This window comes from Chrysemys picta, chromosome 1 (genome assembly GCF_011386835.1).
Source record: "Chrysemys picta bellii isolate R12L10 chromosome 1, ASM1138683v2, whole genome shotgun sequence".
NCBI lineage: Eukaryota > Metazoa > Chordata > Testudines > Emydidae > Chrysemys > Chrysemys picta.
In genome coordinates, this window is record NC_088791.1 from 317,203,161 (window position 1) to 317,674,011 (window position 470,851).

At 42.1% G+C, this 470,851-nt stretch overlaps 3 protein-coding genes and 1 long non-coding RNA gene across 18 annotated transcripts; 2 read left to right on the plus strand and 2 right to left on the minus strand.

The window, feature by feature from the left end:
- Positions 1-24,776: 24,776 nt before the first annotated feature.
- On the minus strand, positions 24,777-341,254 carry DDX10 (DEAD-box helicase 10). Of its 2 annotated transcripts, XM_042855078.2 has the most exons (18): positions 340,991-341,251; positions 335,574-335,634; positions 335,238-335,368; positions 332,175-332,333; positions 331,559-331,679; positions 324,690-324,879; positions 321,968-322,094; positions 320,579-320,741; positions 318,817-318,901; positions 298,520-298,621; positions 294,087-294,174; positions 279,294-279,382; positions 261,151-261,595; positions 150,792-150,905; positions 139,285-139,446; positions 112,930-112,986; positions 45,058-45,191; positions 24,777-25,299 (listed from the first exon to the last, which is right to left on the minus strand). In XM_042855078.2, exons 1-18 carry the CDS (start codon positions 341,162-341,164, stop codon positions 25,113-25,115), a joined length of 2,589 nt encoding a protein of 862 aa, XP_042711012.2. In that variant the 5' UTR covers positions 341,165-341,251; the 3' UTR covers positions 24,777-25,112. The 2 variants fall into 2 exon arrangements, with proteins under 2 accessions (XP_042711012.2, XP_042711015.1); XM_042855081.2 differs by lacking the exons at positions 24,777-25,299; positions 45,058-45,191; positions 112,930-112,986; positions 139,285-139,446; positions 150,792-150,905 and adding an exon at positions 171,445-172,712 and having other exon boundaries at positions 340,991-341,254.
- A 37,870-nt stretch (positions 341,255-379,124) lies between these two features.
- EXPH5 (exophilin 5) lies at positions 379,125-425,551 on the plus strand. 5 transcript variants are annotated; one of them, XM_065581463.1, is made up of 6 exons: positions 379,125-379,483; positions 399,648-399,805; positions 404,590-404,746; positions 409,871-409,928; positions 414,009-414,135; positions 417,835-425,551. In XM_065581463.1, exons 1-6 carry the CDS (start codon positions 379,365-379,367, stop codon positions 423,342-423,344), a joined length of 6,129 nt encoding a protein of 2,042 aa, XP_065437535.1. In that variant the 5' UTR covers positions 379,125-379,364; the 3' UTR covers positions 423,345-425,551. The 5 variants fall into 5 exon arrangements, with proteins under 5 accessions (XP_065437535.1, XP_065437536.1, XP_065437537.1 ...); XM_065581464.1 differs by lacking the exon at positions 404,590-404,746 and having other exon boundaries at positions 379,126-379,483; XM_065581465.1 differs by lacking the exons at positions 379,125-379,483; positions 399,648-399,805; positions 404,590-404,746 and adding an exon at positions 406,859-406,944.
- Positions 388,508-428,014, minus strand: LOC101947996 (uncharacterized). 7 transcript variants are annotated; one of them, XR_010597845.1, is made up of 4 exons: positions 427,922-428,014; positions 409,589-409,681; positions 404,650-404,790; positions 388,508-394,951 (listed from the first exon to the last, which is right to left on the minus strand). It is a non-coding gene; the product is annotated as an uncharacterized LOC101947996 (long non-coding RNA). The 7 variants fall into 7 exon arrangements; XR_010597844.1 differs by having other exon boundaries at positions 427,862-427,999; XR_010597842.1 differs by lacking the exon at positions 427,922-428,014 and having other exon boundaries at positions 388,508-388,873; positions 390,043-394,951; positions 409,589-410,241.
- Positions 427,306-443,937, plus strand: POGLUT3 (protein O-glucosyltransferase 3). 4 transcript variants are annotated; one of them, XM_065581471.1, is made up of 11 exons: positions 427,524-427,769; positions 430,977-431,055; positions 432,286-432,483; positions 434,221-434,507; positions 435,648-435,864; positions 437,781-437,977; positions 439,750-439,944; positions 441,065-441,169; positions 441,833-441,975; positions 442,485-442,947; positions 443,132-443,937. In XM_065581471.1, the coding sequence occupies exons 3-10, from the start codon at positions 432,360-432,362 to the stop codon at positions 442,519-442,521; spliced, it is 1,305 nt and encodes a 434-aa protein (XP_065437543.1). In that variant the 5' UTR covers positions 427,524-427,769; positions 430,977-431,055; positions 432,286-432,359; the 3' UTR covers positions 442,522-442,947; positions 443,132-443,937. The 4 variants fall into 4 exon arrangements, with proteins under 4 accessions (XP_065437540.1, XP_065437541.1, XP_065437542.1 ...); XM_065581468.1 differs by lacking the exon at positions 430,977-431,055 and having other exon boundaries at positions 427,306-427,769; XM_065581469.1 differs by lacking the exons at positions 430,977-431,055; positions 441,833-441,975 and having other exon boundaries at positions 427,317-427,769.
- Positions 443,938-470,851: the final 26,914 nt, after the last annotated feature.

A 470,851-nucleotide genomic window follows, 5' to 3' on the forward strand; every position in this document is an offset into this window, starting at 1 on the left:
CAAAGACGCTTACATTCTTTAAAAAAATGATGACAAGAGGAACAAAACACACTACACAAGCAAAATGGTCAATGGTTGAGAGTGATGCTAGGCTGTCAGTTCCAGCTTTTTTTTATATATATAAATACACACACACACACACCCTCTCCCTGGAGAGGACCAGCAGCTGGCTTGCTAGGCAGTAATGCAGAAGTTCATTCTCCCAAACCAGAAGCTTTTCTGGGAGTCAGAGGGGTAATACTGAGGTACTGGGGGGAAAATACGCCACCCATCATTGGTAAGGGGGACTGTTTTGTAAATAATCAATACTGTGTTCTGGGGGTTGGGTTTGTACAGTATTTCTAATCTTCTCTACTGTCTTTTTTCAATAGCACCTAAGTGTCTTAGGAGCCTAAGCCCCATTTTCCACAGTGACCAGGGCCAGCGCTTCCATTTAGGCGACCTAGGCAGTGCCTAACGTGCCAGGATTTGGGGGGGGGCGGCATTTTGTCGCCCTCAGCGGCAATTCGGTGGCGGGGATCCTTCCGCGCTCCAGGTCTTCGGCGGCAATTCTGCGGCGGGTCCTTCACTTGCTCCGGGACCCGCCGCCGAAGTGCCCCGAAGACTGGGAGCGCGGAACAACCCCCCCACCGCAGAATTGACGACGACGACGGGGAGCGCGGAAGGACCCCCACCTAGGGCGCCAAAAACCCTGGCACCGCTCCTGACAGTGATTTAGACACTTAGAAGCCTAAGGAGCTGTATACATAGTGGAACTGGAGGTGTTATTTCCAGCTTGGATACACATACCGAGTGCACTAAAAACAGTGTAGCTACAGTGATGTAAGTGGCTGGAGGGGCTACCCGCCTCATCCGAGACCCTAGGTACACATTTGGGTGTCTAGCCCTTCCCACAGCTACACCTTAGTTTTAGCGTGCTAGCTTGAGCAAAGCTTGTGTAGGTACGTCTGTCTGTGCTGAAAATTACACCTCCAGTTCCAGTGTAGACATACCTCAGTCTCAGGGAAAGTTAATGGGAGTTAGGTACGTCTGAAAATTGTACCCCTAGTGCCCTTCTCCCACCCCACATTTTACATACTTCTCTCTCTCTCTTTTTTCACTCCTCACTTTCTATCTTTATACACCAGAACTAGTCCCAATCTCAAGGCTCATAGATGACCTGGACACACAGTCTTCAACCAGTTTTTGGCTGGGAGACCTCCCACACTGGCTATCCCACTCACATTTACGTCTTTATGCCTTCTTCTCCCCCACTCACGGTTAATCTCAATAAATTAGCCAGTTCATTTAGACACACACACACATTCTGACTTTGATTCACTCTCATTTTCTCAGGTGAGGAACAAATTTCACCTGCCCCATTCCAGCAGGGGCAGCAGTGTCTCAAAACTAGACGGTCCCAGCGGAAGAGCAAGGCAGTGTTTAATTTGGTATCATTCCCCTACCAAGAGGACAGCTTTATTGGCCTGTTAAAGAGCCATAGAAGCCCAGGGTATGAGCTGACTGGTGCATCTCCAAACACCCAGTCACTCCCCTTCCCAGGTAAACACAACACATTTTTACAGCGGTGTTGGCTGTTCATCTCCTCAGAGGTTACAGGTGGCTTGCTCTGCTGCAGCCCTGCACCAGGGCAGAGATACAGCTGCTGGGAGCCATGTGCCCTCTTCTCCTGGCATATGCCAGAGCTGATTCAAGGCCTCAGCGGTCTGTTTTCAGTTGAGGAATTACCTACAAAAGTGTCTTGTGATCTTCAGCTGTTTCTCCCTCATTTCATTTTATACCAAAAACACTGTGAGGCATTTTCTGTGACACACAGTACAGCCAAGTGTAAGAGAGGGGAAAATCTCCACCTATGAACACAGACAGTCATGTATCACTCTGTACATGTCATTTCTCATCTCTTATGAGATGAGAGATCTTGGAGTCATTGTGGATAGTTCTCTGAAAATATCCACTCAATATGCAGCGACAATCAAAAAAGCGAACAGAATGCTGGGAATCATTAAGAAAGGGATGGATAATACGACAGAAAATATCATGTTACCTCTATATAAATCCATGGTATGCCCACATCTTGAATACTGTGGGCAGATGTGGTTGCCCCATCTCAAAAAAGATATATTGGAATTGGAAAAGGTTCAGAAAAGGACAACAAAAATGATTAGGGGTATGGAACGGCTTCTGTATGAGGAGAGATTAATAAGTCTGGGACTTTTCAGCTTGGAAAAGAGACGGCTAAGGGGAGATCTGATTGAGGTCTATAAAATCATGTCTGGTGTAGAGAAAGTAGATAAGGAAGTGTTGTTTATTACTTCTAATAACACAAGAACTCGGGGTCACCAAATGAAATTAATTGGCAGCAGGTTAAAAACAAATAAAAAGAAGTATTTCTTCACACAACGCACAGTCAGCCTGTGGAACTCCTTGCCAGAGGATGTTGTGAAGGCCAAGACCATAACAGGATTCAAAAAAGAACTAGATAAATTCATGGAGGATAGGTCCATCAATGACTATTAGCCAGGGTGGGCAGGAATGGTGTCCCTAGCCTCTGTTTGCCAGAAGCTGGGAATGGGTGACAGGGGATGGATCGCTTGGCCTAACTTGGCTCCAATTGGAATCAATGGAAATCTTTCCAATGACATCAATGGATGCACAGTTAGCTTTCAAAGATCCAACTCTCTGTATTTTTGATGTCCTTGAAAGTGCTTAGCACTTTCAGAATTACTTTTAGAATTACCTGTTCTGTTCATTCCCTCTGGGGCACCTGGCACTGGCCACTGTCAGAAGACAGGATGCTGGGCTAGATGGACCTTTGGTCTGACCCAGTAGGGTCATTCTTATGGAATATTATTTATTTTTCTGGCCAGCTTGGTTAGGAAGATGTTAACTCTGGACTCAAATAGAGTTCAGTTGCTCCTGAATTTTTTTAGATGAACATAAGAATGGCCATACTGGGTCAGACCAATGGTCCATCTAGTCCAGTATCCAGCAAAATTGCAGGGGGGGGAACCCTAAGTTTTATTGAATCAAGAAAAAATTGCTTATCAAGGTGTCCTGAATAAACATGTGCCCTTCCCCAGTGACATAAAGCCAGAGAGGAGTACAATGCAGTTAATCCAACATCAGGGGATTTTGCAGCAGGAACCATCATCAAAATCCGGTCTGAATTCTTTTCCATGCAGGTTACCTGTGGCACATGCATCACTACCCCCCACTTTAAGAACCAGTTGCAATGAAGTGAACACACTGAAATTTTCCCATGTCTTACATCCACAAACTGTATAATTTTATTGGTTATAATCTTGACTTGGATGGTAGCCAGCTCCCCCCTCACTATACGTATCAGCATGCAAAACAAATATTTGATATGAATCAGCAATGCAATGCTGTTGCAAAAAAAGCAAATGCAATTTTAGGTTGCATTAACAGAGGCATAGCCATGCAAGTCATGGGAAGTGATAGTACCATTCTACTTGGCACTGGTTAGGCCTCAGCTGGAGAACTGTGTCCAATTTTGGTCGCCAATGTATAGAAAGGGTGTGGAGAAACAGAAAAGGATCCAGAGGTGAGCGACAAAGATGATCAAAGGGGTGGAATGCAAGCCATATGAGCAAAGGCTGAAGAAACTGGGTACGTTTAGTTTGGAAAAGAGAAAATTGAGGGGAGGGCAGGACATGATAGCAGTCTTCAAATACTTGAAAGTCTGCCATAAAAAAAGATGGAGAAAAGTTGTTCTCTCTTGTCACAGAGGGCAGGACAAGAAGCAATGGGTTCAAACTACAGTATAGCAGCTTTAGATTAAATCTCAGGAAAAAAATTCCTAAGTGTAAGAACAGTAGGACAATGGAACAGACAGCCTAGGGAGGTTGTGGAAGCTCCTTCACTGGAGGTTTTCAAAAGGAGGCTGGATAGCCACCAGTCTTGGATGGTTTAAACACAACAATCCTGTGTCTTGGCAGAGGGTTAGACAACATGATCCTTGTGGTCCCTTCCAACCCTATAATTCTCTGATAATGGGCTCTTCATTCTAGCAGAGAAGGGTATAACACAATCCAAAGGCCGGAAGTTGAAGATAGACAACTTCAGACTGGAAATAAGACATACATTTTTAATGGGGAGAGGAATTAACCATTGAAACAATTTACCCAGCATAAATTTTTGAATCCAGATTGGCTGTTTCTCTAAAATATATGTCCTAGGGAAGTCCTAGTTATTCTGGGGAAGACCTATGGCCTGTATTATACAGAAGGTCAGACTAGATGATCACAGTGGTCCTTTCTCACTTTGGAATCTCTGAATCAACCTTGTCCTTACCAGCAAGATGAGTACATAGGTAAACAAGCACTCCTATGGGCTTAATATAACCATTGTTCTCCCTTCCTCCTACCATCCAAGGCCTTATCTACACTAGACTTCTATGGGAAATCTCCATGGATGTTTTACCATCATGTTGTCTAGATCTGCTCTGAGCAGGGTTAGGCAACATGGTGGTAAAAAAGCAAGTTCTTTGTCCGCTATTACCAATAGACCGCCATCATCAATGGTGAAACAAAGGCAGCTTTCCCCAACAAGGCTAGTGTAGGGTCAGCTCACTTGTAATGCTATGCCTAAACATAGGGCCCTAAATTCAGTGGAGCCACTCGCATCAATAAGTGCTACTCGGGATGAGTAAAGATTGCACATTTGGGCTCATACATTGCAAACTATTTGAATCTCGGGCTGAGGGTGGCATTTCCAAAACGCACTGAGGCTTGGCCTAACTTGGCTCCAATTGGAATCAATGGAAATCTTTCCAATGACTTCAATGGATGCACAGTTAGCTTTCAAAGATCCAACTCTCTGTATTTTTGATGTCCTTGAAAGTGCTTAGCATTCTTTAGGCACTACTGTGAGTAGGAAAATCAAAATGATAATATTGCAACCAGAGAGCTGCAGCCACTTCATAGGCAGGTACTTGTTGACCGGGCTATTTTCCACTGTTGGATAGGGGCAGTACTACCCATTTTTAACCCCTCTGGTGCGCATCAGTAGAAGTTAACTAGAGCAGAAGTTGCTAACAACAGAAACATGGACTTTATCTTTGGAGGAGAAGGAAGGGGCAGTGTTGTGATGTACTGTTGCTGGGCCACTATATTTCAATGCCTGGATTCTATTCTCAGCTCTATCATTGACTCAGTGACCTTGGGTGAGTTTCCCTGTCTGTCAAATGGGTGTAATATTTATTCCTTCTCAGGAGCGTAGAAAACAAGCAATTTAAGCTCCTCAGCTGCACATTTTTATTATCCACAGCTGAATCCCAGCTTGGCAAATGGCAGCTGGAATACCTGTTTTTAATTGAAATGAGCTGTACCAGACAGATTTTCATTAACGTTCATACATAACACTAAAATTGCTCTTTACATCTTAATCGCCCATTAAACTAATAAAGATCATGGTTTTCTTAATGATATGGTAGTTCAATAGATTTTCAGTAAAACATAGTTTTTTCCCTCCATCCAAGTATAGCTGATAAATTTCCATTTCCATGCATTGCAGTTACTGTTACACAATACATACTTCTGATCATTTAAAATCCATTTTGTTTATGCTTGTCCAATAAGCACAGCATTTGCAGTGTTTGCTCTTTAGTGCAGGGACTGTTGTCTTCCTCTGTATTTGGAAAGTATCTATCTTACTGAGAGTAATGGAAATGTACAAATAATGTGGTTAATTCTTTCCATAGAGAGAAGCAAAGAATACACCATAAACTGTAGCATTATCAGGGAATAACTTATTATTTTATAGCATCCACAGGTGTGTTGGGTACTTCCCAGAAGCCTCTGCCCCAAACAACCTCATGATCCACATTTCAAATGATCTAGTGAGTAATGATTACAATGAAGTGCCACAAGGAAGGACAAAAGTCACTGCAATACGTATCCCAGAGTTACTCAGTGGAAGTGTGTGCACCATCATGGTGGCTATGCAAAGTTTTAGTATTTCATACATTTATATGAAGGAAGAGAGAGATATAAAATGGGAATATTGCTGACTGATTAGTTGTCACCATTGCAGGAGTAGAGAACTTTCAGTGAAGAGAGTGGGACGGTTCACTAGACCAGTCAATCTAGTAACTAGACAGGCGTTACATGTTGGGTACGCTGTAAAAAAGCTCGAAGCTGCTTGTGAGAGAAATGGATGAATGTGATGTCAAGGCAGTGGACACAGACAGAGAGGAAGGGGTGGCAATGGAAATGAATAGGGTGGAAAAACAGGGAGGAGTGAAGTTGAGGACCTTGAGGGCAAGGGCAAGAATTTTAAATGGGGTATGGCAGAGGAGGTGGAAGGTGACTTGAACTGAGGCATGTTTGTTTCCCTAGTGAAAAACTCAGAATTTGTGACTTCCAGTTGTCTTTATCTCCTGTGGAGATCCCAGTTGCCAGTAGCTGGTATAACCATATGTATTAGCTGCAGGCAGGATGGCTCACTAATATCACCTCTGTGCAGTGCTGGGAAGATGTGCTCACCATCTCCACTTCGCTTTGAAGAACTACTTCTTGTAATGCTTTTCAACTGGACTGGGGGAAAGAAAACTTTAGCAGCAAAGCTGACGGTTAGGCATGAAGTAATGATGGCTGACTGCTACCCACAGAGGAAGTTACTTGTGGGGGACATACTGTAATGCAGTTTCCTTGAATATTCAATGCAAAAATAGAATCTGAGTGGGATTTTTAAAGGCTATTTTAAATATTTATAACACTATACAGATAGTTCTATTATGATCATTTAAAATCCTTATCCTAGCAGCAAGCACTCCCTATAATGTGATGCAAAAGCCTACTGTTGAAACTAGGGTGACCAGATGTCCCGATTTTATAGGGACAGTCCTGCTATTTGGGGCTTTTTCTTATATAGTCGCCAATTACCCCTCACCCCCTGTCCCGATTTTTCATACTTGCTATCTGGTCACCCTACTTGAAACACACAATCTTACAACTCAGCCTGGCTCAGCCAATCAATCATGTCAAATAAACAGAAAAGATTCCATCAACTGGGGGGGAGGAATAGCTCAGGGGTTTGAGCATTCCCCTGTTAAATCCAGGGTTGTGAGTTCAATCCTTGAGGGGGCCATTTAGGGATCTGGGGCAAAAATCTGTCTGGGGATTGGTCCTGCTTTGAGCAGGGGGTTGGACTAGATGACCTTCTGAGGTCCCTTCCAACCCTGATATTCTATGAAATATCTAAAGAAACCAAGTTATTTCCCTTGCACTGACAATTCTGGTAGCACTGGCTGTTATCTTTGGACCCAAACATGAGGAACCTATGGATGTGCCTCCCACAAGTCCAACCCTTCCTCCACAGGAAGGAAACAGACCAGGTTGGGGATTTCTTTGTAGGGTGAAGTATGGTTGCAGAGCTACTCTCTCCAGGCCCCTGTGGTAGCCAGGAAGGGCTACAGGAATCTACTCCCAAGCGTCCTGGCTAATGGGAAGCTAGCTGCCCTGATGAGGCTCATTTAGCCTGGCAATTGATTAACTGGTCACTTTAGTGAATTACTTAATTGTCTGTCTACTATCTGATGAGTTCCTGGATAACATCTGCAAACTGTTTATGTCTAACATACTTGCCAAACCACCCGTACACTCTGAAGTGCTGATGTCTGTGCAAGCAATGAAAAAACAACACATCTCTTGGTCCTGATGCCATTCCAGCTGAAGTTTTCAAACATGGAGATAATGTTCTCATTGACAAGCTTTCTGAATTCTTCTCACATATCCGGCTTCAAGCTATCATACTGCAACAACGGAAAGATGCCAACATCATTACAGTCTATAAATGCAACGGCTCAAAAAGTGACTGTGGTAATTATTGCACCATCTCCTTTCTCTCCATGGCTGGTAAGATTCTTGGAAGGATCCTCTTGAACTGTCTCCAGGTCCAAATTATGAACAAAGTTCTGAGTCACAGTGCATCTTTCACACTCAGTAACTGAGAAGATGAGCAGAGAGAATGAACCACAAGTCACTTAACGCATTACGGCGAGCTCTCTGATACTATGAGGGTGATATAAGGAATAGAATAAACTAGCAGGTCTGAAACTTGATTGCGCCGCAACTCCCTTCTGACAACAAAAATTACTACGTGACCTGGATGCGGGGCGGAGGCCCAAGCCCCACCATCCTGGGCAAGGGGGGCCAGACCCCAAACCCCCCACCCCCACCCTAGCTCCGCTGCCCTGGGCTAAGCCCTCAAGCTTCAGCTTAAGCCCCAAGCTGCAGTGAGTCTCATGCTGGCCCTGCTGATCCCCTTAAAATGGGGGCAGGACCCACTTTGGGATCCCAATCCATAGTTTGAGAACCACTGGAATAAACCTAACAGAAGCAGATTCCTTTTTATTTACAGTGCTTGGAGTAGTGGTTGTTTCAATTATTCTTCATCACTTTAAATAGTACAATCACTAGGCAACACAGCGTGAACAGCATGATCTAATTCAGCCTCCTCGTCCTTTGCTGTTTAAAATGTCTCTTTTATGTTCATGAACATGATACCACCTGGTGTTTTTATAAAGCTCAGATACATTTTAATGAACTGAGTGTCTCTCTCGTTCTCTTTCCCCTGCCTCCAACCGCATAGTTGTTGGTCTACTCCTTAGTTTTCATGTGTGTAGAACATGAGCCACATCTTGCCTCTAAGTTAGAGATGGGGCCATTCAAAACTATGGATCTGAATACCCCTGAGCTAGCGTTGGGGCAAGGATTTACCTTGTGGTTGTTCGCATTTGTCTCTTTAATTGCCTGATCCAAACGCCCATGAATGTTAGGATGCAGCTGCTGCTTTCCAGGCTCACACTTGTTGGCTCGATGCAAACCCAAAGCCATAATTAGTTAGTGTTGTATTTTGACAATGTTGGATTCAATCATCTTTTCCTAAGGACATGGGAAATGTTAGTTGCAACATCCCTATTTCCTCTGCTAGTGAGTCATAGCCAAAGAACAATAAATATAGGTTTGAAAGAGCAAGTCCACGTCGAACCACTGTTTAGACTGTTATATTTCTGTTCATTAACGTAGGCTTGGTTTGTAGAGTAACTGAATGATGCAGATACCTGCTGAACATGCAGGTAAGTGTTATCCCCCCCCCCCCAAAATTCCTAATTTTTAGCATAAATGATTTTTTTTTTTGTCCAAAAATCTCGTTCCAGAAGTTCACTATTTGCTGCTCATGTGTTTAAAAAGTTTCAATCATCCAATCAGGGAGCAGAAGCAATACCACATTAAAGTACATGACTGATAAATAAGAGAATAATCAAAGCAAACAGTTAATATAGCTCTCTTAGGCTAAAACTAGCTCTGCACACTATGAATTCAACGAATACTGAAACGATGCATTAAAGGAAAAGAAGGATTGATTTGATAGTGACAAGGGGAGCAAATTAGCCAGGTGTACGATTGGAACGAACAGTAATTCAAGCAGGTCTACGTGTAACATTCTCCCTTTGCCCTACAAACTCTTCTGATTAACCTCAGGCCAAATGTGAATTTTTTTGGACAGGAAGGATGATCCAGTGGCTAGGATGCCAGCCAGGGACTTTGGAACGCCAGGTTCACGTCCATGCTCTTGCCACGGACTACCTGTGTGACCTTGGGCAGGTCACTTAGCCTCTATGTGCCTCAGTTCCTCATCTGTAAACTGAGACTAATATCTCCCAGTCTTCGAATATGTTATAAAGAAGATGGCAGTCAATTGTTCCCTGTGTCCACTGAAGGTAGGACAAGAAGTAATGGGCTTAATCTGCAGCAATGGAAATTTAGGTTAGATATTAGAAAAAAAACATTCTAACTATAAGGGTAGTTAAGCTCTCGAATAGGCTTCCAAGGGAGGTTGTGGAATTGGATCATTGGAGGTTTTTCAGAACAGGTTAGACAGACACCTGTCAGGGATGATCTAGGTTTCACTGGTCCTGTCTCAGCGCAGGGGCTGGACATGAAGACTTCTTAAGGTCCTGTCCAGCCCTACATTTGTGATTCTATTTCAGAATAGTCAAGTGCAGTTGCAAAGGGAGGGTGCTCCTTTTAAAGGGATGTACATATAAATCTAAATAAATAATACAGTACTGTTAAACCATTAGGCTACCTCCTTACATGGTAGGTTATAAGGCAGATTTTACCACTCTAAAATACATAAAGTACAGTAGCCACAGTGACAGCTTAGGGCTCACGTTGCTATACAAATCTTCCATTTACTTAGCAGCAGCTGAGGACCTCTCTGACGCAGCATTCATCTGAACAGCCAGCTTTGGCTTTGTTTTAATTATTTTAATTGAATCCAACATTAAATAGCTGCATACAAGACTTGTGTAATTTGATGGCACCAGTTTGCTTTCTTTGCCAGTAACTACTTGGCTGCACCTCTGTTGTCAAGGTGAAACACTCCTGAGAGCAGCAGCCTCTCCTGCACTGTTGTCATTTTGTTCTGTGCTCAGGGAGGCGTGACACGCCGTGGCATGACTCTGAGAGACAGCAGATGTTTGTATTCACCTTTGCGATTACCAAATCTAACAGTGCTTGTTAGAGTTGACAAGCTGGGACAAGCTCACTAGCTCACTCTGACCAATGAGATGTCCAAGGTTGCCTCCAAAACACCACTTTGATAGCACATCACTGCAGGATGCTGTTAGGACTCAGGCTTCTTCCATAGCTGCACTGCATTCTGTAGCTGGCATGCAGTGATACTTAGAAATGTTATAAGTAATGGGCATTGAATTCCCCCCAGAGATACAGGATTTCTGACACAAAGTCTGAGCTACGTTCTCATGTTACACTTCTTTGTCTTCAAAAACCAATGCTGCCAATTATACCTCAGCTATTTCTCTTTGATTTTACCAATCTGGTTTCCTTCCATTTTCTGAAGCTCTATATAATAATCTGTTTCCATTTCACAGTCAGTCACTCACTCATTCTCCTGGGTTTTGTTTTCAACAACATTAGTTAATTTATAATAGACTTTTACTTTATTTTTTGCCTAGAAAGAATCGCTGTGAGATTCAGCACCACTTTCACAGCAGGGGTAATCAAGTATTTTTTGTCAAGGTTCAAAGTTCTTGGTCCAGGTACAGGCAAGGTCCAGACTCCAGAGAAAATAATAAAAAATATTAACAATAATAATAATAGGTAATTAAAAAGATTTCAGGGTCCATTCTGAAGCATCTGGCAGTCCAGATTTGGTCCCCGGTCCACCTATTGACTACCCCAGAACTAGATGGTAAACTCTTGGGGTGAGACGGTGCCTCCTTAGATGTTTGGACAGTACCAAGCGCATTGTCGGCATGCAGCAATAAACAACAGCAAATCCAAATATAGCTGAAATGGAAGTGGGGAACACCAAACTGCTAAGGTTGAGGTCATCTATACCCTAGCCAAGCCTTGCAGTTTCCAGGGCAAGATTCAGCTACAGGCCCCATCCTCTCATTGCCTTACTTCCTAGTCTATTTTATATATAAGCTCCCTTGTGTTTCCTTGTTCTTTTCCAGCCTTTTCCTGCTCCCCTTTTTCCTGATGTATTTGGATCTTTCTAGACCCTTTGCCACCATTGTTTAGAATTTGAGTGCCTCACAATCCCCATATTATACTTGGTGAACTGGTGCTGAAGCTAATTGACTGACCCCTAATCACACAGGGAGTCTGTGGCAGAGCAGGGAATTGAATGTCGGTGTCACGGACTCACAGATCGTGCCCACTCGTGGCCCCGTGCGGTCCGTGGAGGGTGCCCCTTTCAGTGAGACAGCCTTTCTCGGGGGTCCACTCTCTCGGGGTTAGCCCTTCCACCTCCTGGAGCCTCACCTCTCTGAGCCTTAGCACACTTGTTTCTTGCCATGGGCCCCCTCAGGGAGTCCACTCGCTCTGGACCCCCGGGGCCTCCACCCCCCTGAAGGGATTGGTGCAACCCTGTTCTCTAGACTGGAGTGACTCTCAGCCAGCGTAAAACAGGAGGGTTTATTGAGAATTGAACACAGCACAGGAAACTCTCAGGTCATCAGGCCTGGCCTCCCTCAGCACAGCACATCCCTGTCTCCCCTGCATCCAGGTGGGCTCTGCCTGCTCCCCCTCTCCAGCCCAAAGCCCCCTTGCTTCCCAGCTGGGCATCTGATGTCACTGGTCCCAAGCCCCGCCTCTGTCCATTGTCTTCTCTCCAGGTAAACAGGGTCGTAAACAGGGTGGCCTGGGCCTCCTCTCCTCTCAGCCCTCCTCTGGTCCCCTCTGGCTGGAACCGGCTGGTTACATTACTGGGGTCCTCTCTTCGCAGCCCATTGTCATCCCACTGGCTAGAACCAGCTTTGACTCCTGCGCTGGGTCTCCGGGTCGCCAGGTCACCAGTCGCTAGGGTATCCATCCTCCAGGCCATCGACTGGGGTCCCAAGTTCCCGCTCCGGTCCTCTGTAACAACAAACTCCCTCTCCCCTCACCACGTTAAACCAGTAACACCCGGGGACACTGAGTCCCACTCCCTCTGCATGCAACCCACTGGAAAACACAGAAAAAAAACAAGAAAACCCCCCACTTCATCACAGTGGCTTCCTCATGTCCCAACCTAACACTAACCACTGGACCATCCTTCCTCTCCCCTAGCTCTATATTTTCTAGCTTGTCCTCTACCTAACCCCATGCACTGTTCTAAATTGTCTCTGCTTCCCAATCCTGGGTGCGCTTTTTCTTCGTCATTGTATCAGAAAAGTCAGGAGATCCAAAGGAAGGCAGGTGACATGACTGGTTGAGCTAGGAGATAAAGCCAGCAGAGTTAATTCAGTGCAGTTGGCACAGAGCCAGGATTTCGGGTCTCCCCTCTCACACATTGCAGCTTTAAACACTGTCATGAGATCTAGAGATCTAGAACACTGTCACAGAGGTCTAGAACCAGCCTCTAGAAATGGAAGAGACCATGTAGCCTGTCTCCACATGCTGGCAGGGCTGTTCTGACTGTAAATTGTCTACTGTTCTGTCTAGCCTAGAGCTAAGGAATAGGGCTTCTGCCTTTCTTCTTTTGAGACTAGTCCACAGCCTAAGCTGAGACTAGATAAATAGATGGTGTTTAAAAATGTGTTAGCTACAGTATTTTAACTAACGCATATTAAACTAGCAGTGTAGACCGGGTTTAAACACCTTTAGACGTGTTATAGCCAGGGCCGGCTTTAGGCCGATTCCCCTGAATCGGGCCCTGCGCCCAGTGGTGAGCTGGAGCCGGTTCCCAAGCTCCGGCAGCTGTCTGCCCCGTCCCTGGGCCCAGCTCACCTCCCCCTCCTCCCCTGAACGCTCTGCCCCCCTTCTCCTCCCTTTCCCCCTCCCGCTTCCCGTGAATCAGATGTTTGCGCGGGAAGCCTGGAAACAAGCAGTGGCTGGTAAGCTGGGGCAGGGGGGCGCGAGGAGGGCTCCAGGGAGGCGCGGTGTGGCCCAGTCTGGCTCCGGCCAAGCGGCTCCCTCCGGCCCCGGCCGAGTGGCTGCAGGCCGGACTCTGGCCGGGTGGCGTGGCTCCGGCCTCGGCCGGGCGGTGTGGCTCTGGCCCGGCTCCAGCCGGGTGGCACGGCCCCAGGCCCAGCCCCAGCGCAGCTCGGTAAGAGACGGGGTCGGGGGTGGATTGGATAAGGCAGGGGCAGGGAGTCCCGGGGTCAGGGAGTGGAGGGGGGGGATGTTGGATCGGGCAGAGGTTCTGGGGGGGGGGGTCGGGGATGGGGGGGTTGGTTAGGCGTGGGAATTCTGGGAGTCTGTCGGGGTGGTGGTGGATGGGGTCGGGGCAATTAGGGGACAGGGTGAGTTGGGTAGGGGGTGGGGTCCTGGGGGGGCAGTTAGGGTGGGGGGTCTTGGGAAGGAGTGGTCAGGGGACAAGGAGCAGGGGGGTTGATGGGTTGTGGTTTCTGAGGGGGGGTAGTCGAGAGCAGGACATGGGTGGAGGTTGGATGGGGGGGTGGTAGATGTACTCACCGGGCGGTTCCCTACTGGGTCTTCGGCGGCGGGTGCTTCAGTGCCGCCGAAGACCCGGAGCGCCACTGGGTGAGTCATCCCTGCCGTGGCCCTGCCGAATCGGGCCCCGTACTTCCTACAGCCGGCCCTGGTTATAGCTGGCCTGGCTCATCCCAAGAGGGAGCTTAATAAACTACCCCCAGCTACCATACAGTGAAAGGTATTAGACATGTGCACACTAGTGTTTTAAGATGTTTGCCATTTCTAAACGAACTATTTCCCTAATAGAGACATTTTCTCAGCTCGCACTGAATAGCCTGTGTGGTATTCAGCCCAATTTCTTAATTTCATTAAAGCTAGTCCCTTTTATTATACTAAGGAATTTTGCTCGCCCTCTAGTGTTCACTACTTTTGCGACCTTCCTCTCACAGTTAGTTGATCAGCTACGTTTCACAGAGTTAATTCTTAACTTTTCTATGGATCAGATAAGGGAGAGGGACCAGCTGCACGCTCCAGTCAGCACACCTCAGCAGGGAGCCCTGAGGTCATGCCCCCCCATGCAGCCCACACTATATGGGCAAGGAATTCTTAGTGGTAGATGGTCTCTTTCTGGCCCCAGCTGCTTTGGGAGGAATGAGAGCAGCTGCTGCATAGAGGGAGGCTGAAACATAGCTGATGGGACATAATCCTGAATTCCTCCCTTCGCTTCTAGCATTTACAGTGAAGATCCAGATCTCTACCGCCAATCTATGGTTCAAGGAAGGTAGATTTGGTCACAACTTGCTGCACCAAAATGGTGGAAAACCGGGGGTGTCAAGTCACCCAAGACAAGACAGTTGATTTTATCATTTCTCAATTTTATTTAACAAGTTCTTAAACAGGCCTTCAGTCTTGTCCCCTCAGCTCAGCATCATTTTTAACATGTTTGGATAGGCTGAAATTAGATCCCGAAGAAGCAATTCAGTTGGAAAAAGTGTTCCAACCTTAAGAGAAGTTGTAAAAGAGTAATAGGTCTAATTAGTAGATGGGGACTGGATTACTGTGTTCTTGTGTTTTATTTAACAAATTACAAGCTTTTCATCCTGCAGCATGCGTGCACCTTCTTAAGTTTGAGGAATAAATATGCTTATAAAGTGATTTACATACTCTAAAATATGCTGTGTGTTTCATTTAATGGATACTTGATTTTTGGTTGTTTCCCCTCCTATTGGGTTGAAGAAAAAAAAATCACTGCCATCTTAGTTAAAACAAAATAAAAACAGAAAACAGGCAAAGTTAAAAATGATAAAATAAACAAATACAAATAAAATAAAATAAAATAAAATAAAATGAATTAAAAATAAGAATAGCCTATAAGTTAAGAAAAAGTAACATTTGAAAAAAGGCACAGTAAAATAAATAAATAAATAGACGAGTGTTGTCAATAGAAATAGAAAGAAGACAATGTTTAATACACAGGCAAGGGATAAACATAACTAAATATTTATCAAGACAATGCCCCCGCCCAAAAAAAGACAACGTTGGCCTTTATTTAAATACTGTGTATAAGAATAAAAACAGTGGCCTTTGACAGAACAAAACCAACAGAATAAGGAGCAGTTGGCAATCGTATATATTACATTTAAAAAACTAAAGCTAAACAAACCCGTCTTGTGCTTCATCTGATTTTTGCCTGTCTTTCTCCATGGCAAGTTCTTCAGTGCAGGGATTATATGTCAGTACAGTGCCTAGCACATTTTTTATGCTACTGTAGTTTAAAATCATCTTTCCTTGTACAGACGTTTCTCCACAACTCCCAAATAATTCTGGGTCTTTTCTCTCAGTTTTGACAAAATCCTTTTGGTAAAAAGGTGCCCCATATATAACACCATTAACTAGCTGGGGTTATACCAGAGTGTGTGTGTGTGTGTACACATATACACAAGATATTTGTTTTTACTTTGAAGGCCTTTCACAGCCTACCCCCACCCTAGTTCACCCATTCCCATTCACTACTGAAATGCTGACTCCCACTCCAATGAGTCCATGATGCCAGCCCTCCATCGCCCAGTGAAATTTTCAAACAAGCGCCACTGTGGTTTCTGCCATGCTATCCCTTACCCTTGGGAGTAGCTCCCCATAATCCATCTGCAAAGCTGCCTCGTTGTCATCCTTCAGATCCCTCAACATTCTCCTTTGCTGGGATACCTACGAAAACAACTTGACAATGGTTCAGCCACTGGTGTGCAGGATCATTGCTAACAATGCTGACCAATACGGTCTCATTGTTTCCTTGTACTCGCCCGTAAGTCTGTATCCATCTGTTGTTTCTTCTCCTATACTTGGATTGTAAGTTCTTTGGGGCTGGGATTGTCTTTTGTTCTGTGTTTGTACAGGGCCTAGCGCAATGGGGTCTGGACATTACAATAATACAATAAGACTCACCTTCCTGTCTTGCGACACAGAGTCTCAGCATATGCAGTCCCAAAGTGTACTGCTCTTATATCACATTCCAAACTCATGTCTAATTTGCTGTCCACAATCACTCCTAGGTCTCTTTCAGAGTTACTACTTTCCAAGTTTCTTTCTCCTACTGAATCTCGGTGTTTTGGATTATTTTCCCCCCAGCTGTGTTAACTCACATTTTTCCTGCATATGAGAGGATATCAGGCACTAAGAGCCTGCATGGAGATATATGGCTCTTTACTGATTCCATCACAGCAGGAATCAGACTGGGAGTATAAACGATGTTTGTGTGTATCTGAGTCAGAGGGATGAGGGAGAGGGGAGACGAGGTCTTGCAGGGAAAAGCTCTAGAAGCAGGAAGCTCAGGCTAAGGATTGTGGTATTTTGTTCCTAAAGGAAGAGGGGAGTGTGTGTGTGTTACAGACACTGGGGTCTCTGTATTAGAGATCTGTCCTCGCTGGGCTTCAGCACTCCTCCGAATTCAGTATCATGAGAGAATTTCATTAGCACGCTCTTTACTTTCTTTTCTGGATCACTAAGGAAGATATTTTAAAAGATCCTGATGTCACAGGATCTAGCTAGACACGGTGCTAGTGACTGTAACCTTTCACCTGTGGCCAGTCAGCCCATTTTCACTCCATGCAGTGCTGTCCATTTCCAAGTAGACGTGGATTTATTTGAGTGTGCAATATTTTGAGGGACGGTATGAAATAATTCCAATAGTACATTGACTGATTTCCCTTCGTCCACTAATGCTAGTCAAAAAAGCAATCAAGTTGGTCAGGCAAGGTCTGCTCCTTATGCACCCATGCAGCCTATTTCTCATGGCTCCCTTACGCCTTAGGTTAGAAGGTTTAAGGATTTTACTTCTCTCAATACTTAATTGGGAAAGAAGTTACGCCACTCCACTCTGTCTCTAGCTGCAACACAGTCAAGATTGTAAGATCCATGCTCAGACTCAAGACAACTAATACCTATCCACCTGTTGGCAGCCCTTGTATTATCAGGATGGGGAATCGAGCTAAAGTCCATTAGCAAAGCATTCAGTGCAATTGAGTATATTTTCTGTAAGAAATGCACCTTCTTAATGCTATGGGAAATAATTCAGATATTAAGAAGCCTCTTGTAATCTTAAAGTTCTCCTTTTAAAAAAACAAATATTTCCACATTAAGATCTGGGAACATCTCTAAATATTGTATTCAAGACATTAACATAAAAAAATCACCCTGTTCAGCAAAGATTTGTAAGATATTTGTGTTGACTTTTAAGCTAATGTTGTAAAACTCTTGAACTATTCTCATTGGCATCTGAACATTTTTCAGCCATATGCCAATCACACAATTAATATAAGAATTTTTATAATGTGGAATAAAAACCAAGTAGCATTTCAATACAAGCATATAAAATTGCTGGGAAAGATTAAATGATTGGGGCTATTAAAATATACCAAGTTGGCAGCACCCCTAGATTCTCTAACAAAGTGCAATGTAATTGCTATATAGTAGACTTATGAAAAATGAGCTGAGTAGCCATTTCACCTTAAAGGTATATACAGTTTTAATGTAAACAAGAAGCCCAAAATTGGTTCCAGCTCTGGCTTTACATACATTTACTTACACAGACTTTTAAAATCAAGATCAGAGGAACACGCTGCATATCTGAAGGAAGGGAAGTCTGAATTCATTTTGTAACATTTGAAGGCCATGTAAAGTAATACATTTCTTACTGTAGAACTCAGAATATTTGATTAGGAAAATACTGCTCATTTGGCATCCTTCAGCTGAATACCAGACTGAAATCTAACCAAGGCTATTTCTGAACTTGAAAGGATTTCAAATGTTGTTCAGCAAAACTAATTCAGTTTAATTAAACGTATCCATATTTTATAGACAAAACAAAGCTAAGATGCTGTACAAAGCTTATGAGATGGCAGCTATCCAAAAGATTCCACTCCTGGGAAAATGTGATATCAGATAGCCTAGTGTAATGTAAGTGATCATTTTAGAAGACTAAATCTGATGAATAGCCTCTTTGCCGAAGATAGATTATAGGCAATGCACTAGGTATGCATGGAATTCAGCAACTTTTCTACAGCCGCGCTCTAATTTAATCATGGCAATATATTCAGTCACTCAGCCTGATAAGAATGTTTTCTGCATTAAGCTTTTTTAATTGCATGTTGTGAACATCCAGCATTTACCTTTAAAGTTTGGCAAGAGCCTTACTTTTTAAAAAAAATATTCACTTTGGGCAAGTCAAAGCTTTGTGTGAAAGCAAATTCTGTAATTTACTAGACTGAATATATTCAAACTGGCCTGACATTTTATTAGCGTTTCTAAAAGAAAAACTAAAATACTCCTTCTGAGAGCAATTAATTCACCCAATTCACCGAATTGAGATGAGTTTCAAACACCAATGAGGACAGATAAATAATACAAGGCGATCTAGAGAGAGCAGAAGAAATGTGGGCAGAAAGATGACAGGTTTGTCTAGTAAAATTTGCTGTCAATTTGAATTTAGTTCCCTTGAAAGTGAGAAACCCTAAGGACCAGCTAGATCAAGAAATGAGCAGTCCAGTTGGGGTTCAAGGTTCAACTAAGCTCTGCCTAGCACCCCTACTGTAGCAATCATGAGATGTAAACATCTATCATGCCAAACTTAGTGATGCAGACAAATAACCATGAGGAATTTATGTTTTTCTCTTGTGCCTTATACCAAATTTCATCACATGATTTCAGGAATATGGGAAACTACAGAGTCACTCCCCCTATATTAAGATGTTGCACTGGTTTTGGTATTCAGAATTCAATGTGCTGTACCACAGTACTTTTTTTTTTTTTTTTTGCCTTCTGCCCTAGGCAGACACATGTGTCCTTATGAGTCTGAGCCCTGTGGCAGGACACAGTATTGCCAATACCCAAGTAGAACTGTGCCACTCTGCCACTTGCCTGGGAATATACTTGCTACTGCTCCAAAAAGGAGCAAAGCTACCCAGTCCCCTGAGTGCATGCTGCAGACCACAGCTGTGCAGGATGGCCTAGGCAGATTGACCACACTTTCTAAGGGCCATGGAGCTCCGTTAGAAGCAGGAATCACTTCAAGGCTAGCGCAGGGGAGGGGCAGAGAGGAAGGAGTGTTGTGGTTAAGGCACTGATCTGAGACTTGGAAGACCTAGGTTCAATTCCTGCTTGTCAAAGTCTTCTACTGCAACCTTCAGTGAGTCCCTTAACTGCTGTGTACCTCAGTTCCCCATCTGTAAAATGAGGATTTAAATTTATTTGACAACCCAGTGAAGACAAATTCATTAATGTTTGGGAGGTGCTCACGTACTACCATGCCATGGGCCATATCAGCAATTATGAAAGGTGGAGGACATCTGCGCCCCCCCCCCCCCCCCCAAGTAGCACAAGGCATGCTCTCCTCCAGGTATATTCATTGAAGCTGGAGGTGTTTGACAACTTTTAGCATGGGGAACAGCGTTTCTTTTTGCCATAATTTATTTATAAACCCACATTCCACTGAATCAGTTAAATTTTATCTGTGTGTATGTGTATATATATATATTGTGACAGACCCAGACCAGTGGGATACAGGAGTCTGGTAGAGGGCAAATATACTGGTCATTGGATGAGTAGTTTTCTGTTCCCTGAGTGACCCGAGCAGGGGCTGCACTAGAGTAATCAGGAACCCGCTAGAACCAGTTAAGGCAGGCAGGCTAATTAGGACACCTGGAGCCAATTAAGAAGCTGCTAGAATCAATTAAGGCAGGCTAATCAGGGCACCTGGGTTTTAAAAAGGAGCTCACTTCAGTTTGTGATGGGAGTGTGAGGAGCTGAGAGGGTGTGCTGCTGGAGGTCTGAGGAGTACAAGCATTATCAGACACTAGGCGGAAGGTCCTGTGGTAAGAATAAGGAAGGTGTTTGGAGGAGGCCATGGGGAAGTAGCCCAGGGAGTTGTAGCTGTCATGCAGCTGTTACAGGAGGCACTATAGACAGCTGCAGTCCACAGGGCCCTGGGCTGGAACCCAGAATAGAGGGCGGGCCCGGGTTCCCCCCAAACCTCCCAATTGACCTGGACTGTGGGTTCTCCCAGAGGGGAAGGTCTCAGGGCTGTTCCCCCAACCCACATAGTGAATCTCTGAGGCAAGAAAATCCGCCAATAAGCGCAGGACCCACCAAGATAGAGGAGGAACTTTGTCACAATACATAAACAAGTGAGGAACAATGAGGGCTGATGGTCTAGTGGGTTAGGTAAACTCACCTTTCTATAGACACACCCAAGGGAGTATGCTGTCCTAGGTCAGAAGTGAAAAATGAATGTTTTAGTTTCCTCCTAGTCCCCATTTATGCACATGCAAGCCAAAGAACCACCACAGTTTGGGTCATTTGCAATTTCCAAGAAAGGTATAGCACTGCAAAAGCCCAGTGGCTGTTGATCAGGATGCAGCATTTACAGGCAAGCATGCATACAGTCTGCCAGAGACCAGCACTATTAGTTCCTCATCCTTCACCACAATCTTCACGTACAAATTTAGTATGGTGTTTAGCAAGGTGTAACTTAAAAAAAAAAATGCTGGAAAATAAAGCTAAGTACTCTACTCCTCCATGTTATGTTTAGTCATAACAGAAAGAGGCTCGGTTCTGGTCTCAGATATTCAGGTGGCCATTGCCCTACAGTTTGGATCTTTGTAGTTAATTTTACAAGACAATAACATGCACTCGCTTATCTGGGATGAGAAAGTAAGCCCCAAGATACATCATTTCAATTGATAAAGTGGTCTGGCAGGATTAGATTTTAATGTTATTTTATGCATAGATTCCAAGGCCAGGAGGGACCATCATTTAGTGATCATCTAGTCTCACCTCCTGTATAACAAAAGCCATAGGACTTCCCCAAAATAATTTCTAGCACTTATCTTTTAGAGAAGCATCCAATCTCGATTTAAAAATGGTCAGTGATGGAGGATCCACAACAGCTCTTGATAAATTGTTCCAATGATGAACTGTTCTCACCTTTAAAAATGTATGCCTCATTTTCAGTCTGAATTTGTCTAGCTTCAACTTCCAGCTATTGAATCATGTCATACCTTTCTCTGCTTGATTGAAGAGTCCATAATTAAATATTTGTTCCTCATGCAGATACTTATAGACTGTTATCAGGTCACCCCATAACCTTCTTTGTTAAGAGAAATAGATTGAGCTCCTTAACTCTATAAGTAGAAGGCATGTTTTCTAATCCTTTAATCATTCTGGTGGCTCTTCTTTGAACCCTCTCCAGCCTTCTTGAATTGTGGGTACCAGAACTGGACACAGAATTCCAGCAGCAATAGCAATACAGAAGTAAATATGGAGATACAATAACCTCTCTACTCCTACTCGAGATTCCTCTGTTTATGCATCCCAGGATCACACTAACTCTTCTGGCCACATCATCATACTGGAAGCTCATGTTCAGCTGATTATCCACTATGATCCCCAAATCAGTTTTTAGAGTCACTGCTTCCCAGGACACAGTCCCCATCCTGTAGTATGGCCTACACTCTTTGTTCCCAGATGTATATAATTGCAATTAGCAATATTAAAACTCAGTTTGCTTGCACCTAGTTTACCAAGCCATCCAGATTGCTCTGAATCAGTGTCCTCTTCATTATTTACCATTCCCCCAATTTTTGTATCATCTACAAACTTCATCAGTGATGATTTTTGTTTTCTTTTGTTTGGTTTTCAGGTCATTGATAAAAATGTTAAATAGGGTAGGACCAAGAACTGATAGTTGTGGGACCCACTGGAAACAAACCTGCTTGATGATGATTCCCATTTTGAGACTTATCAGTAAGCCAGTTTTTAATCCACTGAATGTATGCCACATTAATTTTATATTGTTCTAGTTTTTTAATTAAATGTCACGTGGTACCAAGTGAAATGCCTTACAATAGCCTTAAGTAAATTATGTCAACACAATTATCTTTATCAACCTAACTTGTAATCTGATCAAGATGACCTCACTGCACATTAAGTGGTGGAAGATGTCTGGCTTGTAGGAAAAGGTGTGTGGCCCCTTTAAGGGATATAGCTAGAGCGGCTGGCTGCAGCAGCTTCACACCAGGTTGGCATGGGGACACTGAACCATCCCACCAGTAGCTGGAAGAGAGGAGGAGACTATTTATTTCCACACTGGTGCAGGAAAAGTTCTTTTACTGCAACCAGGTGGAACAGGGGGAAAAAAATACATCCAGTTTTTTTATAGGATCTATTTATCATAAACACATGTTGATTGGCATTAATTATATTACCCTCCTTTAATTCTTTATTAACTGAGACCCATATTGGGCACTCTATTATCTTGCTTGGGATTGAAGTCAGGCTGACAGGCCTATAATTACCCAGGTTATCCTGTTTACCCTTTCTAAAAATTGGCACATTAGCTCTCCTCAAGTCTTCTGGAACTTTCCCAGTGCTCTAAGACTAACTGCTCTAAATCAATATTAACAATCCAGAGAGCTCTTCAGCCAGCTCTTTTAAAATTCTTGGATGCAAGTTATCTGTACCTGCTTATTTAAAAGTATTTAACTCTAGTAGCTGCTGTTTAACATCCTTCCTGAGATACTAGTGGAATGGAATCACCACATGAGACTATAATATCTATAGGTTTCATTTTTTTCCAAATACAGAACAAAAATATTTATTGAACACTTCTGCTTTTTCTGCATTATTACTGATAATTCTATCATTACAATTGTCCCTTGATTGTGGCTTGGTGGGCCTCTAGTAATGTGTCTTTAAATGGTTCCCGATTGTCATTCACAGTTTTCTGATTAAATTCTTCCTCCCAGCTGATTTGGCTTTGTGAAACCAGTCTTTGTAAAACCAAGTACAGTATGTGTATATATTACTGGTCTGGACTTTATTCGGTTTGCACATTATAAATGTGATCAAGTCACGATCATTTGTACCTAAACTACCATGAACTTTCAGTTCTGTATTCGGTTTTTCTTTATTTGTTAAGACGAGGTCTAATGAAGAACTCCCCCGTGGTGGCTGCAACACTTTTTGAGTTGGAAAACTGTTATCTATAATGTTTAGAAATTCTAAGGATGTTTTAATACTGGCAGCACAAGACCTCTAGCATGTGTCACTCAAACTGAAGTCCCCCCCATGATCACACAGCTTTATTCCCTATACATTATAGACAGGTGCATAAGGAGGCAGTCATCCTGTTCCCTAGTGTGATTTTGTGGTCTATAGCAGAGATCAACTCATACACCACCTTGTGCTTTATACCTGTGTGGACATTCAGCCATAAACATTCAAGATCATTTTCTTCCAAGTTACCAGTGACTTGGAAACAGGCAATGCCATTTTTGCCCACTTGATCCTTCCTAAATCAACTTTAATATTCCAAACACGGGACTCATCCCACCAGGTTTCAGTAATACCAACTAAATCAAATTTATGCTTGTAAATGAGCAATTCCACTTTCTCTTGTTTGTTACCCAGGCTCCGAATATTGTTGTATAGGCAATTCAAGAATTTCTCCTCTTCATGTCCTTTGGTTCCTTGATTAATTTTGTTCTCAACATCTCAACTTTGTTCTGAGTGCTCATATCTTCCCTCTTTTTATCCTCCCCCTTTGCTATTAGTTTAGCACCCAGCCTGTCCCCAAGGAGATTTGTTCCTCTTCTACTGAGGTGGAAGCCATCCAAACTATAGATCCCCTCTTCCCATAGAAGGTGGATCATTGTTCCACAAAATCAAAACCCTCCACTCTACACCACTTACCTAGCCAGCTGTTCACTTCAAGAATCTTCTGCCTTCTGTCTTTTGTGGAACTGGAAGGATCTCAGAGAAGACCGCTTGTACATTCTACAGTACACTTACAGTCAGGAAACCTGGATCTACCATCTGTGAGACATCCCAGACTCAATGTCATTAATTCAGATATGAACCACCACCAATGGACCCTTGCCCATCAACTTCAGAAGCCTACCCAATCTTAGAATAACATCTCATGTCTTGGCTCTAGGAAGACAGTACATTGTCCCTGGTCCTGGCTGAATTTTCTCTTTCTGTTTTTTCTTTTTTTGGATTGTTTCAACACAGTTGACAGAATTGTAAGTATAATGGAAATGCGAACGGGCTGTAGAGGTTTAATTGTTTTCATGGGGAAGCTAAAGAGATATACATATTATTTATTTCAAAAACTTCAGGAGCTTTTAAATAAATGTGTATTACATACAGTAAAAACAAATCTGCATTTCATTTAATAAGTCATATCTACTGTTCACCATTTGAGCTTGGAAAAATATTTATTCTTTAATAGTTTTAATCCACTTTCTTTATATTTTTGAGATTACAAACCTGCCAAAAATCAAGAAAAATTCAGACTGGAGCACACTAAGCTTTTGTTATGAAGCAAGCTTTAATTTTACAAAAAAGATACAACAAATACTTCAAACCTGGAGTTTTTCAATTATAAATGTGCTTCTAACAAAATGTCATCAGGGGACTTAGATTGGAAAATTGTCTTGGAAATCTTTATAATCCCAAACCAACCATCCTGAATATATGCCATGGAAAAAAATAACCTACTATCTGATCTGAGGCAAGTCCATTGTTCATGAAACTCATTTATCAATGTCCGCAGATACTCATCTGCCCTGATGCCAGATTGATTTTGTGCCGACTTCTGACATAAGAGCAAAGATGACCTAGAAGAAAAAAACTGGGGGGAAATAATTATCTATGACTGTTGAGCAGATGTAGTACAAGCTCTTCATCCTCTGCCAGAGAAAGCCCTGTATCTAATGGCACAAAAGAGTCCTCGTCGCTAAGTTTAGCCTTTTTCCTTCTCAGGGGCATTTCTTCTGCTGCTTTATTGCTGCTCTTGCTTCTTTTCCTTGTTCCGTTCTTCTCCTCAAGCTCACTGCAGAAACAAATCAATTACTCTTTTTAACAACTGTGGTAATCAATATCATCATGCAATCAAACAATTCATTTTAAACAAGGCAAATTTATGGCCAGATAAGAGGCAAACATAAAATTACTATTCAGAAGAGGAATTAAATGAACTCTGAATGTCTAAATTAGAATCCCTTTCACATAGAAGTGAATGTTTTGTTGTCTATTTAGTAGTTAATTGATTAAAATATATCAAGAAATCAATTCTGGCGTTATACAATACTTGTTGCATTCTGTAGTGATAGAAAACTTGGAAAAGTTGATTTGGTGATACGTCAGTTGACCTAAACAACGGTCACAATGTTAGAAATGTCATCCAGAGCAGAATCCAAACTTTCTCAACATTCCAGAGTGTGGCTACAGGGGTGATTTGGGCCCATCTCATTTGAGGCTCATTCGATGTTTTTAAAATATTTTCCCTAAAAATAAATCCTTGGAAACTACTACATAGGCCTTTGCCATGAGAGGAACAGAGATATCCAACAACAGGATTTTTCAGCCGCTTTAAATGTGAGTTGTAACGGCATTTCCTGGGCATGATTTTATACTAATGGGGCTCAGAAACTGTGTTCTTTATAACAACTGAGAACAATTATTTATAGTGAGAGCAATCGGGAGGAGAGTGCATCACCATCTCCAGAGAAGTGGGGGCAACAGCACCACATTTAATATTAGGGTTGGAAATAATGATTAAAAAACCATAGAAAATATGGAGAAGATGAACTTGAAAATAAAATGGCTTTGTGCAGCTCACATAGTTTTTCCTCCATGGACCATCTATGGCTTCAAACAACCACAGTCTACTTCAGAGATTTGCATGCACAATATTACATTAAGTACCTCCAAAATGTTAGCACATTTCAGCTCAATACAAGAAACACAAACATCGCTCTTGTGTTTCATGTTTTCCTAAATGCTCCTGACAAAGGCACAGCTTTTATTGTGAACCGTTGGGTACGATAATCCTTACTTTTTTCCTAATTAAAGTCAGCACATGGGATTTCTACATGATGCACCAAGAACAAATGCACGAGTCTAAAATTGTCTCAGGGAACCCATCGGGTTCTAGCAGGTCAATATGCCACACACCATTTCAAAATGCTAGTAAACGCAGATGGCCCTATTGCTTTAAAACACTTGCTATACAACCCATCAACACACAAACATGTAACTGGATTTGTTTTTAAAGTATTGTTAAAATTAGAGGCGGTTGAAATGTTGTTGAAAACAATTTTTCTTAAAAATAAAAGTTTCATGAAATATTTTCATTTTGGTAGAAATGTTCCAGTTTTTCAATGAAATACCAAAACCAAAACCTGAAAATAATCGGCTTTGGAAAATGATTTTCTGTTACAACGTTTGGTTTTTAAAACTAAAACATGATTTTTTAAAAAATGAAAATGGTTTTTGATTTCAGTTTTTCATAAAATAAAAAAAACTTAAATTAAATTTTTTTTCCCCTGAGACAATAATTGGCATTTTTTGGCCAGCTCAGTTAAAATACCCAATAATATTAAATGCAAACTGTACATTAACTCAGTGGTGACAAAGCAAGAACTGTACCAAGAAACTCAAGGTAAGGATGACACACGCCTTACTTCTTTCCCCTCCCTCACAGTTGAGCATTGATATTGCAGCTCACAAAGTATATAATTATTGTGTGCAGCGCCCCATGCAATGTCCAGTCACTTTGAGACGTATTAAGATCAGAATGCTGGCGTTAACTGAGATTTCTTTCCTCTGCTGCTACTAATGTATGACATAAATTCCAAATATTAAAGACAAGTTCAGGAAGGAAAGTAATAAACATGAATACAGCCTTTCCAGCAAGATTTAAAGCTGCAAAACCCAAGCTTTACCTAATTTTTCTGCTTTTTATGTATCCACATTGACTTCAAATGGTCCTCTTACAACTGTACTTTAGAAAAACTATTTCATGCTGTGCATAATTTCCTTACTAAACCCCAAGTTTAGATGCTCACCCTCCTCTCCCAACCTTTAAAAAGCCCCAGCTCCTTCTGGAAGAGTCCTCGACCAGCTTACAGACCCCAGGGAAATGGCCCTGCCTGTCCATCCTTCCCTGCTCCTCTGCCAAAGAGGGAGTCAGCATCAGGGACTCCAGGACCCAGCTACTAGACACCCAAACACATGGGTAGTCACCAGTGACATCAGCAACTTCAGCAAAGGCTTTTTAAAAGCCTCAGCTCCTGTTGTACTAGGGCCACATAGAGCTATATAAACAAAGGTAGACATGGTCCATTCCCCAAAGAGTTTATAATCTAAGACTCATGCTGGTAGGTGGATCTTGTTAGCTGCAACCAGGAGATAGCAGAGTTAGTGTCCCTGAGACATAGGTAACTAGGGTGTGGGACAGCGGAAGTCCTACAGGGAAACCCAAGGAACAGACAAGCTTGCAGAGAAAGCTTAGGCAGAAGAGTTTTATGCTCGCTGATGTTATGTGAGCCCAACCCCAGGAAAGGTGTAGATCTGGAGAACATATAGTATTGACTGCTGTGTTCAGAGGAGGGTAGAGCTCATCCACCTCTCTTTACTCTTCCTTTTACTTATCTGCAGCCCATCACACTTTGCCAGACTTCCTTCTATTTTCATCTCCCTGCTCTGTCCAAACTCTCCCATCCTCAGATCCTCTACTGCCTGCCTTGCTACCATAATATTAGTGCTGTACAGCTCCTCCCAACAAAATCAAGTGAATACATTTCACTCTGTTTATAAACTATTATGAATCACGTAAAGAGGGAAAGTCCTATGCACTTACTGAGACCAGCCAGAGGAGCACATAACCTATTTGGGGTTACCACATACCCTGTAACTCTTGTCTTCCTTTCTCCTGTCCATTTTTCTTCACACTTCTATCTTATCTAAATTAAGATAAAAGCTCTGGGGGCAGGAGCACATCTTTTCTATGTTCTTTAAACCATCCATCACACTTGGGCCCTAGGTAAGAGCTTGTCTATACAGTCCGTGTGTGGCAAGCCAAGTGTAAATCTGCAGTGCCATAGCCTGCTACGTGCTAACGGTCCACTTGGACCCTGCTACTGTGCACTAAAAGCTCCATAGTGCACTTGGATGTATGGCTGCTGGAAACCGCAGTCCGTCAAAGCATACTATGTGATGTTTAGTGCACGGTAGCAAGGTCCACACAGCCAGAAAGTGTGTGGTAGGCTAGAGCGCTGTACATTTACATACTGACTCGCCACACACTAAGACTCTGGGTGGAAAAACTCCAAGTTACATGTCAAAAAACCAACCAACCCAACCTTATGTGTTAAAGCAACATTAAGATGCAAGATCAAGCAATCAAAAGTTAGGAAATACCAGAATTAAGATTGACCATGACCATGCAATCTTAATTCAGCCCCCTTGTGTGTATGTATTATGATACAGTCTTTAATAACATGACTGTATACCACTTTTTCCAGCCAGTCCCAACCTACTCTCATAGCTCCTATTCCCAGTCTCCTTGCCCAACCAGTCCCGTCTCACCTACCCCAACTCCCAGTCTTGTTCTCCTCCCCCCGACGCCAGCCTCTCCGTCTTCTCATATGTCCATCCAAGGCTCCTTGTCCCAATCTACTCTCCAGACTCCTTAGGTCTAGCTCTTGTCCTGCTGCATTTGAATCAGTCAGCTTTCTCCTCCTCACTACATGGGACGGGACACACAATATATTTCCCCCCATCCTTGTTCTCAGAAACACCTGAATTGTTTTGGCTGAAAATTTCCAATATACTTCAGCCTGAGGAACACAGGTGAAATGGCTAAAAGTTGTCAAAGTTATAAGCAGTTGAGAATGGGGTCTTATAATGGGAAACGTCAGGCAACCTGCTCATGCAGTGTTACCAGCCCTGCCTGTGATAACATGGAACGCTGCATAGTGGTCACTGCAGAAAGAAGACTATTAGAAAACATTGTTAGCAATCTGGGAAAATGAATAAGTCAAAGATTTTTGTGTATACTTAGTTGACATTTTGCCATTATTCAGTTTTAGTGCAGTTTGGCGCACACACTGTACTGTAGATCACATACACTACTTTAAAGGTTATTTAGGGAATTAAGTGTTTCCCAATGATACAGCAATTCCAAGAGTTGCTTCATTAGAAACAATGTTTACTCCAAGTAACTCCCGATAATCAGTGCACACGTGTGCCAACACTGCGCAAAAATATGAGGCTCAGTTGTATTGTAGACTCTTTGGATAAGGAATTTCCAAATCAGACATACCTGGACTGGCAGTAACAAAATTTGGACTCAGATTTTCAGCCCAACCTTAACTTTTGGGGAAGTGCAACAAATTGCAGGCACATTAAAATGCCTACATTATAAACCTTCCATAAACAGGGTTTATAATTAAAATGACAGCTCAAAATATGACTACAGTGGCACAGCCAAACACCACCAGAACAGAGGTCCCTCCGGAAAATATCAGCATTACAATATGTTCTTCCTTTTTCTAACTTAGTATAAAGAGAATGACAAAGTTTCTATCTTGCTGCCTGACTTGCCTTCGTTGTGTTGAGAGTGCAGGTGTGTGATCCATATGTCTGCCTACCTGTTCTGGTCTTGTAAAAAGGACGAGAATAGACACTGCAGATGTCAACCTCTGCCTACTCATTAAAATGAAAAAAGGAGACCGGAGGAGGTGGGGAGCGGGAGAAGAAACACATGACACAAACACGTGTATCATATCCCATGCAACCTTACATTTATTCTGCCTGCCCAGTAGAGAATGAGAGGAATTAAACAATATTGCAGCTCTCATGTAAGAAAGATTTTTTTTTTCAGAATTATGACATTTAAAAAACATGTTTAGATCTGTTGTGATTTTGGGTCTGTCAACCTTGCAGGTGTCCCTTTAAGCTGTTTGCTATTGATATTTAGTTTATAACTTCTTGGGGGCAAGGATCTTGTCCTATTTCTCCATGCAGTCCTTAGCATACTTTGGGTGCTATATAAACACTAAACAACATATGTTGACATATATGACATTTTACTAATGTCAATTGCAAAAGTTTTCCAAGGAACCTATTGTAAGCTTAGCACAGTTTATGGGAGTTCATTTTAAAAAGAGTAAGACTAAAAGCCTAATTAAATAAAAACAATCTTAGCTGCTGTGTCTATTATTTTCAGCACTTGAATAGGCTTTGAAACCTCAGTTGCATTCATAATTGACTGATAGTGCATCTAGGATGCTAGTTCAAAACAATCTTAGTAATTAAAACAATGAAGAAATAATACAACGTAAGAAGCAGCTGGCTTATAACAAATACAAAGAAACCCCCACCTCAAACTGGAGATGGAGACACCATTGGAGTGGGGTCCTGCAAGGATCAGTTCTGGATGCAGTTCTATTCAATATCTTAATCAATGATTTAGATAATGGCATAGAGAGTACACTTATAAAGTTTGTGGACGATACCAAACTGGGAGGAGTTTCAAGTGCTTTGGAAGATAGGATTAAAATTCAAAATGATCTGGACAAACTGGAGAAATGGTCTGAAGTAAATAGAATGAAATTCAATAAGGACAAATGCAAAGTACTCCACTTAGGAAGGAACAATCAGTTGCACACACAGAAAATGGGAAATGACTGCCTAGGAAGGAGTACTGCAGAAAGGGACGTGGGGGTCATAATGGACCACAAGCTAAATATGAGTCAACAGTGTAACACTGCTGCAAAAAAAGCAAACATCATTCTGGGATGTATTAGCAGGAGTGTTGTAAGCAAGACACGAGAAGTAATTCTTCTGCTCTACTCCGTGCTGATTAGGCCTCAACTGGAGTATTGTGTCCAGTTCTGGGCGCCACATTTCAGGAAGGATGTGGACAAACTGGAGAGAGTCCAGAGAAGAGCAACAAAAATGATTAAAGGTCTAAAAAAACATGATTTATGAGGGAAGGTTGAAAAAAATTGGGTTTGTTTAGTCTGGAAAAGAGAAGCCTAAGAGGGGACATGATAACAGTTTTCAAGTATGTAAAGGTTATTACAAGGAGGAGGGAGAAAAAATGTTTTTCTTAACCTCTGAGGATACGACAAGAAGCAATGGGCTTAAATTGCAGCAAGGGAGGTTTAGGGTTGTTCATTAGGAAAAACTTCCGAACTGTCAGGGTAGTTAAGCACTGGAATAAATTGCCATGGAAGGTTGTGGAATCTCCATCCTTGGGGATTTTTAAGAGCAGGTTAGACAAACACCTGATTCTATGATTAGACCTAGATCTTGTTACCTAGAAAACTTAACTGTATAACACATTTTAAATGGAACTAAGTTTTCCAGTCTCTGTATAATCCAAAACATCAAAACAAGGGTTTTCACCAAAAGCTTTGTGGGGAGGTTATTCTGGAGTCAAACTGTTTCTTATTGTTACTGAAGAGGCATGTTCCTAAGTTAATGGAACATGTTGCAAAAAAAAAAAAAAAAAAGTACATGCATTTCAGCAGCCAATATGTTTGCCTATTAACTCCAGTCATGATAGAGCAGAAGTGGGCAAACTACGGTCCGTGGGCCACATCTGCTAGCTCCCGGTCCCTCCCCAGCTGTCCCCCGTTCCCTGCAGCCACGCGGGCTGCGCTCTGGGCAGCGGGTTTGCGTGCTCCTGCCGAGCAGTGCGGCAGAGTGTCTGGCTCTGGCTGGGCAGCACGGCTGCCAAACATGCTGCTCTGAGCAGCACGGTAAGTGGGCAGGGGCCGGGGAGTTGGATAAGGGGCAGAGGGTCCCGGCGGGCAGTCAGGGGACGGGGTGGATGGATGGGGCGGAGGTTCTGGGGGGGCGGTCAGGGGATGGGGGGGTTGGATAGGTGTGGGGTCCCGGGGAGCCTGTCAAGGGGTGGGGGTGTGGATAGGAGTCAGAGCAGTCAGGGGACTGGGAGCAGGGGGGTTGGATGGGGGTGGGGCCGGGGAGGGGGCAGTTAGGGGACAAGGAGCAGGGGGGGTTGGATGGGTGGGGGCCTCTGAGGGGGGCAGTCAGGGCATGGGAAGTGGGAGGGGTTGGATAGGGGGCTGGGGCCAGGCTGTTTAGGGAGGCACAGCCTTCCCTACCCAGTCCTCCATACAGTTTTGCAACCCCAATGTGGCCCTTGGGCCAAAAAGTTTGCCCACCCTGTGATAGAGAGCAGGTGTGGTGAAAGGTAGATGAACAAGGAGGGAATCTAACATGGGAAGCAATGTGGGATGGGGTCATGAAGAAGCATAGAGACGCTTCTGAGAGAAATGGATGCAGAGAACCTCAAAACAGGTATTTTTAGTGCAGGAATACTGAAAATCATGGAACGAAGTAAGGTGATCTATTCAGTAAATGGCACGATTCATAAGGAAGAACACCCAGGCCATATCCCTCTCCCTTTCCATTTATAACATTTGGAAAGTGGCACGTGCAGCTGGATTGCAGTTTTCCTTTGTGCTATCCAGTACAGTTTAGCTCTTCACTGTTGCAGCAGCCTGAATTATCCACACAGCTTCATGTAGCCTGATGGCCTAATTTACTCTGTGAGTGGCTATATTTGCATGGGCAGCAAGGTAGTAACAGCAGATTTCAGCGACATGCACAATAATTCCTGTGGGCCACTATTTATACTCATGTTAACCCAAACACAAAAAAACAGGTGTTTTCATATTTCATATATATCACTTTTGCTGCACATGCATAATCACACATCTTATAAATACATCTTTGACATGACTGCTAGCACAGGAGACTGGAATCTAAGAAGGTGGGGTTCTAATTCTGATGGTAATTCACTGTGCAGTCTTGGGCAAGTAATGTTCTGCATCTCAGTTTAACCACCTATAAAACGGAGAGAACTGCTACTTACTTCCCAAAGATGTTATGGGGTGATAGCCACAAGAAATGACTTGATTTTTTTTTAATTGCTAGCAATGAACTCCTTCAGGCTTCTAAGTATGTCTTGTCAACTCAAAGTCTGTATTCTTGAGATTGTAAGGGCTTCGAGGAGGGACTGTTTGAAATAAAAGGCCATGTGCAGCTTCAAGCACATTGTCATTACTTAAATAATAATGTTTATATGATGCTTTGAGAGCCTCAGATAGAAGCCTCTATTGTACGTATTTACATTTGCTATAGTATTTCTTGCAGGCTGCGTTTACCAGTGCTACAATGAAACGTTGCCCATGTAAATACAATGCAGCCAACAAGTTGCTGTGTAATTCCAGCATGTTTGGCAGTTCAACTTTCCTAAAGAAACTTTCAGTTAATAATGAATGAATCTGCACATAAAAAATAATTCAGAATATTTAAGAATAATTTATCCCTCAAGTATTGGCATTTTGCTAATCAAACATGTTGTGCCACAAACTTTCTTCCATATAATAAATTTTAATTTACAAGGCGATGGCAACAATTCTAATGAAGATTAATTACTGCAGTCCCTTCCATATAGCCCAGTGCAGCTTCTTTCCAACTTACTGTCAGAATGCTACAGCATATAGCAATGATAATGAAAATATATTGTGTTGTGTTATTCTCTTTACTGGCCATTACACTGATGTAAATCAAAACTGTTCTAAAACTAGATTTATAAAAATAATTGAAGAAAAAGAGAAGATTTATCTACTTGTATTTCATAATAAGTGTAATGGCACTGAAACCAAAAGACAGGATGAGTCTGTCCTAAAGTAGAATTACTATAGTCCGGAACAAGAAAAAAATAAAATGGAGAACACAGAACAAAACAAGTTGTTAAACGTTTCTCTCCATTATACTGGAAGTATTACAGAGGATTTGATGGTGGAGATAACCCAGGGCAGCCCACAGTGCTCTAACCTCTATGCTGACTGTGCCCGCAATCTCTCCTTTCTCAATACCTGAACCAATTCACTTTTCGTACTTCTTAGATTACTTGTTCTGCTTGTTGCCGTAGGTGCTGCTGTTCGTTTAGTTTATTAAGTACTTTGTGTGCAATTAAATTCACTCTAAGTTTCTTAACGATCCAGACTTTTTGTGTTTCTCCTTTTGTATTCTGTATTTAGTAGTTCATTCAAATAGCCTGAGTAGGGTGGTTATATCCCCGAAGTACTTGCTTTAATTTAAAAAATAAATCTCCAAGGCCCCCAGAGGCTTCCATATTTTGCATGAACAATTTACTCAAACATTCTACATTTAATTCTTCTTTTCTTGCATTACTAAGTTTCCCCTCACTTTATGCAATATTCAAAAATTTTACAATTTTATCCACTATTGGCCTTACGTGGAGGCAGCGTTTAGTGACCATGAGAGTACTGAAATGGGAATCAGAAGACCTGGGTTCTACACCCAATAGTTTCCCTTTGTAAGTCACAACCTCCATTCCAGTTTCCCTATCTGGAGAGGGGAGAATGAGTGTTGCAAGTATTCATTCATTCATGTTTGTAAAGAATTTCTAGTTCCTCAGAAGGAAGGTACTATACAATGAATTTTAAGTCTTATAGTATTAGCATCATCCTTTTCAAAGACCTATGAAAATAAAACTTGAAATAAGTATTTGCATTGAAAGTTGATAGGACACTACATACTGCCCATGCTTCCAGTCTATTTATATCACTGTGAATTATATTACCCTTTCTTGGGTATTGGCTGTTTTTCCTACCCCGTTTGGTATGAACTACAAATGTCAACAACTTACTGCCCAGTGTGTTTAAAATGTTTTCCATGAAATGGATCCATCCTACCTCTGACATTCAAACACATTTACTCCTTATCTGCTTAGTTTGACACCAAGCTTCACATCTTGGTCTCCTCTCCATATTTTTAAACCGTGCAGTACCATCTGTTTCAGATGTTCCTTGTATCTCCCATTGAGACACCAAGTCAGTTAATATTTTAATCTTATTATAAAACCATATGTCCCTCTTTCACTTACAGCTGATTCAGGTATTGTGTGGCTCTCTTGTTTAGGTACACTTTCACAGTTTCACATGCTTAAGGCCAGAAGGACCCATTATGATCATCTAGTTTGACCTCCTTGATAACAAAGGCCATAGAATTTCATTAAGATTCCTTCATCAAGCCCATATCTTTGGGTTGAGCTAGAGCTTATCTTTTAGAAATTCATCAATCTTGATTTAATGATTTCAACTAATGGAAAAATCCACCTTGTTTCTAGCTAGAAAGAGATTGTTCCAGTGATTAACTACCTTCTCGATTAAACAAAACAAACCCGCCCCTTATTTCTAGTCTGAATTTATCTTGCTTCAGATTACAACCACTGGATCTTTTTGTGTCTGCTAAATTAGATAGCTTTCTACTAACAGAAATCTTTTCCCCGAGTAGCTATTTCTAATTCATAATTAAGTCACCTCTTAACCTTCTCTTGGATAGACTTAATGCACTGATAATTAGTCTCTCACTAAAAGGCATGTTTTCCAGACCTTACATCAGTGTTGTACCTCTTTTTTGAATCCTTTCCAATTTTTCAACTTTTTTTTTTAAAGGAACGGGAGTCAGTATTTTAATATTGGCCTTACTAATGCAGTGGTAATGGCATCTCAACACAGGGATGTTCCACAGTAAATTCACTACAAGTCACTTACTTACTTGGGCCCTGAGTTGTGACTTCCTATGACCCCTCCCCCTTTCTCTCCCCCTTGAGCTGGTTGGGAAGTTTTCAACAAAACAGTTTTGTGCTAGAAAATGCTGATTTGTCAAAACGGAAACTTTTTGTGGGAAATAGTCAGTTTCAGTTAAATTTTCAACAGAAAGATTTTTTCAGGTCCAGGATGGCATTTCTGGGTCATTACCAGAGACAGAAAGAGACCCACCTGAGAATAGCAAGTAGCTTGTTAATGAGGGCAACTAGGATGTGGGAGATCCAGGTTCAATTCCCCACTCTGCCTTATTTGGAGCAGGGATTTGAACCTGGGTCTCCCGCATCCCATTATTGATTATACAAAGAAGAACAGCTCCAACAGGAAAGACTGCAGGTGACTCACTCTAGAATAGCTAATAGCCAGGTGGTTATGGCACTCACCTGGGATGTGTGAAACTGATTTTTAAAGAGCTTTTCTGACCATAGTCATACTAAGTTCTTTCCTCCAGAATATCACAGGAACATCTTTAGATGGAACAGCGTGGCTTGAAGGCAAGTTAGACCAAAGAAAAGATATTGCAGACTAATCAAGAATGGTACAAAATCTAGTGGGTCAACAGAATCACTCACAGCATCCTGATTTAACGTGTTAAAGGAGGAGGAAGAAATGGCAACTTCACCTGTCATTGACATAGCAAACAGAGCTATACATAAAAGCAGCACTAAATGGTGACCTCTATGAGCACAGTTGTCAGATCATGGCAGACCACAGGACTGACTACAATAAAAATGATACAGCTAATGGTTTTACAGCAAGTATAATTTATTCATCCCATTTCCCCGTCTCCCAATTCCAAGCTCTATTCCACTTTGACCTACCTAAGAGCTAACATAAAGATGAATAGTCCTACATATTAAAGATTAACAGAATGTAATGACAAGTCCAATCAAAACTTTGTTCTATCTCACACTTTTATTTAAAAAGATTGAGGGATTTAAAATATTAGAAATTCAATTTAACTGCGCAATGAATATTTAGGATATCCAGCTGCTTCTTTTCCGCCCTGTTCAACTCACTGCAAATTTTTCACTTCATTAACAATGCACATTAAGATAGCCTTAAACCAAACATGATGAATGTTGCTAGATATACAAAAATTAATCGTATATTGCATGCTTGAAGTAATTAATTACTCATTTGGTAGAAGTGTAGTTAGAAGGATATTTTATTCAAAAGCAAATTTATCTAGTATACTGTACAACTCCCCCTCCCATGTCCCGGTGAAAGAAATGTTGGGGAAAGAAAAGATTAATACCTTTCTTGACTTCAAAACCATGGACAGATGATCCATCTTTGAAGACGGTTGTAGGATGAAGCCTTATGCTTTGAATATTAGCCCTTTCAGCTGGATAATTTTCCTTTAAAGCTAGCAGGAGTTGCTGCAGCCTAAGGTATTTCTATTTTATTCTAGCACTTGGGGCATAAATCTCAGAATTTCAAAAGCATAACGGAAAAATGCAGTCGCATTTTCTAATTTCAAAGTCAGATTCTCACCATGAGCAACTGCCTGGTTATATATGGTTTTAGATAAAATCATTAGACAAATGTTCCAGGCACCAGAAGTGACTCACCATGCAATTAAATCAACTTTCCCAGGTGATGTATTGAGCATTTGTGTTGCCATAATGGACCCTCCTTTGCCCTTACTGACACCAAGGTTTATTCCCTGCTCTTTCTCTAATCACTTACCCAGGGAACCCTCTTTCCCCAATCCTCATGACTTCCTTTACTCCTTTCCTGCCATGTTACTTCTCACAAGACAAGCATCGTCTCTCCACATCCTCAAAATCCTTGATCCCACCAGCCTCTTCAGCTACCACCTGTGTCCCTCTTTACCTCTAAGCTTATTGTACAGTCCAACTACAGACGCTTCCCTGAGTTCCTCTTTTCAAACTCCACCCTTGATTTGGCCCTTCAATCCGGCTTCTCCCTTCTCCACTTCACTGAAACTGCCCTCATCAAGGCCTCTCAATGACCTCCTCAGAACCAAGTCTCAGGCCCCCCAACTCCACTCTGAATGGACAGTATTAAAGCAACTAACCCATCAAGACACTCCTTGAAATCTTATTCTTCCTTGGATTTTATGGCTCTGGCTTCCCCAGGTTCTACTCCTACCTCTCAGCATCTCCTTAGTGGGTCATCACTGCCCTCTTCTTCCCGCCTATTCTTTATGGAATAGCACAGGGCTCCACCCATGGCTCATTTCTTTCTTTCTTTTACGCATACACTGGGTGATTTTTGCCACTCACCTGGCTTCAATTCCCATCCTTACACCACTAAGTCTTAAATCTATCTGTTCACTCCTGACCGGTCTCTCTCTCACTCTAATCCTTAATCTTGGCTTCTCTCTCTGATCTCTCTTTCTGGATGTTCCACAACCAGCTAAAACTTAAACATGGCCCAAACTGAATTCTCTCACAGGAATAAGAGAAACGCCATACTGGGTCAGTCAAATGGTCCATCCAGCCCAGTATCTTGTCCTCTGATAGTCACCAATGCCAGGTGTTTCAGAAGGAATGAACAGAACAGGCAATCATTGAGTGAGTCATCTTCTGTCATCCAGTCTCAGCTTCTGGCAGTCAAAGTTTTAGGGACACCCAGAGCATGGGGTTATGTCCATGACCGTCTTTGCTAAGAGCCATTGATGGACCTATTCTTCACGAACTTATCTAATTCTTTTTTGAACTCTGTTATACTTTTGACCTTCACAACATTCACTAGCAATGAGTCCCACAGGATGACTGCGCATTGTGTGGATAAGTCTTCCCTCCCAAGCCTTTCTGACTCCCCTCTTTCTCTGTCATTGACAGCATGATCACCCCAGTATCCAGACCCCAAGACACGTGGGGGGGAGGGGAGAGGAGGAAGGAGGGCTCTGACTTTTTTCACAGGCTCTTGCCTCCCCTTCCCCCCACCCCAATCATGGCAGTGTCCAAATGCTGCTGCTTCTTTCTCAAGAGTGTCCCTAAGGTCATCTTTAGCTATACTATTTAACCCTATCGCGTTGGTTTGTCTTTGTTAACACCTATTCAGCTCAAATGACTGGGGAAAACTATGGAGAATATTATATTATTTATTTATATTTGTAAAGACTCAGCACTCCTGCCTTTGCAGTTAGAGCTGAGGAAGCTTGCACTCCACTTCTCTAATCGTCTGGTAAACACAAAGACAAGACGACTTTCATGGTATTTCTACAGTGAAAGGAAAAAAGAATCTGGCCTTATTCATAAAATCATAAAGCAGCAAAAAATGGATACAAACTTTTTAAAACCCCTTTGGCAAGTACTTTTAGTACCATCTCACTATAAAGTCCATGAAAAGTCTGGCTAACAAAAGGGTCTTACACTGTGCTCTGAAGCATGCCAGATTCTGATTCTGATGGAGTCCCATGACAGCAGGTTCCTGAGGCATGGTTGCTCCACTGAGAATGTCCTGCTGCTAGCCACAGAAAGTTTAAACCCCAGAACTGACAGCAAAAAACAGCCCAGCAGATCATAATTCCCATGGCACAGAACTGACAACATGACAAGTTCACACAGAAAACCTTTTACTCATGTTAGCAAAACTGAGCTAGTCAGCTTTGCAATAATAAAAATAAAGCTAAAACTCCCTCAATTTTAACGGTCTGTGGTGTTTTCATGGCAAAAATATGTGAATATTAGGAACCGGCAACTTTTTTCAGTTCATGATGTGCTTTTGCACATGAAAGCTAGAGTAACACGTGAATTTATATTGTACAAATTCCTCTGGAAGGGACACGGTTACAAGAATTGAATAATTGTAAGAATTTAAATTTGACTTGCTACTAAACTTTCAAATATATAATTTGGACTAATCATATTTTTATTACTTGGTAAGAATTTCAAATATGTATTAGCTTAGATAGGAAAGGAACATAAAAAGGCATGTAATGTCCAGCAACAAATCAAACTTACTTGAAATGTGACTTTTACAGCATGACTAGATTCCAAAAATCTGATTAAACGCATTTTTCAAAATAACTGATCTTTTGCAATGTAAAGTTATAACAAAGAGCAAGAAAACAATTTTCACTACTTTAAAACAATCTACAAATAAACTGGCCCTCTACCAATTTACATTTTTAATTTATTTATGTATTTAAACTTCAGCTAGGTACACAATGAAGTTAGTTAACAATTAAAAAAATATTTTTCCAGTATGGAAAATGCTCTTTATCATGCTACATTATTTTAAAGTTCTTTGCAGTGTTGTTGTGGCCATGTTGGTCCCAGGATATGAGAGCGACAAGGTGAGTGAGGTAATATCTTTTATCCAATGATTATTGCCTCACCTACGTTGTCCCCCACGTTATTTTAAAGTTATACAGTCATAGCTTTGGGAATATATTTACATTACATTTTGAGAATGAAAAATAATTGCTTGTGATAAAATTAGTTTAACATATGGCATGCTGTCGGCTGTCAACCTTAATGCATAGTACAAAGAATCCAAATGTTAAAATATATGCTGGACTTGTTAGCCCATCCATATATTGATTCTATTTTCTACATATCAGCGCCAATGGTTGCCTCTTTAGCCCAACTTTTATTTATGATTCATTGCTTTGTAGGACTTGTGACATACCACAGGTACTAAACATTTCAAGAAACATTCATTGACACATCAATTCTGTCTATATAGGGTGAACAAAAACTGCAATATGCAAAAATAAAAAGGGCTAAACTATACCCATGTGGACAGTTTATCATCTATGATCCTATTGGTGAAAGGAACACTGCCATCTTGAATTTAGCTAATTTAAAAAAAAAAGTTTTAATCGTCATGTGACCCCATCTCAATTTCTGTGGTCTTAAATTAAGTTTCCCTGTTTTAAGCTTCTTTTCCATCTTGCTGTGTAAAAAGAACCACACAAGGCCAAATGACCAAGGCCCCAATCCAGCAAAGACTCATCCATGTGCTTAATTTTAAATACAAGTGCTCATGTTGAACTTGGTGGGCCAGATCATCAGCTGTTGATTCCAATGGATCTATGCTGATTTATGCCAGCTGAGGAGCTGGCCCATTGGATCAACTCTATTTGCAAGCTTATATACAGTAACTCCTGACTTAAAGTCATCCCGGTTAACATTGTTTCGTTGTTACGTTGCTGATCAATTAGGGAACATGCTTGTTTAAAGTTGCGCAATGCTCCCTTATAACGTCGTTTGGCAGCTACCTGCTTTGTCCACTGCTTGCAAGATTCTCTGGAAGAGTAGCCCCTCCTTGTGGGGATTAGAACCAGGGGGACCGGCATCAGCTCCCCTAAATTCCCTGTAAGGAATGTGGCTCGGCAGCTGCCGAGCAGCAGTTCAGGTGGCCCTCCCCCTACTGCCTTGCTGCTCCTGACCTGCCCTCTGCCTTGGAGCTGCTCCCCGGAGCTTCCTGCTTGCTGGGGGATGGGAGAGAGAAGATGGGTGCTGATATCAGGATGTCCCCCTGCTCCTGCCCCGCTCTCCACAAAGCAGAGGAGGTGGACAGGGCTTGGGGACAGAATGGAGGGACCTTGCTGGAAGCTGTTGCTTCCTGTCTGAACTGGCTGATCTGTTTAAAAGGGCAACGTACTTGAAGGGGGGTCAGCGTACTTAAAGGGACAATACATGTTTCTCTCACTCATGCATGCACCCCCCAGCATTTCGGAAAGTCAGCACCTTTGCAGCCGTGCATGTGCTGTCAGGAGGAGGGAGTGGTGCACTCCAGCTGGATAGCATGGGTTCATCATCATCATGTTCAGTTTTTGCAGGGAAGTGTTTGCAGCTACTGCCCTGCATCTATTGTGTTTCCTCCCTCCTGCCTCAGTCCATGCTGCCTTGTAGAGTGTGAGGCTATATTAACAACAGCGTATTAACCCTGGAGGGCTCAGCCAAGTGCTAGTTCATCATTTAGCAGCATGGCATTCCTGGGAAATATCCCACCCTCTTACTCCACCACCTTCACAATCATTCATTGCTGTGTACAACATTAAACTGTTTGTTTAAAATTGTTTAAAACTTATACTGTATATGTATATAATGTCTTTTGTCTGGCAAAAAAAAAAATTCCCTGAAACCTAACCCCCCCATTTACATTAATTCTTATGGGGAAATTGGATTCGCTTAATATCGTTTCGCATAAAGTCGCATTTTTCAGGAACATAACTACAACAGTAGGTGAGGAGTTGCTGTATTTGCAGGACTGCGGACTAGCTGATTACATGGAATAGGGAGAAGTGCTGTCAGGTAAACAAAGTAAAGAAAACATAAAATAACAGAGAAAAATGCTCTCTTTAATCTCGCTTACAGTCATTTTGTGCTCCGGAGTGAAGACTGATTTTTAAATTGACTGTGTCAAAATCCTCTAAAAATATTCTTATACAATAGATCAAGACTTTGCCAAGTCAGCCTTTACCATCTAAACGGTAACGCAAAATTTTAACTAGTGAAATACAACAGAAAATTGTTGAACATATACTAAATATTGCTTAAACCAAGAAAGCCATACATGAATCCAAGTTGAAATGTGTCCTTAGCCTATTGCCTTTTCCCTACAGTAAGTATGCAAAAAACAAAACAAAAACCAACCAACCATCAATCCATTCATCAGTGGTCATTAGGAGATCCCTGTGGTAACTAGACATTTAAGAGGAGCTTAAGAAAAAGAGTTTTGTCACACTTAGCTGTTTCAGCTCTAAGCAATCAACCTCTAGTAGATGCATTCATCCAGTATAGCTGGATGTCTGAGTCTCTAGTAGATGCATTCATCCAGTATAGCTGGATGTCTGAGTCTCTACTAATACATTAAAGGCAGATTGCTAATCATTTTAACAAAACTCCTCCAATATGTGCTAAGAGCCCCCACAGGTCAAGAGGAGGAGACAGACTATTATTAGTATAAAATCACTCCCCTATACCCACCATGGGCTGACCCAAGCTATCACGGAAGCTCAGCACATACTAGAGCAGGGGTGGGCAAACATTTTGGCCCGAGGGCCACATCTGGGAATAGAAATTGTATGGCAGGCCATGAATGCTCACAAAAGTGGGGTTGGGGTGCGGGCTCCGGTTGGGGGTGCGGGCTTTGGGGTGGGGCCAGAAATGAGGAGTTCAGGGTGCGGGAGAGGGCTCTGGGCTGGGAGTGCAGGGGTGAGGGCTCTGGGGTGGGGCTGGCGATGAGAGGTTTGGGGAACAGGAGGATGCTCCGGGTTGGAACCGAGGGGCTTAGAGGGCGTGAGGAGGATCACGGGTGCAGAAAGGGGGGTGGGGTGCGGGGAGAGGCTCAGGGGTGCAGGCTCCAGGCGGCGTTTACCTCAAGTTGCTCCTGGAAGCAGCGGCAAGGTCCCCCTCCGCCTCCTACACACAGGCATGGCCAGGCAGCTCTGCACGCTGCTCCATCCACAGGCACCGCCCCTGCAGCTCCCATTGGCTGCAGTTCCCGGCCAATGGGAGTTGTGGGGGTGGCGATTGTGGCAGGGGCAGCGTGCAGAGCGGAGCCCCTTGGCTGCCCCTATGCGTAGGAACTGGAGAGAGACCATGCCGCTGCTTCCGGGAGCCGCGTGGAGTGGCCCCCGACCCTGCTCCCTCGCTGGAGCGCTGGAATGGGGCAAGCTCCAGACCCCGCTCCCCAGCAGAAGCTCGAGGACCAGATTAAAACGACTGGCGGGCCGTAGTTTGCCCACCCCTGTACTAGAGGAATTTATTTAAATAGTTAGTTATTTTTTGTGGGTCTCCTTTTACATTTTCTGCTAATTCTCAGAAGGCTAGATTGAGTCTCCACACTCAGCCCTGAGTAGGAGGTGGCAAGTTGCTGCATCAGGCCAGAGGGTAAAACCAGGAAGAAACTGATTCAGAGTCAATGGGAAGAAGTAATTTACTGCATCTCAGAAAAGGATGCAAGCTTCCTTTCCCTCCCACTCATGCCTGGCCAGTTCTATAGGCCAGCATATTGGTAGGGAAAGTCATGCTACCGGCTTGTTTGTAGTAATCCAGAGTCAAGATCTGGGTAGCCCTAACCACTACCTCTCTTCTCTCCCTACCTTGAAGCCACATTAGGATTAGCAACAATCTAGCCCTAGGTAATTTTAACTGATTTGAGACCTGAAGGCAAAAGATACTTATACAACTGACAACTACAAGTTCCTGTTGAGTCAAAGGGGGCAAAATAAACATCTACCTTCCAGTCTAATGCACCAATTGCCACTGTCATGATTTCAGGATGTATCAGAGCCTATAACAAAGGGCCTCCTCTGTTTACCAAAGAAACACAGGGCATGAAATCCTGACCCCGCTGAAGGCAATGGTAAAACCCACAATGAATTAAATGGGCCCAGGATTTCAGTCAGGATCTTTTGGCAATCCTACAATATGTGTATTGAAGAAATGCAGTACGCTAACATAACACACTTGGAATAAAAAGTATATTTTAAAAATACTTCAGGGAACTATTTTGAATTTACTATATTTTTTAACCCAGAGTTAATTCCATAGCACATGTTTCTGGTCAGATTCAACTTAATTTGTATTGCTAACTATTCCAAATGACAGTGAATCTCTCTGTTCCTCACATGCTTCATCTTAAACACATTTAATTAAATATATTCCCAATATACTATATGACTTTAATATGACTTCGTTTTCTTTTCAAATAAAATTTGTGATGTGACGGTACAGAAATTTATTTCTGCACTTCACAATGAACTCCAGGGAATTAGTCAAACATTTTTTTTGTTTGAATATTCTCATTGAGATCACTTTGACACTGACTCAGAATCCTAAATCTAACATGGCAAAATAAATGAGGTTGCTTAGGCTAAACTCATAAGAGCTCATTTGTGTTCAGCACCTGCTCAGCCAAAAAACTAAAAGGGGAAGTCTTGGGAGCATTAAAAAACCCTTTAAAATATGTTCTTGTTGCAACATCTAAACAAAGCAGCATTCAAAAGTAGAAACATCTCCAGATGCATGTGAGAAATGACCTATGGCAAAACAAGAAATATATACAGCACCTCTGCTGTATTTCTTTTGATGAAAGCTGAGCTAAGGCATTTTACAGATGCAAAGATATTAGAGTGCATCTTTTTTTCTGGGAAGAGAAGAGAAAATGGAAAAAAATGTGCTTCAGGTTAGAAAACATACCCATAGCTGTCTTGAATATCCAGATTAGCCTCTTGATCAGAAACTCTGTATTTATCAGGATCTGGAAGGGTGCTTGGGTCAAATTCCTCTTCACTTCCACTATAATCCAGAAAGGCCTCAGCTTCCTCTTCAACCTGAAGGAGAATGAAGAGTTACAGACTCAAACAGACAACTCCAGATTTTCAGCTCTCCCAGTACTAAAAGTGCTCTAAGGAAACACCACCACCTTCAAATTCATGCATCAAGACTACTGCCCTTGCAGTCAGGTAGAACTGATTCCTTTCATTCTCCATCAGTGGTGTTCTCTCACTGCTAGTAAGGATCAATGTTGAACAAAGAAGATATTCAAAAATAAAACCAGAGAATTTATGTTCAAATGTTGCATTTTCAAACAATTGTTTAAATCTACCAAATCCAGAAAAGGTTTTGGCAGCAACTTAAAAACACCCATCTGAGAGCAGATGTGTGACGAGAGTTTTAAAACTACTGAATGTATTTCTGAGAGAGTGTAAAAAGACATGGGGATGTGCACAGCTTAATCGGTTTTGTAGCATGTGTTTTACGAAACAGACTGATTTAAAACTCAGTCAGGTTTCCTTGCAGCTATAAGCCATGACATGCCAAAGAGTGAATACAACTTAAGGATTCATTAACTTTTCAAGGGAGTTCTGATAGCCACAGTGGATGAGAAGTGTTCTCCTACCCTACCCTCTCCTCTCCCTGCCCACACTAAGTCCACATCCTCCCCTTGCACATACTCAACACCTCTCAGAGTCCTCTGCAGAGTCTGGGAAAATTTGGCGGAGTCTGATGGGTTCCTTAGAAGTGTTGAGTCCATCCAAGGGTCTTGGGGAATATACTCGGACCTACTGCCATCATAAATTTTACTAGTCTATCTGCTTACAGGCATGGGAAGATGGGGCTCTACATGCATGCAAATCAAACCAACCAGAGCTTGTAGACACCTCTAGGTAATTTTAAGCAATATGAATCCTGGATTCATTCATTCTTATACTGAAAAGAAAACATGAAATACAAGTATAGATAAACAAAGACATTGCCATATTTTCTTTATGCACCTAAATAGCACTTGTATGACAAGAATTCCCACAATAATATTCTTTTTTAAATTGCCTTTGACTTTACAGTAATTGATCATAAAAATGTACATGCTTGACATTTAATGATCCTTTTATTTCTATTTTCCTCTTTTCATCCATCTCCAATCACTGTATTAGGTATGTGCACCCCTCACCAGAGCAAAAATCCCTTTGTGCTTTTCCCAGAAAAGTTTTCTTGAAGATCTTTGGATGCACAAAGACAGCAAGGAAATAGCAAGGAGAGTGTGAATTAGTCACCACTGCAGGAATCCCCTTAATATTCCCCACAATGAAGCTCCCACAGTGTACTGAAAAGGTCATGGAGAGTGAGCAAGCGGAAATGAAAAAGCAGGTTTTCTGTTAGAAGCAGCATGCTCAACATTAGTGCATTGTGTTCTGGAGTAGTTCAAAATACCAATAAGGGAAACTGTATGGTTGGTGTATATAAACCACTAAACTGTATGTGGTGTATATAAACCAATAAACGCAATGTGAGGCCCAGGCCGGGTCAACACTAAAAAGTTAGGTTGACCCAGCTATGTCACTCAGGGATGTGAAAAATCCACACCCTGGAGCGACACAATTAAGCTACCATCAGTGCAAGAGAGTGCTATGTCGATGGAAGAATTACCTACGCCAGTGGAGGAACTCCTCCTATCAACGTAAGTAGTATCTCCCCTGAAGCACTATAAAGGCGCAGCTGCAGTGTTGCCACTATGCCGCTGTAGTGTTTCAAGCGTAGACAAGCCCTCAGCAGCACTGCAAACTACCTAAGGAAAAATAACCAACTGAACAGTATATATGATTGCCATGAATCTCAGATGCTACTTCACAGCAAAATTACAAAAATAAAAACGTATGGAAGGTGTTTTGGGAATTAAACAATAGTCATCTCACAAAATTACTGTTCTTTAGCTCATCAGTTGCTATAGTATTTTAGAGTCTTTCGGTCAGAGGCGGATTTTGTGGAACCTGTGTCAGAACAACTGGGGGCCCCTCCCCACCGCTTCTGCCCGCAGTTCCCACCGTCGCGCTCCTGCCATGGAAATGGGATCGGGGCGTGGAGGCTTACCCAAGCCCGCCCTCCCGGCGCTTCTGGGCAAGCCCCCGTGTCCCAACCCCACTCCCTGGCAGGCGCGCTGGGTGGATGGAGCAGGTTGGGGCCCGGGCATCCATTTTTCCCAGGCCCCCCAATTGGCCAGGGCCCCTGGGCACGGGCCCCGTTGGCCCAGTGGTAATCCGCCACTCCTTTCGGTTAAACATAAACTTAATAGTACTACAACAAAAAGATAGTTTGGAGGTTACGTTTTTGATGAGTTTCCATGTCTAAAAGGTATTCTAGATTAGATTACAGCACATTTACGTTTTTTTAAAAACATCCCCTCCCATTCTATCTGTTCTTGGATACAACTGCTGGATCTCATATTCACTAAGAAAATTATACTTGAAATAAACTAAGACAAACAGTGATCTTAGTTCATAGGTTCCAACGCCAGAAAGACCAGTGTGATCCACTCCTGTATAACACAGGTGGTCAGTTGTGGCATGGAATAAAAGGTTTTGTAATAAATGCATATGTGTAAGTGTATCACAGAACAGTGTGTTCTAAAGGTTTTATTGGCACTCATTTGTGATGAACTGTATAACTCACTCACTCATGTCACGTAGATATTCTAATTTTATGCAATAAAACATTGATATCACATCTTGCTATCACGTATTCTCTCATTATCTGTGTACACACAAACATAAGGGAGACACATGCATGGTATGTAGATCTAAGTTCGTGCTTTATGTTCTCATTACAGATTCATTTTGTAGACTGAAACTTGCAAAGAACTACTCAAGATAATATTCAAACTGAATTACAACTAAAAAAATAAATGACAAAAATGCCATATTTGTTTAATCAGAATTCATAAAGTAGTATTTGATATTAAGAGTATCACTTGTTGTATATTTATTAAAATATTATTAAATGCTTATATTATTATACATCTTCCACAGATTAATTAAAAGCTCATTTTTCACTCCTGCTTCATAAGTTTCAGTCATATAGTCAGGAAGCAGAAACTATGTGACTGAATTTTCACATAATCCACTGTGAGTAACAAATACTGAGCAGTTGAAGCAAACAAGTCAAGCAACCCATAGAATGAACATGTGTCAAAGTAAATTCAGCTAATACATACAAGTATTCAGCAAATACTTACAAATAAAGAGATACATTCACAGAATTAAGAGTGGTTCCTTCTAAACTAATCAGAAAATGGATTACGTTCAGAACAGATGGATATTTTCACCAGCTCTAATTTAAAAAGCACAAAGTAACTTTCAAGGTTCCATTAGCACAAATGAGAATAAAGTTTTGTCACAGAAAGAAGGAAAAGTTAGAGGTCTAGACTATTGAGGGAAATAGCACCTAACAGACCCTGCGTTGCTAAACTCATTCTGCCAAGGGGGAACAAATTATCATATTTAACTCCGGCCCATGGACTGGGTCTACTAATTTAGATAAAAGAGCAAGCTACCGTCAACCCCAGGGAACTTCCACTGATGTCAGAGAGAATTATTTGCACAAAAACTTAAGGACAGAATATGCCCCTGGCTCTGCAAACACTTATGCACAGTCCCATTGAGTTAAATGGGACTGATCTTCGAACAAACCTAGTCATCACATGCACCTTTGCTGACTCAGGCCCTATAAATGTAGGTCCGATCTTGTAAAGCATTTAAGCACGTTTAAACATGTGAATAGTTCCCTTAAGTCACCAATACGCTTTCTACCCTTTGTTCATTTGGCTATTTGCAAATACAGTTACCAATTTGCATTGCAATTATTTACATATATGCATAAATTAGTTGCAGGATTGAAAACTTAAGTTATTTGAAAATCTTACTCCTACAATGTCATCATTAAACTTCAGAATTAATGTGCCGCTGGATGAATGGTATAGGTCACATCTTCTAGAGCTGTTGAGGTAGGCTAAGACAGAATGATACCAGCTCACTTTAAGAGGGTATCTTTGTAAACATGTGGACTAGCAACTACATTATTTTTGTAATCAAAAGCCTGTGCCCTGGAGAATGCAAACGTGTGACGGGGTTAGATAAATACCACAAGCAGGCTAGCGTTCACATCCAGGTCAGGAGTTTGATAGCCCTGTTCCAGAAGATACACAGAGGCTGAAAATCTATTAAAGAAATGATGTTCATTGAATGGCACTTCACCACCATATCCGACAAATAAGCTCAAAGTCAAATGTTTACTTGAATAGGACAACCTTTGTCCTCTGTTATATACTAGCTAAAGCATTTTGAATAAAGTGAGATAAAAAGGGAGGGCAGAAAACATACCATGAAAATGTATGTACACATAGAAAATGTTTTATGAATTAACTTTAGTTCTTATCTGATTACATTAAATTATCTTGACTTGCAATTTGTATGTACAAACACTTAAGCCATTTACGGATTCCTGGAGGGGAAATTATTTCTGTATTGTCAATTCTATCTATAGTAATTTATATAATGCATAATGGTTCAGTTTTTCTGTTTGACTAAGGAAACTGAATACAAAAGTATTGTGTTTTGTTTAAGAATTCTTGATCTGAGTTTGCTAACAGTTATTCTCATGAAATATTCATCTGACTATATTAAAACACTGAATACGTCTTGAGATCTGTCACCTTTAGCATTCATTAATGATGTGCTTGGCCTCTGGTAGTAACTGATGAGGAATGTTTGTGATTTTAATACTAACTATAAATTATATGGTAGTAGATTACCTGATGCAAGTGCCTAATTCTATGCAAACACCTTAAATATGCTTAAACATGTAGTTGAATGTCATTAGCATACTGTTGGCAGAGGAGCCCATGTTCTCTCATTATCTTTCCGAGTGGTCTCATGTAAACACTGAAGAGAATTATTTCAGCATTTCCATATTTATTGCAGCATTCTGTACCATATCTTTGTGTCAAGCCTGGTTATTGCACTGCTGATGTAACACTATTACCTATACTCCCGTTTACCCTTTTACCATGCAACAGAGACAAATGAATTTATGTTGACAACTACTCCTGTCATGGGCATATTTCAGAACTACAGAACATACAGAAGTTGTAAGAAGTACTATATTTCAGTTTCTACTTTTCAGAATTAAATAGGTTGCTCACTCTTCAATCTATCTCAGTAGCAAATATACCTTTATATCTACTGATTATATCTCCAGGAAGCACTTAATTTACCTTGTTAGTTGTGTGTGTGTGTGTGTGTGTGTGTGTGTGTGTGTGTGAGAGAGAGAGAGAGAGAGAGAGAGACAGACAGACACACGGGGCGTGCATGGCCCTCACTGGGACTGTGAGGGTTAACCCTGAGGAAGCCACGCCCCCATGGCTGTAATGTGCATGCTCAAAGTGCAACACCAGTATAAAAGGGAGCAGCCTGGCTCAGTCTGGGTGGACCACCATAGGGGAAGGAGGTGTGCCGTCGGCTCCTGCTGAAGGGCCGCAGGTGCTTCCCAACGCAGAAGCCAGCCAGCTGACAGCAACCCTCAACCCCCAGGCGCTGGATGCGACTGAGGGAGAAGGAACCAAGGGAACTAGGAAGCCATGAGATGTGGAGAAGCGGTTAGGAAGTAACCCACGAAGTCTTTGCAGGGAGTTGGTTGGACAACTGGATGCTAGCTCGGAGTGTTTTGGCCAGATCCCCGCTGAGCTGGTGGCAGGCAATCCTACCACCAACAGGACCCTGGGTTGGGACCCGGTGGAGAGAGAGGACCCGGCTCCCCCTATCCTGGCCGCCGCCAGCCCTGAGGTGGTAGCCCATCCTGACAGTGATTGACTCTGGCCACTAAGCCGCCCAGCCCCAAGCCTGGGGGCAGTAATTGACCCTGACTGCTAGGCCGCCCAGCCCCGGCTGGGAATGCGCCGGCCCGACTGCAGGCCCGACCCACGACAATGTGTATATATAGATTATGTATATATAAATTTTGATATATTAAATCCCATTTGTAGCAAGCTTTCATGTACAAACACCTCTCAGAACGAATCAATAGAATTACACAAGTGCTATATACTTGCGTTCTATAAGAGCCTGAAGAGTCAGGGCAGCTTGGTTTGAAACAATTAGTTTAATACAGTCTACAGTGTTTCAAAGATTCTAGTGCAAAAGTTTATCTCCTCCACAACAAGAATTTGAAAAAGGAGAGAATTACCAGGATCATTTGGTTACTGGAGACAGAGGATGGTTTAAATTTTTAATTCCCTGGTTTTCTGGGTAGTGGTTGCATAGAATGAAACTGCTGAAGTTTAGTTATTATAGAGAGGTTTTTTGTGTGTGTTTGTAAGTTTTGTCGAAGGCACCTAGGGAGAATGGACAGACCTCAAAAGAAAAAAAAAATAGCACACACGTTTAGGGAGGGATTGATTTCCCAAAGTGCTCACAGCACTGGCCTAACTCTGCTCCCACTGAGGTCAATGGCAAATCTCCCATCAACTTCAGTGAAAGCAGAGTTAGACCGACAATGAAGACAGCTTTTGGAAAATCTCACCCATAGATTTCTCCCAATTGTATTTGCATTTACATCTGTCAATAACTATATTTTAATCAATCTTCAGCAATGAGATGGAGTCCAAACAATTCTAACCTGAAATCATTCTGATGCTAGGTTGTCTGGAGTTATATGTTGCTCATAACAACAAAGACCTAAGCCACAAAAGAAAAGCCTCGTTTACTGTATTTCATAAGAAATGGGTGTAAGGCAGCCAGAGATAGGTATACATATGGACAAGGAAGAATCTCTCCTCTCCCTCTGAATATCTAAAAGGCTATTTAAAAAACCTAAACATTTTTTATTTATATTCTTCATATATATTCCTTAAAATGTGTCTTTCTAGTCCTCTGCCCCTCTCTCTTTTCACTTTCAGGTTCACAGCAGTCACGGCTGTCAGCCCACGTACAGAAAGTAATTCTCAAAAGTAGTCTCTGTGTTTAAACATTTCAACACATCAGTCTTCTTCAGGGAACTCAGCATATGCTCACTGGGACATTCTAGACACAAAGAGTTTTCTTTGTATAACTTTGTGGAACTTTTGAATGACTTTTTTACATTATGTGACATTTTTTCTTGTTACAATACTCAAAGACATAGATATGGCTATATGCTGTAGAGTGAGGGTGAAGAGGGAGAGTAATCCTTGTTTATTAACTAGGTGAATTTCTCCAAAGTCAAAACTTGCCTATCCTAAAGCAATAGATTAAAGACTATGGAACACAGAAAAAGAAATCAGACTGGAAACAATTTGAAAATTATGAGATTCTGGGAACAGAGTAATTTCTGGTCTTATTTTGTTCTTGGTACAACTGATAAGACATCAACACATTAAAAACAGAAGAGGATTTGGTATCTGTTGAATGCAGTGAAAAATGTCTTGCCCATAATGTTGAGATTTTCCTCAGCACTGGTTATGTCATGAAACACATGTACTCTAAATATTAGGCCTGTGTGTTAGAATGGGATATTTACAGGAAACAAGAATATGAATTCCATTAATTTCCCACTGTGAAATTTAGTTGAAATACTGTAGGTAGAACATATGTGAAAATAACAGAAAAACGCCAAATTAAGAAGAATTGCTTCTTGTGCTTCTCTAGTTCTTGTGCTGGCGTTTGCTGTGATAGCGAGAAACAGTCTGCCTAGTTTTACTCAGAACCCACTCAACAGTTGCAATATGCTCTTAAGTCTCAATCCTGCAAACCTGTACACATGAGTAAGCAGGGCTACTGACTTTAATGGGAACACTCATGTAGATGAAGTTGCTTGTGTGCATGTTGGCAGAATTATTATTATTATTTGTATTACTGCAGCACCAAGGAACCACAGTCATGGACCAGGACCCCACTGTGCTGGTGCTGTACCAACACAGAACAAAGAGATGGGTCCCTGACCCAAAATGCTTATAATTTAAGCTTAAGAAAAGAGAGAACAGATGGACAGAGAGAGACTAATGGGGAAGTACAAGGAAACAATGAGAATATTGGTCAGCCTGATAGGAGTTTTAAGGTGGATAATGAAGTAGCTTTGCTGATGCTTTCGAGGAGTTCCTGACAAGGATATGGGGCAGCATGGCAGAAAGCACGAAGATGCTTGTTTGAAAATTTAACAAGTGAGCAAAGGAAGCTGACATCACTGGTGATCAGAGGTGGAAGCCAACCTCTGAGCAGCAAATGAGAGAGAATAGGTAGGGCAAGGATAGGTCATAAAGCACCTTGAAAATGAAGACAAGAAGCTTATTTTTGATGCATTAGAGAAAAGGGAGACAAAGAGGGGTGATATGGTCGAAGTGACAGGCTAAGAAAATGATCTTTTCAGCTGCATTCTGAGTGACAACAGGTGGGACAAGACTGTGTTTGTTAAGACCAGAAAGGATTTTGCAGCAATCAAGACATAAGATGATGAGAGCCTGTACAAGAGTTTTAGATGCGTGGAAGGATAGGGAAGGCTTATCTTAGATGTTATACAGAAAGACTCTGCAAGACTTAGATATTGTGAGGACCTAGAAGGAGTTCCAAGTTGAAGATGATGCCCAGGTCATGGACCAGAGTGACAGGAAGGATGGTGGTGTTGTCCACTGTGATCAGGAAAAGGAAGGGCGTGTGTGACTGTGCATCTTAAAGAGCTCTGTTTTAATCCCGTTGAGTTTGAGCTGATGACTACACAGTCACAAGAGATGTCATGAGGCAGGCTGAGATTTCAGAAGCAGGCAGGTCTAGAGTAGAGCAGATCTGTGACACGTCAGCATACAAATGGCAGTTGTATTTGTGTTTCCAGATGAGATTACCCAGAGATAAGGGGTAGAGGGAGAAGACAAGGGGACCAAGAACTGAGCCCTGTAGAGCCCTCTCAGAATACTGGAGGGGAACAAGAAGGATCCTCCAAAGGGTACCCTGAAGGAGCAATTGGAGAGGTATAAAGGGAGCCAGCAGAGGATGAAGTCATGGAAGCCAAGAGAGGACAATATTTCAAGAAGAGCAGAGTTGACTGTGTCGAAGGTGGTTGACAGGACCGTGAGACTGAGGATGGAATACTGATTATGAGCTTTGGCTGGGAAGAGGTCATTAGAGACTTTGGTGAGAGCAGTTTTCTTGAGTACAAGGGGTGGAAGCCAGATTGAAGAGGTTCTAGGATGGAATTAGAGGAGAGGAACTCCAGACAGTGATTGTAAACAGTGTGTTCAATGAGCTTAGAGAAAAAAGGGGAGAAGAGAGATGGGGTGGTAGGTGGGAAAAAGGAAGGTTTTTTTAAGATTGGAGTACTAAAGCATGCTTGTATAAGAACCAAAGCAGAGTGAGAAGTTAAGGAGAAGAGTAAGGGAGGGGAGGGGATGAGATGGGAGTGAAGGAGGGCCTGGAATGAGATGGGGTAACTGGGGCAAGTGGAGAGGTTAGAGGAGGAGAGCAGATGAAAAACTTCTGCATCTGTGATGTGGGAGGAGGATCAAGTTTTAGGAGAGGAAGGGGGGAGGGAAGATCACATAATATTTTGTCAATTTTCTCTTGGAAGAAATTGGCAAGATCCTGTGCTGAGAAGTGGAGGCAGAAGGAGAGGAGGGTTTGAGGAGAGAGTCAAAGGTGGTAAAAATGCAGTTGAGATTACAAAAATGAGATTCAATTAAGTTGGAGAAAAAGTTATTTAGCTAGGAAGATGGCGGAACTGAAAGAAGAGAGAATGATTCTGTAGTGGAGGACATCAGCCTGGTCATGGGATTTCTGCCAGGGATTTTCCAGAGTGCGAAAGCAAGAGTTGGGGAAGCGGATGTTGGGGAGATGAGAGTTGACAGGATGGCCCTTGTTGTGGGAGAGAGGGGCAAAAGAGTCAAGGATGAAGGAGAGTGAAACATGGACAGAATCAACCACCATATTAATGGAAGAGAGGACAGAGAAGAGAGGGCTGAGAGCAGACAAAAACACATGAACATTGATGGACTGGAAGTAAAGGAAAGTCTGAGACACGGGGCACTGGGATTAGAGGTGGGGAGGGGGATATGTTCTATAAATGTGGTACTTTCTTAACTGGATCAGGAAAGCTCTTATCAGCTTGTGTGGCATAAGACCAAAGTGTTTCGAAACTTAGGATGGCAATAAAAATCAAAGCTCAGGCATTTTTGTGTCAAAAGCATAATAATTTTTTATGTAAAGGACCTTTTCTGTTCATATCAGGATGACTGATTAAGGATGTCAAACCCTAGTTTTCCATATGTCACTATTCGATTACTGCCAAAATAATTCCAAATACATTTCCAATCATGGAATAAGGAATCAGTTTTCATTATTTCAAATACAAATGGTATATAAATGTTACAGTAGAGATCCTTGACCTGGTCGGAATGTGTAATTAATGTAATTGATTTTAATTATGGAGTCTGCATTTTCTCCTTTAAATTTGCAACAAATCAGACAAAAACCATACTGTAGGTACTGTGGCCATCTCTACAAATCATAGTGTCATCTATGAAATCTGAATTTTCAACTAACCATGCTGTTTCCCAGTTGCTCACTCGTTTGTTTATTACAGCAACATCTAAAAAATCCTTAGACTGTATAAATAATGTATCATACTCTTCAATAACAGGATGCAATGCATTGTGTGATTGATTACCTTTGGTACCTATCCTTCATGAAAGTAGGGAAATAAGGCTTTTCTGAACTAGAAAATTACATTTTGGTAAAACCACCAAAGAGCAATTAAGTATGCTTGAGACGGTTAACATTGCATATTCAATTACTATACTTTTAACTTTCAGTTGCTTCACAAATGAAATGTTATCCTGAATTAATTGCCTGGAAAAAGTACAGGTATCCCAGACAGACACATGATTTTTCATATCCCCTCCCTCAATCGCTTTCAGAATGGGCAGACAAAAACTTCCATGGAAGCAGGAAGGGAGGTGGGTAAATATTTATTCCAATTATTAAAAAAAATCCATCAAACTGGATTTTAAAGTTGTCAGGTTCCAACCTTTTTGAAATGAGGGTGCCAGTGTGGATTATGATTTTTGTATCATAAAACTCTCCATTTGGAACTACAAGACCACAAGCTGATTTCACATAGGAGCAGGAATGGTAACGACTTTTGGTAGTTATTGACCTGGACCCAATTTGATTCAGTGATCTAAAGACAAAAGGCTTGGTAATCTGCTACTGATTTCCTGAATTATGCAGTCCCCTAGAAATAATGTTTGCTTGTGCATTAATAATTAACCCAATTAGTAATTAACCCAATGACTGGAAGATAGCTAATGTAACGCCAATATTTAAAAAGGGCTCTAGAGGTGATCCTGGCAATTACAGACCGGTAAGTCTAACGTCAGTACCGGGCAAATTAGTTGAAACAATAGTAAAGAATAAAATGGTCAGACACATAGAAGAACATAAATTGTGGGGCAAAAGTCAACATGGTTTCTGTAAAGGGAAATTATGTCTTACTAATCTATAAGAGTTCTTTGAAGGGGTCAACAAACATGTGGACAAGGGGTATCCAGTGGACATAGTGTACTTAGATTTCCAGAAAGCCTTTGACAAGGTCGCTCACCAAAGGCTCTTACGTAAATTAAGTTGTCATGAGATAAGAGGGAAGATCCTTTCATGGACTGAGAACTGGTTAAAAGACAGGGAACAAAGGGTAGGAATAAATGGTAAATTTTCAGAATGGAGAGGGGTAACTAGTGGTGTTCCCCAAGGGTCAGTCCTAGGACCAATCCTATTCAACTTATTCATAAATGATCTGGAGAAAGGGCTAAACAGTGAGGTGGCAAAGTTTGAAGATGATACTAAACTGCTCAAGATAGTTAAGACTAAAGCAGACTGTGACGAACTTCAAAAAGATCGCACAAAACTAAGTGATTGAGCAACAAAATGGCAAATGAAATTTAATGTGGATAAATGTAAAGTAATGCAAATTGGAAAAAATAACCCCAACTATACATACAATATGATGGGGGCTAATTTAGCTACAACTAATCAGGAAAGAGATCTTGGAGTCATCGTGGATAGTTCTCTGAAGACGTCCACGCAGTGTGCAGCGGCAGTCAAAAAAGCAAACAGGATGTTAGGAATCATTAAAAAAGGGATAGAGAATAAGACGGAGAATATTTTATTGCCCTTATATAAATCGATGGTACGTCCACATCTTGAATACTGTGTACAAATGTGGTCTCCTCATCTCAAAAAAGATATACTGGCATTAGAAAAGGTTCAGAGACGGGCAACTAAAAATGATTAGGGGTTTGGAATGAGTCCCATATGAGGAGAGATTAAAGAGGCTAGGAAGTTTCAGCTTGGAAAAGAGGAGACTAAGGGGGGATATGCTAGAGGTATATAAAATCATGAATGATGTGGAGAAAGTGAATAAGGAAAAGTTATTTACTTGTTCCCATAAGAACTAGGGGCCACCAAATGAAGTTTAAAACAAATAAAAGGAAGTTCTTCTTCACACAGCGCACAGTCAACCTGTGGAGCTCCTTGCCTGAGAAGGTTGTGAAGGCTAGGACTATAACAGGGTTTAAAAGAGAACTAGATAAATTCATGGAGGTTAAGTCCATTAATGGCTATTAGCCAGGATGGGTAAGGAATGGTGACACTAGCCTCTGTTTGTCAGAGTGTGGAGATGGATGGCAGGAGAGAGATCACTTGATCTTAGGTTTACTCCCTCTGGGGCACCTGGCATTGGCCACCGACGGCAGACAGGATACTGGGCTGGATGGACCTTTGGTCTGACCCAGTATGGCCATTCTTATGTTCTTAATAAACACTGGAAAAGAGAATGCCAAGTTGACACTCATCCAATACTGTGAATAAAGTCACAGGTTTTATTGTGCTCCCCAAGTGCCTCTATTATCTCAGTGAACTGCTGAAGGCATGAGTGTCAAAAGTTTGTATCATCACTAATAACTGATACTATGCTGCGGCATAGATCCACAACATGCCTTGTGTCTATATATCAGAACAAGAACAAATTTCCCCACTCAGAGTGAATACGGCGTTCATAAATCAAAAATATTTCCAACAACCTAACAGCTGGGACACAGCATTCCATATTATGTATTATATTCAGGGCTGCATGGACTCAGTCATTCGACAGAGTCGAACCCACACCCAACTCCTCACAACAGAACTGCATTCCAGATTCTCAGCTTTAAAACAAACTTCTCAGTCCTCATGTTTACAAAGAGAGCTTTAAAAATATGAACTGAGTGTAAAAAGATATAGTGATGGCTTCCTGAGGCTGACAACTCAGATGTGGACTGCCCCATTGTCTCAATAAGCAGCTCATTCTAAAACTTGCAGATCACAATATAAAATGTCAACTACTTACTCATTTTTGATCATTTGAGAAGAAATATCCAGTTAATGTGTTTACCTTACAATCCCATACTGCCTCCCATGTACCAAAATCTCCTTCATCACCCATACCAAAACTTCAGTTTCTCCCTGACAACTACCGCAATGCAGCAATGTATTATTGATAAAAAAATATGGGGCTTACAGAAAGCTGGAAGTGTGTAGAATATCCAAACAAATAACACAGGGGACTATATTTCCTTATTAATTTTCACATTTAGTGTATTTAAAGCCCCCGGTAATTTTTTAATAAAACTTAAATCGAATTTTGTATCTACTGCACCAATGCAACAGGATCTAGGGAACTTGCAAGAGAATCTAGTCCAGCTTGTCGTGGAGTACTCAAGGTGTTGATTATATTCCACCACTAGAACTCTGGACTACTATGCACACAACACAGTGTGCTAATATACCTATCTTTTACAAATTACTTATGCACCAATCCTGCAATGTGATGCCCATAAGCTGACCTCTGCATCTGTGTAAGGCCCCACTACAGTCAGAGGGGGATCGCACAGGTGCAGGAGTCAGCCCATGTGCATCACATTACAGAATTGAGGCCTTATTATTACCCTACCACCTAGTCCTGGATCAATATGAATACAATTTTTTTGAAAAATCTCTTTTGCTTCCTTCTCCCTCACTTGTCATGCAGCTGTATAAGGGTACATTAGCACATAAAATGTTCACTGTAGTGCTTCAGCGCAGACACTACCTGCACCAACGGGAGGAGTTCTCCCATTGGTACAGGTAATCCACCTCCTCGAGAGGCGGTAGCTAGGTCAAAAGAAAAATTAGTTTGTCAACCTAGTGCTGTCTACACCAAGGGTTAGATTGGTATAGCTACGTACTCAGGAGTGTGGAGAGGTAGCTATGCAGATATAAGTTCCTAGTGTAGACCAGGCCTAAGACTAAAACAAACAAAGTTTGTAAAGGGAAGAAACCGCACCTATCTCAATGTTTGTACAGTGCCTTGCAAAATGGAATTCTGACCCTGGTTGGGCCTTTCGGTCTTGAGATAATATCAGTAACTAATAACTTTTACTATAACATTTATTAATCTTTGTATTGTAATAGTGCCTAAGAACCAGAGTCGTGTACCAGAATTAGGTCACTTGTGTGGCCTTATATTTATTTTTTGCTTTACTTTCTGTATCTGCTAGCACCTCGTGTATAGTCAGTTTCACTGTTTTCACTGTACATTTGGTTTCCTGTTTAGTTTGTGTATATATTGTACATGCAGCCAGGGACAGCAACTTTTGTAAAATAGAGAAAGGTTTTCGCGAAACCACAGAAATTGGCAGAGACTCACGGTAGGTACAGCACCTAAAATTACTTAACTTATTAGATTTTGTGTTGACCACATCCTTTTAAAACTTTTCAAGCACAGATTGCAAGTGTTCAAATCTTAGATCACTGAAAACAAAAGGTTGGCATGAAAGCACTTCTGATATCATATTGTTAATGGTCTATTTCATTTTTTTTCCAGTTATGCCAAGACTGAGTGACTAAGCCACTGAAAACTGAACCTCTTTAAAAAAAAAATAGGAGAGCTTCAAATGTTTGGAAATAATAAGCCAGATGCAATGAATATTTAAAGAATATTTTTTGTTCCTGCCATTAAAAAATGAATAGATAGTGCACTAAGGAATTTTAAATTGTGAAGAGAAAATGCCAATTTTTAAAAGCCATTAACCTTTTTGGTGAAGACTGATGCAAAATAGGCATTAAACAACTCAGTCTTCTTAATGTCATCAATTTTTAGTTCTCCTTGCTCTCTAAGTAGAGGACCTACACTTTCCTTCCTCTTTCTCTTGTTCCTAATGTATTTAAAGAACCTGTTTTTATCCCTTGCAGGTATAACTCATTTTGTGCTTCACCCTCTCTGATTTTCTCCCTATGGGCTTGTTATTCTTTTGTATTCATCCTTTGCAATTTGTCCATGTTTTCACTTTTTATAGGATTCCTTTTTGATTTTCAGCTCATTAAAAAAGCTCCTGCTGCAGCCATATTGGCCTTTTACTATTCTTCCAAACTTTTATTCGCATCAGGATAGTTTGTAGTTGTGCCTTTAATCTGGTCTCCTTTAGAAACTGCCAGGTCTCCTGAAAGCCTTACCCTTAGATTTTCTTCCTGTCAGACCTTACCTATCAGTTCTCTGTAAAGTCTGCTGTTTTGAAGTCCATTGTCCTTTGCTGCTCTCATGCCTTCCTTTCTTTAGAATCATAAAATCTATCATTTCATGATCACTTCCACCCAAATTGCCTTCCATTTTCAAATATGCAACTTGTTAGACAGAATCCAGTCAAAAATGGCTGCCCTCCTAGTTACTTCCTCCACTTTCTGAAACAAAAAGTTGCCCCCAACAAATTCTAAGAATTTATTGGTAATTTTGTGTTTTGCCATATTACTTTTCCAACAGATATTTTGGGAGTTAAAGTTCCCCATTACGACCAGATCTTGTGTGTGCTGGATATTTCTATTATTTATTCTAGAAATACCTCACCCACCTCCTCCTATTGATTTGGTGGTCTTTATCAGATCCATACCATGACATCACCCCTATTTTCCCCCTTTTATCTTTATTTAGAGGCTTTCAATTGGTCTTCCTCTCACCTCCTTCAGGATCTCAGATCAAGTGTATATATTCCTGATATACAGTGCCACACCGGTTCCTTTTTTATCCTGCCTGTTATTCTTGAACAACCTATACCCCTCTATACCAATAATCCAGTCATGAGATTTATCCCACCAGTCTCCGTGATGTCAGTTAAGTCATAATTAAGTTTATGTACTAATAGTTCCATTTTTTTCCTGTTCATTCCCTATATTCCTTAGAGGTGTAGACATCTAAGATGTTGAGCAGATTCCTCCCTTGTTGCTCCTATGACATTATTTTAAATTTTCATGTCCCCCATCCCCACAACATCTAGCCCTCTGTTAAAGTTGCCATTTTTATGTTTACCTGTGGGATTTTGTCACCTGACCCCTCTGAACTGACTTTAAAGCTCGACCTTACTAGGTTGGCAAGTCAGTGTGGGGAGATGCTCTTCTCCATCTCTTCCCAGCAGTCATCCTTCACAGAAAAGCATCCCATGGTCAAGAAAGCTCCCACATCAACACCATCTGGACAGCCATGCATTTATCTCCAGGATGCACATGTCCCAACCTGAGTCCTTACCCGCAACTAGGAGGATGGACGAGATCGCCACTTTCACTCTCACTCACTTTAAAGGCATTAATGAATAGCTTGCACCTCTTGCCCAGGAGAAAAGGGCATGGAATTTCCAACACAAGAAATGTTTTCCCTCTAAATACTGCAGACCTAACATTAACAATACTGAAAGGGTCTCAAGCAAGGAAAGAGCACTTGGATAATTAACATGCTCAGTCACTGGCAGCCGACAGTACCTGCTGTTAAATAGTAAAGGCAGCCTGATTAAGCACCCAAAATTTTGAGTTACGGGAGTTCTATTAGGATCACATGCTGGGACCTTTGGAGAGAACTACTCTTCCCTTTTGTCAAGGAAGATTCTTTTTAAGCACACACCTCATAATCTGTCAAAAGTGAAATTCCTTTAAATCTCTCTCTCGCTATATATACAACAAGTTCTAAATCATTTCCTTTCAGATCCAGATCAGACGTGGTGTATGAATGTAGCTTTGCTATTTTGCTCTAAAGTGGAAGCTAGATATAACTCTCTCTTTTGGAACAAGGGGCTTATTAAAAGACCAAAAAGCTATTATCCTGCTGGAAAGAAAGTCACTTAGTATTCAGGCCAGCAAGCTGACAACTTTTGGTTTATCTGAAAACCTTTATTGAATTATGTGAAAGCCAGACAACTGGAATGGAGCATTGCTAATATTTCACTCTCTAAATATCTTTAAATCATATGTTGATCTACCCTTTTCTAATATCAGTCTTAAACTGAGCTACCAGAAAATGTTGACAAAATTCTGATTTCACACATCTATTCCCTACTGTTGGTGCAAATCGCTAGGCAGACAAAGACTAAGTGCTGGAATAATACCCTTACTTAGAAAATTAAACGCTAATACTATCTTATATGTTTGTGTTGTGCAAACAAAAGTTTTAATCTTTTACATTCTGTTTGAGAGAGAGAAGAAATATAGCACTTCTTACAAGCGTCAGAGAACCTTAGATTTCCTGCAAAGTAGCCTGAGAAATGACTCACTTTTCAAAATGCTTCTTGGCCATGTCACATTTATGATCTGCTTGCAAGCTGCGTGCCTGTTGATGTGGTACTCTCTGTCAAAAACTAGGACAAAACAAATGGAAGTAAAGTGCTCTAAAAATGTGTGCTGACAAGCTGCAAATTACTTTTAAAGAATTGCTGGGAGAAGAAATTTAAACATTAAAAAGGCTATTTTGTACCTGGGGGGAAGCCATGTTGTTCTAGTAAAATTATTGTTTTAATGCAGCCTGTGTACTGAAATGCATTCACCAAGAGCCCCCTGACCCAAAGCACCCAGGTATTCACATCTTATACGCTATTGTGATAATCTTTGCATAAAATATGCCTTGTGAGGTATGATTTAAAAACTAATAACTTGCTGGTTAACAATATCATGGTATGTAGCAATGTTGTATGTAAAGTTGTGAATTGTCCCTGTATGATGGTATTAGAACATGTTCAGGACAAGATGGCCTTGCCTAGGTAAAGGTGTCAAACAGATCTGTCCTAAACAAAGCAATGTGGGTTTATCTCAGTAAACAGGACCACCAAGACAGCAGAGAGAGGAGATCGCAGGAAACAGAACCATTTGGATTTTAGCAAACAGCAGTGGGGGGGGGGGGGGGAAGGAATTGCATGGAGCTTCTTTTATCACCAGACTCCATGCCACCTTCCTCACAGTTTGAATAAACTTTACTTTGAAGGGTAACCTTCAGAAGAATCCAGGTTTACTGGACTATAAAAGAAAGAGGCAAGGAACCCCAAGGTATCTCTTTCACCCAAGACAACAAAGACTTCTGGAGGAGAACCTGACTGAGGCAGGGGTCAGACACCATCTTGCTGGTTAAGAAGCCTGGTTAAGAAAAGCCACGTTGAACAAAGCCTGTACCTTGCTAGACTAAGTTTTAGACTTTTAGATGCATGTTTTCACTTTTATTTGTTTGTAACCATTTCAATCTCTCTCTCTTATACTTGAGCTCATTTAAAATACTATTTTCTTTTGTTAATCAACTTGTTTTACTATTAATTTAAACCAACAGTGCTGGGTTTGAATTAAAGGGTTAGTTAACTCCAGTGGTAAAGCTGTACACTTTATGTCTTTACAGGAACAAATAGACCTTATTATAAGAGAGGACTGGAAACTTCAGGTCACATGGTTTAGGGAAATTCGGGATTGGGAATGTGACACCCACCACTAATAGTACCAAATGCAAACTAACTCCATTCTGCAAATGTAAATTATACCATTTTCCAGTCTAGACATTTTCGGCGAGAATGGGAAACATGTTAGCTTATATTAGAAGTCTGCAATTTTATTCTTTTACAGATAATCACTTTGTCAAACTTGTTCTTCCTTACTTTTCTTTATTCCTTCCCAACTTTCAATTGATTCCAATCCATTGAGTGCCTTTAACATGGTTTGCGTAAGCCATTTTGCAGTCTCTCATTTTGCTAAAGAATGTTTATTTGGAAATGTAGCTACCAAATGACACACCATGGTTTTTGGAAATAATGAGAAGTGAATTGAAATAAATCTCCTGCATGCTAAACAAGGCCACTGAATACAGAGAGACAACAGGCACTTGGCCAACCTCATCCCTGGCGTAACTTCATGGACATCAATGAATAAGGCTCATTGAGTTTAGATAGAACAAAGACAAACTGGAAAGAATGAAATTTTCCAAATTAAGTGCTCCCACTTGAGGTTGGCTTATTTAATTTACAGATTTTATTGTTCTTCTCTATTTAATGTGCTTAGGTGGCAAGGGAAGAGGCTTTATGTTATATATGCTGTAATAAATCACAAGAGGTTTCCTCTGATCAGTTTCCATCTACTGGAAAAAAAAAAAAAGCAAAATAAACATTTCAATATAAACAGAAAAAGAAAAATTCTACAGATGGGCCAGATGAATTTTTCAGAGGAAAAATTATTGGGTCAGTGTGTCACTCCCATACAGAATATAGTTGAGAGCAATGAAGTTTGGATCTCTCCAAGATGGACAGCATGCTCATTATTTTTAAATTCTTTGTAATTGGATTATAAGCTCTTTAAGGTGGGGACAGAATTTTCCTATGTGTATGTGCAAAGTCTCTGCATATTTCGTATGCTACAGAATATAAAAAATAATGACATTGTAATTTAGAAAGAAATATACATTTCAGTTCATGAATGTCTGCATAATGACAAATTGGCCTACTAAAAGCTCCTAATCTTCAGAAGAACCAATAAAGTTATTGAGAAATATTTTACGATTAAATTTAGGTGGATGTTAGAAAAATGAGAAACAGAACTCATTTCAATACCACCAACTGAAACCCAAATACCACTTGACTAAACATGAAAGAGACCTAAAGTTCATTACTTTTATGATTCTTCATAAACAAAGTATGAAATATTATTACTGGACTCTAGGATGCTTGTTAAAGGTTGGATTCGTAACACATGGGAGATAGAAGGCCTTAGCACATAAGTTGCAGGTGTTCCTGACCTTCTCAGAACAAAGGCCTATTGAGAACAACAATCTCTCTCACATACTCTACAGGGTTGTTAACTGCATCACATCTGGAACATGGTATATATTGTTCTCTCATAAATCTTAAACTTTTAATGTTCATCTCTTAGAGCTTGTATATTCTAGGAGCATTGCAGGAGATGCTATTACCGATCAACAGTAAAAAAGAGGTTGCAGTAGCTATTCTGATGTCAGAAAGAGTTATCATGAGGAAACGGAAGCCCGATGTTCCTTCCTCCTCAAGACACTGACTGGTTGAATTTTCCAGTACAACATTAATGGAAAAAGTGAACATCTAATAGAAACATTTGGAAAAAATATAAGATTTGGTTAAATATGAAAAATTGCATATTGCAGTAGTTAAATGAATACTCCACTCCATTGGCCCCTGCATAATTAAATTACTATTAATAATTCACTTACCTGTCTGTCTAATCATATTAATTCATGTTTGCCTCTTTCTTGTTTTTAATTATTCTATTTATTAGTCCTTTTAATTCATTTCTATTGAGGCTCTATTAATAGGGAGCAGTGAAATAATGTATTTTGTCATGTACAACTCATTCTGAAATGATTTATCTTGGTGCACCTATCTTGATTTATAGTTAGTATAATTGAGTTCAAAAAAAAGAATTAGATGAGGTCATGGAGGACATTAATGGCTATTAGCCAAGATGGTCAAGGATGCAATCCCATGCCCCAGGTGTCCCTAATCCTCCAGCTGCTAGGAGCTGGAACTGGACAACAGGGGATGGATCACTCAAAATTGCCCTATTCTGTTAATTCCCTATGAAACATCTGGCACTGGCCACTATCTGAGATAGGATACTAGGCTAGAGGGACCACTGGTCTAACCCTGTATGGCCATTCTTATGTTATGTTCTTAGGTGCTTACACTGTTTTATGCAAACATGGTAGAGAAAAAAGATGGAGTATTCTTTTCTTCATTTCCAACATTTGATACTGAAGGCTGTAAGACTGGTGCAGTCAAAAACTCCATGTATTCATAGGCAAGAAGTACAGTATTAAATTTACTATCCATACTACTTAAATCATGTACCTTTCTTCAACAGTGTTGCTTATTCATGTTAAACTACATCATTCTATACAAGCTGTCCACCAAATTAATTGCCTGTAAAATATTTTAGCCAGTCTAAAGTTATCCAGAATGAAACTACAAGGGCCCCATCTCACCCAATGCAGAAGGATCTGTACTGAAATCATTTAAATTCACCCATTAGATGAGCCTTCATCAACTGGGTTCAGCTTAGCATACAAGATTCTGCTTCAATAACTAAATGAACTGACAGCTTTCCATCAGCAATCAACATTCACAAGACAAAAATTGTAACAGATTTTGTACGCATGGCTAGGCTCTAGAGGAAACTATGTTTGCTTCAAACGGTTCCAAATATGAAGTATACTACACATTCTAAGTCCCAAATTGAAAAGCAGCCTCCAATATCCACTTTTTGAGGTGAAGCTAATCCTAATTCTATGCATGTATATACTATTAGCTTGTTAGAAGAGCAATATCTTAGTGCAATGTCCCAGGACAATGTAGTCATTTCTGTATTTTAAAATAAATACATTAACACTTGGATATTAGATATGAAGGACCAAATTCATCCTTTGAGTAAATTCTTTTACCTCAAGTGAACTAAATCAAGGATCAATTTGTCCCAGTGCAAAACTACTGAAGAACTTAATATGGCAGCTAATGTGTTTCTGAAGGAAAAATATCATTCACTAATACGCACAACCAGCTTACTCTGTACAGCTGCACCAAGTTATACAAGAGCAAAAAGTTGCTGTTCTTAAAAATATCCAAGTTCTCTATCTTTTCATAATCCTTTTCAGCCTGACAGACTGTAGAACACTTTACTATCTGTGTATCCTCAGAAATCACTAGGCAGCACAGAAATTCAGTCACCTCTGGAGTGGAACAACCATAAATGCTTGTGTGTGTTACAGCACACAAGCAAAAAGGAAGTAAATGACTTATTGAAACTCCTGTGGGAATTTCAGTAGACAGCTAGAGCACAGTACACAATGCATTACTGTGGCTCACTGTTAAAGAGCTCCTTCAAAGCCTCCCTGAGCCAAATGCACACTGAGCTCTTCTAATAGCCCTTGTGTTTGGTTGCTCAAACTCAGCAGACAGCCACTCCACCTCTGCCCTCCACCCCAGTAGCAAGTTCTACCCTTTTGCTTCACAGATATTATGTATGACACAGCAGGCAGCCATGACCATTAGAATACTTTTCTCACTGAGATCCAATCTTTTGAGTAAACAACACCAGCGTACTTTCAAGCTACCAGAAGCAAAGTAAACGGTCACTCTGCACCTGCTGAGCCAATAGCTACATCCATCCTTGCCACTATTGAGCTTCATGAGCCAGAAGATGAGGGATAGGCTGTGTCCCGCAGGATCACTATTGGCATTTCCACATCACATGTGGTAATCTCCTGGTTGGGGAAAAAGTCCCTGCTTTTAGCTTTCTAAAAAGTCCTGGGTTCTTAAAGATGCAAATGTCATGTACCTTCCCTGACCAGCCCACACTGATATTGGCAAAGAGCTCCCGATGATCCACCAATGCTTGCATAACCATAGAAAAAGTAGCTCTTTCTGTTGACGTCTCTCTGTAGCAAAGTGCTCTGGGGCCAAAATAGGAATATGCTTGCCATCTGTTGTTCCACTGCAGTTCAGGAACCCTATTTTTGCAAAACCATTCACTATGTTCTGCAAGTTGCCAAGAGCCACAGTCCTGCATAGGAGGAGGCAATTAATGGGCCTGCACACTTGCATGACAACAACTCCCGGAGTGGATTTTCCAAGCCTGCATTACAATGCGATCCCACCAGTCAGTGCTCGTTTCTCAGGCCTAGAAGTGGTGCTCCACCATCTGCAGCTGCTCTATTAATGCCACCAACAACCTTTAGTTGGTTCTCACTATGTCCCATTGCAAACGGTCCTCCAAGAAATCACCATGTTCCCCGCTGATTTGATTATTCTTGAAGTTCTGCTAATACCGGAGGATCATGCATCCTGTGCTTGCAACACTTATGACAACAGTGCAGAGCTGTGCAGGCTCCATGTTTCTGTCAAAAATGGTGGATGGTGAGGAGGGCCATGCAGGTTTATGGGATTTTGAAAAAAAAAGTGAATAAATTATGGGATATAGATGACATTATATGATGGAGACAATTGTATGCTGAGAAGTTGACCCCTTGCTTCCAGTCACCACTGTGTGACTCATTTTGGCCCCATCATGCATTGCCAAAACTTCCCATCTGGGAATACTGTGGCAGGTTGCACACTGGAATCAACACACATTGCACTACACTTTGTATCTATATAACTACTCTTGATGATTACGTGCATTGTGATCGCAAGGAGCCATGTATGCATGCACACAAGTGATATACTAACTGCAGTGGCTTAATGGCAATGTAACTCACGATGACCAAAGTTTGTAATGTAGACATAGCCGTAGTTAGTCAACTCAAGAACATACATTTTTAATCTAGTGAAGACCGCATGCCTGTAGCATCCAGATATGATCCTTTGAGATTTCTTAATGTCTTGTCTAGACCAGGGGCTTGTCTATACTTAAAACACTACAGTGGCACAGGATTTAAATGTGTAACAGATCGGATTACCTTGCGTGACCTAATTAACGCTTTCTAAAAGTAGTTAAGGCAAAGCAATTGCACTTTAGCATGTATTAAATCGATCCATTTAAAGCCCAGGGGAAAGCCTAAAGTACAATTGCTTTGTCTTGACTAGAGTTTTCAAAAGGTGTTGATCTAACTTCATAGCTTTAAATTCTAGGCTACAGAACACCTAAATACTGACCAGACTCAACCCCACTTAGCTTTTTATATTAAATAAATATTAAATAAATCCTAAACCATAGGTGCTGACTCTGTGCGTGCTCCAGGGCCTGGGACGAAGCCAGGGGTCAAGCACCCCCCGGCACTTTGAAAAGTCGGGGTCTGTGTCCTAAACAGATATTTAAATTAATATAAATTAGTATAAAAATCCACAATTATTCATGGTCAGTTCTAAAAGTACATCTTTAGAATCCAACACTGTCTCAGTTCTTTCACCATAAGATTGTGAGCTCTTCAAGGATTTATCATACTATACAGATGCAAGAAGTGAGGTTCTTACCCACGAAAGCTTATGCTCCCAATACTTCTGTTAGTCTTAAAGGTGCCAGAGGACCCTCTGTTGCTTTTTACAGATTCAGACTAACACGGCTACCCCTCTGATAATTAATTCTTTTGGCCACAGTGTCATACTGGGAGCTCAAGTTCAGCTGATTATCCATCACGACCTCCAAATCTTTTTCAGAGTCACTGCCTCCCAGGACAGTGCCCCCGATCCTGTAGGCATGGCTTACATTCTTTGTTCCCATATGTAATACATTTAGCCATATTAAAACACATTGTTAGCTTACACCTAGTTTACCAAGTGCAGTCTACATTACATTTATGAAGTATTTTGGGATCTTTCAGGAAGAAACAATCTATACAGTAAAACTAAGTTTATAAACTCCACATCTATAGGGCAGATAAGATAAAAACAGTTCACAGGCAAACAATTCTTTCAATGCACTTATGATTAATACAACTGCCATATAAAAAAAATATTCAGAAATGTTCAAGGTGACAGTCAAATAGCTGGAGGCTATAGCAATACCCCCAACCATACACATTTGCAAAAAAACTGTTTACTCTTCAATTGTCTCTATTTAAATAAGTGCTATTCTTGTAAAACAGATCCTTTTGTATTCTTTTTGACTGTTGCCAGTTGGCTAAATATTTCACAAAGACTGACAAAGCAATTCTTTTTATATCATTCAGGTTAATGATGCCAAGAAGAAATCACCTATCTATATATCTAGCCTTTAGGGATAAATAGCTTTACAGTCTTTTCCTGTCTGATAATACCCAGATTTTGGGTATTAAAAGTAGTATGGCTCTTGTGATTTGATAGAAAAAATGTGTTAAAGAAATAGGATTCAAAGAGAAGGAGGGACAGATTAAAACTACTTTCTGAGCATGTTTCCGGCAAATTGAGATTATAGAAAACAGAAAAAATGACTAAGTCAACACATAGTGATTTTAATTTAAACTTGATAGCACCTGAACAGTCAATAATATCACAAGTATAGCAATAACAGTGACAGCAGCACTCAGGCCAGAACTGCAACATTATAGGTCTAGATCAGGTATTTCAACTCAGAATACTAGATAATGTTTTTACCTCTCTTACCCAGAAGGCCAGCATTTCACCAATAGTCTAGCACTTATCTGTCATCATCACTGTGATCTGGTTCACTAAACCTACTCCCAACATCAGCTATTTATTGACAGATTTGGCTGAAAGGAAAAAATTAGTTTTCCTAAGAAAAATATACTTCTGCTGAAATACTTCTTATTGAAGAGACCAATATTACAAAGTAGGCTTTTATCCTCTTTAAAAATGAGGTGTCTTGAATAGGGAATCTGAACCAGTCCGGAAAAGTCAAATAACATTGAAGTAGTAGAGGGTAGGAAAAGATGCCTCGGAAAGGATATCTGCCCCACTGTGGGTCAAGTATTTTAGACTACTTTTCTAAATGCTGTTTTAGAGACAGTCCACTATGTTGATGTGAGCAGCCAAAAACCATGACACATTGTTGAGGACCGCAAAATGACAACTTCCGGGAGGTCTTCGTGCCTTGAACATCATTGATAAGAACGCTGTGGCTTGGCTTGACTGGATTGCACATGCCAAATAAATTAAATGCTGTTCTAGGGAAGAGGGGTAAATTTAAATTTAGGACGCCAAGTAACATTAATTAAAAATTTACTAAAAGTATTTAGTTTAGAAAACCAAGAAATGGTAGGTTTCAGAGTAGTAGCCGTGTTAGTCTGTATCCGCAAAAAGAACAGGAGTACTTGTGGCACCTTAGAGACTAACAAATTTATTAGAGCATAAGCTTTCGTGGACTTCGGATGCCTATGGATCCGAAGAAGTGGGCTGTAGTCCACGAAAGCTTATGCTCTAATAAATTTGTTAGTCTCTAAGGTGCCACAAGTACTCCTGTTCTTTTTTCAAGAAATGGTAGGCCAGCATATGAGCCGGAGCGGGGCTATGCTGCGGCTTCTGGGAGCCACATGGAGCAGCCCCCGACCCTGCTCCCCGGTTGGCGCGCTGGAGTGGGGTCATGCTACGGCTTCCAGGAGCTGTGTGGTGCGGCCCCCAACTCTGCTCCCCAGCTGGAGCGGGGCAAGCCCCAGATTGCGCTCCCCAGTAGGGTCTTGCGGGCCGGCTTAAAATGGCTCATGGGTGGCCGTAGTTTGCCCACCCCGTGGTATAACCACTTGGTGATTAATAGGAGAAACTTTAATATTGTAAATTACAATTGCATTTTAATATCCAAATAAAATCATTATAAGAGTTTTTAAATCTAATCTCTGTGCAGTATTTTAGTTAATTTGCATTCATTCACCAATCCATGTTGAAATTTTGGGGAGGTTTTCCTTGGGTACTAATTGACTTCAAGGCCAGAAGGGACCATCACGATCATCTAGTCTGACCTTGTGCACATTGCAGGTAACAGAACCTCACCCACCCACTCCTGTAAAAGACCCATAACCTCTGGCTGAGTTACTGAAATCCTCAAATCAGGATTTACAGACTTCAAGTTACTTTCTTTCTAAGTCTTCTCTGTTCTTCTTAGCTGTCTGCAGTATCTTGCTTGTAGGGACGGGCAGGGTGAGTTGTGGACTGCTTGCTATTTAAGCAAAGTAGCAGAGTGAGTGAGTGAGTGAGTGAGTGAGTGTGTGTGTGTGTGTGTGTGTGTGTGTGTGTGAGAGAGAGAAATGTTTATTTCAGAGTTTTCTCCTTCATGTTTCCATTTTTTTGGCCTTGTGTAGATTCAAAGTTGGTTGCTGTCACTCCTTCATTGGCAGTGGTCCCCAACCTTTCCGTGTGGCGGGCGCCAGACGACTAGCCGCCAGGGAGCATGGCCACCGGACATGCAGCCGCCGAAATGCCGCCGAGAAGCAACAATGCCAAGAAGCATTGGTGCTGAAATGCCGCCGAGAAGTAGCGTCATCAAGAGGCGTCGCCGCCGAAATGCCGCTTCTTGGCAGCATTTTGGCAGCTGCTTGTCCGGTGGCCAGTAGGCGGGCGCACATAGATGCCCCGGCGGGCGCCATGGCACCGTGTTGGCGACCACTGTTCACTGGTTCAGGTGACACCTTCAGCTCCTGAACATGTAGGTTGCCTAATAAATATGCAACCCTCTTCTAATTGCCTTTGTTCTTCTTGTGGTCAGAAAGCATCAGATAACTTTTAAAGGTCATCTTAACTCTTTCCTTTTAGTCACTCACTTTCTGAGATATTTCTTCAATTTTATTAGTTTGACAGGAAACGAAATTTTGTTTTCAAAAAGTCCAAACAGTCCTACTTTTTTATATAAAAGTTTTCAGTTTTCAAAACAGTCTTTTAAAGTTAAATAATTCTTAAAGACAGACAGTCTTTAGTTTAGTTTTTAAAGAAGTTGTTGATATTACATGACAATTTTTGGAAAGACAATTCTTCTTGTATTCCTGAGTCGGATAAACTTGTTGCTTAAATCAAATGGCTTCTTACATTAGTAAGAAGTTTAGCAAGGTCATTAGACTTTATGACGGTACACAGAACATTTTACCATTTACATAGCAATAATATTAGGTGCTTTACATTTAGCTAACATATTTGCAAGTACGCATTTCATAAAGGTATTTGCGATTTCACCAATAAACAAACAAAAGATTTAAACCATTTGCAACTACATGTTTTTCCTAGAGACTTTGAAAGCTATTATAAAACTCATTGAAGTAGAAATTTTTGTACAAGTTTACTTAGGGTATGTCTACACTGCAAAGTTGTTGACAAAACTTTTATCTTTAACGGATACTTAAAAAAGCACCCCCGCGAAAGACAAAAGTTTTGCTGGCGCAAGTGGCAGTGTGAATGCAGCACCTGCCGACAAAGCTAACACCGCTTGTGGGGCTGGAAGTATTTTGTTGGCAAAAGTGCCGACGCAGTACTGACAAAGAGTGTTTACACACACGCTGACTTTTAGTGACAAGGCACTGTGTTGACACAGCCTTGTTGCTAAAAGCTGTATGGTGTAGACAAGCCCTTAGAAGTTTTTCTTGGGAAGATGAAAAAGTCCACTTTACACCTAGATTGATTGTTTGGATAACACAACTTTTCACAATCAGGTTTTCTCCTAAAACATGAATGCTTTATGTGGTTTGTTTCCTTGAGATAAATGATTACATTGTATTAAACTGGTATCTTATACAAAGGAATATGATTTGGTCTAGATAAGACATTCATAGGGATACTAAACATGGTTTTATGGCTAAGAAAGGCTCTTTTCCTGACACTTAGCTTGCCCTTGGGGACAGAAAGCAGAAACCTCCTGCAATTTCTTTCATCAGCCGTAACATTTTATAATATAACTAAAGCTTACACAGAAATTGTTACATTTTCAAACAACCTGGCTATAAGACACTAGTAGCCACAGGCACTAACTCCATGGGTGCTCTAGGGTTGGAAGACCCACGGGAAAAAAAATGGTGGGTGAGCCCCCCCATCAGCACCTCCCCCTCCCTCCCAACGCCTCCCGCCCACCGCAGCTCAGCTATTCCGTGGCATGAAAGAGGTGCAGTGGGGAAGGGTGGAGGAGCCAGGGTGGGGTGTGCTCTGGGGAGAGGGGAGGAATGGGACGGGAAGAGGCAGGGCAGCGATGGAGTGGAGCGGGAAGTGGCGGGGTGGGGCCTTGGGGGAAGGGATGGCGTAGGGGCGGTGCCCGGGGAGAACCTCTTGGCACATTAGATAGTCGGCACCTATGCTTGTAGCTATGTCTTAATATTCAATAATGGCGCAAACAAGTTTTTAACAATCTAAGTTATAATTTTACTACATCTCTACCCCGATAGAACGCTGTCCTTGGGAGCCAAAAAATCTTACCGCGTTATATCGAACTTGCTTTGATCCGCCAGAGCACGCAGCCCCACCCCCCCGGAGTCGCTGCTTTATATCCGAATTTGTGTTATTTTGGGTCGTGTTATATTGGGGTAGAGGTGTAGTACCATTTTTGCAGCAGCATTGAGGTCTTTCCGCTACACTGTCAAAAATCCCATGGCGATGAACTGATCAATCCACTTTGGTGGAGTGAAAGTGGGGGAGGCAAACAAAGATTATAGATTTTTGATTGTAGTGTTGTTTTAGTTGTGCTGGTCCGAGGATAATGAGACACACAAGGTGGGTGAGATAATATCTTTTTTGAACCAACTTCTGTTGGTGAAAGGGACCAGCTTTCGAGCTGCATAGAACTGTTCTTCAGGTCTGGAGAAGGAAACCAGAGTGTCCAAGTTTTAAATACAAGGAGAGACAGATGTTGTAGGAGACCATCTAAAATGAGGTGGGCAATTAACACCTCTGCAGTCGTGGGACAATAGAGGGTCAGTAGGCGGCAGGGTGTATTACACGTTGTGGTAAAGGGCCATAAAACTAGTACATCTGTTAAATCCATGGTTTTTAGTGTCCAGCAGAGTTATGAATTTAAGTTCCCAGGCTTGTCTTTTGAAGATGCTGTGGAGGTTTCCTTAGAGGATGAGGGACTGAGCAGTCTGGTCAGACATGAAGCAATCGCTATGTGAAAAGTTTTTGCCCAAGTGTTCACATGTTCTGTGAAGCTCAAAAGCTAGTCCCTTCCTCTGATAGACATTAGTCCAATAAAAGATATTACCTCACCTACCTTGTCTCTTTAAAGATTATGCAGGCAGTCACAATTTTTGGTTTTAACTTTTTATCTTGAATGACCAGACTTTATAAAATGATGATTGAACCAGCTACAATTCTGTCAATTGCAGCTTGCTGGGAAAGCAATCAAGGTTACATCAATCACTTGAACAAGGAAGCTGCTGTCACTACTATGCATCAGTTTACTTAATTACATTGCAAAACTATGTTCACTAATCAGATCATTTTAATTCAATTCTGAGATAATTATTATTACTGAGCTCTTCTGTGACATCTGTGCAGCCTAGAAGAATTTATGGTAATACCAGAAGAGCTTGGGTGTGAAAACAAACTGCTGCTCTCCAAGATGAAATATAGTATTTGTGCAAAATTAAAATGCATTCTCTGCCCTGTAGATTTTAAAGTACACTTTGATATGTTTTAAAACAAAAGTACTTTTGTAAAATTGGCATCTTAATTTCACACTGATTCAGGAATGAATGTTCCTCTTTGAAAGATGTATTTAAATGTCTCAGCAAAAATGGAGATAAACACACAAATAAAATTAAGCAGTATACATTCATTAGCCTTAAAGACAGAACCCTCAGAGGCATTCCTCAAGAGTATCAGATATCAAGTATTAGATGCATCAAGAATATAAAATCTACTCTTACCTATATCAGAGCCTTATAATTTATTCCTGAGCTTTATAACCTATTCCTAAACCTTTACTACTCATTAGAATAGTCCATACACATCTAAGTAGTACCATTTACTTCAATGGAATGACTCATCTGAATTCGTAGATTATGAAGTAAGAAGTGACCATTGTGATCATCTAGTCTGACCTTTATAACACAGGCCATAGAATTGCACTGAATTAATTGCTGTGTAAACTAGTGGATATTTTAGAAAAAAGATTTGACTTAAAAATTTCTAGTGATGGAGAATCCACCACACCTTTTGCTAAATTGTTCCAATGATTAATTAACCTTGTTTTAAAAAATGTGCACCTTATTTCTAATCTAAATTGGTCTGGCTTCAATTTCCAGTCATTGGTGTGAAGGATTTCAGATCTTGAACCTGGGTCCCCAGGAAGCCACTGCCCAACAGCATGCTTGGAAAAGCGGGGAGTGTGGGCTGGTGGAGCATAACTCAGTGACACTGTCCTCAAAGCCCCTGATTGGAGGAGAGATCTGTCTTCTCCAATTGGCTCAGACTTGCTATTTCTAAACCAGGAGGCAGAACAGGAAGTTTTCTGAGCAACTGGGTGAATCCTTGGCTAGCTATTACATTGGACTCTGCCTTCTTGCCAGACTCCTGAGCCCTGCCTTCTTCCTAATTCCTGACACCCTGTCCTGTCCCTGCCTTACTGCCTTGTTCCAGATCCCCGCTTCTACGCCTCACCCTCTGGTTCTGAAACCTTGGCTTAATTCCTGACTCTGACACCAACTCTTGGATCCCGTTCCTGGCTCCTGAATCCTGCTCCAACCACTAGACCTGACCACCACTGCTCTGACCATTAGGTATAACCACCTACATCCTGGTCCACAACAGTTTGCTCGGATCAACACCCCCTCCAACTGGCCCAGCCAGGCATGGACCTAGTGGAGATCCCCTACCCTGAGAAATGCCAGCACTCCATCAGTGGGTGATCCACCTCCAGACAGACAACCAAGCCATGCAGATGTAGATTGCATGCTGATGGACAAGAATCAGGCACTACATGAACAAGTCCATCAACTCTGTGCAGAGAAAAATGCCACATCACCCCCCGCCCCGAGCCAGGACCTGTCATCACCTTCCCGGAGCACTTCAGTGGGCAATGATGAGCAGGAAGCCATAAGAGAGATAAAAGAGTTGCAGGAGGAGGTGGCTCATCTGCATAGCATCTGGGAGCAAGAGAACTTCAGCGACAGAATGCACACGGAGACATCTGGGATGGAGGATGCTAGCTGACTACAGCAGCACCAGATGAGGAAGGAGAACTGGATCAGCAAGCATTTCCAGTAGGTTATTAATAGACAGCAGAAAGCCTGCAAGGAATGGAAGATGGGAAGCATCAGCAAGAAAAACTACCTCTTGAATGTCAGAAAGTGTAGGGAAAAATGAGAACTGTCAAAAGCCAAGCAGAGTTGGAACTTGAAAAGAAAATTAAAATCAGTAGTAAAAGGTTCTATAGCACTAAAAAGAAAAGGAAAACAAGGAAAGAAGTGGGAGCGCTAAGCACTGAGGATGGGCTGCAGATTAAAGATAATCTAGGCATAGCCAACATCTAAATGAATACTCAGTTTTCAGTAAGGGTAATGAAGAGGGGGTAGTGGAAGGGTGGCTAATGGAAATGAGGACGTGGAAGTGGAAATTACCGCATCTGAGGTGGACGGCAAACTCAAACAGATTGGATGGCCCAGATAATCTCTATTCAGGAATATTAAATGAACTGGCACATGAAATTGCAAGGCCAAAAGCAAAGATTTTTAATGAATCCATAAATTTTGGGGTTGTACCCTATGACTGGAGAATTGCTAATATAATACCTATTTTTAAGAAAGGGAAAAGAAGTGATCTGGGAAACTACAGGCCTGTTAGTTTGATCTCAGTTGTATGCAAGGTCCTGGAACAAATTTTGAAAGAGAAAGTTATGGACATAGAAGGAAAGTGGTAATTGGGAGAAAATAGAATATGGTTTTACAAAGGGTAGATGGTGCCAGACCAACCTGATGTTTTTCTTTGAGAAGATAACTGATATTTTAGACAAAGAGAATGCAGTAGATCTAATCTACCTGGATTTTAGTAAGATATTTGATACTGTTCCACAGGGGAAATTATTAGTTAAATTGGAGAAGATGGGGATTAATATGAGAACTGAAAGGTGGATAAGGAACTGGTTAAAGGAAAGAATACGAGTCATACTGAAAGGTGAAATGTGTAGGAGGTCAGACTAGATGATCAGGATGGCCCCTTCTGACCTTAAAATCTAAGAGAACTGGCTGCGCTGCAAGAAGACTGGTTGCTGGCCATCTTGGGCAATAGATAGTGCTCCTCCCTGCAGGTGTCCCCCTCCCCCCAAGGCGAAGAACTGGCATGCTGTACTGGCAGCAGGAGATGAAGAGCAGACTCCAAGGGCTGAGGAGGAGGAGCCATTCGCCCTCAAGGCTGTACCCGAGAGGAGGGAGATGTAACGTGCTGATGGTCAGGGACTCCCTTACGAGGGGAATGGAGGTATCCATCTGCTGACATGGTGGCCTGCCAGGTGTGCTACCTGCCTAGCCTGTGTCTGAGAGATTATGGAAAGGCTGCCGAGGTTTATCTGTCCCCTATGCCCACTATTCCATGCTGCAAATCCATGTGGACACTAATGATACTGCCAGATCTGACCCTAAGCAGATCAGCAGTGACCATAATAAGGCTCTTGGAGCTAGGGGTCAGGGATGCAGGTTGTGTTCTTGTCCATCCTCCCAGTTGAGGGTAAGGGCCCAACCAGGGACACACATACCCTGGAGATGTCTACAGGAGGGCTTCAACTTCCTTTACAATGGGATTTTGTTCCAGGAAGAATGTCTGCTGGAAAGAGTTCATCTGACCAAGAAGGGGACGCACATCTTTATGCGCTGACTCGCCAAGGGTTTTAAAGTCAGTTCAAAGTGGGGCAGGTGACAAAAGCCCACAGGCAAGTATAAAAAAGGTGACCTCAAATATAGGATTAGGTGTTGTGGGAGACATGGAAAATTACAACAGTGTCATGGAAGAAAACAAGGGGGAAAGCAGTGGGGCATCTGCTCAACATCTTAGATGTCTATACAGAAATGCAATGGGGAATAAAGAACTGAAAGTATTAGTACATAAGCTAAATTATGACTTAACTTGCATCACAGACTTGGTGGGATAAATCCCATTATTGGAATAGTGGTATAGAGTAGTAACAACTTGAAGACAGGCAGGGTAAAAAGGAAGATTATATGCACTTGTTCTGATTTCCAGAAGGGAAGTGGGAGGCAGACCAGATCACCGACAATGAGAAGTACTCACATTTTCCATAGATCAGATGGTGTGGCTTTTGACCAAACATCTGCAGACAAACAGGCCATCTTGTAAACTGGATTACCAGTTCCTGGGCCCCTACTGAATTTGCTGACAAATCAACCTGGTTACCTTAGAACTCTTCCTGCCTCAATCCATCTGGATCCATCCGGTGTCTCACATATCACTTCTAAAGCTCCATACATAGACCTGTGTCCTCACCACTCTGAACTGCCCTCCCCCACCAATATGTATTCAAGGGCACGATGAATATGTTGTCCGTGAGATCCTTGATGCCAGAATGAAACAGGATAAACTAAGGTATTCGACTGATTGGGAGGGTTATGGTACCAAAGAATGCTCCTGGGATCACGCAGAAAATGTCCACGCACCTGACCTGGTAAAAACCTTCCATGAGAACCATCCTGGAAAATCCAGCCTACTGATGCCTGGAGAGTGCTCTAAGGGAGGGTGTATGTGATGGGAGGGATTGTGGGTTTCAAACCTGGGTCCGTGGATCCCACCTGTCCTTAGACCGCAGCTACTACCTGACAGCTTGCTGGGACCAGCAGAGAGTGTGGGCTAGTGGACCCTAGCTCACCAGAGGAACTGCCCATGAAGCTCCTGATTGGAGGAGATGTCCGATCGCCCCAACTGGCTCAGACTCACTATTTAAACCAGGAGACAGCACAGGAAGTTGTTCGAGCAACCAGCTGAATCCTTGGCTGGCTGATAAATTGGACCCTGGCTTCTTGCCTGACTCCTGAGCCCTGCCTTGTTCCTGATTCTTGCTTCTCAGTCCTGTTCTCCTGCCCTCTTGCCTTCCTGCCTTATTCCAGATTCCTGCTCCTATAGGCCATCCCTGGGTACTGATTCTGGCTCCAACCTGGGCTTGGCTCTTAACTGTGACTCTGACCCTTCGCTTGACTCCTAACACTATCTCTGGTTTTGACCCCTGGTTCCAGCTCCTGGTGCCAACCACTAGGCCTGACCACCATTACTCTGACCACTGGGTCGGACCACCTATGTCCAGGTCCATGACAATAGAGTCTTGTTATATCTTTGTATGCTAGATTGAAGAGTCCTCTATCATAAAATTTGTGTTCCCCAAGTCAGTACTTCTAGACTGTGATCAGGTCACTCCTTAACCTCTTCTCTTTGTTAACTTAAACATATTTAACTCCTTGAGTCTCACTATAAGGCATATTTTCCAATCTTTTGATCATTCTCCTGGCTCTGCTCTGAACTCTCACCAAGTTACCAACATCCTTCTTGAATTGTGGACACTAGAACTGAACACAGTATTTTAGTAGTGGTCACACAGAGTTGTAGAATTAGCCATTATTTAACAGATGGAGACAAAAAGACACTTGGTCAAGACAACTTCCAAAGAACTGCACTGCAGACACTGGCAGAATATCAGATGAAAGGTTACAGCCAATCATCCCCTCTGCCCTCTTTCAAATGTCCCCCCCTTGAAACTCCCTTCTGTAGTCTCATCCTCCACTGCTGATTTCTCAAGACTATCTACTCGAGTTCCTGTGATGCATCTCTAGAGCTTTGTGCTATAACTCTCCAAATGAGACTAAACTCCTCAGGACAAGGACCTGGACGTGTGTCATAAATATGTTGATATGAAAAAATTTCTACCACAAGTCAGAGAAATTAAACTGGTTTGTAGATATGCTGCTAACAAATTTATTTTGAAAACTGAGGGGGAGTGCACTGTATCCGTTATTTGAATGCCATTTATATACTTAACAGATTGTTTAAATTTCATAGTCTACCCATCAGGGTAATCTGATTGCGGGTCACGAGACATTTTGCTGACATTGACCGTCCACAGGCACAGCCCTCCGCAGCTCCCAGTGGCCGCGGTTGACCGTTCCCAGCCAATGGGAGCTGCGGGAAGCGGTGGGCCACAGGGAATATTTCTCAGTTTCCTGAAGTTCCCATATATCCTACATTTTGTATTTTATATGTTTTCACCATCTGAATAAATGTGGCTGCTTAGAAAGAGCTGTGTGGAGTACTGGTAAATCACACCCGTCATAGCCCTCGAATAGAAAGTAATTCACCTGGCCTTTAGGCAGACTGGCTTGCTGTGGATACCACAGTATATGGCAGGAGAGTCATACCCAGTGTACGACCTCCTGCAGAACACAGGCCATACAATTTCACCAAGTGATTCCTGCATCAAGTCCATAACTTCTAGTTGAGCTGGATTACAGTCTTATAGCAAGTATCAGTCATTGGTACTTAATATTAATTTACCATCTGACTTGCTATACACAGACCCTGTTTTGCTATGTACCTTCTATTGAGTCACACAATGCTATGAAACCAGTAGTTTGAAATATTTTTATTTAGCTGCTACTGTGAATGATGTAACTGACACATTAAAAATAAATTCTGATACATATTCTGGCTGCACTAATGTTTTAAATTCTCTTTTGTATTCATACCAAGAAAGCTTTTTAAAGTTTAATTCACTCAAGGCGACTGACAGTCAAATGCAATCAGTAAGTTGTTAAAAATATAAACAATTTTAATTGAAGATTGTTTTTGAAGGGAGATGCTTAATAAATTACACTAGGAATTGTCTTTCAAATACATATCAGGAAAAGTACAATACAGCACATTTTGTTGAGCACCTGGGAAACTGTATTTCTCATGCATTTGTAACAATCAATTATGAGTATGTCAGTCCCATTAAAGCAGAGTCAATTAATCTAATTGGTCTTTTACCACTGTTTGAGTCAAGCAAACAAATATCTATGGCCTTGCATACATTGGGAGAATTTGTAAGCATTTTTCTGCCCCAGTGTAGCACCACCAATGCTACCAACTCTGAAACATGACCTGAAGACAGGGAACAGGTATTTTTAATCACTGTTTAATAGAATATGCATGATCAACATGGTGCACCATTAACATGGACCATCAACAAAAAGGCTACATCTAGACTGCATAGCTCTTGTTGTGGCCTTTAGAGTATGTGTAGCTATATGCTGCAGTGAAAAAGGCTCTGGCAGATGGAGGCAGCAGGGAAAGACTTGACAGTGGGGAGCTTTCGGAACCTTTCCCCACTGCCTTCCCTGACAGAGCCTTTCTCCACTGCCCAAGTCTTTCCCTGCAGTGGGAAAAGGCTCCGGCAGTGACGAAGCAGCGGGACATTATACTGCTCAAAATAGTAGCGTAGACAGGGAGGCACGATTTGGGTGACTAGAGAGCCATGTAGTAGCGTATATACCCACAGGATTCAGGAGTGTCTTTACTTGCCTAAGCAGTGCCTAATGGCCTATATTGATATTTATACCCACGTTAGGGGGCGTGCAATGTACCGTACATGCTGCCAAAAGGAGTGTGCAGTGTAGACGTACCTACAGAGAAGGGAGTTAGCAAAAACCAACTCACCAGAAGGTGATTTCTTGCAATGCAAAAGAGGGCCTTCCACATGCTGTCTCCAATATTCCAATTTTTGTATGCTTGAATATTAATGACAATTTCATCATGAAATAATTTTGAAGTTCATGAAATATATTTTATTCATATGAGAGCCAAAGAGTGCAGATGGTATTTCCATTGCTAATGTCCCTCAGTAGTCTACTGAGGGCTGAATCAGCCCATCCTCCTGGTACCCTAACCACACCACTCAGTTCTGGAGATATGACCACCCTCCGCAGGCTCTGGTGAAAAGAAAATTTATAGGTTTTTTTCATCATCACAACACCCCCACCCATTCCCAGGGTGGATTTTCTATCCTGGAGCCCTACATCAGGGTGTGACCTGGATTCTGACAGTGTAACTCTGGCTGGTAGCATACAGTATAAATTGAAAAAGAACAGGAGTACTTATGGCACCTTAGAGACTAACAAATTTATTAGCGCATAAGCTTTCGTGGACTACAGCCCACTTCTTCGGATGCATATAGAGTGGAATAAATATTGAGGAGATATATATACACACATACAGAGAGCATAAACAGGTGGGAGTTGTCTTACCAACTCTGAGAGGCCAATTAAGTAAGAGAAAAAAAAACTTCTGAAGTGATAATCAAGATAGCCCAGTACAGACAGTTTGATAAGAAGTGTGAGAATACTTACAAGGGGAGATAGATTCAATGTTTGTAATGGCTCAGCCATTCCCAGTCCTTATTCAATCCTGAGTTGATTGTGTCTAGTTTGCATATCAATTCCAGCTCAGCAGTCTCTCGTATAAGTTCAGGTTCTGTGGTGAAATTGCTCAGTCATTTCCCTCTAATTTTTGTCTCTTAATTGTAGCTGTGTTTTAGCTTTACATCTGTCAGTTCAGACCTTATTCAAGTTTCTTATTTTACTTGGAAAAATACTACTATTTTAAGAAAGAAAATTCCACGTGTAGTGTCAAAAAGATAAGCCATGAGATCTGGAGGAGCAGGTAGGAGTAGTATAGTTATTTGTTTAATACCAGATTTAGCTCCTGCCTGTGACATTTAAAGGTAGTTTAAGTGGTCTTAAATTTCACTCCAAACTTTCAGATGGTTAAAAGTACAAGTATAAGAGACCAAGTGGGGCTCAGAGAAGGTGACTCTCAAGTGGGAAACAAGATAAAGGTACTGACTAATGAGAAAATAAATCAGTGGTACAGTTCAGGAATTAGCATAGGAAAGTGAAAGCGTTAGACTAAGTGGTCATTTCTGAAACTCTACAGATACAGTATAGAGAATGCCAAGGAGGGTAAGAGAAACAAATGGTTAAAGAGGTGGTCAACAGAGAAGGAATTCAAATTAAGTATTAGTATTAATAATAAAGAATAATGAAGCATTAGTCATTTTGGAGAAAAGGAGTTTGAATCAGACAGACAATCCCAACTTCAACAGATTGGGGAATGATCTCTGTCTAGTACCGATATGTAAACCAGAAAGTGAATTGAGATAATCATTTCCTTTTCAGGTAAATTCTAAGGTAATTACAAAAGGGGCAAATGGTTAAAAAAAATGGAGGAAGAACGGGATACAAAATAATCTGAAATAATCACAGACTGTCACTAAAACTACAGGAAATAAGCAAAATTAGGTAAAGGATGATATTTCAAGAAACAAGGCAGGATGTCTAATATATATAAGGATATAATATTTTCTAGAGAGGAAAAAGTCAAAAAATGGGATAACATTACACTGTACATTAAAACATGTACAAAGTGAAATACAGACTCACTCTGAGGGAAAGGATAAAAGTAAAAGTTTATGGTTTATGGCCAGACCCATATAAATCAGAGGGTAAATTCCAGTGGTCACTTGCTACAGACGACAATGAAAAATTGGATAAAACCTACTCAACTGTATAATACCAATATCACTACTCCAGGACTCAGGAGTCATGGGGATTTTAATTATCTAGATATTTGCTAAGGCACTCATGGTAAGACACAAATATAAGAAAGATTTTAAAGAGTCCTGAATAATTTTTGATTAAGAGCTGCAAAAGCAACTAGGAAAGATGTTACTATTGGTCACAACCTAATAGCAATGACCATGGAGAAGAATGATTTTGGTCAAATGATCACAAAGGATGACTTTTTCAATAATAAGAATGGAAGACAAAGATGAAGAGACAGGAAAAGAATGGAAAACACCAAAAGAAACTGTCATACAAAACAACCGAACATTAGAAAAAATATGCAAAAAGCTCCATGGGACTACAGTGATGGTACTCAAGGGTCAGAAAAGACATGAACAAAAAAAAAGAGGAAGACATTATGTAAGAGTGTTTCTTGTATAATTAAGAAGTAGGGCTGTCGATTAATTGCCGTTAAAATTTACTCAAAAATTAATCACGATTAAAAAAATTAATCGTGATTAATCACAGTTTTAATTCCACTGTTAAATAATAGAATATCAATTGAAATGTATTAAATATTTTGGATGTTTTTCTACATTTTCAATATATTGATTTCAATTACAACACAGAATACAAAGTGTATAGTGCTCACTTTATATTATTTTTTATTACAAATATTTGCACTGTAAAAACAATAAAAAAAATAGTATTTTTCAATTCACCTCATACAAGTACTGTAGCACAATCTCTTTATCGTGAAAGTGCAACTTACAAATGTAGATTTTTTTATTACATAACTGCACTCAAAAACAAAACCATGTAAAACTTTACAGCCTAGAAGTCCATTCAGTCCTACTTCTTCTTCAGCCAGTCACTCAGACAAACAAGTTTGTTTACATTTATGGGAGAAAATGTTGCCCACTTCTTATTTACAATTTCACCAGAAAGAGAGAACAGGCATTTGCATGGCACTTTTGCAGTCGGCATTTCAAGGTATTTATGTTGCGATATACTAAACATTCGTATGTCCCTTCATGCTTCGGCCACGATTCCAGAGGACATGCTTCCATGCTGTTGACGCTCATTAAAAAAATAATGCATAATTAAATTTGTGAATGAACTCCTTGGGGGATAATTGTATGTCTCTTGTTCTGTTTTACCCACGTTCTGCCATATATTTCATGTTATAGCAGTCTCGGATGATGACCCCGCACATGTTGTTCGTTTTAAGAACATTTTCACTTCAGATTTGACAAAACACAAAGAAGGTACCAATGTGAGACTAAAGATGGCTACAGCACTCGACCCAAGGTTTAAGAATCTGAAGTGCCTTCCAATATCTGAGAGGGATGAGGTGTGGCACATGCTTTCAGAAGTCTTAAAAGAGCAACACTCCAATGAGGAAACTACAGAACCCAAACCATGGATGGATGCATGTCCTCTGAAATGGTGGTTGAAGCATGAAGGGAAATATGAATCTTTAGCACAGGGGTTCTCAAACTGGGGGTCAGGACCCCTTGGGAGTCATGATGTTATTACATGGGGGGACGCGAGCTGTCAGCCTCCACCCCAAACCCCACTTGCCTCCAGCATTTATAATGGTGTTAAATATATAAAAAAAAAATGTTTTGAATTTATAAGAGGGGTCACACTCACTTGCTATGTGAAAGGGGTCACCAGCACAAAAGTTTGAGAACCACTGCTTTAGTGCATCTGCACATAAATATCTTGAGACACTGGCTACAACAGGTGACATTGTAAGCAAGCAGCAGTCAGCATTATCTCCTGCAAATGTAACCAAACTTGTTTATTCGAGCGATTGGCTGAACAAGAAGTCAGAGTGAGTGGACTTGTCGGCTCTAAGGCTTTACATTATTTTATTTTTAATGCAGGTTTTTTTGGTACATAATTAAACTTCCATGATAAAGAGATTGCACTACCGTACTTGTATTAGGTGAATTGAAAAATACTATTTATTTTGTTTTTTACAGTGCAAATATTTGTAATCAAAAATAAATATAAAGTGAGCACTGTACAATTTATATTCTGTGTTGTAACTGAAATCAATATATTTGAAAATGTAGAAATATTTAAATGGTATTCTATTATTGTTTAAAAGTGTGATTAATTGCCCAATTAATTTTTAATCACGTAATTAATCCTGATTAATTTTTTAAATCTCTTGATGGCCCTATTTAGAAGAAAAAAATTCAAGTACAGTATTAGGAAAGAATTCATGCCTCGGTGAGGCTGCTAGAAGGAAGAGGTGCACTTACCTAAACAAGATACTTAAAAAACATAGTGGCTCAAAAAAGCCTTGTTGGGCTATTTTGTCCTGTGCACCCTACTTCCACTTAGGTCCAGGAGTTCCTTTGCCTTAATTTTTGAAGAACTTAATCCAATGGAAACTTTATAATGATGGTGCCTCAATTGCATTCCTAAACAGACTGCTTTGTTTGCCACTATGTTTTTTATCTCAATAACTTCTCAATGTAGTAAGTTATAGAATAGAGGTGCACAATTCTGTTGTTCAGGCACCAGTAAGATTTCTGGGGTCTCATAGAAGTATCTTGTTTAGGTAAATGCACCTCTTCCTTCTAGCAGCCTCACCGAGGCCCCACATTTGTGTGCGTATTTGAAAATTCACTTGAAACACATACACAACAAAGCAGGGAAGCTTGGAATTCTTGTCCTCTTGTCCCCGGCTGCTGGGAGGGAATGAGCCTACATCCTCCCTCTTCTCACCATAGCAATGGAAGCATTTTCCTTTTTGTGTCTTCACTATTCTCAATTTCCCCTCTTGCCCCTGAACCTCAGTGTGTGAATGCCGATCTTTCCAAGCTGCACTCATGTCCATTTTACAGTACTCTTCCTGAGAAATGGAAGAGGGCTCTCTGCAAGGAAGTTCAGCTGACCCAGAACTACTTACTCAGACCAATGGACACTCTGGCCATGTCTCCACTACCACTTATGTTGGCAAAAATTATGACGCTCGGAGGTGTGAAAAAAGCACATCTCTGAATGACATAAGTTTCGCCAGCTTAAGTGATAGTGTGCACAGCGCTATGTCGGCAAGAGAGCTTCTCCCACTGACATAGGCTTGTTGGGGGTGATCTAATTATGTTGATGGGAGAGCTCTCTCCCGTCGCCACAGAGCAGCTATATGAAAGATCCTACAGTGGCTCAGCTGCATCAGTACGACCTGAAAATGCTTTAATAAATGTAAATAGTGTAAAGAACAGTAATATCTACACAAGTACAGTGGTACTATTGGTTTTATGGTAGTGCCCATTATGTGCTACGCACTTTCCAGACAGACAAGAGGAAACAGCCCTACCCCAGAGATCTCGCAATAAAGATAAACAGACATACATATAGTCAGAGGCTAAAGCAATTGGAAAATTCTCTCTTTAAAAAAAACTCCATATATAGCACAAGTTTGTCTGCACACTGGCAACACACTATTGGCTTCAAATTGAAATAGGTCAGTTGGTCCATTATGGAAAAGTTTTCCCAAATCCTAGTTATATGTATTCATCTTTTGGCTTCTGCACTTCTCTGGTTCCTATGTGGAAAGTTCTGTTGAACTAGATTGGGCTGCTGCAATCTCCTTAAAACCATGACACATACACTAGTTGCATACCATCTCTAAAGACTTTTGTTGTGCCTCGCGAGGAAGCTCCAAAGCTTCATTGGGTTAAAGTTATTGCAAATGTGCTATGCCACAAAGTACTTAGTAACGCCATTTTTATTTTGCTAACGTTCACAGTTTCTATCATTATGGCATTCAAGAATGGCAATTAAATACTTTTATATCGTGCCCTGAACACTGTTTGACTTAGCCACTAATGGAGTGAACCAGAGTGAGTTTTAGTTCTTAAACTCAGATTTCATTCCAAAGGGCCCATATCTTCTTATGATTCTATAAGGCAACCTCCAATTTTAATCACAGGGCTTTCGTAATCCCTTTATTGTTGTAATATTCCTCTTCCTACCATTCTTTACTTCTGGGTCAACAGCTATGTAAGTAGTTTGAGCTACTGTAAGAAGTTGCATTGCTCAGGAATAAATTGCAAACAACTATTGAAGTAAAATTCTTAGATCGTTGTAGCAGGCAGAGCCCAGAGAATCTCTGAAGGCAGAAAATTAAATGAGTAGATCCATTACCTAAAGACTATACTCAGCATTCACTAAGGGCTGGTCCACGCTAACCCCCCAGTTTGAACTAAGATACGCAACTTCAGCTATGTGAATAACGTAGCTGAAGTTGAAGTATCTTAGTTCGAACTACAAGGTACTTACTGCGGGTCCACACGCGGCAGGCAGGCTCCCCCATCGACTCCGCGCACTCCTCTCGTGGAGCAGGAGTACCGGTGTCGATGGCGAGCACTTCCGAGATCGATTTATCACGTCTACACAAGACGTGATAAATCGATCCCAGAAGATCGATTGCTTACTGCCGAACCCGGAGGTAAGTATAGACGTACCCTTAAAGTGGTCAGAGTGAATGGTGAAACATTCTAGATACCCGGTTTGTCCTGGCAAGAAAAACTGATTATTGGTGAATAGAAGCACTCAAAGAAAAACTGCACTAAAAGTTCTTTCAAGATGGCTTATCAGGTGCACATTTTCAGCTCTGCCAAGGGAGCAGAGTTAAAATGCTGAAATTTTACCACCTGGATTGAAGAGGCAGGCCAAAGCCTGGGGATAAACAGCACTGAAACAGAAAAAACATGTCCTTGATGAAACGAAAGGGAACAGCCATCAAAGTAGATCTGCTGAAAGAAAGCTACAAACTATACGATTAACACATAAGCCTTAGAAATTATCTGAAGTTAAAAAAGAAGAAGAAGAATTGGCAGCATTCCATCTGTTCAACACTGAAAAAAACTGAAGGGATGTGAAATAACTGAGTGTTTGTTTTATTAAACCTTAGGTGGCATAATACCTGAGAGTTTAACTGAAATTCTAAAGCAAATGGCAATTTAATCAAAACATAAAAAGTTTGTGGCTCACAACATTTTAGCTAACTAAAGTACCTTGGAAAGCATGCAAGATACCATATACTGTATCTACATGCCTACAGAGCTCAGTCTGATGCCTGAACTGTGGTAGCAAGTGGAAAGCATTAGAATCATAAAATTATAGAAGATTAGGGTTGGAAAAGACCTCAGAAGGTCATTTAGTCCAACCCCCTGCTCAAAGCAGGACCAACCCCAAATAATCATCCCAACCAGGGCTTTGTCAAGTCGGGCCTTAAAAACCTCTAAGGATGGAGATTCCACCACCACTCTGGGTAACCCATTCCAGTGCTTCACCACCCTCCTAGTGAAATAGTTTTTCCTAATATCCAACCTAGACCTCCCCCACTGAAATTTGAGACCATTACTCCTTGTTCTGTCATCTGACACCACTGAGAACAGCTTAGCTCCATCCTCTTTGGAACTCCCCTTCAGATAGTTGAAGGCGCTATCAAATCCCTTCTCACTTTTCTCTTCTGCAGACTAAATAAGCCCCGTTCCCTCAGCCTCTCCTCATAAGTCATGTGCCCCTAGTCATTTTTGTTGCCCTCCACTGGACTCTCCAATTTGTCCACATCCTTTCTGTAGTGGGGCGTCCAAAACTGGATGCAATACTCCAGATGTGGCCTCACCAGTGCCAAATAGAGGGGAATAATCACTTCCCTCGATCTGCTGGCAATGCTCCTACTAATGCAGCCCAATATGCTGTTAGCCTTCTTGGCAACAAGGGCACACTGCTGACTCGTATCCAGCATTTCGTCCACTGTAATCCCCAGGTCCTTTTTTGCAGAACTGCCACTTAGCCATTCGGTCCCCAGCCTGTAGCGGTGCATGGGATTCTTCCATCCTAAGTGCAGGACTCTGCACTTGTCCTTGTTGAACTTCATCAGATTTCTTTTGGCCCAATCCTCCAATTTGTCTCTGTCACTCTGGATCCTACCTCTCCCTCCAGCTTAGTGTCATCCGCGAACTTGCTGAGGGTGCAATCCAGCCCATCATCCAGATCACTGATGTGACAACATATGCAGAGTTCTTTCCTACAGTGCAGCTTGCACAGAAAACTTGTAGAAAGCTTTGCTCACATGCATACCCATATTTTGAGAAAATGCAGCACCCTCACTGGGGACTCTCACTCTGAATCTTGTGCAGCAGCACTATCATCGGGCAACCTAACTGAACTGGTCCAGAAGCTGTTAAGCCGTTTGCTGTTTCCCTATTGGAGTAAGCTACATCTGGCCAAATGGGCATTATAATTACCAATTTTAGCAGCCACATAGAGAAAATGAGGCTTAGAAGAAAAAGCAATGGGAATATTTGGGTTTCAAGAATATCATATGTTGGGATTAGTGTGCACTGACTAGATCCATTAGCAAAAAGAAGCATGAGATTTAGAACAGTTTTAGCACTATGCCCAAATCCTGGGAATCGGGACTAGCTGGCTGGCTCTGGTGATCTCTGCAGAAGAGAAGGGGGAGGCTACAATAGCCTCTTTACCCCTTTCACTCCCACTGTGTGCTGGATAACTGTCCGTGGATCCACCCGCAGGAGATACATTAGCCCCAACCAACGCCCCAGCATGCTGCCAATGCCTCACACTGGGTGCTATGCCACCATGGAGCTGGAAATCACTTTCCAAACCAGTTTGCTAGACTGGTATTTCTTCCTGTGTCTTCCAAGCTGTAAACGCTTTTGGGGCAGGAACCATAAACCCCTATGTGTTTGTGCCTATCACATATTGACAATATCTTAATATGAAATAAATAACAAACTTCACTTTATTTGACCAAAATAAAGGTTCCATCACAGGGATACTTATGCTTTACAAAGATAGCAGCATTGTGAATGAGAAATAAGTGCATCTTTGATAGGAAAATTCACTTACCGGTGAATAATGTGATTAATTCGAGTACTCCTATGTTAAACATAACATCAATAGTGTAACAATGATTTAACAGGTCAGATTAGAAAACTAGAACACTAAATCAAAAGGCGTTTATAGTTTGTGCTATCAGAAGTGTTTTGCTATGTAAGCTAAAGGCACCTGGCAAGAAAGAGAGTATCTTAAGCTTTGTGCAATTCATGTGAGTTACCTACTAACTTAAACACAGATGTGATGACTCAAGTACTTATTTTAGAATATGAAATTTGATTTGCTGGGATATTACAGTGATGGGCAGCTTAAAAATGTAAATAAGCATTTGACATCCATTTTATAGTACACAAACATACTACTGAGGAAAACGGGCTGGTTGAGATAGTCATTTAAAATTAAACCTAATGTTTTTATGGATTTTCAGCTCAAATACAAGCTTAATGATAAATCAATTATGTAAACGTAAGTTGACTCTGGCTATAATCAATCTTTCTTGTCCATACGTGATTTATTTTGCTGACCCAATGTTATACCAGGATTCACAGAATCTTGCAAAGTGTCTTATAGGAATACATAAAAGTATAACCACAGCAAGAACCACACATACTGATAGAGATTTAACATGCTGTATTCCAGAAACTAAAACCAATTCCCTGTATAGTGCTCATTACATTTCAAAACAGACAACTGTAAAATTGTAGGATTCATCTGTACTAACATTAATTTGAAAAACTGTCTCCAATTTAGATATCATGTTCTAATGTGCTGTTCCAAGTAAACAGTAAGTTAAAGAACAAAAATGTGGAACACTTGATAATTCTACTACACAACTATTTACATAGTAGTAAGAGAAAAATCAAATAGCAAATAATTGTGTTCAAAAGAGAACATTTTTCTCTTAATGCTACATAAAAATGCCTTCTTCAATGGCATAAAGTTTACAAATCTTTCCTGTAATGGTGAATGCTGCTTTGAACCGCTATCTTACAGGTTTTCATGGCACTATTATCTATTCAGAAATATTTCTCACAGATCAAAACTAAAACCGATTACAGTGGGGGGAAAGGTAAATACATTAACCCATCTCTGAAGATCAGGGGTTACACATCTTCCCTTAAATTATTAATACAAATTAATTTGATGGTGTCAAACTATTCTGAGTGGCCACTGGACCATATCCCAAAACCACCACCAAATGTAGCATAGTTCAAAAGCTCTGCTCAGTAGAGGCCCAGAACTGGAACAACAGAGATGCTGTAGAACTAAGGTGCACTACCAAAGCAGTTTGAACAGCAAGCTACGGGATGTCAAGAGAATAAAATGACACTTGAATTAATATGAATGAACTTTAGTTTGGCATTACAGTATGGGAAAATAATGAAAAATCACAAGGCAAGATATAAAAGCAATATAGTTTCAAATCCAGATGCTAGCACAAAGAGAAGAAGATAGAGCATTGACAAAAAATCATAAAAGAGAAAGGGAAGAGTCTGGAACAGGACAGCATCACCTGGAGGAAAAGAAAATAAAGAAGATGGTTGGATGAGATAAGATATCAAGGAAATGGAAATCCATTAATAATGGAATTAGTGTCCAGGCAGTTTCCACAAAGTAAGCAAAACTATTTCCATGGCTCAGTGAATTTGAAAGAGCCATGTAATAGGAAGGTGATGGGTAGTATACAACAAATGATTGTAAGAACCATCTTGTAAAGTTGTAGCTGGTATACAATTAGTATAAATACTAAATAATATAAATGGAGCAAATTATGATATTCAGCTGCTACAATATAGCAAAGAGCTTAAAACAAACACAGAATTTTCCAAAAAATAACAGCGATGAAAGTTACGCTAGCAAAACTAGAAGACCCCGCTGATAAACTCTGACTTTTAAAAGTGTTTGGGGTGCACTGCTAATATATTTACAAAACAATCATTTATAAAGCTCACAGTAGTAATCCTTTCTTCCAATATGAGTGTGATGGGTTCCCCCGGGGTGCCACTTGGAACTGGGATACCACTTAACCCGGCCTGACCCACCAGCCTGGGCTCCCTTTCACACTGTGGTGATGTGATAAATTGACAAGCTCTCCAAGCTTGCTTTCACTAGCATACACACAGATAGGGACACATCCAGCTGCAGCTTCACACACAATGCTGAGATCAGCTCTGCATGGGAAGGCTCAGCTAAGGCACCTCCCAGTTGTGTAAACCCAAAATTATACCATCTTACACTGCACAGAGAACTGCACAGCGTAAGCTCATAAAATTCACCCCCTCCCTCAATGTGGAGAAAAATATGCAACAGCTTTCTGCCCCAAGCTATAATTTCCACACACTTGTTTTAAACAAAACCAAAACAAGTTTATTAACTATAAAAGATAGTTAAGTGATTATAAGTGACAGAAAACTGATCAAAGCAGATTGCATTAGTAAATAAACAAAACTGCAAACTGATCTTAACACACTAGATAGGTAGGATATGAATTAGCAAATTCTCACCCTGAGTGTAAAAACAAGCTGGCAGATTCTTAAGGCACAAGCTGCCTTGGCTTTCCCAGGTTTTCATACACAGGCTAAAAATCCCTCTAACTTGGGACCATCACTTCCCACAGTTGAGTCCTGGCCCCTTAGATGTTTCCAGGTGTGTTGCTGTAGGGAGAGTGAGGTACCATCATGATGTCATTGTCCCCTTTTTATATCTTCTTCCCACCTGCTGGAAAGCTCTTTTGCTCTGACCTGGGTCAAACAGTTCCCATTGTGTAGTGCTATCTCTGAGAGGTTTCTATTGTGCACAGTTCCTGGGGTAATTCTTATGCATCTGTGCCTTTCTTCAATAAGCCATTAACATTGTTGGGCCTTTTTACTATAGTACACGAAAGGCTGCTTGTGGGTGTTTTCAACCTCACATGTTTCAGTAACACAGACATTACCAAACTTTATAATTTCACATACAATCCAACGAGATATTACTGTCTAGCAGATCTAGACTTTTAGAATGATACCTCACAAGGCTTACTTTGTACAGAACATATCCTAATTACATGACAGTGGTGAATACTGGGGTGTCAGGGTGTCACAATGAGGATGAAGAATAGGGCCCTAGATGTCATGTTTAAAGCATTTTTAAAGCTTTAAGGATTCTTTCTGCACATATTTTCAATTGCACATAGCACACAACTGTAGAAAAACTGATGGTGACTAACTTTATCGCCTATTAGAGTCAGGTAATATCCACATCAATATTGTCCCCCACACAATGAAGCATGAACTTGATTTCTGAATGAAATATGTAGAGTGGGGGGGATTTCTCTCCTCCCAGAAGCCAATAAAAATGTATCTCTTTTGGGACTTTTCTTGAAGAAAAATGCAAGCAAATTCAGAAGACAACACTTTCCGGTCAATTTGCTCCTTGATTCTGACATTTCAATGAATGATCTGGGATCAATCCTACATTAGTACATGTATCAGTTATATGCATGGTACACATGGTAACAACAAATTAATTCTTAGGTGGTTACCTCCTGATGTGTGTGGGAAGCCTACAAATGCAAGAAATCACCTCGCAGTTCATAGAGTTAAAAAAACCAACTGATAAATCACCCATATAATAATGCTGTAGCTTTTTTATGATGTGATTTGGCCTTGCAGTATTGCAAGGACACTGGTAAAAGAATTTAGGATTATAAAAGGACAGGATAAAAAGCCAGCAACCAACTAAAATCTAAAATTGTAGTATTGCTCAAAATATAATTGCATTTAAGCGTATTTAAACATTCATGTTTAAGTTCCTATCTGTTAAGAATAAAGCTGTGGCCTTTTTAATGCCAGTTGATGATTCATTGTGTGCATAGGCAGAGAGTTTTAGGCCAAGTGCACATTTTAGTATTGGTCATAGTTTTCACAGAGGAAACAGATACTAAAAACATCCAAATGTCAATGGAAAACTTATCAATGAAATGCAGACCAGGACTGGAGGCTGTTGGCAGTGGGGTGTGGAAAATGGACTTGGAATTGTGGTGAAAGGGACCATGAACCAAGGGGAAGGGACTATGATTGGTTCTCGGCAAGGAGACTGGGACTGGGAGCCAGTGGGGCGGGGGGGGGGGGGGGGGAGAGAGAGACAGTTCTGACAAGGAGCCAAAGTGCCAGAGGCAGGGAACTGGGATTGGTTGTGCAAAGAGACTGAAACAAGGAGCCAAGTTGGTGGTAAAGACAACAGATGAGGAGTCCTGGGAATCACTGTGGATGCAGGCAGAAAATTAAGCCACGGAGCTTGGGGGGTAGAGGGGCTGACTGGGGGAGAAGACAGAGCACAAGGAACCAGGGAAAGCAAGAGAGACTAAGACTTGCAGAAGGGGTCTGAGATGAGAAATCCGAGGAGTGGAGACAGGAGGTGAGGGGAATGGGTCTGGGATGTGGAACAAAAGTTGAACACCACATGGGACAGGTTGGCAGCGACAGGACAGAAGGGGTTAAACTTGGGGACAATGGGCAGAATAGTCTGCGCCCATCAGAAAATACTTCAGAGTCTGAAACGGAAGCCAACATTTCCAAGTCTCCCCATTCCTCTGCTGTCAGCAAAAATCTGTAAAACCCACTGGCTAAGTCTTCCATCCCCCTCTATTGATGGTCTATGTAGAGGAGAGCCACCTACTATTGCTCTCAGTGCCTCCATTAGCTCAAGAGGCAGAGATCTGCATGGGGGATCTAAAGGTTCCAGGCCTGGGTGTCAATATGATGCCACATGATGACATTTTTTCTAGTTTGCTTTATTAAAAACCTAGAAAATTGCACACGAAAAACTATGTCATTAAGGCTACAAAGTCAAGCACTCAAAAGTTAGAAAATGCCAGAATTAAGGCGGTCTGTGAAAGCTTAATAAAGTCCCCTTCTGCGTATGCATTAGGACGCACACTTTAATTACATGATCATACATTATTTTTTCCACAGGACCTCTTCTGAGTACTTGACTTTGCAATGGTAATGATGTTCCCTTTAATGACATTGTGTGTGTAGAATAGGATAAATCACCTACTGCAGTCCCTCTGGAATACTGGGGTGTAACATATTAGGCAGACTGCCGTTTATCCAGTAGGGCTAGGCTTACACACCCCAATAAAATAAATATATACGTAAATATATGTACAGGCAGGAAAGTCTAGGGTGTTTGTCCTTTTTACCAGAGTCTGCAGAGAAGCTCATACTGAAAAACTTTATCCCACTGCAGTTTCTAAGGGCAGGTCTACACTAACCCCCCAATTCGAACTAAGGTACGCAACCTCAGCTACGTGAATAACGTAGCTGAAGTTCGAAGTACCTTAGTTCGAACTTACCTCGGTTCAGATGCAGCAGGCAGGCTCCTCTGTCGACTTCGCGTACTCCTCTCGCCGAGCTGGAGTACCTCAGTCGACGGTGAGCACTTCCGGGTTCGACTTATCTCGTCCAGACAAGACGCGATAAGTCGAACCCAGAAGTTCGATTTGCTTGCCGCCGAACTACCGGGTAAGTGTAGACCTACCCTAATACTAGCTTCCAGAATCTGCCCCATCCCCTTTTCTCCCACTGTTCTCCACTGCTCTTGTTGTTAGTTTGCACAGGCAAGAAGGCACTCAACCAGAGTTAATAGCAGCTTGAGTTTAGCTCCTTGTGAAGAATCAAGAATCGGGATGAAGAAACTACAGGAGGGTGGATTCTCCCCCCTGGGGTGGGGGAAAGAGGAAGGGAGAGAGGAGGAAATTCCATTGAAGGCCAAAAAAGAGGCAGAGGGAGATTGAACAGGGAGGAAGATGGCAAAGGGATGAGGACAGTGCCAGGAAGAAGTAGGCCTTATGGCTAGGGCTAATATCACCAAATGGGGACACTAAGCCATTACACTGCAATTAGACACCAGTGGCTGGCCCATGCCAGCTGACTCGGGCCAGCAGGGCTCGACTGTTTAAGTGCAGTGTAGACATCCAGACTCACGCTGGAGCCCAAGCGCAAGTATCCTGTGAGGTGGGAGGGTCCCAAAGCTCGGGCTCCATCCTGAGCTGGAATGTCTACACCGCAATTAAACAGCCCCACGGTCCGAGCTCCACGAGCTTGAGTCAGCTGGCACGGGCCAGCCGCCAGTGTCTAATTGCAGGGTAGATATACCCTAAGCTTCCTTCACAAGATATATGACGGGTGAGATGTACGTGGTTGTTTTGGGGACAGTCATGAGACCTAAATAAGCACATCTTTTTATATGCTAGTCACTTAACTTTTGGGGTTCTCTTATCAATAATTTTGTTTTGCTGCTTTAATATATGAGGTCTTTACAAGGTTGCCTCATTGGGACTGATGCATCCCCAAATGTGATATATTGGGTAAAGGATGAAGGAGTTAATGGATTTTCATGCTGGTAGGAGGGCAGATATTTGAAAACAGCTCTGAACAACAGTTTTGAGGGCCTGATTAAGATTTAAAAAAAAAACACTTAAAAATTCAACTGAATGTGCACACATCTCTGTGGCAGCTGGGATCTTGATGACTACATGACCCTGGATTATTTTGAAAACCGCCAGTGGAAAAGTTTCCAAATGTTGGCAACTATGGTATTATCAACCAGCATGGAGATAATAGTATTCTGATTGCTGATTGTAAAGGACCAGCTTTCATAGCTAGTAATAAGTGCGATTGCAGAGGATCTTGAGAGTAGGCTACCGAGTAATGCAAGCTACATATTCCAAAAACATTAACAGAAGATGAAGAAGTTGAACAACTAGAGGAGTCTGATTTAAAACTTGCACTGTTTCCTTGGTGGATGAAGAATTGGACAGTACCAAAAACATCTAAAAGATTACCATACCTCATCTGGCAATTATTTTTTCTTACACAGCACCTTTGAGGTGCATTCATGAGATTTGTACACAGATAAGACAGGAACATGATGGAAGATCTTATGATCTAAATACATTCAATACAGATGTGGGAAGCCAGGCGGTGGGTTGCTGAAAGGAATAGCAGAGGTGAGTTCAAGCTGCAAAATTAAGAGCCTGATAGGGGTTTTGGTTGAGTCCCTCTTCGAAGAACAACTACTGTATATACATAATATTGTATTATCTGTATTACAATAGAGCCCAGAGACACAAATCAGGATTTAAGCTTCATTGTGTTGGGTGCTGTACACATGCATATTACCCACAACATGAGAATATACTTCTATTCTAATTAGACTGGGACAGTAACTCATTCTGGTCACATAGAAAGAGTTCAAATTTCATATAGAAGCGTTTTGTGTAAAAGCTGCTGTAGACACTAGACAATAGATCTGGATCTAAATTCAGATTTCAAACATGCTCAACATTTGGGGTGCTCAAGTCTGAGGTTTCCAGTTCAGGCCCTACTCGAATTTATAATACTGGGGAAGAGTTACAAGGAGTGTGGTGCATTTAGCACAAAAATCACAGTCACAAGCAACGCTTTGACCTGTTGCTAGAAATGTATGTAGAATTTGCTTCCTGAATGCAATAGATGGGGAAAGTATTACAGCTTTAAAAACTCGTGCTATTAAGGTAGAGGAATTTCAAGTGCAGGTGGCTGAACAATATTAATAACCATATAACACTGAGCCTCTCAAACAGCAAATCACTATGAATAATTTTCTAAAGAACCACACATTTAACACCGTCACATGCTAAGCCAGCACATTGATATTCTAAAATTCAAAAGGGGATAAAAGTAATTTAAAAAAACGTAACAGACTTTAAATCATAAGATGTCTTTTTCTATAGTATTTAAAGTTCGAGAGAGAATACATACAAATGTAAGTGATAAACTATAGTACTAGCTTGAGCCTGGCATTGGTCAGAGACATACACTGCCCACTTCCTTACACAGCGGAGTCAAAGACCATTCCTTCACTCTCAAGTCCTGGGCTTGTCTTGAGCAGAGCACCAACCAGGCTAAATTGTGCCTAAATGGACAGTGAACAAATGCATACTAGATAGAACTTACTGAGGTTCTTGCTAGTTTCCAGAGGCCAGATTCCTCAGAAAATTCAGCAAGCAAAATGCACATCTAATCTGTACAGGTCTGTTGCATTTTACGCGCATTTAACATGCGCGATTTCAACTTTACGCGGTCGGCAAAAACAACAACAAAAAAAGAGAAAAATAACAATTTTAATATTATACCTGTAGTGCGGGTGATTTCGCCCACCATTGAACTCAATGGGATTTTGGCTATACGCGGTTTTCGCTTTACGCGCTAACTGCGGAACGGAACCCTCGCGTAAGATGAGACAGACCTGTACACAGCTGCAGTGACTGCACATGTAAACAGCTAATTATAGTTAAATTAGGCACATCCAACTTTAAAAAAGTCTCAAAAATGGAAGTATCACATTAGACCACTGCATAAACTAGCACCTTACAAATCTATTAAATAAAAATAAACTTTTTACTGTCATTAATACTAAAATCACTATTCAAGTTGAGGCAAAAACAGCCAAAAGGTGGAAATATAAAATAAAGGCCAACATTCCATCCTTGACTAATTTATGGCTACAGATAGAAGCTGCATAGTTAGCATGAAATTCAGCCAACGTTGAGAAGGAACTCAAACTAAATGTGGCGGACATCTTTGCTTCTAATTGTATGTGTTTGCATTTAATTTAATAATAAGCAGTGCTCTGAGAGTTCCCTTTAGTTTCTTGCACACATATAGATACGTTATATATTCAAGTACAGATTCGTAGACTTCAAGGCCAAAAGGGACCACTGTGATAATTTAGTGGGACCTGTACAGCATAGGTGTGACCCAGGGACCACTGGGAGCCAACTAGCAGAGCGCACGGGGTTGTATAGGGTTCCCAGGGATCTCCTGGGTCATAAATATGCGTAATGGTTCAGAGGGTGACAGGTAAGGCCTCTACTGAGAGCAAGTAGCCCACTGGTCATCACTGCAAAATGTATTTAATAAGTTATGTATCTATACTGCAAATTATGCTCTTACGGTCTTGGCGTTAAGGCAGGTCATCAGGAAGTGACATGACTCGGACATGTTCCTTTCAGGAAGGAGGTAACAGATGCTTTTCTCCCTGTCTGGTTACAAGTTATTGTATATAGTCTGCCTAACAATGGAGGCCTATTTGCATACTGAACCAGGAGCTAGTTCAAAGGTTGTGACATCTGCAAGAGAGAAAATCCAAAGGAAAAAATAAAACTGTGTGTGTGGGGGGGAGAGGTTAAGGAGGGGGGAAATCCTGTTTGTGAATGAAGACAAAAGGGTGGGACTTGTATATTATGGGAGGCAAAGGAACACACTGAGTCCTTCACCCACTAGGCAAGCTGTCAGTGTGTGTCTGTCTCATGAAAGGAGGATCACAGTCTGGGTGAGCAATATTCTACTGGACTTCAGAGTAACTAGTTAATTAAGTCTAGGCTCTAGAATGTAAGTTACAAATCTATTTTATATGTATTCATTTGTTTCCAATACTTCTACTTGCTATGAATTGAATATCTGTGCTTTGTTAAATAAACTTATTCTTGATTTCATTATAAACAGATCTAAGTGCTGTGTATTAAGCACAACAGTGACCTGAGGTGAAACCGATAAGTAGGGGTCTACTGTTTCTTTGGAAGCAGCAAATGTGAATAATGTGCATTTCCAGGGGATCAGGGTCTGGAGAATCCAGGAAGATGTAGGTTAGAGCGTGCCTATCACTATCCTTTAGAGAAACAGGGGGGGCTGGGTAAGCCCAGAGGGGTGTGCTTGTGTTGCTGTAAGGTTGGGGAGCTGAACCCGGCAGGTCCAAACTAGGCTTCCATATGCTAAGGGAAGGTGGTAGCGACCCCAGGTCACAACAGGCCATAGAACCTCTATAACACAGGCTACAGAACTTCCCCTGCATGTGGTTCACATTGTCAGATCCTGCAGGGAGGGGAGAGAGTAAATGCTGCTGGATTGCGACTCCCTCTACTGTACAGGTGGGCAGAAAATGAGAAGAGCCTTGACCAGGGGTGAAAGTAAGATAAAAGACTTACCGGAAAGGGCAGGGCCTCGGACGGAAGGGGCAGCGCCTCAGGCAGAAGGGGTGGGGCTTCGGCCAGAAGGGGCGCGGCCAGCCAGCCCTACTGCGCTGCCTGGGCTGTGCCGGCCGTGGCTCCAGCAGCGATTTAAAGGCCTGGGGCTCTGGCCGCTGTTGCGGTAGCCAGGCTCCAGGGAAGCTGCTCCTTTTGCTCCCGACCCTACCGGCAGGGCTGCCAACACCGGGGGGGGACAGGGGGGAAGAGAGGGGAGAGCGAGAAAGGGCAGCAGCGCTTTAACGTCAGCTGTGTACAGGCCCATACGGGCGACCACTTCTTACTGGTACACCGTACCGGCCCACTTTCACCTCTGGCCTTGACTCTACTCCAGCTGACATGAAGGGGGAAGTAGGCTGCTTCGGGAAAAGGGCTGGTTTAACTTATTACCCTCAGGAGCAGAGAAAGCAGAACTGAGTCACTATTTGCTTCCCGTCCCCTCTTGAGCCTACTCAGCTACTCATTGCCTTTACTCAGGCTGGATTGAAAGGTGCCAATCCAGCCCTTAATGCTTTAATTAAAAGAACACGGTTTCCACCACCAACAGGTGATTTAAACCATACATTCCAAATATTAACAAAACCCACTATATTCAAAAGGAACACAACATGTGCATATGTTGGCACATATTTATTTTGTTTCACAGTCTCATCATTTTTGATAATCCAAAGTTTTAATTTAAAAATATTGAGGCTTTGCTTAATGCCAAAATATTATCGTTCTGGAATAAATGCAAACATCTCAATTTGTTCTGTAATGTGTTGAAAGCTCCACAGCTGAGCAGTGAAGTCGAGGATGGCGCCAGCATTCTACTCAATCCACCAAACCTGAAGAAATCATTTAAAAACAAACAACGAAAGAAGGATGAATATGAAACCTGCATAAGACTTATGTAATTGGTGAGGTGATCTGCATTCAAAGCCAGCCATTTTTGTACATAATTTTACACACCATTAAACAAACAAGCCAAAAGTATTGGGATTAAAATGGTAATGGAACTGCTATGAGATTTCTGTTGCAAAGATTTAAAGAAATTTTCATCCAAATGAAGTTTTATTTTTATTGTTATTTACGTAAACACTGAAAGAAATTTTGAAACAAGGCCTGCTTTAAGAATGTCAGATAAACCAGAGGTCCACTGAGAGGTTTTTACCATGTTGCACACTACAACTGTAGGAAAGGGGAAAGTAGTTTGTTCGTAGTAATCTTTCGCTCTCCCTCACCCATTAACTAATAGAAGAACACTTGCTGTTTCTCCTCTACTTGCAAATACATATTGGGTCTTCATCAGAAGCTTCCCAAAAAACTGCAATCCAGGCAATTGAAACAAAGGAAAACAGCAGCTGGAGGACAAAGCAGATGCTTTTCTACCCTGGATTTGAAAGTAGAAAGTACTAAGACATTAAATGAAAATCTGCAAGCCACAAGTACGTAATGTGAAACATTACAACCTACATTCACAGAGTAGACCTATCATGAAGATGATTGTATTAAATCAATTTTGATCTGTGATACTAATACTGCCACCTGAGATCATTCACACTAAAAATCTCTCTCCACTATAAACCTGTGAAGGCTTCTTATGATTCAAATCAGCATGGAGAGTGAAACACGTTAGTTTATATTCTGTTAAAATTGTTCTGGTTCTCTGGCGCTAGTACAACACTGCCAGGTTTGAGTAGAAAATGTGGTTGGAGATAGGGTGAGTGATTTTTTAAAAAGTCCAAGCTGAATGAAGCACAAAAAGAAAACTGTATACATGCCTATATTCTATTATGCTGGCACTTAATCAATGAGTGTAATATATTGGCAGTGATAAGAACTAAATTTGTAAATTCTTCCCCGAGGCGGTGTAACCAAGAATTACTTTTTATTTAGATTGTTAGCTCAATGGTGCAGGGACAGTCTTTTTTTGCTCTGTGACTGTACAGCACCTGGCACAGTGGGGTTCTGGTCCATGACTAGGGCTCCTAGGCACTAGAATTATACAAATAAACAACCATAGATATTTTTATCTTGATAGTACCCCACTTACTAAACAAGTGATATCACAGAAAATGACAAAGCAGAGAATATAAGGAATTGCACATCAACTTGAAAACTTGCACTGCCTTGTCTACATTAAAAAAGATTTGTACCAGAGTAAAATCAATTTAGGTACAATGGTTGAAGCCCCTGACAGACCCATTGCACCAGCACAAAGAATTAAGCTACACTGGTGTAAACCCCACTTTGCACCAGTGCAGCACATCTACATGTGCATGTGCATTTTAAGAACCTATCATTAAGCCTAAATCAATGTAGCACCAATTGATTATATGTAGACAAGGGGCAACATTTGCAAAATTGCTTACATTTCTTAAGAGTCTAAGGCTATGTCTACATTACAAAGCCTATACAAGTATAGCCATTTAAATTCCAATGAAAGTCAAAGTGGGTTAGGCTCTCAAGTACCTAAATCACTTCTTGAAAATTTTACTCCAGGCCTAACAGTGATATAATTATTTTTTTCCGACACCTGATTATTAATAGATATTTCTAAGTATTGCCTATAGCTAGTTATGAATACCAAGTTAGCAATGTTCTCTCACTTTGTTAACTTCACAGTCATATTGCAAAAATGCCATAATACTAGCTGCAGCTGAGATCAGTAGAGTTATATGAACATATGCAAAGCAAAGCAACAAATCAGTTTTGAGTACAGCATGTTTTGAATCTACAGCACTGTGCTCTTATAACAGTTCTAGCAAGCCTATCACAATCTGGTTAGCCTCAGAAATACTAACAAAATAAAATTGACAGACAGTTCAGAGAATTAAGTCCTTTAACATAGATATTTTTTCATACAGGAAAAAATATCAGGAATATTGATTCTCATGAGTAAACTGTGGGAGCTAAATGTCACATAATAAATTAGGAGTTAATTTTGTCACTGACTTTATAACAAAGAGCACTGACAAAAAATATTATGTAACCAAATTCTAAAACCAAGATGTTTTTTAAAAATAGAACTATAAAAATAAGGCTCTTGAATCAATACTGGGACAACTAGCTAAATGATTTACTGTTCAAAAGATTTTAATCTCATTCATTGGGAGCTGCTGTATGCTTTGAAAATCAGGTCATTTATTTAGGAATCGAAATAAGGATTTAGAAGCCTGATGTGAGGTGCTCATTTTTGATAGTCTAGGTTTAAAGTTCTTTGGCAATCAATCTTGTGTAATGTATATTTTGATACCTGCTAAACCAGCATTCACAGTCTAGATTCTAGAGCGATTTATCAAGGCTTCTGACTAAAAATGCTACTATAGAAAGACATTGCAACTTCAATGCCGGTCAGTTTACAGGTCCCTGAACTGCCATAAAAATTACTGAAGACACCTGTCCCCTTAAGGAAAGTGTGGATTTTCCTTAAATAAGAATGAGAATGAAATTTATTTTCTGACTTTCAGGAGATACATTTTTCAAGCTTTTGAAAAACAAGACTTCTGAAAACAAGGAAACAAAGTGTGTAAATGAAATATGAAGGGGAAGACCTCAAAAGCTCCTATAAAATGTCTTTAAAAAAATGGACCAAATCTTGCAGTGAAATATACTGGATTGACTGTGTTAATTCACAAAACAGGTACACCATACACAAGAGTGAAAGTTTATCTTTATCGATCCAGTGAGCATCCTCCTTTTTCTAGACTTTTAGGGAGTTTGAGGATAGGTCAGTCTCTATGTCTGTTCAAACCTAAACCTCTGCTGAGCCTGCAAAGGGTGCCATTTGGGTTGGATGATCACCAACTCATTTCACTCTGAAAAATGACCATTACTTTTGACTAATAATGACAAGTGTTAATTTTGGACTAGCAAATGGAAATGGTTTATATCCAATACCCTACACTATTTAGGTGATTACATTGGAAAAATGTGTGTCTACCTCTGATTAAAAAAAATCAATCCACATGACTCCTATCAGTTTACTATGTGCTCAGAGATTTAGGTACCATAGCATTGACTTGATCATACACATTTGTAGTGTCAAAAAAGTTGTGGTCTATTATTAGAAGCAAGTTTAGTGCCATATTAACTGGAACCATCAACATGTTATTTCCAATGTATTTAAAATTCAGGGAAGGTTACTACATATTCATAACGGCTCATTTTCAAATGGTCAGCACTGTACACAGTATTTTAGATTTTAAAATATTTCAAGAGCAATTTAGGATTAGCCACCCATAAAGAAGGCTTATAAAATTTCACTTTAGAAAAAGCAGTTTGTTAAAAATGGGGAAACACATTTGAAAGTAACATATTGTGATGTTCATTTATTAAGTTTCCCCTTTTAGAGCATAAGTGGTCTGGGATTTAATTTGAATCTGAGATTCTCAATTTGCATTGAGTAGCCTGTCTGAAATCACTCTGAGTCAGGAGGTTTCAAAAAAAATGTAGATATCTTTTCATTAACACAAATTATTGAATTAAAGCATTTTCCCACTTAAAGGGTTTAAAAAAAGCTACTAATGATACAAGCACAGAACTGTAGGAAAATCACTTACAGTATATTTAGATCATCATCTTAGCATACCTTTTAATTGTGAGGGTGTCCTATGAAGGAGAGGTGCTACTTATTAATTAATTTTTCAATGGAACTATCTTCTGCTTGACTTTGGCCAGAAAGTAGTGACCCTTAAAAGAAACGTGTCTCACTCATGACTGTGATTTCATCTGGAATCTATCCGCATAAAAGACAATGGAAGAATTTACTCATAAGTGAACCAAATTAATACTGCTTCATTGCTTGCTCTTATTTTATTTTGTATGTACACACACACACACACACACACACACCATAAACCCTGTCCCCATCCAAAGGGAGAATGCACAAAAAACTACACCTCTACCCCGATATAACGCGATCCTCAGGAGCCAAAAAATCTCACCACCTTATAGGTGAGACCGTGTTATATCGGGTTCAGGCCGGTACGGTATACCGGCCGTGCCAGACTGGACCGGCTTCCCTGGCAGTGATTTAAAGTGCCCAGTGCTCCAGCTGCTGTGGGAATCCCCGGGCCCTTTAAATCACCACTGGAGCTCTGGCAGTGGGGCTCAGGCAGGGATTTAAAGGGCCCGGGGCTCCCCGCTGCTTTACCGCATTATATCCGAATTCGTGTTATATCGGGTCGCATTCTATCGGGGTAGAGGTGTACACGAGAGCTAATTTCTTGTCACCACCTGTGGCTGTTCCAGGGGAAAGCTGCAATCTGGCCCTCATTTACTAACCATTATTGAGTATACAAAATAAAATAAGAGCATTAAGAGTATTAATTTGGTTCACTTATGAGTAAATTCTTCCATTGTCTCTTATGAGGATAGATTCCAAATGAAATCACAGTCATAAGACACACACACACACACACACAGCAGAGGAATACAAGGGTCTGACTCTAAAACCCTGCCAATACTCCATTACGTGCAGAGATCTCGAATTCCTCCTTCATTTACACTTTTCCTCCACACTCTCCATTCTAATACCACGTTTCTAGCAGCTGCAGATCTTCAGAGCCTCCACCCTCACCTTACACAGGTGCTCATGAGACAGGCTTCCTACAAAGAGGTGGGAACTCCAGGCTCAGAGAGTGTTTTTGCTCCAGCCCTATGCCCCCAGGCATGGGTTCCAGTGGCTATGGAATTTTCAGCACATCTTAAGAATAAGGCTCCACCCCAAAGGAGTCCCTGGGGACGAGGTTGGGCCCTGGCAAGTAAGAGCCCTCTCCCTTTCCCTGCATTTGAATTTTGCAATTTGGCATGAAGGGCTCTGAGGCACATCAGACTGATCATATCAGATCATTTGGGGAGGAGGGGTAGAAAGAAAGGTGCAGAAGGAGAAAAGGCAGGGCTCCCTGTGTTCCTCTTGTTAAAATCCCAGCAGAATGGCACATAAGGCAGAGGAAGTAGCAGTACAAGGTAGCGGATTCTAGTGCATCCTGTAGAGAAGTGCCCTACACAGATGTCTATGTCTAAATCTGCCTCTTTTCCTTCTCCATTAAATATCTGTCGCCCGACCATTTGGGTGCATTTTGTCCATGTTCTCCCATCAAGACCCTTGCCAACATTCAAAGAGAATGCAGCAAGTTTCTGTTCTCCATTGCTCCGTGAGATAATCTTGGAAGGAGATCCAAAAGCCTAATACATTTATAGGTGTGGAATTCCTCTGTTGGCAGGGGGGAAAAGGTGGTGGAAAAAGCAGGTTCATATTTATTATCTTGATGCTGATGCCAATATGCATATTACACTTTGAAATTATTCAACAAGAATTCATTCTTGTGAAAAAGAGTCTACGATGAGTGAAAGCTTGGAGGTCACTCATATATTAAAAGGAGATGGCCAGATCACAATTTAGTGTTGTTCCTGGATAACATTCCACTCCCTTTAGCTTAGTGCAATGACTTGACCTTGTCACTCATACTTACCTAAAGGGGAGAAACCCCTGTTTGTTAGTGCACGGGAACAACAGCTTGAGCACCTGCCTTTTCAGAAGATTCTCTATTTCCTGGGCATGAACTGAAATAACTTGCTCTTGATGTGGTGGACACTATCCTTTTCCAGGCTTTTCTGATTTGCTTTGAACTCCAGCACCACTCAGAGCCCATCAAAAGTGTGTCCGGTTGAATTGCAGGTTATGCACGTTGATAAATACTGGTGTTTTGCAAGTTACCCAAGAAAGTCATCTTCCTTGTACTCTATGCAACAAACGTACACGCAAAATTAGCTTTTTGTAGGGCTGAAGTCATTTAAGAATGTGACCATAAGAGAATAATGGATGAAAGATAATTGATGTAATGACCCAAAGAGGAAAGTAAACCCAAGAAATATAAAACTTCAAAGTATCAGCCTTGGTACACTTATAGTCTTATTCGGTCTGCAGAGCACACACAGAATTGATGGCTGAGCATAAACAGAAGTTACTAACACCATCCTCAATCAAACCCTCAACAATTGTCAGACATTTTAATTAAGCAAAGAGTATGACAATCTCAATACAACGTGCCGAGAACATGAACATAGTGAGATCACTGCCTAATGCTTAGCAAGACTGCTCTCAGAATGACTGAGCATCAATAACTTTCAGTAGCACGAGCCAAAAAATATGTACCGAATGGAAGCTGAGTTCTGTGGTTTCGTTTTAATAGCTAACGCAAGCCCTGCAAACGGTCATTGTCACTATGGGGCTGTTACAAGGGTATCTGGGACCATCTGACTCTGAAGCCCTATTCTGGCTCAGCAATCCCCCTGCTCCCTAGTGCTGCTGGCAGCTAATGCCTAGCCTCTTTCTGGAGAATGATGATGCCCTCTTAAAGGACCAGTCTTCATTATCTGTATTATGGCAAGAAAATCATATCTGGAGTTCTGTAGAGCTATTGTCTGTACACACACACACACACACACACACAATAAGACAGTCCATACCGCAAAGAACCAACAATCTAAATAATCAAGAAGTGACGTGAGTTTCCTGAAATCACATACTAGGTCAGGGACTGAGGCAAAAAATAAAACTATTTGGACTCCTGGTCAAGTCTTCTCTCCCTGAGACCTCTCTGAGCCCCCATGGAAAATTCGTCAAAGGTTCATGTTTTCAAAACTATTTCATATTTCAACAATCGTTCTTAAAACCACTTTCTGGCAGCACTAGAAACCTAGCATTGTGCTAAGCCATGAGAACTAGAATGCTTAACTCACTAAACAGAATAAGCAGCAGAAGAGAAATTTCCAAGATGGTTTCATTGCAGCTAACCCAGCTGTTCCTTGGGAACTTTAATAACCACAAATCGTCAGGACCTTGATTTTAGGTCTCATCTGAAGTTTAAAAGACTTTTTTTTTTAAGGGTCATATGATAGACTATCAAAATGTAGTGTCTTAGTTTTTGCTTCTAGTAATGTGCAACATATATATTAATGGTAATTAACAGCAGTATATTTATGTTTATAATACATTTACTAACATCTCAGTACTTTCCACGTTTTGGTCTTCTTTGATTATGTATGTAACAGAGTGTACTGTCAACCAGTCAAAAGACAAAGCGGCTGCCCATTTATTTCTGGTGTAGTGAATAAAAGTATGACAGGTACTGTGATGTTATCAGTACTAAGTGCTGCTAAAACACTTTCCTCAAATGGAAACATAGCAATTATAAATTAATCTATTAGATTTATCTAAATTCATTTTTAAGAGTGAATTTCACAACTGAATTACATGCATGCTGGTGAGAAATAAAAGGTGAAGACACGCCAATTACTCTTCCACATATTAGACTCATAGTTGTGAAGTGGTTACAAAAGCCTAGTTTGGGTCTTTCATTTGATCCTGGCAGCTAGTGCACTTAAAGCAGATTAAAGGTCACACGTACAGAATTTTTCTAAAATAGCTTTAGTCCACAGGCAAGACAATAGGTGGACAATGCACATCGGTGACTGGATCCCCAGACACCACAAGCGACCGCTGGGCAGACCCAAAACGTGCTGGGCTGATCCCATGACAAAACTCTTTGGCCAGAAATTGAAAAAACTCACAACAAAACGGAATGGTGTGGCGTCGACTTGCGTTCGTGGAGGGACAGACGAGGACAAGCTGGACAAAGGTGCTTTAAGAAATGAGGAATCTTCCTGATTAACTAGTTTCTTGTGTGCATTTCTGCATTCATTATAGGTGGAGCTGGTAGCACTGCCTATGGTAAGGTTGCTCAACAAACTGCAGCCAGTGGGTTGCCTTAGTAAAAAGTTTGGGAATCACTGGTCCACAAGACATATTGTAAAATGTAGTGTCCGTAGTATGTAAGCGCGAGAACTCCTGATCTAAGCAGCACATATGTTTTTAAACTGCAGTTCCTTTTTCAACAGTGTAAGTCTGTTTTTTTCCTAGTATTTTAAATCTGAGAATCCACACGGGGCTGCTTGAGCCTGACCTCATGTGAACTGTGAAAAGCTTCAGATGCTGTTGCTTCATCTGTGAAATTTTCTGGACTAGGGGACATTCTAAATTAATTCCTCAGGGTCCAGACAGCCTGGACTTGCCATCTTTATACATTATCTGCTACTTCCTTTCACTTTCCAGACAGAGTACAGGCTCCAAGTTGTCAGCCTATCCCACTGGAAGCATTTTCTCTTCAAAAGGTCAATGCCAAGATATTCAGTGAGAGCCACTGCAAGCGACATGACTCCACTGCACAGAGCACTAACAAAAAACATCCTTTGTGTACGTAAAACCAAAACTTTTGCTTATGCAACAGAGCTATGTCAGCTTTAGAAGCTACTGCACAGATGGTGGTTGCAACAGACTTATGAAGAAGAAACATTGTTGACAGAAAAGAAAAAAATAGCAGGTCACTCAAACAGTCACACCTCAGAAGCAGCAGTGGGGTGGGGGTGCGGGGTCGGGGGGGTCGGGGGGGGGAAGAGATTCAGGCTGAGAGTAGTTTCAACAGAGGCTTCCCTCTACCTAAAACCTTCTACAAGTACAGGCAGCACTAGAATCTTTCACAGCTAACACAGGTTTCCAATTCAAATACAAACTGCAGCTAATGGGTTGCCTTAGTACAAAGTTTGGGAATCACTGGTCCACAAGACACATTGTAAAAGGTGGTGTCCATTGTACGTAAGTGCAAGAACACCTATAAAAGTTCTGGGTATTCAAATTTACTACATTCACTAAAATGGAGAAATCCAGGATCAGAACAACTTGCAATGTTTAAAACTTAGGAATGGATTTTAAGACTCCCTATGCATCCACTCAGAGCAAAGGACATGAGAAACAGGACTGGTGAAAATGCTGCATAGCATTGAAGATACAAACACAATACAGATCTGAGAGAAGAATGATATCACCTTACACTTTTATACTGTAAGGTCTTCAGAGCAGGGACTGATATTTAATCGATACTGTACAGTGCCATAATTATCTATAGCACTACATAAATAACTCAAAGTGGGTGTCAAGTATCAGAGGGGTAGCCGTGTTAGACCGAATCTGTAAAAAGCAACAGAGGGTCCTGTGGCACCTTTAAGACTAACAGAAGTATTGGGAGCATAAGCTTTCGTGGGTAAGAACCTCACTTCTTGCATCTGAAGAAGTGAGGTTCTTACCCACGAAAGCTTATGCTCCCAATACTTCTGTTAGTCTTAAAGATGCCACAGGACCCTCTGTTGCTTTTCAAAGTGGGTGGAAACTCTCTTTAACCAGATATCAGTTTTCACTTAATCGATTTTAATAAAATAAGGAGAGAACACTTTGAAGAACCAGGGAAAGGGAAATATCCACATAAATGGATCCCTTTGTATGTGTAGAGCCTACATTTTTCATTTTTTGAAATATCATGGATTTGCTTTTTATCCCTTAAGAAGGTGTAGAATTAAAAAAGCAATACAGTATTCATAAATGTTAAATACCTTGATTAGGATCAATACTTTATTCCTATATTTACATTTTGCTAATTGTTGATTCTGTAAAGTAATTTCCCTACCAGTCTTCCACATTTACACTTAAAAATATACATATTTATATTTTAAATTGTATGCAAAAAAAGTCTACTCTCTGATTTAGAAGTCCATGATGCCGAGAGCTCTCCTTTCAAGCTGTCTTTGAAGATGGAGCGATACTTAATACCCAGCATAACCAGGCTTTTCATATTATACTGTAGAGTAATTACTTCCCACTTCAGAACTACAACATAAGTTATCATCTCAGACTTGTACTCCAAGTGCCATAGCCAGCTTGGAAAAATCTGACAGAGAACATTATGGGTTTACTCAAGGGAGTCTGATCTGTGATAACTGCCAAGAACAAATCATGACTATTCAGGCATAGCATAATGAGATGCAGTATGAGAAATGACACACATTATTGGGCCTGTACAGTATTCTGGAAAATCATTGTAACTGAATTTCCTCAGGTCAGCACAGGTCGAACCATACACAATACTAAAATATGCCAATACCAAATTGTAACTGCACATATACTATATACCCATAACTACTTCAGAGGGTCTTCATGCAATAAACTTCCATTTAAACACAGAAAATTCTTCATGAATTTTGTAACATGAAGGCTAAATGAAACCTCACTGTAAATCTTACAGGTTGCCGTGCTGCATGCAGAGCCATAGGCATACACAAGCATACAGTAATCAGATGAGATCACATTACATCTTAAAAACTGCAACTGGCTGGATACACAGAATAAAGTGAATGCCTCTCCCAAAGAATGCTCTGGGCATAGAATAAAACTGCTGAGAGAGAAAACCAAAAAACGAGAAAATAAAAACAAGTAACTTTGCATCATCAATGGGCAACAAATACATTTGCTTCCTCCACTTAGTACTGTACCACCACTAGCTGTCACACCAAAACAAAGCAAGAGTATGGGGATGAAAATGGCAAGCAAACAGAAAAAAATCTTTGAAATGCTACTGTATTAGGGAAATCCTGTAAAAAATAGTCAAGTAAAACAACTGTTTAATGAGAGAAAGAAAAGCAGTCTTTAAATTCCAGTTCCAGAACTATAATCATTGGTCTATCAAAACAATAAAAAGCCTTACCTTCTCGCTTTTCCTCCTGGCTTCTCTTCTTGCTTCCTTTTCTCTCAGCCTTTTCTCCTATGAGAAATAACAAGATCCATCATAATTTTGAAGTCATACTTCCATTTTATCTTCAAAGAGTAAAATAATTTTTAAGTTGAACTACCCGGTTTAACCCATTCCTATTGTGTGTGGCAGTAAAATAAAAACAACGAATACATGTCTGACTGAGGCACTATTCATTCACCTTTGTCCTACCAGGGAAGATTAAACATAGTGCAGATTAAAACCACAATCATCTTTACAAGACAACATGAATCTTTTAAGGCAGTTGTTCACAGAGGTCTTCCAGGGGGTACATCAACTCCTCTAGATATTTGCCTAGTTTTACAACAAGTTACATAAAAAGCACTAGCCAAATCAGTACAAACTAAAATTTCATATGACTTGTTTATACTGTTCTATATACAGTACACTGAAATGTAAGTACAATATTTACATTCCATGATAAAAATGAGAAAGTAAGCAATTGTTCAGTAATAGTGTGCTGTGACACATTTGGTTTTTTTTTTGTCTGATTTTGTAAGCAAGTACTTTTCAAGTAAATTGAAACTTGGGGGTACACAAGACAAATCAGACTCCTGAAAGGGGTACAAGTAGTCTGGAAAAGTTGAGAACCACTGTTTTAAGGAATGATGCAATTAAGCATTCTGATAGTATTTTTAACAGGTTATTACATTTAAAACGCTAACATGGCATTGTCAAGTTCCATGTTTATGGTTTCTCATTGATCTCACATGAAATCTCAGTTGACAAGAAAAATGATAGTTTTCGCAATAGTGAGCACTGCTAAAGACACTTGAGTCCTCAATCAAGCTGTGTTCTTCCTGGCTTCCACATAACCACCATTAACAGACTCTGCAGTGGAATAGACTCATAGACTTTAAGGCCAGAAGGGACCATCATGATCATCTAGTCTGACCTCCTGCACATTGCAGGCTATGGAACCTCACCCATCCACTCCAGTAATAGACCCCTAACCTCTGGCAGAACTACTGAAGTCCTCAAATCATGATTTAAAGATTTCAAGTTACAGAGAATCCACCATTTACTCTTGTTTAAACCTTCAAGTGACCCATGCCCAATGCTGCAGAGGAAGGCGAAACCCTCCCAGGGTTTCTGCCAATCTGACCCTGGGAAAAATTTCTTACTGACCCTAAATATGGCAAGACCCACCAACCCGGACACCTGGGAAAGAATTCTCTATAGTAACTCAGAGACCTCTCCATCTAGTGTCCCATCACCAGCAATCACAGATCGGCTACATGCCATTGTAGGCAGTTTCATCATACCATCCCCTCCATAAACTTATCAAGCTCAGTCTTGAAGCCACAGTTCGGTTTTTCACCTCTACTGCTTCCATCACTTCTAAATCCTTTACAGTTACCTCATCATTAATATACAATGCTACTTCATCCCTTTACCTTTATTTCTGTATTTCCTGAACAGCACATACCCATCAATACCTGTACTCGAGTCATGACTATTATTCCACCACGTGTCTGTTGCCCTGGTTTCACTTCCTGCATCAAGCAAGTAGGCCCTGTATCAGTTTAAATTCAGCCTTTTTATATCCGGAAAAACCCAGTCTGGACCAGTAGATGAAAACCTCCCCAGGGAGGTACCTCTCTGGAGGTATTTACAGCCTGACTGATTCATCTTAATCACCCTTCCCCCCACATTGTTTTTTGTCCTGAGGGAGTTGCGGTAACCCTCCCCGCTGGAGTGAAATACAATTCCTGGCTGATTTGATACATAAACTATTCATAAACTTAATAAAATATTGTCCCCAAAGATACTGCATGTGATTGTAATATCTGTCACTCCACTGACTTGCTGTACCCTGAGGCACACACCGATGCTTTAGACTTAAGCAATAGCGTAGGTGACACCTAGACCATGTGACCTGCCATGGGCGCTGGAATTGCCATGGGAAGTTTCCTCCAAGTAAGGAGAAGCCAAAAGCAAGTTCCACAGAATGAATTTGGAGACGGAGAAAGGAGTCCACATACACTGACATGTTAAGTGCGTACAACCACCAAGAAAAGGTAGTGATGGTCAGAAGGGTGTGACATGAATTAAGATGGACGTTTTGCATGGGTGGCAAAGGGCCCTGGATTGGAGCAGCATAGGTAGAAAAACGTACTTTAAACTTGTTTTTGCAGACTCATATGAATAATCAGAGTACCATAGAAATAATAGAAATGTAGGCCTGGGAGGGATCTTGAGAGGTCATCTAGTCCAGCTCCCTGAGCTGAGGCAGGACATCCCTGACAGGTGTTGTTCTAACCTGTTCTCAACAACCTCCAATGACAGAGATTCTACAATCTTCCTAGTGCTTAACTACCCTGACAGGACGTTTTTCATAATGTCTAACCTAAACTTCTCTTGCTGCAGATTAAGCCCATTACTTCTTGTCCTATTTTAGTGGACACAGAGAACAATTGATCACCATCCTCTTTATAAGAATCCTTAACATACCTGAAGACTGTTATCAGGTTCCCTCTCAGTCTTCTTCTTGCAAGACTAAACATGCCCTTTTTTTTTTTTAAATCTTTCCTCATAGGTCAGATTTTCTAAACCTTTTATCATTTTTGTTATTCTTCTCTGGACTCTCAAATTTGTCCACCTGTTTCCAAAAGCGTGGTGCCCAGAACTGGACACAATACTTCAGCCAAGGCCTCACCAGTGCTGAGTAGAGCACAATTCTCATAAGATTATCTCTCCCCCCCCTCCCCCCCCCCACAACTGCAGCATGCACTGACTCGTATTCAATTTGTGATCCATGATAAACCCCAGATAAACCACCGAGCCAGTTATTCCCCATTTTGTAGTGGTGCATTTGATTTTTCTTTCCTAAATGTAGCTGAAGCAATCTCAGAACCATTAGCAATTATCTTTGAGAATTAATGGAGGAGAGGTGTTGCTTCCCAGGATAAGAGTCCCCCATGATGTAAGTACGACCTACATTCTTTGTTCCCTGATGCACACCTTTACATTTAGCCACATTAAATCACACATTGTTTTCTTGCAGATAGCTTACCAAGCCATCCACATAGCTCTGTATCAGTGACCTGTCCTCTTCATTATTTACCACTCCCTCAATTTTTGTATCATTTACAAACTTTCCGTGATTTTTTTTTCTTCCGTGTGATTAATAAAAACATTAAACAGCATAGGACCAAGAACCAGTCCCTGCAGGACCCCACTGGAACACATCAATTTGATGGCGAGTCCCCATTAACAATTACATTTTGAGACCTATTAGTCAACCAACTTTTAATCCATTTGATGTGTGCCATGTTCATTTTATATCTTTCCAGTTTTGTACTCAAAACGTCATGTCGTACCAAGTCAATCCCCTTACCAAAGTCTAAATTACATCAAGATTATTACCTTTATCAACAAAAACTTGTAATCTCATTTTTAAAAAATCATGTTAGTTTGACAGGATCTATTTTCCATAAACCCATGCTGATTTGCATTAATTATATCACCCTCCTTTAATTCTTTATTAATTGAGTTGCGAATCAGCCGCTCTATTATCTTGCCCAGGATCCATGTCAGACTGACAGGCCTATAATTACTGGGGTCATCCTGTTTTACCTTTAATCACAGAAAATCATCATGTATTCTTTTTTGTGTCATGCATTTTACAGAAAGAAAATGAGAACTGTTTAAGAGTTTTAAGAAGTGGGACTATTTCTTGAAGTCTTAGAGGGATTTTAAATTTGTTAGTAATAATTTTCTTCTATGGAGACTGGGATAGTAGGATTCAGGGTAACTGGGGAACTCAGTTTTACCACTGGAGGGAAACAGAAGTAAAGGCAATTGTTGCAGAGGCTCACTCCATTCACAGATGAGCAAGAGAACCAGGAGAAGGAGCTTTATGCAAGGTGTGTGAGGGGTGTGGGTGGGGGACTGGGGCTTATGCAAATAGCTAATTCAGGGAGCAGTTTTCAAATGGGATACTGATGCCAGCACTGAGAATTATATCACCACAGTAGGGACCATGATTCAATACACCCTAATAATTAGTGTATACAGTGGTATTTATGATAAAGTCTTGGGTTCTTTCAAATTTTTTGCAATATGAAATACAACAGAAAATGTTTCCTCCTTCAAATATAAGCTTTCTAAAATTTTAAATTTTGCAGTCATCTGAATAACTTATCCATTAAAAAAAATCAACCAACTTAATGTATTACATGCAGAAAGCCCAATTATAATATAGACTTGGGTAAAGAAAGGAAGAAACCACTGGACAAACCCGCATAAGTGAATTCTAAAACTAATTCAGAGGGAGCAGAGCAGATTTTCTACCTTTCACCCTTCCCCATAAGTTCTGCAGCAGTATATGCTATTTCTTGCTCTTCTAACAACCCAACTCTGTGGCTCTTTTCAATATCAGTATTTTTCATACACAGAATACTAAGCATGTAATAAATTTTCAACCCTTTCCAGTCCAATTTCCAAACTATTTTGTTATGCATTCCTGGCTCTGGCATATCACCTGGATCAGTGTCACTTTCTCAGTTCTATGATAAAACTACCGGCTCCCTTTAAAATGTTACCTTGAAAAGAAGGTGGAAGAGACTAGAGTGATATTAACAGGGAGCTGGGAAAGTGAGATGGCTGATATTCCACACCAGGACAGAAGAGTTTTGAAAATGAGCAGCATAGACTTTTCAAGAGAGGAAAATTCTACTGTATATGGAAGAGACAGCGGCTCAACATTGGCCACAGAATCAGGTTGAGATTAAAGCAAAAGCTCATATTCAAGGGAGCTACAGTGGTATAATGCAAAGAAAGGGCTGAGAAGGCACAGGGTTGAGAAAATGCATGAGAGAGAAGGACAGATGACAACATAATATATAGGATAGTTTATAAAAACACTGGAGAGAAAAAAGGATAGTAACAATAGGAGGAGTGGAATTAGAACTCAGAGGGAGCAGAAGATAAAAGCAATAGCATGCAAAACTAGAGGGGAAGCTTTGTATGAAGAGAATTGCTGCCATCAGCACCTTAAGTATTGGAAATCATAGAATTTTAGAATATCAGGGTTTGGAAGGGACTTCAAGAGGTCATCTAGTCCAACCCCCTGCTCAAAAGCAGGACCAATCCCCAGACAGATTTTTACCCCAGTTCCTTAAATGGCCCCCTCAACTCACAACCCTGGGTTTAGCAGGCCAATGCTCAACCCACTGAGCTATCCCTGCCCCCCAAGTAATTGTGAGAATTTTTGTGAGAAAAAGCAAGGAATCAGTTCCTTTTTGACAGATGAGGAAAACAGGTGGACAAAATTATTAATTTAGGCCTTGGTTCAGGAAAGCATCCTTATTCAGGACAGTGCTTAAGCACACACTTAACTTTAAGCATCTGCATAAATTCCATGGAAGTCAACTATGCTGTCCTGAGTAGCAATGTAATGTTTTTCTGAATCAGGGGCATATCTGAGATTGAGGGCCCATTCTTCTCAGCACAGAGCAAGAAACAGTCCCTACTGTAAAGAGCTACTCTAAATGATAAGACAACGGGTGGGGGAAAGTAAACAATACCTGTATTATACAGACAGAAATGAAATAACTTGTCTAAAATGACAAAGGAACTCTATGGCAGGAGCCAGAAAATGGAATCCAGATCTTCTAAATCCCAGTGTGGTGTTTTAACCCACAAGACCTCCCTTCTTGCATTTAAATTACATTCTGCTAGAAAGGAAGAATGGAAGGACGGGAATAGACGTGGACAATATATTGTAAGATAGCTGGAAAAGGCAACCAAGCAAATGTAGATTTAGCCAATGATAATCAAATTTATTCCACGTCAGTTAATTCTCATTTTATAGAAAAGCCTGTATCTGTAGAGATTCATGAATCACTAAAATCTCTGACACTTTAATTTTTACAATTTTCTACAAGCAGCAGAAGAGTCTGGATTTTCTTGGAGTTTGCATTTTCATAATACATAATAAGAATGCAAGGTTCTATCATGCTATAAATCATTACTTGGAAGAATAGCATATAATTCAGCAATGAAAATAAAATTTATTAGTAGCGGGAAAACAGAGGATTATGTTTCAAGATACAAATACTTCATTACATATGCCCCTGGCCTACTAGTGGACTTCTTATCTGATACAGCTCTACAGTTCCCTAATATTGCAAATTTCCAACTGAAAAGACATAAATAAAGGCAGATCCTGTTATTGAGTATGGCATTCATTTTTTATTGCCAATATCTGTATATCATAACTTCATAACACAGCAGCATGAGATTATCAGTTAAAGCTGCAGAGCTCACAATTTGATTCAAAAACTTTCTCCCCAACAGTGGTTGTAGATATCATGTCTCTTTGGCATCTCCATTTGTATCCAACTGCTTGCCCCTTATAGGGTAAAAAGCAACAGAGTCCTGTGACACCTTTAAGACTAACAGATGTATTGGAGCATAAGCTTTCGTGGGTGAATATCCACTTCGTCAGACGCATGGGTAAACTTCTCTTCCAGATGAAGGGCTTATACAAACACTAAGGGCATGTCTACACTTGCCATTTAAAGCGCAAGAAGTCCCTTTTTTGTGCAAAAACCGCGGGAGCTTCTACACTTGCCAATGACTTTTTGCGGTGAAACTCAGAAGTTTCATCGCAAACAGAAAACCGCCTCCCCGAGAGGCGTACAGTTCTTACCAGTGATACTTTTGCAGTGATGTGCAAGTGAAAACAGGTTCTTCCAGTTTACGCAGCTTTTAGCCTCTGGAAGATATCCCACAGCGCCTAGGTGACCACTCTGGCCAGCAGCTCTGCTGCTCTGACGCCAGGTAAACAGATCTAGCCCCTCCCCCTGTAACGCCCCGCGGGGGAACTTTGAAACTTCCCTTCCTGTTTTCTTGGCAAGTGCTCACTTATCAGGTGACAATGGCTGCCCCACAGAGCAAATGATCCCCTGCTTGGAGCAATGCTGAACTACTGGACCTGATCAGTATTTAGGGAGAGGAGGCTGTGCAGGGAGGCAGGATGCCCTACGATCACCCCTCTCCCCTTCCCACAAGGCCTATCCTCAAAATGGAGAGAGTTGCACTGTGGGATAGCTGCCTTCAGTGCGCTGCTCTCATCGGCGATGGAAGTGCTGCAAATGTGAACACGATCTGACGCCTGTGGAAGTAAGTGAGAACACAAAGCAGCACTTTTCTTTTACTGGTTATCACCAGTGAAACTGACAGCACAAAAACTCTGCAAGTGTAGACACAGCCTAAGTTTCCAGCAAGCAGGGGTGCAAATCGACCCTGAACTAGTTTGCCTCACATTAAGCGTCTGTGTCCTGCTGATGAATACTAAAAGTTCCCTAGTGCACTTCAATATACTCCTGTTTCAAAGTGGGGTAGATCAAGAGCACTGTCGAACTTTTAGCACGTGGCAGCAGGGTCCACACGGCAGCCTAGCGCAGGGAGAGTCGCGCCCCAGCAGGCCGTGAGCCGCCTTTGTTTAGAAAAGTCTGAGGCATGTTGGTTTCCTTTTCAGACTGTCAGCCCAGAATGAATCATAGGCTTAACTGGAAACCAAAGCAAGACCCTGCTCTTTTCTTCTCAGCCAGCGCTTCCAGTCCCTGCATTCCTGGAGTAAGAAATTCAGCCCTAAACCAAGAGTGGCCAACATGTGGCCTATGTACTGGAGCAGCCTGCATGGAACTTGGTGGAAGGAGCATAGGTTGCAGAAGAGAAGAATTTGGAGAAGGCAAGAGGAAGTCAGTGTGACAATCAGGGTCCAGACATCCACAAGGGAGAACAGGAGGGCCTGAACTACAAAGAGCAGCAGTTGAATCAACTGGTTGCATACAATGTTATTGTGTATAAATATATATCAAGGCCTTTTATGAAACCCTGTAATGTTCTGAACTTGATGGTCATTAGGATATACATATATAGGTTATAACTATGAATATATGCATTTATACAGACATTTTTATATGTATATATATATATATATATATATATATATATATATATATATATATATACACAGTAATAGTAATTAGGACTACGTCTGCACTTAAAATGCACTTCAGTGTAGACACTACTTATGATGAGGGGTAGGGTTCTCCTATTGGTATAGGTAATCTACCTCCCAAAGAGGTAGTAGCTAGATTGACGGAAGAATTCTTCTGTTGACCTAGTGCTGGTCTACACCAGGGGTTAGGTTGCTACAGATACGTCTCTCAGGGTGTAGATTTTCCACACCCCTAAGAGACGTAGCTATATCGAAATAAATCCCCCCCTGCAGAGACTGGAAGGGTTCTCCTGTCACTAGGTAATCCACCTCCCCGAGAGCAGTAGCTGGGCTGATGACCGAATTCTTCCATTGACCTAGCGCTGTCTACACTGGGGGTTATGTTGGCTTAATTATGTCTCTGAGGGGTGTGGATTTTTCACACCCCTAAAAGACAACTATGCCGATGTAACTTTTCAGTGTACACCAGCCCTAAGCTACAACTACAGCCATGTGGAGAAGCAATCAGACAGGGAGGGGCACTTCCTGGGTAGTTGTGTACATATAACTAACTCCAAGCGCCTAGCATTGTATAACCCAGAGAAAGACAGTGGTGGACTATTAACGCTAATGGAAAGACATTGAAAAGAAAACCCCAGTCTTGGAAAATTAAGCAAGGAGGGAGTTTCCCCTGCTCTGTGGTCTGGTCTACACAACAAAGTTAAGTCAATGTAAGCCACCTTGTGACAACCTAGTTGTGCAAGTGTCTACACTTACATTAGTGGGACACAACTTTAAGTGCGCTGTTACGCTGATATCGTAACATCAGCTCCCCTAGAGGCATTGAGCCACAGTTGATGTACGCAGTTTGATGCTGCTCATGCGTAGACAGCTTTGATCCCAACAAACAGTTCAGATGAGACACAGTATATGGTGTGCCAGTATGAATGGGAAACAGCATATGAATTTTGCATTGGCTGTTTTTTAAAAAGGTTGAAATCCAAGCAATGCATTCTGAGGAGAGATCTGAAAGGGGTAATAAAAGTTTCTAGGTGCACAAAAAGAGGAAAACTGTGCCAAGTGTCAGGGGCAGCATGGAAGAAGGCACACAAGGAAAAATGTGAGAAGGAAACACATGGAGCAAAGGAAGCAAGAGGGGAAGCAGGAGGAAATAGGAGCCAAGATGTGGGCCAGGAAGTTCTGTGTAGCTCCATGAAAGCGATGAGGAGAAAGTTAAACTTGATGCAGATGGTGAGGGGGAAGGAGGTGAACAGATTTAAAGAGAAATATTTTAGCTACAGCATTTTGGATAAACTGAGTTGAAAGGCCAGAAAAGGAGAAGTGGTAATCAAGGCAGGAGGAGACCAAGGCACGGGGAAGGATTACAACTGTTAGGTCATCTTCTTATAAAGAGATGTCAAGAGGAAGAATTGATATAATTTAGTAACAGCCTGTATTGGGGGAGAGAAGTCAACACTAATGCTGGGTGACAGGGAAGAAAGTGGAATCATTAACATCAATGGAGAAGGCAGGGTTCACTCTGCTGGGTTGAGTTACAATTGGCGGTGGGTCACAGACAGGTGTCAGAGGTGCAATATTGTAAGGGACAAGAAATTACAAAGTAATAAGTGATGGGTTTAAAAACCATGTGTAGGAGATATTGGAATGGTAGAGAGCAACTAAATACTTGTGACAGACAGCCTCAATTTCCTCCTAGGGAAAAATACCTGGCAAGATCCTGAGTAGAGTGGGAAGAAGTGTGAGGGCCACATTGTCAAAGACAGAGAAAAGCCGCTGGGAATCAAAGATACAAAAGTCAGGAAAGGATGAGAAAGCAAACTTCTTTAGCAAAGAAGATGGCTGAACTGAAGGAAAAGAAGAAAAATTTGCAGAGAAGGCTGTTTGAGTTTTCTACCAAGATGCTTAGCTACACAGGAGCAAATGAGACATCAGCCACAGTTGGAGACTGGCAGAAAAGACAAAATGGTGGGAGAGGAAGCAAAAATAATCATAAATAATAAATAATAATGAAAAGGCTGAAGGAGAGCAAAGGGACTCTGAAATCAACAGAAGGGAGGGATGTCAGTGAGGGAAGAAAAGTATTGAAAAGTGCAGAGATGTTGATGGATTTGTGGTAGTGAGAAAACTACATTTTAAAAAAGGACAAGAATATGGAATTTTGGCAAGCATTAAACTGCACATGTGAGCCAATGAATGCCTAGATTCAGTAGGACTGCAATTTCAAATGGAGTTTTATCTGATTAAAGATTGCACAACCAAGCCCTGAATCAGGGTACGCTCTTTGGACTCCGTCCTCTCTAATTTTATTATTTGTTATATACTTTAGTTCATGTTTTGTGAACTAAATTACAGTAATCACACTTGTTCAAAATAAAATTTAATCTCTCATCTGCTCTCTAAAATACAAACAGTATCTTAAATCTTTCTATCCTTTGTTGAATGTTCTGGATTCAATGCACGTCACTTGCAGAACTAAACTTGTCTTGTAGCTGACACCAAAGACATTTTGAAGTTTTTCGGTTTATTTGCATTTTTATATGGTCTTCACCTTGGGTCTAGCAGCCTTAAAAAGAGTAAATTCGTCCATACTTCCCAAATACCACTGTGTATTTTTTATTTAGGTGATTGCTATACAAGTAATTCTTCCAAAACGTTCCGCACAATATTGGTCTCATTTTAATCATCCCATAGTTCTTTCATATTGTACCCAAGCTGGAGGCACAGCAACAAATTGCATCTTACTGCAAGTTTAAAAAAAAAAAAAACACACACCACACCAGCAGCATCCATTCTTCCACAGTTAACATTGGTACAGTACTTTAGGATGAATCATATGTTTTCCAAGAGAGTTATTACTAGCAACTCTGCTCTGTACTGTTATATAACATGCCTGGTTCTTTATTGGCTTGACCCCCCACTAAGAAGTCATCTAGTACAGGCTATCTTAGCCAATTTCAGTTACCATACGCATATGGTAATTTTAACTAATATACAAAGGCAATGTTATTTTATCCTCTAAACCTTTTATTATCCTTTGAACCTCATCTTCATCCCACAATAGTTATTTCCCCCCCATGATTTATCTCATGCTTCTGCAATATCAGGAAAATGTTTCATTATTCAGTACAATTTTTGAAGAGCAGCTCTGAAATTGTAATACAGTACTCCCCTTAGTCAGTGTTATGTTTCCCTGGTGATCATGCTCTATATTTTCATTCTTAGACTTTATCTTCTACTGAGGTAATAAATACTTTAAATAAATCACAAATACAAATTAACACCAGCACCATTTCTTTAGATTTTGCCTTTTGTGTAAGTTTTCTGCTAAATATTGCACAGAGTAGAAAGACCAACCCAGTATATGTTTATCACACAAGATTACCAAGAGCAAAATATGGTCTTGGGCATAAGAATAAATCTATTCAGTTATGCCCTGAGAGTTATTAGTGGGAATGAACTTACCACCACTACCACTATAAGAAAACTGGCATAAAGTGGTTCACTATCCTCATCACTTCAGTGGTAATATGTATATGTGCTCAAACATGCATAAGTTCTCTCTATGTTTTGCAAATACTATCTAGAAAAATAAACTCATTTTTCAAACACAAAATTCCCATCCTTTTCTTTTTATTAGCTTTGAAATAGGAAGTAGGAGGAGGTGAGAGGGGACTTAAAACTGTCCTGATGAGACACTGGATTTGTAGGATTTCAACATCAGTTGATATGGGACCTAAATGTGATACAAAAAGTGAGCTTCATGGTCAAAGATATTCTACAAAGATGACTTTTTTAATACACATTTTATTTTTCACCTCCCTCCCAATAACTAAAGATTTGCATTATATATGTGCTGCTAAATACATTTTTTATAAACCTTCAACTGAGTCATTTGTTTGATAAATTTCATTTAATTTTATTCACTGGCTTTTAATAGTCAACCCCTATGAATTACCCAGAATTCCTAAACTATTAGTCTCTGCAGCACACACCTAAACCAACAGGAAGTCTGAAAACCCAATATATTTTAGAAACATTGGAATACCTACAAATAGGCTTGTAGATTTTGTAGCCAGCTGGTTAATATGGATGGTTGGTTACAGCCTGATCCCACACGAGTGAAGTCAATAGGAGATTTTTTTTAATTGACTTCAATGCGCACAGGACTAAACTCTTCGTTATTAAGGCTCACATTCAGAAATGGACTTAAGCACCTGTCTAACTTTTAAGCAGATCAATAGTCACATAGAAGTCAATGCTTGAAGATTAGGCACATGGTTAAGTACCTTCCAGAATTGTGGACTACCTGATTTAAAATCTGGTTTCTCCCCCACTCCAATCAATGAAACAGTAGATACTTAGCACTTATAAAGCCCCTTTACATTTTCAAAGCTCCACAGAAACAAACAATTTGGACATCATCCCTGTTAATTATGCAAAGTATCATCACCCCAATTTTACAGATGTGGAAATTTGGGCACAGAATGTAAGTGACCTGCTTAGGAGCACACAGCACATCAGTGTCAGAGCCAGTATTAGTATTCAGAAATTCATGGCTTCCAGGATGGTGCTATAGCCACTAGACTATGCTGCCTCTAGTAATTAGGTCTATGCATGGTTCTCTGTTTATATATCCTAGACAAATACAAGAATCATGCATAAAAATGTAGATGTGGAGGGGTCATCATTTGGATTTCATATTTAATGTTCCTTATCGTTTTTTCAACAGCCCCTAAGGCCCAGCTTTGGACTTTAGGCAAAAACAGGGCAGAGTCAATTGATGTGGGAGAAGAGGAGTATTCCCTAGATTATAGTACATTTTTAAACACAAAAATTTCACTCAGAGACAATTCAAGTTACATCAGGATACAGTCACCACTTCAGAACCTGAAAATCATGGAAATAAGTCATGGCAAAAGTCTCCTGTATTCCTGGCCACTTTCATATCACAACACTGTCAATAACACACTCCAACACTCCGTAATGCTTTTACTTCCCAAAGCAGCTGATATCAAAAAACAATACGTATCCCAACTTCATCAAACTTGCACTCTTTTGCAAAACCTTAACAGCGACCTCAGACAATTTGCATTAACAGATCAGCGTATCTGACTGACTGCAGTTATTCTGCTTTAACTTTGCTGAGGTTATCATTGAGGTTTTCCGCCAGAGTTTGATGAAGTTGGGGTACATACTGCTTTTCAGTGAAAGCTCTATGTAGGTGCTGGAGTGTGTGTTGAACAGTGCTGAAGGCAATGTTACATCCATGCTTTTCAGGTTTGGAGTTGGGAGGGAGGGGGTTCTGAGGCAAACTAATCCGCCACCCAACAAATTTTCCATGCTTATTTCCCATTTCTTACACAGGGTTGAAATACCTTGGTGTAGGACCCCAGGATTGGAGAGAGAGAGAGAGAGAGAGAGGGAGGGAGAGAGAGAGAGAGAAGATAAATTATTAAGGCTAAGATTTTGTCATGGATATTTTTTAGTAAAAGTCATGGATAGGTCACGGGCAATAAAGAAAAATTATTTTCATTTATTATTTCAATTATCACCTGTCGCTGATTTTTAGTAAAAATATCCATGATAAAATGGGAAGGGACTGGGCAGCTGCAGGATGGCTGGGAGCACTGGCCCTTCATGGGGACTCAGAGCTCCAGGGTCCCCCTGGCCCAGGGGCAGAGGGGAGCTGTAGGGCCCCCCTGTCCCCTCCCCAGCAGCCAGGAGCTGCGGGAATCCCCTTGCCGCTGGCACAGTGTGGAACTGCAGGGGTCCCCCTGACCTGCCGTGGCCGGGAAGCTGCCAGGGTCCCCCCGCTACCCACGGTGGTGGCCGGGGAGCTGCCAGGGTCTTCCCGCTGCCCATGGCAGCTGGGGTACCTCACAGCTCCCTGCCCCTGCGGGGGGTGGCAGGGGGACCCTGCAGCTCCCAGCTGCTGGGGCTGAAGTCACAGAGGTCTTTGGAAGTCACGGATTCCATGTCTTCCGTGACCGCCATGACAAAACCCTAGCCTTATAAATGACTAAAGTGTGAAACTTCTGTTTTTCAGTGTACGCTTCTACAGTTTATAGATAGCTTAAATTACAAATGTGAGCTACAGAATGTTTGCCCAAAGTGTGAATCAAATAAATTAGTTGTTTTTAAAAACAAACTTTCAAAATAACATCTCATGAGAGTCACTAGAAGAATTTGAACTCTGCATTTTCATATCAATGTCCCTTGAGATATAGGAATAATTGCTAGCCTCTACCTAGTTCAGTCACCAGAGAAGTAACTTACACCCTTTCCCAGTGGATGTGTTTGCTAAATAGCAGTAGCATACAGGTATGGTCAATCAGCAGTCCTGGTTCTACCCCTGGCTCTAGAAAAAGAATGTGGTTTAGTGGTTAGAGAAGACAACAAACATTAAATCTCAAAGAAAGTATAACTTTATGTAGCCTCTCTGCTAACATATGCATAAAATAAGTTGGCAGCTCATACTTGACTGCCTCCTAGAATTGGGGTTCATGGCCTTGTTCAATAATAAGAATGGTGAGGCTCCTGAGAATATAAACCACAGTCAGTAAAAGTGAGTCTTAAACTCAGGGCCTGCTTTACATTTTGCTGCGGTTTTCACTTAAATTTCAGTACTTTCCATTTGGCGGAGTGAAAAAATAAGGATACTAGAATAATTTACAAGAAATTGAATAGTTCCATAATATACAACAAATAAGTACTCAAATGAAATATTTTCACCTCAAATTTTAAACATCAATAAGTCAACATAACTCAAAAGCTGTTTCCAAAGAGGAAAGATGGTAAAAGAAACCTTTAACAAATTGTAAGAGATGTTATTGACTCTCAGTTGGCAGCTATTTAAATATTTCTTTTTTGTCAAAACTATTCAGTACTCATTCCAGTTATTCTCATTTTATAAAATAATTAGGTGTGTTGCACAAAACAAAAATCACCCAGCCTCCAATCATTTAGATTACAATAAACAATGTTTTTCCATAACAAAAAAAATAAATTTATGTTTTAGTGTGTTCTGTTCATTTCTTCGCTCTCATTGCTTATTTTAAAAACGGTTCTTCAAAATAACTCAACAGATGAAGTAATTTAAAAAATGCAAATACATGCCAGATTAATATCACTTGCTCTCCTGTGCATTATAGAAGTGAAGGCATACTGATAAGCAAGTACAGGAGGAACCGACTAGGGGCCATGCTCCTCTTGACCTGCTGTTCACAAACAGGGATGAATTGGTAGGGGAAGTAGAAGTGGGCAGCAACCTGGCCAGCAATGACCATGAGATGGTCGAGTTCAGGATCCTGACAAAAGGAAGAAAGGAGAGCAGAAGAATATGGACCCTGGACTTCAGAAAAGCAGATTTTGACTTCCTCAGGGAACTGATGGGCAGGATCCCCAGGGGGGCTAATATGAGGGGGGAAAGGAGTCCAGGAGAGCTGGCTGTATTTTAAAGAATCCTTATTGAGGGTGCAGGAACAAACCATCCTGATGTGCAGAAAAAACAACAAATATGGCAGGCGACCAGCTTGGCTTAACAGAGAAATCTTCGGTGAGCTTAAACACAAACAGGAAGCTTACAAGATGTGGAAACTTGGACAGATGCTAGGGAGGAGTATAAAAATATCGCTCAAGCATGCAGGGGTGTAATCAGGAAGGCCAAAGCACAATTGGAGTGGCAGCTAGAATGGGGTGTGTAGGGTAACAAGAAGGGTTTCTACAGGTATATTAGCAACAGGAAGATGGTCAGGGGAAGTGTGGAACCCTTACTGAATGGGGGAGGCAACCTAGTGACAGATGATGTGGAAAAACCTGAAGTACTCAATGCTTTTTTGCCTTGGTCTTCACAGACTATGTCAGCTCCCAGACTGCTGCACTGGACATCACAGTATGGGGAGGAGGTGAGCAGCCCTCAGTGGTGAAAGAACAGGTTAAGGACTATTTAGAAAAGCTGGACATGAACAAGTCCATGGGGACGGATCTAATGCATCCAAGGATGCTGAGGGAGTTGGCTGATGTGATTGCAGAGCCATTAGCCATTATCTTTGAAAACTTGCGGCGATTGGGGAAGGTCCTGGATGATTGGAAAAAGGCAAATATAGTGCCCATCTTTAAAAGGGAAGAAGGAGAATCCAAGGAACTACAGACCGGTCTGCCTCACCTCTGTCACCAGAAAAATCATGGAGCAGGTCTTCAAGGAATCCATTTTGAAGCACTTGGAGGAGAGGAAGGAGATCAGGAACAGTCAACATTAATTCACCAAGGGCAAGTCATGCCTGACCAACCTGATTGCCTTCTATGATGAGGTAACTGGCTCTGTGGATATGGAGAAAGCGGTGGACGTGATATATCTGGACTTTAGCAAAGCTTTTGATACAGTCTCCCACAGTATTCTTGCCAGAAAGTTAAAAACGAATGGATTGGATGAATGGACCATAAGGTGGATAGAAAGCCGGCTAGATCGTCGGGCTCAACAGGTAGTGATCAATGGCTTCAAGTCTAGTTGGCAGCCAGTATCAAGCGGAGTGTCCCAGTCTGTCCTGGGGCCGGTTTTGTTCAACATCTTCATTAATGATCTGGATGATGGGATGGATTGCACCCTCAGCAAGTTCGCGGATGACACTAGCTGAAGGGAAAGATAGATATGCTGGAGGGTAGGGATAGGGTCCAGAGTGACCTAGACAAATTGGAGGATTGGGCTAAAAACAAAAAAAAATCTGATGAGGTTCAACAAGGACAAGTGCAGAGTCCTGCGCTAAGGACAGAAGAATCCCATGCACTGCAGAGGCAAGTGATTATTTCCCTCTATTCGGCACCGGTGAGGTCACATCTGGAGTATTGTGTCCAGTTTTGGGACCCCAAATACAGAAACGATGTGGACAAATTGGAGAGAGTCCAGCAGAGGGCAACAAAAATGATTAGGGGATATGGGCACATGGCTTACGAGGAGAGGTTGAGGGAACTGGGCTTATTTAGTCTGGAGAAGAGAAGAGTGAGGGGGGATTTGATAACAGCCTTCAACTACCTGAAGGGGGGCTCCAAAGAGGATTGTGCTAGGCTGTTTTCAGTGGTGGCAGATGACCGAACAAGCAATGGTCTGAAGTTGAAGTGGGGGAGGTCTAGGTTGGATATTAGGAAAAACTATTTCACTAGGAGGGTGGTGAAGCACTGGAATGGGTTACCTAGGGAGGTGGTGGAATCTCCATCCATAGAGGTTTTAAGGCCTGGATTGACAAAGCCTTGGCTGGGATGATTTAGTTGGGGATGGTCCTGCTTTGAGCAGGGGATTGGACTAGATGACCTCCTGAGGTCTCTTCCAACCCTAATCGTCTATGATTCTATGAAGAACTGATTGATAAAGTATTTAATCATTGGATTCTGATAACAGAAGTACAAAAACTTCACTTTCAAAGTTTATGAATTTGTCAGTAAACCAGCTGATTGTTTTATAACTTTCCAACCAACTCTTCCTATTCATTCATTATGCTGTCCCTTTGAAATATTATAGCTCTGCTTCCTTTAAAATCAAACCTTGTTTCATCTACAGCATGGATGAGAGATGAATCCAGCAGTCTTTGCAGCTACTTTCATATCTCCCACTCTTTGGAAAGCTTCTTAAGTGGTTTTTCATTGAGCTCAGATTACTGTTTCTGGGGCTACAGGAGTCGATTTTCAAATTAAGCACCTAATCCCCATTGACTTTCAATGGGAGTTGAACACCAACATTTGGAGCTTTTGAAAACCTATCCTATAGTGTTTTGTTCAAATATAAACATTTATCATATCACAGTATTAATGTAACATCATCAGTGGGGAAATTTATATATAGTCAACTTTGTGAAGATCAATGCTGTTTAAACAATGCTTTTAAAATCTTTGAAAATGAAGTTTTATGTCAGTATTTTATTATACAATTTGAATATTGTATACTCCACAATTACAATAAATTCTGTACACAATAGCTTATCATCAGCTATCAACATGATGAAAGGGGCTACTGTGTTCCAAGAGCTTGAGTGAAGAAATCCAAACTCTTCTCATTGGGGTGTGAATTTCATTTCACAAGGAACACTCAGCATTCTTAATTGCCACGCTCTCAAATCTTCTACTTTGTTCTATGACAAATGAATGGTCCAGAAACAGTTTGCAAATGTATGGTCTGCAATTTAAGGTTTTTAAATGCTAAAGAGGAATCTAAGTGCAGACATTAAAGTTTTCAAATTACAGCCAGAATGAAGCACGTTATAAAGGTATTACTTTAATAATTCATGTAAAATTTTGGATGACCCCAATGACAGCTATGCAAAAATTAGCACTTTTCTCTTAGCTAAAATGTAACATTGCACATTGGCCTCATAAGCCTGGTCTACACAAGTCACCTTGCACCGGCTATTTGTGCATGTGTCTAAATTCAAATTTGTCTCTGGTTGACTTAAGCGCCCTGTTATAGCGACGCAGTAAAACCACCTCCCTAAATGGTTTGGAGCCATTGTTGACGTATTGAGGTCAATGCACTGCATGTGTAGACTCCATGTGATCTGTGTTGACCCAAACAGTCCTCCATCAGCTGTCCCACAATGCCCTATTGCCTGCCATTTTGGTCACAATTTTAAACTCCACTGCCCAGAGGTCACAGAGACCAGAAGCCACCCCTGTCTTTAAAACCCTGTGTGTTTTTGAAATGCTTTCTTCAGACTCCATACCTTGGCAAGCACACCTAGCAGCTCACTCATGTTGTGTGCAACTGCCCATCCAACCATGCTGTAGATAAATCTCTGGTAATTTTCATATGACTTTACATTGTGCCTCTTCATATAACCTTGTAGTGGGTCTACCCACGTGTGAACTCTGTTTTCATGCAACTTTGTATCAAAGCCTCATATAGAAACCTTGCACTGATGAGCTTTGTTTGACGTTATTGATATAATCTGGGACCATAAAGATCATTGTTGCAACCAAGGTCCTGTAGTGGCATCCAAATCTTGTATAAAGGGGGTCAAATGGGGTGTCTAAGACAAGGTTACTGTTTACTGGTTATGATTATGCTGTCTATATGTGTGTATCAGTTTTATAGTTGAAGTTATGAATATTGGCTCTATACTGTCTGTATTGCAAACTTATGCTATGCTTCTGGGTGACATCCCAGACAAGCTGGGGTTAGCTCTGCCTAGCCTGCTTGATGGCCCATTAAGAACCATCAGCTATACAATGGACTCATTGAGAAAAGGCAAATATGCCTTGAGACTCAGCAAAGTATGCAGGGACTGGCCCATGTGACTCCAGACTCCATTTTGCTGTAATTTTCCACAGTAGGAAGAAAGAGGTGTTCTTACACCTGGAAAAGACTATATAAGGCTGATGCCTCATCTCCATTTGGTCTTCAATCCTGCTTCTTACCTCTGGAGGGACTTCACTACAACTGAAGCTCTGCACAAAGGACTGAGGACCCATCCCAGCTGGGGATGTATTCCAGAGACTTGACTTGAACCTGCAGTTTATTCTATCGCTGCTGCAAGCCTGAACCAAGAACTTTGCCATTACTGTATGTAATTGATTCTATTTAACCAATTCTTGCTCTCATCTCTATCTTTTTCCTTTTATGAATAAACCTTTAGATTCTAAAGAATTGGCAACAGCATGATTTGTGGGTAAGATCTGATTTGTATATTGACCTGGATCTGGGGCGTGGTCCTATGGGATCAGGAGAACCTTTTTTCTTTTACTGGGGTATTGGTTTTCATAACCATTTGTCCCCATGACGAGTGGCATTGGTGGTGATACTGGGAAACTGGAGTGTCTAAGGGAATTGCTTGTGAGACTTGTGGTTAGCCAGTGGGGTGAGACCGAAGTCCTCTTAGTCTGGCTGGTTTGGTTTGCCTTAAAAGGTGGAAAAAACCCAGCCTTGGGCTGTGACTGCCCTGTTCTAGCAATTTGTCCTGAATTGGCACTCTCAGTTGGGTCCCGCCAGAGCTGCATCGTTACACCTTGGTATATGGAAACTTTGTATCAAAGCCTCATATACACCTCTACCTTGAAATAACGCTGTCCTCGGAAGGCAAAAAATCTTACCGCGTTATATTGAACTTGCTTTGATCCACCGGAGTGCGCAGCACCGTCCCCCCTCCCCCCCGAGCACTGCTTTACCGCATTATATCCGAATTCATGTTATATCACGTTATATCAGGTCACGTTATATCAAGATAGCGGTGTAGAAACTTTGCATTGAACCTTGGTATAATGTTATAGCCCCTAAGGATAGAATAAGATAGAAGAAAAATGTCTTTTTGCTAGCAGTAGAACAAGATCTTCCCTCCCCGCACTCTTAATCAATTGCCCTGTTGAATGAACGAGGTGTGAATGAGTAAAGGCTTGGAAGGCAGCACCTCCAGACAGCTGCAACCCTTGGAGAGGGGATGGAAGCCAGACCCAAGGACAATAAAACTTGTCAAGCGGGCTCATTAAAGAAGATCAGTTATACTGATGGCCTCGGGGGGTTAGAAGCAAGCACCTTCTTTTGGAAACACCCTCTTTGAACAGCATTGGGACAACATCCAGAAAGAAGCAGCACAAAGGACCAACTGACAGACACAGATTTTGAATCTGGTACAGATTTGCATAAGAGGGAAGCTGCTATAAATGTGAGGTGTCTTGCAGAGGATCCCGGGTCTCATCTTGTCAACATGGGAGCATTGATCCGGATCAACAGAAGCCCGGCTCCACCCCCTCCCCCATCTAACTCACCTGGCCACTGAAGTTAAGGGGAGCAACTAATTGGTAACAACAACAAGACAGAGTATGCTTGTGTGTATGTGAGTGCATGAGTGTAATATATATCATGCATATGATACAATGTTGATTAATACATGTATTACCAATAAATGTGGCGCTTTACCTTATTCCCCCTGAAAAGATCTTGTGCAGTACTTTAAGTACAACAATGTGACTCTAGGCATTAGAGGGGCTCCAGCCTGGAGTAGACAGGAGAAATTAAATCTCATGGACCTGTGGGGAGAGGATGCTGTACAAGCACAGCTATGGACCAGCCATAGACATGTGGACATCTACAAGCAGACTGCACAGGGGATGCAGGCAAAGGGCTATGACAGAGATCAGCAGCAGTGCCACGTGAAAGTGCAGGAACTTCACCAGGAAGGCCAACAATAGATCTGGAGCTGCCCTGCAGACCTCCTCTTTTTATAATGAGTTGCATGCCATACTTAGCACAGATTCCACCAGAACCGCCCAGACCACAGTGAATACCTCAGAGGAGACAAAGACAGAGACCCTTGCCTTGAACAGCAAGGAGGAAGGAGTAGACAGGGTGGGGGAATACAGCCAGGCTGCGAGCCAGAACATGTTTGAGACGCCACCACAATCTAGCCAGTCTCACCAGATGAGCCCGACGAAGGGGAAGGGAACTCTGATTAGTGTGTGCATAAATTTCTCTTTACAATGTTTAAAGATGACACCCGGCCCATCCTCAAGTTAACAAGGCACAGTTACCAACTTTTCATAGTTTTACTCATACAAGAAGTCGTCGAGATATAAAGGCAAAATTGGCATCTGCTTTTCATTCCCCTGTTGAGTTAGGCTGGGGGAGGGAGGGGCAGAGCATTCAGAGCCCTTTGTTTATGCGCATAGGGATGTCCCTTGTATCCTTCCTGACAAATTGCAATGAAACTTTCATGGAGACACTCTGCAATCCTCTCGCAAAGGTTTGTATGGAGGGCTGCATTATTTCTTCCTGCGCAATGGGCACTTTCTCATACCACTTTGAATGAGTTCAGCTGGCGCCATTGCAGTAAACAGGCTGGGGGAATAGGGGCCCGGGCAGCTTTGGGATGTCAGCAGCAGCTGTGTTCTCTGTACCTTTGTGACCCTCAGGAATGAGATATCTAAAACCATCATAGTAGAAAACAGTGCCAATATTCAGTGCCATTTCCCTATATTCATACCCACAAAATACAGACCAAAATTATATCACTTCATGCAACAGAACGGCCTTCTGTTCCTCACCCCGGTGGGCCATACTCATTCACCATGGCGGAGGCTGGAGAGCAGTGCTGTGCCAAGGGGCTCCAAAGCAGCAGTGTCAATAAGCATGTCTTATTAAAAGTGTTTATGAGAATAAGGGAAGATGAGTTTGAAATTTATCTTTCCCTTTCCGTTGTGACTGTAAATCCAATGGCACATATGTCTGTTTTTATCAACAGCTTCTGATGTGGCAGCCTTGAGGTGTCGCCTCCATACTAGCAGAATGCCTGACATTGATAAAGAGGAGTAAGAAGTGGACTTGCTCAGCCAGATCCAGCAAGGCAGTGCTGCATCGGACTGTGAACAAAGGGCAATATGACTGATAGCACAGAGAAGGAAAGAGGACAAGAAAAAGATCCAAGAGTAAGAGTCCCAGCAGGACAAGGAGGAGATGTACCAGACATAATGGATCTTCCCAGGCCACAAACTCAAATGCTGCAGACCCTGCTTGATCTGCAGGTCCAAAAATCCCAAATTTTCCACTCTTTGCAGTCCTCTCAGAATTCCTGCTCCCTACACCCCCAAACACAACATGTGGCATCATGGGCTGCATCCTTATCCCTACAACGCCATGCTGGGGGACAGCAAGAGAAACCACAGTTGCTGTTCATGTAGCCACAACAGATCGCATTTGTGCAAATGGACAGAAATGTTTAGTCCCTTTCCAATTTTCAAGTTCCACTCTCTTAATTTATGCAAAAAATAATAATATTATGTTGAATTTTATTTTGCGCAGTTTTTCCCACTCAAAGTTCTATTTTTGAAGAATCAAATGATCTTTATTCGTTTACAACAAATATTGCAGAACGCATACAGTTGAAAAGCACACAGTACTTGTAGACTTACAGCAACCATAATTTCATTCACAGGTTCAGGAAAATACCCAGTCATCTGTATACTGCTTGCTGTTCGTTTGCACACTAACAGAGAACACTCGTGTGGCTGACCATTAAAGTGCTCCTCAACTGCATAGCTCCAAATGATCTCTTCTAATAGCTCTTGCGTCTGGCTGTTCAAATTCAGCAGAAAGCTGCTACACTTCCGTCCTCCATCCTAGCACCAGCTTTTTCTCTTTTGCCTCACAGATATTATGCAGCTATAACCATTAGGATATTTTGCTCACCAAGATCCAATCTGGTGAGTACACACCACCAGCGTCCCTTTCAATTTAACAAAAGCACATTCCATAGTCTGTCTGCACCTGCTGAGCTGGTAGTTGAATCTTTCCTTGACGCTGTCAAGGTGGCCAGAGTATGGCTTCATGAGCTGAGGAGCAAGGGTTACACTGGGTCACCCGAATCACTACTGGCATTTCAATATCACCAATGGTAATCTGCCAGTCAGGAAAGAATGTCCCTGCTTGCAGCTTTCTGCACAGTCCTGTGTTCTTAAAGATGCGAGCGTCATGCAGCTTCCTGACCAGCCCAAACTGAATTCAGTGACGCATCCCCAGTGCGCCACTTGCATAACCCTGGAAAAGTAGCCCTTTCTGTTGATGTACACTGTAGCAAAGTGGTGTCCAAATAAGGAGTACCATAGAATCATAGACGATTAGAGTTGGAAGAGACCACAGGAGGTCATCTAGTAAAATACCCTGCTCAAAGCAGGACCAACCCCAACTAAAACATCCCAGCCAGGGCTTTGTCAAGCCGGGCCTTAAAAACCTCCATCACCTCCCTAGGTAACTTCCAGTGCTTCACCACCCTCCTAGTGAAATAGTTTTTCCTAATATCCAACCTAGACCTCCCCCACTTCAACTTCAGACCATTGCTCCTTGTTCTGTCATCTGCCACCACTAAGAACAGCCTACCTCATTCCTCTTTGGAACCCCCTTCAGGTAGTTGAAGGCTGCTATCAAATCCCCCCCTCACTCTTCTCTTTTGTACACTAAATAAGCCCAGTTCCCTCAGCCTCTCCTCATAAGTCATGTGCGCCATCCCCCTAATGATTTTCATTGCCCTCTGCTGGACTCTCTCCAATTTGTCCACATCCTTTCTGTAGCGGAGGGCCCAAAACTGGACGCAATACTCCAGATGTGGCCTCACCAGTGCCGAATAGAAGGAAATAATCACTTCCCTCTTCTGCTGGCAATGCTCCTACTAATGCAGCCCAATATGCCGTTAGCCTTCTTGGCAACAAGGACACACTGTTGACTCATATCCAGCTTCTCATCCCCTGTAATCCCCAGATCCTTTTCCACAGAACTGCTTCTTAACCATTCGGTCCCCAGACTGTAGCAGTGCATGGGATTCTTCCATCCTAAGTGCAGTACTCTGCACTTGTCCTTGTTGAACCTCATCAGATTTCTTTAACCCAATCCTCCAATTTGTCTAGGTCACTGTGGACCCTATCCTACCCTCCAGCACATCTACCTCTCCCCCGAGCTTAGTGTCATCCGCAAACTTGCAGAGGATGCATTCCATCCCATCATCCAGATCATTAATGAAGATTTTCAACAAAACTGGCCCCAGGACAGACCCCTTGGGGCACTCCGCTTGTTACCGGCTGCCAACTAGACTTGGAGCCATTGATCACTACCCGTGAGCCCAACGATCTAGCCAGCTTTTTATCCACCTTATAGTCCATTCATCCAATCCATTCGTTTTTAACTTGCTGGAAAGAATACTGTGGGAGACTGGATCAAAAGCTTTGCTAAAGTCAAGATATATCACGTCTACCACTTTCCCCATATTCACAGAGCCAGTTACCTCATCATAAAAGGTAATCAGGTTGGTCAGGAATGACTTGCCCTTGGTGAATTAATGTTGACTGTTCCTGATCTCCTTCCTCTCCTCCAAGTGCTTCAAAATGGATTCCTTAAGACCTGCTCCATGATTTTTCTGGTGACAGAGGTGAGGCAGACCGGTCTGTAGTTCCTTGGATTCTCCTTCTTCCCCCTTTTAAAGATGGGCACTATATTTCCTTTTTCCAATTGTCCGGGACCTCCCCTAGTCACCATGAGTTTTTAAAGATCATTGTGAATGGCCATCTATTGCGCCATCTCAGGTCAGGAGCCCCATTGCAGAAAATCCATCCACTATATCCTGCATATTGCTGAGAGTCACAGAGCTGCATAGCAGGAGATGATTAAGGGCCCTATACACTTGCATGACAACAACCTGCACTATACATTTTCCAGCTCCAAACTGATTTTCCACTGACTGAGAGCAATCCATCGTTGCAAGCTTCGAATGCAGTTCTCATTCTATTGCTCCTGTTCTGGGGCAAGCTCAGCACACAGATCCAGGAACATGGCCTTTCGCATCCGAAAGTTCTGCAGCCACTGCTTGTCACCCCAACCCTGAGTTATGATACAAACACTGACTGGTGGGATTGCTTGTCGAGTCCAGATCAATTCATTTCTCTCCCACAACACATTGTGAAAATTTCCCAAAAGGCATTGTGCCACATGATGGTGCATGGCACACTGAGATACATACCCCTGATGCACTGCATTTTGCATCAACACAAGCACTCCGACACAACATAAGAACGGCCATGATGGGTCAGACCAAAGATCCATCTAGCCAAGTATCCTGTCTTCCTACAGTGGCCAGTGCCAGGTGCCCCAGAAGGAATTAACAGAATAGGTAATCATCATGTGATCCATCCCCTGTCGCCCATTCCCAGCTTCTGGCAAACAGAGGCTAGGGACACTATCCCTATCCATCCTGGCTAATAGCCATTGATGGACCTATCCTCCATGAACTTATCTAGTTCTTTTTTGAGGCACAAGCAATATGCACGTGCCCAAGCGATATACAAACTTAACTTGCCCCAATCAATGTTTGTAGTATAGATATGGCCACAGTATTCTGAAGACACTTCAGAAGCGCTATAGATTGGTCTCTCTCTCTCTCTCAGTAAGGGCTGGGCATTTATTATGTGTGTATGCCAGGCAATCTCCCTCTCTTTTTTAAAAACTTCTCCTTAAAATTCATTTCCTACACTAACCCCTGCCAGTAAAAATGCTGTCACTGGATTTTTGTCATCGGCCTTTTACTTTTAAAAATCATCAAAAGTTAGAATCAACCTCTGGCATCTTCTTGTGCTTTGTATTTAGACTATAAATATCTTTATAGAACATTAAAGTAGGCATTTTCTTTTTTTTTCTCCTGTGTCTTATGCAATGCTGAGAACACTTCTGGAATTTAATAATTATGTTAAATTTATTTTTCAGTATATTGCACAACATTTATATATTTTCCTCAATAAGTCACTCAAACATTTAACAGCATTTGTTTCTATTTCAATGCTTGGAGTAGGACTTGACTTACCCTATGTTTTTCTTTAATTTTCTTCCTGTATGCTTCTTTGTCAAATTTATCCTCTTCCTGTAATCTTTCCTTTGCTTTATCTAGGTTGATGCCACCAGAATCATCTTCCTTCTCTTCGCTGTCCACACTGGATTTTTGTGCTGGTGGCCACTGCTGAACTAACTGGATTAGATGAGACAATAAAAATGTTTAGAGCCATTTTCCTGCATCCAATACTAAAATGCATTTCATTACTAATCAAATAAGTAGCCATATACTAATTATTTTTGCTAGACTAAACAAAAAAGCTGTTTGCAGAGGATTATATATTAAGAACGGCCATAAGAATGGCCATTCATGCTGGATCAGACCAATGGTCCATGGGGCCCGGTATCCTGTCTTTCAACAGCAGCCAGTGCCAGATGCTTCAGAGGGAATGAACACATCAGTGCAATTATTGAGTGATCCTTCCTTTGTTGTCCACTCCCACCTTCTGGTAGCCAGAGGTTTAGGGACACCCAGAGCATGTGGTTGCATCCCTGAGCATCTTGGTTAACAGCCATTGATGAACTATCATCTGTGAACTTACCTACATCTTTTTTGAACTCAGTTATACCTTTGATCTTCACAACACCTCCTAGAAACAAGTTCCACGGGTTACCGTATATTGTCTGAAGTAGTACTTCCTAATGTTTGTTTTAAACCGGTTACCTATTAATTTCATTGGGAGACCCCTGGTTCTTGTGTTATGTGATGAGGTAAACAACAGTATATTTATATGCAACAAACAAAAATAGGCATTTTAACATTTTATAGGATTTACATTAATTAAAAATGAATAGTTCTTCAAAATAAATTGTCCATTAAACCATGCTTTTAATGCTTTCCTTTGAAATCTGTTTGGAAATCTGCTTTTTACTCTCTGCCTAAGAAGACATATGCTATACACATTTTTAGTCATTTTGTTACAAAAAAAATGTTTTCAAGAAAAAATTTTAGATGGCTAATATGATTAAATGGAAATTACATTTACACCAATTTTAAGAAACAGTATTTTTCACGTTTCTCAGGCTTCTCTTCATAAGGTTCTCACACCCTTTGCTCTGCAACCAATCTCAATCCCCTGAACAGTCCACATGTACATGTACTAAACTGACCTTCAAATTTACAATTATGTTTGAATATGCAGTAATGGGCTTGAATATAGTTCTCATCTTTGGAACCATTTATGTGGGATCTGAAAGCTAAGTTTCACTCTCCACATGCAACGTCTTCTGTTGATCTCCCTCTGTGAATGATGCAGGGAGACCAAACCCAGTGGTGTCTCCTCATTGTGAGAAACAAGATGTTACGGTTCTTTGGCCACGACAGATCTCCTGCCATTTCCTTCACTTTAATGTGAAACCATGAGATGCTCAAATATTAATTGGGACAAAGGTAGGAGACAGGCCCAGGTGAACTAAAAAACGATTACCTCCCATTCATAACTGTTGTTCAAGACGTGTTGCTCATGTCCATTCCATTCTAGGTGAGTCCATGTAAACAGTCGGAGATTTTTGCATTAGCGGTATCCATAGGGTGGGTTGTGGCGCCCTCTGGAGTGCAGCACTTATGCATCGGTATATTAGGCGCCGCCAGTCCTAAACCGTGTCAGTTCCTTCTTGCGAGCAACTCTGACAGAGGGGCAGGAGGGGGGGGAATGGAATGGACACGAGCAGCACATCTCAAAGAACAACAGTTACAAAAGGAATGCAACCGTTTTTCTTCTTCTAGTGCTTGCTCATCTCGATTCTATTCTCGGTAACTCACAAGCAGCATTCCTGGATGTAGGCTCAGAGTTCATGGTCATGCAGGTTGCAACACCACTCTATCGAAGCCAGCATCGTCTCGGGCTTGCTGGGTAAGCACACAGCGAGACGTGAACGTGTGAACGGATGACCAGGTAGCGGCCCTGCAGGTATCTTCAATTGGCACTTGAGCCAGGAAGGCCGCTGAAGAGACTTGCACCCTAGTCGAGTGGGCGGTTACAATCGTCAGAAGAGACACTTTCGCCTGATCATAGCAAAAATGGATGATCCATGATGAAATTCTTTGGGTGGACACTGGATGACCTTTCATCCTGTCTGCCACCGTGATGAACAGCTGCGTTGACTTATGGAATGGCTTAGTCCTTTCGATGTAAAAGGCTAGCATTGTTTCCTGATTCCCAGAGAGTGAGATCTACACTCCTCCTTAGACCTATGAGGCTTTGGGAAGAAGACAGGCAAGAATATGTCCTGGCTCACGTGAAATTGTGAAACAACCATGGGCAGGAAAGCTGGGTGTGGTCGCAGCTGGACCTTGTTCTTGAAAAACACCATATAGGGCGGCTCCAAGGTAAGCACCCTAATCTCAGAAACCCTACATGCAGATGTTATTGCCTTCCAGGAGAGTAGAAGAAGGGAACAGGAAGCCAATGGCTCTAACGTGGCCCCCATGAGCCGTTCCAGCACTAGATTCAGGTCCCAAGGAAGGACAGGGTCCTGGACATGAGAATAGAGTCGCTCCAGACCCTTCAAGAACCAGACCGTCATGTCATGAGTGAAGGCCAACCTGCCCTGGACTGGAAGGTGAAAGGCTGTTATAGCGGCCAAGTGGACCTTAATTGATGAAAGGAACAAGCCCTGGAACTTAAGGTGTAGAAGAAGGTAGTCAAGGATTGACTGCAGTAAGACTTGCTCAGGCCTAATACCCTGGTCCAATGCCCAGCACATGAACCGTTTCCATTTGGCCAGGTAGGTTTCCCTGGTAGCGGGCTCCTGCTGCCCTACAGGACCTGCTGGACATCGGACGAGTATTCCTGCTCTTCCGCATTTAAGCATGCAGCAGCCAAGCCGTCAGGTGCAGTGCTGCCAGGTTCAGGTGCAGAAGAGTGCCGTGGTTCTGGGACAGCAGATTTGACCAGAAAAGCAGCTGCAGTGGGGCTGCCACCGAGAAGTCTAGCAACGTGCTGAACCAGTACTGGCATGGCCAAGCTGGGGCTAATAAGATTACCTTCGCCTTGTCCTACTTGATCTTCATGAGGACTGTGGATTATCGGCACTGGCGGGAAAGTGTACATCAGAGCCCCCAATCATAGGTATAAGAAGGTGCCTGACAGGGAGCCTCTGTCAAGCCCCCTAATCGAGCAGAACATGTGGCATTTTCTGTTCTGATGAGTGGTGAACAAGTACAAACTGGGGACTTCCCCACCTTTGGAAGACCACGCTGACCACCTGAGGATGGAGTGACCATTCGTGGTGCAATGAGAAGGTTCTGCTGAGGCAATCTGCCAATACATTCCTGGTCCCCAGGAGATGCGCAGCCACAAGATGAATGGCAGGCTGCACACAGAAGTCCCAGAGCCAGAAAGCTTCCTGGCAAAGGGCCAATGACCTGGCTCCACCTTGCTTGTTGATAGAAAACATCGCAGCGGTGTTGTCTGTCAGGACTTGTACCACCTTGCCCTTCAAGTGGGACTGGAAAGCCTAGCCGGACAAATGAACCACTCTGAGCTCCCTGACATTTACGCGGAGGGAGCAACCATCCCGCAACCAGCAGCCTTGTGTGCCGAGTTCGCCCAAGTGCACCCCCAGCCCAGGTCCGAGGCATCGGAAACCAGGGACAGCGATGGGGACGGGGACGTGAAGGGAACCCCCTCCAACACCGATTCAGGGTCCAACCATCATTCCAGTGACACCCAGATGTGGTCTGGCACCTTGACTACCAGGTCTAGATCATGCCTATTGGGGGTGTAGTCTGACGTGAGTCACGCTTACAGTGGCCGGAGATGGACCTGGGCATGACGGCCCACGTAAGTACAAGCTGCCATGTGGCCTAAGAACCTCAGGCAGGTGTGGGCGGTACTGAGCAGGTGGCCCCTTATATGGGAGATCAAGCCGAACACAGCTTGGAAATGGGCCTCCGGAAGGAAGGCTCTGATACGCGTCGAGTCGAGAACCACGCCATGAACTAACTCCGTTGCCCTGGTATGAGGGATGATTTCTTTTTGTTTACTAATAGGCCACGGTCTTGACAGGTAGAACGCACCAGATCAAGACTCCTCTGCACTTGATCCCACGATCTGCCCTTGATGAGTCAATCATCGAGATAAAGACAGACCTGGTCTCCTCGATGTCTCAAGTAAGCAGCTACCAAAGGCATGCATTTTGTGACTACCCGCAGGACCAATGAGAGACCGAAGGGCATCACTGTGAATTGGAAATGACGCTGGCCCACCATAAAATGGAGGAACCGCCTGTGTCCTTGGAAGATGGAAATATGAAAATAAGTATCCTTCAAGTTGACAGCGGCATACCAGTCTCCCGGATCCAGGGATGGAAAGATGGAGGCCAAGGAGACCATGCGGAACTTCAACTTTTTGAGATATTTGTTGAGTCGCCACAGGTACAGAATGGGTCTTAGGCCCCCTTTTGCTTCCAGGATTAGAAAAAAGCAGGAATAGAACCCTTTTCCCTTCATTTCCTAAGGGACCTCCTCCAGTGCCCCCAACTGCAGGAGGTTGTCGACCTCCTGAATGGCAAGTTGCTTGTGAGAAGAGTTCATGAAGAGGGCCGAGAATTGCAGGGTGTAGCCCAGAAATACAGTTTCTAGCACCCAATGGTCCAAGGTGACCAGCGACCAGGCCTAACGGTAGGGATGAAGACTGTTGAGGAAAGAATGAGGCAGACCCAGGGAGTCGACTGGGGCATTGCTATCGAGCGCACCCTCAAAACGAGCACTTCTGGCCCCAGTGATGTTTTGCCGGGCTGGGTTGCGCAGGTGAGCAGGAGGAGGAAGGGCAGCGACAACTAAAACTCATGTCCCTATCACATCTCCTTGCAGACCCCATCAAGGTTGCCAAAGCCTTGGCTTCAGGGGTGGCTGGAACTGCTTCCTCACCAACTGAGGCATATGCAGACCCAGCAAGTGGAGGGTGGCCCATGTGTCCTCTAGTTCATGCAGTCTTGCATCTGTCTGCTGTGCAAAGAGTCCAACGCCATCAAATCAGAGGTCCTGTATTGAGGACTGTATCTCCTGGGAGAGGCACGCAGTCTGAAGCCAAGAACTGCGCCTCATGACCACTGTTGAAGGATCACCCTGGCTGCCGAATCAGCTGCGTCCCACACCATTTGGAGGGAACACTGTGCTGCTATAGTACCCTCCTCAAGGGCCCCTTGTTGGCTGGGTGTACAAGTATTCAAACCCCTTGGCTGGGACAAAATACTTCTTTTCATCCCCCTTGTAGGTGGGTGGGATTGAGGACGGGGTTTGGCAATCTTTAATCATAGAATCAAAGAAGATTAGGGTTGGAAGAGACCTCAGGAGGTCATCTATTCCAACCCCCTGCTCAAAGCAGGATCAACCCCAACTAAATCATCGCAGCCAGGGCTTTGTCAAGCCGGGCTTTAAAACCTCTAAGGATGGAGATTCCACCACTGCCCTAGGTAACCCATTCCACTGTTTCACCAACCTCCTTGTGAAATAGTTTTCCCTAATATCCAACCTAGACCTCCCCCACTGCAACTTCAGACCACTGCTCCTTGTTCTGTCATCTGCCACCACTGAAAATAGCCTAGCTCCATCCTCTTTGGAACCCCCCTTCAGGTAGTTGAAGGCTGCTATCAAATCCCCCCTCGCTCTTCTCTTTTGCACACTAAATAAGCCAAGTTCCCTCAGCCTCTCCTCATAAGTCATGTGCCCCAGCCCCCTAATCATTTTCATTGCCGTCCACTGGACTGTCTCCAATTTGTCCACATCCTTTCTGTAGTGGGGGGCCCAAAACTGGACGCAATACTCCATATGTGGCCTCACCAGTGCCGAATAGAGGGGAATAATCACTTCCCTCAATCTGCTGGCAATGCTCCTACTAATGCAGCCCAATAACCTGTTAGCCTTCTTGGCAACAAGGACACACTGTGGACTCATATCCAGCTTCTCATCCACTGTAATCCCCATGTCCTTTTCTGCAGAACTGGTCCCCAGCCTGTAGCAGTGCATGGGATTCTTCCATCCTAAGTGCAATCCTCTGCACTTGTCCTTGTTGAACCTCATTAGATTTCTTTTGGTCCAATCCTCCAATTTGTCTAGGTCACTCTGGACCCTATCCCTACCCTCCAGCGTATCTACCTCTCCCCCCAGCTTAGTGTCATCCGCAAACTTGCTGAGGGTGCAATCCATCCCATCATCCAGATCATTAATGATAATCTTTAGGACCCCGTTGTGCACCGGAAGCACAACACATGCGGGGGTTGATGCGGAGAGCACATTAAACAACTTGTCTGATTGCTCCGCCATCTCTTCCACCTCTAGGCCTAAGTTCGTAACCACTCTTCAGAGCAGGGCTTGGTGCTCCTTAAAATCATCCAGTGGGATAGCATGAGAGGGCCCTGCAACAGCCTCATTTGGAGTGGATGGGAACAAATGGACCACCTGGGGTTTCATCTCCAATGGGGGAAGGAGATTTTGGGGTGAGCACTCACTCCTCCCGCCCGGCATCCAATTGTGCTATGCACTCTGATTCCGAAGCCGCTGGTACCATCTGGTGCTTTTCTGAAGCAGTTACCAACGATTGGTTCGAAGTAGGCATCAGCATAACCGGCATGCCCCAGTCGCTCCAGTAGGGCCTTGCGCATGCTACTGGCCCTGCTGCCAGGATGGCATTGCGAAAGTGGATACAAGCTCAGGTGCCCAGTAGCACTGGTGCTGTCTCGGTGAGAGGTTAAACTCCTTTTCCGTGCCAGAGGAATCCCCTTCCACTGACCATGGTTGGGCCGTCAAACTGGTGTCTGGCAGCTAACCGTGGGTGAACGTTGCCTTGAATAAGGGGATGGGTTCCGGGAGCGGGCGGATCGGTACCGCGTTGGGGAACGTTCCTACAGGCTGGAGATGATTGGCGGGAGGATGACCCGTGCCGGCCATACAGTGACAGACGCTTCCTTCCAGGCAAACCTAATTTAGAGGGCGGAGACGGGGAGTGGGCAGCCCGAAAAGGGTCTTTTGCCCAATGTCCTGTAGTCTTTCTTGCTTGGTTCCGGGCTGCGTTTCTTTGATTTCTTCTTGGGCACCAGCGAAGGGGAGCGGTGCCGGGTAGAACCCGGTGCCAGGGGTTACATGTGATTCCTCCAAGCACTTCATGCAGCTGCTAGGGGGTCACTAACAGGCCTAGGCCTGTCACAGTCAGCATAGGGATTAAAAGCCGCAAGCTGGTGCCTGCCCCGCCTGGGGCTAAGTCCCAGCCGGGACCCTAACTTACTAACTATAGTGCTTAACAACTACTTCACTAGCTAACTAATATCAACAAAACTACAAAGCAATAAAGCACGAAGTGAAGGAGAAACCGCTAACCACTTGCTAGGCATGGGGAAGGCGCTCCAACCAACTGTCACAGGGTAAGAAGGAACTGAGAGGGCATAGGACTTTCAGCGCTTAATATACTGACACATGAGCGCGGCACCCCAGAGGGCACCACAGCCGATCCTACAGATAACGCTATGTCAAAAATCTCCGACGACTGTGCATGTGGGCACACACATACCTAGAAAGGAATCGACACGAGCAAGCACTTGAAGAAGAACTAGTATGTAAGCAAGCAGGACCTCCCATGTAGATTGGTCCAGGCTGAGGTTGATGGTGGGGTGGAAGCTGTTGAAATCATAACTCTAACTCAGGAACCAACCCATGCAACAAACCTCGATGCCAACTCTGCCCACATATCTACACCAGCAACACCATCACAGGACCTAACCAGATCAGCTACATCATCACCGGCTCATTCACCTGCACGTCCACCAATGTTATATATGCCATCATGTGCCAGCAATGCCCCTCTGCTATGTACACTGGCCAAACTGGACAGTCACTGCGCAAGAGGATAAATGGACAAAGTCAGATATCAGGAATGGCAATATACAAAAACCTGTAGGAGAACACTTCAACCTCCCTGGCCACACAATAGCAGATGTAAAGGTAGCCATCTTACAGCAAAAAAACTTCAGGACCAGACTCCAAAGAGAAACTGCTGAGCTCCAGTTCATTTGCAAATTTGACACCATCAGATCAGGATTAAACAAAGACTGTGAATGGCTATCTAACTACAGAACCAGTTTCTCCTCCCTTGGTGTTCACACCTCAACTGCTAGCAGAGCACCTCACCCTCCCTGATTGAACTAACCTCGTTATCTCCATACTGATTTATACCTGCCTCTGGAAATTTCCATTACTTGCATCTGAAGAAGTGAGGTTCTTACCCACGAAAGCTTATGCTCCCAATACTTCTGTTAGTCTCAAAGGTGCCATAGGACATCCAAATTCGCATTATATCAGACCGCATTATATCGGGGTAGAGATGTAGTTATTCTGCCAGACTGCATAAGTAGTGTTGAAGGGCCACATTTGACTTCCAGGCAGAATGTTGATTACCCATGACTTATGGGCTTGGCTTCAATGCATTATTTTGATCTTGAGTTTCAGAGATTTAAGCCAAGGGTTTAGAAGTTTTTAACAAAATCTTGTAAACATCTGTTCACATGACAAGCAACCTTCTTTTGGAGTAGCCTTTCAAAAATGTAGTTGTTGTGGATTGGGGTGGGAGGGTTTCTTTAAATGAAAGAGTGGATATACGTGGAGAAAACATATGACACTCCAATATATTTTGCAAAAAAAGGGAAAACAAGTTCAGAATTTTGATCTGCTGTCAGGCAAGGAGAAAGAAGATCAGTTACTAATACTCTGTGCTGCATCCTCCTGGTCCTTAATAACCACAAATAAAACCAATTGCAATGTATTCCCTGTTGTAAAATTGAGTTCATTTGTGTACAAATATTCAGAAAACACGTCTTAAAAAGAGTTTTATTTTACTAAAGAGAAATATATTAAGTAGCACAGTAAAACTTCAGCGTGTGGTTTCATTAGAGCCCACCAGAATGTTGGAATAACTTCTACAGATGCAAAGTTTATATTTCTATAAATAACTCCAAAACCTGTTCTCTGTTGTTCTGCTGTTTAAACTATAATCCCCGTGCTCATTTTTAGTCTCTGTCCTCGCTGCTTTATGGTTCACTGCACTGGACCACATGAAACACTTATCTGCCCACCAGCTAAATTTGAATGCTTTGTTCCTCCTATAGTTACAAGTACCAGTTTGGAAGTTCAAAATAAATGAATCCCTTTCTCAAAGTTTTGTATCCAAGATTGTGTTTTTAAACACACAACCAGGTCTAATTACCTCTGTTAATTATGAGCTCACTTACTAAAGAACTGTAATTCATCAGCCAGAATTTAAGTCAGCTTTGTGTAACTGCATCTTTAAAAATGTATGTCCAATTAGGCATATATATGAATTGGCCAGTTAAATGCACAACTGACCATTTGTGTATGCAATTACACCCAATTTACACACACAATGGTGGTAACCGCATGCACAAATGTCTGGAAATTAAGGCTTGTATCTTTAAAGCCATGATTAATCTTTTCCAGTAGCTTTCCCCTGTGAGACTTCCTTAAGAGTTATTATAAGAATAGCATTTCTATTTCATATTCTGTACACAGTGCAGCTGCAGTCATGATCATCCTTCACATAAATTCATGAACAAGTCTTAATACATTGTCCTAATTATACAAACTGACAGACCAGCATCTATGATTCAGAATGCAAGAGAAATATTTTAAAGCACTTGCTAAAAAATTAAAGCAGAGAATTTCTATTACACTACACCCCCTCAGCGTTCACTTTTTGTTCCAAAACAGCATTAAAGATAGCAGCATGTTAAATTATTTAAAAAGGCATTTAGATTTCAGCTTAATTTAAACAATTTTCATATTTTCCCTTTGAAAACCCCTTACAAACACACAATTTACCTCTACTAAAATGTGTACATGGATGGAATCACATGCTCTTTTGATTCACTACAGTATCTTGGAAATCCAAGAGAATGCACTGAGCCTAATTTACTACTGGTGTAACTCCACTAACCAGGCATTTTGTCCATTACGCACCATAGCTATCTAAAAGGCATAGTTTAAATATTTTTCTTGAGAAGTATATACTTTAAAAATTACTGAGGGAATTTTTCCATGTCTGAAATTAGTTATCATTTTGAACAGACTCCTTTTATTAGTGAGGCCATCCTTAAAAGCTTTTGAATTTTGATAACTATGTAACATTACCACAGTATTCCCAGTGCTCAGCATGCCATGGGAATGTTATTTAGTTACAAAAGGCAACTGAGAAATTTTAAAAGTGATCACTATATTTAGTTTACATCCCACTAACTGATGAAACTGCTCTAATGCCAAAGCTCCCTTTTATCTCTACACAGAAAACAGAAAAACAAAGCAAACTTCTGATGTTTGTGAAATCATGTTAGATTTAATATTTAAGCAGCACTGAAGTTTGCTTGTTCGAGTTACAACAAAACAGTACTGGAGTGGCTAGCAATATACAGTAGTTCACATCTATATACAAATCAATACATTTTTCCAAATGGTGTTCGGATATCCAATTAAATTAAATTACTAGAGTTCAATGCACAGCTATCTCCCCCCTATTTGGTATATAAGCTTGGCACCTTCTTTACTCAGGTGACATATGAAAGCTACAAATATTGGACATCTGAGAGAAAAATAGGGACACATCTTTTAATTCCACTGCCATACAAGGGATTGGTAGAACTTTTTTCAAGTGATAGCATTGGATTTGACAGATCTTCCTTAAAAAAAACACCTGAGACTTTCCCTTCTGCAGTTGGGAAGGCCAGATTTCCAAAAGAGCCCAAGAGCCCGCATTTAAACATTGGACTATATGAAAAGTGTTCAGTATACATCTGCTCCTATTGTTCTCAGTATAATTGGATTTAAATGGGAGCTCAGCTGTTTTGCAAATCTAGCTCCAATTATGAGCAGAAAGTACTTTTGAAAATCTGGGCCAAACTGAATAACTAGGGGTTTAGGGTTTTTTGAGGTTTATTAATTTCATTTTCAGGGTTGTTTTTTTTTTTTAAAGCAATTTGACTTATGTGGATGTCCAAAAATGTGGTTTTTTTGGGGCTCTCTGTATTATATTATATTACGCACATTACTCACAACAGTAGTATATGCTGTAAAAGGAGTAATCTCTTTGTAATGTACCCTAGTGTGCTTTAACGTAGTACTGTTTCATACAGCGCTATGTTAAAACACACTAGGGAACCTTTAGTGCACACCAGCAGGGTCTCCATGGACCAATTAATGTACAACATGTCAGTGTACTTCAGAATTCACACCCCTGTTGTGAGCATTACTGCTCCATCTAGACAAGTCCTCAGAAACAAGTAACCATTTCCAATGTTTTTTCCAGTGGTTTATTGGATAAACACAATTTTTTTTAATTGAGTGTGTTTTATTAGTGTTTCCCAGTTAAAACCTAAAATCAGAAGCCCAGTGTATGCCTCAGTTTGAAGTATATTTGTTTTCACAGAAAATACAGATTCAGCTACCACTAGTGTCTGCAGTATATTTTGAACTCATCTTACCTCCCCATCTTCAGTAAAGACAATTTTTGTGTTGACTTTAAATTTCCTCTTCAGTATTTTTTTGGCTTCTTTGGTTTTAGTTGCTTTCTTCTTCAATTTTGAATTTGAGGTATTCTGTATTTTAAAAAAGCAGATGGGAGAGAACATGGTTACTTTTTATCAGAAAAAATACACTAGGATTTAAACTTTAACTTCTGTTTATGGTATTAAGTAAAATGCTATTTGCCAAAACATACACACTATAGGTGAGTTTTAGAATAGGATGCCTAATATAAACAAGGCTAAGGTACTTTTGCATAGATGCAACTGCTTGAATCAGGTCATATAATAAAAAATAAATATCTTTAGAGTGTTCTAAATAACTTACATCCTTCCCTCCTGCACTCCAACCACAATATGTAAGAAGTGGATGAACATATGCATGGGAGTGTTCAGATGAGAGAAAGTGTGGAGATTTAGTGTTAAACAGCATTTATGTTTGCAGTTCCAACCCCTGCAGCATCTAGCTTCCATGTTAGATTCATCCCATTTAACAGAGAGCTTTCCGAGTGCAACAGAAACTATAACAGTGCATCCGAGTGCAACAGTGAAATCACAACTAGGACGTTAGAAACAGTAAAATCCATCCACACGTCCCTACATGTTCTCCCATGACTACCATGGAATGAGCAGAGCTATCCAGAAAAAGTAACAATACAGTCAGTACAAACTCTGACCATTTATTTTATGCTATACCCATGTTTTCTGTTTGTGGTGCTTGAGATTTATGAACTGATAAAACAACTACGTTGCAAAAGTTGTTGGAAGAAAGGGAAGCCATAGGTTTTGACCAACAGGTAGGGAATAGCTGGGGCTTTCAGTTCTGGAGTAGTTTGGGCCCACGAAATAAGCACATTATCCTATGTTTCTGCAAAAATGATCAACAGTGAAATAGTTAATGTTGACTATTAAGATTGTCATTTTGATTTCACAGGTAATCTGCTCCCATCCATTGGCAGGGATTACATGGCTATAGAATCACATAAGATGTCAGGTCCAGACATCAGTAATTTGAGGGTGTTTTTAAATACAGAAGACGTATTATTCAGGTACTAAGTGACATAGAATACACTCTTCCAGCAGGTATTGTCAGCTACAATTGCCAGCAGAGCAGGCATTTTATAGCAAAATGGATCACAAAGACTCACTAGGAGGTATACATACATATCACTCATCATCCCTGAAAAACCAGTATCGTGAACGAAACCACTGTTCACCCCAACAGGGATTGTCTGCGAACTGGTATCAATATTTGACAAGGGTGAGAAAAGGGGTCACATAAATCTAAAGGAAATAATGGTTAGGAGAGCCTGAAATTTTTAGTTATGTAATATACTGCACTTACTGTACTACATTAAATATAAAGGGAAATGCAAAAATTCACTGGAGAAAGTAAATCTTCCTCATGGTCAGTACACTAATGCACTGAAAATAATGCACCATAAAATAAAAAATGACAACCTTAGCAAAAGTGGAGGAAAAATGGCTTATGACAGGCTAACGTACTATATTATCAGATGGCAACCACATCTATTATGACAACTAGTAACTGCAGCGGCACTTCTCTAATGAGAGAAGTATTGAAAAACCGTGCTGTCACCTACTTTTGTTGTGTTATCTAGCGATTACTAACCGGCCTTATACTCCTTTCCTTAACAGCTTAGCAAAGTGTGTCCTTCCCTCAATCTCATCACTTGCCCTGTGTGACGAACTGGGACTGTTCTTGCTGGGGTGTGTGAATGCTGACAGGGGAGTGTGACTAGGATGGTCTGCATCGGGGGATGGGAGCCGGCCCAAGGGAACATACCTGAGCTTGTAACATGAGAACCCAGGAGGGGGTTGGAGGTCAGATGACTCCGGGGCCCGGGAAACTGAACAAAGGCTGTGGGAGGGGTCGCTGAGGGCAGAGTGCTGGAAGCAGGCTGGAAGGAGGCGGGAGAGATGGCTGGGAGGCAGAGATGGCTCTGACCCCCCAAGGGGGGTGGGCTGGCATGCCCTGGGACCCCAAGCTGGACCTAACTGAGGGGGGGGCCCTGTTGTCTGTGCCTGCAAGACCTGTCTTAGACTGTGTTCCTGTCATCCAAATAAACCTTCTGCTTTACTGGCTGGCTGAGAGTCATGGTGAATCGCAGGAAGCCGGGGGTGCAGGGCCCTGAGTTCCCCAAAACTCCGTGACAACTGGTGGCAGCGGTGGGATCTACTGCACCCCGTGGACGGCGCTTCCTGCAGTAAGTGACTGGGGAGCAGTAAAACGAAGGGGGATGGACGGGAACCAGGCCTGCTGAAGAGTGGGAGAGAGACGGTTATTACCCCTGGGAGTGTGTGACCAGCGAGAAGGACTTTTGCAGTAACAGGGTCCCCCGGGGGGATCGCAGCGAGTGGTCCCAGGGGCGGAGGAGTCTGCAGCTCGACCCTGGCGGAGAGGCGGTGACCTCGAGAAGGGCTGGCACACTAGGGGGCCCCCTGGGAACTGTGGGGAGCTGTGAGCACACAGGCCGGTGAGTGGCCAGCAGGAAGATGTATGCCAAGCGGCTTAAGAGCGACCTGGTGGAGCTGTGCAAGCAGAGGCGGCTGCGCATTGGGAGGCTCACCAAAGAACAGCTCATTGCCCAGCTGGAGGCGGAAGATCGCGCGAATGAACTGATCCCTGTGTCTCAGGGAAGCAGCCTGGCAAATGCAGCGCAGGCACCAGTGTCTGTCCCAGCTGGGAGTGGTCAGCCCGCTGCTGAGGGCTTCCCGAGACCCCTCCTTCCTATGCCTAGGGGAAGGGTGGGGAGGAGCCCAGCAAATACCGAAGGCGCCGTGACCCCCCCGGCCAGCAGGGGGTCCCCCCGGCGAAGCTCGCCGGCCAGCAGAGGATCCTCCCGGCGACGTTCGGCATCCGGGGAGCGGAATTGGCTGGAATGGGAGAAAGAGCTAAAACTGAGGGAGCTGGAGGATCGTGAACGACAGAGACAGCATGAACGGGAGGAGAATGAGAGACAGCATCAGCGTGAACGGGAGGAGAAAGAGAGACAGAGACAGGAGAATGAGAGACAGCGTCAGCATGACCTGGAACTGGCGAGATTGAAGGGCAGCGAACCCCCGGCTGCGGTGAGTGAGGGGGGACCCAGGACTGCACGGGGCTTTGATAAGTGCATCATGGCCCCATACAAGGAGGGGGAGGACATGGATGACTTCCTGGAGGCCTTTGAGACGGCCTGCGAGCTGCACCGGGTGGATCCCGCGGACAGACTCCGGGTCCTTACCCCCTTACTGGACCCCAAATCCGTGGCATTGTACCGCCAACTGGGAGAGGCAGAGAAAGGGGACTACGAACTATTCAAAAAGGCCCTGCTACGAGAGTTTGGGCTGACTCCTGAGATGTACCGGGAAAGGTTCCGGAGTCAGGATAAAACCCCTGAGATCTCATATCTGCAACTAGCCGCCCGCATGGAAAGATACGCCAGCAAGTGGGCTGGTGGGGCCCAGACGAAGGAGGACCTGATTAAACTGCTGGTACTGGAGCAACTGTATGAGCGGTGCCCATCCGACCTGAGGCTGTGGTTGGTGGACAGAAAGCCAGAGAACCCGCGACACGCCGGGCAGCTGGCTGATGAGTTTGTAAAGAGCCGGTCAGGGGGTGGCAGGGAGGAGCCCCAAAGGAACAGGCCCGCCGCGATGCAGAGAGAGAGTCACCCTGGGACCTCCCAAAGGGGGAATATGGGGAATCCCCTCCCACGGGGAATGCCCAGCGTCAGGGACAACCGACCGGCTCGAGGGGACCCACGGGACCTGAGCTGCTATTACTGCGGCCGAAGAGGCCACGTTCGGGCCCAGTGCCCCAAGCTCAAGGACAGACTGAGCAGACCGAACCCGCACCGGGTTAACTTGGTAGAGGCCCAGACGGACGAGGGGCAGGCTTCTAACGCAAGAGGGGCTGGCAGCCTATCAACTGCTCAAGAGAGAGAAGGGCCCCAGGCCAGCTTCTCTGGGGGGCCAGATGCTCCGGATTCAAAGTTCTCCGTTTACAGGGTTGGCGCGGGGCTGTCCCTGCGGAGCGAGTGCCTTGTTCCCCTGGAGGTGGATGGGAAGAAAGTTTATGGATACTGGGACACGGGCGCAGAGGTGACACTGGCCCGGCCCGAGGTGGTGGCCCAAGATCGGGTGGTGCCCAACACCTTCCTGACCCTGACCGGGGTGGGCGGGACCCCATTCAAGGTTCCCGTAGCGAGGGTACACCTGAAATGGGGGGCCAAGGAGGGCCCCAAGGACGTGGGAGTGCACCACCATTTGCCCACTGAGGTGTTGATGGGGGGGGACCTAGAGGACTGGCCAAGCAGCCCCCAGACCGCCTTAGTTGTGACCCGCAGTCAGAGCCGGCGAGGGGCACTGCGCCCTGGCCTTGGGGGGGGTGCCTTGCCTGAGGCGCAGGACCCTAACCTGGTGGGGAGGGAACGCCCAGGGACACGGCGCAGGGAGGCTGCAGCTTCGGACCCAGCGGGCGAGAAAGAGCAGGTGGCCATCCCTGTCCCAGCTGCTGAGTTCCAGGCCGAGTTACAGAGAGATCCCTCCTTGCGGAAGATAAGGGACCTGGCCGACCTCAATGCGGTACAGACCATGGGACGAGGTGGCCGGAAAAGGTTCCTGTGGGAGAAGGGGTTCCTGTACCGAGAATGGGCTCCCCCAGGGAAAATGGAGTCAGGGGGGATCAGGAGGCAGCTGGTGGTACCCCAGAAGTATCGCCGCCAGCTGCTGTGCCGGGCCCATGACATTCCCCTCTCAGGGCACCAGGGAACCTGGCGTACCCAGCAGAGGCTGCTACGGAGCTTTTACTGGCCTGGGGTCTTTGTTACTGTCCGACAGTACTGCGGATCCTGTGACCCCTGTCAGAGGGGGAGGAAGGCCTGGGACAAGGGGAAAAGAGCTTTAGGACCCTTGCCCAGCATAAAGGATCCTTTCCAGAGGGTGGCCAAGGTTAAAAGGGCGGCTCTAAACCAAGAGAGCCCAAAGCACAGACCTCCAGACTGGAGCGCTGGGAGAAGACCACAGCCCAGTTGGAACCCCAGAGGTATGGGGGTGGGGAAAGGGCACAGGCCGCATAAACCTTCCCACATGCGAACTGCGAGTGCCATCAAGCACCCCCGACCTAAGGGGGGGCGTGGAACGGAAGGGGCCTGGTGTAATTCTCACCAAGGAACTGGAGGGATGCGGGGGCATCCATGGGAACGGGGGTAGGTTCGAACTTCCCCGGGTCACTGGCTAAAGTGACCCTGCTCAGTTCGGTCTCGAAGGGGGGAGAGATGTGACGAACTGGGACTGTTCTTGCTGGGGTGTGTGAATGCTGACAGGGGAGTGTGACTAGGATGGTCTGCATCGGGGGATGGGAGCCGGCCCAAGGGAACATACCTGAGCTTGTAACATGAGAACCCAGGAGGGGGTTGGAGGTCAGATGACTCCGGGGCCCGGGAAACTGAACAAAGGCTGTGGGAGGGGTCGCTGAGGGCAGAGTGCTGGAAGCAGGCTGGAAGGAGGCGGGAGAGATGGCTGGGAGGCAGAGATGGCTCTGACCCCCCAAGGGGGGTGGGCTGGCATGCCCTGGGACCCCAAGCTGGACCTAACTGAGGGGGGGGCCCTGTTGTCTGTGCCTGCAAGACCTGTCTTAGACTGTGTTCCTGTCATCCAAATAAACCTTCTGCTTTACTGGCTGGCTGAGAGTCATGGTGAATCGCAGGAAGCCGGGGGTGCAGGGCCCTGAGTTCCCCAAAACTCCGTGACACCCTGCAAATGCAATGTGTTTGAAGCTCTGCTCAAGCTTTATTCTACATAGGTGCTGAAACGGGATGCTGTGGGTGCTGTCGCACCCCCTGGCTTGAAGTGATTTCCATCATACACAGCATTTACAGTTTGGTTCAATGGCTCTCAGCACCCACACTATACAAACTGTTCTAGCATCCCTGTAATTCTATTTATCTTTATCTTAAAGGGGAAGCCATAGGCTGGATTTCAAGTAGCAGCCTATTTACATTCCACCACAAGACTATTTGGAGAAGCAAGAGGATTTGTCCTCACAGATTGTCAAATGTGCCTGCCACATAGGGCGTTTCTGGGCTCTCTCCTAGTTATCCCTCAGAGGTACTTTGCTGTTCTGTATTCTGTCAGTAGGCAGAAATCACCATCCTCTTCTCTTCTGGTTTGTGGCACTTATAAGCAAACACAAAAGCACTTCTGAATTTGTAATTCACACTAACAATCAAAGCCACAAGGTTAGCCACTGAAAAGCATTAAAGTGTTAATTTGCTGCAGAAGATTTCCTACTTTATCCAGATTTTCTTGATGCAGCAAAAAAACCCACATAAGCAATACAACAATACGAATTCTCTGGATGAGTTACTTAAAGATGTATCTACTTCAAGCTGCTAAGACACAAATTTCCCTAAAACACTATTTTTACTTTAACATTTTACATAGTATTTTTACTATTTTTCTGCTTTCCATATTAACTGTTATTTTTATTTGCTAATTATTTTTACATTTATTTCGCTATGTGACTGAACATATTTCAGAATAGATGCATCAGTTATTTGATTTTGTAAAATTAAATTTTTGAATCTGTGAGGTGTGTTTTAGCTCTTGATTGCTTAGATCAGGGGAAAAAATGTTTTCTCTAGCCCATTAGCACAAGCTTCACTGCTAGAGCATAGCTTCCAATGGGTCTTTTCAGCATGCATGGTGGTGCAATCCTTTTTTCATTTGCCCGACAGACTATAAGAAGTGAGGGTACATTTGTATGGTATGCAGTATTGAGAGTCCTACAGAGGTATGCTAAGAAAAAAAAAGGCTACATTTCTTATACCGTGCAGAGTTGGAAAATCTGGCATAGTTTCCATAAGTAACTCTTGTAACTTTATGGGGGTAAAAAGAAGAACAGGAGTACTTGTGGCACCTTAGAGACTAACAAATTTATTAGAGCATAAGCTTTCGTGGACTACAGCCCACTTCTTCGGATGCATCCGAAGAAGTGGGCTGTAGTCCACGAAAGCTTATGCTCAAATAAATTTGTTAGTCTCTAAGGTGCCACAAGTACTCCTGTTCTTCTTTTTGCGGATACAGACTAACACGGCTGTTACTCTGAAACCTGTCTTTATGGGGGTAAATGCAGTCCTAGTGAAAGATGCCAGATTAACAAACCCTAGAGACTGACATCCTATTTATCCACAAAACAGATATGCACAAGCTTCCCCACACTACTTTTATTCTTATACCATGCTCATCATTATGGTGTGAGGCAGATAGAACATTTCAGGGGTAGAGGGTAGCTAGCTCTCTATAGCCCAATTCAATCCTTAGTCTCTGCGTGGTGCCAGTTAATACCACCTGTAACGTGGGAACTGAACTATAGCTGAACTATAGCCAATCTATAGCGGATAGAACACTGGACAGACTCAGAAGACCAGGGTTCTAGCCTTAACTCTGCCACTGCTGTGCTGAGTGACCATGGGCAAGTCACTTCATCTCTGTGCCTTGGTTTTCCCATTTGTAAAATGAGGATGAACCTGTCCTTCTTTGCAAAGTGCTTTGAGCTATTCTGATAAGTATTATTATTTACTCCTAGGGGAATTCTGCACCACTGCCCACGCACAGAATTCATGTCTGGTGCACAATTCCTCCCCCCCAGAAAATACATTCTGCACGAGAAGTGCTGTAGTTCTGCTTTTCGCCCACCAGAGCCCACTTTGGCGCCAGAATAGCTGACTGACCAGCAGTAACAGCTAGCAGCCAACTGTATTCATTACAGCAGCCTGCCCATGGAGCCAGGTTAGGAGGCAGAGTGGGGTACACAGGGCTGCTAAGGGGTCACAGACTGGTGCTCTGAAGGGCTAGTGGGGGGGAAACAGACTGGGCCCTGGGCTCAGGAGCTAGTGGGGTGACAGCATTGAGCCAGGGCTGAATGGGAGGGGCTCCAGGGCCACATGGGATGGGGGGGATTCAAGGAGACATAGGCAGATGTGCCTGACTGAATGGGAGAGGCTTGGGGTCAGCCAGAGTCTGCATAGGGGAGGCTCCCCAACAACCTAACAATCCCTCCTCCTCTCCCCAAAAGAAACTGTTCCATATTTCTCCCACCCACACCCAACAACCATACATGTTCACTCCCAGGCTCCTTCCCTCTCCCTCTGCTCCTCCATTATCTCTGACTCCCCCAAGCCTTTGCACTGCTTCTGTGCGGTGCAGGAAATAGGTTTCTGTATTGTAGTTTAAATGAATAACTCAAAGTTCTGTATTAATTTGCCTAGTAAGAAATCTATTTGTCAAAAAAAATTCCTGATTTTTTTTTTTGAGGGTCTGTATTGTTAGACATACTTGCTAACAAGTATGTTTAAAAAGTTACCAAAATAACTGAAACTGGAGTGATTACAATGTGTTATTTTGACAAATAAAATATGCAGAATTTTGCAGAATTTTATAATATTGTGCACAGAACTTTTAATTTTTTGGTGTGGAATTCCCCCAAGAGTAATTACTGCACTTTCTCTAGCTTCAAACTGATAGCCCACAAGCAAGAGGCTTATCCATTACCAGTGAGCTGAGCCATTAAGTTCATTCCCACCTCTTAAGTATGTTTATTTTTAAGTACAAGTGCATATTTATATATGTCAAGATAGCATAGTCAAAGCTATATTTGCAATAATATAATTACATGTCTCTCTATGTATCTTTTTAATAGAACAGATAGTATTGAGTCAAATGTTCATTAAAACACATTATAGACAAGAAAGGAAATGTAACTTTAGAGGAAATAATGCTACAGCATCTCTACAATTACTGCAAATAGGTTTATGTAGTTGCTGTACTACAAACTAGAACTTCCTGCAACACTACAGGACCCAACTACAAGTTTTGGGTTTGGGTCGGAAAACAACGCAATCTTCTTGGGCTCCGGTCAGGTCGCCTCTGATGACCCTCTACTGCCTATGGGGGTCATCGCAGTGGTGGCTGCTCCTACTGCCACCTCGCTGCCCTGTGCATGCTACAGAGCGTGTATGCCAAGGAGCTGCAGTGCCTCAGTCTGCAGCACATATAGTACAGCAAAGGGTGATGTGCAGCAAGAAGGGCACACGGCAAACCACTCAACCCTCTCTGGCTCAGGTCAGGGGGGCTTCGGTTGGGCTTAAAAATTAGGTCTGGGCAAACCCTCTACTATAAACTCTGAAAACACTGCATATCAGAACATAGCCAAGTAACATCAGCCAATAACACAGAAAGACAAGAGAAAAAAATGAAATCAAGTAGTAAAGGGATCCCATGGGTGAACTAAACCAATAAGCCTTCAAACAAGAACAGACTATGTCTGCAGTGAGTATGAGCACACACTTTGAAATTGTTATTACATTATGAGATGAAGGAAAAACAGTAAAGAAAAAAATGTGACCCTGAAAGGTCATCAAGTCCAGCCCCCTGCCTTCACTAGCAGGACCAAGTACTGATTTTGCCCCAAATCCCTAAGTGGCCCCCTCAAGGATTGAACTCACAACCCTGGGTTTAGCAGGCCAATGCTCAAACCACTGAGCTATCCCTCCCCCCAGAGGTTTCTGAACAAAGATATCCCCAGGCTTTTAGACACCAAATTTAATCACCCTTAAAAATGCAATTCTTATTGAGAAAATATTCTATAAGCAAGATATCTCAGAATTTCCACTCATTTTAAACCATCTATTGTTACATCCCAAAGACATTCATTTAAAAAACACCACTGCAATGACTACTGATTGTGTAGAACCTCCTTGGCTACATTACTACAGATGCTCTGTATTGGCTCTGCCACAGACGTTCCCACAGCAATATGATTATCAATGGAGGATACTGTAGAAGTGAGAGAACCAGTATTTTTTACTGTTTAATGGTCAAACACACAAATTCCAGTTGCGTGTTCACATTTCAATAATAGCGCCAAGACCAGACTCAATGAACACTTCCCAATTTATCTCTTGGATACATACTTATATGGCCTCATTAGTTTAGTGTCAAGACCACCTACAGTCCCTTCCTGTACCTTTGCTTCAGATTTGGAGTTTTGACTGCTAAACTGCCAGGTGTGGGTGCTAAAAAATCAATTTTCATCTTTCGTTCCAACTCACTTAATATCAAGTCAGTGGGTAAGGCAAGGTTTACAGCCTGTTAATCTGTAAAAATGAGCATAGTGTCTTCACCACAACAGCTGTCCAATGCCAGGGCTAAATTGTCATGATGGAGTAATCACTTCTATGTCATGTTAGGTATAAAATGTGTTATTGCTTTCCTACAGTCTTGGGATTTTTCCTCCATATTCCTGGGAAGAAAGGTCATGAACTCTCATTTTTCAGAAACCACATAACATTATTATTTCATATTATTTTTACCCAGCATTCAACAGCAACTGCTGCTGAAGAACTTAAAATGGATTTGGTATTCAATTTCACACACTTGTTTTTATATTTCTCCAAGATGCTACCCAGGGGGAGCTAAGATATCCCCATGCTGAATATCACACTCTTCTGTATAAGCTGTATATAGTTCTCACAACTCTTTCCCTCTTAGAAACTGCCACAGTCTCTCCAAAGAAAGTCTTCAAATCACAGGAAGGAGGACAGGGTGTCTTCATCTTTGTGCCTTGTACAGCATCCACACATTGTTAGTACTAAACTAATCGACATTACAATGTCCTGGCTCTCAGGAGAGACTTCCAGCAGAGGTATTTGAGAATCCATATCCTTCAGCCACTTGGCTGTGCCTTCTCCATCATGTCTGGAACAGTCTAATTCCCACTCAGTCTCCATGGAACTGCGAGAGCCAAACGAGGAGTACTTGTGGCACCTTTGAGGCTAACAAATTTATTTGGGCATAAGCTTTCATGGGCTAAAACCCACTTCATCAGATGCATGCAGTGGAAAATATAGTATGAATATTATATATACACATACACACACACACCATGAAAAAATGGGGATTGCCATACCAACTCTAACGAGACTAATCAATTAAGGTGGGCTATTATCAGCAGGAGAAAAAAAGCTTTTGTAGTGATAATCAGGATGGCCGATTTCAAACAGTTGACAAGACTGTCTGAGTAACAGTAGGGGAAAAATTAGCATGGGGAAATAGTTTTTAGTTTGTGTAATGACCCATCCACTCCCAGTCTTTATTTAGGCCTAATCTGATGGTGTCCTGTTTGCAAATTAATTCCAGTTCTGCAGTTTCTCGTTGGAATCTGTTTTTGAGGTTTTTTTCGAAGAACTGTGACTTTTAGGTCTGTAATTGAGTGTCCAGGGAGGTTGAAGTGTTCTCTGACTGGTTTTTGAATGTTATAATTGGTTGACGTCTGATTTGTGTCCATTTATTCTTTTGCATAGAGACTGTCCGGTTTGGTCAATGTACATGGCAAAGGGGCATTGCTGGCACACGATGGCATATATCAGAATGGTAGCTGTGCAGGTGAACAAGCCCCTAATGGTGTGGCTGATGTGGTTAGGTCCTACGATTGTGTACCCTGAATAGATATGTGGACAGAGTTGGCAACAGGCTTTGTTACAAGGATAGGTTCCTGGGTTAGTGTTTTTGTTGTGTGGTTGCTGGTGAGTATTTGTTTCAGGTTTGGGGGCTGTCTGTAAGCGAGGACTGGCCTGTCTTTCAAGATCTGTAAGAGTGAGGGATCATCCTTCAGGATCGGTTGTAGATCCTTGATGCGCTGGAGAGGTTTTAGTTGGGGGCTGAAGGTGACGGCCAGTGGCGTTCTGTTACTTTCTTTGTTGGGCCTGTCCTGTAGTAGGTGACTTCTGGGTACTCTTCTGGCTCTGTCAATCGGTTTCTTCACTTCAGCAGGTGGGTATTGTAGTTTTAAGAACACTTGATAGAGATATTGTAGGCGTTTGTCTGAGGGATTGGAGCAAATGCGGTTGTATCTTAGAGCTTGACTGTAGACAATGGATCGTGTGATGTGGTCATCCACGATCCATGGATGGATCCAGGCTAGGAGGCTGTTTAATTGCAGTGTAGACATTCAGGCTTGGGCCCAAACTCTGGGACCCTCCCACCTCACAGGGTTCTACAGCCCAGGCTTGAACATCTAGACCGCAATTAAACAGGCCGTTGAGCCCAAGTCAGCTGGCTATTTGCAGTGTAGACAAACCCTTTATGGCTTTTGAATTTCTGCACATTAATATAGAAAAGAATATTAATGTTGCTACTCTGATTTAAAAGCTGCAGCTGTCTCAAAAGAAAAAAGCATTGTACAATGCATTTCCCACAGCTTTTTTTTTTTTTTTTTAAAACACACATTTCCATTAATCCGCCGGGATACAGAAATAATTTTCAAGGTCTTCTCAGTGAAAGCTGCAATCCATAGTGTCTGGAAGCAACCAAATGTTTAACCTGGAATTACCACAAATTTATGTAACAACAGTATAAATATTATAGTATTAAGTCACTTATACAAATAAACCACTCTCATGTATCAGCAAATTCAATGTATGTTATCTTACCAGAAAGTATTTATAAAAACTAGTATGACCGAAATGTCTCTAATAGGGTAAAATCAACAAGGACTAAGCAAGCATATTTTTAAATCTGTCATTAAAAGAGTTAATGTGGATGAAGTCACAGATGAATTTTTTGCAGACTGTAACTTACAGTCCTGATAACATCTGTTACACTTCCAGATCAGTGTCCCTGCTGGGCACTGAAGCGAGGAACCTTAGATTCAACTGCAGTCTATCATTTAAGCTAAAAAAAGAAGCTCCATGAGCTGTCAGCATTAGCAGCACTGACATCCCTTCTGATGCCCCAAGCCACTAGCAGGCAGGAGCATGACTTCCTAAAGAATTTTCTTAAGGTTGAGTTCTGAGTAGCAAACTATATTACAAATTTCCAGTCAAAAACTAAGTCAATGTGGAGACGTCATTGAAAGTGAATAACTTACGATAACACATTACAGGGATGCTGTAATTATTTCAAAAACCAGTATTATAAACCCTATAGGTTTATAGGAAATCAAACCTAAAAATAGGTTACACTAGAAGGTTAAACTTGAAATTCATACATGCAAAGGTATGGAAATGCACAGTCTGGGTCACTTAAACAACCTTAACTCTGCCCTGAAGTGATATCATATAACAACTGTACAATTATGATTAATACTACTGACTGCAGCCTCAGATTAGAGTAAACTGATTTTTAAAGACATTAATTTCCCCATTCATAATACTGTATCACCACAGGGTAAAGTTTCATTAAACATGTAATCATTAAAACATATATGAAGAAGTCAAACAGCCACACATTCTCCAAGCATGAGACTATTTCTACCACACCTCAGGCAAAAATGGTTTAGCCCAAGATTATTCCATTGTCCCTATTCCACAGCTTCCATTTTACTAAGCAAGAGAAGAGTGTCATTATGGTTCTACTCTCAATGATTTCCACCCAAACAAGACAAAATAGAAATGAAGGCACAAATATTTCCTATGTGCTTTAACCAAATTACACAGCCAATCAAATCTTGCCGTTGGAATCCAATTTTTAATCTGTCACTTTCAATAAAGGCCTCTTCCATCAGGAATCGTGCAGCTGGAACAATCTGGAGAGAAAGTCTGATTTGTGCTTTTTTGGGGGAATAGTGGGTCATGTTACAAAATCCTAAGCAATGATAATGTTGATTTCATTTCTTAACATTTTACAAGTGGACCAAGATCTTCCATCCCTGATCTTTCATTATCTTCTAAAATGCGTAAGGGGTACAAGAAAACATAAGTTGAAAAGGGATGGAAAAGCTGCCTTGTCTTATTAAAAAGAAGTCTTTAAGGTACACCATTATTCTGCAATTTGTTATGGTTTCTAATTTTCCAGTCTCCAGAAGCACCAGAATTATTCACTCACACTCTCTCTCTCAGCGGCCAGACTGAATATTTTGAAGTAACAGTGTAAAGTAAATGAAAAACATTGAGAGTGATATAATCATCAGACTCCATGGCAGATCTCATTTATCATTTAGTGAACTGAACAAAAAGACCTTTTTTTCCTTTTTGTAAAAAAAAAAAAAAAAACCTCTCAGCTTTTTCTACTTTACTGTATTTTCTAGACATTCTTTCTTCTTGTGCATCAGTTTTATGGTTAATTTTTAAATGACAGGCTACAACACAGCATGGGAAATACATTCTAAATATATGCTGGAGAGAAATCTTACATCTGGTGGGGAGGGGGAAAAAAATCACAAAAGCCAATTAACTTTGTTGTAGAACTGCAAATATTTTGTCCTTTCCTTCCCCAAAAAGCAGTTAGAAATGACAGAGGGTGCTAGTAGAAAGATTTTTTTAAAATCTTATATTCACTAAGTTACATCTGGTCACAAAGTAGAAGCAAAGATTGCAGTCAAGAATCCCTTCCCCAAGATCTCTTCTCCGGATAGTAATGCATTTGCCCAGGCCCTCTCTCTTCCTTTCTTGCGTACACTGAAACCAAAAGTAATGTCCATAATATTATCACATCACAACGATAATCGCTCCAGGATTGCCCTGGAATCTCCAGGAATTAAACATTAATCTTTCATCAAAGATTGTGTCATGTGATGAAAACTCCAGGAATACATCCAATCAAAACTGGTAACCCTACTAACAGACCACAATTGCAGTCGGGGTCTGGGTTGTTTGTTTTCTTTAAACACACATCCTTTGCAAAATCCCTGTAATAATAATTACTTATTTATTACTGGAGCAGTCTACATTTCTCAGCAGAACAGTGGTGTGGTTTTCAGTATGTTAGATTGGTGCTTTTCGTGGAGGTGAGGGTGAGGAGGCCCATTCTTCATTGCAAGACAAATAGACAAATGGCATGCATTACCTACCATGTAGCACACCACCACACTACTACGCCATATTCCAGAATAAACTAGAGAGGTAGAATCTTGCTACTATTAAAAGTGGACAGAGTAGCCTTAAGACAGAGTAAAGGGGATTGTAATATGGCTGGGGGTTGTTTGTTTTAATACAACTGTGTATTAACTCCTAGCTTAACGTATCCAACAAGGACTTTAGCAGGGTATTTGAGAAGATGACTCAGTCCATCATCTTACCTAAACATCAAACATAAAAGCAACAAAAAAATATCAAGAGATCCTCAACCACTGTGAGAAGCTCTCTGGCATTAACAAGCATCAAACCGAATGTGCATCTACTCTCTTGATCTCAACCTGGGGACAATGTGCACATTGCTACTGCCAGAGGGTCCTACCATCTGAAATATGTGAAACAGAGAGAGAGGGAGAATGTTTACCAATCCCAGTATATTATGATTAGACAGAATACTAGTGGATCCAGCATCCATTTGGCCTGACAAAAGCCATCATGACTGAATCTGTCTATTACAATTTTGTTTTTGTGCCGTTCAATAAATGCTCTGAGAGATATGCTGTTTTTGGAGAAAGGCTGATGGCAGCTGCTACAACCGTCTTCCTGTGGTGATATAATAGGCTACTCTATGGCAAAATGGTAATGCTTTCTTGTATATAGTTCCAATGTCAACTCCATAGAAAATTTTTACTGAGAACATCCTTCTGGCTCAAGCTTACAAGAGAGGGCATTTCTGAGTGATAAATATTCTTTGCTTTGTATGGGTCTTATTGGCCTAAATGTACAGATTTTGTTTAAATGGTATTAATACTTTGATACTGGAGCAGTCTAAGTTTCTCAGCAGAGATTTAAATCCATACTTACAAATAGTTATTAAACTTGGATTGCAACCCCTTCAGTTACGATTGCAATATAGTTTAACATTTTAACAGTTTTCATATGATTACTGAAATATTTAGCTTTGGGGCTGGAATTTTCCACACATGGTCTCTTTCCATAGGTGACTTGCTATAATATTTAAGCAACATCCAGTCAGAAATTTGAGTAATAAGTATGTTTAATAAAAAACAACATTTTGCCATATAAAGTTCTCAATACCTTCCCCTCCCCGAACACCAAACAAAAAATAATTGAAAGTTTTCAAATGTCTCAGAGTTCAGCACATCAGTGGACATCTGCAATGATTATTTCCCTTAATAAAGTCTAACCCCTATAGTGATATAATTAAAAATTTCTCAGTGACAGAAGAAAGCAGCATACACCAAATTATTGATTTCACAATTTTAGAGTCTCAGAATTTTCAGAATTCTGTAGAATAAAAGAATTGCAAAGCTAATTTTAAAATATTTTTCTGTTGCCAGGATACAGTGATCACAAAGAACCACAAGTTAATGTGCTATTGCTCTATTAACTTCCTTTTTGTAAAAACAAATCAAAGCAAAACAACAACTGTCTTTAACCAAACATACTCCTGAGCACATTCTACACCAAAAACTTAAAAATTCTGTGCCAAAAAATTAAAAATTCTGCACACCAACACTTTAAAATTCTGCAAGTTTTATTTGTCAATAAATAAATGCAGAGGCTCCAGCATGGCAGTGGGGAGCACAGGCCACGGGCTGCAGAGGTGGGAGATCACCCTGCAGCCTCCCCGGGACACAGACTCAGTGGTGAGACTGCACCCGACCCTGACACAGCACTAAGGCCTGGACCTGCCCCAGAAATGCCTTGGGGCTCTGCCCCTCTACGCCAGGAGCACCAAGTGTGGGGCAGGCAGGCTCAACCAGGCAGGATCCAAGTATGGAAGGACTTAGTGTGGGGGAATCCAGATGTGGGGTGAAAGGATTCTATGTGGGACAGTCTGGGTGAAGGCAGCTTAGTTGGGGGTGTAGGTATGGGGGATCCAGATGCACAGGCACTCGTTGGGGGGGTTCCAGGTGCAGGGGCAAGGGGACTCTGCAGGGGCTTCCAGGTGAAAGTGGTTGGGGCTCAGAGGAGGGGTCTAGGTATGGGGGTTTCAGGAGAGGGGTCTGGGTACTAGGGGAGTGGGGCTTGGTGGTGTGGGGATCTGGGTGCAGCTAGCTGTGAGTCAGTGGCATGGGGGTCTGGATGTGGGGGCTCAGGAGGGTGCAGGGAGTGGGGCTCATCAGAGTGGGGGTTTGAGTAAAGGGAGTTCAATGGGGGGTGGTCTGGATGCAGGGGTGGGGTCCAGAGGCAAGGGGTCTGGATGCAGGGGGGGCTCCAGATGCAGGGGTTGAGGTTCAGTGGGCTGGGATTTGAATATGGAGGGCTTGGGGAGTTCTGCGTGTACGGGGTGAGGCTTGGCGGGGGTGTCTGGGTAGGGGAAGTCCAGATGCCTGGGGGAGCGATGGGGACAGGAAGCAGGGGAGGATGCTGAACTGCCTGTAGCTGGGGGAGGTTTCTAGGGGTGGGTCTGACACAGCCCCAGCCACTCCTTGTAGGGGAAAAGGAAGTCCCATCCTCTCCTGCCTCCAACCCAACCAGCGCTAGCAGCTGATTCTGGCTCAGGGTAGGAGCCACTGGCTGGGGTGTTCCCAGGCCTGCAGTGATTTACCTCTCCGCTGGCTGCTCCGGGTGCCTGAAATGATGTACCTGCTCAGGTAGGGAGTGGGGCATGATTGCTCTTGCAGTTTCACTTTGCCTGCCTGTTAGAAAGTCATTTTCTGCGGGAAAGCAAAGAAATCTGTGGAGGCCATGGATTCTGCGCATGCGCAGTGGTGCAAAATTCCCCCAGGAGTATAGAAAAGTTGTGAACTCCTTCCTCACTTAATTCATCTGAAAAAGGTGCAACTTCAAACACTAACTGGGAACACTTAAATGCTCACATTACCGACAATGTGCACCCTTTCTCTCCCTTCTCCCCCATTTAAAAACAAGGAAAACATGTGTAAAAACTAAATTCAGCAGGAAGAACTCTATCGTACAAAGTTCTGAGGAAAGTATCCAGGCCTCTTCCTCGCACTGTGATCTTCACAGGCGGACCAAGGCACTAGAGAGTAGCCTCAGTAAACAAATCACAATGCAGGATCAGGAATAGCTTTGTTGAATTTGGCCACAGTCAAAAATACAGGATATAGCCCTAAGTTTGTAGTTGAAATAACAAGCGTGGAAATGCAAAAGTTAAGATTACAGGACTCCTGCATACCTTGTGCATTTGGTGGCATATATTTAGAAACAAACAGTAATATATTACATACATTTAACCATCAAATCAGGAATGTAAAACATTATACATATAGAAAGTGGACGTGTTAACACTGAAGTACGAATGTTACTTTTACAGTTCCTGATTTGTTTTTGTTAACTCCATATAACCATATTGTCTTTTGACACTGTAAATATGGGGCTGTTTCAAACTCAAAATTTCAGTTTGAATGATTATTAAAAAGATAAAACATTGCTTAAGTAGCTTGAGTGCAGTCAAATGTTTCAGCAGTCACCAAAGCCATTTCGAAAACAAAATTAAAATTTCAAATTCCAGTCCTCTCTAGCCTTCCTATTTTATATAATATTTCCATTACCTTTTTCAAAAGAACATAAGAATGGCCATACTGGGTCAGACCAAAGGTCCATCTAGCCCAGTATCCTGTCTTCCGACAGTGGCCAATGCCAGGTGCCCCAGAGGGAATGAACAGGATCCATTCCCTGTCTCTCATTCTCAGCTTCTGGCAAAGAGAGGCTAGGCTCCCCGAGAAGATTAAGGTAAGTCAAACAGAGAGCATCTCCTGTCGATGCAGTGCAGTAAAGATACCGGGGTGTGTCAACCTAAGCTACGTCGATCCCAGCTACGTTATTCACATAGCTGGAGTAGTGTAACTTAGGTCGACTTACCCTGGTAGTGAAGACAAGCCTTAAGAGTGCGAAGGAACATGAGGTTGTGACTCAGGTCATGCACTGGTAAGAAGGAACTGGAGACACATCAACCCGCACTCTCTCTCGGCACGAGGAGATGCACTACTCACATATGTGTCAATGGACACTGCTGAAAAACACTTCCGGACCTGTGCATGGCGCGCATGTGCATCCACGTGTGGAATACACATAGGGACCATCATCCAAAGTAGTAGTATTTCCACAGAGCTTTGAAACTGAAGTGCTAAATATTATAATTTCTGGTAGCTCACAATAACTATTACTACAAACTATCATTTGCTCTAACAGTACTGGCTTCATAATTTAAAGGTAGGGAGGGCTACAACAGTAGTTACATTAACAGGAGGGCTAGAACAGGAGGAAGTGAGACTAAAAACAGTAATAGCTAGTAACTAAAATATCATTCACAGGACAGCTCTATCTACTTGGTTTGCAAATGACCCTCATCTATTGAGGTATGAGCCAGAGTGTGATTGGGGGAAAAGGTGGAGAAGAGAAGTGGGTGGGGAGTAGCATAACTGGCTAGCTGCTTTAGAACCTTTAATCCCCCTCCCCCTCCACCCGACTGAGAATTCAAGTAAAGGTAGGTAGTTCAAGACAGATTGTATCAAGGCCTCCCTGAAGACATTTGACTTATCTTCCCCCCGCCCAAACACACACACACGACTTTCCAGGAAGTACAGAACTAGAGCATATGCATGTCAATTTTTCACCTTATTCCTCCTTCAAATAAAGATAGATATTATGTATCACCCTGCTCCTCTCTGCTTTCCTACAGGCGGTGCTTTACATCCTTTGGCTTTCCAATTCCACACCCCGCACCCCAATCTTGTAGGACCTATCTCATAAATTCTATAGGTTGTGTTGCTAGCAACATACTCTACATGCTCTTGGTGCTCCCACAACAAGTACACACCCAGTATTATAGAGGCATGGTAGCAAGGTAGGGAGTAGGGAATTCTAATCCTAGTTCTACCACTGAGACTCTGCTTCAGTTTTCCCTTTTGCAAAATAGCAATATGTTGCCCAGCCTTCAGAGGCGCAGATTAGCGTTTTAAAAAATACCAGGAGTACTTGTGGCACCTTAGAGACTAACAAATTTATTAGAGCATAAGCTTTCGTCGACTACAGTCCACGAAAGCTTATGGTCTAATACATTTGTTAGTCTCTAAGGTGCCACAAGTACTCCTGGTATTTTTGCGGATACAGACTAACACGGCTGCTACTCTGAAACCTTAAAAAATACCCTGAACTTATAAAGCAGTATATAAAAGATAATTATTATTTACCTATTAATTAATAAATGTGACCACCAAGATTGGCCAGCAGCACGCTCCATTATTTCTTTGCTCTCAAAGTTCTCTCTATCTTGGTAATAATGATGCTCCTCTTCTACCATATCACAGCAAAGGAACAACACCATTATCAGTCAGGCAAGACACTGACAAACATTGACTCCCTTCCTTTCCCCCCTATGACTTGAGGGATATTAACAGGCCACTTCGCCATGAATGGTCCCTTGAAATATGTTAACTACGTACGCTAAACATTCGGTTTTACCTTGTATTTAGCTGCGACACTGAGTACATTTCCCAGACCTGAAGAGCTCTATGTACGCACAAAAGCTTGTCTCTCCCACCAACAGAAGAGATGTTTTTCCTCACCCACCTGGTCTTGAAAAATTCAGGTATCTGTTGGCTGTTTGCTGTGGACCAATCATGTCTTTTATTTGTACCTTATAAAATAACCATGTTTTAGGAATCTATATTAAGAACTATGCCATATATTTTAAAGGAAATAGCAATTATTGCAACGAACCCAGGGGGTTTGCCTCATGCATGCTAAAAACTTAAGTAAATGGAAACATATGAACTTTTAATCAGTTTGTGGTATATGAAAATTTCCTATACGTTTGAATCAAAACAGTCTTCTGTTTTAACTTCTTACATTTTAATAAGCCCCACAAAGTATAGCTAATACATTCCTAACTCTGATGCCTGACAAGTTAACAATTGAAGATGAATCCTCGCACTATGATCTGCACCTTTTCTTCATGCTCTGTAAATTACCACAGCATACAGAACGCAATCAAAATGTAAAACACCTTGTATAAATTCTAGCTGTTACAATTATTTTCAGCACCAAAAAGTCACAGTTTGAGAAAATCTTCAATTTCCGCAGCACACAAAAATATCTTCCATATCTTATTAATGTTACACCCATCTCTGCTTCCTGGTTAAAATTGTCACAGTGCACATAGTAACATTTGACCACTACAGGGAAGTGATTTTATATATAAAATGTGCCTGGTTACATTTTTATTAATGTAAGACAATAGCAGTCTTGGACAACAATCATTCAGCAATATGCACTATAACATTACTTCATAAAAGTAATTAACATTACAAATAGGTTTAAACTTAAAGAGGGCAATTAAATGTATTTTAGTGATTAATACAAAGACCCCAGTCTCAGTGAGAGTTATAATCTAAGCTCTCTCACTGTCTCTCTCTAATTGGGGAAGTTAACTTAATCCTGGTATCTCAGTTTCTCCATCTGTAAAAGGTGAATATTACACTTATCTACATCAGTAAAGCACCTTGAGATCCTTGGCTGAAAGACAATAGACAATCTATGCGCAACTGAAGCTTTCTAGAAGGGTGGGGATTGTCTCCTATTTCAATTGTGCACACTTCCCCACTGTGATGGGAGCAACTTCACGTACCAACAGCAAGTGTTCCAGACCACCAAAATTCCAAGCACCACAGTTTAAGATTCATTAAACTGGACTATTGGCTTCCCCAAACTCACTCTTTACACAGGTAAGAGACATCTGACAATATAAAGATTTGCAGAACATGGGATTGCCTTTAAGATGATTGTAGAAAATACAGGAAGGAGGACAACCCTAGTAGGTGATGTGAAGAGGCAAAGTTACTCATGAAGTCAAGGATGTTCCATGGGAAAGGCTGAGAAAGGCTAGAAATCATGGAGAGATAGCAAACCAGATGCCAATGTGTGGTATGGATTTCTGAACATGTGTGGTCAAGTCTCCATATCTTGTTCTACAAAGTTTAAACAAATGCATTTTCTCCTTAGTTAAATAATTGTGTTCTTGTAAGTTGCAATCCTAAAAAAGAGAAATTGAGAAGCAGTCAGAAAACGTTTGTGCTTCCTTTCAGAATATTATTTATAAAAAAAACCTATCAATTCTATGGACAATGGAATCTCTTGAGACAGCAAAACTAATTTAAATCCTTCTACTCCCAAGTGAATATATGCTATTTGTGATAACGTAGTCAGATAAGAAGTTGTAACAAACAAAATTGTTTGTAACAGCAGCAAATCTGACTTCTCACCCACAAATGATGGCATTTCAAATCATAGAAGTATTACTTTGAGGCAATGCTTAGCGTTATTTCATACATTGTCCAAAAATATCAAAAATACTGAAGACAATTTTTCACTCCTCTTGAGAACTTAAGATTCTCTTCGAAAGTACTATTTGTTAGGCTTTGTTTTGCTTGTTTTTAAAGGGAGCAGATACTGCAACTTCTATGCTTATTCAAGTAAAATGTGTTTTAAAATCCATTTACAAACTTTTTATGGGAAAGGAGGCCCTGGAAGAATTCCACCATGCTTTCAACAGCTTCCACCCCACCATCAACCTCAGCCTGGACCAATCTACACGGGAGGTCCACTTCCTGGACACCACCGTACAAATAAGCGATGGCCACATTAACACCACCCTATACCGAAAATCCACCGACCGCTACGCCTACCTTCATGCCTCCAGCTTCCACCCCGGTCACACCACACGATCCATCTTCTACAGCCAAGCACTGAGGTACAATCGCATCTGCTCCAACCCCTCAGACAGAGACCAACACCTACAAGATCTTCACCAAGCATTCTCAAAACTACGATACCCACACAAGGAAATAAAGAAACAAATCAACAGAGCCAGACGTGTACCCAGAAGCCTCCTGCTACAAGACAGGCCCAGAAGAGAAACCAACAGAACTCCACTGGCCATCACCTACAGTCCTCAGCTTAAACCTCTCCAACGCATCATCAGTGATCTACAACCCATCCTGGACAATGATCCCTCACTTTCACAGACCTTGGGAGGCAGGCCAGTCCTCGCCCACAGACAACCTGCCAACCTTAAGCATATTCTCACCAGCAACCACGCACCGCACCATAACAACTCTAACTCAGGAACCAACCCATGCAACAAACCTCGATGCCAACTCTGCCCACATATCTACACCAGCAACACCATCACTGGACCTAACCAGATCAGCTACAACATCACCGGCTCATTCACCTGCACGTCCACCAATGTTATATATACCATCATATGCCAGCAATGCCCCTCTGCTATGTACATTGGCCAAACTGGACAGTAACTACGCAAGAGGATAAATGGACACAAGTCAGATATCAGGAATGGCAATATACAAAAACCTGTAGGAGAACACTTCAACCTCCCTGGCCACACAATAGCAGATGTAAAGGTTGCCATCTTACAGCAAAAAAACTTCAGGACCAGACTCCAAAGAGAAACTGCTGAGCTCCAGTTCATTTGCAAATTTGACACCATCAGATCAGGGTTAAACAAAGACTGTGAATGGCTATCCAACTACAGAAACAGTTTCTCCTCCCTTGGTGTTCACACCTCAACTGCTAGCAGAGCACCTCACCCTCCCTGATTGAACTAACCTCGTTATCTCCACACTGATATATACCTGCCTCTGGAGATTTCCATTACTTGCATCTGAAGAAGTGAGGTTCTTACCCACGAAAGCTTATGCTCCCAATACTTCTGTTAGTCTCAAAGGTGCCACAGGACCCTCTGTTGCGTTTTACAGATTCAGACTAACACGGCTACCCCTCTGAAACTTTTTATGACACATTTATGCTTGAACAATACATTTTTATATGCTGTTGAGCTTTCTAGCCATGCATTCAACAGCTCACAGCCCTGTGCCATGTACGTAAATGCAGGTAAAGTTCCATGGCCATATTTTTCAACAGTTGGGGGGAGGGAGGGACAGACCACATCTACAGAGGCAGTATAGTTCTACCCAAGGCAGGAAGAGTTTTAAAAATCATTGCTGGCAAAAGGCTACCTTTGCTGCTCAGGAGGCTGAAATTAATCTTACATACCTGTTCTAACGTAGATGGGAAATTCAGCTTATACTGCAACCAAAATTAGTTAGCTAACTTGTCTTTACATGAAAAAAGCTGCACAAGATGTAAGTGGTCAATATTCAGGGCACTGTAACTAGAGAAGTTCACTCCACAATGCACAAGTAAGCGCCTTTTTCAAGGGCATAGGTATAAGACATTTTCTATTCATTTAACAGTCCCCAGGGGATCAATGGGATAATATATTACCTTATTTATCTACTTTGCTATTTAGAACATCAATGGGCTTCAATATTTAGAATAGCCTGTCATAATAAGCTATGGGAAAATTAATGAGGCAGCTACACACCATTAATGCAAAGTGATCAATATTTTACCTAGGGAAAAATTGGAATGTACAATATCAGAACTACTTAAATCACAGAGCTAAAGATACAAATAAGTAAATACCTTCCTCTTAAGATGTTCTATATCGACCTTGAGATTTTTTTTTTTAAACCTTAAGTGTACATGCAAAATAAATGGCAAACTACAGAGTAAATCTGATCAATTACAAAGCCATCACATTTATCATTTTAGCAGTTCCAATCATATTTCAATATATAACCTGATGATTTTACTTCCTGATCTGATTAAACCCTCACTGTAAGGTCATCAGCTCCTTACACAAGAAAATGAAGAAAGAACCAAGCATTCACAAAGAAAAATTAATAATTAATTCAGTAAATGTCATTGTAATAAATCAGAGGAAATGTTTATTTTTCTCAAATAAGATGACCAATGAATGGAACCGGATGGCTGCCAAAAAGCATTTTGAGAGTATTCACTCTCATGGAAGTATTCACTCAAGTGTTCTCATGGAATGTTCATTTTGTGCACTTTAATGTTTATACTGCAAATGGTATATTTTATACAGAATGGCACAGATTTCCCTCAAACTCCATTCCAGAGCCCTGGCACAGAGGTAACTAAATTGTCCAGACTTGGACCTTACTGTATCTATCACAGTTAGGAATAGGCATGCTCACATTACTACTTTATGTGAACATGACTAGGAAAAAATCCAAAAAGCTAAATATGAATTCAGTACCAAATCAGGGAATCTTACAGTAGCCTTGTTTTACTAGGAATGATGCTTCACGAAAAGACTGCGGCCCAAAAAATAAAAGGTTAAAAATTTCTAAAATTATTTAATTTGGAAGTGGAATACTTTTCAAAGCAGAACTCCACGTTTATTGTTTGGAAGATTTGTGACCAGCAAACCTTCAATTTGCAATATGCTAAGGCTGGAATTTTGGTAGCCAGGATTGGATTTTCAAAAGCACTGACAATTTAGGAAGCACAGTTCCCAGTTGAAGATTAGTGGGATTCATGCTCCTAAATCACCTGGGGATAAGAAAATAACTCTTACTGAATTTCACAGGGATTTAGGCACCTAACCCTTTTTGGGCACCTAATCCCAACCTAAAATAATGTGTTTGTTCAAGGGACTAGAGAAGGAACAGAGGAAACAAAATCAAGCAACTATTGATTTACTTCTGTTTAGTCTATGAGGTAGGATCAGAGGCTAAAATAGGGAAAGAACAAGTCCAAAATTACTTAGACAAGTTAGATGTCTTCAATTCACCAGGGCCTGATGAAATGCATCCTAGAATACTCAAGGAGCTGACTGAGGAGATATCTGAGCCATTAGCACTTATCTTTGAAAAGTCACAGAAGACGGGAGACATTCCAGAAGACTGGAAAAGGGCAAATATAGTGCCCATCTATAAAAAGGGAAATAAGGACAACCCGGGGAATTACAGATCAGTCACTTAACTTTTGCATCCAGAAAGATAATGGAGCAAATAATTAAGCAATCAATTCGCAAACACCTAGAAGATAAAGGTGATAAATAGTCAGCATTGATTTGTCACGAACAAATCGTGTCAAACCAACTTGATAGCTTTCTTTGACAGATAACAAGCCCTGTGGATAGGGGTGATGTGGTATATCTTGACTTTAGTAAGGCTCTTGATACTGTCTCGCATGACCTTCTAATAAATAAACTAGGAAAATACAACCTAGATGGAGTTACTATAAAGTGGGTGCATAGCTGGTTGGAAAATCATTCTCAGAGAGTACTTATCAGTGGTTCACAGTCATGCTGGATGGGCATAACGAGTGGGGTCCCGCAGGGATCAGTTTTGGGTCTGGTTCTGTTCAATATCTTCATCAGTGATTTAGATAGTGGCATAGAGAGTACACTTATAAAGTTTGCAGACGATACCAAGTTGGGAGAGGTTGCAAATGCTTTGGAAGATAGGATTAAAATTCAAAATGATCTGGACAAACTGGAGAAATGGTCTGAAGTAAATAGGATGAAATTCAATAAGGACAAATGCAAAGTATTCCACTTAGGAAGGAACATTCAGTTGCACACATACAAAATGGGAAATGACTGCCTAGGAAGGATTACTGTGGAAAGGAATCTGGGGGCCATAGTGGATCACAAGCTAAATATGAGTGTAACACTGTTGCAAAAAAAGCAAACATCATTTTGGGATGTATTAGCAGGAGTATTGTAAGCAAGACAAGAGAAGTAATTCTTCTGCTTTATTCCGCGCCGAGTACTCAACTGGAGTATTGGTGTCCAGTTCTGGGTGCCACATTTCAAGAAAGATGTGGACAAATTGGAGAAATTCCAGAGAAGAGCAACAAAAATGATTAAAGGTCTAGAAAATATGACCTATGAGGGAAGATTGAAAAAATTGGATTTGTTTGGTCTGGAGAAGAAAAGACTGAGAGGGGACATGATAACAGTTTTCAAGTACATAAAAGGTTGTTACAAGGAGAAGGAGGAAAAATTGTTGTTCTTAACCTCTGTGGATAGGACAAGAAGCAATGGGCTTAAACTGCAGCAAGGGTGGTTTAGGTTGGACATGAGGAAAAACTTTGTTAGAGTGGTTAAGGACTGGAATAAATTGCCTAGGGAGGTGGTGGAATCTCCATCATTGCGGATTTTTAAGAGCAGGTTGGACAAACACCTGTCAGGGATGGGCTAGATAATACTTAGTCCTGCCTTGAGTGCAGGGGACTGGACTAGATGACCTCTCGAGGTCCCTTCCAGTTCTATGATTCTATGCTCTACACAGGTAAATTTAGAAAAATTTGCCTACCCTCCAATTTCAGATTATCTGACTCAACAGAACTTATCATCATCATTATAGTCAGCCTTTGGGGTATACTATGACTCTTTGAAAGCTATAAACAATATTCTTACTGCAACAATTTGGACTGAAAGATACTGGTGTGAACTTTATTGACATGCAAATGACAACCCAGTAATCACAGAGTTATCCATGAGGTATTGAGGTAAAGCTACCAATGAGCCATTTTATTCCAGGACATCATCATGAGATTTCATAACAGATCTTACACGGGAACTATGCAATTACTGTGTCACCACTACATTTAAAGGATGTTGAGTGATTCAGCAGCTTCTTAAGCTATAAGCATTTCCTCAGCAAGTTTTAACAACCTTACATTAATTTGCTTTTAAAGCAGTCTAGCTCTTCCATGCTAAGAAACAACTAGCAGGTACCCTTAGACACATTCATCTTGGTGTTCTGGAGCATTCTATATAGGATCTATTTTTATATGCAAGTTATGGGGTGATTTACAATTGCAATATATGAACATTAAACACATCTATGGTGGAGGTCATGTTACAGTGCAGTGTTTTTCCGACAGAGCAAGCACATGATAGGTGGTCTACAGAGAGCTGAAGGATCACATAGTGGTAGTTACTCCTTTGTGTTTGAATCTGGTTCTACAAATATTTTCTTCAAGAACAACAACCTGGAAGACTCTAAAATCAATGGGACACAGGGATCCAATCTACCTGTCTCCTCTAAGGGGGTCACTGCTGCATACAAAATTGCCAGACCCCTTTTTAAAGGTTTCAGAGTAACAGCCGTGTTAGTCTGTATCCGCAAAAAGAAGAACAGGAGTACTTGTGGCACCTTAGAGACTAACAAATTTATTAGAGCATAAGCTTTCGTGGACTACAGCCCATCCGAAGAAGTAGGCTGTAGTCCACGAAAGCTTATGCTCTAATAAATTTGTTAGTCTCTAAGGTGCCACAAGTACTCCTGTTCTCCCTTTTTAAAGAACGCTTTTCCATAGTTTGTTTCAGTGTCGTAGACATGTTGCTCTCAGGATAGTAGAGAGACAAGGTGGGTGCAACAAGTTTTCAAGATCCACAGAGTTCCTCTTGAAGAGCAACTCAGTGTAACTCGAAAGTTTGTCTCTTTCACCAGTAGAATTTGATCCAATAAAAGAAATTACCTCACCCATCCTGTCCTTCTTCCTAGAGGCATTTTATTCTCTTTTATATAGCATCTGCTTCTCTAACCAGAGCAAATGCCCATTTTGCTGGACTGGAACATCCGTCCTTTTTTATTTGTCACAATTAAATAGGATTAGCTATTCAAGCTTACTTTCTTTTTCTGACTCCTTACTATTTTTTCCCAGGAAAGAATCACTTCCTGGTGAACTCTTATTAAGCCACCTGGGGCCTGCCTTCATAATCCATATATCTTATGCCTTTGCTTTTATAGTGTTTTTGTTGACAAATTTTATTTCAGATTTGTTTTAAATTTCCTGATGTGACATTAGTAATATAGATGCATAGCTGTTTAGATATAGTTAATTAATGTATTATAAGGTTTTCAAAGATTGTTAATGTGAATTGCAATTTAACATTGATTGTCGCATGGATCACATCCTCACAAATGGACCTCCTCCCTTCTCATTCGTAATCATATAACATTGCTACAGAAACTATAGCAATTTTCTTTCATGGAAAAAAGAACTGTAGGAACTAGCAGGAATATCTAGCAGTCTCTTAAAACAATTCAGCAGCTGGAAACAAGGATAGCCAGCATCATGCAACCAACAAAATGGACTGTGGTTCAACAGTGGTGTATGGACTACAATTTGGGAACTCATTCCACTTTTCTGAATAGTGCAAAAACCTGCAGCTGGTAACAACCATATTAGAAACTAAATGTATCATGCTGCTGTAAAAGAACTGGACTCTAAGCCACCATATTATCCAGGATGGGACCAGGAACAGCCTCATCCATTTTGCCAGCCAGGGAAGAAAATGTCCCATCCCCCACTATCTCCCCTCCAAATTGGCCAATCATCAAGGGAACAAAACCAGCCAGCTAATCAGAGAGAGCAGAGCAAAGACAGATACATATGACTTTTCAAGGTGCAATCCAGACCAGTGAGGGGCTGTGTCAGCCCTGCCCAGCAACCTTGGGTGCCTTATAATGACTTGCTTCTGTAGCTCCCATCTGGCCTGCTCTCAAATAGCCTGCCACATGCAAGCCACATGTGCATAGCTGCAGCCTGCCAGCCACCCTCCAGTCACACTCTGGCTTCCACCAGCCTTGAGAACCACATGCAGGGTGACCCCAACATACTCTCAAGTCCCAGATTTCTCCCCCCTCCTCCAAATGTGTACTCTATATTTCACTGTCCAACCTGGACAGTTCAGATAAGAAAGGTCCGTTGTCCCTGTAAGGGAACAATATACAACAACTTGTCACTGTAAATGGAGTTACCCACACAGTTCATAATACTGGATTCATTTTGATTAAAGGAAAAAAGTTTATTTAACTATAGAGATAAATTTTAAGTGATTACAAGTAATAAGGCATTAAAGTCAGAAATGGTTACAAGAGAAATTAGGATAAAACACTTTCTAACTTGAACTAGACTTCGTTTAACATGAAGTCCTTATCACAGGTTCCCAGTATCATTTTAAGTTTCAGGTCAGGATCTGCATCCAGAATCCATAGGCTGTTTCTTTTATTATCTTAGGTGGAAAGAGAGATGGACAGGGAGAGGCAAATTGTGGTGTTTTGCCCCTCACTTTTATAGTTCAGTGACCCTTTGAAATGCATTTCCCTGAGAGAAGCCTCTAGATAAAAGTTCTTTCCAGCAGACAGCAAGGAGACAGAATGGTCACTTGATAGCTGTTGGCCCAACAGCTTTGATGACACCTTGCCTTTTGTCTTTGAAAAACAGGTTTACCCATTTCCCAGACTTGTCTAGTAAACACACTTCAGTCATAATTTCAGCTTATGTTCATAACTTCACATATAATGTTGCTACATATGTTTTTCCATGAAATTATAGACCAGTCAGTTACTGTTTTTCAAATGATACCTTACAAGACATATTTTGTACAAAGATTATTACAGTAGCATATAGAGTGTGAATACAAGGGAGCATTCTGTCACAGCACAGAAGTCTGGCACCCGCTGGAAGAGGGTGCCCAGCGTGACTGCTCTGCTTGCCTATCCCTAGAACCAGCCCTGGCTGGGATATTGGGAGAAGTCCTGTTTACCCCCACGGCAAACAGCATTTATTTATTTATTTGCTTTGATACTACTTTAGTTAGAGCTGCTCAAATACACCTCCCACCAACATAATCACTAGAAACCAGGGAAGTCACCAGTTAAGACAGCCTTCACTTGTGTGTCTTAAAACCAAGCCACAGCATTATCCAAATGAACACTCAAACTCTTCATTCGCAACAAATCTCCCTTGCATTGACAACCGCACCTGAATCACAAACACACCCACTTAACTCTGACCTTACCTAGGTAAAAGTATATTCTTTGTGGACAGGCGTATTAGTTAAGTGTTATTTCTACAAGGAAAGTGTGAGATTTATGGTAAGGTGATGTATTTCAGTGTGGTATACAGGAATTTTGTAGGTATAAAGCCATAAGGTACCACACTAACCGTCTAGTCACACCTCCTGTGTAACACAGGCCAATACACATGCCTGCATTAATTCCTGTTTGTACTAAATCATATCTTTTAGAAAAACAACTAACATTTATTTAAAAATTACCAGTAATGGAGAATCCCCTACAATACTTGGTAAGTTGTTAGCACTCACTGTTACAAATTTGCAGAGAAAAGTAGCTTGCAGAACTTGACAGTTCTGGGAAATAATTGCTTAAATTTAAATGTGACCTATGCCTAGACACTATGGGAATGAATATAAGTTCAATGTTAGGAGTTTTCAGCGACTGACTTTCAAACAGGAGAAACTAAAAAACTTTTCCAGACATTTAGTAAACTGCTATTTTTTAAAATGTTTCCTCCATCGCAGTTAGTAAATATTGGACCAAAAAAAGTAGAGAATTCAGCTAACCCATGAAAAGTTAGAAAGTTGAAGAAAGAAGCTAAATATAATCAAAATGTGAAACTGAGGAACTTTTGTCCTGGTTTAAGTGCAAATTCAATAGCAACTTGACAGAATTTAAGGTATTTACTGAGAATACATAATCTACTGATCAGAAAGTGAAGTATGCATACTGGGTGCTGAGGTACAACTGAGATATAAAGTACACCTAGATGGAGACAACTGTCAAGGCTGATTTCCCCACTCTGGCACTTGGAGTGCAGAAGGTGGGGGCCCACAAGGATTTTAAAAATTAATACTAGCCACTCCAGGCTGGTATTAAACTCCCAAAGTCACAGATTCTCTCTGACCTTGGATGGGTAGATGCTGCTACCACCCAAATGCAAACCCCTCCCCCCTTTTGAGAACCCAGGAAGGAACACTTGGGAATTCCTTCCTGTGGGGTACCCTCAAGCCATTTCACCCCTCTTCCTGGGAAGAGCTGACAAAAACACAAAGGAAATCAGCTGTTGTCACCAGCTAATTAAATATCATATGCACAAACCTTAGGGATACAAAAATCCAATCCTGTTCTTAAAAAAAGGTAAATATTTTTAAACCCAAAAACAAAGGAAATACATTTGGAACTTAGGCTTTTTGCTAGATCTTAAAAGAAACAATTACAAAAATTAAGTATCAAGATAGCTGTCTTGAGGTTAAGCTTAAAGGTTACAAGCAAAACAAAAGCATCTGGGGTTCGCACAGAGGAGTCCATAAGAGAAAAAGGAATAAAAGAAATAACCCTAATCGCGTCTTCCTAGACATTCCCTGATTACTTACATATTTGGGGTTTCAGATAAGTAGGGTTGAGGTATGATTTTATGTTTTTTCATACCTGGTTTTAAAGGTGCTTACAGCATTACTGCTCTGTCTCTCCACTCTTCGGAGAACAACCACCAACCAAGGGAAGTTTTTTTCCCAATTTTCAGAAGTTGTAGCCCTCCCATTGGTTCTTTTGGTCAGGTGCCCACTCCTTTTCTTTTACCTAGCCAGGAAGACTTTTTAACCCTTTACAGGTAAAGCAAGCACACAACAGCCCCTAAGAGGGACTTTATAGCTAACTGGCTGGCTGGGTGTCCATAGGGAGCTCTCCCCCGGCCCCTTTATTTATCACAACAACAAACAAGGGCATGTGAATGTAGAACTTTAAAATAAAAACTGACATGGGCTATCCTGTATGCTTATCCTAACCTAGCCATGAGAGTTGTCAATAGCACTCTCCAATAGCCATACATCCAATAAAATATGCCCTGCATTTGGAGGCACAGTTTCATCATCCTGGACATGGAACCTGTACTTCTGTTGTATAGTCAAAAGTCTTTTTGTTTTAAGTGATGTGCTCTTTGGACATTATTTATGATAAGGGCTCTGTGTTTCTTCCACATTAAACACAAATAGGATTAATTTTAGGTCAAATATTTCACCTTCCTCTTGGTTTGACAAGATTATATTATACTTTCATAGAATCTTATAAACAGTATTTTAAAGAGACCTACGTCGTGAGTAACTGAGCAGGAAAACAAATATTACACAATCCTATACATAGAACTATTGCTAACTTAGGCTGACTCAGAAAAAAAAAATCATACAGCTAGAAGAATGAACATTAAACATTGGAATTTCTCAGTCCTGACACACACTGCCATTCTTACAATTTCAGACTAAACAGGATCTTAATGGCAAATATAGCCCTATTTCTGATTAATGTGGAGAATTATTGAGTAATATGTTCCAATCCAAATGCTACTTCAAAATTCCTTTGGCCTGAAAACAGATAATTCACTTAAATACAGAGCTTATACGTTTCTTTTTGGATCAAAAGTTTGCTATCGCAGTTAAATGTGCCAAAATGAAACCAAATTGCCATAGACAATTTTCTATTTAATGTTAATTTCATTTTTATTTTAAGATTTGAAGTCTAATTACAACTTTTTGCAGCACTCAAGTTACTGACAGCCATTTTCTCAGAAAGCACAAAACTTTTTGACTTCCAACAGTACTATGTATATAATTATCAAATGATCTACAAATATTCTTTACTACATACCAAAGTTTTTAACAGGTTTCCCTATCAAATGTGAAGAGCTATTCACTTGAAATTAAAGAACCATTAAGTGGATCAATTGTCCCCCCCTCCTGCTTCTTCCCGCTAAGACAGACTTTCAAGCAGCATATCCAGTTCCAATTCTGACAATCTGACCTTAAAAATTATATTAATCATCTCCACAACAGGCAATTAGGATGTGACACTAAGGCTAATAGCAATTTAACTTTCAAAATCTTATGGAAAATTCTTATTGAGAGAACAGTATGGTATAAAATGCAGGAGTCAATTAATGTTTAACTATACTAGGGTTCTCAAAAATGTATGCAATTTCTGTTACTTAGTTGAAGAACACACCTAAGACTTTCTGAATTGTGTTGGACTATCCTATCAGAACCTAAAATAAATAAATACACACATATATACACACACACACACACAGGGGAAGCAAAGCAATATGATTACTATTAGAAATTAAACATGAACTTTCTAAATTTAACCTAATAACCTGGAGTTTCACACAACAGACAAAAATGATCCAATCTAGGACAATAATATTTTTACTTACTTTATATTCTCTGAAGATGCCTTTGTTAGTTGTCACTAAGTCAATCAACACAGCTCCTATGTAATACCAATCAATTTTAGCCACCCCTAAAGATAATAATGCAGTATTGGAAAAAAAACTCATCTCAAGACTAGCATTTATACCCTCATCAATTCACCAACACCTGCTTCCCAAATTTAATTCTTTTAGTCAAGCCTTTTCACACATGTAAAACATTATAGATACACACCCACAAACTGGACACATCTGACAATTCAGGACTGATTCCTAGCATTTTACCAACTAACAGTTCTCAGCTGTATTCTGAAACATGCACATATACAGCTATGGCCTAAGACAACATATGACAATCACTCACTATAGTATAAACCAGCCAGTATTACACCATCTCAGTTGATAATATCGAGGAAGCTGGTATGCTGTACGAGGAAGTAACTTACCTTCATAACTGGAGGTTCTTTGAGATGTGTGGTCCCTAACTGCATTCGATTATGGATATGCCTATGCTCCATGCACCCAAAGCCAGAAAGTCTTGAAAGCAGGGTCTGTTAGTCTGTGGATGCCTCCTCATGCCTCCAACCAAGAAGATAAAGAGCAGGATGGACTGATCGTCTCTTCTGTACCTTCTGTACCATGAATCCAAGGATGATCCGAAGCAGAGGGGAAGGAGGGCAGGTAATGGAATAGGAGGTACGGACCACGCATCTCGAAGAATCTCCAGTTACAAAGGTAAGTAACTTTCTCTTCTTCTTTGAGTACTGGTCCCTTATGTGTATTCTAGGATGGGGTAACTAATTATCTAATTATAAAACTTTTAGCTAAAACTCCTGAATAAAATTCTAAAAACTATTTACAAATATATACATATGTATTTACAGACCAATAGATAAAAGATGACAAAGCTCTGGACACTGGAGGTTCCAACCTGGACCATGATATGGGACGAAGGAGCTGGAGAGGCAGTCAGTCCGCCCCGCCCTTTATCTCCTCGACTGGAGGCATAAGGAGAGCGAGGTCGTATGCACGGACTAATGGACACTGCTTTCAAGGTTATCCAGCTCCAGGAATATGAAACACATGCATACCCACAGTGGAATACACATAGGGACCAGAACTCGAAGAAGAACTGCTGTTTATTACATTGAAGAGATACGGGGGGGGGGGGGAAAGGATCTTTTATTGGACCAACTTCTGTTGGTGAGAGAGAAAAGCTTTCAAGCTACACAGAGCTCTTTTCCTGACTGGGGGAAAAGGGGGGGGGGGTGTCAGTCAGGAGCAGCAGAGACCTGTCAAAAGACGCACAGTGATATGTGATGCATTTATTTTTGTTCCACTGTTTCCTTCCTGTCAATCTGTGTGGGGATTTCACCAAGTGCTCCCCATCCACTACTTCAATATTTATCAGGACCTGTACTTTTCAAAGAAAACTCTAATTTTCTGTGCCACAGGGTGAGCTTTCTGGTTTGGAATTGAATAACTCTCCCCAAAAAACTCTGCATAGCAGAGTATCTTCCTTGTAAGTCCACCACCTTCTTTACAGTTAACAAGTTCTCAACAGATTTGTCCTGGATGCTGTTATATAAGTACGGCCCTATGAAATTCACACTCCATTTTGGTCAATTTCACAGTCCTAGGATTTTAAAAATCATAAATGTCATGATTTCAGCTATTTAAATCTGAAATTTCATGGTGGTGTAATTGTCGGGGTCCTGACCCAAAAAGGAGTGTGGGGGTGGAGGGGGTCGCAAGGTTATTGTAGGGAGGGTTGCGGTACTGCTACCCTTACTTCAGCGCTGCTGCTGACGGGGGGGAGGGGCAGGTGCTGCCTTCAGAACTGGGGAGCTGGAGAGCAGTGGCTGCTGGCTGGGAGCCCAGCTCTGAAGGCTGCACCACCAGCAGCAGCAGCAGTGCAGAAGTAAGGATGGCATAGAATGGTATTGCCGCCCTTACTTCTGTGCTGCTGCTGGCAGGGCACTGCCTTCAGAGCTGGGTGTCCAGCCAACAGTCACTGCTCTCTGGCCGCCCAGCTCTGAAGTCATGACAGAAGTAAGAGTGGCAATACCACGACCCCCCTACAATAACCTTGCGACCCCCACTGCAACTCCCTTTTAGGGCAGGACCCCCAATTTGAGAAACACTGGCCTCCCCCCGTGAAATCTATATAGTATAGGGTAAAAGCATAAAAAAAAAAAACAGATTTCACCAGGGGGAGGAGGACATGGGAGAAGGAGGGGAGACATCAGATTTCATGGTCCATAACGCATTTTTCATGGCCGTGTATTTGACAGGGCCCTATATATAAGGAATATGATTTCAAATCCTGAACCTTTTTGTGCAAATCAAACACACACTTACAACTGAGCCCTTACCAAAATGTTTCCTAAATATCACAAGACTAGTGGACTATGTGGCTAAAATAAAAGTAAACAACAAAATTGATGGAAATAATTTATTCAGTTGTTTTAATAAGCAATTAAAACTGGAAACAACTGCATTTTTTAAGCCTTACTAGTGGTTTTTTGTTTACATATAACCTGTTGCCTTATGACTAAATCAGGATTTAACCTCAAAAATCCATTAACTGTATTATTTAATGAAAGAGGTGATGGGGAAGGTTATGTACTTGAACTCCGTTTTTCTTTCAAGCTACATACGCCAAGCAATGGATTATTTTTTTATTCTAATTGCAGATCTGAAATCCCACTTCACTCCACCTTTTAACTAAATGATCTTTAAATGATACTTCAAAAACAGAAAACCCACAAACTGTTGCATACTGCTTATTCCATTATCTCCAGGGTCACATTTCCTAAATAGATTTAAAGGAATTTAAATAACATTTTCTACCTTCAAGAAATTGCAGTATTCATGAAGGCAGAACTGTATATTCTGAACATAAAAGTTATACAATACATTAAATGACAGGCAAATAGGACAAAAAATAATCTGAAGCTCAAAGAAATAAAGCTGCCAAATACAAATCTAGTTAAGCAACTGTTCTTCTAAATGGGCTGCTTCTGAAATTCCTCTGTTTTCAGCAAATACGAATTTACTCAAAATATTTTGTGTTCCCAAAGATTATTTTAAGTTTCAAATGTCTGTCTCTTTTAAATGAGCTTTTAAAGTATCATTGTTTCCTATTCAACATAAAGTCATCCTACTGCACTCTTTTTACTACAGTACCGCCATTTGAAGTTGGGATGGATTTGGAGCAACTCTATAATAATTTATGAATATGATATGTTAACCAGGTTATTGAGATATTAAGGGCTATAAGTAAAAAATAAACAGGAAGGGAAAAGAATGGCTCAAGATAAGCTCACCCTCAACACACGATTAGTTTTAAAGGACAACGTCAGACCCACTGGTGCTGAAGAATCTGGCTTGATTTCCTACTGAGCCTAGGACTGGTTTGGACAGGAAGGTCTAAAGCCCAAGAACACAGATGAACAAAAGAACTGGGGCAGTCTTAAAAGGGTCTCTCACTAACGAAGATGAGGGATAGTTATTTGAGGGGAAACAGATAGCAACCAGCTACGGGTGCTGAAACAACTTAGGCCTGCCTAGGTGCCCAGCAGGGGATGACAAGCCATTTGATAAGAAAGACAGGCATGTAAAGTGACTGTTTAAAATTTTTTTTTAAAGAGGCTTTATGCCTGCTGCTAATATAAACAATACTTTAAAACTTGGTCCGACCTGTTGGGTAATAATACACCTCTACCTCGACCCGCTATAACACGAATTTGGATATAACGCGGTAAAGCAGTGCTCGGGGGGGGGGGGGGGGGGGCTGCGCACTCCGGTGGATCAAAGCAAGTTCAATATAATGCAGTTTCACCTATAACACGGTAAGATTTTTTGGCTTCCGAGGACAGCGTTATATCAAGGTAGAGGTGTAGTTGATACACAGGATATTGTATCCCAGGGTCTGAGCTAAGCATGAGAGAATTATAGAATTCTATCCAGGAGAAATAAAGGAAAGAGGCCTGACTCCTAAGGAGGTGTGTGTTCAGAAACACGAGAAAAAGAGCAATAGGTGCAGCTAACCAGGTAACCATAAAAGAGGCATCCAGCATTTTTGGCTGCTCTCCTAAGCAATTCAGAGACAACGCTGACAAGCTGCAATCAGCTATATGAAAAGATTAAAACCACCTCTCCACCCCATTCTACAACTGTTCTATTTTTGAATGCTCTGTACAACATGCACTACACAGTTAGATTACAAAGACAGTGAAAACAAGCAAAACTGGGACAGAATTGTCCCCAAAAACAAAATGTTATTCACCACAAAGGGGTCACTGGTCACATTCCTAATTGATACCCTCAGTGCTAGTACATTACAGTATTCAACACCACTTCAGAATCAATAAAAATTGAGTAGCCTTACCCATGGTCAAGAAATCACAATGGATCTAATATGTAATCGGTAAAATGCTGAGTTCCCAATTCTGGGCATATAATTAAAAAAATCATGCAGTCCACTAAGGAGGGACAGAGGAACACAGAGACCATTATCGTTCTAAGATTATTAATATCACACCCATGTCCATGGTATCTGGCTGTTGTAACCATACAGGCTATTTAATCTCAGACAACACATCCCCAACATCCACAGCAGATTACTATTTGTGTTGGAGGCATCAGGAAGATGAAGCAAAATATATAGTATTAAGGATTTTGCTGGTATGAATTTGAGATGGTGACATTATTGGTAAGGGTAGACACAAGTGAGTCATACCGATCATCCCCAAAAATACCAGTAAAGCCTATGTTGTATAAAATCTGTTTTTAGTTTTTTCCATGTTCCATGTTAAAAAACGACTTTAGAAAGGTTTAGAGATTCTAAGTGTTTTATTGGCACTTATGACAAACAGCTATACCTTGAACAGGTACGTTATCATGTCAACCTATCCCGATGTTTGATATAAAATGAAGGAAAGAGAACTTACAAGCTTTTTCTGTATCGCACGGCTCCATAAGAAAGGGGGAAGGAATAGTTCATACGTGTCAAAATAATGGATTGGAGACAACGGACTGGGAGACCAACATCACACACTGTCAAAGTAAAAGAACAAAGAATAGCTTTACATGTAGAGCAGTCCTGGCCAAGAGAAAGGAAATGGGCTTTTGGGGAGATAAGAAGATGCTGCCCATCATCACGGGATGCTCAAAAATGATTCCTGCTAAAATCACAACTATTAATAAAATTTTGGAATGTTCACTGGGATTTTTAAAAGCCACCTCACAGACATCACACATAGGCTGCTTCCCAGTTCTGTCCATGAGGCTGCACTCTTTTCCAAAGCATGTATGCAGCAGAAAGAAAAGGTGACCTATTCTGTTGGATACCCTTCTCCAATATATCACACTATTGTAATTTCCATTTGTTCTAATGGAATCTATTTTGTGCATGTAATTATGCAAAGCTAAACATGAAAGTTTTAAAGCCAGTGAGAGTGATTGATAACTTTTTAATCTTACCTACAGAAAAGAAAGCTACAAATATAGGATTTCAATGACTGCAGAAATAGCATGCAAATAGATAGAGCATTGTTAAGAGCTTTTTACAAAAAAGGAGAGAATATGAAGAGCGTAAAAGAAGGCGAAAGGAAAATGCATAGCTAGGGATGCTAAAACCAAAAATAAAATAGTTTTTAAATACATCAGTGGTCTGAAATTCAAAGCAGTAAAATAATAAACTATTGGTTGCTGAGGAAATTGTGGAACAACAACAAGGTTTTCCTTTGTTATTGGAAACAGGATTTTAATAACAACCTGAAATGTTTTTGTGGGTGTGTAATAATAAACCATAGCAGCTAGATATCATTGAAACCCTAGGAAGTATTGTGTGGCTCAAATGAAGTTTGACAACAGATTTATACTCACATAGAGGATCAAAGGCCTGGCTCACCTTCACACATAGCCCTATTGAAGTGACTACTGAACTATTTGAACAAAATTATTCAAAACGATTAAATCTGCAGATATTAAAAGAGATGATGCGGTTAAGATAGAGAGATGTAGCTGCTCTAAAAGATAAATAAAAGGTTAATGGGACTTGAGATAGAACATGAAATGTGTTATGCCTGAGTGTAAAGTGATGCACTTGAATAAAAATAATGCCCATGGTATGGTAAATATACTTTAAAGGGTCTGAATTAGATAATACTGCAAAAAGAAAAGATCTTTTAACAAATCCAGCTTTTAAATTCACATTTCAATGTGCAGAAGCAGTCATGTTTAATAAGATGTTGGCATTTACTAAAGTTCATAGAAACTTATCATTCTATAGGGTTCTTGTTAGATTACTCTTGAAATAGCATCCAGTTTTGGTGATCTTATCTGAAGATCATATCAAGTTGGAAATGGTACAAAAAAGATTAAAAGGAGAGGTTCAGTCTCATGAAACTGGGATTATTTGGTCTGACAGAAAATATGAAAACGTGATCTGATTGTAATATCTAAAGTAGCTAAATGTTACATGGGTTGATCTATACTTTTTTAAGACAGGCTACTACCCTGTTTCCCCGAAAATAAGACAGTGTCTTATATTAATTTTTGCTCCCAAAGATGCGCTAGGTCTTATTTTCAGGGGATGTCTTATTTTTCAGAAATGAAAAATGCCTTATTAGCGGTGGATGCCTTATTATCGGGGAGGTCTTATTATCGGGGGGATGTCTTATATTACAACGAGAGGCAAAACTGTAAGTAGGCCTTATTTTCGGAGGATGTCTTATTTTCGGGGAAACAGGGTACCTAGACTAGAGCATTCAGAGATATAGTGTCAATTGACCTTACAAGAAATATGTAAGAAGAACTTAAGGAACTGTGGATAAATGAAACAAAATTGCAGTTGAGTACGGAATCAAGTAATGCCCATACATTAAAAAAAAAGGTGACTATATGAAATTTAATAAATCATGATAGGGCTAACATATAGTCTGAGGATAAAGGAGGAGTTTTTCACTTATCCCTTTACTCAAGACTGGATGTGAAATTTTTGCCTACACTTTTTACCTTTCTCAGGCACAAGACATGTTTACAAAATGATCTAGTGGCACACAATTATTCCATATTACTATGTTTTTAGAAGAAATATAAAAGAACATGGTCAGGTTAATCAGATTAAAAGAGCCCTCACTACTTCCACTATGACTATAATTTCAGACTATTAAACCTAATTAAAAATCTAACTTTTTAACATTGTGCTGTTAAAGCTTGTTTCCGTCTAGATAGAGTGAAACACTAAACCAGTCAATCTCTAGTCAGCTTTGCTTTTGGTCTCTCCTGCATCAGCAAAGAGAGGGAAATGTTTGCCTTTTAAAAGCTTATAATAAAACTATAATTTCATGAACACTAAACCAAAATTTACTTTTAAGGAATAGCTCTGACAGTGTCATTTTAAAATATGGCCTTAAGAAAAAACACATTTTGAAAATATCTGTTTAGATTCCACACCTGGCTGAAATTGGAGCTAAGGAAAAAGAAAACAAAACCAAAAATCTTCATTCAAGATTGAAATGCAAAATCCAGCTTTACAATGATCCATAAGTAGCTTGGAAGGATTAGAATTTTATCAGTAAATATCAGTAAACGTTGATTTCACCATACGCACAAATACTAATGAAAAAATATTTCCATCAATAACAACAAATTTAAAGAAAGGCAAAGTAAGAAAAATAATGCTTGAGAACTTAGACCTTGATTTATGGATATTTACTTGGTATATTTTAACATGTGTAATTTACAATTTGTGTTTTAATGGTTGTAGTCATTTTTAGGTTTTAACTTCCTGAATCTCAACAGCCATTGTAATTGTCTGACACACCAACCCCCCCGTAATTTCCTACAATTTGTGAAAATTTAAATCAATAAAAATGGGGAAAATGTTTAAAAATAAACACAGATATAATCTATCCAAATTATATTTAAAAAAAAAATCAAATTCTGCCACCCTAACAATAAGGCAGCTGCTAAGAATCCCTAAATCCCAACTAGACCCCAGGAAGGAGTTAAAATACTAAGACAAAGTACAGAGTTATTTTTTTTTTTTAAGGAATGTATTAGTGATGAATATCCTGTTCCATAAGATTCAAGGTAGCCCTGGAACGTGGAAATAGTGTTTACATCCATCTTTACCGGCAGAAGAGTTAGAAATACAGAGACTTGATAAACTCACTAAAGGAGGAGTGTAGATATAGATTACACTACCATCTTCTTTGCTTTCGACCAGTACTATGGCAAAATGTGATTTATTGTAGGAAAAAGCATTTGTAGAAATATTAAGTCCAGACTGTACTATTTTATAGGATGCATCTGATAACTAATACTGCTTAAGATTTTGTCTCCCTGACAAAAAAGAGATTAAATCAATCTTTACTTCTCTCTAAAATGATTTACCTACTTTATCTGTAATCATAAAGTAAGAGAACAGTTAAGAGAAATATTCTGTTTATCTTCCCTGTACAACTTACAATAGATTTTAGAGTTCTAAACAGAAGCAGATTTTAAAGAATGTTCCTAATTCTAATGGGATGTGATAGACCTTTGGCTTCTGACAGTTAAAGAAGAATGTTTTATTCCATCCATATCATACGTCACTGACTCTATAATTAAGGGTACAGGATCAAACCCCATGGGCCAGAGGCCTCACAAATACAAATGTGTTCGCATACGCATTCTACCTGATTGCTTAGCTTTCACAATCCCTTTTAATATGCCAGCTTTGCAGTAGATCCACTGGGTTTACACCACTGGATAGGGTTAATTATAAGTTTAGAAAGCCATGTATACATCTGGGTAGGGACCATTCTCAATATCACACCAGGGCCGCCTGGGGGGAGGGGGGCGGGGGGAGTGGCGCCCAGTGGGGCAATTTGCTCCAGATCCCGGGCCATGCAGGGGCCCCCCACGAGAATATAGTATTCTATAGTATTGCAACTTTTTTTTTATGGAAGGGGCCCCCAAAATTGCTTTGCCCCAGGCCGCCTGAATCCTCTGGGCAGCCCTGAACCACACTGCAGGCCCAAACAGTGTTCACCATGTGAGACAGCAACTTTTAAATGCCCCAGACCAAACATTGTTCTGGATGCTAGAGAGATCCCCAAAGATATGCGGTCAGGGCCTAGTGGTGTTCTGAAGCTTCCTGGAACTCACTCCCTCTGTTAAAGCATTGATGAGGTTATAACATGTTTGAAAAGCCTATGATTCTGCATATAATCTATGGAAGTAGATTTTAATTGGCTACCTGGTAAGAGCTAGGATCATTCAAATTTTACATCTGAAACTTTCTATTAACATGCAAATTAGGAAACCAATGATAAGAAAATTAGGAGATAGGGTTTTATTTTTAAAATGTATTATTTGGATTACGGTAACAAGAATGAGGGCTCCTTTTCGCTAGGAATGTTATTTTACAAACATGCAGTAAAAAGACAGTCCTTGTCCAAAATGGAGCACTGTCCAATTTCTCTCAGGAAAGGATAATGCGACAAAGTGGTCTCCTGGATCCAGCGATGAAAGAATGGTGGTAGCTAATGACACCATTCTCAAGTATTGTGGTAGAACATAGTTATTCCAAGTTCCTGTGGTCAAGAATCAGTCTCCAACCTCCCGTCTCTCTTGCGAACTAGAAAATAGTTGGAATAGAATCCATTCCTGATAAACTCTGTTGGAACCAGTTCTATTGTCCCCAGAAGGAGTGGGGGTAGGACCTCTTGCCTTAAAAGGTTTTCATGAGAGAGGTCCCTGAAGAGGGAATAGGAGTGGAAGTGGGATTGAGGAGTAGAGTGGAAGTGAACAGATTAACCCACTCTGACAACTTCCAGTATCCACTTGTCTGAGGTAAGGAATTCCCAGGCAGGTAAACAGTGGAAAAGTCGATCTCCAAAAGGGGGGAAATTGCACAATGGGGAATCCAGTGAACTGGGTTGATTGATGCCCTCAGCCAAGGTTTCAAAACTGCCTCTTAGAAGGCGGGACTGTTTTAGAAGAAAGGGTGTGTGGTCCTTGCTTCTGCCACTTTCTCCTTCTACTGAAGGCCTTCTCAGGCTTAGGGAAGGTGGGCTGCTGATGGTTCTGGAATGGCCTGGATCTTTGGACAGACCGAGTCCTACTAAAATCAACTTTCGTTTCAGGAACATGCATTCCAAAAGTAAATAGCTAAAAAACAAAAATAAAGACTTTCACAAGGTGAAAGAAAGGTGGGAAGCTGAAGCAGCTAACAGCAAAGACTCCATCTTGAGTCACCGGCAGCTGAGAAGGACCTGAGTGGTGGGAGGCTCTCCACTGCCTATATCTTCTTGTTTGGAGCTCGAGGCATTGTTCTGAGCAGCCATGGGCCCACAAGCACTATTTTGCAGTCTCCAATCAAGAGTCCATGGGCATGGGCACATCCTAGGGTGAAGAATCCAGAGGGACATATACGCAAAGAAGAACAAATGGTTTTCAGCCTTACGAGACATAATTACAATACTGATCTGAAGTGGTCTAAGATTATCATTGATTTGACCGTGGAAAAGATGATACTGTGAACAGAAGCAAACTCTCAAGTCTTCAAGAAGTCTTACTTGTTAAGATTGTAGCATCAAAGACTTTGTGGGAGCTGCCCATTTATGATCTCATAGCTTGTGACAGTAAATCTGTATCAAGCGATTTTCCTCATATAGAATATTAACTGCCACTAAGGTAGGAAATTGAGAAAATCTAGGTATTACTTATGCTGCTAGCCTAAAGTAGTACCGCAGCCCATATGGTCGTAACAGCTTTATGTACATACATACATAGGTTTAATTGCCCAATCTAGCTAGCTCATGCATCAACAGGGAGATTTAATATGCTTCCTTGGATGGAGAAGTCGTCCGATGGATCTTATGTTCTATATATAAAAAAAAGTTTAGTCAAACAGTTTAAAATGGAATTCTGAGGTCAGAAATGTCTCAAAACATCACCATAGAATTAGTGCATTCTAAACCAGAATTTGGAATTAGTAGCATATATAGACATGCTATTAAAACATTTTACCATAGAAATTTGGTGTCCAGGAAATATGTATTACAAAAAGATTCTAGTATATATAAGTTACATCTCAGTAGAGTTATGATGTTAGGATATAGATATTCAGGCCTGTCTGTAAAGGCCTATACTTTAAGAATATAGGTGTATTCTTATCACTTAGCTAGTTATAGAGGTCTAAAAGAAAGAATCAAAATCACTGTCTGTCTGTGTACGGGACAGTCTGAGGCTCTGTTCTTAGGCTAAGGCCTTTGGCTAAGCAGCAGAGGCAGCCATAAGCCGAGAAGTGAATGGTCACATCCTCACATTCCAAACCAGTCACATGGAAATAAGGTGCTATTGGGCTGTGAGGAATACAATCCTGTCCTGATATTCCTCTCACCTCCAGAGAAAGGAAAGAGCCTAGAACATGTAAAAGGAAATTTAGTTTGATAGTTTTCTGTCTGGTAAGAACTTACTTATCAATATCAGGGGGTAGCCGTGTTAGTCTGTATCTACAAAAACAACAAGGAGTCTGGTGGCACCTTAAAGACTAACAGATTTATTTGGGCATAAGCTTTCGTGAGTTAAAACCTCACTGCATCCGAAGAAGTGAGGTTTTAACTCACAAAAGCTTATGCCCAAATAAATCTGTTAGTCTTTAAGGTGCCACCAGACTCCTTGTTGTACTTATCAATAGACACAGCTGGAAAACCCTTATGTCTGCATAGATGTAGTTGTGAAATCCTCACTTCTGTATTGTTTTGTATGTTTATTTGCATGGTCTCTGTCTGGTTCTGTAATTGTTTCTGTCTGCTATATAATTAATTTTGCTGGGTGTAAACTAATTAAGGTGGTGGAATATAATTGGTTAAATAACCATGTTACAGTATGTTAGGATTGGTTAGTTAAATTTCAGTAAAATGATTGGTTAAGGTATAGCTAAGCAGAACTCAAGTTTTACTATATAGTCTGCAGTCAATCAGGAAGTAAGGGGGGAATGGGAACAGGGAATGGGGGTGGGGAAATTGGAATCATGTTTTGCTAAGGGGGGAAATGGGAACAGGGATGGCTCTGTGGTGTCAGAGCTGGGAAGGGGGAACTGAGAAAGGAAACTGGAATCATGCTTGCTGGAAGTTCACCCCAATAAACATCGAATTGTTTGCGTCTTTGGACTTCAGGTATTGTTGCTCTCTGTTCATGCGAGAAGGACCAGGGAAGTGAGAGGGTGAAGGAATAAGCCCCCTAACATATGACACTGCCCTTTTGCTCCTGACATGAAGTACTACAGTTCTAACCACTGAATACTGCCTCTGTTTCAAATCATCACTCTAAAATGTCTTGGAAATTATTTTAAGACATTCATTGTCAGATGTTACGGAAGCACCGCTCACTGATGTTATCTAAAGAATAGATTAAGCTTTAGTTAATGTGTTCCTCTGAGAAATCAGACGCCCTTATATGGACAATTGTGAAATCATGCAGTAAGGGGCCCAGTGAAAGTGAGTAACTTTATATCTCAGTAGTTCAAGGAAATTTATCAAAAGGTAAATGAATCTTTTCTGAAACAACTCAAATACATCTCTACTATCAGCATTGAATTGGTCTGATTTTCTCAAAACAAGCTTCCAAACTCTCTGATACACCCTCACCACATTAGACTAACATTTATACTCTATTTAGAATCAAACCAGCATGGTTTTTTTGCTGCATGCATGAATAAGTCTGATTTTATGAGGGAAAAACTTACTTAAGAATAAAAATTTATATAGGGCAATCCAGCCAAAACCACAACATATACCTACAGTATTACAGATCGACCAGTTAATTCCCTGCCCCCACTTTGTCAAGTGATGGGGGGAAACCATTTCTCACCAGCAGTTTCTATCCAGGATTAAAACAGCTTATACTGCCAGCTCTCCTGCTATTCCAGTGCCAGCTACTGATCACATTCTAAGTGGCAGACGTAGTCCATGACACTATATCAAATCAGTAGATAGTATTTAAGATTCACTTTGCCTACTGTATGTTTAATAGGAACAAAACAAGTTGTGGCTGTGTGCTGACAAAAGGGAGGGAATTTTTAAGAAGGCATTAATAACTACTTCTAAGGGCATGTCTTTTGCTGGCAATGTTAAAGCGCTGTCGTGGCTTGTGTAAAAAATCACCTCCACGAGGGACGCGGCTCCCAGCGCTGGTGCGCTATCTATATTGGCACGTTACACTGCTAAAACTTGCTGTGCTCGGGGGGGGTGTGTGTTTTTTCACACCCCTGAGCACAGCGCTGTAAAGTGCCAGTGTAGACAAGCCCTTAGAGGAAGACACTATGCAGGTGCTAGAGAATGCTGCATAAGATCAAGTAGTCTCTGCTACAGAACTTATAAACACACCGAAAAAAGTCTCAACCTGCTCACGAAGACACTTTTCTTCCAGCTGTGACAACAAATCCTGCTAAACTAATCCATAATTACTTGGCTCATCATGAAATCCACTATTATGTACAGGAATTAGATCCACTGAGCCCACTAACAGCAATAAAATTGGATCAGAAGATTTTGCAGAAACAATGACAATACACTAGAGATCAGTGGCGGATTTAGTTAGTGGGGCCCTGTGCGCAGCTTAATTTTCGTTCCCCCCCCCCCCGCCCCCCTCAGGACCCAGCCAAGAAAAAGAACATTCTCTCTTATCTTCGGCCCCCCTCCCCGTTTTTCATTCTTTTTTTCTTCATCCTCCTCCTATATTAGTAGTAATGGGAAGTAAATGAAAATAAAGTGAGGTGACTTGAATGGGGCAGGAGGTTGGGGTGCATGAGGGGGTGCAGGGGTCGGGCTCTGGGAGGGAGTTTAGGTGCTGGGTTCAGGAGGTTGAGGTGTGGGAGGGGATGAGGGGTGCGGGCTCTGGGCTGGGGCGGGGGTGGGGGGGGCCACGCAGGGGTCCTGACACAAAAATCCCATAGCATATTTTGCAAGAGTTTAGGGTTTCACCCACAGTGTCTTGATCAAATTCAAATTTGCATACTTATATTCTGTCTATTTAAAATGCTTCCTTATTTTCAGCTGGACACGGTATTGGCCTTTATTTTAAAATATTTTTAAAAGGTCAGTCTGTTAGCAAAAAATCATGCTATAATACAGAAGAGACAATTTAGTAGTGACCTCTGGAATTTCTCCATCACATAATCAGTAACTCACTAACATATGCACTAAAATGCACTCTTGTTAAGATTTTTAAACTTTATGATCTGTATGAAGGAAATAAATATCCATGCAGAGATTTAAACATTTGCATGATGCAGTCAGTAAAAATACTTGGCTTTATTTAAAACTGAAGGCACTAGACTTTGCCGTTACAGATAATGAATCCAATTTCAATTCTCTTCTTTTATCTGTGAGCAGTCATTGAATTCTCTGTAGAAGTTTTTAGAATAGAAACCTTTTTAAAAATCAACAAAGCCAACGAAGTATTTTGCTATTCTGTAAATATAGTGAGTCAATCTTAATTTTATTTACGTTGAGCTTTCCACCAGATCTTGACTAACAAATACATTGCTTGCACAAGTTTTTACACACACACACACACACACACACACACACACACCTTAAGCCAAAGTACACAGTAGTAAGAAAAAGGAGATAAAATCAGGGTTTGCTTTTTTTAATGGTTGGGGGGAAAAAACCTCCAAACTGAAAAGTAAAAATATTTTTATATTTAAAATCAGAAAGGCTCACATCTGCAGTCAAAATAGAAAAATATCCTGAAAATTGATTTTGATGGCAGACATTGATATTTATGATAGATAAGGTAAATCACTATTTGTCCCATAAAATGTAGTAAGTATTCTAACTAGATATTCTTTTAAGCTAAGGTTTTTTATCTTTCATCGTACAGTAAAATTCACAACCAATTTGTTGTTAAAAATTAGATGTATCAATATTTACCAGTAATGAATGGCAAGCCCCCACATAAATGAAAAAAAGCAGAGTTTTATATTTCAAACAATCAGATGTACAGTAATGTATTCTAAATAGATTATTTCTGCTGCTTGTTCAATACAGAAAGTTAAATGCAGTTATGATCATTTTAAATAGCTAAGTGACAGCTTTATTATTTCTCACGTTTCATAACAAAATAGCTACAGGTTCTGTGCTGCAGGTGAATACTGCAGTCAGAGAGGCCATTCCATCATTACACATTTCTTAACAAGGGTCTGGAGAATTCCACACTGAAACCCTGAATATTGCTTTATGCATGACATTAGACTTCTGAAATGAGACAAGAGCTCAGGTTGGAACAAATTGCTGTTTCAATCAAGGCTATATTGAGTTAGGGTGACCAGACAGCAAGTGCGAAAAATCAGGACAGGGGTGGCGGGGTAATAGGAGCCTATATAGGAAAAAGATCCAAAAATCTAGATTGTCCCTATAAAATCAGGACATCTGGTCACCCTATATTGCGTACAGGTAGCTGTGTGCACTCTGGAAACATGATCAGTCCTGATATGGTTGTGTGAAGTGGCTCTACAGATACTTCCAAACCAAACAGAATTGCAGCACACAGTAATTTTCACCTTCAAAGGACCTTACAAACAATGACACTCACACCACCACTGTAAGGTAGAGAAGTGTTAGCACAATTGTATGTATGAGGTAAACAGAGGCACGGAAATGAAGGGTATGGCTGCACTACAAGCACTACAGCACCACAGTTGCAGCTGCACCACTGAAACACTAGAGTGTAGTCACTTGCTACAGTGACGGAAGAGGTGCAGTCCACGGCATCCTCCAGATCATTAATGACGATAATGAACAAAACTGGCCCCAGGACTGACCTTTGGGGCACTCCGCTTGATACCGGCTACCAACTAGACATAGAGCCATTGATCACTACCCGTTGAGCCCGACAATCTAGCCAGCTTTTTATCCACCTTATAGTCCATTTATCCAGCCCATACTTCTTTAACTTGCCAGCAAGAATACTGTGGGAGACTGTATCAAAATCTTTGCTAAAGTCAAGGAATAACACATCCACTGCTTTCCCCTCATCCACAGAGCCATTTATCTCATCATAGAAGGCAAATAGGTTAGTCAGGCCCTTGGTGAATCCATGCTGACTGTTCCTGATCACTTTCCTCTCCTCTAAGTGCTTCAGAATTGATTCCTTGAGGACTTGGTTCCATGATTTTTCCAGGGACTGAGGTGAGGCTGACTGGCCTGTAGTTCCCCGGGTCCTCCTCCTTCCCTTTTTTAAAGATGGGCACTACATTAGCCTTTTTCCAGTCATCTGGGACCTCCCCCGATCACCATGAGTTTTCAAAGATAATGGCCAATGGCTCTGCAGTCACATCCGCCAACTCCTTTAACTCATGCTTAATTGATCAGCGTGAAATTATTATTTGTTATTTGTATTGTGGTAATACCTAGAAACTTCAGTTGGGCTGGCTAGGTGCTGTACACACACAGCATAAAAAGACAACCCATGTCTGAAAGAGCTTGCAATCTAAGGCTATATCTACACTGGCAATTGAACAACAAAACTTTTGTCTTTCAGAAGAGTTAACCTCCCTCCCCGAGAAAAAAATGTTGCCGCGACAAGTGTCAGTGTGAACAGCGCGTTGTCAGCTGGAGCACTCTCCGGCCAACAACGCAAACACCACTCATTGGGGATGGAAGTTTTTTGTCGGCAGGAGAGCTGACAAACAGCGGCTACACTGCATGACTTTTAGCGGCACGGCTGTAGCGACACAGCTATGTCGCTAAAAGCTGGGTAGTGTAGACATAGCCTAAGTATGACAAAAGGTGAACAGACAGATAAAGATGGGAGATGTTTTCAAATTCTTTGTTGAAAGCTGTAAATGCAAACTGGCTTATAAGCTATCAAAAGCGTACACAGTTTCACACCGAAACCAAGGCATTCTCATTCAGCAAGTTGCAATCCTGTTGACTACACTAAACAAGGGAAAGAGTCATTTCAACCAAAGCAGCTTATTTACAGGAATGGGATTAAAAACTGCATCATGGTCAAATAAACTTGATTTTTATTGTTTATGACTTGTTAATTCTGGGTACAATTACACTAAAATTTTCAAACCAGAAAGCATTAACAAATTTGATACGTCTGTTATAACAGCTATGGAAGTAGTTCATAAAATTTGAGCTACAAATAGTAGTTCAGAAAGAAAGAATGCAAGTCATTCACATATAAAATCTCTAACCCACTAACCACCACTTTTTGTCCTATGACTGCAGAGATGTTAATAGGCCACTCTACTTTGAAAGGTCCCTTACAATATGTGCTTGCTACTGACACTAAATAATCTGCTCCACCTTGCTTTTAGCTGTGATGTTCAAGTATATATCCCAGACTTCATGAAGAGCTCTGCGTAGCTCTTCACCAAAAGTTGGTCCAATAAAAGCTATTACCTCATTCACCTTTTCTCACTAGTCTATAAAGTTAGTTATGTGCACTTATGGAATAACTCTTGCTTCTGAACTATTCCGACAGCTGTACTCTAATTTTCACTCACTGTTCTTTCTACTTGCACACTATATTTTAAAGAATTATGCCATAATTTTAATTAATCAAAATGCAGCCTGATATTGCTCTTAGCCAAAATATTAATCAAATTGCAAATTAAGTTCTGTATTTTCAAACATCTAATAACATTTTCATAGTAAATTTTAAAATTAAAAAAAATACTCTATAGTCTTTGTGCTTTTGCTTCTAGGGTTTCATTTTTCTCCATTATATTCTAGATTTTTAAAGTTTAGTTATTGAAATGGACACTTCCAACTTTCAAGATACATGTATGTTTAATTGAACATGGATGTACTACTTTGATTCTGATAACTATTAGATGTGAACATTAAAAATCAATTTGTAGCATATTGGTATTGAGATGATTCCGATAAGATATTAAAACCACTTAAGTATTAAAAAAACCCTCAGCCTCTGAAAAATGAAGGGGAGGATTTTATCCATGCTGGTTTTAACATATTTGACAATAGTACAGTATTTAGCAGCAATCACTGCTGAGTTTAAGACATCTGTAAAAACGATGTAGTCAACATGACTGAACAGCTCCTCCTCCCTGCATGGAAAGTTCATGAATATGAATAATAAAGAGGGGGTGTTTTTCAAGTGACTCATAGGTAAATTGACCTTATTCTCAAAATTAAAAGTCAAGGACACCTGTTGTAAAAAAAAGTAATTCAAAAGTCAAAAAGTACACTTTTGAAAAGTGCTTGTATCATTACTGTTAGCTTCTGACTCAGGCCTAGTTTAACTGGCATTTTAAATTTAAACCAGATACCTGTAGTTAAGCCAGTACAAATTTGTGTGTAGATACCTATTTCAGTTTGAGGGTGGCTTATTTTGGTTCATGTGTTTTGTTTTAATAGAAGCAAACTAAACCACAATAAGCCACTCTCACACCAGAATAAGTGTCTATACACAAATTTGCACCAGTTTAACTAAATCAGTTTAAATCAAAAAAATTTAGTTAAAAGCAATGCAAGGCTGTGTGAGGACAAAGCCTCAGGTAGACACGCATATTTCTGGGAAATGCAGGGTCTGGTTTGGTTTCCCCCCCCACTCCAAGGTACCGTAATAATGTTCTGAATGAGTTTATCACAAAACACTGAACACACGTTAACTTCCACTCTGAGCTCACAGCAGCTGTGACAGTGTGTAAATTCATTTTACTTCTTTCACACCAAACAGGCTTCATCACTCTGAACACACATTCCACTAGACTGTTTACTTAAGGAAAAGAAAGCAAATTTTACTCACTATACCAATGTATCTTGAACTAACATCTTATGATATTTTAAAAAAATTGACTGATGAAGGAAATAAAAACCTCTCTTCTCTTCCCTCCCCAACCACAAACATTATAAACTAGGCATAAGAAATTCTTCTTTCACCTCCCTCAGTTTCCCATAACTTTTATTAATAGAATGATTATTTTTACAGACAATGCTACAAAATCTGCATGTACTTTAAAAATACATTTCTATTGAATGCCAAAGGAAGACCAGGTTAGAAGACACTAGCGTATGTACCACAGTGCATAGTCATAATAGATACCAACTTTGCAAAGCATCTAAGGACAGAGGAAATATTTAACACAGTTCACTGGCAAACACTTAGTGCTGTCAGAAAACCCTCCTCTCTTCCCCCTTCAGGAAGTTAAATCTTCTTCATTCAGAGCAAAGCCTTTCAATTTGGGGAGAGGAGGGGAAGAGAGAGAGAAGGGAAGGGCTGCTCTTTCCTAAAAGCAAGAAATGTTGGACATTATTTGCATATTGGAGAAACCCAGGAACAAGCCATGCTATCCCTCCATTCCAACCCTTCTCAATAATCTAATTTGTAAATGGATCAGCTGTCACAACACTGTAAACAGCGTTTGAAATTATTTCTACACCCCTCTTGAGAATATCATTTAATAAGTTTATGTAAATTAAGTACCTTTTATTTACTGCCCTAACCCAATCAAAACAGAACAAGTTGTCAATAACAGCAATATTCTGCAACAATACACTGAGCCTTCTCATTAAAGCGGTTAAGTGGAATATTTGGATTATGTTCTTTCAACAAATAATAAAAATGTCTCAGCTAATAATAAACATGGGCACAGCTAAGACAAGTATACTCATGGAAGCCTCAGTAAATTTTAAGAATTACAAATTCAGTTAGTCGCTAAAGACATGCCCAGGCAAAGCTTTTTAAATTTTCTGAGATATTCAAAGTACCCCTTAAGATATAGAGAATAAAAATAAATAATTACTCACTCCTGCCAACGTCAAGAGATCAAAAATCAAGAGTTGGATCCCCAAAAATCATGAGATTGGCCCAAAAATTATATATATATATTTTAAATGTCACGTTGTGGTTTTTAGGTCAGTCTCCTGACTTTTGAACTCTCCCTGCCCATCCCCAGGGTGTGTGAATGTGACAATTAGTTTTGCCCACTCTCCCACGTACTGGATAAGGTGATTTTGGCCACTGCTGCAGGAGCTCTCACTCCTACATCTGCCCATCTTCTGCCCAGCAATTAATTCTGCCTTCCAATCCTGCTCAGTTCGGTCCCATAGCCCCCATTTCATCAGTTCAGCCTCCTACCCCAGCAACTCCCACCACCCTCAGCTCACCCTCCCAGCATTCACCCCATCTGCTCAGAACCCACCATCAATACAGCCCTCCACCCCGCACTGCAGCCCCCGGGCCATATTAAATCCTCCAAACCTCACCTCTGCTCCTTAGGGTTCTTCACCCTCACCAGACCTGGGGGGGCAGGAGCTGCAGCAGGGTCCTTTTCCCACTTCCCAGACTGGCAGAGGCCCTGCCGCGCCTGGGGCGCCTGACAGGACTTAAGTAAAATTAAGCCTCACTTTTAGAGCTCTCAGATGTCAGGATATTTGAGAGATCTTGAGTGAGGCTTAATTTTACACTGAAATAGCGACTCTCATGGTCAACTCACGAGAGTTGGCATGTCTGCTACTACAAATTGGCTGCCACTCTAAGGCTAGGTCTACACTACCCGCCTGAATCGGCGGGTAGAAATCGACCTCTCGGGGATCGATTTATCGCGTCCCATCGGGACGCGACAATCGATCCCCGAATCGACGCTCTTACTCCACCAGCGGAGGTGGGAGTAAGCGCCGTCGACAGAAAGCCGCAGAAGTCGATTTTGCTGCCGTCCTCACAGCGGGGTAAGTCGGCTGCGATACGTCGAATTCAGCTACGCTATTCACGTAGCTGAATTTGCGTATCTTAAATCGACTCCCCCCTGTAGTGTAGATGTACCCTAAGATAGAGAGGACTATTTCCATTGAGGAAAAAGGACAATGTTTGCAACAAATTCCATTCCCCATAGAGCCATTTCCTATTCCTTTTCTTGATCCCAAATACAAGGCAGAGAAGTACTTCCACTTCAAAGTCTTTTCTGCCAGCAATAGTGTAGTATCTTCTACAATACCCATTTTGGACTTGGGTAAGTGGTTTCATTTTCTTTCACCAACAATTACTGAAGAGCCAGGTTAAAGACACAGCCCAGTGCTTAAAATGTTTCTGCACGCACACACACACACTATATAGATAGGTACTCTCAGAAAGGGGAAACAGGTAGACAAATGCAACTTATTCATTCCTGCTACTTCGCAGCAAAAATTCTCTGTATTCCAGAGATATAAGTGCCAACAATAGGTAACACTGTGCCCAGGTCAGGTGTGACGTTAACGGCTCTTTAGTTTGTTCAACAGGGATGAAAGACTGTTTGTCTAGCACTCAACTACACATTCTGTACTTGAAAAAATTACATACCACTTTTTCACGGCAGCCAGCCTACAAAAAAAATAATAATTGGCTCCTCAAAGAGCAGTTTACAGGACCCAGCAAGATTCCTATTGCTTTAAGATTAACTCTGATTATCTCCCAAATCGGCACAAACTGACTTACTCATCAGGTGCTGGCAGTTTATATCTGAGAGACCCTATCAGCATTTAAGTTAATATTCGTATCAGACTGGTTAACTAATTTAAGAAAATGAACTGGCATAACATTTGCTGAGAGCAATGCTTTATTTTCATTTACCAACACAACCTGCCATGCTTTAAGCAGCGTCACAAACAGAACTACCGTGGTTTAATATAATATTTTCATAACATCTCCCATAATAAGCTATTCTTATAGTTACCATATTTTGTTTTTATAAAGCTAACTGGAGAATCACAACTTTAATATCATGTAATTGTAATCCAGAGACTTACATGCATATTGCAATTGCCTAAGAGGGCCAATGCCATTTCAAACTACAGCCCTTCATTCTTCTCACATTACTTAACTTTTCCGACAGGGAGCCCTAACCAGCTTCATGGCTACAAAGACAAGGAAGATGATGGCTAGGAATAGATTTGGATGGGAAGAGGGTTACAAGTTAGAGGAGAGTGGTCACAATGACTGTTTTCCGTTTCTATACTTTCTTATAGTACTCGGAGGGTTATGCAGTCTGTATCAAAGTAGGCTACTGTCGGAGAAAAACAGAGTTCTCACTATTTGTTTAGGTAGAGCAAGTCAGATGCTTTATTAACTCTCACACTACATTCTCCCATGTAACACACATGGCTAGGAAGTAGTGCTTTAGAATCTCATTCACTGCTGGCAGAAAGCCAGATGACATTTTCCCCTTGTTCTGGGGTTTGCCAGGCACTAACAAATATAATTTAGGTTGTGATCTTGCACTATTGTTATCAATTGGAGCTTAGTCATGAATACTTGGAGTAGAATCAGGTTTTTAGTGAGCAGCTAGCACTAAATGTTCAATTAATCAGGGACATGTTTTTGGCACTCATGCAGTTTTTGTTTTGGGGTTGAATAGGGAAGGAACATATATAAATACTAGGCCTGTCAAGCAATTAAAAAAATTAAATGTGATTAATCACACTGTTAAACAATAACAATACCATTTATTTAAATATTTTGGATGTTTTCTACATTTTCAAATATACACCTCTACCCCGAGATAAAGCGGTCCTCAGGAGCCAAAAAATCTTACCGCGTTATAGGTGAAACCACGTTATATCGAAATTGCTTTGATCCACCGGAGCACGCAGCCCTCTCCCCCCCCCGCCCCCGAGCGCTGCTTTACCGCATTACATCCAAATTTGTGTTATATCGAGTCGCGTTATATCAGGGTAGAGGTGTATTGTATTCTGTGTTATAACTGAAATCAAAGTGTACAGTGCTCACTTTATTATTTATTTTTGATTAAAATATTTGTGCTCTAAAAAACAAATAAATAATATTTTTCAATTAACCTAATACAAGTACTGTAGTACAATCTCTTTATCATGAAAGTTGAACGTGCAAATGTGGAATTATGTACAAAAAATAACTGCATTCAAAAATAAAACAACGTAAAACTTTAGAGCTTACAAATCCACTCAGGCTTACTTCTTGTTCAGCCAGTCACTCAGGCCTTGGCTACACTTGCGAGTTACAGCGCTGTAAAGCTGCCCACAGTGCTGTAACTCACTGACCGGGCTACACTGGCAAGGCACATACAGCACTGTATCTCCCTGGGTACACCACTACAGGTACTCCACCTCCCAGAGAAGCATAAGAGATACAGCGGAGTGGCTACGACTCTCCCCTCCGAGTGTGTACCAGGAATCAACCTGCAGCGCTGTACTGATCACCTTGTCAAGTGGCCAATCCTCTCCATTGTTGTGACCGGCTGCAGGAATGCGGAAGTGCCGGTTTCAAAGCTCGTACCACAGAGAAAAAGCAAACAGATTGTTGTTTGCTATGAGTGAGTGAATGAACGAACAGGGGGCCGGGAGTTCGGAACTTGCAAAATAGAGTACTGACACGCTCCAAAAAGCACTCTCTCTCCCCCCACACTCCCTGTCACACTCCACCCCACCCCATTTTGAAAAGCACATTGCAGCCACATGAATGCTGGGATAGTTGCCCATAATGCACCGCTCCCAACATAGCTGCAAATGTTGCAAGTGTGGCCACGCCACTGCGCTGGCAGCTGGCAGTGTGGACAGACTGCGGCGCTTTCCCTACTCAGCTGTACGAAGACAGGTTTACCTCACAGCGCTGTACAGCTGCAAGTGTAGCCAAGGCCTCAGACAAACAAGTTCGTTTACATTTGCAGGAGATAATGCTGCCCGCTTGTTTACGTCACTTGAAAGTGAGAGCAAACGTTACCATGGCACTGTAGCTGCCGTTGCAAGATAGTTACGTGACAGATGCACTAAAGATTCATATGTCCCTTCATCTTCAATCACCATTCCAGAGGACATGCATCTATGCTGATGACTAGATAATGATCCAAGCAGTGCAGACTGACGCATGTTCACTTTCATCATCTGAGTCAGATGCCACCAGCAGAAGGTTGATTTTCTTTGTTGATGGTTCAGGTTCTGTAGTTTCCGCACTGGAGTGTTGATCTTTTAAGACTTCTGAAAGCATGTGGTCCCTCTCAGATTTTGGAATGCACTTCAGATTCTTAAACCTTGGGTCAAGTGCTGTAAAAAAATCTCACATTGGTACCTTCTTTGCGTTTTGTCAAATCTGCAGTGAAAGTGTTCTTAAAACAAACATGTACTGGATCATCATCCGAGACTGCTATTACAAGAAATATGTGGCAGAATGCAGGTAAAACAGAGCAGGAGACATACTATTCTCCCTCAAGTAGTTCAGTCAAAACGTAATTAACACTTTTTTTTTTTTAACAAGCGTCATTAGAATAGAAGTATGTCCTCTGGAATGGTGGCCGAAGCATGAAGGGGCATACAAATGTTAGCATATCTGGCATGTAAATACCTTGCAATGCCAGCTACACAAGTGCCTGTTCTCACTTTCAGGTGACATTGTGAATAAGAAGCCAGCAGCATTATCTTCTGTAAATGTAAACAAACCCGTTTGTCTTAGCAATTGGCTGAATAAAAAGTAGGACTGTGTGGACTTGTAGGCTCTAAAGTTTTACATTGTTTTGGTTTTGAGTGCAGCTATGTAAAAAAAATATATCTACATTTGTAAGTTGCACTTTCTCGATAAAGAGATTGTATTACGGTACTTATATGAGGTGAACTGAAAAACACTTTCTTTTGTTTATCATTTTTACAGTGCTAATATTTGTAATAAAAATAATATAAAGTGAGCAGTGCACACATTGAATTCTGTGTTGTAATTGAAATCAATATATTTAAAAATGTAGAAATACATCCAAAAATAGTTAATAAATTTCAATTGGTATTCTATTATTTCACAGTGAGATTAAAACTGCAATTAATCACGATTCATTTTATTTTAGTTAATTGTGTGAGTTAACTGTGATTAATTGACACAGCCCTATTAAATACTTGTTTTAAAATAATTTTTTTCAGGGATGCTGCATGTCCCCAGGAGAACAGAAAAGATTAAGGTTAGTTGTCACTAGCTTATTTTGTTGTTTCCCACTTAGGCCTGGTTTACACTATGAGTTTAGGTCGACTTTAGCAGCGTTAAATTGAATTAAGCCTGGACACGACTGTGACATTATTGATATAATCTGGGACCATATAGATCATTGTTGCAACCCAGGTCCTGTAGTGGCACCCAAATCTTGTATAAAGGGGGTCAAATGGGGTGTCTAAGACAAGATTATGATTTACTGGTTATGATTATGTTCTCTATATGTGTGTATCGATTTTGTAGTTGAAGTTATGAATATTGGCTCTATACGGGGGGAGGGATAGCTCAGTGGTTTGAGCATTGGCCTGCTAAACCCAGGCTTGTGAGTTCAATCCTTGAGGGGGCCACTTAGGGATCTGGGGCAAAATCAGTACTTGGTCCTGCTAGTGAAAGCAGGGGGCTGGACTTGATGACCTTTCGAGGTCCCTTCCAGTTCTAGGAGATGGGATATCTCCATTAATTTATTTTATTTATTTACTGTCTGTATTTCAAACTTATGCTATGCTTCTGGGAGACATCACAGACAAACTGGTGTTCGCTCTGCCTAGCCTGCTTGATGGCCCATTAAGGACCATCAGCTATACAATGCACCCATTGAGAGAAGGCAAATACGCCTTGAGACTCAGCAAAGTATGCAGGAACTTGCCCATGTGACTCCAGACTCCATTTTGCTGTAATTTTCCGCAGTAAGAACAAAGGTGTTCTTACACCTGGAAAAGACTATATAAGGCTGATGCCTCATCTCCATTTGGTTCAATCCTGCTTCATACCTCTGGAGGAACTTTGCTACAAGCTGAAGCTTTGAACAAAGGACTGAGGACCCATCCCAGCGGGGGATGTATTCCAGAGACTTGATTTGAACCTGCAGTTTATTCTATCGCTGCTGCAAGCCTGAACCAATAACTTTGCCATTACTGTATGTAATTGATTCCATTTAACCAATTCTAACTCATCTCTATCTTTTTCCTTTTATGAATAAACCTTTAGATTTTAGATTCTAAAGGATTAGCAACAGTGTGATTTGTGGGTAAGATCTGATTTGTATATTGACCTAGGTCTGGGGCGTGGTTCTTTGGGATCAGGAGAACTTTTTCTTTTACTTGGGTATTGGTTTTCATAACCATTTGTCCCCATAACGAGTGGCACTGGTGGTAATACTGGGAAACTGGAGTGTCTAAGGAGATTGCTTGTGAGACTTGCGGTTAGCCAGTGGGGTGAGACCGAAGTCCTCTTAGTCTGGCTGGTTTGGTTTGCCTTAGAGGTGGAAAAAACCCCAGCCTTGGGCTGTAATTGCCCTGTTTGAGCAACTTGTCCTGAGTTGGCACTCTCAGTTGGGTTCCGCCAGAACCGCATCGTCACAACGTCCACACAACGAAACCCTTTTTTGACTTAAAGGGCCCTTTAAACTGGTTTCTTTACTCCACCTCCGACGAGGGGATTAGCGTTAAAATCGGCCTTTGCGGGTCGGATTTGGGGTAGTGTGGACGGAATTCGACGTTATTGGCCTCCGGGAGTTATCCCACAGTGCTTCATTGTGACCACTCCGGACAGCGTTCTCAACTCAGATGCACTGACCAGGTAGACAGGAAAAGCCCCGCAAACTTTTGAATTTCATTTCCTGTTTGCCCAGCATGGAGAGCGCAGGTGACCATGCAGAGCTCATCAGCACAGGTAACCATGATGGAGTCCCAGGATCACAAAAGAGCTCCAGCATGGACAGAACGGGAGGTACGGGATCTGCTCGCTATATGGGGAGACGAATCAGTGCTAGCTGAACTCCGTAGCAGTAAACAAAATGGCAAAATATTAGAAAAGGTCTCAAAGGCCATGAAGGACAGAGGCCATAACAGGGACGCACAGCAGTGCCGCGTGAAAAATTAAGGAGGTAAGGCAAGCCTACCACAAAGCCAGAGAGGCAAACGGAAGGTCTGGGGAAGAGCCGCAAACATGCCGCTTCTATGCGGAGCTGCATGCCATTCTAGGGGGTACAGCCACCACTACCCCAACTGTGTGCTTTGACTCCGTCAATGGAGAAACACGCAACAGGGAAGCAGGTTCGGGGTACGCGGAAGATGATGATGATGATGAAGACAATGAAGATAGCTCACCGCAGCAAGGAAGCGGAGAAACCGGTTTCCCCAACAGCCAGGATATGTTTATCACCCTGAACCTGGAAGCAGTAACCCCTGAACTCACCCAAGGCGTGGTCCCAGACCCTGAGGGCACACAAGGGACCTCTGGTGAGTGTACCTTTGTAAATATTACACATGGTTTAAAAGCAAGCGTGTTTAATGATTAATTTGCCCTGGCAATCGCGGCCAGTACAGCTACCGGAAAAGTCTGTTAACGTGTATGGGGATGGAGCGGAAATCCTCCAGGGACATCTCCAGAAAGCTCTCCTTCATGTACTCCCAAAGCCTTTGCAAAAGGTTTCTGGGGAGGGCTGCCTTATCCCGTCCGCCATGGTAGGACACTTTACCACGCCAGGCAGAAGCAAGTAGTCTGGAATCATTGCATAACAAAGCATGGCAGCGTATGGTCCCGGTGTTTGCTGGCATGCAGACAACATCCATTTCTGATCTCTCTGTGTTATCCTCAGGAGAGTGATATCATTCACGGTCACCTGGTTGAAATGCGGTGATTTTATTAAGGGGACATTCAGAGGTGCCTGTTCCTGCTCGGCTGAACAGAAATGTTCCCCGCTGTTAGCCATGCGGTGGGGGGAGGGGTGAAGTGATCATCCCAGAGAATTGTGTGTGTGTGGGGGGGGTAGTTGGGTTTGTGCTACATGTTAACCCAGAAACCGCAGCCCCTCCTTTTACATTGCAAACCCATTTTAAATGGCCAACCCAATGGGTCCTTAGTATGGGAAATGAGGGTGCTGCTGTTTGAAATCATTTCCACACATTATGAAGGTTAAAAAAGCCAAAAGACTGTGGCTTACCATGGCTGCCTGCAAGCCGAATTCTGTTGCCTGACACTGCGTGAGTGCTCTCTCACACCAAATCAGCAGGCCCTCAATATAAGAGGAAAAATGCGACCTTGTAACGAAAGCACATGTGCTGTGTAATGTGAACAGCAAAATTTAACGTGAAAGAGTGTACCCATTGTTCTCTAAAATGTGTCTTTTTTTAACCACCTCTCCCTTCTCCTCCACCAGCTGCAAATGTTTCTCCTTCGCAGAGGCTAGTGAAGATTAGAAGGAGAAAACGGCAGACTCAGGATGATATGTTCACGGAGCTCCAGATGTCCTCCCACGCTGAAAGAGCACAGCAGAACGCGTGGAGGCAGTCAATGTCAGAGTGCAAAAAAGCACAATTTGAACGAGAGGAGAGGTGGCGGGATGAATCACGGGATGAACAGAGCAAGTGGCGAGCTGAAGATGATAGCTGGTGTCAGCTTGCAGACAGAAGGCAAAAGTCGATGCTCCGGCTGCTGGAGCATCAAACTGATATGCTCCAGCATATGGTTGAGCTGCAGGAAAGGCAGCAGGAGCAAAGACCGCCACTACAGCCCCTGTGTAACCAACAGCCCTCCTCCCCAAGTCCCATTGCCTCCTCACCCAGACGCCCAAGAACATGGTGGGGGGGCCTCCGACCACCCAGTCACTCCAACCCAGATGACTGCCCGAGCATCGGAAGGCTGGCCTTCAATAAGTGTTAAAGTTTTAAACTGCTGTGTGTCCTTTTCCTTCCCTCCTCCCCCACCCATCCCGGGCTACCTTGGCAATTATCCCCCTAGTTGCGTGATGATTTAATAAAGAAGGCATGAATGAGAAGTAACAATGACTTTATTGCCTCTGCAAGCGGTGCTCGAAGGGGGGAGGGGAGGGTGGGGTGGTTGGTTTACAGGGAAGTAGAGTGAACCGGGGGTGGTGGTGGGGGGGGAGGCGGAGGGTTCATCAAGGAGAAACGAACAGAAGTTTCACACCGTAGCCTGGCCAGTCACAAAACTCATTTTCAAAGCTTCTCTGATGCGCACCGCGCCCTGCTGTACTCTTCTAACCGCCCTGGTGTCTGGCTGCGCGTAATCAGTGGCCAGGCGATTTGCCTGAACCTCCCACCCCGCCATAAATGTCTCCCCCTTACTCTCACAGGTATTGTGGAGCACACACCAAGCAGCAATAACAATGGGGATATTGGTTTCACTGAGGTCTATCCAAGTCAGGAAGCTGCGCCAGCGCACTTTTAAACGTCCAAATGCACATTCCACCACCATTCGGCACTTGCTCAGCCTATAGTTGAACAGGTCCTGTCTACTGTCCAGGCTGCCTGTGTACGGCTTCATGAGCCATGGCATTAAGGGGTAGGCTGGGTCCCCAAGGATAACTATAGGCATTTCAACATCCCCAACGGTTATTTTCTGATCCGGGAAGAAAGTCCTCCAGCTTTCGAAACAGACCAGAGCGCCTGAAGACGCGATCATGTACCTTTCCCGACCATCCCACGTTGATGTTGGTGAAACGTCCCTTGTGATCCACCAGGGCTTGCAGCAGCATTGAAAAGTACCCCTTGTGGTTTATGTACTCGGTGGCTTGGTGCTCCGGTGCCAAGATAGGAATATGGGTTCTGTCTATCGCCCCACCACAGTTTGGGAATCCTATTGCAGCAAAGCCATCCACTATGATCTGCACGTTTCCCAGAGTCATTACCCTTGATATCACCAGGTCTTTGATTGCCCTGGCAACTTGGATCACAGCAGCCCCCACAGTAGATTTGCCCATTCCAAATTGATTCCGGACTGACCGGTAGCTGTCTGGCATTGCAAGCTTCCACAGGGCTATCGCCACTCGCTTCTCAACTGTGAGGGCTGCTCTCATCCTGGTATTCTGGCGCTTCAGAGCAGGAGAAAGCAAGTCACAAAGTTCCATGAAAGTGCCCTTACGCATGCAAAAGTTTCGCAGCCACTGGGAATCGTCCCACTCCTGCAACACGATGCGGTCCCACCAGTCTGTGCTTGTTTCCCGGGCCCAGAATCGGCGTTCCACGCCATGAACCTGCCCCAGTAACACCATGATTTGCACATTGCTGGGGCCTGTGCTTTGTAAGAGGTCTATATCCATGTCGATTTCCTCATCAGTCTCGTCGCCGCGCTGCAATCGCCTCCTCGGCTGGTCCCGGTTTTGCTTTGGCATGTCCTGGCTCTGCATATACTCCAGGACAATGCGCGTGGCGTTCATAGTGCTCATAATTGCCGCGGTGATCTGAGCGGGCTCCATGATCCCAGTGCTATGGCGTCTGGTCTGAAAAAAGGCACAAAACTGACGGAGGGAGAGAGGGAGGGGCGACCGACGACATGGTGTACAGGTACAGGGAATTAAAACCAACAAAAGTGGCTGTGCATCAGGGAGAAACACAAACAACTGTTACACAGAATGGCCCCCCCAAAGATTGAACTCAAAACCCTGGGTTTAGCAGGCCGTTGATTTCACGGACGGAGGGGGAAGCAAATGAATACATCTATTTTTTACATCTTAAACTGGCAGACGACGGTGCAGCATGACTGATAGCCCGCGGCATCTTCTGGGTGCTTGGCAGAAGATACTGTACTACGACTGCTAGCCATCATCTTCAAGACGGTTCAATAGGACTGCCGGCAGGACTGAGTCTCCAGGAGACAAAGCATGTCTGGCCAGGTGCCTCTGATTGAACTGGAATACGACGATGACTGATACCAGTCGTAATACACCATCTACTGCCAAAAGGCAAGGGGCTGCTGCTGTGTAGCAATGCAGTACCACGTCTGCCGGCACCCACATGACATATGGTGACTGTGAGCTGAGCTGAGCGGGCTCCATGCTTGCTGTGGTATGTTGTCTGCACGGGTAATCCAGGTAAAAAGGCGCGAATCAATTGTCTGCCGTTCCTCTGACGGAGGGGGAGGGGCCTGACGACATGTACCCAGAACTCCCCGCAACACTGTTTTGCATCATCAGGCATTGGGATCTCAACCCAGAATTCCAATGGGCGGCGGAGACTGCGGGAACTGTGGGATAGCTACCCACAGTGCAACGCTCCGGAAGACGACGCTAGCCTCGGTACTGTGGACGCGGTCCGCTGACTTCATGCACTTAGAGCATTTTATGTGGGGGGACACACAATCGATTGTATAAAACCGATATCTATAAAACCAGCTTCTATAAATTCGACCTAATTTCGTAGTGTAGACATACCCTTAGTGTCTGCATCTTTACAGTAGAGCAGCAACACTCAAGATGCAGTTCAGGTCTTGGAGTATTTCATCAACTGAAAAAACCCTACAATATTATAATAGTTGCAAGTGTGTGTTAATAGTTCCTTGTTAAAAAAAAGATTGTTTATGCATAAGAATAAAATTAAGATGGCTGAATTCTTTAAACTATACATATACACACACTACTTATAATGCTAATTCCCCCTGCACAATTTGTATGAACATGAAGCTTAAATTGGAATTTCACCACAAGAGTAAGGAAATAGTTAAGATTCTCATACCAACCTTCTATTTATTCAGTATGTTACAGTGAGATCTCTCATTAGCTAGTCAGGCAACTAACAGGCACTAATATAAAATTTAATTCTGTCCACAGCAGAGTACATTTCATATAGAAAAGGTGTGACCCATCCAAAAAAAAAAACCCCCAAACCCTTGCCTCTTAGAGTATGTCTACACTGCAACTGAAAACCCATGGCTGGCCCATGCCAGCTGACTCGGGCTAAGGAGCTGTTTAATTGCAGTGTGGATGTCTGGGTTCAGGTTGGAGCCTGGCTCTAGGACCCTGCAAGGTGGGAGAGTCCCAAAGCTCGGGCAATAGCCTGAACCCTAACGTCTACACCACAATTAAAGAGCCCTGCAAGCCCAAGTCAGCTCGCACAGGCCAGCCTCGGCTGTCTAACTGCAGTGTAGGCATACTCTGGGTTTCAGTTATTGTTGAGTTTCCTTGACTGCAATTCTTTCAATATCACAATTTTCCCAAAGAAACAGATTGTTTACTGAAGAGGTGAGAAATTCCACAGCTTAAATTATTCATAGTTTTCATGACAAAGCCACAAAACATTTTTTTATGCAGTTCCTTGATGACTGCTGAGAACTGTAATTTAATACACTACTACAATAGACTGAACAAACCAGAAGAAATGACTATGGGAGACACCACTCGCTACTAACACACTGGAAATAAAGGGAAAAGTAGGATCCAGAGAGAAATGATGAGAGCGGATGCCTCTCCCTACATTGTGTTACTATGGGGGTAGGTGGTATATGATTTTTCCCCAACATAGTACATGAAAGACTAGCAAGAGTGTTTTGCTTTAGGAGACCAACAAACTGGCTTCCTTTTGGTCAACTAACTACACAAATCTGAAGCTTCTGTTCACAGGGAAATACTTGGGTGAAAATATAAGTTGTGTCATTGATGAAAACCTATTTGCACTTTATTAGATACCTGGTTCGTGCTCTAACGTGGCATTCAGTCATATGCCATTTTTTAAAAAAACTTTTCAACAAGAGCTTTATGTACCTTATAGTCTATAAAAATTAAGTAAAATACACTTCTGGATTAATTAAATCTATCTTTCTATACTATTTTCAAAAGCATAATGCCTCATATATGAATCTAAGCAGTAAAAGTGTGATGCTTTAGGAGTTCAAGGCACTTAGCATATTAACCAAAGCCAATTAAATTTGTTTATTAAGTGAAAATATTTAAACATTTATGGTATTTTTGCAGCTAAACTAAGACTATATTCTAGAATATGTGTAACTGATACAAAAAAGCTAAACTACGATAGTATAAAAAAAAGCAACTGCAGACAGTCCCCTAATTTAATTATATTTGAATGACACTACATTAAACTGTCACATGCAATGTGTATTATTTATCTGTATGACCATAGCACCTAGCACCCCAATGACAGACCAACATTCCATTGTGCTACATACTGTACAAATGGAACATTGTGTCATCCAGTTAAGATTAAAAGGTAAACCAACTACCTCTGTACCTCTCCATTTCTGAATCAGCATTTACCCCATCATGTAGTCCTTTTAAGTTTGGTATTTTGAAGGACATGGTTAAATTCTTTTGAAAGTTTGCTTAGAAGATGTAAAATAGAATTGCAAATGTAATCCACCACTGGCTACACACATTTAGTACAGAAGTAAGTTTATACCTTCTAAACTCAGCAATTCATCAATTTAATGGAAAACTGTCAAATTTCACAAGCTTGAAAATGAAGTATGCACATTTGCATGTCAAAATAGTTATTAAAATATTTCACTCAAAACATAGAAGGAAATGAAAGTATACACATGCTCTTGTGGGGCAACACACAGACATGACAATACATTCTGTCTAAAATAAATGTCACCTTGTCATCCACTTAAAAGCAACAATGCTAACATGAAAATGCAAATAAAAATAATTCCTGGAACTCCCTGACACTTGAACTCTTTCATCAAAGTATTTTTCCTATTCTAAAGTCATGTTCAAGCACTACTACTTAATGGAATTCATGTAAATGAAAAAAATCTCAGAAATAGTTCAATATAGCTGAATAATAAATGGTTACGCTGGCATGTTTAACAGCTAAGAAAAATACCATTTCTAAAAGATTTATAACAGTAGTAATTGTTAGCTTCTTTTAGGCTTTGTCTATACATTTAAAGGTGTGTTGGTAAGAAGGTCAAGGTGGGTGAGGTAATATATTATGTTTAAGGATATGATTTAGTCACAGAGGTCATGGAGTCTGTGACTGTAATGAACTTCCGTGACTTCTTCAGCTGGAGCTGTCAAGCCCCAGCGGCAGTGAGGGTGACTGGAGCTGTCAGCCGCCACAGTTGCGGCTGAACACCGCCCCACTCCAGGTGGTGGGGCTCGGGCTGTCAGTTCCCCCTGGTGGTCAGCCCCCACCCCAGCCCGTCATTTTTAGTAAAAGTCATGGGCAGGTCATGGGTTTCTGTGAATTTTTGTTTATTGCCCACAACCTGTTCATGACTTCTACTAAAAATAACCGTGACAAAATCATAAGCTTACTTATGTTGGACCAACTTCTGTTGGTGAGAGAGAGAAGTTTTCAATCTTATACTGTGCACTTCTTCAGGTCTGGGAAATGTACTCAGAGTGTAATAGCTAAATACAAGGTGGAACAGATTGTTTAGCATAAGTAAACACATATCTCATGGGGCCATCGAAGATGAAGTGGCCCGTTAACACCGCTCCAGTCATAGGGGGAAAGTAGTGGAAGAAAAAAGGAAGCTTGGAGTGTGGGGCGGTATAAGGAGGTTAGATTGTTGTAATAAGTAAGTCTCCAAGTCTGCCATGGAGGTCGCAGATTCTGTGACCTCTGCAGCGGTGGGCGTGGCACCCCGCAGTCAACTGCATCGGCACTGCTGCCGCACCAGCCACTGCTCGGGCAGTCCCGGGCACGTGGCCAGTCCTGGCAGTGGCAGAAGCAGCTGTAGCTCGGTGGCCCCCAGCAGCAGATCTGGGCGTGGCCAGAGCAGCAGGGGATGGGCGGCCCCAAGGCCAGCTGCACTGGTGCTGTTGGAGCAGGCGGCCAGTGCGGCTGGCCCCGGGAACCGCCTGAGTGGCAGTCCCGTTGCTCGGTGGCTCCCAGCAGCTGTTGCCACTGGCTCCACCCCCAGAGCAGTGCCCTCCTCCTTCTCCCCGCCCCCAGCTAAGATTTAGTCAGGAGTCTATAATACGAGTCATGGACAGATCACGGGCCATGAATTTTTGTTTATTGCACATGACCTGTCCATGACTTTTACTAAAAACAGCTGTGACTAAATCGCAGCCTCAGTAATAAGCCATAAATCCAGTGTGTCTATTCAGTCCATGATTTTTAGTGCCTAGCAATGTTATGAATTTAAGCTCCCAGGTTCATCTTTTGAAGGTGTTGTGCAGATTTACTTAGAGGATGAGGACTGATAGGTCAGATAGAGAGTGATCATTTTGTGAAAAGCATTCACCCTCAGATGATATGGTGTTTTTGTCTTATTTTCCTGTCTGAGTTAACTTGAGAGCAGAGTGGTTGTCTCATTTCACCCATATAGTTGCTATTGGGGTATTTAGTGCACAGGATAAGGTACATTACATGTTGTGACAGGCATATGTAAGATCCATGGATCTTAAAGTTATGTTGGTGGTAGCGGGTGTTGATCATCATAGCAGTGGAGATACATCTATAGGTTTTGCATCTGTTGTTCTGTCAGGGTCCAGTGCTGCTTTGAGTTGGTGGGACCTGGTCTGTGGGGAGCTTGCTTCTGATAATGAACTTACACAGGTTGGGGAGTTGTTTAAAGGCCAGAAAAGGGAGTTCCAGAAAGATTTCTTTCTGGATGTGGTCCCCATGTAGTATGGGTTGTAATTGTTTAATAATACCCCATACAGGTTCCAGTGTGAAGTGGTGGCTGTCAACTAAGGGTGTGCAGTTGGAGGTAGTTTTATTTCAATACTGAAACAGGTTCTCTCAGGGTATGTGGGTGGCCCATTCCAGGATGTGATCTACTTCTCTGGTGGAGTGTCCCTGTCTAGTGAAGGCAGTTTTAAGTGTGTTAAGTTGTATAACCCAGACTTTCTCCTTGAAGCATATTCTGAGATATCTGAGTGCCTGACAGTAGATAACAGATTTCTTAGTGTGTTTGGGGTGGTTACTGGATCTTGGAAGGGAGGTGTGGTGATCTGTGGGTTTCTTGTATATAGTTGTCTGTAGGTTTCCATTGTTGAAGCTTATTGTGGTATCCAGGATGTTGATGCAGGTGTGGAAGTATTCAAGAGAGAGTTTAAAGGATGGGTGCTGGTTACTGAAGTTGTGGTAGGTATCTATAAGAGAATTTAGATCATCTGTCCAGAGGATGAATATATCATCAATGTATCTCAGGGATATCATTGGTTTTGTGGTGCATTTGTCCAGAAATTCTTCCTCAAGTTGGCCTATGGAGAGTTTGGCATACTGGGGAGCCATCCTAGTACCCATGGCTGTACCCATGGTTTGGACAAAGTGTTTGTTGTTGAATGTAAAATAGTTAAGGGTGAAAATGAAATGGATGAGTTTGGTTATGTGTTTGGGGTGGATAAGAAGGTGTTAGTTAACATGTGATAGCGCACACATTCTTAAAGCCTAGTAGAGACATGACAGCGTGTACTTTAACGAGTGCTAAAGTGGTTGAGTTAAAGCTTAAACTAGTGAAGTCTTTACAGCAGTTATTCCAGACTGGCTATGTCACTTTGCCTTTCTTCCTCAGTTGCTTCATCATAAAAAAAAAAAAGAGAGAGAGATAGAAAAGTAACCTACCAAAGAGGGATAGTAAACAAGGATTAATGTTGTGAAATGCTGTGCTTTCTTCCCCCATATAATGTTTGTTAGAATCAGAACAAGCACCCCTTGAAAAGGGATTATAAACATCTCATAGTGACACAGAAAACTCTAGCTGATCAAACACGCTGGTTTCACATTCAGCCAATTTTCTGATAGGGACTAAAATTTTGCCGTTAAAAAGAGACTAAATTGCTAAAATCAGGCTGTCATGATCCTGGGAACAAACACCAGGCATCTGGAGAGAAGAAATTTCTCACCAAAGAATAAATGATAGGCAGTTAACATGAAGTCTGCTTCCTGTTCCCTTCTCTTCAAATAGCTTTGCATTGGTCCACTCACCCTATTTGTTTTATTACTTAAACTAGGTATTCTGTTCACTGCTGTTAATAGTTTCACTAATGTTTCTAGACATTTATTGCAAGTAAATATGGTTATTTAAACACTTACTGATGCAGAGAATCCTTAATATTCTGTATTTTAGTTCTAATAAAACAATGGCTTTGCTTCCTGGGTTACTGAATTAAATGAAATAGATCCTTTCCTCAAACTCCACTAATTACATTTCTAAATTAAAAACTGCAGTTGAAAAATGTTGTTTTAAATTGTTTTACTAAAGGCTGATATAAAAATCTATATATAACTTGAATAATTCTTGAATATAGAGGCTACTACAGATTATGTACGTGCCCTTTTTTTGTTCAAGAGGAAATAAATTCAGCAAGCACAGTAGTTTTTCTAATACCTGATTGAAAATTCAAACCTATATCAACTTACTTAGCTGTGACAGCCAAGATTTAATTGTTTGCTTGCATAAAATAGTTTTCCATATTGACATCTTGTGGCTTATATGGCTGAACCTGTGTGTCTATTTGACTCTAGATCATATATATTAAAACCTTCTACATGTTTGTAATGGCAACCATAATATATTCTACTGAGTCTAATTTTAATGAAAGGCCTGTATGTTTTATAAATGAGTATGGTTCCATAATACAATCTAACTAATTCACATGCTCTGGAGATCACACAGAAAGGGTTCTTCTCCTCACTTCTAAGCAAAGATTAAATAGCTGAACTTGGCAGTGAATTCTTATATCAGCCTTCACCACTTTTATAAAACATACTACAGAATAACCTGGCAATTCTGCAGGACAATCCTTTGATAAAATTCTGAGCAACTAGACACATGAAATATTTTGTGACTTTCCCAGGGGAAGAACAAACCCTGATAGGCATCACCTTCCAGTGGGACCAGTACAAATAACTGAAGAGGTCTTAGTGGCACTAAGACTGGAAGCTCTGGATCCCTAGCTCTCCAAAAGTGACTATTTAGGGCCGAGCAGAGATTTGACCGGATGACAGCTTGTGGAATCTGCCCCAAGTTAGGAAAAACTTCTTTTCCTTTGTTAGGAGAGAGAGAGGGGGGGGGGGGGAGGGTGTTGGGGGGGGGGCGGGAGGGGGGTTACAAAGTCATCTCTTCCTGTTTTATTGTTCAAGGCTGCTGCCAGCACTACCACAAACTTGGGGAGCACTGCTAGGCCTAACAGGAAGATGTAATACAGCTAGTATTGGCCCAGAAACCAAATAAATCAATGCAAAAAGAAAGGTGGGAACCAGCAGGGAGCAGAGAAATTTACCCATTTTAACCATCTGGGCTACAGTGATTTAATCTGAAAGCTCCACACCTTGTACAAGGAGTACAAGTCCCTTAAAATCAGGAACAAAATTGAAACATCTTGCTTTAACATACCAAGGAAGAGAGTATGTGCACCAGAGCATCTCTCAATCTAGTACCAGCAGAGTGTTTACAAGATGGTCCTACGTCCTGAGTCTCTTTACACTCGAGTATGCAGGATAATAGAATGAAACGGATTCTGGGAAGATCTTGATACAAACTCTATGGAATAGCCTTATTGGGAGTATCCATTGATCTCTGGTCCAGGAGAGAATCTTCTTCGTAGCTGCATAGAAGCAGCAGCATGGGTTGGCATTCCTCTGTGTACTAATGTATTTATAGCGCTTAATTCATTTATAACCGTAATCCCAAGCGTGAAGTTTCTCCCACTTTGGTTTATTTGTTTGAATGCCTCGGGCCATATAACATATATCCAGAATAAAATCATCATTAAGGCTAATAGCTTTCAGGTTTATGCAGTACAACCTTCAATCAATGGGCTGATATTTGATTTTGTCATTAAAATGAAAAGAGCACAGGTGCTCATCAAAATGTCTGGCTAAGCTGTGGAAGTAATACCAAGTAATACAGATGTCACATCAAGCAATATGCATTATTTTGATAAAACCTTCTATATGCTCAATTTTATTTTAGGAGATACACTGGGCTACTTCCTTCTAATAGTTTTGTTTGGGATTTTCCTTAAAAAAGAAAAAAAATTTTTTGAAGTATATCACCCATCTTAGAGGGGGGTTCAAAGAAGAGCAATAAGAATGAGATGGGACATAGAAAAACTCTCATATGAAGAGAAACATTGAAAATGTTAGGACTGTTTACCTTAGAGTGGAGACAATTGAGAGTCATGATAATATAGAAAATAGTGACTGCAATAAATGGTAGATCAGGAACCTCAGTTCTGTCTTATAACCAGGGCTGGCTCCAGGCACCAGCTTGCCAAGCAGGTGCTTGGGGCGGCCACTCCGGAGAGGGGCGGCACGTCCAGCTATTCGGCGGCAATTCGGCAGACGGTCCCTCACTCCCACTCGGAGCGAAGGACCTCCCAGCAAATTACCGCCGCAGATCACGACTTTTTTTTTTTTTTTTGGCACCGCTTGGGGCGGCAAAAACCCCGGAGCCGGCCCTGCTTATAACACAACAATGGGTCAATCGATTAAATTAAAAAGTGGCCAATTCAAAACTGATTAAAGGAAATACTTTTCATGCGACCCATAATTAGTCCGTGGAAATGACTACTAAAGGAAGTCCCTGAGATCAAGACCTTGGCAAGACTCAAAAAATGGAATTTGACATTTTATATAGATAACAAGAATATCCAATTATAATTAATACAAACAAAACATCTGGAAGGGATATTAAACCTGCTGCTTCATAGCTGAAGCCCAAGTATCAAAGATCAGGAAAAATTTTAATCCCTAACTATCCCACACCTACTACTACGGGATTCTTCCATCTTCCTCCGAAACATCTGGCGCTGGCCATTCTTGGAGACAAGACGCTGAACTAGAGAGTTCTGATCTGATGCAGTACGGCATTTCCTATGTTCCTATCTAGGTACTTCTATGGCCTCCATAACTGAAGTATTTGAGCACTTTATCATCACAAAACCCATTGCGTAGAGATATATTGTCCTTTTTTACAGACAGATAACTAAAGCACACAAGTTCAATACAGCAAGCCATTTAACAGCATGCCTAATTTTAAATATATGAGTAGTGCCATTGAAGTCAATGTCTGAAGTTCGATACATGCTTAAGTACATTGCTGAAGTGGGGCCAGACAGAATAAGTGACTTGCCCACGGTCACACAGGAAAATCTGCGTGTCAGATCCCCTTCTCCTGTCTACTACATTAATCATAAGACTATCCTTCCTCTCTGTCAAGGTTTATCTAGTATTTATGTAGCCACCATCACCATAGCAACTGAGCACCTCCAAGGTATTTTAAAATGGAAGAACAATTTAACACTTTCAATAATTGTGAAATTGATCTATTTAAAAAAAAGACTCATTTTGCCAGCACTTAACCATACAGCCCACTTGGTAATGGTATTCCTTACATGGCTACACATATGATCACTATTTTCAGCCATTCTGTGCTGAACCTGGGGGAGGGAGGGGGAAGAGACATTTCCATGGACTTTTTTTTATCTGCAGTCATTATAGAAACTTATTTCTTTTCTGTTGTCTAGGACTCTTCAAACACACCTAAAGCAGTCAGTGGTTAAACGTGCGCCTAGGAGAGCTGTTAGGTTACACTTTCATACACAGCTGGGACTTCTAGGACTTTTCAATTTGAATCTCAAAAGGGAATTTTTGTTTTTCATCCTTAAGCCATAGACCAAAATAGTCAATTTCTGATCACTGGTCCAGGACCAGCCCTTAGAAAGTTTACCAGCCCTGTAAGCATTTTTACTGGTACACCCCAGTATTTATAGATGTGGTATTGTGAGTTTTCAGACCTTAAAACTGCTTCATTCATTACCAACTTTCTTTGTGCAAGCTACTATTTCAAATGGCAAATATTAGAGGTTTAATGCTATTGGAAATTTGCAAAAGCTCTCTCATGGTATACAGCTTAGGTTTCTCACTCTAGTGGTTCAAGATAACATTATTATTCAGAATATATTGATTTCAAAATTCTAATGGACCTTTGGTCTAGCAGTACTTTCGTTGGAATATGTCAAACTAAAAAAAAGTCTTACCCATTTGTCTACTGACCCTTCTGTCTGGGGTCAGTTTCCTTTCTCGAATTCTATAAAGGCAGCTAGAGCTGCCAGTAAATAATGGTTAAAGGACAATAGCTACTGCCTGCTCAGAAGGATGTCTTCAAAAAGCTAAAATTACTAACCTATATATTAATAATCATAACTGACATTAAATTAAATTATATTCAAAGTCAGCCCTATATACAGGACTGGCTCAGTCAGACTTTTGACAATCTAATGACCCACACCCTCGAAAGAACATACGTCTAGCTCTGGGGCGGGGGCGGGGGGGAGGTGAGAGGAACTGATGGTCCGTTGGATACTCCTGGGATATAGTCAGCAAAAACCAAATAAAAAAATCTAAGTGGGAAAGTTAAGGGTAGGCTAAGGCAATAGAGAACATTAATATAGCGGTATGTACTTTATGGGGTAACTATCACCTACTGTATCTTCCTGTCAAAACATGCACCAAGAGAGGCACCGTTTCCTTGAGGTCTTTTCTATTGTTGCTTCTCAGCCTTCTAAAGCAATGTTTCCTCCACCCAACAAAACAGGAAAAATCTGGTCAGACTCCATTGGCATTGATACTTCTGGTCTGGGTGGCAGGAATCATCACTAAAGTAGCATATCAGGCCCCCTCCTATCACTCCCTGTCATTTACAGTAGATTATATGTGGAGGTAGGCTTGCTAAGTTCAGGAGTATAAAGATGGTGCTACTCAGGAAACCTGATGCTGGGAACAAAATGATTAGGGTCAACACTGCTTCAAATATCTTGGTTCAGAAAGCCTAAAACATCCTAAAATCTGTAAGAGAATCTAACCATACACTGCAACACGAAAGGTTAAGTAGCCTAGTAAGTCAGTAAATTAACCTGAGTGAAGAAAAATCAGGGTGAATTCCAATTCATCTCTGATCTACTTGCTGACCTTCTCCTTATGGCAACTATAAATTTAAACTATTATTCCACAATCCTATTAAAGTGGAAAAAGAAGAATGCAATTTCATCAGATGGAGTTTGACAGTCAGATGCCTCAGGTCTCATGGCACAAGCACTGAAGTTCTACTTTGTATTGTAGTCATTTTAGACTGAACATACAAGTACAGTAGCTACATATTTCAGTAGAATCTCATGAAGTACAATTGGGAAAGGAAGATTGAGGGGCAGCCATAAACTGCTCACATTAATAGATTTCAGCTCCAGGGTTACGATTTCAGAATGATTTCTCTCTTTTAAAGACCAATGGCCAAGGACCATATCTAATAACACTACATTTTTTCTTACCTCAAAAATACAGATTCTGGCTTTCCCTTATTGACCAAACAGAGCATAAGGACATATAATTGAGATATTATCCTCTGTTGGAATGAAAGTTGTTTTCTCTCTTCCTTAATATTTTTTGCAATAATGCAAATCCATGCACCTTGACTGAGAGAATCTGATCAGCGTCATCCCTGTAACACTATGCAAGTCTGAATTTTGGATTAGCCACCACCATCACAGCTCAAAAAGCATATGGAAATAGACAAGATTCCCTCCCCTCCCACTCCACCACTGACCTTTTTGCACCATTAATAAACTTTAAAAACAGATCTAGATCTACAGATTTCAAAGTGGTTTACAAAAGCTGAGTAAACAGTTTTTCCATCTAGTTTTCTTAGATAACTCCAATCACTATGGCATCTGGGCACCTCTGTAGCATCCAGCCCCAAATAGGATAGCACAGTTGGCTCAGTTTGCAAGCAATTTTTTTTCTTTTCTAATTTTAAATCAACTCATGCATGCACTCTGTGCCCTCACAGTTAAACAATGGTAATGAAGATTCTGCAGGCCACATTATGGCCTCAGCTAAACTGTACAATCCCATTGTCAACAGTACATCTGAGTAAATCATCTAATGGCTAACATAGGTATCACTGAGGAACAATCTAAAATGTGCCAGATGAAGAGAACACAGCTGAAATGTCAGACCCTAAGGCAGTGGTTCTCAAACTTTTGTACTGGTGACCCCTTTCACATATCAAGCCTTTGAGTGCGACCCCCCTTATAAATTAAAAACACTTTTAAATATATTTAACACCATTATATATGCTGGAGACAAAGTGGGGTTTGGGGTGGAGGCTGACAGCTCGTGACCCCCCAGGTAATAACCTCACGCCCCCGAGGGGTCCTGACCCCCAGTTTGAGAACCCCTGCCCTAAGGCAATTTTCTGGACCTTGCAATTAGAAAAAAACATTTATTTGTACACAGGAGGTCAACAAAATACAATAAATATGCAATTCCACAATGCCGATTTTTATAAAGTCAGTTTTCAAGTAGAAGTTCACTGTAAGGGAAATTTGTTCCTTTGACCTGCAGAATGGGAATTCCTAACAAAGTGGCAGGGTTAACTGATTTAAATTAAAGTGATTTACGCCATCAATTACAATCATGATTTAAATCAGCAACCCAAAACCCTTAATTTCAATCATATTTTGCATTTTTAATTTTTTAGTTATTTTCCTAAAGAATGGTTTATTCTCATTGGTTGGTAACCATTAAAACATATTGATTTGCAACTAAATCAACTAGCCTTAGTTTATATAAAGTTAGTGCTTCTTTTTGCTAACCAGGAGAACACACTATCAATACATATTTATTTAAGCAATTATACAGCTTAACTTACATATATTGAGAGAGTCTTACGTCTTACTTTTTTATGGTAGGAAATGGTAAATGATGCATTTCTTATTTACTAGATTAATTTTTATTTGTGATTTGTGTCAAACTATTTGGGTGGAAATTCGAATTTAATTAAAATGCACAAAAATAGCATTCAATTTTTTTATGAAAAAAAACTATCTTAAATGTGCTGCATACATAGATTTGCCAACCTTCCCGGATTGGCCAGGAATCTCCTGGAATCGATCTCCCGGTGGCTACTGAAACCAATCCACGAGATTTTAATAAAAGTCTGCTAAAAGTCCAGTCGGTGGCGCAGTGGGGCTAAGGCAGGCTCCCTACCTGCCCTGGCTTTGTGCAGCTCCCAGAAGCAACCAGCACATCCCTCTGGCACCTAGGTGCAGAGGCGGCAAGGGGATCTCTGTGCACTGACCCCACAGCTTTCATTGGCCGGGAATGCAACCAATGGAAGCTGCAGGGGCGGTGCCTGCAGGCAGGGGCAGCACGCAGAGCCCCTTGACCCCTCCACCTCAGAGACGGACATGCCAGCCACTTCCGGGAGCCGCCCGAGGTAAACATTGCACAGTCAGAGGCCGCATCCCCTCCAACTCTCCAACTCCCAGCCCCAAGCCCCGTCACGCACCCAAACTCCCTTCCAGAGCCCGCACTCCAAACCCTCTCCTGTACCCCAACCCCCTGCTCTGGCTCTGAGCCCCCTCCTGCACCCCAAACCCCTCATCCCTGGCCCCACCCCAGAGCCCACACCCTCAACCACAGCATGCAGCCCCTCCCGCACCCCAATCCCCTCTCCCAGCCCTGAGCCCCCTCCCACACTTCAAACCCCTTAGCCCCAGCCAGGAGCTCCTCCTGCATCCCAGGCCTCTCATCCCCAGCCCCACCCAAATCACACAGCCCCTCCCACACTCCAACCCCCTACCCCAGTCCTGATTCCCCTCCTGCACTCCATACCCCTCAGCCTTAGCCCAGAGCCACTCCTGCACCCCAAACCCCTCATCCCTGGCCCCACCCAGAGTCCACACCCCCTCCTGCGCCCCAACCCCCTGCCCCAGGCTCAGCCCAGTTTACCAAAACATGGTTCACACCTAAAACTGAGGGTTTGTCTACACTACGCAGCTTTTAGCGACAAGGCTGTGTCGACAGCCTCGACACAGCCTTGTTGCTAAAAGTCAGCGAGCGTGAATGCACTTTTGCCAACAAAATACTACACGAGTGGCATAAGCTTTGTTGGCAGGAGAGCGCTCCTGCCAACAAAGCCGCGTTTACACTGCCACTTGTGTCAGCAAAACTTTTGTCTTTCATGGCTGGGGCTTTAAGTACCCGTGAAAGACAAAAGTTTTGGCGACAACTGTACAGTGTAGACATAACACTCTATTTTTTAGTAAATCAGGATATCTGGAGTTCCTACGTGGAACTAACTGATTGTTTCTGGTTACCATGTTCTTCATGATTTTAGAACTAGTAGATCTGATCTTCACACATAGTTTTTATTCATAGATCGGGAAGAGGAAAAACAAGCTTTCCTGCTTTTTCAACTCCCAATTGGCTTCTTAACTTTGAATGAACTGGACAATGAACTGAATTAGCTGAATAAACTGAAATGAAGAAAAGATTCTCTCTGCACATGCAGAAGAGGCTATTGCTGTCAAAAGCAGGTTTAGCACTTCCAAACACTCTGGTTCCAGGTGCTCAGCCAGGGAATTGACAGCAAACATGTACTGCTTAATTTTTTTATATTTAAATTTTAATAGGTTTAATTAGTTTAGGCCTCAGTTTCAAGTTTATTTTTAAATATGTTTATTTTTAAAAAATAAACATTTAATTTTAGTAAAAAAATCCAACTAAAATAAAAAAAATCTGTTTTCAGTATTAAAATACAATTTGTTTTAAAAATCAGATTATTATCCACCCTGCAAAGTGGTTTAAAAGCAAAATCCATTATCAAAAGTCATTTTCAAAGACACTACTTGGGCCAGACCTACATTAGAAACTTTTGCCAGCTAAAGATTTGGGTTTTTTCTTTATTTCTATTCTGGCAAAAACTCTAGTGTAGAGTTTGTTATATTGGCATACAAATGGTTTTGCTGGTATGGCATATTTTGTTTAGAGATCAAATGCTCTTCTTCGTTGATATATACTACATCTACAGTAGGAGACTTTATCAGTAATAGGTATACCAGCAAACATTTCCTAAGGTAGTCCTGGGCCTTAGTGAAATTGTGTACACCAACATCAGAACAGCATTTAAGTTGTAACAATTAAGAACATTTTGATAAGGCAAGATTGTACATTTTCTGAAGAGAAGACTAACCAAAGAAGGAAGAGCCTTATGACTATGGCTTAACAGGGGATCAAAAGCTTTGTTTAATCTGCATGAGAATTTTATACCAATAATTTCACTAGCTGCACTGAACAGTATATGCTACAGGTTTGTTTTTGTTTTAAATGAGTATAAGAACAAACCTAGTGGTAATAAGGAGCTAAAAATAGTCAGCTGATGCAAGGACACAGACTCCTGTAAGATTTATCAAGTCAATTAAATAGAGATTAGGTGTAGTAGGATACTTGCTTATGTTAAAAATTCTACACAAAGTATATTGTCTCAGTAGTTAGCATTTTACAATAACAAGGACAACTTGCATATTTTCCAGCCACCTGCAGAGTGCCACTAAGTACTGACAAAAGCTTAATGTAAAATAAAAAGATATTCTTATCTCTTTTGCATCTACTTTCTTGAACAAAAATCAATCAGATCCAGAGGGGGGTTGCCTGGTACTACAGATGCCTTGTCAAAGCGGTTATCTCAAGACAAGATGGAAGTTGTGCTGACAGTCGGGGGAGAACATGTCAAAGAATAGGCCAGGATTGTCAAAGGCCATCTGTTGAAAATATACAGTATATCTGACCTCTGAATCATTAAGTCACCAACTTAAACTAAAATCAATATAAGCAATGATTAAACCCATTTTAAGTGTATTTACAATATGTTTGCACAGATTTAACTAGATGCATTTTTTAAATGATTTGGTTAAATTGGTGTTCTTTTCTAGTAGAGTAGAACCTCAGAGTTACAAACTGACCAGTCAACCACACACCTAATTTGGAACCGGAAGTACACAATCAGGCATCAGAGACCAAAAAAAAAGGGAGGGGAGGGGGCAAATACTGTACCAGCATAGTACTGTGTTAAATGTAAACAACAAAAAATAAAGGGAAAGTTTAAAAAAAGATTTGACCATGTAAGGAAACTGTTTGTGTTTGTTTCATTTAAATTAAGATAGCTAAAAGCAACATTTTTCAAAACAGTATTAAGTCAATGTTTAGTTGTAAACTTTTGAAAGAAAAACCATAACATTTTATTCACAGTTATGAACAATCTCCATTCCTAAGATGTTCAGAACTTTGAGGTTCTATCTACTGTATAAACAAGCCCACAGTCATTTAGGAAAAAAATACTTGTGAAGGAATGTAAACCTTTCTGGAAAGTCATAGGATATATTTTCATTTTAATGGACACAATCTCTTGTTTCATTAAAAGATGATAAATACTCCATACAAAAGATAGTGTCTGCCCAACACAAAAAAAAGACAAGGACAGTTGTTTTTTTTTAAATGTCATTCTGATAAACCTAGATCAAGACTTTAAAAAAAAAAACAGGTGCCTACATTTCAGTTTAGGTTCCTCAATCCACATTTAGGCCCTGAATAAGTGGCTGGTTTTCAAAAGCAAGGCGCACCTGATGGTTCATTTGCTTCACTGGAAGCTGTTAATTGTTTCACTCTATATGCATCCGAAGAAGTGGGTTGTAGCCCACGAAAGCTTATGCTCTAATAAATTTGTTCGTCTCTAAGGTGCCACAAGTACTCCTGTTCTTTTTGTTAATTGCTCAGTACTTTTGAAAGACAGTTGATTTGTTTTAAGGTGCTTACATTTAGGAGCTTAACTTTAAGCACCTATTTTTGTAACTCTTGACCTTTAGCTATCTTCTTTGTATTGTACAGCTAAATTACCAAACACCATTGGAATAGGAACATTTCTGGTGTAAGTTAAAAGAGATACTTTTCTCATTTCAATTTTTGTGAAAAAAATCTAGATACATGTGTATATTTCATCCTGAAAACGCATTTTAAGTTAATCTTACACATCAAGGAAAAGAGTATTTTGAAGGTATAGTTAGCTGAGTAAACTGAATCTACTAAATGTGCCTACCTTTACTACTCCTGCATATCATCTCAATTAAAAATTACAGCTGAGAGAACACCTTACTGCAACCCAAAACTTGTATATCATCATTTACAAATTTTCACTCTATAGCAGCGATTCTCAAACTGTGGATTGCGACCACTTTTTAAATGGAGTCACCAGAGCTGGCATTAGACTTGCTGGGGGCTGAGGCCAAAGCCGAAGCCCAAGGGCTTCAGCCCTGGGTGGTGAGGCTCAGGTTACAGGCCCTCTGCCTGTGGCAGAAGCCCTGGGGCTTCAGTTTTGGCCCCACCAGGCTTTGGAATTGGCCCCCGCGCCCAGGGCAGCGGGGCTCAGGTGGCCTCAGGCTTCAGTCCCCCCTCCTGGGATCGTGTAGTCATTTTTGTTGCCAGAAGCGGGTCACAGTGCAATTAAGTTTGAGAAGCCCTGCTCTATTGTTATACTGAACACCAGTACAAAAGCTACAGATAGTATTTCAAATCCTGCCCTCTTGATGCAGGATGTTAGGATTTAAAAGTTTGAGCTTTAATGCTCTCCACAGGAAAACTATGCTCCTCATGTGTCGAAATCCTCCCCCCCCCCCCATTATCCAGCCTATTTCACTCTGCCACCTCGCAATCTTTTGCATACACTATATCAGTAATGTTACTGAACTAGATAGACAGGTAAACGGCAAGCCAACATATGCAAAGGCACATTTATTAACAAAACAATGTAAAAGTTTGTTGGGTTTTTTTGTTGATTTTCTGTTTGTTTGGGGTTTCTGGAGAAGGTTGTCCTGGTTTTCTTTGCACTTTAACATGAAAGTATATTAAGACATTTTTCACGGAACTATATGGTCAATAAAAGAGTTCATCTAGACAGCCATCTGAGTGAAATCCTCTCATTTATCTATAAAAATCAAGTTTTAGAAAGTATGTGGTTTCAAAAATTATGCCAAGAAAGAAATGCCTTGTATGCACTGTATGTTTCAAATCCTGACTTCTTCATCCAGTACTATTTTTTATCTAGCTAAATATTAAGTAAAATAAATTTTAGGAATTACAATAAAGTAGAAGCTCAGCAAAAACACTTACTTGCTAAATATATCAAAAGGTCAAAGGAGAAAATGGTGCCTGTGCTAGTTATGCATTAAAAGAGTAATTTAGCAGTATTCATAATTAAAGATAAATGTATGGATAATTACCCAATTTTAATAGATAGACGAGCACCTTAGTGGAAGGCATCGAGTTAAGTCTTTGTTCTTGCCTTTTACAGGTTTCTATGGCAACCCTAACAAATTTGAACAAACATTCACAGCCCTCTAAATACAGTCCTAAGCAAGAGAACTTGACAGACTCCAGTGACTCTCCTTGGGAGATAAATCTTCCAAAATTTTGGCAGAACCAAGTAATGCTGCAGTCAGGATTTATCTGCCATGTCTACCTGAATGAATGTTCAAAATCTTTTTCTTCCAGACCTTCTTCCAGGTGTTGAGATTGTGGTTAAGGGTGGAGGAGGGGAGAGGCCAAGTGGTGATGTCAGTGTCTCTCTTTTTGTACCTTCTTCCAGCTGCTAGAAAGATCCTTACTGTGATCCCAGCTGCTGTCAGACAGTACCCATTGGTCAAGCAGTCTTCATTGTGTACCTGCCTTCTCTAAGGAGTCTCTGGGATAACGGACTGTGTGTTGATGAGCCACTGATGACCGTCTAAGACAGTAATGGCTACTCCTTGGTTGTAACTGAAAGGCTGCTTGTGGGTGTTCCCAATCTCACAACATATTTCAGTAACACACATACAATACTTCATACCTTCACATATAATGATAGCACATTAATGTCCTGTTGGATTGTATGTCCAACAGACTAATACTTCTAAAATGATACCTCACAAGGCATACTTTGTACAAAACATATCAATTATATGACAGTGATGAATATGGAGGTTTCAAGGTGCTACTTTGAGGTAAAAAGTGTCAGAGTTATGATCTACTAAAACAGTTTGAGGAAGGAGGCATCTTTTTTTACAGTTAAAATATCCTGAAAAAAAGCAAACTGAAATTTGTTGACTTCTCTCTTTTTTCCTGCTTCTTCCGATCCTTTCCCCTCCCACCCTTCAACTTCATCACCACAGTAATTTCTTAGGCCTTAAATTTTCCTTAATATGATCTCTTTCATAGATCATTCAAATACTTTGTGAATGATGTTATGGCTACTGAACACAATATCCTAGCAGGACTGGCTAAGCATCAGGGTTTTCCATTAATCAACACTACTAATTAAAAATGAGTACATCAGGTGTTCCATCATTTTATGGCATGCCAGACTCATTCCAAATCTAACTTTTAAACACTTAATTTAAATCATTTCTGTACCACCCATCAAAAAGTTGACTGGAAAGCCATATTAAGACTTACAAGAACACTATAGAAATGGTCCCAGTGAAAACTAACCAATCTGCCATACAAAAGAAAAATGGCAAAAAAATCCACACAGGAAGCCAAAATGGGCAAGGTCACGAACAGAAATGTTTTCACCAAATGGCACACACTCCCCAGTGTGTTCAGCAAAGATAGATTTCCAAACTGAAGGGGCCTGATGTCATATCTGATTGGGTGCCCCTTGCTGGCCACCTAAGGGATTGCTATGAAGTACCCAGCAATCAAGTCCCCAAGTATTTTAAGCCTCCTGTAGCCTAAATGGAGTCCTGCCACTAACCCAGCCTTAGGGTCCCTAGGCATACTCTCAGAGTGCAAAAGCTCTAACTCTCCCTTCTGAGAGCTGGAACCTGCTACCCAGTGGCTTAGCTACTGCTTAGCTCAGCCCTTCAGACTCCCCTCACTGCTGTAAACACACCCTCTCCCAAAATCCCAACAACATGTAAGCCTTCTGGTTTACCATTTCTCTCTCAGGCAGCACATGGCAACTGAGAAGCATATAACAAAGAGACACTTTGCACAGAAGTCTAACAAATTATTGCTCTTTTACTTAATCTTCTAAAGCACAAGAGAGTACAGATCACTTAGAACACAAACATCCTAACCACAGTACGCCATTGGTAGCTCACCCTTCTTTTGAGAATACGTGGATGCCTATCTGGGCCCAGGAAGGGTTTTCCCTCCCTCGTGCAGGTTGTTACATGCTGGGTGGCTTCTCCTTGATGGAGTCTCCTTCCATTGCTTGCTTTCTTTCCTGCCTCATACATGCCCTTGATCTCTCCTTGCCAATGCTTCCTGTTCCTGTATATAAACTCCCTAGTCTATATGTCCACTCCAGTATGCAGTTTTCTTTGTTCTGTTTTTTGATAACTGTGCACTGCTTTAAAAAACACCTCCCCTCAGAGAATGGGTGAAACTGCTTTCCCCTTGGAGGGGAACTTTTGTGTGGTAAAAGTATCATTAACCTTAAGTATTCCACAATGTCCTCCGCCTGGGTGTACACGTTGCATATGCTGTCCACAGTGGTGGATACGCATACATTGGCTTTCCATGATGCAGCAGTGTCATGATAACTTTAGAATAACTTTGCAGTATCAACCAGAATTCATAAATTGCACACACATGGCCCAACCAGTTAAATTTATGAGATCATGAGCACAGCAAACCCACCAGGTCTCAATTGTTTTGCAGGAAGGAGTTGTTTAAAAAAAAAAAAAAAATACTGAAATAAATAATTCTTGCCCAGATCATCAGCTTCCTTCTGACCAAAAGACCAAGCATTCCTCATTTAGCACGCTTCTTCTTATCCATTCTCCAAGCAATTAAAATAGTAACTTTCAATAGTAAAAACTATCAAGACCTGTGTTTCATTTTCCAAATCACACTTGTTACCAACATTCTCATGCTGTAATTTCAATTGTTTCTTCACCATCTAAATTTAACACTTCTCTCTCTCACCACTGATGATTTATTTCTTAATCTCCTCTCTGCATACCCTGTAAATAACCCACTAATGGCTTTGCTTTCTTTTGATTGCTATTCGCTGTTCTGTATTAAAAACTGAACATCTTACAAAAAAAGACACTTCTGACACAAAAGTTCTTTAACAAGTATCCAAAAAACAGAATTAAGTATGAAGATGCTACTTTCCCCATCATAAAAGGAGGCTAGCTGTAATATAAAAATGACAAGTTTTTTATAAGATTGATTCGTTTTGATGACCCGCTAAATAATTTACTTGTATGCAAAAGAATAAAATCTTCCTTGAAAAGTTACAGAAGTTAGTCATATATGCTTTAAATTTTTAACACTGATAGTCTTTTTTAATAGAGCTGCAACAGCAATGCTGGAAAGTTGAAATATAACATTTCACTTGAATTTGAGCAATGCAGGGCCTGAAACCCAAGAGAAAAAAATTACCTGCTGATTTGGCACGGAACTTTTTTAAAAGGCTTCCCTTGTTAAGCTAATTACAATACACCCCCCAACAGGGAGCAGCAATTTGACTCAAGTTCCATCAGTCAAAATATTCAACCATCAACTCCCACACCCTATTCCCCATATTTAAAGCACTGTGGAATGTCTGCCAAAGAATTACTTCCTACATTTGATCTTAACATTTAGTACTAAATTAAAGTTTTACTAATCTAAATGCGGCCTTCACTTGCATTTTTACTTTACCCTGAGTATTTAATAACATCTCTCTTGCAGCTCACCCGAGTATCTACTTCTTATTTTGTATTCTTCTCCTTTCCCCCCCCTCCCCCAACTCACTCTCAACTCTCCCGTCTCCCACCATTTCATTAGCTCCCTCATCTCCCCCTTTCTAGTGTAATACTAGGGTGATTAACCATTGGAACAAAATATCAAGGGAAGTTGTGGATTCTCCATTTTTTGATATCTTCAGATCAAGACTGGATGCCTCCCTGAAATATATGCTTTAGTCAAACAGGTCCAACACAGAGGTAACTGTGTGAAATTCTATGGCCTATGTTATTCAAAGAGTCCAAACTAGATGATCTTATGATCCCGTCTGGCCTTAAAATGTATGCATCTATTAATCTACTTTGGTACGAGGGGACGACAGAAATAAACTTAACATAGTAGATTCTCATTTCAGGCAATCCTGTGAACAGAGGTGCACAGGAGCACTACTATGGGCAGGAAGAGTATGAAAAACACGCAGCAAAACTTACATTATTAGCCTGGCCAATCAAGCAACTATTTTTCATCAAGACGGTCAGCTTAAGTAGTATGTGTAATAACTAATAGTTATTTCAACACTCAAACTTTGATACTGAACAAGGAACTGTAACATGTACATTTAAAATTGGCACAAAAGATCTCCCAAGAGCCGCTATCAATTATCGTGAAATAGGATATTATATTAAAGGAGCCAGAAGTCTTCTGCCGTCAGTACCTGGGCTCACCAAGGGTCAGGATGAGAACACATCTCATGAATTGTATATTCTTTTCTATACACAGCTAACCTAACTGCCCTGGTCTCACTTTGTTTCACCCCTGTCCTGCCCCTTTCCTCACGCCACCTATGTTGTCAGCCTCAATACACCATTCATCCATTTCTCTCAACTCTCTCTCTAGGCTTTCTTCCAAGATGCCCTATTCTTGGAGCACTCTTTCTGACCTGGTCTGCAAGCCCACTGACCTATCCTAGTGAAAGCATCCCCTCAAAGCCCACTTCCTGAAGCCTGAAATTAGTTTAGACATTTATTCCATTAAAAGAAATATTCTGAACTCTCTCTCACTAAGTTATCACAATATATTATTGATGTCGCTCCGGAGTTGCTGTTGCAGCCCAATCTCTGCTTCCTTATTAGCACCTTATTATGTCCTGTGTAGTAATAGCTTTAAAACTCCTCAGGGCAAATACTAGGTCCTCTGTTTTGGGAGAGGCCTAGCAAACTTTTGTGCACCATGATAAATTAATAAATTAGAACAAGATACATTTCTCAGACAATCTTCATGAGACCCCTTCTGGCACAACTCTAGATTAGAGATAGCTACATAATTATAAAACTTGACTTTTATCATTCTAGCAGCACATGCAGGGCTGAAACCGCATGCAAAAAGGTGAAAGGAAGTGTGATAAAAGGAAGTAATCATGCAGAATTATACTCTCTTCCTGGGAGCACTCCCTCCCACACATTATTCAATTAGAAGTCCAATTAAGATCCAAACTTAAAACCATAAAAGCAGGATATTCAGAATAGGTTGATTCTATACCAATCTTGCAAAGTATTCATTCACTAACCTGGGCTAGTAAACTTTCATGACACTATTACAAGGCTGCACTCTATCCTTACCTAATTCCACATTAAGTAAGTACTGCAGGGTCTCAGAACAGGCTCATAGTGATTCATTCTAAACAGAGGTCATGTAATATCAAGATGAGTTCAACTTAGCACAGAACTTCCAGAAAATATTACACTTGCATGGGCAAACTGGGTAATCCACACTTATGCAAGTATTTTGCAAATGCAAATCAACACACCCCAAACTCTGGGGATATAATGAAAACCAGTTGAAAACCTGGCCACTAATTTTGCAAGTATTTCAGCAAATTACTACATTTTAGTTTTCATTTGATCTCTATACAAATAAACCATAACTACATCCATATTAATCTATCAGGTTTAAGACAGCTGTGAAGAGCCATTTTAGGATTAACAGCTTTCTCCCTATCACCCTTTGTTACAAAGAAATGTGCTGGTGATGTTAGCATTTGTGACTTAACATAAAAAAGTACTGCACTGCATTACTGATTTGTAAAGAATCCAATCTGAGAATATTTCCGGAGAGTACAGACTAATAAAAAGTCATAATACTGTCTCTATCATAAAAGACTGATTACTAAAAACTAGATAATACTTCTCAAAAGTTGTGAAATAAATATATTATTTTTTCTCCGCCAACGAAAATTTGTATTTGTTACAACAGGAGCTGAAATACGCATACCCTTATTCTATGCAGCATTCAACTCTCCTACCATAAGCCTGATAGAAAGTTTCCACTGCAAAGCTGGCATTCTGACTGGAGCAGTTACAATTCTTCTTTCACGGATAAGAAAATGCTGGTGAAAACAAAATTTCAATAAGTAGCAATTTTATTCAGTACATGAGAGATTATGGGAATGAGGAAAACTGTTACGTTCTCCCATCCACATCTTCCTAAAAGAAGCCAAGTACAGTCTTGTTTGTTCCTTTTAGGTCGAGGAGACCATCATGAACATGAACTTTTCAAATACTTATTTTAAACAGATGTACACCCTTCTTATAGCCTTTTGCTGGTCACATCAATCCAGCTCAATAGCTCTTGTTCTTTGTCTCCAAGTGTTCTTGTCAAGTACGTCTTCCAAGTTGACTCCAACCTTCTTCGTGTCCTCCGTCAGAGTCTCAAGCCACTTTTTTAAAGTCTTCTTTGTGATCTTCGCCCTGTGACTACTAGCTCTTGTACTCTCTGGCCAACATATCCCATATTTCATCATCTCACGTGACCCAGCCATCTCCCTCAGCTTTTCCATGATGGGGACTACTTGTCTCATGGCTCATACCATTTCATTGCATAGTCTGTCAGCTCTCATCTTTGCTCAGGTGGATGCTGGGTTTCTCGTTTTGGCAGCGTGAAATAGAAGTTCTCTCTTCCTCATTGGCCAGCACTCCAACTCATATGTCATGGATGGCCTAATCATGATCTTACACATTTTGCTCCTTCATTTACTTGGCATATTCTTATTGCAGAGAATACCCATCAACTCCCTCCATTTATGCCAAGCACTCTTCATGCAGCTCCTAACTTCCACATCCACAGCCCATCACGGCTCAACACTGAACTGAGGTTTTTTAAATTGTTGCAGAAACTTTATACCATCAAATTTTACTAGCTACTTCTTGTTCCTCTCAAGAAACATTGCATATATTCCATCTTTTGTCAGCTGATTCATAAGCTATTTTTTTCTAATGCAGCCCTCCATAGTTCTAGGTCCATTTCCAGTTCATATTTACCTTCACAGCACAACATATCATCATCAGCAAAATATATGTTCCACAGAGCCTTCCCCCTAATCTGCAGCATCAAGGTGTCCATAAAATAGGAATGGGTTTAAAATTAACCCTTGATGTAGACCTACACTCAATGAATGACTCACTGTAGCCGCAGCTGCTTCTCACTACTGTTGTGCTACCCATGAACAAGTCAATGATAGTCTGAACACGTGCCTTCAGCAGATTGCGCAAACACCACCACCACAATTCTCTAGGAACTCAGCCATAAACCTTCTGTAAATCCACAGACACTAAGTGTTTCTCCCTGTTCTTCTCCTGCAATATTCAGGCTACAACACTGCATTCATTATTGACCTTCCGGGCACAAATGCAAATTGGTTGTCACTTGATGCTCCAGCTCCTCCTTAAATCTTTCCTTAATTCTTTCCAGCCTTTTCATTGGGTGACTCATTAACTTGATGGGTCGGTAATTACTACATTTTTACACTTGCAGATAAGGACCAACATGTTCTTCCTCTGCTCAGTGGGCATTTTTCCAGTATGGAGAATTCATCACCACCACCACCACCACCACCACCTCTCCCTCAGGACATAATGCTTTAATGCCTCAATTGATACAGCCTCCAGTCCCACTGTCTTTCCCTATTTCATCCTCTTTAGTACTGTCTGAGTCTCCACCATGGTGATAGGTCTCAAGAGAAGAATGTGCAAGCAACAATCTCACAACGGTTTCTTCAGTCTCTTCATTGAGCAATTCCTCTTAAATTGCTGCCATCTACTAATGATTTCACTGTCTTCCACCAGTACTCTTGTTTTCAACTTTAATACACTTCACATCTCCCAAACCTGTGTGCTTCTTTGCCGAATCTATACATTTCTTTTTCCCCTTGCGTTGTTAGAAATCCTTCATATAAGGCATTAAATGCCTGACCTTTAGCTTCAGCAACTTCTCTTTTCACCATTTTTCTCCAGTCTGTATTCCTCATAACTTTCCACTATTCTTACTTTCTACCATCACTTAAAACCATTTCCTCCTCCTCCTTTACTGCTTCCGGCACCTGGGTGGACCACCATCATGTCTCCTTGGCATGAAAGTTCCCTCTCTTTTATTTGGCCACTGTCAGCTTGTGCAACGTCTACAGTATGTTTGGATATTTTTCCCCAAACCTCATTGGTATCATCATGATTGGTTTGGTCATTGTCCAACCTCCATCTAACCTCATCCTTAAATCTCAGACAAACGTCCCTATCTGCAAGCCTCCACCACTTTATCCTTTGTTCCACAACTTGTCTTTTGTCCCACCATTGACTTTTCACCCAGAATCTACTCTCCTGGAATGACTTTACAGTCTCACTTTTTCAGATCTCTTCCTCTTGTGAAGAAGTCATCAATCTGGGACCCTCTGACACTGCTCTTGTATGTAATTAAGTGTTTCTCCCTCTTAAAGTAATATTGGCAACAATCAGGTCATGGACTCTGGCTAACTAAGATATCCTCATCACCTTCATTTCTGGTTCATCCTCCGTGACAATTGTTGTAGCCCTCACTGTGTTCTCCCATATCTGTTGAGATGTGTTCAATAATCACATGCTCGACTTAAGATATTTCACTTACCACTTTGTCCAACACTTTCTGGAATTTCTCCTCCTCAATCACACAACCAACCTGCGGTGCGTATCAGCATATAACATTAAATATTTGTTCTCTGCTCAGGCCTACTGTAATTTTCATCAACCAATCACTCTTCCATTGGGTGTCCACTACCTTATCAAATAATATTTGTGCTAGAATTATTCCTACTCAACCCTTTCTTGCTACTGAGCCATAATATCTTACCTTCTAACTCTCCCCAATGTTTATGCATTTCGACCCCTTCCATTTAGTCTCTTGTATACAGGCAACATTCACTCTTCTTCTCAAAGACTCAACTACTTCTCTTGATTTCCCAGTCATTGTTCCCACATTCAGGGAAACCAAACTTAGTTCTTAGGTTTGCTTCTTTAGCTGCATGCACCAGAATACAGTAGCTTTTTCCCATTTTCCACAGCCATCAGGTAAAGCAGTCACACGTCGTTTCTGGGGGATTCCCTAACATTGTACTTCCTGGAGACAAAGTCCCAGAGACAAGTGTGACTGTCAACTTTTACAAACTGGCTGGCCAGGCCTGATATTGTTCTTGGTTTAAAATCTGAGTCCTTTCTCCTAGGTGGACTACTTACCACAGCTAAGGAGTGCCATCTGCCCAGAGCAAAAATATACAGCCTCACAGCTAACTCGCACTATTTGCCTTCCTGTAGCAGAGCTATTCTTAACTGAGTGGTGGAGGGGGAGGGCAGATGACAGGTGGGTGTCTGGCACATTATAACCAGATCACATGTATGTAAGAGTAATATTTTACCAACAAGGCAGTCCATTGATCAGCTACCATCCTCCTGTTAAGTGGGAAGGTTTTACTTTTAGATCACAAATCTGCTATTGCAGCATTAGTCCTTATTTAAGTCTGTATTTTTGGTTTGTAATTCTGCATTTCATTTCCAATGTGCTTGTGGCAAGATATGTTTTTTGTCATTTTATGCAGCGTTTTAGAATCAAAAACATTCTCCTCTTGGGTCTATCCAGGGGTTTATATAATCAGCTTTAATACACTGATAGAGCAAATATCTTGTGGTCTCCCCCTCTCATCCAGGCACATAACATACCTGCGGCAAGCACACCAAATCTTTACACGGAAAAACATGAAAATACGAGTGTGAGTACCAACCTCAGGGCAGACTTTGAAGAAGCAGGACACAAATCCAAACTGGTTATGAGTTCTATACTTCGATTTCACCTACCAAGAATCAAGTGTGAACTCCTCAAGCACTATAACAGTCTTAAGATGGAGTCACAGACAGTCCCCTTGGGTACTCCGATCTATCTTGCCACCAAAGTAAGTCTGCCTTTGTGACAGATGCTCCCTTATACCAAAAAATACAGCAATATTCAGGTTAATCCGAGTCTCAAAGGACCTGTCACTTACACCAGGTCAATTGCACCTCAGATCCTACATCAAGGACAATACTTGTAGCCAATCCTATAATAAATTAACTAAAGATTTATTAACTAAGAAATAGAAATGGGAGTTATTTACAAGGTTAAAGCAGGTAAACACACATACGAGTTACAGTTTTAGTTCCCAAAGGTAACAGACATTGCTGTAATATGCAAGCTCTATAAATCTTCTAGGATTAACCTAGGCCTAGCACTGGGAATCTTTTGCTTATGCTTAGTAATCCTGGCTCCTCAAATTCCAAGCAGCATAAAGATCCAGTTTCTTAACAGGATTTTTTTAGGGCTGTCAATCACAGTTAACTCACACGATTAACAAAAAATGTAATCGCAATTAAAAAAATTAATTGTGATTAATTGCAGTTTTAATCTCACTGTTAAACAACAGAATACCAATTGAAATGTATTAAATATTTTGGATGTTTTTCTACATTTTTATATAAATAAATAATTTTTCTGTGCTGTAACTGAAATCAAAGTGTATATTATTTTTATTATAAATATTTGCCCTGTAAAAATGATAAACAAAAGAAACTGTATTTTTCATTTCACCTCATACAAGTACTGTAGTGCAATCTCTTTGTCATGAAAGTGCAACTTAGAAATGTAGACTTTGTTCGTTACATAACTGCACTCAAAAACAAAACAATATAAAACTTCAGAGGCTACAAGTCCACTCAGTCCAACTTCTTGTTCGGCCAGTGGCTAAGACAAACAATTGTGTTTACATTTACAGGAGAGAACGCTGCCTCTTCTTATTTCAATGTCACCTGAAAGTGAGAACACGTTTTTGCATGGCACTTTTGTAGCCGGCATTGCAAGGTATTTATGTGCCAGATATGCTAAACATTTGTATGTCCATTCATGCTTCGGCCACCATTCCAGAGGACATGCTTCCATACTGATGACGCTCATTAAAAAAAAAATTGTTAATTAAATTTGTGACTGAACTCCTTGAGGGAGACCTGTTTGTCCCCTGCTCTGTGTTTTACCTGCATTGCCATATATTTCATGTTATAGCCGTCTCGGATGATGACCCAGCACATGTTGTTCATTTTAAGAACACTTTCGCTGCAGTTTTGACAAAAGGCAAAGAAGGTACCAATGTGAGATTTCTAAAGACAGCAACAGCACTCAACCCAAGGTTTAAGAATCTGAAGTGCCTTCCAAAATCTGAGAGGGACAAGGTGTGGAGCGTGCTTTCAGAAGTCTTAAAATAGCAAAAATCCAATGCGGAAACTACAGAACACGAACCATCAAAAAAGAAAATCAACCTTCTGCTGGTGGCATCTGACTCAGATAATGAAAATGAACGTGCCTCGGTCCACACTGCTTTGGATGGTTATCAAGCAGATCCCGTCATCAGCATGGACACATGTCCCCTGGAATGGTGGTTGAAGCATGAAGGGAAATATGAATCTTTAGCACATCTGGCACGTAAATATCTTGCAATGCTGGTTACAACGGTGCCATCAGAATGCCTGTTCTCACTTTCAGGTGACATTGTAAACAAGAACGGACAGCATTATCTCCTGCAAATATAAACAAACTTGTTTGTCTGAGCGATTGGCTGAATAAGGAGGAGGACTGAGTGGACTTGTAGGCTCTAAAACTTTTACATGGTTTTATTTTTGAATGCAGTTTTTTTTGTACATAATTCTACATTTGTAAATTCAACTTTCATGACAGAGATTGCACTACAGTACTTGTATTGGGTGAATTGAAAAATGCTATTTCTTTTGTTGTTGTTTTTACAGTGCAAATACTTGTAATCCAACATAATATAAAGTTAGCACTATACAGTTTGCATTCCGTGTTGTAACTGAAACCAATATATTTGAAAATGTAGAAAACATCCAAAAATATTTAAATAAATGGTATTCTATTATTGTTTAACAGTGCGATTAATCGTGATTAATTTTTTTAATCGCTTGACAGCCCTAGAATTTTTATTCCCTTCCCTCAGAGTTCAAGCTGATGGGATGAGTCCGCATGCACAACTCCACTTCATGGGTGCAGGGAGGTGGATGGGAGGTGGGAAGAGAAAGGGGAAAGTCTTTGTTCCTTGATGTTTCATAATAGCCCATTTGGTTTCGGTGGGCAGAATCTAACACCTTCTGTGGGAAGCCATTCATTTTACATTAATTAATGCTTCTTTCCTGCTTGATGACTTACACAACTGCAGAGGTTTACAATGCAAACACTCAATATAACCTTATAACATGGGGGTACAGAGGTTATAAGTGAGATTACGACATGCAGTATCCTACAAGCATTTCGTAAAGTCTAAACAATAAACACATTATTATAAACTTAACATCTATTTTAACAATGCTAACACACAGGGGAGCCAGACTGGTTTCCAGCTGCATTGGTCAGTGAGACCTAGGAACCTTGGCAGAAGCTGGCATCTGGTCTGCCAGTGTCAGGAGAGGGATACCGACGACAGTTGTACTGGCTTCCTCAATTTCATCTCCTCTCCCAGCTGTTCAGTTTATTTTCCCTGCATTTCTCTGCCCTTGCTTCTCTGCCTTCTGGTCACCTTCTTCCCCCGACATGTACTTCCCTTCCTGGATTTGCTGCCAAGTCACCTAGCCACTTTCTCCCCAGACACTATCTAGATGCCTCATTCTCTTTCAGGTGCATTCCCCTCATGCTGGTGGCTACTGTTTCTTCTCTATAACAGGTGCCCACAGTACAAACAGGTCTGATGGCTTCTTGTTCCCAGTTACTTTTACAGGCTCTAAAGCTTGGCTATCAAGAACATGGACACGGAACCACATGGCAACAAGGACAGCCAACTCCATGAGACCAAACAATTTTTCAGGGAAAAACAACATATTCCATCGCCAGACAGCAGTCCACAATTTGAAACTGCTGCCCATACAAATAAATGCCACTTCCCCATGAAATTCTTACGGAAACTACTGTTACTGGCATCATAATGAATTATCAAGGACTGACTTTGGTGAACATCTGTTGAATCATCCACCAAAACATGATTTCTCTTCTTTAACTCTAAAATAATGAGAGTTTAAAATTACACATCACAGATGTTAATCCATAAACCTGCCTGAATAATCCTGTTTTAAAATGTTTAGGCACAGTTTGCTAAGTGATGATTACTAAAGTGGCAAGTGTCTGCACCACAGAAGACATAGCACATAAATGCTTTTGTAGAGTAAGACTACGTCTACACTAGACATCTTAAAGCGGCATAGCTGTAGGGGTGCAGCTGAGCCGCTGTAAAATCTCTCCAGTAGCTGCTCTATGCCGACGGGAGAGACCTCTCCTGTTGACATAATCAAACCACCCTTAACAAGCGGCGATAGTTATGTCAGCGGGAGAAGCTCTCCTGCCAACATAGCGCTGTGCACACTATCACTTATGCCGGCGAAACTTATGTCACTCGGGGGGTGCTTTTTTCACACATAAGTTTTGCCGACATAAGTGGGAGTGCAGACATGGCCTAATTCTCCTTGTTCCCCACTGTATTTGGTAGACTTTTAGCACATAACTGTCAGCTGCTTTCTGCTGCCACTATTTCAAGAGACAGCATTTTGATTTAAATTAGCAGTACGTAATGCCAAGTAACATTTCACAATTTCAGCAGTTGGCATTAGGGAAGTTGCTCATTTATAAGCTATACTATAAGCATTTCTGAACATTTATCAACATAACATTCAGGCACCAGCCAATTATCACTCCACTTCCTGATGTAGAAGCACCAACTACATAAAAGGCAGGGAGACTAAAATGTTGGGGGGAAAAGCAAGGCAATTCTGATTTAATCCCTGATTCAGGATACTTGACTCCTTAACGCACTCTTGTACACCCAAATAATGAGTATGTACAACTGTTCTAGAAGTACTATTGTAGGTTTTAAGCAAACTAATTTAACAAATGATTTTACAGAAACAATTTGAATGGAACGATGTCCTCATTTTTGAGACACATGACAACATGGCTTAGCTGGTGGTCTCTGGGCTATAAAATCATGATCTGAAGTTTACCTTATTAGGACTTAACCTAGCACTGATTTCTCAGCATTTGGTAAGTACTAACAATCAATGCCATTCTACCAAAAATCACCATGTTGTGTCACAGTTGTTTGCCAAAGTCAGGATCAAGACCTATGCTAAAAACACAACACAGAACCCACATTTTTCCTCTGCAACCTAGCAATAAAACTGTGTAATAAGACAAAGATGGCAGAGAACTATTCACTAACTCAGTGGGTTTTGGGGAGCGGAGGAGATCTTAGAGGTTGCTTCAAATGGGCTATTAAACAGAGGCCCTTTTCTCGCATCTCTAATGACTAAAGTGAAAAGGGTGCATGACAGAGGTCAGGATAATCACAGGATCCTAGCCCATATGAATGAAGGCAGACAAAGTGCTAGTGTATTGAGAACAGGGATGGGAGGTGAAATCCTCAATTCTCATTCCAGCTCCCCTACTGACCACTTGCATGGCCTTGGGCAAATCATTTAACCTCATATGTATTAGTCCTCATAGTCCTGATCTGTAAAAAGATATGGCATATGAAGATGAGCGTTTTTACAGCATTTTACATTTTCAAAATTCTGTGCAGTATTATCATGTTGTAACGCTGGTAAACCAGGTGCCAGCTCTTGCCAAGGCTTTAGGCCTCAGCTGGGCACTGACAAATTAATTGCTGGAAACCAGTCTCTTTCACCTGTGTGTTAGTATGGTTAAGATAGGTATTAGACTTATAACAATCTGTTTAGTATTTAGACTTTATGAAATGCTTCTAAACTGCTGCTTGCATTAATCTCACTTATAATTTCTTTATCACATGCTATCAGCAAATATTTAATATTTTGCTTTATAAAAAAAAAATATTTGCCCTGAAACTGTCAGTGTTTCAGAAGGGATCGTCTCTTGCCCATCAAAAACTAAATGGGCTATTGTGGGACATCAAAAAACAAAGACATTGCTAATTGCCCCTCCACATGCTTGAATTCTGGAAGAAGGAAATAAAGATAATGAACAAGAAAAGTTTTCATCTCTTGGGCTGTTTGGACTTTCACAGAGCTGGAGCTACAAAACAGAAGCCAAGATCCCCAGGTTAGCCCTAAAAGACATTCAGTGCTGTCAGATTGCTACAACTCTCACTTTTCAGAACCCCAGTCTGCCACTCATTTGTGTATATAAACCTGCCTGCTTTAACCTGTAAATAACTCTCATTTCTTTTTCCTAGTTAATAGATCCTTAGTTAGTTTACTATAGGATTGGCTACATGCATTGTCTGTGATGTGAGATCTGAAGTACAAATTGACCTAGGAGATACCTGATCTCTTCGGACTGGAAGCAACCTGAATCTTTTGTGAACTTTCGTGGATAGCAACCATCTGTTGCTAAGTCCAGCAGAAGCAGAAGCTCCTAAATGCCTCATTGTCCAATGACTGAGTATTGGAATCCACCTAATATGAAACAGACATGATACTCAATCATATTTAATGCCAAGTGTTTTAAGCTGTACTATTTAAATGGGTGTTAGTGCCATAAATGTCAAGACAACCTGGACACGATCTGCTGTCCTTATTACTAACATTTCGGATTGAAATTTCAATCATTTAGATTCAATTAAAAGTCACTTCAGCTTTCACTGTTGCCATAACTGGCCTGGTTCTCAAACATCCCTTGGGACGAGGTGCAGGGCAACAGCAGCTGAGCCAGCACTCTGATCACTGTTACTCCAATTAGTTGCCCTGGAGCACACCTGACTATGGGAACTGCACCCAGTTGATAGATCAGGATGGGCTGGAGGGAATTAAAGGCTAATTAACTCATTAGCCCAGATCACACAAAAGGTACAGGAACAAAGTGCAAACAGAGAGAGAGAGAGAAAAGCAGGGTTGTAGAGTCAGAACCACAAGAGATCTCTCCTCTCCATGGCTCAGGAGCTGAGGGCTCCATGGTACTATTGATATGATGTTGCATAGTCTGTAAAGAAAGAGCAAAAGAACACACTAAATAAAATGCAAGTGTTTTACCAAAAGGTGGTCTCTGAGCTGTTTGTGGACTACGAAGTAGGCAGGAGAGGAGTTGGCCCTGCCACACACACACACACACACACACACACACACCCCTATTGAAAAGTCTACTCCAGCCTATTTCCTAATCCTAAAACTAATACAGCTCAATTGTGTGTATCAAGGTGAAGTGCTGCTGCTCTTTTCCATCTGTCCTTGAAATAGAGTTTAGTCATTTCCAACTGAAGTGTTCAGGTACTTTCTGCTGCTTACAAACCACTAGTTGTAAATGAACTAAACTAGCATACTGTAAGTCAGACGTAAGCAAATCAAAGAGGTTAAAAACCAACAAGCTAATAAAAATACGTTGCCACCTAAATCATGAGGATGCAAGGCTGTACTCGCGACAAACTTTCCGCTTCAGCAATATCTGCATTCTCAAAAGGAAAATATTTGGATCATTGTATATGTAAGTCAGAACTCAACACAAGGAAAATTCTCCTTTAAATATGCTAATATAAGATGGATTCTTACTTACAGTCCCAATCTACTGATGATATATAACAGGGCACACAAGAGGAGCTACAAACCTCAAAGATCCCACCATTCATGAAAGTTGGGCTGTAATTTCAACTTTTAGGATTTTGCTTAGACGCAAGATCTTGCATATCAGAATTACATACAAGACAATACACTGCACCTTTACTAATAAGAATGCTCAAACTTCAGAGCTCAAATATCTATCAAACAGGCAGATTTCAAAATGAAGGCACCAAATGTCACTCTTAATCTTAAATAAGTAATCACAATAAAATTTTAGAAAGATTACTTGTTTAGGACAACCATTTTATGCATTAAACACAGCTTAGTAAGACATGTAGAGGAGCCATTTGAATCGTAAAAAAAATATCAAAACAAATCATCAGTAACTCAGGCAAGTTGCTCTTCCCTCCTCTGCACAACTTCCCATTTACCTGAGCACTGTAGGAGGCACTACATAGATGACTAGCTCCTCTTGTTGACTATCTATATAAACTTGTAAACAGCCAACACTGTACTATGTGCAGAAGTCCTTAAATAATGCACTGGAACAGAAGACAGAAAACATTGGGGATTGCATTCGAAAGATGATGCAAGAGATACTGAAGCACCTTTACCTAGCAGAATGCAAAAGGGCCTAGTGCCATTAAAAACATCCTTTTATCCCCCACTCCCCACCCCCGAACTGGTTTCAAAACCTTTGCAGGATTCTTACTAGGTTAGAGTATGCCAAGAACACTCTATTTTAAAAAAATACTGGCAAGAAGATGGACAGCCCCGATAAGCCCAAGGTCTAAGGGTGCCCCAAAAAAGCAATACAAAACGTAACATTGAAGCATGTCTCTAGATAGAACATTGTTTACTAAGCGCTTTCAAGTATGGAAGCATCCTCTGACAAATGTTTTTTGAAATGACATCCAATTGTGTTAAATTGGATGTCACAATCTTTCCTGAAAGCAAATGTTGCTTGAACTGAAGTTATTGGAGCTGCATACAAAGAGTTTAATTTTTTATACACTCGTTTTCATTTAATTTTCAGAATACACATGCGGTTTGCTGTCGAGGCTGAAGAAGCTTGTGACTTTTGTTGACAGGTCTTGTTTCCAATTGCTTTAAATAAAATTATTTTCCCATTATGTTGCAGGTTCTTGGAGCACTTTGTTTTGCTTGTATCCAACCCTATACCAGCTTACTTCACTTTTACAGCACCCAGTGGATTGTGTTGCATATCACAACTCGAAATAACCAGGAACCCTCTATTTCTAACCTATATGGGAAAGAGCTGAGGCAGCAAGGATAATAATTTATGGTATACATTTGTCACGGTGTTAAACTTCAGTTAAGGTGTACATGAAAAATATTTCTGTGCTCAGTTTGCTACAAGGTTAACATTACAATGTGTCTTTAAGGAAACAAAAGCATGCTCGCTTTAAAGATACTGGGCAGTGTTAGAACAGCTTTGCTCTACTATGCATGAACATCTGGGCTGCACCATAGCCACAGAAAGGGGCAAGAGAAGACTGCAAAGGTGTGGAAACACAATCCTGCTGCTATCCAAGCACACCCACATGGTGGCCATTTTCTGCCCTTTCATCCAAGGAACAGCTCCTGGAGCAGCCAAATGCCTCTGACTGGTATGACAGCCAAAGCACTGAAGAGGTTTCTAGAAACAACCAACAAAGGATGCTTGAGTTGGTACGAGAAAATATCTGAATGCAATGATTGATCAAAGTCTGACTGAAAGTAGAGCAACAGAACGAAACCCCTTTGGGTCCAGACAGTAGTACAAGTAATCATATTTAGTCAAAGTTGTGACAAATGCTTCTTCTGATCCATCTGCACTGTAGCATGCTTCCTTTTTGCCTATGTGCAGAGAAGAAAATATTAGAGAACTGTGTTTCAAGTCTGGTACCTATTAAGGCTAAAACATGGCCCTTAATGTGTTTTCTATGGCAAATCAATGTTGAAACAAGCAGTTACTTGGTGTCTTTTGGAGTCAATTCCCAACAAGATTAGTTACAAGAAGGCTCATCCCTATCTGTCATTTTCCGTGCTTTTGTAAATTTAAGCCTGCAGATGTTCAAGTCACAATATTCCAGTGTAGAATATTTATTGTATCTGCAGGGGGTGGGGAAATTCTAGTGTATGTCTGTCCTTGAATTACAAACCAAGCTAACTAGTTGAGACAGGATCACATGGTCTGAAATAGTTTTCCACATTGTCCTCCTAGAGGATCAACAATTTATGATCCCATATTCTAAAATGCAAAATCCATAGCACAGGACAAGCTAGACAATGTATCACCTTTATGACTAGACGACCCTATCACTGAAGGATAAGCAAAGAAGAAAATAAAACTACTTTATGCTCTATCCTTGTTCTCAACTACATGGTCCTGCAGTGCTTTTAAAAAAACTACAACTCCTGCATTTGCAAGCACAACAGCTGATTTCACAAAATCAGAATATAAAAAGGAAGTATCTAGATGTTTTTAAAAATATGAATCTTGCTAAATATTGTTCCACACATTTTAAACAAATAACTTCCATTATGTTATAGCCAACAATTAGATAATACTGCTTATATATTTGATAGTCACTGGATATAGGCTAATTCTGACCTAATTCTGAGGAAGAAATGTTACTCTCCTAAATAAAAACCCTATAGAATACAATATAGGTTTAAAATCCTGAGGTAGTTAAGTAAAATTCACAAATAAAACAGATCGTAACCATGACTTTTTTTAAAAAAAGAGCTCAAACTTATATCAAACTTTAATATCTACTAAAGTCCTGCCACCTTATCCAAGGTCTCATTTTTTACATGGCAGTACAGAGAAACCTTAATCCCTGTTTTTATTTGTCACAAAAATAGGAAGGCAGAGTGTGTATAAGAGAGAGACAATGAGAATACGGGGAAAGAGTGAAATAGCTACTGAAGCTGTGCTATTAATGGAACTAACATATTTGAGCTATCCTGCTTCAGGATGTCCCCTAACCTTCAATATCAGATTACATAACAGATATTCAATGACAAAGAAAATAAGTCCTAGGAAAGTCACGTACTTCTCCTACTCCACCTTCAGTTTAACTGGGACACGAAATGTCAAAGCAATCCCATTCCCACTGTTTCAAAGCCAGCTTTATAACCTACTAGTAATGCCCTAAGCTGGAGACCCAAGGCCAATAACAATTCCTAGTCTATGTCTAGAACACCCAGTAAAATATAAGTAATTTACTTTATAAGCCATTAGCATCAATTTGCTAAGAAAATTAGCAATCAAATCTCTACTACAAATCACTTCTGAAAAATAGCAATGGCAGGGGCTTAAAGAAAAAGCACCTAGAGACAGAGATAAATTACAGAACTTTGAGGCATTATAAGCATATTAGGGATTTGTTGTTTTGTCAAAAACATTTTCCTATTGCTATGTGGTCTCTATTAATCTTATGCACATAATATGAACACCGATATTAACTGTTTAGAATTTGCTGTTTTTAGTATACTCCAGCTTGAGATAGAATCACTTATGCCTATAGCTACGAGTAGGTCACAGAGACCTGGATTCTGTGATTTTAGGTGATGTCCATGACTTCAGCCCTGGGCGGTGGGGCTCCCATGATTTATTGCTTATTGCCCGCATCCTACCCGTCACTTTTACTAAAAAAAGTAGTGACAAAATCTTAGCCTTACTTATGCCTCACTTACCTTTTTAGCACCACAATTTTCAACTACATCCAAGAACTACATCTAAAAAAAGGAAAATGGGGTGCTTAACAAGCACTTACAGGCCAATTTTTTGCTATTTGATATTTAAAATGCACCATGACCCACATTAGCATTTCACTGTTACAAAGTGTGTACCAGTTTTCATTCTATTCTTCTCATGAAAACCCAAACATGCCTCTGTGCCCCCTTAGAGCAAGAGCAAATGGGACAAAAACCCAGTTTTGAAAAAAAAAAAAAAATCACAAGTCCGGGGCAGAGTGGGACGTATGGTTACCCTCATGATCATATGCTATTTTTCCCACTAACCCCTGCCTCGTTCTGTGCACCTGCTCCACAGTGCTCATTTAATGAACAGCTATTCAGTATTTTGTTTTCTCCTCATTTTTCAATGAGTGGCACCAGGCCTTATTTACTGCACACTATTTAAACTCTGCTCTGAAGACAGAATTGTTCATTTTCTTATGATATGCATCACTATTGTATGAATGCTTCATGAACAATTTATTTTCACAATACCCTTGTGAGATGAGGGGGCATTATCTCCATTTTACAGATGGGGAAATGAGGCATAGAGATTTAGGTCCACAGTATCCACAAAGTTTTGGTGCCCAATTTATGACACGCAAGACCTGATTTTTCAGAATATTTAGCAAAAAGGTATGTTTACTCTACTAGCACAGACACTTACTATAGCAATAAAAGAGGTTTTTCCATCACTGCAGTAAATCCACCTAGGATGAGGAAGTGGGGGTTATATCAACCTAATTAGTGCCCAGAGCACAACATTCTTCACAGACCTGAGTGGTATAGTTAGGTCAACCTATGTTTTAGGTATAGACCAGGCCTTATATAGCACTTTATATATTCCAATCACAGCTCCCATGACTTCAGTTGCCACTGAATGCGCTCAGCACTTCTGCAAATGAAACTCTAGGGTAGCAATTTGAGTGCCCAGAAAATGAGGAACACACTATTGACCACCTAGGAAAAGTTTCATTTAAATGAATTGCCCAGCATCACATAGGAACTCTGGGGCACAGGCAGGGATAAAATCCAACTCTCCAACGCAGCATTTAGCTGCCTTGATGATGACACCACCCTTCCTCTTCCTGAAAACCCCTGCCTCATTTACTACACACCTTCCAATTTCTGCAACAAACCAGGTGGAGTTCCTAGAGATAACAGTCTGATTCATCCCCATTGCAGGTATGTCCTCTGCACTGAATGAGGCAGGTGCCTTGTGGAAAAAACAGTAGGTAAAAAACTGTAATTAAAGAATTACTGAACGTCAGTCAGGAGACACTATTTTGCTGTCTTCAGATAATTAACTGAAACAAAGTTTATAGTGCTTATGAAGAAAGACTCAGACCAACAATATCTCACCTCTCTACTGTAACAGCAAGGTTTAAGAAGAGATAATTTAACAGCATGTGTTTGCTGGAAAAAGAATTCATGTGGGATTGGTGCTCCATTTCCTGTGTAATGTTGACAGCGTCAATCTAAAATTCCTATCATGCAATATGAGAAATTTTATAGTCCTTGTTTCAACAATACTTATAACTCAAATGTAGCTTCTCAAACTTGTAGATATTTTCATTCTTTAGTTTAATGCTATACAAATTGGGATATTGTTTAAATCTGTTCATAATCTTAAAAATAATTATATACATGCTTCCAAAATCCCTAGAGTTCTGCTATTTTAAGGTAAGGAACTTCACATAACACTTAACCAGAAAGCAAACAAGGCAAAAATTCTACAAATTACTGTAATCATCACTCAATGTATAATTTTAATATCTATTAAATGGACAAAAAGCAAACCAAAGATGCATTGTTTGAAACCTTCCATACAATTACTACAGTACACATTTCTAGATAAAAGAACAAAATAAATCATCAGTAAGACACTCTTTCTTCTACTGAAAAATATAAGAAACCATTAAATTAAAATGTTATGCCCCAGACTTACAATTTTCCATGATAACCCACTTTAAACAGCATACTACTATATACACCATTCAACACTAAAGTGCACCGTTAAACAAATGTGCTTTGTGCCTCTACTTTAACAGACACACACTAGGAAATATTTCAGCGGAAAACAATTTTAATCAAACAGTTAAAATCTTAAAGTTAAGAAATGTTATGCTTTAATTTTTAAGCTTACAATGGTTCATATGCACAGCTCTCAATTACAAACTTGCGTACACACTGTGCTCTTGCTGAACAGCTAGAAACGGCATAGCAAGCCACACAGTGTCATCCTTCAAGGTACATCATTCATCTTAATGCCTTCATTGATCAAAATTCTACCTTGATGTTTCAAGATATCTAGACCTTCAACCTGCCTGGACTTACGAGAAGACAGAAGTTAGCTTCCTTATAGCTGCCTACTGGACACTTTGATCTCACCAAACACAGACATTTATCAGAGGGACAGGAAAACTGTTTCACCACACAATCATCATTAGCTGGTAGTTTCACGCATGAGTCTTTTCACTGGTGGTCTCTGACCTGGAGTATACTGTAGGTACATCTTCCTTTAAGCTCAGTAACCTTCCAGATACAATGAAGTAGTGTCGTTGATTTGTTTTTTGGTATGTTTGTTGTTTGGGGAGCAGAGGGGTTGCCACAGAAACTTTTACCTCCTGAACGTTCAATTCAGATGAATTGAAACTAAACTACCATTGTGCTAGAGGATGCTCTGTTTCGAAGAATGGTAATATGTGTTTATGTAGTTTACTTACAAAGAATGATTCTCAGAGTACATACATTCAAGGATGCCCACTCGCCTTGGTGCCTCACCCAACTAGGTCACAATACCCAATGTGTTATACAGAAAGGAAATATTTGCTTAAAAATGCAAATGCCACACAGAGCAATACATTGGTGATAAGCACATGCACAAGCAACATTTGAGTACTTGTGCTTGCAATTCTGTTCACAAACAGCTTCCTATCTCAGATGATAGTAGGACAGGCCTTCAGTGTTCAGTGTTACTCCAGGTCTAGAAATATTTCCTTAACACACCTACTCATTTGAGAAAATGACACACTGGGCTAGCAATAAAGAAAAATTTGCCCTTGCGCCTATTTGTATGCAGAAACCAAAATACTTCACAGATGTTACACACAGAGATTATTCAGCTAACATTCTGCACTTGCAACAATACTGTATATAAAATTTTCAGGTTAGAAACATTCACCACACAATCAGTTTATTTAGACTGATGTTACAGTTTATTATGGCAATCATGCCAGTAGTGACCACCATAGGTAAAGATGCAAACACTCTCTATTATATCATCTTGTTTTATTATCCTCACAGATTTCTCAAATATTCAACTTTGGGATGCTAAGGTTCTATACTTGGTCCATATTGATGGTAGTTTTTGAAAATTCTGAGCTTCAGTTGATTCTGACAATGAAAGGAAAAGAGTGGCATAAAAATAATCTCTCCCCGCTATTTAAACGACGTTAGTCACACTATTTGAATAGAGCTCGGTCAAAAAAAGAAAAGTCTGAGGTGTGAAAGCTGACATGAATGAAGCGCTGCTTGAGGAAGACGGTAACCTGACTTTGTTTTTCAAAGAGTCATTGTGATTTAACATATCAAAGTCTGTTTGAAAATTGTTGACAATGCCCTCTGACAGAGGCAGGATATGCAATCAGAGGGACCAGCAATCTGATCCAATATGGCACTGAGCTGGACATAATAAAAGAAACAAATCTCATTTACAGAGGGCTTTTTGTTGGAATTCAAATATAAACATGCTACTGTGAATCTCTAGTCAGCAGCAAGCTAAAAAGGCATTTTAAACAATACCAATGAACAGTCCTAAAATATTTCAAAACATCTCTGTAGGTGCTGTGTGATTTACCCCAAGAAATCTGCATAAATAAAAAAATGATCTCTCTATAAAAGGTTACCAAAGAAATCATTGAAGCAAAGCTCACTTGGGAATTCCAGCGACCCCTCATGCAAATACTGTATTCCTTTCAAAACAGTTAGGAGGGGTGAGGGGAGCAAAGCCTGTAAGGAGCAAGAAAAGGCTGTCAGCCATCTGAGTTTAACTGGATACATCCTAAAAACTGGGACTGGACAACAGAGGATGTATCACCCGATAAATTGCTCTGTTTTGTTCACTCCCTCTGAAGCATCTGGCACCAGCCATTGTTGGAAGTCAGGATACTGGGCTAGATGGCCCATTGGTCTGACCCAGTATGGCTGTTATGTTCAGTTCTTTGCATATCTTGTAGCAAATTAAATTTTAAGAGATTCAACAACAAGATCAAGCAAGTGTCAAGGTTTTTTTACTCAACTTCACAATCTACTTTTGTACCAGCTATGGTCATGCTCAAGTATACATTTTTCACTGCACTTGGCTATGAGCTATTTGGAGAGATTTGTCTGAAACTCTTTAATTGCTGAATTATCTTAATTTCATAATGCTATAGTTTCTATAGTCAACAACTAAGAAAATGTGCATGTAATTTCATATTAAAATGGAAAATGGCATCAAGAGTAAATGATGCCAAAATTATTTGTTACACAAATTCTAATACCTTTAGGTAAGAGGAAACCAAATAATTATTGAAGACAAACACATATAAAGGCACTAATCTTTTGTGACACGTATTCAACTTTACACACGTTCTGACTTCTTTTTCCTCGAGGATTTTGAAAGACTGAGACAGTGACTTCACATTAAGTACATTATTATTTAATTTATATTATCACAGAGCTTATGAGTCGAGGACCAGGACCCCATTGTGCTAGATGCGTACAAATACATAACAAGATGACCGCCTTGGCCCAAAGAACTTACAATCTAAGTGTAACTCTTACCATGCTTGAAGCACCACATCAAGACATCATCTTTCAACCAACAACCAAGTAGCACTCCCTTCATAGCCCATCTGCAAAATCTGAGTCACCCGAGAGAGGATGTGTTATGAAGGAATTGCTATCTTTAACCTCTTAGGAGTCTACAATCACTCCTTAAGAGGCATTTTCAGCCCATTTTTCCCCCATCTCACCTTCCAGTTATTTATGTTACCCATATGCAACACTCACAGGCCAATGAACATAAGATTTTATAAGAATTCTCATCACAGAAGGCAACATTTTAAACTGTAAATTTCAGCCTAAATGTGTTAAAACAGCTGTTTAGCAAATACAAAACTCAGAATTTGATAACAGAAATGTTTGAGGAGCAAGCCATAAGCACATTCCCAGGTTTCATGTACGAGTGCCTATAACCAGCGTGGGTCTTTTGGACACTAATGTGAAAGACTTAAAAAAACATTAATTTTTTTGCAAGTAGATAAAACCAAGGGATCAACCCTGCTGCAAAGAAAATAACCTCTGCCTTGCTTGAGCTTACATAAACTGACTTATGAATCTTTAATACAAGGACAGTATCAAAAGGTTACTTGGAGGTTCAAAATGGCTCTCTTCTAATCACTAATACTTTTCAAAACATGTTTCTAGCTAGCACTGTTAAAAATGAAAGCACCTCTTTTTGTCATTTGTCAAATATAACATCCAAAACCACTCCCTACTAAAATACAAATATTTATAGAGTCTTCTGTTTAAGCCTGCAAAATTATCCTGGAAACAAGCTGGAAAATTGGCACAATTCCTGGTTAATATGAGCAGCGCTCTCATACCAACTACAGATAAATGTTTGGGTTTTTTAAATGGCAATTCCTTTCCACGGGTACTGGAATAATTTTTATACTTGGGGTGCTGAGAGCCATTGAATCAAGCTGTAAACCCTGTATATAATGGAAACCACTTCAAGCCAGGGAGTGCAGTAGCACCGGCAGCACTCCCAACACCCCTAGTTCCAGCATCTACGTTCCTTTCTGCTTGAAGCTGAAATTTTAATTATTGTTTCTCATTTTTTACATGTCAATATGCTTTCTCCTCACATTGCATTTACACTAGAATTCAAAACATTTTGGTAGATACCAAATAAGCAGAAAACTAAATAAAGTAGGCAGGAAAATCCTACTGATGGAGGGGATTGCCCAGAGATAGGCAGTGGGGCCCGGAAGCAGCACACTGACAAGAAGCTGAATACTACAGTCTTCCCCCAACCTCATTCCATTATTCCCCATTAACATCTCCCAGGTATATAAATATCTCCAACTACTTTTTCCTAACAACCCTGAAGGAGGTGGGAGTGGGGAGGGAACATTACACTCAAGCCTACAAGCTGAGTAACTCCAGTCCCCACTCTGCCTGAGCCTTTTAGTGGGGAAACAAAGCTGATCACAGGAGTACACTACTCTGCTCGATACACAGATATCCAAGCCATGGGCAGCCGGTGAACCAGTCGTTGGGGAAGGCTGACAGCCGGTCCCTCCCCTTCTACCCAAGGCCCCATCCCTTGCCTCCCTTTATGTCCCCTCCCCCGCAGGAGCCCAGAGCACTCCTCTCCCACAACCTCCCACACACACACACCTTAGTCCTGGGCCACCCGAGTGCCCCCAACCCCAGAGCTCTAGGCAGGTCCCCAACCCCAGCTCCAGAGCACCCCAGCCCCAGAACTCTGGACAGGTCCCCAACCCTCAGCCTGAAGCTCCGGGCAGTGTGGCTGAAGCACTCCCCAGCCCCAGGCAGCAAAAAGATTCCCATAAAAGTTAGATGCTGGAGTACAAACCTGGTACTGTACAACTGCCCAGGATTTCAAAGCAATGTGACATGTCACTTCTTAAATAGCCTGTTTTCCAAGTAATACTCTCACAAAAAAAGTGCAACAATTTTCAGCATCTTTTTTCAAAAAATGTAATTCACAGGCTGACTGGACAGCGTAAATTTAAAACAAATGCTTTCCACGGTATGTGAAGATAAAGATTCAATGAAAGATAGTTAGACACCTAAAAATAACTAATTTTGCTTAATAGAAGGATCTCTTTATAAATATATCTAAGTAAAAAACACTACTCCAAGTTGCCGTGAAATGTAGTCATTTAAATTTAGCTTTTTGTAGTAAAGAAACTAATGGATCACTATGTGAAAAGATACATTATCAAGCGTAACTTTTTCTACACAAGCATTTTTCATAAATATCTCGACTATATTTAATAGAACACCATATTTAAAAAATGCTATATTTGTCAGAATATCAAGAAAGAGGGACACTGAGGTGTCAAGCCATAAACACTTGCCACAGAAATGAAAGATCTAGATGAACACTTTTAATAAACCTTTATAACTGTTTTACAAGAAGTGTTCTCTTTGTTACTGGATTAACTCCCAATAGGAAAGGTCTCATTAAAAGTAAAATTCATGGTGTGAAGGATACATTATTGTAAAGAACATTTGTAATGATTTGTATTATGAAGTGGTGCATAATGAATTACAATGAGGTTTCAAGCTCCATAAACTGTAAAACCTCATCAATTTAGTTGAAGTTATGACTGTGTCTGCTGCTACTTTTAGGAAAGTACAAGAAAACTGGTAAGCGTAAAGACTTAAAACTGTTAAATTTCTCAGATATCTAAGTTATGAATAATATAACATAGGCCATCCATGAGGCGGGATACAGTTCATTTTATATATAAACAGTAATATAAATAATGTAATTTCAATTAAGGCCAATTCTGTCCTCTGATACAGGTGGGCAACTCATTTGATATCAAATGAGCATTGTGTAGGGGCAGAATTTTGTTCTTACTCTATTCTCTTATGTAGGCTGCATTAACTTAAAATGAGATTCATGAGGTTCACACCAAAACACACTTACCAATACTGCAAGATCTTTAGCTTCCAAGCCAAAAACGTTCTGCCGTTTCACTGTCAGCAAATCAAGATCTCTAAAGTCATCATCGTCATCCTCAAGGAAATTAATGGATTCTGCTTTTGGAATCTTGTTTATTGAAGGAACTTCTTCCTCTTCAGATAATTCCTCTGACTCATCGCTCTCTTTATCAATGACTTTGCTGGGGAGTTCTTTTTCCTCTGGTTCTTCTTTTCTCCCCTCTCCTTTCATTCTTTGAACAGTAGATATCTTTTCTTCAAAATGAGTTCCTCTTTCCTCCACCTCTTCATTGCTTGCTAAGGAGCATGCATCTTCACACTGCCCTGTCCCCTTTGGGTGGCTTTTTCCTTCCAGTGACTCATTCACAGACAATTGTTTCTGGGCTTTCTGAAGAAATCTAACCCGAGGTGCCACTGCAAGGCCAAGGGAGCTAAAGCATGGGATTAAAAATAATAAAAAATTAATCAAACTGAAAACCATTCTACTAAGTTAGAAATGATCAGCAGGGGTCTGCGTTTAATTTTGATAATGTTTTTTGTTTAATGTATTTTGACTGGAGTACGTACAAACTAGAATCTCTTGATTTTTATTTATTTTTTTAATACACACACACACACACACACACACACACACACAGAACTGGAGAGTCAAACTGTTGGAAAAATGCAAGCCAACAAATATGGGGGGAAACAACTGGAAACATAAGGAGCTCATTAGGCGGGCAATGCTGAAAAAACTGTACTCCCAAAAGAAACCCAGAGTGACAGCAAATGGCAAATTAAATTACATTTACAATATAATATGATGGCATAAATGACAATGCAATTTAGTACTGCAGAGGGAAAAGATTCATGTCACACACCAAGGAAACAATGGTATTCGTCATTGCTGAGACTGTACCTAAAATACTGTGCACAGTTCTATGTACCTTGGTACCAAAAAGACACGGAAGAGTAACAAAAATGATTAAGGCTAAAACTACACAAGAGATTTTACACATGTCTATACATGTGGTTGTGCCTTACCCCACCTATTGTGTGCATCTAAACCCCAGAAGCACGTATCCGAAGGCAAGTAGAGGACGAGTAACCTAGCATGTCGAAGGGGTGTACGGAAGTACACGCTTTAGGCTATGGTACAGTATGTGCCAGTGTGTAGTGGGAAAAGGGGCACCAACCTGAGTTTTAATACTCCACCCCACCCCCATTCCCACAATACAGTGAAGCCTTTCCTGCCTGACACTTACTTACACAATATTAAACTTTTCCATGAGAAAAATGCCTATAGTTGCCACAAGGAAATTATTTGATTTCTGGTTAAATAATCAGAGCCTGTTACCAGCAACAAGTTAAAATCCGTAAAAGGAAATGGAAAAGATTAACGAAAGAAATAGAGTATTCTAAGGCCCATGGCCAAATTTAAAATGAATAAAGAATTTTTATGCAGATTTTAATTTCTTTAAATCATTTCTAGTAACAGCTTTCTGGTGGTGAGAGCAGAACTTGTCAAATGCAAGATTCTCAGGAGCTGAATTAACCAAGTCAGTAGTTTTATTAGTTATTTCTGCTTTTTAAAGTAAAACCAAGTCTCCATTCCCCCAAGAAGGCCCCATTCTACATGGCTAATGGAGCATCTCTAACTTTAAGTTGCCCCATATTTTTTTAAAACTCAACCTGGACATGGTTCATCTGATCTTCTATCCACCTGCACCCACACTTATCTGTTCTATTCCTACAACCTAGGACAATTCTAACCCTTCCATACACAATCTGGAGTAGGATGCAGAGAAAGAGAAGTTACTTACCTCACTGTAACTGGAGTTCTTAGAGATGTGTGGTCCCTATCTGTATGACATTGCAGGTATGTAAGTGCTCCACACACCAGAGAATTTTTGCAAGCAGTTGGTCTACACCTGAGTCCAAGGGTGGGTGACATGCGCTGATTGCCACCAGGTAAACACATATTGAACTAAGGAAAAGATCCACCTTGAGACTAAGGTTACGTCTACACTACTGCGGGATCGACGCTGCAGTGATCAATGTACCACAGGTCAATTTAGTGGGTCTCGTGAAGACCTGGGAATGAGAGGAATAAGCTAAATCGACAGGGGAACGTCTCCCGAGCGCAGTGTAGACACCGCAGTAAATCAACCTAAGCTATGTCGACTCCAACTACGTTATTCACGTAGTTGGCGTTGCGTAACTTAGGTTGACTTACCACAGTAGTGTAGACATAACCTAAGAAGATAGTCTAAAATAATGGGAATATCTGCTGTCTCTGGAGATATATTATTTTGCTGGGCCCAGAGAGAGAACTGTTTCCACTTGGCTAGGTAACATTTTCCAGACGTCCTTTCTATTATTAAGAATGGTTTGCACAGCTTCAGAGCATGAATGTTCTAGGCTTGATGCCCATCCAAATACCAAGCAGTGAGATGAGGCACCTCCAGGCTAGGATGCCTGAGTCTGCCATATTCGTGGGTCAACAGGTGCAGTAATGGCCGAATGCTGACAGATGGATGGGATGACATTTGTAGGAGGCTTGGAAACCAGACTGTCTGAGCCATTTGGGAGTGATGAAGGTGACTTGTTCCCTGTCCTGTTGAATCCTCAGTAGAACCCAAGGTAGTAGTGGGATGGGAGGAGAGGCACAGCTCAAGGCAGTAAGAAAGTATTGCCTCTGGAATGCTTTCTTTGAGCTACCCTGGAGTAGTTTATTTGCATTTCCTCTTTGCCTGAGAGGAAACAGGTTCCAATCGGGGGTTCCCCACTGAGTTAAAATGCTGTGCACCATGAATCATGCCACTCCCACTCCTGATAGATGGCAAAATGTCTGCTGCAACTGTCTGCCAATGAATTTTGAGTTCCTGGAGGGCCTGTCAATAGGGTGATGTGGTTCTCGATACACCAGTACTATAAAGTGACAGCTTCTATACACAGATTTTGTAGAATATGGTCATTAAATTTTGACATATCTACTGGTTTGGAGACAAGAATCAGGCCAAAGAGAAAAGGTTACAACTGAGGCCAGGAGGTGGTAAGAAAGAACTGGGGAGGCTGTTGGTCAGCCCTGCCCCTTATACCTTCAGTGTTTGGCATAGGCCCAAGCATGGACCTACAGATACTGCTTGCAAAAATTCTCTGGTCTCAGATGCATGAAGCACATATGCACCCATAGTGGAATACATATACAGACAAGCACTTGAAGAAAAGTTGCTGTTTCAGTGTCTTGCATCATCCAAACTCTCTCCACTTTTCTGTTTGAATCACTTTAAATGTCTCCTTAAAGCTTTCCTGAGCACCTTACCAATATAACCACAAGAATAAGTGTTTTATCATTTAAGACACTTCTGTATATATGATGGGTCACCATCATGAATCCTTCACAACAGTATTACCTAGCTTTGGGGCTCAGGAACCCAACCAATCAACATGCACATTCATGCCTATAGTCTCTAAGCACACACAGAGGACAAACTAGCCAAAAACACAAATATTACAAAGTGTTCAGAAGTGAGAGTTTAATTTTCCAAGTGTATAGACAGTATGTACTAAAAGTCCTTTATCTTTCCCCCCACAAAAATACAGTCTAGCCAAAACTTCCCTTCTGTCAAACTATTAAATTTACTGAATGCCCCTTCCCTGTTGGTTAGTAGGGCATTCAGTACCTATTGGCGAAGTAAATACATTTAGTGTTTTTTTTCCTTTGTGGGTCATTAACAACAACTGAATTTCCCCACAAACTCTGAAAATGCCTGCCAGTTTGTAGGACCATTAAATATTTTATACTGCCTGATCTTCTGTATTCTCAATCTCAGTACATTCAAGATTATATATTACATATATACACATTCTTCCAGGAGCAATTAGCAGCAACGGGATTTGAGCGAGGCATTTCAGAGAAAAAGGGAAAGAATGATAATTTGAGGGAAGTTTCCGTTCAGTACCTTGTGCACATTCACCAAAGACCCATTAGTAAAAGGATTTATATGCAACATACTTGTGATATTAAAGGAAACAATTATCTATCTTAAAATAATTTTAGCATTTGACTATTAATTGACTTGCAAACAAAAGTGAACTCTACAAATTAATTTATTGGCTAAGTGGAACAGAAATGGTGAAATGAAGCAGATTTAAGACAACGGCAGTAGTCCCTAGCAGCCTAAATCAGGATTAGGGCCCCATTATAATAGGCACTGTACAACATAAATGAAGCCATGATTCCTGCCTCAAAGAGCTTACAAACTTCTGAGTGAATAAGTCAGTCAATCAGTTGTAAATGCTAAACAAATGCTAATTTTGCAGAGAACTTTTCCCATTTTCCTAACAACATCTTTGCCACACAAGTGTGATTTCAACTTTAGGTAAAGTCCTGAGAGTGCTCACTTCCTCTACTGCTATATATTGTACCATATAAGTCAGGGGTAGGCAACGTATGACACGCGTGCCGAAGGCAGCACGTGAGCTGATTTTCAGTGGCACTCACACTGCCCGGGTCCTGCCCACCGGTCTTGGGGGCTCTGCATTTTAATTTAATTTTAAATGAAGTTCCTTAAACTTTTTAAAAACCTTATTTACTTTACATACAACAATAGTTTAGTTATATATTATAAACTTATAGAAAGATCTTCTAAAAACGTTAAAATGTATTACTGGCACGCGAAACCTTAAATTAGAGTGAATAAACGAAGACTCGGCACACCACTTCTGAAAGGTTGCCGACCCCTGTAATCAATTTTCATGTTTGCAGTTTTGCCAAATATCACGATTTCATCATCAGTCTCATTATATCTGGTGTTTTTCTTAAGGCCCCAAGATGCTAGAATCCAGGATTGAAAATCTAAACTTTCATTTTAAAAAAAATGAAGTTTCCAACCCTCACAGCTATAGAGAAAAGATTAAAAATGAGGAGTGCATCCTGCTCAGAAAGTGGAAGGGAAATTAAATGAACTATTTTTTTTTTTAATCTCAATATTTTGGGGGCTGTGTCATGATTTTTGAGGTTGACAATACCGTTTTTGTAATTCAACAAGAAATAGTATGTACGTGGTTTCTGATCTGGGACCAGGACCTAGTGTCACTGTCACCTGCAAGTGATAAAATTGGTTACCAATTCAAGCACTGGTAATTTTTTGTAAGGCATTTAACAACTCTACTGAAGTTAGATGCTAGTTATTTGGATCCACATGACTTCTGAATTATTAGAATAACCAAACCCCTCCACTCAGACTTCCTTCTGAGCTGCAGATTATCCCCCTCTATATCTCAACTTCACAAGTTAAAATTACTGAAATGACTATTTACAAGTAGCTTATTTTTTAGCCGAAAGGAGGCTACAATACTTGTAACAATAAATACTTCTCTTACTTATGCTTTGGTACAAACATTTACACAAACACTTAACTTTAACTATGTGAATAGTGCCATTCAAACTAGTATTTGCAAAGCTGGGCCTTATTTCTTATCTCAGTACTCAAATCTCTAAACAAAACATGAGAACACCACACAACTATTTGCAGGTGCCTTTAATCAGTGAAACAAATAGAAGATATTTACCCTTTACTTTCACACTGGATTAATACATTCAGTACACAAGTTTTAAAGTTAGTCCTGGAACTTTAATTGTAAACTGCCTATTCATGCATTTTATTTAACCAACTCTTGATTACACAAGTGACTGCAGATTTTAATTATTTATATTACTAAATCTTCCCAATTAATTAACAAGACAACTGTCTTGTTACTCTCAGATAGCCACACAGGCCATGTCCTTCCAAAATACCCTGCATTGACTTGAAGAATGGTTTTTGTCTTTATAAAAATTTTACATTGGACAATTCTTTCTCAGAAATGCCGTATTAGCAATAAGGACTTTCAGTTCTTTTCCTTTGCTGCAATTTGTTGCAAAATCTGGAGTCTATAATAATCTCAGTGCAGTTGCAGGACTACTGGTTTAAAAGTTAAAACAAATGGAAGAAAAATGAGTCTTCTGATGGAGTTGTTCAGGTGGCAGTTAATGGTTCTTTGACAAGTACAGCTACATATGCATGTCAGATACTCAAATCAGGACTATACCATCCTTCCCTGGTTCCCCACGCTCCCACACCTTGCACCTGTTTAACCAAATCAATTTAGAAAGTGATTTAAACCAGTGAAATGTGTATGTATAGACAAGACCTCAATCAGAATCTCCAAATCTCATCAGTCTACAAGTGGTCACTCTACAGTAATACTCATATTTCCCCCTCAGATAATCTCATGGGCTTTGTCTTCACTGTGTTAGGAGATAACGATCCCTTGTCTCTTTGATGGTAAAACAGGCTGAGTGCCAGATAGCTTGGCAAGGTCAGCACTACACCTCTTCCCTCTGATTGACCTTGCCTAGCTTACTCCACACTCCACTAAAGTGCTGTCGCTCTATTATGTTTTTACAGGGGGAATTCATGCACATGTTTCCCCACAATAAAAAAAAAATCTTTTTTTTTCCAGTGAAAAGACAGCCTGAGAAGACTTGTGGCATCTACCTTTGAAATCCATCTCCTTTTGTTCTCACCGCTATGGAGCCTTCCATGCAACCTCCACAACTCTGCCTCCATGACTCCGTGACCAGGGATGATGTTTAATGGCAACAGTTACAGTTAAACTTGCAGGACCCGGTAACTTACACCCAAGAAGATTAGAAGTACCGACGAAGGAGCGCTCACTCATTAATGCTGATCTTTAACAAATCTTGAATGTTGGAGATGTTCCAGAGGACACATAAAAGGCTAATTTGCTACTATTTTTTTTTTCAAGGTAAACAGAATGACCCAAGTAACTGTTTGCCTGACATCAATCTCAGCCAAAATCATGGAAAGACCAAAAGGTATCAGGATTAAAGGGTGGTTCAATAATTAATGTCAAATGGATATGGTTTTATGGAAAATAGGTCTTGTCAAACAAATTTGATATTTTTTTCACAAAACTACTAGTTTGGCTTATAAACATAACACGGTAAAGCATTTGAGTTCATACCACATGGCATTCTGATTTAAAAATTAGTTCTATACTAAATCAAAGCAGCACATATAAAATAGATTAAAAATTGGCAAGTAGAGTTCAGAAAGTAATTGTAGATGGGGAATCGTAACTCAAGCAATGGATTTTTAATGGGATTCCCCCAAGGGATATGTTCTTGACCTAATCATATTCAGTGTCTAACAATGATCTGAAAGAAAATATAAAGTCATCGCTGGTAACATTTACAAATGACAAAAAGCGGTAGAGTGGGAAACAATGACAGGCCAGTTATTCAAAATTATCTGGGTTGCTTCATAATTGGGCTCATCAGAACATCATGTGTTTTAATACAGCCAAATTCAAGATCATACAGCTAGGGATGAGTGTAGGTCATACTTACCAGATGGGAGATTGCATTCTGGAAAAAAAGCAACTCTGACGAGGTTTTAAGGTTCTTGGCTGATAACCAGGTGAACATGTGCTGTCAATGCAGTCCTGCGGCTAAGACAGCTAATGCAAGTCTTGGACATAAGCAATATAATAGCAAGTTGGAGTATTAACTCTGTATTGAACATTGATGAGACCATTACTGGAATATTGTGTCCAGTTGTAAGGTCCACACATCAAGAAGGATGTTGAACTACTAGAAAGGGTTCCAAAAACAGATGGAAAGTCTGCCTTACAGTGAATGACTTAGGAAGCTCAGTCTATTTAGCTTATGAAAGACAAGGTTAAGACACAATCTACATCAGTCTACAAGTACTTACACAGAGAAACATTTCTGACAGAGGGCTCCTCAATCTAGTCAAAGACAAAACAAGAGCCAAGAGCTGGAAGCTGAAACTACATAAATTCAGGCATAATTTTTTAAATGAGGGTATTATCCACTGGAACAACTCACACTTAGGGATGTGGTAGATTCTTCATCACTTGACATCTTTAAATCAAGACTGGAAATCTTCCTAAAATATCCTCTTGCTCAGCTACAAGATATGAGCTTGATGCAGAAATTACTAGGCGAAATTCCATGGCCTTCATTATGCAGGTGGTCATTATGCTTGAGGATAATGGTTCCTTCCAGTTTTCAAACCTGTGACTCACCTCTTCACATCTAATCAGGCACTCTGGCTTGCATTATTGCTCATCCCAGCAACAGCAGTCTCCAAAACACTTCCTATCATGCTGTCATTCCTCAAAAAGCTCATGTCTGTCTCGCTTACAGTCCTTTACTTTACAATTTCTCCCACGCTGGGAACAATCTGGAACACTGTCACCGCGGATGCTCAAAGTCTGCCTAAGCCTTTCTCCCAGGGTTTCTTCAATTTTTGTTTGTTTTTAATCTCAGGAGCCAGGTAAGCATGAAGGTTGGTAATGTATAGCATACAACAATCTTGTAAGAAACATCATCTGAATCCATTCTTCAAGTTGTTAACACAAGAAGTTCAATAAATAAGCCAAATAACAGGATCAGTAAAGGACAACCTCATCTCCTGTTTTGATGTCAGGAAAACAGGGATGACTTTTTTGGGAGGGTGACTTAAATGGAAAGTATAAGACTTTCAACAAGTTTCTAAAGGCAATGCTAAAACTGCAATTGAATTTCTCTGGTATTATGTACATGAAATCACATTTGACACAGTCACAAAGTTTTCTCAGCATATAAAGATAACTGGGACAGCCAGACACCATCAATGCATTGAACTGAACTGAGGAATGTCCTTAACTACAATCCTGAGATAACTAGTTCATTTCAGAGCCAGGTGACAATTATTTTTAGGTGAGATTAGGAAGCAAAGCTCTTCAGGAGTAACATTTGGGGGATTAAAAGCATGTGGCACGCTTTGTTCTCTATCCAAGTAAGCACCAGTATACAGCTTTTCTGAGCATTTCAAATAAAACCTAATAGAAATGAATAACCTAGCTGCCTTAAGATTTAACATTTTTTGCTTACTGGAGTATTTGGAATTCATCTTAATGTGAAGATCCTGGGCTATGTGTGCTTCCATTGAAATAGCAAGTTTAATAAACCAAGGACTTGGATTGAGTCAGAAACTGGGCACAGTTCTCCCACTCCTCTCAAAAGAAAAATGACGTTCCTCGTGGATAGTAGTCTGGAGCCAGCCTAGCCTTCATAACAGAAACTGTTCTTGCACCAGATAATTTTATTGCAGACCTACCAAGCCAGGAAGGTTTACTTTTGTATTCACCTTCAGTTTATGTGAAGTTACAGTGACTTTGCTACTTCCTCTGTACCTAACAGATTTCTCTCTTCCTGATCTGGATGGTGAGCTAGTGGTAAATAACTGGTAGCCATGCCTGCAGGAGTGCTAATATGTAACAATATTTCTGGACACTAGTTACCTTTATTCCAATGCTAAGCTACTATATATAAACAGTTTACCAAGTAGCAGATATAACCCTTCAGAGAAGCTGACCTACAAAAAGAAAAAGGCAACACCTTTGTACGTTATACTGGAATCTGTAACTGCAGATCAGAGGAACATTTAAAAATCTTGCAAAAATGAAACTTCCAGAAGAGAAGATACTACACCTCTACGCTGACATAACGTGACCCGATAGAACACGAATTCGGATATAACGCGGTAAAGCAGTGCTCCGGGGGGCGGGGCTGCGCACTCCGGCGGATCAAAGCAAGTTCGATATAACACGGTTTCACCTATAACGCGGTAAGATTTTTTTGCTCCCGAGGACAGCGTTATATCGGGATAGAGGTGTATTTGCTGATCCTGCTTAAAACCTTCCCCATATAAGATTCCCCATAAAACCTTTCCACTTTGTATATTATTTGGCCCATGCAAACCCCTACATAAAAATGTTCTGAAAGGCAAGAAGAGCAAACAATTTGAAACTGGAAGAAATCAAATCATCAGCACCAGTGACACACATCTGAGTTAACCGACTATCCAGATGGCTCTGATTAATAACCAAACTGAACCGTGAAATTGCTTTAGCTGCATTAACTATTTGATTGATCAATGTCAAAGTAGTATCTTATTCACAATGAGCAATTGTGTCTATTCGGCTAAGAAGTTTTCTTAGCATCCTTAGGAAAATTATTTGCCCTAATGCTTTACAACTAGCAGTGAAATAAGGCTTGTAATTACTATACCATAATTGAGTTTTCCTGAATTTAAAATCAGACCTGTGCCTCTTTCAGCAATATAAATCCCTATATGGTTTGGGACCCATGCATTTTTGAGTGGATTTCTCTGTTTGCAGTATATCCCTGGAGCGCTCAAGTTTGCAGTCTCTAGATTGCCCTTCTCTAGAATTTTCTTTCCCCCTTGGTCCAACAGGACCTGAGCAGGGTATGTTGCAAGGCCTGTTCAACTGGTGTTTTGCCTGGAAGGTAGAGGTGAGAGCAAGTGAGTGTGGGCTTTTTGCTTAGGAAATTTCCTAAGTAACAGTGTCATTTTGAAAGGTATGCATTTTTATATTATTGCAGTTACCTAGATAAACACATTGTGATTTGTAAAATAAATGCTTCACTGCCTCCTCAAATGACCCTATGAAGCAAGTAGAAACTGCCTGGATCCAGTACATTCTCTTCAGTGGTTTCCAAAAACTAACCCATATACCAGAACTTCTACTTCAGAAAGTTGGTAGGCTGCAACTTTAGGTCATTTATATATGACAGAGGTTCCCAAACTTTTTATTTGCTGTGCCCACCGCGTGGAGACCCACATCCCATGTGTGCCTCCCTTTCATCAAGCAGAAATAGCACCTCTGTGGATGCCAGGAGTCCGGAAGCCCACCTCCCAGCCAGGGCACACCCCAGGCAGGTGGCCCCAGCAAGAGAGACAGCCAGACCATGCCTCCCCATTTCCCCACCCATGGGAACCCCAGTCATCATCAGGCTCCTCCAGCTGCAGCACACCCACCAGTACACGCATGCAAGAGCCTGTGTGCACAGGGAGGAACTACCTCCCAACATGGCGTACATGCACCAGCCTCCAAGAAGGCGAGAAAACTGGAATGCTCCCCCCTTCCCTGTCTCCCAACCCCCCCGCGCACACACTTCTCATGCAGGGAGAAAGCATGCTCTCCCTTCTCCCGCCCAGCAGCAGTGGCAGAAACTGGAGCAGGAGACCAAGCCAGCAAGAGAATTTTCACCAACTAGTCAAGTCCTCACATTCCCCCCCGACAACCCTGTTGCACTCCCCACCCCCCACCCAGAGGGCACGCCCTCTAGTTTGAAAACCAGTGATGTAGGGTGTAATACTAAGCTTCTCTCCTATACTAGTACCTGACAGCTGTGCTGGTGCTCATTTCCCATTCAATCACATGTGATTTCCTCACAGAGCAACTCCAAACTCCAGTGTCCACTGCTGGTTCAAATACTTACAGCCAACTGAAGTGATGGGAACTGACTGGATTTAGTTAAGGTCTTACTCTGGTAAATGGATGTACCTGTGCAAATAGACTGAGACTATGTTTTCTAAAGAGCAACCTATCCACACATGGTTCCAAACTTAAGGAGAACCTTCCAACTTCTGTTTGCTAGAGCTTTGAATGAAAAGAGTAGGTGACCGAGGAGCTGCAAACACTTAGCTCAGAGCCCTGGACTCTGTAGCCTGGACAGATAGAAGGTGGTGTCTAGAAATGTTCCCAGAACTACATTAGGAAGTTTCTCAGAAGGTAGATTAGTGACTGCAATCTGATGCCAGAAAGAGGCACACAATCAAATGTGGTTTTCCATCAACTCTTATGTAGATGATAATCTCTATGTTTGGTCCTATGCCCAGTAATTAAGAACTGCAGAATTCTACGGCTGACACAAATTAATCCCTGTATTGATAATGCACAGCTGTGAGGAAATGAAAGAGGAGCTGACCCAGATACAGGCATGGTAATATTTACATCACTAAAGACACTTACTGCCTCACTGATAACAGAGAAATCTAATGCACCAACACTGGTGAAAACCACATTGTGCCAAACAATCAGGGTCAAATTAACACTTGTTATGCCGCCAATGGCACAGAAGTGGTTGCAGGAGCACTGTTCATCAGTGATATGCTGCCAGAATACTAACATGGGATTCCCTCAAAATTTTCTTTGTCAGTTAGCAATAAAGGCGCCCACTGGTAGTGAGCTGGGTGGTCAGTTGGGGATATGAGTCATCTTTGTTTCATGAGGTGAACAGACCTCCAATAGCTCGTATGAGAGGTCAGGTCAAGGTACAGCTGATGCAAAGAGGAGAACAGAGCTCCAGGTTACCTCCAGCTCTTCAAGTCAGACTGCCACTGGGTGGAGCAGGCAGGTAACTGTGGAGAAAGAGGTAGCATGCAGCAGCTACAGGACTAGTGCAATGGGAGTTTGGCCTCACCTCCTCTCTTCCTTCTGCACATGCACTGCTGGAGTTGCCAGCGAGGGGCTGGGCAGTGAAGACTACATGCTACATTCCCCCATACCCACAGTGCGGCAGATGCCTGCTCAGTCCCAGAGCGCTGAAAATTTTAACAAACAGCGACAGCCTAAGCATTTCTGAGTAGGCCTAAAACTATTTTTGCTGCTCCTCCCATTCCGCAGTGTAATCAAGATCTTTCCACCATCACACAAAGACACCCAGGGCCAGCTTAAGCATTTTACAGAGAATCAAACACCCAAACTTGACTACCTCATTTAACAAAGATGTATATGTGAAGAGAAATCTTTAGATTTCCTCTTTCACACACACCCCAACTCTAGCCTCCGCCTGTCGAAGGGGAGTCCAAAAAGTTTTTCCTCTTCACTCTGCTAGTTGTTTACACATCACTCTAAATTTTAAAAATGTCTTTGCAAGGAAGAGTGAAAGACGTGTTTAAACAAAAGCTGAGATTCTGATTCATTAAACTGAGGGTATGTCTACTCAAGACAACAGGTTAAAAATAGCAATTTGGCCAGAGCGGCACAAGGGGCTGCATGGGCTAGCGACACACACCTAATCCCACCCAACCCCCTGTGAACGTACTCAGGTGGCTAGCTTGAGCCGCCACTCACGTAGTCGCAGCCACGATACAATAACGCACTAGCTTGGACGGAGTTAGAGCATACATGTCTACCCAATCTGGGAATCACACCTCCCAGCTGCTTTGTAGACATACCAACTCTCAAGATGATAAATCTCTAGAATATTTTTTGGGGGGAAAAAAACCTCTCTGCAGAGGAACCATTAAGAAGATGGAGAGAATGCCAGTTCACTATGATTACACAGTAGTGAGCAAAGAAACAATGGGCAATAACCTCACATTCAAACTGCTTAACTCCCACATGTTTGAATCCCTGTGCAGAATTTCCAGTGAAGTAACATCTGTCAAGCAGGCAAGAGGTCCTTCCAGAAAGAGAGAATACTTTTTTATAAAAATATTTGCAGAAGTTGAAGACAAAAGAAGAGTTCCTATTCCAACTTTGCTTTGAATTTGTATGTATGCACTCATACACAATATGTAAATAGCAGTGAGACCTATGTGTACAGCTCTTCAGAATACTGAATTTTGCAGGACATTATGCATTTCAGACAGATGCAACGGACCAGGCAGCTGTACCATCCAGTCAGGTGCACTGAGTTGGTAGCCAGAAGACTATGAGTTTAAGTCTCACATCTACTGATTTCTGTTGTATTGTCATACTCTTCATAGTAGTATTGACCAAGACTAAGAACATACCCTAAAAACCAGGCAAATATATTTTCCCGGTTTTACAAATAAATTAGAGGTTGCACAAGGTCAAAACTGGTAGAGTTGGGAATAGAGATTTAAGTTCTAATACAGCTGATCCAAATCTTATCCACTCAGCCACACTGCCTCTAAATAATGCCAAACCTATGAACTTGGGTATCCTGCCTTTGAAGCCACTCTAATCCCAAAGACTGCACTCCTCTCCCAAAAGTCAGCCACTCATACCACAAAAACGGATTGCCATTCCCAGGAGATTACACAAGTCTTTATATAGTCCCTCACCTTTCTTACACACTTTGATCAGCAATGAACTACCACTGCTGACATTTAAATCATCCAGTTCTGGGCCTCGTGCTTTGAGAGAGATGTGGACAAATTGGAGAAAGCCCAGAGGATAGCTACAAAAACGATAAATGGTTTAGAAATCCTGACCTATGAGGAAAGGTTAAAAAACCAGGCATATTTATTTTTGAGAAAAGAAGACTTAGTGGGCCTTGTAACAGACTTCAAATATGTTAAGAACTGTTATAGAGAGTACAGTGATCACCTGTGCTCCATGTCCACTGGAGGCAGGGGAAGAAGTAATTGGCTCAATCTGCAGCAAGAGAGATTTACGTCAGATATTAGGAAAAACTTTCTAACTATAAGGATAGTTAAGCACTGGAATCGACATCCAACAGAGGTTGTGGAATCCCCATCACTGGCAGTTTTTAAGAACAGGTTGGACAAACACCTGTCAGGGATGGTCTACGTGTATTTTGTTCTACCTCTGTGCAGGGGACTGGACTGGACGGCTTCTCAAGGTCCCTTCCAGCTCTACATTTCTAAGATCATTGGGCATAGGAGTAAATAACCCATTGAAACAAATGGGGAAGCTGACACCTCCCCAAGTTTGTTTCAGCATATCTGCAAAAGCAAGCATGCACCAGTTAACTTGGAATATTAGTCAAGCACATCTACACAACCATTACAGCTAAAGACCTACTTTTCTTCTTTTAAATCAGAAGAGATTCTGGGGAACAAAAGGGCAGCCTCTAAAGAAAGTGCAGCAAGTCAGAGACTTGGTTCAACATGGCCCAATATGAGCCTGAGCTTTAGTGTAAATACGAGGTCTTGACTCGTTCTAAACTCGGATAGCGATGACGCTGATAACTACAGGCTAAAATGAATAACATTTCAAACAACCTATTCTAGTGTGTCATAGTCCCTTTTGTCACACACACAGGCATTATGGCTCACCAACTACAGTGAACCTCATGTAAAAGACATTTACCTTCAAGGAACAATGCCTCCATTACACTCAAAAACTAAGCTACAATGTATCATCTTCACACTTAATATATTACACCCTCTTTTTCAGGCAATAGACTCATAAAAAGGATAGTCACAGTAGGAGCTCATAGATTCCAAGGCCAGAAGGAACCATCGCGATTATCTAGCCTCCTGTATAACAAGGACATAGAACTTCCTTACAGCATATCTTTTACAAAAACTTCCAATCTTGATTTAAAATTTGTCAGTAATGAAGAATCCACCATAATTCTTGGTAAATTGTGCCAATGGTTAATTACTCTCACTGTTAAAAATATACGCCTTATTTCCAATCTGAATTTGTCTTCCTTCAACTTCCAGTCATTGGATCGTGCTATACCTTTTTCCTGCTAGATTGAAGAGACCACTATTAAATATTTCTTCCTGGCAGAGGTACTTATAGACTGTAATCAAGCCACGCGTAAAACTTCTCTTTGTTAAACTAAATAGACTGAGCTCTTGTTAGGCTTCCCACACAATCTCTTCCATTTGGTTCCTAAGAACTCAGTTTGCCTCCAGTCTCATCATTCAGATTCCTTTATCTGGCTTACAGCAAAGCTATGTTAAGTTGATCAGACTCAACCATAAGGGTTGAGTATAGGGCCTAACACATATCTAAAGTTACACAGAAAACCTTTTCCTTTATAAAAATTTACACATTACATTGCATTTACTATGCATTGCATCACATGTTCTGGGATTGGCTTAGTTCAGGGGTTGGCAACCTTTCAGAAGTGGTGTGCCGAGTCTTTTATTCACTCTAATTTAAGGTTTCGCGTGCCAGTAATACATTTTAACGTTTTTAGAAGATCTCTTTCTATAAGTCTAATATATAACTAAACTATTGTTGTATGTAAAGTAAATAAGGTTCTTAAAATGTTTAAGAAACTTCTTTTAAAATTAAAATAAAATGCAGAGCCCCCAAGACAGGTGGCCAGGACCCGGGCAGTGTGAGTGCCACTGAAAATTAGCTCGCGTGCTGCCTTCGGCACGCGTGTCATACGTTGCCTACCCCTGGCTTAGTTACTTTGTAAGAACCGATCCATGCACAGCATGTTATGTCCATGCACCGTTCATGTAAGACTTATTCTTTACATCATCTTACATTCCAGGCTTATCTTCTCCATTGTAAATGGTTCCTTGAGTATTCCTCCTTATCTTAGCTAGTACAGATATTGTCTCTTAGCTTACTGGCCCACTTACCTATCAGTTACACAGACATTTTGCTTCCAGTCTGTTGATCAATTTACCTCCCTTATTTCTGTCTCCCAAGAAATGAGGTCTTACCCATGTCTAATTACTCATGTTAAGCCAGGCTTACAGCTCCTTGAGTCTATCACTATAAGACATGTTTTCTAATCATTCTCATGGCTCTTCTCTGAACCCTCTCCAATTTATCAACATCTTTCTTGAATTGTGGGCGCCAGAACTGGACGTAGTATTTCAGCAGCAGTCACACCAGTGCCGAATGCAGAGGTGGGAAAACAAGATTCCACTGCTTATGTATCCAAGGATCTCATCAGCACTTTTGGCCACAGCACTGCACTAAGAGCTCATGCTCAGCTGATTATTCACCATGATCCCCAAATCTTTTTCAGAGTTACTGCTTCCCAAGATAGAGTCTCCCATCCTGTAACTATGGCTTACATTCTTTATTCATCGCTATATTAATTTACATTAAGCTGTATTAAAAATGCATATTGTTTGCTCGCACCAATTTTACCAAGCGATCCTCATCACTTTGTATCTGTGACCTGTTCTCTTCATTATTTAACTTTCCCCCAATTTGTGTGTCATCTGCAAACTTTATCAACGATGATTTTGTGCTTTCTTCAAAGTCATTGAAAAAATGTTAAATAGCCCAGATCCAAGAATAGATCCCTGTGGGAGCTCACTAGAAACACCCCCATTTGATGGTGGTTCCCCATTTGCAATTACATTTTGAGACCGATCAGTTAACCAGTTTTTAATCATTTAATGTGTGCCATGTTAATTTTATATCTTTCTAGGGTTTTTTTAATCAAAATGTCATGTGGTACCAAGTCATATGCCTTACAGAAGTAGATTACATCAACACTATTACCTTTATCAACCAAACTTGTAATCTAATCAAATAAAGGTATCCGGTTAGTTTGACAGGATCTATTTCTCATAAACACATGTTGATTGGCATTAATTACATTACCGTCTTTTAATTCTTTATGAAATTGAGTCCCATATTGGCACTCCATTATCCTCCCCAGGACTGATGTCACACCCACAGGCCTACAATTATTCAGGTCATCCCATTTATCATTTTTAAATATTGGCACACCATTAGCTTTCTTCTAGTCTTCTGGAACTTCCCCGTTTCAAGATTTACTGAAAAAAGTCAACAATAATGGTCCAGTGAGCTCCTCAGCCAGCTCATTTAAAACTCTTGAATGGAAGTTATCTGGACCTGCTGATTTAGAAATGTCTAACTTTAATAGCCTCTATTTAACATCCTTCTGAGATACTCTAGGCTCAAGGGTGTCATTGACGCAGAGGGGAAAAAAATCACAGAACACTGTGATGTGAAAATATTCTTATCCCACTACTTCTTGCTTTTGTATCATGTATTACTGCAGTAAAGACAAAAATTGTAAGTTACTATCTTTGTGGAACAATGTACAATTTTCATAACATTTTCCCTACAATGTGGGTCTACAAAAATGTTCAAAACTACATTAGTAGGAAAATGTTACAAGATGCATCAAAATTAGAATTTTGAACATGATAAAATTACTATTTGACACCATCAGCTCAGGATTAAACAATGACTGTGAATGGCTAGCCAACTACAAAAGCAGTTTCTCCTCCCTTGGTGTTCACACCTCAACTGCTAAAAGAGCGCCTCATCCTCCCTGATTGAACTATCCTCATTATCTCTAGACTGATTCTTGCCTGCATATTTATACCACTACATGCATCCAACAAAGTGTGTTTTCACCCACAAAAACTTATGCTCCAATACGTCTGTTAGTCTATAAGGTGCCACAGGACTCTTTGTTGCTATTTAACACAAAGTTGAAAATATCGGGGGGGGGGGGGGGGGGGGGGAGGGAGAGATAAGCATTTCACTTTCAGTACTGTACTTACTATAGACAATACTTACTGGGCATATTCTGCTAAAGGTAATTTAAAGACATCAAAAACTTCTTTGTTCTTCATTAGGTAGACTGAACGCAAGTAGGATACAAAACACTGAAAGGAGAAGAAAAGTGTTTTAAAACAGAAAAGAAAAATGCTCTCATTCAATTAATTGTATATTAACATTTTACCATATGGCTAACCAGAAAAAAAGTTGAGAATTCTAATACTGGTTTTGTCTAAGATTATTTATCCACATACTTTCAACAAAAGAACCTCTATTATAAGCTGATCTAGTTCTAATATTTCAGTACTTCATTCAGAGCAGCCTAATTGGCTCATTATGCTAATGGTGTGTAGTGTTAGCTTTGCTAGTCACAAAATACTCTTGTGAGGGCAGCTAGAAAGAGGAGACTAGTGCATGTATTACTCAAGAGCTGGGAGGGGAAAAAATGAAGTTATTGGACTAGAATATCTCAGTTAAACCAACGTAAAGATCTCCAGCAGTGACACAGTATGTAGCACAGTAACTTGGATTTTTTTTTTTTGTATTTTTTCTCATCTTTCCTACCATCTCAAACATTTAGTCTGTCCACTTATTTCATATTGCTTCCTGTCCCCTACCTTATTAAGTACACTTCTCTCACTTGCCAAAATCATCTCTCCTTTACTTCTTAAAATTTAAGCTCTTTGCTCCATCCTTGGAAACCATTTTTAACAACTAGTAGAATTTGTTTTATGGGAGGTTTTTTCCTCCCTGCAACTCCTCTGTTGAAACAACCTTGGCTGCAGATACTGCTTACAGCTTTGTTCTATCCAGACTGCAATCAAAAACTAGAAAAATCATTGCTATAACACTAGGCAACCTTCATTGGCAAAGCAGTGCATCACAGAGTAAATCACTGTTTATTCCAATGTAACCATTCTGTAATTTCTGTTTTGGGGCATCACTTGAAAAATTACATGACTGTCTCTTCTTTGTTGATTCATTCATGGAATTCTGAGGTGGCCTCCTGTTGTCTGAGATACAATAAAGCAGACTTGACATTTTTTCCCCCCACTTTAAAAAAAAAAAATCTTTAAAATCTATTCATCAATAACTCAAAACTCAGTATATACACTTGCTGACAAATGGACTTAATTTCATTTCCACAGAAATGTTGAAGGTAATATGGTAATTTCTCATGTTTTGCAGTATTAGTAGAATTTACTCTTTTGGTTTTGCTTGTACATGTACAAGGATTCAATGTAGCAAAGGAAAGGCTGAGCTGATCTTCATTAAATGGTAGTTTGTAACATGAGCCACAAAAAAAAAATTCTGAGTATCACTCTAGATCAGGGGTGGGCAAAATAAAGCCCACAGGGCAGATCTGGCCTGTCTAACATTTCTGTCCAGCCCGCCATGACTAACGTTTCTGTCCGGCCTCCTCTGCCCCCTTGCAATCTCTGAATTCGAGCCGCCAGAAGTCCCGCGCTCAGACCCACTGCCTCCCTCCCCCAAGTGACATGCCAGCAGCAGCCAGCCACAGCCACTTCCGAGAGCAGCATGGGGCCATGGCATGTAGGCAGCCTGCCTGAGCACTGCTGCGCTGCCAGCCGGGAGCAACCTGTGGTAAGCGCCTCCCGGCCTGAGCCTGTACTTCACACCCCCCTCCTGCATCCCAACCCCCTGCTCCAGGTCAGAACTCCCTCCTGCACCCAAACTCCCTCTCAGACCCCAAATCCCCTCCATTAATATAGTAGAAAGGTGCAGCCCGTGACAACTTACCAAAGTTCGCAAAATTTATTGCCCACCCCTGTTCTAGATCTTCCTATTTAAGTGCAGTGGTCCAATAATCCTGTAACCTATTCTTTGATTTGAGTCCCATTCAGTACACATTTTCCTCAATCTCAAGCCTTGTTCATTCACTATGTGGACACAGTACACAATCTATTAGGAGCATAAAGTGCAAATTCTTATATCATCATATACTGGTGGCAGAAGAGTAGCTAAGTAATTGCCACCCAGAGCCTCTACAGTATGAAAATGCTTGGTGTGGTTACCACTTTGTATTTAACTATTAGTAAAGCTAAGATTTTGTCATGGACATTTTTAGTAAAAGCCATCGACAGGTCACAGGCAATAAACAAAAATTCAAAGAAGCCCTTGACCTGTCCATGACTTACTAACAATATCCATGACAAAATGAGGAGGAAGGAGGGTCCAGCACCCATAGCTACTGGGGCTCTGGGGTCACCCCTGCTGCCCATAGGGGCTGGACAGCTGCTGGGAACTCCAGGGTCCCCCTGCTGCCCAGTAGCTGGGAGCTGCTGGGGGGGGAGGGAGGGGGAGTGAACCTGCCGCTGACAGCTTGGGGCTGAAATGGAAAATGTCACAGAGATCTCTGGAAGTCATGGATTCTGTGACTTCTGTGATATAATTGTAGCCTTAACTATTCGTGTGTAAATCAAGTGCAGTCTTAGTAGCATTATTTCTTAACATTTTGTTAAAGATTATGAAAGGGAAGAGCAGATTCCCCAACTCTTTCACCCTTAACGGCAGAACATTTCTCCACATTGGCCTGTGTGAAGCGTGTGTTTTCATCTGCTTGGTAAAAATCAAATGTAAAGGGGAAAAAAAGGGACTTGTGCCCATTTTTTCATGATTCATAGACTTTAAGGCCAGAAGGGACCATCATGATCACCCAGTCTGGTCTTCTGCACATCTTAGGCCTCAGAACCTCACCAACCCACTTCTGTAGTAGACCTATAACCTCTGGCTGAGTTACTGAAGTCCTCAAATCTTTATTTCAAGACTTCAAGTTAGAGAGAATCCACTTTTTACTCTAGTTCAAACCAGCAAGTGAGCTCTTCCCCATTCTGCAGAGGAAGATGAAAAACACCCACTGTCTCTGCCAATCTGAACTGTGGGAAAATTCCTTCTGAACCCCCAATATGGTGATCAGTCAGATCTTGAGTATGTGAGCAAGACCCACCAATCAGACATCTGGGAAAGAATTCTCTGCAGATGGAGCACATGCCACTGTAAGCAATCAGATCACATCATCCACTCCACAAACGTATCAAGCTCAATCCTGATGCCAGTTAGGTTTTTTACCCACACTGCCCCCCTTGGAAGGCAGTTCCAGAGCTTCATTACTTTGATGGTTACAAAACCTCCATCTAATTTCAAGGCTAAACTTGTGGATGGCCAGTTTATGTCCATTTGTTTTTGTGTCAACATTGGCCCTTACCTTAAATAACTCCTCTCCCTCACTGGTATTTATCCCTCTGATATATTTATAGAGAGCAATCATATCTCCCCTCAGCCTTCATTTGGTTAGGCTAAACAAACAAGCTTTTTGAGTCTCCTCTCATACGGCAGGATCTCCATTCTCCTGACCACCTTAGTAGCCTCTCTCTGCACCTGTTCCAGTTTGAATTCATCTTTCTTAAACATGGGAGACCAGAATGCCTCTCAGTATTCCACATGACGTCTTACCAGTACCTTGTATAATGGTAATAATACTTCCATATCTCCACTGGAAATACCCCACCTGATGCATCTTAGGGTTGCATTAGCCTTTTTCATGGCCACATCACACTGGCAGCTGATCCTGTGACTAATCAATACACCCAGGTCTTTCTATTTCTCTGTCACTTCCAATTGATGAGTCCTCAATTCAGAGCAAAAATTCTTGTTAGTTCCCAAGTGCACAACTTTGTACTATTAAATTTCATCTCATTTCCATTACTCCAGTTTTCAAGGTCATCCATATCTTCTTATATGAAATTCTGGTCCTCCCAACTTTGGCAATACCTCCCAACTTTGTGTCATCCACAAATTATAATAGCACTCACACTCTGTGTCAAGATCATTAATGAAAATGTTAAATAAGATTGGTCTGAGACGGATACTTGTGGAATGCCACCAGTAACCTCTTTCCAGGCTGTGTTCACCTTTCAGCATGAACCTTTGCAGTCTCCCCTTAAACTAGTTCCTCAATTTAATTCTTATATTAATATTCTTATATTAATCTTGATGTCCTCCGATTTAAGTAATAATTTTCCATGTCGAATTGTATCAAATGCTTTATTAAAATCCAGGTAGACTAGATCTATTGCACTTCCTTTGTCTAGAAAATCGGTTATCTTCTCAAAGAAAGATTGGGTTGGTCTGGCACAATATAAAACTTCTATAAAACCATGCTGTATTTTATCCCAATTACTGTTTACCTCCATGTCTTTAACTTTTTTTTTTTCCCCAAAATTTGTTCTAAGAACATGCATAGAACTCAGGTCAAACTAAGAGGCCTGTAGTTTCCCAGATCACTGTTTTTTTCCTTTCTTAAATATAGGTATTATGTTTTCAATTCTCCAGTCAGAGTACAACCCCCCAAGTTTATGGATTCATTACCTATTCTTGCTATTGGACTTGCAATTTCATGCGCCAGTTCTGTAAATATTCTTGGATGGAGATTATCCAGGCCGCCTGATTTGGTCCCAGTAAACTGTTTGTGTTTGGCTTCCACTTTGGATGTGGTAATTTCTTCTTCCATATCCTTGTTCCCATTAGCCACCCGGCCACTGCCCCCACTCTCCTCATTACTCTTATAAAAAACTGAGGCAAAGTATTCATTTAGGTATTGGACCATACCTAGATTATTTTTAATCTCCTCAGTGTTTCTTCTTTCCTTGTTTTCTTTATTTATGTGGCTAAAGAACCTTTCATTATTTGTTTTAATTTCCTTTGCAAGGTCCAACTCTGCTTGGCTTTTTTCACTTTTTCCATACACTTTCTGACCTCGATGAGGTAGTTTTGCTTGCTGAGCCATTAGTTCTTCCATTTCTTGTAGGCTTTCTTCCTTCTCTGAATAACCTGTTTGAGATACTTGTTCATCCAGCTTGCTCTGCAAGCTTTCCCTACGAATTTTTCCCCTTGCTTGGGATGAAGGCTTCAGATACTTAAAGTCAAAGTTAAAGAAATTAATCCCAAGACGCCTCCTCCACATTCAGATCCTTGAGTTATTCAGTCTACCCACTTCCATAACCAATTCCCTTAATTTATTAAAGTTTGTAGTTTTGAAATCAAGGACCCTACTTGCAGATCTATTTTTGTTTATCCTTCCATTGGAGTTTAAATGGAATTGACCCATGATCACTCCAACCAAAGTTATCCTCTACAACCAGTTCTTCTATGAGGTCTTCACTAATTACCATTACAAATCTAAAATGGCATCACCCCTTGTTGGTTCAGTGACTATTTAGTGAAAAGCAACAGAGGGTCCTGTGGCACCTTTAAGACTAACAGAAGTATTGAAGCATAAGCTTTCGTGGGTGAATGCCCACTTCATCAGACGCAAGTGAAGCTTATGCTCCAATACTTCTGTTAGTCTTAAAGGTGCCACAGGACCCTCTGTTGCTTTTTACAGATTCAGACTAACGCGGCTACCCCTCTGTTATTTAGTGAAAAAATCTGTCGGCTATCACATCCAGAAATATGTGGGCCCTACAATTATCAACAGCACTTGTGCGCCAATCTATATCTGGGAAATAAAAATCTCCCATAATCACTCAATTCTCAGTAGTATATTAGACAGATCTCTGTCCATATCCAAATTGGATCCTGGGGCTCTGTAGCAGACCCCAAGCACTATCCCAGAGGAGCCTCTTATCTTTCTTCCCCAAAGTGATTTTGACCCAAACAGATTCCAGTTTATCCATTGCATCACTTCTAATTTTACAGTGTATCTCATCTTTAATATACAATGCTACTCCTCCACCTTTACCTTTCTTTTCTGAACAGCACATACCCTTCTATACCTGTATTCCAATCATAATTACTATTCCGCCATGTTTTCATTACCCCTATAATAACTGGTTTAACTTCCTGCACCAGTAGTTCTAGTTCCTCCATTTTGTTACCCAGGCTCCTTGCACTTTTGTACAGACATCTTAGCTGTTTCTGCTTGTCTTCACCCAGAATCCCCACCCGATTAGGTACAAACTTTTTACTACCAGTATGTATCACCTACCTGACAGTGACTGTCATTCTCTTTCCTCTTGTTGTCCATTCTCCTACACTCTATTGTTCCTTTCTCCATTGGTGTATCCTCTTTTACTTGATTTTCCTCCCACTCAATATTAGAATCAGGTGTGGAGATTACATGAGCTCTCGCCACCATCTCCCCCAAATTCCTAGTTTAAAGCTCTTTTAATCAATTGGTTGTGCCAACCTCCTTCCCAGAAGTCTATTTACTTCCCTAATCTAGGTGGAATCCATCCCATGAGAACAGTCCTCTGTGAATGTCTGCTAGTGGTCAAATATGCCAAAGCCCTTCTTATAACTCCACTGCTTGAGCCACCTGTTGATCATCATAACCTTGTCCTGCCTTTGCTCTCCTCCAGACAGGTAGACTTCCACAGATCACCTTAGCCTCCATTTCTTTAAGGATCTTCCCCAGCCTGGCGTAGTCTTCCTCGATGCACCTCATCGAGAATCTAGCCGTATCATTTGTTCCCACATGAAGGCCGGTTAGTGGACTCTTTCCTACTCCCACTAGGATCCTCTTCAGCCTCCAGTATCTTAGCTCCCACCAGACAGCACACCTTTCTGTTCTCCAGATCAGCTCTGGTGACAGGCCTTTCTGTTCTTCTTAGTAGGGAGTCCCCAATCACATAGACCTGACTCTTCCTGGTGTTGGTACAATTATTCGACCTTCATTTACCAACTCAGCAAACATGTTCCTCAGCTCTCTCCCCCTTCACAAGCTGGTCTTTTCCTCTGCCTTGTTCTCATAGTCACTTGCTTCCACTGGCCACTTTCTTCATCCAACAGTCTACCCTCACAGTTCTCTAGTACAGCATGCATCTGCAAGTCTTGAGCCTCGTCTCTCCTTCCCTCCATCACCTGCTCAAATCCCCTTCGAAACCTCACCACAGTTTCTGTCTGCATCTCCAAACCTCAGATCTTCTCTTCCATCCGATATATCAAGCAGCACTTCAAACAAAGCAACTTTCAGGTACCCTCTTCAGGATAATGTACATCACCACAGCTTCCACATCCAGTCATCTTCACTGTAGCTTCTCAGGTCACTACCACTGCTGTCAGCATAGCTGTCATAGCCTTCCCTCCTAAGCTCCTGTCAAGAAAGAAAAACCAAAACACACATACAAACACCAAACTCCCCTTACAAACTCCCACTCAAACTCCCTGTTTTCACCTATGTTTCCTGGCTCCTATGCCATTGGCTGGCCGGTTGGCTGCCTTTATAGGTCTGCTGATGAGGGAAGCTCCCAGTCAAGGTTCAGCTGTGATCAAAGGCTCTGTTTCTCTCACAACACACTGCCCACCATCAAACTTCGTAAACTAAAACAAACCAGCAAGCAAACAAACTCACTCACTGCTAACGAACACGGGTTTGCCTCCCTTCTCCAACAGATCTCCATTCAAACTCCCCTGTTTTCAACTCTGTTTGCTGGCTCTTGTGCTGCTGCTCTACAAAAGGAGGCCTGGATGGTTTTGATTTACAACAAAACCTGACCTAGACGACTCTAGGGGCTACTAGAAAACCAGAACAAATAAACAGAAACCTAACTGAGATGAGAAATGATTTTTATTCTGACTGTTTAAAACCAACACACTTGGGAGAAATCATTTCTGTTAATGATTCAATATTTCTGACCTTTCAGTTAGAGGGTAAGAATGTTTTCCATACCCTTGTGAACCCCAAGAGATCATCCAACAAAACCAATCAATCAGTCCTGATCCCTACCGGGGCCTCTAGGTACTCCTATAACATAAATACATAATTATTTTTCTAAGGGAAAATGAGGAAGCAAGAGAAATTTTTACATCTGAAAGCAGCAAAACACTCAAACTCATGTTTTCCATTGGCAGGTCACTTTAATGCTAATTTTTGTTATTGGTATTACTTGTAGGTATGCCTAGAGTCAAAGTAGCACAAAACTTCCTATTATAGGGCTCCATTTTCAATCACTCATTTATTTTCCCAAACTATACATTTTCAGGCTGAGATTTCCCATGACAGGTCTCCGCACCCTTCTAGTATTTTTTAATTTTCAGCAAAAACAGAACTTTTGCTAAAAATTAAGTATGGGGAAAATACGCAGTTTTGCCCATATTAAAATATTATAACCATTTCACTGACAAGCTTGAGCACTTCCAGGCTCTGGAGCAGGGATTTGAAATTTGGCAGTGTTTTTGCCCTGCTGACAGGGATGTGCCTTTTGGCATCCCCATAAACATCCATCCAAATCTGGCCACGCTATGAGCCTCCAAAATCACTGTTCACACGATCAGTAGACTGCTGTTAGAGTTTGGCAGCTAAATTCTCTAAGGAGTCCAACTGTACTGTGCATGCTCTGTCCCAGAGTAGCAGGGACCGAGCAGGATTCTCCCTACAATTGCTCCTCTCAGTTGCCAGGATCCATTGTGATGCCAGGCACAGGAAACAAGAGCAGGGAGACTCGTGTGTTCTCCATGTGCCCATTCTGGTGGCACTCAGGTAGCAGGAGAAGCAGAAAGCATCTTGACTGGAATGCACAGGGAGGAGGAGCAGAGAGATGCAGCCAAAAGAAGCTGCGGGGCAGGGGAAGACAGATTGTAAGGGACACATGCTAGGAGATAGTGATAGAAGGGGACAAGCAAGAGACTCTGTAACCACTAGAGAACCTAGGATTCCCAAGCCTCAACATTCCTCTTTCTAGCAAAGTTGTGAAATCTAGTGGCAAAGTGTGTGTCTTCTCCTCCTACTATTGATGATAAGGAGTAACTGGTAGCAATAGTAGGTTAAGTTCAAGCAGTTGATGTTCTTCTTATGATCCATGTAAGGGTCAATTTGTTTCCACAACAGAATTTTTGAATTTCAGTTTGCCTTTTGGCGGAATTTTGAGGACATATGCTCAACTTAATGGCATTTCTCTCTTTGGATGCAATATGTTAACCTCTGAATGCCACATCCAATCAATGGGTATGGGAAAGAATAAGGGGGAAAGAAAGAGGACCTAGTGTGATCTGAGGAACACAGCCCCTGGGCATGCTGAGGGACACACACAGACTCTGGTATATGAAAAAATGGGGGACCCTACTATGGGGGGGAGGGGCATGAGGGACAGAGCCCTTGTTATGAGGGTGAGGTTGAGCAGCCTGCAGCAAGACCCCGAAGTACAGGGGGATGAGATGGTGGCACATAGGGAGTTCCTGGGGGCAAATAGAGGAATGCAAGCAGCCCCTGGAGTGGACAATACACTACAGAAGCAACCAACTGTGGGTGAAGCTACTAGCAGTACTAACCAAATGCCCTAGGCCCAATTTGTCCCCCTTTCCCCCTTCTGGTTTTCAGATCTTCACCAAATCAATAGGGTTCTTACCCTCTGATGGATAGAACATGCTCTGAAATTCTAGACTGAATTCAACCTTCAAAAGTTATTGCATTACAGCCAAATACAGAAATGTCACCAAGCTTGAGTGTAAGGCTACAAAGGCTTGGCCAATTAACATCACAGTAGCTCCTAGAGGACCCAACTGAGATAAATTGCTATGGAACTAGGCATTGCAGATACACCTAGTAATAGACAGTACCTGCCCCAAGGGTAAACAGAAAAGTGACAAAAAGGGTGGGAGAGACGTGTCATCCCCATTTTACCGGATGAGGCACAGAAAGATTAAATGATTTCCCCAAGCTATTACATGAAATATGTAACAAGGCCATAAACTGAACTCAGATCTGATTTTGGTGCCTTAAGCACAAATCCATCATCCCTCTGAAAGATGTGTTTTCAAACACACACAAACTGCTGTCACCATTTTAAAATTAAAAGTGATTCCTCTTAGGTTTCGAAGCCCATCTGCACCCACATTGGACAGCCAAAAGGGGAAAAAATATGTCAGCCTGAACCTTTAATTAGCTGCTCCCGCTGTTTTAGCAGGAACGAGTGGATAATGCTGGCTGACATTTCCACTTTTTTGGTATTGCTTTCAGCCATAAAAATATTATTGGATGAATTCAAAGTTTGCACCATTATGGAGAATTAACACCAAATGTCAAAGCTGGATTATATGAATATTTCTATTATAGTAGCATCTACCCTCCCCAAATCAGGATTGGGGTTCTATTGCGCCAATATAAAATTAGCCACAATTTTGATTTAGTTATATCTTTCTCACATTGTAGTTTTCAATATACAAAATACACATACACAACAATGTGCTTTTTTTATTGGTCTGCTACAGCAAAAATTGGAGCAATAAAACTTGACTGAATATGAAGTTTTAATGGACTATACTATTATAACTTCTTGCTAGTCCCTCCAAGAACTGATGAGGAAGTGACGGATATATACCAGTTCAACATCTAAGCCTTCCCTATCAAACTAGAGGAAGCAGTGAATGTATCTGCCTTATATTTTCCTTCAAGAATCATTAATTCACCCCTCTCTGGCAGGGCCCATATGTACCACTCTCCAAAATTAACCTTCCATTTTCAACAGGAAGCTGCAGAGCCGGTGTGATTTTTGAAAATTTCGTTCCTTGCCCTTCATGCCCACTCATCTCCTTCCAAATGAACCATCAACTCCTTAAATCATCCAACAACCAACATGTTATTTTCATTCTAATATGAATGTTTAACATGCTAAATTGTTTGAAGGGCTACAGTAATCTGAATCTGATTAGCTGTCATTAATCTACACTGTAAACCTCTTCACCAATCAATGTCTCCCCAAAAGGATTTTTAAACTCAGCCATGATGAGGAGCTCAACACTAAGAACCCACATATCCTTCAGCTGGGAGGCCACGACCATCATTATACTATGAATTCACCTGAGTACGCACACCACACCACACCCACCCACCCCCTGCCTGCATGATTCATTCTGGCATACAGGCAGATAATTTAATGCTTGTAAGTTTCAACAATCTGCCTGATCAAAAAAACCAGACAGGCCAGACAGACCTGTAACACATGCCCTTGATAAAACCAGCATTCTGGGTATGATTCCGAGGTTAAGATATCAGCTGTGATACAGTCATTGCTCTAAAGAGCAGGAACAACTAGGCTCGTACACACACATCCTGTGTAAAGGAAGAGCCCATGCCTGATGCATCTTTTTTCCATAAGTTAAGAATTTTGTATACTGACCCCATACACATATTCATCTGTAAGAGAGTATACTTTGATTTTACATTTGTATTAAACTCTATTATAAAAACTGTAACAGAAATTGGATTTTCAGGGTAGCTTTAACATTAGATCCATCAGCCTGAAAGAAAAGCCCTTGTTTGACCTTGGAAATGTTAAGACTGTTTCAACTAACCTCATTTAAATTGATCCCCCTTTAAAAAAAATAAAACCCACAAATCTTAAAGAGCCAATGCAGAAGAAGCAATTGAAAGGGAAATGGTTTATTAGTTTTGTCAACCTAAGCCAAAGAACATTCATTTGTTACTGCTCTCACCCCTTCCTAGCCAGCTGTTCCATCATGTCCTATGTAAATTTATCTAACCGTAAAACAGAGTTACAGTTGCAGATGATCATGATATGCCACCAGGTATTTTGGTCTAAAGAATGCTTTGCCAAGGAGGAAACAAGGGGAAACTTGCACTGCCGTTCTCATGTTACAGCTGAATGTCTTAGGATTTCAGTCCAGAGCCATCAATCTGGCACCTTTCATAAACAAAATTACTTTTAAAAATAAACATTCAATAGTCATCAATGGTCATTTAACTAACTAAGGACCTGACCTCATTGTTGTTACTCAAGCAAAACTCCCACTAATGTCCATCCATTGGACAGGGCAGAGAGAGGTAGATCAGGGGAGGAGCCAGGAGGGGGTGAGAAACCTGAAGAGCACAGACTGGGACTAAAACAAGGGGCCGGAGTGGGGGAGAGACAGGATTGGTACAGGGACAAACTAGAGGGAAGAGAGCAGAAGGGGTCACGCGTGGAGTGGGGGGAGGGTTAAGAGTCTGTGCCCACTAGAGAACACTCCCTTCCCCAGCCCAGAATCGAACACAAGATTCCTGAGTCTCACCATTCCTCTGATGTGCACAAACACCTTTGAAACCCATTGACAAAGTGTCTCATCCCCCTCTAATGGCTTGTACATAGAGGATTACAACCTACTACTACTATGAATTACTCTGTTAGCTCAAGTGGCAGAGGTCTGCATGGTGTAACTGAAGTTCCAACCCTGCTGATGATCTAAAGTAGATGTCAATATGATGCCACATAACAGAATTTGTTTTTTCTTGTGTGCATGCGTTATGATATCATTGTTAATTATATGATCACATGGACCCTGTCTCATTCAGAGCACAGGATGGATGGTACTCACTTAAGGAGTAGCTATCCAATATTGTGTGTCCTCCTCATTGTTTACTGTGTGGCTCCATGCCTTATTCACTATTCAAACCTTGGTCTGAAGACAGAACTATTAATTTCTTCATGGGCTTTTCTGTGGCACTCCTCACTATAGAATCTAAGTGTTTCACAAACATTAACAAATTTATTTTCATAACACCCCTGTGAAGTGGGAGGGTGGTATTATCCCCATTTTACAGATGGGGAACTGTGGCAGTGGAAACTTTAGACGCTAAGGTCTAAAGTTTCCACTGGTTTGGGTTGCCAATTTGAGACACCTAGGACCTGAATTTACAGCGTACTTAGCATTATATAGCACTTTATATATTCCAGCAGAGCTCCCACTGATTTCAGTTGCAGCTGCGAGTGCTCAGCACTTCTGCGAATTAGACCAAGAATCTCAAGTCAGGTACACAGAAAATGAGGAATACAATTAGTGAGCACCTGTAAAAAGTTTGGTTTAAGTGACTTGCTCAGCATCACAAAGAAAGGCTGTGGTAGTGGCAGGGCCAGAATCCAATTCCCCAGGAAAGCATTCAACTGCCTCTGCCATGACTCCATACTTTCTCTTCCTGCAGTCCCCTGCCTCATTCATCACACACCTTCCAACTTCTGCAACAAATGAGGCAGGAGTCCTGCAGACAGCAGCCTCCTTCACTACACAACCTGATTCATCCCCACAGCATGTCCATTCTATGGAAAAAATAATGTGTGATCATGAAATAAAAAGCAACAGAGGGTCCTGTGGCACCTTTAAGACTAACAGAAGTATTGGGAGCATAAGCTTTCGTGGGTAAGAACCTCACTTCTTCAGAAGCTTATGCTCCCAATACTTCTGTTAGTCTTAAAGGTGCCACAGGACCCTCTGTTGCTTTTTACAGATTCAGACTAACACGGCTACCCCTCTGATACATGAAATAAAAGACTATCATAATTCATACATAAAAGGGGGCAAAATTAAGGTTGCATGGGCACTCTTAATTCTGGCATTTCCTAACTTTGAGTTCTTGACTTTGCAATCTTAACAACATTTAACAGGTTTGGGTTTTGTTCGCTTGTTTGTTTTTGGTGTGCATGTGTAACAAAGCAAGACAGAGATTTTAGGGGGTTCTATGCTCCATCAGAGTTTCTGAGGGAGTGGATGGAGGAGGGCAATTAGGATGTGGGGTAAGTAAAAGGGTGGTAAGACAAATTACTTCCTCCAACAGCCCTATCCTGACTATTAGGTTCCTGTCCTAATCCTTGCCTATATATCCAAATTAATACTTTTCCCCCCAACTCATTAAGAACTCACTTGGAGCTGCGGAGTCAGCTCTCAGGGTGGGGGCAGCGCACGGAGACCCCGTCCCCAGGGGCCACAGGAACATGCCAGCCGCTTCTGGGAGCAATGCGGAGCGAGGGTGGACAGGAAGCATGACTTAGCCCCACTGAGCTGCTGGCAGTGGCCAGGCCCCAGGGCCCTTTTAAATCGCCCAGGCCCTGGGGCAATTGCCCCTCCCTCCACATTGGCAGGCCTGGCTGCAGCCCAGAAATCCCATCTGAGCACGGTTGAAGTGCATGGTCCTACCCAGAATGAAATGCAGGAAGCCAGGCCTGTCTCCTAAGGAATCCAATGGTCCAAGGGAGACCTAGGTTCAACTCCCAATTCCATCACAAACAATCTGTGCAACCCTGGGCAAGTCACAGTCTCTCTGTACCTCAGTTCCCTACCTGTAAAATGGTAGCGATAATACTTCTCGGCCTCAGAGTGATGAGAGGATAAGTACATAAAAACTGCAAGATACTCAGATGCTATGGTGATAGGGGTCCCTTAGATACCTAAGACAGATGGACTAAAGGGGTCGAAGGCACAGTCCTCCTTATAGCCACGACATATGGATTTTCCATCACTTAAGGGATGGATTACCCTGTACATCCAGGAGGTGCGACAATGAAAACCTTGATTAAAAATGTGGGCATTTGAGGTATAAAGTTACTTTTGTATTTTTCAAAATTACACAGATTTGAAGACTAAATTTTCTGGGCAAATTATTTCAGATCAGCAGTCATATTTGCCAGTTTCAGCAAGGTCTTTTTTTTTTTTAAACTTTGATAACCAATTAGTATTTTTAACATGCTCTATATCAGCTCCCGGAAGAAAAGCCATAGCAGAAAGAACTAGAAATATGTCTATGGTCCTTCAATCAAAAGAATTGTCAGTTAATTAAAGAAGAATGTATGTAATCCCATCTCCACTGTGGAAAAGAGGATGACAAAGAGAAGATTAAAATACTTGTCACAACTCCTAAAACAAGATCATTATTTCCCAATGGTGTCTAATTTTTTAGATTTAAAAATGATCATATTTAGCAGTTCCAAGTACATTTGCCTTAGCAACAGTTGGCAAGGCAGTTATTGTAACAGTAGTTCTATTTAACAAACATGCCTTCACAGGGCTGTGTTATAGACAACTTACCCTTTGAGCCCTCTCCTTTAACTCTTGATCTTGAGCTAAAAAAGCCTGCATCTTCTTTTGGACATCTACAAGCTTTTCAGGGTTGATTCTAATAAAAAAGGAAAATTATTTTACCTTTAGAAAATGTATTAAGAAGCCCATATTAAGTTCCCAGGAGTACATTTTCATTCCATCTGTATTATTTTAAAATGCATAAAGCTATCGCTACTGTGAACAAGGTTTCGCTAAAATCATGAAGATCAATCTCCTTAAATGAATAATGCAGGCAAGGCAAACAGGAACTTGGACCCTTGATCCAGAGAACAGATTGTTGAGAGGAAAAAGGTTTTTTTTAAAAGGTAAAGCCAAAATTAATATTAAAACACTTCTTCAATTTATAAAATGTAGAGAATGAACTCAGAACCAGAGAAGGAAATGTAATGTATTGTACTAATATTTTATTCCAAGACAGCACCCTTCACAAGAAGATCTCATAGCATTTTTCAAAGCTTAAATAAGACCCAATACCCCTGAGAGATACCAGTAAAGTTTTTCTCTATTACAGGGGTCAGCAACCTTTCAGAAGTGGTGTGCCGAGTCTTCATTTATTCACTCTAATTTAAGTTTTCGCGAGCTAGTAATAAATTTTAATGTTTTTAGAAGGTCTCTTTCTATAAGTCTATAATATATAACTAAACTATTGTTGTATGTAAAGTAAATAAGGTTTTTAAAATGTTTAAGAAGCTTCATTTAAAATTAAATTAAAATGCAGAGCCCCCCGGACCGGTGGCCAGGACCCAGGCAGAGTGAGTGCCACCGAAGAAAAAGCTTGCGTGCCACAGGTTGCCTACCCCTGCTCTATTATATACATTTTATAGATGGGCAAAACTAAAGAATATTGAGATTATGTGACATAAAAGTATCCCAAGATCTGAACTTAATGAGATAAGCCACAACTGCTTTGTTACAGCAGCCTCCATTATACCTAGTGACGTGTGTGTCGGCCACCTAACAAACTGCTTTACTTTTCTGTTTTCATTCAAGCTATTAATAGTTTGATCATTTAGTCTTTGCATTGCGTTCCTTTTCCATCTACCTCTATTCCCCACCTTCTAGTCCCAGGCATCTGTACCTCCCAGGCTCCTGAATAGCACAGTTAGATATGCTTCAATTAGTAGGGGAAAACGGTCTTTTGACAAACGTCACTATTTCACTCAAGAGGTTCTAGATCCAGATGACATTACTGTATGCCATCTGTTTACGCAGCACTGTACAATAAATGATAGGCCCTCCTCCGAGAACCCTGCTATCAAGAATCAGACATTCTCCGTATAGTGATTAAGTCTGTCTGGGCAACAAAGCTTTGATAAAAATCCTGTGCAAGAAATTACAGTGTTCTACAGCCAAAATGCTTCTGAAATAAATGTAGTCAAACTTTACTAATTCTGGGTCACTGAGAACAAAAATGATGCTTAAAATTGTTGATTGGCTCTAGTTTTCAAGATATGCTATTGGGTCAGTATATACGACCCTTGACTTGGGAATGGCAGAGGATAAGTGAGTTATAAAGGGAAGGGATCTCAATTTAAACCAGAAATGACTAAAATACATCTTTGACTGGATCTATGTATAAATCTATGACTGGGTTTGGACAGTACTTGCTTTTTAGGCAAAACAATGAATGATGCAATCTGAAGCTGGTATTGCGTCATACATGATATCAATTGCATCATGTTATTCCTAGAAGTCATGGATGATGCAATCATAACGAAGCTTACATCACTCTGCTGAACAAATTGCCCTATATCAGCTCTAGAAATTATACAGTGTCGTGCTCTCTTATTTGTCAGTGTTTGATTTTGCAAAGGGACACATTTTTGTTTAGCCAAAGTGAGCAGAGATGCCTCGTACTTGTGTGAACAGTGCAGATAACTTCTGCTATGTTTGTGGCGAAGTGACTTTTGCATCACAAAAGCGCAGTATAACCACTACGGTTAAGAAAGCCTATCACCTTTATTTTGGCTGCAAAATTGGAAATCAGGACAAGAGGTGGGCCCCACACATATGCTGCAACACTTGTGCAACAAATCTTGGCCAGTGGTTGAACAGGAAAAGGAAATCTATGCCTTTTGCAGTGCCAATGATTTGGAGAGAGCCAACAGATCATACCAGCAATTGTTACTTCTGCATGGTGCCTCCAGTTGGGAAAGGTGTGTCAAAGAAGAAAAAGTGGACTGTGCATTATCCAAACATTCCATCAGCTATACGCCCAGTACCCCACGGAGAAGGACTGCCGGTTCCTGATGCACCAGAATCATTCTCACTTGAGTCAGACGAGGAAGAGGATGAAACTTCTGGTCCTGAACCATCAATGTCACAGGACCCACATTTTCTCCCATCCTCCTCCTCTGAACCACACCTCATAACACAAGGTGAACTGAATGACCTTGTCAGGGATTTGGAACTACCCAAGAGTAAGGCAGAGCTGTTGGGCTCCAGACTACAGCAGTGGAATCTCCTGGCAGGTGATGTTAGGGTTTCCATGTTTCGTGACCGTCAAAAGGATCTTGTCCCATTCTTCTTCATGGAAGGTGATCTTGTAGTCTGCAACAACATCGATGGTGTGATGGCAGCCCTCAACATCGTTCACGATTCAGATGAGAGGAGACTGTTCATTGATTCATCGAAGGCGAGTCTTAAAGCTGTTTTACTGCATAATGGCGATGTTTTGCTATCAATTCCAGTTGGTCATGCAGTCCATATGAAGGAAACCTATGACAACATGAAACAACTTTTGAGGTGCATAAACTATGACCAACATCAGTGGCAGCCTTGTGGCGATTTGAAGGTTGTTGCTCTCTTGCTTGGTCTGCAGACTGGATACAAAAAGTACTGCTGTTTTCTCTGTGAATGGGATAGTCGTGCAAGAGATTCCCACTACATCAAGAAAGATTGGCCACTCTGGCAGTCATTGGAGCCTGGGAGGAAAAAAGTGTTCAGCATCCACCACTTGTTGAATCACGGAAGATTTTGTTACCACCCTTACACATCAAGCTGGGTCTGATGAAGAACTTTGTCAAGGCCATTGACAAAACACAAGCAGCTTTCAAGTACCTCCATGGAAAATTTCCAAGGTTAAGTGAAGCTAAGATAAAGGAAGGTGTCTTTGTTGGTCCTCAGATTTGTGAACTTCTTCGAGATGATGCATTTGACCATGCACTGCATGGCAAGGAAAAGACGGCATGGAAAGCCTTCCAGTTAGTGGCAATAAATTTTCTCGGAAACAACAAGGCAGACAACTACAGGTTGTTGGTGGAAAACCTCCTCACGGCATACAAAAGCCTTGGTTGCAACATGTCACTAAAGAGACATTTTTTGCATTCTCATCTAGATTTTATTCCACCGAACTGCAGAGCAGAGAGCGATGAGCACGGCGAGCGATTTCACCAGGACATTGCAACAATGGAGAAACGCTATCAGGGCAAATGGAGCCCATCAATGCTTGCAGACTATTGCTGGACAGTGACAAGAGACGCTCCATTTAATGAATACAAGAGACAAGCCAAGAAGCGCCGAGTAGACACTGAATAGGACTAAACTATGTACATAATAGTTTTTTGCCTTTTGTTTCATAATAAATTTTATTTATATAACCCTTTTGCTGATTTTTGAAGTGTTACATAACCAGGACAGGTGAAATATTATCATGTAAAGCAACCATAAACACATGAAAAGATCTAGGTTTACAATTTATGATTAAAACTCTACTATCTACACAATATACATAGACATAAAATGTAAAAACTTAAATATCTTAGAAACAGTAGCCAATCAGTTGTTTTAATTGTCAGATTTGAATTCAGCACATCAAAATACATAATAAATAGCACATTTTATCTCTGAAGCAGACGACTTCTCAAAAATTGTAGACCAGTGTTATATATACTAACCTCTTCTCTGGTAAAGTATTGTTGCAATCAGTAACTGTGCTCTTCTTTTGAGAATAAAGATCATATTAATTTACAAGGACTTCTGAGCTTTATTGAGTTACCATTTTAAGTACCACGCTTTATCAGAACTGGGTAGCAGAAAGCTGCAGTGTAGCCAAAAGCTATTTCCAGATTATACATACACCAACTCACTGTAATTTTAGATAAAGGCTGCATAGCTGGGTGGTAAGCTCCAAGCAGGCATAAATACTAATTTGGTTTGTACATGTAAAGGTATAAAACAGATATTGTTATAAGGAAAATGAGGAAAATGTATGTTGGTGCACTGAATCATTCACAGAAATCAAATTAAAGACATGAAAAATGCAAGCTCTTTTTTTAATCCAACTGCAAGTAAAACATGCAGTTTAATGGTATCTTAATAAAGCAAGACTGTCACAGAATCATCATATGCTACCTCTGTCAAAGAGGACTGAAATCGCTCACTAAGCTTTGGTAACTTACTTGATTTCATTGACAGGTACTTTTCTCTGCGACAGTTGGTGAACCATGCCTTTTTCTTCAGAGGGAAGCAGTACTAACAAAGCTTCACCACCTTCTTTGTACCTGATGAAAAGAAGAAAAAGAAAAGCAAGGATCTTTGATTAATGGGTTTAAAAAACAAACAAAAACAAAAACAAAAAACAAACAAACACTCAAAAGGAATCACATATAGCAAGTTTAACAAACCTTGATCCTCATACCATCCCCAAGTAGCAGGCAACTATCCTCATTTTGCAATGAGAAAACACGGGCAGACAGGAGACATGATTTGCCAACATCACAGATGGAGTTAGTGGTAAAACTAGGGATAGAACCCATGGGAGCCTGGCTTCCAGACACAGATTTATGTCATTAGGCCATACCGCTCTGCACATGAGGGATTTCTGTGGTTATGAAACGTTCAGTGTTATAGGATCCAGTTATTTGTTTCAGCTTTTAGTCACTGGTCATTCATAACGTTAATTCGCAACTCCTTGAAAGGCCTGAAGGACTGGAAACCTACTACAGTCTTCATGTGGAAGATGGGCAACACCTGTTAAGCTCAGCACATGTGTAGACTGTTGGCTGTTTTATATATATTTTCTCTGTACTACTTTTGTCTTAAGTAAAAGTACTGTGCTTTGTGAACAATGGCTGGTTACTGGTAAACGCTGTCAAAGCCCCAGGGAGACAGCAGAATTGTAGGCCCTGGATTAAAGTCAAACATGCTGGGAATTAGCACAGTGAGTTGCAAGGGAACTGCAAGAAACCTAAATCTCTGGTCTGAGGAGAAAAGGATGCAGGTCCCAGCCCACAGAGAGGTGATGGTGAAGGCTTGAGGGGAGTCCTTGAAGGGGCAGAGATGCAGCTAACCCCAGAGTTGTGACATATGATCATGGCGGGATCGCACTTGTGTGTGCTCCAAATGTATCTAATTTTTACTGAAAGACTAGCTATTTAGACAATTCATCAAGGTATAATTGAAAGAAAAGCCAGAAAACAATAATGAACTGAAAGATATTAGATGCCAAACAATAAAAGCAGAGATTGATTGTCAGTACGAAAACCGGATCTAGGATTCTCTCTTCAGTATATTTAATAGGTGTTTGGGATGCAGTCAATTTGGTAATTACCCAGATTTATGTTTGGCCGAAAGTTCAGAACTCCTACACTTCATTCTTAATGTCTCCTACTTGTTGGCTTCCTCCTTGGAGTAAGCCTATGTTGCTTCCTATCTTATAACTAATTGGAGGGAGAGGGGTAGGTGGAGAAAGAAATAACTATCATTGTAGTAAATAAACAGTGTGGCTTACAAATCCCACTAAAAGAGATATAGTGATCAACTAGCACCTGTATTTTCCAAATCTACCTTCACCGAAACAAACATTAAACATATTTAATTCAACTAAGACAAACAAGTTTAGCAACTGAACATAGTATCTACAGTGCAACAAAGGTACAGATTACTGGGAAAATTCCTGTATAAGATTCCCCATTAAATACACATCAGTCCAATTACACTGTCACAGGCTAGCTGGTCCTTTAAGGCAAGCCAAGCTCAGCCTTGTTTGTCACCTACCAGCTAGCCCCCAGCAGATGCTGATATGGCAAGTTAAGATAGTGACCCCAGCCATGAGAGGATCAGGAAAAGACCACTTAAACAGAGCTCAACTCAGAGTGAGGAGACCCCAGAGAGAGGAGCCAGAGGAGTTCTCTCTCTGGGAAGGACCTGAAAAAGCCAGACTGGAAAAGACCCACAGGGAGCAGGGTAGGCTCATGTGGAGGAAGCCCTGAAATAGGCCCCACAAGCAGCAGAGTCTGGGGAAGGGAAGCAGTGTAAGAAGCAGGGGAGGAACTCTGCAGGAGCAGGTTAGGCTCCTGTGTGAGAAGCCCTGAGGTAAGACCTACAGGGACGAGTGAGATGCTCAAGGAAGCCTGCCAGGAGGAAGTAACATAGAAGGTATGGAGAACTTCAGTGTAGTCCAAGAGGGACAGAAGAATGGTTTGTTTGGACTCTTAACTGGACTTTTTGTTATCCCAGAAGGGGGCTGAACTTTCATGAGAGATGGCCGGAGGGCCAGGCCATGGAAGATGCAGAGAGTTAAGCCATCGCAGGGCCAAGGAAGTGGCCACTAGATAGCTCCAGAGACAGGGACCCCTTGCAACACCACCTCTAGGCACAAAGGTCCGCTATGGCGGTAAGAACAACCCATTACAGATTTATTTCAGAAATGTATTGAACTGGGACAGAATCCCATGAATGCTAGTAAATAGGGGTCAACAAGGAAAAATAGTGGGTGATGGCCAAATAACAAAACAAAACAAAGCCATTGTATAAAGCAGCACTAGAGGAGTGGAGCTACTCACAGGGATGTCTTTAAGTAAATAGCTACCGTAAGCCAGTAAGTAAATTGCTACCACCAGCAGCAGCCCATTTATTCCTGTCCTTTTCAAAATTTTACTTTATTATAATATTTCTCAACTGACGTGTATCAAAACATTTATCACCTATGTAACATGTTATCACCTATTTATCACAAAACATTTATCACCTATATCACCTATCCTGTGTTTTCTTCTTTATTCCCCTTTGCCTTATTTTTCTTCTCCTTCTATACTAGAGTATTTCTTCATCTATTGTTGAGTAGCTGGTTTGCCCTCTATTTTTTCTATACTGTGCACTAGTTTTCCCTCTACCTTTAGCTCACTCTTACCATTTCTTCTGTTCCTACATCTATCCCTCCTTTCCCCTTTATCATCTTCATATATACTTTTCTTCCTCTCTCCCATCAATTCCTCATTCTTCCTCTCAGCCCATCACATTCTCTACTGGGTTTCTCTATTGGGCCTCTCCTCAAACATATTCACTCTCCTTTCTGAATTCTTTTCCCAGTATCTCTCCCTTTCAAAGACCCCTCTCCTCAGATTCATTCTCTGGTATACCTTGGCCCCCTATTCTCCAAAGAGCCCAAAAGAGGATGAGAAATTAAGGAAAGGAGGTATATGGGGTGAGGGGACTCTGTAGGAAAAGGGAGGATGTGATTGGATTGTCTTTTCAGTGAGAAAATATATAGGAAAAGAAGACTGGAACATGAAAAGGTGATAAATGGGATTCTCAGTTATGAGGACTCCAACAATGCCGAAAGGGGGAGTCCGATGTGGACTAGAGAATGGAGGTGGGGTGAGTAGAACTGGTTGAGCCAGCCTCTGGAATGAAGCTTTGTGGGCTCAGGCTAATAGCCATTGAGCATCAGGCAGTAAAGCTGACGGTGAAAGAAAAGCAGGCAGTGAGAGGAAGAGAGGCAGCTGGTACAAATATACTGTGGAGTGGGCCCCATTCAATTTTAATCTAGAAGTGGCTCTGGTAGTTGAGAAACTTGTTATTTTCATCCAGATATATGACTGGTTTAGAGTCAAAAAGACAGTGGCGATAGAGTGAATAACGAGAACTCAAGGAAAACTTTTACTAAGATAGCATTTAATTTGCAGCCAAGTGGGTGTGAATGGACATCCTCAGACTCACTAAAATAGCATCATATGAAAATCATTAATGAATCTTGAGACAGGATGTGAAGGGCCCACATTTTTCAGAAGAAAGCACATACAATATTTCATTTAGTAAAAACTGCATCCCAAAATAGTTTACAAACTTTAATACCCAAAAGCAAACAGTATTATAAGCAACACAAGTAGCAATGACTATAGTTAAGGTTGGCCAATGCTTTCCACTATAACACGCTGATATTAATTTTGCTTATAATTTTGTCAACCTTTATTATTTGTTTGTACAGATTTTCTGTGCTGGGTATCTATCTCAGGCTGAAAATTTGGGGAAGTTTCAGCAAAAATGGATCAGAATGAGATGTGGGGGAAATAGAATTTAAAATGGGCAAAACAACCTTACAACAGGTTCATTGAGATGCTCTGGAGTACAGACTAAGTTTTCAAGTGGCAGCTCTTTGTAAGGGACGGGCCATTTGCGATTCCTGTGAAAATTCATCCAAATTATGATCTTCTGGAAATTTGTTTGCACATGCTCAGTAGAGACTTAGAGTTTGGCAGCTAAATTATCAGAAGATTCAGCCTGTAGTGCATATAATCCAACCAAGGACTGTAGGGGCTGAGGATTTTCCATGCCAATACTCCCAGCAGCCACAGGATGCTGCAGCATTGGGTACAGGAACTGAACTGGGAGACATTCTGGTGCTCTGAATGCACCCATGCAGCAAGCAGGAGGAGGTAGAACCAACCGGACTGGAATGCAGAAGGGTGAGGAACAGAAGGTGGTGGAAGGGGTCTGGCAGCTGAGGTAGGGAAGGAGGCCTCTGGAGTAGAAGGAGTAGCAAACAAGATGTCCCAGGAAACTATAGGCTAGTTAGTCTCACACTGATTCCAGACAAAAATCACAGAAAGATCAACTCAAAGGATAGTAGAATAATTAATGCCAACCAACATGCTTATGGAAAACTGATCTTGTCAGACAAGCTTGATAGCCTTTTTTGTTGCAATTACGAGTTTGATTTGACAAAAGTAACTTGGAATAATATATTTAGATTTCTGTAATGCATCTGACTTCATCCCAAATTGCTTTCTGATAACAAAATTAGCACTATGCAAAATCAATGCAGGCCATATCAAATGAATTAAAATTTGTTAACTGATAGATCTCAAAACAGTTTTTAAATTAGGAACGCCCAACAGTTGGCGTGTCTAGAGGGGTTCTGGAATCTGTTCTTGGCTCAAGACTTATTTATTCAATCTCTGTATCAATGATCTGGAAGAAAACTGAAAATCATTTCTGGTAAACGTTGCGTATGACAAAATGATGGGGGCAGGTCATTTATACAGACTGACCAAGGTTGCTTGCAAAGATGGGACCATTTGAACAACAAGCATTTTAACAGCCAAACACAAGGTTGTACATCTATGAACAAAGAATGTAGGTCACGCTTACAAGATAATAGGCTGTATCCTAGAAAGCAGTAATTCTGAAAAGGACATGGTTAATTTCAAAGTCATGGCTCAAGTTCAACTATTTATCCATCAGCTGAACATGCGCTCCCAATGCAATGTTGTAGCTAAGAGGGAGAACATGCTCCTTGGCTGTATAATCAAGGAGGAGCAGCATTGGCATTACTAGAAAACTGTGTCCAGTTCTGCCATCCTGACTTCAAAATATGTATAACAAAAATTGGAAAGGACACAGAAAAAGAGCTATACGAATTATTTCATATCGGGAAAATATGCCTTATAGTGACAGACTACGAAGGTCAATCTAGTAAATTTATCCAAGAGAAGGTTAAAAGGTGATTTGATCACAGTCTACAAGTACCTATATGGGGAAGAGATTTCTGATTGTAGATGGCTCTTTAATCTAGGGGACAAAGATATAAGAAAGTTCCACAAACTACCTTAATTCTGGCATTTCCTAACTTTTGAGTTCTTGACTTTGCAAGAGTAATGTTTTAATGCAGTTTTTTGTGTATAATAATGTTTAAGCTACAAATAACAGCAGTGCCAAACACACTGTATAGTGAATAAGTTGCCTTTCCAGAAACTAGAAATATATAGAAGGTGAAAAGCACACTCTGTGGAAATTTTATTAAAATCAAGTGTTAAAACTTGGTCTCCATAGATTATGATTATTTCAAAGTTTAAATTAAATCTTATAGAGCCTTTAGGCAGGGAAATAGTATTAAAGCTAAGAAAAGAATCACATTAAGTTAGGCCAAGAATATGAAGAAGGTCTTCAAGTGAAATTTCTTTGTGTTTTGTTTACTTGCCATTACTAGGAAGAAAAGCAATATTAAAAATACTTCTCAGCATGGGGGACTTGAGACATTCAAAGGGATTGAAAGAGATCTGATGACGATTGCTAGGTTCTAATCATTCACTTAAGCAATTCCCCTGCTTCTTTACACCTAATTAAGTTTAAGTACACACAAAATATTTCTATTGGCTTTTGAAAAGCCTGGATGGACTGTCTTATATCGCAGGTTGGAATTAAACTAGCCCAAAAACTGTGAAGTAACTGAAAAACAGACAGGCAGGCACTGCTGCTGTGCCTCCTCATTGCAAAACATGAAAACAAAAGAGTCAAAGGTTTGGGTAAACTGAAAACTAAATGATTTGAAACACCATCTGGAAGATTTTGCATCTGTTTAGATTTTTCATGGTGGTTTAGCTGCTGAGAAGACAAGCCAACAGTAAAGGCGCTTTATTTAGACAAATATAGACTTGCTTCTCAAGAAGAGATTAGCTATTTTCTCCTCAAACGACAACAAACATGTTAATAGATGACTACTGGTCTGCACCATCACTAGGCTTAAAAGGTCCCCTGAAAATTAAAAAAATGGAGCTTGTGCTTTTTTTGGTTTTTTTTTATGATGTATATGTTTTCCTCTGCAGTTAGGGGCACGGGTCACTTGCCGGTTTAAACTAGTGTAAATGCTGGATTTTCTATAACTGGAAGTTTTTAAATCATGATGTGAGGACTTCAGTAACTCATCCAGAGGTTAGAAGTCTATTACAGTGGATAGTGGAGTGGGTGGGTGAGGTTCTGTGGCCTACAATGGGCAGGCGGTCAAACTAGATGATCATGATGGTCCCTTCTGTCCTTAAAGCCCCTGAGTCTGTGTTTTAACCATGTTGATGAAATATGATTAGCAGTTAAAACAGAAAAAGGTAGAAGGGGAAGCTCACTGATTTTTGGTGGCTATTATCATAGGTATCAACATTCTGTGGTGATGAGGACATCAACTTGTAGCAATAAAGTACAGAAAGGGGAAGAGAATTGTAAAGATAACCAGTATGGGTATACAGACCTTGTATTAAAAAAATGTAAATGGGTTCTATCTTGATGAGCTTTAAAATAACTTTACTCTATCAAGATTTAGATTTTAAAAGACAAACTGTCTGAGCGATAGCCAAGTTCCAAAATGGGAATGTTACTGTAATTGTTTGCAAGAAGAATAAGATCCTTGTCTGTTTTTACATTAGCAGAGGAGAGAGTGGAGATGATAAAATGTATCAATCTTCCTAGGAAGCCTCACCATTCAGGTCAACAAGCCATCGGAGGGAATGTGGACAGAAACCCTAGGAGTGATCACCATGGGTAGAGAAAAATCATGACATCATACAGGCCACTCCAGCCTTTGACTATTCCTGCACCTGAAGAAGGCCCACTAGTAAGAAGCACTGGGCCAGCAGAACAAAACTGTGGCTCCTTGTTGCTCTGTGTGATCCCTATTTGGTATGGAGGAAAAAAATCTATTTAATGTTATCAAACCAAAGGGAGTTCACTGCTTCAGAGATCTTGCCAAACTGGGACAGAATGATGGATAAACCACAATTTCTACAGTAAGGGAGTTGGTAGCAGTGCTGTATGATTACAGCAAGAAAGAAAAGGAGACCCGCAGAGACCTGAATTGCTTGTGCCTCAATCTAGCCATCAAAAAGGACAAGTCCCAGGGCAATCTCCCACCACATGAGGACAGTTTTGAAGAGCATGTCAAAACAGCATCTTGGCAAACAAAGATTTGGATGTCTTCGCACATAGGTAGACCAGTTATCTGATCAGCATTGCAACATGGATGGAAAAATGTGAATGATTAACTACTTCCCATATTCTTCAAAGGCAGGGTTACCGTATTTTAACCCTTCCCCAAAGTCCCCACCCCAACCCTGCCCCCTCCCCTGAACGCTCCGCCCTCCTGCTCCTCCCCCTCCCCTGCTTCCCGTGAATCAAATGTTCGCGGGAAGCCTGAAACAGGGAGGCAGCAGGTAGGCTGGGGCTGGGGCGCGGCCCAGTCCGGCCCCCCCAGCCGAGCGGCTCCTTCCAGCGGCCGGCCGGCCCAGGCCAAGAGGCTCTGGCCCCAGCGTCTCCCACCCGGCTCGGCTCGGGCCCTGGTTCCGGCTGAGCGGCTCCGGCCCGCCCTGGCCCCAGCAGCCCCAGCGGCGCCTGGCCCCAGTGGCCGAGCACCGCCGGCCCCGGCCCCCAGCCGAGCACCGCCGACCCCCTCCCTCCCTATTTTCCCGGACATGTCCGGCTTTTTGGGATTTCCTCCCAGACGGGGATTTGAGGCCCCAAAAGCTGGACATGTCCGGGAAAATCCGGACGTATGGTAATCCTATTCAAAGGTCCAACGGCATCTGAGCTTGCACAAGACCTTCTCTGTGCTTGTAGCGGTAGGGTTCACTGCACAATCAACTGCATCTGCAGTCAGAACAATCCTCCCTGCACAGAACTGCCAATACAATGAAGACTGTGGTAACTCACGCACTCAACAGAGATCATGTTGAACAAGATGATATTGATGTTGACTAGAAGTGTCACCAGAGTTATTACATTTCAATACCCTCTGTACAAATTTATTATTAAATTTTGTTTTACCCTTTACATTATCATTGTGATGCTTTGAGGTCATAAAGAAATCCAATTTTATGTCTTGAAATAATACACAGTCATTAAACCAAGTGGCATTTTAACTAGTTGATGGTGTCATTGCTTATCCCCGTTTCTATGACTGACATCATACCTCACATGTCCTCTTCATACCTCATCTTAACATAGACATAATAAGCTTTCAAATGTGTTTCTGTAGAGAGGGTATATTTAGTCGACCAAATTGGTGGTGTCTGTTGCTCACCTAAACTAAATAGATAATTGTTAAGTCTGTCATGCAGCTGCCAGCACTCACAGAGGAAAGTTTCTTCCTCACTAGTTGAGATTGAGATGATGAGGGAGCTTTTCCAATGGGTCTATACACCCTGCACCCTGTGTTTTAAAGTACATCAAGATATGGTACACACATTTTTTGTTCTAACTCTAGTCCAGTCCTGATGGTCTCCACATGATGCTCACAATCTCTTCTCCTTTGTTGTTTCTTGCATCATTAACCAAAGAATTTTACTGGCAAACACTTGTGAAGTTGTAGCTTTCTGGCAGAGGGCAAGTATTTTTTATTTTTTTAAGACCATATCACATCATCTTCCCTCTCTTCCAGGTATAGAAGTACTCTTTTATATCAACATCCCCGTTATGAGAATCATCCAAACAGGTTTCATTTCTGCCACTAGATCATAATGCCCCTTCACTTAGTTATACAGCAGAGTCTTCTCTCTTATGAACAGACACTGTAGTGAGGGGGGAAAAAATGGACAAGAGTATGCCACAGCTTACTCCAACCTTATCAATAAATTGAATATAAAGGTCACTGCGTCCTCCAGTCTAGCTAGTAAGCAATCTATTTCCCACAGCAGCTGCGTCCATTCTACTGTACTGAAACATATGCTTATTTATTCTTTATTATAGTTTTCCAGGGTGGCATTGTGTCAGTGGGTAATTATGACCATAGCCAAGTTTATATTTTAGTGTGTTAGAACATCATTAGAAAAATATTCTAATGGAAAACATAGTCCAAGTTGATGCAATTGCAGGACAATGTCAGAATTGTAGCTAGGCTTCAGTATGTAATTGTAAAGAGATTTAAATAATATAAATTGTGAGTTAAATATGCAGTGGTGAGGGGCGTTTCTTGTGACCTCCGCTGGCAGCGTTTTTTTTTTTTTTTTAAGTTAGGACAATGAATTGAAGACTGCAATGTAATATGAACTAAACACTACAGTAGATCAATAAAAGCACTTCAAACAGGATTTTAACCTAATAAATAGTTAATTATACAAGGAGCTGCCAGCTTGACAATTTGACTATGCAGGTTATTCAGATTCCAAGAAACACATCCCATCTCTGGAGTGAAGGCAACATTATTGTTCACATTGGGGGGAAAAAAATTAACTTTGCTGAGTTATCCAAAACCTTAAGTGTTTAGTCACACTTACTTAGGTAGAAAACGTTACAACAGGGAGGGGCTTAATTACACAGCTTCTCAGTGACCATGATCCAGAGCAGGGGTCGGCAACCTTTCAGAAGTGGTGTGCCGAGTCTTCATTTATTCACTCTAGTTTAAGGTTTCGCGTGCCAGTAATACATTTTAACGTTTTTAGAAGGTCTCTTTCTATAAGTCTTTAATATATAACTAAACTATTGTTGTATGTAAAGTAAATAAGGTTTTTAAAATGTTTAAGAAACTTCATTTAAAATTAAATTAAAATGCAGAGCCCCCAAGACCGGTGGTCAGGACCCTGGCAGTGTGAGTGCCACTGAAAATCAGCTTGTGTGCCGCCTTCGGCACGCGTGCCATACGTTGCCTACCCCTGATCCAGAGGGATATATTTCCTGACTGCCTGAAATTATCCAATCATTTTTCCCTAAAAACAATTATGCTGCAGAGTATATCCATCAACCATATGGCACCAGCAGCTCAAAACTTTTTAATTAATGGGACTAAATTGATTTACCGTTATCATATTGTCTTGTCCAATAGAGAATGGACAGTGGTGATTTTGGATGATTTTTAATGTAAGATACATTTTCAGGATACAAGTGAGAGTGAACAAAACCAAGGCAGACTATATATAGTTAGACTAGTTTGATATACAGTACACACACGCACAAATATATCCACAAAAGGGCATGTTGGCTTCCTCCAGAGCCACTGACATCAACACCAAATCTCTCTCTCAGACTTATCCAAAACCCACTGATGCCAACAGAAAGACTCCCAATGACTTCAAGGGGCACTGGATCAGGTCCCATATAAGTATGTTACATTATGTGCACATGCAACATGAGGCTCCAGACTTACCCCTGCAACTATTAGAATCCCTACAGAAAGTTATTCTACTCTGTCCTCCATTTCACATTTAATGCCTTAAAAACACCTCTTGGTGCAGAAAAGCCAGACTTAGGTAAGGGTTTTATAGGCTTTTTTGGTAAAAGATGTAGGGGAGAAGTGGATTTATTTAAAGTCAGCTAGTAGCAATAGTGTAAATTAAATTAAATTAAATTTTTAAAATTAAAAAGTGTACTAAGCACTAAACACAGAAACATGTCCATGCACTGAATAAACTGGAAAATATAAAGCAGTCTTTTTCCCCCTACTATTTTTAAAAATGAAATCAAAGTTCCTGTAAAAGAGTCCTTTTCTTACCATCCTACTTATCAGTTAAGTAACCTTTGTATGGGATTTCTTTTACTCACATGTCCTCTTCATGCCACACAATGTGTACAATTACATTTTTGAAAGAAAAACACACACAGTAAAACTTCAAAAATGAAAATTAGCTTCTGCTGTCCCCTAGTGGCATTGCATTTTGTTTCACAAATGTGATCAAAAGATTTTCTCAAATCAAATGTAAGTTCCATGGACATATATAGCATACATCAAAAGAAATTAACAGCCAGAGGGGTTAATTCCACAAATGTCTCCACAAATATTTCATACCGTATTTGCTTAGACTGTTTGAACTAAAACCCACAAGAAACACAGGACTCTTCAGATCTTAAGATCCATATATTTCTGAAAGCCTCATGAAAACCCTTTTGTCACATTATAAAGGATATTTCCACAGTATTTTTCATTATTTTAAAAATCACTTATTGATTTGTCCAGACTTTAAAGGCATATCTACAAAATGCAACTAACCAAAACATCTTCTAAAACATTAGATACAAAGAAGCACTCCCAATCCACTGAAACAATAAAACTGCTTTCAAGTTAATCAGACTGAAAAAAAGATATACCAATCTCACTATAAAGTAAAAGCATTCTTGTATATCTCCTGATTTTTATTTTTATTTTTGGTTGTGGGAGGTGGTTTTATTTTACTATGGGTCAAAGATTCAGAGAGTTTTTTCTTCTTGCCTTAAATATATTTATTTTTCCAACACAAAATAATTTGATTTCAAAAGTAAATAGTATCCTGAAAGCCAGTTTTAATTAAAGCTGACACACAGGCTCCTAATTAGCTGAGATATTTAATTTAGCTTTCATTCCTTGCAATTATGCACTCTCATGGCCCATGAAACTTTCTAATTATCTCTAACCTCATTAATGATTACTATTAAAATGCAGTTTAATTTTTATTAATTTTCTAGAGACAATGTAGGCTTCTCACATATTAAACACCATCCTCTGAATACAGCCGAAGTCTACTACTCAGAGTTGGTTTAAAAAAAAAAAACAAAAAAAAAAAAACTGTTTTTACAAATCAGTCTTATTTGAAGTTCAAATTGCACAGTGTATATCTGAAGTTAAAGCAGATTCACAATTTTCTACATTTTTTCCCCAGTTTATTCCCAATATGTATGTTTCTCTAGGCAGTTATTTCTGGCTCAGCAAACGTATCTTTTACAGGAGCCACGAGAAAAAATGGTTACCTACCTTCTCATAACTGTTGTTTTTTGAGATGTGTTGTTCATGTCCATTCCAAGTAGGTATGCGTGCGCCGCATGCACAGTCAGAAGGTTTTTCCCCTAGTGGTACCCGTTGGGTCAGCTGTGGAGCCCCCTGGAGTCATGCCTTCATGGCGGTGTATATAGGTAAGGCTACGTTTTTGTCATGGAGGTCATGGAAGTCACGGAATCCTTGACTTCCAGAAACCTCGGTGACATTCTCTGCTTCAGCCCCAGGGGCTGCAGGACTGGAATTGGCAGCCAGCGGGGCCCTGGCAGGGTTCCAGCGACAGGCGACAGGGGGCCCCTTGCAAGGTTCCAGCAACAGGTGATAGACTCCTGAGGGGGTCCTCCTCATGGTTTCATCGATAGGTGACAGCCTCACATGGGGGAGGGGAATGCCTTGGGCGAACAGCTGGGGGTGTCCCATTTTCTCTTTGGGAAATATGGTCACCCTGCAGCTTCCAGCTGCCACAAGCGGAGGGGGAACCCCATAGCTCCTAGCCACCATGGTGGTGGTGGAAACCATGGAGCCGCAGCAGCAAAAGTCACAGACAGGTCACAGCTTCCATGGTTTTTTGTTTATTGCCCATGACCTGTCCATGACTTTTACTAAAAGTAACCATGACAAAAACTTAGCTTTATATAAGGTCCCCTGCTGACCCACTGCCTCTTCAGTTCCTCTGTGCGGAAACTCCGACAGAGGGGAAGGCGGGTGGGTCTTGGAATGGACATGAGCAACACATCTCGAAAAACAACAGTTACGAAAGGTAGGTAACCGTTTTTCTTTTTCGAGTGACTGCTCATGATGATTCCAAGTAGGTGACTCCCAAGCCTTACCTAGGAGGTGAGGTCAGAGTTCATGGAATTGCTGACTGAAGCACCACTCTGCCAAATGCTGCATGGCCAAGGAGGCCTGTACTCTTGTAGAATTTGCCATTAGTGCAGGGGCAGGTATCTTTGCCAATTCATAACATGCTCAGATACAGGACATGATCCATAATGAAATTCTTTGAGAAGACACCAGAAGGCCCTTCATCCTGTCTGCTACTGCGACGAACAACTGGTTTGACTTACAAAACGGCTTTGTGCACTTGATATAAAAAGCCAATGCTCACCGAACGTCTTTGCTCCCAACTGTTAGCGTGTGGCTTAAGGTAAAAAAGTGGGAGAAAAATGTCCTGATTCGCATGAAAGTGAGAGACAACCTTTGGGAGAAAGGCTGGGCGAGGCCTAAGCTGCACCTTGTCCTTACAAAAAATGGTGTATTGAGGGTCAGAAGTTAGGGCCTTAAGCTCAGACACTTTATTGAACCAGGAATGACAGATAGAGTAATGAGCAAGTCACTAGGGGCTCGAAAGGGGCCCCCCCATTAGTCTTGAAAGGAACAGATTAAGGTCCCAAGCTGGGATCGGCTGTCTAACTTGCGGGTATAATCTGTCAAGACCTTTAAGAAACCAACCGACCATCAGGTTGGCGAAGACTGATCGGCCAGACACTCCTGGGTGGAATGCCGAAATGGCGGCTAGGCGAACCCTTATTGACGAGACTGACAGGCCCTGCTTCTTTAAGCGTAGCAGGTCGATAAATTGACATCAGCCAGGCCTGGAGAGATCTGAGCCTCAGCCTTGCGTGTTGTACCATGTATGTACAAGTTACCATAAATCCAAGGAACTTCAAGAAATTCCTCGCTGTAGTGGTGCAGTATTGCTTGAAGCCTTCTATGATGTCATGCATTGTCCGAAAACGAGACTCTGGCCTGACCCAAATCCAACACTGCCCCAATGAACTCTATTCTCTAAGTAGGGGATAGAGTTGATTTGTGTACATTCAGGAGAAGACCCAGCTTGTCAAAGGTGGATCTTATCATGCTGACATGTTGCTCCACTTGCGCCTTGGAGCAGCCCCTGACCAACCAGTCGTCAAGGAACGGGAAGACCTGTTCCTGCCTTCTTCTCAGGAAGGCGGCTACGATTGCCATGCACCTGGTAAAAACTCGAGCGGGTGCTGACAAACTAAAGGGGAGGACCGTAAACTCATAATGGTTGTGGTTCACTACGAACCTGAGAAAGCGTCTGTGGGCTGGAATTATAGATATGTGGAATTACGCATCCTTTATGTCGAGGGCGGCGTACCAGTCTCCCAGATCCAGGGATGGGATGATGGCAGCCAAAGAGACCATGCGGAACCTCAGCTTCTTCATGAATCCATTGAGGCCTCGCAGGTTGAGGATGGGTCTGAGACCCCTTTGGCTTTGGGGATTAGGAAATATTGGGAGTAGAATCCCTTGCCCCTTAGCTCCTCAGGAACCTCCTCCACTGCTCCCGTGGCAAGGAGTAACTGAACCTCCTGCATGAGGAGCAGAATTGGAGAGAATATCCCACTTCTACAGTGCTAAGGACCTAGAGATCTTAGATTATCTGGGTCCAAGTACGATAGAAGTGGGACAAACTATTTAGAAAACAGGGTGAAGGATCCGGTGAGTGGATTGGTGCATCGCCCCTGGGCACGCCTTCAAAAGGCTTGCTTAGAGCCTGAGGACTGCCTCGCTGATCCCTGGCCTTGATTGGATGGTGGATGGGCAAGCTTACACCTACCATTCCTGCCCCGCTTCCTGGAGAAGTCCTGCCTAGGCTGGGGAGGGTAGAAACGCAGAGGGGGTTGGAGCTTAAAATGTTTCCGCTGGGTGGCAGCGGTGTGCAGACCCAGCGATTTCAAGTTGCTTGCGAATCCTTTAGGCTATGGAGCTTGGAATCTGTCTGCTCCAAAAACAACCCCATGACTTGCCGTCAAAGGGCAAATCATGAATTGTTTGTTGGATCTCTGGGGGAAGGCCCAACACCTGGAGCCATGAGCTCCTCCTCATGGCAATGGCGGAGGACCTGGTTCACGTGGCCAAGTATGCCACGTCCAGGGAGGCCTGTAAAGAAATCTGTGCCACTGCCTTGCACTCCTCGACAATGGCTACAGATTCCGCTCTAGAGTCTGACAGGATCAACTCCTTAAATTTCATCATGGAGTCCCATGAATTAAAATTTTATCTGCTGAGGATTGCTTGCTGGTTAACAATACGAAGCTGAAGCCCTCCAGTGGAATACATCTTCCTGCCGAAGAGGTCCAGCTTCTTTGAGTGTTTAGATTTTGGAGTTGGGCCCGCCTGCCCGTCTCTCTCATTCACTGCCGCTACGACCAGCAAACCCAGCTGTGGATGAGTGAATAAGTATTTGTACACCCTAGAGGGGACAAAATACTTTCTCTCTACCCCCTTAGCTGTAGGGGGAATGGAGGCAGGAGTCTGCCACAAGGTCTTTGTAGTGGCTTGAATAGTTGTAATGAGTGGTAAACACCCTGGAGGGCCCCTTGGGGTTAGTATGTCCACCATGGGGTCCTCAAACTCGACCAACTCCTCGGCCTGTAGCCCCATGTTATGAGCCACTCTGTGCAACAGCTCCTGGGGCACTCTATTATCAATGGGCGGGTAGCCCAGAGGATGAAGACCCCACCACCGCCCCATCAATTGAGGATGATGATGTCGCCCAAGACAGTACCAGGCTTCTTGTCCCTCCGGCTTCCTGGAAGCGTCCTGCTCAGTGCCGTGCTGCTCGGCGCTAGTAGCAGCTTCAGAGCTGGTGGTGGAGCAGGGACCCGGACAGGGCTCTGCACCGTGGTCTGATGCCTTAAGGTGGGGGACGGTCCTGGGTGGTAAAGGGGCATGTCCTTCTGAGTTTATGGACTGGCAGCTCCTGGAGTAAGTGCCCTGAGCCTGGTGGTATGCCCATGGCTCAAAAAGGCCAGTGAGTGCAAGCGGTGCTGTGTGGCCGCTGCGGGCTTCGGTGCTGGGGAGTGACCGTGCTAAGGGTCTCTATACCTAGAGTCCTTCCTCGGTGCCGTAGCTTCTCTAACAGAGACCAGAGCGCTCCGCACGGAGGTGCTTGGTGCTGAGTCCTGCTGGCCCGGAGCCGGCTGGGGACGGAGGGCTGCCTCCATAAGGAAATGTTTGAGCCTGAAGTCCCTTTCTTTCTTTGTTCTCGGGCGGAACCCTTTGCAGATCTTGCAGCAATCTGTTTGATGCGCCTCCCCCAGACACTTTAGGCAGGAGTCGTGGGGGTAGCCCATTGGCATGGGCTTGCGGCAGGTCCTGCACGGCTTAAATCCTTGGGATGGAGGCATGCCCTGAACTCCAAGAGGGGAGGGAATTGGGGTTGGGGGAACCCCCCACTTCTATCTAACTAACTACTGAAAACTAACACTAACTATTTACAGGTTAACACAGAGGTGGGCAAACTATGGTCCGCGGGCCACATCCAGCCCGCGGGACTATCCTGCCCGGCCCCTGAGCTCCTGGCCTGGGAGGCTAGCCCCCGGCCCCTCCCCTGTTGTTCCCCCTCCCCCGCAGCCTCAGCTCACTGTGCCACCGGCGCAATTCTCTGGGCAGCGGGGCTGCGAGCTCTTGCCGGGCAGTGCAGCTGCAGAGCCGTGGCCTGACCTGGTGCTCTGTGCTGCGCGGTGGCATGGCTGGCAGCCAGTCGGGTGGCACAGCTGCCTGTCCTGGTGTTCTGGGCGGCACAGCTGTAGCACCGCCAGCCACCAGTGCTCCAGGCAGAGCATTAAGGGGGCAGGGAGCAGGCGGGGTTGGATAGAGGGTAGGGGAGTTCGGGGTGGTGGTCAGGGGACAGAGGTGTGGATAGGGGTCGGGGGGTCAGAGGGCGGAGAACAGCGGTGTTGAATGGGGGCATGGGTCCCAGGGGGACAGTCAGGAAGGAGGGGGGGGTTGGATGGGGTGGCAGGAAGCAGTCAGGGGCAGGGGTTCCGGGGGCAGTCAGGGAGAATGGGTGGTTGGATGGGGCAGGGGTCCAGAGAGGGGGGGCAGTCAGGAATGAGAGGAGGGATTGGATAGGGCAGCGGGTCCAGGGGCGGTCAGAGGTCAGGGAGGGGTGGATAGGGCAGGAGCCGCCAAGGGATAAGAAGCGGGCGGGGGGCGGAGACCAGGCCACACCTGGCTCTTTGGGGAGGCACAGCCTCTCCTAATTGATCCTCCATACAATTTCGGAAACCCGATGTGGCCCTCAGGCCAAAAAGTTTGCCCGCCCCTGGGTTAACAGAAAGTCTAATCACTAGGGGAAACGCTTGCGGAGGCAAGAGAGACACACAGCTCCAACGACCATCACTGGCAGTAAGAAGGAATTGAAGACGTGGCGGGTCGGCAGGGACCTATATACACCGCCATGAAGGCGCAGTTCCAGGAGCTCCACGGCTGACCCGACAGGTACCGCTAGGGGAAAAGCCTTCCAACGACTTTGCATGCAGCGCACACCTACTTGGAATCAACATGCACTCGAAGAACTTGGCAGACTCCCCCACAATGAAAACCTAATGCAGGGCAGCTTTACCATTAATCTGTGAATTAGATTAGGAATCAGCAGGCACCTGTAAACAGGGCTGTAGCCATGGGTGGGCCTGAGTGGGCTGCGGCCCGCCCACTGGATGCTGGAGCCCCCCGAATCCACAGGCTGGGATTCCCAACACCTGGTCAGTGTCCATCAGCATCCCTCTCCTGTGCACCGCATTCTGCTGCCTGGGTCTCCAGCCCCACCCAGCCCCGCCCACACGAGGCACACCTCCCGCCTGGGAGAGGGTGAGTCGTCCCTGTGTGCCCCAGGCAGCTTCATCTTCGGGGGCCTGCTGAGCAGTAAAAGCCGGCTGGAGATAGTGGGGGGGGGGGGGGGAGGCAGGCCCCCTGCTCCCCCCAGTCAGTGCCCACCCACCCAGTTTTCCTCTCCTAGCTATGCCACTGCTTGTAAAGCTTTTCCTACAGAAGGCAACTGCTCTCTTCAAATCACCACTCTGCCAGCAAAAATATGTGAAGACTGGGTCTTATCCTTCCCTTGAAACCTCAGCAAAGCCTTACATACAGGCGATGGAAAAATTCATCTGAAAGGAGATCCCAACAAAGGTGTGGTGAAGTAAAGGGGTAGTCAGTCTGTATAGCAGAGAGAACAACCTCTCAACAAAGAAACAGGCCCTCTATCCCCAACATTCAGCCAAGCTTTATTCACACTACCACTATCTGACCTCAGAAAAAGTCTCATTTAAAAGAGGCTCTCTGAAAAGGCACCCTTTGTACCCTGGAAAGTTCTCTCAGCAGTATTAGAATTAAATCCCATTTCCTTTACCCTTTTTAATAGTCGTGTTAATAACATTTATACTTGTATAGCTGTTTTAGTCTGCAGAGTGCTTTAGAAGCATTCCCAATAGCATCTGGGAGTGACATGTCATCCCATCTTACAAGTGGGGAAAAAATCAGGCACACAGAACCTGACACGTTTCAGACAAGTCACTTAATACTGAGAAAACTCTCAAGAGTCCTGCTAGAAGCTGCAGTTACGCAATAATGCTGAATTTACTACATTTTCTTTTCCATGACAATACTGTGATGCCACAAACACAGGATAATGACACCATAGCAGGCTCAAGTTCAAGGAGAGGAAGAACTGGGTTACAGCCATGCATTGGCCTGCTAAACCCAGGGTTGTGAGTTCAATCCTTGAGAGGGCCACTTAGGGATCTGGGGCAAAATCAGTACTTAGTCCTGCTAGTGAAGGCAGGGGGCTGGACTCGATGACCTTTGAGGGTCCCTTCCAGTTCTATGAGATAGGTATATCTCCATATATTATATATTTTATTCCCATGCAGAGACCCAACAACCACCAGATCCAACATGCAAATGCAAGCTTTTGCAGCGCTGAGTTCCAAATTTATGTACACCCAGAGACAACAGTAGCAGCCGCATGTCTAAATGTAAGTAACATTTAATAGGTTTTTAAAGAATGCAAATGGTTCAGTTCATAACCAGCATTTCCAAAAGCAAGTAAAAACCCATCACCCCCTTCTAGAAGGGGGAAAAAGATGCAAACTAATAAGATAGTCTTTAGGTTTTTCATAGTGGGGGAAAAAATATCACGGATGCAGTGATTTTACCATTTGTCCGGGATGTGTCTTTGTATCTGTGATTTTAATAAACATACCTTTCAGTAATGGCTCCTGCCCTGTGGAGCTAGGCCTGGCTCCCCGCTCCCCATCATGATGGAGGGGCTGCTAGGCCAAACCTGAGCATTGCTACAACCCCACGCACCAGGTTACAGCACCCAGGAAGGGAAGCCAGGCAGGACAGGAGCTGCAGCTGCAGGGTGAGTGTGGGGCAGGCTCGTTCTCCATCCCCACCACCACCTCACTCGGGGCCCCTCTTCCTTGTTTGTCATGGCATTATTATTTTTTTTTAATATCAAAAATCAAACCCACGACTTTACTAAATTTAGCATGACTGTTCTGTAATTTGATAAAAAATGTTATGACAAATCTTCAGCACCAGTTATCATCTGAGATTTAATGTCCCCTCTGAAGTCTGTATATTTTTGAAATTTTTATCTACCGAGTTTTCACACAAGTAGGTATTACTCATGTGATTCTTTCAAGAAATTGCTTTAGGGAGCAAATAATAAATTGAAGTTGTTCCTATCCCTAAGAGTATGATTATATTAAATGTTGAAAAATTAAAGATTTTTAGAAACCAACCTACTTAATGACATCAGAATTTTCCAAATAAAAACACGAAACATTGCATTATCCTTTTCAAATGAATGTAATGCCATTGGAAGAAAATGGATTACCAGCACTAGAGATTAAAGTCTTATTTATCTATAGAACAGGCACAGCACAAATGAGCTTCCACTCTGCCTGGCACGACCACTTCTAAGGACGAGAGGAGAATTCAGTCTCTTAACTATTTAACTATGCGTATTCGTGTTTATAAAGGTTTTTTTTATATCTATGAAAAATTGATAAAGACAAACGCACTTCACATAAGCTGCCAAACAGCCTTCAGGTGGTAATGGCTTTTAGTCCCTTCTGACCTGTACCTAGCTGATCAGGTTATTAGTTTTCTTCCTATCATCAACACAAATGCAAATCATAATTAAACACGTACCTGGCTGTTCTTCCCACTCTATGAATGTATGTATTTGCATCCTCTGGGCAATCAAACTGAATGACCCAGTTCACTGCAGGGAAATCTGTGGAGAAAGAGATTCAAGTTTTAACACGTTGCAATATTTTATTTTGCAGTACTATTCCGAGAGAGCCATCATTCAGATCAATTTATAGACACTGCCTGTGAGCAATCTCTCTGAATTGAAAATTAATTGCATGTATCAGCATATCATAAACAGCTATCCCCTTTGTCAAAGTGAACTAAAATTAATGGCATCTTCATTTCCTAAGTAATGACAGTGCACTGAATGGAACGTAATTTCACACCTGACAAGGACAGACAGATGCTCTGTGTCTTACAGATAATAAATGCCCTGGTATTAAATGATTAAGTGAGTTGACCCACTTTTTATGTAGAATATCAATTTACCACAAAATCAGAGCTTGAAATTAGCTGTGGTCAGCTGCTACTACCATATCTATCCAGGTATTAAAACATCATTATCTATTTCAATGACAGCAAGGAGGAGGTTGCTAGGTAAGACTGAACAGTCCATGTTGAAAGGCAGTCATAATTAAAAGGAAGAAAATTTCAAACTTAATGGGCATTCCAGGCTAACAGCAGCAAAACTCTGTTGCACTGTGTAGAATCAATATTTACTATTTGATTATGGCTATGGTCACAGGATATGCACCAATTATCCACACAACTGTTTCTAAACAGATGCAGCCAAATAAATTCCTTAGCAGTGAGAACCAAACAGTATGGAAGGTAGAGATGGAGTCCTATATGCTCTGTCTCCTCCTAATTTAGAGCATTTCCCTCTTCTAATCTGTTGGAGACAAGATGATATTTTGGGCCAGTGAATTTTGCTGCTGAATGTTTGAACCCAACTTCCAATGCCACACAAGTGCAAGTGAGTCCTTGAAAGCACTTTGAACAATTACACCTAATCACTTTTAAGTTATTAAGTATGAAAAAAATATATTGTAAGATACAAAATCGCCATGAGAAAACATAAGGGAAGAGCTAATACACTTTCCTTCTAACAAAAAAAACAGTCAAAGGAAAGCAAGATGTACACAAAACTACTTCCATCAATAGGAATTTTCTTGTTCTTGCCTCAGCTATTGTTTTACTTCTTTAGAAGCAACAAAGAAGAGTTGATTTTTTCCCACGTTGACACATTTCAATTCAGAGGCAGGCATGACAAAAATCCCTCCAACTTCCTCTCATCAGCTAGTAGTTGGCTGCTCACTTTACCTACTTTTTAGACTAACCCATGGGACGCAAGAGGCATCCGAGTATTTAAAGCCTTTGAAAGCTTCCTTCTGGCATTCAGGACATCCCATTCTTGTTATTTATTTCGTAAACACAAGTTACTGAGTTCTGGAACAGCTGGACAGTCTATGGATTAGAGAGCCACACAGCTTCTATTCAACACATAACTAATTAACAGCATTACAAGATTGCTCAAAACAGACGTTTTACAAAGACAAATAGGAATAAACTAAGTACAGATTACTAAAGTGAGGCCCCGTTAAAGAGAAAGATTGCACTGAGGAGAAAGTATTTTAATTATTTTGCTTTTTGGATATAATGATTAGCTTTTAGATGAGGAGGCAACAAACTAAATGTAAACTTATTGTGTTTTAAAAATGCTTCTTAAAGCCTGGTTTCTTATATGATGCACTGCTAAGGTATGAACAGGCTTGAAACACCACTCTATGGATACACTATTGCACTGAAGGTTACCTACCCAGCCCTCGAGCTGCAACATCTGTAGCAAAAAGCACTGCTGATTTCTTGCGAACAAAGTCATTGTAGACCTCCATTCTTTTCATCTGTTGCTGTTTGCCATGGAGAGCCAGTATAGGTATGCCAGGGCGGAGCCTACAGAACACTCTGAACAAATACTGAACCTGTTGGTCAACAAGTCAAAGAAGTGAACGTGATATTTCACTGTGATGGTGGTAGTTATCTACTAAGAAGTAAATATATTCTTAACATTTAAAGCAAAATAGCTTTCCTCCACCCCAGAGATCGGATGGGACCTGATTGTGAATGGAGAGAGGTTATCACCCCTCCCCCCAAATACTGAGACAGGAAGCAAATTGTGTAAGATGTTGCCATACTCCGCAGAGCAGGAAGCAACGCCTAGCGAGTGTGTGCCAGGTCCTGCAGAGAGCTGGGGGGTGAGCAGGAGAGATATGGTGTTGCACCTTGGCGAGTCAGAAGCGTATGGACTAAACTAGATCTCACCAGTAGTGCCGCTCTCACAGGCACTTCAGTGCACATGTACAGATACCAAGATTGCAATCAGGATAATCCACCGCAGCCTAATTTTAATATTTCTACCTAGTGCACTTTCTTTCACCAAGACATTTGTTGCCTGTTTATTATGGTGCACACCAACGTGTGATTTTTTTTTTTTATAAGTGCCAAGAATTTTTTTTTAAACTAGTAGTTAAGGAAACTACACACATTCCCTTACTCAATAATAGAAACAGTATTTCTATACAAAAATTAATCTATATCTTCTCTCCACACTGAAGTCAGCAAAATGGCAACATGGATATTCAAACCTTCCTGTATCAGTGAGATAGCAGAAATGGATTTTTACAACCCATTTAGAAGACTTGAAAAACAAATACATCCATAAAGCCTTTCAAATAAGGTAATCTGTAAGGCTACTATTTAAGCAGTCAGAAATTATTAAATATCTATGGCATCATGGTGCAAACACTTAAACACCAGTACTTCAATGGACTGCTCGCGGGAGTAAAATTACTTTCAGAAGTGTTTGCAGGATCAAGTCAGATGACCATAAAGAAAGTCTTTCCATACTCTCAACTGCCCTCTCTTCCTTGATACCACACAATTATTCATATCTCCAGCTTTTTAAAAGTAACCTCTTTACACACTATGCAAATAAAGTACAAAATGTCCCACACCAGTTAAAAATACAACCAGCTCTTACTGATAACTTTCACCATCTATTTTTTTAAAACACACGTTAATTTTTGCACTCTCATTTTACCATTTAAGTCTCTCTTGCAGATTTCAAAGTCATTAGTTTGCCTCCCTTCCTCATACTTGATTATATCCAAAAAGAGTATCTATTAGAAGAGATAAATATGAGCTGTACCTCTTTACAACTTGCATAAAACACAATGCTCTTCTTATTCAGGTGACTTCTCAGGAAGGAATACAACATGTTTATTTTTTGCTGCAGCCCACAAACAATATAATTCTGGTCCAAAGTTGCTGGGGTACTGAAAAACAAAGGTCAAGTTAGACACTTCTCATATCATTTACATAAGAAAACCTGAAAAGCCACACACAGAGTACCTAAAGACCTGCCACTTGGTTTTCATCAGCCCGAAGTTAAATTTAAAAAGTTTCATTGCTTCCATATTAATTATGCTGAGAATTTCTTCCCTATTTTCAGAAGCATACCTGGAAGCGCCAATGAAAGGCTCATGCTTTTTGAAGACTTATGATTTTCTTACTAATAGTGTCACAATTTTTAAGTGACTTTTTAGATCCAGTTACCTATTAAGCCAAAAAATGCCTATGTCTAAATAGTGACATTCAAACGGTCTTGACCTAAAATACAAACCTTTCTTTTTAGTCCTATTAAAGCATCATTTGTGCTTTAGGCAATGTCAAAGCAGAGTCTAAATGTACAAGAAAATACATTTTTAACTGACTGCACTAGTTACCTGACATGCAGAGTCTCTCTGTAAAAGTCTAAATTGTTATCTTAAATTACTTTCAAGTTCTTTAACAACAAAAGAGAACAGCCCATGAAAGATCAGTTCTTAACATACTTTAAAATGCCTTGATGCTCTCTACCTCCCACCCCAGATTGACCAGACTGAAATTAAATGTAACTTGAAGGTGCCATTTGTGAGGATGAAACTGCAATGCTCTGCTCTGATTTTTATTCAGCTAGTAGTGCTCTAAGTTATGCTACAGTAGTTGCCATTTTGTAAATCTCTTGCAGGAAATTGTTTTTCTCTAGCTGATGAAATACCGTGTGCCAAGATCATAATTCTAAAACAAAACAAATATTTTCTATTTCTTTTTTTGCTTCATCTTGTCTAATTGCAGCTACTGAAATATTTCGAAAGCTCTCATGAGGCAGCATTATAATAAAGATATTCCCTTCTCAACAGGGAAATGCAATTGAGTGTACTAATAGCTACACTAGCCCTCAAGCTAAGGTAGCTATATATTTAGTTAGGTGTTTTGATCCTTTTCCACCAAGCAAAAAGGGGATTAACAATGTAAATTGTGTTTCTAATGTTTCCTATTATTCAGGATCCAATATTTTAGGTAATACTATCACAAGTGTATGTGAAACAATGGATTGAGAAGTTGGTTGGAGTAGTGGACTCAGTCAGAACTTGGGTTCTGTTCTCCACTCTGCCAATGTGTGATCTTAGGAAAGACTTTACTTCAATGTGCTTTGTTTTCCCCTCCATCTGTATGTTAAGTAGGCAAGTATTTTTATATCACACAGGGGAGCAGATAGATTTAATCATTCAAGCTGGTCAGAAATTTTTTGTTGGAAGACTTACCCATGAAAATGCCATTTCAACTAACCCAGATTTTTTTTTCAAAACACTGTATTAATTTTGCTGCGAAAAGTTTTTCTTGGAAATTTTCAAAATTTCATTTCAGAACAAAGCTTTAGTTTCCAAATTAATTTGAAAGGTTATTTCATTTGTATTTTTACATTATTTCATGATAGCAGTGGTAATACTGCCTATGTCATATGTCAAGTCTCATCATAGGATGCACTACTGCTATTATAGACAGGTCATTATGACAAAACAGTCAAAAGTATATTCATTTCTTTTTTATTTCTTTTTTTAAAACATTAAGGGCAGCTGCTACATAGAGATTGAAACATTTTATCTTATTTTCTAAATAAAAGTGTCTCCCATTTTTTGTTCTAATATAACAGTTTGGCACTGACATTATCAACACAAAAATAAGCAACACTCAGCGTACTAATTCTAAGAGCAGCAGTTTTCAATAACTTTGTTTTAGTTTGGAATCATTTTTCTAGGATATTGAAAAATAGCTGGTCCTCTAATTTGTATAGCGAGTGCTTATCTTATTGTCTAGATCCAGATGTCAAACTGTTTCATAACAACACAGACGAGAGACTAATCTAGAAAACAAGATGTTCCAATCTGTACTGAGTACCAGCCACCCTTAATGTTTTTGCAAACATAAAACAAAAATATAAAAATGAAAAAATAAAATTAAAAATGAAGATTTTGATTTTTTTTAAATCTATTTTAGAATTTCCATTTCATGCAAAATTTGAAAATATTTGTTTTCATTCCAATTCAGAACAAAACCAAATTCTGAAATTTCATAATTTCCCATGAAACAGGAATTCTGAATTTCTAACACTCCATTAAACATTCATGTTTGTAAAGTCATTTGAAATCCTCAGAGAAAAGAGCCTACAGAAGTGCAAGGTTTTATTGTATTAAATACTATTATCTCCACTTGGGTTTGCTCAGCTTCCCCCCACCCTCCCGAATATAAATGCCACTGAAGACAACATGAACCCTTTTGCATCTAGTTATATCTAAAAAGTCAGATCAAGCTAAGGCACCTTAGTGAAAATTATAAGTGAACCATGACTGGCAACGCAATACACTTCAGCTGCTTGCTTTCAAAATAAAACATCAAGAACCAGTGTTTGAGTGGAGCAGGAGGGGTTTAACATGGAAATATGACAACATCCCACTTCCCAGAGGTGCTAGGAAAGAAGTTGAGAAAAGTGCAGCTATCATCACTTTCTTTCTCCAGTACAAGCACCAAGACAAACCACCACCACTTACCTGAATTTTGCTTTTTCGTGAACCCAAACATATTCTGGATCTTTTAAACTCAGTCGTGCAAGATCCTTCACTGATTTGGTTTGTGTTGCTGAAAAAAGCAATGTCTGGCGTTTCTTAGGAAGATTTTCTATAATCGCATTCATAGTATCAGCGAAGCCCATGTCCAAGATTCTATCAGCTTCATCAAGAACTAGAACGAGGAAACAGGTTTAGAAGAACTGGATTTTTTAATTCTTTTCCATTCTAACCTTGAGATTAAAAACAAAAATCTCAATTTGAAGTCTCTGTACCTGCAAAACTATGTTAACAGTAACAAAAAACACTTAGACCAAGAATTACATAAACTAGATCTTTCACTGATTTTTCTTTACATTACTTCATTCAATGTAGAAATCCTACTATAAAAGTCCTCAACTTCTCCCATAATCCATGAACTACAGCTCTCAATTTCATATGCAGAAGATCAGGGTTTCAAGCAATTAATCCACCAGTTTATATGTGCATTGCTTCTCAACAAAGGAGGGCCCGTTACAGAAATAAAAGAAAGCTGGACATAAGGTGAAACTGAGGTTGAGTAGTCAGGGAAATCAATTCATCCCTGCCTCAAGCTGCAATAAACACATACAGAGTTGAGGGTCCAAAGGCTAAGGCAAGGGTCAATGCTAATTGCAGTTCTGTGATGGTCAGTCTCTTACTTGTCCACTATGAATTGTATTTACTATAGTGAGCTTAATATTGGGTATTTTGTGAGTTATGTTACAGGTCAAGTAACTGACTGCAGAAAGAATAGGAGTACTTGTGGCACCGTAGAGACTAACAAATGTATTTGAGCATAAGCTTTCGTGGGCTACAGCCCACTTCATTGGATGCATGTAGTGGAAAATACAGTAGGAAGATTACACGCACACACAGAGAACGAACATGAAACAATGGGTGTTACCATATACACTATAAGGAGAGTGATCAATTAAGGTGAGCTTTTATCAGCAGAAGAGAAAAAGAACTGTTTGTAGTGCTAATGAAAATGGCTCATTTCCAGCAATTGACAAGGAGATATGGGGGGGTCGGGGAAGAAACACACACACACACACCCTGCTAACAGAGAGAGCTGTGTGTGTGTGTGTGTAACGAATTCTCCCCTGCCACCAACAGCTTCCAAAAGCAATCAAGAAAATAATTCAACTAAATTCCCCAAGCCAGTGCTGCAGATCACATGTTAAACCTTAGAAGCAGGCAAACCTTCTAGCAAACTGAAATCAGGTGAATTCAGGTAAACGCTAAAGTAGAAAAAGAAACAAAAGGCCAACAAAAAAAATATGAGAGAAGTTAATCTAGGTTGAATCTTGAAAAATAAGGTTTCTGAGACTGACTAAAAGAGCATACCCAACTTAAACTGAATTGGGTGGGCCATTAGTCATCACTTCAGGTGACCAGGATAGCTATACCCAGAAAGGAAAGGAAGAAGGGGCAGACATGTTTCTGGGATGGGTCAAAGACACAAGTACAGGTCTGAAAACTACATCAAGAACAAAACGGTGCTGCAGGGGAGCTGGCTGAGGCCAATGTTGACCAAGAAAGACAGCTTAATGGGACTGGAAGACAACTGCCACTAATTATAGTAGGGCCCAGATTTTTCTGGATGTGAGATCTGACCGATTTCTTCAGCAAATAGTCACAATAATGAACAAACAACAGGTGATGTCATTTTAGATTTGGTATTGGTTAGTAGTAAGGACCTCATAGAAGAGCTGATTGTAGGGGACAACCTTGGTTCGAGTGATCATGAGCTAATTCAGTATAAAACTAAATGGAAGGATAAACAAAAACAGATCTGCAGCTAGGGTCCTTAATTTTTTTAAGTTTTCGCTTTTCAAATCAAGAGAATTAGTTAGGGAGGTGGACTGGACTGAAGAACTCAAGAATCTGAACGTGGAGGAGACTTGGAATTACTGCAAGTCAAAGTTGCAGAAACTATCCGAAGCCTGCATCCCTAGCAAGGGGAAAAAATTCACAGGGAAGAGTTTCAGACCAAACATCTCAAAGATTAAGAGAAAGCAGAAAGCCTACAAGGAATGGAAGATGGGATGGATCATCAAGGAAAGCTACCTCATGGAGGTCAGAAAGTGCAGGGATAAAGTGAGAACTGCTAAAAGCCAAGCAGAGTTGGACCTTGCAAAGGGAATTAAAACCAATAGTAAAAGGTTCTATAGCAAGAAAAAGAAAACAAGGAAAGAAGAAGTGGGACAGCTAAGCACTGAGGATGGGGTGGAAATTAAAAATAATCTAGGCATGGCCCAACACCTAAACAAATCATTAGCCTTATTAAAAACTGAGGCAAAGTAAGAGTCACGGGGTAGTGGCAGGATGGCTAATTGCAACAAGGATATGGAGGTTGAAATTACAACATCCGAGGTGGAAGCCAAACTCAGACAGCTTAATGAGACTAAATTGGGGGGCCCAAATAATCTCCATCTGAGCATATTAAATGAACTGGCACATGAAACTGTAAACCCAATAGCAAGGATTTTTAATGAATCTGAAAACTGGTGAGTTATACCCTATGACTGCAGAATTGCTAATAGAGTTCCAATTTATTTATTGGGGGAGGGGGGTTGATCCAGGAAACCACAGGCCTGTTAGTTTGACCTCCTTGGAACAAATTTTGAAAGAGAAAGTAGTTAAGGTAAACAGGAATTTGGGATAAAATACAATATGGTTTTACAAAAGGTAGATCAGACCAACCTGATCTCCTTATCTGAGAAGATTTGATTTTTTAGACAAGGGAAATGCAGTAGATCTAATCCTCCTGGATTTCAGTAAGGCATCTGATACAGTTCCACATGGGAAATTATTAGTTAAATTGGAGAAATGTTGATAAGGAATTGGTTAAAGGGGAGACTACACAGATGGCCAGAAAGGATTAAGCAGCTCACTGGCTAATTGACCCAGATTCAACCTTTAGAGCAGTGGTGGGCAACCTGCGGTTCCCATTGGTCGGAAATGGCAAACCACAACCACTGGGAGCTGCGGACGGCCGTGCCTGCGGATGGTCAATGTAAACAAACTGTCTCGCAGCCTGCCAGCGGATTACCCTGATGGGATGCAGGTTGCCCACCACTACTTTTCTAACATGTCTCTAAAGCATGTAAATAGTAATTAGGGCCATTCTATGTTAGATAGGCTAGAACTCGGAAATACAAACCTGTATTGTTAGAGAATTAGAGATAATACTAATTATATGAGTTTACTTATATTTTGTTAGATGTTACCCATGTAAACAGTTTCTGTCTATTACTATAGCTATTGATTCAGAAATCAAAAAGGAATATTAACATTTAGATAAATCTTGGGTGAAATAATATCATATCTCTTTAAAGTTTATCATAAACTGCTTAATGGATAAATTACCTTATCTTAATGTACGTAGTATTTACTGGTGATGTTTAGGAAACAGAAGGTTACTTCAAAACCTACTGTTCTTCCAAGAACTCCGTGCTGCCCAGAAACTGTATAAAAACTCTTGGGACCTGATCTTTTCATCTCAGATCATTTGGTGCTTTATGCAGGGGAAGCTTGAGTCGTAAGATTGAAATCTCCAGTCCCTCCTGGATCACCCTGGATATGAATGCTGGACTATAACATATGGACTAATTCTGAAAAAACTCCTTGCAACTACAAAGCTCACCATTTCTACTATGAAACTGATCTCAGAACTGTACTCATGTCTGTAGGTATACTGATCTTTTAACCAATACACTCTCTTTTCTTTTTTAATAAATTTTAGTTTAGTTAATAAGAATTGGCTGTAAGCGTGTATTTGGGTAAGATCTAAAATATTCATTAACTTGGAAGGTAATGTGCCCGATCCTTTGTGATTGGTAGAACTTTCTTATATGATTAAGATTTTCAGTAATACTCATCATGTTTGACTGGGGTGTCTGGGTGGAAGCCCAAGGCTGGGTTGCTATAAGGGAACTGTGTTTTGGCTTCTGGGTAACCAGTAAGATATTGCAGAAGAGTATCAGAGGGGTAGCCGTGTTAGTCTGAATCTGTAAAAAGCAACAGAGGGTCCTGTGGCACCTTTGAGACTAACAGAAGTACTGGGAGCATAAGCTTTCGTGGGTAAGAACCTCACTTCTTCAGATGCAAGATTGCAGAAGCTGTTTTGTGCTGGCTGGGTAAATCTAAGTATTGGAATATCCACCAGCTTTGGGGATTGTGACCTCGGTCACAGTGGCGTAGTCTGGCTAGGATACACATTACCACGGATTAATTGGGTTTTTGGATCAGAACCCCACGCTTGTCAAAAATTAATTTTGATATTGGAGCGTTTAAAGGGTAAAAATCAGTTACAATGAGTCACCCACGGTCATATGAAGATCTTGACAGAAAAAGCCTTGAAGAATTGTGCTCAGAGAGGGGATTGTCTTTTAAGAAAAAGGCCCCAGAGCAAGAACCAAAAAAATCTGTTAATGGCCAGTGATCAGAGAGCAGGGTCTCCTTCACCTGCCCCAGATCCATTCCCTGCAGAAGCAATTAGAATGCAATTGGAAATGAGCAAGCAAAAATTAGAGCATGAACAGAAGCTGACAGATCTTTGATAATAAGGAAAAGCAAAAAATAGCTGATCTGGAAAAAGAAGCCCATTTAAGGCATATGGATCGTCTGGCTGCTGAGGAGAAGGCTCACCAGATGCAACAGCAATCTGCCAGACTTCAGATCAAAGTCTTGGAAGAGCAGAAAACGCTCCAACAACCTGGAAATCCATCCCCTCATGACAACAAAAGCTGGGGAAGAATTTGTCCAATTTACAAAGATACTGAAGACAGAAAAATTTCTATCTACCTTTAAATGTCTATGTGAAATTCAGCATATCCCTGAGGTACAGCGTATGCCTGCCCTGCTGACCAGATTGACTGGGAAAGGTAGGCAAGTGTTCAATGAAATAGGTATGGATGAAGCTTTGAATTATGTAAAATATAAAGGATACTGTGTTAAAACGTTTCAAGGTTACCTCTGAAACTTACAGGTTAAAGTTTAGAAATTTTAAAATGTCTAAAAATGTTTCTTATGTGGAATGTGCTCATAAACTTAGGTTTTGTCAAGAAGTGGATTAATGGTGAGAAAGCTTTGAGGACTGTCTGCCCCACTCTTTGCAGTTTGCCCTAATTGAGTAACTTCAGTGTTCCCCCGCCCCCCCAGCACCCTGGTCAAAAACTGGTTAAAGGGAGACTACAAACAGGTCATATTAAAAAGTGAACTCTCAGGCTGGAAAGAGGTTACTGGTGGAGTTCCTCAGGGGTCAGTCTTAGGACCAATTTTATTTAACACGGTCATTCATGACCTTGGCAGAAAAAGTAGGAATATGCTCAAAAAATTTGTGGAGGTATTTCCAATACAGAGGAGGTCAGGAATATCATACAAGAAGATTTGGCTGACATTGAAAACTGAAGTAATAGACATGGACGCAATTTAATAGCGCAAAGGGCAAGGTCATGAACTTAGGGACTAACAACAAGAATTTTTGTTATAAACTGGGGAGTTATCACTTAAAAGGAACAGAGGAGGAGGAGAAAGACTTGGGTGTATTGATTGATCACAGGATGCCTATGAGCTGCTAATATGATGCAATCGTGAAAAAGGCTAATGCAGTCCTAGGATGCATCAAGCAAGGTATTTCCAGTAGAGATATGGAAGTTTTAATATAATTATACAAGGCACTGGTGAGACCTCATTGGGAATACTGTGTGCAATTTTGATCTCCCATGTTTAAGAAATCTTAATTCAAACTGTAACAGATGCAGGGAAGGGTTACTAGGATGATCCAAGGAATAGAAAACCTACCTTATGAGAGGAGACTCAAAGAGCTTGGCTTGTTTAGCCTTACCAAAAGAAGACTGAGGGGAGATATGACTGGTTTCTATAAATACATCAGAGGGATAAATACCAGGAGTTATTTAAATTTTAACACCAATGTTGACAAGAACAAATAAATATAAACTGGCCATCAAAATAAGCTTAGGCTTGAGATTAGATGAAGGTTTCTAACTATCAGAGGAGGGAAGCTCTGGAACTGCCTTCCAAGGCAGTGGGGATAAAAAAAACTTAACTGGCTTCAAGACTGAGCTTGATAAGTTTATGGAGAGGATGGTATGATGAGGCCACCTACAATGGCACGTAGCCAACCTGCGACTGCTAGTATCAAATATCTTCAATGGCCAGTAATGGAATACTAGCTGGGGATGGCTCTGAGTTACTACAGACAATTCTTTCCCAGATGTCTGGCTGGTGGGTCTTGCCCACATGCTCAGGGTGTAACTGACAGCCATATTTGAGGTTGGGAAGGAATTTTCCCCTGGGTCATATTGTCAGAGACGCTGGGGTTTTTTTTGCCTCTCTCTGCAGGGATCACTTATAGGGTTAAACTAGGGCAAATGGTGGATTCTCTGTAACTTGAAGTCTTTAAATCATTATTTGAGGACTTCAGTAACTCAGCCAGAGGTTATAGATCTATTAGAGGAATGGGTGGGTGAGGTTCTGTGACCTGCAATATGCAGGTCAGACTAGATGATCATGATGGTCCCTTCTGGCCTTAAAGTCTCTGAGTCTAAGTATACCTCTACCTCGATATAACGCTGTCCTCAGGAGCCAAAAAAATCTTACCAAGTTATAGGTGAAACCGCGTTATATCAAACTTACTTTGATCCGCCGGAATGTGCAGCCCCGCCCCCCCAGAGCACTCCTTTACCGCGTTATATCAGAATTCGTGTTATATCGGATCGCGTTATATCGGGGTAGAGGTGTACATCATAAAAAACTTTATGATGTGTTCCACTGTTATGTATAGCTTTCTAACATTTTTAACTTACTCAACATTTGGAGATCAGATGCATGGAAATATGAAGTTTCATCCATATGCTGTAGAAGCCGACCCGGTGTGCATATAAGTATATTTATATGGTGGATTTTGTTGGCCTCTTGTTTCAGATCCTGAAATTTAATTAAAACAGTTTAGTTCTGATTACACACCTCTAAGCTGACCCTCCACCAAGCATACTCAAGCCGTCTTAAACCAGCAGTTACTAGGAGTAACCCTATTTTCACTATTCTCCCCTAGCTCCAGAGACTTGAGTGCCATCTCTGCAGCACATGCAGATCTCTGATTTGAATAGAAAGTGTTTCGGAATAACTTTTAAAGTGAAAGGTAGTCCTGAAAGGTTTGGAAAGGGAGTGCTGTTCAGTCACCTTGCCTGGAAAGATGGAAGGCACAAGACTGAAGCTTCAAAAGACATAAGCAATAGAGCAGAGAAAAATACTGGGAAACAGTGATGCAGAGGTTCCCAGTAATTCCTCTTCTACCATGACACAGGGGTTCCCAATAACTGCCCATCTATCTATCATCTCCCTGACAATTGTTCCTCTAAAGATAAATATGGTCATTTGTACTCCCCATACAAAAAATGGAAAGTTTAAAGGAGAACAAACCTTTCCACCAATGATAAGGCCAGCTGAAAATTCATGATTCTTCCCCACTTTACGCAGAACCTCAAAGGTCTGGTACGCCAGTTCCCTCGTAGGCGATATTATCAGAACTCCTAATCCATCCATCGATGTCCACTGCTGGCGATATAACCTTTCCAAAGCCTGAAAATTTACAGTTTCATTTCAAAACCTATAATTTCTACTGTATAATACGTAACCAAAGTAAGAAATAAATTAAAAAGGCAGATAGTATAAACTCAGCACTTATTTATATCAATATACATGTTACACTTGGGAGGGCTACTGTTTAATTATAATTCTATCCTAAATGGTACTACTGATATTATTTGCTAAAGCAAAGCTCCCAAATAATGGAATAGGAGAAAGACTGGGCAGAACTGCACTGGGAGACAATTTGTAGATTAAAACAATTTCAATGTGTAATGAATCCAACACATAACACCATCCAGCCAAGTCTGTATAGTCTATATGAGAATGGGATTCGGGTACACAGTTGTGCAATACTAACCATTCTGCTCCTAAAATTGTGGGTACCAGAAATAAGGAGAGCAAGCAGAATAAAATTATTCAGCTGTAATATTTCTGGGTTACTCCTGGGGGAAACTCTGCGCCACTGTGCATGTGCAGAATTTATGTCCCCTGCAGATTTCTTTGTTTCCCTGCAGATAACGGACTTCCTGATGGGGAAGCAAAGGGAAGCCACAAAAGCAGTCAGATGAACTTCCCCAACAGTATGTTTCGGTTGCCCAGGGCAGCCGGCAGAGAGGTAAATCACTGTGGGGCGGGACTGGGGAAGACAGGGCTGGTGGCTCCTCCCTGCACTAGGCTCAGCTGCTAGTCCCAGCTGGGCTGGGGAGGACGGGACTTCCTCTTCCCCTGCACAGCATCCGGGGCCAGGTCAGACCCACACCCAGATTTCTCCCCTAGCTGTAGGAAGCTCTGCAAACTGCCCCTCTTCCCTGTGCTTCCTGCACCCATCACTCCTCAGCTGCACGGGGAGGGATCCCTGTACAGGGAGCTGCTCCCCCATCCGTCCAACCCCTGTGCATCCAGAGTCCCTCATACCCAGACCGTCCTGCCGAGCCTCACTCCCCCGCACCCAGAACCCCCCCAATGAGCCCCACTTCCCCTGCACCTGGACCAGTCCAACGAGCCACCTGTACCCAGATCCCCCACCCTACTGAGCCCCAACCAGCTGTACCTGGATCCCAGCCTCACTGAGCCCCACTCCTCCAGCAGCTGGATACCCTCCCCACCATCAGGCCCCCCACTGAGCTCTATCACCCCCACACTCAGACCCCCCTGTTAGAGCCCCAACCACCTTCACTTGGACCACCATGCAGAGTCCCATTACCTTTGCACCCAGAACCCCCCAACAAGCCCCTATGCATCCAGATCCCCCCCGCACCCGGATCCCCCACTGAGCCGCAAGCACCCAGACAACCTTCTCACCCCACACCTAGATTCCCCCAACACTAAGCCCCTCCACACTTGGATCCTGCCTTCCCACACCTGGCATGGAGGGGCAGGGCTGTGTGGTGTTTCTGGGGCAGATCCAATCCTTGCACTGTGTCAGGGTTGGGTGCAGCCTCAACAGTGAATCCGTGTCCCCCCGGGGAGGGGCGGGAGGGAGGAGCTGCACAGTGATCTCCCACCTCTGTGCAGCCAGTGGCCTGTGCTCCCCAGTGCCATGCTGGAGCCGCCACATTTATTTGACAAATAAAATTTGCAGAATTTTAAAATATTGTGTGCAGAATTTTTCATTTTTTGGCACAGAATTTTTCATTTTTGGTGCAGAATGCCCTCAGGAGTACTGGGCTCACACCTACAAGGCAGTACCACTGCTGAAACAGAGCATTCCAACTAAAGGTACTGCTGCCATGATGCAAGTCCACTTCTACTATAACAGATTCACACACTGTCAAATTGTTGTGTTCAGCTGTACAACAAAACGATTTCACCAGGGCTGATGTGATATCCCTACTGATTGTGCTTTCCACAGCGACACAGGAGATCTAAAATTGTTTTCTAGCCTCCTTCTATATGACACTTAGTCCCAGTTATCACTAGGCCCCCTTCTCTACAAATCCCTTTAAATGCATGGACATAAAGATGCACGCAATTCTTTCAAGAGCTGTATATCTCAATTACAGATATAAATTAATTAAGCAACCTCATTTTCCTTCTTTGCTACAGTATGCAGAAGATTGTTCCCCCCACACACACCCCTTTCCAAAACCTATACATTTATTTCCTAATCGGCACAAATGAGATCTAGCATAAAGCACATTTAGTTTCTGAGAGGTTCCTAAATACCCATTTCTGTTCCCAGTGTTTTGTCATTGACTTTAATGGAAGTGGATTGGGCCCTAAACTAATAATCTACATTGAATGCTAATCACTAGTGTCATAATTTAAAACTAAATAAAGTCCCCCCTCGCCCAACCTGATCACCATTTGATTGGTTCCTCAATTTAGATGCCAACTTGAAAAAATCCTTTCTATAATACTAAAGAAAATAAATGCAAAGCCTGACTTTCCAGGTGAACCAATAGTAACTTTTATCCTCTAACGATAATTTTTTGTGAGCCAATTTTCAGTCTAATTTACAAACCACTTTCATGAACTCTAGCCTAACCTACAGTGAACAATGTATTACATATTTAGTGAAGATTAGTTGTAAACAGGTTCCTTGATCAATTTTACACTTATTCCATACAGACATTCAGTTTTAAATAATTTTAGCAGTCAACTATATAGGTAAAGGAGTATTAAGAAAAAAAAATTTTAAATCAGTCTTAATAAAAATGTCAGAACAAGATATCAAAGTGTCAACACATTTCTAGAGACAAATATATACCCAGACCATCTTACAAAACCTCAGACAGCAATAGGTAAATTAGTCTGTCATAGCTTTATGTGAACAAATATTACAGTCAAATTATAAGTCTCCTCCTGGCTCCGATTAACCAAAGTATGCTGCTTAATATCCAATACCTCCACTTTACATAGCTCAAGCTTCCAATGAGAAGGTAAATTACTTACTGGGATAATAAAAGCCAAGGTTTTGCCTGATCCAGTCTTTGCAGCTCCAAGTACATCTTTACCTTGCAAAGACAAACCTATGGTCTGCCTCTGTATCTCAGTTACCATGCGATACTGTGCTTCTTGCAAACCTAGTATTTGGGAGAGAGAAAAAAAAAAGATTCTTACATTTTGCCTTGGATAATGATACATTTTCCCATAAGGAAAAATACTGCCGGTGGCAACATTATCTTGGAACTTTGAATAGAAGACCAATTTTAATCATTTTTATTCATTGGCAGTTTAAGGAGTTTGTGTTTTTAAATATCAAATACTTTCCTAAGTTGGTGTACTTACCTTTCAATGTTTTCTTTGACAACGGAAAATCTGAAAATCTTTCAATTTCATTTGGTTTTATCTGAAACAAAAGGATTTAATCAATGCTAGAATATAAGAATACCATGGAATTTAAATCACATCGTTTTAGTTTGCTGGTAACATTGGTAGAATTTTTAGTGGGTTAATTCTAGGAGTACCTGGCAATCAACCTCAACCAGCTAACTGGAGGGAAATGGTCTACACACAGGCATAGTTTGACTTCTACATTTGGGAGGCCGCTTCAGTCAGACCAATAGGACTGTGTATGGGGGAGCAAATTCCACAACTGTCAAAGCTTGCAGTTGGGGGGGGCAACCCCTCTCCCCACAAACGACACCTATGCATCTACATTAGGTTTATCTAACCCTGACAATTTTTCCTAATCTAGGAAAAGTAGAGCAAAATATGCACTTAACATAGCTCTATTATGTACAGTAGCAGTTCAATTTAGATCTTAAACGTAATCATCTAATGTCTTCAGAGACATCCAATTGTAACGATATGCTAAGATACATAATCAAGGTTTAAGCATTCCATATGCTACTTGCCAAAAAGCCCAAGGCATGACATGCAATTAAATGTTCATACAAAATAGCTGATAAAACAGTATCAAACCTAAAAGCAGAATTTCTCTAGATTTTTCTGAAGCTGCCCCACCCTGGGGACCTTCTGCTTCTCCCCACCCACCCCCAGTGCCCCTGTGCTCCCTCCGCGCCCTCCTCCCCCCCACACACACACCCTGACTGATCTCTTCCTTGCCTGCCCCACTCCCAGAGGCCCTAGTGCAGTGGAGGAAACTGACCGCGAGAGCGGTCGTTGGAAAACCCTGGCTCCTGGAGGAGGGGACCTGTCTGCATGGCGCAGCAGGTAAGAGCTCCGATTGGAGCTGGGGTATGTGCCGCAAGCAGACCTCTGGTACGGAACTCGAGCAGGGGTGTCCCTCCGCCCTTCCTAAATGGCAGCCCTGGCCAAGGCTCCCACAGCTTCCCCTCAGCTGCTTGTGTCAGCCCCACACCTCTGCAGAGTGGGTGCAGCAACAGGGTCAAGGGTCACGCACTGGTTGCACAGAGGTGGGAGATCACCCTGAAACCCCCCGCCTACCCTGAGACATGAACTCAGAGGTGAGGCTGCACCCAATCCTGACAGTGCCAGGGCTGGGCCTCCCCAGAAACACCCAGGGGCTCCGCCCCTCTGCACTGAGGGAGAGGGACACAGTCTCACATGCACACCCAGCCCTGGCCCTTGATCCAGGTGTGGGGCAGACAGGCTCAGCCTGGCAGGATCCAAGTGTGGAGGGGCTTAGTGTGGGGGATCCAGGTATGCAGTGAAAGGGTCCTGTTGACATAGCGCGGTAGTGAAGACAAGTCCTTACTCCCCACCTGATATAACTGACACTGAAATAACCACTTTCAGAAATAAACATAAGTCTCCTCTAAAAGGCCTTGCTTTATTACAATAATTCCTTCACGCACATACCCCCTCCCACAATCAAGATGTTGCTCTTGCAGGCTGCAAACAAGGAGGAATTGTTAAATATCTGACAGGTGATCAGGTACTACACGATGGGGGACTGGCAAACAGAGACAAAGTTCTGAATTCAGTTGTCCTGTCTTACATCACTTCAATTCTAAAATTTTCCCATTTAGGTACAATGAACTGAGACAACCTTCTTCATAAGGGCAGAAAACTGGACTTCCAAATTTTAATGCTGCTCTGAATCTACTCTTCCCCGACCCACTCCCTTCAACAGTAATTCCAATCAGCATTCTAACAGGACTGTGCTTACAGCTTTAATTTCAAAGAGGTTAATACCTCTGCATATTAAACCACACAAACCTGCAAAAACAGAATGAGAGTCACACAACTCCAAAAACATAGACTTTTACCATTTGAGCCAAAGGAAGATCTTTGTTAGTTGTCAGCTATACAACAGCCCTTTTCTTTCTAAAATGCAACCAGCTAAGGTGCTCTCACACACAGTGCCTAATTATGCTACCACTAAAGTCAGTGGGGAAAAAAAACCTGGTGTTAAAATCAGAGCAGGATTGGGCCCAAATATAATCACAAAAAAACCCTAATACCGTTGCTTAGCTACAACCTTTTTTCCCCCTCCATATGTAGCCAGCATACAACAGTAATCGAAATATAATTCTATATAAAGTCTGAAGGTATAGTAACAGGTCATTTTTAAGCTAGAGGGAGACAAAGAAACTGAGGTAGTTTTAATTATGGTGAGTAACTTAAGCAATTTTATTTAACAATCGTCAGGCCAAATGACTTTTCCAGGATAAAGTTACAGGAGTTCTAATATGGAGTCATACAATGGAAGCTTGCTGAATCCTTATCTATGGAGAGGTTACTGCCTCTCCATAATAACTAAGGCCCTACCAATTTCACAGCCATGAAAAAGGTTTCACAAACTGTGAAATAAGTCCTTGCCTGTGAAATCCGACTTCCCTATGCTGCTGGGAGTGCTGGGCTCCTGCCAGGTCTCAGGTCTTCCACCTTCACGGCTCCTGCCGGGTCTCAGGTCTTCCACCTCCATGGTTCCTGCTGGGGCTCGGGGTACCCGGGTTCAGGGCTTCCACCTCCACAGCTCCTGCGGGGACTCAGGGCTTTCACCTCTGCAGCTCCTGCTGGGGCTCAGGCTGCCCATTTTTTCCAGGAGCCCCAAATTGGCCAGGGCCCCTGGGCACAATTAATCCGCCACTGGCTGGGACTAGCAGCTAGGAGCCCCTGGCTGAGGTGCTCCCAGCAGCAAAAGGGAGATCGGATCCACCCCTGGGAACCGCCTCCAGCTGGAGGAAGCTCTAGAGCTGCTGCCCAGCCTGGGAGCTTCCTGCAGCCCAGGGAGGTATCCGGAGGTGGGTCTGATCTCCCCCGGAGGGGGGCCAATGCAGGAGAAGAGCAAGTCCTGTCCCTCCCTAGCCAGTTGGGGCTAGCAGCCCCTGGCTGGGGCACTCCCAGCATCACAGGGGAGATCAGACTCATCTCCACCTCGGGGAGTTTCCTCCAGCTGCAGGAAGATCCGCTCCTGCTGCCTTCAGAGCCCAACTCTGAAGGCAGCACAGAAGTGAGGGTGTCAATCCTGCAATGCCCCTAGAGCAGCCTTGCAACCCCCACACAATCCCCTTTTGGGTTGGAACCCCCACCATTACAACACCCTGAAATTTCAGGTGTAAACATCCAAAAATGTGAAATTGACTTTTCAAATCCTATGGCCGTGAAATTGATCAGAATGGACTGTGAATTTGGTAGGGCCATAATAATAACAGAAAATTTATCACTGCTGTACTCAGTCTCAGTGTGCTCTATCACAAACGTGAAAAAACCCAATACAAGAATACACCACCAATTATGGGTTTTGCTCACAAGAGTGAAACAAGCCTAATCGAGGAAAGCCTACACTCATGCCCACACAGTAGTCTCAAATAGATAGTAGTCTCATTACTCTGTGCTTCACCCCACGCGTAGTGAAGGTTGACTGACATGTTCTATCCACTGGGTGGCTGCAATTCAGCAAAGGATGAAATAATACCATGTGGAAAGAACTGAGATCCTTCTGCATAAAAGGCACCATATGAACATAAAGTGTTATCAATAGTCACAGCCACACATCTAATAACCCAAGGACTAAACCTACTAACCAGAGTTTGGTTCAAATGATTCCTTTCCTGCTCAGTGAGGTCCAAGGGCTGTGCTATGGTGGGAACGCCAATCCCCATGCCCTTTATTTTGACTACTCGTAGAGGAGAAGGGCTTCCGGCCCAGGTGTTGCCCCCAGGATGCTATTTGATACTCACACATTTTTCTGTTAGACTTGGCTACAAAGTGCCTGTTTAATTTGATGGTTTTCCAGTCTGCTGAGCGGAATGGAAATCTTCTTTTCTCTCTCTCTACTCTCCAATACACAAACTCACCCCTGCTGTCTAGTTAGAGGGACCCAATACCATTCTCTCCAACCATCCATCCGCATTCTCTCCCATCCCTATCAGCTGCTTCTTCCCTTCTCTCTGAGTTTTGTTTTTTAGGCTATGGCTACATTACAGCTCTTAGAGCGGCACAGCTGTACCGCTGTAAGGTCTCCCATATAGCCGCTTTATGCCAGCAGCGGAAGGATCTCCCACCGGCATAATTAAACCACCCCCAACATATGTCGGCGAGAGAGCATCTGCCGCTGACATAGTGCTGTTCACACCAGTGCTTTTGTCGGAGAAACTTATGTCAGTCAGAGGTGTGTTTTTTCACAGCCCTGGCCAATAAAACTTTTACTGACAAAAGTGCTAGTGTAGACATATGGTGATTAAGGCTCTTGTCATGACTGTGCAGCAGCGTCAGAATAAAACTGAAGGGATCCCAGTTGCCCTCTGCCACTCCTGTTGGGGAAACCAGTCAGATAAGAATCACATCAGTTTCACTCTACTGGTAGGGTCCTAATGGTTAAGGAAACCTTCCCACTTGCTAACGTGGAGTGGCATTTTACAAACCTCCATGTTGCACCATCCCCAGCAACAGAAAGATTACAACTAGTACAGAATGAAGCATTCCCTCTCCCCAATCACACACTCACTTTTTCCCCTCCTGCAATCTTCACGACCCCGCTCTCCGCTACAGGTAGCTCAGCTGGAACCAGCTAATATCCCCTGGATACTGCTGCATCACATCTCCCACAGCAAATATCCCACAGTAATACCACAGCTAAGCTACACCCCAGTCGAGTCTGTCTCCCCCCACACAAACTCCATGTGGTGCTGCCTCAATCTGACTGATTCCAGATCAAGGAATATCACCTCAGTGAATGTCTCCTTGACCTCCAGAAAGGGCCATTCTAGCTGGGCAATACCTCTCAGTGGGTGACCCTAAGCTCCAGTCAGCACCACTCTAGCCAGATAAATACACTCTTCTCCTAGTAGGTGCCCCTCATTTCTGAGATAACTACTCCAGCCAAGCCACGCCTTCTCTGGAGGGCTCCTCTGGGCATCACCCACTGGGTGCACCCTTCACCTCCAGAGAGCAATGCTCTAGCCTAGCAATGCCCCTTTTCACTACCAGTGGGAGCCCCAACCCTGGCTAGCACCACCTCTCCCCAGGGCTAGACAGTGCCCCCTCCGCTGGGCAACCCTGCAACCACCGGACAGTGTCCCTTCCCCCTGCTGGGTGCCCTGCAACCACCGGACAGTGTCCCTTCCCCCTGCTGGGTGCCCTGCAACCACCGGACAGTGTCCCTTTCCCCTGCTGGGTGCCCCTCACCCCAGGGCAGCCCCAGTCGACGATAGCAATGCCCCACTCGGGGCAGCATGGCTCACTCCCCATGTTCTGTCCCCCTCACTCCCCTGGGGATAGCGAGGCCCGGCCACCCCTGACTCTCCCGATGGCAGCGCGGCCCAGCCCCTCACCTCCGGGTAGCGCTGCTCCAGCCGAGCGATCCCCTCGCGCTCCACCTCCCACTCCGGCCGCTTCCGCTGCTTCTGCTGCAGCCGCAGCTTGTTCTTGCGCTTGGTGTATTTCTTCTTCCAGCGCTCGAAGCTGCGCACCGGGTCCGGGCCCGCGCGGCGCCCCGTGCCGCCCATGCCGCGCTAGCTCGCCCGCAGCCTCCCGGAGTCCCGGCCTGGGACCAACACGCGCCGCCGCCGCTGCCGGGACAGTCGCAGGGAGAGCGCGTCATCCAGCCCCGCCCCTGAGGCTGCCCGGCCTCCGCCCACAAGCTGGCGTGGGGCCCGGGCCTGAGGGATGGGGGCGGGGGCAAGGACCCGTAGTGCGGCCAGGCTCCCTGAGGCGTCAGGCCCGGGGGGCGCCCTCCTCGTTGCCTGGCAGCCAGCCTGTGCTCAGTCTAGGGGTGCCAACTTTCCAGTCACACAACACCGAACACCCTAGTCCCGCCCCTTCACTGAGACCCCACCCCCGTCACTACATTCCCCTGCCTTCGGTGGCTCGCTCTCCCCCAATGCCACCCCAAACCCTGCTTTGCCTCCAGCATTTATAATGCTGTTAAATATATACAAAAGTGTTTTTAATGTATAAGGGCGTTTGCACTCAGAGGGTTGATCTGTGAAAGGGGTCACCAGTACAGAAGTTTGAAAACTACTGTTTTATATGTATAGTTGGGATTATGTTTTCCAATGTGCATTACTTTGCATTTATCAACACTGAATTTCATCTACCATTTTGTTGCCCAGTCACTGTTTTGTGAGATCCCTTTTTAAGTGTTTGCAGTCTGCTTTGGACTTAACTATCTTGAGTAATTTTGTATTATCTGCAAATTTTGCCTCCTCACTGTTTACCCCTTTTTTCAGATCATTGATGAGAATGTTGAACAACACTGGTCCCAGTACAGATCCCTGGGGGACACCACTGTTTACCTCTCTCCATTTGAAAACTGACCATTTATTCCTATCCTTTGTTTCCTATCTTTTTAACCAGTTACTGATCCATGAGAGGACCTTGCCTCTTATCCCATGACTGCTTAGTTTGCTTAACAACCTTTGGTGAGGGACCTTGTCAAAGGCCTTCTGAAAGTCCAAGTACCCTATATCCACTAGATCACCCTCGTCCCTCAAAGAATTCTAATAGAATTACAGACTTAGTGAGGCATGATTTCCCTTTACACAAGCCATGTTGACTCTTCCCCAACAAAGTATGTTCATCCATGTGTCTGATAATTCTGTTCTTTACCATAGTTTCAACCAATTTGCTTGGTATTGAAATTAGGCTTACCACCCTATAATTGCCAGTATTGTCCCAGAGCCTTTTTTAAAAATTGGTGTCAGATTAGCTCTCCTCCAGTCATCTGGTACAGAAGCTGATTTAAATGATAGGTTACATACCACAGTTAATAGTTCTGCAATTTCATATTTGAAGTTCCTTCAGAACTCTTGGGTGAATCCCATCTGGCCCTGGTGACTTATTACTGTTAATTTATCCGTTTGTTCCAAAATCTCCTCTATTGACACCTCAATCTAGGACAGTTCCTCAGATCTGTCACCTAAAAAAGATGGCTCAGGATTCTTCACATCCTCTGCTCTAAAGAGTGATGTAAAGAATTAATTTAGCTTCTCCACAATGGCCTTGTATCTTCCTTGATTGCTCCTTTAGCACATTGATCATCCAGTGGCCCCAACTGATTGTTTAGCAGGCTTCCTGATTCTGATATACTTAAAAAAAAATTCTTATTTTTTGAGTCTTTGGCCTGGTCTACACTATGGGGTTAGGTCAAATTTAGCCGCATTAGGTCATCTAAAAATGAATGCATCCACACAACCAACCCCGTTCCGTTGACCTAAAGGGCTCTTAAAATCGACTTCTGTACTCTTCCCCAGCGAGAGGAGTAGCTCTAAAATCGACTTTGCTAGGTCAAATTTGGGGTAGTGCAGACGCAAATCAACGGTATTGGCCTCCGGGAGCTATCCCAGAGTGCTCCATTGTGACCACTCTGGACAGCACTGTTGGTGTCATTAGGCATAACCCTAGGTAACTCGGGAGGGTGGAAGACCACGAGTGTCGATGAAGCCTTCCTGCACTAGGCCTAAATGAACCAAAGTCCTTCCATGTTTAAACTCTAATCGACCTCAAAAGCCAGATGCAGAAATTGGAATGTGTAACAGTCAGTTATCAGGTGCCAAGACCACATTCTACAGACCACTATCCTCTGATCCCACTGAGGAATACCAAAAGAAATTACACCATCTGCTCAAGAAATTCCCAGCTACAGTATGGGAACAAATCTACATGGACACACCCCCAGAACCCTGACCAGGGGTATTCTATCTGCTACCCAAGATCCATAAACCCGGAAACCCTGGACGCCCCATCATCTCAGGCATTGGCACTCTTACAGCAGGATTATCTGGCTATTTGGACTCTCTCCTCAGACCCTACGCTACCAGCACTCCCAGCTATCTTCAAGACACCACCGACTTCCTGAGGAAACTACAATGCATTGGTGTTCTTCCTGAAAACACCATCCTGGCCACCATGGATGTAGAAGCACTGTACACCAATATTGCACATGAGGATGGACTACAAGCTGTCAGGAACAGTATCCCTGATGAGGCCACGGCACGCCTGGTGGCTGAGCTTTGTGACTTTGTCCTCCCCCACAACCACTTCAGATTTGGGGACAACTTATACCTTCAAGTCAGTGGCACTGCTATGGGTACCCGCATGGCCCCACAGTATGCCAACATTTTTATGGCTGACTTAGAACAATGCTTCCTCAGCTCTCGTCCTCTAGTGCCCCTCCTCTACTTGCGCTACATTGATGACATCTTCATCATATGGACCCACAGAAAGGAGGCCCTTGAAGAATTCCACTTGGACTTCAACAATTTCCTCCCCACCATCAACCTCAGCCTGGACCAGTCCACACAAGAGATCTACTTCCTGGACATTACAGTGCAAATAAGTGATGGTCACATAAACACCACCCTATACCGGAAACCTACTGACCGCTACACGTACCTACATGCCTCCAGCTTCCATCCAAGACACATCACTCGATCCATTGTCTACAGCCAAGCCCTAAGATACAACCGAATTTGCTCCAACCTCTCAGACAGAGACAAACACCTACAAAATCTTTATCAAGCATTCGTAAAACTACAATACCCACCTGGGGAAGTGAGGAAACAGATTGACAGAGCAAGACGGGTACCCAGAAATCACCTATTACAGGACAGGCCCAACAAGGACAATAACAGAACACCCCTGGCCATCACATACAGCCCCCAGCTAAAACCTCTCCAGCGCATTATCCACGATCTACAACCTATCCTGGAAAATGATCCCTCACTCTCACAGACCTTGGGAGGCAGACCAGTCCTCGCTTACAGACAACCCCCCAACCTGAAGCAAATACTCACCAGCAACTACACACCACACCACAGAAACACCAACCCAGGAACCAATCTGTCCCCATATCTACTCTGGCATCACCATCAGAGGACGCAACCACATCAGCCACACCATCAAGGGCTCATTCACCTGCACATCCACTAATGTTATATATGCCATCATGTGCCAGCAGTGCCCCTCTGCCATTTATATTGGCCAAACCGGACAGTCCCTCCGCAAAAGAATAAATGGACACAAATCGGACATCAGGAATGGTAACATACATAAGCCAGTAAGTGAACACTTCAATCTCCCTGGTCATTCTATCACAGATTTAAAAGTCACTATCATTGAACAAAAAAACTTCAGAAACAGACTTCAAAGAGAAACAACAGAACTAAAATTCATTTGCAAATTTAACACCATTAATCTGGGCTTGAATAAGGACTGGGAGTGGCTGGCTCATTACAGAAGCAGCTTTTCCTCTCCTGGAATTGACACCTCCTCATCTATTGTTGGGAGTGGACTACATCCACCCTGATTGAATTGGCCCTGTCAACACTGGTTCTCCACTTGCAAAGTAACTCCCTGCTCTCCATGTGTCAGTATATAATGCCTGTATCTGTAACTTTCACTCTATGCATCCGAAGAGGTGAGGTTTTTACCCACGAAAGCTTATGCCCAAATAAATCTGTTAGTCTTTAAGATGCCAGCAGACCCCTTGTTGTTTTTGTAGATACAGACTAACACGGCTACCCCCGATACTTGAGGTGCAGCACCACTCATACCGGTGCCAAGCGGTAATAATGAGGCCTGCATACTTCTGTCTGAAAGGCAAAATAACAAATCAAAGGAAAGGGACAAGATAATAATTCAAAAAGAAGTTACTAACAAGCTGGACTTATAGCCGCCAAGATGATTTAACTGCTTAAATGTAATTGCTTGCTACTTGCTTAATGTAAACTATTACAGGGGTGGGGAAGGGGGGGGGGAGAAGGAAAAAGCTTAGCTGCAAAATGTATAAAAAGAGAAAAGCTGTTTATGATGGTGTGCTTGATCTGAAACGTGCCAGTCTCCTTGCACCGCTTTGAGATCTCAAATAAACTTTGATTGCTTCTCCACCCTGGTGCGTTCATTGGCGCGAAGCACACCGGGCAACGAACCCTGCTGTTGCTTTCCTCGGGCACTCTGTGCCGGCAGCAGCACTTTGAACTCTGATGCACTAGCCAGGTACACAGGAAAAGCCCCGTGAACTTTTGATTTCCTGTTTGGTCAGTGTGGCAAACTCATCAGCACAGGTGACCATGCAGTCCCCCCAGAATCGTAGCGTGTAGAATATTTCTATGCTCCCCCTATCATCTCTGTCCCTGAGGTGATCGTAGATTAGAAGGCGAAAAAAATGCACTCGTGATTAAATGATTTCCGAGCTCACGCAGTCCTTCCGCACTGATAGGGCACAGCTTAATGCATGGAGGCATTCAGTGGCAGAGGCCAAGAAAGAATTAAGTGAGTGCGAAGAGCGGAGGCAGGACGCGATGCTGAGGCTAATGGGGGAGCAAACTGACATGATGAAGTATCTGTTGGAGCTGCAGGAAACCCAACAAGAGCACAGACACCCGCTGAATCCACTGTATAACCGCCTACCCTCCTCCCCATGTTCCATAGCCTCCTCACCCAGACGCCCAAGAACGCCGGGGGGGGGGGGGGGGAAGGCCTCCGGGCACCCGGCCACTCCACTCCAGAGGATGGCCCAAGCAACAGTTTGATTTTTAGTGTGGTTACAATAAGCAATGTGACCTTGTCCTTCCTTCCTTCCTCACCCCGGGCTACCTTGTCCATTATCTCATATTTTTTTTAATTAATAAAGAAAGAATGCATGGTTTCAAAACAATAGTTACTTTATTTCGAAGGGGGGAGGGTGGTTGGCTTACAGTGAATTAAAATTAACAAAGGTGGCGGGTTTGCATCAAGGAGAAACACACACAACTGTCACACCGAAGCCTGGCCAGTCTGAAACTGGTTTTCAAAACCTCTCTGATACACAGCGCACCTTGCTGTGCTCTTCTAATCGCCCTGGTGTCTGGTTGCTCAAAATCGGATGCCAGGCAATTTGCCTCAACCTCCCACCCCGCCATAAACATTTCCCCCTTATTCTCACAGATATTATGGAGCACACAGCAAGCAGCAATAACAATGGGAATGTTGGTTGTGCTGAGGTCTGACCAACAACGCCAGTGAGCTTTTAAACATCCAAAGGCACATTCTACCACCATTCTGCACTTGCTCAGCCTATAGTTGAACTGCTCCTTACTACTGCCCAGGCTTCATGAACGGATCCCCCAAGCTCGTCGCTGGGGAGCAGGAGAGCAGAGTTGCAGGGAAGTGATGGAGCCGTACACCATGCCCTGGAGGTTGCTAAGAGCCGGGCAGGGAAGACGTTCCCAGAACCCCTGGCCAAGCTACATGTCCGACGAGGACGGTTACCAGTCCTACTGCACCGTCTGCTGCCAGCAGCACCCAGGAAGACCAGTACGGATCCCCCAAGCTCGTCACTGGGGAGCAGGAGAGCAGAGTTGCAGTGGAAGCAGTGGATGACGACAGTTAGCAGTCCTACTGCACCATCTGCTTTGAAGGCAAGGAGCTGCTGCTGTGTAGCAATGCCAGCTGCTGCAAGTGCTTCTGTGTCGAATACTTGGAGGTCTGGGTAGGGCAAGGTACTTCGGCCAAGGCAAAAGAGCAAGAGCCCTGGAGCGGTTACATGTGTCAACCACAGAAGTGCTATGTAGTGTTACAGCGCCGACCGGACTGGAATGTACGTAAGGTGACCAGACAGCAAGTGTGAAAAATTGGGACAGGGGGTGGGGGGTAATAGGAGCCTATGTAAGAAAAAGTTTCAAAAATCAGGACTGTCCCTATAAAATCGGGACATCTGGTCACTCTAAAACGGCTGCAAGACTTCTTCACCAGTGACAAAGGACAGGAATATGATGCACCTAAAATCTAAAAAGGCCCGCACATTTCCCAGAGTCACTACCCTTGATAACAGAACGTCAATGATTGCATTGGCTACTTGGATCACAACAGCCCCCACAGTAGACTTGCCCACAACAGCAGTGGTGATGGTGAGCTGAGCGGGTTCCATGCTTGCCGTGGTATGGCGTCTGCACGGGTAAACCAGGAAAAAGGCGCAAAACAATTGTCTGCCGTTGCTTTCATGGAGGGAGAGGCGACTGGCGACATGTACCCAAAATCACACGCGACAATGTTTTTGCCCCATCAGGCATTGGGAGCTTAACCCAGAATTCCAATGGGCGGCGGAGACTGCGGAACCTGTGGGATAGGTACCCACAGTGCACCGCTCCGTAAATTGATGCTAGCCACGGTAGTGAGGACGCACTCCGCTGACTTAATGCACTTAGTGTGGACATATGCAATCGACTGTATAAAATCAATTTCTAAAAATCAACTTCTATAAAATCAACCTAATTTTGTAGTGTAAACATACCCTTTGTCTAGTTGCTCTTCAAAAAAAATTCTTTTTTGGCCTGCCTAATTATACTTTTACATGTGACTTGACAGAGTTTATGCTCCTTTCTATTTTCCTCAGTAGGATTTACTATCCAATTTTTAAAGGATGCTTTTTTGCCTCTAACCACTTTTTTATTTTATTGTTTAGCCACAGTGACACTTTTTTTGTTCCTCTTACTGTTGTTTTATTATTTAGGGTGTACATTTAGTTTGAGCCTCTACTGTGGCTTTTTTAAAAAGTTTCCATGCAGCTTGCAGGCATTTCAATTTTGTAACTGTACCTTTTAATTTCTGTTTATATTGTTATATGTAAAGTTGTGAACAGAAGCTGAAGTTATGACTAAAATGTGTGTTACCAGAGAAGTCTGGGGAGTGAGTAAACCAATTTCTTGAAGACAAAGGACAAGTTAACATCTCTAGCCAGGTGTCATCAAACTGTTGGATATTGACCCATTACAGGGGCAGTGGATCTCTAATATTTCAAGTGTCCAGGAGAGGACTGGATAGCTCAAAACACATATATTTGGGATTAGGAGTGTGTTGGAGCCACCTAGGTTTGCCAGGTGTGTGGTTTTCGATCAGAACACCCAGTCAAAAAGGGACCCTGGCAGCTCCAGTCAGCACCACTGTCAGGGCCGTTAAAAGTCTGGTTGGCACAGGGCTGGCAGGCTCCCTATCTGGCTCCGCACTGCCTCTGCCCCGAGTGCCAGCTCCACAGCTCCCATTGGCCGGGAACCGCGGCCAATGGGAGCTGTGGGGGCAGTGCCTATAGCCTGTCCGCGCCTCCGCCTAGGAGCCGAGGCACATGTTGCCGCTTTTGGGGAGCTGCCTGAGGTAAGCGCCGCCTGGAGCCCACACTTTGCACCTTCTCCTCCGCCCCAACCCACCACCCCAACCCTGAGCCCCCTCCCACACCCAACTCCCTCCTGGACCCCGCACCCCGAACCTCCTCCTGCACCCAAACCCCCTGCCCCAGCTCAGAACACCCTCCTCCACCCCAAATCCCTCATCCCCAGCCCCAACCCAGAGCTTGCACCTCCAGCCAGAGCCCTCACTCCCTCGTGCCTGAAACATTTGCCCCAGCCCAGAGCCCCCCCTGCACCCTGAACCCCTCATTTCTGGCCCCACCCCAGAGCCTGCATCCCCAGCTGGAGCCCTCACCCCCTCCCGCGCCCTAACCCCCTGAGTGAATGAGTGAGGGGGATGGGGGAGAGTGAGAAACAGAGGGAGGAGGGATGGGGTGAGCGGGGGGCAGGGCCTCGGAGAGGGGGTGGGGCGGGGCATCGGGGAAAGGGCAGGACAGGAGGCAGGGCAAGTGTGTTTGGTTTTGTGCGATTAGAAAGTTGACGACCCTAGAGCCACCCTGCAAGTAGTAACCAAGTCTGATGCCAGAGTGTGACTGGAAGGTGGCTGGCAGGCTGCAGCTATAGACATACGCTCAGGGTGTTACCTGCATGCTGGAGGACTGTCTGTGAGCAGCCCAGGTGGAAGCTACAGCATGACAGGTGGATGACACAACCTCTCACTAGTTTGGATTGCACCCTGGGATGTCATACCATCAAAATACTTTCTTCTGCCCACCAGCATAACCTTGTCTTGCTTGAGCTCAGTTCCAACCAGCTCTTTTTCAAACATGAGGTGATCTCATCCTAGCACTGGGCCATCTTAGTGGTAGTGGTATGATCAATTGCAATGCAGGATAAGTAGATCTGTGAGTCATCTGCGTAATACTATCAACTGAGTCCATGTCTTCTGATCAGTTCACCTAATGGCTGCATGTAGAGGTTGAATAGAACCAGAGAGGGAATTGATCCTTGCAAGACTCCACAATCTAGAGATCTAGTGGTGGAGGTGCAGTTTCCCATCACTGTGCGTTGTATACTCCTATAAAAACTAGAGAAGAGTAAGGAAACAACAGACAATGTGTTCCAAACTAGAGACTGAATATGTGTATGTGTGTGAAATTAGGGGAACGGTGGTGGAGCTTTCCTCATACATAGGAACAGAAGAATAATGGGTGAAACATCTTGAATCCCCAGAAGGCTCAGGTTATCATCATAGACCCCTTACGAAATTTGCAGCAGCTCAGACTCCACCACATTGAGACATAAATAGTAAATGAGACACTATGGGGAGGGTCACTATGAACAAATGGCTCAATGCATTGTCTGAACCATCGCTGCCTGCTAGGAGTGAGGAGAAATAATCTATATAATTTTTCAGAATTTAAGATTGTTTATTTTTTTTAATTCAATTTTTAGTCTCTGTAGTTGTTTAAATTACCTTTTAGTTGTGAATCCATGCAGTATTATCTAGCCAAGTCGGCAGACAGACTGCTCCATTGCTTCTGATGGAAGCTCATAGATGTCCAATATAGCAGCAGAGTGAAATTGAAATGTTTCTTTCACAGGTTCTATTTAGAACCCCATGAGCAACAGGTCAATTTTAGTCTGCTGTGACTACTTGGGAAATCTATAGGCAGCAGCAGAGACAGGCAGTGAAGTTACTCAGTGGGGAGAGGAGGATCCAAAAGTAACAATGACTATTAGAGAAGCTCTTCTTGGGTGGAAGAGAAAGATCCTTCTCTATTCAAGCAGCCAGAGGAGGCCCAAAGTGGACCAGGACACACATTACCTAGGGGCCAATGTTAAAGACTGAGCCCGTGAGCAGCGTTCAGGAACAGCACCTTAACAGGAGTCCTTTGTTGCCCCTTTTTGACCTGAGCAGCTAGTCAAAGTTCAGGGCCATGGGGAAGTTCCAGCTGGAAGTAGAAACTGATGGAGTCTGGTATTTTTTTTATGCAATCTTGCTTATTTACAAGGAATGTCCTGCTCCTCTAATTTCAGGAGGAACCAAAAACAAAAGGAATTTACAATCCCATGCCTCTTTAGCCAATAAGACCCAAAAGCGCTCTCTCTAGCTTTTCCCAGGATCACACTGTACTCAGAGGCTACTACTTGGCTATCTTGCTTTTTTACCTTTGCCTCTCTCTCTCCATTCTTGTCTATTCTCAGTTTCTCTGTATTCTCTCACACACCTGGTCACAATATACAATGGAAACTCCCCCGCCCCGTGAACTGGTGCTAGTTTCTGGGCAGATTTATTAGGCCTTCTTTAGATGTGGACCTTAAAGTGTTTCTTACAACTATCTTAAGTGAATGGCATATTCACACATCAGTTTGAACAAGGTTTTAACTCAACCCATAACAAGGGTTCAGCGAGCGCATAACATCTCCCTACCCTCCACACTTGGAGTTTGGGGTGGTAGGAAGGTGAGGCAGGCTGACTTTGCTCTTGACCTCAGTGGAGCTCATCTTATCTTTCTGGCTAGTAAATTCCATTATGTGGCTAATGGGTAGCTGCTAATTTTTTCCTAAAAGGTGACTTGCAAATGGAAAAATAAAAAGGGCTGGTCTCCTTTTTTTCTGTTTATAATGCATGAAGAAGTCCTAAAACGTTTGGTCAAAAAATTCTGAGTGTTTATGAGTTTATTTTATTTTCTTCAGCTTTTTTTTTTACATCAGTAAATCAGAGGTGGATTAGGGATTTGTGGGGCCCTGGGCCAGAGCAAGTGGAGGGCCCCTTCCCCATCCCTTCCACCTGCATTCCCTTCCCCCACAACGCTCCTGCCGGGGAAATGGGGTTGGGGCATGGGGGCTTGCCCCACACCACCACTGCGCCCAGCATTCCTGGCAGGGAATGAGGTCCGAGTGTGGGGGCATCCATTTTTCCGGGGCCCGGCGATTGGTCCCTGAGCACAGGCCCTGTTGGCCCAGTGGCTAATCTACCACTGGTCTTGGCTACCCTGAAAGATGCAACAACGACTGAAGAGCTAGTGAAATTATGACATGTCAAGAGGCTGAAAGTTGAGCAGTTGAGAGGAGAAGACTCATTAATCAGAATTTTCAAAACTGTTTGTTTATTTTTGTGAGCACCTTTTAGGCTCCAGTAATCAATGATGTCTGGTATGTTATGCCTGAGACTTTCAGTATGTATGGCTGAAGGGGAAGGGATGCTGATATTTTATTTACAGTTCACCTTTAAAGGCATCCTGGATATCTGGCATTCAACATCAGCGGGACTAAACATCAGACACCACCTTGCCATTCATCTAGAAAATGGCACAGAAAATGACAATGCAGGATGTCCAAACTATGCCCAAATGACAGTCATCTTGACAACCTTCCAGGAAGCATCTAATTTGCACAAAACAAAAGAAGGCCACAATCACTCTTCTCTGTGATACAGAGGTGCATATAGAGACTACATGTCCTAGTACACGTCTTCTGCTTTTTGCTCTTAAAAAGCATGTAAAGAGATGACCTCATTTGAGTTTGTCCAACAGTTTCAGCAGAGTCTTGCATGCTGGAACCTGTAATCTTCATAGGCTGTACCTTTGTATTAAACACAAGGGCCAAGATTCTTTCTTAAATAGGTGCCTGAAGTTAGACACCTAAATCCATATTTAGGTACCTAAACAAATGGCCTGATTTTCAAAAGCACTGAATGTCCAGTGGCTCCCATTGACTGTTTTTGAAAACTTTGGCTAAAAGTAATAAGCAAAATAAGACTTGGCAGTGATACACCACTTTTCATACGTAGCTCTTGGAGGCCTCAATTCAGCATGGTACTTAAGTATGTGTGTAACTTTAAACATGTGAGTAATCTGTAGATTTGAATGGGACTGTTCATGTGCTTAAATTTACGCATAGGCTTAAGTACCTTACAAGGTGGATAAGAATCATTCCCTATTTTACAGCTAGCAAAACTAAGAACCCAAGAAGTTAAGTGCCTAAGATCAGATATCAATTACTTAGCAGAATCCGTTTCTCTGGAAACCCAGTCACCAACCCTATCAGCTGAATGACAAAGGCTGCATTGTTGCACTCTTTACTTTGTCTAACCCTGAAATAATATAAGCTTTTAGCACAAAAGCATTTAGTTAGGTGTTTTATGTATATATAAATCTGAACCACTAGAGGCCGTAACAGACCTGGATAAATTAGGATCATAGTAGTTAAAGGTAGAAAAAAGCCTTTAGACCAGCAAGTCTACTCATGCATGCAAGTCAAAGTCCCCTGAAGGAGGATATAGCTCCAATTCAGGAAAGCCCATAAGGATGGGTTTAACATTAAGCAAGTGTGTAAGTGCTCTTCTGAATCAGGTCCTAAATCAGATATGAAGATGATGGACAATTTGAACTAAAGTAGTTTACCTCAATTCCCACAGCTTCCATGGGAAGCTGTATTCACAAGTTTGAGGGCAGAATTTGTCCCTGTGGTAACAGCTGTTCCCAGGAAAGCCTACACACATTAGATCAGGATCCTAGTCTAATTCAGTGCATCTGTCACTTAGTTTTACACAAGATCTTGAACAAGATCGTTTGCTTGTGGACCTGTATCAGTATGTTTCCTGCAGTCAATAATCATAACAGAACTTTTCAAGCCAATTTAATACCTGATGTAACACCATGGTACACTAGAGATAAATTCAGCCTCCTGTCTTGTTAATTAAACTCTGGAAGATTTCTCAAGCAGAAGCTCTTGTTAAGACTGAAATGAAAATTATATAATCACTTAATCGTGCATCTGTGTAAAACTGTGTAAAAGCTACGTGTCCTTCAACAGCAAAAATGATCACAAATGCCTAGCAAGTGGAGATGAAAAAATAATTGGGCCAGATCTCCAGGTGGTGTAAATCAGTGTAACCTTCTTGACTTCAGTGCAGTTATGCTGTTATATACCTACTGTATTAGATCAACCAGTCTACCCACCTTCTAGTGCAGTGTATAATCCTCAGAGAGAAGATATTAAACTGACTTTACACCCAATCTTATCCCAAAGGCCATGATAAAGGTGATACGGCAGTGCTTATTTGGCTATGGCTCCCTACTGAAGTATTACATCAGCTCCACAGTAAACAGAGGATATCCATCCATATGCTAGCACCTCAGAATACAATTTTGCTTATCTGTGTAGCTAAGGCCAGGTCTACACTAAGAAGTTAGGTTGACCCAGCAGCATTGCTATGTGGTGTGAAAAATTCACATCCCTTAGTGAGGTAGTTAAGCCAACCTTATCAAGAGGAATGAACATTTATGTCCATTTTAGCTACACATACAGCATCCCTGGCTTTCACAAGTCAGTGTATGGGAATCTGTGGTTGTCCTTAATGTCCCCCAGAGTGGAGTGGTAGGGATGCGGCCCCTGCTGCCACATGGAATGTTGAGGGGGGGAGGGTCCTAGGGAGGTGCTAAAATGGAGTTCTCCATGGACTATAAAGGGAGATGAGCCCATGATTGCTGAATCTGTAGGTCCACAAGAGTCTGCAGTATCTGCATTTGCTGCTGGAGATGCCCCCATTATGTCCTGGTGCATCTCTCTCTTCTTTTTCTGCTGGGACTCATGGGTCTTTCTCCTCTACACTGTTTCCTTCTCCAGGCTGTCTGCAATGTTCACAGCACAGGCCCCGTGCTCACGGTTTGTTGCAGCACTGGCTTGCAGGATCTCATTCAACAAGTCATCCCGAGCCCTCTTCTTTCTCATCTGGCACAGGTGTTCTGCAGATACAACAGACAGCAAAACTTAAGATTGTGAACTCCCTTCCCTTGCTGCCCTAAAGTTTTACACAACATATGCTTATTGACACTTCTGCTTCAGAGTGCTTGTGCACAGGGCCACTCACAGGACCAACTGGTGAGTTTGGCCTGCCAGAGGTGAGGGAAATGAAGAAGGAATTGCTCAGTTGCATGAAACTACGAGCGTAGGGCAATGGCACTGAATACTGGCACCATTTTCAACAGGCAGTGGTGATTTTAGCTGAGGGTAACAAAGACATAGAGAGCACTGCTGCTTCTAGCCTCCCTAAGCCCTCTAGGCCTGTATGCTGCTAGCCTGTGTACTGCAATGGTGCCTGCCAAAGTCATCCCTGACTGGTATGGGAAATTGTCCTACCAAAGAGGAAGAAATAAGGCTACCATCCCTAGAAAACTTTGGTAAAGGTTTGGAGTGAACATGCATGAAAGTTTCATTGAGACCTCTCAGGAGGATTCAAGGCACATCCCTGTGTACATAAACAAACTGCTCTGCATGGGCCCACCCTTCCTCCCCATCTAACTGTACAGGGAAATGAAAAGCAGAGGACAATGGTCATAGGCATGCGCACAGGGTGTGCCCCGGCACACCCTAATGCCCTCTCAGAAGCGGCCGGCACGGCACCATGTCCCTGGGGCTGGGGGAAGGGTTGCTTCAGGCACCGCCCCCCGCATCTCCCATTGGCCAGGAACGGGGAACTGCAGCCAATGGAAGCTTCAGGGGAGGTACCTGGAGGCGTGGCAAGGGCAGCGTGCAGAGCCCTGTGCCACCCTCTCCCCCCCCCCCCTTCCCTCAGAGCTGTGCGGGGATGTGGTGAGCAGCGTAGGGCCAGAGCAGGGGGTGAGCCCGGCCCACAGGACCCCCCCCGGAGCCCGGCTGCGAGCTCAGCTCCCCGGCGCTGTTCAGGGGCTCCGGCCCAGCTCCCTCAGCCTTGAATCCAGCTCCAGGAGCAGCCCGGCCCCACTGCGATCTGCCCCGGCTGCCTCTGCCTGGCCTGGCCCCAAGCGCCCAGCCCAGCCCTCTCTGCCCGGTCCCCGAGCCTTCCCGCCGGGATGGGGGAGCCCAGATCCCCAGCCCGGGGCCCACCTGCAAACAGCCTACCCTCCTGCCCCCCACCCCCTGCCCTGAGCCCCCTCCTGCCCCCTGGCCCCCCAACCTCCTGCCCTGAGCCCCCTCCTGCACTCTGCACTCTCCTGCACCCTGAGCCCCCGCCGCACCCTGCACCCCTCCTGCACCCCAACCCCCTTCCCTGAGCCCCCCATACACCCCACACCCTTCCTCTGCCCCAATCCCTTGCCCTGAGTCCCTTCCTGCACACCGCACCCCCATACACACTCCAACCTTTATGATGTTTGCCTTTAAAAAAAATAATTCCCTAGGTGCACACCCTTAATTAAATGTTCTGCGCACGCCTATGACAATGGTACCTCTTCTAGTGTGAATAATGCAAAGTTGATAGCTCTGTCCTGCTAAGTTGGGGGCGCCATTGTAATGGGAAACAAATTTACACACTTGCCTAAGAATCCTTCCCTGGCATTTGACTTGCCTGTGCTCAGCTGCCAGGACTCTCACACTGCTGTGGAGCCTTAAACAGATCCTCACTCGTGGCATAGCTGGACACCACATATCCCCCAACCACTTTCCTCCTCGTCCTCGCCATTCAGGCCAGGGTCCCCTGGCTTGGGTTCCTTGGAGGTGTCCATGGTGGTGGAGGGTGGGGATCTCTGCCAAGTATGGCATGCAGCTCTTTGTAAAAGCAACAGGTCTGCGGCTTGGCACCAGATTGACTGTTGGCCTCCCTGCCCTTCTGATATGCCTGATGCAGTTCCTTCGCTTTCATGCGGCACTGTGGCTGGTCCCTGTCGCACCCCTTCTCCTACATCCCCAGTGCAATCTGCTCGTAGATGTCGACATTCCTGTGGCTGGTCTGTAACTGTGCTTGCACAGCCTCTTCTCCCCCTGGCCCAGGAGATACAATATCTCCTGTCTACTCCAAATCAGAGCATGTAGGCAGCTGGGCAATTGCACACAACGATGGAGAGCTGCTAGGTGTGCTCACCAAGCGGGACAATCAGGAAAAGGCATTTCAAAAATTCACAGGGCTTTAAAGGGGAGTGGGGGCTCCCAATCTACGTTACCCCTGGGCAGTAGAGTTCACAATTGAGACCGGAGCAGTTGGTGTTGAGCATTGTGGGACAGCTGCTGGAGTCAACATAGGTAATGCAGTGTCTACATTCCTGCTGTTGTCTACACTCAATGCCGCTTGAGGAGGTAGTGTTACTGTCAGTGTAACGGGGCACTTACAGTGATGGGAGACAAATTTAAGTATAGATACATGCACAAGTAGCTCGACACAAGATGGCTTACCTTGACCTAACTTTGTAGTGTAGAACAGGCCTAAAGAACATAGGAAGAAATTTTCTGTCATCTAAGCTGCCTTTTCATATGTGTGATGCCAAGTGGCCTAACTGTGGGAGCTTCTGATTTTGGATACCAATGTTAGACAACTAAGGCCTGATTTTTAGAAGTCCTGAGCACCTCCGACTTCATTTGAAGTCAACGGAAACCCAGCACCTCTTGAAAATCAGGCCTGAATTGTTTAATAGTCAGCTCCCAAAAACTGAAAAACCTCACATTAAAAGCAGTTTTTGAAATCTGAACCTAAACATCTCCATCGAGACTCCCATCAGATTAGTGTCCCTGTGCTTCACCTCATTCAGCATTGCTTTAAATCCTCTTCGCATCTGCAGTCCTCTTCAGAAAACATTTTTGATCTACATCCTGATTCAAAACCAACTGAAGTCAACTGGAATCTTTCCATTGACATCAATGTTCAGTCTTTGGATCAGGCCCCTAATCTATTTTTATTCTGTAATCTAAAGTATTAGGGTTCCCCTAGTACCTTTAATGCAGCTTACAACTGTACATGTTTGATAATTGTCCAAATCAAACAGAAGCCCTGAAGAACGCCACAGAGACCACATTTACTCTAGGATGTGCAGATTTTATTTACAAAGGAACTCTTGCTCTTCTGGGGTATTAGCCTTCAGAAAGGAAACAAATATGCCTAACCAACATTTTTTCTACTTTAAGGGCCTCTCACATATACTGTAAATGAGGATCAGAGGGGTAGCCGTGTTAGTCTGAATCTGTAAAAAGTAACAGAGGGTCCTGCGGCACCTTTAAGACTAACAGAAGTATAAGCTTTCGTGGGTAAGAGCCTCACTTCTTCAGATGCGAAGAAGCGAGGCTCTTACCCACGAAAGCTTATGCTCCCAATACTTCTGTTAGTCTTAAAGGTGCCACAGGACCCTCTGTTGCTTTTTGTAAATGAGGAGAAACTCCTCTGAAGTCAACGGGCCAGATTAGGTTCTTATTTCCACTGGTGGAAATCCAGAGTAACTCCATTAAAGTCAATGGAAGTACACTGGTGTCAATCAGGAGTAACTGAAAGAATCTGAGTCATACTTGTGTAACAGTGATAATTTTCTTCCCACCGCCTGCCCTCCTGCCATTCTCTATCACTGTTGACAACATCACCATCCCCCCATCACTCAAGCCCACAACCTGGGAGTCACCTTTTATTCATCCCTTTCTCTTGCCCCCGAGATTTGGGGCATGTTCCAATCCAAGTGCTGTTGCTTCTTAATAATTCTAACCTTTACCTTCTTTTCCTTATATCCCCATTGTCAAAACGCTCATCCAAGCCCTCATCATCTGCCATCTGAATTATGTGTTATAAATTATGTGGTGAGGCACAGAAAAGAGCATGTGAAAGTAAAAAGCAGCAGAAAGGCCCCAGAGGCAGCAGACTACACAATCCTGTTAGTGTAGAGAAGGTCCACAGACCCAAGAGCCCTCCATGATAGCATATGCACATTTTAAACAGTTGGCGGACTACTGTTATGTTTTTAAACAGCACTAGAGCTTGCTTTCCCCTCCCCGGCCCCCCAGTGCTTAATTTGTGCCAGGGCTGATACCCAGCTATTCTAGACTTGGTAGTTCATAGCCCCGACACCTCCGGGTTTGCTGCATCAGCTATGCATGTAAAAAAATTGCTTCAGCCCCAGCACCTCTTTCATTACAAATTGAGCACTGTTCCCCCCTAGATATCCACAAGTCTCCCTCTGACCACAAGCCCATCCAGCAGTCCTTTGAGAATTGACACTTACATCTAAAAGAGCAAAATGCAAAGGGAATGAATGGTGATAGCTATTTCAAATGAGAAAAAAATATAACAGCTGTATGTGTCACTTTTCTTCAGACTAGGGTTGCCAGGTGCCCGGTTTTCAACCGGAACGCCCGGTCGAAAAGGGACCCTGGCGGCTCCAGTCGGCACTGCTGACCGGACCATTAAAAGTTCAGTCAGTGGCGCAGTGGGGGCCCAGGGCTAAAGCAGGCTCCCTGCCTGCCTTAGCTCCGTGCGGCTCCCGGAAGTGGCAGTGAGGTCCTAACAGCCCCTAGGTGCATGGGTGGCCAGGGATGCTCTGCGCACTGCCGTCACACCCAGAGGCGCCACCCCTGCAGCTCCCAATGGTCGCTGTTCCTGGCCAATAGGAACTGCAGGGGTGGGGCCTGCGGGCACGAGGGCGGTGCGCAGAGCCTCCCTGGCCACCCATACATCTAAGGGCTGAAGGGACCTGGCGGCCGCTTCCTGGGAGCTGCAGTAAACGCCACCTGGACCACAAACCACCTCCTGCACCTCAAGCCCCTGCCCCAGCCCAGAATCCCCTACCACACCCAAACTCCCTCCCAGAGCCCACACCTCCCCCCAACACCCTGCTCCAGCACTGAGCCCCCTCCTGCACCCTAAACCCCTCATCCCCAGTGTGACGTTGTGCAGTCTATATGGTTTTATAAAAACTTGATAATAAGTCAATATAATGTAACTGAGATAGTTTTAGAGAAAATACGGTAATAAGTGAATGTAACGTAACTGGGATCTGCTTCATGCAAAAGGTCTCTTGTAAGGTATCATTGCAAAGCTTATAATCTACTGAGTATGATCATCTGATTTGTATAAATGTACCACTCTTGTATGTAAAACTAGAAATATAAAATGTAACTCTGAGGGCCTATTGTAATTGTGTAAAGTGTGGACCATTAATGATGGTTTGGAATCTTGATGGCTCCCATTGTCTGCAGATGGCTGTATTTACCTGTGAGTCTTCCTGTATATGTGTGTGCTGGCAAGTGAGTAATGAAGTCTTGCAGTGACATGTGATCATGTCACCTGAACTGGAATCCATCTTTAACCTAGTGCTTTTCCAGTGGGGGGGGGGGGTGGAAACCCAGAGAGACAAAGAGGTCCCACCTTATGCAAAAGATATATAAATGGGGGAAGAGAACAGAGAGGGAGAGGAGCCATCATGAAGAATCCCCTAGCTACCACCTGAGCTGCAACAAGAGCTGTACCAGGGGAAAGAATTGTGCCCAGGCCTGGAAGGTGTCCAGTCTGAGAAAAAACTTACTGAAGCATCTCTGAGGGTGAGATTATCTGTATTCAGTTTGATTAGGCATAGATTTGTGCATTTTATTTTATTTTGCTTGGTGACTTACTTTGTTCTGTCTGTTACTACTTTGAACCACTTAAATCCTACTGTCTGTATTTAATAAAATCACTTTCTATTTAGTAATTTACTCAGAGTACGTATTAATACCTGGGGGAGCAAACAACTGTGCATATCTCTCTATCAGTGTTATAGAGGGCGAACAATTTATGAGTTTGCCCTGCATAAACTTTATGCAGGGTAAAACGGATTTATTTGGGTTTAGACCCCATTGGGAGTTGAGCATCTGAGTGCTAAAGACAAGCGCACTTCTGTGAGCTGTTTTCAGGTAAACCTGCAGCTTTGGGACAGGAGATTCAGACCCTGGATCTGTGTCTAGAACCAGACGGGGAGTGTCTGGCTCAGCAAGACAGGGTGCTGGAGTCCTGAGCTGACAGGGAAAGCAGAAGCAGGGGTAGTCTTTGCACATCGGGTGGCAGCTCCCAAGGGGGTTTCTGTGATCCAACCTGTCACACCCAGCCTCATCCCAGAGTCTGCACACCCAGCCAGAGTCCTCACGCTCCTGCACCCCAACTCCCTGGCCCAGCCTGGAGCCCTCATTTCTGACCTCACCCGGAGCCCGCACCCCCAGCCCAGAGCCCATACCCCCGCTGCATCCCAACCTCCTGCCCCAGCCCGGAGCCCTCTCCCACACCCCAAACCCCTCATTCCCGGCCCCACCCCAGAGCCCGCAACCCCAGTCAGAGCCCTTCCCTTCCCTCCCACACCCCAATCCCCTGCCCCAGCCCGGTGAAAGTGAGATGGGGTAGAGAAGAGCGAGCAACAGAGGGAGGGGGAATGGAGCGAGCAGGGCCGGGGCCTTGGAAAAGGGGCAGGGCAGGGGCAGGGCCTCAGGGTAGGGCAGGGGTGTTCGATTTTGTGCCATTAGAAAATTGGCAACCCTACTTCGGACCAGTCTGCATTACTCATTTCAGAATTCCATTATGCACAGTGGTAAGGGAGTAGCTCCCAACCATCCCTTCTGCCAGGTGTGTGTATTTTATGAGGATGTCAGATTGCTTTACCAACAATCAAATCTCTCAACAACTCTGTGAAGCCAGGCGGTATTATTATTCTCATTTCACAAGTTAAATGAAGCATGGAGCAATTAAGTTACCTAACCAAGACAGAACCAGGAATAGAAACCAGGAATCCTTCCTCCTAGTACATTCTTCTGAAAACAAAATAAATGCAAATCAGTTCCCCTTGTACTGCTAGGACACTGGCTGAAATCCTGGCCCCATTAAAGTTAATGTGAGTTTTGCCATTGACTTAATTGGAGACTGGATTTCACCCTCCCTGTTTTTCCTGCTACAGCTGTTCACATCACAAACACCTAAACCCCTGAAAGGAATGCAGCTCCATGTATCAAATCCAGTATTGTAAGAAACACAACGGCAGAGGAATGCAGTACTGTAAGGAATGCAGCACCTTGTAAGATGGTGCTGTGGGTTTTAGCAACATAAGGCAAAATAAACCAGAAATATGAATTCAAATCTCGTCAGATTAAGAAAACTTCTTATGAATGATTGTTGTTTGTTGCTATATTTGTTGAAGCTGCGTTTGTATGTTTGCTGTGCCGGCATTAGATAAGACAGAGTGAAGGACAGTCTTTGTCTGAAAGAGCTTAGAATCTGCAAGACAGAAGCAGAGAAGATATGACACACTGTAAGGGATTCATTTCAGTTTAAATTTAAGCAGGGGAAAGAGGCATTTCACGGGCCCCTTGCATTCCAAGTCATGTAGAAGAGAAGGAAAAGATACACATGCTCTAGTTTGCAAGTGTTCATAGATAATAAATTGTCAAAGCCTCAACCACAGATTTAAGAAGGAGATAGCACTAATGACAAAGGAAACTTGTAAAGCACCGTGCACATCTATGGCACAAGATAGATAATAATGAAGAATTTGTGCCTAAGGTGACAGCCAAAAGAATGGCCACTTCTTAAATCTATTCCAGTTTTAACTGTCTATTGAAAAGAAGCCACGGGCTTGCATGGTCACTGCCCCTGAGCAAAACTCAGGCACAGTTGAGACTAGCCAGTCCCAGCTCCCTGATTCTCAGTTGCCAGCTCTGGCATAATTTAAAGCTGCAAGGGAATATTTTTAACTTGAAACAAGATCTTTCCTCCCCATGACCCTTCTGTCCCAGACCCACCCTTCCCCATCTTTTGCTTCCCTTTGCATCAGTTCAGGGGGTTCCAGCACAGGAGGAAGTGGAGTTGGGCGGCAGAATTGACACAGGAGGTGGCTCTGCCAATTTTGTATTGGCAGAGATTCCCTTTACAGAGGGAGATTTCCAGTGCAAATCTACAGCCTTTTCAGTTCACTTTGCCCCACATAAGCAGGGCAAAGTGAACTTGATGGACTGGAGAATCCAGCCTAATGTTAATCTGACAGGAAAGAAAAATGAAACCAGTTTTCTTAAGTCTCCTTTCAAAAACAAAACAGACCAAACCCACTGATTCATCTGCCTGATTCTCATCCTGGATAGTTCTTACTTTGCATTTGAGTTCTAACCCTTCCACCCCTCTCCCTGAAGTAAAATTAACAAGAAACTTCCTGTTTGTGGGTGCCTTTCATGATGAATCCAATTACTACAGTTTTTGAAATTAGCCAGGAAGGGGCTGAATGGGAAACAAGTGCCACAGAGAATATTGACTGTATTGGGGACATTGCTCAGAAGTTGAGCTCTACCCAAAAGAGTTCAACTGAACCATGTTTATAGCCAAGTATAGATAATACCTTTGGCCTTAGTCACTGTATTTTGTAGGTCCACAAAAAGTCCTTGCATGGAAGACAATCAGACTCCAGGTGACACCCCAACAATTTTCTGGGCCAACATTAGTGGTAGTAGCCTGCTTGGCTATATAAGAATTTGAACACCCTCTTAGTCCCTTTTAAACCCTTTTACTGTCAGACCTTGTCCAGAGTCTAGATCACATTAATGAGAACCATGTTTAAAACCAGCTCTTGCTACAAAGGCACTGGTAGCGTTCTTAACCCTGGGATAGACAGAGCCAAACTATATTTTTAAAGGTGTCATAGCCTATGCGCTATCTGCAATTATCACACCTATCAGTAAAACTACTGGGCAATGGAGTCTGGAATAATCTAGCTGTGTATTTACCTAGAGTTCGGCTGGTTGGTTCTAGGTGGAGTCCATGCCCAATTGTTTGTTTGTCAACATGACGATATGATACATAACAATTAAACACACACCACAGAGTCTTGGGCCTGGTCCACGCTAAGCCCCCAGTTCAAACTAAGATATGCAACTTCAGCTACGTGAATAATGTAGCTGAAGTCAAAGTATCTTAGTTCAAACTTAAAAGTACTTACCGCGGGTCCACACGCGGCAGGCAGGCAGGCTCCCCCGTCGACTCCGCCTACTCCTCTCGCAGAGCAGGATTGCCGGCGTCGATGGTGAGCACTTCCGGGATCGATTTTTCGTGTCTAGACAAGACGTGATAAATCGATCCCAGAAGATCGATTGCTGGCCGCCGAACCAGCGGGTAAGTATAGACATACCCTTGGAAAAGTTAAACCCTGAGCTGCATGAGAGGCTGACGGAGCAGGAGCTCACTGACAGTGTTTCTATGACCCTCTGGTTATAAAGCCAGCTAGGGAGGGTGTCACATTCTGGGGTGCAATCCAGCTCAGTGAGAGGTTATGTCAACTCCTGTCCCATAACCTCAGATGCCTTACAATGATTTGCTGCTGTATCTCCCAACCTGGGCCACTCACAACCAGCCTAAAAGCATGCAAGTCACACCCTGAGCATCTGTGTATAGTTACAGCCCTAGCCCAGCACCTCTAACCCCCGCAGCCTGTCAGCAACAAATCAGTCACACTGTGGCTTCCAGTGGCCTTGTTTACTACTTGCAGGGTGGCTCCACTAGGCTACCATATGTCCGGCTTTCCCTGGACATGTCCGGCTTTTCGATCTATAAATAGCTGTCCAGGGAGGATTTCTAAAAATCTAAACATGTCCGTGATTTCCCCCCGGTCGGCTATTTATAGATCGAAAAGCAGTACCGCTCGGCAGCCAAAGCCCCTTCTTGGCTCCCCCCATCCCCTGCAGCCTTAACATGCCCCAGGCCCCGCAGCTGTCTTCCCCCTCCTCCCCTCCCCTCCCCTGAACGCTCCGTCCCCCTGCTCCTCCCCCTCCCCTGCTTCCCGCGAATCAGATCTTCGCAGGAAGTCTGAAAAGAAGCAGGGGCAGGCGGGCAGCAGCAGGTAAGCTAGTCTGGGGGGGACACGAGAAGGAGGGCTCCGGGGAGGTGCGGCCCGGCCCAGTCCGGCCCCGCGGCTCCGGCCCCAGCTGGCCCCAGCGGCTCCGGCCTGGCTCAGGCCCCGGGGCACCGGCCCCAGTTCCAGCCGAGCGCGCCGGCCCGGCCCTGACCCCAGTGGCTCCAGTTCCGGCCGAGTGCACCGGCCCCAGCCGCAGCGGCTCTGGCCCCAGGGCGGCCGGCCCGGCCCCAGCCGAGCACCTCCGGCCCCGGCTGGCCCCAGCGGCTCCGGCCCAGCCCAGCTCGGGCCCCGGAGCACAGGCCCCAGTTCGGCCAAGCAGCGCCGGCCTAGCACCCCCGGCCCCGGCGGCTCCAGTTCCGGCCGAGCACTCCGTCCCCGACCCCAGCGGCTCCAGACTGGCTCGGGACCCAGGGCGGCAGCCCCGGTTCCGGCCGAGCGCACCAGCCCCAGCGCCTCTGGCCCGGCTCCGGCCCCAGGGCGGCCGGCCCGGCCCCAAGCCCCGCGACTCCGGCCGGAGCTCAGCCCAATTCCTGGGCTCTTATTAAAGCCGGCCCTGGTCAGGGGACAGGGGCGGGGGGGTTGGATGGGTTGGGAGTTTGCGGGGGGCTGTCAGGGGGGCAGCGGTGTGGAGAGGGGTTGGAACAGTCAGGGACAGGGAGCAGGGGGAGTTAGATGGGTCAGGGGTTCTGGGGGGGCTGTCGGGGGGCAGGGGTGTGGAGAGGGGTCGAGGCAGGCAGAGAGCAGAGGGGGTTGGATGGGTCGGGAGTTCTGGGGGTCCTGTCAGTGGGCGGGGAGCAGTTGGATAGGTCATGGGAGTCCCGGGGGTGTGAATATGGGGTGTGGGAGTGGATAAGGGTCGGGACAGTCAGGGGACAGGTAGGGTCCATGGGGGGCAGTTAGGGTGGGGAGTTCTCAGAGGGGGCAGTCAGGGGACAAGAAGCAGGGAGGCTTAGATAGGGGGTAGGGTCCTAGGGGGCAGTTAGTGGCAGGGGTCCCAGGAGGGGGCAGTCAGGGGACAAGGAGCAGGGGGGGGTTGGGGGTTCTGAGGGGGGCAGTCAGGGGGTGGGAAGTGGGAGGGAGTGGATGGGGGCGGGGAAGGGGTGGGGCTAGAGTGGGGCTCCTCCCCCCGTGTCCTCTTTTTTGATTGTGCAAATATGGTAACCCTAGGCTTCACACTCTCCTAATCCCAAATTTTCCCCAGAATGTGTGTTCTGTGCTGTCCAGCCCTCTCCTGGACAGTCCAGATATTAGAGTTACATACAGTTCAGTTTAAACACAGCGCTGGATTAGTTTTGATTAAAAAATAAAACAAGTTTATTTAACTACACAGAGGGAGATTTTCATGCTATGTCTACACTACGGACCTTACAGGGCACAGCTGTACTGCTACAACTTTGCTGCTGTAAGGTCCACCGCGTAGCTGATCTTTGCCAGCAGGAGAGAGCTCTTCTGCTGGCACAATTAAACCATCCCCAACAAGCTGCATTATCTATGTCAGCAGGAGAGCCTCTCCTGCCAACAGAGTGCTGTCCACACCTGCACTTTTGCTGGTGAAACATATGTCGGTCATAGGTGTGGTTTTTTTCACACCCCTGACCGACAAACGTTTTATCTACATAAGTGGTAATGAAGACAAAGCCTAAAGTGAGAACAAGTGTTAGGTATTAAAGTCACAAATGATTACCTGAGAAATAAAGATACAATTCTGTCTAGAAACTAAAACTTACCAGCTGGACTTGGTTCAAGGTAAAATCCTTACCACATGTTCCCAGCAACATTGTCACCTTTGTCCTGCTTGTCCTTGTCTGTCCCTCCATGAATGCAAGTCAACACCACACCATTCCATTTTGTTGCAAGCACATTCGTTCCATTTCTGGCCGAAGAGTTTTGTCATGGGATCGGCCCAGCGCGTTTTCGGTCTCTCCCGTTGTCACTTGTGGTCTCTGGGAATCCAGTCACTGATTATTCTTGTAGCCATTTTCGGTTTTTCATCCTGTGCTACCCCCAGTTGTGAGCGTTGGTCAGGCCGACGCATGAGTCTGTGCTCAGTTTCCTGGTTTATTCTGCTTTGTGTGGCTTGTTTGGCAGGAGAATTTTGCAGCTCTTGTGCCCTATGGAACCCCCCTCCACTTTGGCCGGGTTGCCCTAGAGTAATAGAGGTACTGTCGGACTATCTACTACTCTGGACACTAGCTCGACACCTTCTTGGCTTGATAAGACCTGCCAGAGCATACGTGTTGTACCATAGGTACTGTGCTATATAATTGGTTATGTTTTGGTTATATACAGTATATGTTTTATAGTAAGAATTAAGGTATTAGAATAAATGAATAGGATAGTGGATACTAGTATTAGCCATTTTCTTTTTATTCATGCCTTGCCAGTAACAGACAGGATCTTGTCTGTGTCTATGTTAATTAGATTAGAGGAATTTCGAAGGCCTAGGCCCCAATGTAGGAAAAGATAGTTGCAAGATCTAATTTACGATGCCTTTTTTGTTCAACATAAAACACTGCTATTTGTTACCTTTTGAAGGTCTCTGTAAAGAACTGTTTGTGTGAATGAAGAATGCATGCATCAGGAAAAGATAAGGTGTGAAGGCCATTGTTAAAGCCAGATGGCCAAGGGAGGAGGAGTGAAGAGACTTAAAGATGCCAGAGAACCATCAGCGCGCATACATAGTTGAGGAGGGGCAGACTGACGACTCTGAGGTGAAGGCAGACACCCTTAAAACACAAGATAATTGATTAAATCGAAACCAGACAGGATGACCCTCCCAGAGATGTTTTGGGCCATCAAAAGATAACACCCACTGAGGAGTAACTGGTCATAAGCTGACACAGCAAAATCCATAGACTTCAACGGAGAAAAAGGACTATAAGAACAGGGTGCTTTGCCATGGGGCTTTGGGTTCGTCTTGCCAACAACTCCAGGAGCATCGGATCGCGACCGACAGAGCCCAGCTCCTCTCTGCGACCAATCTGGCTGGCCACTAGATTGATCCAGACTCTAGCTATAAACATCGACTGGCGGGACTGTGTGCCTGGTGTGTGTGTGTGTGACTGAAAAGCATATGCTAACTGCTGTATTCTCAATAAATGCAGCGTGTTGCCTTTTCCCCTATAAAAAGATCTCATGTGCTTTGTTTAAACATAACTTACACTCCGCTGTACTTCGCTGTCGAACCCCGTTCACCAACGCTGAGGTAGAGAGGTAGGATTTTGTGGAGGTCCCAGCACATTGCTTACCAAATTTTCAGGGCAGGAGCCTCCCCTTCTCCCCCAGGTCAAAGAGGTTCCTTTGTCTGCTTAGGTGAAAGAGAGAGAAAAATAACATGGGATGTTCTTCCCCCTCACTTTTAGAGTCCAGTTGCCCTTTGAAATGCATTTCCTGAGGGTTGCCCCTAAATAAAGTTCCTTCCAGCTACGAAGACGGAGATATGAAGTCTCATGGTGAAATAGGTTCCATGTGGTTGCTTGCAAAAATGTAGATGAATCTGTTCGTGCTCCGCTTCCTTGTGAAAGAATGGTCCTTGACCAGTGATTGCCCATCAATTTTGATGACACCTAGCTAGAGGAGTCAGCTTGTCCTTTGTCTTTGAGAAACCGGTTTATCCCCTTTTGCTGTCCCTAGAACCCTGTTTACTACTTACATGTAAATTGAGATAAACATAGATTTCTTTGTTTAGGATAAACCTGTTTAACAACTTCCGTGTAGTCAGGGCTATGTGGGATTGAACATGTGCTATCATCATCACACAAGGGGAATTTATATGTACAGTTATGATGTTGCCACATACATTTCACCATGATATTATTGACCAGTGAGTTATTAGTTTTCAATTATACCTCACAAGGCATATTTTGTACAAAGTTTATTACAATGGTGCGTAAGGTGTGAATATAGGGATGCATTCTGTCACAGAAAGATGTGATAAAAGTATTGAAATCCCATGCTCTTATGAATGTGCTTATTTCTGATGGTCTCTGGTCTCCCATTTGAGGTGGAGCCCATTTCAAATCAGTCACCATCTCGGATGCCCTTAAGCAGGAGACAATCCAGGTGATGGTTTTTGGTGATTTAGTATTACTTTAAAAATATCTGCATAAACTCAATCACAGTTTCCATCTGAGATTACCTTTATAAGGCATCTCACTGAGAAGTCTTGTCTTGACATGCAATTTTCCTTTACATTTGTAAAAAGCAACAAAAATTCCTGTGGCACCTTATAGACTAACAAATGTATTGGAGCATAAGCTTTCGTAGGTGACGAAGTGGGTATTCATCCACGAAAGCTTATGCTCCAATACGTCTGGTAGTCTATAAGGTGCCACAGGACTCTTTGTTTACCTCACTGACCAGGCTACTTACAATATTCATATTCTTCTTATTATTATTATATATCAGTATTCATAGATCAGTACATACCAGTTCCACAACTGTCACAATAACATTACTCAAATATATAACCGGATGATACAAATGACACCATATGTAGCTGTGCTGAGGGATGTAAATCTCCCCAAAAGAGTCCACATTTAATGCTAATATACTGTAGTACCAAACTCTGCCCTCCAATATGCTAGCAAATATCACTAGTGGGATTGATTCTGATCTCAGATTGTACACACTAAAGTAATTCCTTTTGTTTCAGAGGAGTCGCTCTTGAATTATGTGTGTAATAGCAGAATCAGAGTTTATATATTATGCAAATTATGTGCTATTCTTCACAATGGAACAACCGCATGGCAAAGTTCCCAGGATATGCTACAATTGTGTGAATACATCTACTTGGCCATACAAAACTGTCTCTGTTGATCGTTACAATCATTTCTGTGGTTTCCATTATTGCTTATGAAAACTCAGTGTGGATTAAACACTCCTGCTTGTTTATACTGTACACAGACATCATGAGATTCAGTGTCATCTATTCTATAGGATTAATTAAAGAAGGAGATAATTTGCAGGAAAACTACTAATATAATTAATGCAGTCAAAACAGGAGTATGGAAAAGTGAGGAATGTTCCCCCCACAATGTGGGACAGGAAATGATGCATTTTGGAATTGGTGGGGCAACACCAGAGAGACTGAAAGATGTTAAGGGAATGTACCATAGACCCCAGAACCACCCTTCCTTTCTATAAGCCACAATGGCCTTTCGGTAACACCATTAAACACATGGAAATCAATATGAGAAAACCTTCCAGCTATGATCAGCTCATCACAGTGAGCCACTGCTTAAATCATGAATCTGTATACAATAGCATTGCCTCTGCCCTCCAACCTGGATACTGAGTTCTTCCTCCAGCCCTAGAGCACCCACGGAAACAAATTAGTGGGTGCTTAGCTCCTTGAAGGGGATGTTGTCTGACGCTCGGGGGAGGAGTGCTGGGAGCGAGGACTCTGGATTCCTGGGTTTCCAGCTGGGCTCTAGTTGTTCAAGGCGGTGGGGGGCAGACGGAGACTAGGGCTTCGGACTCCTGGGTTCTGCCCTTAATGCCGGAGGGGAGCGGGGTCCAGTGACCTGGGGTGGGGAAAGAGGCGCGACCCAGCTGTTCCCAGGGTCCAGCAGGTGGCGAGCCACAGCCCCCGGGCTCAGGTTCAGGCTGTGGGACTGGCCTGCCCCAGTACAGAGCCGAGCTCATCCCGGCACCTGGGCTCCAGCCCCGGGGCAGCCTGCCTGAGTCCAGGGAGCGGGGCCAGCCGTGCTCAGGTCGGGCAGGCGCACCGCGCAGCTGGGACCCAGGACCCTTCTCCACTTACAAGCCTCGTGGGTGCTGCAACTCCTGTGGGACCGGGTCCCTCTTCCTGCCCCCGCTGGCGGGGCTGCTCAGACTCCGCAGACACCAGGTAGTGGTATGGACGCGCTAACTCGGAAACATAACGTCCTGCCGGAAGTCAGGAAAGCATGTGCAAATGCCGGCGGGAGGGGTGGAGAAGAGCGGGCTGCGCAGGATTTTTAATAGCACGGTGCTGCCAGCCAGGGTCCTGGCTGCAGGCTCCACTCAGCCCGCTGCAGGCCTGGGTTCGGCAGCAGGCTGAGCGGGGCCAGCAGCCAGGACCCCGGCAGGCAGCAGCGTGCCATTAAAAATCGGCTCGCATGCCGTCTTTGGCCCTCATGCCATAGGTTGCCGACCCCTGAAGTAACATATCATTATCATCCATCTAGATTTTAGTCAGTCCCCGCATGAGTGCGCATGACTCCCACAGTCTTGCGTCCTTGCACTAGGGCTGCTCATAGTCCTTATGGGGAACATAGTCCCTGCTTCCTTTGATCTCTTCCATAGGTATTAGGTGCTTGAAAGTGGGCAGAGAGGGACAAAGTAAGGGCAGGGCCATGACACTACGCACATACTGCACAAGCCACCAGAGCTGGCATCATTTGGTAACGTATATTGATATTACTTCATTGTATCCCTCTTTCCCCACCCTTCATACGTTATTTGCCTTCTTAGATTGTAAACTCTTCAGGACAGAGACTATTTCCTTAATATTTGATTGTATAGCACCTAGCACAATGGGGCCTCATGGTGCTACTGTGATATAATAATAATGGGTAGGATGGGACTGTCTTTCCAGGACGCACTGCCTGAGACCCTTCAAGAAGAACACTGGCTGATTCAGTTAACTGGCTAACTTAATTTATGGCTGCTTTGTATCACCAGAGTGGCACAAAGAAGCCAGAGCATTTTGGTGAACCTGGCCCTGTATTTCCTTCTGGTATTTCAGATTCTGTTCTTGTTACATTTAGTTTGTTCTTATGAAATGGTCCTTCCTTTACATAAGAAATAAATCCAGGATAATTTAGATTATGGAAGAGTGTTTGTAGCAGGGCTATGTCTTCTGGTTTCTCTGCAGATTGTGAGGTATGAAAACTCAGATGGACCTCTCATTTTTGAAGGAGACATTCCTGACTACCTTTCTACTGTGTTTGGGGCTGAAGATCAAGATCACTACAATATGACTGGCCATTTATAAAGGTAGCTGGGTCTTGATACTCACGTCTTTTGGGAGGAGTCCCCAAGGAGATGGTAAGGAGCAGAAGAGCATTAGACACCAAAGATGATAGATTTTCCTAGGAAAATTTGTCTCCACACATATCTTTCCATATTGTAAGGACCTGTAGACAGCTGAGACTCCAGGGCACCAAGTTAGGAGGTACCAGCTGTGTGACGTTATTGATATAATCTGGGACCATATAGAACATGGTTTACACCAAAGTCCTGTAGTGGCACCAAATCTTATATAAAGGGAATCAAATGAGGTGTCTAAGACAAGGTTATGGTTTATTGGTTATGATTATGCTGTCTATATGTGTGTATCAATTTTGTAGTTGAAGTTATAAATATTGGCTCTAAACTGTCTGTATTTCAAACTTATGCTATGGTTCTGGGAGACATCCCAGACAAGTTGGTGTTAGCTCTGCCTAGCCTGCTTGATGGCCCATTAAGGACCATCAGCTATACAACTGACCCATGGAGAGAAGGCAGATACGCCTTGTGACTCAGCAAAGTATGCAGGAACTTGCCCATGTGACTCCAGACTCCATTTTGCTGTAATTTTCCACAGTAAGAACAAAGAGGTGTTCTTACACCTGGAAAAGACTATAAAAGGCTAATGCCTCTCATCAATCTTGTCTTCGGTCCTGCCAACTACGCCACTGTAACGATGCAGTTCTGGCGGGACCCAACTGAGAGTGCCAATTCAGGACAAATCACTTAAAACAGGGCAGTTACGGCCCAAGGCTGGGGTTTTTCCACCTCTAAGACAAACCAAACCAGCCAGACAAAGAGGACTTTGGTCTCACCCCATTGGCTAACCACAAGTCACACAAGCAATTCCCTTAGACACTCCAGTTTCCCAGTATCACCACCAGTGCCACTCGTTATGGGGACAAATGGTTATGAAAACCAATACCCCAGTAAAAGAAAAAAGGTTCTCCTGATCCCAAAGAATCAAGCCCCAGACCCAGGTCAATATACAAACTGGATCTTACCCACAAATCACTCTGTTGCCAATCCTTTAGAATCTAAAATCTAAAGGGTTATGCATAAAAGGAAAAAGATATAGATGAGAGTTAGAATTGGTTAACTGGAATCAATTACATACAGTAATGGCAAAGTTCTTGGTTCAGGCTTGTAGCAGTGATGAAATAAACTGCAGGTTCAAAATCAAGTCTCTGGAGTACATCCACAGTTGGGATGGGTCATCAGTCCTTTGTGTAGAGCTTCCATTCGTAGCAAAGTCCCTCCAGAGGTAAGAAGCAGGATTGAAGACAAGAAGGTTGTTGGGGGCGGAATGGATCTGGACAAGTAGTCTGGAGATAAATGTGAGAAGGGAGGGACAGGCAGTAGAAACAAAAGTGAAACTGTTTAAGCAGCATATTTCAGAAGTTTTGAGGTCTTTCTGAGTGTAACCTTCATTGATTTGAGATCTACCATACCATTCTCTCACTAGAAGGGAAAACCTATAATGGCAGCAGGCCGTAAAAGAGACCAAGTTTGGGAATATTTTAATGAAGTTCCTCTACCTGTGGGTAAGACAGGCATGCGTGCAAACTGTGCAACAAAGAAATGCAAGGCCTGGCTGCCCGAATGAAACAACATCATGAGAAGCGTTCCTTCTCAGGAGGAAGCTGCGTTGAAGATGATGAAAGGAACATGTCTGAACATGCAGGAACTTCAGGTTGGTAAACTTCTTTAATTCATACCTCTTTCTTAAGTAGGGTTACCATATGTCCGGTTTTTCCCAGACATGTCCGGCTTTTTAGTAATCAAACTCCCGTCCGGGGGGAATTGCCAAAAAGACGAACATGTCCGGGAAAAATACCGGCCGGGCACTTCTCCTCCCGGGCTCCAGCTGCTCTGCTCTGGCGGCGCAGGGTCCGGAGGCATGGGGGCTGCCCGAAGCCGGTAGCGCTCGGGCAGCTCGGCTCTTAAACAGAGCCGAAGAGTCAGGGGAGGAGCACAGCAGCCGGAGCCCGGGAGAGGAAGTGCTCGGCCCGGGGCGCAGGGTCGGGAGGCATGGGGGCTGCCGGAAACCCGAGCACTACCGGCTTCACGGTTTGCCGGGCAGCCTTCAGACCCTGCGCCCCCGGCTGGGCGCTTCCCCTCCCGGGCTCCAGCTGCGCCGGGGAAGCGCCAGCCGGGGGCACAGGGTCTGGAGGCTGCCCGGCAAACCGTGAAGCCGGTAGCGCTCGGGCAGCCCTTTTCACGTGGCTGGGAGGGAGGAGGGGGAGTTAGGGTGGGGACTTTGGGGAAGGGGCGGGGAATGGGCGGAGTTGGGGCAGGGAAGGAGCAGAGTTGGGGCGGGGCCAGGGCCCTTGGAGTGTCCTCTTTTTTTATTTTTTAAATATGGTAACCCTATTCTTAAGGACTGCCTGGCTTCCTTCTGGATTACTCTTGAATTCTCATGTTTGAGCAAAAAAAAAAAAATAGTATCATAGTTGTTACTCTATCATTTTAGATGCAGTTGTGATAAAAAATAAATAACTGAAATAGGCAGATCTTCCTTTTACAATTTCACTGTTCAAGTAGTACTGAGTGTCAGTGAATGCAATGAGTAATACTAAATGAGCAGTATGGTAATAATAATTAAATAACTGCATTGACTTATTTTGTTTAGGAGAATCCATCCTCAACGTACAGGATTCTGAAGACTATACACCTTCAAGATCACCATCATTTTCTGTAGTTTCAGAGTTATCTGCCAATGATAGTGTTTCAGTTACATCATGTAGGTCACGTAGCCACAGTATATCACCTGTAGCAAAAAGAAAAAAAAAATCTCCATCATCCAGAAACAACCATAGATAAGTTTGTGATAAGAACTAGCAGATTACAAAAAAGAGGTAATTGATGAAAAAATTTCCTAGTTTGGTTATGCAGTAAACTCTCCTTTCCGTATGATTGAGAACCCACACTTCATTAATATGGTTCAGTCATTAAGACCAGGATACAGTCCACCCAACAGAGCAGATGTCGCAGGCAAATTACTGGATAAAGTGTATGAAAGAGAAATTGAGCAGTGTGCAAAAGGTCTAGAGGGTAAAATTGTTAACCTGAGTCTTGATGGGTGTAGCACAATGATCCTGTTGTATGTGCTTGTGTGACAACAGAAGAAGGGAATGTCTTCCTTACAGAAACAATTGATACATCAGGAAATGCACACACAGCAGAATACTTACAAGAAGCAGCTATAACAAACTGTGAAAACAACAAGGAGTCTGGTGGCACCTTAAAGACTAACAGATTTATTTGGGCATAAGCTTTCGTGAGTAAAAACCTCACTTCTTCGGATGCAACCAGACTCCTTGTTGTTTTTGTAGATACAGACTAACACGGCTACCCCCTGATACTTGACACCATGCAAGAAACTGTGAAAAAAAATTCAAATGTCTAGTACGCAGCTTGGTAACAGACAATGCTGCAAACGTAACGAAGATGAGAATAAATTATTTAGAAGGTAGTTCCAAGCTAATAACATACAGTTGCAGTGCTCATTTCATGCACCACCTAGCCAAAGACTTCAGTGTTCCAGAAACAAAGTCTAATGTTGTTGAAATTGCAAAATACTTCCGTAACAACCACTTTGCAGCAGCTGCTTGAAAAAAGTGGGAGGAACCAAGCTAACTCTCCCACAAGACGTGCAATGGAACTCAGTAGTGACTGTTTTGAGCACTATATCAATAACTGGCCTAATCTGATGACAGTTTGTGGACAAAATCATGAAAAAAATAGATGGCACTGTCACAGCCAAAGTTCCCAACATTGGGCTTAAGAGAAATGTTGAACACATGCTGAGTCCCCTGAAGCCTATTTCTGTAGCCTTGAACAAAATGCAGAGAAATAGCCGCTTTATTGCTGACGCTGTTGAAATTTGGAAGGAACTGAGTGAGATCTTAAAAAGAGAAATATGCAATGACAGAGTTAAATTACAAGCATTAAAAAAAACTGAATGGGACAAGCACTATCTCCAGCTCATTTTCTTGCAAATATTCTCAATACTTGGTACCAGAGTTCACACCTAGGCAAGACAAAGGAAGGGTGGGAGGAGAAACCAGTGAAGTGACTTGCCTTAGGTAATATAGTAGGTCAGTGGCAGATTCAGAAACCCAGCTCTCCTGGTTCCCAGTCCAGTGCCCTATCCTCTGGACCACACTGCCCTTTTCAGTGCATTTTATATCTTATTTGTGTTGTCTTGCCTCTATAGATTGCAGGTTTCTCACAAGAGGGCTGCCTCTTTGTGCATCTTATACAGTTTTGATTACAGTACTCCTGGGGGGAATTCTGCATCACTGTGCGTGCACAGAATTCATGTCTCCTGCAGATTTCTTTGCTTTCCTGCAGAAAAATCACTTTTGACGGGGAAGCTGCAAGAACAGTCACATGCCCCTCCCCAGCAGCACAGGCAGGTTGGTTCGGGCACCCGGAGCAGCCAGTAGAGACATAAATCACCGCCGGCAGTGGAGGGGGGTTGGGCAGTTGTTCACGGGAGAGAGGGAAACACTCTGTCTCTCCCGCTCACTATTGTGGCACTTAGTGTAGATAGGCAGGGCTTTGGGGTGTTTCTGAGGAGGTAGGCATGGGGCAGGTTCTGAAGCAGCCTGTCAGCTTAGTAAATTGTTCCCATTGTTTTTGTGAATTCCCCCAAGAGTATAAAACAGATGTAAAAGTTTTAAGGCTTCTTTACATTGCCACAGTGGTATAAAGCTGTAAAGCAATGGTGTCAAGTTGCAGTGGGGGAAGTCTAGGATGGATATTAGGAAACACTATTTCACTAGGAGGGTGGTGAAACACTGGAATGGGTTACCTAGGGAGGTGGTAGAATCTCCATCCTTAGAGGTTTTTAAGGCCTTGCTTGACAAAGCCTTGGGTAGGATGATTTAGTTGGTGTTGGTCCTGCACAGGGGATTGGACTACATGACCTCCTGAGGTCTCTTCCAACCCTAATATTCTATGAAAGGAGAGTAAGGCCTTATAAATGCTTATGGTGCTTTAGTGATTAGAACTGATCTAAATTTTTGGACTGAAATAAATGTGCTCCATAAACTGTTTGCTACTCATCTTTCTGGTGATGGTCAGTAGTCAATATAAATTGTGAGTTTGATTTCCCAGCTGTCACTTGCTCTTCAGTTGCCTATGATGCAACACTGAGCAGATGGCTGCATATATTTGTTGACCAATAACTAGAAATAAAGGGTCAAACCTAGCTACATTACTATTAGGCAGGGGGGCTTGGGAATTTCCTCCAGGGCTCCTCACACCTATTCTCCATCTGTTATATCATAGTTTAAATAAATTACCTAAATAAATGAAAGCAGCAGGGTGGATTTGATTTAAAGCACTAGTCAGGAAGACTCAATTTAATCATGGATTTCTACATAAAAGTACATTCTTGTTGGTTGTTATAACCTTAATACATATTCTTCACAACTCAGAGATCGATTTAGGTTTCATTTTTAGAAAGTACACACTATACATTGTTAAGTGATTTATTTCAAAAACGTTTCAGATTAGTTTTATAGCTATATCAGAAAATGAATGATTGTTTGGTTATTTCATTTACCAAAGGTAATTGAAGCAGATGTTTATGGAGTCATTGGGAGGTGAACTATCATTAATATTTGGAGGATTTTCTTGCCATGCTGTATTAGGAGGAGAACATCACCAGACCGACATTTAAATTATTTTATTTAACAACAACATTATGTATTCTGGATTTTTTTCTTCAACAGCAAACATATAATATTTTAACAAATCAAGCATATGAATTTTTGAATTTAGTTAAACATTCAACAAAAGCAAACCTGATTTTACAAACACTGCTGTGCTGTGGGAGGGGTTAGCCTCACTCATCCCTGAGGATGAGTTAAATGAAATATTCTCAAGAAAGGATTTCCAAGTGGTAGAAATACAAAAAGCCCAAGGGGCTGTTTACAGATGCTGAAATATTGGTAGGGAATGTAGGGAAATGTGCAGCAGTCGATTCTTGTAGCAACTGGCCCTGAGTTTTTGGAAGAACTGTAGAATCTTGTCTGTTCCTGCTGAACTAATTACTGTGTGAATTACCATGCAGATTAAGTACAGGCAAGTTTAATTAATCGCATGAAATAAATCATAGTGAAAAGGGTCACAAAGTAAAGTATAAATGTGACGCATCTTTCAATCTACACTGAATTTTTTTTAAAAATTCTCCTTTTGTTTGAAATAAATCCTTCCAGTGCTGACCCAGGTAAATAACAAATTTGACCATCTTACCCATTAAAAGACAAATTAATCACACTCACCACTACACTTTAAGATAGGCCCATCATTTGAGTCTCACTGTACTACTATTATTATTTCAATGCGTGCATTTTTCCTTTTGAAAACTAATGAGTGGAAACTGCATCCACACTCCTGCCTATGGCTGCTGTGACTGCACCTGCAATTTAGCCCCAATTAAAAAAATCTTGATTTTTTTTATCCTCGGGTTGAAATATTAAGGGTAATATATTATCTTGATACATACAATGCAGGAGCATCAAAATAGTTTCTAACATGTTGCTCCACAATAAGAGCCATCAGAAATTAGACCAGGACAAAAGTTATTTCTGTGTTGTTATAATAATGCTTAGCAATTAAGAAGCCTGATTCTCCACTGCTTTGCAGCCTGTGAAATCACTCACACCTGCGCTAAGTGTCAAATGCTCCTGCCTGCTTCCCCTGTAAATGGAAAATTCAGATTTAGTAGCATTTTACCCCCTTTTTATGCAGGTATCAATTATTATTAGTGTTACTGCAGCAGGTAGAACTCCCCCACCAAGATGGGGTCTGCTTTGCACCAGGCACTGTACAATCAATCATTCAGGCAGTGCCAGTGCTTAATTTGTAATGAAAGAGGTGCTGGGGCTCAAGCAATTTTTTTTTTAAACTTTCATAACTGACACGACAAGGTCAGAAGTGCAGGGCTCAGCCCTGGCCCAAATTAAGCATTGGTCACTGCCCCAAAGAGTTTTCAATTTAAACAGACACAGAGCAGCAGGGGAAACAGAGGCCCAGACAGCTGGAGTGATTTCCCCATGGTCACACAGCAGCTTAGATACAGAGCCAGGAATTAGAAGCAAGGTCTCCTGACTCCCGTTCCTACATTGGACCACACTTGTCTCCTCTCTGTAAGCGATTAGACAAAGTCCACATTGTCCCATTCCCTTACAGACATTCATTAAAAACCTCACAACAAGGCTGTGAGCCAGGGCTGAAGAAGTGGGTTTTTTACCCACAAAAGCTTATGCCCAAATAAATCTGTTAGTCTTTACAGTGCCACCAGACTCCTTGTTGTTTTTGTGGATACAGACTAACACAGCTACCCCATAGTACTTGAGGGCTGATTTGTCATCCCCATTTTACAGGTAGGGTTACAGACCCAAACAAGCAGGCTGCTGGTCACTCAGGGATTTGAAATGAGCTGACCATAGTGTGTGTCCCCGTAGCCCAGAGCTCCTCACTGCAGTGCTGGTCTCTCTCCAACAGGGTGTTTCCTGCAGCCCCAGGGCCATCTGTTTCCAGCGCTGGTTCCCTCCCCTGGGGATCTCTACCTTTGTTAAAGGTCAAACTTCCCCGGGTCAGACCCCCTTCATCCAAGGATTGACAAAGCCCCTCCAGCCAGGCGACTCCTTCATCGCCAAAGCCCGAATGTGCGTCAATAGCCAAAGGCTCAGAGCAAATATTTGCCTCTCTCAGCCTCGCTCCCGGCAGACCTAAAGGTCTTGCTCCGAACGCGGCTCAGCACCTTGGGACACGGCCCGCCCCTGCGCACACGCGATTGGTCCCGGCGCCCCGTTCAGCCTCTGGCGCCCCGCCGGGGTTAGGTCGGCGGCTTGTCACTCACGCAGGTGTTGGCCAGGGCCAGGCCCCCAGGTGCGGGCAGTGCCCGCTCCCCTGGGAGTTGGTGCTTCCCGCAAGTCGGGGCCGGCCTGCTGCTGGGCGGGGCAGGAGCTGAGGGAACAGAGCCGGTCCCCAGCCCGTGCGCGGCGATGGCAGGAGCCCCGCGCGGGCTCGATCTCACCTTCCTCAGCGAGCAGGAAGCCCGGCAGATTGTCCAGGTGCTGGAGCGGGACGCGGAGCTGAAAAGGGCCGAGAAGGACCGGATCAGGTAGGAGGCGTCGATCCTGATCCCAGTGGGCCCCGCTGGGAGGGCAGAGGCAGCGCTCCCGAGCTCCCCCTCACCCCGTCCTGCCTCCGCGCGGCCGCTGCTGCCCCGCCGCGCTGGCCAGCCAGGCTGGGCTGTGTTGAGTGTGTCAGACCCTCGTGCCCTCAGCGAGCCCCGCGAACAGCGGCCCTGGCTCTCCCAGGCAGGGTGCACGGCGGCGGGTGTGTGCGTGGCCCCAATGGGCTGGGTGGGTGCAGGGCAGGTTGTTAGGCCGTATTTGTTTGTGTGCGTGTCGGCAGGGGGAGGCTGCAGCTCCCCTGCCCTACTAGCGCCCCCCCCAGTGTCCCCTTCCCCCCAAGTCGGCAAGTTACTGGGAGCCAGATGCTCCTGCCCCATGCGGGAGGATTTGGGAGCAGCTCTAGAGACACATCAACGGGCTGGGTAAGAAGCGGGTGTGTCTGTGGTGAGTGGCACTGAGGGCTCTGCCGGGTCTCCTCCCCCCCCTACCCCCCTTGTCACGGGAGGCTGTTCTGTCACCTAACCTGTCAGTGACAGAGGGTGTTGGCTGAAGGTTCATTCCTGGTGGAGCGAGGACGGCATGAATACTTGATAAGGGCTGTAAGGAAATGATCCCTATCCCTGTGACAATCTCAGGTACATTCCAGATTGACTCTTGGCACCTCTCCAAAACCAAAGTAGAGGCCTTCACTGATTGAAACAGGTAATCAGGCAATTCACCACTAGGTCACCTGTTTAATTTCATCCCAAGTCAGTGATGGCGATGAGTGACCTAGGTGAAATAACTGGGTGGCCTTAGTCCAGTTCCTAATGGACAGGTGTATGTGTCCCATAACCACTAATACTGGTTACTTGTTGCCAGTCAAAGCATTGACCAAGCACTGAACAGGAATACCCGGTGATCCTTAGAGGTACGGTGCCTCTAGATCAGATTTGAAGTGCTGGTGAGATAGAGTGGGGAAAGCTGCCCTGAGTGCTGCACCTGTTCTCCAGGGTTCCCCTCTGGCATCTTTCATGACCGTGACATTCACTTAAACTTTAAAAGGAAGGCAAAGGTCATCTGAAATGAAGTACCTCAGCAGACTGGACTTGCCTGACATATTACAGGGGGCTTGGTTAAACACATGGGGGTAAATTCAGGACCGACTTATATCCTGTGTAACCCCAGTGAAACCCAAGGTTTTCCTCTGAATGGGCGCTCCTACTGAATCCATTGTTTCCAGTTGGTGTTTGCCTTTCTTCAATCACTAGCTAGTTTCTGTGTGGTTTGCCCTGTTATGATAAGATAGGGAGGGGAAAATTGGCCAGGTGTGACTGTTTGCAAGGCTGGAAACATTGTGAAGTATAAATATAGGCCAAGATTTTTGAAAATGGGCACCTAAAGTGAGGCTCCTAAGACCACAATTAGGCATATAAATAAGCTTTTCAAAAGAGCTGAGTATGCCTTTTGAAGTCAATAGACTTACACCTACCACCAAGTCTGAATTTTGTCCCACATCTCTATATTTATGGTTCTGTTTTTCTTTTTATGCAAAGGCTATCCAGGTAAGCTTAACACGTAATGGGGTATTCCTACTGATAGATTGTTGAGTTGGAGGTCTACTTTTAAATTTCAATTAAGTTAGCCTTAGAATGTAAGCTGAGCAGAAGAGTGGAAATAGTCTCTTGTGGCTAAGCACTGGACTGAGATCTGGGTTAAATTCCTGGCTCAGCCAAAGTCTTCAGGTGTGACCTTGGGCAAGTCACTTAATCTGTCAGTGCCTCAGTTTCCTGTATGAAAAATAATAATTCTTTCTAACACCATTTGTTTGTTTTACCTATTTAGATTGTAAGTGCTTCAGATAGCTCCCTGTACTGTTACGATAAGGCTGCGTGTCTGTCATGGAAGTCATGGATTCTGTGATCTCTGTGACTTCTGCAGTGGTCTGGTGTGGCTGGCTCCGGGGCTACTTGGGCAGTCCCTGGGCCAGCAGCAGCAGTTTGGGTGTTGGAGGGGGCTCAGGGCTGGGGTAGGGGGTTGTGGTGTGGAGAGGCACTTACCTCGGGGGAGGGGCTTCCCGGAAGTGGCTGGCATGTTCCTGCTGCTCCTAGGCGGAGGGGCCAGGGGGTTCTGCATGCTGCCCTTGCCTGCAGGCACCACCCCTCAGCTCCCATTGGCTGCGGTTCCCGGCCAATGAGAGCTGCAGAGCCAGCGCCTGGCCTTCCCTCCCTCTAGAAGCTGCAGGGACATGCCAGCTGCTTCCGAGGAGCTGCTTGGAGCTGGGTAGGGAGCCTGCCAGCCCCGCCAAGCCTCCTACTCTCCTCCCCCCCCAGCACCAGCAGGGGTCCTGGGCCACGCACTGCTGCATGCCCCCCCCCCCAACCCCCCCAGCACCCCGGCTCAAGTTTTTGTTAGCGGTATATAGAACAAGTCATGGACAGGTCATGAGCTGTGAGTTTTTGTTTAGTGCCCGTGACCTGTCCACGACTTTTACTAAAAATACCCGTGTAGGGGGCCATGGAGCCCATCTAGATTGTTTCCGTGTAATGCGGTTTGTGAGGTAGAACTGTGCAGGCCTGAAGTACCCACCCAACTAAATAGATCCACTGACACTTTCGTAGTAGCTTCTCAAGGCAGGGAGCTGTTTGTGATACCCTTCATGTGATTATATAGCACCACACACACTGAAAGTGCTATAGAAATAATTATAAAACATTTTAATTATGTCTGTTTCTAACATGTTTCTGCCTGTGAAAAGACTGTCTTCATTGGGATAAAAATATCATATCATTCTTCAACTCCAGATTAATTCATAAAGGCCCAGGGATTGTCTAGATAGAGAGTTAGTGCACAAAAAACTGGGGTGTAAATCTACAGTGCACTAGTTTGCCATGCACTGACTGGCCATGTGAATTCTGCTACCATACACTAAAAGTTCCCTAGTACGGTTTGACATACCCCTGAATGGGATCAGATTCTAACCCTTTTGGGGCCGCACCCTAGAGTGCAGTCAGGTAAGGGATGGCATTATCTGGTAGCAGCAGCACCATAGAATGGAGCTAGGGGAAGGAGAGGTGGGGCTGTTGCCTTCTCCATTGAATGGCTAGAGCCGGTCTGAGGTCAGGCCAGGCATACCCACAGGCTGCCTTTCCCGTCATCTCTGGAGCTAAAGAAGATTTGCTTCAAATTGTCTGAGCATGGCTTAGCCTCAGTACAGACAACAACCTCCACCAGCGGATTGGCACCAGGGGCCTAAGTGGAGAAAGCTAAGGCAGAGGGAGTGAGGAGATGGCCAGTGAGCCCTTTAAAAGAAGCAGGACTGTAACCTGGCAAGGTGGGAGCAGGCTCCCTGTTCATTTCCACAAGGACCAGGAAAGAAAAGCTTGGAGGAACAACAGAGGACCCCTGGGCAGGTATTGAATTTATTTAATAGGAAGAGCCCCAAATTGTTTAGGTAGTTGATTTTATTTGGGAGCTTATATAGACCCAATTACCACAGTATCTGAGTACCTCAGAGCCTTTAAGGTTTTTAATCACCACAACATCCAAGTGAGGTAGGGAAGTACTTTATTATTTCCATATTACGGATGGGGAACTGAGGCACAGAGATAATAAGGCTCAGATCCACAGAGGTACTTATGTTTATATCTGGGGCTTAAGTACCTAAGTCCCAGTTTTGGCTCCACTGCGATCCACAAAACTTCAGCCAAACCTGATCAGCTCCTAAACTCACTCAGAGCATAAGTTTTCAGAGTAAAAGTTCCCTAGCTTCCCCCTTCTGAACACATGTGTAACCCACACACCATCTGGTTGTGGTGTTGTGTCCCATCTAGTGGCACCGAGACCACTTAGAGAGAGAGATTTAATGAGTTTACTCTACAGCCTTTGCTAATAGCCAGTTGGCTTTTAGCTCATGCACTAAGCTCCAAAGGTCCCCGGTTCTATCCTGCCCGCTGATGACTGGGGTCTGTCAGCGTTATACATGCACTACTCCCTCCCTCCCGCCTAAGCTGCAGAGCAATCCATGAGCTGGGGAAGCCAGTCATTTGGCAGCCTAACGTGCATACAGGCCCAATCCAGTAGGTGTGTTCAGAGGCCACCTGAGCCAGATCGGGTCCCATTCAAAATCATCATTGTGGTAGTGCCGCCAGTGACCTTATAACTAGGCTTTGCAGAATTCAGGGTTTTTAAAATAATTTTGATGGATAATAGTTTATTTTTAAAGATGATCATTTTAAATTTTCACAGTTGTAGGAAATTATGGGGGAGTCAGACAATTATTTAATGACAGATGTTGAAATTCAAAAAGTTAAAGTTTTATAACGGCTAAACCACAAATTGTCAACATCACATGTCAAAATATACAAAGTAAATATCTTTAAATCAACAAATTGTATCTGTTTCTACTATTCAGTTACTAGTCCATTTGTAACAAGCCTAATTCAAAAATCTTAATCACTGTATTTTTACTCTGATAAATTGTCAGATTGGCATAGACCCTGGGTTTTGTTTTGTTTTTTGCCTTCCTCTGCAGCATGAGTCACTTGCAGGTTTAAACTAGTGTAAATGGTGGAGTCTCTGTAACTTGAAGTCTTTAAATCATGATTTGAGGACTTCAGTAACTCAGCCAGAGGTTAGGGGTCTATTATAGGATTGGATGGGTGAGGTTCTGTGGCCTGCAATGTGCAGGAGGTCAGACTTGGTGAGCATGATGATCCCTCCTGGCCTTTGTCTGCTCAGGCAGCATTTTTCTTACTTTTCCTATCTGTACATTTTGATTTATTATTGATGGAAATATTTTTTGTTGGCTTGTGTGTGTGTGTGTGGTGAAATTGACATTCCCAACGTTTATCAAATAAAAGATTAATCCATCCAAGCCTACTTATCCGTTTTAGCCCTGTCATTAGATCACTCACCTGGGATATGGGAGACCCTGGTTTAATTCCCCCCTCTCTGTCAGGTGGGGGAAAGGATTTGAACAGGGGTCTCCCACCTTTCAGGAGGTGCTTTAACCACTGAGGTACTAGCTATTCTGATGTGCGCGATTCCTTTAATCTCTCCTGCTGAAATTGTTCCGCTGTGAATACATAATGAAAGAATCTCTGGAGCCGGGAAACTAGACCTGGCGTCCACTGCCTTCCAGGTGGATGCCCTAACCACTGGGCTACATAGACAGAGTCATTCCTGCTTTTTTTTTCTTGCTCTCTCTCTGTGTGGCCCAAGTGACTGTTCCACAGTGGATCAATACTTAAATAATCATTGGGCCAGAGAGAGCAAGAGAGGGAGCAAGACTGACTCTGTAGCCCAGTGGTTAGGGAATTCAGCTAGGAGACCCCAGGTCCAGTCCTCCATCTCCTACCACTCTTCCATTATTTAGCTACGGTCAAACAGCTTCAGCAGGAGAGACTGAGAAAGACCCACATTAAAATATTCCATAATTCCATGGTTAGAGCACCCTCCTGAGAGGTGGGAATTGAACCTGTGTCTGTAACCACTGGGCTGAAAGTTATACAGTAGGTACCGCCATCACCACTTCCTCTGACCATGTGTGGAGCAAGGCAAACACCTAACTCATTCCCACAAGAAAAGCCCTCTGTGCCTAAGCCGCCTGACTCTTCGCAGCAGGTGCATGTTTGTGAATTGCTATGCACAGCTAGGCTTCTCCCTAGGCACCTATCTCCCAGGGCTTAGCACACAGCATTCTGGGCAGCATCTCCCTTTGGCTAGTTTAGGTGGCTCCCCACTGGCATGCTGGCTTTTGTGGATCACATTCTTAGGTGCCTTCTCTCATTGGGGGGGGGGGGGGGGGGAAGGGAGGGGGGGGGGAGTGGTGAGGATGTAATTGCCAGCCCCAGCACTTACGGGCACCAGCTTCAGCTGGTGGGAGGGAAGCAGAGGGGGATAATAAAGGAGGAAGGGAACAGAATGAATCAGTCGCTCTTGTTTCTAAATTGTCTTGCTTGATTGCTTGTTTATTAACTGTTTATGTCCAAGCCCGGGAATCGGAGCAGCTGGCACCAGAGCAGATAGTGATTACATTAGAGACGAAGAGCCAAACCAAACTAATGAATTCTTAGGAGTTTTCAGCACCTCTGCCCCTTTGCAGTAAATGCCCCCTTGGGTTATGAATACAGAAAGCATGCAAGAAAGATGAATCCTCTTTGTATTGTTTTGTAAACACTTGCTACAATTGGACTCTTGGGAGCAATTATTTATTAAGGAACACAACTGAACTTACTCCTTATGTTTGGCAGGCCAGTCACTGAGCTCCCCACTTGGTGCTATTGGATTTTGTTTGAGTTGTGCTCCTCTGAGATGCTTGATCCCAAGGGTTTTACTGTAGCAGCCAGGCATAAAATGGTGTAGAGGGAATGTACCTTTTTCATATGCGTTCTGCACTCATAGCAGATTGTGCTCCTTTGTGTTATGAAGCAGACTTGGTGCATCTTGGGATTTAATTTGTTCTGACTTGTGTATATTTTCAAGGGCCTGATCTTCCAGCCTTTACTCAGAGATGTGATTCTTACTCATTTACACAAAATGCCCCATTGAGAAGCATGAGACCACTTGCATGAGTGAAGATGACCCATGGGAGTTAGGAGTAATGGGACAGAATCCTCTAACCCTTTATCATTAAGGAAGATTTCTAAGATCCTGACTTATGCCTCAGCAACTTTTGAGGCCTAGAGAGGGAAATACAGGGGCAACCAATCGTGGTAATTATCCTTGTTTCACTGGTGCTCCCTCCTGCTGCTCACACGGCCACAGCTGTACTTTTATTTTTAGCTCACTATCATGGTATATCTACTCGAGTTGGGAATTACTGCTCCAGTGCAGAATACCCTTAGGGAGGCCTGATTTAGAGCCTGATGCAGAACACACTGAGATCTGTCAAGACTTCCATGGACTTTGGCAGCCTTTGGATCAGGCTGTCTTGTGCTTTGACAGCGCTTGAAAAATGTTGCATGTATATCTCCTGCTTTCCAAGGCTATGCCCCATGCAATTTAAAAATAAGAGTTGTAAACTACTTATTTGTACTGAATTTAACCACTCTTTAAAATTTCCTGCTCTCCATGGTGAATGGGCAAATGGAGTTTTCAAGCCCAGGACCTGGAGACAAATTTTTTTTTCTCACTGATGCAGGTGGTCCTTCCAGGACAGAGATGAGGCATGTTGTCCAGGAACAGCATGGAGACATTTGTTCTACCGTTCCTGGATGTGTTCTAAATAAAGGACTTCAGTTTCTAGAGCTGACAATCTGGAACCTTTCATAAATTCTAAATTTTCATGTAAGAAAAAAAAAATCAAAGTAGAAAAAGAAGATTAGAAAGGAATTTTCATGATCATTTGTGCAACTAAAAATTGATGTGGGATTTACTCTCTTTTTAATAGTTGAACAATTATGCTTACCATATTTAAGTGCGGTAACATATATGAATGCCTGGGCGTGGCAATCATTACTCATATTTTTTTACAGTTTTACACTGTAAATAGTTACATGTATTGGTACCATAACAACTGAGACCTAACACATTAATGCAAAAGAAGGCTAAATGAAGTAGATAAGATCTAAATCTAACTGGATTTTATTACTAATAATTATGTACATTTTAATTCGTGGTGGATGTAACTAAGAAACCATAATGCCTTTGTGTTCTGTGTACTGCACCTTTACACATCAATGTATACTGACCTGAGTGCAAAGACAGTAGCCATAGGAGGAAGGTGGTGTATTGTTAAGGGTGCAAGCCTGTGATTTGGGAGACCTGTGTTCAATTCCCTGCCGCACCATTGACTTGCATGACTGTGGACAGGTTACTTAGTTTCTTGCCTCAGTTTCTGACAGCTGTAGAGTAGGCATAGCAGTATTTCTCTAATTCATAGGGGTGTTAAGAGAATAAATATGGGAAAGAGTGTGAGGTCCTCAGATAGTATAGTAATAGGGACCATATAAGTAAGAATGGTAAATTTTGTTTTCAGAGTTACTGCCTGGTATAGAGGAGACACTGATACACTGTGCTCCCTCCTGGAGACTTGACTTTTGTACTTTCTTATGACTGCTTTCCTCAAAGGATAGAAGTATTTTACACTGAAAGTATATAATGGCTCTTATGAGAAAAAACAACAACAAGAGTAATTGGATTGTAAACTAACAATGAAATCACAGCGGTATAGCTACATATAAACCATCATTGTGTTTGTGTGTATATATATGTCTCACACACACACACCACACACACACTGTAAGCCATGCTGTGGGCCAAATTCTATCCCAAATTTGTGTGCACAACTCTGTTCAATCACTTAGGAATGTAAGTGCATATTTTGAGAGAAGAATCTGGCCCTTAAACCCCACTCCTACAATGAGAACTCTGCCAACAGACCTCTGATCCTATGTTGAGCCCCCAAACTTTGGAGCTCTGCATGTGACCAGAACTCCTTCCACACAAATTTGCTTGCAGGAGTGGCATCTTAGTTTTTAATTTGGAGCTCATTTCTTCAGAATTCATACATACTCTGCTACTCTTTCCTTATTTTTCCCTTTTATTTTTCAATGTGACATTTTTGTACCAAAAAGCAATATGGCTACATGAGAAATATCTGTGTCTTGCATCTTCATAAAGTAGTTCATGATAACATTTATGGCTGCACTGTAAGTTCATAGATTCCTAGGCCAGAAGGGAATAAATGTGATCATCTAGTCTTCCTCCTGTATAACACAGGCCATAGAACTTCCCCAAAATAATTCCTAGAGCAAATCTTTTAGAAAACAATACAATCTTGATTTTAAAAATTGCCAGTGATTGAGAATCCACCACTAGCCTGGACAAGCTGTTTCAATAGTTAATTATGCTTACTGTTACAATTTCACTTCTTATTTCCAGTCTGAATTTGTCTAGCTTCAATTTCCAGCCATTGGCTTGAGTCATTCCTTTTCCTGCTTAGTCTGCTAGATTAAAGAACCCCTGTTATCAAATATTTGTTCCCCCATAGATACTTATTGAAGGAACACAAAACGGACACCGTGTAGAATCAAGCAGGTGGGTTTATTACGCACAGCGCTGGTGGAGTGTCACCTTGCTTATTAGGCTCAGAGACACTGTCAATCAGTTGATTACAGTAACTTATATGGATTTTCCATGGGCAGAGGAAAGTGACGGGGTAGGTAGTCCCAAACCCCTGGATAGGTCTAGCAGCAAGACAAGATAAGCACAGTAGCCAATGGTCAAAGATTGCATAATGTCTCCGCCCATGGTTTTAGGTTAACAAGTAACATACAATTAGTACTTCAAACAATGTATAAATGTATATTAGTATAAAATATATATGTTGAATTCTGATTTGGGGTCCATAGGAATGAAGTAGCCCTTCTGATTGTCCAACAGGTATATACCTAGCAGTTAAAACAAAAAGACAAATGAAAAGTACATGGCAATAAAGATTGTCTTTCAGTTGCTCATTTGTGTTTCTAAGGCAGGCACTGGTATCTGTGGGAAGCAACAGGGAGGTTGTCACATCTCAGACTGACATGCTTGAACCTTTTCCATAAACTCAAGGTTGATGCGTGGGGAGAACATCTTCTACAGAAGAACGGACCCAGGCTCAATAGGCCCCTTTCATTCCTTTGGCCTATTTGCAACTTCAGATAAGAGTGCCAATTATTGCTCCCACCTGGCATTTTGCTGATTAAGCTTATTTTAGTAAAAAGCAAAGTTATCTTTTGTTTGCTCTGCTTCTCTTAGCTAATATTGTTCACTGTTTACTAGGCCTCTGGCCTCTTGACCAAACTCTAGACTTTGGGCCTGTAAAAAGAGCTGACATAGTCTATATTAGGTTGTTACATAAACAGCACATGGATTCTGGCCCTTCACTTAGACTGTAATCAAGTCACCCCTTAACATTCTTTTTATTTAGCTTAACAGACTCAAGGAGTGCAATTACTTTTTCTAATCCTTGAGTTCTGTATCAGTGCTCCATTTTCTTGCCCCGGGATCGATATTAGACTAACAGGCCTATAATTACCCATTTATCCTTTCTAAATATTGGCACAACATTAGCTTTTTTCCAGTCCTCTCGAACTTCCCCAGTGTTGCAAGATGTATTAAATATCAACATTAACAGTCCAGTGAGTTCCCCAGGCAGCTCTTTTAAAACTCTTGGATGCAAGTTATCTGGAGCTGCTGACTTTAAAATATCTAACTTTAGTAGCTGATGTTTGACATCTTCCTGAGATACTAGTGGAAAGGAGAGAGTGTTTGTATAATGAGACTATATCTGTTTCCCCAAATACATACTAGAAATATTTATTGAACACTTCTATCTTTTCTCCATTATTATTGATGATTCTACCATTTCCAGTATGATTTGGATTCTTTTTGTTCCTAATATACTTACATTCTGTATTGTCCTTAACTCTGCTGGCTATAGCTTTCTCCTTGTGTCCTATTGCTTCCCTTATACATTTTCTGCAGTTCCTAGCTTCTGACTTATATTCATCACTATCAACTTCCCCTTTTTTAGATTTGTTTTTTTTTTATATATATTATAGCTGCCTTCACTTACCCTCTAAACCAGGTTGGTTTTTTTAACCAGTATAGCCTTCTTCCTTGATTGTGGCTTTTTGGAGATCTAGTAGAGCAGTGGCTTTCAAACTTTTTTTCTGAGGACTCAGTTGAAGAAAATTGTTGATGCCCGCGACCCAACAGAGCTGTGGATGAGGGATTTGGGGTGTGGAAGGCACTCAGGACTGGGGCAGAGGGTTGGGGTGTGGTGATGAGGGCTGCAGGGTGGGGCTGGGAATGAGGGGTTCAGGGTGTGGGAGGGGGCTCTGGGCTGAGGCAGGGGGGTTAGGGTGTGGGAGGGGGTCAGGGCTCTGGGCTGGGGATGCAGACTCTGGGGTGGGGCCGGTGATGAGGGGTTTGGGATGCAGGAAGGGGTACAGGTTTGGGGGAGTCTCAGGGCTGGGGCAGGAGATTGGGGCACAGGGTTGGTTTGCGGACTTACCTCTGGAAGCTCCCAATCAGTGGCGCAGCCGGGGTGCAGGGGCAGGCTTTCCACCTGTCCTGGCACCACAGACTGCGCTGCGCCCTGGAAGCAGCCAGCAGCACTCTGGCTCGTAGGTGGAGGTGTGCAAGCGGCTTCGCACAACTCTCGCCTGCAGGCCAATGGGAGTGCAGAGCCGGTGTTCAGGGCAGGGGCAGCACGCCGAGCCCCGTGGCCCTCCTGCCTAGAAGCCGGACCCGCTGCTGGCTGCTTCGGGGGTGCAGCGTGGTGTCGGAACAGGTAGGCACTAGCCTGCCTTAGCTGGGCAGCACCGCCAACGGTACTTTTAATGTCCTGGTCGGTGGTGCTGACCAGAGCGACCCAGTGCCTGATGTGCCGTGATCGAGTACTGGGTCGCGACCTGAATTTTGAAAAACAGTGTAGTAGAGTGTTCTTAAACCACTGTCATTTAGATTTTTCTGATTACATTTTTTTCTCCCAGATTTGGCTTATAATTGTTTTCAGTTGTATGACATTTAAAGCACCAAGTGTATATATTACTGCATACACCAAGTGTATATAAGTCACCTGCATGGAAGAGCAGGGGTTTGCTATGATTTCCCTAAGCGTGTTATCATTATCTACTGAGATGGTATTTGTTTATGAAAAATCTTTTTTCATGACCCACTAAAAACTCATTAGACTGGAAGAGTAGACATGTCTTGATTACGTACAAATCAAAACCACTATAAGGGACATTATCTAAGAGAGTCACTTCTAATCAGTCAGGTTATGTCAGTAGCTACATTCCCTTACCCACCATTTGGAATTTACACACCCACACAGCATACTTTAAAAGATTATAAACATTCTTCCCCTCAATTGCATCATGAACCTATAGTTGTTTTATTACTATATTGCTAGGTAGCTTGTGAACATCTTGGTCATAGGCAGTGTGATAACAAGTGCAGTACATCAGCCATTCTGCACAAACTGATTTCCCCTCCCCCCGTCCTGCAGCTCCTATAGTAATTTATACCTGTGCACAAACAGCACAAATTGGTTATGAAACATTACCAAATCACAATAGTAATGTTGTACACCCATAATGCACTCTGCATAAAGGTAAATGACTGAACCAGGTTCAGGACAATTGAGAATCAGGCCCACTTTCTAGACAGAGAGCAGCTGACAGCTGTGGTATTATAATGCCCTTAATGACCTGTCACTCAAGAACTTGTTTTCTAACCTATTCATAGATCCAGTAAAAAGATACTCCAATTTCTGCCTTGTCTACTTGTTCCCTGATAGCAACATGGCACAAAATAACATCTTCACGATAAACTATGACTGACCACACAAGATAAAACCTGAAGAAGAGCTCTGTGTGGCTCAAAAGCTTATCTCTTGCCAACAAAAGTTGGTCAAATGAAAGATATTACCTCACCCACCTTGTCTCGTACAAGGTAATAGTGAGATTCAGATGTCAAGATTCAGTGACACAAAGTTCCTCTCTGACTGCTCTTTCAGCCTCTGGTAATGAAATGGTTTAATGGCTGGAGGGGTTGTGAAACGTTGATATAGCTTGAGCTGGGTGATGAATACACTTAGCTATCGTGGTCTCAGTTTGTAGTGTTCTGTGCTTTAAGGACTTGCATTATTTGACTTAAAGACAATCTGAACTCCTGATTTCTTAGCTTCCTCTGAACTCCTGCTTCCTGAGCTGTCATACAGAGGTAATTTGTGTACTCGCCATGGGGATGAATCTGGCTTCTTGCTCCTGTAGCTGCCCACTGGCAGCTTGTTATGAAGTTCCAATGGTTTCCACTTCAAATCAGTCTGTCTGCCTATGCTCCTGCCCAGGAGAACAGACAGCAGTTAATGGAGATGGAGTTTTGGGCTTAAATAAAGGAAAAATAACATCTAGAATAAGAAAACTCATGGATATAGTTTAATATGCTAAGTTGCTGCTTTGGAGTGGGTGGGAGGAAATGCAGGTAGCCTATTGCCGGTGACTAGAGGGGGCTCATTTTAAGATTACAGCACCAAAGACAACTATAAAGTATAGGATGCAAGGATGCTCCTGTGGTTAAAACCCAGGGAGTCCAGAGATGATATTTAATTTACATCAGATATATGATAGCTTAGTTTTCTGGAATCAGTTTCTTTGTAGGCTGATTAAAATTTAACCTCTACATTCGTACTGAGTTAGGCTTTACCAGAATACAGTCAGTGTGGAATTAAATGTATAAACTTGTGATTAGAGCTAGCATACACATTGTTCACACACTTATTGTTCTGTCTCCCAGATGTTCTGGCATCTGTCTGGTATGTGGTACCTCTGATTATTCCTTTGCTCTAAGGGCTTTGAAGCTGTGTGATGTACAGTAGCAGTTTTTATTGTCATAGCTCATTAAGGAAAATATATTGGACAGATTTTGAGGCTTTTTTTACAAGGGGGCTGGGAGCAGGGGCGGGGAGAGGACTTAGAGGAGGTGGAACTCCTGGAAGGGGCAGAGAACATAAAGGAGTGCTACTTCCACTAAAATATTCCCCACCCCTATCCATAAGACCTTCTGCAGATGCTTAATGCGAACAGGGCTCTTGCAGTTTCAGTGCTAGGATGGGCGGGGGGGGGGCCCTTATCTGTGGCATTCTCTCTCCTAGAGGCAGCAATCAAATAGCCACAGCCAAGCCCTGGTTTACTACAGAGTTAGGTTGAGTTAAGGCAGCTTACATTGACCTAACTCTAAGCATCTACACTAAAATGTAGCTCCCACCGATGTAACAGGCCTACTACACCAATTTAATAACTTCACCTCCACAAGAGGTGTAGCGCTTAGGTTGACATACTTAGGTTGGCACAGTATGAGTGTAGACCGGGGTGGGCAAACTATTTTTGGCCCGAGGGCCACATTGGGGCACGAAACTGTATGGAGGGCTGGGTAGGGAAGGCTATGCCCCCCAAACAGCTTGGCCCCCACCCCCTATCCACCCCTCCCACTTCCTGCCCCCTAACTGCCCCCCTCAGAATCCCCCACCCATCCAACCGCCCCTGCTCCTTGTCCCCTGACCGCTCTCTCCTGGGACTCCCACCTCTAACCGCCCCCCCGGGACCCCACCCCCATTCAACCCCCCATTCCCTGACTGCCCCGACCCCTATCCAATCCCCGCTGTTCCCTGTCCCCTGCCTCCCCCGAACCTCTGCCCCATCCAACCGCTCCCTGTCCCCTGACTGCCCCCCCAGGACCTCCTGCCCCATAGTCAACTCCCCCGACCCCCTTACCGTGCCGCTCAGAGCAGCATGTCTGGAGCCGCGCCTCCCGGCTGGAGCCACACAGACTGCCGCACTGTCCTGCATGATCGCGCAGCCCCGCCGCCCAGAGCGCTGCCTGTGTGGTGGCATAGCTGCAGGGGAGGGGCCGGGGGCTAGCTGCCAGGCCAGGAGCTCAGGGGCCGGGCAGGACGGGCCCGTGGGCCGTAGTTTGCCCACCTCTGGTGTAGACACTGCGTTGCTTAAATTACCTGTTGCTGCCTTTCAGAAGCTGTCCCACAATGCCCCGCCATGACAGTTAAATCAGTGCATGCGCTCCTTGTGAAGATGTGCACCGTCGACACAAGGTGCATAGTGTGGACACGCAAAAGCGATGTAATTACTGCAATGGCTGTAGGTCAACGTAACTTAGCTCAACTTAATTTTGTAATGTAGACTTGCCTTAAGATGTTCCCACTTAAAATAGCAGTAACTGCATTCCAGGGTGCATGTGGGAGATATGTGCAGGAGTGGGTCTCTGCCCATTGACAGTCCAGCTCCTTAAAGTGGTATCCAGCCAGAGAGAGGAGAGCCAGAAGACTAGAGTTGAGAGGCTGATCTACGGAGTCAGGGGTTTCATTCCCAAAAATCCTTTGTACCTTTACTTTTGAGGCGTTTCCTTGCATCAGTGGGAAGAGTCTTTCCATTGACTTCAGTGGGCTTTGGATCCAGCCCTCAGAGGGCAAAAGATTGAATGTATATATTGCGCAATCTTCTTGTTGTGACCTTTATCCCGAACACCCTTTACTGTTCGTTTGATTATGAGTGCTGTAAAAGCAGTAAATAATAGTGCCACCATGTGAAGAAATTAAGAGAAGGAAAAACAAAGAAATATTGAGAGAAAATGAAAGGTGACAGGTTAAAAGGACACTTTCTACCAGTCTACACCCAACCCTTGTATTGTTTTGCCAATCCACTATTGACAAAAACTATTTTGTTCTTCTAAAAAAAATTCAGTATAAACATTTTCAGATTTAGATACTAATTTTGTGGAGACATAATATGCACATTCTTAATTTGACAGACATGAAGATGTTAGATAAATAAACCTTTGCAGGATTACAGCCTTTTACAGAAATCCCCGTAGTGTGTGCATCCCAGATGTAGTCAGTTTCACTTTCTGGCTCGTAATACTCCTGCAGTGTGCCTCCAACAGAAAAGTGAAATTTTCATTATCTAAGTTGAAAGAAGTACAAGAAGAAAACAAGAGCATAAATAGTACATAAGTAAGATCTTAAATTCTCTCAGCTGTAATAATATAAGCTATTGTTAGTAACACATAGAGGAATTTTTTTTAAAGATGACAACTTGCCCATGTACCTTTAAATATCTCTTATATCGTTACTATATACATACATAAATAAATTAGTGGAACTGCTGGCTTATGCATTCTGAGGGATGTGTGATTGAAGTAACTGAGTCAAAATTAACTAGATACATAAGCCAAGGATAGAGAGTTCACCAAAGGGGCATACAGAATAAAGCAGGAGGAAGGTAGTAAGTTGAAATACCAGGGAAAGATGCTTTTCTTTGTAAAGAGAAATCTTGGGTCCCAATTAGACCAAAAAATGGTTTTCTAGTGCTGTTTTTCCAATGTGTTTGTATACCCCTCACTGACGAAGCAACCCACTTCAAGTATGAGCAGAATAAAAGAATAAATTCCTTGAATGACTGCTGCAAATTATTTGCATTGCAATAGTTGGTATCTAATGCTGTGGGCACAGTTCTGTTTTCTTTTTCATGTAGCCACTTCAGCTTTGCCTTCTCAGCCACTGGTTGCCTTGAACTGATGAGTTCTTTCTGGTCTGCCCCTCCTTCCCCCTATGAAGTCTTCCTCTTTCTCTGGATACTGCAACATGTATAGTTTGCCATTTTGTATTCAAGGATCATTTAGGGCCTGATCTGGCTCCTACTGAAATCAATGGGAGTTTTATTTTTGATTCAGGTAGAAGCAGAATTGGGTCCTCATTCACAAGTAAACAGCAGGTTGTTATAGAGCATCTTTCAGAGGCTCTTGCTCAGCACCCCACTCTCTGTTACATTACTAGTTCCTTCCCTCACCCTTCTACAGTATGCGGATGGTAGAAAAGATACTTTTCCTCTTTCTCTAGCAGTAGGGCTGTAGTCCACGAAAGCTTATGCTCGAATAAATTTGTTAGTCTCTAAGGTGCCACAAGTCCTCCTGTTCTTCTTCTAGCAGTAGAAGCTCCCAAGTTCACAACAGGAAGTGCCATGTTGAGACTGTAGCTTTCTCTGCAATTATGTTAATGATAGTAGGTTCCATATCAAAGCACAAACAAAAACGCTCGGGTCACTTCCTCCCCATCTCCAGGCCTACATAAGAAGAATTAGGACATGTTTATGCAAATATGGAAGAGGTGTGTATATTAAAAAAAAAAAAAAGTGATGAAATTGTTCGCGGATTGAGCAATATATAGTTGAGATATTGTTTGAGATAATGATGGGGAAAAGTTAGAAAAGAGGGGTCATTCAGGATTGTACCTGCTATAGTTTGTTGAACAGCCAACACAGTCAGCCTTCTGGGTGAAGTCCTTGGAAATAATTAGGGTCCTACCAAATTCACGGCCGTGAAAAACGCATCACAGACCATGAAATCTGGTCTTCTGCGTACTTTCACCCTATACTATACAGATTTCACAGGGGAGACCAGTGTTATTCAAACTGGGGGTCCTGACCCAAAAAGCGGTCATGGGGGTGGGGGGGGGGAAAGGGGCTGCAAGGTTACTGTGGGGGCGGGTGTCGTGATATTGCTGCCCTTATTTCTGCGCTTCCTTCAGAGCTGTGTGGCTAGAAAGTGGCAGCTGCTGGCCAGGTGCTCAGCTCTGAAGGCAGCACCGCCAACAGCAGCGCAGAAGTAAGGGTGGCAGTGGGCAGCTGGAGAGTGGCGACTGCTGGCCGAGGGCCCAGCTCTGAGGGCAGCAGCACAGAAGTAAGGGTAGAAATAGCATACCATGCCATCCTTACTTCTGCGCTGCTGCTGCTGGTGGCGTTGCCTTCAGACCTGGGCTCCCGGTTAGCAGCTGCTGCTCTTCGGCCACCCAGCTCTGAAGGCAGCGCTGTCAGCAGTGGCACAAAAGTAAGGATGGCAATACTATGACCCCCCCTACAATAACCTTGCGACCACCACCCCCCACTACCACCTTTTGGGTCAGGACCCCATCAGTTACAACATCATGAAATTTCAGATTTAAATATCTGAGATAATGAAATTTATTATTTTAAAAATCCTATGACTGTGAAATTAAGCAAAATGGACCATGAATTTGGTAGGGCCCTAGAAATAATCTTTTATCCTCCAAGTTTTTGGAGGTAGTTTTGCTAGTCACACTGTTGTCTCCTCCCAAGATGCTCAAATAGGTGCCATGAAAGAACTGGAGTGGAAGAGGGCAGTTAGGGTTTAGATGTTGTTACAGAACGCTGTCTCAATATTTAATTTGTTTTCAGCTTTATTCAGCAGTGTTGCAATCCAAATAATAACAGCAGTGACTCACAGGCACGTTTCATGGTCTATATTTGGAATCAGATTACAACACAAGATTGTTAATAACTTTATATTCTCAAGAACTGCTTTCCTTGTAGTTTAATATTGTTGTTCAGCATGGATTAGGGGGACCATGTAGACGTGATTGGGCAAATGTATAGTGGGTGTAAGATAGTGTTGATGGGAGCTCCTCCAAAGAGAGGGGATCAGTATTTAGATGGTATATCATAAAAGATAATATATGTATAAAATATCATAATCTAGTTATATAGTATGACATAAGGGCTGGGGAGTTTTTTGCATGAGTTTGGAAGAACTGTATTATTCATAAGCGTCAAATCCTGCACAAGTAATAGATGCAGATCATCCAAAACAAATGCCAGTAAAAACTTTACACTGCTTTAGAGTGCATGAATTAAAAAAATATATCTTTGAAATGTTGTATAGTTGGAATGAAATATCAACATCTATTCATCCAACAGATTAGAGTGTAGAGCTGATTGGATTTTTTTTTGTTTTTACACCTTCTTGACCTAGCAGGAGAGCAAATCTTAAAAATAGATTTAAAAAAAACGGTCCCAAAATTCCAAAAGGTTTGAGGCCATGGTTAGGATATTTATATATATAAATAGATCTGGAGCAGTGGAGCTGCAGGTTTTTGCCTGGAGCTGGAGCGGAGCCAGAACAGTTCCAAAGCCCTGTGTAGGGAATTCAGGTGTTTTTCATCAAGCTTTCGGAACACTTCTTGCTTTTTACCACTAGATGGCAATAAATTGAATATGATTTTCACCTGCCTTTCTTGAACTGTTTTCCTCTTAAAAAATAAGTCCAAAAATTAAACTGGTTTGATATAATATATATGTAACTTCTGATCTGTCATATCATTACATCTTACACAAATCAGACTAATAATTTATACTTAGTTTTTTCAAAGAGACAATGGGGATGCCTTATAGATGTTCTCATCTTTCAGAACTCCAGCAAAGCAGGTCTATGCTTGTTTCTGAGGCAGTTTGTGCTCCTTGTGACTGCAGACTCTCCCCAGGTGCTGCATTTATAGTTCTGTGTCTGTATTTTACTCTCTGATATATTGAATCTAGGGTGACCAGATGTCCCAATTTTTGGGTCTTTTTCTTATATGGGCTCCTATTACCCCCAACCCCCGTCCTGATTTTTCACACTTGCTGTCTGGTCACCCTAATTGAATCCCTTGTGTTAAGGCTGTAATGGAGGTGGCTCATGGGAACATCTTGTTCAAATTCTTCCAGCAGTTTGACATGGGAGCGGGGGTGATTTTTCCTGCTTCTGATGGAATTCACCATCTCCCTCAATACTTCTTAATCATCCAGGATTTCCTGAAGAGTAGAGTTTTTGCCTTTACATCAGATTGCACCAAATATCCAGTTGTTTTTTGTTTTTTTTTAAATCCTCCCCAAAGGAAATCTCCACAAACCTACCTATAAAGGTCTACCCTGAGCTTACCTTCCTTTAAATGACATCAGCTGAACAATGCACTACTCAGTACTGTTTTCTGGAAGAAGTGTGAGTGTTTCCAGCATGTGCATTTAATGTAAGCTTGTTTGCCAGCAGTGGTGTCTCCAACAGAGACAGAAAGTGATCGTATGTAAATCGATAAGTGAATAGATTTCTCAGCCTGTAACCCTCCTCTCAGAGCACAGGCACCCTGAGTCGTGGGATTCACCACAGGGAAGATTTTTTGAGAGCCATTGTTAAACACTGGCATTCGGTCACAGGGCTGCATGCAAAGGCTTTCTCCCCATCCGAAATACCATGTGGGTGTGGCACTTCTTGCTTTCAAATGACATTGCAGTAGTTTTGCAATCCAGGCACACAGTAACAGGGTTGGCCACATGCTGAGCACCCCAGCATAGCCAGGGTTGGCTGTGCAGCACTCTGCCTTTGTTTACCCTCTTCAGGAGCATTTAAGAACTGTGCTGGAGGCTTTCTCATGGCCAGCAATACTCCTCCTTAGGATCTGGCTGTATTAACATAAACAATTCAAACCATTCTCAAAGTCTCAAAATATAGTCCATCAATACACCACCTATTCTAATCTGCTAGTCTCAGAGTTCTTCTCCAATCCCAGTCTGCTTTTCAATCAAGCAGCTATTTCAGCCCCTTCTAGCTAAAGTCTTTCCCTGCTCTTCCCAGCACATGCTCCCCAGTCTTCCTACCTGGAGTCCTTTCATCTCCAGGAAAGGGCCCAACACCCTCCCAATGCTGTCTATGCTCCATCTTTGAGAGGTCCGCAGTCAAACCCCTCTACTCTTCCAGTGCTAGTGGTGAACAGTAATAGAAGGTAAATTTCTAAATTAGTTGAAAAAGTTGACTGGCATTTTTTCTTTTTAGCAAACTTCAGAAGAAAAAGCAAGATGTAACTGGACTACAGGGAGTGACAGGAGAATGGTTTGAAGAAATACAGAGAAAAAAATTTCGGAATGAAATTGATGTCAACAGAATGTTAAAACGACCACTAGCACATTGGCTAAGAAAGACATCAAGAACCGGTGAGTCATAGCGAGTTTTTCAAATCCCTTTCTTATGTGATGATCACCAAAACCATGCAGCAAAGCATCTCAAAGTTCAGTAAGAAAGAAGTTTCTGAAATTGTGTTCAACCCTTTCTCACATCAGAGCTTTGCAAAATAACATTTTAAAAGGGAAATGTGTTCCTTTGAAGTAATTGTGTTAAAAGCACAACCGTGCAACAGATTACAAAGCTGTTGGTATTTCTTACCCTAGAGTTATAATAGTTGGAAAGATTATAAGCAAATAGATACAGTAGGCATTATCTGATGAAAGAATGAGTGTTAGCTTCATATAAACTGCATTAGTTCCACAGAAATAAAAATCAAAGGTAAATATAATGATCACAGTCCAGTCTAGCTTTTTTAAAGGAGATGACGGAAACGGAAATAACTTTAGATAAATGAGGCTTCAGAGAAGCAGAGTAGATGTCAGGGGACAAATTTGGATAATCAAGATTTGGATGAAAGAGGTTTGTATGTATTTGAATAGAAGCTTGACTGATTACACAGGGCTAAAATGTGTGCAAGTGTCAGATTATCAAGGTGGGAGATTGACCCTGTCTGCTGCCTGGTTGCCACTGTGAAAGAACTCTGGGCAGTCTTCTTCCCTGCATGCTGTTGCCCATCAGATCCCAACATGGTCAATGTCCCTATCAAATGTCCCATTCTGTAGTGCAGTGGATCTCAACCTGGGATCCAGGGTCCACTGTAGAGCTGCGAGCAGGTTCAGGGGGGCTGCCAAGGAGGGCCAGTGTTAGACTTGCTGGGGATCAACGCAGAAAGCTGAAGCCCCATCGTATGGGACTGAAGCCTGAGCAAAGTAGCTTCACCAGGGCCCCTGTGGTGTGGGGCCCCAGGCAATTGCCCTGCTTGCTACCCCATAACACCGGCCTTGACTTTTATATGCAGAAAACCAGTTATTGTGGCACAGGTGGGCCATGGAGTTTTTATAGCGGGGAGGGGGGATCAGAAAGAAAAAGGTTGAGAACCTCTCGTGTAGTGTCTCCCCCATCCTCCCTCCTTGTGGCTCTCATAAATAGATCTTTTCTCCATTCACATTTCTATCTAGTATAATTTTTTCATCTGCCACCCTTTGGTATACATCACCATCCTCTGCCTCTCAATAGCTGGAGGCAGCATCATAGGAAGCAGAACTATATTATAGAAAAATCATGGAGCAGGTCCTCAAGGAATCAATTATGAAACACTTAGAGGAGAGGAAAGTGATCAGGAACAGTCAGCATGGATTCACCAAGGAGAAGTCGTGCCTGACTAACCTAATTGCCTTCTATGATGAGATAACTGGCTCTGTGGATGAGGGGAAAGCAGTGGATGTGTTATTCCTTGACTTTAGCAAAGCTTTTGATACGGTCTCCCACAGTATTCTTGCCGCCAAGTTAAAGTAGTATGGGCTGGATGAGTGGACTGTAAGGTGGATAGAAAGCTGGCTAGATCGTCGGGCTCAACAGGTAGTGATCAATGGCTCCATGTCTAGTTGGCAGCCGGTTTCAAGCGGAGTGCCCCAAGGGTCGGTCCCGGGGCCGGTTTTGTTTAATATCTTTATTAATGATCTGGAGGATGGTGTGGACTGCATTCTCAGCAAGTTTGCAGATGACACTAAACTAGGAGGCGTGGTAGATGCACTAGAGGGTAGGGATCAGATACAGAGGGACCTAGACAAATTAGAGGATTGGGCCAAAAAAAACCTGATGAGGTTCAACAAGGACAAGTGCAGAGTCCTGCACTTAGGATGGAAGAATCCCATGCACTGCTACAGACTAGGGACCGAATGGCTAGGTAGCAGTTCTGCAGAAAAGGACCTAGGGGTCACAGTGGACAAGAAGCTGGATATGAGTCAACAGTGTGCTCTTGTTGCCAAGAAGGCTAACGGCATTTTGGGCTGTATAAGTAGGGGCATTGCCAGCAGATCGAGGAATGTGATTGTTCCCCTTTATTCGACATTGGTGAGACCTCATCTGGAGTACTGTGTCCAGTTTTGGGCCCCACACTACAAGAAGGATGTGGAAAAATTTGAAAGAGTCCAGCGGAGGGCAACAAAAATGATTAGGGGTCTGGAGCACATGACTTACGAGGAGAGGCTGAGGGAACTGGGATTGTTTAGTCTCCAGAAGAGAAGAATGAGGGGGGATTTGATAGCCTTCAACTACCTGAAGGGGGGTTCCAAAGAGGATGGAGCTCGGCTGTTCTCAGTGGTGGCAGATGACAGAACAAGGAGCAATGGTCTCAAGTTACAGTGGGGGAGGTCCAGGTTGGATATTAGGAAACACTATTTCACTAGGAGGGTGGTGAAGCACTGGAATGCGTTACCTAGGGAGGTGGTGGAGTCTCCTTCCTTGGAAGTTTTTAAGGCCCGGCTTGACAAAGCCCTGGCTGGGATGATTTAGTTGGGAATTGGTCCTGCTTTGAGCAGGGGGTTGGACTAGATGACTTCCTGAGGTCCCTTCCAACCCTCATATTCTATGATTCTATGATATTTCCATAGAAGGGCTGTATACCAAAAATGTCACCTAAAGGCCACAAAGAGGTTCACAAAGACTCTTTTGATGTCATGCTTACTATCACCAAAACGTTAGGTTCCAAAAGGAGCAAAGGTTTTCTAACATGAAGTCTACCTATCAGTGAGGTACAAGTGATACATTACAGCCAAAAATGAAACCCTATGACCTAAGTTCCCTCTGAGCTGCGTGGCTGGGCTCAGGGGACTCAGGGCTGTTGTGGGAAGAGATGCCTCTCCCCCAGTACATACCTGCCGTGGCAGGGAGAAGCACCCCTCCCCCTGCCCAGGCCCACTGGAGCTGCCAGGGAGAGGCGCCTCTTGCAGCAGTTGAGGGCTGGGGGAGAGAGGGCTGTGGGGAGTCCTCTCTCTCTCTCTCTCTCTCTCTCCCTTCCCCCACCGCAGCCACTGGGCAGCCTGTACCCCAAATCCCTCATCCCCGGCCCCACCCCAGAGCTCTCACCTCCCCCACACTCCAACCGGCTGCCCCAGCCCTGAGCCCCGTCCCACACCTGAACCTCTCATTCCTGGCCCCACCCCAGAGCCCTCACTCCTAGCTGAAGCCCTCACCCCTGCAACCAACCCTCTGCCCCATCCCTGAGTCCCGTCCCGCACCCGAACCTCTCATTCCCGGCCCCACCCCAGAGCCTTCACCCCTAGCTGAATCCCTCGCCCCCTGCAGCCAACCCTCTGCCCCATCCCTGAGTCCCGGCCCCACCCCAGAGCCTTCACCCCTAGCCGAAGCCCTAACCCCCTGCAACCAACTCTCTGTCCCAGTCCTGAGCCCCCTCCCACACTCCAAACTCCTCAGCCCCAGCCCCAGCCCGAGCCTGCACCACCCCCCTCCCACTCCCCCGTGCCGCCTTCCACACTCCGAACCCCTTGGCTCCATCTGCACCACATGAATTTTGTTATGTGCACCAATATGAAGGTGATGTGTCACCTTCATATTGGTGCACATAACAAAATTCATTCCGCACATGAATGTAAAAAAAATTAGAGGGAACACTGCCTATGACATGCACCTTTCATTTCATTGAGAGACCAGCCTCAGAATATTGCCCTTGCCTCTCACAGTTTGTATCAGCTATTTCTATTCAGTTATGTATACATTTCTAGAATGCATTTCCCCCCTACACCCTCCAACACACACAATATATAAGGTATTTCTATGCTGCTGTTTTCGCTCTCACATCTGGTGATCTAAAATGGCCGGGGGAGGTGGGGAAATCTTCAATTTTTCAATGATGCCCTGTTATCTGAATGTTGCTTTGCTTCCCTGGTCCCACTGGAGCACCTCTTAGCAGCAGAGACTGCAGTTTCTCTGCTTACTCTGAGAACCAATCTGTCGTTCACACCCACTTTCAACTGCTTTTGCCACGAGGACAAGGTTCATGTTCCCTGTGGAAACAAGGCCATATTCTCCCAAAATAAATAAACCAGGATGCCCTTCTATGATTCTGCAAACAAAATAAGCTCTGAGAGAATATACATAAAATAAAACACTTTAAACATTAATTGTAGCATTCAACCACCAAGAATGGTCTGGCGAATCCATCATAAACTTAGGTATAACAAGTTTTTTATAACATTCTGGTATCTAATATAAATGACTTGTGTAATTAATGATTCTGTCTGTATTGTGTTTATAGCATGCTCAGGACAGTGGTATCTGAGCGCCTTACACATTTGAGAAGTCAACCCGTTATGGATCTTTGGTCAAAATTTTCAAAAATGACTAATAATTTCAGATGCCCAACTGGAGACACCTTAACAGGGGCCTGACTTTCATAGGGCGGGTGTTCAGCAGTGTCTGACAGTCAGGCTAATTTAGTTATCTCATGTTGGGCACCCAAGCATGGATGCACCCAAAATCATCGCTCCCTTTTGAAAATGTGGACCTGTGTATCTTTTTTTCCCCCCATTCTCCAGTTAGACACCAAAAGCCAGTATGTCACTTTGCTCAGTCAAAAGAAATCGGTGATAGTCTGAAATTGCTAACAAACTTTATACAGAAGAAAATGTATTTGTCTGGGGAAAACAACTTACAAACTTGCTGTGTCGATAAAGAATCACAAAAGGGAACAAATCCCCTTTTGCTTCTTTTGCAGCTCATCTTTAATTACAGCTTACTGCCTGCCTTTATTCAGGCATGCAAAGCTGTAGCTTATTTTTGTATGGTTTAAAAAATTAGATTTAACAAGAACTGGAAATGAATCAAATAATTGCAACATTGTAATTTTTTTTAGATCCTAAAGAGTTTAAAATGTCATCTCCCCAAAATCCACAAGCACAAAAGAATGTCTCACCTTCCATTCTGGGATTCAGAACTCCTTTTGCGTCACTCTTCTCCTTCAAAAAATCAAGGAAGCACACTTTAAAGCACCAGACTCGGCAGCAGCCACGGTGAGCTATACACAACAGGTGTTCATTCTACTGCTTAATGGTAGCTAGAAAAAGAAAATGAATTGTTTCATGCGTTGCTTGTAAAACTTTGTGTACAGCTCCATTTAAATTAGATGATTCTCCAGCCTGCTTTTCACATGTCCCAGTAGGAGCATGATTTTATTTGGTTATGTAATGCAAAGTTATCAGTTAAATGTCAGAAAGAATAAAGACTAAGTGGAAAGTAAGGGCCAAATTCCCATCCGATGATGAAATTTAATTTGCTCAGGCTTTGCACGAAAGCTGCATGGTTGTTACAGTCTCTGAGCTATAGCAGCGGCTCTAGCCCATTATGCCCCTTCTTCATGGGGCCTGGACAGGGCCGGCGCAACCCATTAGGCGACCTAGGCGGTCGCCTAGGGCGCTGTGATTTGGGGGGTGGCGACCGCAGCAGTATTTTGGCGGTGGGACCTTCCGCTGCCTCTGTGGGGGGGCGGCATTTTGGGGCAGCGGAAAAGCTGGCGGCGCTCCTGGGCCTGGATAATAGATTCAAGTAGTTTGTAGACACATTGGCAACGCCTCACTGTCAAACCCCTCTTTGTGATGCAATGTTGTTGTTATTTATATTGAGGTAGTGCTTGGGGTCGCCAGTCATGGATTAGGGGCCCATGGTAGAAGGTCCTTTTCAAACACGTAACAAAAATGTGGACCCAGCTCTGAAGAGCATACGGACTTATTATAAGACAAACTTAGATTGTAAGCTCTTTGGGGCAAGGACTGCCTTTTTTTGTTATGTTTGTACAGAGCCTAACAATGTGGGGTCCTAACCGGGGATCCTAGATGCTATAATAATACAAATAATAAATAACATGAGACAACAGGTAGATGCAACAACAGACTGGGGGAGGGGGAAGAAAGCACAAGGTAATAATGAGACAATACTGGTCAGTATGATCAGTAGTTGTTTTCGCACACCAGCTACCTAACAGTTGGTGTGGTTTTTGTATCACAGCAGAGGAGAGTTTTAAGGTGGGGTTTGAAGAGGGACAATGAGGTCACCTTGCAGATGTTTCCAGAGAGCTCCTCCCTAGCAGAGCAGCAAGGTGACCATCATGGAAAATTAGTGGCCCCCTGTGAGTTCTGGGAAGCAGATACTAGCCGTGCCACAGCACAGTCCAGCTATTCCCTCTCCTTCGCCCTTGGCATAACCCCTACACTGGGGGGACTGGGAGCAGGACAAATATACAGCTCTCACACCATCTCTATGCAAACCACAGTGGCCCTCTGTATAGGGAGTACTCAGGGGGCCATTCCCACAGCATAAATGCCCACAGCATAAAGAGGCATTTGTGTAACTGAGAAAGAGAATAGGGTTTCAGGAGGGAGATATATATATATATATATTGGTGTGAAATCAATCTTGTGGGATGAGATCAAATGAAAGCAAAGCCTTGGGGGCTTCAGATTCTGTGCTCTTCAATTTGCAGCCTTTACCAGTATGAAAATGACTTTTTTTTTTTGAAAAAGCAATAGAAGATACATATAATGGTATGTACTCACTGCTTCGGTTTTCCCGATTATATATTTATCCTGATTTTTCAACAGAAAATGTATAAATTAGATCTTGGGTTCAGATGATCTTTACCAGTGGTGAGCATGTCAGGGTAATCCGCTGGCGGCCCGTGAGACAGTTTGTTTACATTGACCATCCACAGGCACAGCCACTCACAGCTGCCAGTGGCTGCGGTTCGCTGTTCCCAGCCAATGGGAGCTGCGGGAAGCGGCAGCCAGCACGTCCCTGCAGCCCATGCTGCTTCCCACAGCTCCCATTGGCCGGGAACGGTGAATCGCAGCCACCGGGAGCTGCGGGTGGCCGTGCCTGCGGACAGTCAATGTAAACAAACTGTCTCGTGGCCCGCCAGCAGATTACCTTGATGGGCAGCGTGAGGCCCGCAGGTTGCCCACCACTGATCTTGACTCATTACAAGGCAGAATTTTTGAAAAATAAACAGCAAGGCTATTCTGATGTGGAGCTGAGCCAATTACTAAATATCCTAGTCACGTCTCCCTATTGAAAACTTCTCCGCCCTTTCTAGGTGTGGTCTTGGCATGTGACTTGTTTTATGTGCAGACAAAGCAATAAAAATACTTTGCCTGTCACCAGGTAAAGTTATTTGGAGAGTAAGTGATGTACAATAGGCAGCAGCACTGTAAGTCATGTAAGTAAGCTTGACTGGTGGAAGTCTGTAAACAGCTAGGTATTAGCGACTGTTTAGATGGTACTTTGTCCCTTTTGTGCGCGGGGGAAAAAAAAAAAGTCTCACCTGCTGTGGGGTGTTTTGTTGTGGGAAAAATATTATGGAAGGCTGCAAAAAGAAGTCTATTTACGTGGAGCTATTTAAGAGGCTAATAAAAGGGTTGTAACACTAAAGTTGGCAGTAAGTAAAACCTGTGATTATTTTCCATTCCAGGCATTTGATGTTTTAAGTTATTCTTATCCTCTTCTTATAGCATGTTTAAATAGGTGTTACATTTAAAAAGAAGCGCTAAGTTTTACTTAACCAAGTGTTTTCAACATGCTTGCATAATTTGATTGTTGTTTAGCTGGGTACTGTGTAGTGCTCATATGAATATTAAAAGGAAAAGACTGCGATCTGAGAGAGAACCCAGGCATGGGCCATTGCAGATTAGAGCCTGACTGAAACTAATAATTTGCTGCAGAATCTATCTCATGGAGTTATTGTGTATTATTATTAAAAGCAATCACTCTTCTAGTGTTGCACTCTGTAATCATCTGTCTAGCTACAGGTACTTAGTTTCATGTTTGGGGGGGGGTGTGTGGGGGGGCGGGAAAGGTGGTTTGATGACCAAAAGAAATCAAATTATTTCTGGTTTCTGTGGTAATGAATTTAAGAAATACTTGCACTTTCCTACTTGCACATAGGAAAACAAACCTTTAATTTCAAAATACTGACAAACTGGATGGAGGTCAGAGTAGAGCAATGAGGATGATTAGGGGGCTGGAGGGACTGATATAGGACACAAGATCATTGTAATCTTGTTTGTATAATTTGACTAGGAGAGAACTAAGGAGGAACACTATCATTTATTACTTAAAGAGTGCTAAGAACAAGGATGGGGAAGAATTATTTAGGATGGTGCAAGGAGGTGTAACCAGGAGTAATTTTGGCCAGAATATTTAAAAAAAACAAAAAAACATTTCTGATAGCTAGATCTACTGGAAAAAGAATAATGATGTCCCGCTGCTTGGAATAATTAAAACTGGGGTAGGGACAGCACTTGCAAGTGTGCTGTACAGAACAATTCTCCACATGCAAAGTTGAAGCAGCCAATAGAATTTTTTCCATTTCTAATGGAATAAGACTTGAGATCGTTTTACAAAACAGAACACCAAACTCACTGCATTTGGTTTGAAAGAAATCATTGTAAAGATTCTGAAATACCACAAGCTCAACTCTATATGTTGTGTTAAGTGTTACTGCATATTCCACATCATTTTAGCTTAAAACAAAAGTTAAATATGGCTTTGAGATCTGATTCTGAAACCCTTACACACACTGAGTAATAATCCCATTGACTTCAATGGGAATGTTCACATGATTAACTGCTATCAAGCAAAGTTAAGGAGTGGAGCAGGCTCATAGAGCCTTATTCTGCAAAGCCCATGGAAATCAAAGGGAATCTTTCCATAGGCTTCAGTTGGTTTTGGATGATGCCTTGTATGAGGAAGGGATCCTGATTTTAACCTTCCCAATTGCAAAAACACAAATACTATCCCTTTCAACTGTTCTTCCCTGCCTGCAAGCGCATTACAAACAAATGACAAAGCACAGTGGGAAGAAAGACTCGGATACACAGAACATGCCAACAAGCCAGTTTATACTTGCTGCTGAAGCACAATAAAATAATTTACCTCAGTCCAGTGAAAGCCTTAAGAACCAAAAGGAAATAATGACTGTAAAAAAATCCTTTCATAGACAGGATTGATCAGAAAAAATGAGAAGAATAAGCAAAACAAAGCCCTCTGGGAGGAGGGCTGAAGAGTGAAGAGCAACCATAACTAGACAAAATTCTTTTCAATGTACTTTTGGCAGGGGGATAGGCATGTTAATTTTTAAACAAAGGTCTGCAAGTGGGAGAAGGAACCATATCTTACTGCGATGGGGTTAATTTCCTCATTTGAATTAGGAAATTTTTTTTTTCACCTGTATGGATACAAATCCATCTCTCTTTACTCGCGTGAATATCCCCATTTAAATCAGCTGCACTTCTCCTTTCCTTTGGTTATTTAGTTAATTAGATGTATACACTCATTCCATTAAAAGGAGTGCCCATCCTTTGCTCTTGGCACCCCTGGACACATTTAAAAAACCACAATTCTAAAAATATATTCTTTCATATACAACCCTCTCTTGGCCAGTAATTAACATTAATGCAGCAGCTGAAAAATGGCTGAAGTTCCTTACAAGGACTCCCACCAGAGTCCTGGCAATCCTTCACAACCTGGGAAAATAGTTAGGCCTTGCAGTGTGCAATGAAAGTTGAAAAATTAGGATTATTTTGGACTGGTGGGAGCAAATTCCCCAGGGCCTTATAGAGAACCATCTGCCAGCTCCCCCTCTTTCTTATACAAGTGGGGTGCCCTGTGATCTCCACTGGGGCAATTTGGGACAGGAAGAGAGAGACAATCTTTCAGATAAGTAGGTCACGGGCCATTTTGAGCGTTATAGGTCATATAACCAAAACCTTCGATTCTCCCCAGTACTTAATAAATTCTTATCATTTGGAAAATTACCTAAGATTGCAAATAACCGTTTGTTAGAATGACAGATGGAGAGTTACCTTACTGATATTCCAGCAGCGTAAATGCCATTAATCTGAGGTCCCTTCTTGGCTGTTCACTTGGAACATTAACAAGTTGCAGATTCCAGCAACCTGATGGGTGAAAAAAATATATCGTAAGATGCATTTGAGAAATAACATGACAAACTCTGTGGACTCTTCATAAAAAATATTTTCGGAAGCTTCTTGCTGGATATTAAAAGGAAGCAAGCCGGCTATTTACTCCCTTGTAAAATTTGATTGTGTTTATCTTCAAAGCAGCTTTTTAAATTCTTTTCACAGATATGACAGCTTTGCTCTGGGCGCCCATACATCTTCCAAAGTTGAGGAAATGGCACAGGTAAGTAGCTTGGCACCTTTATTGTAAAAAAATGTTTAAAGCAGGGAATATTTTGAGTACTAGTCCACTGTCTTTGTAGAATAGACATTATGCCCATCTGGCTGCTTATTTAAACATGACTTATGTAAACATGACTCTTGCAATTCTGTATTTAAATACTAGGGAAAATTCATATGTGGTGTAAGCCTGTTGAATTCAGTGGTGTCACACCAGGGATGAGTTTGTCCCATTTATTGTACGACTGTCTCCAAAGAAGTCCGAAGTCTAACTTCTGCAGTGCGGTTTCAGTTCTCTTTAACAAGGAAATTATTTAATAAATTATTGCTATGGGACAAACACAAGATACGTTTTGGCAGTAGTAGCCAAAGCACAAATAAATGTGAACTCACTTTGAATAAATATTTGCCGTTTGGATTTATTTACAATTGTTAAGTTTTATTTGTTGCATCTGTGCTTACAAACAGGTTGAGCACATATCCACATGATTTCTGGCTTCAGTGCAAGTTTAAATTCAGATGCAGATCATTCAGATTCTGTTAGGCAAAGATTCTGCCACCTTTACTAGTTCCAGTGATGTCAGTGGGACTGTCTGTCTGGTAATGGACTTTGCAATGGGTGAAATTCACCCCCATGCAGACAGCCTGCATGAAACCTACGAACCACTTACATCCTGTTTTAGGCCTTAAGCAGGAGTTAAGTGGGAGTTAAGGCCTTGTGCAGGTCTTATGCATGGGGGTGAATTTCACCCAATGGGAGTAAGATTTGGTCCAATAGTATTTTATTTCTGATTCTGCAAGCCCTTGGTGCACAGAAATCCCATACACTGAGAGTGCTATGTGCTGAGTGTTTGCAGGAATGAGACTCTTTGATGTCACTATGAGCTACTTTAGCTAAATAGAGCCTGGGCACTAGGAAGGCTCCTTTGTGTTCTAACTTCAGGTGATTTGTTTTGGCTGGATGCTCCAGATTGGTAGCACAGAGAGGGATAGCTCAGTGGTTTGCGCATTGGCCTACTAAACCCAGGGTTGTGAGTTCAGTCCTTGAGGGGGCCACTTGGGGATCTGGGGCAAAATCAGTACTTGGTCCTGCTAGTGAAGGCAGGGGGCTGGACTCGATGACCTTTCAAGGTCCCTTCCAGTTGTAGGAGATGGGATATCTCCATTAATTTCAAGCAAGAGGCACCAAATTCCTCTCTGGTGTAACTTCAGTGTAATCCTTGGATATCAACAGAACTACACCTGGGATGAAGTTGGCTCAGAGTCTCAGTTTTAACCATTTCACTGCTCTGTATTACTAACATGAACTCTGTTATATGGTGTAATCAGAGAGGCGACAACTGAGGGCTTGTTTACACTTACAGTGCTACACCAGTGCAACTGTAGCATTTAGTGAAGACACTACCTACACTGACGAGAGCTTTTCCCATCGGTGTAGATACGCCACCTCTCCAAGAGGCTGTAGCTATGTCGACAGGAGAAGCCCTCCCATTGGCATAGTGCTGTCTACACCAGGGTTAGGTTGGTTTAACAACATGGCTCGGGGGTGTGGATATATTACACCCTTGAGCAACATAGTTATACCAACATAAAATGGTAGTGTAGACCAAGTCTAAGAGGGAACATAAGGGTATACAAATAATGAATGGTATCAAGAAGATAAGTTGGGCACTCCTACTTCCCCTCTCTAATACTTCCAGAACAAGGGACTATTCCATGGAACCTAATGGCAGGATTTAAAATTGATAAAAGGAAATACAATGCCCAGATAGCCTGAGGAACTCATTGTCACAATATATCATTGAAACAAAGATCCAAGCAGGATTCAGAGAGAGACTGGATTTTTATATGAATAACAAGAACATCCAGAGTTACAATAGAAAAGATTTTTTTTTTTAAATGAGAGTGGGACCAAATGCTTAGCTCATGTAAATCAGCCAAAATCCATTGAAGTCAATGGAACTATACTGATTTATGCCAGCAGAGGATCTGGCCTCAAGAATTATGGAAGCCTCCATATTTCAGAGCATAAACCAGCCTCTTAACTGATGGGGACTAGGAAGAAACTTTCCTTCTGAGGAGGTAATTCGTTGACTGCCTGATGCAAGGTTTCTTGCATCTTCCACTGATGCACCTTATGCTGGCTTCTGTCAGGTACGGGATACTGGACTAGATGAACCATCTGTCTGATCCAGTCTGGCAATTCCTAAATTCTTATGGAATTTTGGTCCCATATTACACAGGAATAAAGGGCTCATTCACTCTTTCCAGGTGCATTTGTTGGCTCTGCACCAGTCTGATCGATCTTGAGATCACTCAGACCAGAGCAGGAAAGACCATGAAGGGACCTCACCCCCATTCCATGGTGGGACCCACTGAGGTGCCCAGTGGGAGGATAGCTCATACAGTCAGCATTCTGGTCCTCCATTTTAGGCCCCCTAAAGGGTGCCCCCTTCTCATGATGTGACCCAAAGACTTCTTGATACTAACTGGCAGAGGGCATTGAGGTACATAGGGGCACAGCGATCCCCTGGGTTCACCAAAAGAATGTCATGTAAGGTCTCTAATGAAAGCCTGTGTCACACAGGTCATCATAATCATTCTGAGATGTATATCTATGTGAGGAGTTTCGTATATATGCTGAAAATTGTGTTCTCTAGGCCTTCTAATTAAAGGCAGGTTCTCTCAAAGGTAGCTTGCCTTGAGGCAAATTTCTCCAGTCAGGAGGTGAGAGAGACACTTCTCTCCTTAGCTAACCATTGTGTATCTCACAATGGAAATCTGTTAGTATACTGAGTCTAATGCTAATAAAGAGTTTTTGGAGATTTCAGAAGGAAATTAACAGGAAGAGGTAAATTGCAGGAGGAAGGGAAGAACCCTGTTTCAGAGGAAGATCAAAGATCTGGGGTCATATCTGGGGGTGCAGAGAGATGCTCTGGCATCCTTGAAGCTGGGAAGACAAGCTGGCAGCAGGCTTGATCTTATGACAAGGGGAATCTCAGCCACCCTGGTTGAAAACGCTGGGAAAAGGACTTGGGGTAAGCTATCCTGTAGGAGACCGGAATGCTGTGTGTGTTAAGTTTAGGCTGTAGCAAGCATGTTATGATTTTGTTTTATATGTATCCATTTGTTTCTAATAGTCTTACTGACTATCATTTGAATCTCAGTTCTTTAATAATAAACTTATTTTTGTTTTCACTGTAAATATATCTAAGTGCTGTGTGTTAAATGGAGCAGTGATCCTGGGTTGAATCTAGTAAGCTGGTGTGTGCTATTCCTTTGGGAGCAGAGAATCTGAGAGTTGTGTGAGTGATCAGGAGCTTGGCACTCCAGAGAGATGTTTGGGAGCTAAGGGGTTGGTGTGTGCCTATAGCTAACCTGTACAGAGAGAGCAAGGCCTGCAAGACAGTGCTTGTGTTGCCAGAGGCTGGTGGAATTAGTGTGTATGTGAAAATACAATTTTAAAACTCCAAGAGTAAAGCATCACAAATGGAATTTGTTTCATTAAAATATTACTAATGTCTTAACTGTAATACTTATAAAATGCTACTAAATTAGTTGTAGTATTGTGTGAAGATGAAATCTTAATATAGGAGAGGTGTCTGTGGTATTTGATTATTACATTTTTGCTGGGAGGTGAATACCACCTGTTGTTGGGGTGGGTTGTAAATGTGCGCATTAAAGAAGAATGGATTAGGAAAATTTAAATTACAGAGGCAATATCCTACTAGAATGTATGTGGAGGTGAAATGAGTGAACAGCTAACAACTACAAACAAATATCCGTTATAATACAAAACCACCATTAATGTGCTCTGGAGTGTGCTACAGCCTCTGGACAAGAAGATGGACTAAAATCCACCCAAAATCAAGTGAAAGTCTGAACTATAGATAGTTGTTCCAAATCCCTTGCTCTTACTATGTAGAATTTAATTCTTCACACGTGCAGCACTGTGATTTCAGGCATATATTGTTTAAAAAAAAGAATATTAGCACCCAGGAGGGTTTTCTCTCCTCTTGTCCATATTAAAATGATTTGTTTTGCTATGAAAATAAGCTACACACTCTCTTAAACTTCTCAACAGGCTGAAACATGCAACTCCTCTTTACCAGCTGAACTACCTGGTAATTTATTTGATGCAACTCAAGCTGAAATGATGGAGGACAGTGCACCTATATGGAATGAACAGCTAGAAAAAGAGTTCTTCCGTGGTAAGTGTGTGCACTCATGCTGTTTTTACACTGTAGTACCAACAACACACGTGTAACTGGATATGGGAGACATAGGTACTGGAACTACAGGTGTTGGGAGTGCTGCTGCACCCCCTGACTTGAAGTGGTTTCCATTATATACAGGGTTTACAGTTTGGCTAAAGGGCTCTCATCACTCCCACTATAAACATTGTTCCAGCACCCCTGATGGGAGATCCTTTCTATAAATGAATAGTCTCTCTATATGAGTTGCTCATTGCTTCCAAATACGGCAGCTACTTCTCTCTCACTTTGTCTGTCTCATGTTTACAGTAATTCGAAGACACCTGTCCTTCTGCACATATAACTCCCATTGAGGTCAATGTGTAGCTGAGGCTAGCTTTATGATTTGTAGCGCCCCAAGCCACAGGAAATGAGAGGAGCCATGAGTTACCTCCCTATCTGGGCCCATTACCAGAGGGAGTGAATGGGGCTAGCAGCCAAGTCACTTCTTCCTTTCTGGTCTCACTGCTGGTGAGTGAGGTAAGGACAGACAAAACTCAGACTGGCCCACAAGGGTGCAAGGAAATTTATTCTTCCATGAACTTTTCTGACACCCTCCAAAAACGTCCTCCTTGGTACACCACTACCCAGGACCCGTATGTGGAACAGCTACACCAGTTTTTCACTTTGAAAACATTACAATATGGGGAGAGGGTATGATTAGGAGGCAGTGAGGTGGGGAGGCATGCTAGAGGGAGCAGGCAGCAGGGGGTGGCGGTGTCTCTCCGGAACCCTCAGGCCCATCATTTATTTTAGGCAGCAGCCATCACTGCTCAGGCAGTGCCCAGAAGCCCCTTTCCTCTCATTTCTCTGGAGGCCCTTGCCTCCTCTGTTTGACACAGGGCCAGAGAGAGCACTGCAGAATTTGGCCATGATGTGAGGTCCTCAAAATAGTAAGGTCCCAAACAGCCACTTGCTTTGGTTGTGCCATAACTGGCTCCCTTATGGTCCCCCACTCTCTGCTGTCCTCAGCAGAAACTCAGCAAAGCAGAGAATCTGAGGTTTGCACTGAGCTGTCCATGACACTCAGATCTTTTTTTATTTCAGCCTTAAAAAAGATGGGTGATGGACCACTTGTGTTTACTAGTGCTCAGTTCTTAAATTCATCTCTGGTGTAACTGCTAGATGTATTTAGTTCATGTGGATGCAAACTGAACACATTAAACTGTCATTGCATAAATCATCCCTCTGATTGAAAGTACTCCCAGTAAATTCTTTTTATCAGACATGGCTATCTAAAATCCATCCCAGTTAAACAAGAAATTCAATGTTTAATCCAGGTTAATAGGTTAGTGCATAACTGCAACTTTGTTGACAGAGTGAATCAAAAGTTCTTATTAAATGTTATTACGGTTTATCATCACCTAGGTTATCAACCCATCTGACCTCCACAGATTCATAGAATGCCATTGCCAAGCCCTGCATGTTATAGTCCTTTTATAGAAATCATTGAAAATGAGCAATAAGCGATAAATTACTTAGCGTTGTCAATTAATCGCCGTTAATGCATATGATTAATTAATTAGATTTTAAAGAATAGTCACGATTAATCACAGTTTTAATCGAAATGTTAAGCAATAATAGAATACCGATTTAAAATTTATTATAAATATTTTTGGATGTTTTTCTACATTTTCAAATAGATTGATTTCAGTTACTGTACAACACAGAATACAAAGTGTACAGTGCTCACTTTAAATTATTTTTTATTACAAATATTTGCACTGTAAAAATAAACAAAACAAATAGTATTTTTCAATTCACCTCATACAAGTACTGTAGTGCAATCGCTTTATGTGAAAGCACAACTTACAAATGTAGAAGTATTTATTTATTTATTACAAAAACACATTTGTTTACATTCACGGGAGATAATGCTGCTCACTTCTTATTTACGTCACCTGTAAGTGAGAACAGGTGTTCTGCATGGCACTTTTGTAGCCAGCATTGCAGATATGCTGAACTTTGTATGCCCCTTCATGCTTCGACCACCATTCCAGAGGACATGTTTCCATGCTGATTTGGGTTCTGTTTGATAACGATCCAAAGCAGTGCGGACCGACATGCCTTCATTTTCATCATCTGAGTCAGATGCCACCAACTTGTTTGTCTTAATACTAGCTGAACAAGAAGGGACTGAGTGGACTTGTAGGCTCTACAGTTTTATATGGTTTTGGTTTTGAGTGCAGTTATGTAACCAATAAAATAATTCTACATTTGTATGTTGCACTTTCACGATAAAGAGATGGCACTGACTACAATATTTGTATGAGGTGAATGGAAAAATACTATTTCATTTATTTATTTTTATAGTGCAAATATTTTGTAATCAAAATAATAATATAAAGTGAGCACTCCACACTTTGTATTCTGTGTTGTAACTGAAACAATATATTTGAAAAATGTAGAAAATATTTAAAAAAAAAATTATAATACATTTCAATTGGTATTCTGTTATTGTTTAACATTGTGATTAAAACTGCAATTAATCGTGATTACTTTATTAATGTTGTGATTAATAGCAATTATAATTTTTAGTTGTTTCACAGCCCAAATACTGAAAATGTTTAGCTGTTTTATTGACAACACATTCCAAGCTAAACAAGCTTAGGACATGCAGGGCTACTCCATGTGCTCCTTTGAATGTTAATATCTAGAATGTCCTTCCAGCTCACAGCTACATCATAGCGTTGTCTATGCTCTGGAAACATACAGAAAGATCTGAGCATGCTCATCAGCACCAGGCCCAGATTAAAGGGTTTTGGGCCTCTCACACCTTCTGTAAACTAGACAGCGAAGTGCCTCCACACCATTAAATACCCCACCTACAGATCCCAACGTGCTCCTTCCGCCACCACTCCACACATACTGCTCCCTATGCACAGACCCCTGAATGCCCCTCCCACCCCACATATATCCCAACAACCCTTCACCAGCCCCAACTTATCCTGACAGCCCCCCACACATCCCAGTAGCTCTGACCTATTTCCTGCTCACCACAGCCCCCAAAACCTCAGCCCAGCAGCCACAACTCCCAGCAGCCCCCTCCAACATCTCCCCCCCCCATTCCCCTTACAGCCTCCACAACTCATCCCCCCCCCCCCCCAACAGCCGCCACGACTCACCCCACTCCCACCCCATTCCTTGCAATCTGGAGCATGGGGTTGCAGCACCACTCAGTTTTGGGGGGTCACCAGGGGCCCTCTTGAGATGGGAGTCCTGTGCAAGTGCACTGAGTGCAATTGGTTAATCCGGGTCTGATGAGTACAATTCTTTTCTACTTGCTTTGCAAGCTAGAATTGTGAAAGGTTCTTCCTACACTTAGCTGACGAGTGTAAATTAAGAATGCAAACGAAGGTGTTTTTTTGTTTGTTTTTGTTTGTTTCAAATAGCAAAAACAACTAACACTGGCTAGGTTGAGGAGCCCTTTGAGGACCAGTCTCAAATCAGTACAGACTTTTTCCCCCCAGTCAATGATAGATTATCGTTGAAAGGCACTGTGGAAGAAGTGCAGTATATTTGGGGAGCAGGATTTGAATATGGAGAAGGTGGCTCCTTTCAAAACCTGATCTGGTCACTGATATACAGTAGTACTTTACACTTTTCAGCATAATTAGTTTGAGAACATTAATAAAATAGCTGTCTTTTTCTGTGTAGTTCTAGGTGATCTGGATGACCAGCTGGCACAGGAACAAGCCCAAGATTCAGTGAACAGAAAGCATCTAGATGACAGTGGACCAAGAGCACAATATCTGTTTCCCAGTACAAGCAGACAGACTGCTATTAGGGGACGACACAGAAATAACTGCAGTGAAACACCCAGCACATTTTTCTCTGATGCAACAAGAACAATAAGAGCCAAAGAGGACCATAAAATTTTCTACAGACCAAGGAAATTTTATGATACATATATGAACAGATGCCATTCAGCATCTAAAGAAGAATACATGCACAAGGATTCATTAGACAGTAGTTACCCTGTTCTGAGCAGAAGGCTGTCTTCTGTATCTTTTGGAGAGTCCTCAGAAGATAGCTTGCATCCTCCTTCCATAAGACAGAACAGTGGATTTGGACACAAGAGTTATATGGGGAAGGGTACAGTTGGGAGAAGTTACTCTGTGTGTTCTCTTCAGAGATATCCATCTTCAGCATCCTCTGAGCCATTTTCAACAACTAGTTTACAAAATCTATTGGCAACGGAGAACAACAGTGGATTTGTAAGAAGGAACAATCGGCAAACCCCAAAGCGAATTCCCCTCTCTTCTATTGTATGGAATAAACCATATACTTCTGGACATGCATCAAATCAAGACAATCTTTTTAGGACCCAATCATTAATGGAATGGAATGCCACAAAACAGGATACATATCCTTGCCCTCTGCACAAAAACAGAGAATATGAATTTTACCGGTCAAAACACCATTACAGAAGAGCTGTGTCAAGTACTAATTGGTTTAGTAGTATCAGTTGCACAGACAAAGCTGCTACTTCACTATCCTTTGATAATTGGGAGAATTATCCGTTATGCGGGTTGGAAAACAACCTCTCTAGGTCCCACTATAGAGATACAGCTTGTCATGGTAGGTTCCAAATACACCAAAAGAGTTCTCCTTTTGGAAGAAAAGAGGAGCACCCTTCCTGGTCTGATATTTATCAGTACTACAATGATGAAGTGTTTCTTTCCCCTGATGCTCACTATGAAATGATTACATCTAATTTAAATGACCAGCAAAGTGCACATTCAAAGAATGCTAAACTTGCTTCACAGTGCCATCAGAGTGACTTTCAAACATGTGTGTCAGAGAACAGAAGCAGTATGGACGTATCAAGTGGTGCAAGTAGTAAACTGCTTTCAAAGAATTCAAAAGACCCTCAGAGCTATCTCACTTATAAATCTGCAGTTACTTCAACCAACATCAAAGCAGATGTGTCTGAGTCTGTCTTACTGGGTTCAAGGTTCAAAAAGAAATTGGTAGCAGAGAACAGCAGTTCTGTCACTAAGGTTTCCCAAAGCCAGCCACAGCCTTTGGTTACCCAAATGAATATTAAGAAAGACTTTAAAAAAGCTGCTTCAGACAAGGTCAGAGACTTGGAACTATCAGGCAAGGCAGACCAGAAAAGTATTAAAGACATAATATTACAGCCAGTTTCTCAGAAAGTGGATACAAAAAATACCATTAATCCCCAGATTTCTCCTTCTAATAACACTGCTGCCTTGCAAAACAGCACATCTCTTCTTAATTCACCTCTCTCACTGAGTTCAAGGAGGCAAACCCAGCTCACCGCCACAAGAGAGATTACAAAAAATAACATATCAAAGAGTTGTAAAAGAAACCTACAAAGAAAGGAAAATGATCTTCCTGCTCACAGTGAACTTAATCAGGCCCCTTCTCTTCTGTCAGCTGATGAGAGCAGAAGGGGATCATTTCTTTCAAATCTGAAGCAATGGGAACATCATCTGCTTAATTCAGCAAAAAGAAAAGGCATTAAATTAGGAAGCCGGAGAGCAGAAACTACTGATCATATCACTCCTAAGGGAGAGTCTTTCCAGGTAGATATTCTACAAAGTAATGCATCAGTTCATTCTGCTCCAATTACTGAAACGTTGGCAAACCATCAAAGCATACTGCCCAGTCCGCCAGAACTTTTGTCTCGTAGTTCACAAGGCTCTCTACAAGCCTTTTCTCATAAGAGCTATCTGAAATCTTTAGAAACTCCAACTAATTCTTCAGTGAATTGCAGAGTTACTGAAGCTCCAGCAGAAGGTGGGGAAGTAGTTGAGTTGGTAGGTGTTGTTGCAAAAGATATTCCCCAGGAAAAACCCAAAGATCAAAACATTTTAGCCAGTAAGGACCATAATAGTCAATTAACTACTGGTGGTTCACAAAACAGGAATTGTGAGAATATTTATGCACGTAGTTTTGACAGAGGCCCAGAGATTGCTGAACGTAGTTTAAACTATTTTTGTTTGGAAAGAGAAAATGGAAAAACAAGACAAAATGCATCATGTATTGAAAGGCTCTATAGGCAAGGAAGCTTACTGAGACACACGAATAGTAGCAGCATTTCTGGCTCTCCTGGTAAAAGCAACCCTGAGTCGCCGGAGCCTCGTGTCATTTATTACACTTTACCTAGAAAATCAGCTAGCATTGCTGGCAGTGTAATGTCAGATATGTCCATCTCTTTCCCTAAAAGCAAAACAGCCACATGGGATCATGTAGAGAAGCAGAACTCAGCCAGAACTGCTGCCTTTTCTTTTAATCAAGGAGATAAAATATCTTCTTTAGGATCAGCACATTCCTCAATAAGACCAATACCTTTAGATGGTGTTACAGATATCAAAGAAAATGTCCTGCAAATTAAGGATCGCCCTTTGCCTCTAAACAGGAGCCCTAGCCACTCCTTAAGTGGTAGTACAGTTGTCTCTGAATCAGAGAGAGAGAAACTTGTAAACAAAAAAGAATCCCCAGTATTTTCAGACTGTTTGGAAAAGGAAATGGGGGATTCTTTGCAGAAATATAAAACTATTAGCACATTTACAGTTTCTGGTGATGAGGATCATGTCGAATATCACGAGTTGGTTTCAATTTATTACACCTTACCACGGAGTCATTCAAGAACATTGTGTAACCTCTTTCTAGATGATCCAGAGATCACAGCTTTACCTCTTTACACAGAAAAATCTAAATCACCCAAAATGCGAAACAAGAACTCTGAAGTTCACATCGGTTTAGCAAATGTAGCTTTTCCTAGCACCTTAGAAAAAGAGAGACACCCACATTCTCCTGATCAAACTCCTGCAGCTTCAATGACACCCCAGAATGCAAAGACAGGAGCTGTTGACACTGATCAGGAAAGCTCACATTTTTCTCCCAGCACTGAGAAAGTATGTACTTCACAGTCAACAAGCATTGTACATAATAAGAAAGATATTTCACCAGGGCTTGCATTAAAAGAAAGCACACTTGTACTTCCTGACATGGTGACCTCAGACACTTCTATTCATGATCCAGAATCCACTGCAGAAGCGGATACTTCCGTTAAGGCAATTTCTACTGCTTCACACAACCAAAATATTGATATATGCTTTTCTTCAGGTAAAGAAAGTAAAGAGAAGGAGAACATTTTGCATACTGACACACCATTAACCTCCACTTTGTCAACCGCCCCAAAACACAGAGACCCTCCAGAGAATGTTTTTAATTTTACTTCTGCAATTAATACTAATAGTGTGCAAAACAGAGACTCCAAAAATTGCCAGCAATTTATTAAAGTAAGAGGGAGCAACAATCAGAATATTTTACCACCCCAGTTAGATAAAAATAGTTCCCATGAAGGAAAAAGTCAGAGAGAGTCTGCAGTCAATAATACACCAATAACCTCTGCTGAAAGTCAATCTAGGCATGATGCAGGAGCCAAAGAGAGATCAGATTTTCAACACCAAAGCATTTCCCTATATAACAATAAATGTACTGGATTTCTATTAGGAGCTGAAAGTTCCAGAAATAGCACAGATGAAGAATTAATTTCTGATAGAAAAATGCTTCCAAATTCACAGAACAAACCATTTCAGCTAGGCACAGTTTCTGCAGCTAAACCTATACTTCAACCAGCCAAAATAGGTATCCCAGACACACATGATCTAGTGAGCCGCAAAACTAAACAAGAGCAAATGTCCCTGAACACTCAGATGGACAAAGATTGCACTAGTTTGCAGAAAGCTGTGATGTACAGTGAAGATAGACAGAATGTTGAGTCTAGAGATAAACTATCCAGTGTCACACAGGATCTGCAACTGCTGCAGAGTGCAGTGAGCGAAAATAAGCTTAAGTTTGATGGCACTAGAGAGAAAGTCTGTGATATAGAAAAAAGGAAAAACAGGCCCTCAGTTAAAAATGAAGTGGCAGCCATTTACAAAACAAGCCGAAAATTTTGTAGTAAAAATGTAAACCCAAAACCACACGTAAGTAATATATTTTCACAGAACGATGGAGGTATCACTTCTTTAGAGATTAACATGACCCACAACACATTGCATTCCCCTGCTTCTACCCAGCTGTTTCTCCAAACTGGAAATGAAGACCAGAATCAAAATCTGACCCCTGGTGTTTGTGACAGCCCTGTTCACAAAATATCTGAGAAGAATAAGAGATCACTAACAAATGATGACTCTCCATTGTTAGTTAAAAACCAGAATCAAGGGCCTTTTGCAAATTCATGCAACCAGAGAAGAGAAGTCAACAACCCCAAACAAAACGAGAATGAAGTGGAAAGCATGCTGAGCCCCACAACCCTATTTCCAAAGGAAATCGCTGCAAGAAGTAAGAATTCCCAAAAACTTGTCCAGGGGTTGGAAAACAGAAATCAAACCATCTTTTCCAGAGCTACTGAAGCAGATTCATCAGGCAATCAAAAGAGAACCAGTACTGGTAGTTCCCATGATCCTCTACTATTGCCATTTTTAACTGACAAAAACTCAAACACATTTATAACAAATTTGCAGGCAAGTGTCTGTTCACAGAAACAGGCCCTTTCCCCAGATGAATGTGATGATCAAAACCTCCATCGATCAAAGAGTTTAAAAAATGCAAACCTGCACAGTAATCAGTCACGCATGAGTCATGCAAAGAATCAACGTGAACGTCACTTTTCTGAAAGCACCTATACTCAAGATTCCCATGACAACCTTGGCTCTGGAAGTAACTGTCTACCTAAAAAAAGCAGGTACAGTAGAAAGTTTAAATCTTATTCTGAGCTGTGCTCTTGTGATGAAAATGAAAACTGGGCTTCATATGATGACAGGACTACCACCTACGGCACTAGACGTGTGATGTATCCTTCTATTGAGTTTGGTATATTTGGAAAAGAACAACAACTGGCGTTCCTGGAAAATATCAAGAGATCACTCACAGAAGGGAGATTATGGAGACCGTGTCTTCTTAAAAACCCTGGCTTTCTGAGAAATGAAGAGAGTGATTCTTTAAAGAGGGCTGAGCTCTTGAACTCAAGTTCTGCTAGGAGCAAAATGTCAGTAGATGCTTCATCCCCAAGAGACCCAATTGACATCTATCGAGAAGAACCGATGGTTTATTCAGACTCGGACACTGATACCACCACGGATGATGAATACTATCTTTGTGAGACTGATAAAGAATCAGAACTGTGAGATCCTGTAATACAAGATTGAGAGTGAAATCTCAACTGAAAGGTGTTTTGATGGTTCCTGGATGGGCATAAACATGTAACACATTTTGGGCCAGATCCTGTGCTGGTGTAAATCAGTGTTGGTCCATTGACTTTATTGAAGCTATGTTGATTTATGCAAGCTCAATTTGGCCATTTTAAATTTTAAAAGTATTTAAACCTGTCATTTTCTTTTGCAAGCAAAAGATAAATTCTCACAAATCTTTTTTTTTTAATATATATTTTATTAAGAAAAGGAAGATGAATGTGGAGCTTTTTATTGTGTAATGATATGGAAGTATCTCCATTGACTTCAGTAAGAGTTGGATTGAGCTCTTATATGCTAAGTGGCCAGGGATTTTTTTCCTGTATAGCTTTGTGGATAGTAATCTCTCACTCACACTCTCTCTCTCTCTCTCTCACTCACACACACACACACACACACACACACACACACACACACACACCCCTTTGGGCAGAACAAAGGGGTAAAGCACCCTACTGAGGCAAGGCAAAAACGCTAAAGAAGAGCATGACTGATGCATGCAGTACACTTTCACTACTGGAAAATTGGGTTAAAATCCTCACTATGATAAGTACAGATGAGCGATAGTCTGCTTTTAAAGCATCATATGGAAGATCCAGGGTGGAAATAGCAAGAGTCTTTGCTGGCTGGGGCTGAGGTGCATTACCAGGGTGGCTTCCTTTGTCCTGGGGATTATTCTAGTTTTTAATAATAATGTGTCACTTCATAGAGCACTAAATTGAACAAAAATTTAAAAAAATTCTGTAACTTGGTTCTCTTCTGTTTATTTCCTGTGTTTCATTTCCTACACTTCATGGGCTCAAACCTTAGCTGCATGTAGTTCATGCTGGGCACAGCACTGTTAGTGGGAAATCAAAGGTGACTCTAAATCACTTTTCCATCTCCCCTAGCCATCAGCCCAACAGGGGGCTAAAACAGTCCTTGGCATATCTTAGAACAGCCCAAAAAGCTACTATAAGTTGCACCAACAAAGCAGTCCTAGGAACTACTGTGCTGGCTGAAGATTGGGCAGAGTGCTGTACTTAAGTTTATTTGTACTTAATCTTCACTAACTTCACATCTGGTCTCTAATCTCATTCCAGAATTTTCTCTATATTTTTTCATTTAATAAAATTATCTAAGACACAAATTATATTTTTATAACTGGAAAGACAATGGCCTGATATTTTAAAGTAATATATTTTAGGCAAAGCAAGCAAAGTTTCTATCACTGAATGCTCCACATGAAAAATATTGTATTAGACAATTGGTACCCTTATTTTTTATATTGTATACTTCGTTAAAGAAGTGGAGCTGTACTTTGAAAGTGTTTTGATGTACAAATATTGTTGTTATATACTTTATTTTATTTGGTTGTACATAAGACTAATATAAACTACATATTTATATTCAGAATTGTTCTTTAAGTGGTATCTATTTTGAAATGATTTGCACATACAGACTGGTGCATACAGTATTGGAAGGAAATAATTGTCATGTAAATGTAAACTTGTAAAATGTGCTGTTCTGATGAGAAATGCTATGACTATTTTATGTACATGGTTTTACATCGTATATACAGAGTTCCATACCATAAGATTAATAAACCAATTAATACTAAGTAAGAGTTTTCTGTTATGATACATGTTTACAGGGAGATAAATGGTCATATGATTTGCTCCATTAAATTGGATTATTTGAATGTTTATACTTGTAAATATTTTCTTCCCATATGGTGGATTTTGGACTAAGTTCTCACACTGGATGCATAAAGGAGGCTTTCATTAAATACAGTGCTAGGTATATGACGAAAACTGAGGGCCATACAAAGAAATCAAAATAGTTTAGAATTTGGTCCTAAATTAGTTGTGCAAGACTGTGGTGGGTCAGAGTGGCTGGTAACTAATGTTTACATCGGGCTGATGTAATTTTGTTAAGAGTCACTCATAAAAACATGAGGTCAAATTAATCCCTTTCAATAAGAAGATGCAGCTTTCCTAAACTGAACGGAGCTACACCATATTTTGCCCAGTGGTGAATGTGGCCTGTTATGTCTTCTAAGCCTTTTTTTTAGCTAGAATATATTCTATAAATGCTTATATATTATAGGATATTTATACTGAAAATGACTGGTTTGAAATAAATGGTGCATATTGCTTAATAAATGTTTGTACTGGTTTTATCTGTGCACTCAATAACTCATGCTTAACTATTTTAAGCTTTTACAATACACCTCTACCCCGATATAACACGACTCGATATAACAGGAATTCTGATATAATGCGGTAAAGCAATGCTCCGGGGAGGCGGGGCTGCGCACTCCGTCAGATCAAAGCAAGTTCGATATAACGTGGTTTCACCTATAAAACAATAAGATTTTTTGGCTCCCGAGGACAGCGTTATATCGAGGTAGAGGTGTATCTTAATGCTGCTTTCAGGATACTGATGCCAAACAATGCTAAGAGCATTAAAAGATTTAGAATTAAGCATCCAAGCATAATCCTTCATAAGCTCTAGGCATGTCCAAGGATACACTCGAGTTTTCAGTGTATTACAAGAACTGTGTGTCTGATTTAGCCAACTTTCAGACACGTATGCACAGAGGAATAACTTGTGCAGATGAATGACTTGAATCGTTAAACTGCCAAGTACTGGCAGTGGAGCTAAACGGCTATAGATTGTCAATTATTAGATGTCCACATCTGCAGTTGTACTATAGTCCATACTTTTTTCTCTTTATGGTAGATAGCCATTTGGGGCACAAATGCCTTCTCTTCAATCAGAGATGAAATGTTCTCTGTAACAATCTAAGCACCTTGCCTAGCCCTGTATTCTGAGCAGTAGCAAAACATCATTGAAACAGAATAGTTTTAAAAACATTTGCAATGATATGTGTGAAGATCATTGTGGCCTTTATATGTAGTGAGAGGACAAGAGAGGGAACCTTCCTTTTGCTAGATGCATGAAAGGATCAATCAAGCATGGGGCTGCTACCAAGTTGCTCCCCCCCGTGAAGTATGGTTCCTTGTTTCCCAAATGCCACAAGCCTGAGAGATCATGAATCCCACTTCAGGAAAGCTCTAGTTTGGGAACCTGTTTTACACTCTGCTGGTGGGACCATGAGCCACCTACCAAAATGGCCTAGCAACAAGAAAGGAAAAGTTAATTCATGGTCTGGGCTATGAAAAAGCATATTGAGCAGCCAGTTTTAGATACTATTAATTGATATTTGGCATAATGCAGCCTCAGTGGGCAGAGTGGGTGGGAAGTTAGGCAAATTGTGGGAGGAAAGGAAAGGATTCTCCATCCTTAAGGCCTTTGCTGAAATATGGCCTAGATTCTCTTTTGAGATGTCACTGTAAAGCTGAACAGGAGTGTGAAACAACATATTGCGTATTTGTGTGTCTGTACTCCATACATAATGGGGTCTATGTATGGATCCAACAACACACTTGGATACCCTGATTGATTTGACAGGAAGCACCCTTCAATTATTATTTTAACTTAAATATTCAAAGATACATATATTTTGACATATACCTGGATTAAAAATAGGGGTTGGTTGGTTGGTGTTTTTCTAAAAGATAAGAATAGTATCTGAGAGAACATAAACTACCATGCAATGGGAGCATCTCTCTGTTCAGACTGGCCCACTCAGCCCTGCTGCTAGCACGTGTGGGACAGCCCCGTGCCTCTTGTGCACAGCGAGGGAGAAGGCGAAAGACCAGCTGACCCAGCACTCCTAAAAGTCACAGCTCAGAGCCCGTTAAGGAGAGTGGGGGCGTGACAAGGACGAGGGACCGGAACAGCAATTCTCAGCTGAGTGGCTCCAGCGGCTTCACTGCCGGACTCCGCGCGGAACCGGCCGGTGGGGCGGGCGCCGAGGGGGAGGATGATCCCCCTTCCGCCGCGCGTCCCGGGCCCCGACCCGCCCCAGCGCTAGGTACAGCGCGCGCCACCCGCGCGGCCGGGCCCCTCCGCGGGCAGAGCCCGCGCTCCGCCGCCGGGTGGGCAGCGAAAAAGCGAGGTCGTTGCTCTCTCGCCCGATTGGCCACAGCACCCTCCAATCAAAGGCAGCCAGCTCGCCTCTCCCTGAGCCCCCGGCCCCAAAAGTTGTGAGCTCCCGGCCCGCCCACCCCTCCATGCCGGGCCGGAGAATGGGGCGCAGCGGCGCCTCTGTGCTCCCGTCGTGGCAGCAGCTGCCGCTACAGCTTCTCCTCCTGCTGCTCTTGCAAGTGGCGGAGGCGCCTCCAGGCCCTGTCAGTGCAGAGAGGAGCCTGGTCTGGGGGCCCGGGCTGGAAGCGGAGCTCACGATGCCCGTCAGGTATTTCTACATCCAGGCGGTCAGCGCAGCCGGACAGAACCTCACCCGCTCCCCCCCAGGTACTGTGCATGCGTCTGCTCTTTGCCCCCGCCCCTGGCGGTGGCTTTTGTTCTCCAGGCTCAGGGCGGGCTGGGGCTGAGGAAAGTGTCACCTGAAGGAGTTGACTCAAGATGAGAAGCGGATCCAAAGAGCCTTAAGTTTTTCTCCCTACCCTGTCCTCTTCCTAGCGCCCGAGGCTCCAGTAACCCAGGATCAATCACTGCTGCGTTTTCATCTTGCAACGTCAGACGCATTTCACAATAATACACGTACGTTTAAACACACAAAGTCTCACTCTGTGATAAGCTCACCGAAAACATTAAAATCCTACATTACGATTCTACTGTCCATGAAACCTGTCTTTCCATGCAACTTAACACGAGTTGAGGGCTTTCCATGCAACCCTGCATCTTCTCTCCAGTGTCCTAAATACTAGCAGACAATTAGCATCATTAAAACAGGGTGTTCAGAATAAATTAGCCTCCTGGGACCAGTCTTTAGGTACAGCAGTTCCAATACTCTGTGTTTCAGTGGTAGGGACAAACTAACTATCTCTAATCCAGCCACACAGATCAAATAACTTTTGAAAATATTGCCTGGCTGTTCACTGGTCACAGCCTTCTCGTTCCTGCTGTGGAAAAATAGCAGGACTTTCTCCTTCTCTTGTCTACTCTGTGTGTACGTGAAATAGCTTGAGGCACTTAACTAGTGTGAGATCAGAATCAGGTCCTTAGTGTGGTCACCTATGCCTCTCAGCCTCCCTAGTGCTTCAAAAGTCTCAAAACTTCTATCTGAGAAATGTCAGTAAGAATTGTAATTAATAATAATACTTAGCACTAATACACTGCTTTTCTGTAAACTAATTACATCTCACAATACCCCTGTGTGGCTAGTAGATACATATGCATTATTATCTCCATGTCACAGATGAGGAAACTAAGAGAAATGTGAGTAATTTACCCAAGATAACAGAGGAAATCTGAGGTAGAGCGAGGACTCAGGCCTCCCATCTCTAAAACTCATGTTAAGTTGGCAATACCATGCTTCTTTTCCAGTACAAGATTAAGAAATCATTCCTGCTATGGATCAGAATATTACCAGATCAGATATAAAGTACTAATCTGCCTCCAGTATTAAATTTATGTAGAATGAAACGTAGATTTTAATGCCAGAAGGGACCATTATGATCTAGTCTGACCTCTTGCATAACACAGGCCATAGAACCTCACCCAATAATTTCTGCATCAAGCTTATAACTTCTATTTGAGCTACTGCATATATTTTAGAAAGATATTAACTCTTGATTTAAAGACTTAAAGTGAGGGAGGAGAATCCATTTTATTCCACTGGTTAATTACTCTCCCTGTTAAAAATATATGACACTTCTGGTCTGAATTGCCTAGCTTCAGCATCCAATAATTGGATCTCATTAGGCCTCTTTCCGATAAAAAGCCATCTACGACCAGAAATCTCTTCCCTATGTGTGTACTTGTAGACCAGGATCAAATCACCTCTTAACCTTTGTGACAGAAAGCACCCCTGTATTCATACCATACTCACCATTGTAATAATCTTTGTACTAAATATGTCTTGTGAGGTATCATTTGAAAACTAGCTCGTTGGTCAATAACATGGTGGTGAAATGTATATAACATTATATGTAAAGTTGTGAATTCTCCCTTTATGATGTTATTAGCCCATATTCAAAATCAGACAGCCCTTCCTAGTCAAAAGTTGTTAAACAGGCCTATCCTAAACAAAGGAATGTGTGTTTATCTAAATTTATATACAAGTAATAAACAGGGTCCTGGAGACAGCAGGGGGAGGAAATGGCAGGAAACAGAGCGCCTCTTTCATCCCTTTACTTCTCTTCTTAAACAGTGTTTTCAACATTAGCCAACACCATGTGGTATCTCCCCACATGCTTTTTTTTTTCTTCTTCACAAATAAGGAGTCACCCTTATTAGTCTTAAATAAGGACTCCCCCCACACTGTAAGAACCCGTCTCGAAATCCGGCACTCCTTAATATTTCTCCCCCCACACTCCGCATTCTCCACCACATGTTAGACCCGCAATAGAGCTCTCCCTACGGAATGGGGAGCAGGCAGATACTGGACACAGTGTTGGTATATAATAATCTAAATGCTCTTTATTGATTACAAAACAAATCTTACTCACTCCACATTGATACCCCAAACATACTATACCAGAGTCCACAGGTCAGAATGGTCCCGATGGCCAGTCAAGATTCCTTCTGATTATAAGATCATAAGATGCGGGGAGCTGGCAAAAACCACATCTATATCCACACGGGCTCTGGATCAATAAATGACTCCGATTTGCTGAAATCATAGGCAACCATTTATAGGCCATTCCGTCGCATCATCGGTTCTTTTGCCTTTGTTTACTAGACCTTCTACTCACAATTCCAAAGAGACAATCCTGGGCGGGCTGCCATGATCCAAGGCATGCCATTTCCTCCAATTCTTATACAATTTTTATCAGTCCAGCTGGTGGTGTTTACTTTTCTGCTGATTCTCCATATTTTTCTCAGAACATAACTAGATTGTTTTTGCACAAATAGTTCTAATAGTTATTGACCTGAAGTTCTTGCTTCGGTTCCCAACTTGCAATGCATATTTTCATGTCAAGCATGCGTCATTCATACCAGGCCTCAATTACCTATAACATATTACATGGATATATCAATATACATTGTGATTCATATATATAATTCTCCTTTGAGTAAGTGTAAATCCCTCTGTAGGTAAACACATGACTCACGTGCATGAGACCAGAGTCTTTGCAGTAGCAGTGTCTGTCGAGACTGCACATGTAAACTCTGCCTCCTCCCTCCATCAGCTCCCTCTTAACCAGGCAGCAAGATGGAACCCAGCGGTGTCCAATCCGTACCTTCTCAGTGTTCACTAATTCTTCTACTAGTTCACCTGATAACCAGATAATCTTCTACCCTTCTGGTAGAAAATCTTTCTATCTACCTAAGTTGTCAGTTTAAAAAATCAAAAAGGAAGAAGACACCCATGTATAGATTGCCCTGTAAAGTTGTACTAAGTGTCATGGCAGAATTTCAACTTTTGGTCTTCAAGCCCCGCCGCTCCTGCAGTGGTTTGAGACCACTAACTGATGGTCATAGCTGGTGTTTATTCTGCTTGGGTGAAAGCTACACTCTGGAGCAGTGGACAGTATGCCATTCCTTTTCCACCAGGATGCACAAGTCACAGGATGCTTGACTTAAGCTTCACTTTCTGGAGTAATCAATTGAGGTCACTTCGGATCCCGAAGAAGTGAGTACCATGTCCAATCAGGTATCAAAGAAGTGAACATCCATGAATTCCCCCTCTAGCAGGCATGCAATGCCAAAAGCCAGCATTGATAAACTCTTAACATCAAGAAAAGAACTGGTATTGAGAACCCTGGCACCAATGTATGAGGCACTACCATTTTCAACATGGTAGAAAGGCTGTTCCAGGTGTAAGGGGACTGTTGTCGCTTTACTAAAACTCAGTGGGGGTGTTTTGGTTGGCTAGCTCCCAGTACCAAAAGAAAGGGAAAGGGTCGATGGGAAATCAGGCCCTGACACTGACAGTCCCCAGGAACAATGGGGAGAGGCCAATGCTCCAGGTCAGCCTGATTGACAGGGTGGGCAGGCTAATCAGGGAGTCAGGAGGCCAGAGGGGTCCCGTTAGGGTGACCAGATCACCACACTAAAATATATTGGGACACATTGGGGTGCCATCAGCCATGCCCACAGTCCACCTCCACTTCTCCCAGGCTCCTCCCCCACTCTGCCCCAGGTCCTGCTCCTTCCCGGCTTGGCCCCCCCTGCCTGGATCACCAGCACTGGATGGAGAGGAGTGCCAGCTGTCCTTATGAAGAATCTCTTCCACTTGGAGGAATAAGTCTTTCTCAAATCCTGCATCTAGGCAGGGGGTTAGACTAGATGACCCTTGTGGTCCCTTCTAACTGTATGGTTCTATGATGACTCCTGCATGTTGCAAGTGCCTTCCCACCAGCTGGCAAGTATTCTTCACTCCTATTGGGTTTTATCCAGGTTTTCCTTCTCTCTGATTCCCGAGGAACTAACATATCCTCACCGTATTAACTTGAACTCTGAATAATAAAGTTAATCTTTGCTTCAAAACATTTAAGACATGCTTACTGCATTGTAACTGTCACAGCTCGAGGTAACTTACATCTTGCTTATTTTCATCTGTGATTTGTCCATTTATATTAGACATATAATGATCAGGAAAACTTGACAGGGTGATCTCTTCCTCTTATATACGTTCTTGGAAATTAATGTTAGTGTATCTTATAAAGCATGACTGCTAAATTTATGCACTCAGAATAGCTTACAGGGTAAATCCAGAGAAATGTCTCTGAGTTTTATGGAATTATTTCAGCTTTACACTGGTATAATTCAGAGCAGAAATTTGATCCATCATTTTTTTTTTCATTTAAGTAACCCTAATAGCATGCAGTGTCTACAGCTATTTTTATTTTCTTCTTTTCAGGAAGAACACAGTTTAAAGTGGGAATTAAAGCACTTTCCCCCAAAGAAGTCATCCGGATCCACATCCCTAACCTTATGGATAGGAATGATGGGTCATTTCTTATACAGTATCGGATGTATGGGAGTGTCAATGAAGGGTTAAAGATTGAGGTACTTTATGGTAATGAACACGTAGCTCAGTCTCCTTATATTTTGAAAGGTAAGTTTTCAGTTTACCATTTTATGGTGACAGCTACAGAAATGTTATGGACTAAACTTTGGCTAATCGGAAATGGTAACAAACTGGAGGTACCAATGCTTTTTCTGGTTTAAGCAGCCCCTTACACAGCCTTCCTCTTACACAGATTAAAGGAGCAGAAATAATCTACATATAGATCATTGCCAAGTTATGGGACATAAATATTTAAGCATGTAGACCATGGTCCCTGAACTTCAGGTCCTGCCTCAGAACATGCCTCCCTAGCTCTTGTTGCAGGGTGACCTTCAGGTTTTGTGGAGTGCCACAGCAGAGACAAAACTTCTTCCTCTGAGGTCTAGCTGTGAGTGCTATATTTGTCTAAAGGAAACCTCACCTAGTAAAGCAAGGAAATCCATGTTCCCAGCAATTCATAATTTGTTCAGTCCATCTTACCGTAAGATGGACTGAACAAATATTCTTACCTTTGTGATTTCTAAAGCATGGTCCTTTCTAGACATTAAAATCTTATAACCAGCCCCATGTTCTCTCCTTTTTACTTCCTACAGGCCCAGTTAAGATCAATGCTGGTCCCTACACTCTAAGTTCCACTTAAAAGGGGAAAATAATGCAAACTGTTTTCAAATTTCTGGTCTGCTTCTTTGGTCGTCTTCTCTCTTCTCACAGTTGATTGGTTGCCTACCAAGGGAAAAGGATGAACACTGAAAACAAAACTACTTCTTCAGCATCATTTCCCACTCTTTCCTTCTCCTGATCAAAGTTTTTTTTTTTGTTGTTTTTGTTTTTGGTTTTTTTTGTGTGTGTATAGCATCCTATGTACACACTATTATAAAACACTTCAAAACTGAAGCAAAAATGGGTTTAAGATGAGATTTAAAGAAAGGCAGTAAATTGGAGGATGAGTTTCAGATAGTTTGGAACAGCAAAAATGAAAGCAAATTTCCTCCCTGTTTCCACTACTGCTCGCCTCGAGAGGACAGAACCGTAGCCAGAGTAGGTGCAGATGGGGTAATAGATTGATACAACAGTAGAAAATGTTGATGCAAGACCATGAAAAGTTTTGAAAAATTGGAGTACTGTGGATGTCAAGTGAAGTTGACAGTAGATAGGTGTGATGTGGTCCAACTGCAGCAAGACAGTAGCCTGGGTACTGGTGCTGGAGCATACTTACATAGTCACTAGTGTGACAGAGTACAGTACTTGTTTTTAGCTAGAAGTTCATGGAATAAAGTTTACTTAAATGCTTAGTCCTTATTATAGTGTATAAATCCACACTGATCCAAAAGGACAGACTACATGATTAATTATACATAAAAGAAAGCACTTCACACTAAATGTAAAGACTGTGGCACCATAAAGTTCTAAATAAAGATTAAAATATTGATAAGTTAAGCTGTACAGCTGAATAATAATATTGATGGATGCTTTAAATAGGCATTCTGGCTCACTGGCAGGTAGCATGACATTGGTACACAACTTTGTTTTTTCAATAGAGATGATTGAAAAATGGTAGATATTTCCCATGACACATTTTTTATTTTTTCATCAAAAACCTAGACAATTTAGAAAGAGAAAATTTTCCAAGAAAATATTTGTTGGTAAAGATGGTCTTTTTATTCTAAAAAACAAAAGACTTCCACCAGCTCTAGTTTTAGATTTTTGTATCCATCAGGAGTCTTGGGCATTGTAAGATGAGACTATCACAAAAGTCATACATTCTCATTACTTTGTGTTCTGCAGGGCCTGTTTATCATGAGTATTGTGAGTGTCCAGAAGAAGATTCTCAGACCTGGCAGAATATTCTCTCTTGTCCATCCCAGGAGCCTCAAGTTACTAAGGACTTCACTTCTTTTCCCACCATCAACCTTCAGCGGATGCTTCATGAAGTCCCAACAAGGTTTGGGCAAACGGGAGGTGCTGTTGTTCATTACACTGTTCTCAATAATCACATCTACCGTCGTTCCTTAGGGAAGTACACAGACTTCAAAATGTTCTCAGATGAAATGTTGCTCTCATTGGCAAGAAAGGTACCCGCTATATAAGACTTTTGGATCACACAGATTTGTTACCATTTGGATATTATATTCATACTTTTATTTTCATACGAACCTTAAACGACTGCTGCATATTTAATTATTAAACTAAGATTTTATTTTTATTTCTGCATCTGCATGATATCATCTGTTTAGGAAGCCTGAAGTCATTGAAGTCAGTAGGAAAACTGCAGGCACTACGATTCTACAGGCTTTCCTGAATTGGAACTCCAATTGCACAGATGGCTTGCAGGGTTGAGGCTGTAGTCAGTGTCTTTATCTCAAATAATGCTGATCATTGACTGATTGTGAGAGACAAGATAGGTGAGATAAAATCTTTTATTGGACCAACTTCTGTTGGTGGAAGGGACAAGCTTTTGAGCTTCACAGAGCTGTTCTTCAGGTCTGGGGAAGGTAACTAGAGTGTCAGAGCTAAATACAAGTTAGGACAGATTGTTAAGCATAGGGGTTTCACATATGCTATAGGAGGCCACTTAAAATGAAGTGGACATTTACAGAGCCGGTTTTAGGGCGATTCAGCCGATTCCCCGGAATCGGGCCCCGCAACGTCCCGAAGGAGCTGCCACCGAACTCTCGCCGCCGTCATCGGCGGCAGCTCAATCGCTGCCGTGGAGGAAGGTCCCTCCGCTGAAGTGCCGCCGAAGGCACCAGCAGCCAATTGAGCTGCCGCCGAAGTCCCGGCACTGTCGTCGTCAGCAGCTCAATCGTTGCCGTTGTCTTTGGCAGGACTTCAGCGGCAGCTCCTTCGAATTGGGCCCCGCGGTGCCTAAAGCCGGCCCTGGACATTTAAGGGGTATCCAGCAGTTGGGTAAATAATGAGCCCATTACAACAATTTATAACACGCTTTACTGTCTGATACCCCTTAATTGCCCACTTCATTTTAAGTGGTCTCCTACAGTATTCTCCCTTCCACCATCAGAAATTGGTGGAATAAAAGAGACTTCCTCTCCTACCTTGTCTCTCTCATATCCAGAGACCAACATGGCTACAACAACACTGAAAATGATTGATTCTTTGACACAAGAAAACTGATGACGGTACTTTACTTTTAAAGCATGAGTAGTTGAAGCATAAACCTTTCTGTAATTGTCCTGTATTGGATATTTTTCTAGGTTCGTCTCCCTGATGTAGAGTTTTATCTTAATGTTGGAGATTGGCCAATGGAACATCGACCAGCTAATGATACGCCTGGCCCTATACCTATCATTTCATGGTGTGGCTCTGTGGATTCAAGAGACCCAGTCCTTCCGACATATGATATAACCCATTCAACACTTGAAACCCTACGTGGTGTTACAAATGACCTCCTTTCTATTCAAGGAAACACAGGTAAATTAGAATTCATAGACTTTACAAATCAATTCATAACCCCATCAAAGGTGAAGTAACAGAATATATGTAAAAGAGATATTGGCCAAAATTTTCAAAGCAGGATAACTTATATAAATATCTAAATAAGAGTGGCCTGATTTTCAGAAGTGCTGAACACACAACATCCACTGAAATCAATGGGAGCTGAAAATGCTCATATTTAGTGCCTAAATATGGATTTCAAAGTCTGACATTAGGCACTCAGGCTTGAAAATTTGGCCTTTAATTCAGACTTTAGTTACACCCATGCAACACCATTGACTTTTAAATTAACAGTCTCCCATTTGGGTTCTGGAAGCACTACTTTGTGTTAAAGAGAATCTCTTCATCCTACAGGTATAAAAGTTCACAAAGCAGACCATAAAAATCCTTTTGAAGTGATTTATGCTCTGTCATGTTAGTATGCCAAATACAATTATTACATTTTGCACTGGAATGTTTTTAAGAAAATAAGCACCCAGTAAAGTGTAGTTACTGTGGTTTCTTGACAGATGTAAATATCATGATTATAACTCCCTTCATCCAGTAAAGTGCTTTAGAATGCTTTAACCAAATATTAGTCCAATTCCTGAGAGGGGATTTGGGCTGTTGTTGTAATTGTTTAAATTAAACTGTGAAAATGAATGCATAACCTCTTGCAAGGCAGCCTTCACTACACTGAAAAAAGGAAAAATAGTGTGTGTATAAAGAAAACCTCAAGGGCCAGGCTTTTCCCCCCCCTATTTGTTTGTTTGAACATTAGAAAAATTCTCTTGTTCCTGGGAGCCTCTATGGCCACTTAGGGAATTAAGAATATGACGTGATGAGCACCAAAAAAATGAAACCTGACCGAGGAAGTGATATTTATTTAGACAGTTTAAAGCTCCCTCTCCTTCACCAAATATTTACTTAATTCAAATACCTGATAAACAGTTTGGACACAAGGTCTCTGTTAACGACTCAGTATACCTGTTCCTTCAATTAAGGATAGAATAAACGGCTCCCATCCACTTCTCTGTGTCCTCCACGGAGACTACCAGCACAAACAGGAAAGGCAAGATTTGACATTTTGGATATTTCTAAAAGTATAACAACAAGCAGAATGAAAATCTTACAGGCTTTCTCTGTATATTGTAAAGATACAAAAAAGGATACAACACCTTTTTTTTCCCCCTCTGTAGGTCACCTTTAAGTGACCCCTCAAAGGTCTGGCAAAATTGGCTGCTTAACAGAGGTTACTAAAGTTGGAGTGGAATTATGTGTTGGGATATCATAGGATATCAGGGTTAGAAGGGACCTCAGGAGGTCATCTAGTCCAACCCCCTGCTCAAAGCAGGACCAATCCCCAGACAGAATTTTGCCCCAGATCTCTAAATGGCCAACTCAAGGATTGAACTCACAACTCTGGGTTTAGCAGACCAATGCTCAAACCACTGAGCTATCCCTCGCCCCTGTTTGGGTGGACTTTTAAGATTGAAGGTCTCTTGCTCAGACAAATATTTTTAATTAATTAAATAAGACAATTTTCTTAGAGACAATATAGGTGCGGTAATCTCTTTTATAGGACCAACTTCTGTTGGTGGAACGGACAAGCGTTCAAGCTTCACAGAGCTCTTTTTGTTTCTTAAAAGATAAAAAGACTTAAATTTTACATTTTAAGAATTTTTTTCCATGCTAAAACTTCAGGGCAGGGCAAATATTTACCAGTTAGGTTTAAATGTTTCTTTAACTAACAAGTTCATAATGGAAGTTATGTTGATACCTGTTTTACCATACATGGGAGCGTGACCCTGATATCATAACAAATTTATATTGAATGTATGAGCATGTGTAACTTAAAGATTTCAAGGCTGTCTCTCTCCCCCCCCCCCCCCCATCTCATTCATTATCTGTAGGCCCTTTCTGGCACAACAAAACAGAGCGAGCTTTCTTTCGAGGTCGAGACAGCCGAGAAGAACGTCTTCAATTGGTGCAGCTATCTAAGGAGAATCCAGAGCTACTAGATGCTGGAATAACAGGATTTTTCTTCTTCCAAGACAAGGAGAAAGAGCTGGGAAAGGCTCAGCTCATGGGATTCTTTGACTTCTTTAAGGTTTGTCACATTATATTGCAGACATAGGCTTACTTTGCAGTTAAATGGTTACTAACTGAAGAGAGGCAGCTTTCCTTTTTAACTTTGCTGATTGCATTTCAGTGTTTGAAACAGTGATGCTGCCCTGGGCATATGCGGTCATACAAAATAGATATTTTACCCATAAGTAAAAACATTGTGTAAAACATCCTTTAAAAAAAAACATACTGTGCTATCCATTGTGGTCTCTTTGACTTTAGTGGGCTTTAGATCAGGCCTTGTACTCAGATTTCTGACCCCCTGTAACTGTGTACATTTCTTATTTAACATGCAAACAGTGGGCATGTTTTATATAGATGTAGGGGCACTGTGTATTTCAAAACCAGTTCTTGTAGCAGCGGGTCAGAAAAGTATATTGAATGTTGCTGATTTATTTGAACCTGCAACTCCTCCAATTGCTATGTCAGCAGCAGGGGAGGGGGAGGATGTGAAATGTCCTCTTTAACTTTGCTCATGCGTAGACATCTGCAGTCAGTTTCCTGGCAGCTGGATTTAGCCATAATGTTATTTCTTCTTCTGTCCTCTGAAACTGCTTGGGTTATGTTGTGCCACTCATTGGGGATGGTATGAAGTCACACCACCTCAAGGGGAAGGCTTGTGAGTGAGGAGATGGAGAGGAGAGCATTTGGGGACTGATTCAACTCATATATTAAAAATATTATCATTTGCAATTATTTTAAACCTTATATTTGCCTTACAAAATTTTAATTTTGATTTAGTGGCTTCAATAGAATGTAATGAATCTGCTGATCCTTATGGGAAAGTGAACAGCGATCCTGTAAACAAAGTTGCAGGAGAGTTATCAATCTCTGGAAATAAAGGGGGCATAGCCTCAGCTGGTATAAATTGTCACAGCTGCATTGACTTCAGTAGCTATTCTATTTTATGCCAACTGAGGTTCTGCCCCATGGATTATATCAAAAATGCTAAAAACAGCCCTCTCCAAAGTGAACACCATATATTACTTTTAGTGCAATGTTTACTAGTACTCAGTTTACTTTTAATTGAAGATAAATTTGGTCCTCTTGAAATGAGAGATTATCATGAGAGATATAGACTAGAACTAAATGACAGCTTCCCTCACCCACAACTCTATCCTTGTCCCAGCCCTCTTCTTAACAGAATGCCCATCATGGTGTCCATGTGAATTGTCGTGGTTTTGTGATGTGAACTGAGGACAACCAGGGGTTAGGTTCTTCATAATAAACTGCATAATATTTGGAATTCATGTATATAAAACATGGAGCTGATATGGATGACCTGAAAAGCTTTGGTGGGCACCTAGATGAAAGCATTTGATTTTCTTACCCCTACTGTTAGTTGTTTTGGGGTTTTTTTACTGGGCTTACACTTCACAAATATTGAGCCATATCCATCTTGCTTTATTTATTGACTTCTGTGGCACTATTAGGGTGAGCAGTATTTGGTTCGTTTTTAATTGACCCTGAGGTCAGCCCGGTGGAATAGGTAAGTGAGGACACTGAGGCATAGAGGCTAAATGATTTGCCTAAAATCTTGTAAGGAATCTGTGTCAGATCCATGATTAGAATCCAAAGGTTCTTAATTACCAGTCTTGGGCCTAAACCATAAGATGGTGCCTTTCTCTAGATACTTATTATTTCCAGGACATTTTGAGACTGTGCATATATCTAACACTAAATAGGCTGAAAGATGAGATATTTTGAATCAAAATATTTTTTCTCCTTTTTTGCTTCTTTGTTTTCACTTTACAGTACAAATATCAAGTGAATGTAGATGGGACAGTAGCAGCGTACAGATTCCCATACCTCATGTTGGGTGACAGTCTAGTACTGAAACAAACCTCTCAATACTATGAGCACTTCTACAGTGAATTAAAACCATGGAAACATTATGTTCCAATTAAAAGAAGCCTTGATGACTTGCTAGAAAAAATAAAATGGGCTAAGGTAAGTGGTGTTACCAACAAAGTTAAAAGGGGTACATTGACATATAAACAAGCACATTCCTAGTGGTCCTTTTCCTTTTGTATTGCTAAATCTGTGTTCTGCATCAACTCTGCACTGAGATATTCAGATAAAGGGTGTATATATTGCTATTATTATTCATTTAATTAAATGAAAGTAAGGCCCCAATTCAGGTAAACATCCACATTCAGGAAATCACTTAAGTACAGCCTTAACTTTAGGCATGTGCTTAAATGTTTTGCTATAGAACAACTTTAAATACATTTTCAGATCTTTAAAGATTGCTTTCAAACCTTGGATTCATTTTTTTTTCAAATGCTGTGATCACAGAGTAGAAATTATTAATGCAGATATCCTGTTCAGATGTACCAAAATAATACCTTCCTGTAACATAGAATGAGAGAGACGGGCTATTTATAAATATGCCAAACATTATTGTGGTGATGTAGAATATAGCTGAAACTAGCAGTGTGAGAAACACAAGAAATGTTTCAGTTCTGAGTACTGTAGTTGTTCACAAAGGACCAGATGAAGGGCACTACAAGCTTTGAAATGAAGCTCTAAAACTCTTGAATACAAGTACATGAATAAAAATGCTTAGTACACGACCCACATCACCAAAACACATTCCACGTGTGTAATCAAGGATGGTTCAGTTGAAAAGCTTCACAAAGAACAAAGCTGGAAACAGAAACACTTAATTACATGCTGTAGGAAAAGACAAAAACTACAGTTCTGTATTCTGTGTAACCAAATCTGTGTGAGAGACTTCAAACCTGCTTATGAACTGGGCTGTGACTTGGACAATACAGTAGAGCGGTAACTGACTGATTTTTCCAAATATATACAATTGGCCACCAATACTCTTACCAGCAGCCCTAAAGATATCAATGTCTTTGTGACCATGCAAGCATACTGATAAATTCTAAAAACCTGGAACTAAATAATGTGCTCTTGCACTGTATCGGTAATTGTACATTGGATAGCATTCCAGTTATTACTACAGATCTGAACAGCCCTCTTAATGAGTGTTATCATGCTGGAATTTAATTGATTCACTGATTGCTCTATTATTCACTGCTGTTTTTTTCCAATTTCTCAGGTAAATGATGAAGAAGCTAGGAAGATTGCTAAAGAAGGACAGTTAGTTGCAAGAGAATTACTGCAGCCTCACAGGCTTTACTGCTATTATTACAAAGTGTTCCAGGTTAGTACAGTGTGTCATTTGGTTACGTTTTCGCTTAGCTGCTACTAGTTCTAGCCCTACAGTTTTCTATTCTTAAGACGTTGTTCATGATAGGTTGTAAGGGATCATCCAAGAACTCTGGCAGAATGTACCTCATTATTATTGGGATGCAATCTGAGCTACCAGCAATCCTACTGTGAAAGGGCTCTCATGATTTCCCACCCCATCTGCTTTGTATTCTGTGTTTTGTAGTGCTTTATTTCTGATTAAGACAGGTGATCTTCTGTTGGCCTTTGACCCTTTGGCTAGTGTTCCTCCTTTTGCTAGCTCCAACTTCATCCTCTGAACCAATGTCCCAACATGGCATTGGTTCTTTGGGAGGCCCTGGTTCTGGTTACTGGAAAAGGAAGCCCTGGCAATATGGCAGCTGTGCTGCCACATAGCAGGGCAGGCCAAAGACCCAAGTCGGTTCCAGATGGCACTAGTCTCACACTGATTCTGGGGGATCCAGGGAATTTGTGGGCTGTCCCCATGGCCTGTTTCTTGGTGGTGAGCAAATCATACTCAACAATGTAACAATTGCGGAGAAAACTGAGAACCCCACAGGGATCCTCCCTTTTAGCTTCCTTCTATGGATTTGCACATGGAAATGGAAGGTTGGGCCCATTATTAATCGAATTACAGAGATATTGTGAAAGAAGGAGTAACAGGAGTTGGTCACAGCCTGAGGAGCAGGGGAGAGCAGAAGAAGGAGTGTTGTCCACAGAAATGGGGTTAGCAGAGAGGACTTGGGAAGCATCTAAGATGACAACTAGCCATCCAAGAGGGTATGTGAAAGAGATGCAGGATTGAACAAAAGGGTATAGATCCAACCAGTTTGTGCATGGTGCAGTTTACATGACTTTCACTTCAAGAAGCAGAATTCTAATTTGACTCCGAAACCCTCTACTCTCTATGGGTATTGAATTGCTTTGCTGTTCTGCTATACAGAATCAGATTTCCTATGAATGCACAGTTAATGACCTCACTTTTTGGACTGTTTAGTGTGCAAAAATATGACCGATCATTTGCATGTGTTTTATATTAAGCGGTTTCATACTGTTGATGACAGTATTAAAGCTGACATTTAATAGGACATAAGACAAAACATTAAAGGAAGTTCCAGATCCAGTTTAGTTTATTAGTAGGTGTTTCAATGAAAACCTAGTAAACAGACTGTAACTGATGTAGGAAGCAGTGTTTAAAGCAAGGCTTGAGAATGGAAGGGAGGAGAATTCTGTTACATGAATTACATGCTATTGTGTCAGCTCCCTTAAATGTCACTTGCATATTTCAGAAATATGCCAAGCACCAAGCCAGCCAACCTGAAATAAGAGATGGAATGGAACTTGTACCTCAGCCTGATGACAGCACCTCCGTCTGCAATTGCCATAGGAAAAAGCCTTTAAGGGAAGATCTATAACTGTACCAAATGAAGAAAACCACTCTGGTTTCACTAAGGATGCAAAAATATACATGGGATTTAAGCTGTGAAATCTAGGACATACTTGTGCACTGGGGAACATTCTTGGTTAAGCGCTCTTATTGTATTTGCACACCTTTATTCACTCTGCCTATGATATACGAGTTCGTGCAAGTTCTTTTACAGGAGCATTTCTCACACAACAGAACAGTATTAGATTTCTCTATTAAGTCATCTACTGATTTCTATTTTCTACTGAAAATAACTTTTTAAAACCAGAAATTATTCTACCACAGTATTAAGCTGAATACTATATATACAGCAGATTTTTGTAACCGTAGACACACAGTTTCCAGGTATAGCCCATTTTTTTGCTATCAGCCTGAAGGTCGCGTCGCCAGGTGTTTCTTGGACGGCCTCTTTTCCGCTTGCCTTGGGGGTTCCACCGCAATGCCTGGACTCTGGAGATCTGTGGTTGGCGGCCCATACCCCGACTGGGGTGACGGGCATGAGTGAGTGAGTGAGACACACAGTGGATCATTTTAGGTTTGCAAGTTCAAATCTGGTATTACCATCTGATGTTTATTTGATGGTCCATGTCAGATAAATCTTGTGATCTCCATTCAGATCCTAGTGAAAAGTTGTCCAAATCAAGAGTCAGATTGGGGGTAAAAAATGGTGGTGATATTCTTCCAACCTCCACATGTGACCAAAATGAGATACCTTCACACCTACTGTAGATTGTATAGATATTGAAAATATGATCCTACTATGGTCAGGACACTTGCCTGAAACTCAAGAGACCTGGGTTCAGTTCCCTGATCTGCTACAGAGCCTATGCCGGTATAGCTACTTCGTGTAGACATAGTGTAAATTGGGTCCTGAGGCCTACCATGTATTAGAGGTGAACCCTTTCCCACAAAACAACCTGCCCCTGCTGAGTCAAGAACCTAAAATGCTAAATAAATGCTTAGTACAACCCCCATTTAGTCTAAGTATTTGTGGAAGGTGTCAAAACAACTGGGTAAGTGGTGTGTGTGTGTGTGAAAATGACTCATGAGGAATGTGGTGTATTACCGTAATTTAGATATGAGGGGTTTTTTGGCTGTTGAGGGAGGGGACGGGAGCTCAGATAAATGTAGCTGTTCTGAATGTGTGAGAAGGTATTTCAAGGGTGGCTCTTGTTTGACTGTAAAATATTTATTTTTCATTTTTCTGATACAGGCACATGGAAAAAAAGCAAACATGGCATAGACATTTGTATCTGCTATACAGAACCAAGAAAATGGAGGGGAAAATATATAAAATAAACAAACCAGTTCATTTAGCGCTGATGTTGCATGGTTTCTTCAGAACACAAAACTCACAACTTCTGTATTAGAACAATAATGATGATCAAGCATGGAACATCTGGACTCTAGATGCTCTCCTTGCAATCATTCGTTACATTTCCTTAGATGAAACATCTGGCACTACCAGTCACTTTACAGGGTTTAGTTCTACACTGGAATAAATAGTTTGAGTTTTATTTGGCATGGAAATAAGTCCTAGAAACCAAACAGAACCACAAATATAGTTCAGTATGCTAAACAAATTTGGCTCCAGAAAATACATGTGGCGTTCATTTGCTGTCATAAAGCTTCCTACATCCAGTTCAGAAACAGGGTTACACTGCTGAACCAGATACCTGAAATCAGGTTTCTGCTCCTTCTTTCTTCTCCATATGCAGCACATTTCTTGTCCGTCTTCCATGGTAACATATCACTCTCTACATTACTGTACTATGCTGACATGACCTGACTAGTATGCCCTTTACCAGACAGAATCAAGATTTGCAGAGTTTAGCATGTTTATGTGGCATTGTCAATCTACTTTTCATCTGCATTGATCAGTATTTTTAAAAAATACATTACTGTGCTAATCAAGGGAAATTAAGCCATGAATTGTCATACCAGATGGATGAAACAACAATTTTGTTCATGTTTCAGAACAGAGATCCAAAAACGAAAGGTCTTCATAACAACACTATGCTTGGGGGGAAATTTCTCTGAATGTCTGTGTAGGAAAAGATTCCAGAGTGGTAGCCATGTTAGTCTGTATCAGCAAAAAGAACAAGGAGTATTTGTGGCACCTTAGAGACTAACAAATTTATTTGAGCGTAAGCTTTCATGAGCTAAAACCCACTTCATCGGATGCATGCAGTGGAAGATACAGTAGGAAAATGTATATACACAGAGAACATGAAAAAATGGGTGTTGCCATACCAACTGTAACGAGGGTGATTAATCAGCCACACTTTCAGAGGCTCGTTCACCTGCACATCTACCAATGTGATATATGCCATCATGTGCCAGCAATGCCCTTCTGCCATGTACATTGGCCAAACCGGACAGTCTCTATGCAAAAGAATAAATGGACACAAATCAGACATCAAGAATTATAACATTCAAAAACCAGTTGGAGAACACTTCAACCTCACTGGTCACTCAATTACAGATCTCAGTCACAATACTCCAACAAAAAAACTTCAAAAACAGACTCCAATGAAAAACTGCAGAATTGGAATTAATTTGCAAACTAGACACCATTAAATTAGGCTTTAAGACTGGGAGTGGATGGGTCATTACACAAAAGAAAATGGTTTTCCCATGCTAATTTTTCCCCCCTCTGCTACTCTCACCTTCTTGTCAACGGTTGGAAATGGACCATCCTGATTATCACTACAAAAGTTTTTTTTCTTGTGCTGATAATAGCTCACCTTAATCACCCTCGTTACAGTTGGTATGGCAACACCTATTTTTTCATGTTCTCTGTGTATATATATTTTCCTACTGTATCTTCCACTGCATGCATCCAATGAAGTGGGTTTTAGCCCCTAAAAGCTTATGCTCAAATAAATTTGTTAGTCTCTACGGTGCCACAAGGACTCCTCATTGTTTCTACCTTGAATTGTCCCTTAGACTATGTGCTAACTACTTAGGCTAAACAATCTGCACTGCATTTATTTGAGATGCTTGGAGTACCTTTCCCAGACCAGAAGAAGAGTTCTGTGTGGCTCAAAAGCTTGTCTCTCTGACCAACAGAAGTTGGTCCAATAAAAGATATTACATCACCCAGCTTGTCTCTCTATACAGGAGCAGGTATAAATACATGAAAGGATGGGGGTTGCTTTATCAAGTGTGAGATCAGTCTAATGAGATAAATCAATTAACAGCAGGATACCAAGGGAGGAAAAATAACTTTTGAAGCGGTAAGAGAGTGGCCCGTTACAGACAGTTGACAACAAGGTATGAGTAACAGTAGAGAGAAATTAGTACTGGGGAAATTAAGTTTAGGTTTTGTAATGACCCAAGCACTCCCAGTCTTTATTCAGGCCTAATTTGATGGTATCCAGTTTGCAAATTAATTCCAGTTCTGCAGCTTCTCGTTGGAGTCTATTTTTGAAGTTTTTTTTATTGAAGAATTGTCACTTTTAGATCTGTTATTGAGTGACCAGAGAGATTGAAGTGTTCTCCTACTGATTTTTGAATGTTATGATTCCTGATGTCAGATTTGTTTCCATTTATTCTTTTGCATAGAGACTGTCTGGTTTGGCCAATGTACGTGGCAGAGAGGCATTGCTGGCACATGATGGCATATATCACATTGGTAGATGTGCAGGTGAGCGAGCCCCGGATGGTGTGGCTGATGTGGTTACGTCCTATGATGGTGTCCCTTGAATAGATATGTGTACAGAGTTGGCACTGGCGTTTGTAGCAGGATTTGGTTCCTGGGTTGGTGTTTTTGTTGTGTGGTGTGTAGTTGCTGGTGAGTATTTGCTTCAGGTTGGAGGGCTGTCTGTAGGCGAGGACTGGCTTGTCTCCAAGGTCTGTGAGAGTGAGAGACCATCCTTCAGGATAGGTTGTAAATCCTTGATGATGCGCTGGAGAGGTTTTAGTTGGGGGCTGTAGGTGACGGCTAGTGGCGTTCTGTTACTTTCTTTGTTGGGTCTGTCTTGTAGTAGGTGACTTCTCGGTACCCGTCTGGCTCTGTCAATCTGTTTCTTCACTTCACCAGGTGGGTATTGCAGTTTTAAGAATGCTTGATAGAGATTCTGTAAGTGTTTCTCTGTTTGAGGGATTGGTGCAAATGCAGTTGTATCTTAGAGCTTGGCTGTAGACAATGGATTGTGTGATGTGGTCTGGATGAAAGCTGAAGGCATGTAGGTAAGTATAGCGGTCAATAAGTTTCCGGTATAGAGTGGTATTTATGTGACCATCGCTTATTAGCACTGTAGTGTCTAGAAAGGCCTCCTTCCCATGGGTCCAGATGATGAAGATGTCATCAATGTAGCACAAATAGAATAGGGGCGTAAGGGGACGAGAGCTGAGGAAGTGTTGTTCTAAGTCAGCCATAAAAATGTTAGCATACTGAGGGGCCATGCGGGTACCTATAGCAGTCCCGCTGACTTGAAGGTATAAATTGTCCCCAAATCTGAAACAGTTGTGGGTGAGGACAAAGTCACAAAATTCAGCCACCAGGTTTGCCGTGATGGTATCGGGAATGCTATTCCTGATGGCTTATAGTCCATCTTTGTGTGGAATGTTGGTGTAGAGGGCTTCTACATCCATAGTGGCTAGGATGGTGTTTTCTGGAAGATCACCAAAGGATTTTAGTTTTTTCAGGAAGATAGATGTCTCGAAGATAGCTGGGAGTGCTGGTAGCGTAGGGCCTGAGGAGAGAGTCTACATAGCCAGATAATCCTGCTGTCAGGGTGCCAATGCCTGAGATGATGGGGCATCTAGGTTTCCCAGATTTATGGATTTTGGGTAGCAGGTAAAATACCACTGGTCGGGGCTCTAGGGGTGTGTCAGTGTAGATTTGTTCCTGTACTTCTTTCGGGAGTTTCTTAAGAAGATGCTATAGTTTCTTTTGGTAATCCTCAGTGGGGTCAGAGGGTAATGGCCTGTAGAATGTGATGTCAGAGAGTTGTCTAGCAGCCTCTTGTTCATATTCCGACCTATTCATGATGACTACAGCACCTCCTTTGTCAGCCTTTTTTATTGTGATGTCAGAGTTTTTTCTGAGGTTGTGGATGGCGTGTTCTGCATGGGTGAGGTTATTTGGCAAGTGATGCTGCTTTTCCACAATTTCAGCTCGTGCACATCGACGGAAGCACTCTATGTAGAAGTCCAGTCTGTTGTTTTGACCTTCAGGAGAAGTCCACACAGAATCCTTCTTTTTGTAGTGTTGGTAGGTAGAGTGGCCCATTAACACCTCTGCAGTCATAGGACAAAAAGAGGGGGTTAGTGATTTACAGATTGTTGTAATACACCATAAATCCAGTGTTGCTGTTCAGTCCATGGTTTTTAGAGTCTAGCCAAGTTACGAATTTAAGCTCCCAGGCTCATCTTTTGAAAGTGTTATGCAGGTTTCCTTTGAAGATGAGGTCTGAGCGGTCAGCTGTAGAATGATCACTTTGTGAAAAGTGTTCACAGGTGGTAAGGTGTTTTGGTCTTTTATCATTTTCCTATGTCAGTTAATTTGAGAGCATAGTGATTATCTGTAGGACCCTACTAAATTCACAGTCCATTTTGGCCAATTTCATGGACATAGGATTTTAAAAATAGTAAATTTCATGATTTCAGCTATTCAAATCTGAAATTTCAGTGTTGTAATTGTAGGGGTCCTGAGCCAAAAAGGAGTTGTCACGGTGGGGGGGTCGCAAGGTTATTGTAGGGGGGGGGTTGTGGTACTGATACCCTTACTTCTCTGTTGCTGCTGGTGACAGCCTTCAGAGCTGGGCAGCTAGAAAGTGACAGCTGCTGGCTGGGACCCCAGCTCGGAAGGCAGAGCCACCGCCAGCAGCAGTGCAGAAGTAAGGATGGCCTGGTATGGTATTGCCACCCTTCTGCACTGCTGCCTGCAGAGCTGGGCCCTCAGTCAGCAGCTGCCATTCTGCAGCCACCCAGCTCTGAAGGCAGCGGCACAGAAGTAAGGATGGCATGGTATGGTATTGCCACCTTTCTTCTTCTGCACTGCTGCTGGTGGAGTGCTGCCTTCAAAGCTGGGTGCCCGGCCAACAGCTGCCGCTCTCCATCTTCTCAGCTCTGAAGGCAGCGCAGAAGTAAAGGTAGCAATACCGTAACCCTCCCTAAAATAACCTTGCAACCCCCCTGCAACTCCCTTTTGGGTCAGGACCCCCAATTTGAGAACCGCTGGTCTGTCCCAGGAAATCTGTATAGTATAGGGTAAAAGTACACAAAAGACCAGATTTCATGGGAGGAGACCAGATTTCACGGTCCGTGATGCATTTTTCATGGCCATGAATTTGGTAGGGCCCTAATTATCTGGTTTCACCCACATAGTTATTCTTGATGCATTTAGTGCACTGTATGAAGTATACCACATATTGTGATAGGCATGTGTGGGACCCATAGATCGTGAAAGTTGTATAGTGTGTGTGTGGGGGGCGGTGTTGATCATTATAGCAGTGAAGATGTGTCTGCAGGTTTTACATCTGTTGTTCTGGTAGGGTCTGGTGCCGCTTTGAGTTGATATGTTCTGGTCTGTGGGGAGCTGCTGCTGATGAGCTTGGGGGGGTTGGTTGAGGGCCAGAAGTGAGGGTCAGGAAATATTTCTTTAAGGATCAGGACCCGATAGAGCAGGGCTGGGCAAACATTTTGGCCCGAGGGCCACAGAGGGAATAGAAATTGTATGGCGGACCATGAATGCTCACAAAATTGGGGTTGGGGTGCGGGAGGGGGTGAGGGGTCTGGTTAGGGGTGCGGGCTCTGGAGTGGGGCTGGGAAGGAGGAGTTTGGGGTGTAGGATGGTGCTCTGGGCTGGCACCAAGGGGTTCGGAGTACCGGAGGGGGATCAGGGCTGGGGCAGGGGTGCGGGAAGGGGTGCAGGTTCCGGCTGGGAGTGTGGGCTCTGGGGTGGGGATGGGGATGAGAGGTTTGGGATGCAGGAGGGTGCTCCGGGCTGGGATCAAGGGGTTGGGGCATGGGGAGAGGCTCAGGGGTGCCCTGGCTGCAGCACTGGAGTGGGGCTGAGCCGCGTGGTGTGGCCCCCGACCCTGTGCCCCGGCCGGAGCAGGGCCGAGCTGCGTGGTGTGGCGCCCGACCCAGTGCCCTGGCCAGAGCCCCAGAGCTGGGCCAAGCCGCATGGTGCAGCCCCCGACTCAGCTCACTTATCAGAGCTTACGAAGAAATTATAAAGAAAAGGAGCATTACATAAACAAACTGTTTGTCTACACTTAAAATGTTACAGTGGCACAGCTGCGCCACTATAGTGCTTCAGTGACACTACCAAGGCTGATGGGAAGTGTTCTCCCATCAGTGTAGGTAATCCACCTCCCCGAGAGACAGTAACTAGGCTGATGGAAGAATTTTGTTTGTTGTCCCTGAGCTGTCTACATGGAGACATAGGTTGGTTTAATTATGCTGCTCAGGGGTGTGGCTTTTTCACATCCTTGATCTACGTAGTGAAACCAACCTAATTTTCTTGTATAGACCAGGCCTTAGGTTATCATCAGCTCACTTATGTAGGCAGCATGTACAAAGATGTTCTGTGGTGAAGTGAAAGGTTTTATTTAGCTGAATGTTTTTTAAAAAGTCATGAACAAGAAAGAATCTTTTGTCTGGGATTATATCAAATATTGTTGATTGTGTGTGATTTTTAAGACCTGGACCCTCCCTCAAATAGTATTTGGGTATGAATGTGTAGCTGTTGATTACTGCACAAGGAAAGAAAGTATTATATGTATAGTAATACTTTAAAGAGAAAAGGCACGAATTATATGCGCTGCTTAAAAAGAAATAAGGACAAAGTGGTTCTTTGTGAGTAAGATGTCATTTACCATTGCAAGAAGAACCAACATCAGTAACAGAACACATAGTTATAGTTAAAATAATCCATGTGCAGGAAAGTTGCAGATGGAGCTTCAAAAATGAAGAGGTAATCTTTGTCTTGCCTTTATGGGCCTGATTTTCCTTTCACTTACACTAGTTATCTCCAGTGACTTTGATAGAGTTACCCCTGATTAAAGATATAGGAAAGGAAATTCAAGCCCTGTATGCTTAAAAGTAAACAGTTCCCCATTTTTTGGTTTAGATTCTGCCTTCAGTTATACTGATTGTACATTGCACTGCCATCACTGGAGTTGCTCAAGCGTAATTCAAGGTAAAATGTCTCTTAGGGCCCGATTTTCAGTGACAGATCATTGACATCAATGAATTACTCCTGATTTACACCAATGTGAAAGAAGAATTAGTCCTTTGTCCTTTTTGCTTTCCTGCTAACCCAGTCCTCACTTTTCTAAGGAAGTGTAGTGGAATCAACAATGAACACCTTCCTTTAAAATGTATTGATTCTCTGGGTATTTGTTCATGTTGAGTTTATATGAAAGTTTCTGGGTCAGTCTCAATGATGATTCTAACACACATTTTTCCTTGGCTGGAAAAATGTAATAGGTCAGATTTTGCATTGACCTGCACCCCATGCAACTCCACTGATTACTAGGCTTTCATACATATACTCTTTCCCTTTGTGGGTATCAGATCTTGGGACATCCACAAGGTTAAGGAGATTATTAGTATTCATTTATATTATAATAGTGTCTAGAAACCCCAAATGAGATTGGGTCCTTGTAGTGCTAGGTGCTGCATAAACACACAGTGTTTGTGTTGTGTAAACCTGAAGGGTTTACAATCTAAATAGACAACAGACTAAGGTTGGGAAGGGAAATGGGCATAGAGAAGTAAAGTAACTTGGCCAAAGTCACACATCAAGTCACTAGCAGAGTCAGAAATAGAACACAGGTCTCCTGACTGTTAGGTTTGTACCCTATCCAGTGGCCCACGCTGCCTATTCTGCAGGAGATAACCTGGGGCAACTCTGTTCCCCAAAAAAGACTAGAAGGAATCCCACAAGTTGAAACTTGTTTCTTGGCTGCTATATGGGTTTCTCCAAATATGGATGTATTTCACCCTTGTCAAAAGGTTGCATATGCTTTTGTCTGCTTAAATATCCTGAGTATTTAGCATAAAAATAATTTTAGACATCAGATTGACTTGCTAGTGCATAGACCAATTTTCAGAGCTCCCATCAATTTCTTATGAAGTGAACTCTTGAAAAGGTAATGTTGCTGACTAGGGAAATTGAGAAACTTTTTATGCACAATGCCTCAAATTTCTAGAATTTCAAATATAATTTGGCACCAGTTCTAGATACTTTTTTACTTTCAAGCTCAGAAACACAGCATACTTTAATTCAATTTAAAAAAAAAATCTGCTGGCAGTGAAATATCTCACCTCTAGGATTTTTTTTGGAAAAGCTTTTGATACAGTTCAAATGTCAAAGTTTGAAATTGCAAAGTAGCAATATAGTGTAATATAGTAAGTTAAAACTTATCACAAACTTTGTTAGATGGTAAAAATTAGCAAAAAGTGGAACTGCTGCCAGCTCCTGTTCAAATAAATGGAAGGAGAAGGTGGAATAATTCACTTGGCTAGGTGGGATCACTGTAACAAACAAACAAATGTAAAAGATCATTAAGTTTGGGACATAAACGGGCAAAAGAAAAATAATTATATATGTAGTATTGGTGATATTAACTCATTGAGTTGTGAAGATATTTTAATGTAGGCTTTTAAAAGATTGCAAAAACTGTGGTAGCAATGTACTGTATTTGTGCAATGCACAGAGAACATAAATAGAAATCAGATACAATCTCATACTGAGGTATTTTGGACTAACTGTTTGGGTTGTTTGGAGTAAAACTGGAGTGGAAGATGGCAGCTTTCACGCAGTCCACTTTAAGTGAGAATTCATGACGAATGCCATCAACTTGGCGACCGAACATCGCTCAGTGATTTCCCGGTCATCAGAGCAGCAACTCAACAAATCCTAAAATTCCTGCGCTGCACCAGCAATACAAAAGAAGAAGAGTTAAACTGAATTTACACTAACAGGCTGTGATTCCACAAGTGCTTAAGCATATGCTTAGTTTTATTTACATGTGAGAATCCTATAGGATTTAAACTAGTAAAGTGCTGAGAATGCTTATTGTGATCTAGCCAAGCAAGTAAGCATGTGCTTAATTTTAAGTAGACATTGGGGCTACTCATGTACTTCAAATTTAAGAATGTGCTTAAGTTGTAGAGTAGGGATAGAGTGCTCAGTGTAACCCACTGGTCAGTGTGCATGATGCATCCTTCTTAACATATGTGTGATCCACAGAAAATATATCAGGTACAGCCCCCAGTAAAACACCTACCTCTGTGACTCAAGCTGTGGAGACTGGTGTTTTTAGCTCCAGAGGTGCTAGATTCAATCCCCAGTGACAGCCACAATGGCTACTATCAAATCAGCATCTTGGAGGATCAAGACCATAGTTCCTCTGAACAGAAACCAAAGCTGCTATTGTTCCTATGAAAAGAAAGTCAAATATTGTTGCTTTGAGTGAGGTTTGATCTATACTTAAAAGATTACCATCATAGCTATGTTGGTTAGGAATATAAAAAAAAATCATACTCCTAACCAACATGTATATGCCAGCAAAAGCTCTACTGCAGATACAGTTATACAGGCAAAAAAGTCCTTTTGCTGGTATAGCTTTTTTTTTTTGGGGGGGTATAAACCAACATACCCCTTTTATTGTAGACAAGGCATGAGATATGCTTCACCAGCATGGCAAAATTACATCATTATCCCCATTCTATTTTACACTAAGAAGCAACTGCTACACACTGCTCACGACTAGTGAACGGCTACATAAGGCCATTTCACATTTGTGAAGCTTAAGTGATCAATTCCAACACATGCATCAACTACTTTAATTCTTATTTCCTTCTACAAACTTTTCCTCTTTGTTCAGTCAAGCCTCACTTGAGTCTTTGACGCACACCTGGAGGAGTCCAGTCTCACCACCCAGGAGCTGCCTGTAATTGAAACGAGAAAGTAGGTGAAATTCCAAGATACCTGCCACATGTAATGGGTAATTATTTTTTGGTTCTGTATAAAAACAGATATTTAATCCAGATAAAGATCAGCTAGATATGACTTCACTGTGCTTTATAAATATTGTGTAATGCTTAAATACAAATAACAGAGATTGAAGATGTAGATTAATCCTGAGCATTTATTTTGGAATGATTTCCAAATTACTTCAGCTTGTTTGCAAGAACAGAAGTACCTTTGGGGCAAAATGCTATTTCAGACTATGAAAATCCTCCCAGGGATCAAGAAGAGCATATTCATGCTAACAGAGATACTACTACTAACATTGTACATGGTACTGAAGAACTCACTAGAATTCATTGTGACTGTAGCAACTACTACTGCTTAAATGCTGTTTTGCAAGGCAATTCATTTCAGTAGTCATATTTCCATTCCAGTCATAGAAACAGTTACTGGCAAAATGAACACTTATATCAAGGTCAGCTGTATAGCCCAGTGACTCTGTAATGGGGCAGGTACCTTTCAACTATAGGTTGCCAGTTTGAATTGAGTCCAAGTCTGTAGTGACTGGAAGTTGTTACCTCAGAATGACAGTTCATTGACCTAAGAGAAATGAGTTGTTGGTAGAAAGCAGCTGATTACCATAGGCAGCATCACCAAAGAGGTGGGAGGAGCAAATGGGCATGGTGACTGAAATATATTATCCCTGAGGAGGCAATCTCTTCATTTCAGGATTGTGAGGTTTTATGAGGTAGTTAGCTTTGCTGCTGCCCCTACAATGTGCACAATACATACCTACGGAAAAATTTAGTCACCACAATAGTCACATTCACAAAATTTTAAAAAATATATATGTTCATACATTTGATACTGTTCTGGGACAAGTGAGATCCATTCATTTTCAAGTGATTTTCTAATGATACTCTACTGTACCTGTTCTAACTTCTTTGTATTCTGTTTTGTTGAAATATTTATTTTTTAAAATATAATTTAATTTTTAAGTCTGGTTTATGTTACGTGATAGGCATGTACATTATATATGCAACATGGACAACACTTCTATAGTTCATAATCCATAGCAGAGTAGGAGACAAGGTATTAAACATGTATTGTCAAAGTAATACAAAAGGGTATCTCATTGGGGTAGGTTTTATTTTACATTATAGTTCAATTTATAATTACTTACACTGTCTCAGATCTCAGTTTAGCAAGGAATTTAAGCACATGCTTAATTCAGACATGTAAGCAGTCCCAATGAAGTCAATGGAACTAGTCACATGCTTAAAGTTAGATATGTGCTTAAACTCCTTGCTGAACTAGCATCCAAAGCAGAAAAGAGTTTTCCTGCTAACCTGTTTTGAGATGCAATTGGTAAAATGTATGGGGGTTGTTGCTATATTTTGTAGTTCATGAAACATATCTGACATTTGTTAAATATCTGAGGAAAAATAAGACTTCATATAATACTGTAACAAAAACATAAATAGAAAAATTTGATGTTATAAGAGGCCACTCTACATATTTCTAGATATTACTCAGAAAATACATTAGACTTTCGGAATGACTTCTTTAGTCTTTTTATAATCATGTAGTGTAGGGCCCAAGGACTGAGCACTCACATATCTCATTTACTCCAATTGGAGTTGTGGTTGCCCAGCACCTCTAGGACCAGGCCCTTTGTATGTGCAAATCTATGCACAGTAAACAGATCTTACTCTCTACATCAAAAATTTTCTTCTGGTAGGTACTGAAGATCATTCCAAAACCTCTCAAGCAGATCAGATACATTACTAAATGTGTTTGCTGTATTTTTCATTAATGTAAGTTACACCCCGCTTTGATGACATGTTCCAATGTGTAATAGTTGTCAAACTGGTTCTGTAAAGTAGGTCACCATGTGTAGTTGTCCCGAGTGTCTGCTGGAATATCTTATTACATGCCCTGTAACTGGAATCAATTTTGACACAAACCCACAGGACACCTGGTCCTATTAGAGTCAGTGGCAAGACTCCCTTTGACTTCCATGGGACCAGGATTTGGACCAATGTGTTCATGTTTGAGATAAAACAAAACAACTCCAGAAGGGCTAGGTGGGCTAATGAATGAGTTCAGCTGGTGAAAAACTGAGTTAAAATACAACCATTGGTTACTGACAAGTGAAAAGTCAGTTTGAAGGCTCTTACTGGGCCAGAACCTAATAAGTACTGAGCATCACCTGGGTGCACTAAGCAACCTCAACACCCACTGGCTTTAAGAGAGTTGAAGCTGCACAGCACTTTGTAAGATTATGGCTTGAATCCTCACCCTATTAGTTGTCATGAGAGGCCCAGGATCAGCATGGCAAAGAAGTTTCACAAAAATGGCAATATGCAAAATTGGCATAGCTGTATGGAGACACTTGCATTGCTCCTGCCAGTTGTTAGCCCTTTACATCCACAAGCACAAAATTTATTCATAAATACTTTCAAATGATATATGCCTAATAATAAACCTGCTGAGCCAAATTAACTTGGCCAATCTAGGATCTGATTTTCAGAGATGCTGAGCAACACCAGCTTCCACTGAAGTGAATGAAAGCTTCAGGTGCTCTGCACCATTGAAAATCAGGCTGTCAGTCTAAAAAGTGCAAGGAATTCTGCTTTTCAAAGAATTCCCAACTCTACAGAAGAAGAGAAAAGATAATTAAACCAGTTAAATATGTACACACAGCTTGAGAAATAATTAGACAAGATCAGATTTCATTTTTATATATTTTTTAAGCCTATCATTTTGCTACTTCAAGACTTTGTCACAAAGTGCATTGTGCTACTTGGCCCCCAGTAAGAAAAGGATAACTCGACCCCCCCGTTTTCTCTTCCCATAAACAAATGCATACTATTAGTAATAAATATATTCTGATAGTGTCCAAAGGCCTCAGAGTGTCTGCTTGATAGAGGAGGCTTAAGGAGGAAAATTGCTTTAGGAAAGGTGGTCTTAGGTTTGTATTGAACCACAGGCCAGAGAGATTTTGTTTCCTTTCTCCAGTAACCACTAACACTGGAACAGTCCTTGCTGACTGGTTGGCCAGATTTTCAGTTGGGACCTAGAGCAAACCTACCAACCAGATTCTGGCCATAGGTGGTCAGTGGGGCATTCCCCTGGCATAAGGCAACCCACTGCTGGCATTAAGATAGTGGTGCTGGCCTCAGCAGTCTGAGGATCAGAAAGCCAAAACCAGCTCCCTCACACCCATTTCACTTCAGTCAGCAGAGCTCAGTCACAAGAGAGAATCTGGCTTTATAGCTTCAATGGAGATAATCATTTGTTCACTGGGGTACCAGGTAGCACTTTGCACCAAAGCATGCATTTATATTGTCTTTAGATCTATATATTTGTATAATAAGTTATGTTTTTGTATTATCTTTGCATTTCAACTGAATACAAAATTGACCTAAACCTATTTCCTCTAACAAGTGTTAGTTTGACACAAATAGATATGAGGGCTCATTTCAGAAAACTGTTTTCACTTGGGAGTTAGCGTACTTTTGGCCTGCAATCAAACAGAATTCTTGGCACTGATACTTTACATTCTTAACATATTACTTGCATTCAGCTCTTTCACCATTGTTTCTAAGTTCTTTGTTCTTTCAAACCAAACAGTAGTGTCATCTCAAAATTTTGAATACTTTTAGTTTTTTGTATTTTTGTGCCCTCTTTTTCTTAGTCAAAGATTTTGAATCTCTTTCTGACAAGATTCAGTGCCTAACCTCTTTGCCTAACCTCCCCACTTGTTCATTTCACTCTCATTAACTTATTGTCATTGCATTATATGCTTCAGGATTTCTTTTTAAAGTGTTTTATTTATGTTTGGTGCTTCTTAACAAACAAACCATTCAGGATGACACATGGCATGATATGAGGAAGGATTACTATTGCTAATATTCTGCAGAAAAGGACCTGGGGATTGCAGTGGACGGGAATCTGGATATGAGTCAACAGTGTGCCCTTCCTTGTTGCCAAGAAGGCTAACAGCATATTGGGCTGCATTAGTAGGAGCATTGCCAGCAGATCGAGAGAAGTGATTATTCCCCTCTATTCGGCACTGGTGAGGCCACATCTGGAGTATTGCATCCAGTTTTGGGCCCTCCACTACAGAAAGGATGTGGACAAATTGGAGACAGTCCAGTGGAGGGCAATGAAAATGATTAGGGGTTTGGGCACATGACTTATGAGGAGAGGCTGAGGGAACTGGGCTTATTTAGTCTGCGGAAGAGAAGAGTGAGGTGGGATTTGATAGCAGCCTTCAACTACCTGATGGTGAAGTTCCAAAGAGGATGGAGCTAGGCTGTTCTCAGTGATGGCAGATGACAGAACATGGAGCACTGCAGTGAGGGAGGTCTAGGTTGGATATTAGGAAAAACTATTTCACTAGGACAGGGGTCGGCAACTTTCAGAAGTGGTGTGCCGAGTCTTCCGTTATTCACTCTAATTTAAGGTTTCACATGCCAGTAATACATGTTAACGTTTTTAGAAGGTCTCTTTCTATAAGTCTATTACATATAACTAAACTATTGTTGTATGTAAAGCAAATAAGGCTTTTAAAATGTTTAATAAGCTTCATTTAAAATTAAATGAAAATGAAAGCCCCCTGGACCGGTGGCCAAGACCCAGGCAGTGTGAGTGCCACTGAAAATCAGCTCGCGTGCCACCTTTGGCATGCATGCCATAGGTTGCCTACCCCTGCACTAGGAGGTTGGTGAAGCACTGCAATGGATTACCTAGGGAGGTGGTGGAATCTCCATCCTTAGAGGTTTTTAAGGCCCGGCTTGACAAAGCCCTGGTTGGGATGATTTAGTTGGGGTTGGTCCTGCTTTGAGCAGGGGATTGGACTAGATGACTTCCTGAGGTCTCTTTCAACCCTAATCTTCTATGATTCTATAAACAATAAATGAAGTCTCTCCATCCCGCTCCCATTAAAGTCCACATTTAACCTTCATTGACTTCAATGGGAGCAGGACTGGAACTTAAGTGGGTATAGAATGATCATCTACCAGAATTTTAAGGTATCACCAACGAAAGGAAAATAATTGTTAAGGGTGACCATATAGAGTAAAACAAAGAGTTACAATAGTGATGAAACAGAGCATAGGAAAAATTAAGCTGACTGTTTAGAAAAAATGTCCTAATAGGGAGATTTACTTGCAAAATAGTCTCTTTAAGCAAGCAGTTTAAGAAATTGAGACATCGCTTACATATTATAGTGATGGGCATTATATAAAATACATAGATACATATATATTTCAAGATTGGACAAAAGATTTGAGGGTGAAATCCTGGCCCCACTGAAGTAAATGACAAAACTCACATTGATTTCAGTGAGGCCAGGATTTTCCCTTAGAACTATACTGGAGGGAATGAGAGGGGACCATCCTTTCTGGCAGCAAGGAAAGGACAAGCTGACCCAATAAGTTTTCCCATCTTTAGTTTCTATGAATCAGTCATAATTAACACCCAATAGCACCTCCATAAGCAAAACCAGGTTATACAATAATAGAGTAAAGGAAGATATACACTAAGCTGATATTAACTTAAATAGGAGTAGGATCAGGCTCAAAAAGATGTAATTTTTGAAATAAAATACTAGTGGAAATTAATTTCCACTTCAGTCCATCTTCCAGTAGTGCAAGAAAAAAGGGAGGGAGGAAATATAAATATAGTTTTTCTACTTTACATCCTTCCACGGTGTACAGTACTGCATCTATTTCCACTTAATCTGTCTTTTATAATCTACAAAAGCTATACACATGCAATTGTTGTATTTTAAATTACTTCTTTGAAGAGATGTCTTTGGATCCCTTTTGCTTTCTGCTTTCCAAGAACCTTCCATTGGCTGGACTCGCCCATTCAGCTGAAGAGGACTCATTTAGTTCCCGTAGGAACTCATCGAAGCACCCCTGAGTTAGCTGGAGGGTATTACTACAGAGCAGAGCCCACTGTGCTAGAAAAGCCAACAAATATTGTACCTGTAGCCATTGACAGTCACCCACTTAAAACAGTTACTAAACCCTTTCCTGTCCTAAGCACGTTCTGCTTGCTTGTAGTAGTGTCAGCTCTGAATGTGAGTCACGACCTGTCACAGGCTCCCAGACCAGCAGGAAATGTATTGAGCTAAGACCTAAACTTAACAACACACTCTGTGATTTGTCAGATTTTTAACTGTTAGCAATATTGCCAACACTTGGTTAACAGAAGTCTTTCATCTTAAAGGTGTAACATGCAACCTTTACTCTTATCAAGATTGTACATCCTATACTGGAACATTTTGTTGCCATGGGTTCCAATGAAACTACATAGGCAGACTGGAACATGTCAGCCACACCTCCAAATTCAAAATGTGTCCTCATATTTGGTCTCTGCCTGATTAAAGTAATCCTCTGCTAGGGTAGAATGTCAACTAGTTTTCCACTGAAACCAGTGCATGAAATGTTATAGCTCAGAGATCCATATCACCTACACAAGTTAGGCCAACTATGAGCTCTTGTAATAGCTTGTTTTCGTAGTCCATATTTGTGATCCAGGACAGGAGGCAGACCCTATCTGTTAATGGAAATAGCAAAAGCACACCATGTTCTGAGTCATAATTCTAAAACACTGATGGTGCTGCACTACCAAATTGTCGAAAACCTGAGGAAAGACCTAATTTGAATAAAATGAAAACCTCAGACTCATTCTGGTACCTGCTGTAGTATGTCTTCTGAACTCTTTTGCCTATCTGTACAAGATTGTAAGAACTTTGAAGCAGGGATCCTGATGCCAATCCATGAAGGCAGTGGAGTTTGGAAATAAGGTGAACACAGGGCCGGCCTAACAGGTGGGTGCTGTGGTCAGGAGAGCACTGTGGTCAAGAGGCAAGGAGTGGGGTGCGCCTGGGATTTGAGAGCATGAAAGGGAGCTCAGGGAAATGAGTGGGGGAGGCAGTGGGACCCAGAGGCGATGGGGGGGATTCATTCCTCTGCCACTTTGGCCTTGCCCTCCCCCCCACACTTTTACAAAGGTTCCAGCGCCCTTGGGCTCCCCACAGTGACTTGTCTGCCTGGGCAGGTGCTGCGGCTCTTACCACAGCCTGGCTCCAGCTTCTGGCCTAGCCAAGGGGTGGGGCCTTGGGGGAGAGGAGGAGCAGGGGGTGGAGCCCCATGGCGATGGGGTGTGGGGGGCTCAAAAGATATTTTTGCCCAGGGCCGCCATAAATCTTAATGCACCTCATCAAGAATGTACACTTGTTCTGAGATCCTTGAGCAGGTGAGAGACAGACCAGTTGAAAGTCCCTGGGTGAAGATAAAAGGGGAAAAAAACTGGCGCGATGTCATGGTAGGAGTCTACTATTGACCTCCAAATCAAGAGGAGGAGGCAAATGAGGCATTTCTAGAACAAATAACAGAAATATCCAAAACACAAAGCATGGGAGTATGGGGGACTTCAACTACCCAGACATCTATTGGAAAAGTAATACAGCAAAACACAAAATTTCCAAAAGGTTCTTAGAATGTGTTGGGGACTTCTTGTTTCAGAAGGTGGGTGACGTAAACAGGGGGACAGCCATTTCAGACTTGATTCTGAATAACAGTGAGGAAGTGATTGTGAATTTTAAGGCGCAAGGCAACTTGGATGAAAGTGATCATAAAATGATACACTTTATGGTTCTAAGGAAAGGAAGGAGTGAGAGGAGCAGAGTAAGGCCAATGGATTTCAAAAAAGTAGTCTTTAACAAACTCAGAGAACTGGTAGGTAGGTAGGTAGGTTCCCATCAGAAGAGAATCCAAGGGACAAAAGAATTCAGGAGAGCTGGCAGTTTCTCAAAGAGACAATATTAACAGCACAACAGCAAACTATCCCAATGAGAAGAAAAGGAAGGAAGAATAGTAAGAGGCCAATACGGCTGCATCAGGAGCTCTTTAATGACCTGAAAATCAAAAAGAAATCCTGTAAAAAGTGGAAACATGGACAACTTGCTGAGGATGAGTACAAAAGTATAGCAGAAGATGTAGGGAGAAAATCAGAAAGGCTAAGGCTCCTAGCAAGGGACATAAAAGACAATAAGAAGAGTTTCTATAAGTCCGTTAGGAGCAAGAGAAGACAAAGAAAAATGTAGGTCCACTACTTAGCTGGGAGTGAAAGATAATAATGGATGACATCAAGAAAGCTGAGGTATTTAATGCCTATTTTGCTTCAGTCTTCACAAGGTAAATTCTGACCAGATACTTAACACAGTATTAACAACAATGGGGAAGGTTAAAGAATATTTAGCTAAATTAGATGTATTCAAGTCAGCAGCACCTGAGGAAATTCACCATAAGGTACTTAAGAAACTAACTGAAGCAATCTTGGAATCAATAGTGTGATTCTCTTCAAGAACTGATGGAAGACTGAGAGAAGACTCCAGAGAACTGGAGAAGAGCATACATAGTATTTATCTTCAAAGAGAGGAACAAGAGAATCCAGGGAATTATAGACTAGTCAGCCTAAGTTTTATGCCTGGAAAACTACTGGAACATGTTCTTAAACAATCGATTTGCAAGCACCTAGAGGATAACAGAGTGATAAATAATAAACAAAATGGATTGGTTAAGAACAAATCATGCCAAACCAACGTAATTTCTTTCTTTAACAGGTTTCAGAGTAGCAACGGCTGCTACTCTGAAACCTGTCATTATGCAAGGCACTGCATTTAGCCGTATGGAGTGGAAATCCATCAACTTAAATTTGTTAGTCTCTAAGGTGCTACAAGTACTCCTGTTCTTTTCTTTAACAGGGTTACTGGTCTAGTGGATGTGAGGAAACAGTACACCCAGTATAACTTAATTTTAGTAAAGATTTTGATGCAGTCCCACATGACTTTCTCATAAGCAAACTAGGGAAATGTGTGTGACATTGTATTTCATATTCCTTATGAAAATATGCTTATGCTATGAATCTGACATAACTGAGATATACTTTATGCAAGATGGCTTATGTGAGATATCATTTGAAAGGTTATGATTTACTGAATGTGATTATCCAATGCCTGTATCATTTCTGTATCTGAAGTTAGGAATATTGACTATGTATCTGTATTTCAACTATGCTACTTTGGGTGATGCCCACTGCTAACACTTCAGGTACAACAATGGAAAACCCAGACAGGGCGGATGGCCCATTAGCGAGGACAATGGACTGTGAAAAGCTTGGCCTTCCTGTGGATGCTCCATACTGCCACTGACTTATGGAAGCTGTGATACTACAGGGTCAGGTGGTCTTGTCAGCTGCTACTAAAACGTTACCTGGGACTTCTTGTAACTTTCCACTATGAGGGAAGGCGGGGTCAAGTTTGGGAAACAAAGGATTCCCGCCTTATGTAAATCCTATTAAGAGTGGGGAAGAAGGCAAACAGGACTCCTCCTCTCCATGGCCTGTCTGCCCAAGAAGATAGACTGCAAAAGGGAAGGCTAGGGGGGAGTCCAGATTGAAACAAGTGTCCAGTCTGAAAAAGAATATAACTGGAACTCTGAACCACAGAAACTTTGCAAACTTCCTGCAACAATATCTAGGGTGAATAGTATTATCTGTAACCAATTTCTTTAGTGAAACTAGCTTAGTTTGCGTGTTTGATTTCATTTGCTTAGTAATCTGCTTTGTTCTGTTTGTTACCCCCTTTACCACTTAAAATCTGCCTTTTATAGTTAATAAAAATAGTTTTGTTTATTATTAAACCCAGTTTCTCTAATTTCTAACTGTGGGGGGTAAGAAGTGTACACACCTCTCTCCACATTGAGCGAGGGGGCAAATTTCTTAATATATCTTGGGTCTGCACTCTAAGGGAGGTGGACATCTGAGTGCTGAAGCAAATCCCTTAAATTGAGTCTTCCCAGAGCTGATCTGCAGCTGGGTGTGGCTCTGCCTGTTTGTGTGTTAGAGGAGGTTTTAAGAGCCTGGCTCAGCAAGACAGATTAAAGGGGGCCCATGCTGGCAGAACAAGTAGACTCAGTGGTATCTCAGCACATCAGGTGGCTTCATAAGGGGTCCAACCCATCACAATGTGGTCTAGATGAAATTACTATAACATGGGTGTGATCCTAAGAGCATCCCAGTGCCAGAGGGGAAGGGGCTCACTGGTATCAGGTGATGAGTTTCAGCTGACCTAACCAATTCAGCATACCCCAACTCCCTGTGGGTATAATCTGGATCTAAAAGATGTCATGTAGTATGTCATTGGAAAACTAATAACTCCTTGATCATTAATATTCTTGTGTGATGTATGTATGCATTGTGTATTAAGTTATGGATACATGCTGAAATTATGACTAAAATGTATTTAAACCAGGCATACCATGAGGAGAACAGGTCTGCCCTCGACAAAGGAATGTGTTTGTGTCTCTGCCCAGCCCGGTCGTCAGGCAGAGACAATGAAGATCATGTTAACAAGTGGGGGAGGAAACAGCTTTCAGCAGGGAAGAGAAACTTTATCTGGGATATAAAGACAGGGGGTCTGAACCTCACGTGATAAGCAACTGAATCTACTGACTGCATATAATCTTACTGTATTATAAAAGTTTATCAAGTGAGGTGTTTTATGAAAGCCTATGACACACTGATGATTAATATCATTGTAAAATGTATGTATTAAAACTATATAAGGAATTATGGATACTCATTGATATTAGGCTTTACAGTCTGTGACCATACAAAGGGAGAAACTGGTCTCTCCCAGACAGGAGAAAATATCGCAGCTAATTACTTGTCTCCCCTTTAAATTAAGCATGGTGGAATCAAAACAATGGAAGCCCCACTTACATACAGGGTAACAGGAAGTCCACAGGAAGAGAAAAACAGAGTGAGGTCACCCTGCCTCTTGAAATAAGGTCATTGAACTCTGGAAGATATAAGAAAGAAAGAAGCCATCTGTGACATCCATCACTAGACAGACACAAGGGAACAGAGCACTTGCAAGCTGAGAAAGATGGGTCTTTCAACCAAGGGAGAGCTGAAGTCTCTGGCAACTGGATGTAAGTAAGAAACCTGCTTAGGCAAATATATTTCATCTATGAAGACAAGAGAAACCAGTCATTTGTGCTTCTGTGGAAAGTCTTAACTGAAAGAAAGTCAGCCATGACTGGAAAGAAGAAAGATTGGTAAGAAATCTTGGTAGAACAAAGACCGTAGCTAGTTTAGACTTAGACACTAGAAAGTTCCTCATACTTGAATTCACTTAGTCCTATGTATATTTTGTTAATACATTTGTTTTATTTTCACTATAAACCAACTTAATGCTGTGTTTGAAGGGAAGAGTGGTTTTACACCAGTTAATAAGCTGTAATGTGCTTTTGTTTCTTTAAAGGAGCAACAAACCTTATTATTTCTCTGAGTGGTCCAGATGAGGGCTGGCATATGGTTCTGGGAAAATCCAGGAATGGGAGCATGTTGGGGTCACCTTGCTGGCTGTAACTAAGGCTGGTGGAAGCCAAAGTGGGAGTGTGGAGCTCTAGACAGGCTGCTGGGGTCAGAGCTGTCTAGCACACATACACTCAGGGTGCAGGGCTGGCCTTACCATGAGGTGAACTGAGGTGGCTGCCTCAGGTGCCAGACTGTGGGGGGGTGCCACTAGGACCCAGAGTGTAGAAAATGGTGTTTGATGCTGGTGCATATGTATTCTCTCTGCTCTAGATGCACAGAGATGGTGGAGTGCTGTGCTGGAGGAAGGCGGGCACAAGAGACATAACAGGCAGGCAGGAGAAAAGATGAGAGGGAATAACAGAAAGCAGCAGGAACTGCAGGGAGACAGAAGAGGAGGAGCCTCTTATGTACCTCTCTAGCACCCCCAGGAGCCTGGACTGATTAACACCAGCTTCTCAGGGAGCTTTCTGTTTCCTGCTGCTTCCCTGAACCCACTTGAGGAGAACAGGCAGTCAACTGAAGTAATAGGAGCCAGTTAGGCCCTTAAGACGCTGATATCTTCCCTCACTCAGGCCCTGCTACCAGACTGCTTATTTGACCCCCTTCAATTGAGTGTTGAGAGCCACTATAGCTGGCACAGAACAGCAGTCATGAGTGAAAGAAGAAAACGACCCTCTGGGGCAGCATTCAGAAAAAGAAAGAAAGCAAAGGAAGCTTTTCTATCTAAGCAGGAAGGAGCTCTCCTGAGATACACAGACACAAATGTTCACGGTGAGCCTTCCGGCCCCAGTGTGGATGTGAGTGGTGAGGAGATGCCTGATCTTCCAGTTAGTCAGAGTGCAGGTGACCTGGAACCTACTGCAGCATCTGTATCTCCATCTCAAATGGATATAACCGTGCACATTCCTGAAGAAAAATGTAGCTCAGAGAAGAGTGTGGTGGAGGCACAAGGAACAGCTGCTGCTGAGTTTAGTTCCTTAAGTCTAGATGATCCAGGACTGTGGACCCACTTGAGCAGTAGCCTGAGGGACTTCCTTGTAGTGCATGGGCCACAGCAAGTGAAAAACTTCATGTTCCCCAAAGACAATGAAAATAAAAGTTTCCATCCAACACATTACTGGCGTGAAATCCCCAATGGTGACAAAGTGGAGAGGCCATGGCTTATGTACTCAAAAACCCAGCATGCTGCATACTGTTTTTGTTGCAAACTCTTCCAGTCTAATGTTCCAGCCACATTGGGTTCTACAGGAACAAAGAACTGGAAAAATCAGGCTAGAAATCTGGCATGCCATGAGAAGGCAGCAAATCACCAGAGAGCATTCCATAGGTGGAAAGAGCTTGAGATGAGACTAAGGTTAAAGGCCACCATAGATGATCAGCATTAAGAGAAGATTGCATCAGAGTCTCTTTACTGGCAAAATGTTCTGAAAAGGCTCATTGTCATTGTGAGAATGATTGCTTCCCAAAACCTAGCACTGCATGGCACTTCAGATCAGCTGTGTGTGCCAAACAATGGAAACTTCCTTAAAATTGTGGAACTGATGGCTGAGTTGGATGCTGTACTCCAGGAGCATCTAAGAAGAGTCACCACCCAAGAAATGTACACACACCACTACCTTGGAAAAACAACTCAGAATGAGATCATACAGTTACTGGCAACAAAAGTCAAACAGAAGATTGTGGCAGATCTGAAGTCAGCAAGATATTACTGTGTTATTCTGGATTGCACACCTGACGTCAGCCATATGAAACAAATGACTTTAATAGTGCGTTTTGTAACAACAACAGAACCTAGTGAAAATATCCCTGCAATGGTGACTGTCGGAGAGCATATTCTAGAATTTATTGACATTGATGATACTACAGGAGCTGGTATGACAAATGTGCTTCTTAAAAAGCTGGAAGATACGGGAATTGCGATAGCTGACATGAGAGGTCAGGGCTACGATAATGGTGCCAACATGAGAGGAAAGAACAGAGGAGTGCAGACATGATCCGAGAGTTAAACCCTTGAGCTTTTTTTGTCCCATGTAGTTCTCATTCATTCAGCTTGGTGGACAGTAATGCAGCATCAGCTTCTAGTGAGGCTGCTGAATTTTTTAATGTAATTCAAAGCATCTCTGTATTTTTCTCTGCATCAACTCAGCGATGGCAAATTTTGAAGCAACATCTGGGAACATCCTCTCTGACACTGAAACCACTGAGTGCCACATGATGGGAAAGTCGAGTGGAGGCAATAAAGCCTATCAAACACCAAATTGGGAAGACAGATGATGCATAGTTGCCATTATGGAGGATAATGCTATGACAGGAACTGTTCCTGGGAGAACAGTGGCAGAGGGAAATGGAATCACCAGAAACATACATAACTTCAAATTTCTGTGTGGCTTAGTGTTGTGGCATGACATACTGTTTGAAATAAATGTTGTAAGCAAGAGACTCCAAGGTGTTGACCTTGATATGTCTGGAGCAATGGAACAACTGGACAAAGCAACGTCATACCTACAGTCTTACCGGTCAGATGAGGGATTTCAAAATGTTCTGAAGACTGCACAGAAGTTGGCAGAGGAAATTCACACTGAAATTATTTTCCCACCCATTCAAGAATACATGAGTCACCAAAGAAGAAGACATTTTGATTACGAAACATGGGATAATCCCATAAGAGACCCCAAACAACAATTCAAAGTTGAATTCTTTAACCAGGTGCTAGATTGTGCAATACAGTCAGTTGAAGAATGTTTCATGCAGCCTAAGGAACACAGCAGTATATTTGGGATGTTGTATGATATTCCAAAACTCCTCACTTTACCTGAAGAAGACCTACACCAGCAATTCAGGGCACTAGAGACAGTGTTGACACATGATGACATGCGTGATATTGATACGAGTGATTTAGGTGATGAACTGAAAGCCCTTTCAAGATAAATTTCAGCAGGATCAACTCCAAAGGCTGTTCTGGAATATATGTGCACAAATAAGATGACCACTCTCTTTCCAAATGCTTTTGTTGCTCTGCGCATAACTCTAACGCTTCCTGTAATAGTTGCCAGTGGAGAACGCAGCTTCTACAAGCTGAAGTTAATAAAAACACATCTATGCTCCACAATGACAAAGGAGAGGCTGGTCGGCCTTGTAACCATCTCAATAGAGCATGAGCTGGCCCAGACTGTGGACCTTCAGGAAGCAGTTCAAATCTTTGCAACCAAGATGGCACGGAAAGCACCACTTTGAATAATCAAACAGATAAAAATGCCAATGTTTACTATGCAGACAAGAAAAGTTACATTTGCTGTTCAGGCGTTCGAAAGTTAAGTGTTACTTAAAATTTTTGAACACAGCATTTTAAGTTGTTAGTTCTTCTTTATTGGGGTAGGTAGCAAAGCAGTACCATGAGAGGACTAGAATAGGAAGAAGGCAGAATTGAGACCTTTCAAAGTTTCGGCCCAAGCGAGGGGGCATTTGAGCTCCCCGCCTCAGGTGCCAAAATGTTGTGGGCCGGCAATGTCAGGGTGTGACCTGCACAGTTGTAGGCTGACTATGAATGTCCCATGCGGTGACCTAAAGCAGCAAAGCATTGTAAGGAACCCAGGGTTGCAGGTCCAGTGGTGATTACTTCTCTGGATTGCACCCCAAAGTATGACAGTGAATGCACAACTGGTTGAAAAACTGTACTCAGAGTAGTTATTAATAGGGCTCCGTGTCTGTCACGGAGGTCATGAAAGTTACAGATTCTGTGACTTTCTGTGACCTCCATGATTTCTGCAGTGGCCCATGTGGCTGGCCCCAGGGCCACCCAAGCAGCTGGCCTCAAGGACAGCTGCTCAGGCAGCCCCAGCGACAGCCACACCGGCCACTGCTGGAGCTGCTCTGCAGCCAGCTGCTTGGGCGGCCCCACAGCCAGTCGTATCGGCTGCTGCTGGAACTGCCCTAGGGCCAGCCATATTGGCTACTGGTGGGGCGGCCGGACAGTTGGCCCTGGGGACCACCCCAGCAGCCGCCAGTGCAGCTGGCCCCGGAGACCACCTGAGCAGTGGTCCCAGGGGTGGCGAGAGCAGCCGCAGCTCTGTGGCCCCTAGCAGTGGTCCCAGGAAAGGCCGGAGCAGCAGGGAGAGGGGGGACAGCCCTGGGGGATGGCCGGAGTAGCTGATGCTTGGTGCCCCCCGGCAACTAGTGCCGCTGGCCCTGGTGTACCCCCCAGAGCAGCAGCCCCTCGGGGGCACCCCATAGAACAGCAGTCTCCCGGCCCTCCCCAGCAGCGCCCCCCCAGCAGTCTTCCGACCCTCCCCAGCAGCGCCCCCCCATCAGTGGCCCCCTGGGGTGCCCCAGAGCAGCAGCTCCCCTGGGATCCCCCAGAGCAGCAGAGCCCCCCAGCTAAGATTTAGTCAGGGGTATTTATAGTAAGTCATGGACAGGTCAAGGGTCGTGAATTTTTGTTTATTGCCTGTGACCCGTCCATGACTTTTATTAAAAATACCCATTACTAAATCATAGTCTTAGTTATTAATGGTTAATTATCAAACTTGGAGGACATTATTTAGTGGTGTTTTGCACTAGTAAATATTTTCATTAATGATTGGAATAAGGGGGCGGAGAGTATGCTTATAAAATTTATGGATGACACCCAGCTGGAAGGGGTTGCAAGCACTTTGGAGGACAGCATTAGAATTCAAAAGGACATTGATAAATTGGAGAACTGGAAATCAACAAGATGAAATTTAATAAAGACAAGTGCAAAGGACTACACTTCGGAAGGAAAAAAATCAAATGCACAAATACAAAATTGGAAATAACTGGCTAGGCAGTAATACTGCAGAAAAAGATCTGGGGTTGTAATGGATCAAAACTTAATATGAACCAAAAATGTGATGCAGTTGCAAAAATGGCAAATATTGTTCTGGGGTGCATGAACAGGAGTGTTGTATGTAAGTCATGGGAGGAAATTTTTCTGCTCTACTTGGAATTGGTGAGGCCTCGGCTGGAGAACTGTCCAATTTTGGGTGACACACTTTAGGAAAGATGTGGACAAATTGGAGTGAGTCCGAGGAGAGCAACAAAAATGACGTAGAAAATACGATCTCTGAGGAAAGGTTAAAGAACAGGGCATGTTTAGCCTTGAGAAAAGAAGACTGAGGGAGGGACATAAGTCTTTGAATAGGTTATGGGCTGTTACAAAGATGGTGCTGATCAGTTGTTCTTTATGTCCACTGAAGGTAGAACAAGAAGTACTGTAATGGGCTTAATCTGCAGCAAGGGAGATTTATCTTAGATATTAAGAAAAACTTAAGGATAATTAAATACTGGAATAGATTAACAAAGTGATCTTGTAGAATCCCTATTGTTGGATGTTTCTAAGAAGAGGCCGTCAGGGCTGGTCCTTCTAGGTATATATGTCCTGCTTCGGCATGGGAAGATGGATTAAATGACCACGAGGTCGAGCTCTCTTTCAGTCCTAGAGTTTATAAATTGCAACTACTTATCTAGGTGCCTGTAAAGCCCCCATTAACATGGTATTTGAGTATCTCTTAATCTTTTAATGTATTTATACTCACAACACCCCTAGAAAGTTCTATTGACTCACTTTTTACAAAGAACTGAGGATCAGGAAGACAACTTACCCAAGGTTACAAAGGATATCTGTGGCAGAGCAGGGAAATAAATCTTGGTCTCCAAAGTCCTTTGTGTCCCATTTACTGGTCTACCTTTCCTCTCCTATATGCACAAAATATATATTAGTCATCTTTGTATTCCAGGTGAATTCTCTTTGGTGTTCAGGACTGCTCTTCAAGAAGGAGCACTAATACAAGCTAAGAAATGTCTTCTCTGCCAGTGGCACCATTATATTCAAGATATAGCCTGTATCTGCCCTGTCACTCCCCCATCCCCGTTCC

Coding starts and splice junctions, on each gene's coding strand:
- POGLUT3 (XM_065581468.1), top strand. CDS start 427,529: ATGCCGGGCCGGAGAATGGGGCGCAGCGGCGCCTCTGTGCTCCCGTCG. Junction 435,865..437,780: donor TTCTATTCAAGGAAACACAG/GTAAATTAGAAT, acceptor CATTATCTGTAG/GCCCTTTCTGGCACAACAAA. Junction 439,945..441,064: donor AAAAAATAAAATGGGCTAAG/GTAAGTGGTGTT, acceptor CCAATTTCTCAG/GTAAATGATGAAGAAGCTAG.
- EXPH5 (XM_065581463.1), top strand. CDS start 379,365: ATGGCAGGAGCCCCGCGCGGGCTCGATCTCACCTTCCTCAGCGAGCAG. Junction 399,806..404,589: donor AAGAAAGACATCAAGAACCG/GTGAGTCATAGC, acceptor AATTTTTTTTAG/ATCCTAAAGAGTTTAAAATG. Junction 409,929..414,008: donor AAGTTGAGGAAATGGCACAG/GTAAGTAGCTTG, acceptor ACTTCTCAACAG/GCTGAAACATGCAACTCCTC.
- DDX10 (XM_042855078.2), bottom strand. CDS start 341,164: ATGGGCGGCACGGGGCGCCGCGCGGGCCCGGACCCGGTGCGCAGCTTC. Junction 331,680..332,174: donor GCCTTATCATTGGTGGAAAG/GTTTGTTCTCCT, acceptor ATTAAATTTCAG/GATCTGAAACAAGAGGCCAA. Junction 318,902..320,578: donor TGTTGCAGCTCGAGGGCTGG/GTAGGTAACCTT, acceptor CTTTCTCCACAG/ATTTCCCTGCAGTGAACTGG.